At 33.5% G+C, this 576,716-nt stretch overlaps 8 protein-coding genes and 3 non-coding genes across 29 annotated transcripts; 9 read left to right on the top strand and 2 right to left on the bottom strand.

Annotated features, from left to right (window-relative positions):
• The first annotated feature begins 41,148 nt into the window (after window positions 1-41,148).
• LOC113404904 (GATA zinc finger domain-containing protein 14-like) lies at window positions 41,149-51,320 on the top strand. Its single transcript, XM_026645978.2, has 5 exons — window positions 41,149-41,289; window positions 42,595-42,934; window positions 46,961-47,059; window positions 49,373-49,456; window positions 50,488-51,320. Exons 1-5 carry the CDS (start codon window positions 41,150-41,152, stop codon window positions 51,247-51,249), a joined length of 1,425 nt encoding a protein of 474 aa, XP_026501763.2. The 5' UTR covers window position 41,149; the 3' UTR covers window positions 51,250-51,320.
• A 16,810-nt stretch (window positions 51,321-68,130) lies between these two features.
• On the top strand, window positions 68,131-68,202 carry Trnaa-cgc (transfer RNA alanine (anticodon CGC)). Its single transcript has one exon. It is a non-coding gene; the product is annotated as a tRNA-Ala (tRNA).
• Window positions 68,203-68,812: 610 nt separating this feature from the next.
• On the top strand, window positions 68,813-69,511 carry LOC113404891 (uncharacterized). Its single transcript, XM_026645961.2, has one exon. The coding sequence runs from the start codon at window positions 68,909-68,911 to the stop codon at window positions 69,455-69,457; it is 549 nt and encodes a 182-aa protein (XP_026501746.1). The 5' UTR covers window positions 68,813-68,908; the 3' UTR covers window positions 69,458-69,511.
• A 1,140-nt stretch (window positions 69,512-70,651) lies between these two features.
• Window positions 70,652-74,216, top strand: Glo1 (Glyoxalase 1). Of its 2 annotated transcripts, none has more exons than XM_026645952.2 (5): window positions 70,652-70,794; window positions 70,906-70,978; window positions 72,235-72,458; window positions 72,718-72,828; window positions 73,812-74,216. In XM_026645952.2, the coding sequence occupies exons 1-5, from the start codon at window positions 70,703-70,705 to the stop codon at window positions 73,933-73,935; spliced, it is 624 nt and encodes a 207-aa protein (XP_026501737.2). In that variant the 5' UTR covers window positions 70,652-70,702; the 3' UTR covers window positions 73,936-74,216. The 2 variants fall into 2 exon arrangements, with proteins under 2 accessions (XP_026501737.2, XP_064075323.1); XM_064219253.1 differs by having other exon boundaries at window positions 70,686-70,828.
• Window positions 74,217-82,323: 8,107 nt separating this feature from the next.
• On the top strand, window positions 82,324-85,585 carry LOC135194191 (putative uncharacterized protein DDB_G0282133). The gene is made up of 2 exons (XM_064219306.1): window positions 82,324-82,381; window positions 83,255-85,585. The coding sequence occupies exon 2, from the start codon at window positions 83,372-83,374 to the stop codon at window positions 85,583-85,585; it is 2,214 nt and encodes a 737-aa protein (XP_064075376.1). The 5' UTR covers window positions 82,324-82,381; window positions 83,255-83,371.
• Window positions 85,586-87,525: 1,940 nt separating this feature from the next.
• LOC113404885 (probable ATP-dependent RNA helicase DHX35) lies at window positions 87,526-136,277 on the top strand. Its single transcript, XM_026645950.2, has 16 exons — window positions 87,526-87,721; window positions 88,317-88,582; window positions 113,708-113,872; window positions 115,345-115,425; window positions 117,514-117,573; window positions 120,296-120,458; window positions 120,638-120,735; window positions 121,741-121,987; window positions 127,395-127,536; window positions 130,045-130,164; window positions 131,113-131,276; window positions 131,935-132,062; window positions 132,831-132,971; window positions 133,715-133,805; window positions 134,501-134,651; window positions 136,099-136,277. The coding sequence occupies exons 1-16, from the start codon at window positions 87,688-87,690 to the stop codon at window positions 136,211-136,213; spliced, it is 2,166 nt and encodes a 721-aa protein (XP_026501735.2). The 5' UTR covers window positions 87,526-87,687; the 3' UTR covers window positions 136,214-136,277.
• LOC113404886 (ceramide phosphoethanolamine synthase) lies at window positions 94,120-96,213 on the top strand. The gene has a single exon (XM_026645951.2). The coding sequence runs from the start codon at window positions 94,768-94,770 to the stop codon at window positions 95,884-95,886; it is 1,119 nt and encodes a 372-aa protein (XP_026501736.1). The 5' UTR covers window positions 94,120-94,767; the 3' UTR covers window positions 95,887-96,213.
• Window positions 136,278-137,911: 1,634 nt separating the features above from the next.
• Trnaa-cgc (transfer RNA alanine (anticodon CGC)) lies at window positions 137,912-137,983 on the top strand. The gene has a single exon. It is a non-coding gene; the product is annotated as a tRNA-Ala (tRNA).
• A 17,451-nt stretch (window positions 137,984-155,434) lies between these two features.
• On the top strand, window positions 155,435-174,011 carry LOC113404883 (uncharacterized). Its single transcript, XM_026645949.2, has 3 exons — window positions 155,435-155,578; window positions 173,166-173,294; window positions 173,571-174,011. Exons 1-3 carry the CDS (start codon window positions 155,555-155,557, stop codon window positions 173,721-173,723), a joined length of 306 nt encoding a protein of 101 aa, XP_026501734.1. The 5' UTR covers window positions 155,435-155,554; the 3' UTR covers window positions 173,724-174,011.
• On the bottom strand, window positions 172,607-172,678 carry Trnaa-cgc (transfer RNA alanine (anticodon CGC)). The gene has a single exon. It is a non-coding gene; the product is annotated as a tRNA-Ala (tRNA).
• Window positions 174,012-177,497: 3,486 nt separating the features above from the next.
• Nrm (neuromusculin) lies at window positions 177,498-572,937 on the bottom strand. 18 transcript variants are annotated; one of them, XM_064219238.1, is made up of 31 exons: window positions 572,739-572,937; window positions 362,895-363,066; window positions 301,021-301,175; window positions 256,761-256,931; window positions 237,254-237,400; window positions 222,596-222,753; window positions 202,773-202,790; window positions 200,130-200,280; window positions 199,427-199,538; window positions 194,091-194,269; window positions 193,517-193,693; window positions 192,701-192,841; window positions 192,384-192,492; window positions 191,843-192,000; window positions 191,626-191,684; window positions 191,244-191,411; window positions 190,375-190,501; window positions 189,991-190,075; window positions 189,191-189,393; window positions 188,940-189,022; window positions 188,236-188,413; window positions 187,930-187,947; window positions 187,303-187,437; window positions 186,807-186,840; window positions 184,758-185,497; window positions 184,259-184,363; window positions 183,840-183,949; window positions 182,308-183,516; window positions 181,471-182,207; window positions 180,411-180,452; window positions 179,358-179,453 (listed from the first exon to the last, which is right to left on the bottom strand). In XM_064219238.1, the coding sequence occupies exons 1-29, from the start codon at window positions 572,806-572,808 to the stop codon at window positions 181,473-181,475; spliced, it is 5,907 nt and encodes a 1,968-aa protein (XP_064075308.1). In that variant the 5' UTR covers window positions 572,809-572,937; the 3' UTR covers window positions 179,358-179,453; window positions 180,411-180,452; window positions 181,471-181,472. The 18 variants fall into 18 exon arrangements, 15 of the variants coding, with proteins under 15 accessions (XP_064075312.1, XP_064075311.1, XP_064075315.1 ...); XM_064219237.1 differs by lacking the exon at window positions 180,411-180,452 and having other exon boundaries at window positions 179,314-179,453; XM_064219242.1 differs by lacking the exons at window positions 181,471-182,207; window positions 182,308-183,516 and having other exon boundaries at window positions 177,498-179,453.
• Between the last annotated feature and the right edge of the window lie 3,779 nt (window positions 572,938-576,716).

The raw sequence follows: 576,716 nt of genomic DNA, 5'->3' as shown, positions 1-576,716 counted from the left end.
ACGTCAAGCTTGCCTTCGTTTATTGGAACAAATGTTGCCACAATCTCACCTCGACATATTTATTATTAGGACGTATAGATTTATGTAGTTTATTGTTTTATTTTAATGTAAATCGGTTTATGCAATAGTTTATCTTAATTTGAATACACATGCCCGTTCTCTTACAATACTTCTTTCGCCAAAGTCTGCGAGATCTTTAAATGATAACACCGCCAGTGCTCACTATATAGGGTAAAGAAACAATATCTTGTAACATAAGTATAGAAAAAATCCTAAAAAAAAGTATTAGTAGTTACATCAGTGTCTGTCTGTCTTGTGGTACGGAACCCTCAGTGCGCGAGTCGGAATTGCACTTGCCCGGTTTTTTTCTGTTGCTCGTGAGTAATTTATTCTTGTTTAACGTGCAATAAATAAATAAAACGAAAATTTCCGTTTTTTTTTTCTATTATATGTGTTAGTGTTAAATGCGGTTTTAAATGATTTAATTTTAGTTTTTTTTTATTTTAACATTAGGTACTTCGAGTCACAATACGAGCGATTAGCGATTTTTGAAAAAAAAAGCATAAAACTTAATAGCATTACCCAATCTCGTTCATTACGGTGTGAGGGAGGGCTGTAATAAAAAGGAAAGGTGGGGCAAGCTGGGGTCACCACTTCGTGATAATTTTCAGGACATAAACAATTATACATAAATTTATAAATAAACTAAAAAAATCGCAAACATTTAAATCAAAGTTTTATAAATTTATACTTATTGATTTTTCTCGAGTCGCGCCCATAAAATTTTGATATCAATTTATATTTAAAACTAGCTGTGCCGGCGACTTCGTGCGCGTTTGAATTTAATAAAAAAGCGTGACTTTATTATTATTTTACATATAATTCTAAAATAAAGGTAGCCTAAGTTACTTCTTATTACATCAGCTATCTGCCAGTGAAAGGCCCGTCAAAATCGGTCCAGCCTTTCCAGAGATTAGCCGGAACAAACAGACAGACAGACAAAACATGTAAAAAAATGTTATTTAGTTATACGTACCGTGTATACATACATATGCATTTAGTAAAACGCGGTTATTTTAATATTACAAACAGACACTCTAATTTTATTACATGTATAGATACGCAATTTAAATTTGTTTTATTATAATTTTAATAGTTTATCACAATCGGAGTCGATGTTGAGTGATAGTCGTGGGTTAAACTATCACGATTTGTTTTGCGTGTATTCAAAACGAAGTTCTTGCACGCGGATTACAGTAGGGCGAAGAAAAGAGCGCTACGTGACCTCTGGTCGATGTTTCCTTTTCATTCTCTTAGTTCTGTTCTCTTTTTATACCGTATAAAACAAACTATTTAAACTTATGTTTTGTTAAGATTTTAATTCACAGGATTTTTAATAACAATGTTGTCATTGTCATTAATTCGCAAGCGTTGTTTGTTTATTTTTTTACATAAGAGGAAGTTTGAAAGTGGCACCGGTAACCGAGAAGCTATCTGGAAACCGGCTGTCTTGGTATGGGCATGTTATGCGGAGGAATGAGGACCATGTTGTGAGAAAGGTTTTGAGAATGGATGTGGATGGATATAGAGGTAGGGGACGACCCAAGAAACGATGGATGGATTGTGTGAAAGACGATATGGTTAGAAAGAATGTTACTAGTGAGATGACGTCCGACAGAGAAGTATGGAAGAAGAAGACATGCTGCGCCGACCCAAAGTAAAATTGGGATAAGGGTAGGAGGATGATGATGTTTGTTTATTTTTATGTGTTTAATATTTAATACGTACTACGGATATAGAGCAAACTTCATTCCACCTGCCTGTTTCACGAAACCTCTCGTTTTTTTCATTTAGTTTCAAAAGACATGATTTACTTGACGGTGAGTTGTAACCTTGGGTCACGTATATTAGTAATGTTTAAAATATTAACAATTAGTCATTACTATTGATAATTCACTATTAACCATAGAAACTAAATGTAGTCTATGGTGTGGTAGAGCTTTGTGCAATCCAGTCTGGGTAGTTTTTTTTTTTTATGTAATACGTAGGCGGGCCGGCAAATGGGCCTGATGTTAAGTGGTCACCACCGCCCGTAGACAAAGGTGCTGTAAGAAATATATACTTTTAACATCGGCATTGCGCCACCACCCTTGGGAACTAAGATGTTATATCCCTTGTGCCAGTAGTTACACTGGCTCACTCAGCCTTCAAACCGGAACACAACAATAGCAAGTATTGCTGCTTGGCGGCAGAATATCTGATGGGTGGGTGGTACTTAACCGTACCGTTAAGTAGCAATGCTTAGTATTATTGGTATCTAGTTTAAAGTGCGAGTGAGCGAACTACATTTACAAGGGGCACAACATCTCAGTTCTCAATTTTGGTGGTGGATTTCCGTTGTCAAAATTTCTTACGGCGCCAATGTCTATATGTTTGCACAGTATTAAATGTCTATTTGGGTGTCAGAATAACAGGTCAGATCTCGAATCTGTATTTAGCTATAAGCTATTATTTTGAGAAAATATACCGTTTTCCACGTTGACGAATCTGTTACAATTGTTCTTTGCAGAACTTTGGCAATTGAAATTGAAGTATTGATATGTTATATGTGATTAGTTAAGTGGTATAGTGTTGTGTTATTACATATATTTATCAAGAGCTATTGGTAGTGTGTGTGTAGCTGAGCTATTAGCAAATTGCATGAGACAAAAGGCTATAGAAACTGTAATTACCGTATTCCTGTTTATCGAAACGAATTGACAGGAAATGATTGCAAAAATATATTTCAAAGGCATAACGTTTCGAAACTAGATTTTCGACCAAAATCACTGACCGCGGGACAAAGCGTTTCCGGGACGATCCCATCTGTCCCGGACACTTGGAGACCTTAGGCCCAATTTCAGTGGGAATATCAAAGGACACAAATTATGTACCATCCGAGCAGCGCCCCGTTTATTACTAAAGAGTAATGAGAAGGAACAGGAGTAGCGTAGAGTCATTAAACTTATGTTTAATTTGTCGCGAGCTATGTCTAGAGTTTTTAGTAAAGTATTTAATCTGAATATATTTTTAATTTACCGTAATCGAGGCATTGTATGTGGCTGAGACAACATTATATAAGCCTCCACGTACACGGATGTAGCTTATTACGAAGCTTCTAACCAAATTTTGTTAATAGAGATCGTTTTAAGCGATAATAAATTCCCATCAATCTTTTACGTGACTCGTTTACGTGAGAAACGTTTCACGTTTAAAACTTAACACAAAAAAACGTTACAAATAAATTGCCCTTGAAATTTTACACACAACTCAAACTTACTTATTGAAATAAAATTTTAATTGCAATGTTTTAGGAGCAACTCTACACATTTTCCTGTCTTACGCAATGCGTACGTCAGTCGTGACCGTAAAATGAATATAGTTATTCATTATAAGCACCTACCTTTAACGTTACACGAGAAATTAGTAGGATTACAGTTAATCTGAAACAATACTATTACGTATATGTACTCGTACCGTATACATACTAAACGTGACTCAATAGAATCGAAGTATGAGAAGTCTAAAGTTAAAAATGGATTTCCTTTCAATATAGACGAATAACACCTTGCTATCAAAAATTTAAATCATTGCATCGGAATGAAAAATATCCTGATTTAAGAGGTACTAGTGAAATATACAACGAATTGTTTGCCTTATTTTTAAATTGTCAACAACTTTCAAAACAATAAAAGTCAGAGTACGTCATCTGTGAACCCCCTAACGAGTAAATAAATATTACTGAAGCTATGTACACATAAATTTATCCCACTGCTGGATAAGCACGGATAGCGAATATCCTGTTACGAACTAAGACTAATTGAAATATTAAAACCTTTTTACATTAAATTACACAACAACCTTTAAAAGTGTACCACTCAAAATTTTACCCCCGTTAACAAATTAGATCTTAAGTGATCGTTTAAATTAAAAATGTACGGCATTATAAATAAAATTAAAGCGGTGTTTACGGTGATTTGTAAACATCATTACTCTTTCAGTTATTATGGATTTGACATTTGAACGAAGAAGCAGTGGCGGACTAACAGGGTGGCGGAAGGGGCGGCCCCGGGCCTCCAGTCTTGGCCCCCCAAATGCATCCCCGTTCCCCTGATCAAATCTTATACAATAATTTTAAAATGTGCTTAGTACCTACATAATTTCATCAAGATCAAGACACTACACTTTTGTCCCATTTAGACATTTTTTACTTTTTTTTGTGTTAAAAGAATTCATAAGTACGTATGTAGTGTAATATTACATATACTATAATATATACTGATAATTATACTTATTTTTTTATGATTTTACAAGCTTTTATTTAACTAGCAATGTAAGTATCTACGGGTAAAATCTTGCAACTCATTTTAGAAGCAAATATCTTTAACCGATTGAGCTGAAACTTTGTATACACGTTCAGTTTGGATGACAATGTATGGTCAGTGTGACGTCATTCTAAATCCAACATGGCGGCATACCCAAGATGGCGGACAAATTATTTTTAATGCACTCACAATATGGGTATCAAATAAAAGGGCTTGCTAAGATTAACTCAAAAAATAATGTCACGTCACCCTTAATATGGCGGACTTCTAAAGCTTGAAAATCAATTTGAAGCAGATATCTTTAACCGATTGAACTGAATACTTGTGATAAATTTAGATAAAGAGTCAAGTAAATAATTTGGTTTGAATAATTTTGTTTATTAAAATTTTCATTTATTTTATTCATTTTAGCGCATTTAAAAAATATTGTTTTTAAAAAGTATTTTTCCTTTTAATTTATTTTATATTCAAGGTAGGCAAACTAGCAAAAAGATGAATATTGTCCATAGACATCGGTACTGAAAGAAATATTAATCATTCCTCATTTCACCAATGCGCCACCAACCTTGGAAACTAATAAGTCCCTTAACAATACTAAGTATATAATAATATTATCAGTGACCCAGTCGGGCTTTCATAAACTACCAAGAATGCTCTTACAAGCACTTTTGAATTGTCAATTTCAAAACTACCAACAATTGGCAATTGAAGAAGAGCTTAAGTAGTTATACATGAGATTATCATTTATTAAAAGCAATATAATCCACAAGTAAATTAATTATTAACTAAAATTATTACTGGGTGGTAGATTTTTGTGCAAGCCTGCAATATAACAGCCACTAATCATAAATTCTGCCGCCTAGTTTCAATACTTCGTATAGTTGTGCTTTGGCTTAAAGCATAAGAAGCCATTGTAACTACTGCAGACGCTTCATAAGGTCTAAGTTCCCATTGGTGGCTTAAATAATGGTTAATATTTCTCACAGCAACAATGTCTGGATAGTGACCACCTATCACAGGATTGACCACTTGCCAGTCATCCTATCTAATATTATAGAAAAAAATAAACATGAAACAAACGTAATCAAAATTCCCGAAAGCAGTACGTTAAGTCGTAACAAACGTCGAAATAAAAGTGCGACAAAATTCTATTTACACAATGAAGGCGTAGCAAACAGCCAGACGTGTGAAGTCGGGTGTGATTTGCTGTAAATAAACAGACAATTGATTAAATTCAACCTTATCACGATGGCATACGGCTCGAAATGAAACGTTATTTATTATTACGTTATGTCAGATTGCTTTGTGTTAGTCCTGTATGTACAGTCAGGAAGAAAATTCTGTAGTATTTTTTAAGCTGACAGCTCAAAACAGAGTTATTTATTTATTTATATGATTGTTAGTATTTGTAATATTTAATACAATTATGTATTATATTTATAAAAAAATCACATACTATATTTTTATTTGGTGGTAGAGCTGGGTGGTACCCAAATCAAAGACGCACAACTCCTTGGGTAGGTACCACCAGTCTTCACATATTCTACTGCCAAACAGAAATGTTAAGTTTTTGTATTTTGTTTTTAATGGTGAGTGAGCCAGTGTAATTCTATAGTTACAATGGCTCACTCACGAATACATAAATGTTGCCGTTTGGCATAGGCACAAGGGGCAATACATCTTTTAATTATTCAAACAGTGCAAAAATCTATAAGTAGTGGTGACCACTTACCATCTACCTATGTAAATATAGTTCTCTATACAAACGAAATATTAATAGAATCCATTTATATCACAATACGTTAGACGTGAAGTTAAATCTATTATTTAGTTTAATTGTGTATTAAGCCGGATAAGCTGTAGCTATATATAAAATGGCTCTATGGGCCGTGTTGCGGTGACCCCACGTTAAGGCAATATATGTGACTATAACGTCCTTTGTATTTAGTTTTAGTTTTCAGAATTCATATTATGTATTTTAATACGATATATTTTTATTTTGATTTGTAACGAAATAACTTTAAGCCATCTGTTTTTTGGTGGTTGTTCAATCTCGTCAGGGTAGGTACCATTCACTCGTCAGATAATGCAACGCCAAACAGCAATACCTAACATTATCTAGCTTGAAGGGTAAGTGAGCCAGTGTAACTACAAACGTAAGGGACATAACATCTTAGCTCCTAATGTTGGTGGCGCATTGACTATGTAAGGTGTAATTAATATTTTTTACAGCGACCACCAATATCTACCGGTGGTGGTGACTACTTACCATCAAGTGAACTATTTCTCCGAACACGAACCAATACTATAAAAATATTTGGTACACAAAGGCTTTCTTTCCTATTCAGGAGAAATTTCAAAGTTTACTCTACCACGCTGCTTCAATCCTTTTTGTTGAATGAATACAAGTGTGACAGATTCTCATCCCACACATTCATTATTCTTCAACGAGGATGAAATAAATTAAGCATATGAACAATCCAATGTTGCTTCGCTAAATACTCAACTATCCGCTAAAATATGACCTTTTCATTAAAAAATGTTTTGTTATAGATAATTATATTAATGTAATATAAAAAAATTCGGATGAGTTTCTTTCCGAAGCGGTGGTAGATTTTTGACAGTCAATAAGTAAGTTTTATGATTATTATATATTGAATTTATACTTTGATTTTAAATACCCGTGTAAGAATATATATACATAATACTACATGAGTCTTTGGGTATATACCCTCTGGTCCAAATGTGGCCACATAAAACGGGGCAAGTATGGCCTTCATCGAGGTTCCCGTATTTCCGTCGTTGTTTTCAGCTGTGGTCCAAGCCGCTTACACATTTTGCGGTTGCTTGAAAATGGAATAAATAATGGTTGAATACCGTTCTGTTTCCATTACTTCTTAGGGAGGAGAGGGGAGAGGGGAGTCTCTTAATAATTTTGGCATTTTAGAGAGCACTTTCAACCTATAATAATTTTCACCAATAAATGTCCATGTATATTTTTAGTTCCGCGATAGCCCAATTGTTAGAACGCGTGTAGCACGATGACTACGAGTTCCATCCCTGGCAAACTTCACTGAATTGCCAGATGTGTATCCATCAGCCTGCATTGGAACAGCGTGGCGGAACACAACAATACATAGTATTGCTATTTTATGGTAGAATATGTGATGTGTGGATGGCCCCTACCCAAAGCCATAATACCATGTGGTATTGGTAATATACCAAGTATTTCTGTTACCAAGACCGACGTGCACAAAGCCCCACCAAACGAATGCCTTTTCCTCACGAGAGAGGCACTTTGATCTGTCATTACAGGCTGTTTTTCATGAATATGAAATATTAGCCCTGCGTTTACAATTTTACCACATAGTAAGTATATTTTATTATTTTAGTATGCCTGCATGTATTCATAACCAGGCAACATCACGATTTAAGCTTTTTAAGATTTCAAGTCTAATATTCATAAACGGTATACAAGTGTTTTGACATTAGAAGTCGATATTGAACACGACGCGTTCCCGGGTCGGAACCTACTCAGTAACCGTTGGCTGGATTCATTCGATCATATCGTTACTTGGACACGTTTTGCTTTAATTCAATTAGTATTCTACACATTTCTCATCGACTGTACTTGACAAATAAAATATATAAAGGCGGAAAGTGACTTGTAGCGCGTACGGTATGAACATCAATATTTATTTTTACCTTTATATTGTACTCATTACATATAATTAAATCTGACATTTGTTCTGTTCTACATAACATTATTTACATTTAAAGAATAACACACTTATAAAATATATCGGTCATTTATTACGAAAGACCTTTTGGGGGGGCAGGGGAGTCGACTACGTTTTATTTGTTCTAACAAGTTAAGATTTGAAAAAGCGCGGGCAATGATTGGTGGGGTGCGTTCGGATGCGTATAGGCAAACTATTTCCATGGCAACGTACTCGCGCCACCCGCACTGCGTCTACCGGGAAGTCCCCGTTTGTGAACTAGACGCCATTGGTTTGAGTATACGACACTTGTTATTGCGTTGCGTGTTATATTGCGTTCAATATGGCAGTTAAGATTTATTACTCTGTGAACTTATTGTATTGATGTGAGTCAATTAATGCCTTTATTGTATTCTAATCATGACCTCCTTGTCGAACGCCAATGTACGAAACCAACCAAACGTATGTTCATTTTTTCCTTTTGATTCATACGTAATAAATGTTAAACAGGGGTAAAGGGCTCGGACTATTCTTATTAGGGGAGGATTTTTAGGAGGGAGAGGGGTGTAAAAATCTAGTAAAAATCTTGCGTAATAAATGCCCCCATGGCAAGTAGTCACCACCGTCCATAGACATTGGTGGTGTGAGAAAGATTATACCCTTCCTTACATTGATAATGCGACGGTAACACTCACCCATCAAACCATAATTATGACGAGTGGTATTACCACCACGAAATTATACTGACAATGGATACTTAATACACTACACTGTATTATAAGATTTGTTGCTAAATAACTATAAAAGTACTGAGACCATTGCAATATAATAAAATCCATTGTTTTATTAAAATAGTTCACGCAATATATCATTTTATTCAACACTACTCAATTCATCGTAAATAAGTACAAACTTAAAGCATTCCAATGGATCAAGAATCTTGAAGACGATTATACGTACGTAGGTACTTAAGATATAATTAATATCAATTTTCTTAGATATTAACCAGGTCAGTTGGTATGGCTTCAAGGAACAGTTGTGTTGGAGCCCTTTTAATCAGACTTACAGCTCACAAACCAAATCTAATTTCGGTAACGCCGAACGACTTACACAAAATGCGGTTTCCGCCGAGCAAACGGTCTAGGGATGGCTATTTTTCTTATCGATGATATCGATAATTTTCAAACGAAGCACGAGTTGATATTGATTATGTAATTGTTAGTATAATTTAAATTAAATTATGAAAACTTCTTTAGATCGTTAAAATGTTTTAGTGTTTTTTTTACATTTAAAAAAATGGCAGCAATGCCCCATTAAAAGTAATTACTAATATTACTTTTTACCCCCACATTTAAGCTTCAAGCTTTTATTAGGAGTGGGGACGACAATAGGCTTAATAACGAGTCAAGATCGATGCTGCGACTTTTTAAGGGCATGCTCACATTGTCAAGGTCAATCGTGGCTATTTAACGTCAAATTAACTAGAACTTGGTGGTTAACTAGAATTTAAAGACACTTTCATCTATTTGAATATCTTTACAATTACATCATCCCCAATGTAGGTGTTAAAACTAACTCAAATGTTATACAATTCACTCACACTAAAAAACGAAGTAAAATACACAAATGATTACAAAACGACTTAAACAAACAATGTAACGGAAAACAACATCATCACAGTTATTATATCATGGCGTTACACTCACTTCTCACAACAAGCATATTTATTACGTCATAGACACACACATACTACTTTAGTTTATGTTCGTATGATTGTGCCGTATAAATTGTAAGAACTATTCTAGGGTATTAAATCGAATCAATTGAGGTATTACCTCAACGATAAGTAAAGTAAGTTTTTTTTCTTACGGCATTGGTTGGCGAACGAGCATATGGGCCATCTGATGGTAAGTGGTCACCACCGCCGATAGAGAAAGGCGTTGTAAGAAATATTAAACATTCCTTACATCACCAATGCGCCACCAACCTTGGGAACTAAGATGTTATGTCCCTTGTGCCTGTGCTTACACTGACTCACTCATCCTTCTAACCGGAACACAAAAATACAGTTTTCATACAAAAATATCCGGTCCAAGCTGATATGAAATGCTTGAAAATAAAAAATCTGTGTAAATGTTATCTACACAGATGAGTCAGAACAGTCTTGAAAACATTTTTATGACTAAAACGGAACATGTCTCCAGAAAAGTTTCAATTTCAAATTTGATCTCACAAATTGTTGCCAACTTTCCAATTGCTTACTTATAAATTTTTTAAATCTAAAATGTATTATTGTTATAAATTTAAAGCCTTTATTGATTTTTCTTTATTTTTTAAATTAAATAAATTAGCGGGGAATCAAATGGAACCTACTTGGTAGCTATTTGGTTGACCATATTGGTGACGTGTGTGTGTGTGTGTCTTACGTGCGTCGTAACACTAGCTTACTCACTCGAACTGGAACACAACGTCACTAATATTTCTGTTTGGCGGTAGAATAAGTGAAGGTGAGTGGTGGTTATTGCCTTAATCACAGAATCTTTTTGAATTAGTTAGTCCATTATTATTGAGAAAGATTATAATTCTTTATAATTATAATATTACACTAATAAGAGACTAAAGCAGTAACGATTTGCGCGCGTGAATCCTCACGGATCAATAAATCCGAACATTATTTTATGATAGTTTCAATATCGATATAGTTAATCATGTCCCATCACTACTATCAATGTAAGTGCCCGTCGCAGCTTCCGAAGCGTTGAGTTGGAATTTGACGAAATAAACCAATATTACGGGAATCCGGCCTCTATATTGCTTATAAGAAACTCCTTCATACATTTCGCTACACAAAAGCCTACCTATCTCATTCATTGGCTAGCAACACACGCGTGAGATCGGTATTTATTAATTTTAAATTGCCTCATTCGTCTAATGGCTACATGTAAAGCCTCGAATCCAGAGCTTTTTTTTGGTATCCCTGGAACAATACTCTAAACGTTTACCTTCCTCTCTCCACATGAGGTGCTGAGAAGGGTTATGTGGCGTGAAGCCGGTGAGTGGTGCCAATATCCAGGATGCCAATATGCCCTAGTACACCGATATAACCACTAAAAAATAAAGCGGCACCTTCTCTTTCTCTTCGAGGGCGACACGGGCTCGCATTATCATGCTAATGTCACGCCCTGACGTATGAACTACATTTGCGCACCTCCAATTTCTAAGGCGATTCCCAGGGTACTGAGAACACCCCTTGTCCCGGCGGAGCCTATTGAGGCGGGGGTAAAGGTTCGCAATGCACTTGTTTCACCTCTTAGGTTTTCTTCGGTGAAGCGGATATGCAGCGGCGTTCTCCTTCCTCTCCCTCTCCGCCGAAGATCCCTAAGTCCTTGGATCACACTATACCAGCAAGGAAGTACAAAGTATTAATATTGAATAAAATAAAATTACTCCGATTTATGTAGAATATAATTAGAAGTAATAGCGCGACATTTCTTAACCAATATTACTTGAAACCTTTAAGGAAAGATCTCATACCTTCCAAAGAGGCTGGCAATGCATCTAAAAGTAAATATAATAAAAGTTCCGTGCAGTCATTTTCCATCACGTGATACTTATTGCCTGCACCAGTGACAGGAGAGCTGATTCATTATCGCAATCGGACTTGCGTCTCAACGAGTACGTGTGGTGACCACTATCGACGGGCTGCGAGGGATGCAAGCTGGCCATCTTGATCCCATTATTATATCCAGCTTGTGACGCGCGAAAGTGGGCGGAGCTAACGGACCCCGGAGCACCAGGCGACCCACGGCCGCGACAGTAGACCGCTATGCTTCCCCGCGTCGAACCTGTGTCCCCTTTTATCGTGCCCGCTTAATACGCTTTTATTTCGACTTATAGTATTTCTTTAAACCTTCTTACGCTTTCAATATCTTCTCTATATTTCTCGTGTACCAGCTTATTGTTGTTATTTGTTATTCGCGACTTTCTTTTCCAATTAATATCGTTAAACTTGAAGAATATATAATAATTATATAGTTTGTTGAGAGTTTTATTCCGATACATGACATTAGCAAGCTATATAAATAATATAAATATTCATTTATTTATTTATTTATTTAATTTATTTATTTAATATTTGGGAAACAAACAGATATAAAATATAATCTGATTACATAATACAATTTAAATATCACATTATCCAGCGAAGTTTCCACCGATTGATAAAACATAAAATGCACTCAAATATTTTAACACAATAAGATAAAAAATATTGGACAATATTAAAAGTATATAATTAAGTTAATTTAAGATTGTTACAAATATTATCTTTAAATTTAATCAAAGACAAATGAAATATATCAATGTTCCCAAAATGCTTATTATATTCGCGACAAGCTCTGATTAGAAAACAGTTAGCATTATGTGATGAATGACAAGTGGGAGTATAAAAACATAACGGTTGACGAGCGTTGGATCGTGGGCAGTTCAGAGACAACTTACTAAGTAGAAAAGGGGAGTCAACAATATTATTAATAATTTTATATAAGAAAACTTGGTCTCTCATAGATCGGCGTTTTGAGAGAGCTAATAAATGTTCATGGGTAGAATCGCTAGATTTAAAAGACAAATATTTTAAAAATTTCGACAACATCACACACATTACTCTGATCCCAATGTAAGCAGCTAAATCACTTGTGTTATGGAAAATCAGAAGTAACGACGGTACGACATACACCCAGACCCAAGACAATATAAAAAACTAATAAACTTTTTCTACATCGACTCGGCCGGGAATCGAACCCGGGACCTCGGAGTGGCGTACCCATGAAAACCGGTGTACACACCACTCGACCACGAAGGTCGTCGAAGAAATACGTTAAGACGTTAGATCCTTAATGACGACGCTAAAATAACAGGAAGTTCGATTAGTTATAAGGGAATTTTATATGTAACAATTCCTAATTGTGTATTTGTATGAGATAAATGATTAGTAGCTAATGTAACAGGAAAATGGAAGGAAATGAGGGAAATCTTTGCAATTAACAAGGAAGGATTAAGACTGCGAGTAATCCGTGAGTTCGTGCAACGTCACATAAATAAATTCCGTCCAATTGAATTTTATACGAAACCGTCTTATTATTGGTTGCGAGTACTGTTGAATAACATTATAGTATATTATACAAAGAGCCGAGATGGCCCAGTTGGTTAGACCGCGTGTATCTTAACCGATGATTTCGGGTTCAAACTCAGGCAAGCACCACTGAATTTTCATGTGTTTATAATCCATCTCGTACTTGACGGTGAAGGAAAACATCGCGAGGAAACCTGCATGTGTCTAATTTCAAGGAAATTTTGCCACATGTGTATTTCACCAAACCGCATTGTAGCAGCGTGGTGGAATAAGCTCCAAACCTTCTCCTCAAAGAGAGAGGAGGCCTGAGCCCAGCAGTGGGAAATTTACAGGCTGCTAATGTGTAAAATGTGTAAAAAAACATTATACACGAGGCTCCGATTGCTTGTTTGTTGATTTGAAAACTCTGAAAAATTAAATCAGTTTAAATGGTTTGCACGTTCCTCGAATGCGGGCTTAGGAATTCCCATATGACAGATTTACACTAGCAGTGCATTATAACGCAGATATATTAATTTTTTTTTTTCAAATCTTTTGTCTTTATGATTTAAAAATACAAATTAAACATTTGAAAGGTAAGCTTACGGAGTTGTTAGCCTGAATTAGAACCTACAATGTTTGGAATCCACGTTAAGCAACTACGCGGTATATTTATTAAAGTACACGGACAATATTTTTCATTTGAGTTTGCTTAAAACCTTAGATATATCCAGATGTCAACTTATATCTTCCTTCAGATTATATGTCATATAAGATACATTCTATAGAAATATATAATTTCGTAAACAAAGACCCATCTCTTTTATTTAGTTCATCTAGTATATAGCCGTTGCGAATGTGCCATAAATTTAAAGTAGCATGCAGTTAAGACACGGTAAGTATTAAAATCTATTGTCTAGATTCTAGAGAGGAAATACGACGTACGAGTACCTACCTTTATTTAAATTAAATTTATTATAAGTTATTTTGGTAACAATACTTATATAAAATAATGTTATTGTTATCGTAAAAGGTTTTTTTTATGATATCGGCAGGCGGACGAGCAAATAGGCCATCTGATGGTAAGTGGTCACCACCGCCCATAGACAATGGCGTTGTAAGAAATGTTAACCATTCCTTACATCACCATTGCACCCACCTTGGGAACTAAGATGTTACTTGTGCCCTTCAAACCGGAACACAACAATACTGAGTACTGCTGTTTGGCGGTAGAATATCTGATGAGTGGATGGTAACTACCCAGTCGGGCTTGCACAAAGCCCTACCACAAGTTACCACCCACTCATTGTATATTTTATAAAAATAGCAATAAAGTATATCCGGTTTGAAGGGTGAGTATAAATACAGGTACTAGGGACATCTTAGTTTTCAAGGTTGGTGGTGCATTGGTGATGTAAGGATTGGTTAATATTTCTTAAGGCCCTAATGTCTATGGGCTGTTGTGAACGAGGTTCGAAACATAAACGCCAAGTATTCCGATACTGTGGCGGCTATGGGAATGTTCGAAAACCGTGGAGATACGACAAATGGTGATATTCTAGCAGTAAATCTATACCTCACAACTTAGCTGAGATATTAGAAAATTGCATGGAATTCGTAATTCTAAGGTCTGTTTATCTTTATTCCTTATATAGTAATATACGTGACTTGCACACACATGACGTACGGAGCGGGCAAACTGAACAGAGCATCATACCGTTTACCGTCCCGGCATAAGAGTCTCCGTGCGCATTCGATATGGCACAACAAAACATCCCGAACGTTCCCGAAGTTTCTACCAATTAGACGAATATTAAAATCAAATCTTATAAGCAGAGCAACAGAAGTTTCTAATCGCTCGAAACGAAACGAATTACTTCTTATGCGTCGTTTGGCTGAGGTAACAGAATTACGAGCTGACAAATAGACAGACATTATACGTAAGTCCCCTTAATGGGGACAGTTTACTCCCTAATGGTGTTTTTTTCTACGGAGATTGATGTCACCCTTTATTCTTTTTCGGATGCGGTTGGAAATGGCAAGCGGAAATATACAGGGCTATAAAATATTATCAAACTATATTTTTTCGTAGAAATAGGAACATAATATTTAAGATATAAAACTACAAAGTTATTCGATCACCAATGTCGATAAATGTAGACGGATTGTATTTCTTATTGATATCCCTACTAATATTATAAATATCGTAGTTTGTTTGGTTGGTTTGTCCATCTTTTACTAAACAAAAGAACATTGTTTTGATTTTACTTAAACAAACGCAACGCTTAAAACGCTTGCTAGGAAATTACCTCCACTTTTTGTAACAAAATGTAGAGCTTATTTCACCACCTTGCTTCATTATAAGTTTTAACAATCTATTAGCAACCGATTAATATTCCACTGCTGGTCCAAGACCTAAGAAGAAGAAAAAAAAACATAAAAAAAAAAAAAACCTCTCCTTTTGAAAACAACGTTGCTCCAATATGAGTTGGTTGACACAATATATAATATATATAGTATCCAACATAAGATGAATTAAAAACTCATTTGAGCTTGTTCTGATTCAAACCCGAATTCTTAAGTGATTCTATCCATCAGAAGCGAAAATGACTTTTTAAAAAGAATACACAAAACTATATAAGTTTATAATAACAATCAACAATAACAATTACTTTAAATTAATAATTATTATTAACAAAAACCAGCTCAACCGAAAAAAAAACTATGACACAGCAATAGTATGTCCGAAGTCCCCAAATATCGCACCAAAAAGTATACCCAAGTCGCTGTGACAGACGACTATGTGCTCTTTTTTTAATCTAAAATGCTACAAGTTACTGACGCAGTAGGCGGTATGACTTTAAATATAAACCTATTAATAGAAAAAAAGCCGAGATGGCCCAGTGATTAGAACGCGTGCATCTTAACCGATGATTTCGGGTTCAAGCCCAGGCAAGCACCACTGAATTTCATGTGCTTAATTTGTGTTTATAATTCATCTCGTGCTCGGTGGTGAAGTTAAACATCGTGAGGAAACCTGCATGTGTCTAATTTCAACGAATTTCTGCCACATTTGTATTCCACCAATCCGCATTGGAGCAGCGTGGTGGAATATGCTCCAAACCTTCTCCTCAAAGGGAAAGGAGGCCTTAGCCCAGCAGTGGGAAATTTACAAGCTGTTAATGTACGTATATAAATATGCTAATGTACGTATGTAAATGTAATAAAAAAAAACCAACTACATTTACTGGAATTACTACCTGTAATTTCAAGCTAAAGTATAGCGGTGCCGTCGAACTGATACCTTATGAGTCACTCTGACGTTGAAATACGTCACGAGACAGTGTAATACGAGATGAAAACAATTTAATACACGCCTTATCGTATTCAACCCTGGCTAACATAAAAATGTTCAGTCGCTTTATATTATGAAATACTAGCTTCCGTAGCTTCGACCGCATGTGGGGGATGCTAGTTCGTAGGACTTAATACAGATTCCCCCCCACAACCCCAAGAGGGGTTGTGGGGGGGGGGGTCTGTATTAAGTGCTACGCAGTCTGTGTTTTAAAGTAGAATGCAGTTGATCTAGTGGCTACATATAAGGCTGCAAATTACGAGATTCAACCCAAGCCCGAATTTTAAATTATAATTTATTGGTTTTCCTGTCGAAATCTTCTCAGTACCAGTCCAGGGTCAAGAAGTGCGTGTTCTTGCCTCGGAAAGCACGTAAATCCGTTGGTAATGTTTTGGATTATAAGAGCGTAGGAAAAGTGGGAGTCTCTGTGTTTGCGCACACAGTAGTGCTCTATATCTTATGCGCAGTTGGCCGGTCTCTAGAAATTGGCCGTGATAGCGAAATCAGTCAGGAGACATTATTAACACAGGATGATGTTATAAAATAAATATATATTTCTTATTGTTATAATATTATATAGCAACGAAGTTAATAGTACACACGTCAGGCACAAGGGAGAATAGAGAAGGGGTAGTGACGCGCGATGGCACAAGAGTCATGACGTTTACCGTCATGCCACACGAGTCCCTTTTTTTTAAAGGGGTGCCAATAGATGTTTCTCATAAAAATAAAATTAATATTATCTACAAAATTCTTCATAGTATCTTTATTAATATTATAAACTCGGAAATAACTCTATGAGTGCGTGTCTGTTGCTTTATCAAAAGCATGCTTGAACTCCAAGGAATGACACAGGCTACTTTTATGACTAAGACCTGACTACCACTCTAGCACGCGAGTACTAGTGTTATATAAAAGAACTAGCTGTGCCCGGGACTTCGTGCGCGTTTGAATTTAACAAAAAAGTTATTGTTCTAGCCTGAGTTACTCCCTATTACATCAGCTATCTGTCAGTGAAAGTGCCGTCAAAATCGGTCCAGCCGTTCCAGAGATTAGCCGAAACAAACAGACAGACAGACAAAAATGGAAAAAATGTTATTTTGGCATATGTACCGTATATACATACATATTCGTTTGGTAAAAGGCGGTTATTTTAATATCACAAACAGACACATCAATTTTAAAATATGTATAGATTAAAATTAAACAATAAATTGTGTATTATCTTAATTATTTAATTAAATATATACGTTGTCACCCTTAAGGTGTTATGTAGGGTAAAAAAGGGGATGATTACTTAAACAGTGCTGTCTCTTTTTTTCCAATATCAAATCAACAAGACAGAAAATGAGAAAGCAATATTCAAATATACTATGATTCTAAGTTATTAATCAGTGTGGAAAATTAAATTGAAACCGTAATTAAACTGAGTTTTGTAAGCTCAGCTATTAACTGAAGTTTTATTTATCTACAACTCGTTTATACGAGCTAACTCCGAAAACCGATACTATGATTACTCCTATAACAACGAGCTCAGCTTTAAATTGGTAACCGATTTTATTTGAAACTGATACTCTTCACTGTAAAACACAAATAAATACCCAATAATTCAGTGCTGCTGATTTGAATCCACAAACTACGACAAGGTTACAAATTTTCTAAACTCTCAATCTCAACTCGAATACATTACGATAATTTTCACTTGAAAAACAGTTATTAGAAAACCGAACCTTGACCTATGACTGTAGGTTCAAACGCGATCGAATGCTGAAATTTCTTTTACTTCATTTATGTTTATTATTAATTATAAATATTTCCCCCGGCGGGGCCTTAGCGTCCTCTTCCTTTTAGGAGAAGGTAAGGAACACATTCCACTGCGTTGCTCCAACGCGGGTTTGTGGATTCACAAGTCGCAGAATTTCGTTGAAATTAGACACATGCAGGTTTCGTCACGATGTTTTCCTTCACCGCTGAGCATGAGATGAATTATAAGCAAATTAAGCACATGAAAGTTCAGTTATGCTTGCCTGGGTATGAACCCGCAATTATCGGTTAAGATTTACGCGTTCTAACCACTGGGTCATCTCGGCTTATTCCACTAATTAGTAACTTATTGTTAGGGCTTTGGCCCGCCTGGGTACTTACCCACACATCAAATATTCTGCACACACCAAACAGCAATGTTAAAATTAGTTGTATTCCGGTTTGAAGGTGAGTGAGTCAGCGTAACTACAGACTCAAAGGAGATAACATCTTAGTTCACAAGGTTGGTGACGTATTAACGTTATAAAGAATGGTTAATATTGTCAACGTCTATGAATGGCTGCGTACCATCAGGTGGCCCATTTGTCCGTCTCATCCATCAAACTCCTGCTTTTATCTCAATTTTATTGGTAGGCGCAGCATGTCTTCTTCCATACTTCTCTGTCTAGCGTCATCTCACAAGTAACATTGTTTCCAGCCGTATTGTCTTCCACACAGTCCATCCATCGTTTCTCCGGTCGTCCTCTTCTTCTATATCCATTCACGTCCATGCTCAAGACCTTCCTCACAACATGCCCATACCATATCAGTCGGCTTTCACATAACCTCTCAGTTATCGGTTTCAAACTTCCTCTTATGTACTCATTCCTTACTCTATCCATCACAACACCACGCCGTCTACCAATATTAAAAAAAAATCATAATAAATGATAGAACCCATGCTGCATATAAAACATGTTCCTAATTCGCTTATGCCCCAGACCTCTATATACGATCTTTGTCCTTATTTACGAAGCACAAAATCATAATATTTACTGCATTGTGTATGCATGACATTACATACGTATGATATATGCGGGAACTGCATATATTAAGTGCTTTGTATGCCGCGCTTGTTCCGCGAAACGGGCTTATTCTGGTATGCAGCTAATATTTACTCATAAGCTAAAAATGTCACGTGTCAACTTCATAACTTTACTTTGCTTCACTAAATATAATGTGATTAAAATTAATTGAACTAAGTATCAGTATATACACTGAGCCTATATACATATTGTACATATTTAAACAAATTCTTGGTTGTATGGTTTTGTGAACCCGTCCGAGTAGCAACCACCTACTAATTGTAATTATATTCTACATTATATTAGCAGCCTGTAAATTTCCCACTGCTGGGCTAAGGCCTCCTCTCCCTTTAAGGAAAAGTTTTGGAGCATATTCCACCACGCTGCTCCAATGCGGGTTGCTGGAATACACGTGTGGCAGAATTTCGTTGAAATTAGACACATGCAGGTTTCCTCACGATGTTTTCCTTCACCGCCGGGCACGAGATGAATTATAAACACAAATTAAGCACATGAAAATTCAGTGGTGCTTGCCAGGGTTTGAAGCCGAAGGTTGAGATGCACGCGTTCTAACCACTGGGGCATCTCGGCTCTTGTAAAATTGTTGTGGTCCTATTTGAGTCAGTGTAACTACAGGCATAAAGGACATAAGATCTCTATTCCCAATATTGTTGGATTGTCGGTGTTTTTGCCGTGACGACCACTTATTACATTGGATGGTCGTTTTGCTGATCTGCTTATGTTATATTCCTTGTTTCTTTACTCTACAACTTCATCTTATATCTTTTAAAGTATTATATTCATATTTCATAACTGACTCGAATTAAAGAAACGAAATATGACTGCAAATATTTAGCCTGCATTGCAAATACAATTCATATTTTAACATATTTGAACTGACTGTGGGTCTTATAAAAACAAACTTCAATAAAAAAAAATAGTGAACTAAATATATACAATATCTTTTAAACGATATAATACGAACAAAGATAAAATGCTAAAATTATTATTTAATATATGTATATATATATATTTAATCAATTTATTATATTTATAACAAGAAGTAATTTATTTATATTGAACTTAATAAATAACAACTGAATTTAATTATTGTTTATTTTAATAAAATCTTGTTCCAGAATAAGACGGTTTCAAAGGATTTGCTCAGGTTTCAAGTTATTACGGGGTTAAATAGGCGTACACAGCGAACGAGGCCTTATTACTTTGACTTTAAGAGCGAAATTCTCACTTAAAATTTAACACGCTCGAATTCACGAGTTCTGAGCCGTGTTAAAAATTTTTGTGCAAACTTTTGTGGATTTGCGCATTTAAATATATACCGTCTTATATTCAATCGTTTGAAGTTTCATTTATTTTTTTGAGATCTTCAAGATTACCATATAAAAACGAAGTGGATTTCTTTAAGCCACCCGGTTCTTACTAATATACGAAATTTGCTTCACGTCTTGGATACTTATTGAGGTGTTTGATTATAGTCAAAGCTTTATCTCTTGTCTTTACAAAATTCAAAATTGTATGCTACTTTTGTTTAGACTGTATCCATGTTTAGTAATATTTTATCTTTGTGGTATACATAACATAAACAGCCTGTAAATTTCCCACTGCTGGGCTAAGGCCTCCTCTCCCTTTGAGGAGAAGGTATGGAGCATATTCCACCACGCTGCTCCAATGCGGGTTGGTGGAATACACATGTGGCAGAATTTCGTTGAAATTAGACACATGCAGGTTTCCTCACGATGTTTTCCTTCACCGCCGAGCACGAGATGAATTATAAAGTCAAATTAAGCACATGAAAATTCAGTGGTGCCTGCCTGGGTTTGAACCCGAAATCATCGGTTAAGATGCACGCGTTCTAACCACTGGGCCATCTCGGCTCATACATACAATAAAGTAACAGTACAATAAACTACTAGTCAGTACCACTTTGTCAATTTCAAGCTTTCATCTGTGAAATAAATTTGAATATTTAAGAATCGATCTTCTATTGTATTAGTCCTCTGGTTATGTTTATTACGCTTTCACGTCATTAGTAATAAACCGATCATCATGAATTATTGCGTACCCGATGTCTGGGGTAAGAGCCGAGATGGCCCAGTGATTAGAACGCGTGCATCTTAACCGATGATTTAGGCTTCAAACCCTGGCAAGCACCACTGAATTTTCATGTGCTTGATTTGTGTTTATAATTCATCTCGTGCTCGGCGGTGAAGGAAAACATCGTGAGCAGCTGGGTGGAATATGCTCCAAACCTTCTCCTCAAAAAGGAGAGGAGATCTTAGCCCAGCAGTGGGAAATTTACAGGCTGTTAATGTAAATGTCTGGGGTACAGAAAATAAAGAAGGATTTTCAATTAGGCATTACAGAAACGATGCTCCAAAACGTGCTGCATCTTCTGGTATAATTTTTATTTATATTAATATAGTCGTTTTTTAATTTGAATTTATCCGTCTAAAATAGGAATTTTAGTTCCCGATCGCAGCGCCACCTACCGTGTCCAATCTAAACCAAAACAAATGAAACGATAGTATCTATGGCCGGAGGTAACCAATAACACGTGGGTTTGCCGTTCGTTTAAAAAAAATGTTTAACTTACTCTATGACAGTAATCTGTGACCTCTTTCAGTCCTATTTTCTTGGTACATAAAAACAATTTAGTTAGGGGATGATAAAAATCTCATTTCCAAACATCAGGTAAATGTTAGGGGCTGTGAACCCAAACACATGGGGACGTATCAGCTGGTACCCTCCTGTCTCCGTTCATATTTAAATTATTGTTTATTTGATACTGTTTACTTTGAAATACATTTACTGGATGTGTCTATATCTGATTACGATATTTGTAGGATAAGCTTAGAACGCCAAGTTTCCGACTCCGCAAAGTCAATAAATCATTCTTGGGGCAAGGTATCCGCTTCTATAATAAAATTCCGCAGACATTTTTAACTTTGCCGTTCCATAGATTCAAGTCAATTGTAAAAAATACATTGGTAAAGAAGGCATATTATTCGATACAAGATTAGCGTGGAGTTAATGCTTGTTGACTTCCAGGCAGGAGACATAACATACATATGTATATAATTGTATTTAATTAACATGACTGTATTTTTAGATGTTGAAAAAGAGTAATTACTGAGTTTCTTGCCGGTTCTTCTCGGTAGAATCTACATTCCGAACTGGTGGTAGCTTTACTTTAAATAGTTTGTTAAATGACGATTCAAAAGTGCTTGTAAAAGCCTACTTGAATAAAGTATATTTTGATTTTGTAACTGCCTATAAATATCCCAAGTTGGACTAAGAACGCTATAGACAGGTTTCCTCGCGATGTTTCCTTCTACCGCCGAGCTCGAAATTAATTATGAACTCAAATTTATCAAATGAAATTTCAGAAGCTTTTACCGGGATTTGAACCCCCAATCTCTGATTAAAATTCATTTGTTCACATTGGACTATCTGTATAGGTCACATATATTAAATTGTGATCGACAAATATTCGACGTGTTTCAGAATATTTGCCGTTCATGTTCGTGGAAACGTGTCGAAATCAAATACCCAATTGTAGAATAATTCTAAGGAAAAACTCGAAACTCACAAAAGATAAATCGTAAAATTTCACAAGCGTGTAAAAAGCGAAAGTGAAATGTGACATTTGACTGAAATCAAACCGGTGTCGATATATTTTCGAACAATAGCTGTACTTGTATAATATATTATTTTATATACGTGTGTAATGTATTGATGAAAAACTAACATTGGCTCGCTTAAACGACATGACGCTTTCTTATCATTGAAACGTATATACTTCGTTACTAAATACTATTGTTATAACAAGAAGAATACATATCAAATCAAATCAAATCAAATCAAAAATCTTTATTCAATATAGAAGTGTTTACACTTGCTTATTGATTGTCAAAAATCTACCATAACATCCGTCCAGATACATAAGATCCGTCCTCGAATTTTCTTGGGATGTCACAAAAAAAAAAACAAAAATCAAAGTCAAAATATACTTTATTCAAGTAGGTAGGTCTTACAAGCACTTTCGAATGGTCATTTTACAAACTATATGAAGTAAGAGCGGTCACCGGTTCGGAATGTAGATTCTACCGAGAAGAACCGGCAAGAAACTCTTTTCCAACATATATAATACATCAAAGTTACGTTAATTACATACAATTACAAATATATTATGTCCAGAAGTCAACAAGTATTAGCTCCTTGCTTTTTTATCATATATATAAACTTGTATTGAATCATAAGCTTGTCTTATTAATGTATTTCTTTCAAATGATTTGAATTTATGAATCGGCAAAGTTAAAAAAACTGGGACTGATATCGTGAAAAGGGACGCTAATATGTAAGAGGGAACCGGGAAATCAGGAAGGTCATCAGATACCAACATATTTTCTGAGATGATATATATGTTAATGTCGCTTATTACCTGAGATGACAAGTCTCACATCATATGCGACTACTGTGAGGCTGCTAATTTATTTATTAGTTTTCTTTAATTATTTATAAGGACGCCAAACAAACGGTCACATTATATCTCCCTTTATACGATGATCTCAAATTCGACCTTGAATTTTCACCCAAAGAAATATATCTTTAAAAATATTTTTTATTATTGCGTGCCACATCTAGAAGCTTCAGGTCCTGTGTTATACGAAGTTATGCGAGGGCACGTTTAACCTCTAAACTGCTTAGTTACTTTTACGAGGCACCTTAGCTGCTATTTTTATGCGATTTTGTATAGCGTGCGGCCTCACACGTCTCTTGTTGAGGTACGATATACACTTATACGCAAAACTTATTCAGTACGTTGGGATGCGAATGGTTTTTAGTGCCATGATTAAAATCTGAGTTAAACCGAATAAGAACATTCATGAATATTTTGTAAAATAACTACAATTGTGTCTTGGTTATTTTAAAATATCGAAAAAATAATCAAATCTTATAATGTCCTTAGTTTGTTTTATATATCGTATATAAAACATAACATAATCAGCCTGTATATTTCCCACTGCTGTGTTCCAGCCGAGATGGCCCAGTGGTTAGAACGCGTGCATCTTAACCGATGATTTCGGGTTCAAACCCAGGCAGGCACCACTGAATATTGTATATAAATGTCACGCAAATCTTGTGACTAATAAGACCCAAGTCGGGCCAATGAAACTGTTATTGGAATTTTTCTGTTTAGTTACTCACCCTAGCAGTCGTGATTTCAATTGGATAACTGTGTTTGCGCACACATTTGTGCACTATATTTCCCACACAGTTCGCTAATTTCTGTTGAGATTTGCCACGATGTTCGAAACTGTCAAAGATGTCATTAATTATATCATAAATAATTATGTTAAAATAAAACCTTTGACAGGTTTACAATACGTTAGGTGCGTTCGTCAGTTTAGTAGAAATTGGCTCGTGATATTACAAACATATTGTTTGCATCATTTTTCATAATTTTACAAATCCTCAATATTTATTACAGGCCAACGGTCCGCCCAGATTCGACAGCATATATATCGGATAAGTCATGAATACGGGACGACAATTGACAACGAAACGACCGTGTCAAATTGACATTTGGTGGAGTCTAGGAAAATGTCGTGCAAAGAAAACTATTTTGACTTACATATGTATCAGACAAAATTCAACAATAAGTAATACTAACAATGATGATGATGATATTTATTTAGCAGTCCTAAAAATTGCTATAATTTTTGTATAGTATCGCTGAGTAATAAAAGAAATTGACCTTCCAACTTCATGAATGACCGTTGGAATGACTTCGGATTAATCTTTAATGAACATTAGGCTGAATGGAGTTAGCTATCTTATTTTCATATATTTTTGGGAGGCAAACGAGCAAGAGATCTCTTGTAAACCGTCATCTTGGTCACATTTAAATGATAAGTATACTTAACTCTTACTTGCATAGTATGTTAGTACTAAAAAATTGAATTTACTTGTATTGATTGACATTGTGCAATCCCGCCTGGGTACTACCCACTCATCACATCACCAGCAGATATCAATACTTGTGCTGGTGGAATGAGTCAGCTACGAGCACAAAGGCTCAAGGTTGGTAGCACAGTGGACAACTTACCATTTAAGTGACCCATTTCCCAATCCATCAATTTACGCCATCAAAATATAATTATTTTAAATTATTAAAGTTCGAAAGTATTTTTCTCGATGATTCGACTTTGTTGCCAAAAAATAAATTCTGGATTTTGAAGTGAAATTTTTGGCGCTGTGAGAGTTGTGTAAAACTTTTCTGAGGAATGCAGCTGAATTATATATAACTAGTATATGGGGCTTCATACAACATTTATATCATACACTAGCAATCCGCCCCGGCTTCGCACGTTTACAATGCTGTCACTAAATATACTACGTCTTTATATAAAACTATCCCTGCATTTTAAATCTGTAATATCTTCAAAAATATTCATTTAAATTACATGTTGTAAGGGGCCATATTGATCTATATTAAATGCACAATGTATTTAAAGTACTTAATTAAACTAGTACTTAATTAAGGATTAACGTTGTATTGCTTAAAATCGCTTCGTAAATTAACCATTAAATAAAATAATTATTGTGGGTTATCCATAAGAGATAGACATTAGACATATACCATAGTAGACGGAAAATTATCAGTGTTCCTCTACAATAGTATGCGTGTATTATATATATAAACCTTCCTCTTGAATTACTCTATCTATTAAAGATACCGCATCAAAATGAGTTGCGTACTTTCAAAGATATATGAATACGCAGGAAGAGACAGACAGCGACTTTGTATTATAATATGTAGTGATTACTCTATTGGTTTACGCGGTGCACTAATCTCAGTCAGCATGCGTTTTCCGACATTTTCAACAATCATTGTCGTATTTTAGCCAATCTAGACAAAAGCTAAATAAATTACACACCTAAAAGTATCTCATGAATCACTCCGTCTATTGGTGAAAAAAAAATCCATACTTATTGGTCAATCACGTTCTGTAGATTTTGAGTACATCGCGTTCAGACAGATTTTGATCCTTTGGTATCCTTACAAAATTTCTTTAAATTCCGAACGATGACGAATTTTTGTAACATTTCACTCAAAATACGTAAAATAATGATTTTATCCTTATCGTGGATACAACACGTTTTTCATTACACGTAATCTTAAAATAAACGACTTGATCAGCTAAAGGTTGTCTCGCGCTAAGCCAGAGACGCGTGCAGATAATTTATCTATTATATTTCCCATCAGTATATCGAGGATGGAATATCTTAATTAAATTTACAATCAATATCAAAAAAGAATAATCGAATTTCTCGTAATTAAAATATACTTTATGTTATTCTCTTAAAGCACTTTTGAAGAATTTGCAAGGTCGTGTCATGAGGAAGGGGACGACCAAAGAAACGATGGTTGGATTGTGTGTAAGAGGATATGGCAGACAGACAGAGAAGTATGGAAGAAGAAGACATGCTGCACCGACCTCAAATAAAATTGGGACAAGGGCAGGAGGACGATGACAAGATCATATCATATGTAAATCTTTAAGCTACCACAGATATTAAATGTTCATACGGGTAAGAACCAGTGAGAAAATCGACAGTTATTTATATTTCAACTATATATTTACCTCGTTTATATATATCTAAGTATCTTACAACGATTTGTTTATATGTTATCATGTTACCACGTTAGTATGTTGAAATTATATGGTAGATATACATAGTTTATTAATATAATCCTTAATATACGGTTCCATTTCGGAATGCAATTTTTATGAATGTAAGACCAGCTTAGTTTAAGTTTTGGGTTTGCGCCAAAATAATAATAGACTTACTTATAGAGTTGCGCAAAGATCTGACGTACATCATTTGTCTGGACTGATTTATTTGTGACATAATTTTTATACTCATTATCAAAACTAACATAACTGTTTATCAAATTTCACAGTATGTTAATCTATTATTGATGACGTTGGATTTGTAATGATGTGGTAGGAAAAATTGAGGTAACAGCTTGTTAATATCCCACTGCTGGGCTAAGGCATCCTCTCTTTTTAAGAACAAGGTGCGTGCTAGCCGGTTTATTTCCACTTCCGCGGTCTAGTATAGTTAAGCCTAGCTCAACGTCATAAACCGAAAACCAGCCCCACAAAAGGCACATTTAAGATGTGCATATTCAGCCTTAAACAGAATCCCAACGCCCCGCCTGAGGCTGAGTCCAATAGGACAAACAGCATGCTCATTTCGAAAACAGTACTAACTAAAAATATTCGTTATTATTGAGAAAAAACTGAACACTGAAAATGAAACCAAAGTCAAATCAAATCAAAATATAATTTATTCAAGTAGGCTTTTTACAAGCACTTTTGAATCGTCATTTAACAAACTATATTAAGCAAAGCTACAACCGATTCGGAATGTAGATTCTACCGAGGAGAACCGGCAATATACTCAGTAGTTACTCTTTTTCAACATCTAAAAATACAGTCATGTTAGTTAAATACAATTATATATACAGTTTATGTATATATATACAGTTTTGAAGATATAGTAAATATTATAGACGAATTTCGAATGAATGAAGAAATTATGAACGAAGTAAAGATTCAAGACTTTCTCGTATTTACATACATTACATTAGCAGCCTGTAAATTTCCCACTGCTGGGCTAAGGCCTCCTCGCCCTTTGAGAAAAAGATTTGGAGCATATTCCACCACGCTGCTCCAATGCGGGTTGGTGGAATACACATGTGGCAGAATTTCGTTGAAATTAGACACACGCAGGTTTCCTCACGATGTTTTCCTTCACCGCTGAGCATAAGATGAATTATAAACACAAATTAAGCACATGAAATTCAGTTATGCTTGCTTAGGTTTGAACCCGAATTATTCGGTTAAGATGCACGCGTTCTAATCACTGGGCTATCTCGGCACATATCTCGTATAATCCAAAATATACACCATTTAATACTAAATTTTGGACTTATAGATATTCATTGTTACAGCGTGTGAGTTCATATAAACTCTTCTTCTATTACGTCGTAATGTCCTAGAATTAGAAGTAGAGTTGACTTTATTTGATGTGGTTTAAACTTTATAGCTATTTTTGCTTCTGTTGGATGTTCTGAATAAATAAATATATATATACATAGTCTTAGTTACATCGTAGCTGATATAGTTTATTACACATTTTCTGTATCTGAAGTGGTTTTTAATTTTTATTTAGCAACTTCAATTTTTTTAAGTACAGTAGCAATGCGTTTAAAGGATTTACTGTAATCCTATTTACTCGATCATTTAACTTATTATTTTTTTGTTAGGACCTACAAAAATACCCCATTACACAATTGACCGTCGATGGCCTATTTACTCGTCTAATTCTCAAAATTAACCAAAAAATAATTGTTTTATATTGAATAACTCACTCATAGATATTTGTCCAATTTGTAAACAATTCCTTGAAATATTTACGACGATTATCAGCTAAACAACTAATTAAGATTCAGATTCCAATAAACATAAAACAAACAATTCAAAAGATAAATTCAAGACTAAAGGCTCAAGACACAATGGTAAAAATATCGAGCAAAGATATTTCCAAAAATATATTTACGTTGCGCATTGTAACACTGACCTGTAATCTTCAAAAAATATATTTTATAACAAACTAGATACGGAACCAATAAATACGGAACCTAATAAACTGATCTATAAGATTATAAGGGTTGAAACATGGAACTATGCCAGCGCTGAAACAATGGAGGCTGCGAGTCAGATGCTCTCTCAATATACCTTGCATTACATAGATAATATCGTTGTGAAATATTATAAATGAACCAAAAATAACGATAGCAAGCCACACTGTTTACAAAACTCTTCTATTTTTTTTATAATAATAATCTTTATTTGAATCTTTGAAAACTTGTGTTTCAGACGAGAGCGCTACCATTTTTTGTAATATTTTTTTTACGTCATTTACCCTTTAAACCGGAACACAACAATACTATCACTGTTTGGCGGTAGAATATCTGATGAGTGGGTGGTACCTACCCAGACGGGCTTGCACAAAGCCCTGCCACGAAGTAAATACAGACATAGTGATCTACATGCGTCATTGCAGTAACCGCACAGGAGGAGCGTGGTAGTATAAACTGCAACCCTCTCTTTAAAAGGAAGGCTTTATCCCAGCAGTGGGAATTACAGGCTTTTTATAAAGAAATAAAATAATATGAGAATGTTAAAACAATACCTTTACGTATATTGTCCAAAGTTCTATAAATTTTCTGATAAATTACCATTTACAAACTTCCGTTCGCCGTCCATATATCATATTTCTCGCGTGTAAAGTGCTAACTCACAGTAGAATTGAGTTTCGAGGATACTATGAGTTCAATAGTTTTAAAGCAATTCATCATTATGAAGTTGTTACACGCGATTTTGTCTGTGGCCGATGATCCTACCGTTTGATCGTCTCAACGGTGACTATATATATATATATTTTATGCTATAGATTGTGAACGGGCAGGAGGCTCATCTGATTGAAAGTGACTACCGCCCATGGACATCTGCAACACCGGAGGGTTTGCAGATGCGTTGGCGGCCTTTAAGAAACGTGTAGGCTCTTGTTTTGAAGGTTCCCAAGTCGTATCGGTTCGGGAAAACCGCCGGCGAAATCTCGTTCCACAGAGTAGATGTCCGAGGCAGAAAATACCTTAGAAATCGCGCTGTTGTGAATTTACGAACATCTGAGTGGATCGGGTGGAACTTGGAATTTTGAAGCGATGGCCGAAGGTAAAATTACGTGGCCGGGATTAATCCAAACGGCAAGGTTCCAACGAAAATCTGTAACATGAAGCTAGGGAAGTATAATTGACCAATGAACGCGCGAGGTGCTCCATGTTAGGGTGAGCTGTCAGATGATACCGATACTAATTTTACCATGAGGATATAATGTTAATGATATTTATTATTTATCAGACGTTGAACTTTTTACATGTAACGGTGCGGTACGTAATTTTTATGGCAATCTGCGTATGATCTTTGGTTTTCTATTATGAGCTAATTTGTTCTACAAAACGGCCAATAAAGTGTAGCCATCCGGGAAGACGACTAATTTCATTTTATTTCAGACGTCTAATAATATATTTTACGGTGAGCATGTCAACTTTTCCTTTGTCACTTTTGGTATGATTGGTACTTTGAAACTAATTTAATTAAATGCGTCTTAAGCCTATCTTGATATGTCTGTTTATTATCTTGATATAATGTGAACTTCTTCCTTAAAGGTAGATAGATTTTTCTTCAACCCGGTCTGGGTAGATACCACATACTCATCAGCTATTTTATCTTATGTTCCGGTTTGATGGGCGAGTGAGCCAGTGTAACTATTACTAGGGTACTAGGGATATAACAACTTAGTTCCCAAGGGTGGTGGCGCATAAACGATGTAAGGAATGGTTAATATTTCTAAAAGCGACAATTTCTATGTGGCAGTGGTGAACACTTACCAACAGGTGGTCAATTTGTCCGTCCGCCTATCTATAACATAAAAGTCGTTATTGTTGATGACTAGAGCGCATTGTATAGACTTCGCGGATTTATATTTTGCCTCCTTTACTGTATAGAAATATTTTAGTACCTGAACCTTGTCCAGATATAGTTGCCATAACTCCATATTGGCATATTGTATGCATAAGTATGCACAAACTATCTATACATATAAATCCGAAAGTAACTCTGTCTGTTACTCTTTCACGGTCATCACTCAAACAACTAGGATTTTTTGTACCTAATATTTACGACCGCCGCGCCGCCTAAAGCGCGAGCGAAGCCGCGACCAAAAACAATACCAAAAACAAAACAGTTCTGTGCCTTTATCTTTTCTCTATTTTCTTTATCAATAAAAAAACTTCAGAAATAAATTCACACATGTTTTCCTCGTAGGTGCTATATTTGGAGCCGAGATGGCCCAGTGGTTAGAACGCGTGCATCTTAACCGATGATTTCGGGTTCAAACCCAGGCAGGCACCACTGAATTTACATGTTCTTAATTTGTTTATAATTCATCTCGTGCTCGGCTGTGAAGGAAAACATCGTGAGGAAACCTGCATGTGTCTAATTTCAACGAAATTCTGCCACATGTGTATTCCACCAACCCGCATTGGAGCAGCGTGGTGGAATATGCTCCATACCTTCTCCTCAACGGGAGAGGAGGCCTTAGCCCAGCAGTGGGAAATTTATGTATGCTATATTTTTAATATGCTATAAATAATTCTCTTAAAAAAAAATACGTTACGATTCTTAAACTTTTATTAACAAGTTGCAAAGATGAAGTCGTAATCCGTCGGAACCCCGTAACGGAAGTTTAAGAAGCGTAATCCGTTACGTAAGCCTCGTGACCGCCGTTTCGTGATCTGTTTGCACTAAATATATATTTCCGTTATAATTTACTTATCATTTTTTAGGGTTCCTTCTAAATACGGGACACTTTTAAAGCTTACTTCCGCTGGTTTTTAAAATGTCAGATATATGGTAGCTATGGGACTATTTGAGTATAACGTTTCTATATTTAACGTTTGATTAAAATATATTAACAGCTTGTAAATATCGGTGCTGGGCTAAGACCTCCTCTCCTTTGAGGAGGTATGGAGCTTATTCTAAAGCGCGGCACAAATGCCTATCGGTGGATATATAAGTGGCGGAAATTCATTGAAATAATCGCGGTTTTCCCCACGATGTATATGAAAATTCAGTGACGCTTGCTTGGATTTGAACCCGCAATCATCAGTTAAGATACACGGGTTCTAACGATATAGTATTACAACTTAGTAACTTTTCAACACAACTTATCCAGAGATAATTTAAGTTAAGAATGTATTATTATATAATATGTTTTTTTTTTACATAATTATATTTTGTCTCGGTGTTCTAAAAATAATATACAGAACCATTGTACATATATTGAGACAACTGTCACTTTGCATTTTTAATATAAAGCCAGTCAGACTGCCTTTCAGCGCAGCGTCTATTGATTGAATACCCGCCATTGTTAAAATATTCTCAATGGGCTTAATCTAGATAATATTAGGTCAAAAATTGCTTAACAATTTTCAATCTCACTTTCTATAATAAGCTAATCCTTACGATAATGGTTTTGAATAATAAATTTTGTATTGATTGTAAACTAACGACCCGCCCCGGCTTTGCACGTTTCTTTAACAAACGTATTGAATTTATGAATCGGCAGAGTTAAAAATATCTGGAATTTTACTACAAAAACTTGCTACAAGAGGGATTTATTAACATTGAGGGGTTATATATTTATAAACTTATCAATTTTTTCTCGTGTACGTACAAAAATGATCACTGATCGTGTCAAAGTGATCAATATTACTGTGAATACATAATATTATTGTATTTATATAGTGACGCAACCGTCACTATTTCTACTTTGTTAAAAAAATCCGTAGGGAGTCTCTAGCTCCGAGGTTATAAATAGACCCCACAACCCTCTTTTGCAACCACTGTCTTTCCCAATAAACAGGTTGGTTGAGGTATGGGTGGTATGGTTGTGCGTGGTTTGTTGAATGGGTAAGTGGTCACCACCTTCCATAGACATTGGCGCCGTTAGAAATTTTAATCATTCCTTATAACTCCAATGCGCCACAAACCTTGGGAACTAAGATTTTTTTTTTTTTAATTTACAACAACCACGGGCTCACAGTTGCCCGTGCCTTTTTTTTACAATTTATTTTTATAAACTTTGGCGTTATTTTATATTTTTAAATATAAATAATATATAAATAATCACGGTACCTGTTTTTATCCCCTAAAGGCAATTGCTAATATAAACTGTAGAACAATACAGTCAAATGAAGCTCACAACAGCTGCACAACAAGCAGGCGAAAATAAACTCAAACAAAATAATAAAAACGTCGAAAGGTACGGAGAACTCGTCTGTGGGGATTGGTTTATTGAAATAAACATAAAATCTCAAAAATTTTAAATGATTGATACGAAATCGAATAGCATACGAAGAATATTATATAGAGTAATTTTGTTTGTTAGTATGTAGAGGTAACTAGAAACTCTAGAACTAAAGATCCAGTTCTAAAAAAATATACATTTTTGAAAAGGTATATGAAAACTATGTATTGCCTGAAATATATTTATATCATATCGTTTTCTTTATTGCATCCGAGCGAAGCCGGGAAAGGAGTAAAGTTATTCTCGCAACTGAAACACAAAAAGTTTTCCGAAGTTTCATCCGCACCAAACAAATGTTTGAAAATCAGAAGAAGAGCGATATTTAAGGAATTTCTGCCTCGCACGACCACTCTGTGGAACCTTACGCCGCCAGTTTTTTCGAACCTTTACGACTTGGGAACCCTTAAAACAAAGACCCTAAACATTTCTCAAAGGGCGGCAACGCATCTGTAACCTCCCCGGTGTTGCAGCTGTCCGAACCGCCAGTCAAAAAATCAAAATCAAAATATACTTTATTCGAGTAGGCTTTTACAAGTAGTTTTGAATTATTTATTAAACTATATTAAGTGAAGCTACCACCGGTTCGGAATGTAGATTATACCGAGAAGAACCGGCAAGAAACTCAGTAGTTACTCTTTTTCATAATCTAAAAATACAGTCATGTTAGTTAAATACAATTAGATATGTATGTAATATATCCTGCCTGGAAGTCAACAAGCATTAACTCCACGCTTTTTTATCATCTGTATAATCTTGTATTGAATAATATGCATTCTTTATCAATGTGTTTTTTACAAATGACTTGAATATATGAAACGGCAAAGTTAAAAATGTCTGCGAAATTTTATTATAGAAACGGATACCTTGCCCCGAGAAGGATTTATTGACTTTGCAGAGTCAGAAACTTGGCGTTATAAGCTTATCCTTACCTCTTGTGCACATACAATGATTATCACTGATTACATCAAATTTATCAATGTTACTTTAAATATACATAATATCGTTGTAAATATACTGTGACACAACGGTGAGTATTCCTACTTTGTTAAAAACATCCCGAAGAGAGTCTCTAGCTCCAAGATTATAAATAGACCGGATTGCTCTCTTTTGTAAAATAAAAACAGATTCAATATCTGCAGCGTTACAGAGTAATATGCCATATGACATAATACTGTGTAAATAACCAAAATATACTTGATGAGAGGTATCAATATCAGTTGGTTGTCTAACTTTTCTAACCGCGTATGCTGCGGAGCTGAGTCTTCCTGCCAGGGACGATAAATGAGAACTCCAGTGAAGTTTGGAATATAATGCTATTCCTAAAAACACCGTAGTATCGGCTACATCAAGCCACGCCAACCTTTAAAGATATAATTTAATTTTGCTTTCTAACAAAATGGCGGTTGGTTGTTCCGTTCCATCAGGTGAACCTCCTGCTCATCTGCCATCTACAACATAAAAAAATATAAATATATAAATCTTAATTTATCATTCTAGTGAAAAAATTGCTTGTGTAGATACATCTGAGTTGATTACCACTCACTCCTCAGATAATCTGCCGCCAAACAGCAATACTTAGTATAATTATGTTTTGTTTGAATTGTGAGTGAGCCAGTGTGACTACAGGCACAGGGGTCATAACATCTTAGTTCCCAAGTTATGCATTTCCCAAGAAATAGCGATGCAAGGATCGTTTAATATTTCTTATAGAGTCAATGTTATGGTCATCCATTTAAGAATATATAGCATATTCCAGCTGCTTCAATATGACTTAAACAGATCTTTATGCGAAACAAACACGATTTTAACACATATTACAAGAACATTCGGTGGATTGGAACTCGCTTGGTTAACATCCGCCTGTTTTTACCACTGGTCTATCTCGTCTCTTCTAGTGAGTTAAAGTCGTAAGTAGCTAAAGCAATTACACACAGACAACGGCCGTAAGATAATAAGATGCCAATTAGAATTTTAATTAATGTAAAAAAATATTTTCCCATGCGTTACGGCTGTTTACGTGATCATAACTTGCTTATGGAATTGTTTTTGTTAACTAGCTATTTCTTTGACTTTATCTTTTTATTATAAGACAAACATTAATTTTCTTTAACTGTTACACACAAATAGACATTCTATAGTATGTTTCTATTATAAAATTTATAACAGACTAGCTGTTGCCCGCGGCTTTGCTCGCGTGGCAATTGATTATATTACAGTATAATTTAAAATATTACGTTAATTTAAGACCTCATTTGTGGTTCGACTTTCGTAGGCTAGATACACCAGACTGCTTACAGAGCTCACTCTCGACCAGGCTATTTAGAGCTGTCCATGCGAAAAACAGTCTTCTCTTGTATCTACTCCGGACTTTTTAGAAATTTGACCTTTTGCTTTATTAATTGTCATGGTGAAGCATATGTACTTTAAGCGCGATATGTACTCTCTTGAAATTAAAGGGGTATTCTGATGGTATCAAAGATATTCATGGAATATACACTATTTCTCCTTTAGTACACTGATAACTGTAACCTATGACATTACGATAGAAAACCCTTAATATTAGTCTGGTGCCGTTGCATAATTTTTGAGGTCTTAAATTCCTCAGTAACATTATTGGCACGCCAATTTACTAACGTAAAAAATGACGGGCTTCAAGACTAACCTATATACGAAATTTCAACCCCTATTTCAACCCATAGGGGTGGAATATTCAGAAACGCTTAAATACATATCTACTCATTGCTTATCAGTATCTTAAAAATAAAGATTAATGCTTATAACTTTAAAAATTACTGTTTCCAGACTAAAATATATATGAAATTTCAACCCCTATTTCAACCCTTAGGGGTAGAATATCCAGAAACGCTTAAATACATATCTACTGATTTCTAATCGGTATCCCAAAAATAATGTTTCATGTTTCTATCTTCAATAATGGCGAACTTCCATACTAATCTATATACGAAATGGCTACCCCTATTTCACCCCTTAGGGCTAGAATATCCAGAAACGCTTAAATACGTATCTATTTATTTTTAATCAGTATCCTAAAGATACACAGGAATTGCGCTGTGACGGGGAAATGCTGTTAGGTTTATTGCCTGGTGGAATTGTTTCCACGCGGTCATGAATCGTATAGTAATTATTTTTTACTATTTTTATATAGATCTAATTAAGGCCTCCTTCTTATGTAAATAAATGTTTACATTAATTTAGTTTTCTCATCCCTTGTTATACCTAATCAGTAATACTTAGTAACGGCTCTATTTTGAAGGTTGATTAGGCAAGTGTATCAAAAGGCAGTAGGTAGACAACTATTTATATTTGTAGTTGGTGATTGTCGGTCGCGGCTTGGCTCGCGTTATTAGGGTCATAAGGTGCTATGCATAAAAAAACCGATATCCTACCTTCGAGTTAAAGCTTGCTTAATATCGAATTTCATCAAATTCGGTTCAGTACTTTCGCGTTTATGATATTAGTATAGATAAGTACATATATTGTGCTGTGCTGGTGGTGGTGGTGTGCTGGTGGTGACCACATCCCGTCCTAGTCCTGCCTATCCACCTAGCCAATACTGAGGAAGCTGTTATAAAATGTCTCGTCTTGCGATTATCAAGAGATGCAACACGATTACAAAACTCTTAGCTTATTGTAGACTCAACAATAAAAGTCGTTGACATCAACACAATTAACATTTTAAGTCGAACTCGCGCGCAAATAACAGCTGATTGAAATAGACGCCATCTTTTTTAACTATTAAATTTTAAATTAAGAGCAAAAGTCGTTAATTTAATTTAAATTTCTATTACGTGTTTTTTATTATTTGTGTTATAAATAAAAAATAATAGTGCGTTTTTTTATATTGTGTTTGTGATTTAAAGGATACTTAAAGAGTAAGTACCAATATTAATTTTCGAATTTCTCACCAAAATAAAAATTAGATTAATTATATTATCATACGTCTGTAATCAGGTATAATTTAATATGTGAACTAAAATAATTTCAATGTTTTTCTTATAGAGGATACGGTTAAAATAGGCTGTGATGGACGGATAGAATTATTTTTTCCGTATGAACGATGTATGTGAACCTAGAAAGTTTTTTGGACCAGCTTTTCACATTTCATAATTACGTGTAATAATATTTTATTTTAATGATAAAATAAAAATAAATTTAGTTACAAAAATATTATTAATAATAATTTAATATAATTTCCAGTATCAAAGTTGTTTAACTGCAATTGAAAAACTTGGGAAGTAATTAAACCAGCAAATCTTTAACTAATCTAACTTTGGTAAATCATGAGGCCCCGTTCAGATCCCGGTTTGGGGTGATTAGAGTTATTCCTTTTTGTCGTGAAAAGCCCGGAGTTAAACACTGGCAGTGTTTTCGCGTCGTTGGTTCTACGCGTAATCCATTTTGGTACCATCATATTAAACTATGAAAATCGGGTAATATTGCACCTGAGTACACTCTTATAAGATGACAAATCTATCAGTAAGATATTATTATAGATTCTACTTTTTTATGCCATATAGGTTGGCAAATAGCCCATAGACATTGGTACTGGACGAAATATTAATAATTTATCCTATCACCAATGCGCCACCAACATTGGAAACTAAGATGTTAAGACAACGACTCACTAAGCTTTTAAACCGGAACACAACAATACTAAGTATTACTGTAGTACGGTAGAATATCTGATGATTGTGTGGTACCTATCCAAAGCTTGGACAAAGCCTCGCCACCGAGTAATATTCCACTTGAAGGCAAACGAAATTGCAAAAAATATTGTAAAAATGGTCATCGTCATACTTTTCTTTACTGCATTTAAATAAAGTAACAATATCCGCTATTTTCCCACGCGAACAAAAGTTACCGTGACAACGCCAATATGGCCGCTATCTGTGACAGCGAGTTCTCACAAAACAATGATGCAATCACGGCAGTAAATACGATGTTTTCAAAGTTTTTTATTCAATTTACACACATTTATAACAGCTGTACGATACGTGTAACTTTGTTCTGTTAAATTGTTTTTTTTTTTATTTCATTTATATCAGACGGGCATACTAAAATAGGCCAACCGATAAATCGTTTAGCAATTTACTGTTTATATAATTTATATTAATTTGATTTACTTCAAATAGGCAGGCTGGTAAATGGGTCACATGTTGGTAAGTGGTCACCATCGTCTAGTGTCGTTAGCACAGAAATATTAACAATTCCTTGTTTGGTCAATGCACCGCCTGTGAACTAAAATATTATGTGTTTTATGTACGTAGTTACGCTGGCTACTCTTGATACAGGAATACTCTTTTGCAATATTTAAAATACAAATTTATGTTAATTAAATACAATTATATACGTTTGTAGTTATGTTTTCATTCCCTGGATCAAATCCTAATGATGGATGGATCAATAAACCAAACATTGCAAATTAACTTGGTGGTAGGTCTTTGCGTAAACCTGTCTAGGTACCACCCACGCATCAGATATTCAACCGACAAACAGCAATATTACCGTAGTTTTCTGACTTATGGACCGAGTGAGCTAGTGTAACTAAATATAATATCTTAGCCCCCAAGATTGGTGTTGCATTTGTGAAATATAAGGAATGATTAACATTTCTTACAGGCGGTGGTAACCACTTACCATCACGCGGCCTATTTGACGGTCCACATATCTATTACATAAAAAAAAAGTTTCTAAATTTCAGAAAATTAATTTACTTTTAATATATAGACTTAGAAGCATTATACATTACTCTAATCTATCAAAGTTAGACAAAATTTACTTTATTTTCATCCCAAAAACAGAACATCTCATATAAAATATAACTTAATCCGTCTTTTCTGACAGACGGACAGAGAAATTGCTGCATTCGGTGTTGTGAAGGTTTATATATTAGGTTTAAATTGAACTCAAAGTGTTTTAACTTACCGTTTGGGATTTTAAGTTATGAAAACTTAAACGCTTCAACAACAAGACATAAGAAAATAGACCATTTTTCACGTTTTATGTAGCACCATCCCATTCTGAACATGTTTCACTGTCTTCAAATATTCAAAAGGTCTTATGTCAAAATAGATTGTTATAATAATATAATAAAAATATTCATACTAAAATTTAGGGTACTAAATTGTACAAAATGAAACATAATTATAAAATGGTATTTCATATTTAAAACGGATACAATTATATTTACTTGGTGGCAGGGCTTTGTGCTAGTCTGAGTAGTTACCACCCATCAGATATTCTGCCGTGTGAAATAAGGAATGGTTAAAATTTCTAACAGCGTTAATGTCTATGGGCGGTGGTGACCACTTATCCTCAGGTGGCCCATTTGCCGGTCCGCCTACCTATTACATAAAAAAAGAAGAAAAATTATAGACTCTTTTCCCTAAAGGCACTCAATTTATTCGTATGAAAAGAAGAACGATATCTTCTTAAGAATTAGATAAAAATTGGCTGCAGAATACGATCGTAAAATGTATCCGACAAACGTAAACAGACGTCGTGAAGAGCTATACGATATCCTAACTATTATAAATGCGAAAGTGTGTTTTATACGTTTTCACGTCTTAATTACTCAACCGATCTTCGTGAAATTTTGTCTTACGTTGTCAAGACTAAAGAAAAGGACATAGGGTCTCCTCTCCCTTTCACACGCGAGTGTAATCTGATTGATTATAATAATGATAACATTTAAAGAACACCCTTATCAAAATAGTGTTTTTCGGTCGTTACCATTTCATGAGTAAAACGAAGTGATTTTCACAGAATAGTAGGTACTATTCTTGGAGTAAAAATTTAACATGGCAGTGCTTTTGGAAAATGATATTTAAATTAAATAGTTTAAATCTCATTTTCAAAAAGCACAATGTTGCCTCTTTAACTATTCTTCCTTTCCAAAAACGATATTTATTTTAATTTCGTAACATTAAATCCAACAATATCGATTTATTAGTGTGAATTATCCACAATTACTTGGTCGTTTGAACCACAATTACTATTTAGTACAGCACAATTGACGTTTGTTACAGCTTAAGTTGCATTGCTCATTAACACCACATAATCGATGGGGTAATGAATACTCTAACGAGGTGTCGTTGGGTACAAATAATACGTTAGGGGAGGGTGTTTATTATTTTGTTATTACACTTTGACTAATAAAGGAAGATGGATGACTAAAATAAATGTTAAATTAGATATGTTATATTAATTAAGTTTGAAGTTAGTCGTTAATTCCTATGCTACATCGATAATAGTCCTATTATTTAAAAACCTATGTAACTGAGTATCGGAGAGATTTCTTTCCGAAATTCCGACATTCCGAGCGAGTGTGAGCTTAAAATTTAATTGAAGCGTGTACGGTGAAATGACAGTTGAAAAGTGCTCGCAAGGGTTTAATTGAATAAAGTATATATTGTTTTTTTTTTAATAATAAGTATTATTTTAACCATGATATATTTATTATCCTTCCTTTGTACGTTCTCTTTTGTATTTTTGTGCTAAAATACAATATTAATACTTCTTAGTTTGAATTTGAAAATCCTGTCGCAGCCTTTAATTTATCTTTAATTTGAGTTATTTTTTACTTCTTAATACCCCTTATTTTTTGGGATAAATAGATCCTCACTTTTCCCTGTACCGAAGGAATATCGATTGTCTAAAACCGCTGAAATTTTGGTTTCTTGAGGTTTCTTGAGTACAATTTCAAATACGATTTCAGATAAACTATGATCACCTTATTCCTCATCATAACTGGCGCTATTGCACAAGAAATATCGACACCGGCGAGTCTTCTTGCACCAAGAAACTTCAACTACCATCCATATCAAGTGCAGTTTTTGAAAGAAACAAAAGTGGAACCTACCAAGTGAGTAAGGAAACTATTAACGCTTTGTTTGCGTAATTGTAAATTAATAGTTTAGCATCAAAATAATGGTAACAATAATAATAACTGATGATACCTATAAATGCTTACTAATTAAGAGTAGGCCTTGATTTTCCTTGAAAAGAAGATTTGGGGGTACTTTATTGCTGTATACCTGTGTGCCAGATTTTCATTTATATCAAATCGAATTTCTTTATTCAACATAGAAGCATTACACTTACTTATTGATTGTCAAATGTAACACTACCGCCGGTTCGGAAAAGATAATACCCGAGCTGAGAAGAACCGTCGAAAGAAACCTGAGCGGGTCTTTTTTGTCAATTTTATTATTTACAAATATTAAATTTCAAAGCATTAAAATACGTGTAAGCTATACAGGATGCGTTTTCTTTACCATTAAATATGAGATGTACCATAAAAACGAATTAAGTATATCTGAGGAGAGGAAAAACTGCTATAGAGCTGAAATTGTAAAACTTCAAACTATGCGTATTCATTGGTGCATACGTGATGCTATAATAAAAATTACAAAAAAAAAAAAACAAAATTTTATCTTATATATTTAAATAATTGTAATAATTATGAAATTTCGACGACTAAGTCACACTAGTTTCATCTAGCAATATATTTTCGACAGACAATGTTTTACAAGTCAGGAAACTAATCACCAATTTCACCACGATTGCTATATAAGATCTATTTTAAGTCATTGGTACAAGTTTAATACTATTTTCATTAAACAACAGTCGTTAGCTTGGGTAGTTAAAAGTTCCGTCCGTCTGTTGTATTGATTGCTCTTACTATGGATTTCCCATTAGCAACTAGTGATTATCAATGATAACGATCTTGGCTTTGATTAAATGTATCAACGAACAAACTGACAAATTCATAGCATACTATTTTTTATTTTGAATATCTTTTTTGTCTAGTGGCTTTCTTGAATCCAGCTTATCCGGAGTACAGAGTTAAAATTCCGTAAAGGAGTTATCAGATGCAGCTTGTAGTTAAAAAGTCGTAAATGGTATAATCTCATGCTGTGAAAGCATGTCAAGTCTTTGGTCTTATGCCTGAACTACCTTTGGTAATGCCGTATACAGTCAGGCAAATGTCTGTCCATACACCCGGACTATAACAATGTTATAGGATAAAATTAAAATATTGTTCTGGAATGGAACAGATACGTACACCAAGCAGACTATTTACGGATTGTAACTCTTTTATGAATAGTATGCACAATATCACTCAGAATAGTCAATAAAATTAAAATCTCATATTTATATCTTGCAGGAAAGGACCAGTTCTATTCCCAAACGACTCACCGCCATCACCCCGACCGCCTCTTGTGGTGACATCCCGACCTCTCATCGAATCAATCATCAGAAGCGACCTAAATCCAAACCCACCTAACAATTCCATAGCTCAATCTTCCCAGATTAATAATATTTTCAAACCCTATCTGAATTCTAATCAAAATTTCGGACAAGATCTTTATGATAAGGATATCCCAGATACCTTTAATAATGTTGAATATCAAGCAACTTCCTACAACAGCGTCCCTTATGCCGATACGATTAAAAATAGGGGATATAACGGATTCATCAGGGATAATGGCTACAATAATTATGAGGTACGTACTTGATTTTTAACTGAGCGATTTATTTTATTTAAGCGATTCATAAAGGATGATAAATATCCTGTGAGGCTAAGGCTTTACGCAAGCCCACTTGGGTAGGTATCACATAATCTCCCGCCAAACAGCAGCACTTAGTATGGTTCTGGTTCGAAGGTTGAATGAGCATTCACAGGTACAATTTACTTCTTCTTAGTTCCCAAGGATGTTTACATTGCTGATGTAAGGAATGTTTAGTATTTTTTGAAAATTTTTACTTCATCGCGCTACTCCAGATCGGGCTTATGGCGAAATTTCAATCGACTGTAGTTCTCTCAATATATTTTCCTTTACTGAGCATGAGATGAAAATAAAAACAAATAGACCGTTAAAAATTTACACTTTTCCAGATTTGAACGCGAACTTAGGGTAAGATACACATGTACCACTAAACCATCTCGGTACTAAAAATCGAAGCGAATTACAAATATTCGTACAATAAACAAAAATTCAAAGTTAATTGCACAAAGACAGTTTTATAAAGGGGGTAATTAAGAGGCTCTTTGTGTTTCACAAGAATTAATACCAATTGATGGCCCTCGAATAGATGAGTTCAAATCATAATTAAGAGAAATTGTCGAATTACACCAAAGCCACATGATACCAAGTTTGTTTTAATAACGTTTCATTTCGTGGAAATAAATAACTAACAATTTATTGCCGCTTACTGTTGAATTAAATTAACTTGAACACTGTTTATAAGTATTGCTTATTGCCAACCCAGGCGGGCTTCCACAATGCCACATCATTTTGACACAGGGGACATAGAATCTTAGTTCCCAAGGTTGGTAGTGCATTGGTGTTATAAGGATTGCTTACTGTTTCTTATTGCGGCAATCTCTTTGGGCGATGGTATGTTAGGGATGGTACCACTTACCATCAGGTAACCTATATGCTCTTTTTTTTTGGACTTCCTTATAGATTTGCTTATTTGCAACGAATCCTAACAAATATTTGAAATTAAAAAAAAATGTTTATGCACACACGTCAGCGATACAGAAAAGAACATGAAATATCTAATATCCGAACTACCCCCTAAGTACTAACTAAACTATCAAACAAACGCATTCGTATTACACAACTATCCAAAATATTACCAACATTTGGATTAGGAACAGCAAACACAGCTCAATTTAAAATGTAAAAGATCTTTGAAGTTCTCATTATTTGATTACTAACAAGCGTTAGAACTTGGAGTTATGGCTTAATATGTCCTACTTTTACAAGTTAAGTTTCACTGAGTTTGAGTGACAATCTATAGGGCTAAGTAGGGCATCTTCCTTATTGTGGTTATCCAGCATGACTTGCCCTAGGGTGAGTTGAATACAATTGTCGGGCTATTAGAATAGCGATAAGATTTTTTTTACACGACATGCTTGACGACCTCCATGGTCGAGTAGTATGTACACCGGTTTTCATCAGCCACTCCGAGGTCCCGGGTGCGATTCCCGGCCGAGTCGTTGTAGAAAAAGTTCATTAGTTTTCTATGTTGTCTTGGGTCTGGGTGTTTGTGGTACCGTCGTTACTTCTGATTTTCCATAACACAAGTGCTTTAGCTACTTACATTGGGATCAGAGTAATGTATGTGATGTTGTCCAATATTCATTTATATTTATTATGTAGCAGTCTGATGCCACTCTATGAATACATTTTTGTACGGAATAAGCTCCCAGTAAATAGGAAGTCGTTGACTAAGCTGACCTGCTAAATCTCAAGTCTGCGAGAAAATATTCAGAGAAATGTTTCATCGAACAATTTTTTTTATATTTTTTTTTTACTGCGATATTCAAACTTTTTTATTACGAGATTAATTCACACTATTAAACAATTATTTGAATATTTAAATACCATAACATGAATTTGTTCTGTCTTCATAAAGTTTTGTTTAGCCTCATGTTTAGTTGGTTGTTCCTTTATAAAGCTGTCTCCGTTATACTTCAACCATAGTATGACCAGGAGCTTAAAGTATGTCTAAATTTTGTAAGGATTTCTTATAATATATTGCACTGAGTATAAAGTCGTAAAGTGTGCCACATGTAGTGCTTCATGACAGAACGATATGCCGAGTATTATATAAGTACTATCAAGTTTAACAAATATATTTCTAGAATTAAAAAATCTGTTTCAAGAGCAAAATGTCTTTCTTGCATTTTATTAAATGCCAAAATGTCAAAAAGTATATATTTAAGATAACTTAGTCAATGTATTGTATATATGTACTTCTAAAGTTCAAACCGGTCATAATATACAACCGAATCTAGTAAAGATATATATATTTTTAATAACAGAAGCAGATGCTCAAGTTGTAATTACCAAAATATGGCATATTCCCAAGAAGGGATTTCTTGGGAACATCCCAAGAGCAACTTGAAGGAAGTCAATGGGTAATGATTTTATATCAAAACAAGAAGCTAGTTTTTAGCGAACAAATAAACGAAATTAGATGCAATATTATACGTATTTCTTACATAAATCGCTGTTTTAGAAGCGTCTCCAGTCGAAATAATGCGATATTATTATTTTTTCCTTGCATGCCCTTATGGCGTATGATTGATTATACTTCACAGGTGTTGCCGCGCGATAAATCCACAACTGTTGTTTGTCATTGTGTAATTGTTCTATTTAAATGCACATTTCTATTCAATCGTAGCTCTGTGTGCATTGAGTTCAATTCTCAATTAGTTCATGTAGGTAATACAAAATAATGTGTCATCTATTAAATCGAAATCTGTTTTCAAAGAGATTTTTAAATAAATGATTGAATTGCCAAGCGAAGCACTGTATCATCGGACTTCTTAATTGCTACACGAGTATTGGCAATTATTTAATCAATAGTTTATCCTCTGATTGGTCCAATCTAAATCATCTATTCAATAATAATGTAGTACCGATAGTTAGTTATAGTAGTACTTTCTACTGCAGGCATCGTCCCGCAACAACTTAATCAGTCACTCAGAGCTCTTGACTTACCTTCACATACATACATTTATTCAATTACAGAAAGCTTCAATACTGAACACATGTAGATTAGTGAGAAATTGTATGCACTCTGATAAAGATAGTATTACATTGCCAAAACATCATACTAATTAAAATTTTAGATTAGGACCCAGATTATGCTCACTTGACTTCGGTCCGTGATCATTACTAACCGGTGCACACCGAGATTTGCAAAATTTAAACAAATAATAATAATAAAGCCTTTCCTCCCATGAGCTTATTTGCCATTACTAATGTTGGTATTTGTTAGTAGTTTGTTAGATTTTAGTGTTTTGCTTATGTCTAAATGTTAGTTTTTGTTATTGATTATGGACCCCTCCTCGGATGAAGGCCTCCTCCAGTCCTTTCCAATCATCTCTGTCCTTGCCGATATTTTTCTAGTCCTTTCCTGTTAATTCCGTTAAGTCGTCTGCCCATCGTCTACTCGGTCTCCCTACCCTTCTTTTGCCGATTGGCCCATCAAACCATCCACTCAAATACATAAAATTTCATCGAAATCAGTCGAACCGGTCACAGTAAATTTCAACAAATCGTATCGTACAAAAAACCTTCTCCATAAAACGATTAATATTTGTGAAAAAATTCAGGATAATTGATCAACCGGTGTTGGGGTCAAAAGTCAACCTTACCCCTTTTTATATATAATATAGAGTATCCTTTTATAATGATAATTAAATTGAATACGTGCTGAACAAAAGGGAGTTTTTTTAATGTAATAGCAAGGACAAATAGGCCACCCAAAGGTAAGTGGTCACCACCATCTATAGACATTGACGTTGTAAAAAATATGAAGCATTACATCACACCAGTGCGCCACTAACCTTGAAGGCTAAGATGTTATGTCCCGTGTAACCGGAACAATATTAAGTGTAGCTGATTGATGGTAGGATATCTAATGAGTGGGTGGTACCTTTCCAAACGGGTTTTGCCGTAGTCCTTCCACAGAGTAAACAGTTAATATGATTATATTATATTTATTTACAGGAACGAACAGTATTACCGCCAATATACAAAGCATTATCGGATAACGCTCAACATAACCTATTGAATTTACATAAACAGAAACTTTACAACGATTACCAGGTATGTTATATATTTCGTACTCATTAAAAACAAACTGTGTCACGTGACTGTGTTTAATTGAATATCTACGTTATAAATTTGAATTATTTGTATGGTTAAACGCGCCATTCAACAGAACCACTAACCAGAAGTGAGTTATTAATATAGCCTTATTTATAAACGGGCTATACATTGAGGAAATAAATATATATATATAGTTTCGTTTGCCTAACTTGTCTAGTACTTGCTCTTGGTTGCTGCGAATGGTTTTGTCGTTTCCTAAGATTATGAAGGCAGGGAATTAAGGATGCACTTGTGTTTTCGACCAAATTCTATAATATGTCCGTCGTCAGATGTTCCTTCTAGAATCGGCCAGGAAGACATTTATAATTTATTGTGTATAATGGTAAAGGTAGGTAACAATATTATATAGTATTACCTACCTTTACCATTCTCAAAAAAGTCTATTTAATCCACAAAATGTTGTCAATCCAGACTAAGAAATCAGAACATTTTAATGTCCTACTGCCCAAAGGACTCTTTTCCCTTTCGAGAAGAAAGTTTTTGGAGCTTTCTCTACGCTGCTCCAATGAGAGTTAGTGCACGCGGTAGATTCTCATCCACTGCGTTCAGTTCTCCTCACGATGTTTCCCTTAACCGAGGACTAGATGAATTATAAATCCAAATGAAACACAATAAATCAGTGTTGCCCTGGGTTTGAACTCAAAAACATCTGACCATAAGGACTTTTGTGCGTGATAATCATATTCAAACAGCCTTTTCGAGCTTATAACATTATAGGTACATATCTATTTCCCTTTACAGTATTATGTATAAAAACTATTATATTCTTATAAATAGATAGATCTGGATTATGTTTAAATAATTCTAATTATATTCAATTTAATAGTAATAATATTTAGCGTTGTTTAAAGAAAAATTAAAAATATGTAGATATCGTTCTATTTCTTACTATAGCACGTTTAAATTATCCTATTAGCACTGTTATTCTAGTTAAAACTCACTTCTTAAAATCACTCGATCATTAAATGCTTCAAGTTGACCTACAGCGATACGCAATTTTGATACTTGTATCTTGTAAATGTTATTATTATTATTGTCAGTATCGCATATCACGTCTGAGATTTTACTACTGTTCTCAGAGAATATATCTTCTGTTGTTCGTGTCACGATTTTATTGGTGATTGTAAGTTTTTTTATAGAATAGAACTCATAAGTTATAGTTTCTTAATGTTTTTGGTTGTGATTATAAAATAAAAGGCAGATGAAACGCGCTGAGCATTAAACAATAAAAGCGGATATACTACCAAAATCGAATGTGTATTCCTGTTAGTAACAATTAACAAACTGTTATACCCTGTTCAAGTTAGCTTGATCTGTTTGACAGACGGGCTAGTGATGAGAAACAGAAAATATAACTTATATAACAGTCGAAGGAACGATGGAATGCGTAATTCAAATTAGAATTCAATTTTTTTTTACTTATTTTTCTAAAAAGAGTTATACCAGCTAAAGAGATCCCAACCACTAGCCAAAAAGATCCCAACCAAAAGGACCCCCGTTCGTAACAATAACTTAACAATGATCTTTAATAAGGATTTTTGTAATCGATATTTGTAGCAGTTACTGCCTGTTATTCGCGTCCCTACCGTCCGACCGATGTAACATTGTACAAGCGTCTATCATTTTCAGTGTTTCTATTTAAATTGTACTTTGAAGCAATAATATATAATAGAAAAAGTCTTAAAATTTTCGGATAACGCTTGAATTTTTAGGAACATTTGTATAATATTTTTACAATTTTTAAAATCAAATAAAGAAAATAATATGTTCGTCATTGCAAAGTTATGTCGATCAGAAAAATTTACATCTGTCAAAAAGATCAAGCTAACTTGTACAGAGTATAATATTGTGAATTATTATTAATGAAAGTGACCGCACTTTTGATCTATTAACAAAACGACGCTTCTCAATATGTATTCGCTTTTGTTTCTTCACTCTAATGTTCCGCGAGCTCCGTCAGTATTCTGTTTTATAATTTGAAGTCTTTAGTATCAACGACGCTATATTAAGATATAACAATATTGGATAAGTCTTAAGTCTATTGACTTAAATTTGTAAGGATCGTTAGGACAAATAACAATTATTGCGTTCCTCTGAAAATTAATTCCCAGTAGTAGCCTAGAGCTAGGAAATTAATGTCTCTATTTGAACCTTGAAATCCGCCCAACAACTAGCTAGACCAATAAAACCATTGACGTAATTATAACAACAGTTATATAAACAGATATTATTATATAAATTAATTTTCAGCCGAAAAATCTGGATTACGATAACCGTTACGAAAACAACGCCGTATCCAATGAAAACCACAATCCTGAATACGGCAGTAATGAGGTATGATATTTATAATTAATTTTATGGTTTAAAATATGTATTTAAGTATATTTGTTAGTCTGATTATTGGTACGATATATCGATACAATAAAGGTCATACAACTTTTCGATTGATGACCAAATATGAAAATAAATACCTATTCGTTTTTTTACGACTGGTACTGTCTACTTGACGACTTCCGTGGTCGAGTAGTGTGTACACCGGTTTTCATGGGTACGCCGCTCAGAGGTCCCGGGTTCGATTCCCGGCCGAGTCGATGTAGAAAAAATTCATTGGTTTTCTATGTTGCCTCGGGTCTGGGTGTTTGTGGTACCGTCGTTACTTCTGATTTTCCATAACACGAGTGCTTTAGCTACTTACATTGGGATCAGGGTAATGTATGTGATGTTGTCCAATATTTATTATTTATTATTACTGTTGAATATTGAATATCTCGGCTTTTCTCCGCTATAATATACTAGTATTATTGATGAAAATCACATTAAAATTCATTGCGTAGTTAAAAAGATCTAATCGTACAGACGGCGAGAAACGACATTTTTTTATACTGTGTAAAGATATTGCAAAATAAGAATGAAATTTTATTTTATATGGTAAAGCTTACTTGGTGGTAAGACTTTGTGCAAGCCCGTCTGGGTAGCTACCACTCCTTATCAAATATTCTACAAAAGGTAAGGTATAGTTTGTGTTGTTATGTGTTACCACAAGATATGTAACATTAGTACCAAAGGCTGGTCCATATTTTTTTGTTGTATACATTCAAGTTCGTATTATATTTGTCTATGGTCACCACTATCAGATGGCTATCTCTGTTAATAAAAAACTGATTTATTGATTTGAATTAGAATCACCATCAGATATAACAATAGTTTATTATTTCATATTGTTTCTTATTCTTACTGGTTAATTGTAAATATAATTACAACGTAAATTAATATCATTTGTTTAGGAACATTGACAGCCAAAATAATTTCAATGAAAAAATTAAAAACAATATATTATAATGAAAAATTATTATTATTATTTTCAGAATCAAAATTACGCTTTCTCTTACACCGTAAGAGATCACAAAACGGGTGATGATTTCTCACATTCGCAACAGAGCAGCGGTTCAGCTACAAACGGAGAATACAGAGTTCGACTACCGGACGGTAGAACACAAATCGTTTCGTACACAGCCGATGAAAACGGCTACAATGCTAACGTTAGATATGACGAAGACAAAGTTAACAAAGACATTTATAACATAAATAACTATAATCCAAATCCTAATGTATACAATAAACCAAACACAAATGTAAATATTAATCAAAACAGACAGACAATACCAGTCAAAGAAGATTTAGAACAATACAATTCTAAAGAATATTACGACTATACAGCTGATTATAATAATAACTACCAACCTTATAAATCTAAATTTAATTTCAATCCAATTTCAACGACCGTATCAATTCCAGTCAGACCCGCTTACGATGATATTAAAGATCTATTCACAAGAGCACCAAGTCCTACTCCATTATATATTGATGATGTTTCAGCAGGCAGTAACAAAGAGGTTAAATATGATTCGACAACTGAAAACGTTGTGCTGATTGGTGGAAGAAATATTTATAATAATTTGAAACCTAATTATGTTGTGACGAGTCCTCGTCCTGTCAGTTTTGTTGCGTCAACTCCAGCTTCGTACTTAGCGTCAACTATAGCTAGTTTAAGAGATCGTATCGCCGCAAAACCAATTCTTTCGGAAAGTTTTATTAATAGAATCAATAAATATTTGACTTTCAAATGATATTTTAATTAGGTAGATATAAATAAATATCATCTCTCGTATACAGATGTCAAAAAAACATCAATAGATATTAATATAAATAATTGGTTCGCTGTATCATATAATTTATTTCGAACTTAAGATTTTTTCGTGTGTTCGAAAATAGACAAAGATAATAAAATATTCGTTTCATTTTATATTTATACTAATAAATCAGGACACGTATTTTTTTAACCTAACTAAAAAAATGCTAAACCAATAGAGCTAAAATTTTAGGTAATTGTTTTTGTATATAATATTATTATATATATGTTTAGATAAGATAGCATTTTCTACTAAATATTGATTTTATAAATCTTCGACGTACTACAAGAAATTCTATACCACTGAAATTAATATTATGTCGACTATGCGATAACAATTATCAGATCGATCTCATATCTGCGCTACAATAACTAAATTGAACCATCTCACTAAACTACAGATATCCGTCTGTCGTTTCTCACTCAATATTTCCTGGAATCATGCGAGAAGTCACTAAGAGCTATCGGACATAATTTATGCATAAATATTACGCCTGTAATGTATTTAGTGATTCTTTTCCAATGAATAAGTTCTTGCGAAAAGTCGACGAAACGCAAAAAAATCTCATAAATATTCATCGATCATGAAGCCTGTTACAACGATCATTCTACTAAAATTTCGAAAAAGTATTGTAAGACTACTCCAGTAGTAACGTACTGTATAAAATACGAGTTTATTTGAAACATCAACAAAGCTAGTAGTCTTTTTTATAGTAATAGATAGTTCTGGCTCTGAGGCGAAAGTTTAACGGCAAACCAATGTCGACAACTAAAACAAAATGTTGCAATTGAAATCCACACAGTTTCCCGCCCATATTTGACAGTTAGAATGTTCAGTACAAGTTTTTTTTTTTTATATAAATTTTATTTGAAACAGGTATTGAACTATTTTAAGAAATGTGATGACAACATTATATTGTAAGAAAAAATGTAAATAATTTATTATTTTATTAAATTACATAATCAACCGGAATGTGTTTTGTTTCTGTAACAAATTTCAACGCCTAAACGCAATTAAAGAATTAAAATAGGTACATATTATATTAAGAACAATTTTGTTTCATTACCAAAGGTGCTTGGTAAAGCTTAATGATGTAATATTTCAGAGCGGTGTATCTGTTTTGAGTCGTAATGTTAATTTTGAAGTTATTTTTAACATTAATATTTATAGTAATAACAACCAAACTTGATATAAATGCTCTCACCTCTTACACGAGCTCTTTGCCGTACATCTCTAACCTGGATCATACAGTAACAGCCTCATTATATTCCACGGCTGGGCAAATTCTCTTAATATGTCTAAGGATTAAGAAGGTATCCAAACTTGCGTTTCAGAATTTATCCAGAAATGAGCAACAACGAGAGCACCTAACCTCGAGATATTTTATCGCGATAATAAAAATTAATATTTGTCCAATGTTTGTCCAGTATTCGTCCTGCATGCGTTCCTGAACCATTCTTCCGATTGAGTTGAAACTTTGGAGAAATGTTCTTCGTACGCCCGAGAAATCATATCCCCAAAAAAACGTATTAGTATGATCATACTCCAATTTAAGCGTGCTAACCTGGGACTGTTAGCTATTAAATTAAATAAGATATATTTTTGAATAATTGGTAATTGTATCACTGAATTTAAATAGAAATAATCAAATCGTTTGCTGTTTAATGAAACAATTTTTGTATACGCCATTGGATAGCTGTTCATCTCGAACAACTCGAACTCAAATTGACTGTTCAACGAATCTTTTCATAAATCATCTCATTAAAAAAAAAACTGCCCATAAAACATAAATTTAAATGTAATCTTTTAAAAGTATTTCGGTATGATCTATTTTTATTCTTTAAGTGGTCACTACCGCTCGTAGACAATGGCGCTGTAAGAAATATTAACCATTCCTTACATCACCAATGTGCCACCAACCTTGGGAACAAAGATACGTCCCTTGTGCCTGTAGTTACACTGGCTCACTCTCCCTTCAAACCGGAACACAACAATACTGAGTACTGCTGTTTGGGGGTAGAATATCTGATGAGTTGGCGGTACCTACCCAGACGGGCTTGCACAAAGCCTTTACACCAAGTAAGTAGTTTTATTATATAATCTCTAATATGACATATTTCAAACTAAATTTTAGGAGCCTACTCGAATATATACCTTTTGAATTTTATTATAATATCTAACTGATCAGCTACTAAACCAATATACGTAAAACTTATATCAGAAGATGCATTGCTCTTTGAAGAGTTTAGTACACAATATTATTATATTATAAGTAGGCCCCTCGCAGTTTCATCCGCTTTGAAATATATATATAATAAACGTAAAAAAACATTGAGTTTTCCTATTTTAATCATCTCAATCGCCGTATCATTAACAGCCTGTAAATTTCCCACTGCTGGGCTAAGGTATCCTCGCCCTTTAAGGAGACGGTATGGAGCATATTCCACCACGCTGCTCTAATTCGGGTTGGTGGAATACACATGTGGCAGAATTTCGTTGAAATTAGACAGATGCTGGTTTCCTCTCGATGTTTTCCGTCACCGCCGAGCACGAGATGAATTATAAACACAAATTAAGCACATGAAAACTCAGCTTGCCTGGGTTTGAACGCGCAGTTATCGGTTAAGATGCACGCGTTTTAACCACTGGGCCTCTCATCGCCGTATAAATAGTGTTAATTATTTATACATACACCACATAACAAGATATACACATATGAACATGTTGGCCATATGAATACTTATGACATATACAGGAATAGGAGAAAGCGGTGTTTTTTATGCCATTTGAAAGATGCGTAGGTCTTACAGCGACTTAAATAAAGAGGTAGAATTCTACGATTAAAAATCATTAACAGAGAAGGACTTAGAGGTGTGAGCTTTCTATGTGAACGAAGATTTCAGATTTTAATATTAACATTCGTTACTAATTAGATTCTATATTTGAAATATTTCAGTTGAGTAACGTATATTTAATAGTTATAAGCGAATACACGTTTATACAGCAATAGTTTAACATTAAAACAAACCGTAACAGGGCGATGCTAAACTCAGGCGAGCTGGATATCCATCAAGAAACTTGGCATACATCTTGTCGTAACGCGCTGGATCTAAACGCTAAATATCTGCGGTGAGATGTCGTACACACGGGCAAACGTTTGAGACAACTTTTTTATCATTCTAATCACTTTATATATCTTATCAATCAAAAATGTTATTACGTCATATATAAAGACGTCAAGACCTTATATCACAACGGAATGCAAATGCAAGTCGCGTTATTGGATACAGATGTCGCTGAAGTTATTCAGAAAAATGCAGGCTGCCTCACAATATTTCCTTCATCGAACACTGACCTTGTTGAAAACCGTTATATATATATTTTTTTTATAAATATTGGACAACGTGATGTTGTCCAATATTTATATATACATTACTCTGATACCAATGTAAGTAGCTAAAGCACTTGTATTATGGAAAATGATAAGTAATGACGGTACCACAAACACCCAGACCCAAGACAACATAGAAAACTAATGAAATTTTTCTACATCGACTCGAACCCGGAACCTCGGAGTGGCGTACCCATGAAAACCGGTGTACACACTACTCGACCACGTTTGTTTCTTATTATGTTATATGGGTAGGTGGTAAATAGACGACAATTGGTACTGTAGAAAATATGAATCATTCCTCATATCCCCAATACGTCACCAATCTTAGAAATTAAGATGTTATGATTCTTTAGCCTGTTGTTACACTGGCTCACTTGAAACAGTATTTCTCTTTGGTGTTAGAATATATAATGCGAGGGTGGTACCTACATAAATGGGATTGCATAAAGCCCCAACTACAAAAAAAACAATGTGTTCATGTGGTCATAGTTTTTTTTTACCTTTCTTTTCAATAATATGTTGCACATTCTTATGTACCGTGTGTCACATTAGCAAGACTTACTCTTAGGCTTGTTAGTCAAGTTACGGAGCGTGAGAGCTTACCAATTGTTGCAGTAACTGAATCTATATACCGCATATGTACTATATAAGGCAACGTAAAGAATGTTTCTTAGAATAGAAGGCACGTGAACAAAAAATATATCAGCATTTACTTGGTACTTGTGAAAGCCTCTCTGGGTAGTATTATATATTCTGCCGCTAAATAGCAATACTCAGAATTTTCCGTGTTTCGGTTTCAAGATTAGTTTAGGTTAGGTTAGGACATGACATCTCATTGTTAGTTCCCACGGCTGTTGGCGCATTGGTGGTGCAGGGAATGATTGATATTCTTTAACTTCTATAGGCGGTGGTGACGACTGTCCGTCAGCGTATATATTATAAAAAAAATAGCAACTAGTCAAAATGTATCACAGTTGAACTAAAGTGTTCCGATTTTAATCAACGTGTTATCTTGTGGGCTACTCCATATATTTTCTAGATTAAAAGGCTGAAGGATTTAAAGTTATATAGGTACCATTGAAGATAACATTTTCGTAGTAAAGATGTGAGGCATATAAGTACTATTAAAGTTTATCCGTGCGGCAAAATGTTCTGAGACTAGGAAGCTGAGGAGCATAGCATAGACTTTTATTTTATGACGTGTGCATTCACGAACAAATTAAATCTATTACTGCACCACCTAAACACATCTAATTTCCCTTTTTATACGTTCGTGTGGCAGAAATTTCTAATTAGAAGACTGTCCCTTGTACCGCACAGTAATTAGTTCTAAGCATTTTCTTGTTGTACAATAAAGTATTCATAAATAACTAACGTGACGGAATGTCTAGGCCCTGGGCAACAAAAGCCCCAACGGTTTTCCAAATATATTGAGTTTTTTTTTTTCAGTCTAGTTTTTCAATAATTACAATAAATTAAATTCTAGAATACATTTTTTTCATATTTTCTTTTTATTAATCGTTTTCATAGCCTTATAATATTTCAATATATCTGATTAACATATATAACAATTTTAAGTGTCACTAGTGAGCAACATATAAAAGAATATTCTATATCTCCATAGCATATACCTACACGCATATATTCCGAATTTATATAACATAAACATAATCAGCCTGTAAATTTCCCACTGCTGGGCTAAGGCCTCCTCTCCCGTTGAGGAGAAGGTATGGAGCATATTCCACCACGCTGCTCCAATGCGGGTTGGTGGAATACACATGTGGCAGAATTTCGTTGAAATTAGACACATGCAGGTTTCCTCACGATGTTTTCCTTCACCGCCGAGCACGAGATGAATTATAAACAAATTAAGCACATGTAAATTCAGTGATGCCTGCCTAGGTTTGAACCCGAAATCATCGGTTAAGATGCACGCGTTATGGTTTTCTCGTTTTAGTATCACTTATCATGTAAATGTTTTTTTTTGTTGCCAGAGACTTGAGAAATGACTTCATAATTTTATTTTTGCTAATTATATGAATACGGCTGCGGTGACCTAGTGGTTTGAACCTGTGTATTCTAACCGAAGTTAGCGGATTAGGTTAGCACGCAATGAATTTTGCTGAACTTAGTTTGTTTTTATAATTCTCTAGCGACCCGCTGCGGCTTCGCGCGGGTGTAATTTTATTGATTAATAAAGAAAATTATATGATGTTAACATCCTCTTCCTCCTCTTGAATAAACAACCTTCCTCTTGAATAAATCTATCTATTAAAAGAAACCGCATCAAAATCCGTCCTGTAACACTGTGCAGACAGTCAGCGGTAAGCGACTTTGTTTTATACTATGTAATGAAAAGGCACAAGGAAAAAATTACCAACGTTCGAAAATAATTCAAAGACCAGAAATAAAAATAGTTTAAATAATATGATACAAAACCGTATACAATACAAAGAGACATAAAGATAGAGAAAGATAGAGTTACTCATCTCCTGGAGGGAGCAGAGCGCTTTGTCCTCACGCGACGATTTTCACCAGCTCGCTCTACTGTGAACCTTAAAAGAACTACGTTCCAAAAATATCCTATATTTAAATTAAAATATTTAATAAAATCGAAGCGATAACGCAGGAAAGACACTAGCTAGCAGTTTTATATAAAGACATTTTCTGCAACAATTTAACAATAGTATGAACTTCGTAATATTTACTCGAAAACTAGTACAAATTACAATAAAGACATTCTTATAAATATAAAATTTTATAAAATATAACATTACAGAAATGACAAAACACTTTATTACATCAACGGAAGTCTTATTACCGTTTTCAGCACTGAATGCGGAACCCAGCAAAATTGCAAGTCTATATACCTAGTTCCGTCGAAGATAAGGCACTCGCTGCGGTCTATGGGCTGTCGATTATTGCAAACGATTCTTGTAGTGATGTGATTTTGTTTATCGATATATACAATATATTAGAATTTAATTTTATTTAGTTTTGATAACGAAAACTTATTAGCGTAGAACGCCCTCAAGTTAGGTAAGGTTAGGACTGATGATCTGAAGGTTATGGGACTCGACTGGATGCAGAAAATGAAGAACTGGGAGGTTTGACGCACCTCGGGAATGAGCTACGTCCAGTAGTTGATTTCAATTGGCCGATGATGTGTGATGATGATGAACTCATTCTACCATCAAACAGTTGTACGTTTAAGTGCTGTATTCCGGTTATATGGGCAAGTTAGTCAAGTTTTTTGTAGCGAAAATTGAAACATTTACCATCTGGTATGTTGGCTCGTCAGCTTTCCAAAACTAAATTTAATAATAAAAATTAAATTTACTGGATAAGATCCTTGTGGTTGAATTTTGACAATCAACAAGAAAAATTTTCAACAATCTTGAATAAGAATATTTGTATTTGATTTTTGTAAGTTTATGTGTCTATCGACCCGGGCTAATGGTTTCAATGGAGTCATTTCTCCGAATATAACAAATTAGTTCAACCACGCCTTCCTTTCTAATATCTCCACAATTTCCACATAAATAAATCACAACTTTCGATAAAGCGAGAAACGTCTATCGATAATAATCTATCGACATTGCTGATCACTAGAAACAGTGCATCACGTGTTCCGCTGACTCGCTTGGCGTGGAGCCAGCGCGCTACAATATGTACTGGGACAAAACCTTGAGGAATTTATTAGCCTCATTGACTTTCTTTTTAGGTTTCACTTTAGAACTACTTCTTATACAATATAATAAGAAAAAACTGAACCTCACAGGACTCCCGGAGCCGAGGTGAAACATTCATAACAAAAAAAAAAAAAAGAAATTAATATACTTATTATTATGATAATATGTAACAACTAAATAAGAGAGCGTCATCTCATTTGTCGTTACATCGAAAATGTCCTGGAAAGACAGTATCGTATAAATTCGAGGAGACTTACTATGAATTTTGGGTCGTCAATTACAAGGAACTTATAGAAAAAACTTGGAAATAACTAATTTTACGCCTTTCTACACATCAAATATTTTTAGAGTTTTGTCTAAGTCCCAGGAAACATGTGTTGAATTTGCGGAGTCGGAGTGTTTTGCTTAATTTTTTTTTTTAATGTCATAGGTAGGTGGACCGGCAAATGGACCACCAGATATTAAGTGATCACCACCGCCCATAGAGATTGGCGCTGTTAGAAATATTGACCATCCCTACTTCGCCAATGCGCCACCAACCTTGGGAACTAAGACGATTCCCTGATGATATGTTTCTACATCACGAGATGAATTATAAACACAAATTAAAGGCACGAATATTCAGTGCCTACCCGTAATTCAACCTGCTATTTTCGGTTCAGATTCAAGAGCTCCAATTGAGCGATCTCCGCATGAAATTTAATTATACAAATAACAATATTATTTACAACATATGTATATAATAGATAAATGTAGCAGAATTATGTACAAAAGGCGGTTTTATCGCCTGAATACGATCGCTTTCAGACGACCTTCGGGTAGAGGACTCGCATTTGAAGTTGCGGTGAGGTGTACAAGAGTCTAGATAAATTAATTAAAATAAATGTAATGTTCTATCATTATATTTATTTTAATTAATTTATCTAGACTAATTTTGTTTAGTCTGTATTTGCACTACCCTAGTTCATTCAGCTCAATGTAGACAACTCACTGATATTGATACTGCGTCTAGTAAATTTTGGTTCTGATCATAATATTATGTCTTACGGCATGTCATCAAAATCAAAATCCAAATAACTCATAAAAGCACTTACATGTGAATCGTCACGTTACAATTTTGAATTAAATGTCCTAGCGAGAACAAGAAACTCACTAGTTACTCTTTTCCACAAGTTTTATTACACAGACACAGACCATGGCGGTGCAATTAAATTGTTACATATCCTGCTTAGAAATCAACAAATACTAAGTATTTTATGTCTTTAATATAATGTTGTATTTATTAATATGCCTTGATTAACGATCTTTTTTGTTTGACAAGAGCTTTAAATTTTTTAATACGTCAATTTAAACAAACATTTTAATTTCATTACTTATGTCTACTACTACTTATATTTTCATTACTTTAGTAAATTACGTAAATAAAGTAAATTGTTTTTATTATAATAAAATTTCAGATACAAATCTGGATCAAATTGCTTTCAGCATCGTATCAATGTGTGTGTTTAGCAATAAAACCTCGTATCAATGTGTGTGTTTTCAAGTTAATAAACAATCTTTTACCTTTCGTCAAAATATAGGATATATTATATGAGTAAAAGAATTCCCCGAGATGATTAAAAGCTTGTATCTCAATGTTCAACTTACTGTAACTATGTCAAGGCGGTTTTTGTATCGTTTTATTTATTTTCATGGAAAATTTGTGAGTATTTCGTTATTTTGTTGGTAATATTATGATATTTTTCTTCAAGGTTTGGATCATTCAAGAAGATATATACTGTTGTCAACCTGTGAGGTGTGAGGATCTGATATAGATAGACGGGGGGGCAAATGGGCCACCTTATGATAAGTAATCACCACCGCCCATAGACATTAGCGATGTAAGAAATATTAACTATTCCTTACATCGCCAATATGCCACCAACGTACAAACAAACAACTAAGATGTTATATCAATTTGCCTGTATTACTGACTAAATCACCCTACAAATCAGAACACAACAATATTAATTATTGCTGTTCGGCGGTAAAATATCTGATGAATTGGTGGTCCGTTCCCATACGAGTTCACGCAATATCATAAAGTGAGCTACCGAAATCCTTTAAGAATCATTCATCGCATACAATTTTTTATTAATCACATACAATTATATTTGTAATAAATAATAAATAAATATTGGACAACATCACATACATTACTCTGATCTCAGTAGCTAAAGCACTTGTGTAATTGATAATCAGAAGTAACGACGGTACCACAAACACCCAGACCCAAGACAACATAGAAAACTAATGAACTTTTTCTACATCGACTCGGCCGGGAATCGAACCCGGGACCTCGGAGTGGCGTACCCATGAAAACCGGTGTACACACTACTCAACCATGAAGGTCGCCATTTTTTTTTTTATTCAGGTTGCATAATTATTCATTTATGCAACCTGTACAAAAATCAATAAATAATAACTCCATGCGTTTTAGTATCATTTATCTTACTATAAACTAGAATATATCCAAAATAATGCATATATACTATTATTTTTAAGCTACAAATATAGTACTAATCCGTAGTACTACCCCATTTGAAGAGAAGATTGAGCTTATTGCTCTACATTGGCTTATAATTGTGGCGGATTTTCATTAGACAAGCAAATTTTCTTATAATATTTTACTTAACAGTCAAGCACGAGATTTACACATTAAGTGCACAAAAGTATCACAGTGCTTGCATAGATTTAATCTTGAAAATTTCGGGTAAGATTCATGTAACTACTGAATTTCTTGCCGGTTTTTTTCGGATGAATCTACCTTCCGAACCGGAGTTATTTTAACATTAATTCGACACAATGTCATGACGATTAAAAAGTGCTCATATTAGCCTACTTGAATAAAGAATTCATTGATTTTGATTTTGTATTCTGACAATCTCGACTATAAATTAATTATTGGGTAAATAAGTATAATTATTTGTTATTCAAAATTCAAGCGAGAGACGAGAGCATGAGCCGAGATGGCCCAGTGATTAGAACGCGTGCATCTTAATCGATGATATCGGGTTCAAATCCAGGCAGGCACCACTGAATTTTAATGTGCTTAATTTGTGTTTATAATTCATCTCGTGCTCGGCGGTGAAGGAAAACATCGTGAGGAAACCTGCATGTGTCTAATTTCATTGAAATTCTGCCACATGTATATTCCACCAACCCGTACTGGAGCAGCGTGGTGGTATATGCAAACCTTTTCCTCAAAGGGAGAGGAGGCCTTAGCCCAGCAGTGGGAAATTTACAGGCTGCTAATGTAATGTATGTCAAATTCAAACTAAAAGTAAAAATCCAATCTACATGTTAATTTCATATCAAAGCTTGCTGATGCATTGGCTTGTATTCGGATAGGCAAATTGGCAGCCTAATCGTTAATTACCTCCATCAATGAGCTTTGGAGTTAACTTAGGATTACTCGCTCTTCAACCCAAAACATCGAAACATATCTTAGTAGTGGCAGAATAACCAATGAGTCAGACCACCAGCTGGTCTGGCACAAGTTAAACTTAATGCTTTTAATGTATAACAATTAACTTTTGCTATTAATTAAAATGCAACGTTTCCCAACTAATACAAAACACATTTAAAACGTTTACTCAGTTATACCGCGGCAAAATTTATTCGATGCGAAGTTTAGAACGGGTACGCTTAAGCTGTTTTACTTAGAAACTTATTCTCATTATAGAGTAGACATCAACGCCTTGGCTGTACGAAGACTGTTACGTGCGTTTCGTGAGTATCAGTTAATTTACTAGTTTCCATCGAGGGGGGGATGTTAGGTATCTTCTGTCGTTCTGTACTCTTCAAAACTTAAAGATGACATGAACCGTAATATACAAACTCGCTTTCGCATTTATGAACAGGTTAAAAAAAGGACACCATAATACCAAAGGTGGATATTTGTCTAGTTGAAAATGATAGAGATCTAATAATCATATAGAGTCCAATGAGACAATCACATTCACATCAGAAACTTGATAGTAGGGCTTTGTGTAAGCCCGTCTGGATAGGTACCCCCCACTCATCAGATATTCTTCCACCAAACAGCAATACTTAGTATTGTTGTGATCCGGTTTGATGGGTAAATGAACCAGGGTAACTACAGGCACAAGGGACGTAACATCATACGTACCATCGTTTGTGGCGCATAGTTGATGTAAGTAATGGCTATTATTTCTCACAGTATCGATGTATGTGGACGGCGGTGACTAATCACCATCAGGTGGACCGTTGGGGAGATAATTAGAAAATAATCAATTGGCCTGTCTCATATATCTAACGTAAAAGGAAAGAGTAAACGCTCCAACCTTACGTGCTGTCCTAACCCTGGGAGTATACACAGTACACACTGCCAACTTCCACTTCTAACTGTTACTGATAATTACCTGATGAAGAAACTAAATAAAAATTTAACATATAAAATATATGCCTACGTTGCGAGTTCAGATAAACATTATATCTTATATAAAACGCCTCCTCCAATAATTAATCTTCATATCTCACAGCACAGTTGTTAATATATTCCACAAGTGTCGGCGCTCGAAACTGAAATTGCTAATGAATTTGGACAAAACAGTTGCATCCGTGTTTTAGGCCCTTTGTTACCATTGTTTATATTCAACTTGAATTGTATAATATTATATAATACATCATTTAGGTATAGATAATGTTTATTTAAACATGTATTTGAATCGATGTAATCAACAGTTATTACTTTATATGTAAATATAAATAAGAATTAAAAATAGCTACTGTATAAATTGTGACCGCGTGGAATAGTGGCAAGAATTCTAGCAGCATTTTTCCGTTGAATGGCAGTTCCGATCCTCTGGGCAAAAAACCAACCAGCCCTCTACCAGTGATTCTACATTTAATGACGGTTTTTGCACTCCTACTCCTAGGTCCAAGTGTTTCAACAGCAAATTGAACAAAAACATAATATTTCAGCTTCTTTTTGCGTTAGCTCCGGCTCTTAATATTAATAGATAATATAATTAATTGGCAAAAAAATATTGCAACCGTACAAATTAAATTGCAGACCCAAAACCCGTTTCCAATTAGAATAAAAAAAAAATCTAAATATACTTTACTAGTTTCCACTGTGAGGGGGAGGGTCAGGTGTTCGATAAACCTCTTCAGTAACCCTAACAACGTGTACGATTATGATCAGTAGATTAGTTAGTAGATAAATAAAAAAAATCACACACGCATTTATAACATCAATTATCCAACTTAGCTCGTACAAATTTTTGAATCGACATTTTAGAAGGTTATATTTAATGTAAAGCTACCAACGGTATGAAATATACATTCTATAGAAATGAATCGGCAAGTAACTCAAACATTACAAAAATAAACTTAGTAACACTCCAAATTTACTTGGTGGTAGGGCTTTGTGCAAGCCCCTCTGGGTACCACCCATTCATCAGATATTCTACCGCCAAACATTTACTCAGTATTGTTGTGCTGCGGTTTGAAGGGTGAGTGAGCCAGTGTAACTATAGGCACAAGGGACAACATCTTAGTTCCCGAGGTTGGAGGCGCATTGGTGATGTAAGGAATGGTTAATATTTCTTACAGCGCCATTGTCTATGGGCGGCAGTGATCACTTAACATCAGGTGATCTATTTGCTCCGCCAACCGATATCATAAAAAAAACCCTATATCTGATCTGACTCCAGTCAGTTTGCCTGTACACTATAAGAGCGAATGAACAGATACGTTTTCAGTGACCCTTGACTGGCAAAATTGTCTGCGCAATTATTTGTTTGTCGAGATTTCCAATTATTAAATAAGGTCAAGACTAACTATTATACTAACTTTAATACAATTAATGAAATCTTTTTTGAACAATCATTAAAATTATAAGATTACAAACAATTAATTTGCATAGCAATCACATGGTTAGATCATTTAAGCCAAGGAGCTGTGATTAATGTTTGAAATATCTATAAATTTAGTTTTGCATTCAAAGTGCGATGCCCTTATCATCCTTTAAGGGTAAAGTCACACTAGAGACGACTTACACAATACGCGCTTAGAAAACACAATATTAATATTTAATATACATTGTACAGAACACATGGTGGCTTTGCGTGGATATTTGTTTCTGAAAATAATAGTTATTTTAATGATTATAAAATTCTTTAAAATTCAATATAATTAAATAACTTGTTTTCGAGTATTTAAAACCGTTCCTCTATATCAAGTTAATATTATGTTTTCTTCGCCGAACTCAGTGGGAGTTTTTCAACAAGCGTTATATACAATGAATACAATATTTTATAACGATTCCTGAATGTTTTAGCACAATATATTATGTTTTTGGCTACAAACGTAAAATTCATTGTTGAAATCGGGAAGCGTTGATTAAGCAATGGCTTATTTACAGCCAAATGGCATCTTGAGTTCTTGACCGATGATTGCGGGTTTCAAAATCTACTCATCTACTACATCTACTACTTTCTACTACATGTCTATCCACCAAACCGCATCGTCAAGCCTCAAAGGGGGCCTTAGCCCAGCTGTGGGATATTTAGAGGATGTTACTTTCCTTTAATTTTAGTTTTATTTATACTTCTTTATTCTTCAAGGAGCTCATTTGGCTGATATTATAAATTTTATCAGTGTTCAAACGCAATTTTGCTCTCCAAAACAGCTCAGATAAAATTAATTCAACGCCTGTTACTTATTGGTACAAAAATCCCCGACTTTTAATTTCTTAAGCAAATACATTTTTCCGCCTTAACGGTCGGCCATTTGCCGCGATTTCAAAATGGCGTAGGCCGTAACCGTATCTTACATTTAGTCGTTAGAGGTATTACTTACTGGTTTTTTTATTATTGTTATTTTTGTGAAATCTAAGTGAAACATATTATTTAGTACTCTCTTTTTCTTTGGCGCCGACCTTAGATATCTTTATAATAAGTAAGTATAAGAATAAAAATAAAAATATATAAACACATAAAAAAATGAACGCGAAATGTCTGCCATTTTACTCTACTGTCAGCCGCGTAAAAGTTCAAATTCAATTATACAGAAAATAAAATAAAAAACAATGACTCTTAACTTGTCCCAAATACATATACCCTTCAGCTTCCGAGTTGGGTTCCAAAACCCTACAATGATCTTCAACGCATTGAAGGTACATAAATAATAAAAACCCAATCGAATTATTGCCAAAAAGACAAATGCCTGCTTTATCTAATGTAAGAATGTAAAATTTAAAGTTCACTTCAAACAATAGTGATCCAAATGTAACTGATACTACAGTACTTCTTGGAATCACTTGAGATTCGAACCTTCGGTAGAATCCTCATTTATCGTACCTGACAGGGAGACTCAGCTCCGCAGCCTACGCGGTCAGAAAAGTTAGACAACTAACTGATGTTAATACTGCTCGATTAGTATACTTTGGTTACTTTCATATTATATCTTACAGCATTTTGTTTTGGGGTAACGCTACAGATTTTGAAACTATTTTCATTCTGCAAAAAAGAGCCGTCCAGTCAATCGATAATTCATTAAAAAAATCCCAAGAGTGTTTCGGAATGTTTTCAATAAAGTGGATATACATGCAGTTGCTTCACATTTACAATAATTATATGAATATTCACAATAATATAGATTTTAAATTGACATGGTTATTTTTATTACTAACAGTATTTAAAACGTATTATTATTTATTATTAATTTAAAAAAAATCGTTTACTTTTAAGCGAGTCCACAGTACACGGCTAGCTTTATGTGGCTCTGTTCGCAACTGCAAAAAAATCTAGGCTTCAATCACTACCGACGGCACTACATGTAATTTACATTACGCAGTTAGTCAAATACATCGTAACTTTTTAATACTTATTACAGATTCAATTATAAATTTTAAACGTTCGGTTGTTTGAGTTTAATTTTTGTCGATGGCAAAGCACCCAAATAAGTTATCTATAAAAAATAATCATAATCTAATGCCACGACAGACCTCAAAGATACACAGATATGTCAACTATATAATACCCCTACTTTTGAGGCTTAAAATCTAGTGAACGGAGTCGCGGGCACCAGCTATATTATAATATATCACTATTGCACTTAAATTCTTATATACACTTTAATCTTACTTTCAAAATTCCTGAGAATTATTCGAAAGCTTCGTCGTTATCAAAACGCCATTTCTTCGCAAATTCAAAAAAAGTGTCACAGATAAAATCAATCTCTCGATCGATATCGGACCAATTCGAAGTCAAATATTTATTTGGAATAAATTTATAAAGGTATATTTCATACAGCCTGAAGATCTACAAATACCATATTTTCATCATATGTATAAGAATTGAGTAGCCTTATATATTCAAAATTTTTAATAAAAAAAAAAACTTTAAATCCAAAATTTATAAATATACGCGGTATTTTATTATAGACACGAATACAATATCGAGCTAGCGAACAATATCGGTACTTACAAACTGCACTTAGTATTCAATCAATCTGTCGTAACAGTTGATTGTTTACGATACAATCCTTCTGTATTCGCTTTGTACCTAGCTCTTTGTCAGTGTTCCTGATTGGTTCTTGTGTAAACATTAAATTAATAATAGTAACGTTGCTTGTTGATGTTGCAAAGTCTGTCCCGAAAGTACATAAAGACACGACCAATTTTATTGATAATGATAAAAATGTTCTAAGACTTATTGAAAAAAAATGTGTACTAATTTTTATTCGTACGATTTTTTTTACATTAAGCGGCTGTATAATTAATTCTACGATAAGAAAAAAAAAAAACAAACGAAATGACCCCTCCTTTTGTTAACACGTCAAAAGTACCACCACTTTAATTATTAATTTTATTGTCGTTTAAACAAATTGTTAATTAATACGCACACTATTGAAAATGTGCATTTGATTTTGTTTTATATTCGCTTTTGTTTCTTCACTATTGTTTTATACTATGACGTAGGTAAGTCCTGTCAACGAGCACTAGCTACACTGCCTAAGCTTACTGTAAAGGAACTTTTTTGTTTTTAAAAACTAGTAACTTAGTAATATAGCTACTATAAATATAATTATAATTTTAGTTATACATTTTTATGTAAATCTGTAGATATAGATATATTCACTTACAAAGACGCACTCCTTCAAGTTAAATTAATAATGATTTAATAAAATAAAGCAAAGTATATCCATAATCTTATTGCATTATTTGTAAGCCCCTAGCGTCACTCAACTAATGTACGCGGATATTAATTAACATGAACGGACACGTCTTCGTGGGTGTACAGCGGCAGCGGTGTTTTAAAATTATAATAATTATGCTTTAAAAAAGAAATATATTTTTAATATAATTTTTATACACATGGTAGTACATAAAAATATACATATAATATCGCATAAGACTCATATTTATTATTAAGTACCTATTATTTATTTTTTCTGCTGTAAGTTTTATAATAATATTCAAATTGTAAGAAAAAGGATCTTTCTCTTATGCGATCGTTAATCACGTAAATTTATAAAACCCTAAATCGCAATACACAGTATTACACAGTATTGTTAGTTATACACAGTATTGTGATTTAGGGTTAGTTCAATTTAAATATGGTCACTATAATTGCTTAAAACTTCTAATTGCAGTATGTAATGTATACTTCATTTTTAATATGTTGTAAATATTGGTGCAAAAATTCGCTTAATATTTTATCAGGGGATGTAACTCAGTGGTAGAGTGTCTGCTTCGCATGCTGAAAGTCCTGGGTTCAAATCCCAGCATCTCCAAACTAAACACATTTTTACAAAATTATATATTTTTTATTCATATTGTTTAATAAATATTTTATATATTTTTTTACACAACTTGACTAAATATTAAAAAAAAACACATTTTTACAAAATTATATATTTTTTATTCATATTGTTTAATAATTTTTTTATATACTTTTTTTACACAACTTGACTAAATATTTAAAAAAAATTAGTATTACTAAAACATTTAGTTATGCCGTCACGATAAAAATGTATTTTAGATGCCAAATTAAAGTTGAGGGATAATAATTATGATAATACATTCGAACTTTCAGTATAACAAATAATATAATTGTAATTTTTTGTGTAATTATATCTATAACTTGTAATAGACTATTTACGGGTATTAACATAATATACACTTTTATCAATTATTTCATAAATATTCATTTACCAATGAATATTTGTTTTTTTTTTTGTTATTTTTATGTTGAATATTGATAATTAAATATTCACAAAAATATGTTACCTCTAATAACTATTATTAAAATGATTTTTATTTTTACTTTAATTTTTATTATTTCTACTTAGGAGGTTGGTAGCCATGTCGAAATGTCAAAATTCGAAATACAATGTTGACAGTAACTGTTACTAAATTATGTTAATATGTTTTACTCCGATAGATCATATAAGAAGCTGAAGAAAAGTAGAAGTTCTCCTAACACTAAGTTCAATTATAATGGACAATTACCAAAAACAACCGTTAAAATTGTACGTACAAGATATTTTTCGCGCTAAAAGGACAGAAGGAAATAAATATATTTACGAAATCTTCGGTATTAAATTTAAGAACATTATGATACACGGTGTAGTCACGTCAATGTACAATACCACGACAAAATCAACTAACTTTGAAATAAGCGATCCTACTGGCTGTGTGCAAGTTTACTACGACTCAACGAAAAATAACACAGCTGTGTCCGATGCCACCATGAAAGACCTTGTGAAAAATCTTTCAATAATTTCACGAAGAGGTGACGATAACGCACCTACCATGGCGGCTTTATTGAATTCCATAGAAAAGAAACATTTTAATTCATTTGATTTTGTTGAAGGTTCTAATGTGAGTGTCATTGGTGATATATTTATTGACGATTTAAAAAATACAAGAATGCTATCCGCTTATCAATGTAAGACTACAACAGTGGAAAGGGATATAGTTTGGTTGGAAGAATTGAAGTATATTTATAATAAATATTATATACCGAATATGGATCTTAAACAATAATAGAAATAATTATATAGTTTGTTATTTAGTTAAGGATTGTTCATATTTATTGCAATAAAATCGACACCTACAATTTATACTAACTATTACGAATTTTAGTGAAAATCGTTTTTTTGTGTCAAGTTGCTTAAAATATGCTATTTTATATGCATTAATAAAATCGTAAAGAAATATACAAAATTAACAAAGTTACAAATTTATACAACGCTAACTAAAGGCAATTTTTTAAATCAATCAATTTACATTACGCTAACAATTATTAGCGGAATGTATGCACACTTTCGAGTTAGAGTAGTATAAATTGTTGGTGTCGCAATGTTTATGCATTGATTGAGTTTACCTTTCTAACAAATCAATACTTTATTTTCATGTTTGTTGACTTATTTAATAAAAAACAAAATAACTTATTTTTAGTTTCTGTATTTAAAAAAAAATAGTTAATGTAAAATCTTCCTCATTAACATTTTCTTATTAATTAAATGTATGTTTTTTAAGTTTCAATATAAGTAATTGAGTTTCGAAATTATATAATTTAATAATTAGCTATCTGGACTGACACCACAATAATACTGAAAAAAATCAAAACCTTAGTGAGTGATTTAATATAGAGATGAATGGAAGAGAACAATGTTGCACACTACTAATAAAAGGGATATTGGCAAATGAATAATATTAATAATGAATTATGTATGTTAATGTGATTAAGAATATAAATTTCTGCTTTATAGATACACAATATAAGTATTATTTTTATAATTTATTCAGACTAAAAAGAAGCTAATATTAAGATTAATTTAAAAGAAAAAGTTTAATTGTTAGTACAACTGTATTATGCTAATACATCTTTAAATACAATGATATGATTTTACCCTACCTATCTACTATTAAAAATGAAAATGAATTTATTACAAAATTCGCAACTGAGAGAGTGCTGCTGCACTGATTTTGCCAAACATACATTACAAAATACATATTTTATTATTACAAATATTTGACAGTGATAAATTATCTAAAAAAAAATATTGTTGAATTAATAAATTGTGATTTTGTGTTTCATATTTCTATAGTAACTAGCAGAATAATTACATAACGATATTTTTATAAATCGAGTTGTCATCGTTCATTTATACAAAATGAATAGCTTCAATGGTATAAAGGTTTTGGTTTTATTTAAATGAAATCGACATACTTAATCTATGTGCATAGTAAGTAATTTGATAATTGACATTTGAGTTGTGATTTGATATGTCAGTTTCGCCGTCAATTCGCTTTTCAATATCGCCTCTTATTAATTTTTTGCGATATAATAGTCTCACTGTTCTTAGTCAAAGTACTAGGTAAAATAAAATTATATCACTTAAAAATATTGAAGTATACATTTAATTACCACACTTCTTTAAAACTGTAGAGGTTACATTGGTTAATTTTGTATTGTTTTTATTTTGTAGAACGATGACTAGCGAAGGTATTTCGGCACAAGAAATCGAATCATTATGCCAAACACCATGTCCCGCAACAAAGGTAAATAAGAAATATATTGAAACCTATATTTTTAATTGTTTTTTAATAGATATGACCTATTGATCTTTAGTAGGTATTTATCGCATTCCAATCTGTCTTTTTATATTTATTTTGCAATCTTTACTAGTTTATCTTTACAAAATTGTTAAAGGCTAAACAATTTTTATCCGCTTTTGAATAATAACTGATGATTCTGACACCATTGGATTTTCATGTGCTTAATTTGTGTTTATAATTCGTCTTGTGTCTCTAAAATTCTCACATGTGCCCACCAACATGCATTGGAACAGTATGAAGGAGTAAGCTTAGTAGATACCTTCTTAAGGATAAGAAACCCTTAGCCCAGTGGTGGGACATTCACTTGTTGTTACTGTAGTTCACTGTACAGAATAATATGCCTTATTTACCATAATTTAAATTTCAAAATTAGAAAATAGTAACTACTGAGCTATTGATGGTAAATTTCAGTGGAATCTGGGTTTTAAGTTAAATCATGTATATTTAGAATAAAGTCTATTTTGATTTTGAAAAGATTTTGTAACTTACGTCTATTTATGACATGTAACAAAATAATTTATCATGTAATAATTGTGTTGGTAACATCATGTTATAAGTTAGACAATAATTACCGTTATTATTATATCTTATCTTATTAAATTTATAAATAAATCACTCGGTAACATTGTTGTAATTGTTGAACTCTTGAGATCAGCATATAGTTTTTAATTTACATTGACTTGATACTTTAAACAAAGCATACCATAACATGGTCTAGTTTTTAAAAATACATTTAAAAGTATAGACTAATAAATATTTCCTTTAACATGATACAGAGCTTAAAAAAAAAAGCAAAATTAGCACATTAATAAACAGATAACTTATTAGGCAAACAAATTTTTATTCAACTATTTAAAATGTATTGTGGTATTTCAATTTTACCCCCTTAGTAGGTACTAGTTACAGTCAGGTGGTCTGATGTCCTAAAAAAGTCAAAAAGAAGAAAAAGTATTTTCTAGAACAAGTCATGTTTACACTATGTTCTATTGCATAATTTTACAATTCATTTGATTGAATAGTAAACAAATTTTATAAAAATGTTTTCCTTGTAAAATAATATATGTTTATCTTATTATTATTATTATATAATACAACAATATATAAAACATACATACAATTACATCATCATTTTTTTCTTTTAAGTACTAAAACACATGAAAAGTAACAATTTCAATTAGAAATCTCAAAAATCTTTCCAGGACTTCATGTTCCAACAGACAATGTACCGCGTCAAGGATCCTAGGAAATCAATACCGTTCTACACGGGTGTCCTTGGTATGACGCTGTTGAAACAGCTACATTTTCCCGAGATGAAGTTCTCCTTATTCTTCATGGGCTATGAGAATCCCGCTGAGGTGCCCAAGGATGAAGCCCAAAGGACATCATGGGCGATGACAAGGAAGGCTACGTTAGAATTGACATAGTGAGTAAACCTGTGTCCATGTTACTGAACTTGGGCGGATGTCGAATATTTTTGCCGTTATTTGAGTCTTTTGATGGTTTGGATTGGACCCAAATATGTTGAGTAGCGATTGGAACTGTAATAAAGTTCTTATAATTATAGGACATTACTGCTAAAGCTGAACAGTTCCTTTTAAAGTGGCGTTTTAATTAAAGCTGGTGCATAATGTATTAGAAGATTTCATATGGACAATGTTTAAGATAAATGTTATCCTTTACAGCAATTGGGGAACGGAAAGCGACGATTCAGCTTACCACAACGGTAACTCGGATCCACGGGGCTTCGGCCACATCGGTATACTCGTCCCAGACGTAGATGAAGCTTGTAAAAGGTAAATAGACTGACATTTAACTGAGCTAGATGGCTCCAGATATTCTAGCCGGAATACTTCAATCTTATTGTCTAACCTTACAATTGTTTTTTGGATGAGAGTGATTTACCAACAGATGCCATGGCATGTGCAATGATTCCTTCTTTCAATATTTGTAATATTTCACTTCATGGGTGGGACCTTATCTTATCTTGTGGTGTTGTTGTGGTGGCTTGGAGTTTTCCACGCTGCTCCAATGCGAGCTGATGATAGCATATCTGGCAAAATTTTATCAGTATTAGGTTTTCTCCAGACGTTTCAGAGGATGGAATGAAATATAAACAAAAATTAACTTGCTAACTCGTGGTGTATAAAGTCCAAGCACCCTCGTTAAAAGCACTGTAGATACTCTTAACACTTAATCTTACCTTATATCAATACAAAAAGTAAAAATAAACAAACTTTAGATTTGATTTTTTTTATTATATTATTAGGCGGACTTTAAGTGAACCACCGCCTATAAACATTGACACTAAGGAACGTTAACCATTCCTTACATAGCAAATACGAAACCAAGCTTATAAACCAAGATGTTATGTCCTTGTGTAGTATAGGCTCACTCACCCTCAAAAGTGGAACACAGTAATACTGAGTATTGCGGTCTGGCGACCTGGTACTTACACCAAGCCCTATGTCTAAGTGCTTGTTTGTCTATACCTCTGTGTGCTGTGGTTGGAACCTATAATATAATAAATTTAAAAGTGTAATATAATTGTCTGTCTCTTACGCTTTCGCAGCCAAACCAGTCAAACCATTGAACTGAATTTGATGAGATTTGGTGTGTGAGGTGAGTGTGTGGTGTGAACCCCTAGGAAGGACACAGGTTACATTTTCATACCTAAAATTTACGACCGAACAAATGCCAAACACTACGCCAAGCTAGTAGGCTAAATGTTGAAAATAATAATTTCCATATATATGACTCTCAATGCTTTTTTTTGCAGGTTTGAGGAACAGGGCGTGAAATTCATTAAGAAACCACAGGACGGCAAAATGAAGGGACTCGCCTTTATCCAGGATCCAGACGGTTACTGGATCGAGATATTCACATCGAAAGTCGTATCTTAATGCCTTAGTAGGACTTTGCCTGCGATTTTGTTCAAATGATAACATTCTTGGACGAAATTGCAGGCATAGTGATTGTAATAATAATCTTAAGAAATATTGTGATTAAATCGTTAAATATAATATATAAAAACAAATTAAAATTAACCTCCATATTTGGTCGTATGAAATCGTTATGACAATTGTAGTGTAGTTTTGTATATCACTGTATAGTTTTATATATATTTGATTGTATATATAAGTGTTGTATATAATCGAAATAAATTGGATTATTATTAATTGTTTCCATTGAGTTTTTATTGTGTAATTTTTTTTTTTATTTTAATAACTCCATTTAAGGTACCATCAACAGAAACATGATAATTAAGAATTTCGTATATTTAGTTGTAGAAATATGTTTATTAATAATTGTGTAATTGTAACTGTTGTAGTTTCAATTTGACAATCAATAAGATAATAAAAAAAAAAATATGACGCCTGCCTACCAAGAGTGTGGCGTGCCTGTGCCTAGTGCCATTTGGAGGTCGTAGAGGCATCCCTGGTAGCACTAGTCAACGGAGATCTTTCGCTGTCGAGTATGATAATATTAATGCTAGGCAGCGAGAGGTGCTGGATGGAGATGGTCTCCTACAAAAATGACATGTCGCAAAAGGAGGCCGTGGAGGTGAGTGAGGAGAGTGCCTCCGCTGAAGAAGATCAAGCAAGCTCCCTGCAGAGACAGAGTTGGTACCACTGGTTTCTTTCTTTCACATTCCAGTGAGATGGGACGCATCAGGCGTTCTCGTTTTCAAATAGAGAAAGAGTTGAAAAAACAAGATTCGTCTTTCACAATCGTTAATCCTACGTCTAATAAGTTTTTTCGTGTCGTATGTTATGATTTTGAATAATTATAGTACTTGAGAAATATACAATTAATAATAATAATAACATAACATACATAATCAGCCTGTAAATTTCCCACTGCTGGGCTAAGGCCTCCTCTCCCGTTGAGGAGAAGGTATGGAGCATATTCCACCACGCTGCTCCAATGCGGGTTGGTGGAATACACATGTGGCAGAATTTCGTTGAAATTAGACACATGCAGGTTTCCTCACGATGTTTTCCTTCACCGCCGAGCACGAGATGAATTATAAACAAATTAAGCACATGTAAATTCAGTGGTGCCTGCCTGGGTTTGAACCCGAAATCATCGGTTAAGATGCACGCGTTCTAACCACTGGGCCATCTCGGCTTATAATAATATATATCGGATAATAATATTAAAAGAACGATTAATGAGTTTCTTGTCTGTTCCCAGAAGCTACATTATAAACGGGTGGAAGCTTTACATTCATTTTAATCTTATCGAATGTAGATATATTCTCTTTATTTATTGAAAACACAGCTTAGTCAATGAAGTTTTTTCAAATGTATTTGATGACGATGACAATGACGGTGTGGAATTTTAGCATACATTTAGAACCTCTGTGTTAAAAAATATGATTTCCAGTCATCATCTTTCAAAAGTTACAAGAGTATACCAATATTATAAATGTGAGAGTCGCTGTCTGTCTGTTGCTCTTTCACGGCCAAATCACTGAACTCAATTTGATAAAATTTGCAAGGAAGTAATCTTGAACCAAAGGTAAACATAGGTAGTTATAGAGTTCTCTATAATTAGCAGTCATGATTTATTTAGGAGTCCCTCAAGGTTGGTTTTTATGCCTTGTAATCTATATCGCCTTTATTGATGAACTACTAATAAAAATAACATTAATAATAATTGATTACATTAAAAACGATACATACAAAACTAATAATGTGATCTGGAAAGAACTCTTGATATTTAATATGGAATGCTACCTTATACTTAATCCTTTAACTAAAGTAAGCAATAATCAGTAGATAGTATTAATTGGTAACCAAACAAGACTCAAGAATTCAATTCTTCTAAAGACTGCTTCACCTAACCTATACAGAAATAAGAAATGGGGTTTCTTTAACAACTTAACAATAGGTATAGCGGACAGCTTATCTTGCCTATTGTAGTAAGTATTATAAATGCACCATTACCATAAACAAGTACATGAAAATCTATTGAATTGAATTTGATCGCCTCATATAATATAAATTGATAACATACATATAAACATTAATTTTATATAACAAATATGTTTTTACCGTGAAAGTATAATTACGCGCATTTAATGTTTCCATTTATCGATTATAACCACCATAGCTTAACATATATATATTAAACATATTTTTGCTATTCTTGTTCCCTTAAAATGAAGGTTCTGGTATTATATGTCGCTATTAAGATTGTTTTAGTGATTTCAAGTAATGTAAGTGAAATTTGATATTATGTTTTTATCATATTTTAACTAGATGGTCCAGTGGTTAAAATGCGTGCATCTTAATCATCGTTTCACGCACGCGGGATCAAATCCCAGGCCAGCACTACTGAATATGTATTCCTTATATGTATTATACGTTAAGTCTTTGTATATAAAGAGTGTCCCTTGAAATTTATTTAATTCAGTCAGCGCTAACGGAGTTCGAGGTTTATTTTGAAGGCTAATAGTCGATAAAGTAAATTGGAATTAAAGAGAAAAAGTTAAACATCCTTCAAAAGGATTTTCAAATGACAGACTTCCAGACTAACCTGTATACAATTTCTCTCCTTAGGCGTAAAATATCCAGAGACGCTTAAATGCGAATAAAGTCATATTTAATCAGTATCCCAAAAATAAAGTTTCATGTTTCTAATTTAAAAAAATGACGGTATTCCCTACGAACTTTCAATCCTTATTTCACCCCTTTAGGGGTAAAATATCCAGAAACGCTTAAATACGTATATATTCATTTTTAATCAGTATCTCAAAAATTGTAGTTTCATGTTTCTAACTTAAAAAATGACGGACTTCCATACAAACGTTCAATCCCCATTTCACCCCCTTAGGGGTTGAATTCCCAAAATTCCTTTCTTAGTGAGTGTCTACTCAATAAAACGATCCTACTCACCAAATTTCAAGGCCCTAACTTTAATAGTTTACGCTCGGCGATGATGAATCAGTCAGTCAGGACTTGTTATTTTATATATATAGATAGAAGATGAAGTTTTGCGAGTGTCAAACTTAGCCTTCACACCAACTTAGATAATAAAGCTGGCCCGTTTATTTTGATTTTATTGCAGTGCGTCACTCTATCTAGACAATATCTAAACAATCTAAGCTTATTTTTTTCTAGTAGCTTGGTGCGAATTAAGCTCCAAACTCCAAGCAGCGGAATATGATATGTGTCATATTCAGGGGCAGCTTTTTCATGTGTGTAATTTCCAAATTCAATTAAAACTTATTTTTTGTTTTAGAACGACGTCGAACTATCAGAATATCAGACCGATGTAACGAGCAGTTTAAAAGAATTACATAATAAAATAGACTTAAATAAATATAATTATATGAAAGAAGTCAATCATCCGATAGAGAGATATATTTTAAATAATAACAAATTTCAACCAAACGAAGGTAGAAGAGTAATCAAATATACGATTACAAAAATACCTATAGATGAGGAAAACGTCGTTACAAATTTTAATAATGATGATTATAGAACAGGATTCGAAAAATATGTATTAAATAATCATAATGGAATACATATTGATGATAATGGAGAAGAAAGTAAAATTAAAACTACTTATTTTTGGCAAGATAGTCAATCTGCGAATGACGTTAACAAAATAATTCCACTATCAGTAGACAAAGAACAAATTGTTGGTAGAGATATTTCAAGAATACAAAGTAGTTATCAAAAGGAAGAACAAAAGAATCAGGATATGAGTATACCAACCCAAGGTAAACAGTGGGAGTCGAATAAAGATATAAAGAATCTTCTCAAGTTCGCAGAAATTCGAACAACACACGAACCAGCTGTTTTTACCGAAACTGAATTACTCAGTACTTTAAAATCAGCTCCAGGTGGATCTCAGAAAAAGCTGGATACTTCTTTAGCAAATGAAAATAGTCAGGGTCGAAATAATTCAAAGATATATGTAGATTACGTAATAGATAATCAACATACGCATGAATCTTATCCCTGGAATAAGGAAATGCTTGAATCCAAAGCAAATCAAATACATTTAAAAGGCAATTATAAAGATAATATTATATTACAACAAGAAGTAGCAAATGGACAACCAACAAGTGAAATGGCAAAATTGTATGACTCTAGGTCAAAAATGAAAAATGATCTATTATATAAAATAGACTTACAACAAGAAGAGAATAATGAACGTCTCTTAAACCCTGATACAGATACGCACAGCTTGTCTGAAAAGGAGGAAAAAAATAACCAACACACAAGTATAATATCGCAAACAAAACATTGGGAGCCGATAGAAAACATAAATAATCTTCTCAAGCTATCAGAAACTCGTACGACGCAAGGACGCGAACCAGTCTATACCCAAAATGAATTGCTTAGTGACTTGAAAACGGCTCCAGATCGATCTCAGAAAATTACAACTACACCAACAGTAAAGTCTTATTTAGCAAATGAAAATAGTCAAGGTCAAAATAATTCCAAAATATATGAAAATTACATAACAGATAATCAAAGTACGCGGGAATCTTATCCCTGGCATAAAGTGATACTTCAATCAAAAGCAAATCAACAAAATTTAAAAGATAATAATATAATACAACAAGAGGTAGCGCGTGGACCACCAACGGGTTATATACCGCCATATGAAATGGCAAAATTGTTTGAATCTAGGTCAAAAATGAACAATGATCGATTATATAAAATAGAGTTACAACAAGAAGAAAAGAATGAACGTCTATTCAACCCCAATACAGATGACATAATACGGAATAAAACTGATACCCAAAGTCTACAAAATGTACAAACAATTTTAAAACTTAACAGTCCAGCAAAAGAGTTGATTCCGCACGAAAAAGAAAAATTACGTCAATTCCTAGTACAAATAAAAATTGATCCAGAATCCGACTTACAACTCGAAAAACAGGATAAACTTCTATCAAATGAGAACACCGATACTAAAAAAATATATGAAACTGATTCTATAGTCCAGTCAAATGATATATTAAAATTAAAACCCATTCATAGAAACTGGAAGGTTTCACCAAATTATAACAAATCAGAATTTTACACTAAAACTCCATTAGAACATCGAGACGAAGATGAGGCTGAGCATATTATGAACGAAAATGTTTATAGACAATACCTAAAAATCTATCTGAACCAAGTGTTCTCAAAAGTTGCAGTGACAATTGATTACATAGAAAAACTGTTAAACTTAGATGTGACTAATTTGTATAAGATTTTGCAAGAATATGCACAGTTGTCTATATTTATGTTCGACGTATTAGCAGAAATTGACAATCATTATAGTTTAATAAATCATCGTACACATCAAGATTTTCTCGCAATATTAAAAAAATATATAATCGAAGCCTACAACGGCAATAAGGCAACGGAAAACCTAGTCAATTTGGTAAAAAAATACGAATCGATGAACTTAGAAGGGAATAGGGACCCAAAACAAGTATTCGATGACAACATAGATACTTCAAGGCGTAATGAAATTTACATCCAAAGCCCGACGAATATACATTCCAATTTACAATTAAAAGCATTCCAACTTAAAGAACAGAATGTACCAATATTGCAGGACCATAAAGATATTAAAAACAAATACGAAACTGATATTATACGCCAGTCACATGACGCATTGAAATTAAAGCAAATTTATGAAAAATGGATGGTACCAAACTATAGCAAACCAACTGACATCAATTATAAAACTACATTAGAGTATCGTGATGAACATGACCATGATCAAAAATTGAATAGAATAGCTTTTAAAAAATATATGAATATCCTTTTAAGCAAACTATTCTTAAAAATATCGCTGACAATAGATTTTATACAAAAGCTATTAAGTCTTGACGCCCTTAATTTAAATGAGATTTTGAAAGAGTTCGCACAAATGTCTATAACAATGTTTAACGCATTAGAAAAAATCGACACATACTACAGTTTAATAAATCACCGATCTCATCAAGATTTTCTTGCAATATTGAGAACAAATATAATCGAAGACCATAAAAACGAGATCAATGGTAAAACTGCGGAAAATATTGTAAATTTGATAAAAAAATACAATTCCCAGATACCAAAAGTGAAAACTCACCCAGAATTTGTAAGATACTTAGAAATACCAAACAAAAAAGATCCTTTATTAAATGTTAATACACATCATTCAAATCGCGATAGTTTGGTTACCAACAGCTCGTTAGATCTTGAATCTGACATCCAACTTGACAATCAACTTTCAGCAAGTAAAATCATACCATACGTAATAGAAATATTCAAATCAGAACTAGAAAAGGTGCCTAAAAATGATTTGCGATTTAAAGAAAAGAACGAACATCTATTGTACGACAGTACAGATATTATAAAAAACAATGAAACTGATCATTTACCCCAATCAATTAATGATATATTAAAACCTAATGATAAAAAACGGAAGAATTTACCAAATTACAACAAATCAAATGAATTTAATCATAAAATTCCACCAGATGAGCACAAATTGAATAACAATGACTTAGATATACTATTAACAAAAATTAAAGAAAACATGCAGAATTCTATAGAAATTAACTATAATTCAAATAATGGTAATGAAAAAATACTCATTGATAAAATGAACTATTTGAATAAGCTTTACAATAAAATGTATTTGAACATGGAGCTCACAGCGTTGAAAAAAAGGATAGAATTAATGCAAAAATTGTTAAGCCGTGACGTGAATTTATATGGTATTTTGGACGAATATACACAAATACCTAGAACAACGCTTGACTTATTAACAGAAATCGATAAATACTATCGTATAAAAAATGACATTGCAAATCAAGACATAATAGGAGACTACAAACTTCATAACGATGATATAAATATTGATAGCATTGTTAATTTGATGAGAAAGGACGTCTCCAAGCCGAATTTATTTCCTTTTAACTTAAGTAATCTAGGCAACTCAAATTGCAATAGAGAAGAGGCTGCGGAGATTATTATGAAATATTCATTAAATTTGTCAAATCAACTAAGCAGTATAGGTTGTTCCAAAAGTTTTTAAACGTAAGGTGAGACATTAAATTATAAAATGAAGATTGCGACAAATCAATCAAGGCAAAACTAAAGAGTAAGTTTATTACTTACACATAGCAGGAAGATAAATATTACATCAAATAAAATTGTAATTGGTAATAAGTTCGTTGTATGGGTGTTGGACTTGGGTAGAAGGCAAATAATATTTAATTATAACTGTATTTTTATTTTGTAACAATAAACTATTTCAAAGAAAAGCAATGTTTTAGTAATTTATTCTTAATCAGTATCTAAAAGATTGAAATGTGCTCTTGAAATAACAAATTTGTGTATCATATACTGGGTGGTAGGGCTTTGAGCAAGCTCGATTCGGTAGGTACCACTCACTCATCAGATATTCTACCGCCAAATAACAGTACTCTGTATTGTTGTGTTCCGGTTAGAAGGGTGAGTGAGCCAGTGTAATTACAGGCGCAAGGGACATAACATCTTAGTTCACAAGGTTGGTGGAGCATTGGTGATGTAAGGAATGGTTAATATTTCTTACAGCACCTTTGTCTATGGGCGGTGGTTATCACTTACCATCAGGTGGCTCATATGCTCGTCCGCCGACCAATGCCATACAAAAAACGGGCACAAAGAACATAACATCCGAAAGTTGTTAGTGTATTGATTAATATCTCTTTACCTATGTCTTTTGGCCACATAACACTAGGTGACTTGGTTTCCAGTCCGCCTACCTATGCAACTAAATAGGTACTTAGATTAGCTGTATAAATTCAGTTTTACTCGTTAAATTCTACTATATTGAATTATACAGTAGTCAGATATTGTGCTCACAAATTATTAGGCGTTTAGTATTTGTAAAGGTATTCGATATACCGATAGCAATAAAAAGGTAAAGTAAATCTTAATGGCGATTCGTTAATTATGTGGCAATATTAAACGTTCTATATGGCATTTGTCATTATGAACAAGCTAAAAAAATCTGGAGGCATTAGACCTAGAGGATCCCATCCTGTTATATCAAATTTCGATGATTATGGCGAAAGCTAGTGAACGAGAACAGCGCAAGGAAAGATATCCAATAATTCACGTAACACGTGTGATTTTTATGAATTTTGAACTAATTTATTGTAAAGAAATAGTAATCAAAGTTTAACATCACTTCATATGATATAATTAAACTTTCCATCGATTTCACACTTGGTAATTTAACAACGTAGTCGATTGCTTAAAATTCGCTCATTTTCTACGGCGACAAGTGATAGGAATGTTGCTTGTTTTAATATTGTGTAGTTACCTTACGTCTCTAAAGGCATTGGAAAATGAGGTAATGATAAATCTGTAATTCATTATTATTTATATATATGCTTATTACGTGATTGATACCACACAAAAGATATTCGACTAATGTGGTGTCTTAATCAGTCATGCCAATACAGTAAATGCCAAAGAATATAGGGCTTAAGACCCTATTTTTGACGGATTTGATGAAATCTTCATATTTGTAGATAGTGTTATCATCAGGAGTTAAAAAATTTCATTGTACACTGTTTTGTACACTTGTAAAGCCAAAATGCATGTCGTATTATATGCGCACATGATACCACCATCATCAAATAAATACAAAAAAGATACAGTGAGAATCTTTAGTATATATAATAGTAAATGCAGGAGCAGTAAAAGCAAACGTAAGAAATTAAGTAGGAGTGAAACTTTGTCGTATAACTTAGAACAGATTATCTCACAGTGTTTTCAATACAAAGCACAAAACGAACTTGGTGTACAAAAATAAATTTGAACTGATTTTCTGTTATCACTTTTACAATACTGATTTGTCTTCATTAGGTCAACTATCGTTACATCCTCATATGGTAACACCCACTTATCATATATTCTACCGTCAAACATCAATACATAGTATTGTTGTGTTTCGGTTTGAAAGGTGAGTGAGGCAATGTAACTACAGGCACAAGAGACATAATATCATAGCTCCCGAGGTTGGCACATCGGTGATGGAAGATATAGTTTTATATTTCTTACAGTACTAATATATATGGGCAATAGTGACCACTTACCATCAGGTGGCCCATTTGCTCGTCTACTAACCTATACCATAAAGAAAAAAAATATACGAATATTTTATTACTATAATTTATACTATGTTACTTTGTTAGTTATATTTGATATCAATAATTTACAGCCATCAAATCTTAAGCAAAATTTGGAAGACCAATGGACATCACATTGTCCAAACACTGCTACCTTACTTCAAGCTATTTATATATTGACAAACTTATTACCACCACAACACACCACTATGTTGGAACCTGAAAAGCTCAAGTATGCACTATCGACCGTTATGAGATTCCTAGAAAAGGAATCTTCAAAAGATAAATTTAAAACAAATAATAATTTAAGCAATTTTGAATATCAATTAGATAAATTGCTAACAAACAGGAACGAACGTGTACAGCGAGATGGAAATGAAGGTAATTCGAAGGCAAAGATTTCATTGCAATATGAAAATTCAATGATGTACAGGTGCAAATATATTTTAGGCACTCTGGTTAATTTTATAAATAATGCTTATATGCAAGTAGCTAACTACTGTAAATTAACTGGAAAATGTAACGACAAAAATTCATCTCCGTTGAACTTAAACTTTTATGATGAACTTAACATTTTATCGGATAATACTATGTCACACAACTTAATACCACAAAATGATTTTAAGCATGATATGACAAAAGGAGTTTTGGAATACAAAACTCCTTTAACTGAAATTTGGAACGAAAATACCATGCCTCAAGTAAATCAAGAAACCAAACAGGATTACGATATTATGAACATTCTTCAAAATTACAAACCAAATTCAGATATTAACCAAGCGAATGACGTATCAAACACTTATCCTGTAGACAATCTGGAATATAGGAAACAACAAAAATATAATGGACTTTTAAATTATTTTGTGAATAATGACAAGCTGGATTATACTCTAAATGGAAACATTTCTCCACAACAATTGCCAAGTAGTATACCAGATTTTAATAATTTGTCATTCAAAGATATTTTTTCGTCACTGACTAGTTTATATAACACAAGAACGAATCAAAAAGATACTAAAATGTTAGTAGATGCTGATAACAATATCCCTATACAAAGCTTTGGACATAATAATATAAATAACAATGATTTTCAACCAATTTATCAAAATTTAAACTCATTTTCATTTGATTCTAATAATGCTAAAGCTACGAATGATATAACTAAATTTTCACAATTATCAAGCCCAGAACAACCACTTTTCAATAATAACATATATTCTACTAATGCATTTGAAAACAAAAGAAATACATTTTCCCACATAACGCCTACAAATATAGATTCTAGTAAGCAAATAAGAAACCCTGTTGTTGTAAGCAATGACAATAATCTACAAGACAAGATATTGAGTTTTTTTCAACAAGGCAGCCAACAGAACCCACAATATTTAACAAATTACAACAAAAAACCTGAACATCTAAATAAAATTCAACAACAATACGTTGGTATTCCTAATAATGTAAATTTGTCTCCACATCCATACCAAAGCTATAAGGAATCTCTAAATCAAAATACACATACTTTGGGACTTAACCGAGAACCTCAATATACACTGACCGTCCCTAATTTGTTGACGTCACAATATAATAATTATGACATCCCTCGTAGCATTAATACGATTGTTGCTGATAATATCAAACATGAAAATTATGGCACTCAATTACCTGATTCGTCTCAGCCGCTTAGTGTATCTAATTTAGTGAAATTGAATTCTGTAACAAGGAATTATGGAGATGTCGAATTAACATTCATGCTCAAACGATCGCAGCCAGTTTACGAACCAATCTATTACGTGAAATATAGAATGCCTTACAATGAATTTCTTTATGATATGCAGAATCTTCTAATACAAAAACCGTACTTGAGAAGTAAACCGAATCAACTATACCAGGCACTCCTAAGTGGTTCAAATGTAATAAAGACATCAGAAAATTTTAAAGGTCTAAATGATGCAGAAATTGTAAAACTTACATCTACTAATGGTACATTAGTTACAGCCAAATTATTGCAAAATCTCGATGCCGTTGAAAACGATCAATTAAAAATAATTCAAGATTTAAACGCTAACTTGTCTGTTGCTAATCTTTTAAATTTAAGCACGAATAACAACCAAACCCTAGAACCAATACAAAATCTTCTTAAGGCAACGATGTCTACTACAGATTATTCATTCCAAAGTTACCCTGATGCAGGGCACTCAAGAATATTGAATAAATACAGTAATTCTGAATACAATACTCCAGTTGTATATCAACCAAGTTCAAATAATTATAATCCTTACAGTAAAATAGTAGATCCTGCTTATTCAGCATTATATGGAATACCATCTACAGGATTCAATACGTTACCTAATAATATCGTAGAAAAATTATTAGTAGAAAATCCACAGAGAGATTTAAATACATATCCACAACTAGCAGGATGATTGTATTATTTAATTGTTATTTTAGATATTATTATATTATATATTATTTCTTAGTTTTATTTTATTATACATCCAAGAAAACAACTCTATTAGTCATAGATTTTTTTTAAACTTGACATTGAAAAGTTGAATTTATTTTTTATTAAAAATTAGGGGTAATTTCTAATTGCTTTAATTTAATAATTTATACCCATTCAGTCGATTCTAAGAACTACAAATACATACTAATATTATAAATGCGAAAGTACCTCTATCTGTCGGTCTGTTTGTTACGCTTTCACGACCATACTACTGAACCGATTTTGATGAAATTTGGTATGAAGGAAGCTTGAACCCCAAGGTTAATTTATTATACCTAACACCTGAGCTATCAATAAAGCCGCGAGTGATAACTAGTTTATTGTATTTATGTTATTGACGTTATTCCCTAACATATTTAATAATTCATAGTATAGGCCAATTGAATTAAACATAAAAACAAAAATCTTTTATCATTTACATCATTTTTTAGTATAAATCTCATTATACTAAATATAATTATAGTTTCATTGCGTCTTACGTTATAGTAAAGACAATGAAAAAAAAAAGTTTTGTATAATGTTTTGAAGTTGGTTTTAAAAGTAATGTTTTTTTGTGATAACTTGATAAACTTAACTAAATTTCTTACAAATATTAATTTAATATAAAAATCGCTTCTCACAGCCATCACACAACGTATTCCATGCGACTAGTTCAATTATTAAAAGTAAAATGTATGTAATATATTTAGGAGATTATTTTAACCATACGACTGGCTAGAACAAATAATAAAAAAAAACAAAAACGCGCGAAACCGAATTAAACCACCGTTATTTTTTCTTTCTGGTCGTGGACAGTAAGGTCGATATTGTTTCCTACTTCACCTTCACTTTCCTGGTTTTACACATCCCCCGTTGGGGGATGGTGATGGCAGTTCCATGACCTATCTACTGCGGTGTCCTGTTCGCCGTCCGTTACTACGGACGGGTCGTTGGGGTCGGGTAATTCCGTGGAAGTACCCTAGTGGCATGTTCAGCAGACATCTCTTGGTCATCCGTACATTCTCAGAGCGTTCAAGCGCACCGGAGACCCCGTAAGGGGAGGTCCAGCGAATGACCTGCTCTGTGAATGTCTGCGCGCGACAGATGTCGTGGTACAGAAGGAGGGTTTAGAGTTATCTTGCTGCTGCCAAATGTGTTTGTGTGTTGTACGTCCGTGCGTCACGATAAAGCTAACCTTCGTCGATGGTGGTGAAGGCGGCGGAAGAGTGAGGCGGCAAGTAGAGAAACTTCTTCTCGTATTCGGTGTTCCAATGGGTTATCGGTGTTCTATGTTGATGTAATTCTGTTTCGGCGAGTCCGTGACCGCGTAGACTCCTACGATCCGATCAAGCGCATCGGGTGAGACCCCGTTCGAGGAGAAAACGTAGTCTAGACGCCTCGGTCACGGTCGGGGCCGTCAGGATAAGTCCCGCTTGGGATTTCCTTTGGTTCGGCCGTAGCGAGACGCTATTGTACAGACCGGTTCTTCGGGTCTTTGTTTGCTTCAGCTTTTTCCGCAACGGCAACGGCTCTTAACATTGTTTCTCGGATATGAGACAGGGTCAACGTGTCAACGCATGTAGCGTCCCACACAAGAGCCCTCCTCGTTCCTAGGTTCCTCCTAAAAGAACCGTGGCGGAAAAGCCTGCCTGAACTCCTTGGGCAAAAAAGACCATGTAAACCGAAAGAGTCCACCTCCTATCCAAACGGGCATCTGTGCTCAGAGCACAGCAGTGTTTCTAAATAAAATATAAATAAATAATAATAATATTAAATATAATAATAATATGTCTAAAATGAAATTAAAAGAAGTAACTGGTAATACTAATAAATTATGTGAGACCTGGCAACTTCGAATTAACTGTCATAAATTAAAGCAAAAATATCTTTGCTCTTTCGAAAATTTTGTTTACAAACTATATTATTTCTTTATTGAAAGGTTTTAAAAAGTGATATTAAATAAGCAATCCTTTGATCGAATGAAGGTATTAAATAGGATATTGTGTTAATAAACAAAGAACTTCTAAAGCTTCCTTATACAAGATGCTTTCACAAAAACCAGTGTTTTTAAGACCGGGTAAGTAATTTTTTTAATGTCCACACAATTATGAAATAAAACTATGTATGCCTTATATTATTGTGAGAAAAGTAAATCTGTTTTTTTTTTAACTAGTATTTGTTTGTTTGTTAATATACTTAACCTTTTAAATGAGTAAAATAATAATCATTGATATCTATTCATTCAAATAATTTCTAAGTAGGCTAGCTATGCTGTATGCTATACCCCTCAAATTTTCGAAGGAGCGATAATCCATTTATTTTGTTGAAGATTTAGCCTTAACCTTCAATATTTATATGATATTTATTGTTTTGTAAGAACTAGAACTTAGACTTTATAACCAATTTTAGCCAACACTGCTGGCTCATTGGTAATTTAAGGAATGATTTATGTTTCTTAGAGTACTATTGGCAGTGGTCTCCACTTACTCCCTGTCCCATTTGCTAGTCCAAGCACCTGTTACATGTTATAAACAAAAATTGTATATGTTAAATATTCCTTACAAATGGATGGGTATATTAATAATAAATAAAATAAAAATAATCATGAATAAATCTTCGATGACATAAATTTATTTATGTCACAAATATTAATGTTTTTTTTTTTGTTTCAGGGAATGACATTCTGTATCCGATAAAAAATAAAGATGGTGTAATAGAAACATTAGTCAATCCCAATGCAGAATCGGCATTGTCAATAGATAGTGATGCCAAGAGTAACTTTGTTTATAATAGATACCATCATCTCCCGTTCGAAGCTCAAAGAAAGAAGTTACCGGTGTTTCAATATAGAAATCATATTTTGTATCTATTAGAGAAGTACCAGACATTAGTTCTTATTGGAGAAACAGGCTGCGGGAAATCCACGCAAGTACCTCAGGTAAGTGTCTTTGTTTTGCTTTCATAGTTTATTTTTTTTAAATCCATAGTGGCATTGTCCCATTCTTAGGAACTACTAATATTCTCATTTAGTCCTACAATTAAGCATAAACTTTGTGCTGAGTTGGTCCGACAATAGCTCAAGGTAGAAGGATTGAACCTGGAACGGTTTACATTACTAGGTGGCTATAAACTTTGGGTAAATGAGCATTACGAACAGTTGAACTTATAAAATGTCTATGATATATGACAATTATATGTACGACTAACAATATGTCTATAAAAAAATACATTTAAATAATTAATGAATATGTTATATACTTACATAGATAAGGATTAGTTTTGTTGTTGTTCTATTGAAGGATTGTTGATTGAAGTTGAGTTGCTCTTAATGAATTAGTATGTGTTAATAAATAATTAATATAATGTATGGACATGTGGTGGTAGACATCAGTAAAGAGAGTTGCAGCCAAAATAAAACTACATTCCGTAATCATTGCATTTGACAAAATACATTTTTTCTAATTTAACTTATCTTCAAAAAATATATTGCATCTGTTGTATAAAATGATAAAAAATAATAATCGGAGATTATTTATTTATGGGTTACTAGTTATATTTGACACGAAGCAATTTATTTACGAAAATAAAACTCTAAAAACGAATAAAGCATACATGGAATTAAACCAGAGAGAATGCAAAATCCACAAATGTGTTGTTTATAACTGAGATATCTAAACTACATAGTCCGTTTGAAGTTTTGAAGCAAAGTGATGAAAGCGCGTGACTGCATTATTTGCGCAGGCGCAGGATTTATGAAAACAATTCAATTAGCGACAAAATGATAATAAATAAAGGATCGCGCTTCGGTTTATTTATTTATATAATTGTTTTGTTTAGGAGTCCTTTGTTAAAAACCGGCCAAGTGCGAGTCGGACTCGCACGAAGGGTTCCGTACCATTGACTAGGTAAACAACAGTAGGTTCACAAATTTCATATTGGGCACGGAACCCTAAAAAAGTGTATCGTTATGCACGTCGCGTACGACACACTAAATATAAGTAATTTTTCTGTAAAATATTTAATTGTTAAATAAAACTAAATATTTTGTGAATATTTCAAGCGTTTACCTGGTGCTGATTTTAGTATCGGGCAAAATGCAGGAAAATAACAGTTTTGTTGTACGAGAGCCCCCTAAATATTTATTTATTTTATTTTTTCTTATTAAAATGAATAAATATACAATTAGGTATTTTGTGAATAGTTCAAGTGCCTACTTGTTCCCATTTATTGATATCGAGCAAAAAATGGCGTATTTTGTATGGGAGTCCCCTTAAATATTTCTTTTATTTTGTTTTTGGTTTTTGTTATTATAGTGGCGACAAAAATACATAATTTGTAAGTATGTTGAAAAAAGCACTAGCTATCGCTATTTTTGAGATACAGTCTGACAGACAGAAGTAGGAACAGACAGCGAAGTCTTAGTAATAGGGTCCCGTTTTTACCCTATCGGTAACGGAACCCTAATAAAGTATCAAATTGCTAGAAAGTACTATAATACTTGGACAGTGAAAAGTTTAAAGATCTTTATTTCTCAAAAAGATTTACAAAAAATCACTTACATGAGAAACATATAAAAAAAATTCAAAATTTGTTGGGACAAAACGGAAATAACAATAACCAAACATTCACTAGATTGCATAAAACATTTAAAACATTCAGTATTTAAATATTTGAAGGGTAAGGCGAAATAATATAGTTATAAAAATATTGTGTGGGTAGAACTGAAATAATATAGTCTGACCAGCACGACTCATTCAACGTCTTCGCGACCGTCGTATTTGTTACAATATAAAACCGATATAAAACTAGATGTGCCACAACTTATATTTTTATGTTAACAATACTTGGACAGTGAAAAGTATCTCGTATTTCTGAATGCATTTCGTCGATACATTTTAATTTATCAGATGGCCAATTTGCTCGCCCGCCTATTTATTTAAAAAAAAAAAAGACGGAAGAAAAATACACTTTTTTAACTTCGAAAAACTAAAAGATTTGAGAAATATGTCAAAATTAATTTCGATCGCGTTTAGATATTCATCATGATTTTCTTAACCTTCAAAGATAATTGTAAATTAATTATTAATTTACTTAAGTTTATATTATTTGTTTTTATAATTATATAGGTTAATTAACTTTTGAATGCTTAATTAAACACTAATAACATTTAAATGATTTAATTTGAGATCGTTATTATTTTTTAATGGTTATTGACTTGATGTAGATTTAAATTCAGATTATTATGAAATTAATAACAAATGTATTTTATTTATTATTAAATAAAACAGGGCTGGCAAGGGATACATAAGGTAAAGAGGTCAGTACCAGAGGTTTTATATAAAATATTTTACCGGTTACAAGTGCGGTTAGGTTTAGGAAACTATTTCGTACTATGATTACGGTACCGATTGTATTGGATTACGAATTTTTTTATAGGCTATAATTTTGGTATTAGGTATAATCGCAGAAACAAACAAATACGCTTATAAATATTTAGCTTCCCTCTTTATGTACATAACACCAGGAAAGAAAAAAAATATAATATAATTTTTTGATGTTTATGGTTTCGGACACATTTTTATCTCAGATATTCAATGATTACGGTTACGGTTGCGTGTTTCTTGCCGTTTCTGTGAGTTTCTTGCGGTTCCTTCTCGCTGGAGGCTGCTTGGAGAAACGGTGGTAGTGTTTAAATATTTTCGATACAAAAATGCTTCATTGTGAAATTTACTTGCGTGTAATATATTTGATTCGAAGCTCCAACATCCCTGGTCAGCACTGCCCGTAAACATCGGCGGTGTAAGAAATATTAATCATCTTTTACATCGACAATGCGCCGCCAACCTTGGGAACTAAAGTGTTATGTCATTTGTTCCTATAGTTACACTAAAACATTGCCCTTCAACCCGCAACCCGACAATCGAATCAAAATATTTATTCAAGTAGACTCATAAAGGCACCTTTGACTCGTCCTACCGATAAAACAGGTAAGGAACTCGGACGATACGCTCATCCACCATTTTAATAACAGAGTTTTATCAGTAAAGTACAATGAAGTTTATGTATACACTGCCTAGAAATCAACTAATACTAAGTCTACGTTGTATATCGTTAATGTAACCTTGTGTTGAGTAATATACTTTATTTATGACATAAGCTATATATTATTTAATAGGCCCAGGTAAAAATAACTTTAATCCTGTTATAAAATAAAAACCCATACCTTGCCCTATGTATTAACTTTCTGAAACTGAGTTTCTTGCCGGTTCTTCTCGGTAGAATCTACGTTCCGAACCTGTGGTAGCTTTAGTTTTAATAGTTTGTTAAATGACGATTCAAAAGTGCTTGTAAAAAGTATATTTTGATTTTGGTATTAATTAAAAATACTAAATATTGTTGTTTGTGGGTAGATTATATGATAACAGGATGTTCCCTAATCAGGTCTCAAACGGGCTTCCCTAAAGCCCTACCGACCAAGCGACAAATGCAACATGTCTATCTGTTTGTTGTTTCATAAAGTCTAAATCAGTGGGCCGATGATAATGAAGCAGGACGTAGAGATAGCCTAGAGTTAAAACGAGGGAACCAATTTTACAAATATGTATAAAAATAAATTAGTCATCGTACGATTTTTCCTCTTATCTCAGACTATATTTATCCTCGTTGAGAGCAGAATACTCCCCCTTACGAGGTTGTAGACACGTAGGAGATTAAACGGATCCAAATTCTGAAGTTTCTATTGACGATATGAGAAGATTAGTGCATCCGTCAGAATATTGATATATGTATTTATTGAAAAAGGTCATATATGTTTTTAAATTTTAGTCATCTTTGTTGAAAATTATATAATATTTAAAAAAAAAAAAACTTGAATACAACGCGATAGAACCGATCGATAGTAGGAGACAACCTGTGGCCAAATAAAATTCCGCAGACATTTTTGAATAAGGCATGTTATCCTTCATGAGATTATGTAGATGATAAAAAAGCATGGAGCTAATACTTGTTGACTTTCAGGCGGGATATTTTATATATAATTATATTTAACTAGCATTACTATGTAGTTTCACTCGCAACTTTAAAGGCATTTCTGCCTCGTACAACCACTGTGTCGAACCAGTTTTCGCAGCGGTTTTTCCCAACCGAAACGACTCGGGAACCTTCAAAAAAAGAGTGTACACATTTCTTAAAGGCCGGCAACGGTAGTTAACACTTTTTATCAGGTTTCTCATCGTTTGCCACCTATATCTTTAAAAAAATACAAGATATAGAACGATAAAGACGTCGCTTTACATTTAATATCGTTCTGTAAAATGACGATGTAAAAAAACCTACTTAAATAGAGTATATTTTGATTTTGAACAGTCTATCCCAAGCGATCCAGGCCAGGACACTGGGACAGTTTTCAATTATTGTATTGTTATCGGTTATTAGCACGCGTGTTGAAAGATTTCGTTACATAGATACATACAGTTAAAGTTAAAAAAGATTAACCTGTTCTATTTGCTTTATGGAATGAGTTATATAAGGAATTATGTTTGTTACCTTTTTAAATTACGTGAACTTTATACGTCGTCCAAATCCGGGCAAGAATTACTGCTAAAATCATCTTATATGTTAATTGTTCATCTCGTGCTCGACATTAGATGAAAACATCGCGGTGCAAACACTTCGGATGAAAATCACCAAATTTGTCTGCTATTTGTCTTCAATATAAGAAGGCGCTTTAAATTGTATGTCTTTTACTTGATTAAAACAAAGATTGGAAATCACAATGAATTCTAGATTTAAAAGAAAATGTTCATAATTTGTATTTGCATATTATGGATTAAATGTTTGTTTCTCAAATCTTATATAACCAATATTATTGATTCTCTTATAGAATTAAATTCAATTTATAAAATTTGTTTGGCTTCGAAATGTAACTTGAGTTTTTATATTAGTTGATAGTTTATTTCCAATCACATATTGCGTTTGTTTATACTGGTTATGATGATGGTGTCTTGACCGATTTCGATTAACTGTCACATCATAGTCAAACGCGTGTCACACAAATTATCTTACTCAAATATTCCGAGATCTCAAATCCGTGATTTCTGTGGTACGGGAGTTTAAAATTTCAAACTTGCTATTGCTGACGCTATTTCATAAAAGCTTCACCCGGAACTAGTATTTCTATTTATTTTAGAAGCTAATTAAACGTAATATAGTACATAATTGTGCGCAACCATATAACAACAATAAAAAAATCCAAAAAGAAAGCTTAAATGATCATGTAAAAAAACGTTTGTAAATAATTATCTGAAAATCTGTTATAAATTCTAGTATTTATATTATATTTAAATTATCGTTAGAATTAAACGCTGACCGCATAAAAATTTGAGTCACGCAAGGTCAGACTTTGACAGTTGTTTCGGCGGGAATGGCGCCGGCCGCCGTCACTTTTGGTACCGACTGGAGGCAACGGCCCGCGGCCGCCATTCCGTCTGTAGACGCAGAAAGATGCGCACGCATGCTGCGGTCTCACCGCATTCGTATAAACGACAAAAGTTATGTAAACATTGTGTATTAAACGTCCGTTATTGTGTTTTTAAAATGTTTAACTCTCGTATATTGTAAGACTTTTGTTCTCGACCATTGTTTGATACAGAGCCAGTGTTTTGATACGATATCCGCTGCGAACGCTTAACATCGATTTTAAGAACAGTTTTACGTTCCGAAACCGTCATAAAACTAGTTTTTGTAAAGAGAAGTTTGAAATGCGTGCAGTGATAATAAAACCAAGTGAAAGATGTATTTTTATATGTATTGGTTGAACAGTAAGTTTCGATGAAGCGAGGACATTTTTATACGAGACAATTTTTGTGTTCGATATATAATAAAACTGTTGAAATTATGTTATTCAAATTTCGTGGAACAAAACGCGAAGATTTCATGGTGTTATAAATAGAATACCGAGTGGGGTTTCGTAACCCACGCATTATTATAACATCTGTGGTTTATCGAGATGATTATAAGCTGACTTGGAAGCCTTATTATACACAAGATCAACTGCAACACGCCCTTAGGCTAAAGATAGCCAAGGATTCACCGCATGCGTAAATCACCCTATATATAATCAAAATGATGTGGCCTTCGTCTCAAGCGAGTAAAATACTAACATGTTTACTTATAATAGTTGTTATATATTGCATTTACATGGATACTTTCCTCTTTCTACGTATAAGGAATTATAAAATAGACATATTCGAACAGTCAGAGAATATAACGCAAGAAACGTCAACTCACCGAACATTGAAAGCGCAACAGAATTACGAAGACGTAACGTGGATACCCTGTAACATAAATCCACTATGTCACCCGACCGTGAAAGCTTTAATGGTGGACCATATTAATCATTATATATACGGACCGCTATGTGCGATTGTTGATATAGGCTTGGGTATATCTGAAAAGATGCTATTTCTGACGCCGAATATGATATCCCTTTTTCACGTATTCATAGCCTGCGTTGGAGCGAAACTGTTGACTTTTCAAAGTCTAGCCGCTCGTCGAGTTGCCGTTGTTCTGTTCCAAATTCGAATGTTTTTAGACGATTTGGACGGTCATGTAGCTAGAGAGAGGAAGCATATTAAAGGTGAGAGGTCAGAAGTCGGGACTATTGGCTACTGGGTTGATGGTATATGTGACTCGTTAGGTGTGACAGCAATGATGATAGGCATACTCGTCTATTTAAAGAATAACCCGCCTCGACGAGGCTACAAAGACACTCCAGTCAGCACTCTACCTTATCATCAATTGAAAGAGATAAATTCAAGTGAAGATATCGAAAGGGATCACACAACTGAAATAGGTATATCGTATAAAACAAAGGTAACGCTACAAAGGATAGTTCAAGTTATCGGCTTATTTTCTGGTCAAATGGTGCTATCTTCGTTAGCTTGGAATAGATACATAGATTTATATCAGAATTTATTAGAGAATTCGTTGGAATACGATATATCGAGACGCGAAAGTACATTTATGTCTGGGACGTTTTTCTTCGCAACAGGTCTGTGGAGGATCGTGAACCCTCATAGTTATTTACATCTGTTATCGTTAGCTGTGTTTTGTGATAAAACTTGGGCATTTTTGAAGGCTGTTCATTACAGCGGTTACGTTTGTCTAGTGGTAACTGTAGCGACGTCCGAATATTTAATTGAGAATATCAAATCTCATGTCGTTAACAGTATGGACGGTTGAATTTTCATTTGTTCCAAAACTTGGTTTATATATTCATTACTATTGACAGTAATAATGCATTTGCTTTGTTATGTATAATTTAGAGATGATAAGATCTGTAAAGCTATTTAGTAAGAACGAATTCGAAACTCACCGCAGAATACGACCGTGAAATGTGAGAGAGTCAAGCAGCTATGACTAATTTTATAATAATTGTGACGTTTAAATTGTCCGTTTTCAAAATTTCACGAGTGAGACGCGAAATGCATTCTTATTGAATAGTTCTATTGATCAGTAAACGGTAAAGTTTGCTTGTCAATGTCACATGTTATATTTACGATATTTTAATTCTATTTTTATATAAAAAAATCTCGTCGACTGTCTGGTATTTAGCCATTGTTTTTAAAAAGGTTAAAAGCATTACTTACATATAAATTTTATTTAGCGTAACATTGATTTATCTCTTTCTGTGCACTGATTACTTATTGGTTTGGTGCTAAAAGGGCAAATATCAATAAAAGTTCCTTTTTGTAATACTGATAGAATTGACATTGTTTTATATAGTTTTGCATGATATTGTTGGTAGGGTACTTAGATAAACTTATGCCGTTTTGGCACGAATATATTTATTGGAACGAAGTTCTTTTACGCGTCTTACGATAGAGAACTCATAGATATCGTCACGTAAGGAAAAAAAGCGTGAGCGCCTCCACGTGACCTTAATTCCTTAAACCTTTTATACGGTTTTATGTATTATTACTTAAATTTATTTTTTGTTATTGTTTTAGTTTTGTTATTGTAATTTAATTATTATTATGTCTGTTATTTTAATACGTAATGTATAGTTAAAGATACTTCGTTCCAAACGATTGTACTGCGAGTCTCGTTTCAAATGGACATAATGATGTGTTTGAGGTTTTAGTCAAAAATGTACTTAGGACCTTTTAGCACCAGACCACAGATCATATATCCATATCGTGTTATATATATTTATCAATATAGCCGCGATCTTTATCAAATACAAATGTTATTACTGAAATGATTATCAATGGATTTGAGGGTTTATGTATATATGATGACTGTATCACATAGTCTGTTTTTATTCCTTTATTTCTATTATATTTATTGTAAATTTTTATATTATAATTTATTTATATCCATAGTAATGAATGGTTAATTGTTTAAATTGTTATTTACTTGTATATAATTTATGGCACAAGTTCCCGGATGCTCTAGACGTATGTTATTTTAGTTAAGCTTTAATTTTTATTAATGTATAAATTGTAGATGAAAATGTCGTTTGATGGTACATCTTCGTGCTGGCTAGCCAAGCTAACCAACAACTCATCGCGTAATCTACTGCCAAGCAGATATACTTAGTATTGTTGAGATTCGGGTCAGTCAGCTAGTTTAACTACTACATTGCTTGTTTAATATAGGGTTAATAGTGACATATCACTAGGTGGTCCATGTCTGCCCTTTCTATTTTCAATTAAAAAAAAAAAGCTATAAGAACTGTCAAGTTTGAAATCTCTGAGACTCTTGAACAGTTTTTTTTTTTGGAACTAACCTGGTATGTGTCGTGGGCTCTAACTGTTAATTAAAGTATTGCCGTTGAGATAATACGTTATATCAGTCGTTCAATTAGATATACATTATTTAGAAATATTTAGTGTGGACAATAAGATCAATAATTTAATTTGATTTTTAGATCGCTAATCACCTCCCGTCGTTCAATATAAAATATATAATCTAAATATATAAAGGATCAGATAACGTAACTCATTAATAATAATGTATTATCGCGTGAATAAATCAGGCCATTATGAAACCTACGAAAAAGTAAACTCAAGTTCATGTCAAGGTATCGTCGTGGAATTGAAATACTTGATACTATGGGTTTTAGATTTTGTGCATTTTTTTAATATATATTATACATTAACAGCCTGTTAATTTCCCACTGCTGGGCTAAGGCCTCCTCTCCCATTGAGGAGAGGTTTTGGAGCATATTCCACCACGCTGCTCCAATGCGGGTTGGTGGAATACACATGTGACAGAATTTCGTTGAAATTAAACACATGCAGGTTTCCTCACGATGTTTTCCTTCACCGCCGAGCACGAGATGAATTATAAACACAAATTAAGCACATGAAATTCAGTGGTGCTTGCCTGGGTTTGAACCCGCAATCATCGGTTAAGATGCACGCGTTCTAACCACTGGGCCAACTCGGCTCGATATTGATATTGGAGGAATGTGGTGAAGTAGGCTGCCTTCTCCTCAAAAGGGAGAGAGGCCTTAGCCCAGTAAGGGTACTGATACCCATTTACACTAATATTTAGTTTACTGACCCGGTAGGAATTCATTCTCTGATCAGCCGAATATGCAAATCTTTTTCATCTACATATCGTATGTTGCAAAAATCTTAGCTTAACTAAAACAACTTATGGCTCTGATAAAATGTATAGTATATTTTACTTTCAATAATTGTTCCTCATATTTTGTTGATAAATATATATTATGTATTTAATATATAAGTATTAACGGATATGAGTAAGATTTACATCAGCTTAAAGTAGAGTTGCAGGTGTTTTATATCTATACGCTTATCAATTACAAGAAAATGAACACTTATCACGTTAATAGTCATACTTTAAATTACGTAATACTGCGAAGTATATCTACTTATACTATCTTCTGGTTTAGCATTAAACAGAAAATATTATCCCATTAGTAATATATATAGAGATATGATTATGTTTTAAATTATATCTTTGCAGTCGAAGCTCCTGTTACGCCTTGATAGCGTTTTGTTTCTAAAAAAATCAATTTAATTCAGTCAGTAGAATATTATTGTATCCCCTGTTTACAGAAGGGCCGGTTCATTGTTCGTCCAGAGAATCGGATTTGCGATTCGACCGGGAAGCTAACAAGATTCGTAATTGATTTGTTTAATACATATTTAATACCTCAATTTAAATCGTTCGTATAATTAAAGGCATTAAATTGACATCCAGAGCTAAAACGGTTATTATATTTATAAATTTAAGTCACCTGATGTTAGTTTGATAGTACGGCTTCCATTTACCATAAAACTGGGAAATATATGTGATATTAGGTAATCTGTGCCAATACAATAATATATGATTATATTTTATTAACACCAAGATAATTTATAAGAAATCTGTCGAGATAAAATTACGAACAAGTGCGATTCGGACTCGCGTACGAAGGGTTCCGTACCATTGGCTAGGTAAACAACAGTAGGTACACAAAATTATAATACACTAAATGTAAGTAGATTTTCTGTAAAATATTTCGTGAATATTTCAGTTGCTGAGTTTAATATCGGGCAAAAAGCGCCAAAAAATTGCGTTTGTTGTATTGGAGCCCCCCTTAAATATTTATTTTCTTTTGTTTTTAAATTTGTTGTTATAGCGACAACAGAAAAACATAATTTGTGACAATTTTAACTGTCTAGGTATCGCGATTCTTGAGGCACAGCCTGATGAGAGACAGACGGACCGACAGACAGCGAAATCTTAGTAATAGGGTATAGTTTTTACTCTTTGGGTACGGAATGAAAATGAAACTCTCGATGTGGAACGAATTGCGGTCTTCTTTATTTTGGGTATTTGACCATTTCTTCGAGATAAATCGATTGGTTACTTTAAAATAGTAATAGGTAGGTGGTACAGTAATAGACTTACGTACAAATATGTACAAAGTAATATTTATACGCAATACAAAGTTGTTTGATTGATTTCCATGGCTTACGACGTGATGAAGGTTGAATTTGAAATAAACGTCGTGGTAACATTAAGAGTTACTATGGAACTATTCCTACTTGAGTTTGTATTATTTTTTGGAACGTAGTTCTGATACACGGTTCACTGATAACTTGTAGATATCTTCATGTAAGGAAAAAGCATTTCGCCTTCAGGCGGTTTTATATGATATTATTTAAACTTGTCTGTGTTCTTATTTTAATTCATGTGGATTTAAATGTATTTCTCTTGCAGGATACCTTACTCTTTCTCGTTGTCTCTCTGTCTCTTTTTACAATATAGTTTTTTTTATGGCATAGTTTTGCGGACGAGCATATGGACCATCTGATCGTAAGTGGTCACCGCCGACTACTAACAATCTTGGGAATTAAGATGTTTTGCCCCTTGTGCCTGTAGTTAAACTGGCTCACTCACCTCTCAAACCGGAACACGACAATACTGAGTACTGTTATTTGTTGGTAGAATAATTTATGAGTGGGTGGTATCTACCCAGACGGGCTTGCACGGATCGCTACGACCAAGTGAATATGGTTTTTAAAATAAATCAAATCTTTGTTATAGTTTTTTTTTCAAAATAAAGGTATATCTTCTCATGTAGTTCAAACATTGATGATTTATTTCAATGTCTCCTATTTAATATATAATATAAATAGCGAAACCAGCTTCGTTCCGACCGGGTGTGACGCCATACCTTTTTAGGGTTCCGTAGCTAAATGGCAAAAAACTGTACCCTTATAGATTCGTCATGTCTGTCTGTCTGTCTGTCTGTCCGTATGTCACAGCCACTTTTTCCGAAATTGTAAGAACTATACTGTTGAAACTTGGTAAGTAGATGTATTCTGTAAACCGCATTAAGATTTTCACACAAAAATGAAAAAAAATAATAATAATAAGTTTGGGGGTTCCCCATACTTAGAACTGAAACTCGAATATTTTTTTTCATCAAACCCATACGTGTCTGGGTTGTCTATGGATAGGTCTTCAAAAATGATATTGAGGTTTCTAGCATAATTTTTTTCTAAACTGAATAGTTTGCGCGAGAGACACTTCCAAAGTGGTAAAATGTGTACCGCCCCCCCCATGTAACTTCTAAAATAAGAGAATGATAGAACTAAAAAAAATATATGATGTTCTTTATCACGCAAACTTCCACCCAAAATTGGTTTGAACGAGATCTAGTAAGTAGTTTTTTTTTAATACGTCATAAATCGTAAACCGCAATTTACCTTTCGTTCAAAAGTTACAACGAACTAAAAGAACTTTTATATTATGTGTTGCTACGGAACCCTTCACGGGCGAGATCGACTCGCACTCGTGCTTTTATTTTCCTTTATATTTCACTTTAATGTAATCTTTATAAATATCGCTATTACTTGGTAAATGCGATCTTGATACAGACCGACCTTCGCAACGTTTACGGGCTGTATAGGTCGCGAAGGTCAGACAGCAATTAGTTCAACTAACGGACAAACTATTAAGGTTTCAGTAAAGCAGCCTTAATGAAGTAATCACTGATTAGTTGCCGCCTAATTACTAATTACGGTTCGTTCAATCGATATTTACGAACGAATACGAATTTTGATTTAATTATTTCGAAATCATCGGTTATATGTCAACCAGTCTCGATATCAATTTAGTTAAATTATATTACTACTGGTTGTCGCCCGCGACTTTGCTCGCGTTTAAGGGGTTGCTCGTCAGCTGTTAGGTAATAAAATTTTCAATTTTGTTCAAATGAAATTTCATCAAATTCGGTTCAGTCGTTTGGCTGTGAAAGAGCAACAGACAGATAGACAAAGTTACGTTCGTATTTATAATCTATAACTTTATGTGAATTAAAGCGAAATAACACTCACTGATTAAACACGAAATCTCAGATACTATAACACGTACAAATTTGATATTTGGTGGGTTCCTTATAGGGTGTAGATATCCGCTAAGATTTTACGAAACTCCACTAAAACGGGGGTCAGGTTAGGTTAGTTTTTTATAAATTTCGCGCGGGTAAAACCGTAGGTTCAGCTAGTATTCGAATAGATTGTATACAGGTTTCCGCCCGCAGCTAGTCCCGTGTGTGTTGTCTTTGTATTAGCAACATAAGTTTTTGTATTGAATATTGTTGAATGGTGTAATACTTAAAACGTGAAAACGTACGTACAAACCCACTTAAACTGCTCTAAAATCCACTGCATTCCGCGTTTATAATGTTACTAAGTGTAATATTTTAGGGTCACCAACATGAAAATAGTAGAGCTATAATTTATAAAGATATTGTATGAATAATACCTGACAACCAACCTCCGAAACGCGAGCCAAGCCGCAGAAACTAGTCGTATTATAAAACATAAAATTTGTTTTGTTGTGTGTATGTAATTTTATACATGTTTATGAATAGTGTTCATATATAATACCACCTACCTATAATTTTAATTGCAATGTACTTACGCTAAATTTGTCTGGAAGAAATCGTTACTATAAAACTTTTGCCGTCTAATGGTACATACGTGTCTATGTACATATGTGTCTATATACTACTTGATTAAAAATGTTATATCAGACACTGAAATACAGAAGATTATCGTCGATATTTGACTATAAAAATTGCTAGCGATCGTTCTTGTTCAAGGCAGTATAATAATCGTCTTCGCTTTAAAATAAAAAAAAAAAAAAACCAATGAATATATTGGCAGCTCACGATCGGATACGATGGCTGCTATGAAATTTGTTTCATAAATAACATCACGTCAGATCTAGGTTAAAATAATAAGTGAATTCCGGTGAATATAAAAATCTATACAGATTTTGTACGATTATCTTGGTGTTTTATAAACCACGTGACCCCGACTGATTTTCATTTAGGGTGTGATAGTTATGTTAAGGGATTATTGTAAGCCTCGTCTCACATATATAATGTTTGAAATAAATCCGAAAGGTGACTGAATTTCGAGCTGAAATTCTCAATCAGTGAAAATTTGTGTTGGTTAAGATATTAGACGCTTGAGGAATCAATACTATTCAGTTTACTAGTTTCCGCCCACGGGGGAAGGCTATGCCACTTTCTGTATCATGTAGTTCTCTGAGCCAGTTAACAGTTAAACAGACATTCGCATTTCTACACAGTATAAAACAAAGTCGCTTCCCGCTGTCTGTACGAATGGATTTTTTAAACTATGCGAAGGATTTTGATACGGTTTTCATCAATAATCAGCGTGAAGATGGTTTATATGTATAATAGAGGAATATTATAATAGTGAAAAATCAAGTATTTCAACTTTCCTAGTCGGAAAAAAACAATGATTTGATCTATCTGTGTACAATCAAAAATTGTTTATAGACCAGTATTGTGCCCGTGTAAAGTCGGGTCGGGTAGCTAGTTTATAATATGAGTTAGGATGGCGCATAACACCTTCTGACATTCTATGAGCGTGTTTATCTTGTTCTTCAGAAGATTTTTATAATGTTGAGGATTCTCGAATATAGTAAAAATTAGATTCAAAATTCGATATCAAGTAAAGTATTGCACCAAAAATCAAGTGAAGGTGTGTTTCAAATTTCAGCTCGTAATTTAGTTATTACCTTTCGGAAGTTAGAACACCCAGTAGTTTTTTAGTGATCACGAAGAAACACATATTCCATTTCTGTTACGTTTAGACGGTTTATTACAAAATTGTTTTTTTTTTCAGTAAATTTAGAAATGTGATACGATCTTTTCGTTAACTATAACAAACTGTTATGTTATATAAAGAAAAATTATGCCTTATTATAAAAAGCTATGTAGACAGAGATTTATAATCACGAGCTTATATAAAATGTATATCTTTTTGTTACATTAAATTGAAATTTAAAAATTATATTTTAACGTTGAAGTTGTTTCAAATTTTAAAAGAAAAGTTACCGTATCTCCCGATATTGTTTAAATACACAGATTGACTGTTTCCTCCTATTATCATACAGTTAGACAAGGACGGATGTAATGGGCCGTGTATTTTTTATTGAGCAGTCAATATTATATTTTATGCATTTTGTATTGTATATATATTGGGGTTTGTATTTAATGGAAAATCTGTGATCGATAAAATTTTATCTATTAAAATAATTAATGTTATTTATAGGTTAAATAAGTGTTTAGTCCATTCCAATGGCAAGAGGAGTAAGTGCTACAAACAACTTTGACCTTGAATTGACGTGATATCATTGGTCGAGATCTAAAATAAGAATAGATTTGTATAAAAATTGGTGTTTTGACTTTCTGCGAAGTTCTTATTGTATTGTTTTAAGTGAATTTGTTTAAGTTGAATAGTATTGTATTATGAGTAAAGATATGTTAATTAAGAAATGTTTGTATATTAAAGTAGAGCTATTTTGTGTACGAAATGTGCATGAAATATGTAAATCTATGGTTTGTTTATTATGACTCTTCCTGCCATTGGAATAAAGTATATTTTCGTTGATACTTTCTGTGTTATCTACTTCGAATATTGAAGACAAATTTGTCGTTAGTTTAAATGTCTTAAGACAGTCTTAGCGCTCGAAGTATCAATGTGTATACGGCCTATAAGTCTAGATAACATACATTATATAATATACACGGGTATGTATTTAAAAGTAAATATTGTATCTGTTATATTTTTTTTTAATTATGGTATCTTTTTTAAATATAATGTCAGCATTGGAGTCCGACCTCGTTTTTAAATAAAACAGTTATGCACGGCTGGCTGTTTTTTTAACTACCTTTTTTAAACTAACAATGTTATTTGTTATGTTCAGGGTGAAAATGGTTTTTATGGTAAACTAGCGAAATCTGCGGGTTTCCCCCCTAAAAAATTATAGAACTTTACAAATAGCATATATACAAACCATTGTTCCCATTTCACCCCCTCACGGGGTGTATAAAAAAAGTAACCTATATCCTTCCTGGGGACTTCAACTATGTCTGTCTGAATACTTTTCACCCTCCTTTCCCTGTTTAGGAGATGGATTAGAGCTTAAACCACCACGCTGATACAATGCCGGTTGGGTATCAGGTTTTTTATTTATTTTTTTATTTTAACAAGCATATACAATGTTCATTTGTAAAATATCTGTTGAGTGGGTGGTACCTACCAGCGATTCTGTACTTTCAAGAGATAAGTTATCGCTTTTACAGTGATATACGTACGTATAGTATGTTATATGTACATACATTTGTATATGTGTAAATTGTTTAATGTATTTTTAAATGATTATTGTAGTTTACTATTATAGGCTTTACGCAATTCAAGTCGCATTCAACCGCCAAACAGTAGCATTTAGTATTATTGTGTACCAGTTTGAGCCGAGATGGCCGAGTGGTTAGAACGCGTACATCTTAACCGATGATTGCGGGTTCAAACCCAGGCAAGCACCACTGAATTTTCTTGTGCTTCATTTGTGTTTATAATTCATCTCGTGCTCGGCGGTGAAGGAAAACATCATGAGGTAAACCTGCACGTGTCTAATTGCAACGAAATTCTGCCACAAATGTATCCACCAACCCGCATTGGTAGCGTGGTGGAATAAACTCCTAACCTTCTCATCAAAAAGAGAGGAGGCCTTAGCCCAGTAGTGGAAATTTATAGGCTGTTATTATTGTTCTGTTGTGTACCAGTTTGAAGGGCCAGGGAACTAGTGTTACTACAGGGACATATCATCTTAGTTCAAAAGGTTAGTTACGCACTGGCGATACCGAAGAATGGTTAATATTTCTTATTTTTAAGGTCATGAAATCGATAAGGTTAATTAAGTTCACTGGTTAGAACATTACGAGGATTACAGGTTCGAACGACACTGCAGTCCTTAATTTATTGTTTCATCTTCGGTGATGAAAGGAGACTTGCCTGTGTCGGATGTAAATTAGAAACATATGTACCCACCGACCTGCATTAGTGTGGCATAAGCTTAAAAACATTATTTTACCTTTATTTACCTTTTTTATTAACTGTTATAATATTAGTCTGAAAATTTGAATAGTTCCTATTGCGATTTAAAAGTACTCATAAATTCCTTTGTATGAGATAGGTTTGTGAATCGGCTACCTGATATTGGCGTAATGTATTTTAAACATTCCTTACGTCTCCAATGTGCCACTAATCTCGGTAACTAAGTTATTATGTCCCTTGTGCCTGTAGTTAAACTGGCTTACTCACCTTTCTAACCGGAACACAACAATGCAAAGTATTGCTGCTTGTTGGTAGAATGTTTGATGAGTGATTTTTTTACCTACTTTTATTGAATATATTATCTATATAAAAGCTAAATACCACTCATTGGTTAATCACGAAATATTAGAAACTATAAAACCTACAAACTTGGAATTTGGCGGATTTCTTATAGGGCGTAGACATCCGCTAAGATTTTACACAACTCCACTCCCAAGGGAGTAAAATGGTGGTTGGAAGTTAGTGTTTTATAAATTTCGCGCGGGTAAAGCCGCAGATTCAGCTAGTCATTTATATGTAAGTCCTATTATGTTCAGTGCTATCGAAACGGCTAGAAAATATAAAACGCATTAATAATTACGTGTTAACTATTTACACGTGGTGTAATGAGTAGGTATATTTGTGAATACAAATTATTTTTAATTAACATACACTGTATTTAAGATTCGCGTTGAAGAGTTCGTCCGGAGGTCCGAATATACCCAATCAATATTATTTTAAAATCGAAATCGAAGTATTCTTTATTCAAGTAGGCTCATAAAACTACTGTCGAATCGTCATGTTACCGGTTCGAGAAGAACCGGCAAGTTGCTCGGTAGTTATGTTTCACCACCGTTTTAATTATAAAGTATGCCAGTGAAGTAAGTCAATTTTATTCTCATATATCCTGTCTAGAAATCCTTTCGTCTGCTTGTCTATTCCTTTTCTATGATATTATTTTATTTTGACATCCCGATTTAAATATATTAATAGGACAAGTTAACAATTCAAAATTTCCGAAGACTCAGTACTGTTAGCAGTGCATTGATAGTTTGGCCAAAATAATTTTATTAGTATAGATATTCATACATAATTAGTGGATTGCCCGCGAACCTTCGCCTTTATTCAACAGACTTTCGAAACCTATGAAACAGGTTTTGTTTTGATTTAATTTCATTGTAAACTGAGGACGTCTGTTCGCACGTTTTACATTCGTTTTTTTTTTATACAGCCATAGCGCCACTCATAACACATAAGAGCCGAGATGGCCCAGTGGTTAGAACGCGGGCATCTTAACCGATGATTTCGGGTTAAAACCCAGGCAGGCACCATTGAATTTACATGTGCTTAATTTGTTTATAATTCATCTCGTGCTCGGCGGTGTCTAATTTCAACGAAATTCTGCCACATGTGTATTCCACCAACCCGCATTGGAGCAGCGTGGTGGAATATGCTCCATACCTTCTCCTCAACGGGAGAGGAGGCCTTAGCCCAGCAGTGGGAAATTTACAGGCTGATTATGTAGCGCCACTCTACCCTACCAGTATTTTTTTTTACACATCTACGGCTGCAGCTCTTCTAAATAAGACCATACCCGATCTTCCACGTGCAGTTATTGTCCCATAAGCACTGGGACAAATCGGCTTACGCTATTAATATATGAGATATATTTTTTTATATTCATAATAAGAACACGTACGACAAAATGAGCCATAAATTGTTGAGTTTTCTTATTACGGCCAATGTTTCCCCAAAACATTGAAGCAAGCAAGATGTTTTTTTTTATGATGTTGGTAGGTGTTCGTTCAAATGGGCTACCTTATGGTCATCACCGCCCAAAGACAATGGCGCAAAATATTAACTATTCCTTACATCACCACTGCGCCACAACCTTGGGAACTAAATGTTATGTACCCTGTGCACAGGCACACACACAACTAACTACAGAGTTACACTGGCTCACTCACCCTTCAAACCGGAACACAACAATACTGAGTACTTCTGTTTGCCGGTAGAATATCTGATGAGAGGGTGGTACCTACCCAGATGGGTTTGCACAACGCCCTACCACCAGGAAATATTATTGTCCCTTATGCCTGTGATACCATTTAATCACCCTCCACACACCATACATCAACCTCATCCAGTCATGGTGATGGTGGTCCAAGATCTTGCGCAATTATGACCACTAATTTCGAATTATTAATTAAACAATTTTTATTTTTATAAGTGACTGTTCACAGATTTACAATTTAAAACCGTATGTGTCATACTTGGTCTCGATGCGTGTATTTTATTTTAGCTCTTAAATCTAGGTATTATTTTCAAGGTCGAGAGGCGATGACTAACACCAGATGTAACTGCTTGGATAAGAAACCTGTATGCTGTTTTGGTATTTACATATAGCGTGTTTAATTTATATTAGTATTATAAATGGGACAGTATTTTTTTTGGCTATTTGTCTATAGCTCTCTCAGAATCAAAACACTGGACCGAATTTAATAGAATTTGCCATGAAGCAAGACGACCAACCCCTAAAGCCCGAGCGTAGCTGCAGGTGACAACTAGTTGTAATATATGTGTGTTGCTATGAAGACTATGTTACAGTGGTCGGCATCATAACTGAAAATTGTGGATTCAAAAACGGACACAGGGATTATAATTCATCACCTAAATTGTCACAGGAAACATTGTCAGTAAAACTGATAAAATTATGTGTCATTGAAGCAGCGTAGTGATATACGCTCGATAATACTTAATCGATAATTGTTTGTCTAGCGGTGAGACTTACGGGTTTTTAACCCCTGACGCAAAAAGAGGGGGTTATAAGTTTAACGTGTCTGTGTGTCTGTTTTTTTTTGCAATTCGTGGCTACACCTGTTTTTCTCATTTACCGGTCACCCGACGCGACGACGACGCCTGGAAAATAAAAATATTTGAACATACATAATATATGTGGCGATAATAATTATAACAGGTTTAAAATATTATTAGATAGTTTTTAGAGTTTATTCTTTGTGTTATTAATATATGTTGTATGTTTATACGGTTTGAACGTAAAAATAAAATGATTTAAAGCCGACAACGGAAGTAGTTAATGAGATAAGTTCTTTCAAATACACAGATTTATAATATAAATATGCATATAGATTACGAGGAGCTTAATGTATACGGTATTTAAACGGCAAAATTGTTATCAACATTAGTTTTAATAATTATAATATTTAAAAGATACACGAATAAGAGCGTATCAGCTGGCTTCAACTGATGGACGATGGAACATTGCTGATGGGAATATACTTGATGGTAGAGCTTTGTGCGAGCCCGTCTGGATAGGTTAGATATTTTACCGCCAAAGATTATTGTTATTAAGTATACATGAGGATATCTTTCAGAGGAAAGCTCCGTATATTCAAAAGTCGCAAGTCATGAGTATTAGAGCTGTCTTTATAAACACAATGTCATAAGGGAAATAATTATGAATTGGGTCTCACATAATGTTTACTCTATAAATGCTTAAATATTGGGTCTTAAAGAATGTTCCGTAGCTGTATAGTTTTAAAAAAAAAAGATTGACATCTCTCACTTGCTTCTGGAACGTTCTCGAATGTATTAACATACGGATTAAAAATCTTTTCTCATCTTTTTGGTGTTTGCATTTCCGACATTAATCTATCAATGAGAGGGCCAGGATATAATTTTGTAAAACGATCCCGGTGGCAATTGTTTTTGTGGGTAATAAATGTCAAGACCATAACTCTGTTCCCTACCAGAGCTCGGATATCCCACAAGCTATTAAAGCTTTCATTCAAACGCACTTGCGAGCTTTCCAGTGTTTCAGATATCCATGAGCGGTGGTAGTCACTTTCCATCAGGAAGCCTCCTGTTTGTTTACCAATTATTACATAATCAAATATATCTATTAATTTAGGACGCTTTTTTTTGGTCATTGCATCACAGCATTACATATGTACAGAACTGCTATAAAAATAACAAATCAGGTACATACTTTTTTAAAATCTTTAAGTACATCTCGTAGAAAAAGTTGTTAAACTAATATAACTGCCTGAGTTGATACTTCGTTCAGTAGTATTTGAAAATTGCATGAAAGTAGCTGGTATTGTATCTGAGTAAGGTTTATGGGAAGGCATCTGGGGCTACAGCTCCAAAAGGCTCCAGAATAGAAATTAAAAAAAAAAAAAACTATAACAGTTTCGAAGAGTAAGCAACTTTAATACAATACTAATCTATGTATGAATTAAATTGTCTCGCAATAAATGATTGAGACGTCAGCTGAAAAAATGTTCAATATATTTGGAAAATAATAATTCATTAGGTGGCTACATTCCTTTGTTGTTTATACCATCAAATGACATAAGACGGCGCGAGAGTTTATTTTAAATAAACGGATATTAGAACGCTTTTTTTACAACCATAATCAAATCAAATTAAATCAAAATATACTTTATTCGGGTAGGCTTTTACAAGAACTTTTGAATCATCATTTAACAAACTATTTAAAGTAAAGCTATGACCGTTTCGTAATGTAGATTCTACCGAGAAGAACCGGCAAGAAACTCAGTAGGTACTCTTTTTCAACATCTAAAAATACAGTCATGTTAGTTAAATACAATTATATACATATGTATGTTATGTCTCCTGCCTGGAAGTCAACAAGCATTAACTCCACGCTTTTTTATCATCAATATAATCTTGTATCGAATAATATGCCTTCTTTACCAATGTATTTTTTACAATTGACTTGAATCTATGGAACGGCAAAGTTAAAAATGTCTGCGGAATTTTATTATAGAAGCGGATATAATATAATAGATCAGCGTTTGCCGTTGTCCTGATGCTAGGCATCGACACGGTATACGATGTAGCACGCTTACCTAGGAGATGGGAAGATTTGAAGATACCAACAATACAGACCCCTCGGAGTATCATAGAGCTGCATAGATACATTGATTAAAAGATACAATAAGTATATTTACTAACACAATCTCTGTAGCGTCACGCGTTTATTGTTCTACACATCAAGTGTTTGTAACGATAGCATTATCTGTATTGTAATATGATTCATCTGACCTCTTATAGTTAATTTGATTGGTTAAAAATATCACACGACCGTCTAACGATGTTATGAGATAAATATATTATTGGGTAATTTATCTTTACATTGGAGATTAATGCCAGCACCGTTTAAGCATCGTTAATTCAACCAATATTTAATAATATATTGTGTTTTTGTATTCCGATGATATGTATGGGCCGTTGGCTCGTTTGCCATCATATATAAAAAAAAAACTGTATGTCTAGTGGCGATGGAATGCTTTAGATTAATATACTGATTTAGTTGGATATAGGGCTTTGTGCAAGATTCAACAATTCTTCAGATTCTACAGCTAAACAGCGATGATTAGTATGATTGTCATTCGGTTTGAAGATTGAGTGAATCTGTGTAAATACAGGCACAGAGGACTTAACATCTCTTGGTTATAGAAAGGGGGTTAATATTTAGAGCGCCAATGTTTACGGACGGTGATAACCACGTATCATAAACAACAAACGACAACAAAGACTATTATAGTGTGAAGAAGTGGACTTAAGTTGGTGGGATAGTATCTTTGCTTATGAATTTGTTTGATTTAAATATCATGTCTGGTTTTTCGATTTGAACACGTGAAATTCGATTGAGATCGACTTGCTCTATCCACTGAGCCGACTTGATCAATGATGTCACTAATATTCATTAATTTGATTAACAATAGGTCGAATGACGCCATCTTAAACCAGCATCATGACTGGTCTTAAATTATCCAGGCATTTTTATAATTTAATCACTGCTATCTGTACATACATACACACACACACACATACCCAAATACATAAAAATAAATGACGTCTTACATAAAGTGAAGACCTGGAGTCTTAATGTAAACTTTTTAGAACACGTTAAGCGATATTTCAGTAAAGACGGCTAGTATGTATTTATACCGAGTTCAAATCAATTTTAATGTTATATATTACAGAATTGATGTTATGTGGGATTTTATTAGTAGTGTAGAGAGATATCTAAACGAGATAATATAAATTCAGTTTTAGAAGACGTATCAGTTTCTTTAAACACCTTCTTTGAATACTTAGAAGAATACCAGGAGTCCAAAGTCGGGGAGTCGAAAGTTTCTGTAAATTAAGGATATAATATTTTCTGTTTCCAATAACTCTTAACTTAACAGATTAGGAAAAAAGGTTTTTTAACTCTTCAAAGGTAGTTTTTTGTCTTTTCCCTCAAACTGAATCGAAATATCCTCCATGATTTAATAATAGTTTGAGAATAAAGTTCGTACACAGTTGCAATAACATTGAAGTATTTTTTGTGGCTGATTCTTACACCTTAATTTCCTAAAAGATCTGGTTGACTTTTTGGCAGTGTTTCGGCGAAGAACATCTTTGGAAAATTGGAATGTGTTCGATGAAGTTCTGCCAAGTGTGTATTCAGAAAGATGTTGAATACTATCAAATCTTTCTTCTTAAGGGAATAACCAAATGTGGACAGTTTTTGTTCTTATAATTTTTAAAAACTCAATAAGAGTTGTTAAAACGGAATGCATTTTATTTTTTATTTTTGTTGCACTTCTTGGTATAATAGTATCTTTTTAAACGAGGCTAGATTTTGTGTATGTTGAGAAAATCATAAAACGTTCTGGTATTGCTACAAACCATTAAAGTTTATTTTTGAAATTTTATGGTAAAGCCGATGGCGTGCTGTAATTTCCCCATTGTTGTAGTACTTTATGTATTTTCCATATACTCAATAGTAATTGTTTTGAGATAACGCGCGTTTTGCTACTTGTTCTACAAATATTTTTTAACATGCAATGTATTCGTCCGTTACTAACGTCTAGTGTTTAGATAAACGCTTGAGTTGTGTAGATATTGCGAAAATAATGTCTTGGGAAAGAATCGATAGCCTACAGGCCGTATCAAATAGAAATATGAATGCATTGTAAATAAAAATGATGAAAATTTATAAGCAAATGAGTGTGTCACTGAGATTCTTATTATCGAACCGGTGGTAGATTTTTGATATAAGTTACTATTATATGTCTCAATGCTTCTTCTCATTGGGAGCAAATGTCAAAATCGTTTAATATCAAAAATCACTTATCAAAGTCACTTATGGAGCATTACGTAAGGGAAGAAAACCGAGCGTTAAAATGAGCAATTTGTTATGATATAATTTCTCCGATATATTACAAAAATATGACTAGACTGCAGAGTAAAATCAAATCATAGGTTTCATTGATACATTACAGACGAATGCTCTCGGCGAGGGATCGGCTGTGCGTTGTGCATGATATGTTTTTTTAATATTCTATGCATGATACATCTCTTTAATAATACTGGTGTCTTAAAATTATGTTTAGAATATTGTTAATAATATTTCTAGATATTTTAATAAACATTTCAGAACACTAGTGGTACCCTCAATAAGATACTATTGCTATACGTTCAAAAGGATAGAACATTTTGAATGTTTAATAAGTAATTTACTTCATTCTAAATTATAAATAGCAATTCCGTTAAATGTTTCCGCTCTGCTGAGAACAGTTTGCCAAAAAAATAACTTAAATTGCTATAATTATACATCACTTTGATTATATTATGCAGCTATATATCTCAGGACGCGCGTATATCTTATTTAAGTGCAGCGTTATTTAGATTTTGTATGTTTTTCGTGTCTTCTTTTACGATATAGGTAGGCGGACGGACAAATGGACCACCTGATGGTAAATGGTCACAACTGGCCGTAGGCAATGGCGCTGTAAGAAATCTAAACATTCTTGGGTGTGTTAGAAGGAATCCCTTTAAGGGATAAGCATGACATTTATTCTTAGTTTGGTCACATATGTTATTTTACCTCTTTATTTTAATACTATTTTCTATCACAAGATTACCTATTTAACGTATTTAAGAGATATATTTTGTAAAATCCTTTCATAATGTTCACCTAGGTTCCATAACAAGTTTCTGAGCAAAATGTCATATTGTTGGATCCGCCAGATTAAGTTGTGCGTGAATCAATTTTATTAAATAGATTTGTTTGTTGGCAGTACCTCTACGAAATCGGTCACAAAGTATGCGTGACGCAGCCCCGCGTAGCAGCAGCTTTGTCGCTGGCGTGCCGAGTAGCTGACGAGCGCGGCGTTCAGTTGGGCGATGAAGTCGGGTACAGCGCCGCCATGACAAGTATGAGGACGCCTGATACGGGAATTGTGGTAAGTCTCATGTATTACTAGTTTGCAGATTATTTTCGGGTACGGTGTATAATCGTAAAGGTCGAAGTTAGATAGTAGATGTCCAGAGCGGAGGTGGCCCAGTGGTTAGAAAGCGTGCATCTTAACCGATGATCGCGGGTTCAAACCCAGGCAAGCACCACTGAATTTTCGTGTGCTTAATTTGTCTTTATAATTCACCTCATTCTCGGCGGAGAAGGGAAACATTGTAAGGATGTATTTATGGCTAATAAGGGCGAAGAGGATCGGATGCGACTGAATGAGGCTGTAATTTACGAGGTCCTGAGTGACATTCTTGGGTCGGATCATTGTGTCGATATTTCTGTCTAAAAATTAGCATTGAAATAAAAGCCCGTTGCATATACTTGAGAAATTTTGCTTGGTTTGTTTGGATTTGTACAAGCGGCCAGTGTTGATACCACATCAATACCAATATCAATGAGCGGTGATGACCATCTACCAACAACATTACAACATAACGTTAACAGCCTGTAAATTTCTCACTTCTGGGCTAAGGCCTCCTCTCCTTTTGAGGAGAAGGTTTGGAGCATGTTCCACCACGCTGCGCCAATACGAGATGGTGGATACACACATGATAAAATTTCAATGAAATACGCCGGTTTTCTCACGATGTTCCTACACCGCCAAACACGAGATGAATCATAAATACAAATTTCACGTGAAAATTCATTGATGTTTGCTTGGTTTTGTACTCATAATCGTCGGTTAAGATGCACCCGTTCTAACCACTGGCCTTTCTCGGCTTATGTGCTTCATAATGCTAAAGATACAGAGTAGAAAAAAATACTGTTTTGTCAGATTATTTATAAATATCTACGTAAATACATCCATCGTATATTAAACATATATACGTATATCGGTATGTGAAATCACACTGACCTAAACCACAGTTTCATTGACAACCGGTTTTTGTTGACCTCGATCACGTCAGATACCCTTGACTCGAATGTGATTGATTTGAACCATATTAGCATTTGATATGTCTAATCAGTATTTATTTGGTATAGGTATGTTTACTGGATGGTCTTTGTGCAAGCCGGTCTAGGTAGGTACCGCACAGTCATCAGATACTCTACCACCAAATAAAAATGCTCAGTATTGCTGTATTCCGGTTTCAAAAAAACGCTTGTCAAATGGTGTGAACTGAGATACTGTATAATTTTTCGTTTGCGTGTTTCTAAAACACTAGTTTCCGTCCGCGTGTCTTTAAGACGTGGGGGGGAGGGGGTTCCTAACATTCTTTTGACTTAGGAGCGTATAATATTAGTAAGAAGATGGGTTTATAGTGACAGGGCAATTTCTCGCGGGTGTTTTCTAGTGTTAATAATTTTAATGATACTATATTTATTTCAGACATCAAAATTCTATACGAACAGATACAATAAAAGCGACTAATAGCTTATATGTTTTCTTGATTTTTTTTTTTTTTTCAGTTTATGACGGAGGGCGTTTTGCTCAGAGAGATGTTCGCGTCTCCGCTTCTAATGCAGTATTCGTGTATTGTACTCGACGAGGTAAATACGTTTAAAATATATGGTGTTTTTGTTTTTTACTTCTTTTGCTTGGCATTTATTAATCCCGGCTCTTGCCGACTATATCCGACTAAGCCTACACCGTCCTCCACGATGTGTAACCCGTGTTCATTGGCTTTCATGTCGTGCTTCACGACATCCTTCCTTTCATATTAACATGTACTTAAGTTAATTGTAAAACTCGTCAAATGAAAATTGGTGTAAATATATCATAATGATTCTGAAAGCGTTCTTACAAACAAAAAAAAAACATTTTTTAAAACAAGCTGTTTTAATTCCAATTGTTTTTGTAAACGTAATATAAAAATTTACATTAATATATAGTTAGCCATTGTTTTTCTGGAGCTTTAAAGAAGGTTTGCAGATTCCACCTACTCCTCTGCGGGTTGGTGGATACACATGTGGTGGATTCACATCCAAACACATGTTATGTGTTTCTTACGACGTTAACCTTGACCGCCGAGCACAATATGTATTATTGCTCAAACTGAGCACATGAAAATAAGTGCTCGAGTTTGAAACTATATCAACCTGCCATCTCGACTCTATAAACGTATTCACCGAGACTATTCCGATGAGCTCAGATACAATATATCTGCTGTCAGTTGGCGAGGAGTTGATCAATCAGCTGATTCCAGATGATGCTTCAGTATCGGGACAGGGTACAATGTAAAATATCATTATAGTCACAGGATACTAAATTTTAAATGATCTCTTTAAAATTTTGTATTATTTTTGATTACAGATTTTTTTTTAATGACAGTAATATAAATCAAATAATCCTAATTAAAAATCGTCTCATTCGTTTAGAAGCTATGATGCAACAGCCGAACACACATATACAAAAATTATAACACTTCTATAATAAAAAATGTATATCAATGTGACGGTATATAACAATGACCTCAATCAAAACATGCGTTGAACGTGGGTTTAGGAAATTGTTTATTTTATACCTTCGAATGTTTAACGACCGTCTGGGCCATTGGTTATAATATGGTTTTAATAATGGAACGTGCGATGTTCGCTTAAGATTCACCTGCTCTCACCACTGAGTTACTTGGGTACTAATCAGTAATCATTAATATATGGGTCGAGATGCCCTAGTGGTCTTAACCGATGAATCTGCGTTAAAACCCAGGCAAGCACCACTGAATTTTCATGTGTTTATTTTGTGACTATAATTCATCTTGAGCTCAGTGTTGAAGGAATCGCGAGGAAACTTGCATGTTTCTAATTTGAATGAAATTTTGCCAGACGTTTATCCATCAACCCGCATTGAAGAAGCGTGGTTGAATAAGCACCAAACCTTCTCCTCTCCCCTTGGGGGGCAGGTTTATATATGTATAGCTACTTTAAATGTAAAAAAAAAGTAACATTGTTTAAATATCCCACTGCTGGGCTAACGATAACCAGCTTCACTCAATATTAACGCCGGTCACTTAACATAGAGTTGAACACTTTCGTGAGCGATTTGTGGCTATTTGGTACATATTCATAATATATTCCTTTATTCCCAAACAGTAAAACATTGTATGTTTTATTTCTTGTGTTCCGGTTTTAAAGTGAAGACACAATACATCACACATAACATCTTAGTTCCCAAAAATATATAGCTAGCCGTCGAAGATTTCGTTTCCAATCCTAGGGGACCATAACAATGCATTTTATGCACGATAAAAGAATCTGAAAAAAAATGTAATATTAGACTTCATACACACCTGCAGTGGAACAAATCCACCTTGCAAGATTTTACCTTAACTGACAAACGAGTCAAATAAAAGCCTCCAAACATAAATTAAAATACCCCGACTCTAACAATAAACAAATTAACAGCTTGTGAATTGCACAGCACAGTTAAACAGCTGGTCTAAGGCCTCATCTCAATTGGGGAAGGTTTACAGATTCCACTAACTCCACTGCGGGTTGGTGGTTACACATGTGGTGAAATGCTAAAAAAAAAATTCTTAAAGCGCTACCGTCTATGGGCGGTGGTGTCCACTTACCATCAGGTGGTCTACCTATATCATAAATAAATAGAAACCTACTAATGAATATATTATTTTCCAGGTGCACGAGAGATCTCAACTGACCGACGTGTTGATGGGATTGTTGAAAAAGATAATTAAGGTATTACGTTAATATTATAGCTGTATCTTTATTTAGACTATTTCATTGGTTATAATAAACGAATCGTTTAGCTTACGGATAGTAGAAATGTCTATGTGATTATAATAATAATCATTTAGATGACATTTTTAACTTTGCCGATTCATAAATTCAATGGCCTGAAAATATCCTGAAAGGCCGGCAACGCACCTGCAAGCCCCCCGGTGTTGCAGATGTCCATGGGCGGTGGTAGTCACTTTCCATCAGGTGAGCCTCCTGCTCGTTTGCCACCTCTAATATAAAAAAAAAAAAATTCATATCATTTGTAAAAAATGCATTTTAAAGAAGGCATATTATTCGGTACAAGAAATGCTTGTTGACTTCCAGGCAAGATGTATTATATACATATATGTAATTGTATTACATATATATATATATATATATATATATATATCTACAGAGTAATTACTATGTTTCTTGCCGGTTTTTCTCGGTAGAATCTACATTCCGAACCGGTGGTAGCTTTACTTAATATAGTTTGTTAAATGACAATTCAAAAGTACTTGAAAAATGCGGGTTGGAGGAATACACATGTGGCAGAATTTCGTTGAAATTAGACACGTTTCCTCACGATGTTTTCCTTCACCGCCGAGCACGAGATGAATTATAAACACAAATTAAGCATATGAAAGTTCAGTGGTGCAACCCGCAATCACCGGTTAAGATGCACGCGTTCTAACCACTGGGCCATCTCTATTAAAAAACAAAAAATATTTTTTTAATAATTGTTACTTGAATCTTAAAGTTGTATGTAGAGCCTTATTGTACCTGTGTGTTACAAACAAAGATTAGTATAAGTGCGTAGTAACGTCGGCCTGGATTCGAATCTAAGTACCAGCAGCGATTTCTGTCTATGATTGCGTTCATTTTAAAAATATAAACATCGACTCAGTGCTATTTTAGAATTATTAAATTTCTAAGAAAATCGCTGGCATTTTTTTTAATAAACAAAAACTCCCAGAACCCATTGCACGTAACAATGTCTTAATCTTTCGTTGTATATTCAACTCTATGCTCATGTAAATAAAACTTACAATAGCGAACGCTTATATTTTATAGTGTTGTTTGATTGTAAAACTAGATGGCGCTAGTGGTCTTTTAAATCACGCTATCGTTTGGTTTTGTTTGTAACATGTAGTGAATCAGCGTTACTGAAATGTTGACATACAGACAAACAATCTAAAGTTTTTGCAGAGTAATACCTCAGTGTTCATCTGTCGTATTGCTTTTATGTAGATTTGTTTTCGTTTCTCGCGTCTCATGTTTTTTAAATATATGAGGTGAAATGTTCTTAGAAAATCGCGATCGCGTCCGACCGAATTTTCTCTATATTACTTTTTTAAAATAGGTCTCAGGTCGTACGAAATGCTTGATTCGGTTTCTTGAACAAAAAAAAACAACAAAAACTAATAAAATCATAAGATATTTAGACTTTCTCCACTTCAGAACTAATTTTTAATTCAGAATAATTTATTGAAAAACATATCGTCCTGCCCAATAGTTATAAAACCATGTGTTTTAGGAATCAGTTTTACTTGCTGAAATAACTGAATTACACGCTCAAATTGAGCCGTTTGAGGTGTTATAAGATCTCGCCTTACACGTGAGCAATTCAGCACTCGTGTTACAGCAAACATTTTTTATTGCAACAATAAACATTGTAACTCCGTTATTTAAATGGTAGTTTAAGTAATTAAATGATAATTAAAGTAGATATTCTTTTAACGAAAAAAAAAAACAAAATTTTATTTTTATTAATCTCTATCTAAATATCTATTGGCGTCAACATTGGACAACATCACATACATTACTCTGATCCCAATGTAAGTAGCTAAAGCACTTGTGTTATGGATAATTAGAAGTAACGACGGTACCACAAACACCCAGACCCAAGACAACATAGAAAACTAATGAACTTTTTCTACATCGACTCGGCCGGGAATCGAACTCGGGACCTCGGAGTGGCGTACCCATGAAAACCGGTGTAAACACTAGTCGGACCACGGAGGTCGTCAAAGATCTTTAGTGCGAAAAGTGTATTTTTGTTAATACGTCAATAAATCATTTTGTATTCGCTTTTGTTACTTCATAATGAGCTCGATTCAACTGCCTTTTGTTTTATAATCTGAGAATTTGACGAACACTTACTGCAACAAAATATAATGTGTGAGGGTGTACAATTGTACAATAGACTGTCCGGTACTCTTAAAGACTCGTAATTAAACAGTTTAAAAACAAGTTGAAGTTATTTATTGCGGATCATATTCTACAGTCATACCGAACAGAAGATACATTGACCTTTTAAAAATAATACATTACTAACTACCGGACTTTATAATAGCAATCAACAATAACTATAAATTAATAAGAACACCAAAAACGTTAAATTTCCTATGAAGCAGAAATGGCGCCCAAATTTCGCGCCAACAAGATAACCCAGCCGCTGTGGCGAACGCGGTTTTTTTTTTAATGTATTCGCTACAAGGTATTACTTAGGCAGGAAGATTAGTATATTCGTTCCATTTAAAATTAGTAAAATATTTATGTTAGTTTAATTGATTAAGTTTTATTTTTAAATTACTTATATTATTACATTAATCTCTGTATAAGTTAACAGTATGTTTTTTTATGGTAATCAACATATCAAATTGTATTATGCTTAATGTTAAATTCACTTTTGCAGAAAAGGAAAAATTTAAAGATCGTAGTTTCCTCCGCTACGATGGACGCGGATTTCCTGAAGGAATTTTTTAATATAAACGACGGGAAGACTACGAAGAGAAGTTCGTCCGTCGTTATGTCTATGACGGGTCGGACGTACCCCATAGACGTATTTTATGTTGAAGGTATTGTTATAACCATTTTCATTTGAACCCCATTTTAATCAAAATTCCGTATTTTACACGGTGGTTGTATTTTGAAAATGAATTGTTGCTTGTCTGGTTTTTAACCGGCAATCGTATTTCTAACCACTCGGCCACCTCGGCTCTGACTTAATGTGAACTCTATGTAATTGTTCTTACAGAGCCTGTGCCGGATTACGTGAAGGCAACAATAGATACGATTATAAAGATACACGAAAACGAGCCGTTTGGTGACATTTTAGCGTTTTTAACGTCACAAGTAAGTACCTACAGCCCACTCCAATTGAAGTAGGAAAAAAGATAAACAAACCTACATTTACGTATTTCATGCGATTCGCTAATAACTCAGCTATGTTGTGCACTACTAAGAGTTTATGATTAATATATGTTTATTTATAATACAACACTAGTACACTTAACTACTTATTTCCACTTTAATTTTATTTCCAAAATTCAAATAACAGTTTCGTGGACGTTCAAAACGCCTTTTTTCGCAAATCCATAGTGAATATCATAGATTAATCGAGCTCTCGACCAATGACATCGCGTCAATTTGCTGTCAAATGTTGTTTATTGGGATTTTCTCCTCTTATATTGGAATAGAATATACACTATAACATAAACATCAAAATCCGACAGGAAAGCAAATATTGTATAGTGTTGCCAGTTCAAATAATATTAAGTATTTAGTTGCTTCTGTAATTATATTGATTTATTTAGTTATAAAATAATATTTAACTATATTAAATATAATAGTAGAAACTTTAATCTTTCCTAATTACCATGTTATTTTTTTCGCAAATCCGTAATTAATACCATAGAGATTATTTTCGACCAATGATGTCGTGCCGATGAAACGTCAAAGTTGTTTAATTGTCTTTGCTCTTCTTGTTTTTGGTTACTGTATAGTTGGGCGCATGGGTAAATAAGCCACTTGATGGTAAGCTGTCACCACCGTCCATAGACATTGGCGCTGTAAGGAACGTAAACCATTCTCTCCATAGCCAATACGCCACCAACCTTGGGAGCCGTGATGTTATATCCCATGCTACAACACAGCAATACTAAGTGGTGCTGTTTGGTGGTAAATTAGCTGATGAGTGGCTTGTATCAACGCAGACAAGCTTATAAAGCCCTACCACCGAGTGAATAGACGTTTGGTCGGAATAGCCTACAGTTGTAGTCACATAAATAATAAATTAGAATTCTAATAGATTGTACATCGGACCGTTGGCACCATCAAAAAATTAATACTAATTTTCAGGAAGAAATTCTAACGGCCATGGATAGCTTAGAACAGTATGCCAAAGAAAACAATGACAAGAATACCTACAGGAAGACATTTCCGAGTGGAATTGCTGCAGCGAATCTCTCCGTGCTGCCGATGTACGGCAGCCTGCCGTATTACAAGCAGATAAAGGTCTTTCAGATGTCCGAGAGAAATGTGAGGAAAGTTATCCTGGCGACGAATATCGCCGAGACGAGCGTGACGATAAATGGGGTTGTTTATGGTGAGTTTTGTTCCGTAATGATTTGTGGTAAGATTAGTGTCATTTAATGGTAAGATGCCACTTTTGTCAGTCTCAGTGGTGGCTTGTTGTGCCCCACTGATGGTAGAAAGGCGTGGATCTAATACCTGTTGACTTCCAGGCAGGATATATTTTATACATATATAATTGTATTTAACTAATATGACTGTATTTTTAATGTTGAAAAAGAGTAACTACTGAGTTTCTTGCCGGTTCCTCTCGTTAGAATCTACAATCCGAACCTGTGGTATAATGGCTTAATATAGTCTGTAAAATGACGATTCAAAAGTGTTTGCAAAAGACTACTTGAAAAAAGTATATTTTGATTTTGCCTGCTGAGCGCGCGTACCTTGAACGTAAAGTACGAGAATTAAGTACTCGATGTAATTAAAGCTTGTCTGGATTTGAACTTATAGCCATTGGTTAAATGTTCAATGTGCCATTTCGGTTATTTTGTTTAGAACAAGTCCTTTATTGTTAGGTATTGAGTTTGTTAGATATTCAAAGTTGTAGGACATATGATGAGTGGGTGTTACTTACCCAGACGGACTTCCACGAAGTAAATTTGTACAGATTGTACCCTATTGATTTCACATTGTGCACGAATTATTATTTTCTTAGAAATGTTTGGCATGAAAAAATTGTGCTAAAAAGAAATAAAAATATGTCTAAAAGACATTTTTTCCAGCCAATAAAGTCAATAATTTAAGTTCGATATTATATTGACGTAGATACCGTCAACGTAATAAGTTATGTTATATTAATAATCTTTAAAGTCTATTCTATTATATGAATTTGAAGAGTTTGATTATTTATATACTTTTATTTTTTACATAATATTATACTAGCCCCCACAGTGGAGTGGGGACGTTTAACGTGGATGAAAAAGCATGTTAGATAACAATTGTGTTTCTTAAGAAAAGTAAACATTCTCATAATTTATTTATATAATAAATTCGTCAGTGGTTTAAATATTTATCAAAACCATCGGAACTGAAGCTTGTATTTAAACAAACATTACTCAAATTAGATTACGATGAAACGAAACAATTATTAAACCATCCTTCGTTATAATCAAGACTCTGTTGATAAGTTAGAATAGTTACAACTTAATGTTTTTATTATTATTCAATTGATCTCAAATTTGTTTAAAAGTTGGTTATGTGTTATTAATTTCTTATAAAATAATTAAATTCGGTACTTTAAATATTTATTATCAAAATGTTAGGGGTCTTAGGTCTAACACTATGGATGTATCCCTAAAAATTTTAAATACCAACTACGATATAATTGTATTTACGGAAACTTGGTTAAACGGTACCATATTTGACAACGAAATATTCGACAGTAGATATAATGTTTATAGGACTGACAGAGCTGGCGCTAGGCTCGGAGGAGGTGTATTAATAGCGGTTTCGACAAAATTCCCGTCATGTAAGATTTTAGGACATAGTAACGATTATGAGGATCTATGGATTGGGGTAGAAGTAAATTCAGGCAAAAGTAAAGAATTTTTAAAAATCTGCGCTGTATATCTTCCTCCTCCGATGAACCTAAGAACATTTAATAATTTTTTTGATGAGGCCAACAAATTATCTGAGCAGAATTCTTCTAAATATACCTTAATACTAGGTGACTTTAATATCAATAATATTACATGGAATTCAAGCGAATCTGGTTCTAACTTAGTACCTGAATTTAATTCTGGTTGCAGCATACATAATGTCCTATCGGATTTTATGGAATTGAACGACATCCGGCAATTTAACTGCATTACTAACGAGAATGACCGAGTTTTAGATTTAGTTTTATTTGATTCGGATTTTCTTAAGATAAAACAATGCGATTCACCACTACGTAAAGTCGACTCACATCACCCTCCTTTAGAGATATTTGTTTCGTTTCCATTGAGTAAAGAAAATGCGAATGCGAGTCCTACGAGTATAAGGTTTAATTTTCGTAAAGCAGATTACGATAAAATTAAATCAGCCTTGGACAAAATATCTTGGTTAGAGGAACTCCTCATTTATGACGATGTCAATCTTATGATAGATAAATTCTATAGTATATTAAGAGAAATAATCCAGCAGCATGTTCCTAAAAGTAAAAAATATAATAATAAGTATCCAACTTGGTTTAATTCTAATTTAATTTATATGATTAAGCAAAAACATAAATATCACACTCGTTATAAAAAATATAAAAATCCTCTAGATTTACTTGAATTCCAATATCTTCGTGATGATTGTGAAAAACTTATGCATCACTGTTATAATAACTATATTATGTCAATTGAGTCCGCTATAAGTAATAATCCAAGGTACTTCTGGACACACATAAAGAATAAACATAAAAATAGTTCCAACTATCCACCTATCATGTCATTTAATGAGAGTAAAACATCGGACAAAAAAGGCATATGCGATCTTTTTGCTCTTAACTTCTCAAGCATATTTGAGGCAAACCTTGGCTATTCGAGCTATAGCTTAAGTAAATCGACATCTTGTAACGAAATGGAAAATATATTTATTTCTCAAAAAAGTGTTGCAATTAAATTAAAAAGACTTGATGTGCATCAAACTGCGGGACCGGATAATATACCACCTATATTTTTGAAAAACTGTTCTGATTCTATATCTTTACCACTAGCAATTATCTATAATACCTCTATTTACAGTGGAATATTCCCGGATAAGTGGAAAGAGGCCAGAATAGTACCAATATTTAAGGACGGTAATAAAGAGTGTGTACGCAATTATAGGCCAATATCGATCCTATCAGCAATGTCGAAGGTTTTTGAAACCCTTATTTACCCGTTTATTTTTCATCATGTCAAGTCTCTTCTATCACCCGATCAACATGGATTCATTGCTATGCGGTCCACAAATACAAATTTATTAAACTACCTTTCAGATCTTATAGACGCAGTGGACAGTAATTTGCAAATTGATTCTATCTATACAGATTTTTCAAAGGCATTCGACAAAGTTGACCACGATCTATTGCTTCTTAAGCTGGCGCATCACGGAATTTCCAATCCTTTATTGACATGGTGTAAATCTTATCTTTGTAATAGGCCAGCGAAAGTAGTCATCGATGGCTATGAATCATATCCCTACATTGCCACCTCCGGGGTCCCTCAAGGCTCAAATTTGGGTCCACTCTTTTTTATATTGTTTATAAATGATCTCATGACGGTAATGAAGCACTCACGTGTATACATGTTTGCAGACGATCTCAAAATCACTAAGATTATTAAGCAACAGTCTGATGTCTTAGAACTTCAAGAGGACCTAAATAATCTAGTAATCTGGTGTCAGAAAAATAAAGTGTATTTGAATCCCCTGAAGTGCTGTTTCATTAGATTCACAAGAAAAAGAAATCCAATAATTAGTTCATATACAATCTCCGAAAAACATCTAAAGGAGTCAAAAACGGTACGTGATTTAGGCGTTATATTTGACAGTAATCTCCGCTTCGATGCTCACGTTGATGGCATTGTCACTTCTGCGTTGAAATCACTGGGTTTTATTATAAGACAATCTAAAGACTTCAGGAGGACATCCACCATGATTCGACTTTATAACTGTTATGTTAGGAGTAAACTTGAGTATTGTTGTCAAGTATGGTCACCGTTATATAAGGTATATGATGATCGTATTGAAAAGGTGCAAAAACGATTATTGAGACACTTGTGTTACAGAATGAGGGTACACGTAAAAAGCTATAGCGATAGACTTAAGTACTTCGAAATGCAACCTCTTCGTGTGCGAAGATCCTTATTGGATTTAGCCTTTCTGTATAAGCTTTTTCATAATAAAGTGGACAGTAAATATTTGCTCGAAAAACTTAATATAAACGTGCCACGAAGACCACCTCGGAACCCATGTCCATTGTTCAAAATGAGTAAGAATAGAACCAATCTTGGGAAAAATTCACCATTAGCCCGAATGACACGCTTATATAACGCAATACCAACTATCGACATGGGTTTCGACACTTTTAGCACTTTCAAAAAGAAATGTTATGCCTTTTATGCAAATTATTAGTCAAAGTAAATTTGTTTCTATAATTTGTTTATGAACTTATTTTCATTTTGTTTAGTTTACATTTTGTTTAGTTTAGATTTATTAAATAGTTTTCGATAAATTATTTTATTTCATTGTTTTGTAATTATTAGTTTTAGTTTTTTCTTTTTCTTTTATTTTTATTTCTTAAGTTTTGTTTTAGAGTTCAATACTTTATAAGTGCATGTTGTGTTCTCCTATATTTGGAGGTACATTTAATATTTTATTGTCTAAACTTGTATTTTTTGTATTACATATGTACCTGTGTTGGAGTTCCATATTAAATAAATAAATAAATAAATAATATCAATAAATGTATGAAGGAGTAGCTTGTCCCGGCTTGTTATTAAAAAACATGACGTCAGCATTGCTGACGTCACGAATGTCAGAGTTTGGATTTCTATCCATTCTCGAAGGTATGAAATTAAACGCAGGAAATATTCTTCTTTGATTTATTCCAAGCTGAAGAGGTTCTATCGCTTCGACGGCTCGAACAAGTCAGTCGATTCAGAGTCATTTTCGGACACTTTTTCGTTGTAAGGCCCATTCACGAAAAATTAAACGTTGTGGTAGGTCATTCGGTTTCAATTCTTGCTATTGTTGAAAAAAGGAGTTGAATTTTGTAGGCTTTCAAACCAAAATCGACACGTAAAATTTTCCATGTGGTTGAGTAACACATGCCCAATTGCTGAGATCGGCGACGAATTGACGTTTCACGATCCTCAGTAACACTGGACGACTGCAATATTGTCTTCGGTGCGCACTGTACGTATGCGTGTCGATGTCTAACAAAGTAAATTTGGTGCGATAATTTTTGATAACTGCACGAATTGTTGATTTACCAGGTCGATTATGAAGATCGTAGTATGGGCGTAACAAATGATTCACATTTTTCACAGAACATGAATTTTGATAATAAATTTCAACAATTTGCAATCCTTGCTCGTTTGTAAGTCTTTCCACGATGAAATGGCTACTAGTATACTCTATACTAAAACTTTTCACTTTGACAGGTGACGTTTGGCGCCATAACCAACCAATGCTCCAACCTCAAAAACTTAACTCTTAAAAAAATCACCCAGTATATATATAAGCGAAATACTACTCACTGATTAATCACGAAATCTCAGAATCTATAACACGTACGAACTCGAAGTTGGTAGGTAGGTTCCTTTTAGGGTGTAGATATCTGCTAGGAACGGATTTAAACTCCACCCCTAAGGGGATAAAACGGGGGTCGGAAGATAGTGTTTTATAAATTTCGCGCAGGTAAAGCCGCAGGTTCAGCTAGTAAGTAATGAAATAAGTGTAACGGTTTCCAGTCATCGATTGCGGCTTCCATAAACTCCCGCACTTCGACCCGGCGGTGGGCGTGGAGAGCGTGTCGGTGTGCCCCGTGACCCAACACAACGCCACGCAGCGCGCCGGCCGAGCGGGCCGGACCAGCCGCGGGAAGTGCTACAGGTGAGGAGTCCATTCGTACGTTAATGTTATTGTCTTCTTCGGGCGAACTGTATTTAGAACTGTGTAAGCTGCGTGGTCTATAGGGCCAGAATATAATTACTCGTATAGAACTCCACTTAGAGATACCACGTGCCCGAGACACGGTATCTCGGTGTCTGACCCGAAAGACGAGCAATTATGAGAATATTTATTAAAAATCCCGTCTGAGTGTAGACGCATTTATAGTTTAGTAACTAAAATATAAAATATAAATAAATACAAATTGGACAACATCACATACATTACTCTGGTCCCAATGTAAGTAGCTAAAGCACTTGTGTTATGGAAAATCAGAAGTAACGACGGTATCACAAACACCCAGACCCAAGACAACATAGAAAACTAATAAAACTAAAACTAAATAAAATTATATACCGCCGACATGGCCCAGTGGTTAGAACGCGTACATCTCAATCGATGATTTCGGGTTTAAAGCCAGACAAGCACCACTGAATTTTTATGTGCATAAGTTTTGTTTATAATTCATGTCGTGTTCGGCGGTGAAGGAAAACATCGTGAGGAAACCTGCGTGTGTCTAATTTCAACGAAATTCTGCCACTTGTGTATTCCACCAAACCGCATCGGAGCAGCGTGGTGGAATATGCTCCATACCTTCTCCTCAAAGTGGAGGCCTTAGGCCAGCGGTGGAAAATTTACAGGCTGTTAATGTATGTAATGTAATCAATATATATAAAACTCTTCCGTTACTGAGTGACTGAGTGACTGACAGACAACGCACAGCCTAAACCACTGAACCTAGAGACTTGAAATTTGGCACACGTATACCTTGAGTATCCTAGAGGTGCACTAAGAAGGGATTTTTCAAAATTCCCACGGGATAGGGAATAAATGGGATTTATATTTTCGAACCAAATAGGTTATAATAACAACTAAAAATTATTTGTAGGATATTTCGGAATTCCCAAGGGATAGGGAATAAACGGGAATTGTATTTTTTTCTTGAAAACTGTAGTCCTACAAATTTGAAATTTGGCATGAAGGTAGTTATTTTAGTACAATAAACTAAAAAAAAAACTGAAAATCATGATTTTTTTATTTTTATTTGTTTATAAAAATATCCAATATAAATTGATCCCACACTGCGTATATTTTTGTTAGGAGCACGGCTCTGCTTACATTGGAAAATAAAAAACTTGAAAAAAGGGAAATATCTTCAAGCATCGTTCCCTTTTGGTAGATCTATGAGCTATTTACATACCTATAAATATGTATATGGAACCCTCGGTCCACGAGTCCGACTCGCACTTTATTAGGTAGGTTAGTTTCAATTGAATAGTCACTTTTAGGTTTCATTTATTTTTAGTTCGTAATTAGGTTTGCAGGTTAAAGTTGAATAAAACCGTGTCTCTACATTTCGTTAAAATGATTCAGAAAACACACCACAGAAAATATGTTTGCAAATCCATACTTCCATACTAATCCATACTAATATTATATATAACTCTGTCTGTCTGTCTGTCTCGCTTTCACGCCAAAACTACTGAACCGATTTAAACGAAATTTGGCACATAAATAGTCTAGAGCCTAAGAAAGGACATAGGCTACCTTTTATTTGGAAAAAAGTCCTGTAAAGGTTTGAAAAGGGGGTTGAAAGATTGTAAGTTTTTGAAAGTATTGTCATTTTTATAACTAGAAGCATAAAACTTATATTTTAGACTGAACACTTATAAATTAACATATCATGACACCCACTAAGGAGCGAATTTTGGAAATTCTGTCTCTAAAGGGGTGAAATAGTGGTTGAACGTTTGTATGGAAGTCTGTCATTTTTTTAAGTTAAAAATATGAAACTTTTTTTTTAGATACTAATACTGAACGTTTTTTGATATTCTACCTCTGAGGGGGTGAAATAGGGGTTGACATTTTGTATGCAGGTTAGTCTGGAAGTCCGTCATTTATAAAGTTAGAGGCATGAAATTTTATTTTTGGGCTACCGATTAAAAATAAGTTGATACGTATTTAAACGTTTCTGGATATTTTACGTTTAAAAGGAAAAAGTAGGGGTTGACATTTCGTAGACAGGTTAGTCTGGAAGACCGTCATTTTTGAAGTTAGAAACATGTAACTTTATTTTTGGGCTACTGATTAAAAATGTGTAGATACCTATTTAAGCGTTTCTTGATATTTTACCCTAAGGACTGAAATACACACCAATGTGGTATACAAAGAGGTCTTACATTAACGTAATATTTTAAGTTAATTTGTAAATATATTCATATTCTACGCGAGCGAAGCCGCGGGTAACAGCTAGTATTATATAAAACCGTATACAATCAAAAGAGACAGAGAGAAAGAGAAAGGCAGAGGTCGCATTCACTGAAATTACAATTTTTCCTTACGTGGCGGTGTCTGCCAGTGCGCTCGGCTGCAAGTCGCGTAAGAGAACTTGGTTCCAAAAGTTGACCGAGCGCCAACCAGAGGGCTCATCGTATGCCGTGTGCGCTGCAGGCTGTACCCGGAGGCGGCGCACGCGGCGCTGGCGGCGGCCGCGCCCCCCGAGACGCTCCGCAGCGACCTGTCGGCCGCGCTGCTGCGCCTGCGCGCGCTGGGCATACACAACCTGCTCAGGTGCGGCGCCTCCGCGTCTCCCTTACCTGGGAATCCGACTCTCGCCCGATGCTTACTTGTCAATGGAATTATCATTTTTCATTTGTGACGTAGATTGATACGACTCTGCCACTGTTATTTATTAGAACGCTTCATCGCTGAGTGTAAACGTGTTTCGGTGTTGTGGGTTTATGAGTCTTCTCGTAATGGGGAAGGAAAACATCGTCAGGTTGCTGACGTGGGAAATTTGAATAAACGACAAATGTAAGAGCCGCAACGGCTATTGATTAGAAAACGAATCTTGATCACAGTTTGCGTTCAGAATTGGAACGCGTCGTACAGAATGTTATGTTTATTATTTAAAAGACATTTCATGGCATTTTTTAATTTCATAACAATTGATCTCTTACAAATCTTATTAAATTTGATTATAACTTCATTGTATAAGTTGCACAAAACGAGGAGGCGAAGGAAACCATCGCCATCAAAGGGATCTCCTCGGACAGACATTTGCACATATATAAGCCAACATCCACCTGCCCTTATCCCAATTTTACTCGGAGTCGGCGCAGAATGTCTTCTTCTCCATACTTCTCTGTCGCACATCATCTCACAAGTAAAATTCTTTCTAACCATGTCGTCTTTCACACAATCCATCCATCGTTTCTTTGGTCGTCCCCTACCTCTATATCCACCCACATCCATGTTCAAGACCTTCCTCACAACATGATACTCATTACATAACAAGATGAACTACCTTACAAATCATGTTTATAAATTATCACGAACAGAAAAGAAAATCATCTTTAGGAATTGCATACGTCACATAAAATTCTATCTCCCGCTTAGTCAATCGAGTTCAAGACCATGATACACTCTGTCCATGCTGTGCGTACGTACGTGGCTGTGTGCGTGTATTGTCTCTGCTGTGTTCAGTACGCGTGTCACAGAATGGTTCCCCCCGTTCAGATTCACGTTCCCGACTCCCCCTCCCGCGAAGAGTCTTCTGTCGAGCCTGGAGACGCTGTACGCCCTGAAGGCGATCGACAAGCTCGGGGAGCTGACGGAGTGCGGGAAGATGATGGCGGAGCTGCCGCTCAAGCCGATGCTCGCCAAGATGTTGTGTAGCAGCGGTGAGTCGTTATGAAAGAGAAAACTTACTCCATCAAGAAGAAGTTGAATACGTGTATTTTTATATCACTATTAACGAATAAACTTCTTATTAGAATATAAAACGTAATCTAACAAATTCGGGCTTTTTGCAAGTTGCCAAAACCGATATACAGCTTCACTTAGTAGTGTTGTGTTCCGGTTTGAAGGGTGAGTGAGCCGGTGTAACAGGCACAAGGACGTAACATCTTAGCTCCCAAGGTTGGCGGCGCCTTTACGATCTCCTTACATCATTTGCTGTTTAATATTTGTCGCAATGCCCAAGTCTATGAGCAATGGTTACCACCACCACAATCATCAGGTGGCTCACTTGCTACTCTGCCTACAACAATAACAAATGATAAGTTTAAATAACATTACAGAAAATCGTATACAATAGGAAGAGAGGAAGAGAGAGAAAAAGCGCCTGAAGGCATAACACTTATCCCTTACGTGACGTTATCAGCTAGTTCGCTCTACTGTAAGCCGCGTAAGAGGACTTCGATCCAAAAAAAATATATTGAAGTCCATATTTATTTGATTGGATTATAAAGTATCAAAATTAAATAACTTTTCGTTAGGTACATTAGATGTCGCTACGGTACAAATCATTTAATTCTTTGTTCTTGTTTTTCATTCTAGGTGAATTCGGCTGTATAGACGAGATGCTGTCTATAGTGTCCATGCTGCAAATCGATGGTGTTTTCACTAAACAAGGGACGGGAAAAAGCAATATAGCCGCTCGGATTTCAAGGAGGAATAATTTTGAGGTTGTTATTTTTTCTATTATAATTAATAAGTTGGAGATGTAAAACTATGACAAGTATCAAACTGTTTTATATTAAAATGTAATAATCAGCAGTATATATTATCTGTTTATATCAATTATAATATAAATATAATGATGTATTATATTTTGGTTTAAACTTTAAGTTAGTTTATCATAAAGTTATAAAGGTACAGGAAGGAAGAAGTTTTACATTTTCACCCCTAAAGGTTTATAAAGGATACTAAAAGAATGTTTTACGAAACAACATAAGTATACACATGTCATCGTAAAATTGTAAATACCGTTAGATTGTAATCTATCTCGCGAGATCGTGAACTGTCGAAAGATTGTGAACCGTAACATACTGCATAATTTTCGGTATATTTTAATCTATCGAAGCTAATTGATGTTAAATTATAAAAACTCTAACCTAACCTAATCGAAATACCATAAACTATCGTTTTATTTTAAATTAAATCACCGTTTACAATATTTCGGCAGCTTACAATCTCGCGAGATAGATTACCATCTAACGGTATTTGCAATTATACGGTGATATATACATATATTTATTTTTGTTTAATGTATCATATTAATACTGATGCTGTCTGAGCTGTTTTTTTTTTGTCTCCCCATGAGTGGTGGGGAGGGATACATGGGACTCGCTGATGCCTCGAACGCCTGGTGCGACCTGGCTTAGCTGCTCGTCAGCTTATCTATTTCATTAAAAAAGGTTGTTTTATTTTTAAAGTACATTTTGTTGTTTCAGGTGGCCGAAGGCGATATAATAATGTACTTAAATATCTTCGATTCGTATCTAAAGTTGCGTTCCGATGGCGAAAAGAAGTCCAAAAAAGCGTGCAAAGACTGGTGCCAGAGGATGTTTATTAATTACAGGGTCATGGAAAAGGTGAATAGTTAATATTGTTTTATAATACTTACTCTGTAGTTAGAATATATGGATCTTTATAAATATTGTGGGTTCAAGGCCGTACAAGAGGAAACGTATAAGGTTTTAGGCACTCACTCATATTCTACCACTAAACTGCAATATTTAGTATTGTTGTGTTTTGGTTTGAAGGGCGAGTGAGCCAGTGTAACTTTACTTGGTAATAGGGCTTTGTGCAAGCCCTTCTGGGTAGGTTCCACCCACTCATCAGATATTCTACCGCCAAACAGCAGTACTCATTATTGTTAGGTTCCGGTTTGAAGGGTGAGTGAGACAGTGTAACTACAGGCACAAGAGACGTAACATCTTAGTTCTCAAGGTTGGAGGCGCATTGGCGATGTAAGGAACGGTTAATACAACGTTGTATATGGGCGGTGGTGACCACTTACCATCAGGTGGCCCATATGCTCGTCCGCCTACCGATATCATAATAAAAAAGTCATCAGGTGCTTCGGACAAGCTGTTCCCTTTCTATGTGTTAAATTTGTGTTTATAATTCATCTCATGCTCGGTGAAGGTAAACCTCGTGGAGCAATTGTGTTTCAAAAGAGATTGAACATGTGTTTCCACTAACCGGCAGTGGAACTGCGTGGCGGTATTAGTTTTATGCTAGAATGGAAACAAAAGTGTAATGATTTAGGCTTTACCGATCATAAATTGAAATATATAAAAGATCAGTTTCTAATAATAAAATGTCTTTTCAGGCCGTAGACATACGAAACAGCTTAGAGAAGCTGGTCAAAGATAATTTTAAGCTCAGAAATATAGAATACGAAGGACCCGACTTGGGATCTGGTAACGTAACTCTTATATCGTAATTACTTTCTTAGTGTTAACACCACTGCGGCCGTCTCCGGCGCGACTCGCAGGCAATCGCCCCCCCCCCCATACTCTTCGTTATTGCGTTCGGCAGCGCGAGGCCCCCACTCTGAATCCCGATACTCCAGGCACCACCGAATCCTCCTCTTTCACAACCGGACACTCGTCCTCGGCGCTTCACCGCAGTGTGAATTTGTAATTTGTAAATTTTGTAAATTGAAAATTCTGTAACAAAAACTCAGTAACTTTCATTGTATCGACCCGGGGAAGATCCCGGAATATCTGTTGCTGCAATTACGTTGGTAGATGATGTCTCCTCGAGAGAGTCCTGGGGCAGACGTTCCGGCAATGGTAAAGTCGCCTGGACACTTCGATTGTATTTACATATGAATAATGTGTGGTCGTAGATTTCTAAACATAAAATTAAGATTGTGATGACAAAAGGCACACCAAAAGCACTCACCACGCGTCAGTGTCACCATCAAAAGAATACCTGTAGCAACAGGCACGATGGACGTAACATCTTGGTGCCCAAGGGGCATGAGGCGCATTGATGATATAAGGAATCGTTTATATATATATGAACGTATGATATATATGAACCTATGAGTGGGTGGTAGCTACTAAATCGACAATAAATACTATCAAGTAAATAAGTCTCCATCCCCAAGGTAAATGTGGCCGGATAATGAAGGCCGTGGTGTCGGGGCTGTTCCCGCAGGCAGCCTACCTGGCGCCTGACAACACCTACCGCGGCGTCCGAGGAGCCGTCCTGCACATCAGCCCCGACAGCTGCCTGTACCACGTGCAGCAGCCCAAGTGGTGAGTGTGACAGTATCGACGGTAGATGTCCTGAAACCAAGTTTTTTACCAATAAAGAAAATCTATTAAAATCGCCCAGGTCTGTTCGTAGTTTTTTCATTGAAATTCAGTACTCATATAAAATCAATTAATAATATTGTTTTCTCAATCACTAGTTTTATTTCCTAATACTAATTAATTTCCTAATAATAATTATTGAATAACGTCATCGGTAATATCCATACGGCTAAGAGTTCAATAGAACTTGGACTCTCGTGCTGGACGTCGTTTTTATTTTGCTTCGGAATGAACAAAAATATTTTTTGGGTACATTTTAGAACGAAAATTTCTTACGGCTTATCAAACGGAGAGCCATCATAAAGATCACTATTTTCGTCCGACATGATGATACTAATTCAGTCAGTACGTCCAGCGCTGACGCCAACTCTAAGCGACCAAGTGCTCACGCGGCAAAGGAACACCCAGGCAGAAGCACCATTAAATCATTATATTTCCATCTCTGGGCTGTGTAACTAAACACGTGTCCGGCTTATGTTTCTTACAATTAACGTCTCCCAAATGACAACCATTAAAACGTTAACCACGTGTTGTATTGTCATTTCTAATAAACGAGGTCGTATACCCGCGTAAGTAAGTCTCTAACATATATGTATATGTCGCCGAGACAGCTCTATATCCACAGAATCATATATAGTAGAAGATTCAAAGACTGTGCTCGATTTCATTGTTCCGGCCATTTTGCTGTCATTATTGTAACGGCTTCGTGGTTGCTAGGAAATAACAGTGGAGAAGATATTCTTGGTGACCATGTTGTGACTAGTGTTGTAGAACCGTCGATAGTTTGATCGTCGATAGTTGGTCTCGAAAACTATTCAGGATATTTATAGTATTTATTTAGAAATTTGGTTCAGAATTTATTAAAAAAAAAAAACAATATGACAATTAATAAAGTGACAATCAGTTTTTTTTTATTCTAACAAACATAAAAGTTAACATATGGAACAGAATAATCACCAGTAAACATTAAATAACAAAAAATCACTTACAGGGGATTCGACTTACAACTACCCGCCTAAACACTGACACTTAAAGTACTTACCGACCGACAACCGACCAATGAGCGCTTGGCAGGCCTGCGCGCCAGTTTTATACTTTTGACTTTAGGTGTTCCTTACTGTATAGTCTTGCTTATACCTTAAGTATATCGATAGGAAATCAATCTTCAGTATAAGTTCTAGGAAAATGGTATTAATTTCAAAGACGGCACACAACTCCTTCCTAATTAATAAATCGTTACAAGAAAATATGTCTCCGCAATTATTTTTGAGGAATCGAAGCTTAAAGATATCTGAAGACGGAAGCGACATAGCTCAAGCTCCGTTGGAGGCCATCTTAACTCTCTCCGGCATATATCATAGCACACTTCAAAATATATCCTGTTCCCCAGGGTTGTTTTCGCGAGCGTCCAAAGTTCCGGAGACAAGACCTGCATGAGGGAGATGATGGTCGTCAACAAACAGTGGCTTCTGGAAATCGCCCCCCATTATTATAAGGAGACGTGATTGTTAATTAAATCAAATGTATGACAACGTGTTTTATTTCATGTAAATAAATAATTTATATTATATTATGTTGTTTCATTATTCGTGATTTAAATAAAATATTTTTTATTCAGGTAGACTCATAAATGCACGTTTGATTCGTCTTGTTACAGTGTTGAATTAAAGGTGAAGCTACCGCCGGTTCGGAAAAAAGAATCTACCGAGATGAATCGGCAGAAAAGTTCTTCGTTTGCACCTCGTTTTATTTATTTAAAATTACTTTTAAATATATGCATATAATCATAAATGATAAAAGCTTTAAATGATCAATATTCGTATATATGTCGTAACATAATATAGAATATAACGGATAGAACATATATTGGTATAAATAAATGGATTGGTATAAAACATTTTTTTTGAAAAGCGAATATTTGGAACGTAATAGTTAATTTAAAAAGCGAGCGATCCTTACAGAAGTAACATCTGTAAGGATCGCTCGGTATTAAGCAATATTAACGTTATAACATCTTGGAAAATGTGGCGGTTCCTGAATTCAACTCAAACACGGCGCTCCCATCGGTCAGGTTAAATAGCACTTTTCCTCGTTTCCTGTTACACACTTCCGTCCCTTTCCACGAAATTACTCAGAGATTTTAAGAAAGCGATGGGAAAGATGTCACACATCAGAAATCCGAGTTAAGTTAGTTGCGTTGATTGGCTGATATTAACGTTAAGGTCTTCACGCATGCGCTAATTGGCTAACAAACCAATCACAATTAATATGTTACAAACAATCTCTTAGATTATATCCAATCATCGTTCAAGTTTCACTCCTTAACAAACGATTTTTTTAAAAACGAATGATTTAAAAATATTAATTTTAACAATAATAAAATTACACAGTTTAAATAAATGATTACGTTACTTGTTACAATATGTGACAATGCAACATTGTTGTAACAATTTAATTATTATTATTAAGTAATTTATGTTGACTTTAGTACAAATTATACAAACCTTCCTCGGTTATCGCCCTTTTCTATTAGTGAAAACCGTATCATAATCCAATTTTGACAGTAGATATTTCGAGGGTTTTAGAGGAAGTGGAGTTTAGCGGAGGTACAGACAGAATTTTTTCGTCGTTTTTTCAATTCAGAAATCGTTTAGGTCACTGGTTGACCACATTTTGGATTTCGGTATTTGCATCCTGTTTCGTGATGACCTGATATAAGGAGTGACTAGACTACAAAATCCGCAACTCTCGTACGTTACATCGCCGACAAGCTGCAAGAGAACAGGCTATGTTGGTATGGGCATGTAAAAAGATCTGATTATGTGGGTAATGTTCCAATCTAAACGTTACGGGGTTACCCAGAGGGCGACCAAAGACGAAATGGACAGATATGGTCAAGTGAGATCTAAGTTCCTGCAATGTCTCCGAAGAAAATACGTCTGATAGAGCGAAGAGAAGGAGATCACCAAAGTTGGGGTAATCTCATAATATTTTTCTTGGGATCGATATCGATATTTCTTAATTTTGCAGAAGACATATTAGTGCAAATAATAGCTAATTCATTTATAATGCTAATGTTGTCGATCATTTGATCATGTTTCCATTTGACACATTTAATTTTTTAATGTAATCTATTCATTCTTGATTTTTGCTATTACATTTCGTCAGTGAAAATTTCCTTATTTTCAGGATATTGTTCATCCGGGGGTGTAACTCAGTGGTAGAGTGTCTGCTTCGCATGCTGAAAGTCCTGGGTTCAAATCCCAGCACCTCCATATGTATTTTTTTTAACAAATTCACTAAAAGTTTACTATACACAAATAACCTATCAATATTCGAGTAAATATAATTAACAAAAAAATTTAATAAATCTTTTAATAAAATTTAATAGCATACAGTGAATTGCCGCTGACACAATGACCTGGTGACTTGCGTTTGCGCACAACTAATTCATCACCCACCATCCATATTGTCACATGCAGAAGTTTCTGCATATAATAGCGTTCAGATTCCTGAACTTCGTGTCGCTAAGATCGAATGAAACTACCTTGACCCCTCATCATTTAAGTCAACAAAAATATGCAGTGACTTTCACACCGGGAGACAAAAATGAACCCAGAGATAGACGACAAATTCTCGACAAAATCCAAAGCTAAGCGAAAATTTACAGCAGCATCGAATATTGAATATGATGATTCCGAAGAAGTTCAGGTACACGACTAATGCCTTTACGGACTCTCTTTGGGGCACTTCCTACTTCCAGACTACACGTTGTTACTAAAAATTAGAAAGCAGAAAAACTAATCGACCTTTATCGACCCAACGAGCAGTTGCTGCGTAAATTGATTACAATAATAATTGTGCCATGGAACACTTCGAATTACTCTAAATATTGGTCAACATATTCCTGGTGCAAAAATATTGATGATATTGGTGATCATACCGCAAATTCCGGCAACGCTCTCGCAAGCCCCCCGGTGTTGCAGATGTCCATGGTCGGTGGTAGGCACTTTCCATCAGGTGAGCCTCCTGCTCGTTTGCCACCATTGACATAAAAAAAAAAATTATGTTCATTCTTCGAATTACTCTATTCCCAGCCAGACTGAGTTTCCATTCGAGTTCAGAAGGCGACAATTTTTGAATGGACTGTTATTTGTTATAACGATGGAAAACCTCAAGAAATCTTGTGACGAAATAGATTCTTATCTCTCAGCTTCAGTTTTTGGCCTTTCCTCAAGTTTTGTAGATGTACAAATTTCTTGTACAGATTTCATTACTCAAAGCTTTTTTCATCAATCAATCAATTTCATCAATCAATCTTTATAGCTATTATATAATATCATAACTGGAGCCGATTTTAAATTTGATTCAACAAATAAATCTTTAAGATAAAAATCAAAAATGTAAAACAACCTTTACATTAGAAAATTAATTCACAATTTCATTGAATATATTCTGAAACCAAACAAATACATTATTACTTATCAAACACGTGTAAAGTCCACTAAATTTTATTATCATTGTCACAGGCCTTCATCATGTCACCTCAGTGCAAGCGCCAAGCTCAGAATACATCACGATACTGATAAGGCACACACTCGCTACACGTGAGCCTCTGACTTTGTTTGTGAAACAATTACAATATAGTTTTTAATATTGCCTTTTTGAGTTCGATAAAACAAATGAAATTGTAATATAATACTTTGATAGATGGGTTATTTGTGTAAGAACGGATCAATACTTGAGGTACATACAGTCAAGTCCTCAATTCCTGAAGAGAATTTAGAAGAATAGACAGAGATATTTTTGGCAAAATTATAAAAATCTGACTAGATATATCACTAGTCACCTCACTTCTTAGGGCGTATGCCAAAACTCACGCAGGTGAACTCTCGGGTGCATTGAGATATAGTATAAGAAGCATAAAATGATTCGACACGTTCGGAGTTTCCCACTCGCTCCGGGAGCCATGGTCCTCTATATCGGTAGAATTGCATTACATCTGATCCCAAACCTGAGCCGGATGACCAGAGTTCACACACTCCACGTCCCGCGCGAGTCTTAACGTACGCCATTAATGTTAGATAAAAAAAAAGATATAAAAGTTGTGCAAAAGTAATCAAAGTCAAACAATATTGAGGACTGATGTTTGGCGGTAGAATATCTGATGAGTGGGTGGTACCTACCACCAAATTTTTAATTCTTGGTGCGTGCTAGTAACTTAAGGTGATCAGTGTTATTTACAATCCCTACAATGCTGTTTAGGATTTAGGCGATCTCCCATCTATAATCCATTAGCCAAACCTCAAAGTTTTCATCATATGAGACTCAGGATAAAACTTTAGTATCCGTCACCTTACATAACATGATGAAAAACATTACGTTTTGTAATTAATTTTATTAAACTGCTACGATGATTATTATTTAGACATACCGTTATCGCCGTCAGCTGGGACCTGGTCGAGCACGCTCCTCTAGACTGATCCGGTATCTGTCTGTCGCCATTTTTTATGTATGTTTGTGTAATTACTGGCGATTTTTTTTTTATTTATATAAAATATGTATACAAACCGGAACAAAACAAACGCTGCTTGGAGACCAATTATTTCATTACTAAACTATAATTGTGAAACAAATAAAAATCAGCTAGTTCTACAATGTCATTATCTAAATGTACATAACAATTACAAATTAACGTAAATACAAACAAAATAATTACACTATAAGATAAACCATATTATCAGAAATCGCATGATTCTCTTACGGAAAACCTTGATAACAATGCATCACTTGACCTTTGACCTCTTAATCAGTCGATGGTGTGGAGGCGGTGGGAGTGGTCATCACTCCTTCGATATGATCCAATAAAAAATAGTAATATATGATAAACTAATATTAACATATCATGTATGTACATTTATTGTACTAGCTTAACGACATTTATTTAAAGATTAACAATATCTTAATATGTCGTTTATTGATATACTCGTTTCGCTGTCTATGGTCCTATATAACTTTATAATAAACCATTTTTAATCGTTAATAGTTCAACTTAACCACCGTTCTGGAAAGCAGTTTCCGTAGAGAAGAAACGGCAAAAAATTCATATATTCGCTCTTTAAAACAAACCGGAATTTAAACCTGGTGATATTAGAATGCTTACTGTAATAATGTTTAAGTTGCAGGCTTTAGTGTGGCTCTTCTGAGAGGTCAGATTGATATCAATGGTTTGGTGAGTAGAATGTCTGTTGCATTCGTTGTTAAGAGAGTTAGCTTGGTACCTGATGTGAATACGGCTCGCCCTTTGACTAACAAAGTGTCCTATGGCATTCTCCTTTGGGCTAATAATGTCAATCTTATTTAATTATTCAAATAACAGAGACTCAATCACAAAATTATAATAAAACAGGTTTATATTAGTTATAAATGAAACATACGTAAATAAATTGATTAAACTTTGCAGCATATTCGTAAGTTTAACATCTAGTCTGCTAGCGATCATGCCTAGGAATTAAGATTTTGTTGGATCAACTCAGCAATATTGCACTACTAAGAGTTTACGATTAATATATCTTTATTTATAATACAACACTATTACACTTAACTACTTATTTTTACTTTAATTTAACTTCCACAATTGCGATAAAATTTTTGTCAAAGTTCGAAACGCAATTTTTTCGCAAATCCGTATTGAATATCGTAGATTAATTAAGCTTTCGAGCAATGATATCGCGTCAATTGAATTAGCATTAGCATTAGCAGCCTGTAAATTTCCCACTGCTGGGCTAAAGGCCTCCTCTCCCTTTGAGAAGAAGGTTTTTGGAGCATATTCCACCACGCTGCTCCAATGCGGGTTGGCGGAATACACATGTGGCAGAATTTCGTTGAAATTAGACACATGCAGGTTTCCTCACGATGTTTTCCTTCACCGCCGAGCACGAGATGAATTATAAACACAAATTAAGCACATGAAAGTTCAGTGGTGCCTGCCTGGGTTTGAACCCGAAATCATCGGTTAAGATGCACGCGTTCTAACCACTGGGCCATCTCGGCTCTCGGCAATTGAATGTCAACACTATTTTAATTGCCTATATTCCTCCTGTGGTTGGAATAGGCTATACAGCTGATACATTTGTATGTATAACCCCACGCCCATATTCCGTCATAATATCATAATATTCTAAGCAGAGGTCGTCTTGACGACTCTCCGTACAAAGTTCACAACTTTAGTAGTGGAGTCGTATTTAATAATTAGCCACATACAGGTACAGAGGAACATCTGACATTGCTCCGAGGTTAATTAAACAAATATTATAAACAGTATAATTAATGTCACATATTAATTACTTGCTCGATAAAAGGTGTTACTTGATTGGTTTGTTTTCGTATAAATTGAATGATACGACGTTTAAAATAGAATTATAATATACTTTAAAAAGTCTAAAGTATGTTTTTATTTAGGACTAACTTCCCGCTCTGACTGCGCTCTATTTTTAGTAAATGTAGAGCTGAGATTGTCATTGGTATACGTGAATATTTACAAAAGATTGCGGGTTCAATCCGGCCGATCAATTTTCGTATAATATCTTGATGGTGATGGAAAATATCGCTTTGGTTTGGGCATTGGATGATATGCATAACACTTGTATTGGGTCAGAGTGGTTTTTCTCTCGAAGAGTACGTTTCTCTCCAGAATTCAAACATTTATTACCTTTTACTTTTAAATCTATACTAATAAGTGAGGATACTTCTTACATCATGTCTGACTGAACTAAACTTATATACTCGACTATTATTCACTCGATGCACTAACACAAATTAGCTCTAACTTTGTGCAAGTCCATTTGGGTAAGTACCAGCCACTCATCAGATATGAGCCAGTTTAATTAAAGGTACAATGTACATAAGAACTTATGTAATTTACAAGATTGGTGGCATTGACTATGCTGTGTGATGATTAGTTGAAGTTGGGCACTCAAATCAATATATACTTTATTCAAGTAGGCTTTTACAAGAATTTTTGAATCGTCATTTAACAAACTATTTTAAGTAAACCTACCACCGGTTCGGAATGTAGATTCTACCGAGAAGAACCGTCAGGAAACACAGTAGTTACTCTTTTTCAACATCTAAAAATACAGTCATGTTAGTTAAATACAATTATATACGTATGTTATGTCTCCTGCCTGGAAGTCAACAAGCATTAACTCCACGCTTTTTTATCATCAATATAATCTTGTATCATTCTTTACCAATGTATTTTTTTACAAATGATTTGAATTTATGAAACGGCAAAGTTAAAAGAGTTTGCGGAATTTACTATAGAAACGGACTTACCATCAGGTGGTCCATTTGCCCGCCCGCTTAATTATGTTTTTTTTACATAATCTTTTGCAACGGTAATTACTTTTGTAAGTACATCTTACAAGACTATAATTTCGCGTCTTTTTTGTGTTTCTTTAAATGTTTTGTTATTTTGTAACTGCAAGCTGATAAAAAAAAAGAAAAATTTACTCTACTCAACAAAACAAAAGTTTGTATTCCAAATTTATAAAACTTTACTTATAGCTCACAAACGGTAAACCCCCATTTTAGCCCCTCGAGGGATGACGTAAAAAATTAGCCTATGTCCTTCACCGGGACTCAAACTCCATACTAAATCTCACCTAAATCGCTTCAGCGGTTTAAGCGTAAAGAGGTAACAGACGGTTACTTTCGCATTTAGAATATTAATACATTTATTTTAGTCTACGGATGTTTATCTATTGATATTAATAATTAAATATATCAATTAATATCAATGCTGATATTTTATATCAATCGAGTATCTCGTGACCGCGACTTTTTTTTATAATAGCATTCCTGGATTTGCTTCTATTTTTTGTCTGTTTTCAAATCGTCTCAGTGGACGTGACTTTTAACACGATCTCTAGTCTATTTTGGTGATTATATATTTTGTTTACGTACGATAAACTGTGTTTTGTTGATATGACATTGTTAAAAGAAAGTAAACGGTTAATTAACACAAATAATAATATATATTTGGCCTTTGTTGGTCACGAGAGGACGAGAATCTACATACGAAAACATATAATGATAATAATATTTATATGTTTTTGTGGATATTCCATCGGATTCTCGGTTTCGGCTGCAATATGGTAAAATAAAGAATAAGGCTTACTTGGTGGTAGGGCTTTGTGCAAGCCCGTCTGGGTAGGTACCACCCACTCATCAGATATTCTACCGCCAAATAACAGTACTCTGTATTGTTGTGTTCCGGTTAGAAGGGTGAGTGAGCCAGTGTAATCACAGGCACAAGGGACATAACATCTTAGTTCCCAATGTTGGTGGCGCATAGATGATGTAAGGAATGGTTAATATTTCTTACAGCGCCTTTGTCTATGGGCGGTGGTGACCACTTACCATCAGGTGGCCCATATGCTAGTCCGCCAATCAATGCCATAAAAAAAAGGCAATTTTGGCCTTTTACTTATAAACAGAAGACAATACACTGATTTCCATATTTCTAATTTAAAGAACGATTATAACGTATACCTGATAAAAATAAAAAACTTCATCAAGGTCAAAATCTTAATTCAATATTTTCGTTATATTTACATATTGAAAATAAATATCTCGGGACTGAAAAGAATCCGACGAGTTTTTGTTTAATTTTGTCTTAAATTTAACGATTATAAGTTTCAGTAACAAAATTATTTTTTGTTCTAATTTCGAAAAATCTGAAAACCGTCGTTTCCTTCCTAAGTTGTGCAAACGTCAAAATACTTCATTTTGTAATTATCTTCAACACAAAAACTTTCCTTAACGATTCCTTCAAATATAACATTTTAATACTTTTGAACTTTAAAGTTGTCTGGTATGTTTTAAAAGTATACATTGTCCCACAAAAGAGTTATTAACCCGGTGTAATCGGGTTAAAGTAGCTACAAGCTTTCTTAGCGTCAACGGTATAAATGTCACAATTTCTGGAAAAATCTTGTTTGCTTTTGTGTGTATACATAATATTAATAATAATATATAGAGAAGCAACAGTCACTATATCTTTTTATATTATCTCAAGGAATCCTTTACGACCAGATTATAAATCGCACGAATAATCTTAAGCAGAAAAAAATACATTAATATCGGCTGTGTTACCCCAAACATTATGTGGTGGAAATAACTAAAATCCATCGGGGGATACGAGTCCTCATCCCGAACTTTAAAAAACCTTTAACACTTGTCTTTAACTCATTAACCATTTATATTCCATATTAGTGTTAAGGATATTACTTACATATTAGTAAAACCGAGTAAAATTGGCTACATCTGAATCCCGTTGTCTACCATCAGAAATAACGAATTTCCTTAGAAACTCCCACCCCAATAGGAGTCGAATAGATGATTGTTTTTATCTGTGTTCTATAAGACATTCCCGTAGACAACTTCATCCTGTTGGATCAACCGGTTTAAGCTGCCGACTATCATGGTACAAAGTCATCACCGCAAAGACCTTGGCACTGTAAGGCTAACCATCTCTCCGACAATGCAACAATCTCGGGAACTAAGATTTTATGTCCCTTGTTCCTGTAGTTATGCTGGCTCACACCCTTCAAACCGGAACACAACAATACAGAATGGTTTGTTGTGTTGAATATATTAATTAGTATACTTTTATCCTACGTCATCGATCACTACGATATTGATCGTTGAAATATATTTTAAAAATTAACCTTTATTTTAGACACGATTAATCGAGCTATATGCGTTTAAGAACTGAAATGGTCCAGCGGTTAGAACGTCTGTATCTTAACCGAGGATTGCGAGTTCAAATCCAGGTTCAGTTTCTATTTGCTTAATAGGTGTTTATAATTAATCTCGTACTCGGGGGTGAAGGAAAACGTCGTCCTAACCTAACATGTGTCTAATTTCAATGAAATTTTGTTACATGTGTATCCAAACCGCACTGGAGCAGCGTGGTAGAATCAGATCAGAGGCCTTGGGATACCATTGGCGATTTAGCAGGCTATTAAGATTTAATTAATTGCCTCTAGTTATTTTTTAAATGTTCCCATTACACAAAAGAATCAAATAAATTAGTTTATTGTTAATAAAATGGTTAATTATTACTTAAATTTATATTGATCTGAATAAGTGTGACTCTATAATATTCTTAAATAAATTCGCCTTAAAATAAATATTTCGCCTCTAAATAAACGGCATATTGATAAAACAGGTAGAAAATACTGAATACAAAGTCCAAGTGATTCCGGGTGAAATTCTTAACCTTCAGATAATACATTGAAAATACACGGTCGTATGTGTCACAACAAAACAATATTAAAGTTCCGTTTTATACAGTGTGTCATTTTTAGGGTTTCAAACTCAAAGGGTAAAACGGAACTTATAGCTAAGATTCAGTTGTCCTGTCCGTCCATCATCCATCTGTCCGTCTGTCACAATGCTGAGATAGTTAGACACTTGAAATTTTCACAGATTATGTAATTCGGTTGCCACTGTAACATAAATATTATATGTAATAAAATAAATATTCAAGGGGGCTCCCAAACAACAGATATGATTTTTTTTTGCCGTTTTTATAGAAAATGGTACGGAACCCTTCGTGAACCACTACCGGTTTTTAAGTATTTACTGATAAGTCTATTGACATGATTGCTGCTATTTTCACGTTGGTAATTAGAGTCTAACTAAGTCACTTGATATGTCCTGTCTGTGTAGGTATATTCCACTCGCAATAATTAAAATAAGAAAACCTGTGTAAACTGCTATGTCTATGACATTTTATCGGCCCCACCTGGGGCTTGAAGCCGTTCTGGCTTCTGTGGATCGGGATCTGTGACCTTAAATCAAGCCACTAGACCAACGACGCGGTCCATTTTCGTTATAAGCCAGCTGAAGTTGCGGCTTTGACGTCGCGAAATTTATAAAACTTTGCTTATGTTTTTTTTTATGTTATAAATTTTTAAGTAATTGTTTAATTTCTTATTGTAACTATTCTTGTCATTATCACTTCCTGCTTCTAATTCGTATTTGATATCTGTGGAAACTTGATTGGTTTATGTGTTATTTTTTTATCATATTACTGTTCTATTGTACTGTTTGTTTCCCGAAAATAAATCCAATTCTGTAGTACATTATTTTGATCTATCTCATAGTGTTCAGCCAACGTTTACAATGTAAGCGTAAAAAAATTATAAATTTACGACATCACATTAGAAACTTTTAAAATTATCAGTGTTCCTTAACTATATTGTGTATGTATTATATACAAAAACCTTCCTCTCGAATCACTCTATCTATTTAAAAAACCGCATCAAAATCCGTTGCGTAGTTTTAAAGATTTAAGCGTACAAAGGACATAGGGACAGAGAGAGCGACTTTGTTTTATCCTATGCAAAGATTAGTATAGATGTATTTTTTTACAATTATTCAGATACGAACAGTGTCCGGTACACGCGGTAGAGGTTACGACATTTTAATATGTCACATTTGGAGCTCAACAACACGAACGAATACTTTATAAGAAAATATAGTAACGGCTTAAGACAACCATTGTATGATAACGGATCATTGCGAATATGTTACTTTAGACATACATATGTTATGTTTTTTTATCACGTATTATAAACTAGATTTCGTTCCCTTATCAGTTCTGTCATATTAATATATTAATTAATCTTATCTATGTTTTTTAGACGAGATGACGTGGTTCCTAATAAGATTATCGATTCTAATCGACATCTTGATACAGAATGAATGGTCTTTTTGTGGTTTTCTTGGTGGTAGGGCTTTGTGCAAGCCCCTCTGGGTAGGCACCACCCACTCATCAGATATTCTACCGCCAAACAGCAGTACTCAGTATTGTTGTGTTCCGTTTTGAAGGGTGAGTGAGCCAGTGTAATTACAGGCACAAGGGACGTAACATTTTAGTTCCCAAGGTTGGTGGCGCATTGGTGATGTAAGGAATGGATAATATTTCTTACAGCGCCATTGTCTATGGGCGGTGGTGACCACTTAACATCAGGTGGTCCATTTGCTCGTACACCTACCGATATCATAAAAAAAAAAACAATTGTTACGTGGCAGTATTTATCTAGATTGTTTTATATGCGGGCTTTGTGGCAAACTCGTTTGGGTAGGTTTACCTTGTCACATAGTCTACCGCCGAACAGCAGAATTCAGTTTTGAAGGATGAGTGAGTTAGTGTAACAGGCACACGAGACATAACATCTAACTTCACAAAGTTATTGGCGTATTGGCAAATATATAAACTAATACCTAGATCTCACACGATCTAAAGTTTATTAAGATGTTATTTAATGTTTGTCAATGTAATACTACAACATACTTTATAATAATTATATCTTTGAATAATCAAGTTATATAACATAGCTTTAAGGCAGAAATAAGTATTGACGCACATACTTTTCAGAACTTGTCAAATTAAAAGTATCTTATCTATCGTTTAAGATCTTTGACCTACATAACATATAATATGTTGTTCAATGTATGCATCGAACGCTTCAATTTTTTATTTTATATAATCTTTATATCGGTATCAATTATTATTATATATTTATCTAATTTTATATATACACAATGATTATGTATATAATAGGATCATTTGTCCTAAGTGAAGTTTACGTATAATCGATACTATTCGTCTCTAAAAATTTAAAATTTGAAACAGGTTTATTTCATAATTTATAGGAGGAAAAGGGGGTACCATAGTGTAAATTTTGCCTTTATAACGAGATGAGCAGCTGGTATATAAAGTTATTTATCATAAATATTAATAATAATGATTTCCTAGCCGAAGTTAAAATACTTAGACAACAGTGTATTAGATACAGTGCACAATTATCTGCACAAGCACAGTACTATAACATGGACGAAGAGATATAATATTTTCGATGCTTAAGATTAATTCTGTAACTTTCCATACAACTGTGTCATAAAATGAGCCGAGATGGCCCAGTGGTTAGAACGCGTGCATCTTAACCGATGATTTCGGGTTCAAACCCAGGCAGGCACCACTGAATTTTCATGTGCTTAATTTGTGTTTATAATTCATCTCGTGCTCGGCGGTGAAGGAAAACATCGTGAGGAAACCTGCATGTGTCTAATTTCAACGAAATTCTGCCACATGTGTATTCCACCAACCCGCATTGGAGCAGCGTGGCGGAATATGCTCCATACCTTCTCCTCAACGGGAGAGGAGGCCTTAGCCCAGCAGTGGGAAATTTACAGGCTGATTATGTTTATTATGTATGTATGTGTCATAAAAATGGAAATTTAAAAAAAGTCTTAAAACTCATTAATAAATAAAAAAACTAATTAATCGTTCACCTCATTAAATATTATTCACATGGAGATGAACTGAATTGTATATTTTTTGTTTTTATGATTCTTTGACCTCGTTATCGAGTATTCAATTATCTTAACGAGATAATTGTCTCTAGGAAACAGGGATAATGTATTTAAAATAACTTAGATTAAATCGTGCATCTTTTATTATTTTTCATGACCGCACGAGGCCTCTCGTTAACGTGGGGCCCGGGGGCACGATTTCAATAATGACAAATTATGTCATCATTACTTTAAGTGACTTTTTTTATTAATATTCTGATATACTTAATGGATTTTAGTCATGTTTATAAACTTAGCTTTTTATTAACTTCTTTGTACGGGTAAAATAAGGATGAAATCCTAGGCTTTTTTTTAGCAATGACATTCGTTACTAATTACTTAGTTTCTTGCCGGTTCTTCTCGCTAGAATCTATATTCCAAACAGTTGGTAGCTTTCCATTTAATATATTATTTTAAAGATCTATTCGCCACAGTGGTAACTCTTGTAACAAAACATTTGGTGACAAACAACAGTTTGGCTTAATTTTTCTCTTTTTGTAACAATATATAATTAATTTGGTAAGTTATTAGCTCTCAGTCGAGTCTAACACATATGGTTAAGATATCATAAACTTAGTGACACGTAGCTTTATATATATTTAAAGTTCTTCCTCGACATCACCACCAATAACTTGTTTATAGTAGATGACGCTGACTTTTCTGAGGTGAATGACACGTAGGACTTCATCGTGTGCAACATTTTACAATAATGACCCTAAAACACAACCCTGCGTGACTCTTTTTTTATAACATAGTTTGGCCAACGAGCAAATGTGCCACCGGATAGTAAGTGATCACCACTGAAATTTTAACCATTCCAACCATGGGAACTGAGATGTTATGGCCCTGCAGTTACTCTGGCTCACTCACCTTTCAAACCTGGTTACCATAGCGTAGAACACCTAAATAAAATCGAATTCGACGTGAAATCATAAAGGTGCGGCCACATATATGCAATGATTAAGTCAGTATTAGTTACGCCGTCATATAATGTCGTGGTAACGTATGTATGTTCGGCTCATTATCTCGTCAAATTATGTAACAACAAGTAACGTGATTGTTGTATAACCGATTACGATTAGAACAGCAATTCGTACTGAAATTAACGTTTTTAACATAATTCACGTGCAAATATGGATTGTAATTTTTTCCAAAACAAGTATCTTGTATTGTCTGCAGAGCCTTTTCAGAATGTCCTTGAAGTATCACATTTTCATAATAACATGGACCCCAGGCTTTTCATCTCAATAAAAAAAAATGTTTACGACATTCTTCCCCATCAATTTGGGAGTATGTGGAACTGCCGAGAGCGCCAGAATATCCCTTAAAGAACGAGCGTGACCCACTCTATTCATTCAGAGATCTTTAACACGGGATTTAACGAACAATCATTTTAAAAAAGCTATTGGGTAACAATTCGATTTATTACAATTATGATTACGGATTTATAAAAAAAACCGGCAAGACACTCAATAGATACCCTTTTCCAACATTTCGATTGCAGATTATATCAGTAAAGAACAATTAATTTTGTATTTATCCTGTCTAGAAATCAATAAATACTAAATCCATACTTTTTTATCTTTAATAAAATCTCGTACCTACTGAGTATTATGCCTTGTTTATTATTATTTTTTTAACATGAGCTTGAAATTTTTTAATAGCCCAATCTAAAAATAACCGTGGATATTACTTGGACTTATTATAGGATTGAGAACTTTCCACCTAATTGGGCTAACGTTGATCAATAAAACTAAGGACTCCGCGAGATATTACGAGAACACAGGGGTAGATAAATCAAATTATCCTAACGAGACAAACAAGTCCCAGACAAAACTTAATAAATTTCTCATTATAAATAGAAAACATAATTATTTTCGAACTCTCGAAGAAAACAAGATACGTGTGTGAATGACCAGTTCATTGTTTTGTCTGTGACGAATGATTCATTTGTAAACAGACGGTTATTTTTAACACGAGATTGTAGAGGCTGGTTAATTTATTTGGGAGTAAAATTATACCACCGCGACTTTGCTTGCCAGGACGTGGTATTCAGATACAGTATTCTAAACAAGCCTTCTATAACGTAGCCTGTATATGCCCCACTGCTGGGCATAATGTAACATAATCTTTAATTATTTAAAGTAAATTCTCCTATTTTATAAACAATAGTGTCAGACAGCATTTATTTAATACTGTGGGTCGCCCGCGAAACTTCGCGTTTATTCAAATGATTTTTTAGGAATTTCGAAACCTAGGAAAGGTTATGTTTTGATTTAATTTCATTGTAAACTGCAAGTACAAATTTGGCGTTAAAATGATGAAACCAAAATTCAAATGTTTTTTTTGATGTCAAATATAAATATAATACATTAGTTCAGTTAGAATTGGTGTTTTTCGATAACAATTAACTTTAATTTGTCAACGTTTTTTTTTACAGTAGAACCGTTCACTAACTGGACAGTAAGTTTTTTCCGCTCTCTAAAATTAATTCTTTGGAACAATTTAGTAAATTGCAATCAATAAAGATTTTTATTTTACTGCACATCACAACACGGCTGGAGCTCTTCAAAATGAGACCATAACCGATTGCAGCTATAGTCCCATGATCACTGGGACAAATCGGCTTACGCTATTAATAATGAGATTGCTTCTATTAAGTATTTTTACAAGTATTTTTAATTAACTTACTGATTACATCTATCTTAGATAAACAATACTTTACTTTATGAGTCTAGCTGGAGATGGAATTAGATGGAAAATGACGGTAGTTTCACGTGTTTATATTTCAACACGTGCAAGGTTAAGGATAACATCGTGAGGAAACCTACATGTGACATTTTGATACACTAATCCGCTGTATAATAAAGGGCTGAAACAAGTTTATACTTATTTAACCCTTCAAGAACAGAAGGGTTAAATAAGTCCAATCCTATTCCAGATAAGACAACACCTTACCTTAGCGTTAGCAGATTTACAGGCTCTTACCAGTCCTGGTAAAAATTGGCCAAATATAGATCAGTGATACCAAATTTGCAGATGTACAGAGAAGTGAAGTCTAAACTCTTGTATATAATAAATGTATACATTTGTCGTGATGTTAATATAAGCGCGATTCAATCGACCACTGGCGCCATCTCTTAGTATTCAGCGATATTAAATTTATCGGCAATTATTTGAAAGTGGCAATCTCGTACAGTTGGTATCAATCAAAAAAAAAAACATAATCGATTTCATATGTACCTGTAAATACATGCATACAGATCCACGATAAAAATATCGATGTAGGTGTATTGTGAGCGATAACATCAAGTTAATCAGAGTTCAAAGTTCTGCCGACGACTAATGCAGATCCTATGTAGATAAGATTATTGGGTTATTAGTCTTAATTATATACATTTCCGTCGTTATCGTACTAATATAAAATATTCAGTTCGTTGGTCTGTTTATTTATTCCTATTTCATGTGATTGCTAATCCCATAAATACAGATTTGCTTTGAGCAAGCCCGACCATGTAGATACCACCCACTCATCTTTTTTTACCGTCCGATTTTCTACCGTCAAGTAGCAATACTTAGTACTGTTGTGTTCCGGTTTGAATGGTGAGTGAGCCAGTGTAACTACAGGCAAATCAAATCAAAATATACTTTATTCAAGTAGGCTTTTACAAGCACTTTTGAATCGTCATTTAACAAACTATTTAAAGTAAAGCTACCATCGGTTCGGTATGTAGATTGTACCGAGAAGAACCGGCAAGAAACTCAGTAGTTACTCTTTTTCAACATCTAAAAATACAGTCATATTAGTTAAATACAATTATATACATATGTATGTTATATCTCCAGCCTGGAAGTCAACAAGCATTAACTCCACGCTTTTTTATCATCAATATAATCTTGTATCGTATAATATGCCTTCTGTACCAATGTATTTTTTACAAATGACTTGAATCTATGAAACGGCAAAGTTAAAAAAGTCTGCGGAATTTTATGATAGAAACGGATACCTTGCCCCAAGAATGATTTATTGACTTTGCGGAGTCGGAAAGTTGGCGTTCTAAGCTTAACCTTACTTCTTGTGCACATACATTAGGCATACATACATACATACATACATACAGGCATTAGTGGTGTAAGGAATGACTATTATACCTACCAATTCAATTAATAAAACTTAGGATATGTACATTAAACCTTATATCGTCATCTGAACAGGAAGTAATCGTGGTAGAGGAGGATTTAAAATTTAGTTAAACTTCATATCCCAAAAGGATTTAGTCTGACTTTCGGCTGTTTGTCTGAATACACTTAAAAACTACCGAACAAATTTTCACACGTTTTTCATTATTATAGACGGAGTGATTCATGAGGAAGCTTTAAGTGTATAACTCATTCATTCATTAATATTAACAGCCTGTAAATTTCCTTGAAATTAGACACATGCAGGTTTCCTCACGATGTTTTCCTTCATCGCCAAGCACGAGATGAATTATAAACACAAATTAAGCACATGAAAACTCAGTAGTGCCTGCCTAGGTTTGAATCCGAAATCATCGGTTAAGATGCACGCGTTCTAACCACTGGGCCCAGTCGGCTCCATTCTCAACAACTCATTCATGTTTTGTATAAATTGGATGAAATATCATGATATTTGTTTAACATTTGGATATGTAATGAACGTTACGGTATATAGCCTTATTCTGCCTGAGCGAAGCTGGGGCGGGTAAGTAGTAGGCTATAATTAATCTGGTTCATTGGTGCTTAGCTTATAAGGCTTCTGATCTTAAGTTTCCGGTTCCAAGCCCAAGTTCATACATTTTTCTGTTCATAAATTCCCAGAAACATATAACCCGAGCCTCTGAAACCACGAAAAGTCGATGGTTCTGCATTTGGATCTTATCCTGTCGTGTCGGTTTGCCATCTCATCGGAATGTTATGGACATACAGATGAATTCACCGTAATGTAATAGTGAGTTTACTACTCCCTTTCTAATAGTGAGTTTATTTCTATGTAAATATAATCGTGAGTTCATCAGTATTTGCGGCATAGACCCCTTTGGGTACCTTAATGTATACCTTTTAAAGTATTAACGTTGTTTTTCAAATTATTTTTTGTGCTTATAAAATAACATGGTCGGTGCCGCATTGGCGTTGTAAGGAATGGTTAATATTTCTTACAGTGCCATTGCCTATGAGCGATGGTGACACCATCAGGTGGACCTTTTGCTCGGCCGCCAACCTATATCATAAAAAAGCTCTTAAGGGAATAAGTTGGACATTACTCTACCAAGCTGTATTGCGGTTCGGTACACTCATAAACGAATCTCATCAAACGTTTGAATAGTCAACTGATGGTAAGTCACTAACGCCAATAGACATTCTCCACTTCGCCGCCAACCATGGGAACTATGATGTAATATTCCTTGTGCCTGTTACCCCGGCTGACCACTTCAAACCGGTACACAGCAATATTTGGTATTACCGTTTGCCGTTTGATAGATTATCAACTTTCCACCAAGTGACACGTTGCTCATGATATCAGCGGTAGATTGATTACACATTAATCACGTAAGTTTGATAAATATACAGTAATATTGATTTATGTAATTCTATCGATAACGTATCAGATGCTGCGAGGATTACCCAAAAGATACACTTATATATTTATAAGGTGTACATAACACGTACATCTTATAAGGCGTACTTATATACGAGTACGTTTATGATAATGATCAATCAAGACTTGCTAAATGCAACAAGCTCTTTTGATTTTTTTTTATCATTTGTCAATGAAGCATATAAATATATATTATTCAATACTTGAAGGTAGACGGAAAATCGTCTATGTGTTGCTATATGCTTATCTAATATATCAAGCTGAATGTTCTACTGTTGGTTCGAGGACCCCTTTCCCTTCTTTTTATCCTTCCATGCCTGTTATGATACATATATATGTATGATATTTGTTCATGTTAATTATGGGGTGCCGAAATGTACTTACAACCAGTGTCGAAGTATTCATTTTAATTTTATTGGTAATTTCGGACTTGGACTCGAACTATAGGTACTAACCTCGTGTATATATATACACACAATATTAAAAATATATATATAAAATAAATCAACACAAAGATGTTATTGAAAAAATAAGTTAAAAAAAAACAGGAGTGTCGGTCACCTGACGGTGACGTCACAGTTCAAAACGCAGACGTTATGAAAAATACTTGCAGATTATCTGGATCACTACTGAAGCACGCGGAGGCAATGTGTTTTCGAGATAAGGGAGTTATACACATATTATGGCCGACGCCTGTCTAACGCGAGCATACCCAGTTAACACGCGTAACTAGACAGACAGACCGTCATTTTTTTTTTGTAGTTCAGTGCGAATTGAGTGCGGAAGTGTTGCATACAAAATGGCGGCGTTTTGTTTATCTATGGTAAGTTATATTTTTAATGTTGCTATGTGTTTTTTTTTCATAGTGTTTAAAATTACTATGTGGAATACGTAGTTATTTTTTTAATTGTATTTATTAAGATTTTGAATTACAAAATTATATAATATTAAGAAATTTATTATTATTATTAAATAAAAAAATATTTTAATAAGTTAAATTAAAATATAATGAAAACTCACTTAAATTAAACTAAACGGTATAAAAATATTTAATTATGAGAAGTACACTGTTTACCTTTTTAAATAATTCGTTCCGCTGATAAATCGAAAACTAAGCTTTTTTAAATTATAGTTAAGAAAACAATTGTTCTAAAGTAAAAGTAAAGTTATAAAGTAATTCATTTTTAGTCTGCTAATTTTGCATAATTAATTTACTTAAATATTAATTTAAATGTTACTATACCCAACCTAACAATTATGAGAACTGAAACTGACAAAAAAAAAAAATTATTAAAAAACAGAACCAAAATTAAATTAAATACTAATTAATAAAAAATACAGACCTGATTAATATTTAAATTATAAAAAAAATACGCCGTCTCAAAGATTATTCTTTGGCATTGTATCCGGGACGTCGGCACTCAACCGCTTCGAAAAAAAAAAAAGAATAGGAAACATACTTTGATTAATCAAATACATTTATTTAAAATTCGTGCGAAATAATAATAACAGTTTAAAATCATCTGTCTCAATGATATAATTGCTAAAAACAAATCGTCACTTACTCGCAAACGGTCGGGGTTATCTGAATGTTTTATTTTTATAATTGTTTCCAATGTTTACAGGTGTACTTTATATATAATAAAAGACGAAATGCCCTCGTAGCTACAAAACATTGCTTAAAGATTCCGGGTTCAAACCCGTGTTTTCATGTTTTATGAACTATAGAATATTATTGCTTTGAGTTCTTGGACGATTAATCTGATATCATTAAAAAAATAACTAAATTAACTTTTTTCAAGTGAACTCTTAAACTCTTGAATCGCCATCAAAGATTGCAAAGAAACTAAGTAGTTACACTTTTCCGTTAATTTAATAACGTCAATTAAATTGAATATAATTAATATTATAACTCAAAAGATCAACTAATATTGACGCTACTTAATAAAATCGATCGAGTTGGAAGCGATCTATAAGAGGGTCAAGTAAGGTAATTAAAATAACATTTTATTTCAATAAACCAGTTGAATCAACGGGATGTTTTTATAAGTTATTTTTTATCTTCATTGTTTGTTACTTTAAGTTATCTGTTTCTATTATAGATAAGTATATTAAGCTATCTAGCTTAAGTTTTGCTAGTGGTATATGGTCTGAGATTCGATTTTCGATATTTAAAACCATTATATATATATATATATATAAGGATTATTATATATAATAGTATAACATCTTATTGCTTACACTGGTGACTTGAGGGCTGATAATTTTTTTGCTCAGAGAATCGGGTTTTCCTTCAATGGGGAAATAGCCTTTTTACTCTACCATTCCACGTGATCATAATTTATTAAGTAATTTATAATTTATATTTGTTTAAGGCCTTAATGTAAACAATTCTTATGTAAATAAGCTCGTATATAACTATTATATATGTGCATACTGGTAGATTTTAATATAAAAATTAGTGTGATACTTCGAACATACATTTAATTCAACCATTACGATACAATTTTCGCTAGATGGACCGATGAACTGATTAAGGTAGCAGGAGAAAATTGGATGACCTTGGCTAAACAAAAAGAACGATGGAAGTCCTTGGAGGAGGCTTTTACCCGAAAGGGGGTGGTTTAACGAGAACTAAATCTTTACTTGCTTAATTTCTGTTTATAAATCACCTCATGTACAATCTGTGTTTCGAATGAAAATCTTTGCATCCTTTAGTCTTAGGATCAGCGCGGTGGAATACGTTCTAAGTCTTCTTAAAAGAGAGGTGCAATCCCAGCGGACACAGGCTGTTAGACGTTACATTTAGATTGTGTATCAAAATTTTATTTTAGGGACATAACATCTTAGTTCCCAAGGTTGGTGGCGCATTGGTGATGTAAGGAATGGTTAATATTTCTTACAGCGCCTTTGTCTATGGGCGGTGGTGACCACTTACCATCAGGTGGCCTATTTGCTCGTCCGCCTACCGATAACATTAAAATATATATATATATATATATATCAAATGTGTTATTTACACTAGGTCATATATTATACTTAAGAACTGGGAAAGTCATCGTTTCTTATATAATGAGTTGAAATGTTATAAATAAGCATTTAAGTTTAATAAACATTGATTTTATAATACATATTAATAATAATAATTATATTTATGTAGATAATTATAGCAAACGAGAATGTTATTTATATAAAGGGTTCTTTTTGCAATAATAATCTTTGCAATTTTCTTTTAAGGGTGCTCTTGTATAAGTACTAGTCGTCGCCCGCGACTTTGCTCGCGTTTTAGAAGTTGGTCGTCAAGTGTTACGTATAAAAAAGTGGCCTATGTCCTTCCTTGGGGTTTGGCTGTGAAAGGGCAGCAGACAGACAGGGTATGTTACTTTCGCGTTTATAATGTTTTGGTATAGAAAAAAAACAAGACTTTATATTAAAATTATTTAACTTGAGAAAAACTTAGGTTATTACTTCAATTAATATGTATATTAATATGAAAATGTAAAGAAAGTTTGTTTATCACTAACAAAATTATTGATTATACAATATATTTTATTCTTAGTTACAATTCTCGGAAACGTACATTAGAATTTTGATTAAGTATAAGGGAAAGGGAAGCCAAACAGACTGGCGCCGTAACGCGTTACGTAACGGAGCGGGTTACCCTCTCTTAGAAGTTATCACTTCAATAACCCAGACAATATACTAACCGTCGAGCTGTTCCTTCAGCTAAGTCAAGTCCTTGCGATGTCCCATCTTTGGGCTCAATACCAAATAATAGACAACCAAAAAAGTCACTTATAATGCGCAATGAAAATAAAATTTCATATTGCAACATTTACGTAAAGTTTGAGTGAGTGCATCACAAAATTTAAACGTTTGAGTAAGACATATTTCGTTCTAATAAAATATTATACCCATCATACGATAATATAGAATTTAAGATTGGGTCTCAAGGATTATCAGATTATCAGATTCTTAAATATTCCCAATGAACTTGGAAAGTTACAAGATATGTTAGGGCAACTTGCGTGCTTCGAACCACCTCGGACAGATAGAGAGGAGCTGTATCAAAATCAATACTTTAAACAAGTACTTTTGAACGACTGAACGGATCGAAATGAAACTTGGCACATAGATAGATTATAGTCTGGAGTAGCCCATGAGTTACTATTTACCAAACACTTATCAATCCCTCCACCCCTCAAAAAGCATTTTTTCCCACAGTTTCAAAATGTAGTATACACCAAGAAGATCTTCCAATAAACTAAGTTACTTGATACAATTCAAATATTATTTATCCGGTATAAAAATTATCGAACCGATTTATTCGTCACGTGCAAAATCATAACTTTATTTTTAAGATTGTAATTTATTAATTCCTAGATTGTCTTATATAAATTTTCTATCTTATGTAATACATAGGCGGACGGGCAATGAGCAGCCTGGAATGGAAACTTTAATCATTCCTTACATCTCCAATACGCCACTAGCCCTTGGAACTAAATTATTACGTATATGTCCTTTGAGTCTGTAGTTACACTGGCTCACTCCCCTTGCAACCGGAACACGACAAACGATACAAAGTATTGCTGCTTGAGAATGTTAAACAGCACTATATTATTTAAGACTATAAAAATGTTTACCAAGTCAATAGTCATTCTAAATTCATTTCTAAATAATATTATATACTAAAACCTTCTCCTAAACGCTCACCATCTTCTGGTATAAGTTTTATGTATATTGATTTAGTGTTTTTTTTTTCAGATGCTAAAAATGTCTTATTATCAATTTATATATACATAATAAAAAATTGGAGTGTCTGTTTGTAATATTAAAATAACCGTGTTTTACTAAATGCATATGTATGTATGTATGTATGTATATACGGTACATATACCAAAAAAAATGTGTTTAAATTTTTGGCTGTCTGTCTGTTGGTTCCGGCTAATCTCTGGAACCTATGGACTGATTTTGACGGAACTTTCATTGGCAGATAGCTGATGTAATAAGGAGTAACTTAGATAGCCTAAGTTACTCCTACTAACAGTAACTTTTTTGTTAAATTCAAACGCGCACGACGACGCGGGCACTGCTGGTTTCTCAGTATAGGTATAGAAATAGTCGATCAGAGTTCTGGTTAGTTCGAGGGGTACAAATTCTTTATATACATATATTTCAACGTCAATGTGACCCCAAACACCAGTGTTTGAGTCGCCTTGAAGTTCTAAGGTTTTAAATAGGTATTGTATAGGTTCTGCAGACCCATCGGATTTTGCGAGTCGTGGAACAGAAAGTGCTCCTGTGTTTGATCACACAATTTTGCACTATAAAGTTCTTCGTAGTTCGCTGGAGTTAAGATTAGCTACTGTCCGAAGTCAGCCAGGACAGCATCACCATCATAATTACCATATCACATTCATTCTATCCCTGACAGTTTCAAAGTAATTTATGTATGTTTGAACTGCCTCCATCATCTAGATCAGCAGCCCAAAGGAACTTGGCAGTGGCTTGCAACGGTTTCCGCCTGATGTAAAATGTCGTGTCGGATTTATCGTGCAATTGTGTGCATACATTTGTGCATTTTAATATGCCGGATTTATGACGGAAATATCTTTAAGTAATTATTTAATGAATCAAATCACAAAGTCTGTATACGTATTATATTATAAATATATTTGTACTGAGAGAAGGGTTATTTGAGTAAAGTCTCGCTGCTCAGTGATCATCTATCATTTTGTTTGATATTTTCCATAAACATGCATTTTATGTAATTGGGAACGACTTGAGTACAATCGATTTTGTCGTGTAACATCTGTTGACGCGCCTTGGGGGTTAAGTCCGACTCTTAAGCCGTGATCACATGTGTGTCATACACTCATCGCCATCTATTACTAATATTATAAATGCGAAACTAACTCCGTCTGTTGCGCCTACACGGCCAAACCACTAAATGGAATTTGATAAAATTCAAGCATGTTTGAATCCCATTGGTTACTTACTTACCAAAAAATAAAACGAACCAATAAGCGAAGCAATGCGAAAACTAATCTATCTACGTTTCTAGATTTCGTTCTATATTTATTTAATAAGTTTCTTTAATTGTGAATCATTTTATTAACATCAGCGTTTCGTGATGTTTAGTCGTCTGTACTCCGTTGCCGAGCCGAGATGGCCCAGTGGTTAGAACGCGTGCATCTTAACCGATGATTTCGGGTTCAAACCCAGGCAGGCACCACTGAATTTTCATGTGCTCAATTTGTGTTTATAATTCATCTCGTGCTCGGCGGTGAAGGAAAACATCGTGAGGAAACCTGCATGTGTCTAATTTCAACGAAATTCTGCCACATGTGTATTCCACCAACCCGCATTGGAGCAGCGTGGTGGAATACGCTCCATACCTTCTCCTCAACGGGAGAGGAGGCCTTAGCCCAGCAGTGGGAAATTTACAGGCTGATTATGTTATGTATGTTATACTCCGTTGCTGGTCTCTCAGAGTTAGTGTTAGAAATCATACAGACTCTATGTATTAAAATACTTATCTACCTATTATATATATTTACTTATCAGTTAAATGAAAACATAAACACAGACGTTACAACTACCAGACTGAACAATTTATTGATATGCAACTATAATATTATAAATTTGTTTATCACAACAAGATAATTCTAGTCTACATGATAGCTGTATAATAATAATTCTGCACGAGTTCTCCGTTTATAAGGAATAGATATATTTTTAATCGGACCACTTGTCTTATCGTGATCTGACTGATGGATACTAAGCACTGCTGAGTTGTCTTGTATGGTACGGAGCTCCGTAACCGTAACGTGCTATCGGATATCCGAAATAAAAAACTATCCGTAACTATTAGTATTCAATTAAATTTTACATTGTATTTAATTAAATAAATATTGGACGACATCACATACATTACTCTGATCCGAATGTAAGTAGCTAAAGCACTTGTGTTATGGAAAATCAGAAGTAACGACGGTACCAACACCCAGACCCAAGACAATGTAGAAACCTAATGAACTTTTTCTACATCGAATCGGCCGGGAATCGAACCCGAGACCTCGGAGTGGCGTACCCATGAAAGTCTGTATACACACTGCTCAACCACGGAGGTCGTCGATAAAAATAATAATATAATCAATAAATATTTATTATTGTTTTTTCATAATCTTAATACCTAAAGGGAGTATGATTTCGTATCCGTAACCGGATCTATAACCGATAAAATGTTATTCATATATCCGCATTCATCCGAAATTTCATATCCATAACATTCCTGGTACTGAGTATCCAAATAGTTGATTACTTAGCAAATAAACTTTGAATATCTCTTTAGTCTAGAGGCTACATTATACGACTGTGGTCCCAAGATTCTAGGTCGAAACTTGGGTTGAGCTAATAAAAAAATATTGGGTTTTCTATTAAATATTGGCAGCAGCCTGGAGTCTAAAACTTCGAAGTGTGTTCACGGCAAGTACGTAAATGAATTGCTCCTACAATAAAATTAGTCTTCGTAACAAATTTTAACATGTAAACTAATTTTAATTGTTTTTATAATTAAATCATGTAGAGAAAACTGAAGAAATTGCTCATGTTAGTAGAGTTTCTTTGAAGTTGGTTTGAGTATGTTACAATTATTGGAATTTATTCAAAAAGTTTAAGTTTTTTTGTTTTTCTCAAAACGCAATGTAGATCGTATATTATGTGGATATCCTGGATGTTAGGTATTGATTATGAGAGTGTACACACTTTTGAAAATTGTAATGTCCGGTGCAGACATTTGCGTAGACTGCCGTGACCGTAATCGGTGAGGAAAACTAAATTAGGATATTTATATTAAAGCTTCCTTAACGAAAGGTGATGTGCAACAAAGATCAGGCTTTGGCCATCACTATGATTACGTGTTAAACTGAAATATATAGCAGTTATCGAGTTATGACACAATTAATAAATAATCGAATAGATATCCGCGTATCTTTAATAATCGTATAGAAGTTTTTAATATTATTAATTTAGTATTATTATCAAGTATTGTTGTTTTTTGGAGGGCGAGTTGGAATATAATTACAGCCATAAGAGATAATATCTTGGTAATGAGTTGGTGGCGAATTCGCAATGTTAGGGATGGATGATATTTCTTACAGTATCGATATATTATGTAGCGACTTATTTTCAATAAATATAGATGATTTTTGTAGCACAGCATAACATACATAATAACTTAAGAGCCGAGATGGCCCAGTGGTTAGAACGCGTGCATCTTAACCGATGATTTCGGGTTCAAACCCAGCCAGGCACCACTGAAATTTCATGTGCTTAATTTGTGTTTATAATTCATCTCGTGCTCGGCGGTGAAGGAAAACATCGTGTAGGAAACCTGCATGTGTCTAATTTCAACGAAATTATGCCACATGTGTATTCCACCAACCCGCATTGGAGCAGCGTGGTGGAATATGCTCCATACCTTACATACAAAAATCATCTAAATATAGATGATTTTTGTAGCACAGAGCTGATTAACTAACAATTCTAATTCATCCACTTTAACAAATAGAACTTTTAAGTCAGATTTTTTTTGCGGCTTACAGTAGAGTGAACTGACAGTAATCGTTACGTTAAGAATGCCTTCAGGCAACCTTTCCCTCCCAAGATATAAATCTTGGCTTCAGTCTCTTTTAATTGTAGAAGGTTTTATATATTATTTCTTCAACTTATATGTTATTATTGAAACGGTAAATGGTTTTAATAACATTTTTCTCATTTTCAAACGCTGTTGATCTATTTAATTGTGCCTGTTATTTAACACAAAATATAAGCGAAAACAATTTCGTTCTAACAGGGTATCGCACGACAACCCTCGTTTTAGTTAACATACTATTTTTAGGAGGCCCCCTGTAGCTATCGCATAAAGACGATCTGAAGAATATTTAAATTGTCTATGTATACCCTGTACAAGTTAGCGTGATCTTTTCGACAGACGGGCTAGTGATGGGAAACAGAAAATATCTTGTAGTTCAAAAAATAACGTTTTAAAATACTTGTAACTGTGACGAGATTCTTTAATTTAAATTCTTTAATTTTAAGTGTAATTCTTTATTGCACTATACAGAAATTATTGCGTAATTCAAATTAGAATAAATAAATGTTTATCTTATTTTTTTAAAAAGAGTTATACCAGCTAAAGAGACCCCAACCAAAACCCCCGTTCGTAACAATAACTTAACAATGACCTTTAATAATGATTTTTTGTAATCGATATTTGTTACAGTTACTGCCTGGGGTGCGTGTCCCATCCGTCCGACCGATGTAATACTGTACAAGCGTCTGTTATTTTTAGTGTTCCTATTTAAATTTTACTTTGAAGTAATGAAAAGTCTTAAAGTTTTCGGATAACGCTTGAATCTTTAGGGTCTTTTGTGTTATAAGCATATTTTTTTAGAATTTTTAAAATCATTAATTTTCGTCATTGCAATGTTATGTCGATCAGATAAAATTACATCTGTCAAAACGATCAAGCTGACTTGTACATGGTATACTTATAGATAAAAAGGCTCTGGGCTTTCGATCTATAAGGGCTAAGATGTAAGATCAATCATCAAACAAGTTTATCACATATTATCGAGGCATCAATGCTGTAGAACGCCCAGCGCCCTACTTTTGCTTATCAAGTCATAGTACTAGCATAGTACTATTCAATAATAAATCTTTTATCATCAAATAATTGTCATAGATGATATGAATACTATAAATTATAATGCACAATTCACATTCAAGTATTAAAACAGTGATTGATATCTTGTGTGGTCCAGATACAAATATACTTAACGCATACATAGTGTCATGTTTGTTAATCGTGTGTATACACTTAATACGTTTTGTACTTGTGTATTTTTTAGCATTTATTTAGTTTTTATATGAATCAATAGATGCCGTTGATCATTTTATTCGTTTTTTCTGAATCACGGTGTCCTTTGTCAATGGAAATTACTATATAAACAATCTGTCTTTTTCTTGGGAACGAGTGGCGTTTAATTCGGTACTTTTAAAATGATTTTTGGTTAATAATTGATGCGGATGATGGCGTGTTTATTTCGCAGTATGTCGATCGAAAACATCGTGAGATAACCTGATCAACTACCACACGTGTAACTCGCTTAAATATATGAATAGGCTCTAAACCATCCCTAAAAGAGGACAATAATTTACTATTAGTAGGTATATTTGTATTAACAGTAATCCGAAAAAAAAACAGAAATCGAACATTAAATTTGAATACTCAAAACCTGGCAGGCGACCTGCATATCAGCCAGTCAATAGTCATTGTGGTCAAACGCTATGGTTATGTATGGCAGCGCCATATTGCGGCATGTTATAATAAATAGGAACCAATTTTTATATCAAAGACAATTTTCCCGCAGCTTCGCACGCGTGTGAGAGGGAGAGGCAGATACTACCTGTCCTTTTCTAACAACTTTCTCGATAAACAGTTTAGTAGTTAAGATATCAAAGCGTAACAAATTCACTTAGTTTTTTTTTTTTAATTCCCATTTAAAGAACTCAATAAGATGACTATGTAGTTCTCGTAAGTCATATTATTTACTACATAGTATAAAAAAGAATCGCTTCAGATATTAAAATGTTTAGTTAAAACTATTTTTATTGCTATTAACTTGTCAAAATTTTAAAAGGAGGTTCATTGCATTGATTAATTTTTATTTTAGAATTTATATTTTAAAAAATATTCTTCTTCAAAATATTTCAAATTATATATTTCAAAATATTAACATTGAATAAATAATTCTAAAAATATTAACATAAAGAGATATTACAAATTTAAAATGTAAGGGCATAGTGGTGGGTTTTGTATAATGACAAAAAAGCTGTGAACGTTGTATACGAAGACATCCTGTATATTTAATAGCAGCATTGGACCCGTGCGAAGCCGGGGCGCGTCGCTAGTATAATACAAAAATAAAACTATAACTGACTTAAAACTAATTAATTCTACGATTAATATTCTTATTCTTCGCGACGTCTTAAGTATCCTCTTTGCCGCTGCGGATGCTGGATTTATCAAAATGTTTTCGAATCCCAACGTCCCGTCTGGCACTTTACTTGGCTCTTTGGCATTTATAAGTTATTAAAAATACTCGTAGCTTAGTATCCTTCGAACTCCAATTCCCCAAAATTTTCCATTTATCGGGAAGACTAGTAGATTTTAAGTCTTGATGATGACGATGAATTAATATACGTCCTTTTAGAAGTTAAACTCCTTTAGAATCGTTATGATTTGAATTTGAAGCGAAAATGCGTCACGAAAAAGAAACAAAAATAGAATTTTGTTAATTTCGTACACACACTTTTTTATTTGGGCCTACTGATTGCTATTCAATTCAAATTATTTCTCAAATATTTATTTGGGATAGGTTAAAACATTTCTAAGTAGTAATACGTTGCGAAACAGTTACGTAAATGTTTAATTTTAATAAAGTATTTTAGGGATTTTATGATTATGAAGTTATTATGTATTTTGTGTACAGGGAATCAATTGTTTCCTAATATTTAAAGTCTTGGCAATCGTGACCCCTGACGATCATCTACCATGAGCATATCACACAATATAATATGGTATTTTAGAGCTTTGTACAAGAACGTCTGGGTGGGTAGCACCCACTCATCATATTAGTGTTTCGGATTGAAGGGTGGGTGAGCCAGTGTAACTACAGACAGATGAAATATAACATCTGAGCTCCAAGTGTTGGTGGTGCATTGGTGTGCTATAAAGAATGATTAATATTTCTAACAGTGCCAATGTCTACGGGTGGTGGTGACCACATACCATCAGTGGACCATTATTTATAAAATAAAAAACAATGAACATTATTCTTGAGTAAAGTAAATTTTCAACTTTGATAACTACGAATACCATAAATTAAAAATTTTGCTATTATAAAGATTTTTGTTTAAATTAACTGACATTAGACCTTTGTCCTGACTGATATTTTTGATATAAAATAACGTATCAAAGCTTCAGAAGCTCCTTATGTAAACCTTTACTCTATCGCTTATCAATGAACAAAACATATCATTTATACCACGAAACATATCGTAGTTTTTCAAATGACCTTAAATTAGATAATGATTTAGGACACTTGGTCAAACGTGATATAGAACTGAAAACGTCCTAAATCATTTTACGAAAACAGATTAAACTGTTATCATCTTTGAATAATATACTTTTAAGACTAAAGCTTTCTTTTTTCATAAGAAGGTTTGCAGCTCACCACGCTCTGATATAACAGACACCAGGTCGGGCCCATAAAGAAGTTATTGGGTCTCAGTAACAGCACGAAATTTAGAAGTTAGAAGGTTGTACACTCCGGTGCCTCAGAAAGTATATAAAGTAGTTGGTCCTGCGCCTTGAACTCTTTCCAGTCGTGTTGAATTTACCGCCCCATCAGATTATGAAGTTCACTTGGTGGTAGGGCTTTATGCCTGCCCGTCTGGGTACCACCAACTCATCAGATATTCTACCGCTAAACAGCAGTACCCAGTATTGTTGTGTTCCGGTTTAAAGGGTGAGTGAGCCAGTGTAACTACAGGTACAAGGTACGCGCATTGGCTATGTAAGGAATGGTTAATATTTCTTATAGCGACATTTGTGACCACTTAACATCAGGTGGCCTATTGGCTCTTCCGCCCACCTTTATCATAAAAAAGGGGGAACAGAGAGTGCACTTGTCTTTGCGTCCACACATGTAATCTATATTATCTCCAGCATAGACATCAATAGAACAGACAGCTTAATGAAGCGTTATCTGAGATGAATTGTAAACTACAATATAAGCTCATTGGAACATGAAATCCAAGCTCATCACGTTAACGGTCTAAATTTAAAGCAGGTGAGACCTCTTTAACGTATAAACGTAAGAATATTCTATAATACTTATTATTTTTAACTAGATTTAATAATGAAACTCACGTATTAGTATCTCCATCCGTATCTATTCGAACCGACGATCTTCGTGATCCACGTGTTCTGTTCCGTAGCACTGGACTATTTCGCTCAGGACGGTACCTTCGAGATAATACAAGTACGATGGTTGATTGTTTCACAATCATTGTATCAGAATCAAGCGTCATTATTGACCCAATAATATTTACAATGGTACATATCGAAAACAACACTGACCCAAATTTCAATCATTTTATCAATCCCATTGTTTTATCAATTGTAATAAATTTTATTGATTAAGTAACTGTTTGGACAAACATCATCTACTTGCGATATTATTGTTGTATTCGTAAAATCATTTCGAAGGTTTTTTATTTTAGATTTATTTGTTATCATTTATCATTGTATGGACACGAGGAGGAAAGATAAACTAATAACGCCTAGTTTCCGACTTCGAAAAGTTAGTGCATCCTTCCTGGGGCGCGGTATACGTTTCTATAGTAAGATTTCAAAGTTTTTTTGACTTGGCTTATTAAAAAAATTTAGGCCCATATATAAAAATGATTGATAAATAAGGAATATTACTTAATACTAGATTATATTAAGGATAAAACAGCGTGAACTTAGTATTTGTTGATATCTAGGCAGTATATATCAATTTAGTACTTATTTACTTGGTGGTAAGGCTTTGTGCAAGCCCGTCTGGGTAGGTACCACCCACTCATCAGGTATTCTACCGCCAAATACCAGTACTCTGTATTGTTGTGTTCCGGTTAGAAGGGTAAGTGAGCCAGTGTCACAGGCACAAGGGACATAACATCTTAGTTCCCAAGGTTGGTGGCCCATAGGTGATGTAAGGAATGGTTAATATTTCTTACAGCGCCTTTGTCCATGGGCGGTGGTGATCATTTACCATCAGGTGGTCCATTAGCTCGTCCGCCAATAAATGCCATAAAAAAAAATTAATAATTAAAATGGTGGAAAAGAGTTTCTTGCTGGTTCTTCTCAATAGAATCTGCTTTCCTAAACAGTAATATCTTTTAATTTAATTCAACACTGTATCATGACGATTGAAAAGTGTTTCTATAAGTAGACTTAAATAAAGAATATTTTGATTTTTATTATTACAGCTTTAACAGTTTTCGGTTTAGATTTTAAGACCGATAATCCTCCGATCTGAGTTGAACGGCTATGCCAATTTAAATTCACTTTAGTTTCTGAGTTTACATAGAAGATAATTAATCATAGTGTTTTTTTTCAAATTTAATTAGCAGACCGGTAATTATATTTATTAATTAGAGTCACTACCACCCGTTAATTTAAATTTGCAAGATTTTCTTACCATCCGTTGTATCACCACCACCTTGGGAATTAAGATGGTATGTGTTGTGCTTGCAGGTTTACTAGTTCACTGATTCAAACGGGACACATGCATACTAAGTATTGCTATTTAATGGTAGAATGCGTAATGAGTTGGTGGTACCTACGGTGGTACGGAAATCTATATTTAGGCTTTATTAACGAGTTAAAGACATAATGTTAAAAATTATCAACGTTCGAGAGTGATTAAATGAAAAAAAAAAGTTAAAATAATTGTACAAGAAACCGTAAACAATATTCCGAATACGAAAGAGGTCGAATAAGAGGTCAAGGTCGCCCGAAGGGGTCAGAACGCTTTTTACTTACGTGTAGATTTCTGCCGCATACTCTAAGCTATACTGCAAGCGGCGCAAAAGAACTTAATTTCAGAGAGTTAAAACTTAACTTAACCTGCATCACGTCTAAGCTTGTTTCGCAGTGTTGTTAAACATAGCGCGAGGGGTATACGACCGAACATTGGACAACTGTTTTGTAAAAAAACTAATGGTTTTTCGAAACTGCTGATTAAACATATAATTTTCGAAATATTTATTGTTATTTAGTACATATATTACGATTCAATAAATAATCATATAACAGTTTAAGCAGCTTGTCGCTAAGTTTTAGCGGAATCGTTAATGGGCCGTTTATATCTTGTCGATAACATACAGATAACATATTATATATATTTAATGACGTAATAGGGTATAAGACATAGCAACTATTATAGTATGTTGGTTATTTTGATATTAACATATAATATGTAATTTCTCACTCTTGGATAGAAAAACTCTACTTTTGAGAGGGTTTATGTAAATTAAATAAAAAAAACATCGTGAGGAAACCTGCATGTGTCTAATTTCAACGAAATTCTGCCACATGTGTATTCCACCAACCCGTATTGGAGCATCGTGGTGGAATATGCGCCAAACCTTCTCCTCAAAGGGAGAGGAGACCTTAGCCCAGCAGTGGGAAATTTACAGGCTGCTAATGTATGTAAATTATTTTAATAAATTTTATGACGTCCAAAACTTTAAAAGAGAGCCGCCAATGTATTCGTACAACATTAGTGTACAATACAACAAGAATTTATGAAATACTAGTTGTTGCCTTTGCCTTTACTCGCGTTTTAAGGGTGGTCAGGTATTGAACATAAAAAATCTAGAGCCTTGCTTGGGGTTCAAGCTCGCTTCGTATCAAATTTCTTCAAATCCGGTTCAGTGGTTTGGCTGTGAAATAGCAACAGACAGACAGAATTACTTTTGCTTTAATATTAGTATTGATTGTGAGGCATTTTTTGTAATTATTTCGATTATTATATTATTTCTAACAGTATCTAATCTTATTAATTTATATAATGTTATAAATTTTAATTGTATAATTAAAATCTTATTATATTATTTATTGATAAATAAACCACTATTTTTATCTTTTTTTACTAATGAGATATAAACATAGATATATTCTTGATAACAGGGCTTAGCAATATGATGAGTGGGTGATAGCTACCCAGACACCCGTCTGGGTAGGTATTTTGTATTCTACCGCCAAACAGCAATACATTGTATTGTTGTGTTATGGTTTGAAGGGTGAGTGAGCCAATGTAACTACAGGCACGAGGAATATAATAACTTACAAGAAATGCAAGATATAATTAAATTTACCAATTCGCCCGTATTCTAACCTATTACATAAAAAAATAATTTCAATATACGATATCTTAGTGAATCATACTACGGTATAAGGTATCACCCATAATTTTCGTATGCGTTCACGTATTCTAGATACAGGTCATCGGCATGACGAAATTTGTAGAATAATATGCTACAAATACTTCAAAACATTTTCCTTATACCTCATTGCTGTTTGTTTTGTTTGTAAGTTATTTGTTAAGATGTTCATATCAATACTCGGAATATATTTGAGAGGGTTTTGGCCGTAATGATAACTCTTATAATTATATTAACAGCGTAAGCCGATGACTCAGTGCTTATGGGACGATAGCTGCACATAAAAAATCGGTTATCGTCTCATTTTGAAGAGCTCCAGCCGTAGATGTGCAGAAAGTTAAAGAGGATTCTTGATTGCAATTTACTAAATTGTTACAATTTAACAAAGAATTCGTTTTAGAGAGCGAAAAAAAAGTTACTGGCCTTCTACAGAGCGGTACTATGTGGTTGTATAAGATAATAAAATAAAAACGTAAACAAAATTAAAGTAAATCGTTATCGACAAAGTCCAATTCTACTATTTGACATTAAAGATTTAATTTAAGTTTATTGCGTGACTTGCAGTTTACAATGAAATGAAATCAAAACAAAACCTGTCATAAATTCCTAAAAAAAGTGTTTTGAATAAACGCGTAGTTTCGTTTCTCACTAGTTATTAATAATGAACCGCTGTTTTGATATCGAATAATTTTATGTATAAAGACTTAGCATAAATGCATACTGTTTTAAAAATTTGGGAATATTTATTGTCGTATTCTAGAAAGGCTGCGTTTCGATTCCACTGCTTCATACCATATAGGTCGTATAATTTATTTCTACTTTTATATATACCAATAGTGGCCCAGTCACTAAACTTTAATTTTGAATTATTATAAAATGATTTCATTTTAAATATTTTATTGAATTCTATTAATAATAATTCAAAAAATGAATTATAAAGTTCATTTGGATCTTGTGTCGTTAGATCTAAATTAGATAATTTAGACGCCACAATATCTTTAAAACAATTTAATTTATTGGCCGTTATTGGCCTGTATATAATTTTTTTTGGATGATTCATTTCTTTGTGTTCCAAAGAAAATTTCTAACCACAGTGGTCAGAAGTTAAATTATTTATTACTGACATTTGGTATACTTCACAGTTACGAAACACATTGTCAATACACGTCGAAATATCGCTGGTTATTCGTGTCGGTTCATTAACTCTGTGCGTCAGATTAAATGACTGAAACAAGGTGACCGACCGAACACTCAACGAAGTTTCCTTTAATAAGTCGACGTTAGAGTCACCACATACAATTACATATTTATCACTTTTAAATATATTTTTAAGATATCCTCCATAGTGGTCTCAAATAAGTAAAAATCTCCCGATGGGGGCGGGTACACGCATACTATAATGTGCTGTGGAAATTCCACGCAGGATAGTTCGATAGTATGTTCGATAGAGAGCCGCAATATCTTTTCGAGATTTACAAACTATATCATTCCGTACTAATATTAACGAACCACCACGAATGGCTTTCTCTCTTACGAATGTACTTGACAGTTTAAAGTTTGAGATATAAAATATGTCAAAACTTTTTATCCAATGCTCTGTGAAACAAAATACATGAGTTTTATAACACTCCGAAAATAATTCTATTTCATGATCTTTGCCACCTATGCCCTGTATATTTTGTTTAAATTTCATGTTATACATGAAATATTCTTTATTTAAAGTATGAAGTTCAAAACGTATCTCATCATAATAGTAATTTAAGTTGACAAAATATTAACATATGTTAGTTGGAGGTGCTGGGATTTGAACCCAGGACTTTCAGCATGCGAAGCAGACACTCTACCACTGAGTTACACCCCCTGTCTATGTACAATTGAAATTTGGATGTATTTTTTTTAATATCTTTTGTAACATCTAAGACCCTCAAATAAGACAGGCATATCCATCAATCAACAGTATGAAGACCCAGCTTCAAGTAAATAGGAACGTCAAATAATTAACAATATTTAATATAGTTTACAATATTTATTTTTCCAGTTTTTGTTACAATCATCCATTATCTTCCGCTTTTCAAACCAGATTAACAATTCCCATGTCAAATTCAAAAATATTCTTCCTCTACTATTATTATAAAAATGTCAAACCAAAAAGTATTCATCACATTTATATAATTCTGTGATTGAATATAACTCAATAGCTAAAAGCTATACAACCTTAAATGATTATTTATAAATATTTTATATAAAATAATTTATAGGCTTACAAGTAGTATATTGGAATATATCAATGCATATTGTACAATAGTACACTAAAATAATTTAATTAAATATTTTGATTTTGTTCACAGAAAAACGGTGTAGCGATGCTATTCATACTGATGTGTATAGCGGCTGTCGTCCGAGAATCGAATGCGCGACCACCCTGGCTGGCACCTGGTAGCGGAGTGTTTACTGAGTCAGCTGAATGTCATACAGACGTAAGCATTTATAAAATATTTTAATTGATACTATTTTTAGTCAAAGATATAATAGTTATTTAAATCAATACTAGTTTTCGTACGTTGTTTTGCGTGCAGAAGGGGGTAAGTATTAGGTACCCTAAGAGCTTAAATAATAATCGGTTTAGTAGTTAAGACGTTAAAGCGTAACAAACAAACTTATTTTCGCGTCTTTAATATTAATTATAATACAAATCATGATAAAAATGCTTATTGAACTATTGACTTAACTTTAACTTTACCCTTCTTTTCCAGGACGAGCTTCTAGATCTGTGCCAGAGATGTGCCAAACTCACTAAGTCCAAACTAGCGTACCCAGCATGTTGCTCAACAGACTTACAAGCTAGAAAGTGGTGTTCAGATTATGTATACTTCGGGAGAGGTCAATACGACTTCTATTTAATTTGAGTCTATTCTATTAATTTGAGAGAATAATCTAAGGAACTAGACATGTAAGGATCGGAACACACTAGCGCGATCAAGTTAAGCGATAGGAGCTGGATATTATAGCGACGAAGATGCAGCCGGAGCTTTACAAACGCTGCGATACTTCGTCGCGCGAGTATGTTCCACCCTTAAGGCTGCTAGAGTCACCCCAAGTTTTTTATCTCTAGGAAATATTTTGATTTTTATTCGAATTATTTTTTAATAAATGTATATACTGTGTATAGATTAAATATAAAAAATAAAAAAAATAAACACAAAGGCACACTCACACACAAACGATGCAATCGAATGACTCCGAAATTATACAACGCTAGAGTGCTTAACAATGAATAAAATTAATGTAAAATACTGTCTGAATTGTCATAATATATCTGCTCTTCGATAAATTAAAACATTTACACACACGCAAAGGAACACGCACGCAATGCAATCGAATGACACCGAAATTATACAATGCCTCGCTCTAAAATGCTCAACTATGAAACAAATTGATGTAAAATACTCACTGAGTTGTCATAATTATGACAAACCGGCGTTTACTCATACTAGACATAATATTTTATATAAAAATGTACAAATGTTATATAACACATATCGTAATTATGTATAAACATACTTAACTCAGTGCTTAATTTAGAATTTTATAATGAAACTTTTACTTAAATGAAATAGTCATCCAAAAACATTCAAATTTATTGTATTTATTCACGTTCGGATATAACGCAATAAATCAAGTTCGAATTTCAAATTTATGTAGAATAATTTAACAGATTAAAAAAACGAAATGTAATTTAAGCGTTTTCGCTTTATATTGTAACTGTTGTCACCCGCCCACTTCACTGGGAATTTCATAAAAAGAGGAACAACATTACAACAACATTAACAGCCTGTAAATTTTGGAGCATATTCCACCACGCTGCTCCAATGCGCGTAGATACACATGTGGCAGAATTTCCACACGATGTTTTCCTTCACAGCCGAGCACGAGATGAATTATAAACACAAATTAAGCACATGAAAATTCAGTGGTGCTTGCCTGGGTTGGAACCCGCAATCATCGTTTAAGATGCACGCGTTCTAACCACTGGGCCATCTCGACTATGTTAAAAAAGAGGAAGGTACAATGAAATTTAAAAAGAAATGCCTTTGACAATCTAAGGAGTTGGCATCGATTGGTCGTAGTGTCATACCGATATAGTTGTCACGTAAATGTCGCACAAAGGAAGAAAATACAATACATATGTATATACAATAGATTACAACTATTAATACTGGTATATAACACTATATACTGACTATATAATAATATAGTGTAAAACTAACTTTAAATTACTTTTAGTAAAAGCATGACTGTGATACTGTTAGGTTAGGTTTTGTCTTAAATAAATGTTTTAAATAATAATTAGTTTTTTTGTATCCTTGTAATATTTAATATACATTCAGATTCGGCCAAAGCCAGTTGTTGAGTTTCTCTGACAGTAAATTCTCAGTATTATACCGGAGGCTGTTTGGCAGCGTCAACGTGCCGTGCTTTAGGAGGTACGTAAAGCCTGTCTTGAATCGAAACCTCCGGTGTCTGAGTGAGGCAATAGAGAGCACCAGCTAGACTATGATATATGATAGGACTTTATGCGCGCCCGTCTGAGTACCAACCACTCATTAGATGTTATACCGCCAAACACCAATATATTTTTTTTCTTTTCTGGTTCCGGTTTAAGGATATGTGAGTCAGTGTAACTACAGGCACAATCTTAGTTCCAAAGGTTGGCGGCGCATTGGAAATGTAAGGAATAGTAACAATCTCTTAGGGCACTGAAAACTATTTGATATATATGTATATAAACTTGAGCACAAATCTTTAGCACATTCAGCTATTCTCTGAGCATGATTGTCGTGACCGAAATCGGTTCGAGGATACCAGAACAGCTGGTAATTAAAAGACAAACTAGTATCAACATCTCCATTTGCTGTTGAAGCATTTGGAACTTGGAGTTGTAGCGAAAAAACCTCAATTAAATGTATTCACCTCGCCTTATTGCCTGCACTGTTGACAGGAGGACTGGTTCGTTTTTTACCTAGAGGATCGGAATTCCGATTCAACAAGGAAATGTTGCTAGCATTCTTGCTTTCCACGCGGTCATCATTTGTACAGTAAATGTTTTTAATTCATATTTGTATATATTCAAGGACTTAAAATATATCCCTCTAATTATTTGTGATAATTTTAATATCTAATCGTCAAAGGGCGTAATATCTGTTTGTCGGAGGGACATCAGATCGGCGATTACTATTTTGGTACATCGTCTGGACGTACAGTCGGTTATCGTGAAATGAATAACACTAAGTCAACATAATCAAACTATTATATATTTATTACAATCTAAATTAGATTTACACACAATGAAAATAATGAAAATGAATAACACACAAATTATTTATGCAACGGTAAGACAGTTCCGTGACCTCACTCGGTCAATGCGTTGTAGTAAGTGCCCAGACCCGACCAATGCTTCACGACTCTGTCGAACCAAATCGAAGTCAAGATCGCAACCGTAGACATGATTTTCGTTCCATTGAGTGTCTGTATGATTGACCGGACGCGACATATACATATATAAGTCAAATACATCACGAGATATTCAAAAATGAATATATTCTTTATTGAAGTAGGCTTATTAAGGCACTTTTGAGTTGTCGAGTTACAGTATTCAATTTAATAGTTATTTTTTTCCACTGTTATGATTACAAAAGATATATCTGAAACTACAGGTCGGATAAACTTGTAATTTAGCATATATTTCGCGGTAAATAGGTCTACTAAGAAAGGATTTTGAAAATTTCAACTTCCAGGAATGGAAGGGTAGCTTGGTATGACTTTAACCTTTACGAAAAGGGACAGCCACCTGATGGCAAGTAGCCACCGCTGCCTTTAGATTTTGACGCTGTTGACGCTAAGTCAAAACAATGCGCCACCAACCTTGGGAGCTAAGATGTTATGTTCCTTGTGTCTGCAATTACACTGGCTCACTCTTTGTGTTATCGCTTTTTGATTAAGGAACCTTGATTGAAGATAATGTTTTAAAGATAATTAATTGACTCAAATAAATTATTGCTTATTTTTTTATCATTATTTGCATAGATAAAAAACCAAATGAGGTTTTCTATATTTAAGATTTTTGTATCTACAATATTATTAAAATTATTCTATTTTTATATTGATGTAATATTTCTAATCATTGAGTTTCCTTATAATTAATTCAACTTCAAGTTGGTTATTATTTAGGACTTAAATGTCTTAACCGATAAACCATGGGTTAAATTTTGAGGATATAAATCTTCCCTACATATGGAAAACATGTTTAATAGATCACTTGTTTCAGAGAACATAGACTAATTAAAATCATATGCCGCTTCTCGGTAGAATCTGCATTCCGAACCGGTGGTAGCTTCTCTTAATATAGTTTGTTAACTGATGATTCAAAAGTGCTTGTAAAAGCCTACTTGAATAAAGTGTATTTCGATTTTGATTCTTTTTATTAAAATATTCTTAAGTCAGTTTAATTATTTCTGCAAGTAAAAGTTATCGTGAGGCAGATTGCCAGTACAAAAAATGTGTCAAGGTGAAATAAAACTAATAAACCGTTTTTTTTAGTAATTCTCTAAATAAAATTTCCAATAAAATATACTAAGGATATATTTAAAAAATGGAACAAGTTCTAAAAATGAAACAATATAACAAAATCCATAAATTATTTATTAATACTATCTGACAATATTTTAACAAGTTTCATTATGTACAAAATCTGTTACGTTTTATTCTCACCTAGATTCGCAATGCGGATTGAATTTGACATTTATTATTTACATTTAAATTTAGAATAATTTCTAATTTAAATTTATTTTCGAATGGAATTAATATTTTTATTTAAATTTCGAATATAAAAAAAGTCAATTTTTAAATTGTCGAATTCAATCCGTTTCTTTTAATACTTATTCACTAGTGTGCTGTGTTTTAAAAAAAAACAACCGTTAAATTTGAAAACGGAATCAAACATACAAATTTTGTTAAAATAAAATAGCGATACCAAAAATGTATGAACACGTACAAAAATTACACTTACATTTTTTATTTACATTAGTAGAATAAATTAAAAAAAAAAAATGTTAAGTCTCACAAAATGTTCAAACCGAACAAAATTATATTAAAACTAGAATGAAGAATCTCTATCAGAAAACGAACAGCTAAAGCATTTATTGCTCGCATCATTCACCTTTACACAATAATTTTAGCCTGCAGCTTTGCCCACGAATTAGGGGAGGGGTTTTTAACCTACTTCATGATGAGTTGAGTTTAGATGAAGCGTACTCACTTCCGTATTTATATTTTAACTTACTAGGATTCTGATCTGCATATATATTTCTTTGCAAACCTAAAATAGAGTGGTGTAGAATATCATGTACAAATTATCTTAGTAATTATTAAATATTAATATAAAAATGGTAAAACATTATTTTGTTAAGTTTTCTGATAGAGCAATTTATTTAAGATAACTTAAACCGACTGTTTAAAATTAACAAAAGTTCAAAGCGATCAAAAAATAAATGCCGATTACACTACGGGCCATTATTTCGTATAAACTTATCTGTGAACACAACTACGTTTTGTCGCGCGACTGTCGCGCCGCGCTAACTTCTACTTATGCCATAGAAACTTTTTAACTATACATTTAAGTATATTTTACACTAGTTTTTACAGAAATGGGTTTAGCTAAACTCAGCTAGGTTTCCAGAATTCCCGTTTGGACGGACGGTGATAAAACTAGCGGTGTTCCCTACTGAAGCTTGCCTACGCTGTTGCGGACTATGTAACTTAAAGATGTGAATTAAAAATATATATATTAAAAAAAAAAAATTGTTCTTTACTTCGAAATTTAAAAAGTTGATTAAATTATTTTTGACAGTAAAGTTTTTTTTTACTATTCCAAGCTTAAATCTTTATGCAAAACATTATACTTTAAGTAAAAATGAAATAATTTAATTATATATTATTTTTTTATTCCACATCCATAAGGTACAAAGTTAGTAACGAAAATTCACTACCCAAGTTTGTCGGGATAATCAAAATTATAAGTATGTGTTGATTCTTGGAATTATGTGTCATTAAAGTATATGAAAAACTACATTATTTACAACACAGAGTGAGCTATACATGGTGGGGGTCATATTTTTCTTTGTAGGTTATATTTTTCGTTTATAAACAGTCTTGATATATTCAAATCATAATTTCCAGAATGTTCCGTAGAAAAAATTACGAATACTATGATTTCGTTTCGCGTTATCATTTAAACCATCGAAGAATACATAATTATAACTAATAAATTAGTTTAATTTTTGGTCAAGATGTTAATTAGATTTAAAACAAAATAAATTAGTTTTGTAGTTAAATACAAAGTTATTATTATCTAATATTTTTTCTAATTTCCAATTCAAATCAAGACATCGAATTTCAGACGTACAATAAGATTATAGCATATCTTCTTCGGGATGTTCCTTCTCGTAAATCTCTTGTAATTTCTGTTGATTTTTGACTTTTTTCATTTGGGCGTAAATTGAAGCCGCCTTGTAGTTGATTGGCCCGTAATCTTTCATGTCAGCATCTGCGTATATGAACTGGTCTTCTATTCTGAAAGGCTGTAGAAAAAAACCATTTAATTGTATACGAATTACTGATATATAAAAAAATAATATGTGGACCATTGTTATGGCAGAGAGTGTACTGATGACTGTCTGGTTATGTATTATAAATCTCTGGTTCATTAATTCGTCGCTGTGATGTTACAAGCGGTCCATCTGCCTTTCCTTTTATAATCTGAATTAAAATCATCTACCATATACTGTGTGGTAGGACTTTGTGCAAGCTAAATAGGTGGTATCATAAATTCTTTCGTCAATTATCATCAGGAATCATGCTCGACCCGCCTACCTACTAACGTAATAAAGAAAAATATACATAACAAAAATTACGTAATTCTTTGAATTCGTTTCTAGATGTTTCATCTAATTTTAATTAACTAATTCAGAATTTAGTCGTGTAATGAATTATGAAAATATTATTAAAATTTTGAAAGTTATTCTGAAATACGTCTTTTATTCAGCAGAATTTTGCATTCGTTTATTGGATTATTTTTATTTTGGATTTTTTTTATCAAACAAGTTAATAAAGGAAGAAAGAAAATAAGTAAATAGGTTAAGGATTTTCATATAGACGTTTTTTACAGGAAGAATATTTTAATAAAGTCAATGTCAAAAATATTTATTCAACATGGAAGTGTTACAATTACTTATTGATAGTCAAAAATCTACCATAGTAATGTTTATATAATAATTGTTTTATAAGAAGAGTTTATACAATTTTTAATATTAGATTTTTTTTTTAAATTTAAATTGAAATTAAAAATAAAAGTAAAATTAATATCTCGATGTTTTCTAATTGTATTCGTATGAAATAAAAACTGTTGAGAACGAAAATTAGTTAAGGCACTCCGCGAAGCTATGTGATTAAGACATTACATATATACATATATTCAATATAAGTACAGACAGCTCGCTTAGCGTTAGCTACAGTTAGAGAATGATTGTAAAAATTACCTTTTTCTAAAAAATGTACGTGTCGCTCTTGGCAAAGCGTCCCTATAAACAGAAAGACAAACGTCACGTAACAATTTACATGCTTAATTATTAAAGTTAATTATTGGAATGATAGATTTTCTTTGTAATAAAGCAAATCCTATTATTATATATTATATTTAGAAATTTAGTGAAGGTTTTTTTTATTAGTAGGGACAAAAATTTAAACGAATTAATAAGAAATTAACTTGCATTTTTTTTTTATGTTTATCTTCAGAGATATGTGGTCCGTTTCTTTGGTGTATCTTATCTTTAAGTTTTTTTTATTTAAGTGTACCTGAATATTTTTTATTGCATCGATATTGGTATTCATATAGAGTATATATTATGTATTTAGAGTTACCTAAAGTTTGATAGTGACAACTGAGTATTTTACATAAAGACGTATCAGGATCTATTCAGAAGACACTATATCGTTTCGTAATATATCAATTGACAGAAACAAAATTTACCCTTACTTTGCAAATATGCTGAATGCTATTTTTTGGATGTTCTAACTTATTTTTTTTGTCAAATAAAATTAAAATAGAATTCGACATTTCGCCAAAACTTTGTAAAATTTCGATGTGATCTGTCGTTACTTAAACTTCTTATGTTGTTGTTGAAAGAATAGGATACGTTTGGATTCGATATTATCATTTATCTTTAATATTTAAGAAATGAAAAACGGACATACAACCAAATAAACTAAGAAATTTTTCGAATTATTAACTTCCAAAAATTTCTTTACAAGAACTTATAAATGAGGGGTAACAAATCGTACATAAGAATTAACTCCAAATGCCGATTGCCAGAATATTAAACGATAAACTAGATTAGTATGAATATTATTGTGCTGAAAGCCATAAAAATTGGATCGAAAATCATGCATTTTGCTATGGGCCAAAAATTTGCTGAATGATAGACGAGATTCAGATATAAAAAACCTTTAAAATTCAATCAAATGTTATATACAACTTAACAGAATAATATCATTAGTAAGTATTTGTTAGTTGATACAAATCATAGTCTTATATCTTACCTTTAGACGTCGATTTCATTGAACTTCAGAGTCGCATAGTCGCTTCTCTGTTGACTATTTTTTCTTTGGCTACTGGGTACGTTACTTTTATAACTACTGTTAGTATCTTTATTAGGATTATCGACGTTACCTATAGTATACGTATCGTATAAATGTCTATTTGAATTGACTGTATTCTTAAATTTTAAATTATGATTACCTAAAGCTAAATCTGCGTAAACTAATTTTTTATGTTTAGGCCGTTCATCTTTTGTGCCCACTGTGTTAAAGTTTGTGTTGTAATTGTGTTCGGGACCTAAGTTTCTCGTTGAATTTGATATGTAATTCCCTTTAAGTAGTTGCAAGTAAGATTTTCTTTCTGAATCGTTGTATTCCGGTTCTGGATAGTTGGGTTTCTCGTAGTTATCGTATACTCCTACGCATGATAGTTTTTCTCGTAGACTTTCGGATTTTTTTAATCGATTTAATTTCTGACTATGCTTTTCTCGAGTTCTGTTTAGTGTTTTCGTGTAATACTGGGTTTCAGGAGGCTGGTATATCATTGGACCTATCGTGTTGTTGTAGGAGCGCTCTTGGTCTACAGGAATTCTTTTATCTACTCTTATCGGTTGAAAATAGCAGAAGCTGTGATGTTTTTGTAAAGGTATTTGGAAATTTTTCTTATTTTTTCCTTTCGAACTAAGATTGGTGAAATGATTTCTTTTCTGAAGATATTGCTGCTGTAGTATATTAGTATTCTGGAAATGAGAGGTTAGTTATGTTAGTATGTTAAACAACAAGTATGTTATATGAAGTGATAAATGAAAGAAAAAACGAAAACATACAAAGCGCTTATACCTGAACGATCTCACTATCATTTGGTAAACTAATTTGTACAGAATTACTACGTTGCACTAAAGTTCTTTTTGGTATCGGTTTTTCCGACAATTTTGGTATTTGTAAAGTTTTATTTGGTGCTATCACTTGTTTTTTTGGTAGTTTAGCTCGGTTTATCCCTTGCTCATTTAACTGACTTACGACAGACTTGACCAACGACGTAGAGGGTAACATTATTGGTGTGGTTCTTTTTGGCGTGGCTCCAATTATATTGGGCTTTGTAGGACTCTTTTCTTTATCTGTTCTTACTTGTTCTTCATCTGAATTGTCATCAGCTATATTTTTTAAACTAAACGTTCTCTTTGGAATGCTTAAAGTATACTTATTTTCATTTCTTTGATTCGTCGGCTTCGACACATTTTCTTCGGATTTTGATGACCTCATAGGTGCGTCTACTGTGTCGCATGATTTAGTATAACCAGTTTTTATTAGTGGCATCGATAAATTAACATAAACATGATCAGATTTCGATGGAGGTTTTAACGGTGACAGTTTAGTTCTTGGAGCTGGGATTGGTCTATTTAATGATGAAGTTGTATCGCTAATTTGATTTACACTTTCCTCACAAACTTGTATTGAGTCTGTTAAATTTTCAAAATGTTCTACACCACTAATATTAGAATTTATTTTAAGCAGCGAAGGAAAATTTTCGTAAATATTATCTTCAGAATCTATTTTATCATTGTCTGAATCTGAAGTATTTTTGTTGTTGTTGATTTCAGTGAAATTTTCTCCATACTCTGTATTGGGATAGAATCTTTCTATATTTCTTTTTCTAACAATTCTCATTGACTGGAACTTAGGTGGTTTTGATTTAAAATTTCTAGTGTTCAAAGAGCTAAATTTTTTTCTATCTTGGTCTATCGTTTCCTCTTCTATAGTTGGAAACTGTTTTAAATACGACGGTGGCATCGGTGGTAAGTATGGATTGAGTAATACTGTCTGGTGCAAGGGATACATTTGCTGTATCGGTGATAGTACTGGTATTCCATACTGATATTGCGTACTCGATGGGGTTATAGGATAACTTATCGAATTTTGTACGAATGGTGGACATACGATTCGTGGGGTAAATGATGGATTCGTTGTCAATTGTTTTTGTAAAGCTTCGATGCCTTTCGTTGTTTTTTGGTTAGTTTCTACAACTCTAGGTTGAATTGCTTGTACAGGCTGTTATTCATGCCAAAACAAAACATGAAAAAAAAAAACAAATGCAAATTAATAGAAAAAGCATAAAACAAAATATTTTTACGAGAAATAATGTTTAAAATTAAAATAATGAGTTATTAAATTAAAGAAAATATTTAAGAAAGAAAAAGAGCTTAAATATATATTGTTGACATTAACCTTTTTATAATTATTTATCTTACACAATAAGGCATTATTATGATCTCAAGTTTAAAAAGTGAAGGATAACCAAAACTTTTTTCTTTCTTTATTTTAATTGTTTTTATGTAAAAATATGTTGCTTGGGTATTTTTATCTCAACATACTTTATTAGGAGGTTGCTGGAGACCGTGGAACGGCAGGTTCTCGTAGAGACCAGGGTTGTCCGTTCCTAGGTTGCCGTTTGCGGCATTATCTACGCCATTCGTAGGTGGGCCTGAAAGTGTAATTAGAAATTATAAAAGAAATATATTTATATTTTGGAGTGTTCTCGCTGCAGACAGGGTTTTTTTTAAATATGTATTTAAATGTGGACTTCCTTCGTTAATTATACAAAGTCAAAAGATTTATTTAAAACAATTACACTGAATGATACTTTATTTAAAATTTAATAAATCTATACAAACACACAAAATAATGCAGTGCCATAAGTGCTTAAGACACTTCACACGTCAACAGTTGGCTTCAAGCACAAAAAAATAAATTGTCATGTCAAGTAAAGCATAAAAGACGTGCATCTACTTACTGTCGCCGGGTTTCTTTCGTTTTCTTGTAATTCTCGGTGGTTCTTTAGTCAGTTCAATTTTACCATTCGTCGTGCAAATTCTATCAGGTCTTTTAAACGACACAACTAAAATCATGCCATCAATCAAAACAATCAAACATAATGAAAATATAATAAAAAAAGCAATTAAAAGAATTAGGATAAACAATGCTCGTGCTAAAATAATAAAAATTGTTAAAGTATTTTTGTGCAAAACATTTTTTCAGAACCAAATTAAACTTATCTTGTGATTATAGTTGAACGTGAAGAAAGCAGTGCGTTAAATATATTCTGATAGTGATGTGTGATTATGTATGAGATGATATTTGTAAGTATGAAACAGGAAAATAAACAATGAAATAATACAAAAAATAGAGTCTATAAAGAAACAAAAAATTAGATGATAGTTCACTGTTGAATTTAAATATAATCTCACACGTTCGTGATGAATATACCGTTAAATCTTTGATATGATATCTACCTCCTTCAGTGACAATCACGTTTGGGGTTTCACTTAGAAAAAAAGATCGAATACTTCTTTTTGGTCCGTAGCTTTTGTTTAAAGTCACGAGTGACACAGCCCTTTTATTAGATTTATTAATTTTCTTATATTTTCCACTTTCATCGTCAGAAGAATCACTTTTGCGTCTTAGAGTCTTTAAAATTCCTGTTACAACATTTTGTGTATTTTTTCTAGGTTTTCCAGCCTTTTTAGAATACTCTGGCTTAGGTGTTACCCTATTTTCTTCATTTCTAGTTCTTTCTAATAATCCCAAGTTATTTTCGTCTGTATTATTATCTGTTTGCGGTCTGTTATGTAATCTCGCTTGATTTTTTGGACTGAGCGTATGATTGGAATTGACATGTACTAAAACTCCTGGTTTTAATGGCCATTTATTTGGCGTCACTACCGTTTGAACCTTATTCGTATCAATTTTAGGTTCAGAATTCTGATTATCAGAATTTTCAATTCCAGTTTCTTTGTTAACTTGGATATTTTCATCATTTGTATCTGATTGTATGACGCTAGCTTGTAAATTATTTGATCTCTCATTGAGTGTCATTTCTAAATTATGAGGGTAGCTCTGTGATTCGACTAGTCTAGTTCTATCTGGTGATTTGGGACTGAATGATAAATTTAAACGCGGTGATAAAGCGGGTAAAGCTTGTGATATAATAGATTGAGCTATAGACACTTCGTTTAGACAGCTACCATCCGGACTGTTTAAAAAAACATAAAAACAAAATCTTGTTAGGGAGCTGATATGACTTATAAGTATGTTATGAAACATTTATACTGTATTCTGGTTATAAAATATACAAATCAAATTATTATTTGTAGACGTCATTTTGAAAAGTTTTAATAATAAATGTGAATCAGAATACAGAATTAAAAAACAAAAATATTTATAAAATTAATATAAAAAACATTTATAGAATGATGTTAACATTATATTTATAATGAAAATACATTACATACAATAAATAGATAAATAGTTAATAAACAAACAGTACGAAGAAGATACATAAATAAAACAAGAAGAATGCTTTCCGAAATCTCCATGCAGTGATAAAACTTTTTAATAAACTACATTAATTTTAATATCTACAAAAACACAAAATTCCCATCAAACACGAAACGGCAGTGATGCAAAACTTTGAAGAAACATAGCAGTAAACAATAAGAAAGCATTCTCCATCTATGAAGAATATAAATATATGTTAGTAATGTATACCTGAAGTATTTATTGTCGTCAGTCTCAAAACATCTGGTGTTAGAGCGGTTAGGAACCTACGCAGGAATAAAAAATTATATAATGATATAAATCCTACCAAACTGTGTTAATTTGTATAGTATCGTCGACGAAAACATGCAACGTTATTAGATTATGGATGTTATAAAGCCCTAAAAGGGTTCTAAAGAGGCCGTTGGTCCAAGCATTTAGCTAAATACAGCCGAAAACTCAAACGGTATCGTGCGATTCAAAATTTCTTGACTTAATAAGAGTTTCTCAAAACGTGGTCAAGAAAAATTGGAGCGTACGATCAGCGACCTTGTTTATCCTTGACCACGACTAGATTAAGAGCGAAGTGCGGGCACTATTAGAGGTGACCTTGACGGAGGCATTGACAATGTGTGCCAAGAATCTGCTCGGACCAATGGCGTGGCTGAAAATTTTAATTACAAACAAAGAGCTTCAGTATCTAAAACATAATACGATACAATGTTAACTCTACACTACTAAAATATTATAATTGAATACATATATAATACTTGTTTTAAATCTGAGGAAAGAACAAAATATGATTATATCAGATATTAAATATATTATGAATGATAACAATATATTGTATGGTAATAAGAGTATATAAGAAATAAAATAACACGATGAACATATAACCAAAACAGACAACAGTAATATAGTTTTGGTTCTATGTACATAATTAAAATATATCAATGATCTATTAGCGGGGATAAAATAAACCATTCTCAAATAAGTTATAAATACAAGATTTAATGGATACTTACTTTTCTCTCTCCTCGAGTTCGACGGGATTATTGTCTAAAATTATGTTAGTATTCCATGTTTAGTGTTTATGAAGGCAGCAACCACGAAAACAAATGAAAAAACAAACGTCAGTAACATCAACAACAATCACAAAAACATCGTATGATATTATTGTTATTTTAAAAATGATAAATTATGAAAATGACAAAGAACATACAACAATGACATATCGAAAACAACAATTAGCTGTAATAACTATGACTTGACCACACAAATGAGAGCCTGTTCACAATGTACTTGAAGTAAAATTTCGTTAGAGTTCGGGCTTCATTATTTGACGTTATTAGTAACGTTGAAGTAAACTTATGTCGCTTATATTATATTTAAAATTTAACTAAAATAAATAAAGTTTTAATTAAAATACTCACAAGAAATAAAAAGTATAAACAGACGATCTTTTCGTGGTCAAAGTCATGATCACAAAGAAAGCAACAACCGAAAAGAAAGCGTACTTACATTTGGATTTAGCGCGCATCCTGCGGCAGATGCATATGATGAGTACACAGAGTATGACCGTCACCACGAGAACGGCAAGCGCTATACCACCGATCAACATCAACTTCTGTTGATCGCGCCACCAAACTTTGGTACCTGATTGGAAATAAATACGAATGATTAATTGTTTTATACCTGGTTGAAGCCAAATACAAATCTGAAATTGTCTGTGAAATGTTGAATAGTCTAGAGTTAATTTCTGATTCGGTTTTAACTCCTTAAGCTATTGTCATCTCACTTCTAGGTTTATATTAATATTAGTTTAAGAAAATTAGAATACAAGTAATTATTTGAAAAGAGCGCAATTTCTGTTTTGTATAGTTGGTGTTAATGTAAAGTTTCTGTACCTATAAGTATATAACGGTATTCAAGCCGTCTGCCGATATGAGGCCTAATAGTAACTCTTTGAACTATTAAACTATATTAAAGATAATATTTCAAAACCAATGTAGATTTTGAAAAACGATGATATTATTTAATACCTATGTTTGTAATATGTATTTGCACTTAGTAAATCGTCGAATTGCTTAAAACGAATGAGGAAATTGTAGAAAGAAACCAATTCAATCCATTTTTTTATTTACTTACTATAACTTTCCAAGTTGGCTGCAGGACAAAATCACTCATTAGAAACAATATCTAACTCATTATTTACAATACAACAACGGAATATACAATTTTGCTATGAATTGTCAAAGTCAAAATCCTTATTCAATGAAGAAGCATTGCAATTATTGATTGTCAAAAATATCGTCAGGAAAAATCACCTAAGACTTAAGATATTTATTTATAAATGAAACTTTAGGGCCGTGGTATAGATTGTTAAAGCCAATCAACTTGGAATTAACGACTCCAAATCTCGTCTAATTCCAAAGCATGAGATGGTTTCCTTACCCATGACGTCCCGCTCGCAAGGCCGGGACACGCCGACGCTATTGTTGGCCACGCACAAGTATGTGCGGTACACGGACACGCGCGCACTTAGCCGCAAGAAGCTCTGCGGGCCGCTCTGCCAGATCTTCTCGTCAGACAGACTGTCGTTGTCGTTTTTCAACTTCCACGAGAACGACACCTAGGAATATACCACATGAAGTTACGAACTTCAGCACGATACTTAGAAACTCACTCATTTCTTCTTTTAGTGCATGTCACTGTATAATTAATAATGCTTTACAAATAAATCTTCGGATTTTTCCAAGTGATGAACAACTAACGCATCAAGTATTTAAATATAACTTTGCATTGCATCATAGTGATTCTAATGTGAGTCGTGAGCGCGTGTCTGTAAATATAGTTGATGTAAATTTAGACAAGAGACATGACGACTGAGATCGCTTGTTTTTGAACGTTAATATGAAATGAATTAATTTTATATTGCAAAGACTGGCAGAAAAATTGATCACTTATCATTGGATTATGACATGGTCAATACTCCGCACTCAGTTCTTAAATCGGTTCACTCAGTGAGTAAAGTCGCTGTTACACTCAGAATCTGTCGTATCAAACTCGAATAAAGGCTTACTAAGGTGTTTACTGACCATGTTAAATGTGTTTAAGGTAACTTACCTTTAGTATCTCAGATGTTAATAAAAACTTACCTCTGAAGGATTAGCGTGCGCCGTACACACTAAGACTTGATCGCCCTCCATCTCTATTTGCTTTATTCCACATTCCGGTATAACTGGAACAAATTTATTAGCTCAATTATTTATGACGATTAAACGTATAGACCATTAAGTTTTAACGACATTAAATTTGCAGCATTTTTTGGTTTACATAGCGTTTTGAGGTAATCGACGTGCATGACAGGTTCCGATTGAAACTCCCCAAGTCACAGAGGAACACTCACACATGACGTCCAGCAGGACGGTGGTGTTGACGGCGCCGTGGCGGTTGTAGGCCTCGCACACGTAGCGGCCGGCGTGCGCGCGCGCGGCCGCGGGCAGCAGCAGCGCGTTGGAGGCCGACAGCGCCGCGCTCGCGTTGTGCGCGCGCGCCGCGCTCTTCGACGCGCGCTCGCGCCGCCACGAGTAGTTCGGCATCGGGAAGCCGCTGCACAGCGGGGTTAGCGTTTCGTGTTACACTACATTCTTTCCGGCTTTGTTTAAACAATAATTGTCAATTTATTACTTTACATACATATTTATTAATGGGAGTATAACTCTGTCAGCTAAAACGTGGCTACATAATAAACATAATCAGCCTGTAAATTTCCCACTGCTGGGCTAAGGCCTCCTCTCCCGTTGAGGAGAAGGTATGGAGCATATTCCACCACGCTGCTCCAATGCGGGTTGGTGGAATACACATGTGGCAGAATTTCGTGGCTACTACATAGCATTCCTTTACAAACTCGCAATAACTTTAACTCAATCCGAGACCGAAAATCCATCATGGTCTTTAAACCACACATAATATCGTCATCACTGTTTGACGCTAAAAAATCAAATGCTTTTTACTGATTACAGCTATAATTTTATTCGATAGTTGGGTTTTCTTTGAACTACGTTGCTGTTGGCCCCAATGGCCTCTACGGTGTCATCGGGTAGGCCGAGTATAATACTCGCGTGATTCAGAAAAGTGACATTTTCAATCAGCGCCATCCGTCGCTACCGTTACGTACTACAACGTGAAATTGAAATATTTTCTTACTTGGCTGAGCAGACGACTTTCGCCGGTATTTCGTTTTCAATGACTGACACAACGCTCGGCGTAACTGTTATGTTCTCTGGTTCATCTGTAACGTCGATATTATTAAAATGTACACGACAGCAGCTGGATGTGAAATTTTACTAATCTATAAATCTGAGTTGAAAAGATAATTTATATTAATTAATTAATTATTAACACCACTTAAATTGTTTTTCTTTTATTGGCGATTTTATGAATATATAATTAAAGCAAAATAATATTTTTTTAAGATAAATTAGTTTTGAAAGCAAATATACTCTATGTTGCATATCATCATCTGTCACTTCATGTAATACGTCGAGTATGTATGTGTGTGTCCTTAAGTAGGGACTAGAGTGTACTCACACTCGACAGCGAAGTTGGTGGTGCTGGTGACGGGCGGGCCGGCGTCGTTGCGCGACGAGCGGCACGCGTAGCGCGCGGAGTCGCCGCGCGACAGCACGCCGCCCGACCACGCCGACATGTTCCAGTGCTGCGCGAGTACGGACGATATACAGGTTAGCATTGGATAGGTAAAGTTGATGGTGATGTTGATGTCGTCTTTACCGATTTTAGCCACGTCGGCCAAACTTAAGGGATCAACTAAACTTAAGGGTCAACTACGCAGGACATATTATAGTGCAAATGTGTCCTCACTCCTCACTCTTATTATAGGATGGGATGGCCAATCCAACACGGTCGGAAAGTGTTCAGGCCCAGGAGAAACGGTTTTACGCGCTTTCCGAGATACAGGAGTGTTCACACTTACAACTTCCATCCGAGATCCGGGAGTGTGGAAAGGGTGTTCTTTCAACTTTCAGGCCCGACCTGGGGCTTAAACCCAGAACCTCGTGATCTGACCTTTATTTAGCCACTAGACCATCAAGACAGGAAATATACGCTAACATTATAAAGAAGTGAAATTTGTATGTTGGTATACAGGGGGTAACTACAGACTATTAAAATAGTAAAAAAGTGGGCCAGTGTGACTGTATTTAATTATTTCTTAAATATGATCGACATGTCTGCTCTTATTGAGTTCCGAATTAATCGTGATAAGATACCTGGATAGATTCTTGTTCCTAGAGCAAGGGATAAATCCCTTCGATAAATGTATTGATTCTAAGACATATATTTTGAAATTGCTAACGATTTCAAATATTATCCGTGTAAATTAAAATAGTGTAAAAATAATATTCAAACAATGAACTCCTATCAAATAAATGTAGTCTTACCAAAGTAGATTCCGTAGCTTCAAAGTCATTTCTATTGACTTGAGGTTCTATTTTTCTTTCCACGACGTAGTACTTGTCTGTTTTCTCTGGATCTATACGTTGTCCATCTTTTAGCCATTCCACAGTACATAGTGGAGCACATTCCACCGTACACGACAGAGATATATTCTGTAAGAGATTTCCAAATAGGTAAAAAACATTAGAAACCACGATTAACAAACTTTCATTGCAAATATGTATATGTAGGTAAGTATTTTTGTAAAGATTTGTTTTAAAAGTTATTCTATATACTACTACAATTGATAAAACTAAAAAAACTATGTTTTAATATGTCGTTCAAAAAATAAAAATAATTGAAAACAAACTATTAAATAAAACTAACCTGAGATTTATACAAGGCTCCGCTATAGTGATTCATCGCGTACTTGAAACTTGGTGGTGCTGAAACATAAAAAATATAAGACACGTTTATATGTTTGTAAATATTTAATTTAATCCTCATGGATGTCTAAGCTACAATACTATTAATTCCTAAAAAGCAGTCAGTATTATCTTTAAGGTAAAAATCATTAATACGTTATCTGATATTCATTCCTTACCTAAGACATCGATATTGACTATTGCCTGCGGCCCGTCTCCACCCGAGTTGATTCCTCTGCAGGAGAAGTTGGTACGGTGGTCGAGAGTGACTGGGTCGATGGTCCAGTTCTGTGACACGATGTCACTGATCGCTCGACTGCCGCGAAGCCAGCGGAACCTACACGGACGTACTTATAATATTAATAAATAATGTTTAATATAAATATATAGTGTGTGAAAAACGATATGTCTGGAAAGAATGTTACTTGTGAGATGACGTCAGATAGAGAAGTTTGGAAGAAGAAGAAGACATGCTGCATGGTCCCCAAATGAAATTGGGATAAGGACTGGAGGATGATGATGATGATGCTTAATATATTTTAATTAAGAGCTTAATGTCGCACCGAACACGCAGGTCCGTTAGAATAATGCAATCAATCGAGCTCGCAGTCTGGACAGGTTCAAACATTTTGAGTATTTGTTACTCAAAATGTTTGTAGAATATCAGAAAGGCAATCAATCTTACAGCCTGGATTCAAGAAATCATAATTAAAATCATACCTGTGTGTTTCCGGTCGTCCCTTTTCTTGTATGCTGCAGCTGAGCACGAGGGACTTCCCCTTGATGACTCGCCATGGAGAGTACGTCAATTTTGCTGGTCCGGGAGGATCTGCGAAAGGTTTAATGTCGTTTTTGAAAATCTTTGAAAGTTATTATTCAGTTGTGTTGTGTTGTAGCCCATAATGACTATTTACTAATCTATTTAGTTTTGTTTTCTTAATACATCGTAAGCTCGTGGAAACACAGATTTCCTAAATCATCAGTTATCACCAATGAGTTAAATTAATCCACTTTAATATATAAAATATAACACTTACAATTAACAATAAGCTCCGTCTTCTCACTCTCGTTGCCCCATCCCGCGTAGTTCTTTCCCTTGCACGAGTAGTTCCCGTGGAAACTCTTGGTGGTGTCCTGGAGGAGTAGCATTGATGGATCCACTTCATTGCAAAGAGCGTCTGTAATGATAAATCATTATATGTCTTAGAAGGTGTGGTAAGAGTCATTTGGTGGAAGAGACTTAAGTATAGGAATTTGGGACAAAACCATTCAGCCTACTTTGTCGCGCACTCTTTTGCCGTTAGCGAACGAATTATTATAGGTATCCGTTACATAAACATAACATAATCAGCCTGTAAATTTGCCACTGCTGGGCTAAGGCCTCCTCTCCCGTTGAGGAGAAGGTATGGAGCATATTCCACCACGCTGCTCCAATGCGGGTTGGTGGAATACACATGTGGCAGAATTTCGTTGAAATTAGACACATGCAGGTTTCCTCACGATGTTTTCCTTCACCGCCGAGCACGAGATGAATTATAAACACAAATTAAGCACATGAAAATTCAGTGGTGCCTGCCTGGGTTTGAACCCGAAATCATCGGTTAAGATGCACGCGTTCTAACCCCTGGGCCGTCTTGGCCGTTGCTATAATAAAATTCCACAGATATTTTTAACTTTGCCGATTCCTAAATTCAAATAATTTGTTAAAAATACATCGGTAAAGAAGCGTGGAGCTAATACTTGTTGTCTTCCAGGCATGATGTATTATAACTAACATGGCTTTGTATTTTTAAATGTTGAAAAAGAGTTACTACAACTACTTCTATTACTAATTGTGAAATTATTTATCTCACCGTCAGTTCCATTACACTCTGGCAGATGTTTAAGCACTTCGCCGTCCAGATACCAGATGACTTCATCTAGGATTGAAGGGTTTCCAGTCACAACCTCGCACGTGAGTGTCACGTTCTTGTGATCCGTTTCCAAGATGGGGCTTGGTGAGCTCATGATAAGGCGAACTTGAGGTTTAACTATTAAGAAAAATATATTAAGATCAATTCTTAGAATTATTTAATATAATAGAAATGCTTTAAATGTGGGGAATTTTTCGTTAGAACAGCTTATTAGTGCCCCGCTACTAGGTAAAGAAAAATTATTTTCAATCTACGTTTAATTGAAATGGGTTCTTCGATTCTAATAACAAATTAGGCACCTAGAGCAATTTCCAGTGCGATATTCATTTCTATACAGTGAGACTTATCAGCTATTTTGCTTTTCGAATAATTTTTCGAATCGTCGGAATCTTTTCTCTGATTTTATGCGTGAGAACAGGCGACAGACTAACTTTTAAACTTTTGTTGCAGACTCGATAGCAGTTACTATGTAGATATTTTTGTAGTGACAAGTATACCTGAGTGTAATACTTACATAGAACATTGACACTGATAGTTTCATTCGTTGTGCCGTTTCCGACCGTATTGGCTAGCAGTACGGTATATTTTCCCATGTCATCACCACTGGCGTCGAGAATGATGAGCGAGTGCTGGTCGATGGTACCGCCCTGGTAGTGCGAATTATTGACGTTCACCTTCTTACCGTCGCGAAACCTGAAATTTAAATGAAAATAAATCATTAAAAAATACTAAAATACAATTAATTATTACAATTTTAAAAAATAATCCACAAAATTTTCTTTTAAAAATTCTTTAAATTTCTGGTACAAAACTGTTTGTCATAATGTAATAAAGTAATAGAAGTTATGATTTAAACGAGGCCTTTACATGAAAATTGTTGATATTAGTGTCCACAGATTCTACCGCCAAACAACAATCTTAGTATTATTGAGTTAGTCTCTCTGTCGATCTAATTTTTAAATCGCCTTTAATTTTAAGTGTATTTTACGCATATTAATACGAATAAATATTTTTTGAATTAAATTTGGTTTCTGATCTGTGAGCTCTCTATAATTTGAAGTAAGATCCACATCTTATATATATCATCACATCATCATCCATATCATCCTCCTGCCCTTATCCCAACTCTACTTGGGGTCGGCGCAGCATGTCTTCTTCTTCCATACTTCTCTGTCGGACGTCATCTCACAAGTAACATTCTTTCTAACCATATCGTCTTTCACACAATCCATCCATCGTTTCTTTGGTCGTCCCCTACCTCTATATCCATCCACATCCATTCTCAAACCTTTCTCCCAACATGGTCCTCATTCCTCCGCATAAAATGCCCATACCAAGACAGCCGGTTTCCAGTTAGCTTCTCGGTTACCGGTGCCACTTTCAAACTTCCTCTTATGTACTCATTCCTTACTCAATCCATTCACGTAACACCACACATTGCTCTCAACATTCTCACCTCCGCCACATGCAATTGTCTTTTAGTCATCCCTTTTGTAGCCCAACACTCTGATCCATATAGAACAGCAGGTTTGACCATGGTCTTATAGATCTTCCCCTTAAGTTTAAGGAAAATACGGGGGTCACAAATTGTTCCTGTAACTTGCCGCCATTTCATCCACCCTGTGTTAATCCTGTGCTTCACCGTTCGATCTATTTCGCCATCGCCTTGAATGAGTGAACCGAGATACCGGAAGTCGGAGCAGACTGGAAGGGCCACGCCATCAAGCACAATGGCTTCAGGACCGGAGAGATGTATTCAGTCTTCGTTCTACTGATTTTCAAGCCAACATTCTTCAGTTTCTGTTGCCAATCTTCCAATCTGCTCTGGATCTCAGGTCCATCTTCACCAACCAGTACAATGTCGTCGACAAAAAGCATATCATCACACTAAATTTTAATATTTCGCATAATCACATTATGATTTACACTTACATTGCGTAGACAAATAAAAATAATATATGTAGAGGAAATAATCAAATTATCTCTCCGAGACGTGTATCAGATCATTCTCGTGCAACCCAAATCAATTTTTTTTTATTGAAATAGAATTTAACAAAAACTTTGAAATCATGCTTTACCTCCAAGTCAATTAATATACGGCAATATTTGGAAATAGAAATTGAGCTAATATCAGAAATATTATGTTACTTCGTGTGGTCCAGAGTATCGAACGCTTTGAACAATTCTATTTGTGTTACACGAAGCGGGTTTTCAACTTTCGCCGCAATTTTTGAGTTCGAACTAAAGACGATTTTCATTCGGATTATTTGATTTCATCTTAAGATGTTCGAGGCGAGAAGTGATATTAGAAAAATTGAAACCGATCCAATTAGTTGAGAATTTAAAATCAAATAAAACTCTTGTAATAAAAATTGGGGTACATAATCGTCTATTCAGTTTTGTTTAATTATTAAACTAATAAATCATTACGATTTTTTTGTTGGTCTTATACAGTCCATTTGTCCATATTTGTTTTACCATAAAATTTGAATTCTAATCATTATTTGATATTTAACTTGAAGAAATGTTAAAAACATGGTACTTAGGACTTGAGTATTCTATTTACGAATCAGTATTTTTACTATCAGGTTTACTAAAAGTCCAAAAATTCAAAGTTTTCAAGACAACCCTCAACACAAATAAAAAATACAACACAAGCATAAAATTTATGTTAGATTCGATAAATTCTCTTCAGATGCAAATAACGAGATTAAGGCCATTTCCAACTGTCCGAGTTAATTATCCTACAAACCTTGGTACTCGAGATGGCCCACTGGATATAATACATCATATTAATTAAAGATCGTTTCAATCGTCGATTCTAAATCAAAATCAATTATACTTTATTTAAGTAGGCTCTTACACGCACTTTTGAATCGTCATTTAAGAAGGTTAATTTTTATATCAAGCTGCCACCGGTTCGGGATGTTGTTATTACAGAGAAGAACCGGCAAGAAACTCTGTAGTTACTCACATTACATTTTTACATTAACAGCCTATAAATTTCCCACTGCTGGGCTAAGGCCTCTTCTCCCTTTGAGGAGAAGGTTTGGAGCATATTCCACCACGCTGCTTCAATGCGGGTTAGTGGATACACATGTGGCAGAATTATCGTTGAACTTAGACGCATGCAGGTTTCCTCACGATGTTTTCCTTCACCGCCGAGCACGAGATGAATTATAAACACAAATTAAGCACATGAAAATTCAATGGTACTTGCCTGGGTTTGAACCTGTAATCATCGGTTAAGATGCACGCGTTGTAACCACTGGACCATCTCGGCTCAGTAGTATGTAGTTACTCATTTTTAATAAAAATCAATTTACATGTAATAATCATATACAATTATATTTATGTACCCTGAGCCTAAACAAATATTACCACAAAACTTTTATCATTTATATAATTTGTGTAGTAAAATAAATCTTACTTGTTATTTTTTATAACACAAGTTTTGAATTCAGCTTTAGGCAAATTAATTAATTTATGCTGAATTTTAAAGTATAATCGAAAATAATGCCCCAAGACGGTTATACCAACTTGTCAAGTCTAATTTTTGGTGACTGATTTATTTAACACTTAACTATATGTAATTATATATTATAGTGCACAGATGTGGTCATAAACCAAGGTGCACTCTCTCCCTTACAACCACAATCTGATGGGACGGCAAATCCGACATACTCTATCGAAAAACCCTTTATATGCCTGACCCAGGGTTTGAACCCAGAACCTCGGAATATGTGTTCCATGTGTTCTACTAGACCAACGAGGCAGGCAATTATATATGGACTATATTAGCTTAAAATAAATATACCCATCCTAATACCTAATGAAATTTAATATTTAATACTTAGTAGCTTCAAAGGATGAATATTAAGATTTTCTTAGAAAAAAATTATTAAGATATGCTAAAGTTCTTCAGTATCTCCTCAAATAAGAGGCTTATATGCAATTATCCTACTTAAAGAATATGTTATAAACTTGCGATGTTAAAGTTAGTTTTATTGCTTATAATGAGTCTATGTATAATTTTTATGGAAAAATATATCTGAACTGACTGACTAATGTTTTTTTTTTATAAATATTATTAATGAATATCTCCACAGATTTGCTGTTCGTCCTTTTGTTATCTTATCTATGATTTGATTTATGTGATTTTAATGGGCCTGCGTTTTTTTTTATAATTGCTTGGTATTATCACAATCCAAATTTTATGATTGCAAATTGATGACAAAAAATTAGCTTTGAACTCTACGACGCCGTTTTTGACGTCATAACGTGTGACGTAATATTGCAACTGCTGCATGGAATACGCTTTCGTGCAATTGTAACCTATGTTTTCTTAGGCTTTGACCAGATTTACAATTTATAAATTAGTCGAATACGTAAATATTTTTCTTTTCTCTGCATAGGTGAAGAGAAAATAATATCAATTAAAAATTGAGGAAATAACGTGTAACGATAGATATTATGACCCTTGTGCCTGTAGCTACACTGGCTAACTCAGCCTTCAAACCAGAACACAACAATACTGAATACTGTTGTTTGGCGGTAGAATATCTGATTAGTGGATGGTATCCACCCAGACGGGCTTGTACAAAGCCCATCAAGTAAATGTGATGTGATCGGTTTGTTTTGTTGTGCGTGTTGAGAAGACAACATAATAGTTTTGGTACTCATAATACCATAACATGTAATATTATCGTAACACTGTTATAATTTTATTGCCATTCAGATAGATTTTCACGATAGACAAGGATCTCTAAAACAACTACGTATTACGTTCCAACCGAGCGAGAAATAAGATTCTTTATTCTTTATTTTAAGACGATTACTTGAAATTTATCTCCGACCGCTGAACTTAGCGCATGTATTTAATTTAATACGTTGGGATTCACTTTGATGTTTTTATTACTCGCTTTTAGATTAGAATCGACTATTTATCCGACTCGAGGAAACTGTGGAGAGTAATGCGTTTCTACTGTTTTAATTCCTCTGTAATTTCTTTCTTTCAGAATTCTATCGTGATTAGACTTTTGACCATTGACGTCTATAAATCCAGACGTAGGTTGGGTTGGGTTAGTTTTATTTATTTAAATGCCATATGACTATTTTAGAAAAGGATATAATAATGTTAGAATATTATTCTCAAATCACGAGCTTGTTGAAATGAAACCTCTCTTACGTCATAAATCAAAAGTACTTTGACAAAAGTAAAAGTAATTGAATTTTAATATATTGATAGATTTTGTTTTGCATTTTAAAAATAAGGTCCAGTTTAAAATAAACGCCAAATTCCAACATAAAATAAAAATCGTTTGATTGTTTTGATTTAAAAGTAATATGTACTTTGTACTAAATTGTTTGAAGTCGGTGATATTTGTTCTTTAGGTTTGATGTCGTGGGCGTCGTGATATGGCTGTCGTGCACTGAGGGGTTCCAAGCCATCACATCATCACATCACAGTACTGAGAGATACAATGATGTAACAACAAATATTGGTCCTTGACAAATTTCATGATTCGAAGTCAAGGGATTGAAAATTTATGGGAAGTACCCTATATGTTTTGATTCCCTATGCGAATGTTTGATATGTGTGATGCACATCTTTTGATCGCGTAGACTTAGAAGTTTGATTTTTTTTATAGCTCCAAGGAACCACAGACTAAAGTATTTGGTATTCATTTCAACTTTATACAATTACACGTTCCTGACAAAAAGCTTCTTAATCGACAGACAGACAGATGGATATCGATTACAAGGGTTCCTTTATTCCTTTAGAGGTACGGAACCCTGAAAAATCGTAATTCTGTTCTTCCAATGTAAAATAAATAAACTTAAACTTACCATATAACTTCCGTTAGTGATGATGGGTTGCTTTCGTATTCGCTTTTAAGAAGAATCTTCTGTCCTTCAACTACTGTGATGTTGGGTGGACCAACGTGGACGATTGGAGGATCTGAAATTGAAATATATTTATATTAATGATAGTGATATAATCTACGCTAGCTTATAAGGCTGTACATGCCAAGGTCCCGGGTTAAAACCAATAAACTATCTGCGACAGTTTGGAGTATGGAAGTTGACAGTGTGCTCCTGTCTTTTTTATATGTCACTTGTGTTCTTCGAGCTATCGTGTCTCGAAAGCATGTATATTTTAGTAAAAATAAATACCGTAAAACCTGCATGAATATTTTGGAATATTTAGATCCGATAATCCGTAATGGCTTAGGTTTGGTGAATTGGTTCAGTGGAATCAAATATGAATCTAATGCATGATCAAATCTGTGATAGTTTTTTTTTTATTTATTATTTATTAAGAGAAGAGGGGTACCATAGGGGGAATCAAATCAGATCCCCTAGATCACAGTGCATAATGCTTCATACCTACTTTTAAAAGTAGTCCAATAATAGGCCTTTTTTATCATAATACAATTATTTTAATATTTAACGGTTGCAAATGACGCAACCACAATGGATCCGACATCCTCCATCTCGCCTTAACATGATCTTTTGTCTGGCTTATCTTAAAAGTAAACGATATACTTACACCAAATCTCCAATTCGAGAGTTGCGTGTATTGGATGGTCTTTTGTCTCCAGCATGACGTCATTCACAGCCTTGCAGATGAATTTTCTTCCATTTTCATATCGCGTCGCTTCGAATGTCAGGTTCGATTGTGTTTCAAATGTTTTGTCGCTCTGAAAAACATTCATAATTACATAATATACAAAGTGTATACAAAATATCAACTTAAAACTATTAGAAGGAAATATACCAATGTGGCTATTTTAGAAGAAAATATTAAATAGTGTCCGATAAATCAGTGAGGGTTCCGTACCACCAAAAAGATAGATAAGGACACTTATGTAACAACGAATTTACGGTTTTCGATTCATTCCTCTACTTGTTCTACAAGATATTGCTTCTTGGCAAATTTCATGATTCTAAATCAACGGAAAGTACCGTATAGATTTTGATTTCCTTTGCAAATGTATGGGAAATACGACATAAATGGCACTATCTTTGCATTGCGTAGGATTAGAAGTTTGATTATTTCACAGCAAGTGACCGCATATTTGGTATTCATTTCAACTTTATACCCTTATGCGTTACTAAGAACCATAAAAATCATTTATTTCTCCACTGTAATGGTTATCTGTCAAATAGTGAAAACGTCATCTTAACAAAAGAAAATATATTTGAATTTGAAATACTAAGTAAAATAAAATATAACGATCTTAAATCTAGCTAGGATCAAAAATCGTCTTTTTTTGGTGATCCCGAATGTAAATCATGCTCTTATGTAATAAATTAATTTGTGTAAAATCTTAGTACGAATAATTAAACCCAAACAAAAGCTGCATTAAGTGGGAAGTGTTCCTTTAAATGTTTTTGACGTACCATCAAGAAATGTAACAATTTATAAGTTAGTATTTAATGCGGCCTACAGTTTATACCGAGTTGTTGGTATAAAATTTTAATTGCGCACCCTTGAGGCTCTTAACAATTTTGAACTGTCAGTCTGTCTTTACGAAGTTTTGTTGCGGATATAGAATTTATGGACGTGACAGATTCAAGAACGGCGAGATTTATATTGAAATATGAATAGGAATGGTGATTATTATATCTCTACTAAAACATAAATTGTTTCATCCTTGCATTTAATTGCTGATACTGTTACTCTTTTGGACATCATTGATTTGAAATTCGAGGGAAGAAGACAGCACTATCTAACTAACATCTCCAAATAACATTTGTAGGTTGTGAGACATTTGTCAATTATTCGCCAGTCGTCTGTTCAAATAACAAACTTCCATTGGATTATTTGGATCCATGAATCGAGCATATTATGATAAGTACTAGATGTCGGTTAGTCTGTTGAAATTTTGTCATATGAGTATCCACAAACTCGCTAAAGATCCTAAAGGAAAGAAGGCGTAAGCGTCAATATTTTTAATACATGTTTTAATTGAAAATACCTAAGCAGGCAAACAGGCCACTTGATGGTAAGCATTCGTTAAGTCCAATCGACTTTGTCAGAAATAATAACCATTGCTGACATCGTTAATGCGCCATCAACCTTCGGATCTAAGATGCTAAGTCCTCGTGCCTGTCGTAACACTAATTTACCCTTCAAACTTGATACATAACAACATTGCAAAGTATTGTTGCTTAGCCGAAGATTCTGTGGCGAGTGAATACCCAGGTGTTACACAAAGCCCTAACACCGAGTAAACGTGTACCACTTGTATGCGTATGTACACTGGTACCATTAGTATAATGGAAACATTACCAATTTCAGAATTTAATTGAGATTAATCTCTTCCAGCGATAGCATGCCAAAGTTTAGCCAAAGTATTTGCATTTTAGATAACAATTAATGAGTTATGCATAAACAATAAGGTATGTGGGCATGTAATGTCTCTCTGTTGTTACTTCATTATTTTAATGTTCACTTGTTTGAAGGAAGTTTCAAATTAATTTGTTGGGGTAAGTATCTGATTGTATTTGTTGATATAATGATTACTGGATCATTATAAATAAGGTATTTTTAATAAATAAAATAAATATTGGACAACATCACATACATTACTCTGATCCCAATGTAATCAGCTAAAGCACTTGTGTTATGGAAAATCAGAAGTAACGACGGTACCACAAACACCCAGACCCAAGACATCATAGAAAACTAATGAACATATTCTACAACGACTCAGCCGGGAATTGAACTCGGGACCTCGGAGTGGCGTACCCATGAAAACCGGTGTACACACTACTCGACCACGGAGGTCGTCATCTTTAATGGACCTTAAAAAAGGATGGGTTTTTATGACCTTTGTGTGGTAGCCTCAAGGTGGTACCAGGTGGTATCCAAGATAATGTAATGTAATTGAAACATACAAATATTTACAACGAGTGCTTATATTTTTAATGATTCGTTGATTAATATACAGGACATATTATTTGTTAAGCCGTGAAGATCTCGCGGCAGGAAACTTTCATGTTTTGGACCAAATTCTGCCCGAAGCGCATTGAAGTGATTTGTTATGACAAGGATCAATCTTGTTTTTTTATTGCTCAGTTCGTTTACGGGCCGTTACTTTTTAATAAAGTATAAATTATATATTATAGAACTAATAAATCGAAATTTTATTTATGGGGTTAGTTTATATAAAGAGTAACTACTTACCGATTCGAATTCCTTAAGCTGCTCAGCCGAACATGAAACAAAGAAATCAGTGTTATTGATGGAAGTAAAATATAAATTGAAAAGAAATCATCTATTTTTTATAGTATCGCCTGAAAATTTTCCACTGCTAGTCAGAGGCCTTGCATAGTATAATTTTGTGCCTAAGCCTTTTGGTGAGTAAACATCTTAGCGCTCGGTACTCGGTTGGGACTTACTGAGACTTCGTTCGACGAATAAGCGAAAGACTTCGTCAGATGACGTCAGCGAAAAACTTAAAAATATTATTTCCTGATTGACTATCAATGCATAGTTTATTACGGAATCTTTTGTATGAATTTTACCTAAACGCAGTAAGAAATTGAGCTATGTATATATGTATATATTAGTATTAGAATAACAGCCATTGCTTCTATAAATTAAATATAAAATTGTTGCTCATTGTTGCATAAAATTCATATAAAATAAAATGCGATATAAATTTAAATCTGATTCAAGGAAAAGCCTAGTACATCGCCAATTTTTATAATCTAGCTATTAGTCAATTTTATTATACAATACTTACTGTATTATAGCTCAGGACTACCTCATTGGTCTAATAAGACTTGAGACTCCGGATTGGGTCAATAAACAGTTTTTATACAGGTATGATATTGAAATAATAACGTTGTTATGATAATTATTGTTTTAATATTGACAAATAACCAGTGTTTGTTCTTTTTTACAAATCAAAAGAAAAAATAGATTTTAATTGATACTTTGTTTTTTTAAATAAATTTTTGAAGTTGCATTTTTGACTTATTTTGAAAAAAATTTAAAAACGTGATAACTCAAAAATTGTTCACTTTTGCATTATGCGTATGGGGATAAAAATTATCGCAAATAATCACCCCTATTACCTCCTAACGCAAATACGTCGAATTACCAATAACCCTGTGTCTATTTATCGAGTATTCGTCAATAAAGAAGAGTTACTTACATTGCTAGATTCCAAGAAGTATAAGTATACTTAATTGTGTATTAATATATTAATTTCGAGCTAAAAAACTGTATGTACTAGCCCTTATTGTATTTATATTATGTTTTAACAGTTTTGTAGCACACAAAGAACCTACAAAACCTATTTGAGTTATTTATTGATGTGAGAAATCCATTGGCACGTAACGTAAGTCTCTTATCGGTATAAAAGGTGAACCCTCTCTCCTTCACGCACGCAGCGTAACGCATATACATTACAATTCGTCTCTTCTCCACGTAAGAGTGTGTATTGCACACGAACCAAAAATATATTACAAATAATTTTAATTACTATCAATTTCGATTAACATCTACTTTGTGCCGAGTGTGATTGTAGCGTTCTGAGATGGTTATTTTTTTTCAACAGACACACACAGGCAGAAAAACTGTTCCCTGTATTGATCTGTATCATTTATGAAAAATAACATTCTTTGTTTTTAGTGTGTATTTAATGTAGAATTGAGTATCCAACATTCATTAAAACAGAATTACATTTCGGAGAGCCGAGATGGCCCAGTGGTTAGAACGCGTGCATCTTAACCGATGATTTCGGGTTCAAACCCAGGCAGGCACCACTGAATTTTCATGTTCTTAATTTGTGTTTATAATTCATCTCGTGCTCGGCGGTGAAGGAAAACATCGTGAGGAAACCTGCATGTGTCTAATTTCAACGAAATTCTGCTACATGTGTATTCCACCAACCCGCATTGGAGCAGCGTGGTGAAATATGCTCCATACCTTCTCCTCAACGGGAGAGGAGGCCTTAGCCCAGCAGTGGGAAATTTACAGGCTGATTATGATTATGTACATTTCGCAAGTCAACGGGTTTCCCGTTTAAAGGAATCCCGCGAAGCAACGAGTTTATTTAACACGGGAAGTTATTTGATTTATGATCTTGTGCAAAATTGTTATTAGACATTATTAATATATGATGAAATACTCGAATTATTTCATAGGTCAATAGCTTTTTTGTGCGGGGTTTTTCAAGTTGAAGCCTCGTCATATAGCTTTGGATTATTTATTGTATGTTTGTTTGTATCTGCGTTTGTGCTATTGTTTGAGATTACTTTACGGTTACATGTATAATTATACTAACTAACCCTTTCGGCTTGGCAAGGGTAGAATAAGAATCTATATAAAATGTTTATATTGAAGGACTCAACGGACAAAGAAAAATAATATATTTATTTTGGTCCAGATCCGGGTGAACACAGATCAATTTAACAGATTTTCATTACAGTCAGATCGATGGCTAATGAACAAACAGGCAGAAGATAAATATACGCATATTAATTTTTATTTATATCAATTTTATGATATACATATTACATAAGGTTGCGTCTACGTATGACAGCTGTAGATCAAGAATAAATTTAACAAGACAATCAGCTTTTGGAAAACCATGATGTGACATTATATTTGATGCCATTTCGATCTTATGATCTTACTGGAAGCAGTCTCGGCCTTCTGGATGGAGACTGTTTCATCAGTGCTAGTGTCTAGACGAGAAAAGATGCACATTTTGGACACGCGCTAAGCCACGAAAGATAGGAAATCCTGTAACTGTTGATGGTGAAAGGTTACGTAATAAAGATTAGGTCGTAGAAGATAATATTGGCTATAACTATCCGGAAAAATTTGGTAATCACGATTGCCACTTAGCTGTGTTGTTTTGCAATAAATAGGGAGGTATTTGCGACACTAACTACAAAACCTTCGCTAGTTAGAGAAGTACTCAAAGAAGAAGAAGGGAACCACAATAATTTGATTACAGAACCCTAAAATGACCACCTGTTTGAGTTTAATACAATTCTAGTAAACACTATACTCATAAAATAATCTAGATAAATGTTCACAGCATGAAAATATCGTTTAGAGTATTTTCCATTGAGAATTTTTCAACGCTTTTAAGGAACTAATTGGTTGGAATTTCACTTTGGCCGACTTTTTGTTACTTTTTCTTGTTGTTCTCTATAGGGATGGATGATTGTCGATAAAATTTATCGATAGTTTTATCGAAGTTTATATGTATAGAAGTTCACGGCTAGGAACTGTTTTTTTTTCAGGTGGCTAAAAACTAGGATTATTAAATTTCCGAATGATTATAATTTAATGTTTTTTGTTACTATAAATGAAAAGTGTTCTCCATCTTAATGGGCGGACGTTTCCGTGTCCTTTCACAACATCCGGTTACATCCCATTTTCCACATAGATCATTCCCGTCGTATTATACTGTACGGTTTGTACGGTTGTGCGGTTTGTTTATATTGTACGGCTTTGTATTTGATCGGCTAAGCTTCATGACCACAAATATTTGAATACGCTATAAAATGCAAAGAAATCCTCGTCTTTGGCTTGCATTTTTATTTAAATAAAGTAAATTATCTAAAATCACCATCATTTTATTAAATTTTTCAGAAAAACTCGATCTCCAAGGCTTAAAGTAATTATATAAAATACCTATATATATATATATATATATATATATAATTTTGTTCATCAAAATTTGATAAAACGTCGGACACAATAAACAAATGTCGAAGCGAGTAAATACCCCAAGAATTACAACATACTAGTTGGAAAAAAGATATATATGGGTATAATATATTAAATCTTTCTTCTCTATTTGATATAATATATCGATATCAAAACATCACTACTCCTTGATCCGATTACGATAGTAGGCTGCATTTCAAGGTATTTTCAAGTCACAAATGTTTTGTATTTATATTGTATTACTGTTGGTAGTGTTTCGAAATTTTCTTTGAAATTTTCGTTTTCTTTTTATTGTCAAAGTCAGTTTCTGTTTTTAACAATATATTTTTAGAGTTAGGTTATTTTTGGATGCTTTTTATATATTATTTTAACTTTCGATGATTTTGGTAATATTACCAAATTAAAAATACTTATATAAGTTGAATCAAAATAACATATAACTAATTTCATATCATGATAAAATGAAATTTAAATTTCGTATTTCCGTATTTATTAAGCTTAAAATTTTAACTAAAAATCTTATTCTAAGTACATTTAAAATTAATAATTATAATAGCTCTTTCAAATTACGCTGTAGCAATTCATTATTAATTAAAACTTAATTTTTGTGTAAAACGAATTCATAAAACAGGTTTGCATATTAATATATATTTTTAAAAAAACATGTTTGATAATGTTTAACATACTTGGTAGAGCTTTGTGCAATCCCATCTGGGTTGGTATTAACTATCCACTCATCGTATTTATTCTACAATTAAACAGCACAGTATCTTTCTGTTCCGGTTTGAAGGGTGAGTGAGCCAGTGTAACTACAAGAGCTTGGGGCATAACAACTTAGCTACCAAGATTGGTGACATTGGTGATGTAGGTTATGGTTAAAATATTTTATAATGGTGCTATTACAATTCAGGTGATTCAGAGATTAGATCTTTGCTCAGCACTTGGTGGTAGAGCTTTGTGCAAGCCCGTCTGGGTAGGTAGCACCCACTCATCAGATATTTTACCGCCAAACAGCAGTATTGTTGTGTTCCGGTTTGAAGAGTGAGTGAGCCAGTGTAACTACATGCATAAGGGACGTAACATCTTAGTTCCCAAGGTTGGTGGCGCATTGATGATGTAAGGAATGGTTAATATTTCTTACAGCGCCTTTGTCTATGGGCGGTGGTGACCACTTACCATCAGGTGGCCCATTTGCTCGTCCGCCTACCGATATCATAAAAAACCACCTGTTATATGTATGGTTAGTGTTGAAATTGTAAACAAACAAACAATTTTTTTCTCCACCATCTTTAGTAATTAAAAAAATATGTCTATTATAATTTATCGAAGAAAATTGATTGCTTCGATGGAAGTTTTATAAAAGAAAATTAATTTTTAACCCGAGTGATTAATGATGAGGGACGCGTTTTGATAGATTTTCTAGAATAAAGGCTGTTTCAGATTTACCTATTTTAATACAGTATCCATAGCAGATTTTCATTTTTATGTAACAAGACTCTACTTGGTGATAGCGCTTTGTGATAGATATTCCACCATGAAATAGCAGTATTTAGCATTGATTTGCTTAGATTTGAAGGGTGGTTGAGCCAGTGTAACTACAGGCATAAAATACTCAATATCTTAGCTTGGTGGTGCATTGGCTATGTATGGCTTGGTTAATATTTCTTATAGCATTATTGTAGCGGCAGTGGTAATCTTTTACCATCAGTTCATTCCATTATTTTCATACTGGAACTGTTTTGTGTCGCTTGGTGTATTAGTACCACCTGGTATTTCGTGATGGACGTCGTATACGGGATTTATTAATATAAGTATTAGTAGGTTAATGACCCATTGTTACGTGAAAGCCTTTCCTTAATATAATACTTGGAGCGTATCCGAAAACTCTACTCTCCAGCCGCGAAGATACACGTAGGAAAAACCTATCTGACACATGTCGGTTTCCTGCCAATGTTTCTATAATCGTTGAGCATGAGATACATTTGAACCCATGAAAATTGACTGATATCTCGCTCATGGTCACGAGCTTTGATTTAGGTCCACTATTTTATTCACAGGTACGACTTCCAGGCAGGATATATTAGCATTAGCATTTTTTAGCATTAGCAGCCTGTAAATTTCTCACTGCTGGGCTAAAGGCCTCCTCTCCCTTTGAGCATATTCCACCACGCTGCTCCAATGCGGGTTGGCGGAATACACATGTGGCTGAATTTCGTTGAAATTAGACACATGCAGGTTTCCTCACGATGTTTTCCTTCACCGCCGAGCACGAGATGAATTATAAACACAAATTAAGCACATGAAAATTCAGTGGTGCCTGCCTGGGTTTGAACCCGAAATCATCGGTTAAGATGCACGCGTTCTAACCACTGGGCCATCTCGGCTCATATTTATACTATATATATTTAATTGTATTTAACTGACATGTCTTTGTATTTCAAATTATATCTTAAAAAACGACTCGTGCTTATAATGCCTACTTGAATAAAATATAATCCTTCCAAATGTCAACCGTGTTGACATTGTCCTATAACAGTTTAATTGTAGACTATTACTCGATTCATATGTATGTTATATGATATTAACTTTTATATCTAAAGTTCCCCTTAGGGTAGAATGGGGTAAATTAGCGCACGTCGATCAGTTCATCTCAAAGAACTCGTCGGTGACAGAATGAAAAATTGCACCAACCTAATTCACCACCGTTTGCGATGTAGAGAAAATTGATGTCGCATTCATTGTTGAGTTTACACGTAAAATTCATTAATTGTACAAAGTCAAATAAAAATAATCCTTTATTTAAATCCTCCTTTGATTGTGCAATTGTTCCAGAAAAGTCTATATTATATTTATACTAATATTACAAAGGCGATAGTAATTCTGCCATTACACGAACAAGAACTGAACTGAATTTGGTATGATGCAAGTTTGTACTCCACACCTGACGACCATCTCCTACAGCGTGAGCGAAGCCGCGGGCGACGAATAGTTTTTAATACAATAAAATTGAGGACATCTGATCTGGATTTGTAAATTATGAAATTATCACTTATAAGTTTTTATGTTTATATATTGAAATTACTAACAAAAACCAATCATTTAACACATAATAAAACAAAAATTTCGCGCCAAAAAATACACAGACATTTTTTTTTAATTTTATTCGACAAAGAATGCAATTTATTATGATTTATTTTTTTATTATTCTCAATCAAAACCTCGAGTGCGGTTCTGATTGCGAAAATAACGAAACAATGCAATTCCATTGTATATTAAGACAAAATAAAAATATACGAACAATCGAAAAATTTTTTTTTATTTTGGCTTGTCAAAACTGTCGTCAGTAAGTATTCCATAAAATTTATGGTGTAACGTAAACGTTATAAAAATAGCAGTTCATAATTTTATACATTTAAATGTATATTTTATAATTTATAATAAGTTGCGGTTTTAGGTATGTAATGGTAGCCCATGGTAATGGTAACCCCTAGCGGTTCAAAATTGCCTCATACCAAATATCATCAAATTCGAATCAGTTCTTTATCGGTCTGTATGTTATGTTATCTATATAAGCGTAACAGACAGACAGACTTACTTTGACATTTATAATATAGGTATAGGTATAATTTAATTTGGGATATACTGTACTTACTTCCTTCGTGACGGTAGAATCTACATTCCAAGCCGGTATGTAACTTTAGATCTTGATGCCTGATGTTCTGATTACTACATTATTGTAACTATTTTAAAATTGCATATTAACTTTTAAATCTCAGGGGTTGGTTATGTGCTTATTAGTGGAATGCACGTCTGGCTGGTTTCATCAATATTTTACTTCATCGTCTAGCAAGATTAATAGCACAAATTGTTATTACCACAGTTCTCTTCCAGATATAAACCTTCCGCTAATATATTCGTTATATATGTTACTGTAGAAGCTCGAACTAAGGTAAATCTTAAGATTTTCCAGTTAAACCTAAGATTTACCGACATGAGTTGGTAAATGTAAGTATTTATTATAAAGGGACGACTTTTTCGGACTTTCACCATTGCAACCCAACCTAACCTAACATGTAAATCCTAAGATTTACCAAGTGAATGATGGTTAAAGTTCGAATCCCAAAGTTTTACGTCATCTACCATTCATAATCGGTAAATGTTAGGTTTTACTGAAAAATCTGAAGATTTACCGTAGTTCGAGCTTTTACAGTAACATATATATTACATCTGTTTATTTTTATATTCGTTTAATTTCGATATAAATATATTTAATTAAAATTCCAGAGCGCTTCCAGTAATATATATAACGGGTTGGATAAATTTAATTTCCTGTGCAAAGGGATGGTTAATTAAAGGCACCAAGACATGTTAGATTAATGTGCTCGTATTGAAAATACTTTCTATATTTACTTGCTAAAGTAATACTTATTTATCTGATTAAATTTCTTATCGATTCATATGTATAGCCATAAAAATATGGTTATTAGTGATGTTTTGAAAATATAATATTTTTGACAAGCTATTCCTGGAGTGTAAGAGCCGAGATGGCCCAGTGGTTAGAACGCGTTTATTTTAACTGATGATTTCGGGTTCAAACCCAGGCAAGGGTACTTACCACTGAATTTTCACGTGCTTAATTTGTGTTTATAATACATCTCGTGCTCGGCGGTAAAGTAAAACATCGCGAGGAAACCTGCATGTGTCTAATTTTGTCAAATTCAGCCAAATGTGTATTCCACCAACCTGCATTGGAGCAGCGTGCAATATGCTCCAAACCTTCTCCTCAAAGGGAGGGCAGGCCTTAGCCCAGCAGTGGGAAATTTACAGGCTGCTAATGTAAATGTAATGTTATGTCAATTCTTAAAGTGAGACAGCACTGCCGAATGTGTCGAAACTTGATATTACAATATTGTAGGAGCGAACAAAAACTATGGCATTTAGATATATTTTCAGTAGGTTAGCAATAAAATCAAACTTAAACCTTGATACTGCAAGACCAATAAACGATATCTCATAACCAACTATAACGATTTAATATATATTTATGTATCCCTTTGTGATTAACTCGCTCACTTCACAAACCGGAATATAGATTTGTAGAGTATTGCTTATAACTATAGTATGACTAGTCTAATGATGGCGGGTTCAATTCTTAATTTGTATTTATAATTCATCTAAGCAGTGAAGGGAAACAACAGTGCTTAATATTGAAATAATAGATGTTGAAAAAGAGTAATAACTGAGTTTCTTGCCGGTTCTTCTCGGTAGAATTTACATTCCGAACCAGTGGTAGCTTTCCTTTAAATAGTTTGTTAAATGACGATTCAAAAGTACTTGTAAAAGCCTACTCGAATAAAGTATATTTTGATTTTGATTTTTGAATTAATCTAAGCATTGAAGGGAAACATCTTGAGTCAACCTTTATGTTTAATATTAATGAAATTCGGTCACGTCTGTATCCAATAAACCGTATTTGAGCCACGTAGTGGAGTTAGCTCTAAACGTGCTATGTAGACGATCAAACACAGGCTGCATAATTCTATGAATTTAAGATATAACCATTTTTTTTTTTTATTAACATAACTATGTTATTAAATTATATATCCAATCTAATTATATAATCTAAATTCTGAAAACGTGGAACATTTAAATGGAATTTATCTTAAATAATAAAGATTCAACGGCTATGTGTTTAAAGTATATTTCTTTTGGAATGAGACGTCGTCTATGTGATGGTTCAAATAAAGTCGTTATTTTTGAGTATCTGTAATAAAGTATGGTTAGTGGAACGTCTACAACAAAAACTGGAATCGGGCAATTTTCCCGGATCTCACACAAAAAAAAAACCGTTATATTTCTGGCGCAAGGGATGTGAGGTAGCGTTATTAGATAATATTTTTTATCATTGGCTGAATCTGATACATCATAGTCTTAAAAATAGATCGTTTTTGAAGATTAAAAAAAAAAACGTATATTTATTATTTGTTATGTTATTTACAATAATAATTCGTTAAAACCGTGGATCACCGTGGATAAGGTTTCATTTTTAAAGACAGTAAAATAATAGTAATAAATGAATATGGAGTTAAATAAATAAATAGTTTCGTTAGATAATTATTATTCTCAATATATCTTATCTGCTGTATGTTTTATTGTATTTAAAAAACAAAACTAAATAAAAATTTATATATTTTTCGTATCATTATATAGCAACAAAGTATCAATACTGATGACGCACACAAGGCAGAATATGGAGAGGTATGACGTCATACGATAGCATTAAGCCGTTTGCCATCACGGCATACAAGTCGGTACCGAGTACGTAAATTCAAGTTTCACATCTAAAAATCGTCTTAGCTTAAATATACTCTTGTATTTGAGTCTAAATTATGAGAAAAAAATGTAGAACTTATCTTGCTTTTAAGGCGTTAGTCGCGAGCGTTAGGCATAAAAAATGTCCTTTCCTGTATTTCAAATTTGATTTCAACAAATTCGGTTAAGTGGTTTGGCTGTGGAAAAACAACAGACAGACTGACAGATAGAGTGAATTTCACATTTATCGTATTTGTAAAGATTACTATAAGATTGAAATTTAGTATTTAAGGAAAATTGGTGTTGTAATTTATCTTTACCACTTTCTCTTATACATGATTGTCTTTGATGGTATCAATGTGATCAATTGAATTGCGAACGGCAAAACACACCTGATGGTAAGTCACCACCGTCCATAGACAATGGCGCTGTAAGAAATATTAAGCAATCCTTGCATCGCCAATGTAAAACCTTGGGAACTAAGATGTTATATCCCTTGTGCCTGTTACACTGGCTCACTCACCCTTTCAACTATAACATAACAACATAACCATACTGAGTACTGTGCGTATATGTTGAGTGTGTGGTACCTACCCAGATGTGTTTGCACAAAGATCTGCCACTGAATAATATGATTGTACATGGTTTGTTTATTTATCGCTAGGTCCTATGACACGCGTCTGCACATTAAGTTGCGCAGCTTGAAGTAAATGAGAGAATGAGTAATGAGCCACATTTACAGAGATGTCCTCGATTAAAATAATCACAAAGAAGTTTATAAAGAAAACTATTTTTCTTTCTTTGTTACGCGACTCCATATCTTAGTCGGGTAATGTGTGTCATAATGGACGAGGCTCAAATGTTTTATAATAAGCTAGCTCCCGAGACTTCAACCGTATGCAACTTAACATTAGCAGCTTGCTGGGCTAAGGTTCCCCTCCCTTAAAGTAATACTGTATATAAGTATTGCTCCAATGCCGGTTGGTGGAATACACATGTGGCAAAATTTCGTTGAAATTAGAAACATGCGGGTTTCCTCGCGATGTTTTCCTTCACCGCCGAGCACGAGATGATTTATAAACACAAATTAAGCGCATGAAAATTCAATGGTGCTTGTCTGGGTTTGAACCCGAAATCATCGGTTAAGGTGCACGCGTTTTAACCACTGGGTCAAACCGGCTCATGCAACTTAATTAGCGACTATAGAATACATGCCTATAGAATATTCCAATCGAAGAAAACAAATATTAGATTTACGTTTTCCTTGCGATTTTCTAATAGCTCGACTATATTGTTCACTACTAAGTTCTTGATGAGTATATCTTTATTTATAATACAACAGTATTTCACTTAACTACTTATATCGTTTTTAATTTTACTTCCAAAGTTCCGATAACAGTTTCGTCAACGTTCAAAACATAATTTTTTCTTAAATCCATTATGAATATCATAGATATTTTTAGTTTTTCAATGCCATGCGGCTTTTGTTCTTTTGTGATAAGCTACTAACTTTGGGAACTAAGATGTTGTGTCTTTTGCGCCTGTAGTTACACTGGCGCACTCACCCTTCAATTGTCGCCAAATACATGATGACTGGGTGCTATCTACCCAGACTTGCACAAAGCCCTAGCACCAAGTAAAAGCTTTTTACTAACTTTAAGCTGCTTGTTTGGATTTGATCCTGTCATCTCTGGTTAACCAACGTGTTATGTCCACTTAACATAAAGATCTGCCTTTGTTTGATTTTTTTTTTAAAGAAGTTGTTTATTAGCTAATTTTTATTTAATTAAAGGACCTAAAGTTTTGCTTAACGAAATTCATATTTAAAGTTGACAGTAAAGGGTAGAGGGTTCCGCTTAAGAGATATATTTTTAATTAAACTGTTTGCGCCTTGATTATGTAATAACTCAATAAACCAAGAGTAAGCTTTAAGAAAAAATCTTTATTGATATTTATAGAACTCAGTTTGGTATTATTAATTTATAAGATATACAAACAATAGTGTTTTGACTGCGACTTCATTCGCTTGTGAAAAGGGGGGGGGGGGGCGTGAGTAGTTTATGCTTTTGATGATCAGTTGAGTATTTAAGACCCGAATGCGTAACAAACAAATAAACCTTATATTTCAATGGAAAGGACTTTTGTATATTTGTATTATTAGAGTATTAAAGCAAATATAAAGTTAGTCAAAAATAAATCCAAGCGTTGTTATCAAGTATCGAGTATAATTGGATTTATTTATTATCTCTTCCACGAGGTTTAAATTTACTGACTTGGTCTCTAAGTTAAAATAGCTCCACTCCGTAATACATAATTAGATTATGGGGTATGGTAATCAAAAATAATGTCTTAGTTTTTTATAGTGACAGCTCACGAAATGTAACAAGGAGGCTAAGAGCCAATAAAACATACAAAGATTTAGAGTATAATGAAAATTGTACATAGTCATTCGAAATTTAAAAATTTCGATTGTGATGTTGCCTGAAAAAAAAAGTCATTTATCAACTTAACGTTGGGACGCCGGTTGGAACGAAGTTCCTTTCCCTTTAAATAATGTTTTAAATAATAGACACAATGAAATAAATCGACAACTTTTGAGAATAATTCAATGATAAGAAATACAATTGTTATGTAAAATACCATGTGAATTAAAACAATATAACAAAAAATTAAAATATTGTTATATAAGAAACGGTCGGCGAAAAGTCGCCTGGAGGTGGTGTAAAACTTCTTACATGAAGATTTCTTCCAGTTCTCTACGCGTAAAACTACGTTCCAAAAAATATTCATCAAAGAAACGAATACAATAAAAAATTAAAAAAAAAAAAAAAATTTCAACCACTCACCATCAGGTGGCTCATTTGCTTGTCCGCCTAAATATATACAAAAAAACATGAGCTCTTTGAAACTATAAGTCCGATTGACTTGAAATTTAGCATAGCTACTCCTTTCGCGACATAGACGCTCACTGAAAAATATTTTTTGGAAATTTCAACTTTAAGGGGGGTGAAATAGGGATATAATTCTATTAATCTTAGCCGTGCGAAGTGTAGCTATTAAATGGATAAAGACAATCTCAATATTGAACTCACAGTATTGATTAAAATGATTTTAATCAATATTGATTAAATTCCGATAAATAGCTTCCAAAAACCCAGTTCGGTGAGAAACGAAGTGTTACGTTTCATTTGTGGAAGTTATTGAATTTGACTTATTGGCGACGGCCGGTGGGGTTGGAGTAATGAGATGAATGGAGACGTCTTAAAATTGTATTTTTTAAATAGTTTTATTTTTTAGCAATAACAATTCTAGATCTTGTTTTATTTCATCGATCTGTGTCTATTTGAACTAACGATAAACGTATTGGCATTTTTGTCGAAAATCAATACATATTTCTTTTAAATCGAACACGCTGTATCTAAATATACATATATCATGACATGACCAATTTGACAAAAATTGGAGAACAGTTTTTGATTATAGAAAATTTGGACAAACATTGGGACGTACTCGTGTAATTTGAATATCGAAATACCGTGTCTACTTAATTTTTCACTTAATTCATAAAGGGACTGACACAGCCCAGTGTCTAGAACATGTGAACATGACAAATGACAGTGAAAAACAAATTATACGTTCATTAGTGGTGGTTAAAATTGACATCGCGTTGGATGACCTGCCTTATGTTTATCTACAAAACAAACATTCTCAAGAGGAAATGAGGACTTTGTCAGTACAGAGAGCTAATTACTGACATTAAAATTAATGCAATTATATATAAATATATTATAAAAATATACTGAGAACATCTCCATATTTTTCTTGTTCCTTGTCGCCAGTTGCAGGTGGGTGGCGTGCTTGGACCGCGTAATATTCGTTCCGGCCAAGCCATTTGGCTTTATATTAAGATGTATAGCGTTTTATATACAACTGACTGTTAACATATTGTTTCGATTCCATTTTTGAATTAAAGAAACGAAAGAAAGAAAATAAGTGACCAGTTAATACCGATTTTAATTTTTAATTTTAAGCCGTAGTCCAGATATGGCTGTAAGTGCAATTCGTAAAACTGTTGTAATTGTGTTTACTGTATTTTTTTTTATTTGAACTACTATGTAGGTAAGCTTCTATCTATATATATAATAAAATTGGAGTGTCTGTTTGTAATGTTAAAATAGCCGCGTTTTACTAAATGCATATGTATGTATACACGGTGCATATACCAAAATAACATTTATACAATTTTTGTCTGTCTGTTTGTTTCGGCTAATGTCTGAAACGACTCGACTCATTTTGATGGGCCTTTCATTGGTAGATAGCGGATGTACAAACTTAGGCTACTTTTATTTTAGAATTATATATAAAATAATGATAAAATCACGCTGAATTGTCCAGTAACGTGCGCAGCCAATATTGTTTTTGTTAATTTCAAACGCGCACGAAGTTGCGGGCACAGCTAATATTATATAAATGGATAATGGAGTTTATGTCTAGGAAACGCTTAGGTAGATTTTTCCAGCGAGATCAAAGAAATACATAATTTAAAATAGCTAATAATTATTTTATTTTAAAAATGAAAATGTAATTTATTTGTTGAATCTAAAACATGAGACATTTAAGAAGCATTTATTTAACTTGCAATGTAAGTATGTACGGGTGAAATCTTGCAATTCAATTTAGGAGTAGATATCTTTAACCGATTGAGCTGAAATTTTGTATACTTACACGTTCAGTTTCGATGACAACGCATGGTTAACTGTGTGACGTCATCCTAAATCCAACATGGTGGCATACACAAGATGGCGGACCAATTATTTTTAATGCACTCCTACAATATCATATTAACTAACATAACTCGAAAAACAATGTGACGTCACTCTTAATTCAATATAGATTTACTCGTGTATATATATATATACAATTAATTAAATAATTTGATGTAAATAATTTTATCTATTCAAATTTTCGAACTAAGTAAATGCGAGTACTTAAATCTCATATAAATTGTGTCAAATGTGAAATGACGTTACAACTTAACATTAAAAGTTTTGTTTTTTTTAGCGTATTTAAATTAAATTTTGTTCTTGAAAAAGTTTTTTACTTCTTATTTATTTGGCTTAATAATATAAATGAAAGTAGAAAACTGAATTTTTAAAACTGTTAACAATTTTATCTTGGTAGGTAAAATGTGTTACGTAATATCTGCTGGGTAAACGCGGCGAAAAAAGTTTTGACAGCGATTTAAAATATATATATAGTGTTCAATTTTGACCTGAATGAAACCACAAACATTTCGAGTTTCAATATGCAGCGTAAAGTTCAAAAATTCGATACTCACCGCAATACATTTCAGAAAATTGTATGCGACATTGATTTTAATAATCAAAACTTTTAAAAGGTGAAATTATGATGAAGATGTCACTCTGAGCGATTTCGATTACGACAGCTAATCTCAAAGGAGACCAGCTAACTACGCAAGACATATCATAGTGTACAAGTATGTGCCCAAACAAAAAGTTCAGACGCAGGACCGACAGCTTTACATGCTTCGGGAAGCTCGGGACTTTACATTTCCAGCTTCCAGATTTCGGTGTTTTTCTATGCACCAGGGCCCTTGTCCATCTTGCTACGCCACTGATAGGTGTAAGTCGATTATTAACATTCCATGAGTGAAAAACGATGTGAGTTTTACGGAATAATACCTCAAATAGAGGACATAATGATCTCATCAAATATTATAAATGCGAAAGTGAGTTTGTTTATGTGTTTATTACTCCTTGGGGTCTTAACTATTCACTCGATTATCGTATAATTTTGCTAACACGTTGTCAACCAATACAGAACAGACAGTATCGTATCTAACACCTTCCCTCCCCACTCAAACGTGGACTAAGCAACGAATACTAGTAATACTACAGTTACCGTCTGTAAATTTTCCACGGTTGCGCTAAGGCCTCCTCACCCTTTGAGGATATTCCACCAGGCTGCTGCAATGCGGGTTGGTGGATACAAATGTGGCAGAATTTCGTTTAAATGTGGCAGAGTTTCGTTTCACATGAAAATTCAGTGGTACAAATCTAGGTTTGAACCCGCAATCATTGGTTAAGATGCACGCGTTCCAACCACTGGGCCATCTCGGCACTTAGTAATACTATCAGTATGTAACATATAGACACTGATTATGTAAACTATGGATGCATGAAACCCTATAATTTTAGACTTTCAAATGAAATAATTTCATTTCAAAACAAAGTATTTAAGTGATTCATTAATTAATCAATCCGAATTAGATGACACGGTTCCGCGAGCTTAGGTATTCTACGAAGGGGCTGACGGGACCCTAATTTAATTATTTCAAATGCGTTTGTCTTAATTTTAGAAAAGTTTCGCCATTTAAGATGTAATGTTCACTCACTGGTGATTTCAAATTGCGTTTTCTGCGAAACGTCTATTAGGGGTACCACCAACTCTCATGCCGTCACCGCAAGCGATATAATAATGATAATAAATAATTTATTTAAGACTATATGTATATTTTGTTAGTAACAATTATCTTGTACTAGTGTTAGAACATTAAACAATACTAAAAAGTGATCTATATACAAGCGGTTAAGTCTGTTGGCGACCATGCTTAGTATGCTGTTGGTGCTGCCACTGACTTTACGCACTAGGTTTGCGCTCATCCCCGATGCACTGCAGAATCGCGGCAGCCCCATTAGCACCCTGAACGCATTGTTATATGACGCTCTATACTTGTGTGTGCGTGCTACTTATATTATATACTTAAACGCTTCTCAGTGTGAGTATCTATACTATATATGTGCTGCAGAAGAGGGCTATTCGCGCAATCTATAACCTAGGAGTCAAGGAATCATTAAGGTATAAATTTAAAGAAATTAAGATATTGACTGTTGCTTCTCAATATATATTCTGTAATATTTTGTATGTACGGAAAAAATATTAATGTTTTTATGAGAAAATGTGATTCTCATACCATTGGTACAAGGAACAAACACAATCTTGTTAATCCTGTTACTCGACTACATAGAGTCAGTAACTCTTTTGTGGAGCAATGTTTACGCTTCTACAACAGGATCCCAGAAAGCGTTCAAAATGCTTCTGTTGCCAAATTTAAAAAAAATTGTTAAGGAACGCTTGTGTGCGAAAGGTTACTATCTACTATACACTTAGTGAGTTTATGTTTGATAGCACACCTTGGAAATGAAACGATCGCCTCCTGGCTGTTTCTATTCATATACAATTATGTATCTACTTAATTTGACAAAAAAAAAAGACTCGCTGAGTTTCTTACGCCGGTTCTTCTCAGGTCAGGTTGTTCCTTTTTCCGAACCAGTGGTAGTGTTTAATTTGACCATCAATAAGTAAGTGTGATGCTTCTATGTTGAATAAAGGAATTTTGAGTTTGAGTTTGAGTTTGAGTATGTGTAGTTTACGCAGCAACAATATAATTATTTCACTTTACGATCTTATTTATTTGACTCCATATTTATTAATCATTCTTTCATTAGTCCCGTGACGGTACCGTATTTTATGTTTTACCTACATATTTTGTTTGGTAATGTCTTGTAGGGAGAATGATAGTCAGTTCAAACTCAGACAAGCAGTGTATAAAATAGTTACTTTTTGTGTTATAATAGATTGCTCAGATGTAAACAAAAACGACTTAAGGAAACCTGACGGGTCGGATTTTGACAAGCAATATGATATTTACCTTCCTAAACAGAAGTCAAGAGTATTGTCCAGTAATGAAATAATATTTACAGGCCCTACTGTATCTCTAAATAACTATTCATGTCAAAACATTACTATGGCAACAAAACGCGCGTTTAAAAAGGTTAGTGTAGTAAGCGTTCAATCCAACGTACCTTGAAATGGTTGTCGATTTGTTCAAAACTTCGCCCCGTTATTAATTAGTCAGTAATTAAACTTAAAATTGTTATTTTAAGAGAACTCGGGTTGACTTTAAACACAGTCCTTTATATCGTACAATTTGTTTGATCAGGGAAATAATAATGACCCAGTTACGAGGCCAAATGCAAATGAAATTAATGGCGCCCTTAAAATGGGGTAATACTTGTTACAATGCCTAGTTTTCGATTTAAATAATAATAAAATATATGTTTTACTTAAAATATCGATTCTATTATAAACTTTTAAAGAGTGTAAACTCTATTCCAACCATAAGAGGAGAAAAGTCAAGTAAACAACATTTATAAATTAAAATTGACGCGATATCATTGGTCGAGGGCTTGATTAATCCATGATATTCACTATGGATTTGTAAAAAATGGCGTTTTGAAATTCGAAATTGTTATTAGAATTCTGGAAGTAAAATTAAAGTGGATATGAGTAGTTAAGTGTAATAGTATTGTATTATAAATAAATATATTCTTACAAGAACTACCCCCTCCTCAACCTGGACCGAGCGGAAGCACATAAATGTGACAGACTGCTTAGTAACGGGTTTAATGTTCGGTTGTCTGTCGGTCGATTAGGTTCGAGTCTGTTCGTATCGGTCGTGATATTTACTATTCTTATATACTTATTAACTCTCTATGTATTGCAATATTCTTGTGTAGTTGATTAAAGTTATATAATGACGGTAATTGTGTTCGATTATAAATAAATAAAGAAGTATAGATTAGCCACTCGTGTTATTTTTTTTTTTATTAATCTTAGGGTTTGTTAGATTATATTAATCATAAACTCTTAGTAGTGGACAATATTAGTAAATCGCATGAAATACGCAAATGTAAGGTTTTATTATCTTTATTGCTATTTCGATTGGAATAGGCGTACGTAGGCGACGTCACGGGATGTCCAAATGAAAGGTCGCATCGGTTATGGTAATTTATAGTGAAAAAATGGTGTAAAATAAATAAAAACATAGAATGTAAGAAAATAAATACAGACACACACACGAAGCCACACAGTAGTATATGCTGTACACGACACGCACACAAGAGACTCGAGAGCAGAATTGATGTAAATGCCAATAGAAGTAATGTTACTACAGGAATTTCCAGATTGGTTGACGTTTATGGATCCTCCACTTCTTAAGGTCGTCGTAGTCTTAAGTTATATAGCTTATGACTTTCCTCAAAAATATTTTTCAAATCAGATTAGTACATGGATTAACGCGTTCGAACGTAGAAACTATTTGACACTGTTATCCTAACTATTAGCTTAACTAACTGAGTACCCCGTTGGCTAGATATAAGGCCGCAGATCCTGAAGTTCTGGGTTCAATTCCCAGGTAAGTAAAGATAAAATTTATTGGGTATTCTATCGAAAATTTTTCAGTAACAGTCCCGAATTAAGAAATTAAGAAGTTGGATGTGTAAACTCCCGTGCCTCGGAGAGCACGTAAAGATGTTTGTCCTGAACTTTTTCTGGTCTTGTTGGATTTGCCGTCCCATTGGATTGTGAGAGTGAGGGAATAGAGTGCCTCTGTATTTGCGTGTACACTTGTGCGCTATAATGTGTCCTACATAGTTGGCTGGTCTCCTTAAGATTAGTAACCGTGACTGAAATCGGTCAGGACATCATCATTATTATTGAACTAATCATCATGACATTTTGCACACATTTTGTCAGAGGTACAGAGAAGTACACAGAGTACTTTATACCTGACACCCCTCTCCACCGACACACACACACGCAAGTGTAGCTGCAGGGAGTAATCAGTGTTTTTATTAGTAACATAAATTAGCTGTTTAAATGAGTCAAAAGGTCTTACCAAGTAAGTCCTGTTGACTTTGACTGTGTAACGCGACGGGATGACAATTGAGACACTCTTGAAAAGTAGGCTTATGTTAGAGCTCAGCATATGAACGTCCGAAAGGAGGGACTTTCATATGATATCGCGAAAGAGTTCAAACCCGACACGCTCAATGTCTGGGATGTTCTAATTTCGTACGTATCCTAAGAAAAACTTATATAAGTAATGACAATATATATCTACGCGATTCAGAACTTACCTGTATGTTACGATTATCTGGAGTGAGCTTTTGCGTGCCGTTGAACCATTCGATGCTCGCAGCCGGACGTGCTCCGGACACCTTGCACATCAGAGTAAGCAAAGTGCCTTGTGTTGCGTGATCCTTTATTCCCGTTATGGCGATCTTGTTTGGTGGAACTGTCAAAGAAAAATATGAATGTTAGAGATGAATAATATTGACGAACTTGTCACGTATATGTATGTATTATGTTATTATGGTATCATCCTCAACATTAAATGAGAGCCGAATTGTTGTTATTAAAAAATTAAACAATGAAAAACCTGTTTAAAAAAGTTTTTTTTAAATTTATTTTTATGTTCAACAAATAAATATCGTTTCACTTTATTTCAATGAACGTAAAGGTATTTGTTCCACGGAACCAGCTCTAGATTTTTACGAGCTATTTATATCATAAGACGCAACTTTGTATTTTTAGAATCTAATCTTATTTCCACTCGCATTAGAGCAGTTTGATAGAGTAGGCTCCAGAACCTTTTGCTCAAAAGGGAGATCAGGCCTTATATTTACTTGATAGCCATTACTTTCGTTTTCCGGTCAATTATTCAATTGTCTTACCTTAATTTTTTGACGATGGTTATTGCATCATCATTCAGGTTTTGAGCCAAACCTTTGAGCCTTTAAGAGTGCATCACCAGAAAAATGTCAGAATTTAAAGTAAAATATTATAACCAGAAAAAATGTTCCAAAAAACTGACAGATTTGGCATGACACACATGACTGACACACATTTGGCAGACCAGTATATGTCGAGTGGTCGAAAATCAAGTGGTGGACCATTATTATTAACAAATATGCATTTTTAGAATATATTTTTTCCTGCTATAATTTCCATTTAATTTTTATTACAACAAAGCTCTATATGAGTAAACGATACTGAACTGTTTCATCATCCTACATATTGATGTTTTCGATAAAAATTATCAGTATCAAAATAATTCATAAGTATATCCATGAATTATGTTAAAATTACTCGTTGAATTTTAATTAATCGCTGTTAATCAGTTTTATCCTGAGTTAATATTTTGCGTGTGCCTGTAACGGAGGGGGATACAGTCGAAAATAATATAATGCACAATTAAATTGATATCTTGCATGTTAATCAACGAATACAATCTCCATTCTTATTAAAACATTTGCGGAATAATATGCTTCATTTAATAATATCAAAATTATTAATTGGTAACATTACAAATGTCAATATTAACATTGCCATTAAAACCTCCTTTCTTTAATGTTCAAATTCTTTCAAATAACGCTCTTCCAACATCGTGTTGCTGTATTACTGATTAGTGGAATAATTTACATGACTGCCTCTTTGATTTAGTGGATAGTTTATAAAGCCGATGTCCTGATTGCAAATCTTAGATCAGGCCGTTAAAAGGTTTTTCCTTCTGAATACTCTCAGTAGCAGCCCAGGTCTGAAAGTGTATCATCCTATACTTCCAAGGGTTTGTAAATCAATATCAAAATATACTTTATTCAAGCAGGCTTTTACAAGCACTTTTGAATCGTCATTTAACAAACTATTTAAAGTAAAGCTACCACCGGTTCGGAATGTAGATTCTAACGAGAAGAACCGACAAGAAACTCAGTAATTACTCTTTTTCAACATCTAAAAATACAGTCATGTTAGTTAAATACAATTATATATGAATGTTATGTCTCCTGCCTGGAAGTCAACAAGCACTAACTCCACGCTTTTTTATCATCTATATAATCTTGTACATTGATATATATACGTCAGAATCCGATACAGAATTCTCTAGATTAAGCACGAGATGTCAAAAATATATATTTTGTGGATTAGAAATTCTTAGGTTTCGCAAACATACCATTATTTTTGTTATGGTATAGGTCCTTGAAAATGGGCTATCTGATGGTGAACGGTCACACGTTGGTCCTGGAACCTGTTTCTTATGTCGCCAATGCGGCACCAGCCTTGGGAACTAAGATATTATATCCCTTGTGCTACAGGTACACTTATACACTGATACACTTCGAACGAGAATACAGTAATACCAACAACTGTCTGTAGTAAAGTAGTGTAGTTTGACGACCTCCGTGGTCGAGTAGTGTGTACACCGGTTTTCATGGGTACGCTAATCCAAGATGCCGGGTTCGATTCCATAACACAAGTGCTTTAGCTACTTACATTGGGATCAGAGTAATGTATGTGTTGTTGTCCAATATTTATTATTTATTTATTTAAATGTGATGGTAGGGTGGTACCTACCAAGAAAGGGTTGCACAAAGCCGTACCCTAAATCAATCTTGTAACTATGACATATAGTCGCCATATAGGATAACGATTCTAGTTAAGGTCAATGTTCGTACTCCAATAGGCATGAAATATATTATCATATAAACATAAGAAAAATTAACTTCATATTACAACCAATCAAAGATATATTGATGATAAGAACAATATTTATCTAGTTTTATTGTTAATATTTGTCTCGTAAAGCGTGATGTAGACGCCATCTGCTCGACCAGTTAATAATAGCAATCCTTCGGTAATCGAAAAATAATTTCATTATCCCAGTCTCTATCATTATAACTTGCTGGAGATACTTTCAATGAGCGAATAAATGTCATTTATGAAAATATTTGTATCAATGAATTCATTTATTAATAAATAATTTTTGTTTTACAAAGAATTGAAATGTTCTTTAATAAAAAAACGCTCGTGTAAGAATTTTTCTGAGAATGATTTAGAAGTTTTTTTTTATTGAGAAGTATTACTTAATTGTAAAAATCTCGAAAGTGAACGTTCTGTACTTGTGAGTGCTACTGCACAGTATAGATTTTATTATTATTTTATTTTAAGTAGGCAGGCGACCTAGCAAATGGTTATTGGTCACCATAAGTAAGATGAGTGATCATCACCGCCCGTGGATATGACACAAGTAAGAAATAATAACTATCACATTGTCAATGCACAACCAAACTCGGGATCGATGCTACGTCCCTCGTGCCTGTTTGTTACTGGCTCACCCACCCTTTAAACCGGAATACATCAGTTGCTGTCTATCATCCAGACGAAATACCAAAAAAACCTTCCACAACAAATCTCAGAAGCGAAAGTTGTAAAGTAAAATGCAAGAGAGTTGACTAAACAAAGACACAACTTAAAAGACATCAAAAATTCCACCGTACGTAAAATTTACATTTTTTAATTTGATAGTTCCAAAACACATAACAAGACTATTAGTTAGGAATAGATATTGCCTCAGCAGACAGCATCCAAAATCAAAGGCAATCAAAAAGTAATTGACACGCCTAGACTATTATTTACGTTAGGTCTCCTTGAAACGCCTGCGGCCTAATACTTATGAAATAGGCACTGGTCCAAGTTTAAAGATTCCGAATTCCTTACTTCATCACCTCGACTGATGACAGCTAGCTTATTTTGTAGAAATTACGAAAAATGCTATTCTGTAAATGATGCTAAAATTTTTTGGAATGATATTGAGATTTCAATGTTACAACTTGAAAGTTGAATTACAACCTGAAAATTGTGTAACAACTCCAAGCACGAGATGAATTATTAACACAAATCAAGCTAGAGTGGAAAATGTTGTATGGCTTGACCTCAACTTTGGATAAGTTTCACGGATTCCAACCACCGGGCTTATTGGCATTTAAGCTGTGTGTTTCACGTGCTACTACGTATTATTTTATTAAACACTATTATACGAACTAGATAATAAACTGCTGAAAATTTGCTAAAACAGTACTAAGTAGAATAGATATGCCAATCAGAAGGGCCTTTATAGATAGACAGTAAAATATGTACATTTTCAGTCTTGGGGGAGTTTTCCCCTGGATGAGTAAAGGATAGAAAAGATTTTTTTCTATCTTTTAAAGTTATAATGACATAATTTTTTTGGTATCATAAACTGATTTTGGGGCTGTAGAGATGTCCGTACTCTCTCTATGTCAAGTGGTCGTAGTCGATGGAGACTCGGTCGACAGTACAGCCAAGACCGACAAGAAGGAAAAATTAATTTAGACAAATAAAGAGGTCGACAAATAATTTTATATTATATAACTAGAAGCACAAGGGACATGACATCTCAAAAATAACTAAAATCTCATACGGCGTAAATGAATAGACAGTGGTGACCAATTACTATCAAGTGGCCTACTTGACCGTCCACCTATCCGTGGCAAAGGAAGTATATCAACGGTATATAACACGGAAGTATAACACGGTAATTGTTATGACGTATACTGACACGTCAAGTCAAGTGTCAAAAATGACGTTGTAATTGAATAAAAATCGCTGTTAACTTATAATTCGAACCAATCACAAAACCATTGAATGTGATGATTGGCCCATTACTTACACTGTAAGGGGTTTTGACCTACCCATATATCTCAAAGCCAGGGTCGTAGTTACTTGTGTTATTAAATATTATTTTTATATGTAACTATTATTATGAAATTAATCAGCCTTTTAATTACTTTAACAGTCTATAAATTTCCCACTGCTGGGCTAAGGCCTTCTCTCCCTTTGAGGAGAACGGTTGGAACATATTCCACCACGCTGTTTCAATGTGAGTTACACATGTGGTAGAATTTCGTTGAAATTAGACACATGCAGGTTTCCTCACGATGTTTTCCTTCACCACCGAGCACGAGATGAATTATAAACACAAATTAAGCACATGAAAATTCAGTGGTGCCTGCCTGGGTTTAAACCCGCAATCATCGGTTAAGATACACGCGTTCTAACCTAAGCCTTTTAATAATACTACTTATTTGTATATTTTGTATGATATCATTTTCACATTTACAATATTTAGTAAGATCTATGAATGTAACGGCTTTGTTTTTATTTGTGCGGTTTGCATTCATTCTTAGAGTTGCTTCGTTAGTTTATGATTTTAATCTATGTCAGCTTCTGTTTGTGTTTTTGTGATGTGAAGACTTAATTGGTTTTTCTGTCTTTTTTATTATTTATTTATAATGATTGTATGCAACTGTCTCGTTGGTCTAATGGCTAGATATAAGGCCGCGGATTCTGAGATCCTTGGCTCAAACTCTAGGTTTTATTATTTGGCGCTACTCTTTAAACTTTATAGTTTTATAGCTGTATTTTTGAAGTATTTGTTTATTTATTATTGACATCAACCAATCACGATTCAAATTAAAGTGAAATTATTTGACTTTGATCAGAGTTTCAAAAACAGAAGGATTTTTGTAATTGAAAGTTCTCTCAGTGGCCGAATTATATAAGTAGGTATAAGATATAGAATAGTTTTTTTATTATATAAGAAGATTTATAAGTAAACAATGTTAGACTGTATCACCCTCGTCTATATATAAGGAGCAATCATCTTGTTAGAAAAATATAATAACATTATTGTTCGTAATAAGATTATTTGATGTCCAATTAAATAAATACCACAATCCGACTCTGTCGAAATAAATAGTGCGGTCATGTTATAGATCGAGAACAGTCGATATATCGATGTTTGTTCGCAAGTAATCGCTTTAACTCAACTAATGTCCTTGGCAAACTTGGATATTTATTGTTTGTTTAAGCTGTTTTGTAATTTGAGTATAAGAGAGTTGCTTGAAATAGGGACGCTACGGGAAACTGTATTCTATTACGATTTTGAAATAAGTCTCGATCGTATTTGTGTTTAGTGACTTAAATATTATTAATAGGATGTTTTCAACGTACTTGTTGCTGTTTCTTCCTCTTTTAATTGAAATTTATTGTAGAAATACAGGGTATTAAATGGGACTGCAATTGTTGTATGGTATCTTTCTTAATGTTGACTGTAAGAAGTTAAAACTTCTATTAACATCGTCTAGCCTTCTTGTTATAAAAATGTGGGCGTCACAGGATGCCGATGTGAAACATCGATATTGTTGGTTATGGATATAATTAATTATTGAAGAAAATAAATGTAGAGGCAATAAAAATGATAAGAATATCGGGGCAGCAGAGTATTAATCAAATGATAATAATATATAGCAAAGAAGAATCGTCGGAGGGCAGAGAGTGTCGGCGGAGAGGGAACGAAGTTATAATATAGTGTCACGGCATACAAATCTGTCTTACGTCAAAGATGATCCAATAGGGGTTACGCTCAGGCCCGCCTAAACACAGGGTGCAAAGGATACAAAAAGACCGCCGCCACGCCAATAATGATCAGGTCTGAGATCGTCGGTATACCGTCCCAGAAGGTCAACAGAAGTGGGAGAGGAGATCACCTGAATACTGCTTGCCACGTGCTTGTTATACTTAATACTATTTACTCTATCAAAAAATACGAGGAAGCCTATATCGAATAGCCTGACCGAAGCTAAATAGCTGACAGTGAAAATGAAATATTTAACTTGGCGTCGTGACTTTGAACCCGGAGCCTCGGGATTTATCCTAAGTCCTTGGACCAACGAGACGTTGCACTATGTTTTGTATAATCCAATGAGTTTATTTATTCATCATCATCACAATCAGCCTGTATTAGTCCACTGCTGGACATAGGCCTCCCCCAAGGCGCGCCATTGAGCCTGCTCTTCGGCCCTTCTCATCCACGTTTTTGCTGCGCTCTGCTATTTAACCGAGGCTCTGACGAGTGATTAATGGCGGTATAACCATCTAAAATGGCGCAACTAAGTGACAGACCGGTGGCGTCACCGGTGCGAGAAGTTGCCCCCTACGGTCGCCAACCTGCATGCCCAGCGTGGCGACTATGTCATTACCCCACTATGATAAGTCCAATATACCCACGGCTCCCAGTCCACGATTATTTATTATTAACTAGAAATTTTAAGTTTATTCAGTGGTTAACAGTTCATTGCAATTTATTGGAAACGACGAATTCAATCTATCAATTTATGGAAATTTATTAAAACAGAAATAACCCTTGCCATTGTGGTGCAAATATTATAATACTTATTTATTTTTAAAAATACGCAAAGTCCATAGTGCCATGTTACAACTTTGTTTTCATTTAAAGATTCGCGTTTTGAGTTGAACGGGGAATACATTATGTGGCAAAATTTTAATAACGACAATATTATGATAATTTTATTACTATAAGCTCGATTGATATTGAGATCGCAAGTGTAAACCCAGGCAAGTATGAGTGTCACTGTATTTCTTTGGGCTAAATCATTGTTTATAATAAATTGTCGTTTTCGATTGATACGGAGGCCGTTGTGAGAAAGCCTGCCTATGTCAGATAAAAACCTACCACAAGTGTCCATAACCAACATTAAAGTATTACAGTTGAATAAGCTCCTTCAAAATGACAGCCTAGCCCAGCAGTGGGGCATGTAAAGGTCGTTATAAATAAAATACAACTGTTTAATAAACTCATAAATCGCTTGGTGTACATTAGTTAGTTCGAAGCTTATAATTCAAAGTGATAGCACAATGAGACCACGTGCCACGTGTGACGTCATATGCCAAGAGAAATATTACCAATACGCCTGCGGTGTACATTTAGTGGCATTCGAAAGTATAGACCGTTCTCTATATTTTACATATAAGAGCACATTAAGCCATCACTTAGCTCACTCGGAGTACACCGCCGAGCAATTTTCTGAGCCCACCCGATAAATTGCGAGACTGTATTGCTAATAAGTGGCAAGATAGTGTTCGCTAGTGATGTACCTTCTACTACAGTTTATATCGATAAATATATATTTTTACTTGGATAATATTATTTATGATTTTATAAGGGCATAACATACACGTTTTACATATCAGTGTGTATATATGTATTTATTTTTAGAGTTTTATATATTAGTATGTATACTGTTATGTATTGACAATTATTAATTACCGCCTTCATGGTTTTCTATTTGACCTAAAGGTTGAGTGGCAAAGACTGCCTTCACTCTTTTTGATCTTTTTGACTCTGGGCTGAAAACGAACCAGCCCTCCTGTCACCAGTGGAATATAATGATAGATCACAGGTTCAAATTGGGCCAACACCTTCAACGTTTAAGAACTTTACTAATTAAATAAATATAATAAACTATCGCCTTGATTAGGCGTTAAATTATAATGAGGCAATTTCAAACAAGCATTAAAACTTGAGGGTCCGATATGGTTTTTAACTTGCCGAGATAAACTGAGGCTCTTTGTGACAAGGTAGTTTTAATATTTGATTTTTTTTTTGTTATTCATTAGTAATAATTACCTTGATTTAATTGTATATAGTAAGTAATTTAGACTGTTAAAAATAATAATAGATAAGTTTATTATTGTTAATGTGAAACATTTCCGTGGATCTTGTATGACTTAATGATCCTATCTACCGCCGGTCGCTACTCTTGTCTGTGTGTATGTGTGTGCGTGTATGGGTTATTTATTTCAACCTGCCATATCGTTTTATATAGTGGAATGGGTTGCTCTCTAAATTATACTCCTTGACCGAACAGGTCGAACATTTACGATGATATACATTTCTATTTATAAATAATTAGACCTGATATTTATTTTATTAGCAATATGAAAAGATCTTAAAAGAACAGATAATAACAAGACTACTGTTATTTCGCGGTATATCTTACTACCCTGTCACAATATAGCTCGAAAAGTTGTGTTATTTATTTAACTATCGTTGTTATGGGAGGGTAAACCGCTTCGTTACGTAACGCGTTATGACGCCAGTTTCTCTGGCTTCTCTTTCTCTTACGCACATGGCAGCGGTAGGCAGGCTCATCCTCTCTCACTCTAACCCACACTAGACGTATTTCAGACAGCTCGTATTTCGTCCCGAGACGCACACGTATTTTTTAAACATACTTCCATTATGGAGATTACCGTCTCTCAAGTAAAGAATTATTCAAGTAAAAAAATTCTTCCGTGTTAATATGTAGAGATAACATTGTCAATATCAAGATAACAATGACATTTTATAAAACATTTATTTATGTACATTTAATTTCGTTTAAATATATTTACGAAGCGATGTAAAGCTGGAAATATTATTACCATAATTTAACGTCGAGTATTAATGATGATGTTTTAAAATTAAAAGCCGTCTACCATTTCATTATAAACAAATATTACTTAAATTACATTGAATTCAAATCAAACTATAATTATTCAAATAGACTTTTTATGTCATATTGGTAGACTGTCAAATGATACTGATATTACTAAATATGAATATATAATACTGGAAGAAATATTAATAATAATACTCCACCAACCTTGGGAGCTGCAATTTTATGTCGTTTGTGTCTTAAGTTACACTGGCTTACTTACTCTCCAAATCGTCACACAACAATACTAAGCAATACGAGTAGTAGAATATTTGATGAGTGATCAGTACCTACCCAGACCTGCAAAGTTCTACCGCCAACTAATAACAAACAGGCTGAATATTAACCAGGAAATTCTCGTAACACAATTACTCGAAGAAGACAACTGGTACACCATAACAAAGTCACAAAAAAATATCGGAGAAGGTAAATTACATTACATTAGCAGCCTCTAAATTTCCCACTGCTGGGCTAAGGCCTCCTCTCCCTTTGAGACTCTGCATTTGAAGACCTCCGTGGTCGAGTAGTGTGTACACTGGTTTTCATGGTTACGCCACTCGGAGGTCTCAGGTTCGATTCCCGGCCGATTCGATGTAGAAAAAGTTCAGTAGTTTTCTGTGTTGTCTTGGGTCTGGGTGTTTGTGATACTATCACGACATCAGGTAAGAAATATTTTAAGTAAGCCTGCATTTTGTACAAAAGGTATATATATCTATAATATTTAAGCTACCAAACAAGTAATTCAGTATTATTACATTAAAATCACTTATCACAATTTATTTATAAATGAGATATAACATTTTAAATTTCGAATGAAAAATAACCAATTTATTTTGAAACGATAAATAAAACATAATTAATATCGATATCTTTTACATCACTAGCGCATCAGGGGTCGGAAATTTTACCACCTTGCAATATCGACAGGGTCGATAGGCGGGTCGGATGGACGGTATATAAAGTGAAATGATAAATGAATTTGAGGAAGTAACTACTCAAGTGTCACTTTTCGGTACATCTTTATCGATGACGTAATAAATCACTCTGAAGATTTTCACTGTATTTATTTCCTTTAACGTATAGAGTCAAGAAGAGTAATTAATTTAATATCTTTGACATAAATACGTCTAAATCGACGATAATATATCCTGATAATATTTACTTGCTAGGGCTTTGTGCAAGCAGCACACACAGCAGCGATAGTTATTATTGTTGTGTACTGGTTTGAAAGTTGACTGAGCCAGTGTAACAGGCACAAGAGACACAGCATCTCTAAGTTGGTAGTGCATTGGCGATTTAAGGATTGGTTAATATTTATTTTAGTGCCAATCTCTATAAACGGTGATGACTTACCATCTTTATTCCTATTAAAAAAAAAAAAAAACTAACGACAAAATGACATAAGCACGTTTAAGCACCTGACAAGCACTGTACCAATGGATACGTACATCGAAATTATCCGAAAATTTACTGACGAACATCCTAATGACTATTTTGTTTGTTCAATCCAAAATTTGAACCAAGAATCGCAATCTGTAGCCTCAACCAGCCATTGAATAAACGAAATAATTAATTACTAATTTTAAATATTAGATATATAACATATATAATATAGTAAATGGGAGAGAATATGTATTAAAGTGATCTTGATTAGTTCCTAATTAAATGTACCGTCGTATAATTGTGTCCCTTTGAAGCGAGATATCGGTCATGTTATTTGTGTATGACATAAATACAGAGCCTTAATTGAAGCGGCTTTAAATCTACCACGTATAATCACGTTACGATGTCGTTCCGTGACACGTTGCGACGTCGTGTCGTGTAAATCAACGTTGCACATATACATACAGTAAATATTTCCGTCACGGCACAGTTATGTATAGTTATATTATGCAATGTCTAACTTTGTTATACACTATTGCTAATCTTTACTTGATCTTAGTTATCAAATAATAGATTTAAGTTATTTTGAAACGTCAAACATTGTCACCAATTCATAAAGGAGATTTGTCAGGTTGGACAGATTTTATGTTCTCGTTTGAAGGGTGAGGGGAGTTGTAATTAAAGGCACAAGGGATATTTTATTTATTTTACCTTACATCACCTTAGGTTAAAAAAGGATAAAATTATGTGACCAATGTTAATGAGAAATAGAGCCTAGATGGCCCAGTGGTTAGAACGCGTGCATCTTAATCGATGTTATAGGGTTTAAACCCAGGCAGGCACCGCTGAATTTTCATGTGCTTAATTTGTGTTTATAATTCATCTCGTGCTCGGCGGTGAAGGAAAACATCGTGAGGAAACCTGCATGTGTCTAATTTCAACGAAATCCTGCCACATGTGTATTCCTCCAACCCGCATTGGAGCAGCGTGGAGGAATATACTCCAAACCTTCTCCTCAAAGTGGAGGCCTTAGCCCAGCAGTGGGAAATTTACAGGCTGTTAATGTATGTAATGTAATGTTAATGAGATCTGATGATCAATTACCGCCGATTGGCCCACTTGCCCATACGCCAACCATAATTATAAAAAATGCTTTTAACCGTCTCCTCATAAAAATATTACATTAGTTCAGCAGCGAAACCTATTGCGGCGATTACTTATATCTTCTAACATATCAATAAGTCGATAAAATACGACGCCTAACCAAAAATGTACGCGCCCAAAGAGTATTAGCTAAAATAGCTACGGAACCGTTCTTATCTCGTGTCCGGGATAATAACGTCCATTAATTACTTGGTATCAAGCAATGTTCTTAATGAAAATTTATTTCCTCGCGAAATTAAAACGCGCAAAAACGTAAAATATTACTAGGCTGCGACGAATCCGAGGGAGTTAAGTGTAAAGTTATAAGATGATTTAAAAAGGGTGGAAAAGTTTTGGATAATTTTTATTTATGCTTCAAATGTTTTTGTCGTTTTGGATGGTCGCTTTCAAATTCTCGTGTAAGATCTTCTTGAAATTTATCTCATAGATTTAATAATAGCCTCGTTGGTCTAGTGGCTAGATAGTCTAGTGGTACATAATGAGGTCCCGGGTTTAAGCACCAGGTCGGGACAGTAAAAGTTAAGGTATGTTTCTATCGAAATATTCCCAGTTACAGTCGGAAACCTGGAAGCAAGTACACTTGTTTTCGGCCTGCGCCTAAACCCTATCCGATCGTGTAAGATTTGCCATCCCATCGGATTATGAGAATGAGGAAATAGACCTGTGTTTGTGCACTTATTCGTCAGCTGTAATATGTCCTTGGTCTCTTAGTTAGCTAGTTTTCCATGGTCATTAGCAGCCTGTAAGTTTCCCACTGCTGGGCTAAGGCCTCCTCTCCCTTTGAGGAGAAGGTTTGGGGCATATTGCTCCACGCTGCTCCAATGCGGGTTGGAGGAATACACATGTGGCAGAATTTCGTTGAAATTAGACACATGCAGGTTTCCTCACGATGCTTTCCTTCACCACCGAGCACGAGATGAATTATAAACACAAATTAAGCACATGAAAATTTAGTATAATTTAATTTTTCAGCCGTATTAAAATATGTTTAGTAATTACAAAACATATTTTAATAAACAATTGTAATGTTGTAAATAACAACATTACATTTGACCAAGATTTTCTTTGTCTAAGAATTCTCTCTTACGATTAGCTTAACATCATTCTCTCAGATTAAATTAACGATTTATTAACTATTACCAATAAAAACGTTTCATAAATGATATTTCATTCTTTGATTGTATAATATCATCCTGACCGATTTCAGCCAAGGCGACCATGGAAAGAGATTAAGAGATGGCCCTGTGGTTAAAACGCGTGCATCTTAACCGATGGTAACTGGTTCCCAGACAATAAACGAGTTTATAATTCATCTAGTGCTCGGCGGCGAAGAAAAAAATTGCAAAGAACTTGCATATGAAATTCTGCCACATGCGTATCGACCAAACCGCGTTGGAGCAGCGTGGTGGACAGGAGGACTTAGCCCAGTATTGGGACATTTACAAGCTGTTACTTTTACTTTATGAACACAGTAAATCGGTTTTACATAATTCGAGTTAAATAAACTTTGTTAAACTGTTTACTTGAACATTTATTTCACAGTTTAATTACATAACAAATGATTTTGTCCTTTTAAGTAAATTAGAAAACTTTTGTGTAGAATAACGGTTGAAAGTGGATTTAAGTTAACACAAAACTATCTTAGCAAACCGCGACTTATTGAGGATGATTTTATAATATTATAATACACAAATTGATACGTTATGAGATTTCGACGTGTTCGGTGCTAATTATTGAACGTTGAACAAATTTTTATTGGGTGTAATTTTTTTTTAAAAGCCAGTGGTCTATCTAATGGTAAGTTACTTGGTGATAGGGCTTTGTGTAAGTCCGTCCGGGTAGGTACCATGCACTTATCAGAAATTCTACCGCCAAACAGGAATACTTAGTAATTTTGTGTCTGGTTTGTGAATGGTTGTGTGAGACAATGATTAGCCTCAATGTCCATTGATGGTGTTGATCAACTATCCGTCTACCTATTTTATAAAAAAGTGGTCAAATATTTGTAACGAGTTGCTTAAACATTGTTATTGTAAGAAGTATAATTCAAAATAACATCGTAGACTATTTTGGTATTTTCAACAATATTGTTGTTATTTCCTTCGTGCTTGTAAATAGACTTGTTCAATTACAATTCAAAATTCTCAATTTTGTTTATTGCTCTGTGACTAATTTCTTATGAACAAAGAATTTCTGTTTAAAAGAATTGTTTCGTCAATATCTAATTTATTATGATTAATACCGGTTTCAACATTACCTGGCTTGATATTTGATACATTAACTCGATAATCGTTTTCATATTGACTACTTAAATTTTATTACAAATGTGAGTTAGGTAAAATTTGACGTATGTTGATTCGATTATGTCATATGGAATGTTGTTATGGGGTAATACAGCAGATATTGAAATAGTATTTATTCTGCAGCAAAGAGCTATCCTAACTATTTACAACATTGGCCCTAGGACGTCATTATTTGAAAAATTTAAAGAAATAGATGTATTACCGGCTGCTTTACAATATATTTATGATAATATAATGTTTATACAGAAGAATATACTAAAGTATTTCATAAAAGCTGATATACTTACTATTAATACAAGAAATAAGAATAAACTTGTAACCCCTACTTTCCGTTTGCATACGGTACAGAGAACGTTTTTGGGCAATGGTATACGCATATATAATAAGATACCGGAAAATGTAACCAATTTACCATTTACTAAATTTAAAAAGTTTATTAAGGTTAAATAAATAAATAAATTACTCATTAAAATAATACTTTTTAGAAAAAAAACGCCTGGATTTAGACTCGGGTTCCATCACAGGATAGTAATTATTGTAAAAAACAGCATTGTAGATCTGTTTATTTGAAAAGAGCGACTATGCGAGCTTATTGCCGTTTCTTCTCGCTATAGGAAACTTTGCTTTGCTCTCTGCTTTAGGAAACGGTGGTAGTATTTAAATATCGAAGATTCAAAAACGCTTCATTATGAAGTTTACTTGAATAAAATTAATTTGATTTGATTTGATGAAATTAAAAAGAACTTACCTTTGACATCAAGTTTCACTCTTCGCAATATCGGCGAATCCAGCGCTGCAGAGGATACATTGCACGTCAGCTGGCCTCCCAGTTCTGTTCGTGTGACGGTCAGGGGAAGAACGTGTTGCACTGATGACTGGTCGGTTATCGTTCGAGCTGCAAGAAGAATAATTATGGTATAAATAACAATCCTATTGTTATATTCACTAGTTTAGGAAAATTGGTAAGAACAGCTTTTATATGTGCTCTCAGAAGTATATATTTTAAAAAAGAAGAAGTTGCGCTTATCGGTGAAGGAAAATATCATGAGGATATATCGAACGAAAGTCTGCCATTAGAAATTTTGTACAGCAGTGGGATATTAACGAATTGTTAGGTATCTAACATTCCTCCAATCTTTTTCATTGACATCAGCTATGAGTAAAATTAATTTGGTGCTTGCCTTTAAATAAACCAACAAATTATTAAGATCTTTGTGCTCTATTCTGAACGATCAGAATAAAAATGGAAAATATTTTCTTAATTAGAAACAACTCGTATTACTGGCATAATGTTATGGTATAAAAAAATATTTAAAAGTATGGGTATTAGCATTATTTTTGGGACAATTAAATAATTAATGAAACATTTAAAACTGAGATTGGATTGTTTTGCCGACGGTATGAGTTTTGGCTAGCTCATCGTCTTAGTTGCTTTGTTTAACTGGTTCAACAAAAGGCTGGTGTGTTTACAATTCGTTATCAAACCTCGAAAATTCATAAGCTTACATCAGCAAGAGGGTCAGAAATATTTTATGGAGTCCACTGGTACCAAAAATCTAAATTGTTATTAAATAATAGTTTATCCGAGAAGACTCTTGATTGATTCATTATTTTAAAATATCAATGAAGACAAAACGCAATCATAAATTGTTTATGAATTTTCTGCTTAGTGGTGAAAGAATATCGCCACGGTAGCATGCGAAAGCGATCCCGTGGCGCCGGCCGATGAGGTAGAGAGGGTACCGCTGGTTTTTTAGTGGGTATTCCGGTGTACCGTCAACATCTTGGGCACCGGCGAGTCCCACATACACCCGCTTCCACGTGGGGGAAACGCGTAACAGGTTTTTCCAAAAAAAAAAAAGTGGTGAAAGAATATACACTGAGGCACGAGTCTGTTGTAAATCTCACGCATCTGTGACCAGTAAAAGCATTGGCACATTTTTGAAATAAACCTTAAACTTAGTCTCAATATTTTTGCTCAATCTAATGCCCAGCGGTGGGATATAAATAATAAATAAATAATAAATATTGGACAACATCACATACATTACTCTGATCCCAATGTAAGTAGCTAAAGCACTTGTGTTATGGAAATCAGAAGTAACGACGGTACCACAAACACCCAGACCCAAGACAACATAGAAAACTAATTAAACTTTTTTCTACATCGACTCGGCCGGGGATCGAACCCGGGACCTCGGAGTGGCGTACCCATGAAAACCGGTGTACACACTACTCGACCACGGAGGTCGTCTTTTTATTAAGAGGCACTTTACATCCTCGTTATAAATTCTCGTCATATTCAATTGAAACACTTTAATAACGACCTCTCGATTTTTTTTTTCTTAGAATCAACCGTCACATATTACCGTCTATTCGATTAATATTTCTGACTGTAACTATGTCTGGGCAGTGGTGACCATTTCCCATCAGATGGCCCTTTAGGTATGAATTATAAAGATCAGTAAGGTTAGTACACGAATACTGATAATATTTTAACTTCGCTTATGCAAACAATAAATATAAAGGCCACTGTTTTTGAAATCGTTTTGTGATTTCACTAAAATACTGTTTCAAACTTTTTGAATTTATTAGTTGGTTTATTGTATTTTCGTTATTCGCGTTGATATATCTAAGATAGTTTTGTTATGTGTTAATTAAATTGAAGTTAGGGATATGGTTTGACTGTTTGTACTTCGTGGTCACGAAATATGCTGCCATTTAGACTGGACACCCTTTAATTTATATTTGATTTGGACGTCTACCTCTTTAGCATAGTAGCTTTATAACTAGAGATCAGACATGGATGAGAATCAGGGTTTGGTGTAATAAAACTTACCAGTATTTATTTTCAAAAATTCTTAGTCTGGTTAATATTCAGATTGTAGTTAGGAATTTCGGAATATTAAAATCAAAACTATTTCATACTTTGTTCAAGTAGTATAATTTTACAGGCGAAAAACTCATTAGTAAGAATTGGTACAAAAATATATAAAAACTTTATCTCAATTACAGAATTAACAATATCGATGGAAAGAAAATAAAATTGCATACAAAACAAATATTACTTGGTGGTAGAACTTTGTGCAAGCCCGTCTGGCTAGGTTCCACCCACATATCAGGTATTCTACCGCCAAACAGCAGTACTCGATATTGTTGTGTACCAGTTTGAAAAGTGAGTGAGCCAGTGTAACAGGCACAAGGGACATATTAACATCTTAGTTCCCAAGGTTGGTGGGTGGGAATGGTTAATATTTCTTACAGCGCCATTGTCTATGGGCGGTGGTGACCACTTACCATCAGGTGGCCCATTTGCTCGTCCGCCTACCGATATCATAAAAAAAGACAACATAAACACTATAATACAAGTAGCATAGAATATACAAAATTAGCACCAGAAGACAATTATTAGAAGAAGTTAAAAGTTAGTAGTCCGATATATTTTCATGGTGCGGATGCACGGATATCAAACAATGAACAAAGAACAGAAAAGCAAGAAGGATAAAACAGCTATGTAGAAATTAGATAATTAAAAAAATCGTGGTCATGTATATTAAACAAGCTGTACCCGCAACTTTGTGCGCGTTTGTATTTAATTTATTTGGACATTGTAGCGTGACTTTATTTTAATTTTAAATATAATTCTATAATAAAAGGAGCCTAAGTTACTCCTTATTACATCAGCTATCTGCCAGTGAAAGTCCCGTCAAAATCAGTCGAACCGTTCCAGAGATTAGCCGGAACAAACAGACAGACAACATTTTAAAAAAAATATTTTGGTATACGTACCGTGTATACATTCATATGCATTTAGTAAAAAGCAGTTATTTTAATATTACAAACAGACACTCCAGTTTTATTACATGTATAGATTAGTATGAAAACTGACTCCAAGTCTAATAGGAAAAGTATGACTAAGTATTTTCTTCCTTTCTATGTTGTTTTAGTATTTCTCAGAACTCTATTCGGATTTTTGAACGATGCTTCAAGTATTATTGGATCGAGAGAAACACAAAATGTGGTCTCACATTGGACGGTTTCGTGCAGTGTTGTTTTTTAAACGAATTATTTTATTAAAATATTATTGTATAGGAAAACAGTTTAAAACAGTTAAAGAACATCTTCTGCTGGGATAAAAACCGTTTTTCAGCACACCTGAACTTGGAACTTTATCCGCCAAGCTATTCTTTATTAAAAAATATTTTGAAATATTTAGAAATTACGTCTATAGTGTTATTTAACGGCTGAAAATCCTATCTTTATCTTCGACAAGCAAATTATAGGTATTCTCTTCACTTGTCTGCAGATCTTTGGTAATTAGTTATTATGACGACCTTATGCGTTTTACCTCTCATTCCAGTTATCAAAATTAGCCAAAACACTAAAATAAAAATGACTCCTTCTTGCATAATACCGTCAATTTGAAAGAAAAGTCGAGGTCTAGTCCTCACCCAGACCGAATTCTCTTCATTCTTGAAGTGGTAAGTTTTGTGTGCATTATTGCGAGAAATCTGAGTTTTCACACTCGGAATGGGTTTAAATTCAATCATTTATTCAGAGATCTATAAAGTGCTCTTTAAAAGTTAGCAAACTCTTTCGCAGATTTCGAAATATTCTCGAAGAATTTTTATTTCGATTTGAATTTTCACTGTTTTATATCATTTGAATTTTTTTCAAGGAATTTCGTTTATAGAATCGTTGTGTCCGAAGACGTTAAGTAACAGCATGTGAACGTTCCACTGTTGGACTAAGATATCCTCGCCTTTTAAGATGGCTTGGAGCTTATTTCAACGCTGATTCAATGGAGATTTGTGGTTTCGGTGCATATTTTCTTTTATAACCCACTTTTACCTTATTTATCTTTATTGCCATATTTTTGGTTTAGATAAACGTATATAACCTTTATACCGTTTCCGCAAAATCCTCGATTTTTGTGAACCCCTAGTATTTATTTAGTGATGAAATTAAATAAATAATATTCCAAGCTGCTTGCGAAGTGCTCTTATAAATAAAGTAGATTTAACTTCTTGGGAAGATTTATTACTCATAAATATTATTCTTAGATTTAAGATGACCTAGTGGCTCTAAGCCGTTAACCGAAAATTTCAGGTTGAAACCCGTTAATCATCACTGAATTTTGAAGTGTAACTTGTGTTTATTATTCAGTGCAATCAAGGTTCGTGAGGAAAACTGCACGTGTCGGATAAAATGTCGTATATGACTGCACTGCCATATTGTTTGAAGTAGTTTCAAATCTATGAGATCTAGTGGAATAAAGCTGGAACTTTTCTAATTGGTTTGTGTTCTTCATAAAATAAATTAACTAACGCCAACTTTATTGGCACACTTAAATTTAATTCTCACAATGTTCCACGGTTCGTTTGAATTAATCTAAATGTCTTGGGAAATATATGTTCATTGAATTCTAAAGTTTATTATAGTATAGCTTACTTATGTATTGAGTTAGTTGTCAGTAGACGAAAACAGCGTACTGACGGAAGTGTAATAATAACCGTGAGCCCTCTACGACAACTTTGGACCAAGTTTCCGTCAATACGGCTAAAATCTCCAAAAGTTGGTGAGCTTTGAGTCACAGACAAGTCACGAGAGATATTTATTATATTAGGCATAAATAAATACGAACAGTAACAAAACATTAGCACTTGAATCAATCTCACATGGCATAATGTAGTAACGAAATATACATATCACGACTCTCCAAGCGTTAAAGCGAACTAAAGCGCAATAAAATGGTAGGCACGCGTATTCGTGAGCATGCTCTCTAGCGCTGCACATTTGGGCAATTTATCAAACAACAAGGTCAAAAATTTGAGCATAATTATTTGCGTCACGTAATGTAAAACCTACGCACGGCATGCGCCGGCCTCAGCCAGTTCACGGACGCTGATAGTATTTATTAGATTTAAAATTTAACATAAAATATTCTTCGTATTTATATACATATATAAATATTAGCTTTATTTCTTCCGATTTGACAAGATAAACAAATAACCCGTACTCTTTTTAATTTAATAATCAGAAGCAAAACATACCCAAAGAAATCTGAAACTAAAATCGGTACAAAACTAAACAATATTATATTTAGTTTGGAATGTATGGCATTCCGCTATTTCATTGAACTTGGACCAGACATGTAGTCTTCTATTAGAAGCGGAATCTTGTGACAAAGCATGCGGTCCAGAACTCAATTACGAGATGCAACTTCTCTTGTGAATCGCTAATATGGATATGGATCTACGTCCTTCGGATACACAAGCTGATGTGTTACTTTAATTACCCATCTTAAAGTGAAAATATATTACTTGGAAATTGGAGTAATAGTGCAAAAACCTTTAAAAGTACATTATACCTTATGGATCTGAATCATTCTTTGCGGAGAGGACCGCAATTGCAATCAACGGAGAAATCCTGCTAGAATTCTTGCCACCATTTCACGTGGTCTTGATTGGTTCAATTAGTATTTTTACTTTTTTAATTATCGCATAATATTTTTAATAGTGTTGATGTAAATAAATATATTTGTTATATTAAATTGGTCAGGACGATATCATCAGTGATTTCATTTGGAGTATACTATTTTCCATAGCTAAACAGTTCTTGGAGTCATTCAGATAACATCCCCATTTGTAATCCGGGAAAACGAGCCTGGACCCCATAATACAGATTTTGACGTAATATATATATTTATGCATAACTAAAGGGCAATACTTCAAAAAACTCATATTTTCAGTGAGAAAAATATATAATATAATTACTATCATTGAGTAAATTTCCACAACTAGGCAAGTGTTTACTTTCATCGAAGACAATATTTGACGACCTCCGTGGTCGAGTACTGTGTACACCGGTTTTCATGGGTATTCTACTCCGAGGTTCGATTCCCGGCCGAGTCGATCCAGAAAAAGTTCATTAGTTTTCTATGTTGTCTTGGATCTGAGTGTTTGTGGTACCGTCGTTACTTCTGATTTTCCATAACACAAGTGCTCTAGCTACTTACAATGGGATCAGAGTAATGTATGTGATGTTGTCCAATATTTATATATATTTATTTATTTAGCTAAGATTTAAAAAAAATATATATATTCGAAGTTTATTTCATCAGAATGTTATCGAATTGGAACATAATATTTATCCGACATGCGGAACCCAAGAATATTTGCTATGTTTAATTCTCTTGTGCTTTTTTATATTCGCTTTAAACGTTTGTTTATTTTTTGTCGTTATTTAGAAATCTAGTTCTGGATGCAGAATAGTTCTAAGCTCGTTAAGCTTTAGTACGCTATAGAAGCTATAATTAGGTGGAACACAATGCATATTAAGAGATAGAAGTAATGCCGCGAGCTATTTAATTACGAATTTTAATTAATTTTAAATAAACTCAGAGCATCTGATTTCCCTTGTCGCTAGCTCAGGTTTAGGTTCTATGTTTTGTTCTGATAACAAGAAATTATTTTCTACTGGCATGTATGCACTTGCTCGGATAGTGCTAATTAAGTAAAATATGATTTAGTTTGTTAGTGGATTTAGTGGTAAGGCTTCGGGATTATTAATTTCAGACTTGTCTTATTCTCCTACCAAACCAAAATATAGTTGCAGTTTTTATGGCGAGTAAGCCAGTTTAATTATATTATGATTATATTCACTTTGAGCACCCAAGGTTGGTGGCACATTTAACGGTGTAAGGGGTGGTTAATATTTCTTGGAGTGCTATTGTCTATAGACGGTGGTGACCATTTATTGGGTGGGTATTTGCTTATTTAAATTAAATAAATCATAACAATTGCGATATTTCACAAAGGAAAATAAATATTTCTAAAACAGTTTAAGCATTTTAGTATTCAATACTTATTGCTAGTAACGTTAAACTCTATTTTTATACATTAAACACGAGCTGAATGTGAGAGAATTTTAATTAATTTAGTAAATCACCAATGGCTTAGCGTCTCCGCTTTTGTGATTTTATTCGAAGACATAAAATTCTAGAATAGATGCTGAACGTTTCATAGTTAATGTAGTGCTAATTTTGTATAATTAATTCGGTTAAATATTTGATTACGATTTGGTGGTAGATCTTCATATTATCGTTGGTACCAGCTAATCGCCAATTTGCTTATGCCAAAACGAACTTACTTTACTTTATATTGTTGTGTTTGAGAAGTATTAGAAGTTGGTTTTCTTAAAAAATATACTAAATATACATTTTACAGAATTATTAAAAGAAAAGCTACGACAGGTTAGGAATGTGGATTTTATCGAGAAGAGCCGTCAAGAAATTTATTAGTTGTTCTCTTTCAACGTTTGACATACATTATGTTTGTTAAATACAATTATATATAATATATCCTGTTTGAAATTCAACAAGTATTTTATACAGTATCAGTATCCATAGGCAAAGGTGAATAACTATCAGTTGAACTAGTTTTACGTCTCTATAAAAAATGAAATTGTGACTTATACCTATTATGAAAAATAATAATTTATCTCTTCTACTAATTTCACGTTCTTATATACAATTAATAAAACAAATAGAGAATTTAAATGCTTCAGTAATCATACTAGACGAGGCATTGTACAGCAAAATGTTAGCTAAATTGTATAGGTCATCTAGTAATGACTATGTTTAAGATTCAAACCGATGTTCAAGATTAGTCGTGTGCGTTGTATTTTATTTGGAGCGCTGATTAAAACGTTACCGCTTTAAACTTACATTGCATTTTGTTTAATACTAATAATGAAAATGTTAGCATGTGTGTGAAATACATTTTATTCATCTCTAATGTGTGCGTAAATATATATTGTCGTGTTAAAAAGTAATTGAACACTGAATTTGTTAGGATAATTTTATTTAACGGCTGCATCTTTTGGTTATTTAGTATTGTAGTAGTAACAGTGAGTTAATGTCCCACTACTGGGAAAGGTTTTTAAAGATGGTAATGAGCCTGAATTTCATAACAAACTTCTATAAATAGTGTGATACTCATTCAAAATCCCTCCAATGGTAATAAGCCTGAATTACATAACAAATTTCTATAAGTAATATTTTTCATTTGATTATTAAGTAAAATGCAGGATTCCTCCATTTTTCATCACTAACCAGCTGGAGATTCATTATATATACCGGTAATGTGGTATCTCAGCGCTAGTCATGCGGATGTGAGCATACAATTTACAGATAAAATTAACTTGTTTTAACCGCTTGGATATCATGAAGATTTCATATTCAAATCTTTACAAGCATCGAATTTTCATTGGCTTATGTTTATAATATTCTCGCGCGTCATCGATCTTACCGAATAAGGGATAAAATCGTGAGAAAGTCATGAGCTGGATTAATATAATGTGGTAGATGATGTGTGTACCTAATAACCAGCAATGGAGCACTGCGGAATCAGCTCCAATACTTATGCAGTTGAATATTTACGGGCTGTTACCAGACACACGCGGCATAAAGTTTTACCACCGTCAAACTAGAGAATTGAGATGTATGTCCCTTGCGCCTGCAGTTACACCGGCTCAATCACGATAGCGATATAATATATGGTAAGCGAGTACTGGGTGGTACCAACCCAGACGGGCTTGCTCAATGCCCTACCACCCCCTAAAGTCATTTATATTTGTATGTAAAATAATTTGTATTTGATTTACAAATGACCGAAGGCTCCCTTTACAGTATTGACAGTATTTATAGAGTTCCCGTCTTTTTTCACGCTGTCCGATATCAATGGATACTTCAACATTTATCGGAATGACATGAAAAATTTGAATTTAAACTCGTTCAGACCGGTGTGTGAATGACACGACCGGCGGCTCTAAAAGTTTATCGTTTATTTTTGAATGAATTTTATATGACAATTGATTGACGTCTGTTGAAAACGAAATAAAAGTACTTTGGCAGTTAGACGTGTTACCAGCAAATTAAATTTAGTTTTAAAGCGAATATTAAAAACAAAAGGCGAAACAAACACCTGAAGCTGAAGGCGTTCTGCTTGTTTATATAGTGTTTTATAAGGCAGTACAGACCGTAAGGCGATTTAGGTGACGTTTTAGATATTCTCAGTTACAGTTATGATAAGAGTTTGGTCGTATTGATCATTCTCGTGCCTCAGTTAGTATGTAAAGATTAATATCTGTGCTATCGTGTACGACTGCCTTTACATCAGATCATGAAGGTTCGAGAAAAGAGAATGTATACCTGAGTATAATACTCTCCTTGGCTAGTATCTTTTTAGAATTATCGCCGTGACGGACAACAAATTTATAAGATGAGAACTGGGTCTGAACCATTAACACCCGTTTAAGATTCCACTTTTCTAATTACTGTAACATTTTCCTTCGATTATGGTATATTTCATAGTATCTATATATAGGCCTATAATTATAATGATAGAAGCAATTAATAGCCGCTCCATTAAGCTGCCTCTTTTAAAACGTTCTCCCATATTTACATGATAGATAGGGGATAGTTCAACCTTTATGCCAATGGTTTCAGGCTTAAAAGAATTCTCTACAAGCTATCACTCCAACGCAATTTGCAGAGGAACCGTTTTTGGATGAGGCAAATTTAACATGTTAATGTAAAGTGTTTTTTTATTTCTTTTTAAAATCATTGTTTTCTTTAAAATTTATGGGTATAGTTAAACGAACGAAAATCGTATCGAGCTCTTAATTGATCATCACTGTTGGATAAAATAATGAAGAATATATTACAACCTTATCCATGAAATAAACATTTAGCTACTTTTATGGTTATCGGTGTTGAAGTCTCTTCATTTCACAAAGAGAAGATGTAATCTTCAATCTATGTTGCGGATTTGTGTAACTTCAAAAGTGTCATCAAGGGATCGGTGACTGTTTAGAGGTTTTTATAAGTAGGCGGACGGTCAATTGAACCACCTGCTGGTCACCACCGCCTGTAAGAAATATTAACCATTTCCTGCTTAGCAAATGCGCCGCTAACCTTGGAAGCTAAGATGGTATGTCTCATGTGCCTGTAGTTTTACTAGCTCATTCATCATTCAAACCTGAACTCAGCAGTACTCAGTATTGGTGCTGGGCGGTAGAATATATGATAAACAGGGGGTATCTACCCAAACGGATTTGCACAAAGCCCTACCAATTGTTTGCAATTATGTAGCTCAGGATATCATCTCAAATTCCATAATTGGTTGCGCGTACAAAAAATGTTTTGCTACTTGCTGACATTGTCTGGTGACCATTTACCATCCGATCCAAATAAGTCTACCAAGGTTTGTACCTTTATTTTTACAAGGTTTTATTTAACTTGCAATGTTAGTTTGTTTAGGTCAAATGTTGCTAGCTAAAGTAAACCACTTCCCCTTATCCTTCGGAGTTTCCGTTGTTCCGAATTTCGTATGTTGGTTTCGTTCCGATGACAATACATTTTTTATGCTAAAAACGACCTGATTTTTCACAATTGGCTCCTGGGAGAGAAAACCCTGGACGGTCAACAGCATAGACAAGTTTTTTGTTTATATATATATATAAAGCAATACAGCTTCATGTTAACAGAATATATTTTAGAAAAACGGCTTAAATTGCCACATTCAACTTTTCATGCTGTAGTTTTCAATAGACTCCCCATGTTTGAATTTCGTTACCTTTCATGGTTTGCCCCCAATTTTTTTTTGCTTTTTTTCATTGAGTAAACTGCGCAGAAAATATTCGATCCAACAGCGACGAGGTTTCCCTGATATTCGATATTGCAGTTCCGATAGAATTTTTTTCTGGATTGTTCAATTCGGACGTTCTATTTAGATACGGGAGATGAGTTTAAAGATTTTCCTGTTCGACATTCGAAATATTTCAATTGTAGTCTGGATTTGAATATATAATGTTACTTTTTTTTAAATTCAGTTCGTATTTGTGTGAATGTTTTGTGGAGCAACCAAATATAGTATGTTTGTTTTGAATAAAATTGATGAGATATATCTTTCGACTTAAATTAATAATATGAATATGAGATAATTATTATTTTCAATATATACTGATGAGAATTTCTATATACTCTATTTATTTATTATGCAACTATTGTAGTATATACTCGTATAAGTAAAAACAGTCTTCAAATTTTGAATAAGTCTTTCTGACTGAGTTTCAACTAAGCCGATTGCTCTTGTGTTGTAAACAGCCTGCACAAGTTATTACTAAAATTAAGCCGCAGAATAAATCACATGTTAAGTTTAATTATAAAAGTCCAACGAGAAAATCACCATACATTAATTCGACACTTTTTGTCCTTACATACATCAAAGCGATATAAATGTAATGATTATTCACAACTCTCTCAATAACGAAACTTTCATCAAACGGCTTTGACGTTCAAAGTTTGCAGAATCTGCATGCCAGATAACACCTCGTATAAATTTGGAAAGTTTTTAAACTGTTCTACTCGTTAAAGATTATTCGAGAACAATTTGATTAGGACCGAGACGGTCCAGTGATACGTGGTCGAACTGGATATCGTGAATTCCAATCCAACTTATGTTTTTCTCACCGAGTAGTAGTTTGCCAAGTAAAATAAATATTAAGTCGAATTAAAATTATTCTTTGACTTCGAATATACACAGGATATACGCTCTGATTCTAATTCCTGTCACGTTCGGTGAGTCATGCAATGTGGATGAAATTCTTCCACGGGTGAATTTATTCTGAGGGAGATGCGCAAGGTAAAATTAGCTTCATACCTTTTCTATCACAGAAGATGATGCTACACATAAATGTATGTATGATGTATGTAAGTATTATAAAGTTATAATAGCACGCGCACTGATTCTTTATTAAAGATTTACATGTTCGTCTGTCCATGGGTCCACTAAAGTAAAAGTAAACTATTCAAATTTTTAAATAAAAATATAGTTAATTAGTTTATTCAAATAGGTTTTTACAAGCACTTTGGAATCGACATTTTACAGAACTGTATTAACTCAAAGCTTCGAGCATCCACCAGTTCGGCATGTCGATTTTACCGATAAGAACCGACAAGAAAATTAGTAGTTACTCTTTTCCAGCATTTGAAATACAAATTTAAGTCAGTTAAATACAATTATATATCCCGGCTTATCCTGGCTGAGAATCAAGAAGTATTAGCTCCAAGCTTTTTTTACAAACAATATTTTTGAATTAAATAAACCCCCTTTAACCTTTTCTACTTTCCTAATTTATTTGATTTTATTCATAATTTCATTTATTAACTTTATCATAAGGTAAGCCTTATTCAAATAGGAAAATGATATTCTTTTAAAATTTCCCAATTGTCCTGATTTGGGGCCCTAGGAAGTAACCTACACTATGTAACGGATAACCCGGCTCTGCAAAATGGTAGTTTCATGAAATTTAACTGTCACCATATTGAATTTTATATTATTATTCTTTGACAGCTGCATATCAGATTGATAATATTTTCAAAAAGCCTTTTTGGCAGCCTCTGATCTTGTGGCTAGCTTATAAAATCACAGATGGCAAAATGATTGAATTCAAAACTCCAATATGATTTATGTAGAGAATCTCAGTAGCAAATTTAAGATTGCTCTTAAAGTTGGCTGCTTAATGCCTCGTAAACTACGTCATTTGCGTGTCGATCCTGCGCCTATAGTGTCATTGACCGTGTCTGTTTTGCCAATTTATTGGGCTTATATAGTGTATTCTCTACACTAATTATTTCCTGCATGTCTGTTTAGGTTTACAAATTATGTCTTCGACCCATTGATACGTGGAGTTGTTGACTTGATTGGTTGAGGCAGGATATATTACATGCATATATAATTGTATTTAACTAACATGACTGTATTTTTAGACGTTGAAAAAGAGTAACTACTGAGTTCCTTGCCGGTTCTTTTCGGTATAATCTACATTCCGAACCGGTGGTAGCTTTACTTAATATAGTTTGTTAAATGACGATTCAAAAGTGCTTGGCAAAGCCTACTTGAATAAAGTATTTCATTTTGATTGTGATTGATTTACAGTTGATACTTGGAGTAGTAGTTCAAAAACCTTAATTAAAAGTATAACACTTCGCCCTGTTGCCTCCACTGGTTACAGAACAGGTTCACATCAAATTCTTATTTTTATTTGTATATAATTATGCCCTTAATAATATATAGCACGTGTTGTTATTTCCAAAATCGGTTATTTCCAAAACCATCTTCGTCATAATAATGTATATAATATAAATCTGAACCAACTTTATACAAGTAGAATTAAAACCGATGTATTTTTAAAGAAATGTTAGAATTTAATCAGTTTTTCGCTATGAAATCTTTTCACTCTGAAAATATACGCTATCTCATAAAACAAACAGAATATATCTCTCTATAGTATCATTATGATAATATCCTCTGTGTTTATAATGGATGTTAATTTAAATACTATTTCATAAAAAATAACATTATATGTTTATATCAATATAAACTCTGCGTCGAAATTGCGCATGCTTTAAAGTTGAATTAAACATATATTATGTTGATCAGGGAGACATAACCATGTACATTTTATTAACTAAATATTAACACGCTTTAATGGAATGAATGTCATTTATTGTAAATCTTCTGAATTTTTGGGTTAATAATGTGTTATATTCGAACATTACTTCTTTGGTTTAATATACAAACCCTACAGAAATATCACGTGATTATTTTAGAAGTTTTCTACAGAAAACGATACAAGAATATGAACAAAAACGGGTCTAATCTAGATCAGGAAAGGAATGACCTCAAAAACTGATCTGCAATTGCAACTGTTGCAAATGTGTGTTAACACTTCCTTAGTGTGGCTGCACATTCCCAGCGAAAATAGGTTACTTTAGCTTCTGAAAACACCAGAACGGAACCTATAGTTGTACATGATATTAGTCAGTCAATGAACTAGGGCCTGGAGCAGGAAACGGCTGTAAGCTATCATCATAACCATTGTATAGACATAGGTTATTTTACCCCGCTCCGATCGTAAACAAAATGTTATACAACATTATGACAGAATAAGTATTCTCACTCGGCAAACGCAGAGCGACCTGTCAATATCGTTTAAATAAAATAACTCGTCGAAACAGAAGCGTAAAGTGAAAAATGCTTAAGGATTCGAGCACTTTATATTTCGTCGAGAACTCTGGCAATGCATGTCAAATACATAGAAATACTCGGTGGAATTTCAAGATTTTGCCGGTAAAAGCGCGCTGGAGCTAAAAACGGCAGTGATGGTTCAACGAGCTCTTGTTTGGCGTTTGACGGGTGGGATGTTTTTATCATGGATGTGTTGTTACCAACAATTTGCCGTTGACGATTTCGAAGATATTCCTTTGACAAATATTTTGCCATACTATTATTTTTAGGTAGTACGTTTGTTTTTTGATTTAACTTAATTTATAGTCTAAGTAGTGTTTGCGTTTGATACAGAATATATCTATTAAGATCGCTTGTAGTTACAAGATGGCACCTATATCAAATTATATCTTATTTAATAAGACTACCTCGCTGGTATACGCATGAACCTACAAGGTAGCTGATCGCGACACTCGACTTCCACTGTCGCCAATTTCCATAAACAAACAAATGAGAACATTTGTGTTGCTTTCTCGGAAACATATGACCTTCGATTACGACTAACGTTGTCTATTCCGTGACCATCTCTGTCAAATTCTATAGAAACAATATTTTTTGTACAGAGCCAAATGTTGCAAGATAAAAATCATATTAAATAAATGAAAACTCGTTCAACAAACGGACAGACCTTTATATATTCATAGAAGTAATTCGACAAATTGTAAGAATAAGTCGATCATTTGTATTACAAGCAGTTAGATATCAAAATCGCTTGGCTGATCTCACAATATAAGACTGATTACAGAAGATATTGTGGTGTACAGATTTGAGCGTAATCACAGATACTTTTTATACTCCCACGCCCACAGTTCGTTTGGACAGGAATATCTAGGAAACCTGCCTTGGAAAAAGTGTAAAAACCCAAGTTTATTTTAGACATTCATTTTTAGGGTTACTTAAAAATGTACCAATTTATATATGGATAATTAAAATTTAAAAAGTGCTGAACAATTGACCAATTGCTTTTGGTTGTTAATTATGTAAAATTTATTCCAAAATCTAACTCTTCGTTAATGTCACATAAAATTTCAACAACATTGAATAGCAATACAAAATTCTTTGCTATTTTAAAGTCTCACTAGTATTACGTGAAATATTCTCACTTCAATTTCGTCTGACACGTTTTTAACAACATATAATAAAGAAGGAATTCCTCTTAACATACAAAGTAACCGACATCCTAAAGCAAACCGAAGATCAGAAATGCATCGTGACGTGCTGCTGTACATCAAGCACGTTTGAAGAATACTAAACATGATCCAGGAATATTTTTCCAATATCAACGTGACATTTTGAAATATTTATTTACTTTGCCCTATTAAAGAGAGACTTCAAAGGATTTTTGCTAAAAATAAATGATAACCTGCAAATAATTAAAATATCTGCACAAATCTAATATAAAAAGTTAGATTCTATATTTCATTATATAGAATCTAACTTATACATTTGACGACATCTGTGGTCGAGCAGTGTGTACACCGGTTTTCATGGGTACGCCATTCCGAGGTCCCGAATTTGATCCCCGGCTGAGTCGATGTAGAAAAAGTTCATTAGTTTTCTATATTGTCTTAGGTCTGAGTGTTTGTGGTACCGTCGTTACTTCTGATTTGCCATAACACAAGTGCTTTAGCTACTTACATTGGGATCAGAGTAATGTATGTGATGTTGTCCAATACTTATTTATTTATTTATTTACATATATAACAGACATATCTATTTTAATTATGAAAAAGTAATTGCGTTCCTTGATTATTTTATTGGTAGATTAAATTTAAATTGGTTAAGAGACGTTTAATTTTTTTAATGATGTAGAATATTACAAATGTCCCATCCGATGACAATAGATCACCACCGCCATCGATTTTGGCGCCATACGAAAATACAAGTCATTCCTTTCATTTCCAATACGCCACTGACCTTGAGAACTAAGATGTCATGTCCCTTGTGCCTGTAGTTATAATGGCCTATTTAAGTGAAGTATATTTCGACTTCAAAATATACTAGCTTGAAGTGTCAAGACATTGAATATAAATTAGTAACGAGCAGCCTGCCATAAATTTAGTGGGAAAGATATATAAAATACAGCAAGAGACCTTGAAGTTGCTAATTCTAATCAAATTTATTTACATATATGACATAACTTGTGAGATTCGTTTGCGAATATCTTGATCGTTACCATAATGTTGAAGTCACGCTTTTAATATATTCGTTCGCTTCAAGTTTGACAAATGAGATCTCGTTAATTTTTTTTAAATCGATTTTCCAACATGGAATGCCATTAAATGTAGCTAATGGTATTTTTTTTTTGGACTCAAATCACTTAGTATTAGCTAGTGAATATTCCACAGCTATGCTTATCTTCTGCTGAGAAGATTTAGTTTAGCTTAGTCTGATACATGGTGATTTATTTTTGATTATGAATGAGGTGTCTTAGAAGAATATGAAAACTTGGGCGTGTTTCTAAACTAGAATTCTTGGTTAGTAATCATTGGCATTTAAGAGAATCGATTCTGAAATCGCTTCGACAAATAATTGTATTTAAATTTACACATTTTTATTTTTTTTTATTTTAACAATTAAACTCATTTCTAAAGTAATTTAGAAGGGAATGAAACAGCAAAAGCAGGAATTGGAATTAGCGGTTATGGTAAGCATTGACCTAATTTGTACTACGTGCCTTTTTAAAATTGTAAAGAATTTTTCTAGTTTCAATGATAAAAATCTTGAAAGTGTCCTTTAGGTGCTTAATACATATTGTTTATGCATCCTCACGCATTACGTTTGATAATCTTATTTTCTCCATAATAGACCACCGTCTAAAACTTTAGTGATAGTTCCTAAATTCAGTCACTATTATTAAAAAAAGCAATATTAGCAATGGCAGATGTTATATTTTGCCATCGTTAGAGAGAAAGCGGTTTATTAATCCGGTATTTCCTTTAAATATTCAATACAACTCAAATCATCAAAATGCAGAATAGAAAAAAATATAACCAGAAATCAATGGACGTGCAAGCTTTAGTAAATAAATAAAGTTTTAAACCCGTTCGAAATAAACAAACACTTTGTATTCAAAGGCAGTGCGGATACAATAAATAGGTATCGAATCCGCGTCCCCGTGGTAAACACTTCGAGTTTCGTTTCACGCTCGAGTTCTGCACAGTTCTGATGTTTTAAATGTTACCATTCATAATAAATATAACATATGCACAGGATTTAAAAAAGAAGGAAAACATCGTGAGGAAACCTTCATGCGTGTAATTTCAATGAAATTCAGCCACGTAATAAAATCTTCAGCCGAGATGGCCCAGTGGTTAGAACGCGTACATCTTAACCGATGATTTCGGGTTCAAACCCAGGCAGGCAAAACTGAATTTTCATGTGCTTAATTTGTGTTTATAATTCATCTCGTTCTCGACGGTGAAGGAAAACATCGTGAGGAAACCTGCATGTGTGTAATTTCAACGAAATTCAGCCACGTGTGAATCCACCAACCCGCATTGGAGCAGCGTGGTAGAATATGCTCTACCTTCTCCTCAAAGGAAGAGGATGCCTTGGCCCAGTAGTTTTAAATTTATAGGCTGCTACCATTATGACTTAAGATTTATTTTCTGACAGGATGAAATGGAGAATGTCTTTGTATGCTCATCTGTAATACTAACATATTCACATTTGGTATCGTTGATTACGAATTATCAATAATCGCGGAAGTATTTGTATTAAAATAAATACATCGAATATAAAAGCCAAAAAGCTGACTAAAACAGTCCGTGTAATATAAAAATTAACACCTAATTCTGAACAAGCGCCTAGATAATACCCTCATCGTATGCCAAACTCTCACTAAATAGGCTAAACCAAATCAAATTCTCCATTGAATGGAGAATTAGCAGCGATTTGTAATTTATCGGCAGATAACCGGTCCAATTTAGGTCCTCAGCGGCCCAGTTAGATAATGGAATAGGTATGAAAACACATCCATGAAACTAATTATATATCTGCTAATTTGGTGTGCGGTATTTCATTACTATTTGATCAGCAAAAATTTGGCAAAGGAATTATGAAGCTTTAGGCAACAAGATCCCAATACTGCTCTCATAATTATCTTTTTAAAACAATACAAATATTTCTTGTCTTGAGAGATATTAAGGTACCAAGGTGGTGGTGCATTGGCGACGTAACATTTGGCACAATTGCTAGTCTGCAGACTCGCGCGAGGGTTCCCTACCATTATGTACATATAGAAACGGCAAAAAAACACACATAGGAGCGCCACTTAAATATTCGCTTTAATTTAAATTATTTATTTTTAATCTGTAATCAAAATCGAGCAAAACATTATGTTTGTTGTTTGGGAGCCCCGTTAAATATTTATTTTAATTTTGTTGTTATATCGGAAATATAAATCCAGCATCTGTGTAAATTTCAACTTTCTAACTATTGCGGTGCATGAGATACAGCCTGTAGATAGACGGATAGACAGACGGACGGACAGCGGAGTCTCAGTAATAGGGTCCCGTTTTACCCTTCGGGTACGCAGCTCGCAAAACTATCCTTTTTTTCACAAGGACATTAAAATCTGAATGTTTAAAATCGAATTAGAAATTTCCACTTATTTATGCGGTAGTTCTGCTGAGATGGAGGTTTAATATGAAGCATTTCCCTCGCTAATGTAAGGAGTAAATGGAGCTTTTGTTTATTATATTAATTAGTAAACCTTTTTGATTAAAATGTAATTTCGTGACGTAACCTAAAATCTATGGGCAAGGTCGGACCTCTTAATACCATTAACCAACTGCTCTCCCTAATTTCGTTCAAAATAAATTATGCTCTTTCGTTTGCAACGATATAATACTAAACCGTAACTTTAACTATTATTTATCATTTAAAAATCAATTTATGTAAAATTTTAGGGAGAACCCAATTTTTGTGTGTTTATTTAACACTACAGATTGCAACCAAACCAAAAATCACAGAGGAGAGAAAGGTACTGAACTGTTGCGACCCTACATATTTCTAAGTTACAGATAAAAAAAATAGATATTAATATTATATTGGTAGGACAAAATTAAAAGTAAATATTTTATCAAACGAGTCTATTATTTCATGGGTTTAACTTACTATCTAATTTTTCCTTTCCATTGAAGTACCATGTGATCTTCGGCTGCGGCTTGCCCCCCACAACCAAGCAGGTGATGTTAACTTTCGTCCTCTCCAACAGAGGCCCGAAGACAGCCCCTTCGGATAACACCAGCCCATCTCCGGTTCTGACTTCCACTGATTTAGGTTTGACTGTTGACAAAAAAAAAAGTTAAATTTGTGTATGTATGATACGGACAAACTATATCCGTGGGTTGTACACACTCAGACGGGCTCACGAAGTAGCACCAAGAAAATGCTTTAAATATGACTTATTATAATGTAATGTGATTAAATGAAAACAGAGTGACTTAATTTTTTCTTATTAGCAATTTATTAATTTATTTTTGAAACACCAAACGCTCGCTAACGAGCTTAAAAGCTTTAAGTGTGCCTTGTCATTATTCTCCTCGTTTTGAAAAGTACACTCGCGTAGACAAAGTGCTCAATGTTTTTTATTCGCTCCGGCGAAATACTATTTAGTTGGTACAGCGTTTTGTTTATCGAAGTGACGTTTCAATTCTTTATTTTTTAATATCAAGTGAATGTAAATGAATATATCTTTAATGAGAACTCACGAGGAATGATTATAACACTTAAGTTTATTAAGTGAAATATTATATATCGTTTCGATAGATATATCGTTATATATGTTCTGTATCATGTTAGAAATTGATTACGTCCGTGAGAGTATTGCCGTCCGTCCTGCGCCTCCAGTCTTTCATGTCGTATCAGATTGCCTCTTATATATTATATATATATTGTGATATAATAAAGTTGAAGAGTACATAATAATCTTAAGGTTAAAATTATTTTAGTTACGTTTTTGACCATATTGTCTTACTATAAATTATTAAAGTCATCATTAAAGTACACTATAAAATTGTAATGGTATTAAGTCCGGTCATTGTCACCCCATTAAATCTATTCATAGTTAAAAGTTGAATCCACAGAACTAATTTTATATATATGAATAAAAATCAATTGTTAATTACTTTGGGTATATTCCATAAGAGATAAAGTGTAAAAAGTCCCTTAAAAAACGTAAAGTAATTGCCTTTCTTTGTAACGTTATTTATTATCTGTCAAATTTTGAACACTTTTCCATACGTCATCCCTTTTCGTCCAATCACGGGGAGTCTACTTAATGTCATTACTTGATTGCTCTGATTTTGTTTTACGTAATTTTCTTACTGGAATTACATTTTTTAATAAATAATTATGATTTATTGATTCTGTAGACGATTCTTTACACAATCGAATTGCAAAGGAGTGATTTCGGATTCGATTCTATTATGTAAGAACCATTGACAGTGATGTAATATATTATTTGTAAATCCTTTTATATAATAATAATACCAGTCTATAAAATCTACTATTACAATATACTGTAAAAGTAATTACAATAAGATTATAATAATCAGATACTTTTATACAACGCTTTAATACTATTATTGTCTAAATTATAATTTTAATGGAAGTATTTAAAAATAAAACAAATTTTTTTTAACACTATTTTTGTCAATATGTTTTTTTTTATTTAGAACGAAGTTGGCAGAATATGATGAATTCGAAAGTCACAATCGACAACAAAAAAAAAAACTATTCAATGACGCATCTGTCAAATATCGCGCCAAATGGGAAACTGTCACGCGGTAGCTGTCAACTTCCTTTATTTTTTTTATGAAACTGTGACAAGGGCCGTAAGTAAGCGGAATAATGGATTTGTTTGTGTTTTGTTTTGATTGATAGGATATAAGTTTATTCGATTGGATTTTTCATAGTTATTTTTCAGTTAATTCTGTACACAGCGTAGAGTGGTGATGACAGATTTATCGTAAACAAAAGGTGCCTTCATGTTAATTTAGACCTAGAATTATGAAAAATAGTGATTTCTGCGAAGTCTTCTTACTATAGAAAAATATTTTTAAGATATAAAACTTATAATTATAACTAATGTAAGTTATGCAGCGAATATTTAAGTTACGCAAATATTATTCGAATAAGTTTGTCAAGTATAATATCTATTTATTTATCACTTATAATGTATAAAAGTCATATGTATAAATATCATACCAATAGATTAAATCGAACGAAAATATTTGAGAAATCAATAAAATAAATATTATTATTGCATGTACGATCCGTCATGACAGTTACCTAAATTGGCGGCAAAACTGACGCCGGTTGACATCTGTCATAGCGCTTATTTGTCAGCGTTTCATAGTTTTGTTTCACTTTGTATTATTGTGGCGTTTGGAATTAATTTCGTATGAGATTTAGCTCTGTTTGATGTGTGAATTAGGTTAGGGGAGCGCGAAGTTGTACGCAATGGTATACAAACATAACTCATAACATATGGATCGTTAGTGATTTGAATGTATCTGGTATCTGTTAAATTAATGTCGTTATAATTTTACGAGCCGAGATGGCCCAGTGGTTAGAACGCGTGCATCTTAACCGATGATTTCGGGTTCAAACCCAGGCAGGCACCACTGAATTTTCATGTGCTTAATTTGTGTTTATAATTCATCTCGTGCTCGGCGGTGAAGGAAAACATCATGAGGAAACCTGCATGTGTCTAATTTCAACGAAATTCTGCCACATGTGTATTCCACCAACCCGCATTGGAGCAGCGTGGTGGAATATGCTCCATACGTTCTCCTCAACGGGAGAGGAGGCCTTAGCCCAGCAGTGGGAAATTTACAGGCTGATTATGATATGATATATAATTTTACGTATATTTCATTATTTATAAGGGCCTATTGCCAAATAAAAAAAAAAGAAAAATAACACTTGTGACTTATGATTATTATACAATGAGTGAGTGCATGGTGGATAGCTCACATTGGGTATGAAACGATCGCCTCCTGGCTACTTATTTGTGGTATTGAATATAAGTAATAAATTTGTATTTTCTTTTCCGAACTAGTGATCGTATTTAATTAATTAAAGTGTAATACTTCTGTATTGAATAAAGGGGTTTGATTTGATTAGCTTGTAGCCAAGCCGACAAATATAATGGCTGAATCTTGAGCAAAAGTCGGTTCAAGCCGGAGTAAGCATTGAGTTTTGTTTATAAATTAAATCGACACGCATTGTTACATATCGTAAATATACAATTTATTTATAGATAGTCTAAAGCCATAACCATATGTTATATTTTCTAGCTGTTTTCGTATCGCGAAAGCAGGACTCAAAGCAGTGCTAAAATTTAAGGTAATATTTTTGAGAAAATCAACAGTCACAAATAATATTCATAAATTGTTATTGATAAACACAAGAGGGGTCATAACGGGATGAAGTTTGTAACGAATCGTACCCATTGTATATACAGAAGTTTATCACTAAATCATCCGGACTCTCGATGTTCAGGAAATATTTCGAATTTCGATAAAATTTCAACTTTTGTCAAGTTTCTGCAAGGAATGAGTTATGTTGATTCTACATTGTTCGGCATTTGAATGTAAACCTTAACTCACTCTTTATAAGGTAACGTTTTATTTGGCATCTCCCTGACTTGAATATTGCCTCAGGAGAAAACAAATTTGCAATCGTTTGAAAGGCATATTCGGAGATGCGTACTTTTTTCATTTTAAAGTTGTGAAACCCAAATAAAGAGTTTTTGTTTGATGAATTTCACATGAAATACATTTTTATGAATTTTGTACAAATATTTGATAAAATATTTTGGAAGATCCTTTTACGAGAGATCTTTGACCCGTATCATATTAAAAAAATAAAATCGATGATATAAAATTTGAAGATATATAAAATGTTTGTGTTTTTCGAAAATTCCTTTGTCTATTCTTAGATAATATTAAAAAAAAAGAACAAAGAGTGTATTTAATTACTTAAATAAATACAAAGTATAGTTTTAACGATTAATTTCTTGTTTGAAATACAGTCACAAAAATAAACTTGTTTTTTTTTATTCCATTGAATTGACATAAAAGTTTATTATTGAAAATATAAAAACTTTCCAGACGAAACTACTTTTACGTAAATAATTATTCAAATTTAAATTGTAATTCACAGTCGGGGAATATTTACATAAATTTTCGCCATATGTTCGAAATGTCCCTAATTACATTCGGAATTTCGTGCTTCATGTGTGAAGTTTGAGTTATCTTTAAGTTAAGGCTAGATATTAATTTATAACTTAAGCTTTTGATAACGAGTTAACTTATGTGTATTGCGTCTTACTTTGTTATCCATATGATATACTACTTTCCGCTCGCGGCTCTGCCGTGAGGGAAACACTCCCTGTGTTTCAGAGGATAAATATCTTATGTCCTGATGTTACGATAATTTTTAATACTATTACAAGTGACCAAAAAAACAATGTTAATGAAAAATTACTTTTTATTAGTGTATAACCGTTAATTTTAAGATTTCATAATCGATATAATATTAGGCCACCCTTAATTTCCGGATTGAAAAAGAAAGTTTAAAAAATACCAGAACTCCGCTCCGATTTACGTCAATTCTATTGGTTCAAATTATGCACCGCTCCGCTTTGCTACCCCTCAATACCGTAATCGGGTTGTTATATACAGATTTAATTCACTACACAACATGAGGTGAATTATAGACAAAATCGGGCAAGTGCGAGACGGACTCGCGCACTTTACCAAATACCAAAGGCGTACATATGATTCTAGGTTTACAGGAAGTACCCCATATATACACAATATACCATTTTAATACCTTTTGCGAATGTTTGTTAAATGATTTTTTTACAACTCCAGTGGCGCGCAGTCTTTAAGAACTGAAGAACTTGTTTAAGCATTTACTAGTTCCTGAGAAAAAAGCTGATGGACAGACAGACAGGTGGACAACGATGTGATCTTAAAATAAGGGTTCTTTTTTCCTTCAGAAGCACGGTCCCCTAAAAATTAAGCTCATGAGCACGAATACAATGGTGCTTATCAGGATTTGAACTCGCTGTCACTGACTGATGTTCTAACCACTGGGTCATCACGGTATTTAAATGTAAAGCTTATAACAGAAATCAGAACACGAAATACCGTGATAGGAAAGCAAGTTACCGGTCAAGCTGCACTGAATATTCATGTAAGCGCATAATACCTAGGACATTCAGTAAACACTAGGTTTTCAGGCGGTCCGCCAAAACACATGCCACATATATTAGACCTAGGCTTCGCTGATAAGCCTATGACCTAATTTCGAAGCTCGCTTTTGGTTGGTCAGAGAGTAAATTGATTTTAAAAATTCATATTGGATTAAACGTATTCGGTTGATTTTGATGATTATTTATATGAAATATATTAAATTTACAACATCCACGGGCTCACGGTTGCGCGTGCCTTTTTTTACATTTTATTTTTATAAATTTTGGCGTTATTTTATATTTTTATTGGACATCAGCAGATCTTCGCTGGACTTCGAGCTTTACGTCTTCTTAGAAGATGAAATATATATATATTAAGAAAATGCCTTTAGATTTTTGTTGTCTGGGTAACTGAAATTGAGAGTGAAAGATGAGTAAATATGTGAAAAAAAGAGTAGGTATAACAGTGTTATATCAACAACCGTATTTAATAAGCGGTCACACGAATATACTGCTAAAATACAACAACGAAATAAATTTCTTGATAAACTTTGTACGAGTAGTTGGTCCTACTCATCACATAAGCAGTGATACTCAGTATTGTGGTGTTCCGTGAGTTGGGTCAGTGAGTGTAACCACAGGCACAAGACGCTATGTCATAGCTCCCAAGGTTGGTGGCGTATCGGCGATGTAAGAAATGGTTAATATTTCTAACGGCACCCAATATCTATGGGCATTATGACCACGTACCATTCGGTGAGTCGATTGCCTGTCAACATAACAAAACAAAAAATGTATTTATTACTGAACCAGTCACTCGTTTCAACCAAAGAAATTACAAAGATATATCTGTATATAATTTAAAAAATAAATTATCAATGAAAATCAACGAAAGCCAATTCCATACTTTTTTACGTCTACATAATATTCTGATTCTCCTTTATAAATCGAATAAGGTAAAATGTATACATCATATTATATGAGTTCCAAAACTCCATATCATATTATATCATTTAAACATAACAAAGTAAAAATGATGAAAAAAAATATCAAAGGCCATAAAAAACGAGATAAGAACAACACTACATTAAAATAGCCATCGGTCGTAAATTAAAGTAATTTGCTTAGAATTTTTTACGAGGTTCTTTCTTTGTAGCGAACATAAATCAGCATTTAAAATGATTAAACTCGCTATGTAAAGATAATATTATACGTTAATATTGAAGGATAGTGGATTATATAATATTGAATTTATAATGGAAGTGGCTTCTTGGTTCAGTAGCTGATTAGGCACATATTGTTATGTATAAACAAAGATGACTCTCTACTTGCTCACTCTATGAATCAGATGTGACAGCAAATATGACTACATTGGAAAGTGTTCAGATGCAGGACTAGCTTGACGTGGTAACTGGAGTATAGAAATTCGACTTCCAGCTTCTAGACTCCGGGCTGTTACTGAGCAGATCTCAATAGAACTGAGGCTCCTTAAGGTTTTATAGGTATTATACCAAAGACGTAAAGTTTTTGAAACAGATCCGAAGAGATCGCCTGATCGATGTATATTTTTGGATATTTTCTGACAACTACACATTTATTCTGACTAGCTGAACCTGAGGCTTTATATAACTTTACCTATAACACAAAAACCACACAACCCTTTCCAAGAAATTTATCCCTTCGAGGGCTTACCAAATTTTATCAAAATCGTTCCAGGGGTTTGATTGGAAGAGGTAACAAGCAGAGTTACTTCCACATTTATTCGCATATCATTCTTGATTCTTGCTACGTTTTTTTAAAGTCGTCGTTTATATCCGATATAAACCTGCAACACGATCAATTCAGATGTGTTCTTGTTGCATTTATGTGCTGCTATTCGCTGTATGATGGGAAAAGTTGCCGGAAGGAGAGCTGTTGGGCGCAGAAAAAAGTCTTGGCTGTGCAACATCCGAGAATGAACGGGAATTGCGAGTGCTGCGATCTCTTTCGCCTCGCGAAGAACAAGAAGGAGTATTCAAAGCTGGCTGCCAACCTTCGCTAGTCGGAGTGGCACTCGAAGAAGAAGAATTTGCTGTATCATAATAAAATAACGAAAATAGGCGAATCGATTATGATAACATTTCAAAACACTCAAAGCAAGCATTACAAAACGATCAATCATTGTATGAACACGAAATGAAGATAAACTTGGAACAGTAAGTTTTCGACTTCGCAGAGTCAATACGTTTCCCGAGGAATGCTTTTCGATTCTAAAATAAAATCTCTCACATAATTTTATATTAACCAATATTTTTATTTCTAATGTTAAAGCTTAGAGTTAGAATATTTGATTTGTAAATACTCATAACATGTATATGATTGTTGAAAACGAGTTGCTTACTGTAGGCCTATTCTGGAACAAGGTAATCGAATCTCACCGCAGAACACGAGCATATCAGAATGTGATATGTGACATTCACTATAATAATTATAAAATTTGTAGGATACACGTAACAAAATGGTATCACCGTAAGTCAGTTGTCAACATTTCACAAGTGACATGCGAAGTGAATAAAATTCCGCAGACATTTTTAACTTTGTCGTTTCATATATTCAAATCATTTGTAAAAAATACAGTACATAGTAAAGATACAAGATTATATAGATGATAAAAAAGCGTGGAGTTAATGCTTGTTGACTTCCAGGCAGGAGACATAACATACGTATATAATTGTATTTAACTAACATGACTGTATTTTTAGATGTTGAAAAAGAGTAATTACTGAGTTTCTTGCCGGTCCTTTGGGTAGAATCTACATTCCGAACCGGTGGTAGCTTTACTTAATATAGTTTGTTAAATGAAGATTAAAGACGAATAAAGTATATTTTGATTTTGAATTCGGACAGAATCACACTGCTGGTTCATATTTAAAGAAGGAATGAGTAGCTTTAATCTTAAGCTTCAAAATCATATAGTCTATACCCTGTTCAAGATAGCATGATCTTTTTGACAGATGAAAATTATTCTGATCGACATAATTTTGCAATGACGAACATCTTAAATCAATGATTTTAGAAATTGTAAAAATTATTTACAAAAATACATATAATACAAAAGTTCCCAAAAATTCAAGCGTTATCCGAAAATTTTAAGACTTTTTTTATTATATTTTATGCTTCAAAGTAAAATTTAAATAGAAACACTGAAAATAATAGACGCTTGTACAATGTTACATCGGTCGGCGGCGAATAACAGGCAGTAACTGCTACAAATGTCGATTACAAAAATTTAGCCCGCCTTTCAAACAGTGTATCCAGCGACACCTCGCGTTTATGATTTTGATTTCGCTTAGCCATAATATCAGTAATAAGTTTATTTAATTTCGGTAACCGAAAGTATATTTCTGTACAGAGCGTCCTCCTTCCTTAAAGACACCGGCAGCGCACCTGCAAGCCCCCCGGTGTGGCAGATGTCCATGGGCGGTGGTAGTCACTTTCCATCAGATGAACCTCCTGCTCGTTTGGCACATATCACATAAAAAAAGAAGTGTTTTCAATGTTAACGCCTAAACTAAAAATTAAACAATATAAACATCACTGTTATCTCAAACATAGAAGTTCAAATTAACATACAATTTTCATTTCAGTACAATATACGGCATAAATTCAACAGTTATTTCCGCTATCTTCGCACCTACAATGTACAAAACAATAAACAAATAAATTTAGTGCACAAATGTAGTGTTCAAATGTGACCTGTATTTGCGAATTGCTATTATTTATTAAGTGCAGCTGCGATCCTGAGATAGTATTGAAATTAACAATGGAATTCATGATATAGTTATTACTGGATCGGTTGTGCGTTGTTCGTGACATATTTAAGCGTACTTTTATATTGTATAAAATATTTAGAAGTGATCATAATAAATAGTTTAATTTAATTTACTCTTCGAATTGTAAAAATTCCTTCAATAGAATTTAGATAAATCAGATGGCATTATAATTAATTAAGAATGTTAATTTATAGGGTGTTTAACTTTGAACTATCGTAAGTATCGTATATTTTGGCGTTGTTCGGGAATATGTCTTCAGTAATTGATAACTATTACTTTTTTAGTACATATATTATAGTTAAATATAGAATAGTTTTAGGATATTTAAATATAATGAAAACATATTATATTTAAATGTCAAAATAATTTTGATGGTATTGTTTGTAGCGGGAATTGAAGTCAAAACAAAAAAAAATTAAACTAAGTATCTAAAAGAAAACCATCAAAACCATCAATACCGACGATTCTAGTTTTTAATTAAAAAAGCCTTTCAATCCGCTACCAAGACTATAATGAAATTTTAAAATTACATCATACAATTTATTTTTTCTTTAATTATATAAATATAGTATATGTAAATATATATAAATATAGTATTCATGTATAGTAATCGATACTTCATCACATCAGCCCGCATTCGTCCACTGCTGGACATAGGCCTCTCCAAATGCACGCCACTGTGGTCTTTCTTCGGCAACTCGCATCCAGCTCCTGCCAGCCGTCTTGCGCAAATCGTCACTCCACCGTGCCTGAGGACGTCCTACACTACGTTTGCCGAGACGCGGTCTCCACTCTAGAACACGTTTTCCCCAACGGTTATCGGTTCTACGACAAATATGGCCAGCCCACTGCCACTTCAGCTTACTAATCCGGTGGGCTATGTCGATGACCTTGGTTCTCTGACGGATCACCTCATTTCTGATGCGATCCCTCAGAGATACTCCGAGCATAGCCCTTTCCATAGCACGCTGAGCGACTTTAACCCGGTGGACCAGCTTTGTCGTGAGTGTCCACGTTTCGGCTCCGTATGTCATGACGGGTAGGACGCACTGGTTAAAGACTTTCGTCTTAAGGCACTGTGGGATCGACGATGTGAAGATTCGTCGTAGCTTCCCAAATGCTGCCCAACCTAGCTGAATTCTTCTATTCAACTCATCCTCAAAGTTGTTTCTACCTAATCGCAATGTCTGCCCGAGGTAGACATATTTTTGAACAACTTCGAGGACGGTACCGTGTATCGCAATCGGTTCCGGTAGAACATGTTCATTGAACATGACCTTGGTTTTATCCAAGTTCATCCGTAGGCCGATGCGCATAGAAGAATCAGCCAGCTCATTCAGCATCTGTTGCAGGTCCTGCAGCGTTTCTGCCATGATGACGATGTCGTCTGCGAATCTCAAGTGAGAGATGTACTCGCCATTGATGTTGATGCCACGCCCTTTCCAGTTCAGCGTCTTGAACATGTCCTCCATTGCATTAGTGAACAATTTGGGGGAAATAACGTCCCCTTGTCTCACTCCTCGATGCAATGGTATGGGATTCGTTTGCCGACTCTGTACTTGGACGGACATGGTGGCGGCCTTGTAGAGACATCTCATCACTTGGATGTATCGCCAATCAACTTGGCAACGCTGCAGGGACTCCAGAACAGCCCAGATTTCAACCGAATCAAACGCCTTTTCATAGTCCACGAATGCAAGACACAGGGGCCGATTATACTCATGGGACTTCTGTATAATCTGCCGCACTGTGTGGATGTGGTCTATGGTGCCGTATCCGCTCCGAAATCCGGCCTGTTCCGGGGGTTGGAATTCGTCGAATCTTCGCGCAAGACGGTTCGTGATCACTCTTGAAAACAGCTTATAGATGTGGCTCAGTAGGGATATGGGTCGATAGTTCTTCAGCAGGGTCTTGTCTCCCTTTTTGAAGAACAGGACGACCACACTCCTACTCCACGCCTCCGGAGTTCTCCCTTCGAAGAGGACAGAGTTATAAAGCTTCTGGAGCTCCCTCAGTACGGGTTTACCTCCTGCTTTTAATAGCTCTGTTGTAACGCCGTCCTCTCCAGGGGCTTTTCCATTTTTAAGCTGTTTAAGAACAATCTCAATTTCGCCAATACTGACTTCTGGCAGGTCTTCGGTGAAATGGCGTGTTAATGTAGCTCTAGGATCCTCATTTTCGGGATCAGGTCGAGATGCATGCGATGCGTATAACCGGCCGTAGAAGTCCTCTACTTCCGAAAGAACTGCCGGCTTGGAAAAAACGACTTCTCCACTTGCTGTGGTCAACTTCGTCAGGTGGCTTCTTCCAAGAGATTTTACGAACACCTTAGACCCCCGATTCTGCTCGATGGCTCTTTCAATCGTAAGAGTATTGGAGCACCGGAGGTCGTGTCGTACGCGCTTGCTGATCTCTTGGTTTAGTTGCCGTTTCTCGGACGAAGTGACAGGTGGGTTTTCACGTCGTTTCTTCATTAGCCCTAAAGTCTCTTCCGAAAGTTTGGACTTTCTGCCCTTACGCTGCATGCTACAAAATCTCGTGCCTTCTTCCCTGAGAATTCTCACTACATTTTTGAGGTTCTGGTTTACGTCTGTTGTGGTTTTCATGGCAGCGAATCGGTTCTCCAGGTTTGACTGGAACGTTTCAGATCCCGCAGTGGTTTGGAGCAGGGATGGTCGGAGTGTAGACTTCATCAGACGGACGCGCTCGGCCTTAAAATTGATATTCAGAGAGCCTCGGACAAGTCGGTGATCACTACCGGTATTGAACCTGTTGATCACTGAGACGTCTCTGAATATGTGCCTTTTGTCCGTCATGACGAAATCGATCTCATTTTTGGTCATAGTGTCGGGGCTTTGCCACGTCCACTTCCTTTGGGGCTGCTTCTTGAAGAAGGAGTTCATCAAAAAGAGCCCCTCCCGTTCGAGGAAGTTGACAAGCATTTGCCCCCTATGATTTCTGCTTCCAAATCCATGGGGTCCTACTACCGATTCGCTACAATTCTGTACTCCCACTTTAGCGTTGAAGTCCCCCATGACAACGTTGTAGTGGGTTTTCGTGGTGGAGTGGAGGGCCCTCGATATATCATCGAACATTTCCTCCACTTCATCGTCCGAGTGTGTCGAGGTCGGTGCGTACGCTTGCACCACCTTGAGGCTGTACCTCTCGGTGAGCTTTACAATGAGGTACGCTACCCTGTTCGACACACTGGAGATTTCCGCAACGTTGTCAGCTAGGGACTTATTAACCAGAAACCCAACGCCTCCTTGGGATTGTTGGTCTCCCTCTCGGAAGTACATTAGGTGGCCCGATTCGAGGGTTACGGTGTCCTCTCCCTCTCTACGGACTTCACATAACCCTAATATGTGCCACCTAATTTTCCCAAGTTCCACCTCGAGTTGCGCTAGATGTGAGTCAAGCCGTAGCGTGCGTCCGTTGTACGTCGCCAGGGTTAGTCGGTTGTGGTGGCCTCCCGTAGCCCGGTGATTCTTAGCACCCCCCGTCCCGCCGTTACCACCGTCGCCACCATGACGAGGAATAGCGGGACCGCCGGGAACTGGGGGCCGTGGCTTACCTGTTTTCATCATTCGGAGGTATTGCCCATAATCGCCACGCTGGGCAGGCGGGTTGGCGATCGCAGGACGCAACTTCTCGCACCGGTGACGCTGCTGCCCGTTACCGGCCTGTGGTATTTAGTTACGCCTATTTTTGATGGTTATACCGCCATCAGTCGGTCGCCAGAGCCTCGTTTGCTGATCGGCAGGATGCACCACGGGCAGGTGAGGTTGGCTTGGAGCGCCAAGGTGTGGTTTGCGCCCCCTTACATCCTCATCCTTCATCATAATTTTTTATTTAAATATTTTTGCAATAATTCGTGACAAGCTTGAATTTTATATTTTTGTATTTGATTTAATTTTCATATACAAATTTCTTGCTAATGCTGTTGAGCGTTAAAGAGTTCCTTCCTCTGGAACCAATCCTGGGTGTAATCAGGTCAAGCATATCCCCAAAATTCAGTCTCATCGAAAATGTTAGTTCATGTAAAATTTCAACTTCATCGGATTAGAGGAAATAATTCTTATTCAGATTTCAAAACATACATTGCTATGCAGATGATAGTGCGGTGGTTACAAGAAAAGCTTAAGCAAGTTGAGCGAGCGGAAACTGAGGATATGTGGAGAGATTTTGTTGTTGAACTCGAAATGGTCACCACCGCCCATAGACAAAGGCGCTGTAAGAAATATTAACTATTCCTTACATCACCTATGCGCCACCAACCTTGGGAACTAAGATGCTATGTCCCTTGTGCCTGTGATTACACTGGCTCACTCACCCTTCCAACCGGCACACAACAATACAGAGTACTGTTATTTGGCGGTAGAATATCAGATGAGTGTTTGGTACCTACCCAGACGGGCTTGCAAAAAGCCCTACCACCAAGTAATTGCCATTACCATTGCCACAGGGCTTTGATAATCTTGTCGAATTTAATGGCAATAAAACGCGCTTTCTCTCTTCCATTCCTCTGTGGCACTACGATTTGTTGCGACTTTAATTCAATGAATTATATTGAAGCTGTTATCAGCCTCACGATAACTCTAGGTCCACAACAAGGTACGGCGGTTTTTCCACGCCATAACAACTGCTCCTGATGTACAAAACGCAGGTGCGGTCCTGCGTTGAATATTGCTCGCACCTTTGGGATGGCTCCACAAAGTATTTAAAGATGGAGGCCTTGGATCGCTTGCAGCGATATGCGTCATTATTGGTGACGTAAAGGTCACAAACACCCTCGAACCTTTACGTTTGCGTCGAGAGATAGCGGCGCTGAGCACTATCTATCAACTGTATCATGGTGAGTGCTCTGAGGAATTATTCTCCCTAATTCCTGCTTCCACTTTTCTACACTAATCTACGCGAGCTGGATCTCGATGTCACCGCCTAACTGTGACATCAATACCATCGCGTGCGAAGAAATTTGGCATCACATTTCTTTATCACACCGCTAAAAGATGAAACCCTCTACCAGCACACGTGTTCCGATCCTCTTATAATCAGAATTCTTTTAAACGAGCCTGATGAGGCACCTAAAAAAATCAGTAAAAAAAACAAAATTGCAAGTTAACAAAAAATAAAAATTCATCTAGTTTCACAACATCGATGTAAAACTAGATGCGACAATAGCCAAAGCGTTGATTACGGCATGATTATTTCTCGCTAATTAGGTCACAGTTCCGAAATTTTCATGCACCGCCAGCTGTATGAAAATTTGGTTAAAATACGTTTCATAACTATGATACAATTATAAAGTTAATGTGACAGGGTTCTAACGTTTGAATAATGAGTGGGAAACGTGGAACTTTGTTACCAATTGTAAAACCATTGAAGGGTTATTAAAAGTGCTTTAACATATTTTTTATTCGTTTTTATAAGCGACTGTAATGCTTACTTAATTTTTCTATTTGGAAGGATTGATTTTTCGTCGTGTTTCCTGTAATTGTAGGATTAGTGTATTATTATTTTATGAAAAGTCTGTATATATTAAGGATGTTATTATTGAAGTAACACATAATTTCATGTTCTCAAACGATATACAATGTGTAGGTTACTTGGCCATTTATCCAGACAAACCAAAACAAGAGCCTCAATATATTTCTTAAATAAATCTCGTTCACAAAACATCTCTGCATAATATTCAAATTTATTCCTAAAAGCCGCAAAAACTACTTTCCCGTTTTAAAATTGGAAAATGAAGTGAATCCGTAACGTGAAACTAGTTTGAAATTCAATAACAGGAAGCCGATGTAAAGTTTGACGTTTCCGGCCTCGGTCGGATGAAGGTGACGCCATCTCACTTCCGGATTGGAAAGTCAATAGTATGAAGATTTTGTGAAAAATTCCGTTCGATCGGAGTTAACTGGAATTTTGCGGTTTAAGTATCACATTCCTTTAAATTTATTTTCGGTTACGAATACACATTGGGGTCTTTGGGGGGAAGATAAACTCGTATTCCATGATGTCAACGGCATGACCCTCTCGTATCCTGTACCCCTCTCTACTCCCTTTTTTGTCCACAGGACGTTAATTATATATCATTATAATTGGATCGTGTTGTGCAGAAATATTCCAACCCAATGAAGCACAAATTAAAAAATATATACACAAAACCCTATCACAAAGTAAAGGTTTTGTGCCGTTTGGATAAGTACCACCCGTCATATATTCTACAACCAATCGGAAATGCATAGTATTAGTGTTCCGGTGTGAAGGGTGAGTGAGCCAGTGTAACTAAAGGCACAAGGGGTTTAATATATTATCTTCCAAAGCTTGCTACATTGTCGAAGTAAGGAATGGTTAATATTCTATTGGTGGTGTGGACCACTGGCCCAATTTCCTCTACGATTAAGATTTAAAAGACATAACAATTTTCATAGTGACGGTAACCCTACCAAATTATATAACTAATTTCATAACTTTGCTTTACTCGTTTAAATCTTAATAAAATGTATTTGTATTACACGCACAACACGGACCAATTATAATGAAAATATATTTATTTTATTGAAGAAACTCTATATATATATTTTTTTATACAATCATCTTGTTGAGAAAAATAATATAGTATTACTTAACTGTTACAAAAACACTTATATTTTATTTTAAAAGAAAGTATGAGCCCATTATGGATCTGCAACCTTTAAAGTTTCCATAAAACCGTAGCACTTACTTACTTAGCAACTGCGTTCATGACATCAAAATCGCTATGATGTTTAAGGTAGCACGCTTATAAGCATGCTTTAAACCGCGTCAACTTTACAATGGTCTTAAAGGATATATCTTTATACATTTTATTCAAATTTCGATCACATTTGGCACTAATTAACAATCATTGTCCTATTTTGTTATTAGTATTTATCATCAAAATAAAATTTAGATTCCTCTTCAAGATTGAAATTAAAAAAGCACAGTATTTACAGGGGAAGTATTAACAGGGGATCAAATGGTGAATGAAGCTGTTTTTTCTACTGTTCACAATTATAATTTTATTAGATCTGTTTTACATATTTTTTTTGATGTCCTTATATAGTCGTGATGTTGGCTCTACTGGCCTGTATAGCGTCACCAGGGGCGTTGAGACGAGTATTAGACTCAGCCTTGAAGTTTGAGCTCTTTCGGGCTCGAGAGTGACGTTCGTCCTGAGGGTGTCTCCTATGAGATCGCACCTCGGCTCAGAGCGTAGTCGTAGTTTTATTACATATGTCATTTTGCACTATTTATACACAGTGGCAAATATATAGACAGCGCGATTCAGGAATCATCTATTTTCAATCAGCGCCCTCTATCGCCATCGGGTTGTAACAAACGCAATTATACATAGTGTCATTATAAAATTTATAAATTTTACGTGAGAAATAAGTGATCTGGCAACGATTTAGGTATTCTTAATTTTAATTAAATATTTTGATAACACGTAATATAATTTAGTGTAATTTAATTCTGTTAACGTGTTACTTTTATTAAATATATTAATCAAAGTGATTACCTATTACTCTGAAATATTAAAGAGTATAAATGACCTGTATATATTAAATGAGTATAAGAAGGCATTAAATTTAAATAGAATGGCATATAAATTCTTAAATCTAAATTCTAGATTCGAATATATTAAGATAAATCTTTTACATTTTAAGTCCACTGAGAGCCAATAAAGATATCGTACTGTATCTCTAACGTGGCTAAATGTAGTTCCGTTACGATAAATCTCATGATCGGAACTAGCACATTAGTGTTGCGATATATCGATGTGAAGTTGGCCTACCGCCATAAGTAATGCGGCCACGCCTGCGTTATCGATAAGGAGCGGAGTATTATCGATTAAAAAAATCTCTATACTAAGACTCTATATTGTTTGAAGGAAATGTTTTAATATATAGTAATGTCGAGATGAGAAGCGCAGGGGTTAGAATATGTCATTATTAACCGACTATTAATTTTTTTATATTCTTAATTTGTACGAAGGAATCTGCATGTTTCCGATAAAAATCTAGCACTTGTGTATAGACCACATCACTTTAGAGCAGCACAAGGTATGTGCAATAAGCTCCGTCTCTATTTTACTCTTTACCCAATTTCATAAAAACAAGGACGTCATCGATTAAATTTATTTTCTTATTTTTGTTAACGAATTTTTTTTTTTGAGATGATCCATTATTTATGTACCAATTTAGAAAGTTCGTTTTTATTTGGATGTTTGAACTAAACGGGATATCCGTTTGGTTCCATAGAAATTTCGAAATAAAAATGGTATTATTTTTTATCCATGCATCATACTAAAAATTATAGCGTATAGGTTGATTACACGAGAAATGTAGCCACTTGATGGGGAATCTTTTTCATCCAAAGATATTGCTACTGTTAAAAATATAAATCATTAATTTACGTAACACGTAAGACTCTTGCGAGTAAAATTACATTTAATTTTTTAAAGTTTTTATTACCTTTGATGGGTATCCTCAAAACCGAATTACTCGTAGCATCAATATCTATCGTAATTATAATACATTCAAAAACATCACACTAAAAAAGAAATAAAAAATATTTAAATAACATAATATTTTCCTTTTTTAAATGCAAATAGTATGTACTCATCCGAAGATTTCGCATCACATTATCGATATTATAAATTGGCATCACTAGCAGTCGGGTGCTGGATGCCACCAGAACGTTGCGTCCGACAGTTTTCTTACGAGTCGAAGCAAATACCTACGGAATATACCGAATTTGAATTTGTATTTTTATAAAATATAGAATTCTATATATTTTTTAGATCTGTGTTAATTTTTCAGTTCTTTGCACGTATGTAATCTTTTAAAATGCCGTGAGGTTTTGTGACTACATTTTACAAATCAGATACAATATCTCAAGAAGGAAAAATGAAGATAGAAAAAGAGGTGGACTATCAGATAGCCTGTCTTAGTTACCGAGTCCTTACGAAGTTTGGCTCAGAGGTTAATTTATGTTCGTATTTTGTATTTTTTGTCTACATTAATTTTATTGTAAAGATAGGCGGATAGGTAAATAGTCCACCTGACGGTGAGTGATTATCACTGTTCATAGACATTGGGCATCATTTGAACCATATCTTCTTACATAACCAAAGCAGCATCAAACTTGGGAACCGTGATATTATGTTTCTTACGACTGTGTACGCTGGCTCAGTTACCCTTTAGAAAGGATCACAACCATGCCAATTATTGCTGCTTGATGGTAAAATATATAATGAGTGGTACTTATCCAGACGGTCTTGCTCTAAGTCCTACTACCAATCGAAATTTATGTAATATTTTTTAACATTTTATGCAGTGGCAAGGTGGCGTGGTGAAAAGGTGGCGTTGACGATTTATCATCAAGAGATCTTCAATGTGATCGTTTTTGATCTTTATATCATTTATTTGAAACTCTCGTTGGTCCAATTACTAGCTTATAAGATCGTAGAATCCGAGATCGGTAAACCGATCCACCAAAATCTGGAAGCCTTCACTTCCAGTTTTATTGGATTGCCATCCCAGCGAATCATGAAAGTAAGTACCTAAGGCACTCACTATAAAGACCACTTGAAGTTGTTAATACATAAGATAAAATGGTCAAGGTTACGTATAATTACACCGACTCACTCACCTCACTTTACAATACAATATTTGCATAGTTATTTGAAGGCGGAATTGCGAACGTCTAATGTTAATGTTAAGCCTTAACGTTTTAGTTTTGCAAATGTAAAGGTACTTGTGCTTGTCGAGTTTTGAAATTTTAAATTTAATTTAACTACCTAACAAGTGTAACTTTGCCGTTGAAGTTTTTTTATTAAATTGTCAAAAGTTTGTCCAAATGCGATACCAGTAAGACGTAAAAATATAGATGTACTACAGAATTGAATAAAATATTGAGAAACGTAATAATCATTTTTAAGTAACCATTCAAAACTTGAACTAAGTAGGTCATTATAAACTATTTTGAGCTCATTTTATTGCATTGAATAAAAAGGACTAGCACATTTTGGGTATGTATTCAGTACTTTATTCTTAAACAAAATCACACAAGTAATAATTGATATAAACTCTGTGAACTAACAAGTACAAATCTATCTATACTCACAAAATCGTTTGTCTTGACTGATTTCTGTCAACATTTTTTTATGATATAGTTAAGCAGCAAATGGGCCACCTGATGTTAAGTAGTCACTGCCCATAGACATCTTCCATAGAATTCTTTACATCACCAGTCGCCACCAACTTTGGAAACTAAGATGTTATATACTCTGTGCCTGTAGTTACACTAGCTCACTCATCCTTCAAACTGAAACATAACAATACTAAGTATTGATGCTTGGTAGACTATATGATGAGTGGGTGATACCTATCTAGACGGGCTTGCACAAAACCGTATCACCAAGTAACATGATAGTGTTATCAAAACTACTGAGTCTAGAAATCTTAAAACTCAAAGCATAGGTTTATTTTATAACGTAACCATCCGCTAAGAAAGGATTATTGGAAATACCAAATTTAAAGAGGAAAAAATGGGAGGGGTTTCTTTTATATAATTTTTACCAATGCCAAGTTGACATGGGCAATTAGCGCCTATATAATCTTATACTGGTAAAACAGGACAAATACAGTTACTATAGGATAAAAATATATAAAAACAAGTAAGCAATTACTATTCAAAGTTGAATTTATACTTGGACTGTGTAAGTTAAGATTCTCTACTTTATAAGGTTTTATAGTTGTCTAGCTTTTATTTCTGGCTTTGTCTTATTAAAATATGTTTTGACTTTTATTCTTTAAATTAGATATTAAATCGAAATTTAAATATTGATAAAAACAAATGTGTTGTCAAATGGTTTTTAGGAGGAAAATTATCTTAAAAAAATGACATATACGGGTATCTAAAATATAACTAAGTTATCAAATTATTCATGAAAATATTGTGCTGTAGTTTTTCATAAATAAGGTATAATATATCCTAACAAAACGTAACTAATCAAAGCAACAACTTTAATTATATTGTTTTAGCATTTTGAAGAACATTCTGGAAAGAGATGAGCTGTCATCCAGTAGTGCTCATACGTTGCGTCATTAATTACAGAGATCTTATTACATTTAGCTAATGCAAAGGTGTATATTGAGGATTGAGATTAGTAAAAAGTAAAATTTAAGTAACATCCTGTAAATGTCCATCATCTGGTCTAAAGCCTTCCTCTGCCTTTGAGGAGTTTTTGAGCTTATTCCATTACGCAGCTTCAATATGAATTGGTGGATTCTTTATATTGCACATGCATTTATTCCAACGATGCTTAAGAAATATAAATTAAGTACATAAAACTCGGGTGGTTTGCCCGGGTTTAAAATAAAGAAAAACGAAATCATGACGTCACTATTCACCCTATGCACATCGTTTATTAATAAGGTCGTAAGTGCTTAGAGGATAATTTGCATTTCCTTTGTAAATAAAATTCCATTAACGTCTAGACCACTAGAAAGAAAAAAATCGAAATATCGTCCACATCTCGTTAGTAATAAAAATCGTAATGAGACGCCTCTATCCTTGAATGCAGCATCATGTCTAAGGACCTCTTTGATTGGAGACAGAAATGTTTTGAATACCACGAGCCAAGAATATTTTTCAAGACAATTATATTTGTCCCTGAAAATTTCAAGAGTATTTATTTATCGTCTGGTGACTTCTAAATTGGTGTCTAATTTGAACACCGTTTGTTCGTTAAAAGTTTGATCTTTTTGAAGAATTTTTAGAGACATTTTTGGGTTTGTTTAAATATTTCCTTTGATATAGATATTTGTATGACAAGAATATGTTAAAGGTCAGTTTTCATTAACATTTTATATATGAAAATCTCCATAAAAATCCAAAGAGGTCGTGGAGATTTATCATTCGACGCCAAATCCAGATAATGCAGGTCCATCAATATCCCATACAAAATCTATTTACAACGTGTGACATAAAAAGGATACAGTAATATTATATACAACAAGAGCTCTTGGCATCAACCCAGAAGATAACAGTTCAAGACATTTTTCCAGCCGAATCGTTGTTGAGATAATCACCGAAATGGCCCGAAATAAATCTTTTGGTATACTTTTCTTGGCTGGTGATGCATTTGATTTTAGTTTGTTGTTTTATTTTAGTGGATTGGATATCGACTTGGTTAAATATTGCGGTTTACAGAATTACAATTTATGTATACTGTAGCTTGGAAATTAATTTTATCATTAAAAATTAATGTTTTCCTTAATACTTACATAGAGTGCTCTTTTAGAGCAGTTTCATTTTTGAGATTTCATATAGTTCTCTCAAAGCCTTTACGCATAATTAGAAATATAGATAAAATATATAATATATAATATAGACGAATATTATTAATAAGCAATACCTTGACATCACCAGTATTATTTTAAGAGAATGATAGTCTACATGAATCTTGATTTTTTTTCAACGTTAATTTATTCAATCTTCCCAAAAGTGTTGTCCGTGTCTATGGTCTATCTCTCTATTATTCGATCGAGTTTGGTAGTTAGATTTGCCTATATTTTCGGACAGCTTCGTAATAAAAATTACAATTTTTGATTCTGTTTTTATTATTGTACACCAAAACCTAAAGTTTAAATCGACTTCTTCAACGAAAATATATAAAACATTCTGTACTATACCTAGTGATGCCTTTAAATTTCCTTGAACCGTATTTTACATTCGAGGGTGTGGTTTTCCATACATATTTATTTACCAAGTCTGGCCAGAATCCAGGATAGGCGTGATATTCGGTATGTTTGAATTCACAAGATATGTCTGCAATTTCAACTCAAATAATGCCTTTTTCTTTGTGGTCGATTTCGTTGTAATTTGGGTTGGTTTCAACATTTCTTGGATTTTAATTAGAACTATCTTTTTAATGTTCGCTTAATTTAACCTCTTTTCTCATTTTCCCGCTTTTTTGTGAATGACGATGGTCATGCATTTTTAATGTCTTCAAATGGTTTCATTGTCTAGATTGAATTCTTTTCTCTTTTGCGTTTTATTTTGTTCGAGTCGGAAATAGGGGTAATCAATTTGACCTACTTCTTACATTTGTTATCAGCTAATTAAGGACTCAGTGCTCGTTTATTAGTATCGATAGTTCAGACGACCTATTAGTAGATCCAGTTGACCTAACGAACATTAATTGCATTCAATATCGAGATCCTTTATTATTATACTATTATTTATAGTGTTGGAATTTTGTGTTTCTATTAAAAATTATGCTAGTTTAATTTAATTTGGATTTATAACGATTGCGATAAAACGAAATTGCATATTAATCAGAACTGGACTGGACTAGACCATTGTCCATGTAAGGTGGACTGGCCTGAAGATGGCTAAAGTGTTTTTTTTTTTTGTGTAATAGGTAACCGAGCTGGCCACCTGATGTTAAGTGGTCACCACCGTCCACAGACATTAGCGCTGTTAGAATAATTAACCATCCCTTACTTCGCCAATGCGCCACCAACGTTGGGAACTAAGATGTTATGTTCCTTGTGGATGTAGTTACACTGGCTCTCTCATCTTTCAAACCGGAACACAACAATACCAAGTATTTCTGCTTGGCGGCAGAATATCTGATGAGTGGGTGGTACCTACCCGGACGGGTTTGCACAAAGCCCTAACACCAATGAAATTAAAAGTTCCTCTCCGCTTAAGAAGACTTATGATGAAATTAATTACATATTTCATAATTATGTTGAAGGACAAAGATATTTGCCCAATTGTGGAACACTTATAAAAGAGTTTATCTGCTATAAGTAATATATTTTACAGGTTCAAAATGCATTCCAATCACGAACAGGCTATACTTTGAAAACGCAAATGGAATAGAAATATTACCAATACATCGAAACATTTTAGTAAAATAAAGCCAAAACAAATACAAACAAACTATCTTCCATATTTTAAATCAAAGATCCAACGCAGATTTAAGTTTTCTTTCACGCCAAAATTCTGTTCCGTTTTAAGCGAAATATCGCTCGAATAAGCAGACAAGTTGGCTGTTGAAAGGGTATTCTGTTTTGTAAGACAAATTGTGGATTTACGTTAAAGATAGACAAGTCTGGATATTCTAAATATAGGAATTATAATTTTTTTAATCGTATTGCCCATTGAATGGTTAGTTTTATCAATCGGAATTATTTAATAGAACTATTTTTTTTTCTTCAAATTATTTATATATAAAATCGATTTTAAACTACATATATGTTATTGTTTGAATTCTCGTACTTGTAATTCATTTAGCTTATGAAATGCAATCAAATTGTTCAATTTGCCTCATATGGGCTTACAAAAATATTTATAACTAATAATAGTATACTGTTCGATATCCATGCCCTTAATGTGCACATATTGTTATGATATCTGTTACAAATTATTAAATAATTTTATTTTAATATCATAATAAATAATTCATCTATAAATTAAAAATAACTATGAACGAATATAATAACAGAATGATAAATTACATAATCATAAATAAATATCAAACATTGGAAATAATTCCTAATAATACCAGTGATTTTCTGAGCCCTTTGCGTTTAAGATACAGGTGTTCCAACTACTGGGATAACTCGGCTTGTCGTATATTCTTCAAGCTATATCTTTTCAAAATATATTATTTAAATTCTGTTATTGTAGGGTCGTCTGAACACTTTGAGGGACAGTAGAGAAAATTGCTGAGTAATTGTTATGACGTCTACGCCTAATTGCAGAAAGATTTATATTGAAATTTCGCAATTTACAATGGCATCAATTAGCAATACTTTAAACGGTAATCCTATATGAATGATTACTTAAGAAAATGGCAATTCACGAGGAAGGTTTAGGTGTATAGGTGTAAATTTTGTATAAATTTGACGATAATTGTTGAAAGTTGTCCCAAAAAATCATCCCGACTGAGCTTTACTCGCGAGCGCCGTAAATCAGCAAAGTTATATGTTTAAAAAATGTATGTATACCTACCCTTATATTACACGTGAGAGTAACTTAAAAAATCATGCTACTGTATTGCATGTGCTTTAAACGTCTTTTTTATGATATAAATAGGCAGATCAAACGCGCTACTTCATGGTAAGGTCACCAGCGCTCATAGACATTGGCGCTGTTAGAAACATTAACCATTCCTTGCACGGCCAATGCACCAACATTAGGAACTTTGATGCTGTCCCTTGTGCTTGTAGTTACACTGGCTCAATCATCATTGAAATTGGAACACAACAATACTAAGTATATCTGTTTGGTGGACCCATCCAGACAGGCCCAAACAAAGCCATGTCACCAAGTTATCACGTGATGGATAGACGATATCCGTATTTATTTTGTATAAAATCGTTTTGCATTTCGTAATATTTTATACGATCGCTAGTAATTCGATGCATTTTCTCGTATTTCTTCCGTATATCACAGCTGAAGATGAGAACCATGTTTATATCAGAAGCGAGGAGATAAATTGATATTTTGTTTCCGAATATCTTTGAAATTGTAAGACGCTACGGCATTTTGAATTATTCGTTGTATTTGTCCGTTTGTTGTTTATGAAATACTATTTTCCGCTCGTGTCTTTCCGTCTGTGTGAGGGGGGGACAGTGAAGTGATAGGTGCCCTATGTATTCATATTTCGCATTTATGACATACTTACAGATAATTATTGTACAATTATAATTTATTTATGATATGCTATTAAATAATCACATGGAAAGGACCACCAGTGAAGAGAGAAAGAGGAAATGGCAATAGAGATCAGTGGAGAAAAATGGAGGAGCCCTTTACTCTGTAGAGAGACCCTTAACAATTTAGTGATTTGTTTGCTTAAAATAATTGTTTTTTTTTATTATTATTATTAATATTATTTAATGTTGATTTGTTATTATTGCTATTTAAATTTAACTCTTTTAATTTCTCAAATTGTATTAGACATTATATTATGTAATTCTTATTAGGGAATAAACAAGATTTTATTATTATTTAGATAATTATAAACGTTACATGAGAAATATATCAACTTAATATTTTCTTACTAAACGAAATATCATTCCCTTTGACTAGAAGGACCATTCCTTTTCCTTCCTCTTCCTTTGCACCCGTGCAAATCCGGATGGGACACTAGTTTCATTTATCGTCTTTGATGGTAAGTGGTCACCACTGACAGAAAGACATTGGCGCGGAAATAAAATTTAACCATCCCAAATCGCCAATACGTCTCCAAGCCTGGGAATTGAGATGTTATGTGTATTTCTGCTTGGCGGTAGAATATCTGATTAGGGGGTGCTAACCTACCTAGACGATCTAGCACAAAGCCCTATCAAGATAACAATTTCCATTCTTAATGTATGTGATCCATGACCAATCGCACCAATTCAACGTCAAAGCGTTTAGTCCTCTTTTGGTTGGAAAAGGCTACACAGAATTGAACGTTACTTGAACAATTGTCAATTTATGCGAATTAATCAAACGTCAGGACTCAAGTGAGATACCGGCGTCTCCCAGCTCCAGACATTATTTCCGACATTTTTCTCCCCCTTTTAGATAAGGCTAAGTACATTTCAATTGCCTCGCAAATCTAAACATTCGTTCCGTTCGAAATAGAATTACATTTTAATAGAGGAACGTATTTTTCTCAATGATTTTACGATTTAACTGTTTTACTCCTTCCGGGAGCATAATTGCGGGTTACGGGGGATTACCTGGTTAAGTAATTAATTGAAGTTAATGATATATTATTGTGTTTAAAAATAACTTGCTGATATCATAGTGATAAGGTTTTCTTTTCTTTTTGGTAGCTTGTTAAAATAATCCTTTACAATGACGATTAAAACGTGCTTGTGATGGCGTATTTGAATAAATTATATTATAATTAACTTTCGTTGAAACTGCTAATTAATGGTCGCCAGTTATTAGGTTCAAAGAGTTATAAAATAATTTACGATTACCTACTAGATAAACTGTAAATATTTAAAGATGTTATTAATAACCTGTGTCTAACATCATGAGTAAATAAAAAATAAAGTGTTTTAAGTAACTTAACAATGATCAAAATTGAACGACTTAAATATATCAAAATATATCTTATTTGACTAATAAGATTTTTTTTATATTATAATTGAAGAGAGCCGAGATGACCCAGTGGTTAGAACGCGTGCATCCTAACCGATGATTTCGTGGTCAAACCCAGGCAGGCACTACTGAATAGGCGGTGAAGGAAAACATCGTGAAAAAACCTGCATCTGTCTAATTTCAACGAAATTCTGCCACATGTGCGTTCCACTAACCCGCACTGGAGCAGCGTGGTGGAATATGCTCCAAACCTTCCCCTGAAAGGGAGAGGAGGCCTTAGCCCAGCAGTGGGAAATTTACAGGCTGCTAATGTAAAAAAAATGAAATATAATTGAAGGACAACAAGAAGACGTAATGCGTTGGACGAGTAGAAGTATTCTGTGAGCATATACTCGCAACTAACCTCAGAAGATATAAAGTGATCATAGGATATGATAAGAATTTAATTATAAATTTTATGAGTGAGATCCACAGTGAGTTCTTACAGAATAGCCGCGGTTACAATTACTTTGAAATTAAATTAAATTAATTTTATACCATAACCTTAAAAACACAAAACTCAAACGTTTACGTTCACGGTAAAATTCACTAACAAATTGTACGTGAATTCGACAGTGTTCGATAAGCCTTCAAAATTTACATTACCGACGTCAAAACTAAGTTTGAACATTCGGTTATTGTTAAGTTTCAGTTTTGCGTTTGGTTAACGATACGATTTCTATATGAAAATAGTTTGAAATCTAATGGGAAACAAATACCAAATTCAAAGAATGATGGTGGGTACCAAATGCATTAGTATGGTACGTTGGTACTGTTATATTAATCATCCCTCAATCAATGCACCACCATGAGAATTAAAATGTCACGACCCCCACGCCTGTAGTTAAACGAGCTGTATCCGAACCAGTGACAACTGTATATTTAATTTTATCATAATTCAAACTAAAGCATTTCAAAAGCGAAAAATCTCTCATCAACGCCACAGTACTGGGACGTCGGACGTGTTTTAATTTATTTTATTTTATAAAGAGTATTTATTGTGAATGTTATGAGCGAAACGTTTTTGTCACATAAATGTAAAGAGTCAAAGGCCACCATAAATTTGACGTGTAATCAGATGTCTGAATTTAAACTCGCTATAAGTCATAGACTGTAGCGATAATGCTATCTTAATATGATATTTATATTGGCGAATGGGCTACTTCTGTGACATATCTGTCACTAACGCCTATAACCATTGGCTCTGTATGATATCAACCAACAAAGTCAAAGTCAAAAATCTTTATTCTTGCTTGTTGATAGTCAGAAATTGGATTGGTCCGGAAATAAACACCTCGGACATGAGAAGAACCGATGAACGAAACTCCGCGATTTTTTTTTTGTTTAATTATTCTACAATTATTGTTTTCATACAATAATAATAAACATATTTTCGTATTCGTTATTTGTAAGTCTGGAGGCGATCAAACCTTATAACTAAACTAAAATGCACGAAAATGTCATGTTCCTTGTGTGAAAAATCAATCAAAATCAAAATGTACTTTATTGAAGTAATTATCTCATTACAAGCAATTTTGAATCGTCATTTTAGAGACCTGTATTCAACGTAAAGCTAACACAGGTTTGGAATGTATAATCTATTGAAAATAACCGGCAAGAAACTCAATTGTTGCACTTGCTTGCTATAATTCGTGAGTTTGTACTAATTATTATTTTCATTAAAAAAAATATCATTTATATATGATTGTTTAATTCTTGGCCCAACTTGGAACAACAAAAGTGATCATTGCGCGGGTCAACTCGAGTAATGTCACGTGAAATGAGACGTCCCTTCCATTTATTAGTGATGGGCAATAAACTATCGATAAGTAAAAAAATATTTGTTTGTTCATGAAATATTTATAGTATTTTTTTATGACAATAATAGTATTAATGGTTTTACTAAGTATAATAAAAAAATAGTGCATATTTTAATATTTTCGAAGAGAAATTTTGAAAATATTCGTTTATGTTTTAAAAAAATTATAAGCCTTATAAATTTCATTTTATATTTACGCGGGAAAACTTCTCGGAAAAACATAAATGTTACGATTAATAAATACAGCGTTGCAACTCTGTGTAAAATACGAAAAATGCATCAACAATTCCTTCTGACATTGATATAGAGTTGTATTAATAATCTTTGCTCCAGTTTTGAGGCAATTTTTTTTAAATTCTAAGAGAATTTCCACCGGGCTTCTATTTCCCCGTCTCTTTTTTATCTAGTCCGTACAAAGTATTATTTATTTATTTAGAACAAAACACAGTAGACACACATTAAATTTTAAATCAAAATAATACCTTAAATAAGTTCATAAAATATGTATTATTCATTCGTGATAAGCGTCTGGGTAGTACCTCACAATTTGGTATGTGAGCTGACTCACTTTTGAGCATGTAAGTGTTTGTTAATAAATATAACATCTTAGAAGCTGTCCCATTGATAGAGTTCATAAAGGCAGGGACAGGCACCTTTATGAAGTAAAAAATTTGGTTCACGCTTGTTGACCTTTTTCGATGTCTCCTAATATTTGAGTGATATAAATGTTATATGAATTCTTGTCTGTTTCTTTGTTTATTGTCATTGTCATTTTGTCATTGGTCAGAATGTCATCATTGATGTATCAAACATATATACCTACACATTTTAATTAAAATTTACTATCAAATTTTATCGATAAAAGACATCACTAAATCAAGACCCGAAATTTCAAGCGATTACGACTTCTCATTGGATGTGGCGATCATTTAAAAAAATGTTTATTACACACATTTATTAAATAGTCCATTTGGTTCTTATTACGTTATTATAAAGTTGATTTTACAATGACTGTCGAATTATCGCAGGCATATAGCAAATTAAAGTCGGTACTATGTCTTATTAACTAAATGTTACATAATGATGATAATGTTTTTATTCAAAATTAAAATAATCTTTATGCAAATAGACATAAAAGCGTATTTAAATCGTTGTAAGTTATTGTCTATTAGGAATGCATATTCTATCGAGAAACCGCAAAAATATAATCTCAGTAAAAAAAAATGAAAAATTGAATAACTGTTATTTACGTATTTAAAATATACGATCATTTTTCTTTTCTTATTTGATGTTCGAATAACGAATTATACTTTCGAAAACTTTTCGTTTTTGTTAAAATATAATTAGAAAAAATCTCCAATCAAAAGCTAAGATAAGAAGTAAAGACAAATTAAAAGAGAAATTTAATTGCAATTGTAAAGGTTTTCATTGAGAACAATAGGCCATTGTGCATGACCTACATCGGGCACAATACCTAGGAAACCTAGCTAAGCTAGATCACTGTCTGAAATTGTCTTGGGGACATTTGTCTTATGAAACATTCAGATTCCGGAATACGAGTATTAGAAAACACCTGCAATGTGAATTTGTTAGTAAGTTTACACTGTGTGCTTAAATGTTGATTTAGGTAAAGATTTATTCGTGTTTTTGTAGTAGTATAGTTTAGTGGAGGTAGGTAGATGTTGAGAAAATTCAGTGGTGCTTGCCTGGGTTTGATTGCGGGTTCAAACCCTTTCTGTGTAGCACCTATGGATTTTCATGTGCTTAATTTGTGTTTATAATTAATCTCGTGCTCGGTGGTGAAGGAAAACATCGTGAGGAAACCAGCATGTGTCTAATTTTAACGAAATTCTGTCAAATGTGTATTCTATGAACCCGCAATGGAGCAGCGTGGTGGAATATGCTCCAAACCTTCTCCTCATAGGGAGAGGAGGCCTTAGCCCAGCATTGGGAAATTTACAGACTTAATGAAATGCACGTAGATATACGTAACTGTTCTGCAAGTTGGCTTATAGTCAAACAAATTACAACAATGAGTTGTTTGATAAATTAAATTCTATATGCTGGTAGGGTCTTTGTGCAAGTACGTCTGGGTAAGTATCGCCCACTCATCAGATATTGAACTCAATAGATTTGAAGGGTAAGTGAGACAGTGTAATGATAGGTACAAAGGTTATAAAGTCTTAGTACCCAAGATTGTGGCGCATTGGCGATGTAAGGAATGGTTAATATATCTTCCGGAGCCATTGTCTATGGGTGGTGGGGGGTACTTAACATCAGGTGGCCCATTTGCTCGTTTGCAAAACTATAACATAAAAAAAAAAAAAATGTGACATTAAAATTTTCCCTTAAACTCTTCAACAAAAAAAAAAAGATAGGATCCACGGGCTATTGAACCCAACGCGAATAAAAAACATTAAAATCGGTAAACGTTAACGTTATACCCAAATGTACATTAAATATTCACAAACAGAGTTCAGGCGATTTGAGAGCGCTGAGAAATTTTGTTAAAAATAAAGTGAGATCCGCAGTCAACCGTCGGATTAGTTACATTGTAATTTGACATTAGAACAAGTACCTATTGTTATCTTTAAATAATAAATTTATTTGATGAATGAATATTCCAGAAATATAAGCGAAATACCACTCATCCCGAGAATTTAGCAAAGTAAAAGGGTAGGACCCTTTTACTAAAAAATAATTTTTAGAAATTTCAACTTTAAGGGGGGGTTCTAACTTTGTATGAATTTTAAGAACGAATTGTATCGTACGAAGTCGGAATGGATGGCTGATATCTTAAGATAAAATAAAGTAATAAAGAAATATGTGTGCGTCTCGGGACGCCAGACAGAAGTGATAACTGAAACTAATCTACGTTGTACTAATGAATATTGAAATTTTTGCTCCTGTCAAGAATTGATTGGCGCCGTAACGCGTTACGTAACGAAGCAGTTTACCCTCCCATAAGAAGTTATTACTTCAAAAGTAAAATAACATCCCCTAAATGACTGCTGGGCTAAAGCCTTCCTTTTCGAGAAGGTTTACGTTTCTTCAATGCATCAGCTACACTGGTGGCCAATTTTTATTTGACACGTGCAGCGGGGCAATTCTTCTAAGTTGTAACGGAAATGTTACGTTTCCGTTCTATTTTGATCCAACATCTACTGGTCCTTACTATAAGCTTAATCGTAACGAAGGACAAACTCTACTTATTTATCAGTTACGATACCTCCGCGACTATATTCCGATCTAACTTCGATCGAATCGCAACCAGTCGGACTGCGCAGATAGAATATGTATTCGACTGAACGACATCATTATACATTTCGATTCGATTGCGATAAACTGTCAAATTTTTCATCGTTGTCCTAACAAAGAGTATTACGTGAATTATAATTATTTAAAAAAATAATAGTAGTATATTCAACAGGATTTGACTTTGACTATATTTAAACCTTTCTCTTTCAAAACCTAAGTGTCCACCCAGTAAGTTATCATTATTCACATTGTTATTGAAACTATTACATACTTAAATACATGTAATATTTTGGGTACATCAGACCAGTTATATGTAAATAAAATAATCTATCGTAAAGTAAAACCTCAAAACTGAAACCAAACAGTAAATCTGTTAAAACTTTCATAAATAATTCCTTTTCATGAACGTCAAATGGAAATAAATCAAGCGGAAAAATTGAATCATATTTAAATCGGAAAACCGTTAGTGAATAAAATATCGATACGACTTTATACGGAGCCTCTTTATAAAGCTAATATCAGTTTGCCAATCTACCTATTTTTACAAAAATAATATTTTAATTAATTTTTATTATTTAGGATCATTGCTCCAGCGTTTTATTTCATTCCAGTCGTGTTTGTTTGCAATTTATATCCAATCAGAATTTGAGAGTGAGATTTCTTTCACGGCAACCAAGCCCAAGGGAGACCAGCAGCAATAAGTCATATCTTAGTCCCTAAGTGTATGCACAGGTACACTCCCATTCCCCCACTTCCATAATCTATGGGGACCACAAATTCGACACAATCGGAAAAAGTTCAGGCGCAAAAGGTGCTTTCTGAGGCACGTGACACACTTCCCATCTTCAAGGTTCCGGGCTGTCACTTATATGTAACCACTACTGATGAATATTACATAACCCAAGCGATTATATAGAAAACAACAACAGTACAACAGTAACAGCCTGTATTCCCACTGATGGGCTAAGGCATCCTCTCCCTATGAGAAGATTAGGAACATATTCCACCACGTTCTCCTTAACTGCCGAGCACGAGATGAATTATAAACACAAATTAAGCACATGAAAATTCAGTGCAGCTTGCCTGGGCTTGAACCCGCAATCATCGGCTAAGATTCACGCGTTCTAACCACTGGGCCATCTCGGTTCATATCGAAAACGATATAATCCATTTATTTCGTTCGCTATAAAGAAGAAATACGAAACAAACGTTAAAACAAGGACGTCATACATCATAAAGTGACAAGCTATATTCCCTATAATAATTATAACGTTTAAAGGATACACGCATCAAAATAGCGTGTCACATTAGTCGCTTTTAAACATTACACGAGTGAGATACGAAGTGATATATACGAGAATAACACTGCAGTTCACTTTTTAATTAGCAAGAAGTCAAGCTACAAAGTGTTTGAAAGGCTGTAATATTGTTTGATCTGTAATAAAAGGGGACGTATTTTCATTCCGTTTGACGAGACCGACAGTTAGGGCTCATTTAGACACGATTGAAATGTCTAAATTGAGTTATTTCAATATAGTCGGTGTCTATTTTAATTGTCGATGTATTTTGTTAATGTAAAGTCAAAGTCAAAGTCAAAAATCTTTATTCAATATAGAAGTGTTTACACTTACTTATTGATAGACAAAAAATCTACCACCGGTTCGGAGTTTAACACCTCGGACCTGAGAAGAACCGGCGAAAGAAACTCAGCGGGATATTTTTTTTTTTCCATGTTACGTGTACAATAATAATTATATTTTAGTTATTTGAAAAAGCTCGAACTACGGTAAATCCTAAGATTTTCCAGTAGAACCTAAGATTTACCAATTCTTAACGGTAAATGCCCAAAACGGTGTGCGATTCGAACTTTTGCCACCATTCACTTAGTAAATCTTAGGATTTACATTTAAGGCACGGTAAACGTTGAAAAAAATTATGTCATAACGTGTTATAAAATAATATCCGAAATGAAAATAATTTAAATAGGTTAGGTTAGGTTAGTTATTTAACTAGGGGGGGTCTCAGTACCCCGAGAACGCCCTCTAGGTGTTGGAGGCCCGCATAGGCGGGCCGACCGTCAGGGTGTCACGGTAGCATGCCCGTCGAATCTTAAGATTTACCTTAGTTCGAGCTTTTACAAAGTCAAAGTCAAACTGGACATAGGCCTCCCCCAAAGATCGCCACAACGACCGGTCCTGTGTAACCCGCAACCAGCGGCTCTCCGCGGGTATCGTAAAAGGCGACTTAGAGACTTTATACCAAATCCCCCTGAGTATTGTGACATCTTACTGCAATCGCCAACCCGCATGCCAAGCGCGGCGATTATGATAAAACCCTCCAATGCCACAATGCTCGATGACCTAGGTAAAGCCACCGAACGAGTAGGTCTTAAAATTAACATGGATTCTTATCCGAAGATTATGCCGACCATTCATATTGTGCCCACTCCCATTTCATCTAACAGCTTTAAATTTTATAAAGACTTGGTGATGAGATTCGGAGAGAGTTAACGGAACTGTTCAACAAATGCCAGGTAATCAAAGGCATTAACTAATATTGATACCATTATTTTACTTTGTCATTTTCATAGAATTATGTCATATTACTTTGGGATGACGCTACAGATGTTGAATCTGTTTTTTATTTTCACAAAAGAGATCTATCTTGTCTATTTATAATCTTGGAGCTAGAAACTCCCTTCGAGATGTTTTTAACAAATAGGAATACTCACTGTTGCATCGCGATATATTTACAACAATGTTATTCGCAGTAACATTGACCACTTTGACAGAATCTGTGATAATCATTGTATGTACACGAGACGTAAAGATAAACTTATAACGCTAAGTTTCCGACTTTGCAAAGTTAATAAATCCTTCTTGGTATTCGTTTCTATATTATAATTCTGCAGATATTTTTAACTTTGCCGATTCATATATACTAATCATTTGTTAACAAAGAGTTAATATTAACACGCTTTTATATTAAACGCTTATTAATATTGTTTTCATAGTATTTATTTATTCTAATACATTTCCTAACAATTTGTAAGATCTTTTTTAATCACTATTTACGTTATTAACTGTGTTTTTTATTCAATACATGATTTATAGCGATAGAAACTTGATCGATGATACTTGTTGACTTCCAGGCAGGATATATTACATACTTATATAACTGTATTTAACTAACATGACTGTATTTTTAAACGTTGAAAACAGAGTAACTACTGACTTTCTTGAAGGTTCTTCTCGGTAGAATCTACATTCCGAAACGGTGGTAGCTTCACTTAATACAGTTTGTTTAATGACGATTCAAAAGTCTACTTGAATAAAGTATATTTTGATTAACATCCGGTGTCCTAAGACTTTTCTTTTAACACGCTTTTATTAGCTTGTTCTTTATTGTGCCTTAAGGTTACCTGGAAGAGATCTGCTTAGTAATGAGGGCCTTTTATTTACCGTCTTTGTCTAAATCACATGCCTTCCTTATCTTGGCTTACAAGCTTCATTAGCGTATAACTAGAAGACTACTAAACTAAACTTACTACGTTATTATTTAGCTGCTTTTATCGATAATTTTAGATCACTTTGGTTCGGTTTGACATCGAACATGGGGCGTGTCGTAATATTTTTATTTTTGACATGATACAATAAAGTATTCTATACCATTTGTGTTTATAAAACACATCACTCTCAGCGACGAAGGCAAATATCGGGAGATATCTGAAAGAGCCGAGATGGCCCAATGGTTAGAACGCGTGAATCTTAACCGATGATTGCGGGTTCAAACCCAGGCAAGCATCACTGAATTTTCATGTGCTTAATTTGTGTTTATAATTCATCTCGTGCTTGGCGGTGAAGGAAAACTTCCTGAGGAAACCTGCATGTGTCTAATTTCAACGAAATTCTGCCACACGTGTATTCCACCAACGCGCATTGGAGCAGCGTGGTGGAATATGCTCCGAACATTCCCCTCAAAGGGAGAGGAGGCCTTAGCCCAGCAGTGGGAAATTTACAGGCTGCTAATGTAATGTAAAAAAAAAAAACCTGAAAGAGTCGTGTCGTCGTGTTTCCACCGATCTGCATTGGAGCATCGTGACGTAAGTACCAAACCTACTCGATAGAGAGGACTAAGGGCAGAATGGCTCAGTAGTGTTATATTCAGAGGTTTCAAGTTTTGTTTTACTTCACTAGGGTATAGTGGAATATGTCTGGAATCGCAATCGACATTCAAGCACGTGTACCACAATGAAACTAACGAACCAGCTGTATTCAGTAGTTCATTACAAATAAAGCTATATCTTTAAAAAAACATTTACATCCAACAAAATAAAACTTCACAGAAAATATGACCTACTTCCCAATATGAAATATGTTTACAAATAGGCCAAAAAGAAATTCTACATACAATCCATCCTGTGAAAAGACAACAAATTCACATTATACATTGCGCTATGGTTGTAGCGAGGAAGCGGATGTTCAGAACAACGCGCGCAATGGGTATGATGTATGATGTTTCGCACGATAACGTTAAAGTGAGTAAGTGTGTCCAGGAAACGTGGTACAACTGTGTCCAGTTGAGCAAGATACTTATTATTTTACAAATATATTTTCACCTAACAGCTCAGTTTGTTCTTCTACTTGACTGTAATAGAGTTTAGTGTAAATTGATTTTACTATTTAAAGTGGAAACATCTCGTCTAATTTGTTGCTTAATTCGAAAAGAATATTAAGGAACGTTGTGAAATTAGTGAGTTCATGCTGATAGCACAACTCGGGAATGAAATTCTTTTCAGTGGTTTTATTTTGCAAACCTGTGGACGTTTTTACTTTGACAAAAAACATTATTAAAGATTATTGTTAAGTTATTGTTAAAAACGGGGGTCCTTTTGGTTGGGGTCTCTTTAGCTGGTATAACTCTTTTTTAAAAAATAAGGTAAAAAAAATAATTGAATTCTAATTTGAATTACGCAATAATTTCCGTCTAGTGCAATAAATAATTTCATGCATAATACACCCACGCCATCTCGTCACAGTTACAAGTATTTTAAAACGTCATTTTTTGAACCACAAGATATTTTCTGTTTCCCATCACTAGCCCGTCTGTCGAAAAGATCACGCTAACTTGTACAGGGTATAGCAGATCACAGCACTTTGATTGGATGATGTATGTGCCGTCTTTTATTTCCAAATAAGTCTTTAGTACCCTTGCAGTTAAAACACTTGGACTTTGGAGTAACAGTGCAATATCTTTATTAATTTTAAAATATCTTTATCATTAATTTGACACCTCGTCTTATTGCCTCTACAGCTGACAAAAGTTTTGGTTAATTTTTTTGTCCAGATGTTCGTAATTGGATTCAACGGGTAAACGCTGTTATTATACAATATTCTTGCCACCATTCCACGCGGTCATGATTTTTACAGTAACTATTTAAAAAAAATTATTTTTATATAAATAGACCTTAATAACAAAATAGAGTAAATAATTGCTGTGAAATTAACGTTTTTTTTATAGAAAATCAGCTGAACCCGCGATTTCGCGCGCTTTCGAATTTAGTTTGATAGTATTAGAGATAGTATTTGCATATTGCAGAGTGACTTTATTATTATGTTATATATAATTCTAAAATGAAAGTAGCCTAAATTACTCCTTATTAAATCAGCTATCTGCCAGTGAAAGTCCCGTCAAAATCAGTTCAGCCGTTCCAGAGATTAGCCGGAACAAACAGACAGACAGACAAAAAATAATAGTAATAGAAGAATTCATAGTAATAGTATGGTACATATGCATTTAGTAAAAAGCGGTTAATTTAATATTACAAACAGACACTCCAATTTTATTATACGTATGATGAAAGTCATAATTTTGTATGAAGATCACCATTTCTACAACCAAAATTAAAAAATAGTATATTTTATTTTAACTTTGACTTTATTGTTGAATTAAAGGCTGATTTATACGTTTTTTCTATGAAAAGACATTTTTTTAAATTAGTTGTAAGCATCTATATGTTAGCTAAATAGACGTATCTCGTAAAAAATTCAATTAAACTTGGTTATGTAAAATATTGAGAGAAAAAAAACACACTTTAATTTAACTCTTTAGCGATTGAAAACTTTCGGCCGCCTCGAGGGGTGATTTATTTCAGAGATTCCCATGGAGTTTACAGTTAGTTTTAGTTCAATTGAATTTCTTTAAAAATGAAAAATATTTTAGGTTTACTTTTACTTTTAATGGAAATAGTCCAGTGGCTATGAAACGACTGCTGATAAGGCTGTGGCCAGCCTAGATGGGTATCACCCACTCATTACATATTCGATCGTCAAACAATGGGACTTAGTATTGTTTGAAGGGTGCGTGAACTAGTATGACTACAGACACAAGAGTCATGACATCTTAGTCCCCAAGGTTGGTGACGCTTTAACTACTCAAGGGTTAGTTAATACTTCTAACATTATAAGATTTCGTGCCGCTAGTAATTATGAATCTTTCGCTCAATTCATTTTTTTTTATTGACATACTTCTTATCCAGGCTTCTTTGAGTTATTATTTAATAAATTCTTATTATGAATGCAATACTGTAATTACTCTTCTGTTTACATTATTAGACAGTCTCCTATAGAAATCTAAGTAATTGGTACAAATGGATGATAATACAGACAAAGAAATACTAAAGATCTATTCACTAAAGACGTCGCGCCCCTCCACAAGGCTTGCATTAGTGTGTGTTGGTGTTTACATAACGTCTTAGTGTGCGTGAGATTACTAGGAGTGAATTATGTTTGTTAACTAAATCGGAAATATTTTTTTTGTTTTACATTTTTTAAATACCGTCTATCTCTTTTCGTTTAATCTGTGAATTTTGACTAATATAATTATAAATGTTTGTTTGTGCTCGAAGTGATTGTGATCTTGGGAAATAAATTGATTTTAAACTGTAAGTTTATTTTATCAAAACGCCGATAATTGCGAGGGGATTATCTTGACTTCTAATGCTTATCGTAACTCGTATAGCAAAAAGGAATAGATCTTTGTGATAACAATTGAGTAGGTTATCCCTACCCAGACTTAAACAAATACCCGTGTATATTTAAGGTCGAAAGATTGTCAACTCGTTAATAAATTAAAAGCCTCAAACGACCACTTAACCCGTAAACACCGTGAAATCAGCTCGTGATCACCTCAGGGTACATCGTACCCTGTCTTATTTTAACAATTACTCAGAGTAAAATTTACATTTGTATGTAAATTAAGAATATTCTCAATCGACCGGCAACGGCGCCGTATTTGGTTAAGATGAGATTTTAATGTATTTTGGACGGTGTTATTTAATAACGATTGAATTAATTTACATTTTATTATTGTTTTATGAAATTTTCAGATTGGAAAGGAGATTAATGTTCTCTAAGAAAACGTTAAATTTTAAACCTTGTAAGGAGAATGCACGATACATACAGACGGATTAAAATAAATCTAAATACATTTTATTATGATAGTAAATAGTTCGCGACCTATAACGTACCAGACAATTTTTCTTTATAAGATTTTAAATTAACATGGTTATTTTTATTACTAACAGTATTTAAAACGGGATATTTACCAAGGTCTCGTGAACAAGACATTCGTAGATAATGTCGAAATATCGAGCTCCACCAAATAAAAATAAAAAACATGGTAAATATCCCGTTTTAAATACTGTTAGTAATTTTTCTTTAAACTTAATTTTGTACATATATATATATATATATATATATATATCTAACTGAAGTGAACTCTCTTTTCGATTGTATCGGTATTTCTGTCTTATCAGACCACGGGAGAAAAAGAAAATAGAGTACACTTGTAATTACTTGTACATTTTAATAAAACCAGCGAGGTTGGTTAGTTTCCCTTGATGATTGCAGTCGTGGTTGAAATCCACCAGGATAGATACAACCCATTCAAAATATATTCTACCGCCAATGCTAGGTATTGGTATACTACAGGCACAAGGGTCAATAACATCTTAGTTTCCAAGGTCAGTAGCGCATTGAGGCTGCAAATAATAGTTCAAATTTGTAATGTCTATGTTTGGAGGTGGGGGCTGATTTGTCAGTCTGTCTACCTATTTTATAGAAAGCTTAGTTAACAGTCATCGATTTCAACATGAGTTTCCATCTCATATCGGTTTAATTAGAATTTCTTCATTCTCTGTGTATGTTATTTAAATATTAGTAAACGTATTTTATGTTGATTTTAGTCGATATTGCTTCGAGAACTTCGTTACTTAATCATGAGTGGATTTCTGTCCTTGAATTAAATAGTTTCAATATATTTAAGCTATTACCCAAAACCCGATCCATGTTAAGGTCGTATATCCACTTAAATGTAAGGCGATATAGCTCGATACTAGAATTCCTATGCTCTTCAACTGAGATAGACCAATGGATAGAATATGTAAATCTTAAGCGGATGTAGTGAGTCCATATCAGGGCAAACACCCATTGGTACAATTTGATCTTGTGCATTTTGTTCAGGCCATCTGCATGCCAGGTGGAATTTCTTACATGTCATTAGCCAATCAACAATCTCTGTCATTCTGTTTATCTCAATTATTAGAAAATTGTAATGATGTCTAAATAAGCGCTGAATTTCGCTAAGTTAGGATGTTTTGATATAAATTTTATTTTTTACAAGGGGTCTAATAGAATGTTTTGGTATAATAATCTTTTTAAAAGTGGTTTTATTGATATTCTAAGTCGTGTCTTATTTCATATAGAACGTGATCATGATAGATTAAACAACAGTTCCATAGATATTACAATAATTTAATTCCAATTGAATGTGCTTAAAGATATCAAAATGTCAGCTTACCATCAGGTGGCATATTAATTTATCTGTCATCCAGTTGTCATTTTTTTTTTATAAGATTTTGTGACCGACACCACGGGTACCAATCACTCACCATATATTCTACCACCAAGCAGCTGCCATATTACGGTTTGAAGGGTGAGTGTCCCAGTGTAATTACAGGCACAAGGGACCTTACATCTCATCTTAGCTCCCAAGGTTGATGGCGCATTGGTGATGTAAGGAACGGTTAATATTACAGCGCCAATGGGCGGTGGTGATCACTGATTACATAGCACTGATTAGCGCTATACGTTTTGTGAGTACATAGCTTAATACCGCCGATTAATTACATTAATTGCCTCGTTTCGTCTGACAAAGGGCTACATGGACCGCGAAATCTATTTAAGGGTTAAACTATATTGCTTTCCTATAATTTACTCGTAATTATTTTCTTTTTCGTCTCATTTATTGTTTGGTGAAACGTTTATACTTCACGCGATGGTTTGAATGTCTTTTTTTGTAAACTGTAAAAAAAATACTTTTTTTTTCGATTTTTACTTATGGTACATAATTTAATTAATAATATTTAAATATTTAAATTTAACGAGCATTATTAACGTCTTGAGAATTTACTTTAATATAAAATATGGTCTATCTTTGTTATATATTTTATTCAAGTAGTTTTTTATTTTTTTTAAGTGAGAGAGTGCTACTTCCCCGGGCGTGCCGGCCCATTCGGCTGCAACCCGAAGGTATGCAGTGTGGTACTACCACCAAGAAGTACTTTAAAATCGTTAGTAAAATAATATATTAAAATAAAACCAACGTCACGCCGGTTAGGAATTTAATTTAAAAAAACGACATATTGATATATATATATATATATATATCATTTGTCATTAATACGGAAATTGCAGGGTTGTCATCTATATTTTACCACGTGAAACGAAACACAAGTGGCACCAGGCGCAATGCGTAGTCTGGGTGGCGAGTGTGCGGCGTGCCTTCAGTACAATTACTTCCCATAATCATTTTACACGATACCCAAATACGATCATATCATGTCCAAAGACGTTTATTTCTGACCAAAAATTATCTACATATAAATTTCTATATGCATTTTGTATAACAACTAATAATTATGACGTATCTGTTTGGTTATATAGAAAAATACATAAATTCAATGTAGTTTCTGTCGTTATATATTTATAAGAAAATAAGCCATCATAATAACGATACACGAATATAGCCGTGCAATATCTAATTTAACGAGGAGTGAAATAATCAACAATTGATTATTATTGCTCGGTTACACGCAACGGCTTATTTGCGCAGTTCAGTTTGCGCAGTCATCAATTTCAATTGTACCATAGTACTTCTTGAATATAACATGTTTTAATGCTTTTAAGTTTTTTCATGAAACGAATAAAATATCCTTTTTATATTTTTATTACTTTTGTTATTTAAGTTTTCAAATAAATTTTCGAGGCTCTAGGTACAAAGTTCTTAATTTAAAAAAATCGTGAGTATTATTAAAGTAATTAAAATTTTACTGTCTGATAAAAATCTTTGCTTATAAAATAATTAAACAAGGTGTTATTTCAATATTCAGAAAGCTAACAGTATGCCATTCACACGCACTCGCTTAAGTGCACAAACTTTTTGCGCGAATAAGCGTGAGAATTTATTAGGCTTCGGCTTTTTATGCATACTGTAAAACTATAAATACTAGGTAAACTTTATAGTAAAAATAAAACAAACAAACACCTACAGCATCGGAGGAAATAATCTTGAACCATAAGAAAACTCAAAACAACCAAGTATCAAATAAAATATACCATTCCACTTCATAGATGAGTAAACGAGACGAATATATAAAAAATGTGTTGTGTGAAAGAGATAAAATATAACGATGAAATCTCATCGCCTCGGGTGGTACGATCGCAATATCCTAGTCGGAATGTGCTGTTGAAAATAGAGTTGAATATTGTCAATATTTATCATGTCGATAGTTTTATTTGTATTGGGAGGGTCACTATTTTACGATGTAACGTTTTTAAGTTATAGCAGAGTTTATCAACAGCTTATGTGAACTATATTTGTTATTGATATGTTTTTTTTTAACATGATACAATTTTATTATAAGTATTAGTTTTATTATGATTTTTTATTTATTAATTTTTTGAATAAAATATCTGTATGTGTTCGTTTGTGAGCTGTTTCCTAATTATCTGAAATGAGAACCAATTATTAAATTAACACTGAAATGAATTTATCAGTGTTCGAACAAAAATATTTTAATCTTTACCATCAGAATGCATATCTATATATACATGAAAATGTAAACATATTAATACATAAGTTAAAATTGTAACAAAAATCGTATTAAAATATTTTATCGATATCGAATCGATATTTATAGCGACTGTCACTAATAAGACAACACTAAAACGGATTTAGTTCATTTTGATTGACTCAGCTACTTACGGGACGTGTTAAGAATTATCCCTGTATATAAAATATTGGTCTTCTAGCCTCTGTTACAAAAATAATAAATATATTTTGGGCCGACCTATTCATTGTATATACGACATTTCATTTCGTAAAAGTTATTATTAATATTATATTTATATAACGGGTTTGATGAATATTATTGCGTTTTAGTTGATCGACTGTTTAATCTAAAATGATTTAGCGAGTATAAACAGACTTTCAATCAATTTGAAGCAAAAATAATCGATTTAATAAATTTTGTAATCTTTCAACTTCGGTAAATTCAATATTGATGGTCTATTGTTTTTTTTATATTTTAATTTTTTTGAGCTATTAATATATTTCAGTTAAATTCGACCTCGTAAATTCCCTATTATTGTATGTAAATATAAAATGTATCATTTAAGACAAATAACAGTAATGTAATTAAATAACACTTTAACGAGTAGGCTCTTGAGCGCAACTCAGAGTATGCTCGCGCAAAGCAACAGCCACTGGACGCGTATATGGCCTTGAGCTTTGTCCGCGCTGCGTTTGCGCGTAATAGCTTGCACCGCCGCGTATACTCGCATTAACGGTGTATTAGTATCAGCACTGGTTTTTTATTTTTTAATAATCAGCTTATAAATTATGCCCACTTACAAGAAAAGAAAGAAATGTTTATTTAGGACACGGTACAATTATAAAAAAGTATAAAAAATAAAAACAAAACAACGATAGTCATCAGAGACACGAGTAACATTTTAGATCCTATGGTTCTCGGTACATTGTAAATATCTGTTAAAACAGGTGACATTTGGTCTTATTAACAATCAAACCTCCTCCGTGGTCGAGTAGTGTGTACACCGGTTTTCATGGGTACGCCACTCCGAGGTCCCGGGTTCGATTCCCGGCCGAGTCGATGTAGAAAAAGTTCATTAGTTTTCTATGTTGTCTTGTGTCTGGGTGTTTGTGGTACCGTCGTTACTTCTGATTTCCATAACACAAGTGCTTTAGCTACTTAAATTGGGGTCAGAGTAATGTATGTGATGTTGTCCAATATTTATTTATTATATTTATTTATTTAAACATGAACACAACCTATTGTACGTTGATAGCACTAAACCTTGAAATGCCAACTGCGCAAAGTTTTGAGCGAATGAAACGTCACATATTACTACTTAACTTAATTAAGCAACGGATACAATGTTGCACAAAACACGAGCTTTTGTAACAGATGACAACAATGTTTAATTTCCTGTGACTATAGTGTTTTTGAAACCAATTAAACTTGAGATCTGGCGAGGCAAATTACTCTAATTAAATTAATATAATTATGTACTTTATTGAAGTACTTGTATATCTACATTAAAAACGATAACTAAATAAAATTATCATTATAATTATAAAATTATAATAATAAGTAAGTGATGCTACACATACTAAGATAGTACATCTTCGGAAACGAGAAACTGATGGCCACATTCTGGGCGTTAGAGCCACGGCAGTAGTTAAGCTCTTACAAAATTCGGAAGCAAATATCAAGTGACGGCCATTTAACCAATAATATATATATATATACGAAATTACCCGTTTTTTGCCACTTTAAGTAAAAAATAGCTTAAACGTCATGAAGTACCTGTAATTACTTCAAGCTCCATTGTAAGAGTTAATGAGCCAGAGTAATTACAGGCCCTACCTGTGCTTAAAATCCAAACTATACGAAGATTATACTTATTAAAAGACCCACTTATAAAATAATAATAATATAAAATTACTTACTGTAGGTATGAAAATCGGTGACTTGTACTGTATTGCAGTCTTCCCCAACTTGTAGGTAGGTTATCTCACAGCGATAGACACCTTCATCATCAGGCTGTACGTTTGTGATCACCAGCTCAGCGTACGTCGCGTTCGGTTCGTGTGCGATTGACATCCTGTAACAAAATTACCACTAAGTATTTACACGAATATTGTAAAAAGGTACCATATGTTCGTTTGTATGTAGGATGATCTCCTAAACTAATAATCCAATTCTAAAATGTTTTCGCTGGTGCTATAGGGTATAAATTATATGATTTTTTTTATTAATCACTTGCAGCCGTGCGAAGCCGGAGCGATCCGCTGTTTTGTAAATAAATAAATATTAAATATTGGACAACATCACATACATTACTTTGATCCCAATGTAAGTAGCTAAAGTACTTGTGTTATGGAAAATCAGAAGTAACGACGGTACCACATACACCCAGACCCAAGACAATATAGAAAACTATTCGAACGATACCTAGGAAAAACATGGCTCAACAGGACAATACTTTGTTCTTCTACTACGTTGTTGAAATACAGTAAAAAAAAAAACAAATGTCATAAAAAAAAGTCATTGCTTCAAATATTAATATTTAGATTAATTTTATAAAATGACAATTCAGAATAGTCTATGAAGAGCTTACTTGTAAGTATAAAGTATGTTTTGATTTGATTTTGTTGTCCTGTGTTAATGTTGAAGAACGTACCTATCTCAACGTACCTATATTGTATATAAAAACGATTATAGTCATTTACTACGAATTTGTTTTAATATAGAAATATTTAAAATGTATATATATATATATGTCCTGAAACTTAATTTAATCATAAAATTAACAGATTAATTTAACTTAACTCAATCTAGTAAATTGTTAGTCTAAGAGCGAAAACAACTGTAGAAAAGTTGAGAGTTTGTAAAATTTTATTATTAAACTCCGAATCTTCGGATTACGCGGAAACCTAATAAGGTTTTTAATGAATCAACTTTTACGTTTTTTGTTCAGAGAAATATATTTTTCGCTACCTTCTCGTGTAGTTTGACTTTCTGTTTGTTTTTATAGCTTATTTCCAAAGGTGTGCCTGAATTGTGAAGATCAGTTAGAGCAAGTTTAACATAGCCTAAAGTTACGGGATTTCGATAAACATCATTGAGATTTGTCGGCATAAATTTGACCAACGAATCTTTTCACGATCAGTGTTGTGATTTTTTTCGAAGATAGGAAACCTTTATGTGCTTGGGTATTTTTAACACAGTGATTAACGTTATCTGGACCGATTTTGTCAATATTCAATCGTGTCTCTATCTTCTCACACAGGTGTAATTTATCTTCAATCATATAGATAAAAGGCAATACTGAAAAAGAGTAGAGCTCTCTTCTAAGGAACGGTATAATATTTGTTACGTGGACAGGCATAAGGAATACAACTATTAAGTTTCCAACATTGGTAGAACTTGGCGATTCCAGATATATCTCTCAACTGTTAAAACTACGCGTGGTGGTGACTGCTCACCATTAGTGCATCTACCTATTATAAATAAAAACAAATCTATACTAATACTATAAATGCCTTCACGAAACAAGCTTGAACACCAATGAAGGATATACTACTGCTTTTTTTACTTAACTCTACAAAAACAACATATAGGGGAGGGGGGCCTCTATAGGATGCGAGATGAAACTTAGTAAATAATAAAACAGCAAACAACATCTATTTAAATAAAGATAGAAGTAAAAATTATAATATTACTTCACTGAGATATGTTAAAACAAATTTCAGGAAACTCGAACAAGTTGTAGCGTCGCTGCCAAGCCTTTATACCGGAGGCTTCTCGTTGTTTACTTGTTACTAACTTTCATATCAAACTTTTAATATATTTTATAGAAACGTTTTATGCAGTTAGAGTTTATTAAAGAAGGGATGCTCGTTCGTTCGTTTGAGTTAGTAGCTGTCTAGGTGATATAAGTACTTTATGATATGTAAAAAAAAACTTGTACAAATCCGAGACTGGTCATTAAAAATTTGTTGAAAATTTCAACCCAGAGTTATGTAATTATATTAAATATATATAACCAGAGACCCGCCCCGGCTACGTACGGGTGCAATTCTTAAAGACCTTTTTAAGGTATACGATACTGTACTACATTATTTTGATGTCGTAGGGTTCAGCCAGCGTGTCCAAAGGAAGCGGAAAGAAATGTGTTTATTTACGTCACATTATAAACCTCTAAAATTATCAGTGTTTCTCTCATACATACATATAAACCTTCTTCATACATATAAACCTTCCTTTAAAATAAAAAATAAAAAAACCGCATCGAAATACATTGTGAAGTTTTAAAGATGTATACGCAGGGACAGACAGAGAGCGGGAAGCGACTTTGTTTTATACTACGTAGTGATTAGCGTCCAAAAGAAAGCACATCTAATGGTATGTTCTGTGCTTGATCTCTCTCCCTCCACCATGGCTGCCCCATAGGTTTAGTATGATGGGATTTAGTTGTTAGGCTTAAATTTACATTATATCTTCCCCACAATGGGCCTTTTGGTGACGTCGTGATCGAAAGGCGATCAGGTAAACATGGAGTATGTTGACTAAACCATTTTTTTGGTCTCGCTGTAAAAACGTATTATGCGTTTCCTAGTGAGGTGGTGTATTCTGGGCTCGAAGGCGCCTAGCGCGCCTAGTGCGCCTTGGCATACCAGGATACACACTAAAAACAAGCGGTACCCGCCTTGTCTTTTCAGCGTCAACAAACTATACCAGGACAACAATTTAGAACATTTTCATTTAATGTTGATGAAGTAATTATCTTCACATAATAATATATTTTTTTAATGTTTTAAGATATTTTTATTTTTGTGAACATTTTATGAAAATATTTGTTATGATGTTTTCGAGGTAGCGTAACGTATACGTTTCATAATCATATCGTTCAACGTAGCTCTCTTGAGCTTTCTAGTTCTAACAAAGCAATGTATATTTAGACGGAGCTTACAAAGCTTTAAACTTACATCGTAACTATGCCTAATAGTTTTGCAACTGAACAGCTCGTTAATGTAATTGTAACTTTAAAAAAACAATATGACGTTATTTGTAGGTTTTCAACGACAAAACTATTTGCTTAAACGTTACTTATTAAAAAAATTACTTAAATTTGACCTTCAAATTCTCTTGTCGACCTTGAAAGTCGTTATTACTTTACAAACGCAGTGACAGAGTTACCTGTCTGAAAAGTTTATGATCAAAGGTCGATTCTCGGGCAAGATCCGTAAGGTATCCGTTTCTATAATAAAATTCCGCAGACATTTTTAACTTTGCCGTTTCATATATTCAAATCATTTGTAAAAAAATATATTGGTAAAGAAGGCATATTATTCAATACAAGATTATACAGATAATAAAAAAGCGTGGAGTTTATACTTGTTGACTTCCAGGCAGGATATATAACATACATATGTATTTAACTAACATGACTGTATTTTTAAATGTTGAAAAAGTGTTACTACTGATTTTCTTGCCGGTCCTCTCGGTAGAATCTACATTTCGAACCGGTGGTAGCTTCACTTAATATAGTTTATTAAATGAGGATTCAAAAGTGCTTGTAAAAGCCAACTTGAATAAAGTATTGATTATTTTGAATGTCAATACAATTTTTTTCACATTCTCATCATAGGGCAACGTCATGTTGAGTAAAGATTTTCAATTTTGATTTCAGAAATCTAACAAAGTTTCTACATTATTCCAGTTTATAGACCAATTTATTTATTCTCGTTTTCCACATTAGTTTGAATCAATACGATTTCTGCTTTTCGTTACAATGATAAACCTTTCTTATAATAAGGAAAACTTTTGTTAGGATTAGTTCAAGCTAATTGTTTCTGAATGAGTGTGCAGTTCCTGACGTAGTTAAATAATTAATGGATATTCTTGGTTATCTAACGATTACTAATTCTATTAACAAAGAACAATACGTGTGATTGCCCCTTTGTTCCAACGTCTAAGTCAGATCTCAAGGTCCAACGTTCAAACACCTGGCGAACCAAAAATATGATTGGGGTTTTCAAAAAATTCTCAGTAGCAACCAGGTGTCTGGATATTAACAGTAGATTCCTGTGCCTCGGGAAGCAAATTAAGTTTATGATCCAAGGCCTGGGCTCTTTACGGTCGTGTTGCAATAACCGTCCAATCGGATTATCGAAGTGAGGGAACAGAGAGTGCACCTGAGTTTGCACACATACAATCTATTTCTTACAAATTTGGTCGCCTTGACTGAAATGGGTTAAGAGAAAATCATCATCACTTGTGGTAAAGATTTCTCAAGCTCGTCAAGATAGGTACCATAGACTCATCACATATTTTACCACCAAACAGTATTGTTGTGCTAAACCATACTTAGTATTGTGCTGTAGCCAGTGTTACTAAAGACACAAAGGCCATAACATCTTAGTTCCTAAAGTCAATGGCACATTGGCGCTGTAAGGAATGGTTAATATTTGTTACAGAGCAATGGTGTGACCATTTACCATCATACGGCCCATTTGCCCGTCCGCCTTTCTACTAAACAATACATATTTATAGCATATCCAGGCTGAAAGTTCTTTATTCAAATTAAATGCAGGAAGCCATGTAGCCTCAGCTATTATCTTAAATAAGCAAGTTTATATATCTAAACGAGAGGAAATTTAAAACTTTTACGACACTCAACATAAAGACTGACACTTTACGATAGCTTTTAAATGGCTTATGGACTGGAAAATAGCCATTGCTTTCAGCCTTCATTTATAAAAAAAAACTTTGGACTTAAATATAACTTACGTCATAGGAGATTAAGTTTAACTTAACATATGAAATTTATTATAGTTAAGAGCGGAGTAAGATATTTTATATTGCTTTGCAGTATGGACTCTAGTGCTTTTAATGGTAGTGCTTTGAGCATAAGTGGGTACCACACTCTCGCATTTATTCTTGCGTCAAAAATAAGGACAGAGGGATTTGGTACCATTTTTCTTTAAGAAATTTGTTTCTATGTATTTTACTTCTATTCTATTTACGTCGTTGGGAATCAAGACAGCATTTGTTTTATCTCCTCTTAATTCTAAAAATGCTTCTCGAAACGAACCACTGGTTAAAATACGATTATTATTTATTTTATACGGGGAGTATGTTAATTGATTGTTCATACCTTAAGTAAAGTCAGCCGTCGAATGTCAGCTAGCGTCAGGCAGTTTACTGTTTTGAATATATTGACTTTTTCATCAATGTAGTCACTAACTATCAGCGGTCTTTTGTATTAATATGACATTACACACTGTCTTGGTATGGGCATGTTATGCGGAGGAATGAGGACCATGTTGGGAGAAAGGTTTTGAGAATGGATGTGGATGGATATAGAGGTAGGGGACGACCAAAGAAACGATGGACGGATTGTGTGAAAGACGATATGGTGACGTCCGACAGCGAAATATGGAAGAAGAAGACATGGTGCGTCGACCCCAATTAAAATTGGGATAAGGGCAGGAGGATGATGACACCGCTGACAGTGATTGGCTATGTAGGCTCTTACTCGTCTGTCAGTCGTTCTGCTTAGGCATGATAGTATATATGAATAATACACACCTCTACGTTCACACTCACAAAAAGTGAACCTGCTTTCATTTGACGGCACATTTTCATGATTTCTGGAAGTTGGTTAAGAGCGCCAACATTTATATTTAAGCTGTATTCTGCAGAAAGGCAGCGAGTTTTTCTTAAGGTGGACTAACCGATGGACCACTTGATGACAAGTCACAAGCGCCTTAGCCATTGACAGTATAAAAATTATTAACGATCCCTTACATCACTGATGCATCAATAACTTTGGGAACTGTACAAAGTTATTCTAAAACACAACAATACTACGTAATACTGTTTAACGTTACAATTTATAACGAGTGGAATCCATCCAGATCTTGCACAGAGCCTCAACACTGAGTGGAATAATCTCGTAAGTCTTTGTCAGTCAGTGAATCATTTATCGTCTGTTATTTAGCTAAATTACTAAACATTCTAATGAGCTTATATCGCGTATTATATAATTATTGTAGATTAATATATAAGATTATATCTTGTTGCTTATAGTCATCGTTAGTTTAATGAAGGTATCGAATTGTGTTCGTGACTAATTGACTCACTTTAATGCAAATTATGTGATATATATTACCATTACACGAGCCATTTGTATATAATGTATATTATATTAATATATAAATGATGTTTTCGTTTTGTAATTTATGTGTACATACATATATATTTCAAATTGAAACCGTCAGTAATGTCACTGACTTCTAAGTTTATTAAAAATTGACGGAATGTTATAACTTTTGGTGGACCAGTCACGATTTTTTTTTAATTTGGAGTATTATTTGAATTGTATTGTAAAATTTTCTCATAATTCACTTAATATTATATATATGTTTGTATGATTTAAAAGTGCTTAATATTAAAGTCCAAGTTTATGATCATTTTGATTCAACATTACTCTTGTCTATCGCTCAGTGTTTACGTCACGGAAATTTCTATTTATGACTGACCTACGCTATTTGGAAATATATCTGTCGTGTTGTACAATGGTATATAAATTTAGATGAAAATTTGGGTCAAAATGGTCAGTGATTGACGCCTTTCGTGATTTATTTGGGAAATTAGAAATAGAATCATTAACATTTTTATCATTTACGGTACTTTAACAAAATGTTTTAGACTGAAATAAAATACACATTTTAATGATAGTTATGACCTAATGGAAATATGGCGATTATTTGTTAATATTGGTGGTTTTGGAAACATTCGCTGATCTTTATATTGTCCTTTGATAATTTATATGTCTAGATAAACTATTAAAGCAGTGAACGCGTCGAAAAAAAAGGCCAACAGTTGGCTAATAAATACTCGTATACTAGTAAAGTAGTATGACGATTTGCGAGTTTCAAGCGTAGCTGTCACGCACACCGAGATAATAAAGTTGGAGTAACTACTAGTTTCTTGCCGGTTCTTCTCGGTGGAATCTACATTCCGAACCGGTGGTAGCTTAACTTAATATAGTTTGTTACATGAGGATTCAAAAGTGCTTGTAAAAGACTACTTGATAAAGTAGATTTTGATTTTGACTAAGTATTGATGCGTGTCACTAGATTAAATTATGAGTGGGAGGTACCGACCCAGACGGGCTAGTAAAATTATATTCAATGTCAATATTAGAATACATCCTCATTTATAAACGTGTACTTTGTTAACATGTTTCTGTTTACTTAGCTGGTTTACATAATGCATTTATGTTCGCAGTGAGCTTGATGTATTCCAAGCTAAAACCTGACTCTGGTAAGACTGTTATACAATGAGAGATGATGGTCTTCTCAGATAAATAGCTCTGTTATAAGCAATGTGCTATTGTATTTGCTATTTTAGTACAATATTATTTATAGTTAGCTTATATCTTGTATCGTATCGTGTTGGATTATTCTGTAACAATATACCCGAATCTCGCCTCAGAATGAACGCAAATACAATCAAAATCTGATTTAATATTTATTTCTGACATTGATTATTATTAGAAGATAGGATACTCGTATCAATAGCGTATCACCGTCAGTCGATTGTCGAGTTGACGAGTGATATTAGAATTCTCATCGAAACGCACTGCTGGTCTCAATCAATTTATGACAATGTTTTTTAAAAAATGAACTGATTACCTCAATCAATAAAAACAATTATTATAAATATAAGATAGATAAATAGCTTGATTATAAACTTAACACTGAATTACAAAGAAACATACCAAGATAAACTAAAAAAAGAAAAACAAATAAGAACGTATTAATTATATTTAATAAAAGGAGAAAAAAAAGAGCCGTCCAGTAGTCGCATATGATTTGTAACATCTGACTCACCTAGGTAAAATGAAACATTAATATTATATCCTCTCAGAAAATGTATTGTTATATCGGTCAAATATAAGCCGCGCGCCCTCATTGATCAAATCGAAAAGCGCGCGTTTCGCGGCTTCCTGTTACACACTTCCGTCCCTTTTCATGACATCACTCACACATATAAAGACTCATACAACAAATACTCTCTGTACAATAGTGTGGTATTGCAAAAGCTAATCACTTGTCATTATTCAGTATAATAATTCTCATCGGCTTAAATGAATAAAAGTACTAAATAGATCGAATACAATTAATTCGAAATAAAAAATAAAATACCCTTTGCATCCATTGGTGACAAGACGACTGATACATTTTTCACTACGTGAATCGGAATTGCAATTCAGCGCTAGCATTCTTGCCACAATCCGATGCGATCACAAGTTAGTGAATAGATATGTTAAATTCTGATTTGAATATACCTAACTCTCGATGTAAATACTTCATATATATAAATGTATTATTGTTTGTATGTGTATATAACAATAGTACCCCAATAAAACCCTTCCATAAAAATCGGTCCTGTCGTCGTGTTTCTGAAAGTTGAGCTCATTCTTACAATTGAAATTGACCTTCCTGTTTTGAAATTTAAATATCACATAAAACCAGTTTAATCTGGTTAATATCGGTAATGCTTTTGATGAAACACAGAAAAATACTTTTCTACAATTTCCAAAGGAGTTTCATATTGTTTTAGACGAAACAGGCCGGTATAATTAACTTTACTTGATATTTTCCATATTTCAGTTCTTTAATGTTCTGGTTTTGGTGATTTATACATGTTCACAAAGTATTGACTACAAAAAAAAAAAATTCTAATGAGGTTTTATTCAAATGATATTTTTCATAATGATAAATAAAACCCAGTAGCAGTGCTAAGTAGTTCAATAGTTTTTATACATTACATTACACAAATATGTTAATTATACACAAAATACATATTTACATACATACATACATACGAGTATGTCCTTCTGTATTAAGCCTTATAATTGACAAATACTAACTCCTTGCTTTTTATCATCTATACAATATTCTATCGAATAATATTTGTATTTATATCTCCATAGAGAACCTAAGCAAGTCTTAGCAGCTAGAAACATTATCTGTAGAAACAACTGCTGCCCGAAAAAAGTAAATTCTGAACATCAGATCACAACGCCACCTTTGACCTCAATTGATACAATAAATTTGTTAAGTTAAATTGTTTTATGATACTGATTAAAATGTTTATAGATATCGATAAATTATATAAATAAATAAAATACTAAATAAATAACTATTTATATTGCTTACAAAAAACTTACTTTTTAAAGTACATATTGTGTGTGTGTGTGTGTGTGTGAACGTAAGGTTCACTAGGGAGTTTGTAGTGTGTATATTTCAATTCATAGTTATTCAGTTGAATATAAAATGTGTTTTAAATATGAAATTTATTAATCGGAAAAGCTAAATGATATTGCGGGATTTTATTATGGGAGCGGGCATCTTGCCCGAGGAAGCATAAATTGACTTTGCGATGACGGAAATTTGGTGTTACAAGTTTCCCTACTCCTCTTGTTTATATATTTTTTATCACTGATGTGTTGTATACTGTTCGAAGCCGAGATGGTCCAGTGGTAAGTACGCGTGCATCATAACCGATGATTGCGGGTTCAAATCAGTTCTAAGTTTAGTCTTGACGAAGATAGATAGAAAGTAGAATATTATATCTTGAGCAGTATCTTTAAAACTGAGAGAGACTTGAGCTTTTCCTACTGCAAAAATATTTGTTTTTATTGTTTCATACTAAGTTGATTTACATTATTTGATCAGGGATTGCCAAAACGAATATTGTATTACTAGAAATATAGCGTATGTCCTTTTATTTTTTTTTAAATATATTCGAAACAAATTTAACTTTCGATTACCAGCAATAATCGAAGTTGAAAAGGATGTGTCTATGTTCTACACTAACGCACCACACCTTCATTGGTTATTCCACTGCAACATAGTATCACTATATTCTGTTTTATATGATACGTAAGCTGATGCTATCACAATTGAAATGAACATGATATCAAAGTAGAATCTATTTATAAGCGAAATATCACCTGATTCATCACGATCTTCGAAACTATAGGTCCGATTGACTTCAAATATATGTATTAGAGCGTGGTCTTACAGGTGCGTTGCCGGCCTTTTATAGTTAAACCTTAGTTAACGTAGACACTCTTAAATATTTTTTGGAAATTTCAACTTCAATGGGTAAGTTTGTTTGGTTTTTCCCCGGACAAAGTCGGGACACAAATAGTAGGTTATATCTCTATCATTGACAATGTCTATGTCTATCGTGTGTTACAACGGTTCTCCTGCCATAAGGAATACATTAACCTAAGATTTACAAATACCATCTATTTTGCTAACTTGTCTTCTATATTATGTACTAAAAACTATTCTTGATAATCAAAAATTGAAAATATATCTTTATTTTATAATACAGCATTATTCAACAACAACTAATCCAGTCATCCATTTTAATATTACTTCCAAAGTTCAGATAACTTTGCCAATATCCAAAACGACCTTTTTTACGAATCCATAATGAACACCACGGATTATTTTAGAGCTCGTGCAATGATGACGTATTAATTCAAGGTCAACCTTGTTTATTTACTTTTACTCAACCTGCCATTGGAATGTACTGTAAATATACAGGTGATCATTTAACACAAGAAAACTTATAAGCCAAAAATGTTTATTTCCAAGATTTTAATACGATTCCCATAGTAATTTGTAGAGAAATATTGGGAGTTTTCTTGAAGCGTTTTTATTTCGTGTACAAGTCTTAAAAATCGGGTAAGTAGTAAAGTAGGTCGGTGCTTCGAAGTCTCGGTCTATTGACGCATAAAATCGCCGCCAGCCCAATGACTTTTCCAATTGTTTTCGTTACCCTTATTCCAGAAGTTTGATTATTAGGGACGGAATTTTTTTCTTCCTATTACCATTGTATTGACATTTCTTTACATTTCTTTGAAAATTATAATTTTGTGTCTTTTTCAGTTAGTTATTCTTGTTTTGTATTGACTATTAATTTTTTAAAGTCCTGTTCAGAGAAATAACATAATTAAATTTAATAATAGTAGAGTTTAATTGACATGTTTAGCTCTACTTTAAGTTATTGCGACATAAAAATTGACCTTCGCATTCTCAGAGCTCGGACTCATTTCAGGATGGTTTTAACAATGAAGTTGACTTCTCAGTATATTTACAATTATAGTAGATCTTTTTTAAAATAATATAATATTAAATAAATAAGTATTTATAAATTAAAATTAAAAAAAGCTACCGTACTAATCATGGAATCTTGGAGAGCATGTGTTGCATCATATCGAACTTTTGTAATTAAATTATTGGAAAAGACATAAAAAGTGAGTTTTTTTTGCTGTTTTTTCTAGACAGACTTTGTATACTAAACCAGCGGTATCTTCATATTTAAATGTATGTTACTATTGATATTTGTTTTTTTATCTGTATATAAATATGGATATTGGTGTATATTATGTTTGAGATTAAAAACAAGTTGGAATAATAATAGTATTTATTCAATCGTGAAGGTTTTTATACTATACACTTTGTTGTAAGACTAGATAGCGCTGTAGCGCTTCAACTTCAGACGTTCAAGCGATCGCATTGACAATTGTTATATACGAACTACACAGACATGATAACCTATACCTTTGCTAGTAAATGATATTATCAAAGGGTTTCTTCGCTAACTGCATTAAATAAACTTATCTGAGTCATTAGCACCTTACTCTACATTTGGAAGCGGAACGATGTTCTAAAAAGGCTGCTAAGGGTCGTTAAATTAGATATAATTCTCTTTGTCCAATACCCCTTTTCTTACGCTTTTGTAACATTTCTCGTTCGCCTTTAATATTACTATGTGCTAATTTTAAATAAAATATTTTTCGAAGAAGAATTCACTACTTATGTCACTTGTGAAATTTTGACAACCGATTGACAGTTTATTGATATGAAAACAATCACAAATTGACAAAAAAAAAGTTGAGTTTCTAACGCCGATTCTTCTCAGGTTAGGGTCATTTCTTTTCCAAACCGGTAATATTTAATTTGATAATAAATAAGTAAATATAATGCTTCGATATTGAATAAAGGAATTTGATTAGATCTGATTAGGTATTTGCAAATTACATACATTGCTAATTCTTTTTAGTTACAATTAAACTACAAAGTATTTAACAAAGGTTTTACAAAATAATAAATCCGTATGAAGTCTAAATATGTCACGGGGTTATTTCCAGTAGTAATCCCAGTAAGGCAATAAAATAGCGCTATACGACTGACGCTAAAATACTCGTAAAAAGACAATAATATGTCGTTAATTGTATACAACTATTTTATATCATTTTTTATTAGCAAGCAATATCCAATAGAATATGTTGTTGTTACTTTGAGCATTATTTATGTTAGCTTTAGTTTATATTTATCCAATGGTGACTGATGATTTGCTTGTTTTAGTGATTAGAACGTCATGCTGCGGATCACGAGATTCCATGTTCAATCTCAGTGTCTTTCTTGAGAAATAAATTTACACTTCTAGATTGGTCCTGCGTTTGGACTCATCGTCATTTTTTATGAAGTAGTTAGGTGAGTTGGCGAGAGGTAAGTGGTCACCACCACCCATAGAAATTCATTCCTTATATCTCCAATGCACTGCCGACCTTGGGAACTAAGTTATAATTGACGACCTCCGTGGTCGAGTAGTGTGTACACCGGTTTTCATGGGTACGCCACTCAGCATAGTGGAATAAGCTCTAAAACTCTCAGAACATTTAGAATATTTTGCTCAGCAGCTAAAATTAGTTTTGTATGTATGAAAAGGGTTGACCAATTAAAACAAACTTATCGTGTTATATTGTTTTTTTATTGGGTGAGGTTATGGGCCATAAAACGTCACGCAGATTCTAAAGAGTGGAGCTAAGTATATAAAACATACATTAGAATTATAAACCAACTTTAAAGAAAATACTAGCGGGTCGCACGCGAAACTTGTCGTTTATTCAACAGATTTTTACAAATTTCGAAACGTGTGACGATTTTTTTTTTTATTGAATTTCATTGTAAGCTGACGAGGTTTCCCACGATTTACATTTGTTTTTTTTTTATACAGTCATAGCGCCGCGTCTACGTGCCAGTATTTTTTTTCTGCACATATACGGCTGGAGCTCTTCAAAATGAGACGATAACCGATTTTTTATGTGCAGCTATCGTCCCATAAGCACTAAATCATCGACTTACGCTATTAAAATGTAATTACTAATGAATTTAAAAAAAAAATGTTTTGAATAGGCACGCTGCGTATGCTCGAAAACAAAAATATTAACCATCGCTCAATTCGCCAATGTACCACCAATCTTTGGAACTACCGTTATGTCACTTTTACTTGTAATGATACTGGCCTCACCTTTCCATTTGCCGGTAAATTATAATATGACAAGTACTCATTTGCCTGGTACCTACCCAGACGGACTTGCCGTCTGTATGTATATATAGTATACATGTATGTATGTACATATATAGCCCTACAGCCAAATTGCACATTTAATGTTAATACTAATATGATTAAATTAAATTAGTTTAATTAAGTTAATGCAATAACTTATCCATAAAATTAAATTAGTATTGACGTGTAATATTATTATTAAGACTGTTATTATTTTACTGGATTTAATTATATTTTATGCCAATGTGTTTGTGAATTATGACTGAGCTGGTCGACATGCCTTATTAAAAAATATATTTATAGAAATTAATTATTATTGCTATAACTTAATTGGACGGATTGTCTTGGATTGGAGAAACTTAACATATTTAAATATATTATATAAATGTACACGTCCAAACCGCTGTTACTACGTCAAGTCATATGCCCAAAGTTGGTCTGGACGAGATCGCTTTTTATCGATAAGACTTTCTAACATCTGATGACCGACCCAAAAAACAGAATGAAGTCGCGGGCGACAACTATTGTGGTATAATCCAGAATTAGCTTTATCATCATTAGCTGCGTAGTTGGGTAAGAAAGCGTAGCACATATGATTGTACATATAATGACTTTAGGTACAAATTTTATGACACCATAAAGCCACCCCCACAGCAATAAACTGTTTATACAACCTGCCTTTTAGTGGTATGTAAATTTTATATTGCCTAGCAGACGGCCGCGGTCGTACGTGTAGAACCCAATTATTTTAATTTATTAATTTCTCGTAAATCACTCTAACAATTTCAATGTACTTATTCATTTGGAAAGTTATCGAGTATACCGGTACCGCATTTGAATTTAAAATTAATAGATTTTATTTTATAGTTGAAATGTTGATTTTATGGTCAAGAAATAGGATCTTATATAAACAACCAATATCAGACAGTGTGTCCCAAATATTTTACCAACGAATACAATTACCATAAACAAGTGCGACTACGATAAGATATTTAAAATATCAAAATTTCAGCATTTTCCACAATTTATAAACTAAATGAAAATGTGCTGAGAAGAAAATAGAATTATATTTTTATGTAGCTTTGACGACATGAACTAGATGGAGCCAGACGCTTTAAAGATTAAAATGATATAATTTTATATTCCGAGCCGTAAATAATATAATAAACTCAGGTTTGATAAAATGATGTTGATTTTTTTAGATAAAGGACTACATTTGTTTCTGACGGCAGCCGGGACAAACTTGAGCTGCCTTAGGCGTTACCAAGATTTTTTCAGTATGTAAGCAGGTGACCCTACGTCTACTAGCCTTGAGACTGTCAACGGGAACAGAACAGGCGGTTGCAGCGCTTATAAGCATATAAGCGAGAAGTGTAAGGTAAGATCTTTCCCTTTGAGGAAAGTTCCGATGAGAGCACAGATCGGGATGGATAACCGAGATATAAAACGGTACCAACGATTTAGTACTTATCTTCAGAAGATTTGCTCTAGGGCACAAAAATGAAGGTGGCTAAGGCGAAAGATGAAAAGGCAGGGAGATCAGGGATGACACGTGTAAGAAAGGACTGAGGATAAGCCTAGGAAGAGAAACGGATGGATGATAAAAACACCCTTATTGGACCAAGTAAAGGAAATAAGCGAACGCCATATAAAGACAATAGTGAAAGTGACAAAAAGTATAACTAAATCACTCAATTAGAACTATTTCATACACTCAGCTTTTACCCACTAACGGTGCAACTCGTAACGTTGAGTAAAATAATTAAAAAAGTATACTCGCAGTCATAACATAACATAAACATAATCAGCCTGTAAATTTCCCACTGCTGGGCTAAGGCCTCCTCTCCCGTTGAGGAGAAGGTATGGAGCATATTCCACCACGCTGCTCCAATGCTGGTTGGTGGAATACACATGTGGCAGAATTTACTCGCAGTCAAAACTTCAATATTATAATTATTATATTTGTTTAAAATCGACTTTGATCGAGTATTAATACAGTTTCTAAAAAAAATGCTTATAATTGGTCACCTTCGTAAGGTAATGAACATATTTTCTGAGAATAAGTCCAAAAAGCAGCGTAAGCTCTTTGTACTCAGGGCATCATCAAGTCGAGTTCCGCAGTTAACGACTATGGGGGGGGGGAGGTAGTCTAAAAGCGTAAGGTTGGAGCGGAGTAGGAAGGCAATTAAATAAATACGAGGTAGATTGAAGCGTTCTCAAAAAGAACCATGAAATTAAGACGATAACAATAATAAAGCATTTGATTAAATCCACTTTGAATCGTTAAACATTTGAAATTGCCTAAAGGTTATTTCTTATGCTATTGCTCCATCTGCGTTATAGCTTGTTAAGTATTGCGTTATTGAAATCACTTATCAGACGTGGCAACATATTTTTCTATATCAAATAGGTAGGTGGACCGAATGGACTAGAAGGAGATATTGACCTATCCTCATATTAACAATACGCCCACTTCTAGACTAAGATATTATGTCCCTTGTGCCTGTAGTAACACTAACTCAATCACCCATCAAACAAGTACACAATAATAATAGGTATTGGTAATTCTCGGTAGAATATAAAATGAGTGGGTGGTACCTATCCAACACGAAGTGGGTTTCCATGAAGCATAATATATTCTTCCGCCATTCAGCAATACTTAATATTATTGTGTTTTGGTTTGAAGGGTGTGTTAATATCTTAGCCCCAAAGGTTGGTGGCGCATTTCTTATGGAAGGGTTAATATTTATTACAGTACCAATTTTTATTGGCATGTAGTGGAACATCTCCAAACCTTTTCCTCGAAGAGAGAGCCTCCTCTCTCCTTAGCCCGACAGATCAACATGTACATATACAGGTTGGTATTTTAATCCATACTTTTGCATAATAAATACGTTAAACTTCTGGTTTAGTAGACGATTTATTCCGACCACTTATATATCCTCATATATGTGAGTGATTAGAAAATAATCAATTAATATTAATAAAGTTACACTCGCCTGTCGCTCCTAGAAGGTAATTTATTTGTAGAGTAATGAAATTAGTAACATCTGCGGCCCCTATCGATCAACCTTTATTTCTTTGTCATATTTTTATAAAATAGGGCATTTATTCACGTAAAATGTCAATTTGATCCATCTCTTTTATACAGTAGCTGTTTTGCACGGTCTCGTTCGATAAAACGATTGTGAACTATTCCCTCGTGATGCAGCCGTGATGTGCTTGGTGGTTAGAAGACGAATTATAATCAATGATTTTAAGTTCAAACCCTAACAAGTGGTTTATATTTATTTATATTTTTTTATCTAATGCTTGTCGGTGAAGGGTAACATCGCGAGGAAACTGCACGTAGTGGATGAAAATCACATGGAAGCAATAGAGTAAGCTCCAGGTCTTCTCCTCCAAAAGAAGGAGAGTTCTAAGGCCAGTCGTGGAACATAAACAGGCTGTTACTTACTTACTTCGTTATTATTTATTTAAATTTTTATTTTCAAACTTCAATCAAGAATCAATGAACGTGTCTTCTACGACTTCTAATGCAGCCTCACGTTCATATGAATAATATATTAAGAAAATTAAAAACAATCCTAAAATTTAAAAGAATAGACGGACTTGATCTGAAATAGAATTTTAGTTTTTTTCTTTTCAATATAATTAAGTTTCTAAATGTCTCGTAATAGATACATATATAAATATTAATTTTAAATATTTTCATGAAATAATATAAAATTAAAAATAAAACCGGACACTTGCTTTGTAATAACGTTCTAGAAATACGTGAAAAAGTCACAAGTATGTTTTAATAACGCTTCTGCGAGGCGCACAGTAGTGCAACGCCAAGTTCTACTAAAAAATTAAATAAATAACTTATATTATGATATTTTCATTACTTTTTAATGAACACAATCTTGAAATATTTAAAAGCGTAAAATTAAATTCATCGTATATAAGAAAAATGTATGTTGGTAGAATGGTGTTGGGTATGTATACCATGATGAGCTATAGTGGTCACTGTAATAACAGACACAAGGAATCTTAAGTCACAGTGTTGATCCGGTTTAGCGACGAGACAATTTTTTTTTTTTAAATTAAACAATCATTTCTTCACAGAGGTGTTGTCCTCGCTCTTGATTTATTTTTTCTATTGTTTTTTTTACTATATATTTTGTGTTCGTTTATATAGGCCAAGTTCAAACAAAGAGTCTGCCTATTTGTTTGTTTGTCTTCCAAATTTAAAAAGTATTTTTTTTCAAGCGTAAAGCGCGTTACAAGAAGTCTTTTGTATAAAAACGAACAGTAATTTGTTATTGACGAGATATGAAACCATCTGTGGGGTTGAGCAATTTTTAAAGACTTAGCTTCAAAGCTCACAGAAATCCAGATTAACACACTAAGTTGGGGCCACGAGATTAATATATAGCGACTTTTCGGCATAATATTCTGTACATAATTACGGCATTAATTTTAATCATATACAGACATTCAACTTACTAGGTCAATATATGATCAAAAAGTGTGGGGATAGTATTCATGGACGGCCATGCTTTTCGCTGGAGAAACGCTCTCACACGTTTCCACCACATGTAGCTGGGCTTGTGGGTCACATCGGTGGCGAGAACGTTCAGTTCATCAGAATATCTACTAATAACCAGTGGAACTTTCCTCGCGCATCCGCTCCGCGGTCTCTTCCTGCGACATAGCACTTTCACAGAAAGAGACCATATATGATCTTATATAAATGTAATTGTAAATATTCACAGTTCATTGAGTACTAGAGTGATTTTTGAGTTTCTTTGTGGTTATTCTCGCCTTAACTTATGTTTCAAAATTGTGATAGTTGAATCCTGTGGCATTTGATAGAAATAATTAGGCGCTTATTCCAATTGTCGCTTCTCATTTTCTGTAATTTTTAAGCTTGTTTACTTGAAATAATATATTTTTTTTAGTATTAAAGATTTAAACTTTATAATTGCATAGTACTTATTCGGTTTGAAGCTTTGTGTTGTTTTGTGCATTTAACTAATTTTGATGGGCGAACAACGTTCAATTTACAATTTTTGAAGACATACATTTTTAACAAATAAATTGTCAAAAGGCAGTTATGTTTATTTAAGATGAATAAATTCTATTAAAATTCTATTAAAGTGAGACTAAACTCTGTACAATACATATTTTTTAAGTAACTGATCAATCTTTGGTTCTCAATCCCTTCAAAAAGTCTCGTGAAAACGACTACTCCGACATAACCGCTCTTAATTAAAAATTTATTTTCAATAAAAAAAATATAACCAACTTTATAAGGCCTAACAAAATATTTTAACCTGACATAGTATTAAACATTTTTTTTATAAAAAGACACAAAAATCTATAAGTAATGCCAAGTTCATGGCTCAACAAAATAAACAACAGCGGCTTTCAGAGGATTATCGTCTTAAGAATTACGTGTGTTTCTGGCGGCAGGTTTTTTAAGTAAATAAAGCACTTGTCACATCGCCAAATCCTTTAAAAGTATGAGAATCATTTATTTATACTTTTTATTTTATGGATGTCATTTATTTTGGGTGTGTTTGGAGCATTCGTTTTGTAGGTCAAAGCCTTACACAAATAATTTATCTTTACTGCGGATATGTTCTACATGTATATCTTTTCATCTATACTAATATTATATATTGGAAAGTAATTTTGTGTATCTGTCTGTCTGACTGATTTTATGACTGTTGTTTTATACGCCGAAAGTACTGAACCAAATGTGTTATAAAGCAAACTTGAACCCTGAGGATACCTTTGATGCCTAGCACTTGACGAAAAACCCCTAAACGCGAACAAAGCCGCGGACGAGTAGTTATATCTTAGTAATACGATATTTGGGTATCAAATTTTATATATATTATGACTGTTTTTGTCTTAGTATGAGCACATCGTTTTGTTTCATTATTAAATAAGGAAAACTTACAGCTAGTAAGAGAAAGTATACAGACGAAACTTTAATACATTCCATTAAAGGTTTCCACAAATATAAATGATATATTATAAAAGGTCACGTAGGAAATAAAAATAATAATGTAAGCCTATAAATAAAGTTTAATAAAATATTTATAAATTATCGTTAAAGGTTGTACAGCTTTTAGCTATTGAGTTATATTCAATCACAGAATTATAATATAAATGTAATGAATACTTTTTGGTTTGACATTTTTAAAAAAGTGAAAAGGAATATTTTCTGAATATGATTGGAAAATTGTGAATGGGATTTTGACAAAGACGGATGATAACGAACTATTTTACTAAAAACTGGAAAATATAAATATTATATTAAAATAAATATTGTTAATCATTTAAATATGAATATTTGAAACTGAGTCTTCAATAAGTTATTGGAAACATATAAGTATAGAAAAGGATAGAAGATTTTATATTACTACTTATTAATAAAATGTATTCTTCATCCTCAGTTCGAGCGAAACGAGTGTATGAAAATAAATAATATTTATATTATTTAATACATAAATAATTCAAATGATAAGAAGGTTGAACTGGAGTGTAGGTTACTAATTAGCGACCTCTATCTATTGGTGTATTTGTTTATTGCACTGCGCGAAAAAAAGGCTACGAAACCAGATAATTTTTTATAGGTAAACGGCCGCACATTTTCCTCCTTATGGTAAGTGGTCGTCATCGCCCATAGACATTGGCGCCGTAAGAAATATTAACCATTCCTTACAAACATATCATAACTCAAACTCAAACTCGAATTCCTTTATTCAATATAGAAGAATTACACTTACTTATTGATAGTCTAATGAAATACTACTACCGGTTCGGAAAAGATAATACCCTGATCTGAGAAGACTATAACAAACTATGACTTTATTATATCTCGAGATCTAGCGGACGTGTGTATTATTGTAAACTAGATGAAAACCCGGCTTCTAGTAAACAAATCGACTTCTACTAAAAATATATATTTTTTTATGCCTTTGGTTGGCGGACGAGCATATGGGCCACCTGATGGTAAGTGGTCACCACCGCATAGACAAAGGCGCTGTAAGAAATATTAACCATTGCTTACATCACCTATGCGCCACCAACCTTGGGAACTAAGATGTTATGTCCCTTGTGCCTGTGATTACACTGGCTCACTCACCCAATAATAATAATAACTTTTCATACAACTTTTTTATACGCGTTGTGATTATCAAACGTCTATATTTTCTATTTAGGTCGTTAAAACTAGCGATAATCATTCTTGACACTTTCTAAACGGTCCCGTAAACATCAAACATGGCTAATCATTGAACTGACGTGACATTAAATTACATGGATTTAATATCGAAATATCTCGATTAAATACGAATTTTGTGGATATATACGGTCGACTAAAAATCATTATTTGTTTAACGATCTGTAATTGTGGACAGGTTTCGATCGGATCTATCGTAGATCGTGCTTTGTCTTCTCATAGTTTGTTTCCCCAGACTAAAATAAAATAAAATAAAAACACAAATTTTCCATAAACCTTGAAAAATGAAATATATCCCTTGGATTTCATGATGCAGCTCAATAACTTATACTTAGAAAAATGTAGCCTCTGTATTTAATCATGATTAAGAAGCATGAGGCAAACATAACATAAAACAAAAAAAATATTTTACCTTAACTAATACACTTGAAATCATTCACAGTACCTACAAATTTTCACCACAAAAGGAGTTTTATCAGTGAGACATATTGCATATGCAAACTGATACTGCTTTTGTCTTATTTTTTTTAATCAATATGAATCAATCTTGTATGTGTGACATACATTACCATGCAACCTACTAGTTTGTATGCCTCAATGCACGTGCACATGTATTCCTACCTGTGTTTAGCTTAACGTGGCTCGCATCACATAACCCTGGATGTACGTATAGTGACATCACAAGTTAATTTAACCCCACGTTTCTCTAATGTCAATACTAAAACGTGACAAATCAAGTTATATCGTACAAAGTGTAACGACGTAACTTGGTGTAACATTTGGGCTGAGTGACTTATTACTCTTTGGTTTTAGCAATGAGGAAATTTGGACTCGGACTTTTTTATGATTCGTACTTTTTATGATATAGGTGGACAGGTCCGCATCGTAGTAAGGGATCATCGCCGCCCACGAAAGTTGGTGTTTTAACAAATGTTAACCTTTAATTTGATAAAGTATTAATATATATATAAAAATACCAAAAACCACTCCCTGATTAATGACGAAATCACACCTACAAACTTGTAATTTGGCAGGTAGGTTCCTTATAAGGTGTAGACATCCGCTAAGAACGGATTTTATGAAACTACACCCCTAAGGGGGTAAAACAAGGATTGGAAGTTTGTATGAAAATCCTATGTTTTTGAAGTAAGAGACATGAAATTTAAAATGTATGCTCTATAAATGGCGTGGAAGTGTACTAATACTGTATCTTTAGAAACCAACCCCCTTGTGTGGTTAAAACAGGGGACAGTAGTTTGTATGAAAGTCCAATGTTATTGAAGTTAAAGTAAGTATGGCAGAAGATAAGAATTATTGAAAGCTACTACTTGATAATAAGTAGAGATGTTTTATTATAACAAAAAAAAAAAGGATTTTAGCGTGGACCGTGCGTACATAAAAATATTATGAATAAAGATTTGTTTGTTAGAATCTGAACCTGTTGAACCGATTATCCAGCAATAACATTTTATTTCAGTAACGATAAGAATCTTACAGTTACAAATTGAAATAAGTGCGGATAAATCCGCGGGCACAGCTAGTAAACAATAAATAGAATTTCGTATTATGTATATTAGTAAAACAATGTAAGTTCAAACGGGGTTTAGTTTTAGGTTAAATGGATGAATTTGAAATTACGTTACACATGTTTTATCAATAAAACTTTATCATCATTTTATCTAATTTCATCATTAAAACGAACTAATAATTCTTTGCCAAAGTATATATCGTATTTATCGTTGGGGGTCTCCAGTGAGCGTAGTGATATACACTCTCAACATAGTATGTTACGTAATGATTTTAACAATTGCGAGTTCTAATCAAACTATAATTTTTCATATGCTTAATAACTTCGATTGCGAATGAGATTTTTTTGAGGAATAACACTCATTAGTTTTACTTCCAGACCTGGGCTTGGTCGCTGGACGAGGTAGTCAATTATGACAATCAAAATATTGTCGATTATAAGTATCTAAATATCAGGTGTATTGTCATAATTGATATCTGTATACTCCGTTGAAGTAGCCTTTATATTAAACCAGCGGGTCGCATACGAAACTTCGCGTTTATTCAAAAGATTTTTTGAAACAAAACCTATGACAGGTTTCGTTTTTATTTCATTTCATTTTAAATTGCATGTACACTCGGCGACATAAAGATGAAACTCTATTTAAATGATTTTTTTAAAGTCAAATAGTATACGTAAGTTAAGTTGGATTTGGAGTTCGTCGATAACAATTTGCTTTAATTTCGTTTACATTTTTAATTTATTTTTCTTATACTCTAACCGGCCGGTAACTTTTTTCGGTCTCAAAATTAATTATTTTTTAAATTGTAACGATTCAGTAAAATGCAATCAAGAATTTCTGCACATCTACGGCTGGAGCTCTTCAACGTGAGATAATAACCGATTTTTTGTGTGCGAAAAAGACACAACAGTCATACAAAACTTAATTAAACATGAAATATAAGACGTAAAAAAATATTTGCATCAAATAATATAAAAGCGCTTGAAATTTGAGTACTTCCGAGAAGAAACGACAAAAAATTAATATCATCCGAACATTCGGAACTTCGGTGGAAATACGTCCGTATCAATTAGGAAGAGCTCGGGAGAGGAAATAAATCAAATCGTTTCGTAGACATTGAAAAACTGTCACATGAGGGAAAAAAAAGTAAAATTCACCATTTCTCTACCAATAACGGGGGCCACTGTTGTGTGGTACAAGGCATAAGGAATATAAAAAATACAAATCAAGATATTTGCAACTGCAAAATAAATCATTATCTCAAGGCTAGCAAACTGAGCCGAGATGGCCCAGTGGTTAGAACGCGTGCATCTTAACCGATGATTTCGGGTTCAAACCCAGGCAGGCACCATTGAATTTTCATGTGCTTAATTTGTGTTTATAATTCATCTCGTGCTCGGCGGTGAAGGAAAACATCGCGAGGAAACCTGCATGTGTCTAATTTCAACGAAATTCTGCCACATGTGTATTCCACCAACCCGCATTGGAGCAGCGTGGTGGAATATGCTCCATACCTTCTCCTCAACGGGAGAGGAGGCCTTAGCCCAGCAGTGGGAAATTTACAGGCTGATTATGTTATGTTTATGTTAGCAAGCATGCTAGTAATTTCCGGATGAATAGTCTCGATTCTTTGTCTCTAGCAGGCAATAAGATGGAATCTATGCTCATGTTATAAAGACAAATAATTTGATTGTTTTTTTCTTATTTTAAGTTACAGGTGGCAGAAGAGCAGGAGGCTCACCTGATGGAAAGTGACCACCGCCCATGGACATCTGCGACACCGGGGGCGGTGCGTTGCCGGTTTTCAAGAAATTAGTACCCTCTTTTCATGAAGGTTCCCAAGTCGTATCGGTTCGAAAAAACCGTCCGCGAAAGCGTATGTTTATATGTAAAGGGTAATCTCCGAAACAAAAATATTTTCACTGGTATAGCTACACTATTTCTGAGTTCTATCTATTAATAAACTGTATCCCGCAAATAAGGGAGGGGGGGGGGTGTCGGTCACAAGTATTGTACACGTAGGAAATGTTAAATGTTAATGGAAACACCATTTTTAATACATACCATAAAATAATATCATTTACTTGGTCGTATTACAAGGCGAGTGAGCCAGTGTGATTACAGGTGCAAGGGACCTTTCAGATTAGTCCCCAAGGTTGAATAGGAAGGTAGGGGAAGGTTAATACTTACTACAATACTAATGTCTTGTAAGTTTGTTTTAAATATTTATTGTAATAACATTTAAAACACAATAAAGTATATGTATATTGTATATATACTAACGTAATAATACGCAAATCTTATATAATATTAGCATAAGCCGATTTTGTCCCAGTGATTATAGGACGATAGCTGGACGTAGAAGATCGGGGGTCTTATTTTGAAGAGCTCCAGCAATAGATTTTAATTTATTTATTGAATAGTTACGATTTAACAAATAATTAGTTTTAGAGAGCAGAAAAAAATTACTGGCCGGGAAGAGAGCGGCGCTCGCGAAAAAAAACGAACGTGCGAACAGACGTCGTCAATTTTAAATGAAATTAAATCAAAACAAAACCTGTCATACTTTTCGAAATTCCTAAAAATCTGTTGAATAAGCGCGAAGTCGCGTGACTCACTAGTATATCATTAACAGTATTAGTTAAAGATATAAAGAATTTGGCCCAAATTTGTGTGTTTAATTAAATCCAGCTTAGTTCCTAAGTCGCTTCCTCTTATAATCAAAGGCATATCTTAAGACAGGGGAGACGCGGCATAAATCAACCGTACTCTGAGTAGGCCGGGGTGAAATGTGGTATGTAAATCCAAGGACTAAGGTTAAGGGCTTGTGTGAATAGATCGCGATTAAATGAAATTTGCATGTGAAAAGACTATGTAATCATGTAAATTTTTAACTAGATATTTGATCACGATTTTGCTAAAGTTTGTAATTTGTTTGATTAATCGATAATCGTTTCTTAAGGATGATTTTTTATGGATGAATAGTCTTATTATCTGTTTTTTGTTATGAACACCATGTATAGTCGATTTCAATGACAGAAGTCGAATTATACCTAAATGCGATTTATAAATCTAAACTAAGATGGTATATCCCTTGTGAACAAAACGATACTGATTATTTATATTCAGCGGTCGAAAATGGAAATTTAGGTAAAATTTAATTATAGGTTGTCTGTCATAAAGATACGAAAAAAAAAACGTCATAGCAACGTTGCTAGGGTTTTGTACCCAGCAGGCTAAGTACGACCTACGCTTCATATATTCTACTGCCGAACAGCAATTCATAGTATTGCTGAGTTCCAATTGAGTAGTGAGCGAGCCAGCAACTACAGGTACAAAACATAGCATATCAATCAGTTCCCAAATTCTATCAAACTGTTTTAGTAAGAAATGGTTAAAATGTCATATTATCTATCTATGTGCGTCGGTGACCGCTTACTACGAGGTGGCCTAATATCCCGTTCGCCTACTGAATACCGATCCCACAAAAAAACTTCGGAATATTCAATCAAGTTTAAGTTAGTAAAATTGACAAAAAAATGACCCGCTGTGTTTCGCTGCTTCTTCTCAGGTCGGGTATTTTCTTTTCCGAATCGGTGGTAGTGTTTAATTTTACATCCGTGAGTAAGTGTAATGCGTCTGTATTGAATAAAGAAATTTGAGTTGAGTTGTTTCTTGTATCATCAAGCACGAAAATGCAATACAAAAAAAAATTGTTTTTGTCAGTATTCGAACTCGCAATCTTATTTAAACTTAAATACGCTATCCACTGAGTATTTTATTATTAAGATTTAAATCGCTTGCATTTGTACCGTACCTTTAACACTAGTATTCTAAGAATTATGACACCCTTATCATACTAAGGGATGCCGGCCACTCGTTCCGGCCAAATAGCGGAAAATTTATTTTATTCTATTCTATTTATTTATTGGATTCTATTTGAAATTTATATTATATTTAATTTAACAAAATTTAATATGATTTCAATGGTAGATATTATGTGATTACTTATGTATTTATGAGAAATTGAAGCAAAGCGTTGTAGAAAACGCTTCAAACCCGGCCTTGAGATCAGTATTGGGATATCGACTTTACTTTTAAGACCTTAGCCTTATTAGATAAATACCCGGTAAATATATTTTAAAAAAAAAAACCTACTTGATTCCGTAGTTTTTCAATTTCCGCAGTTACTCATGTTACTTACGAATCTGAAGGCTATGTTAGGGGTAAATATTTATAAAGATAATAAATACTAGTAGTACTATCAAAATATCTTTTAAAAAAAATATTTTCCGTAAGCAAATCTGACAACAATATCTACGAAACAAATTATTACAAAGCGCTACCTACCCAACAGATATGTACCAACCCTTGTCACCGATTTTATAAATATCTAATATGTTCAACTTATTGTACTTCTATGTAGTTCCTGCAATTCATTGGTTGTTCTCGCGTTCTTGTCTAAAAAATCACATCGATGTTAAAATTTAAATGTACACTGTTAATTAGCCGTTTTTTTATATCATTAAAAATCAAAATCAAAATCAAAATATACTTTATTCAAGTAGGCTTTTACAAGCACTTTTGAATCGTCATTTAACAAACTATTTCAAGTAAAGTTACCATCGGTTAGGAATGTATTTTCTACCGAGAAGAACCGGCAAGAAACTCAGTAGTTAATCTTTTTCAACATCTAAAAATACAGTTACATGTTAGTTAAATACAATTATATATGAATGTTATGTCTCCTGCCTGGAAGTCAACAAGCATTAACTCCACGCTTTTTTATCATCAATATAATCTTGTATCGAATTTGCCTTCTTTACCAATGTATGTGTTTTTTACAATTGACTTGAATCTATGAAACGTATTTTGTAGACAGTCTGGGGCTTGATAATTGGCCAAATAAAATAGAAGTACATTAAAGGAGCCAATATCAAAAAAAGACTCAAGTGCGGATCTTATAAGGATAACTGATATAAGAATCCGCGGCGAGTCCTTTTCTAAATAAAATATTTTTTTCCCTAATATAACTCATCTGTAAAACCGTTTTAAATATTTTATTACATATTTTATGGTGTAGGTGCCGTAGCAACGAGCAGACAGCTTATGGAAAGTGACTACCACCGCTCATGAACATTTTCAACACCGGGGAGCTTGCAGTGCGGAATTTAAGGAATTAGTAGGTTCTTCTCTTGAAGATTTTCCCAAATCGCATTGGTTCAGAAAAAACCGCCGACAACAGCTAATCATAAATATACAATGTTTTACTGAAACCGCGCTCTCAGATTACAAAAACGCCTTAATAAATCAAACAATATTAACACGGTTTTTATCTTCAAACATCTTCAAGCGTAAAGCGCTAAGTCGATTCTTACGAACAACAATGCTTTGGTGAAACTTAAAATACCAACGCTGAGTGAAAAAAATCAAGAAGTTATAAAGCGGTGCCAAGTTTTGCCTTCTTTATGCATTGTGTCTTTGTTGGATGCATTTACACCGATGCGTGTTTGTAATATAATTGGTAACATTACATATTTCGATAAGTTTATCTGAAGGATTGATATATTGTTTCAAGGTCACGAGATGTCTTTAAATAAATATTACAAAAACTTCTTGTTTGGTCAGTATCGTCCGTTTAACTTTAATTTAAGAACATTAATGGTTTTACGTTTATCTTTATATTTTTTATAATGGCATGGGAAGTTGATAGAGCAAATGGGTCACCAGATGGTAAGTGGTCACCGCTATGCATAGTTAGTTGCACAGTAACAATTTTAACCCTTCAAACCGGAACACAACAATATTAAGTACTGTTGTTTGGCGGTGGAGACGGCCTTGCACGAAGCCCTACCAACACTTACTAAAATGTAAATATATCCGATGATTATGTTAAATAACAATCAAATAACGCAGCACCTTTTAAATTGTCGATAGCAATAATATTATTTGATGACAACCAATCACAAGGAGAAGAGGTAACATTATAACCAAATTTTCCATCAATTATTTGAATAATTTCAGCACTTTCAGTATAAATGATAAAAGGCTTCATCAGGCTAAATCAGGCTTCTTCAGTATGTCTTCAATCGGCATGCACTTTGAACAACTTATACCCCCTCAGATCAAACAAGTAATCTATAAATATGTATTAAATGTAAACTAAATTACAATATAATATAATTTCACAACTGTGTGACAAGCGGTTACTAAAGCTAAATAATATTCAGACGACGCGTATTTTAAGTTTGGGAAACTTTTGGATTCCAACTTTTATTTTACTTTATTTGGAATCACTTAAACGTCCTCATTCTCTCTCCACAATAATTACAGTTGATTGGAGATTAAAATTGCATTGATTTAATTTATTCTTGTATTTTATTGAAGCCTTTCAACAATTATAAAGACTACGTACTTTTCAAGTGTTCTCTAGGATATTATTATAAATTCTATTAATGATTTCTTTCATTTTAACCCTTACGTGCCGAGAACATTTTTGGTGACCGATTTTAGTAATAGGTCTTGAACTAGGTGTATCTTCATAATTAATATTTTTCAGATCTAAAGTGTTTTTTTCTTCGATGGGGTCAAAACGACCCTATTGGGCAGATGGGGGTTATGGAGACAGATCAGATCATATGTATCTGAGATAAGTCAATGGCGCGATTTCTTACAAAGAATGCATCTCGTATTCATCATCTTGTTCCTAAGTCCTTTTTTGTACTCCTGACAATATTAAGGCAAAGTATCCTAAGGACCGGTAGAGTAGTTAAAGCGTAACAAACAACTTCACTTTCATATTTTTAATACTAGTTGTGATTACAAATATCAGAGATTTTTTTTTAAGACAAAATACCTAAATAACCTGTTCCATACTAATAATAGAGCAAGGAAAAATTACGTAAAAATTAATAAGAAGAAAATTCCTCTGCAAAACGTTATCAGTAAATGAAAAGTGGACAATACGATGTATATATATTTATGTATAATGAAATAAAAACGCGATGGTCGCTCAGGTCGACTGCATTTTATGTATTAACAGCGTGAGCCGATTTTTGTCCCAGTGATTATGGGACGATAGCTGCACATAAAAATCGGTTTTAGTCTCATTTTGAAGAGCTTCAGCCGTAGATGTGCAGAAAATTAAAGAGGATATTGATTGATTTACTAAACTAAACTTGATTGCAATTTAGTAAATTATTAATTTAACAAATAATTAATTAACGCTCTAAATAGAGCGAACGGTTACTAATAAACAAAATTTAAGTAAGAAACTTCGCGTTTTTTCAGTTTTTTGGGTGACCCGCTAGTATTTATTTATAAACGCTTCCTCAATATATGTAGTTATATAAAAATAAGGTTATATTCATGTTTATAAGTGCAAAGTAAGGATATTAATCTAAGGTATATCACACAAATAGTATATAGTTGCAATAAAAAAACTCCTTGATGAAAATTAATTCTGGGATCCTCAAGAAATGAAATGAAAGTATTAATTTTCCCACAGTCAAGAGCCATATTTAATTTGTTATCATTTAAAACGAATTCAAACTTCCACAATTCCTCATTCTTATCAGACAAAGCCGGGTTTAACTGTTAATTAGTTTGTACCAAGTTTTTTGTTTAATCCTCTGAAATTTCTTAGTTTTTGTTATGAGGCTTTGTATAATTGAATAGGGGTAGTTGGTCGGATCAGCAATTTGGTAAAGTGTAGTAACAGTTTGAAGATATGGGCAAAGTCTGTTTAAGGGTCTTAATCCACCACGTTACTCCACTGGGGTTTAAATACCCATAAGGCAGAAGTAAACACTTGAATTCTCAAAAGGTAAATAATGTCTTGGCTGTTATTTTAATTTAATAGACCAAAAACTCAAAAAACATACCATATACATTACCAACATTTGCTTTTTTATGATATCGGTAGGCGGACGAGCAAATGGGCCACCTGATAGTAAGTGGTCACCACCGCCCAAAGACAATGGCGCTGTAAGAAATATTAACCATTTCTCACACCACCAATTCGTCACCAACCTTGGGAACTAAGATGTTACGTCCCTTGTGCCTGTAGTTACACTGGCTCACTCACCCTTCAAACCGGAACACAACAATACTGAGCACTGCTGTTTGGCGGTAGAATATTTGATGAGTGGGTGGTACCTACCCAGACGGGCTTGCACAAAGCCCTACCACCAAGTAAACTGCTTACGATTTGACCAGAAAATGATCCGTTTTAATTACCTGAAACAAAGCAAAAGAATATTTAATTTTGACATTGTGTTCTATAACTAGTACTTTATTATAAGCGACATGACAGAATCTAACAGAAGAACTATTCTGTAAAAAAACACGACATCTCACCGCCGAATACGAGCGTGAACATTGACTTTAATAATAATAATTTATAAATTACACGCATTTATGATAACCGTAAGTAGGCTGTCATAGTTCCACGAATGAGATACGAAGTGATTTCTTCAATCGCTCAGCTGATATATTAAGTCTATAACAGTGAATAGGTAACAGCATATTTAAAGCGATATAATCAATTCTATTTTAGTAGTTGTTGAGAAAATTTCCAGTATGTTTTAGTGGTGAACATCGAGCGAACTATTACAGAAATCCTAAACTTTGTACGAGTATTATTAATATCGAAGGGATCTAGAAACAAGAACAGTAAGAGTAATTCATGGTATAAAGTATGTACATTTATTTTATGTTCAAGACTATGAAGATAAAAATCCGTAGAAAGCAATAATTCTTGGACATATATAATGTAAAATTTTAATAAATCATAATGACTAACAAAAAAAAAGTCGTGTAATTACTACACAACTAATCAACAAATTTTCAAAATCGGCTTATAAATAAAAAAAAGGTAATCTTTCAAAAGGTCATTGCACCCAATTGATAATCTACTTTTATAAGTCGATTAATAGCTTGAAGATATTTTATAAAAAAAATGTATGTAGACTTATTCGTCTCAACTAAGAGATCTCTTCAATCAAGAGATGAGTAACTTTACTGCTGGTTAAATGGGTAGAGTTTACATTGTTACAGTTAGGGCTTTGTGCAAGCCCCACTGGGTAGGTATAACCCACCCGTCATTACTATATTCTGCCCCAAACCAGTAATTATTAGTGTGTTCTGGTTTGAAGGATGAGTGAACCACTATATTACAGGTAAGAGGGACGTAATATCTTAGTTACCAATGTTGGTGATGCATTGGCGATGTAAGGACTGGTTAAAATTTCTTACAGTGCCAAGTGACCACTTATCATTTGTCCGTACAAGTATCTATGTTATAAAATTGTAATTAAAAGTATAAAACCTTTTTTTTTAAAAGGTTTTATTTCAATGTGCTAAAAAGAAATAAATAAATTTTTACTTTAAAACTTCTACTGTTAACGTATAACGTCATTTCACATTTGACACATTTGACACATTTGACATTACTTAGTTTGAAAATTAGAATAGATAAAATTATTCAGAATATATTCTTTATTTACTTGTTTATCTTCACAAGTAAATCTCGCGACGAGCTTTTATATCACATAAACTATTCAAGCCTGAAGCCATTACCAACAAATGCCACTTTGTCTCAACTAAATACGTCTTTATATATTAAAATATGATATTCACAGCTTCGTAATTAAATTTCAGTTCCTTGAGGCTAGTTTAAGAGCGCGTACTTCCAAAGTGCATCATTAGTGTTATCCAACTTTCAAAACAAGTCGGGTCTTGTTAATACCGGTCCAAACTAAACAGTTTGCAACACTTCAACAATGTGTACAGCAATACTACCTATTTCTAGAGTATTTATGTATACTTAATCTGAAGAACCTCTACTACGTGTTTTGTTGTACAAGTATTTCTGTATTAATTTGCAAATTATTGAAGTGGTTGCGGTCGGTACGTAATTACGTCAGAATTTGCTAGAAAATTTGTAGCTTAAGTTTTACGTACAAATGTATTTCAACGTAATAAAATCTTCAGCCGAGGTGGCCCAGTGGTTAGAACGCGTACATCTTAACCGATGATTTCGGGTTCAAACCCAGGCAGGCACCACTGAATTTTCATGTGCTTAATTTGTGTTTATAATTCATCTCGTTCTCGACGGTGAAGGAAAACATCGTGAGGAAACCTGCATGTGTCTAATTTCAACGAAATTCTGCCACATGTGTATTCCACCAACCAGCACTGGAGCAGCATGGTGGAATATGCTCCAAACCTTCTCCTCAAAGGGAGAGGAGGCCTTAGCCCAGCAGTGGGAAATTTACAGGCTGCTAATGTAATGTAATGTAAAATCTTCTATTCGTATATTTTAAATAAATTTGTGCGAGCTTTATGAAGCCAGCTCTTAGAGTTAAACACAGTATCTCTTAAGGTAACGTATACTTATGTGACGTCATTATACTTGTATGTCTGAAGTTTAAAAATCATAAGGACATGGCCTCAAACCTCGAGACAGGTCAAAGGACAACCATGATAGTTATTAAACTCTGGTACGTTACAATGCGTAGGTAAAACTTTGGGTATTGCGGCCGATCGCTCTGTAGTCGTTTCATTGCATTATAAAAGTAAACGAAAACACAATATACTTGACACTTGAGCTGTAGATACTACTGTGAAATTGTAAAGTATGTAATTAATCAACTATTAAGATATATTTTTTATCATTACGAACGTAGGTACCAAAATTTTTTTGACATCGAACGAACCAAGTAATTTGATTCGAAATCAGTCCTCAAAGTAAATATCGTCTTAATGAATGCATAATTCAGAGGGATAGGGAGGAAAATATGTCGATAGCAATAATATTATTTGATAACAACCAATCACAAGGAGAAGAGGTAATATTATAACGAAATTTTCCATCGATGATTTGAATAATTCATTCAGCACTTTCAGTAAAAATGACAAAAGATTTATCAGACTGATTGGAGACTTTCCAAACAGAGCATTCAAAATGCCCGATAAATCTCTTCGATTTTCCACGTTAGAGCATCGTACTCGAATCGTGAATGCAAAACGATAAAAAAAAACGTAAAAGCCTGAATTAGTATCCTCTCTAACAATAGTAATAGATTCTGCTATAACGCCAATTACTTGATGTATCGATTTTATGCTAATCGACGTTGGAAATTCGATTGCACTTTTTATTCGGATCTCATTTCTATGTACCATTTCATTGTGCCAATTAGAATTGCTTTTTATTCTTCAAATGTAAATTGGAGATGTACTCGATTCGGTTACGTTACATTATCATCAATTTCGATGATATTCGACTCACGGATTTTTAATTTCCATTTCGGATTTAGATGTATCCGCTTTCGACTGGATTGAACCAGTTAGTTTTTTATAATGATGCTAATATTACATTCGGTTTTGCTCGGAAAGTGTGGTTGCCACTATGTAATTAAATTAATAAATATGTTTTTTTTTAGACAGGCTTGACAGTTTTTGATGTATTAGGTAGATTTTTTATGATACACAAAATGTGTATATTAAAATTAAATTTATTTTTACAGCGACATAACGAAAAAAAGGAAAGACCGCTGCCAAAATATTCATTGTTTTAAAATATATATCAAAACAAAAAGTAATTTTATTGATAAATAATTTAATTTTCACCACCAAAACGAGCTTGATAATGTGTGATTCCAAAAATACCAAAAACATTTCTTACACATGTACTGTATGAGATAAAAGGATGACATAAATCCTTATCTAAGTGAGTTATATGTTAAGATATCCCATGGGCACGTAGAGTACGTTAGCCAGATTTTGGTATAGGATGAAATCGATACAATATTTTTTAAGAAATGTATCAACATATTAAAATGATTTCTTTAACGATTATATAGACTTACAAATGAACCGCCTGACGCTAAGTGGTCACCAAAGGCCATAAACATTACTACTGTTAGAAATAATAACCATTCCTAAATCACCAATGCGTTAAAACCTTGGGAACTAAGATGTTATGTCCTGCCTGTTTACTGGCTTACTCATTCTTCAAGCCGAACTTAGCAGCAATAAGTATTGTTGTGTGGTGATAGAATATATGATGAGTTAGGGATGCTTAGATGGGCTTGCACAAAGGCCTACCACCAAGTAAATATTTTGATATATAAAATATTTTTTATTCCTACTTAGTTTTTCCTATAAATAGTCGTCATCTCCGTGAGGTTGAAACGTATCCGAAAAATAAGTGAACGTTCGAATCAGTCAGAATCAAACTCGTAACTGTTGCTACACTTGACTATTAACTTACAGTATATATAATAAAACGCAATGGGTACCAAGTACGGTAAATAATATAATCATTTTCCACACGAACAAAAATACCTTTTAAAACTCGTTGGAAATAAAATTACTTACAAATGTAAGAAAAACGAACGGGATTACATTTAATTTGAAGCCACAGCTTTATAAATTAAAAATGGCCCTCACTTAGCCAACTGTATAAACAAAGGTGAAGAAAAATTCGAGAGAACCTTCAACAAACCGCAAATAACGAATTCGACGCAATTTAAATTCTTACCAAAATATATTTAAAAAGTACTCGTACATACATTACTCTGTGGTCCGTAGTCACGTTTATTTTTTACGTCCTTCCGGTCCTAACTCTGTTAGGGTATTAATATGTTTATATATTGGGTTTATTCTGTTCAACCACAGCTCACGTACCGCTCCTTCATTTTATTAAGCACATAATCAAATAAAAAAGAAGTGTGTTAACTATGTTATATCACTTAAGATCTGAGTTCGAAATTCGAACTTAGCAATGAATGAACATTCTCAAATCGAGGCTGAAGTATATATCCAAGTTTAAATACGTGATAGAGCCGTTCTTTATATAGGTTGTGTCAGGTGAAAATACTTAGTTTATGAATTTATTGGGTCAAATGGCATACACTTGACTGGTTAAGGCTTTAATAAATTTACTATATTTGATATTTTGGACGCGTTTACGTCTCGTTAGCAATTGCCTGAATATTTATAGACATCTTTGTTGTTGACAGGATAATATTATGTCGTGTATCATATGAAGTAAAGGTTTTTTTTTACGGTTTGCATGTGTGGTCTTTACACACAAATACGCTTTGTACTTTATATTATTATTAAGCAACTGCTAGATATACTATAAGATTTCACAAGTGTGTATACGTAGTTTAGGTATGTCTTATATATTTTTTAATGATTGTTCCCCCTAAAACCAAAAAGCATGTAAAGCCGCTAGTCGTGTGTCTGCCCCCTTTCTGGTCGTTGACATTAGCTGTTCCATCAGATCATGAGTGTGGAGGAATAGAGATTGCACCTGTGTTTTGTGCACTCTAATACGTCCTGCGTAGTTAGCTAGCTAACTACGCAGGACGTTTCTTCAATCATTCGTACACAGTAACAGCCTGTACATTTCCCACTGCTAGGCTACTTCCTCTCCCTTTGAGGGGAAGGTTTGGAGCATATTCCACCACGCTGCTCCAATGTTGTTGGATATACATGTGACGGAATTTCGTTGAAATTAGACACATGCAGGTTTCCTCACGATGTTTTCCACCACCGCTGACCACGAGATGAATTATAAACAGAAATTAAGCAGATGAAATTCAGTGGTGCTTCTCTGGGCTTGAACAAGCAATCATCGATTAAGATGCACGCGTTCTATCCACTGGGCCACCTCGGCTCTTCATTCTTACAATTTATCCTTATTATATCAAGGTGTTTTTACACGTAAACCTTATTTCCAATATTTACCACATACTCGTACAGTGACCCTTCAAGAAATATTTAGCCCATTAAATTTATTACATCCTTGTCACGTAGTTACCTAAGAGTTCTTTTGAAAGGTCAAGTTTTTGTTACATTGTACAAACGAAAAAAAGAAAAGAAAAACTGAACAAACCGCGTTACCCTGTAAGCGGTAAAACGTGCGTTTCCAATCACATTAACTTTAAAATAATATATGTTAATAAGTTATACGAATTCGTAGCCACGTAATAAATATGTTAAACCTGTTTTAACTGTATACACATTTTTGTCCAAATCAACCCATTGTTGGGTAAATTTTAATTATCGCGTAACGTTGTTTTCTTTGTGGATGTTTCGACCGTGTTTCGGTAAGTACGTGAAACGGTTCGTTGGTTTGCAATGCTACTGTTTGCTTTGTCGAAATTAAAAGGAGCAAATTTATAAAAGTTACATTAACTATTTATAAAAAAAAGCGTAAAAAATAGCCTGTAAATGACCTACTCCTTAGCTACGGTCTCCTCTTTCTTTTGAGGAGAAGGTTTGGTGCTTATTCCACCATGCTGCTCCAATTCGTATTGGTGGATGCACATGTGACAGAATATAATTGAAATTCGACTTAGATAGAATTAGATTAGTGTTTACTCCACAGCACTGCGCCAGTACGGGCTGGTGAATACTTGATGTTTTCCTTCACCGCCAGGCATAAGATGAGAACACATGAAATTTCAGTGGCCCTTATCTAAGTTCATCCCGCAATCATCAGTTAAGATCCATGCGTTCTGACCACTGGGCCATCCAACAACTAATCAGCCGCGTTTATATGAGTCAAGTTTACTTGATCCACCTAAAGCGATTTAAATCGCCTGAAAATACTTTCATTCGAGCTATGCTTCATTTAAACATGTCCTAGATTTACAAAAAGCTTTTAATTGATGCTGAAATTACATAAGTGTGTGTATGTGTGTGTAATTTTTTCATCTGTGTTCGTAGTCCTATAGTGATGTTCTAAATTTAAATTTACTGTCTCTGATGTAATCTATACATGGTCCTATATTGCAATCTCGTATTTCGATTATTTCGTCTAAAACATATATTGTCCATATCTTTGTCCATGTAATATAATATCGTTAAATTGAACACATATCCATTATATACGATTATGCAAAGAAACACCCAAACGTGCTAGTGGATGGTTCTTCGGTAAATCTCGGAGCTCTGTATTCGGAACGTGGATAGGTATTTATTTAGGGTTCGTTTCAGGAGTCCGACTCAAGTGTACAGCGATTAACGGTTTATTGAACCACTAATCAATTTGCGACTCTATTTGGCTACACGGTATTGTTTAGAGCTGGACTTAAATAGTATTTTAAAACCGTCTAAATAACTATGGTTAATTTGATTGGCTGTCTTCATCATCAGAACTTAAAATATAAGCACCCGATTGGTACCTTATTGTTTCTACAAATGGCTCATAAAAGCAACTTCGAATCGTCATTTTACAAGATTATATTGAATGTAAATTTAGTACCAGTTTTGAATTTACATTTTACAAAGAAAAACCGATAATATGATTCAATTGTCTGGGCTTTACATAAAAAGTACCCAAAAATCTGTTCTTTCCTGACTGAATATGATGACATTTACATGCGAATATTCAATAATTTCCATTCCGTCATCAACATTATCGTGTAATGTGTGCCTATGTTCACACCTGGGCATAGGCCTTTCCTAGGGTACATTGCTGCGCCTGATCTTTGATTTTTTTCCTAACCTTTGTTGCATATTTCAACACTCTATCTAGTCTGAGGACGCTCTCAAAGGCAGTATAATTCTTTAATAAATTCAGCTCGTATCTCATTTAAATCTTGTCAACCAATTTTAGGTGATACGCTATTTAGATACGTGTATTCTATAAATTTTATAATTTATTTCACATTACATTTCACGCTCTTGTTCTGCGGTGAGTTTCGTGTTCTTACACAATGGCTCTAGTATACCTGGGGTAAAATTTGTAAAATTATTTACGTAATAAATTAAATTTAAAATACTTATTCGAAGCAGTCCGCTTATAACTTGTACCACCGCGCTATGTATTCCAGCTTGCCCTTAGGGTGACAATAAACAGTGTCCGCGCCTAACAAAACTGTTTGGTCAACGCGCACTGAATACAGCCACGTGTTTATTCTGAGAGCGGTTAAAAAGGATTTTTATATCGGACGGAAGTCGGATACGTTAGAGTTAATCGTTTTTATGTGTAAAGCGAAGTGGTTTTTTGAAGAAGAGAGTACGTATTATGTAACTTTTATTCGTATTCATTTTGTTGTTTGCAAAATTTGGCTGTTATGACATTTTTTACTTTGTCAGAAATGTTAAGATATTTATTCTTCAGCAAGTTGAGGATTAACTACGATGAGTCGTTCGATGGTCTACTATGTATGTAGGTTAAATAAAATGTGAACTGAAGTCTCCAAACCTTATTAATAGCAGAGCAAGGCCATCATGAAAATATTAATAATGGTGATCTATAATAATGTCCTTTATAACGCTATTAGTAAAACTAAAATGATTATTCTAGTTACTTGGAGTCAATATAATTGTGTATAAAAAATTATTTAGGTATAAATGTGTTTAATCGATTACAATAATCATTTAAATACTTATATTTTTATCGTCTGATTACAGGAAACATATATATATAACAATTGATTATCTACTTATAGTAACATGCTATTTTCATTCTTATATCCTTTAATAATAAAATTGACTATAATTAAACTTAATGTTACATATTACCTTTTGAAATTTTACGGTTCCGTTCCGTTCGAACTCCTTACAAAATAAACGCAGGTTAAAGCAACAATATCTACAAACCTATGCGGAAATTAAGAAAGTACGGAATCCTTAAAAACAATCCCCACCGTCTACACTTTATATTATTTCCTTGAAATAGAATCCGAGCGCAATATTAACTTCATATTGTACTCGGTGAAAATCGTTTTGAAGATATCACATTTCGTATTGACGCAAGAGCAATTCTATGTTTCATAAAGTCCTCTGATAAAAATATATTGCACTTTTAATTTTGAAATTCTTAATCGCTACCGAAGTTAAAATATAAGGCATGTAAGTATATTATTGAACTCTTATTTTACGTACATATTAACCGTCGTTTTTTTACAATTGTTGGGACAAGAGCTGCTAGAAATCATTGTTTAGGGTAGGGCAATACAGTTCATAAGGCAAATTATTATGCGTAAGATCCAAGACTTTGGTATCATACATGAGGCTTCGGAATACATTGGAAAGACCGATGGAAGACGTCAAAATGAGGATGAGGTGTCACGAGAATTCCGGAAGAATACGTCGTAGAATACTCTGTATGTCGCAAAGTCGATTTACAAATCGGGAGTCTACTTAGCGGTAGGGTCTTGTGCAAGCCCGTCTGGTACTATCCACTCGTCAGATGTTCTATTCTGCTGTGTTCCGGTTTGAAGGATGAGTAAGCCAGTGAAACTACAGGCTCATACCATCTTAGCATCCTAGGCTGGTGGTGCATTGGCGATGTGAGGATTGGTTGATATTTCTCATCGCACATTACATTCCTTAATGTCCTATGTCCATTTACCGTTACACATTACATTAACAGCCTGCAAATTTCCCACTGCTGGGCTAAGGCCTCCTCTCCCTTTGAGGAAAAGGTTTGGAGCATATTCCACTAGGCTGCTCCAATGCGGGTTGGTGGAATACACATGTGGTAGAATTTCGTTGAAATTAGACACATGCAGGTTTCCTCACGATGTTTTCCTTCACCGCCGAGCTCGAGATAAATTATGACCACAACTTAAGCACATGAAAATTCAGTGGTGCTTGCCTGAGTTTGAACCCGAAATCATCGGTGCCAATATCTAAGGGCGGTGGTGGCTAATTCATAATTATGAGAAATATTTGTTTTACTGACGAAACTATTTTTATTTATTCGTTGGCTTCAATTGAACGTAGGCAGAAGCTTGCTCACACAAACTCCATTGATAATCGAAAACTCTGAATCATGAACGGTGCCTTACGAAGTAACGAAAATCACTAATTAATACGAACCTAACAAGCGGAAGAGAAGGTGAGATCGAAGTTTTGCGGCTGATAAACACTGGGCTAGAAATCGATCATTCGATATATTTAATGTAAACAGTCGTTATTAGAAAATAATAATATTAGACGTTTTTAGAAAATTACGCGATGGTAGATTTTGAAGTATCTCGTCACAAACTGAATCAGAGTAAGGCAAGCATGAAATATTTTGAAAAGTAATTATAAAAGTCAATTAGAATAGCTTTGAATTTTAGTTTCGATAACTTTGTCTCTGTTTCTTAAAAGTTTAATTACTCCAAATTAGATCACGAAAATTTGATTGCTTTTATTTTTTAATAATATTTGATGACGCTAAAGGTGATATATCTTTAGCTTATTTCCTTAAGACATTATTGTACTTAACATTTACTGAATTAATGTTAGCTTAGTTCTTGAATAAATATAATACACTTGAATATAAATAATAACAGCTAAATACATACTAACACTTCTCAATCTTGAGGAAATATGCCTGTGCAATCCTGTGTATGAAAATCTGACATATGTATGTGTTTCCCCCACCTCATAATGTTGCACCGTAATGGATTTAGGTCGAAGCCTTAAGAGGTTTGAAACGAAGATCCTACCCAGAAAAACCAGAACGGAACTTTGTAGTTACTCCTTTTCTCAAAAGAATTATATGTTTTACAAATTGGTTTTGGATGTTGCAAACTTATCCTTAATTCAGCCTGAATTTCTAAACCAGCACCACTTTTTTTTCTGTAATTGAATATATTTTCTTATTAACATACAGACGTTTGTAAAAGAAAAACATCTGCCTATCTAGTACCCGATAGTTTGTATATTACAATTATATAAAAAAAAAAATAGTATTAGATAACTACGTCACACTTTTTCACGTCCAGTCAACGCGCGCCAATTTAAAAGGTGTCGCCGGTAATAAAACGCAAAATCCGACCAGTCGCTGTGAAGCGACTCTTACCGACTTTCAGTTTTTTTTTTACCTAAATTGGATCTGTAAAGAGGTAAAGGGTAGAAATGTGGTTAAACGAGCGCAATACTGATGCATTAATAAATAAAACATAAATACCTACACTTTGACCTCAATCGGTATAAGCCGGAAAATTCCGGTTCGATCCAGATAGAACTGGTTCGAACTATGTAAGGCATGCTAACGACTTATATTTTTTCAACTTCCAGTGTTCCAGTTTCAATTTTGGATGTTATCTCGACGTGGAATAGCTTGAAGTGGGTTTTGGAAGTGCACGCTATATGTTCGATAGTTTCCGAAGTATAATAGCTTGTAAGAATTGAATTTTATAATCCAAAATATTTTTTTATTCTATTAACTAACTATTGTAACAGAATACTATTACAATTTAATTGTATTTGGAATTTGATCTGGATTGTTCCTTGTGTTGTATTGGATCGTTCTAATCCGTGCAAGAACCGTTATATAAATATGTGTATGATCATTGCTTTAATTTTTCTAGTGCTGGCTCGATAATATTTGAAAATATAAAGATCTTAGAATCTCGAAATGATATTCTTAATTTATATTTTAGAATTTCAGTTCTGAGAGTTTTTTATTTACAGTGGAGCGTCAACAATCCCATGACCAAATAAGGGTTAAATAGAACGGGCTGTTATTATGAATTCAATTTTTGTTTCATCATTAAAATAATATTCACAGTTTATTATTTAATAAAGTTTAATCCTTAACAACATTTAATTTCTTTTGTTATATAATATATATTTTTTTATGATATCTGTAGGCGGACGAGCAAATCGGCCACCTGATGGTAAGTGGTCACCACCGCCCATAGACAATGGCGTTGTAAGAAATATTAACCTTTTCTTACATCACCAATGCGCCACCAACCTTGGGAACTAAGATGTTACGTTCCCTTGTGCCTGTAGTTATACAGCCTGTATTAAGAAGCACATTGAATTAAGAACTAAATTAGCATGAATACATTTTCGCGTGAATCTTTCTGTGAAGGTATGTTTAAGATCTTAATTCTATAACATCGTCTCGGTATTCGTACGAAATATATTATGTATATATTATGCAATATTGGTAGCCACACTGGTATAGACATTGGCACTCTGAAATATAACCAATCCCGTGCATCGCCAGTGTGCCACCAACTTTGGAAACTAAAATGTTATACCCCTTGAGCTCGTAGTTACATTGAGTTAATACCCTTCAGATTAATAATGCTGAAAGTGGAGCTGAAGGTAGAATATGTCTTGAGTTCCTTGTACCCTCACATACAGGCTTTCACAAAATTGGACAATCAAGTATAATTATAGTGGTATTTTATACAATTTCATGCGTGGTTTAATATCATTCATTTATCACGAACGAAGCTTACTGGCTGCTGTGCAAGCCCGTCTGGGTAGCATCAAATATTATACTTCCAAACAGCAGTACTCAGTATTGTTGTGTTCCGGTTTGAAGGGTGAGTGAGCCAGGGTAACTGCAGGCACAAGGGACATAATTATAGTGCCATTTTCTATGGACAATGGTAACCACTTACCATCTGATGGCCCATTAGCTCGTCCGCCAACTTATATCATAAAAAAAAACATAAAGTACGCCCTGTAAATCTTCAACTATTGGACACTTGTTTTTCTCTTGAAATTGTTTTGAGATTATCCTAACACTCTGCCAATGAGGCATTGTGGTCTGAAGAAATGATTCGATTCAAGTAGATTATAAACAATTATAAAAATATAATGGAATTGTCTGACATGAATTGGTTTTATAGTGACCTTGAGATTCACATGATCCATTGTGCTTAAATGGTCATTAAGAGTGTTCTATACTAAAAAATACCTCTAGCAAGATCCGAAGCCATTTGTCACTTCAAAATAGAAGCGTGTATATTTTTGCGTCTTTTCATACAAATCTTATATAAACTATAAATTAGTGCACATAAGATATTCTCATACTAATTAACATATCACTATTCCAAGTACGAATTTATAAATTACCCAAGCGTATAATTAGCACCAAATTACTTTGTCTAAGGCTATTTTCAATGAAAGGATTGTTGGGAATTCGAAGGAACCTAATAGTTTGAGCGTCGTAAATCCAGTCATAAATCTATGGAGAAAGGCTTTTAATCTTACTCGAGAAATTATGGGACCATAGAAATTACTATTATAAGATATAGATATATTTTTATCTTAGCTTTTTATTAAAATTTATTATCTGTATCCTTTTAGAAAAGATGTATAGTGTTAAATGTAGCTTTTATAGATTAACAAGAATTTATATCTTGAGGTGCTATCGGATATAGAAATATTATTGTTATCTTTGCATATCTTAACATAGTATGAATGAAAGTCGCTTACCGCTGTCTGTCCCTGTGCATGCTTCGATCTTTAAAATTACACAACGGATTTTGATGCGGTTTGTTTTAATAGATAGATTGATTCGAGAGGAAGGTTTATATGTATAATACATAGACAATATAGTAGACAAACACTGATAATTTTAGAGGTTTCTAAAGTGTTGTCGTAAATAAACAATTTTTTTGCGTTTACATTGTAAATGCTGGCTCAATCATACGAGATAGATCAAATTAATGTACTACAGTATTGTACACCTTAAAAAGGTCTTCAAAAAAGTCCACGATGGTATATATCTATCTCTTAGGGATAACCCACAATAACTAGTCTTTATCTTTTACTTGTTACAAGAAATAATGGCTTATTTTCGAAGGGATTTTAAGCAATACAGCATTAATCCTTATCCAATTAAGTACTTTAAATACATTGTGCATTTAATATAAATTAATATGGACTGCAGCATGTAATTTAAATGAATATTTTCGAAGATATTACAGATTTATAACGCTCTCAGCGGTTTGTATTGTCTAACGACTGAAAAATCTTGAACGTTGTAAGAGATTCTCTAGTATATTTAGTTACAGCATTGCACCCGTTCGGAACCGGGGCAGATCGCTAGTTGTTTATAAATGTAACTAGTGTGACTATTCCTTTAATGTTTCTTAGTGGTAGGGTTTTGAAGGGTGACTAAGACTATGTAGTTTCAGATACAAGGAACATAACATTTCAGTTCATAAGTTTGGTGGTGACTGTGTAAGGAACAGTTAATATTTCTTACAGGACCAAAAAAAAGATTCAATTTTGACGAGATCTTTCCCTTAACTTTGGTAGCTATTTTATCATTTACACCGGAAATTACAGACTCGTATCCTATCGACGGCCGTCTCAGTGTACTTTATTCGATTATACTTAAACTATTTCCGCCGATGTTCAAAATAGTCGGAGTAATTATCGCTTCACAGGCAATTCAGCTAGTATCGGCAAATTTCACTACCCACATTAGTAGACTGGGATTTCGCTTTGCTAGGAAAGTTTGATTCGTACGGTTCCGTGGATAATCGAAATTATCGATACTAGTAATTATATCAATGAACTAGAGGATTTCACTGCTTAACGATGGTGTAGTAACTCAAAAATGTATTATTTTATAGTGAAAGGAGGGTAAACTATATTTGGGTCCACTTGAGTCACTCTGGACAACTTTAACATAAGGAGAGATACTGTGTGGCCTTGAAGGAACATTCGAAGTTTGAAAGCTGAAGTGTTGCTCGCGTTACAGGAAAACCTTCGAAAGAAGATCAAAGTCAAAGTACTTTAAATAGTTTGTTAAATGTCGATTCAAAAGTGCTTGTAAAAGTCTACCTGAATAAAGTATATTTTGATTTTGATTTTGACTTTTTGATTTCATGTACAATATAATCACCATCATCATTCCATAATTTGCATGTAGGTAGAAGGAATGACCTTGATTCTAATGTTCTTGACACCATGGTAGCATGGCATCATAAAGTTCGCTCCAGTGGCGAATAGAAAGGCGCAACTGTGACGGAGGCAATTACGTTAGTAGTTTTTGCCAAAACGATCAAAATTCTTGGAGACGAAAATTAGTGTTTATGTATAAACAGTATAATCATTTCCACATATAACATAAAAACATAACATAATCAGCCTGTAAATTTCCCACTGCTGGGCTAAGGCCTCCTCTCCCGTTGAGGAGAAGGTATGGAGCATAGTCCACCACGCTGCTCCAATGCGGGTTGGTGGAATACACATGTGGCAGAATTTCGTTGAAATTAGACACATGCAGGTTTCCTCACGATGTTTTCCTTCACCGCCGAGCACGAGATGAATTATAAACACAAATTAAGCACATGAAAATTCAGTGGTGCCTGCCTGGGTTTGAACCCGAAATCATCGGTTAAGATGCACGCGTTCTAACCACTGGGCCATCTCGCACCAATCATAATATTCAATTTTATTTTTTAATACAAATATTCAAAAATCATTACTATCGGTACCGAAACCTTTAAAAAAGTATTAACATATAAATTGAAACAGAATTGAACTCTAATCGATCTAAAAATACATTTTAAATCTGAACCTACTGTACCCAATGCATTGAATTATCCAATTACTGGTTCTATATGCAATAGAAATCGATGTGTCCAGCGGTCTCGTAATGACATCGAGATTTAGGATAAAGTACCAAACGGAATTCGCGTCTGAATTTCAGAACGTTCTCGATAAACGTTTTAATTGTTTGATGTTTATAATTTAGGTGAAAAAATTTACTAGAAATAAATATTTGTAAATGTAAATGACATACCGTTAGTCATCGGTCTATACCCTTTTGAAGGAGGAGGTTTAGACCTTAATCCACCAGTTAGTAGGTACTCCACTTGTCAGTTTCCTCTAAATGTTTTTTTACCGAGCTTGGGATAATTTAAATAAATAAATAATAAATAAATATTGGACAACATCACATACATTACTCTGATCCCAATGTAAGTAGCTAGAGCACTTGTGTTATGGAAAATCAGAAGTAACGACGGCACCACAAACACCCAGACCCAATACAACATGAGAATTAATGAATCCTTTCTACATCGACTCGGCCGGGAATCGAACCCGGGACCCCCTAGTAGCGTACCCACGAAAACCGGTGTACACACTACTCGACCATGGAGGTCGTCGTCGTTATTTATAAAATTATAACTAAAAAATAAGCACTATATTGCTTGTCTGTATTTAAAACAGTGATCTTCAATTTAAGATTAATTACGCACAGAGAAATCTCATCACACATAGCGTACATAACTGAAACAAATATCACGAATAGAGAACTATTATCCCAACGAATTCTATAGACCATTCAAACCTATTTCCATCGAAAAACGTTGACAAAACAATTTTTCAAATACTGGTGTATTGCAGTGGAAATCTGTCCGGCCATTACAGATATCTCGAAGCACAAACGGACAGCACAATTAGGCTTGTTAATGGACTCATGGTCCGCTATTGGAGGCAGAATCGGGTAATGTCGCATTGCAACACAAATGTACATACACGTTCACGATATATTTGATACAGATTTTGTATTGAAGACCGAAGTAGCAGTTTTGTAAGAAATATTTAGTATACATTTTTTTATTATTGATAAATTTTCGAAGCGTGTCTAATTAATCATGCTGTCCTCTTCGCTCGGATGTCAAATCAATAAATCAATAAATCGAGGGAAAGAAGCGAATCAGTGTAACTGAAAGTAAACACATATTAAAAAAGTAATTATATATTTTAAATTGTATACATAGATGTTTAGAAAAATATTGTCCAAAAAGTTTTTGAGGCTAAACGTGAAGTCTTATTGTCTCCACTGATGACGGAACGAGCTTTTTACTTGTTGATAAATGCTCCTAGTCGTCTTACGTCAATATAAAGGGATTTTAATATCTCATAATGTGAAATTTATTAAAATCAAAGATAAATTGCGAAAAAATAAATTGAACTCAAATTTTATTTGTTTAAGAGTTAAGTTACTGTATAATCTAGTAGGAACTTAAGATGTTCTTTAAAATATATGAAGAAGTAAATTAATGGTGCTTTAATGAAATTTATCTAAGTAAAGATACTTGATTGATGATCTTCAAACTGGAACACAGTAAGACTAAGTATTAGTGTTAAGCAGTAGAATATTTCATAAGTGGGTGGTATCCATGCTTGCACAGCCCTACAGATCCAAATCAAACCTCATATAGTTTAATTGAATTAAACTTTACCAGATTACCAGAAACTTGCAAAGATGCTCTTTTAAAACAATCAGATTTACAACGAGGTTAGTATCCATAATTACTGATCTTTCTCGTTGGTTGGATCGTTCTGCGTTGGAAACGTATTTGAATCCAAACATCTCTATCCAAAAAGTATTATTTAAATAATCAGTCTATTTTAGATAAGATCCAAACGGGTTAAACACGTGACCTAACTCTGTAACGTAATCGGGTAAACGTCCTCATGACTGAACATAGCAAAACGAAATAGGTATCATACCCACTAATAGTTATTACTGAAACATTTTACTAAAGTTAACTGTTGTTACGCCTGTTTCCTTAACAGTTACAGCTAGAAGTTAGTTTTAACTGCATTTCACACTAATTAGCTTAGTTGTAATGATTACTGGGTAGAAGTGTTAGTTCGTTTTGAACTTTGAGATTTTATATGACAAATTTTTAGATAAAGTTTGCAGTAATTCACACACTCGTGCCTTACACATGCCCACACAAATGTTTTGTATTTATATTTATTTAAAATAGGTAGGCAGACTGGTACATTGTAAGAAATATTAAACATCCCTTGAATAGTCCTTATGCCATCAACCTTGGGAACTAAGGCTCACTCACCCTTCAAACTGGAACAAAACAAAATGCATGAACGGGTTGTACCTACCCAAACTAACCCCCCTTACTATCAAGTAAAATATTACGAAAGCAGTAGTCACGAGGCTCGTTTCAGAAATAATAAAAATACTTAACAAAAATGAATATTATGTAATATTATTGTTCACCAAATAATTTATTCTATTGTATATAATATGTTTTATAGTGACAATTGTATAGTCAGAGGGATTGGTACAAAGTGCGGACACTAATTCTCATAACTCGAAGGACTTTAGTTATATAAATTTAAATTCCACGTAGTTTTATCGCGTGGTACAAGTTTGAAGTCATTTATTTATTTACATAAAAAAAAAACAAAGCAAAGAAAATATACATGAAAAAACATTTCGAATATTTTCACCATTAGAACACACGTAACAAAAAACCTTTTCCAAATTAGTGCATATAATAACCAACCAAATTGTGACACTCCTTCTGTTTTTGAAGCCGCTTAAATTTTACTAAAAATACTAGATAAGCTTGAAAAATATCTATCTGTTTAAGGTATGTTGACTTTACATTTTTTCAGAGCTGGTTACCCAGAAATTAACGTAGGGCCTGTTGTTTCTAACTAGAGCTAAATGACTTATCCTATCTGTAAAATAACGTTACTGTGTTTTAAAATACAACCTTTTTGTGTTTTTTTAAAATAACTTTACAATCGTCCAAACAAACGTTCTTCTTAAATATTGTTACTAGCTGCCTCGACTTTTTCCGAGTAAAATGTTTTATTTACTTCCCACTCGCAACTCCATCTACCGCCTTACAAGTCTTATATAAACGATCTAGGGACCCAAATAGACACGAAAAAGTTCATCAAAATCGGTATAATCGTTGAGGAGGAGTGAGGTTACATACACACCTACAAAAGATAAAGATTCTTACTATCTTTATTATTTAGCTCTTATTTTTGATTATTTATGAAATTGTAGTTAAACACACTTTATATAATTTAATTTTTGGTGAGAATGATTCTCTCGTACTTGAAATATTCATATAAAGCAATAACATTTGATGTTAAGGCGATAACTCACGACTTGAAGGAAATAATTGGTCCGCCATCTTGTGTATGCCGCCATTTTGGATTTAGAATGACGTCACATAGTTAACCATGCACTGTCATCCAAACTGAACGTGTATACAAATTTTCAGTACAATCGGTTAAAGATATTTACTTCTAAATCGAGTTGCAAGATTTAACCCGTACATACTTACATGGCAAGTTAAATAAAAGCTTGTAAAAAGTATATCCTAATGTATGAAATCATTTATATTAAAAAGAGACGGATATATATTTATTGAAGTTGTCTTTCAAATGAAATATAAGGGAATTAGATTGTAACATATTCCTGACAATATACATAAGCATATTAATTAAGTAAAAAATATAATATACATATATATATATATATATATACTAGCTGTGCCCGCGACTTCGTTCGCGTAGTTGTCGGAAACACTATCATGATTATCGTTTGATTGCTCACGTTGGTTTTTGTTATTATAATCGTCAATAAGATTTAATAATATGTTTTACAGTACTTCAGCGTAGATTATATTTTTAGTTTTATTTTCTTGTGGTAGAAGAACATACTGATTTTGCCCGCAACCCGATCTTGACAACGCGACATATAGTTGGCCGTGTGAAAAGCAGTCTTGACGTAAATCGATTCCTACGTGTTTAAATGTTTGGCCCTGTGATTTATTAATGGTTACGGCAAAAGATAACTTAATGGGAAATTGAATTCTTTTAAAATTAAAAGGTAAATCATTTGGAATCATTGGGATGCGAGGTATAAGCACTGTTTGACCAACTGCCGGACCAGTCAAAACTGTTGCAACGATCACGTTATTGCGAAGGAATTTTACTTGAAGGCGGGTCCCGTTACATAAATTTGGTGGTTTAAGATTTCTGAGTAAAATTATCGCAGCACCTATTTTTAACTTCAGGGAATGTGGTGGAAGGCCGCTCGGGTTTAAAGAATTGAGAAACTCTTGTGGGTAATGGACAGCATCTTCTTGATCCATTACATTATCAAAAGATGTGTAGGTAGTTATATCGCCTGGAAGTTTGGTTAAAATTAGGTCGTTAATTTCGTCAACGCTACTATTTCTCGCCGCCAATATTGCCCTTTGATACATCCATTGGTAATCTTTATTTTCTATTTCGACGATATTAGGGTAAACTTTTGATATTAAATCCTCTATGCTAGTCACTTTTTCTCCTAAATCGCGATCAATTTCAATTTTATTTTCAGAATGAGGTACTTTTCCATCTCCAATTAAAAGTAACTTTGAAAGAAAATTTGTACTTCCTCCCCCCAAATGTGCTCTCATATTCGTAGATAGTTTTAAGGTATGGACAAATTTCCATAACGGTGAACTTTTAAGGCAAGACCTTACAATGTCTGCTCTAGTTCCTCTTAAAATTACCGGTAAAGTTTGTCTAAATAAATTACCAACATCTGTGTTTTTATTGCTTATTGTTATACGGTCAATTATGACAACCCTTTTCTTAAACATAAAAGAAATATTGTACAATAGTGTACGATTGCGAATATTTTTTTTGTTAACAATTCGATGCAGGTGTATCGACATCTGGATGTAAGACAAAAGAAAAAGTCAATTGTAAATAAATAAATCACAAACAAAATTCATACTCTGCCAAAACAAACAAAACGTTCAACAGGAAATGTAATAGTAAATCTGAATGACTTTTCTTTGTCTTGGATTAGGAGAAAAGTTCATGAATTGTAATACCTGACGGTAGACACGTTTGCTTAAACACTCAATTTTGATTCCAATTTTCTGTCATTATATAGGACCACTATGTATGTATAGGGTTTAAAAAAACATCAAGAAGAAGTGTATTTATCGATAGACCAGATTTACAAATTTGGAGTATATCATATATTTACAAACCTACCTTGGCTGACACCGCCTCCAAAAATAACAATAATTTTAACTATAATATATTATCGTAATAACTTTGCTGACTTTTAAATAGTCTAAATATTTTTAATTTCATTTTACATAGTATAAATCTAAAAAATATTGTGATCATTGTTTGTTATTCATAGGTTTGTGTTAAGTTAGATTTAAAGTGGGTAGGTACATACTTATCTCCTTGCGTGGAAACACAGAACGTACCTACATATTGGTAAGTAGAATAAGTTACTTGATTATTAAGTTGTAGAATAATAAGCAATTATTTTTTACTTTTTAGAGCATATTATTTTTTTTCTCTTTTGAAGTCGGTTTTTTTTTGTCAAAATTTTTGTTTCTAAAAGATTCGGCCGAGTATCGCTAACGTGCTCCTTAGAATTGTTCCGTTCCCTTCCGTACCGTTACTTTGTCATGGATCCTATGCTCAGAACCTTACCAAACTTTCACCATAGTACCCTTGAAGTATATCCTTTATAATAAAAAAAGAATCATTAAAATTGGTTGGCACAATTCTGAGTTATTCACCTATTTATCGCGCACATACATAATGCACATTTAAGACTTATATCGTTTTTATAAGGATACCATCATCGTAACAGGATAAAATTAAAATGGGGCCCCACGGGAAGCACTACCTTTCAAACAAAAAAAAATTATCAAAATCCAGTGAAAAGTTATGAGGTAACAGACATATAAAAAAAAAAAATACAGACGAATTGATAACCTCCTCCTTTTTGAAGTCGGTTGAAAACAAACAATATTAACTTAAACGTAATAAGATAACAAACCGAACAATAAGAAGTTTAGATTGTTTCTCCTTTGGTGTTATTATTTCATAAGGTGATTATAGTACAACCGTGTTGAATATGCTTGAACGTAATAGAAATTACTTGAAATATTGAACCACTAATTTATTTGTGTAGTCATTTTAAACGATATTCACCTATTTGCTTATTTGCATAATTTATTTTCTCAGTGATGATTAATCTGCATCGGTGAAAGTATCGCTCGCCATTTTGAACTTTTTTACGTGTGTAATGTAATTTTTATACCTTATTTATACCGTGAAACGTTTGAATTGTTTACTTGCAAAGTACGAAGGAATGTTCATTGACATTTTATCTTATATCGTAAGTTAAAACTACAGCAGATTATGATTTAAATGTAACCGATTTTAAACGATAAAAAATAATGAGCAAATAAGCTGATAACAAAACCTAATTTTGATAAATAATTTAACTATTAAGAATGTTAATTTTTTTAAGTCGTTATGTGCATTGCTACTTCGCAGAACTACACCCGCGGGTGAGAGTGGCGAGCGCGGCGGCGGGGCTGACCCGCCTCCCCCTCATCCGCCGCCGCGCCCCGCCTGCTAGCACACTCTTAACAAATAGACATATAGTGTCACGGACTTTTTTTTTATTATTAAAAGAGGAATATATCTGTCATACACATTTTTTGAGTAACTTAAAACGTTTATGCTGCGCACGCATCGAAAGTCCATAAATGTGAATAATTTTCCCCGTTTTTGCAACATTTCTCACTGTCGCTGCGCTCCTATTGGTCGCAGCGTAATGTTATATAGCCTAAAGCCTTCCTCTATAATTGGACTATTCAACAAAAAAAGAATTTTTCAAATCGGACCAGTAGTTCCTGAGATTAGCGCGTTTAAACAAACAAACAAACAAACAAACTCTTCCGCTTTATATATTAGTATAGATATGTTGTATAACAAAGATATCATATTTTGCAGAGTGAAAACGATATCTTTTTTAAGTTTAAGTTTTTAACTTGCACCACACAACTTACGTGACCAGTTCACTGTCACGTAGCGACATTATCAGCAAGTTAGTTAATCAAGTTACTAGTGTCGCAGCTACTGGCCGGACAAATACTAGATTCTAGTTAATGTCCTCGTAATACACGAACTATGACCGTGACTTCATTCGGTAACTTTAGACATTAGGTAGCGCTTTTTGGACTATTAGGCAAAAGTGATCACTAAAATTTGAACGATTTCTATGCGGACAAAAACATCTACGATTATTGCATTTCACCGTAACTGCCTTCTTTTACTTTGTGTCAGAAGTTTTGTGTGAGCCCAAGTCAACAGGTATTTTGCCGCCAAACAGCAATACTTTGTATTGCTGTGTTCCGGTTTGAAGAGGTGTTCAGTGTAACTATAGGCACAAAGGACATAACATCTTAGTTTCAAAGGTTTTTCACAGGAATGGTTAATATTTCTAACAAAACTATTTTTAATTAAAGTGCTTAATTAATTAATTAAAAACAAATATTAAAAATTATTACTATTGCTTTGCTTCCAAAATTGTATATACACAACACATGCGATTGGGTGATAAAAAAATGTATCTGCAAGATTTAGCCCTATACATAAAAGTGGGGTTAACGTTGGGGTTAAGGTTATGTCAAATGTGTAGTATTAAAGTATTGCCAATTGGACCATGTTGTGCAAAAATGTATCAAACCACAGATGCACTCGATACAAAAAAAAATGTTATAAAATGTCCTTAAAATAATACGCATAACAATATACTGACATACATATGCAATTTAGTACGGTTATATCAATATCACTATAAAAGTGATTTTCTCCTTTGAATCTTAACAACTTTTATTAGTGATTCTATGGATCGCTTCATTTCTGTATAATGCGGTCAATTGTAACAAAAACTTAACAAAACGTGTTACATACGTAACAAAAAAACATGAAATTTTTACTCTAACAGTGACAAAGTAGTTTCAATTTATAAACTGTAGTTTTCTACATAAGAATAATTTCAATAGTATATCTATTAAGGCGAGGCATAGCGTCAGCTATATTATAAATCCTTTAACAGAACCTTAGTCTATAATTACACGAACAGACGGCATGGACGAAACCAGCGTAAATATTTTACTAGCATTAGGCAAGTCGGTAAAACCGTGTTACAAGAATAGGTATAATCATTCTTTTGAATATATTTTAGTGATATTTGTATGTTGGTAAAGTTTTATATGTGTTATTTAGACAATATTTTCAAGAACAGATCAAAATATACTTTATACGAGTAGGTTCTTACAATCAGTTTTGAATATCAATTTAATTTTATTGGATTGAATGAATTTGTATTTCAACAGTTAGAAAAGAGTAACTATTGAGGTTCTCGGTAGAATCTAAAATTCATTTCAGTTGCCGGCCATTCTATAGGGAGACTGGATAGTATATATTATAACGTACAAGTATGTGCACAAATACGAATGAACTCTCTAGTCCGTTACTCCACGTGACAACAAATTTGACACAGTCAGAAAGAGTTAAGATGCAGGAACAATTACATTTCCTGCTTTCCAAGAAACGAGAATGTGAGCAAAGACAGCTTCCAGACTCCCGGACTGCAACTGAAAATTTTAGAAAAATCCAATATTTTTTTAAAATCCCAACCATGTGTTTGATCCCATAAACTATCCAATAGACCAACGAGGCTGGTAAATAAGTAATAAGTAATCTTATTTATTTATTTATTTATACTTTATTGCACCCAAACTTATAACGAAAAATTACAATATTGCAACACAAAGTTGCATGAGGTGCAACAGGCGGCCTTATCGCTCAGCAGCGATCTCTTCCAGGCAACCTTTGGGCAGAGGATCTATATAGTAATCTTATCAATATTAGACGTACTGTGACGAACTCATCATAGCTAAAATAGGTATATCACACTAAAGCTTGTAATTCTTGGAATAATATTGAAATATACCTGATGGATTTCCACGACTTTTATTATCATTCATCGAGAGTTCAGTATGATTAAAATCTAAGGTTTCCGTCTATTTCTATTTATACTAGAAAGGTGGTCTGATAAACTTTACTCATATAAATTCACCATGGTATGGACATAAGTCATGAGTCTTTTTTTCAATGCCCTAAAACAATAGTGTCTTAAATAGTATGGTCTGGTGAGAGGAGAAATATAGACGTAATTTTATCCCAAGATTATTCCAAATCCAGGCAGAGTTTACAAATGTTTGAATTGAGTGGATAATTGATCCTGCGCACGGCATTTGAGGATAAAACGTGTGAAAAGTTGTATAAATCACAGCATAGTGAAATGATCATAATTTCTATTTACTTAATATTCGTCCAGTAATTAATTTTATCATAGATATAATAACATAGTTATATGACAATGAAAATGTATATTACCATTTATTGCTCTGTATAAAACTCGACCCATACGCTATGAATAAGTGTATAAAACCTCCAGATGACCTTCGTAGTTGAGTAGGGTGTACACCGGTTTTCATGGGTACGCCACTCCGAGGTCCCGGGTTCGATTCCCGGCCGAGTCGATGTAGAAAAAGTTCATTAATTTTCTATATTGTCTTGGGTCTGGGTGTATGTGGTACCGTCGTTACTTCTGATTTGCCATAACACAAGTGCTTTAGCTACTTACATTGGGATCAGAGTAATGTATGTGAAGTTGTCCAATATTTATATTTATTTATTTATTTATAAAACGCACAGTTTCGCGTTCTTTTAACGCTACTTCTTCGACATCATCGTCGTAGCCTAAACTAAAACCTTTCTTAATAAATGCAAAGTTACAAAAAATATAGCAAAAAAACAAATGAAAGGACGCATAATATATATATAAAAAATTACACATTTTTTACATAACTTCAGTATCTACACTTGAACAGGTTCTTTAAGATACAAACTCTATACAAACTACAAGTTCTGACTTTCAAAAGTCATTATTATAAGCCATATGTAAAGCTACGAGTGCTACGAATCCGTAGACGTGTTACAAAATAGCTACGAGCTCAACGACAAAGTTCGTATGTGCAAATATGAAAACTGCCAACAATAAAGTTTGTTTTCAAAACAACGAAATTATTGTATTATTTTGTTTATATAAGTGATAATGAGAAACATATATTCATACTGACATTCGGAACTTATTTTATCCGTACAAACACAGTTTCTACTTCATTGACAAGGTGATTTGATGTAGAAATATGAGGCTCGACCAATATTTTTTATAACTTTATCAATACTTATACAAATGCGAAAGTAGCTCTATTTGTCGGTCGCTCTTTCATGGATAAAATAGTGAACTGAATTTGATGACATTTGGTATGAAAGCAAGCTCGAACTCCAAGAAAGAACATAGTCTTTTTTATGTTACATGATTAAATAAAGTGTATAACCCTACCGATTTGAAATGTAGATTCTACAAAGAAGAAACCGTAAAAATCAGTAGTTATTCCTGTTAGCACCTTTATAGAAATTATCCAATATTTGAACTATATTATCTGTTGATCTATTTATGTTTTTTTTATTTTTATTGGTTCCCTCTTATTACTTAAAACTGTACTGTCTGACTCTCTTCCATTCTTCTCTAACTAGTCACATCCTCAGTCTTATTCAGCGGCTGTCTTCTCAACTCTCTCTCTGTCTTTTATCTGCAGATATTCAATCATATTTCTGGCATATCTGTACACCTCAAACGTATACATTGATTTTATACATCACTGATTGCATGTGGTCATGGTGATCTGATAATAATGAGTTTTCGTATAGCTGTTCTATCACGAATCCCCCTACTAGGTTATGGTCGCCCCCCATTTACGAAATCTTCTTAAGATTTCGTTTATTGCGCTTCTTAATTGTAGGTTACTGGATTTTGATCCAATGTATGCGTTTTCCTCACTGATAGTGAGATTAATATTTTTAATTAAATTTAATTATAAATCATTTTTGTTTAATAAAATATTCATTAATATAAAAAGAATAATATCATGTATTCATTTTGAATACACAACGAATTGCAAATAAGCAATTTGTATAAAGTTACCAGTAAATTGCAGACATGAGAGAACAAGTTAATTCCACCAGTCGGCAGTACATTGACAATATATGGCTTTATGTTCTCAACTTTGTGAATATTTATGGAAAAGATCAATAAGTAATTATTTGAGTCCCCATGAAGAATAAGAGGCTCTTTGTGGAATATTGTTTTAAAAGGAAACCATTTGTTCATCATAATGTAAATATTATGTACATAGGAAATTATTAATATAGTTTTTTTTTTTATTTAAGACACATTCATGTGTCAAGCTGAGTTAGCTCAGAGATTAGAAACAGTCTACCACCGCACATGGACATCTGCAACACCGGGAGGCATGCAAATGTGTACCCTCTTTTTTTGAAACTTTTTGAGATTTTTAAAAGTTGTGTCAGTCCGGAAAAATCGCCAGCAAAAGCTGATTCCACAGAGTTGTTGTGCGCGGCAGAAAATGTCTTAAAAATTGCTATAGTCAAAAAATATAGTCGAAATAATAATAGTTTCCGTGTGAGACAGAAAATACTGTCCCGAGAAGTAAATAAACAAAGAATACAAAACAATACAACTCATATCTTAATAAAGAAACCGATGAAAATAACTCAACTTCCAACCCTAAAATACATAAATATTTTCCCGGTAAATACCGTCTATTTAATCCTGGCATTTGATAACAAGTATAAATAACTAATAGCAATCACACGTAATAGACACGCCATTTGGATCTCATTCCACATTCTATTAGTTTTACAACGAACCCTTGGCTATGTTTGCGTGTGAAAAAGCTCTTAACACCCGAATATAATGTTCATTTTCGCGTAACACGAAGCTATTTACGAATTCTGCATGACATTTAGAATTAGGGTTGTCGAATATCGGTTAATAATTTCCAGGAATTCGTAGACGATTTGTTTTGATTTATTTTAAAGTGGAAATAAATATATTTCTAAAGTGTTTCATCTAGATGTGATTTAAAGGTTAAAGAGTGTAGCATTTTTGAAAAAAAAATAGTTTCACTTTGGTCACACTTGTTAACACGTAATTTTTTGAGTTACTTGCTTGCAATTTGGGTCTTAAAGTACCATCTTCTTTCGAAGGTCAGCGATCATTGAGGCATCTTGTATAGTCGATGTTACGGCTCTGAATAATGAACGGGTACTTTTTCCATACTATTGGCGTAGGTTGGCATTTTGCGTATCAGATATATAATAATAACCGATAGCATATCCTTGTATAACTTTTGTACGTTTGTTTATAAGCTTTTACTAATCTGGTTCTAATGTGTTCATTGGCCGATTTGTTTTGTTACGTATTATATAATTACTGTACGTCACTCGATGCTCGATGCTCGATGCAAATAGCAGTACTCCGTATTTTTGTGTTCCGGTTTGAAGTAATTGTGAGCCAGTGTAACTACAGGCACAAGGGACATAACATCTTAGTTCCTAAGGTTGGTGGCGCATTGGCGATGTAAGGAATGGATAATATTTCTTACAGCACCATTGTATATGGGCGATGGTGTCCACTTACTCACGTACTCAAGTGGCCTATTTGCTCATCCGCCAACCTATTCATAAAAAAAAACATCACAAGCATCGAATTTTCAAGTCAATGACTTCTACAGGAAATGATGTAGAATTCCGGATATTTTCTCATATCTGTCAACCCTACAACGATGATCGATGTTTAGCGTAAATTATTCAAGGCATTAACCGCTTTATTGTTCAAGTAATACCACTAGTATTTGTATACCCATATTCGATTGACATAACCAGTGTTCTTGGTATACGGCTATAACTGACCGGTAAACACGACGTATGAGCTGTTTCATGTTTATGTGAGGGAATTACTAAGAACTCAACACGGATATGTGTGGCATTTTTGGTTGCTGTCGATATAATAATTTACATCCATTCATCTAGATTGGCATTTTATTAGCACTCAAAGTATTACCAGTGTATATAATATGCAATTAAAACTTACACAACATAGTAGTTTTGCTGTTCAAAGAGATAGAGCGCCTTTAATAAAATGGAATTATTTTATAATTAGTTGTTAAAAGCCCATAAATGTTTCTCTCTCGCTGCTGGTTTTTAGCTGAATATCCAGCGCCTTCAATGCAATTTCATGGATACGCATGTTGCAAAATTCTGCTACGTGCAGGTTTCACGATATTTTGATTCAGCTGGATTCATTATGAACATTGTAGTTGAAAACGAAATGGTGCTTCACCGGATGTGTACCACGAATGTGTTAATTTTGTCTGTCCAATGGACTAATTCAGCTCTTTAAAATTAGTAAGAAGAAATAATTACAATACATTTTTTCTAAGCTATTGGAATATATATTTTTTTATCATATAATTGCTAAATACATTTATTGCTAAAAACGACCCAAAGGCACCAGAGGTTAAATCTTAAATTCACTGGTTTAAAAACGCTTGAAATGCCCGTATTTATGGCGATGGTGATCATGAGATTTGCTTATCTGCCTAGTTGAAAATCCTAAGCAGGATCTTTATCCTGTAGGGAGACTATTGCGTTCTGCTAACTTTCTCACTTAATAAATTATGCACCCAAAACATTTGCTGATTTCGTTTATTGGCATTTATTTCAACACGCTAAAGTCATTCAATGCCGTATTTAAATAAATGCGGATAAATGGAAACATTTATAAGGAAAAGTTACCAAATGTTGACCACTTAATATAGAAATATTCGTTCCGCTAGAGTTTCTGATATTTTTTGAGCTAATTTCGCTAATTTCTGAGTTGAATTAAATTACTTCCATTCTGGAAGACTGCCAAATAACATGATAAATCTACCTTAAGTACTGGAGCGGAGCATTGTCTGGAAGAATTTTGCGAAATAGTTCTATAAAGTCAATTAAATTGCAATAAAGATCGAAATTATGTAAATTTATTTCTTAGTGCATTTTTATAGGACACAGACAGACGGGCGACATATGTAAATTCATTAAAAAAATAAAGGTATTCAATCATTTTTATTTTCCTGAGAAATTAAATTTTATATGGTTTCTTTGTTACCCAGAGATGTATCTAGCGGAATCACCTAGGTACGAATAAAAAACCTGGCTGAATATCGATCACAGTCGCCTTTTACTATAATATATATCTCTCTTTTTCGGTAACATAAGTAAGTGGGTGGGCAAATGGCCCTTTTGGTGGTATGTGGTTACATCTACCCATTGAAATTGATGCCATTAGCAATTTTAACTTGAGAACTAAGATGTATGTCCCTTGTGCCTGTATCCTAGCTCACTCACTCTTCAAATCGTTCCACTATGAAACTAAGCAGAGCTAGGCGGTAAAATATATTATAACGAGTGGTTGGTACCTGCCCAGGCGGGCTTGCACGAAGCCCTACCACCAAGTTACAATATCTTTACTCTTATAATAAAACGAACGTCAATTTGATGGAAATGAAGAGAGATTAGGTGCTCAGGTGTCCATTAGCTATTACAAATGAATAAATGTTAGAATATTTAAACGAAGGTTATCTTCTGAACTATTTCTGCCACAGCGCCCATACTCAACGTCGACGACACAAGTGGACTCTCCTTTCCCTAACATATAATTCTATAGGACTGGAAATCTGACATGACCTAAAAACGTTAAGGAGCAGCTCGTAGGGCGTGCCCTTTGCGGTACGGCAATGACTAACTTCATTGCTTTATGATGCAATAATTATTTTCCTTATTAATTATTCAAAACCACTTTTGAATTATATTCGCTGGTTATGTATACAGTTAAACATTCAAATACAGGCTGACTGTATTGTGATTTGTTTATGGAAAACAAGCCCTGAAAACAAAGGATCAGAACATCATCGTTTGGTTTGTAATAAACAATAACACACAAAAAATTACCAAGTTTTTCAGAAAAGCCGGAAAAAACCTCTTGTTATTAATATTTTTAATATTAAAAATGTATTTTTAAAGTGAACAATGAAATATTTAAAAAAATAATATTTTATTCATATACATTTATCAAAAGCCGAAAATTATGATTCAACTCACATAATAATTTAGCACACTTCCTTTGTATCATAACAAGACCGCCTGCAGTTAAAACATTTATGACAGAACGTGACGGAAACTATGATGATGAAAATGTTCGGTCACATTATAAAAATAAAATTTAGAGGTACATAATATTTAATATTTTTTGGTTACATATTTACGTATTCAAAGTAAGTATCACAGATTGAGAAGTCTTCTCTCACTGTTTAAGAAGTTTCATACCTTATTCAAAACTATTTCTGATTTTTTTTTATGTGATAGGCGAGCAGGAGGCTTACCTGATGGAAAGTGACTACCACCGCCCATGGACATCTGCGATACCGGGAGGCTTGCAGGTGCGTTGCCGGACTTTAAGGAAGAAGTACGCTCTTTTATTAAAGGTTCCTAAGTCGTATCGATTCGGAAAAACCGCCGGCGAAAGCTGGTTCCACAGAGTGGTTGTGCGAGGCAGAAAATATCTTTAAAATCGCGCTGTTGTGGATTTTCGGACATCTAGGTGGTGCGGGTGAAACTTGGAATTTTGACGTGATGTCCGAAGGTCTGTCTTTTCAACTGAAGTGTGATGAATTTGCACAGGGACGTAATGGTAATTTAAGTAAGACATTGTGGTAGTTTTTTCTACATACAGTGACTAGTAATCTCTTGTAAAACTATTCTGATCTCTTTTTGGAAAAAAAAAAATTAATAAAGGATTTAAAAATTTTGAAATATCACTGAATTATTTATTCCTACATTTTCATTTGTATTCAAATATGATATGTCACAGTAACATTATATAATGAACATCGATATGTCACGTTTTATAAACATTTTAATGGCATCTCCTCAAACAGAGATCAAAGTTGTAATTCAATAGTATTCATTCCGACATTTCAATTCAAAGTCAGCATGAAAACGATACGATCGATATCATATGAGTGTAGTGACAAATACCGTGGAATGATTTTACTATGCTTACTGTAATTTAGTGCCTGATTAAAATATATAGCAACACGTATGTGGTATACTTTGCTAATTCTTTTAGTAAGTTTCATTGTATTGATTTCGAATTAACTATGTCTAATATTTAGTAGTATTAATATAAATAGTCTTAAAATTGAATGCAAAGTTGGACTTTTTAAAATAAATAATGCCTTACCTGTCCATCATATCTCCTTCAGGTCGGTTGATCGCCGCGTCTTTAGAGGCAGAGTATACGTAGACTCTTGTATCGGCTTTGTACCATTTTATACTGTGCATCTCACCACACGACTTGCCATCTATACGGCATCTTAAGCGAGCGGTATTCCCTGCCAGTGCTGATGCATGATCTGCGAACAAAATTACAAATTAATAAAAGTTAGAATATGAAACGAATATGAATACGAAGATGGTCTTCTAAACTATTTCTGCTATATCGCCCATTCAACGCGACACTTTTTAGACAGGTGGACTCTCCATTTTCTAACTTATAAACCAAAAGGTATGGAAATCCGACATTACCTAAAAGAGTTAAGGTGCAAGACAAAATTAGCGTTAATTCTCGGTAAACTAATAACTTATTTTGCCTAAAGTGGAACTTAAATATCTCAGTCTACGGCCTTTTATACTGGCCAATTAAACACTGACATAGAAAATTTTAATAAGTTATGATTGAGGGATGAAGATAACAGATACGCTTCAGCTGAGTTTTGTTTGTGTAGTCGAATTAATGAAAATGTAATTGTTGAAAAAGCTTTTGTAGACTCGATTCAGCGAATTGTCAGTATGGTCATAAAACAGAGTATTAGGTTAAGCGTTTAAATTCCTAATTTTAAATTTGACGTTAAAAAATTAAGGTTCATATTTAAAAATATATCATATAGAGATGATAGAGCTTTTATCAAAAATGTTTTTTTCTGATGACGATAGAAAATTGCTTGTAAAGGCCTCACTTATTTTATTATAACAGTAATAATTTAATTACATTTTGATATTGAAATACTGTAACAAAATTACTAAGCAGAATATTCTATATACGTATTTAGTATATTATTTGTTTTATTATAAACGCAGTGATCATGTTATTACGCATATAAAACATGAATAATAAACGTTTTACAAAGGAAAGCTTATCTCCTTAAGAGACACCTTCCAGCCCTCGAGTGTTAGTAACTTGAGTCTATAGTTATATTGATAGAAGTACAGACAACATAATAAATTATCGTATAATTTTTTATTTTATAAATGCACTATGTAGCCATCAGTGTACAAATACCTACACATATGTATAAATAACATATACGTTCACATATATGTGTTAAACATATCACTATAATTTGTATAAGTAATATATGTATAATCTATACTGATATTATAAATTCGAAAGTAACTCTTCTGTCCATCTTTCTTTGTCTGTCAGTTGATCTTTCACGGCCGAACCAATGGACTGAATTTGATAAGGTTTGGTATAAAGCAAGCCCGAACTCCAAGAAAGTAGCTGTATATAAGGCTAGTTTCTTATATTTCACACCTGGTGACCGACACCTAAAACGCGAGCGAAACCGCGGAGCGTAATCTTGTATGTTTATATGTTACAAAACTTTGCACATTAGTATTACCTATAAAAGCAGAAGATTTAATCTGAAACGAACATAAAAGTGGTTTAAAATGAAGTCGAAAAACTAACAAATGATACTAAATTACTTATCATTCCCGGAAATAACTGGAAATCTATTGAAAAATAACGTTATTTAAAACAAACGCGGCCAGCAGCGACCGAAAACGAATAATCCTGGGATTCCCGCCGATCCCGGAATGTCACATTCAATTAAATGGTGGATCGGAGTTATTTAAAACATCGGAGCCAGTATTTGTACTGGTAACTGCAGAAACGGACGGTATTTGTATCCTATGGACGCAGTATTACTTTATCAGAACGAGGTCGGTATTACATGAATCTATCTGTTATATAAAACGACTGAACTGGAGTGGAGTCATTATAATATTTATGTTTGCGTGTTCGAGTAAGTTTTTATGAATGTATTTATTCGTGGATGTATGTCTGTGTGCATTTCGAATTGCTGTATGTATTCGTTACAATGTATGTATGTGTGTTACTAATATTTCATCGTGTGCGTAATTTATGTCGAAACTCACTTTTGTATTTTCAATCTAACCTTTGAGAGCTTCATTATGGGGTCTTGATATCATTATATATCATTACATTGGTATCATTTAGATTTAGGTTACCTTATAGGTCCAGGACCTATGCACAAAATGTTTTAGTATTTATCGGAGAGTGTGGCTTCAAATCCAGATAATTCCCTCAAAAAGAGAATATGTTTTTTTGAGTTTTTAGTCTCGTTTCGTGTTTGATAAAGTGAAAGTCAAAATTCTTTATACGATATAGAACACTTGCTTATTGTTTGTCAAAAAGCTACCACATTGTAGTAGTACTTAAAATCATTTAAATTGTTTGTCTACATAATTATATTAGTAATTAATTTTTAACTTATTTTAAAAAAAACTAAAAACGGGATGATTAAAAAATGATTTTTTTTTATGGTATAGGTTGGTATGACGAGAATATGGGCCACTCGATGGTAAGTGGTGACCACCGCCCATAAACGCTGTAAGAAATATTAACCATTCCTTACACAGCCAATGCGCCACCAACCTTGGGAACTAAGATATTATGACCCTTGTGCCTTGGAGGTAGAATATCTGATAATTGGGTGGTACTTTCCCAAACGGGCTTTGCATAAAGCTCTACCACCGAGTAAATGATACATGTGCTAGTTTAAATTATCGCAAATATTCACCCCTATTACCTCTAAACGGAAATATGTCGAATTACCAACAACCCTGAATATGGCAGGAATTTTTGACTGGTATTCGCCAATATATATAGAACAGCGTACAAAAAATTTTTGTTGCTTAATTTCGTGAAGCCTTCGAATTTCTGATATTCTTTTGAAAGATATTCTTCTTTTGCACAGGATTCTAACCCCTTTGAAAGTCCTATGTTAAATTAAAAAAAAAAAATAGTGACCTCAAGGTTTACATTTAGTATTTCAGAAGTTTATTTTATACTTATGACAAATATGAAAATAAAAGATCTTAAAATTAAAGCCTTATCTATGCTAATATTATAAATACGAAAGAACCTCTGTCTGTCTGTCTCTTTCACGGCCAAAGCATTGAACTGAATTTGATGAAATTCGGTGTGAAGCAAGTTTGAATTTCAAGGAAGCTCATATATTATTTTTATACTAACTAGCGATCCACCCCGGCTTCGCACGGCTGCAATGCTGATACTAAATATACTTCAGAATGTCTTGATACACAACGTTCACAGCTTTTCGTTATTAGACAATACAAACCGCAATTTAAATCTGTAATGTCTTCAAAAATATTCATTTAAATTACATGCTATAATTAACATATTGATCTTTATTAAATGCACATTACTTGAGTACATTACTCAAGGTATTTAATTGGATAAGGATTAATGGTTTATTGCTTAAAATTGCCTCATAAATGAGCCAATATTTCTCGTAAAAGGTAAAGGATAAAAAATTGTTATTATGGGTTATCCCTAAGAGATAGACCATCTCGGACTTTTTTATAGACTACGTATTTTAAGCGGTATAATACTGTACATTATTTTGGTCTAACTCGTAGGGTTCAGCCAGCATTTGCAATGTAAGCGCAAAAAATTTGTTTATTTACGACGTCACATAAAAAACTCTAAAACGATCAGTGTTTCTCTAATATATTATGAATCTATTATACACAAAAACTTTCCTCTTGAATATTTCTATTTCTTAAAAAAAAAAACACATCAAAATCCGTTGCGTAATTTTAAAGGTCTAAGCATACAGAGGGACGGACAGACAGCGGGATTTGACTTTGTTTTATACCTACTATGTAGTAATACTTGATGACCAACCTCTAAAACTCAAGTGAAGCTGCGGGCGACAACTCGTAGTACATGAATTGAAAACGTATGTGTGTCAACAATATTGTGTCTTCGTATATCAGATCAATAATGACAGGAGATAATACGATGTTTACATAAACACAACATAGACAACATTTGTATGTAAGGTTGAGTGTATGTGTTTGAAATGAGAGAACAAACAGAACGAACGTAAGTGTTTATTAGATGAGATAAATTTGTATCGGTAATAGAATTACATTTAAACAGGTTTTACAAAATCCCATTTAACAGAATAAACAGAAAATAAAGCAAGCGACGGAATTAAGCTTTTTTTCTGAAATAACATTTCTGTGTTTATCGTGCGGGTACGGAGTGTGGTCTAATTGTATATTGAATCGAACAAATATTTTCAATTGAAATTACACGTCTCTACATATATCAATATTATAAAGCGGATGGTTTACTTTTCTTGTAATTGATTGAATCTGAAAGTAGTTTCAGCCTTTATCAATTATAATAATTATTTTAGAAAACTACTTATCCTTAAACATAAGATTTAATCTGACGCACTGAAACTGACAAGCTGCTTTATAATAAAACTAGTTATCTGCCGTGGCCTCGATAGAATTTAAGCGGTTGGTCGTCAGGTCGATTTTATCAAATTCGGTTCAGTGATTTGGTGAGAGCAATAGACAGACGTAATAAATTGTAAATAAATATTTATATGTGTACCCTTATAACCTTAACTGATCTCACGCGGGTTAAGCAGCGCGTAGTTTTAAAAATGTCTGCTTGTGTCTCCTGACTTTCATGCTCAGTCATCTATTAAGGAAGGGATCCTTAAAGTTGATAACTTTAAACACCATGTATAGCGTATGTTATATAATGAACCCGTGCTTAAAATTTTGATAATTAGTGATAGTATATAAAAAATTATTTATGTACATAACATATTGTATTTATGTACATAACATAACATAATCAGCCTGTAAATTTCCCACTGCTGGGCTAAGGCCTCCTCTCCCGTTGAGGAGAAGGTATGGAGCATATTCCACCACGCTGCTCCAATGCGGGTTGGTGGAATACACATGTGGCAGAATTTCGTAGAAATTAGACACATGCAGGTTTCCTCACGATGTTTTCCTTCACCGCCGAGCACGAGATGAATTATAAACAAATTAATGTACAAACGAAATATTAATATAATGACTTATTTAAATTAATTAAATCCGCTAATATTCTATAACTTAACCTTAACGATTCTGTAGCGTGTTCTGCATTAGACACATGACATGTGATATCAGAACTATGCAACTAATAGCTGGTTGGCCGCAACTCAATACAAGGTCGGCCAGACTGTCTGGTGCGACTGTCTTGTCTGATTAATCAATCTTGCGTATTTGCTCTGAATAAATTTCAAGGAGATTATTATTATGATCATAATATTAATATTTAAATAAGATTTGACTAAAATCTCGTGTTTTAATTAAGTTCTTAAGTTAAAATCTTATCAAAGTCTGTCGAAATTAAAAAAAATATCGGGACATACGAGTGAAAGATTATAAGACGACGCGGATATTATATTATCTTGATGAGAGTGATAAAAATCGGGATGACCACTGGGTCGTCTCGGTTTTAAAACCACTCGCGATCTAACCACTGGGTTAGAATACGTGAGTCTTAAACGATGATGCAGTTTAAAATCTGAGCAAGCATTACTGAAATTTTATGTGCTTAATTTATACGGGAAGGAAATCATCATGATGGGATTCTACACTGCTTGTGTGGATGATAGTCTGTCCTATGTATCCACCATTGTACATTGGACCAGTGCAGTGGTCAGCCCCAAGCCTTATTTTTAATAACATGATAATCATCAACTACGTAGCTGTACCATACAAACCAGAAATTCACTTAAAAAAGTAAATTTGATTCTAAGCCTACAGGTGTAATTAATTGCTTTTATATACTCTTTGAAATAAAAATAATTATCAATGTAAAAGGAGAAAATTAAACAACTGTTGATTAACATCGCATATATTCAACAAATTTCACAAACAAAGCCCCGTAAACCAACAAGGATTTTATTTATTTAATATTGTGAAACCATTTGTTTTACTACTGAAGTTTATGTCTCTGTTACACAAGCGTGTTATTGAGTTACTGGGACGTGTCTCAACAAACAAGAGGCGGATTAAAGCCCACTTAATCCCAAACTTGGTTGAATTGAGGGAAACTGCTTAACTACTGATTTGATGGTATTTTTTATATAAAATATGTTGGTAGATAAATTGACCACCTACCGTGACCACCGTCAAAAGATATTGGCGCTGTATGGTATATTAACCATTTCTTACATCGCCAATGCGTCTCCAACCTAAGGTGTTGCGTCGATTGCGCCTTGAGTTACACTTGTTACAGGACCGAAGGTATTTTTAGTACCCGTAGGTAATGTTAGGTATCATATCCAAGTTATAAATGTTTCTTTTAATTTATTTATTATTAATAATTTAGACGCTGAGCGATTGTTTTGATTGCTAATGTTAATGGATATCTTGTTGAGCAGACTTACTGTCTATTTTTTTTTTTACTGATATATGATGATGGTCAGAGGTCACCACCGCCTATAGACAATGGCGCTGTAAGAAATATTAAGGATTTCTTAAATATATAATGAGCAAACCTTGGGAAGAACGATTTTATGTTTGTTGTGCCTGTTGTACTGGCTCACTCACCCTTCAAACCGGAACACAAAATTACTGACTACTATTTTGCAGTAGAATCCTTGATGAGTGTATTCTACCTACCCTTTGAGTCCCACAAAGCCCTACGACCTGGAGTAGTCTTGGGTCAACTGTCATAGAATAGAGTCTAGATTTATTTTATTTCTTATTTTCCTTAATACCGGTTCCGTATGTGGTTGTGGTTGCTTACTACCATAAATCTTGGTATTTGTTCCGTACCGTTCGAATATAACATAACCGATATTAATCAATACTAATGACTTACATCACAATCGTTTTCGACCAAATTAAACAAAGGTCAAATAAGGTTTCGTTTAAATATAATTTGTAAATAATATTTGAACAAGTCAAAGTCTTGTTAACCGTCATTCGATATTTCGTCGAACAATTTTGTTTCTGCAATAATTATTTCGACGAATCGTCATGTCCAACATATTTTTTACATCAAATTCATGACAATAACGATTACAGGTTCGATTCTAGATGACTGAGTTATTGACAGCCTCGATGTTCTCGTGGGCACAAGGCCACAGATCCTGGGGTCCTTGGTACAAAGTCGTAGTTGGGCCGATTAAAAGTTATTAGGTTTTCCAGTCAAATGTGTACACCACCGTGTCTCAGAAAGCACATTAAGCGATTGATCTTGCGCCTGAACTATTTCCACTCGTGTCAGATTTGGTCTCATCGAATAATGAAAGTGTGGAAAAAGGGAGGGCACTTGTGCGTTATAATATGCTCTGAGTAGTTGCCTGGTGTCCTTTGAGATCTATTGTAGCCAAAATCGATCAGGACGATATAATCATCACAGAGGTATTATGTTTGCAGTGAAAGAAAACATCTTGAGAGAACATATATGTATTGAACGTACTTCTACCATCTGTAGAGAGCATTATTCTGCCTTGGAGTGTAGTGGAATAAACACCAAATATCTTTAAAAAGAGGTTTTACTCAGCAGTAAAACATTAACGGGCTATTAGTACTCCTTATTTTACTCAATAGTATTTATAGACGTTCATTACGTCTCAAACAACACAAATCTTATACTTAAGATGACTGTAGCTTAATATTCCCACGATTCATACCCATTATTTCAGTATACTGTATTACTTGCGCAGCCCTGATGGACCAGTGGTTACAAAACGTGAGTTATAATCGATGATTCTGAGTTGAGATCCAAGGCATACACCACTGAATTCATGTGCTTCTGATGGGAATCTGCCTATACTCTAACTTAACCTTCTTATCAAAAAGTTAGAGGAAGCTTTAACCCAGAAGTGGGAGATTAACAGGATATTAGTTTACTAAATATACTTGTAGTAAAAAAACAGGTCAACCTACAAAAGTAAAACAGTAAAAAAAAAACAACTAGAATTATTAATAATAAAATTTTAGACTTTAATTCATACATATTTCCGTTTTAGTATGTCATGCGAACGACACCTCACAGAAAAATATAAAACTACATGAACTTTGCCGTAAAAAAATCTAAAATAAACCATACTTTGTCAATTGACAATATCTTGGACTTCAAGAGTATAACCTCTAATACACTTTATTTTAGTACGGTATACACCGTCGTGACAATACAAGGCACGAAGTGGGTCAAACTGCGCGAGCAAAGCCGTAAAAACAGCTAGTGTAATATTAAATTACAAGAACGTGTCTCGATAGACGAGTTCAGGATCACAGCTCACTTTCTAGACTTCTAAGATTTTGGACTAACTAGACTTAGTTTAGTTGGAATTCATAATTAAATGTACACATTAGAGTTAACAAAGTATGTACTATTCTATAGTATGCGATACTGCCCTGTCTCGACTCCGTACGGGTGAATAGTTTGAATTTATTTAAAAAAAAAAACGGTATCCAGAGACCAGTTTCCATTAGGTTTAAATTGGATCCACTCAAACATAAACTTTACCAAAATCGATCCAGTCGTTTAGGAGTTCTATAACAAAGACATACACACATACATAAGTACTAACCTCTCGAATGATAAATAATAAGTAATTAAAGACTGATACATTGTAAATATAAATAAGTAATGGATATAAAATAAAGTTATAAAATATTGAAGCTAAACAATATAATATATTACATAAAGAGGTTTTTAGAAGAGGATTTTTGATTTTATCGTACGTTAAACGCTTACAATATTCCTTGCGATATTTTATATGGACTTTTAAACTATGTACTTAAATTTAATGTAACCCTTTGAAACTGTTTGTATATATTTGAAGAGCTTTGTGAAATATATATTACATATTCAAGAAAGTTCAAACAAGTCTTGTTAATGATATCTATTGATTTATGGCGATGTTAACTTATGATTATGTACAGTTCGCAAAACATAGTACCACAAAAAAAATAAGACTATAGTCTTAAACAATAAATCCATTGGAAACGTATAACCATTGTACTCAATATCGAGATTGATCTACTTACAATGCTTCAAAAGAAGGTTTACAAGCATACAAGCACTAAAAAAAAAAAGAATTCTATTTTCAAATTTCATTTCAAAATGTTGACCTTGACATTTGTTATTACTATTTGTTAAAAAATTCTAAGTTAAGTAACATTTATAATAAGATCTATAGATATTTTAGTTTATCAAAACAAATATATACATATATATATATATATATATGTTATTCATGAAAATTTTGCAATAAACCGTTTTATAATCGTCAATTTTATTTCAACTCTACCACAGTTTCGGAAAGCAGCCTCTGGTGAGAAGAAACAGCAAGAATCTCGCATAGTTGCTTTTCTCAAATAAAATGTTTGTATTAATAATTATTGTTCAATCAGTCTTGCGTTGGAACCCAAGCCTAAATCCAAGCGTTTTATAAGAAGTATACTTTATTTATTGATTAATTTTATCTTAATAAACTTTTTCAATTTGTTAAATGGTAAATTGGTTATATTTTCTGGTATCTTATTATATATGCGTAATACATTGGCCAAAAACGTTCTCTGTGCCGTACGCAAGCAGAAAGCAGGGGGCTACAAGTTTGTTTGTATTTATTGCATTGTAATTTTTTATATAGCCGAGATGGCGAAGTGGTTAGAATGCATGCGTCTTAACCGATGATTGTAGTTTCAAGCCCAGGCAAGCACCGCTGAATTTCCATGTGCTTAATTTGTGTTTATAGTTCATCTCGTGCGTGGTGAAGTAAAACATCGTGAGTCTTGTGTCTAATTTTAATAACATTCAGCCACATGTGTGGTGGTTTTTCTTTACTTTGTTTAAGATTTTACAGGGATTGTGAGCTTTTATTTTTTTAACAATAAGATTATGATATTTCATTGGACAATATTCAAATGTTTTTCTTTGATGGCTGAAACTTATTCAAGATTGTTACTAGAATACAACATCACATAGCAATGTGCACATACCATAACTAATTTTATTCTTATTAAATCTCCCTTAAAAAATACAATTTACAGTAACTAAATATAATTTCCAACATTTAAAAAAAAAAAATCTCTAAAAATTGTCATCAAAATAAAATATCGTCTTAATAAATTTCATGCTGACGCTACCCAAGTTTCTTCATACATCTTTTTGAACGTGTAAAATTTCGTTGCTGGCACTACATTAATGGCAGATTAAAAGTTTTATCGCGCCGAAACTTCAGCCGTTTTAAATGCTTAAGTTGCTAAATATACCGCAACACGACACGTTAATTAATATATAATTTCGTGACTCGGCATCATACATCAAAACACGGAACTTGGTAACAATATTAAAATTTCGCGAGGAAATTAGACTATTTTATCATGAGATATATTTGACATGAAAACTGTTTACGAAGTATTGTAATGAAATAAAATTATCATTACTACTTGGTGGTAGGGCTTTATGCAAGCCCGTCTGGGTAGGTACCATCCACTCATCAGATATTCTACCGCCAAACAACAGTATTCAGTATTGTTGAGTTCCGGTTTGAAGGGTGAGCGAGCCAGTGTAACTACAGGCACAAGGGACGTAACATCTTAGTTCCCAAGGTTGGTGGCGCATTGGTGATGCAATGAATGGTTAACATTTCTTACAACGCCATTGTCTATAGGCGGTGGTGACCACTTACCATCAGGTGGCCCATGTGCTCGTCCGCCTACCGATAGCATAAAAAAAAATTAGGCCCAAAACAGTAAAAGGCAATAAATGCCTGTTTATGGGCGAAATCGGCTGTAAAATAGTTAATTTTCACTTATAATAAATAAATAAATATTGGACAACATCACATACATTACTCTGATCCCATTGTAAGTAGCTAAAGCACTTGTGTTATGGAAAATCAGACATTCAATCAAACTAATAAACATTTTCTACATGGGCTACGGCGACTACGGCAACCTCGGAGTGGCGTACCCATGAAAACCGGTGTAAACACAACTCGACCACGAGGTCGTATTATTGATGATGTTGGCCTGACCGATTTCAGCAACGCCAGCTAATCTTAAGAACTTGCTAACTACGAAGACATAATATTATAGTGCACAAATGTGGGCAAACATTGGTGCACACTCTATCACCTTACTCTCATAACCTGTCAGCAAATCTTCAGGCTCAGGAGCAACGGCTTCCGTGCTTTCTAACGCCCAAATCTACTTATATGGAGCGTATATATTCCAACTACCAGATTTCGTACTATAAGAGAAACTTATTCAACAGAAAAACCCCATAACTTTTTATCGACTGACCTGGGGTTTGAACCCAAGACATAGTTATATCTAGCTACTAGACAAAAGGCATAGGCGTAGGCATTCAAATTCAAGCTACTCTAGTAAGGGTCTGAGGATATATGGCAAATTTTCATTCGTCACTAAACTTCGAAAAATTAAGCATACGTAAACTCAGTACCGTTTATTTTGAAACTATCGATATTTAGTTAAGGTCACTTGTTTCCACTGAGCCATCACAGGTGTTTAGACTTTATTTAGTTTGCAAAGTATTTTAAAGGTTATACGTCTTTAAATGTCTACAGGATACAAATATATTTTATCACGAAGAATGTTGGGATGTTTCACTACAAAAGAACGGTAGGTATCCTTACAATGTTACATTCCTGTTTTATGAGTTTTGTAGAGTGATGAATAACAAAAAATAGAGTACTCAGCGCCTTCCAAGAAATCACCTCAGCTCAAACGGTCAATTTTAAGGGTATCTTAAGTAACTTAACTTATTAAATGATATTAAATTATTTCAATTTGGTATCAGTCGAACTTCGAAGAAGTTAGAAACGTAAATTAAACATAATTTGACGAAGTTGCGAAATAAATCTGTGAGACACACACGTGTTACACTAAGCTCCGTTAATTTTTCCTTTAATCTGGTTTAACATTACATTACATTACATTAGCAGCCTGTAAATTTCCCACTGCTGGGCTAAGGCCTTCTCTCCCTTTGAGGAAGAAGGTTTGGAGCATATTTCACCACGCTGCTCCAATGCGGGTCCTCACGATGTTTTCCTTCACCGCCGAGAACGGGATGAATTATAAATACAAATTAAGCACTTGAAAATTCAGTGGTGCTTGCCTGGGCTTGAATCCGAAGTCATCGGTTAAGATGCACGCGTTCTAACCACTGGGCCATCTCGGCGCAACAATACAATCAAATTATAGTTATAACTAGATTAAATGTGCTTGAATGAAAGATTTAAAGAACAAATAATAACACTAAATTGTATTACTCAAGAACATACTTACCTATTGACGGTTGAATTCAAATCCGAATTCGGAAAGATGGAAAGATCTTCCCATATAGTTAGTGTTATCTGTTATTTTAAAGTTAAGCCCAAATTTATTGTTTTGATACTTTAACCCATAATATAAAGTGTAGCATAATAAATATAGACACAAAAGGCTTTTCAAAAATCGATGTGTATGATGCCGGAAATCTTTCCATTTTGCTGCTACTCAAGTTCAAGATATCATTGGATGAAATTCAGTTTCAAACAACGGATTTCCATCCCAAATTAAATAAACTTAGGTCAGTTGACCTCTTGTCCGTTCCGGACCCGGAGGATTACAGATTACAGCCGTAATATTGTTAAACCTTTCACAATTATATTTGTAATACATTTCGAGTTTGGAGTTTACGGGACAATATTCAATTTATATTTTATTTAACACTTCAAACAAACAAGATTTCGCCTTTTTCGAATTTGGAATGTTTAGCATTACAATTATTTTATTTTACAGATTCCCTGATTTGAATAGAAAAGTCTATTTTTATGGAATAATAATTTACTTAATGAGTGTACTGCTGGATAGAATTGAAATGACTATTTCTCAGATATATTGTCTGGATTTATTGATTGCTGCAAAAACAACATAAAATGGAAAAAGATAAAATCTTCTAAAATTAAAATAACATAAGTTTATAATTCTAAGCAATTTCCTATTAGATATTCATATCCATGTTGGACCTATCATAAAATACTTCAAGGTGGTTCCGAGCCATAAATTTCAAGACTCGACTCTAGAACTTCTCAAATCAAGATTGCCGAAGACGACCGACTTTTGCCGAAAAACGCCGAACGTCACATAAATTTTCGGCGAAACGTCGGCCAATTACAGACTTGCACTTTTATGGGTGAACTTCTCAGGAATATTTCTTTTTTATTGCTATAGTTTTTAAAAGGTCGAATGTGACAGATATTTATAGGGGAGTTTTAGTTGAAAAGTAACTATATTTTGCGGAGGCAAGTGGCTTGTAAGAGGTCGTTTAACTTTCGAATTGTTTTCGAAATTATTTGTCACCAATTATACTCAGATGCTTTTGTCAGAAGTTTTGGTACGAGCGGATTACTAGACGAAGTAGACAATTTTATAAATATTAAGTGAAGAAAATAAGCCGTTACGCTAATTGCGAGACATTTATTTTTATTTCAAGAGAACGATTTCTCTTTCATTAGTCTAAGTGACTGATATTAAAAGATAACTTAATCATAATTGTATTGTTTGTTGTGTTGCTTTGAAACAATATAATGTTTTTAAGTAATACCTGACTGTCCACATTCTAAGGGGGTGTTCTGTGAAATAATTAACGCAGTAGATTACAGTAACTAGATAGAAAAATTCTTAACATTTAGATGTATATATTTGTTTGTAAATATAAAGAGGATTCCGGATGATTGCTTATTTGGTCCTAATGGTTATTTTGTACCAAGAACAAAATATATCTAAATTGTTTTGTTTGTCTATTATAAGATGCCATTTTTATAAAGAGGAAAAGGGAACTGAATGGTCGATTGACGATATAAAATCGTTTATTTATCGAATCTAATTCATTTTGAGTCATTCTTATCAATCTTTTAAGTTTTATGTTTTTTTTCATAATCCAAACACAAATTGTTATTAGAGATATAAATAACTTAGCAGTTAATAATATTAGCTTTATAAAATTTTATTTTTGCAAAATTCTGACATAATTAGAGTTGAATCGTCTTTAGTTGCAATTAGCCTCCTGGTCAGCACCTTATATAGGAATCAAAACATCAAGTTGGTGATAGGGTTTAGTGTAAGCGATAGTACCTAGTACTTCTGTGTTTCAGTCTGTAGGGTGAGTGAGCCAGTGTACTTACAGGCACAAAGGATATAAAATCTTAGCTTCCAAGGTTTGTGGTGGTTTGGCGCTCTAATATTTCTTACAGTCAGTGGTACAATGACATCAAAAGTTAATTATTTAATTAAAAGTTTTAACGGAAACTGTTACTTCTTCATTTATATTAATAGTAATTTTCTAAGAAGTCGGGTATTATACAAGAGATTTCCAAGGATGCAATTTTTTTTTAAATTTTTAAATATTGGACAACATCACATACATTACTCTGATCCCAATGTAAGTAGCTAAAGTACTTGTGTTGTGGTAAATCAGAAGTAACGACGGTACCACAAACACCCAGACCCAAGACAAATTATTGAACTTTTTTTCTACATCGACTCGGTCGGGAATCGAACCCGGGACCTCGGAGTGGCGTACCCATGAAAACCGGTGTACACACTACTCGACCACGGAGTTCGTCATTAATGATATATTCCACAAAATATAATCCTCATCCATACTGAAACAAGGTTCAGATGGATCTGTTATTATATAACAATGAGGCTCTTGATAACGTATTACATTTTGAACCTTAAAAAAAAAAACAAAACTTTTAATGACATTTACTAAGAAAATTTAACAAACGAAAGCGAAAAAAAATCTTTTCCAAATCACAAACAGAACATTTTGTTGAACGAGTTTTTTATTATATAACTTTGTTCATTTTCACACACGATTGTAACTTGGAAACTCAATTCTGACCTCTAAAACGGGACTTGTTACCAACGGTAGTTAATTACGCGTTTTTAGTTAAATAACAAAAAAATATATATATATATATCCCGCTGAGTTTCTTTCGCCGGTTCTTCTCAGGTCCGAGGTGCTAAATTCCGAACCGGTGGTAGATTTTTGACAATCAATAAGCAAGTGTAAACACTTCTATATTGAATAAAGATTTTTGATTTGATTTGATTTGATTTAGTGAGGCTTACTGCTTGAACAGGTTGTTTACTAATTTTAGTTGCAAAGGAAAAAGTGACATCCTGTATAAGAGATGTTCCAGTCGAGTTTTAAGTGAATCGTAATCGAAGTTTTCACATGCGCGACACTGTAACTGAGATGATGTCGTCCTAACCGATTTTGGTCACGGCGGCGAACCTCAAGGGAGGTCATTCAACTAAGCAGGACATATTACAGAGTACAAGGGTATGCGTAATTACAGCTGTACTTTATATTCTTTCTCTTTTATAATCCGATGAGACGACAAATCCGACACGACCGTAGAGTTCAGGCGCAAAACCAACGTCTTAACGTGCTTTCCAAGGCACGGGACACACTACCAACTTCCAGACTTCGTGCATACATAACATACATAATCAGCCTGTAAATTTCCCACTGCTGGGCTAAGGCCTCCTCTCCCGTTGAGGAGAAGTTATGGAGCATATTCCACCACGCTGCTCCAATGCGGGTTGGTGGAATACACATGTGGCAGAATTTCGTTGAAATTAGACACATGCAGGTTTCCTCACGATGTTTTCCTTCACCGCCGAGCACGAGATGAATTATAAACAAATTAAGCACATGTAAATTCAGTGGTGCCTGCCTGGGTTTGAACCCGAAATCATCGGTTAAGATTCACGTGTTCTAACCACTGGGTCAGCTCGGCTCGACTTCGTGCGGTGATTGAGAATTATTTGACAGAAAAACTCAATAATTATTCATCGGCCCGACCTAGGGCTTAAATCCAGGGATCTGTGGCCTAATATGTATGCTCCTAGACCAATGAGACAGTCGCTGCTACTGTAATATGCCTCTGTTTGTGCCTATAGTTACTCTAGGTTATTCCAATTTTCCATTTCAGAATCTCCGCTTCACATTAACACAATGTATTACTGTTTTGGCGGTAATGGAGAAATTTCATATATCGTCCCATTAAAAAAAACATATTTTTTAATTGTTATTCTATTTTTATCTAAGTGTGTGTGTGTGTTGCATAGTGTAAGCTACTATGATAAAAAATACATGGTAAATACATTGTTTATAAAAATAAAACAGCAACGTTAAACTTCGAAATCAATTGTTGCGTGAAACGTCCGGAATATTATCCAAGACATTACCGTCAACGCTACATAAATCGGCAGCTAATCCAGAAACTCGGCTACTTTTTGGCAATCATCTGTAACCGCTTGACATAATAGTCGAAGTTTCGTTATGATTAACCGTCCTTGATGTTCAAAAACATCCAAGTTTTCATGGTGCGGTAAAACTTGTTTTTATAGTTGAGCCTAATTGTATATTGGAATAAAATTGTCATATTTATCTTCCCTTATAAAATTTACAAGTAATTATTATCCAGTTATTGGTTTATTTAAAATTATACAAAGCTATATATATATATATATATATTTAAGAAGCTTTTATCGAAACTTTATATTGCCTGTAAAATTCAAATTTAACCTTGAAACAACACTCATTGTGTTTACAGAAGTTTCACTTCGAAAATAATCCCATTTGAAAACTAGAGGCGTACTTAAAACGTTGGATTTTTGGGACGTATTGAAATATCAATTGGATCGCGATGCTGCGACATACGAGCCCATTAAGTCAAGTCCGATACTTATGTTGCCAACGCTTGGATTAATTGAATATGTGTCTGCTGTTTCTGTTAAAGATCAGTTAGGTCATTTAGTTTCCGACTCTTGCCTACAATGCAGCTTTAAAGCAAAATCACTTGATAGGGCTTAGAGCTAGATCCTCTGGGTATATTTTTTTATGATTTTAGTAGGCCGTCATATCAATGGGTGACCTGATAGTAAGTGGTCACCGCCTACCATAGACAATGACGTTGAAAATCTAATAACAATTACTTACGCCGCCATTCGCCACCAACCTTGGGAATTAAGTTGTTCCTTTTATGTGTGGTTGGAGTGAGACAATCTCACTACTGGTACAAAGGGATATGACGTCATAACTTACATTTCGGTGCTACATCGGTGCTAGAAGGAATTATCTCTAACAGCCTCAATGTTTATGGGCGGCAGCTATTTACCATCAGGTCATTCGCTAGTCCGCTTACAAATAACATAAAAAGGTCTTTTAATATCCCATTGCTGGTCAAAGGTCAGCTCTTGAGGTTTGAAGTTGAAGTACCACATGCAGATATCTTACGGCGTGTACAAAAGATGAATTATAAACAAAATTATAAATTTAGAACACGAAACCTCAAAAGTGCTTGTTCGCAATCGTCAATTAAAATTTACGTGTTCTAACCACAAGGAGAAGTTTACTTACTCAATTTAAGGTACTCTGATGTACTCTGTTGTCCAATGTAATGTTATTGTCCGTATAAAATTGTAACTATATATTTTCATGCAAGTTCTTCATTCTTCAACATAGACATTGTTAAGCTAACGTAAAATTAATATGAAACTGTGATTCGAAGGTACTTGGAAAAACTTACTTGCCTGTATATATTTTGCCTCTTGTTAATCGTTAAAAATAAATACATTGTTTTTTGTATTCGTTTTATTTTATTATTTTTATTTCGCTGTAAAATATCATTCGACGAATAAAGCTGTTGTGAACAGCTCTCGACGCTGGAATAAGCTGCATAAATAAGGATGCGGCCATTTTGTGAATTGAACGGAATCGAAATGTGTCCGATGTGTCGATATCTCAACACTGTCAGATGCAAAGATTTCATTTTTGAATTCATACTAGATTCGCGGCCAGTTTTGTTTGTGTTGCCAAAATAATCCTAACTGCTACTGTCAGTTGCATTATTGGTCTTATTTTCTTTTTTGAAATAGGTTGGCGATTACATTTTCTACCTGATGATAAATGGTCCTTATCGCCGATGGACATTGGCGCCGTAAGAAATATTAGCCACTCCTTAAAAAAAAACAATGTGGCGCCAACTTTGGCAGCTAAGATGTTATGTCCCTTGTGCCTGTAATACTAGCTCATTAAGCCTTCAAACGGGAACTGAGTATTGTTGTTTGGAGGTAGAATACATGATGAGTGGATTGATCCACCCAGACGGACTTATTAAGCTTTCACGTCCGTACTTTGAACAGACCGATCATCATAAATTTTTACATTATTATTGCCAAGGATTCAGAAAAAAAATTGAATACCTGTGCGTCTCGCGACACCCGACAGAAGTGATAACTTAAATTAGTCTAAGTTGAACTATTTAATATTTATATTGTTTAACTTGAGAAAACTTAGGTTATTACTTACATTTTATGTATATGATAATGTAAGGAAAGGTTATATATTAGTATAACCGCTTCGTTACGTAACGTGTTACGGCGCCAATCTGTCTGACCGTAACGCGTTATATAACGAAACGGTTTACCCTCCCATAAGAAGTTATCACTTCAAAAATTCTACCGCATCGCGCTCAGAGAATGCATTTTCATCAAAAAAATGTGCATTAATTTAAATGTTTAAAGAATTCCTATGAGACGACAAAATATATGTTTGTCAGCATTCTGTCCACCGACAGAATGTAACGTACGGTTTTCAGCATCGAGTTGGTCCACCGTTTATCAGTCGAAGTTTCATGGACTGTTAGATTCAATACATTTCAATATTTCATTCGCAATCTCCTGGCCGGTACCGGACAGATACTGCAGTATAAATAAGAATACTTAACCTAAGTAATCCCACGAAATGGACGGCTGGCTTCGTTTATCGCATCGTCCGATCGAGTTTTATGCATTTATACTTGTATGTATTATTTAGACGTGTTAACGGTATTAAATGATGGACAAGTTTGATTTAAATCAGATGTTATTTTGTTGGTTTCTAGTAATTAGTTTCGTCCTCGTTTTAGGGGTTGGTCTTAAGATGTTAGGCATAAAAAGTAGCCTTTCCTATATCCTTTCTTCGAGTTCAAGCTTGCCTAATTTCAAATTTTATAAAATTCGGTTCAGTAGTTTGTCCGTGAAGCAGCAACAGACTGACCGGCAGAGTTACGTTCTCATTTGTAATATTAGTATTATTATAGATAAGATTTGTCACTAACGGTTCGGTCGAGATTAGTACGTAATACTAGTAGACTCCTTGTTAAGTATTGACGATGTATGGGGTACTTAGTATTTCCGGGATTGCCAATGTCTATTCTTGACCACTCACCATCAGTTGGAATACTAAAAAAAATGTGTATGTCACTGTCATCTGTCACGGATGTATTTTTTTTTATGATATTCCATTCCATCCTACGTGACACTGGCGAAATAATCTGAGCCCTGTCGGCACAACTAAAAACTTAATGGCTTTTAGTTGAATTTAAGGTTAAAAAAAAAAATATATATATATATCCCGCTGAGTTTCTTTCGCCGGTTCTTCTCAGGTCCGAGGTGCTAAATTCCGAACCGGTGGTAGATTTTTGACAATCAATAAGCAAGTGTAAACACTTCTATATTGAATAAAGATTTTTGACTTTGACTTTGACTTTGACATTGAGTTGAGTTGACTAAGAATTGTATTGAATGTTATTCCATTTAAAGTTTAATTAAGATTAATTAATAAAGCATACCGACCCCAAAAACATATAATTATTTTAATTTGAGTGTTACAACTTATTATTATGACAGTAATTGTTTTTAATGTAATGTTTTTTAATGGAATGTTTAATCAAAATTCGAAATTTAAAACTTGTTATAGTAAAACGTATCATGTATATTTATGAACGTGGAATATAAATACCTCTAACATTTAATATTGCGTTTGAAATTCAAGCGAAAAATATAAAATTAAATTACGCTTCATATATTCCTAACTTTTAATATGTCGAAATTTGAACTGCCACAAACGAAATCTCTGACGACAATATCTCATTACGTCACGCGAAACCCCGCGACAAAGCGGCTGTTTGCGTTTTTGTATGTTTGTTTGTTCAACACTAATTAGTATAGGACGTAACATTTCCTACGTCAATCCGGACGCGTTTGTCCACAACACCTGCTATTTGACGAGTCTCCCTCAACTTTCATAACGGGGTGTGTGTTACTGTTTAAAACATGCTGTGGTTTTGTTTTTAAAACATATTTTTATTTTATTAATACAAACTTCGTGTTAATGTACATAAAGTAACTGTTATTATTATACAACGTTTGTGTTTATATTCATGGTATAATGTACCTGCTTTTAATATATAATGCTGAGGATATGTCTGATTTCCACTGTTCATTGTTATAAATAATAATAATAATAAATAAATAAATATTGGACAACATCACATACATTACTCTGATCCCAATGTAAGTAGCTAAAGCACTTGTGTTATGGCAAATCAGAAGTAACGACGGTACCACAAACACCCAGACCCAAGACAACATAGAAAATTATTGAACTTTTTCTACATCGACTCGAAACCGAGACCTCGGAGTGGCGTACCCATGAAAACCGGTGTACACACTACTCGACCTCGGAGGTCGTCAAATTATTTGTACAAATGTTATTTCAATTTAAAACGATTGTAGTTCTTCCTCTTAATTATCAGTCTATTTTTTTTTTAAATATAATACTTGGGATAAGTTCAATGAAGTTCTCTTTGATATTATTTATACCGGTTTATAAAATTGTGATACGTATTATAAAGTTTTAAATTAATAAATATATGATAAACCTAAAGCAATAGATCTTACTTATTTTATTTGGCTTTTGTGCAAGCTTGTAAGGGTGGTCGTGGTATATATCCTGCCACTAAACACTTAGTATGGTTCTGGTTCGATTGGTGACTGAGCCTCTTAGTTCCCGAAAACCTTGTATTCGAAGATACCTTCTCTTTCGTCAAAATAAGTTTCTCATATTCTAGACATTTTTTTTTCTTAATTCTCTATTCTTTCCCACAGTATACATAGCATATTTAAGGTTGGGTCTCCCTAGTGAACATGATACATACTCGTATCAGAGGGACCCTCTCTTCCGTAACATCATGTGTTATATAAGCAAGTAAAGAATAAACAAACTTTTAATTAATATAAATAAAGTTAAAGAGAAAAAATATAATATAATAAAAACAAAGATAACTGAAATTAAGAATTATTACAAAGTGCATGTGTGTTTGTGTGAGACGAGTGTGATGTAGGTGTTTGTGTGAGTGTATGTGTGTGTATGTATGTATTGTATTGATTATGTTGTTACAAATACTAATTTTATTTATCATACTTTATATTATACTTGTATTTGGTATCATCATTTAACTAATTAATTTTCTATTTAGTTCCATCTCTTCGTTTTGTACCATCACTATTAAACATTTTAGAAAAATAAAACCTACTAAAATGGTTCATATAATAAATAATCATGTTGGAACATAATTTACGTATTGGTTACGTCATACATCGTATTAAATTACTGAAAAGGTACCAAGTTAGAGGGTAAGTGAAATATAAAACTTTACTAATATTTTATATGAATATTTTATCAAAGTATAATTTACTAAAATAGACTTTTATATTCTAGCTAGAAAAACTAGCAAGAAACTCAGTATATACCGTTTAAATAATTACCGGTGTATTGTGCGAAAAACAACGAATATTTCATAAACGTTGTCTTTAAAATGAAGCCTTACTAGAGAACGAGAGTTCCATAGTTATTCTGAAAACGTGCTAGAATAATTGATGTCTTCATTGACAGATAGGAAATGACGGTCATATGGAACGTGAGAACAGGCGACGAATAAAGATGGTTTATTCGGTAGATTTTTACATTGAAGAATTTCAACTTATATGTAGATGTTTTTGAGGTTGAATTGAGTGTTAAAATATTCTATATGTGCACAATTTTGCTATATTATACTTTTTCTTTTTTGTATATTTCTTGACCCGAACTGAAATATTGGGTCTGAATTTTTTTTAGCCAATCAGCAGCGCTATCCAAAAATAATTTAATGTCTGTGCAATAATTTATGTTCATTTAAGTTTCATAAATCTTGACAACAGTATGTAGAAATTTAATCTGCGTTATGTAACTTTAAGTGTTAGATTAAAAAACAGTAAAACCTATGTACGTTAAGGAGATGGATATCAAATTAAATCAGCAATGTTTCTCAATGATGAAATAATAGATAAATATGTATTAGAATTTATTTTTATATTTACGAGATTTTAAAAACACTTTTCTTTCTAGAATTGATGGAAATCCCAAAGATGTATCCCAGAGGATGTCAGGCTGCGGCTTTGGTGGATTGGGTTCTGAATTTTGGCTACGTTAGTCAATCTCAAAGACGAGGCTATCTGCAAAGGAAGTTATAGTGCAAAAGATACACGACAAACGTGGGCATAACTAAAGATACTAGACAGTGTGATGGAAGCTCCAAAATTTATATTGAAGAGAAACAAGGACATTTACAGAATATTACTCTTTTTAATTAAACACATGTGATGGTACCCGAATATACCCAGCAACTAGTTATCCAAGGATCAGTGATCACCATTATTAATTGGTCAAAATAGCTGGAACTTTCACAACACAACGCTGAAAAATCATTATTCTTATAAAGCCCCATTTCCTCCACTATCCAAGTATCCCCATTAAAATACAAAGGAAAGTAACAAAACAAGATCCATCCTTCACGTCATTTCCGGAAGCGAGCAGCAGAAATATGATACAGATGCCATTTTGAAAATATAAATAATATTTTTATGTCCATAAACTCGTCGGACTTTGTATGATTCATATTTTGTGCTATTTATTATTATTTTTTTTTTTATATTTTACTAAATGTGCAATATCCTCACTCTTTCTAAAGTGAGTTTTCACTTTTTAACTACAGATGATTATCATGAAAATTTAGTGTGAGATCAGAAAAAGACTGTACTAACACTTGTCCAGAAATGTGAGCGGAAACATGTATTTGATTTGATAATCACGACATGATAAAATTTATTTGAAAAAACAATGCTAACAAGTGGGTGTTTGACTATTTAGGAATTCTGTGAAGATTGCGTCTAATTGAACTAAAAATGGTGTCAAACATTTGTTTTTAATCTGATATTATTGTTTGAGTTTGGCGAAAAAGACTAACTACTGAGTTTACATTTCGAGCTGGTGGTAGATTTAAATTTAATTTAACATCTCTTTACTATTCATTAGGAAATATACGTTCATTTTTGTATAAATCCATATTGTTTTGGGTATATTACTTTAGCTCTTGAAAAACGTATTAACCCTTTGTCGGAAATAATTGAATTGGATATTTAGGTGAATTGGTGATTCATATTTAAATGGTTAATCAAATGTAAGAACCAATGTCTTAGCAGACCAGCAAGATGGATGTCATATTTTGTATCACGAACTGACAACAATGTCTTAATCCGTCACTCCAGCTGAAAATCTCAAACTAAATTCAAAAACGTTTTATTCAAACGCTGTCAAAATAAATAATGCCAAGATGAGAAAATTGCTTTAATATTAAAATTAAATAGTCTCTCTACCATATAGCGAGGCTTGGGGAATTTAAAATGCAAAGATGACTACATATATTAAGGTGAAAACTTTGCGAAGTTAACATTTTTCACTGAACTGCAAACAACTCGTATTAATCACGTCTCGCCGTATATTGAAGGGGATTCCTGATATTTCATTCGTAGGGTCAGCAAAAAAATTAAATAAATTTATAGTTACGAATTTGTTTATTCCAGTTGTGCCTGAGTGGTATTTATATCTAGCTTTACAATATGTTTTGCTTTTAGCATTATCTGTACTTATCCAGATATTTTGTGAAGGCTGTAAGCTAGTTTTCAAAGACAATTTCAATCTTTATAAGTTTTAAAAGTGTGAAACTTGAATCAATTATTAGTTGCTATTTCGTCAACGTGTGTCATATGCCTTATGTCAACAGCTTATATATTTTTGATATTCAATTATTTATTTAAAGTTGCATGTGATACAACATGAATATTTATTTAATATTAGGAGCAGACAATACGAAAATTAACAATTCAAAGTTAAAATCAAAGTAACAATAAATAAAAAATATATTGCGGATAAAGTTACTTGGAAATGAAAACAAAATGTACGTCGCAATCGTTAAATCATTTTTGTTTTTAACTGTACTCAAACAAAATCCTTAACATGCATAATACGCTGACTGTTCATAACCAGCAAATTAAAACTTTCACTCGCAACGCGGAAAGTTCTACGGGGGTCAAATTCACACTCTCGTTTCAAACGAGCAACGCCTACGGTCTGTTGCTGTGGAATTTGAAAGGGTTAAATTTGTACACTCAACATCTTATGTTGCTGTACAGAATTTTATGGGCAAGCCGACAGATGGTCTAGAATATTCGATAAGATCTTGTTTCTAAATATAGCAAATATTGTATTTTATGTAATTCGTAATTGGATAACTTGAGTAAATCGATAGATGCTACTTTTGGTGAAAACTAATGTTTATTTAATAACTTTATTAATTTATATTTTTATATATTTGTTGGTTCAAAGGCAGACACAGTGCCCGACGGCATCCTCTACCCAACTCAAACATGGGATCTAAAATCTTATGTACCTGTAGTTACACTGGCTCACTCATCTTTCAAAATGGAACAAAACAATACGTATCGCTGCTTAGGGGTAGAATATCCGATGAGTACGTGGTACCTACCCAGAAGCACTTTCTCAAAGCCTTAAAACAAAGTCAGTCACACTTAATTATCAAATAGCATGTCAACAGTCCACTTAATTTGTTCCTGGTCATAATATTAGAAGCCTGACCAAGAAACAAGATCATTAAACCAAGTTAAAACTGCATTCAGCTAACTCAACTGAAAACTTTTGATATAACCAGCCAAGGAAAGATCAGCTAATTTGTTTGAAATTCAGCCAACATCTGAAGTAAATTTTGTACTGCTGTTGTGGTTAACTTCATTATGGATGCGTTGAATATTTTCTTATTTACCTTGAGAACGTTAAATGTAAAGATTGATTTGTGAATTTGCTCCAATTTTACAAATATTGATACCAACTTTAGGTAACAATATTTGTTATTTAAAAATGATTTTTAAAGTACGTGTAGTATATTTTTTATGTATAAATATATAGTATAAATAAATACTAATATTACAAAGCCAAAGAGATTCTTTGTTTTTTTTTTCTATTTGTTTCTTATCTTCCTTACCTTCGCGATAGCTCTACGCTACGAGTCATGGGGGAGCGATAACTTGTAGCGAGCTTAATAGCTATAGAGATATAGTCTGTGATGTGATTTTATGAATAAGACTGATAGTTGTTTACAAGGACTTGTTAATATTGTTTTTTATCATCGAACGAAACATTTTTTTTTTTATATTATGATATAGGTTGGCGAACGAGCAAATAGGCCGTCTGATGGTAAGTGGTCATCGTTGCCCATAGACAATGGCGCTGTAAGAAATATTAACCTTTCCTTACATTGCCAATGCCCCACCGACCTTGGGAAATAAGATGTTATGTCCTACATTCCTGTAGTTGCACTGGCTCACCCACAAACCGGAACACAACAATACTGAGTACTACTGTTTGGCAGTAGAATATCTGATAAGTGAGTGGTACCTACCCATTGCACAGAGCCATACCCCTACCCCTAACACCAAGATATGTTCGAAAATACAAGTCTTCTATCTATTCTTATTATCCGATGAGATAGTAAATCAGGCTAGACCGAAAAGAGTTTGGTCGTATTGTAAATACTTCAAGACTCTGGATGCTTTTGAGCATTTCTTCTCTTTACTCGCTCTTGGAACCAAAATACAACAAGACTGCTGATTTCTTCGTAAAAATTTTAACGACTGTATGGTACCTACCCAGACTTGCACTAGGCCCTAATCATGCTAATTTATCGATCGAAAAACTCAGTAACTTCTGAGTGGCCCATTTGGAGCTTAAACCCAGGATCTTGGTCTCTGTGATCTTGTGAGCCAGTGAACCAGCGAGTCAATTGACTGTAATATTTAATAAGGCTAATATTATCCGTCTTCGTATAAAGACTTCAGTGGATATAACTAACAGTAACTAAAAACTTATAACTAGCTCCCATAAATAATATGTACTCAAAAATGCAAACAAGGGTTATCTTCTTCAACTAGATTAAAAATGGGATGCAAAGTTGAAATTAGCGTATTATATTACCTCGGAATTAAAAGTTTGCAGCGCTCGTTGAACAAAACTTGGATCGCCATTTTTACCCCTTATTATAATGAGCGGTACGCGTTGACATTTTTTGTATGAAAGTTTGTAAAATGGAACACGTTTTTAGCAATCTTGGAGGCTCTCAATTTGTTAGTTTTTTATGTATGTTTAAGGATATCTTCTTACTGATTTTCTAGGAAGCTCAAGGGGGGGTTCAATATAAATTAGGTCAAAATTTGATAATGAATCAGGTCCATGAGAAAATCGTTAAGTCCAAAATTTTCAAATGTATTAGCAGGACATAAATACGATTTATTAAAAGAAATCGTATCGCAATATTCTTTGATTGGTTTTTAAAAATTTTTGGTATTAGATAGGCGTGTTTGTCTTGAGTACATTTTAATTTATAAAACTTGAATTCTCAACGTGTGTTCTTTTTAGTAATATCATATCTCAATTCAAGAATTTCCAAATTTAAAAATACAATCATTTTGCGATGAATTTACACCAATCATACATAAATGTAGCAATCTAATGTGGTTTAACGTAAATAAACTCATAAAGAATAACTAAGACCACAATTCCCTGCCGAAAACATCAAAACTTTATTCATTCAACCTACTAAACACAAATCCACCGCCCTGTTAACGCCTAAACTGCCATAACATGGAAATGATGACGTAAATAATGACGTCAACGCCGACATAACAGGCTCGACGATAGTAATTCGGGTCGCTTCAATTTCACATATGAAAAAAATCGTGCAAGAATTACGAGGTTAGTTTGATGTGATTTTTTTTACAATAGTGTGTTGTTTTATTTTTAAATTTGGTTATAGGTGTTGTATGTTTATGTGTGTGCAATTGATTTTACGTTATTAAATTGTTTAAGGTTGCTTCGACTAATGTTACAATAACTGTATATTGAACGTTCTATTTTCAATTTTTTATCAAAGAATCGAATGTTATGAGTCAAAAGTTGACTCGACATGTATTTTTGGTGCAAGTAATTCAAAAAATACAGAGGAGACTTAAAAAAAATGCAATGAATGCTAATAATAAACTAAACTAAATTTAAATTATTCCAATTTTACTTGGGGTCGGCGCAGCATGTCTTCTTCTTCCATACTTCTATGTCGGACGTCATCTCACAAGTAACATTCTTTCTAATCATATCGTCTTTCACACAAACCATCCATCGTTTCTTTGGTCGTCCCCTACCTCTATATCCATCCACATTCATGCTCAAGACCTTCATCACAACACGGTCCTCATTCCTCCCCATAAAATGCCCATACCAAGACAGCCGGTTTCACGTTAGCTTTTCGATTACCGGTGCCACTTCCAAACTTCCTCTTATGTACTCATTCCTTACTCTGTCCATTCGCGTAACACCACACATTCCTCGCAACATTCTCATCTCCGCCACATGCAATTGTCTTTCAGTCATCCCTTTTGTAGCCCAACACTAAATCGATACACACATGGTATAAATTACAGATAAAACACGCCATCCCAAAAACTGTCACGTGGCTTTGTACCCAGAACGCTGGCACTATACGGCCTCTCTGCACGTAATAATATGTCTATAAAATCAAAATCGAAATATGATTTATTCGAGTAAGCTCATAAAAGTACTTTTGTCATTTTACAGTATAGAATTAATCGTAAAGCTACCATCAGTTTGGAAGTTAGATTCTACGGAGAGAAACCTACAAGAAACTAACTAGTTACTCTTTCAGTCAGTAAAGATAATTATTGATATATTGAAATCACTTTATACACTTCAAATACAGACTATGTTTCTTCGTTTCCCATAAAAAATATCTGTCGTAAAAACATTTGTCAAAATACGAAGAGCCTGCTATTAATAACGATGTAAGCGTTGAAAATATGTCCGTTCGCGTTTAATGTGACACTTACGTTATTAATCAGCCGTGTTATTCTAAAAGCCCTGTCTACAAACTCTAGTTTCACTTTTATTTGTGCCAAACACATTTGCACTTAAACGCGTAAAAATAACGTTATTTTTTTATAACTTTACTTCTTATTCGAGCTGAGACAGTTTTCTTTTAGACTTCGTGATTTCATTGAGACGTCAGTTTGACTTTTTGCGGTAAGCGTGTGAATTGTTTCGTTTTGCCGATATTTAATGTATTAAATTAATGAATTTCTTGACTGAGAATTATTTTGTTGAAACTTTGTTGTTATCTTTTTGATAGTTTTCAAAGTTACACTTTTAAACTGATATAGTAAGAAACGTTGACAATTTTCAGAAATATCATTCATCTCAGTTTTATGTACTAAATCGACTGTTTCATTGGTCTAGTGGCTATTTCATAACGCTGTCGATCCCGAGAAATTGAGTTCAAGCCCAGAGTCAAAAAAAGTTTATTGAGTTTTTCCGTTAAGAAAATCTTAGTAGCACCCTGGAGTTTGTTAGTGCCGTTGGTTCTGCACGCAAACCCTCTTTGGTCGTGTCGGATCGGAGTATATTCGGACTAGTCACTGTGACCAAAACCATTCAGGACTACATCATCATCATCATACAAATAATGATCACTTGTGTGACTGTTATTTTAAGTGACAGACAATGTATTAGATTTTGTTCAGTTCAGCTATAACTACTGACCCATTGACGGCAATGTTAGCTGATGATTGCGAGTTCCACCTCAGGGCAAGCACCATTAAAATCATCTGCTTAATTTGTATTTATTCAATAAATACAATGTGGAACCATTGTAAACAAACCTGCACGAGGCGGATGAATATCTGCCACTCTAATTGGAACAGCGTAGTTTTCCTCAAACGACAGAAGAGACCTAAACCCAGCAGCGGGATATTGACAAGCTGTTACAACATAAAATACTATTTATTTATTCATTTGGATCATACATTTGTACATAACATACATCTAACACATGCTTTACAGCTAGTTAAACTAAATATCTACTTCCAATAATAGGAGAACACGCCATTACTAACAACAATAACAGTGTCTTAATGTAGTGTCTATTAGATCCAAATGTGGCGATTAATTTAAAATACCCTCATAACGTTACGGCTGTAACGTACGAGATACGTTAAAGCGCTGTACTATATGAAGTAGATGTCGTAACGTGTGTGTTGAAAAAAATGATATTAGATAGGAATTCAAAGATATACGTGCGTGTCTGCAACGACACTGCGACTTGTACCGACTTATCACGCAACATTCAAAGGTATTTGATTGTAAAATGTTAAATTACTTTAAAACGACAGACATCTTGATGTGTAGACGTTACAAATATGTACGTTACAAATATTGAATGCCTTTGGTATGACTTTTATAGCTTTTAATAACTGGTTATGACAATTGTAAGTCATATTTTTGAACAGCACATAGCACGCTTAGGGCGTTTTATAATTCGTATATGAGAACTAGCCAAGACAGACCTTAGGCAACAATATATTATCCTAAGTTATAAGAAGAAATGATATTTTATGTAGTTATAAATAAATTTCAGGAAGGACCATTGAACTTGGCACCCATTTAGATCTCACTTCTTTTGTCGTTGGTGTCAACAACCAAGGTATATATCATAATATTGGACTTGGCTCTCATTTTTACATTTATGTTTTGGATGGGATATATCTAACAGCAACATTGTATATTCAAATCAAATTAAAATATACTTTATTCAAGTAGGCTTTTACAAGCACTTTTGATTGTCATTTAACAGACTATATTAAGTAAAGCTACCACCGGTTCGGAATGTAGATTCTACCGAGAGGAACCGGCAAAAAACTCAGTAGTTACTCTTTTACAACATCTAAAAATACAGTCATGTTAGTTAAATACAATTATACATGTATGTTACATATCCTGCCTGGAAGTCAACAAGCATTAACTCCACGCTTTTTTATCATCCATATATTGACGGTGTTGACCACTTAGCCAAGCTATTTTGTAATAATAATTGAAAACTTGTAAAGTCAACTAGAGTTTTTTTCCAATAATTTAAGTAGAAGCATTGGCAGTATTTGATATCAGTATATCTACCGCAAAGCTATCGGTTGCTCGTAAACCATCACATACTATCATGAGGCAATCCTTATGAGAAATCGTCCTCTCAGCAACGGAGGTGATTTGTCGACACTTTTTGTCTCTCGCCCCACACAATTCCGACATAAATTATTGGGAATTTCCTGCGATATGTCGGTTGAAATGTGATTCGGTTTGATATTTTACCTTTTTCTCGGTTTGGGAGCTTTGATAACATTCAAGTTATGTTCGTTGAAATCACGTATCCTATATTGAATATGAATATATATTTGTTACTTATAGTAAATAAATACCTCCATAAATAGAGTCCTCTTCTCTTGAGGAGAAGATTTGCTCCAGTGCTAGTACAATAGTTGGATACATGTAATTATGACAGATTTTTATCGACACACGCAAGTTTCCTTGTAATATTTTCCTTAACCGGCCAATACGGATAACAAAGAAGTATAAAAACAAATTAAGCACATCTCAGTGGCGCTTACTCAATTAAATGACACATCGTCTAGGTTATTCCGTAATTACCTTCACTAGTAAGGACACATATATAAATATATTAATGAATCCTTTAATATGACCATTTAAAGGTGTTTATAAATAAATAATAAATAAAAAAGTTCTTTATTTCCCACGCATACATTATGTCAAGTTACAAGTTGACTATTTTAATACACTTAGCTAAATCTATTAATATATTGAAAACTATAGTTTTCTTTGACTGTTTACTTAATATTATTTTTATTTTTTACATTAAACTACTTTTTTACTAAATATTTGTTTTTTTTTTATAAATAATTAACTATCTTATTTTACCTTAAGTATTATCTGCAGGATTATTGGGTAAAGGCCTCCTCCAAAGACGCCAAATTTTCTCTGGCCTGTGCAATTTTTTTCCAGTTTGGGCCCAAATTTGAAACTAGAAAATTGCTTATAAGCCTTTTTAAATTAATAAATTTTCGATTTTGATTACTTCCCTTAAGATTTTCCTGTAAAATGCTCGAATTTCGGGATGCTCAGATTTAATACATATACGACCTCATTACAGTTTGATATAATATGTATTAATGTTTATTCGCCTTCAAATCCTTGCTTAGAATAAACGTCTTTTGTATCCAGCGCAATTAATTTTAATTGTCCTATATACCGCATCATTAATGACTCAAGGAACTTGATATATTATATAACATACCCTTAAATGTTCTATCAGTAAATTTGAAACTACGCGAGTATTCTTATGTCCACACTAATTAGTAATAATTTAACTGAAATATTTCTGTTTCATGTAAAAACTTCATGATGTTTGCTTGAATTTCAATCTGCAACTGTCGGCTATGAGTCCTTTGTTCTATTTATTAAGCAAATGACATTCGAAATGTCATAGTGAATGAGACGACCTCCGTGGTCGAGTAGTGTGTACACCGGTTTTCATGGGTACGCCACTCCGAGGTCCCGGGTTCGATCCCCGGCCAAGTCGATATAGAAAAAGTTCATTAGTTTTCTATGTTGTCTTGGGTCTGGGTGTTTGTGGTACCTTCGTTACTTTTGATTTTCCATGACACAAGTGCTTCTGCTACTTACATTGGGATCAGAGTAATGTATGTCATATTGTCCAATATTTATATTTATAGCGAATGACAATACGGATAAACGAATTTATGGTCGTAGATGTTTGGAAGATTAACGGTCTGAAGTATGTCTGTCTGCTGATCTTTTACGGCCAAACTAATATACCCAATTTAATGAAAATATGCCTTATACCTAACACCTGAAAACTAACCCCTACAACGTGAGTAACTAAACAAAATAAATACCTAGTATCTTATAGAGCCATTAGATATATGTGGAACAAAATTATTTAACATCTCCAACATCTCCAAAGCTCTATTACTTAATGGCGAAAGTTACCTAAACAGATATTATCCAAATAATAGATAATCAATAGTATCTAATAGATTCTACCGAGGAGTTCCCTAATGTTTCCACAACATTAATTCAATATGCAAATAACTCGGTAAGCGAGGTATGTTCAGAGTTGCTCAAGTCAACTCGCTGTTAGGCATTTGACAAAACTTTGAGTCGTTGTTTGTATGTACGCGTAACAACGTCAATGATTAGATAAACTCCTTAATTTAATTAACAATCTGAAAGCAAGTCTGTAATGATTTATGTTAACATGTGATCGTTGGGAAAGTTTTAACAAAGACATGCATATAGATAGATACCAAGGGGTGACTGAAAGACTATTGCATGTGGCGGAGATGAGAATGCTGTGAGGAATGTGTGGTGTTACGCGAATGGACAGAGTAAGGAATGAGTACATAAGAGGAAGTTTGAAGTGGCACCGGTAACCGAGAAGCTAACGTGAAACCGGCTGTCTTGGTATGGGCATTTTATGCGGAGGAATGAGGACCATGTTGGGAGAAAGGTTTTGAGAATGGATGTGGATGGATATAGAGGTAGGGAACGACCAAAGAAACGATGGATGGATTGTGTGAAAGACGATATGGTTAGAAAGAATGTTACTTGTAAGATGACGTCCGACAGAGAAGTATGGAAGAAGAAGACATGCTGCGCCGACCCCAAGTAAAATTGGGATAAGGGCAGCAGGATGATTATGATGATGATGACTAATATTTTATTTGCACTTACGATACCGAAAATGCTAGAAAATCTAACATTGATTTCACACGCTGTCATGCTCCAAACGACTTCAGAGGTCCACATGACCGCGTAGTTAATATTTATAAATGAAAATAAAATAAAATTGAATAAAATTGCAAGATATAAACAAATGTATGTAGAAAATAGAAGAGAAATAAATACTACACTAATATACATATTGCTACTAACTCGATGAGTGTTTTGTTGAAACACGAAAAAGGTGGCGCGTTAGACGCGTTCAAAGAAATAACAGTAATGTTACGATACGCAAATTGCCCACCGGTGGCCCAACAGCTACGTAACGACGCCAGTCTACTGAGGGTTAACGAACAATTTCTCGGTTATTATGTTATTAAATATATTATAATGACTTAAATTGCTTGATGTAACAATACTAACAATGAGGTAACATTTTCAATAAATAATGAATTGTCTGTCTTGTCACTTTGTTTCAATATAATCAGACGGACGGAAAAGTGGGCCGAGGTGGTAAGTGGTCACCACTCATTACTTTCACCAACCTTGGCTAAGAAGTTATGTCTCTTGTATAAGTAAAACTGACTCACTTATCCTCTAAACCAGAATATAACAATACTAAATATTTTTGAATGACGGTAGAATCTATACTAATATTATAAATGTGAAGGTCTGTCTGTCTGCCTGTATATCGCTCTTTCAGTACCAAATCAATGAAACGAATTTGTTAAAATTTTGTAAAAATAAACCGAATTTGGTATGAAGCAAACTTGAATTACAAGGAAGGACAGAGGCTACTTTCCTTGCCTAACACATGACAACCAAGCCTCTAAAACGCGAGCGAAGCTGCGGGCGGCAAGTAGTATAATAAATGCGTGGGGTAGTATGAATGACTAAGTTTTCTACCTAGATTAGTTTGCACGAAGCCCTACTACTACTAAGTAAGAAAAGATTAATAAAAGACAATCGCTCCATTCCTAAACTAAATCTTCTCCTCTCTTCCAAATCTAAACATTTGAAATTGTTTTATAGGTTCTTATTTTCAACTTCACCGAGTTGAATATTTGCATCAAGTATTTCAATTTTAATTTCAAATCATAAAGGATAATTTTAGATCAGCTAAACACTAAAACTAATGTAGATTTTAATTGAATAGGTACAGGTTCCGTTCATAATCCTTTGCGCTCTGTTAGATAGATTAATTTCAAAACTGAAACGGTGTTCCGTTTTAAGTGACACTTTAGTAAGCTTTTGTAAATTGATGTGAGTTTGTAGACATTTATTTATGAATTTGAAATGTTTCGGTATTTTTATTTTTGTTTTGTTTTCGTGACTGGATTTTGAATTTTGGGCCATAGTTAAAATTTGGAATTAATATTTATTTCGAGGATTTATGATGCATAGATATATTAAATAGCATAATCTTTAAAAAAAATAATTGATTATGCAATTTTTTGACGAGTAACATTTTTTCTCTCGAGTTCGTTCTCTCGGATCTGAGTAATTTTGTGAAATGAAACGGAAATGTGTAACGGGAAGCGGGGAATTGCGCGCTATTTGATTTGACCAATTGTCCAATGTATAATGTAATTACCTGTCAAAAGATATCAACAATACCGAGAGGGTATAATGTTAATGTTGTTGTTACAAATTTGAGACGTCAGATGTCACAAAACATACGCGATAAAGACTCGTTTTTTTTTTAAGTGCTTCACCTTAGATACCTCTGCCACTACTTTCCAAATACAGATCAAACGTATTTTTTTTTGCCAAACCTCAAATTATCAAATATTTGTGAAGACTGACCGTATTCTTGAGAGTTTCAGATAGGTTTCAGTTGGATATAAATAATATATAAAGAATAAAAATAACTATTTTACTTAGAAAAGTGTTCCTCAATGTTTTATTGTAAGCTAGCCTGCTGAAATCTTATTGTTACAGAAATAAAACAACTCCAATTTTATTTCTAGATAAAGTAAACTTCTAATAGAGAAAGAATTATTTATATTTATTTAGTATTTTCGGATTTAATTGATTAGAAACAACCGTATCCATCCTCTTTATAATATTAACATAGATTAATTTTATATAAAACTAGTTGAGCTCGCATTACGTTGTGACGAAAATATTTTAAGAACTTGGTTGCAAATCCACTACAAAAAGTCGCCTATATCTCTCCTCGGAGCTCAAGCTTCGTACCAAATTCCATAAAAATTGGCTCAGTAATTTAGCAGCGAAAGCGTAACAAACAGACATATTTACTTTCGAATTTATAATATTACTATGGAAAATATCTAACGCACCGAAGTAATCGCCTTGCGATGGATAATTTGTATTTTTGATCTTAGACATTCATTTATTTGAGACTTTATTTTTAGCCGACATTTTACATAATCTGTGGTTCGAAGACAATTTGACAAACTTTAATCTTAACAGAAGAGACGGCCTTTGAATAGCTTACTGTCTCCTTTAATGGTGACAAAGTTTTGTATACGTTTGTCTAAACTTAACAACGAAATGGTTTGAAATACGAACATGCAAGATTGTTTTACAAAAGATACGACGTTGACGTGTATAAAGCTAAGAATATTGGAAAATTGACAGATACAAACACTTTTTGTAAAAATATTATGTGATTAGTTAAACTGAAAGCTGTCTCTTTCTATCGAACATCGAAATAATTAATCAATCAAAATCAAAATATTCTTTGTTGAAGTAGGCTCATAAAATCGTCATGTTAATTGAATTAAATATAAAGCTTTCGCTAGTTCGGAAAGAAGATTCTACGAAGAATAACCGGCTAGAAATTCACTAGTAACTCTTTTCCACCATTCCAATTAGAGATTATGTCAATTATTAAGCTCAGTGAAATTTGTATATCTCCTGCTTTGAAATCAACAATTCTAATTGCACGCTTTATCATGTCACTTTAATGTATGTAGCGGACAAGGTATATGTGTAAGATTTTCAGACTTGCCTATCAACACAACAATAACACATACTTTTAAAATCCCTAAATATCAGATTGGTACTTTAGCAATTTGGCTGCAAATATTTTGCACCCGAAATAGATAAAAATGAGTGAGTTCAGAAAGCTTTTGCAAATATGTCTGCAAATGTCACCTGGAAGTTGGACATTTTTCAAAACGAAACGAATAACGCTGATAAGTTCTGACTCGTCTATAATTGGTTCGAATTTAAATATTTTCTGTAAATGGAAAAGTCTAGATTGTTCTGGCGAATGATTGTTTGTTTACATAAAATATTTTCGTCGTATTCTATTTTCCAATTTAACTTTTTGTAACAGGAATCATTGTGGAATTCTGAATTTGTTTCGCTAAATACTTTTTAATATGTTTTTCGAATTCGAATTTCAAACAATTGACGAATAATTCATCAGGTAGAAATAAAATAAATAAATAATAAATAAACATCATCATTTAAAATCAGATAAGAAACGTGAAGAGTTTTTAAGGAAATAAGTTAAAATTAATCACAAACAGATTTTATAAATTATATGAGCATATTGAGTCGTAACAAGTCTAAGTCTAGACAAACCGTATACGTCCCTTGGGCACAGTCTAACAGCGGACGAATAGTGACCGCCATAAGAACAAGTTATAACTAACAATCAAAATGGCCAATATGGTTAGAATATACGAATTAAAGCTGAATTGCTTTTCTTTTTTATGACTCCTCTTGTCCTCAATCAAATCAAATCAAAATATACTTTATTCAAGTATCGTCATTTAAGAAACTATTTAAAGTAAAGCTACCACCGGTTCAGAATGTAGATTCTACCGAGAAGAACCGGCAAGAAATTCAGTAGTTACTCTTTTTCAACATCTAAATGATGATGAAGGTAACGTCGTAAAGATACATGTGCCTGGTCTAAATCTAACGTATGTGTATGTACCAACTAGCATTGTAGCAACGTCGTGGAGTAAGCTTCAAAACCTCTTCCTCAAAAGGAGAGGATGACTAGGCCCAGCAGTGCGTGATTTTTTTTTAAATTTTATTAATCCATTTGTAGCTTAACGGATTTATTAGATTTATTAATTCTTCTAATTACTCTTAATGTCCAGTCTATTAATTTTTGTAAATCATTAAATTACATAACATAATCAGCCTGTAAATTTCCCACTGCTGGGCTAAGGCCTCCTCTCCCGTTGAGGAGAAGGTATGGAGCATATTCCACCACGCTGCTCCAATGCGGGTTGGTGGAATACACATGTGGCAGAATTTCGTTGAAATTAGACACATGCAGGTTTCCTCACGATGTTTTCCTTCACCGCCGAGCACGAGATGAATTATAAACAAATTAAGCACATATAAATTCAGTGGTGCCTGGCTGGGTTTGAACCCGAAATCATCGGTTAAGATGCACGCGTTCTAACCACTGGGCCATCTCGGCTCTATTAATCATTAAATTATGAAGGAATAAAAAAACACTTTTTTCACCATCAGGTGGCCCATTTGCTCGTCTGCCTACTTATATCATAAAAAAAAAATACACGACCGCTTTACTGTTATAATCGTTTCATAATCGTTTACACTATTTGTGTAAACTTCATTTGAGTCAATTCTGTCTAAACAAATCCTTTAAATTTAAACTACTACGAATTGTCATATCGATTTGTAATTTTGCAAGTAATATTAGTCAATCATTTGAAACATCTGGATTTGATCCGTTGATAGCCACTGATAAAACCCTCTAGTTTGATGAGTCCAATATTATTAATAAATAACTTGAAGCCTATAAGCTACCTAAATTGTAAGTGTTATATAATCAGTAAAATTCGACACTCAAAATGTCCAATATTTTTATCGCACTGCTTGCATCATGAGTAACTATCGCGACCCATTATCTGTGTAATGAACTGACATTATCATCATTTTTGGACGGTCTCGGTAATTTAAATTTCACAGAGTATTATTATATAAATTATATTTTCATTGGAAAATATTTTCCAATGTAAATTTTATATTTAAATATGATTTGATTGGTATGACTTCCCAATGCTAAGATATTTCATTTATATAATTTATGACGTATTTTTTGGAAATAACACTATCAAAAACTTGGAATCTGCACTCTTGCGCGGATTTAAATGATTATAGAATTTTATTTGAAACGAAGTTCTATTACGCGATTTAAACTCGGAAAATACGTTACGTCCCTTCCAGGCGACCTTTCTTTTTTTCTGACTCCTTATGGTTTATTATATACGAATTAATATAATATAATTTAAACTTATTTTTTGTAATTAGATGTAGATCGGATTTTACTAAAAATTTCATTTAATGTCACTTCCAGTTTTTAATGTAACTTAGGTACTTGGTCATGACCTGAATATTTTGATTAGAACCAGAAGATACAAAATGGATAATAATCAGGTTATTGGAACCTGAGATCGTTGATTAAGATCTCGGCTAGCGTACATATATTTTGTTTCCTGAAATGCAAAGCAAAGATGCTTTCATTTTTAAATATTCTCTGTGTGTTTATGAATCGAGGTGGCAGAGTAAACCCGACTTTACACTTCACAAAACAAAGGTTCCAGTGTAAGTGCTCCACTGGGAGGACGGAGGACACTTAGATCATGTTGCAGTAAACCTTTTGTACGTGTCAAAATTTCTGATGAATCACAGTGAAGCACTTTTAACGCAGATGAATCCTTTTAATGGACATTTGATTTAGAAAAGTAGTCAATTGGCTAGATTTCTGCTGTATCTTGAGAAGAGTATGATATTTATTTGCTTAGTTTTCGTCCGTGCTAGATTTATTTACAGTGACTTAACACGATACAAAGTTAATATTAAGGTACAATTCAAAAATAATATAAATAGTAATTATTATTATTACAAAATTGATTTAAACAAACAATATATAATGTAAGCGTTTGTAATAATTTAATCATTTCTTATTTAATCTGTCACTTGCGTGTAAGGGTGGGGGGGGGGTTATATATGCGATCGATCGACATAAAAAAGTAGCCTATGGGGGGTTCAAGTTTGCTTCATTCCCAATTTCATCAAATTCGGTCTATTGGTTTGGCCGTGAAATTGTTACAGACAGACACATACAGCCAGAACAACTGACGCATTTATAATATAAGTACATATTAAATATTGTTTCACAGTACTTTATATGACGTGTTCCATTTGCCTTTTGTTGAGAGATTAATGCAGTTTACAAAAACAATACTCACCTTATTATACACGAATACACAATACAGTGCTGAAGCTTCTTTAAAATGTTTAACTTTAAATCACCAGCGATCGAGAACAATCTGTATTAAAGGCCTATTCATTCGTGTCAGATTAAAACGCGCGTAATCCAACGCGGTTACAGGATTACGTCTGAGCACACAACCAGCGTTATTCCAGCTTATACACACAATAGCTATGAATATTATATACGTGTATAAAACAAGAGGATGGAAGATTTATTTCGTGGCATCGTTTATTTTGTTCGCTTAAATAAAATACAAACTAAAATACAAACTGTTGATCTTAGGAAATGTGACCGATTCTGTCCATTCCTTAATCCCTTTATAGAGGTTGACTCGAAGTGTTTACCTTGATCAGGAATTTGCATGTTTTTAAGTTTATCTGTTTTTTTTTTTGAGTATTTATTTCTGGATGCTAGATAAATAAATTAATAAATATCTACCCGCTATTGTTACCTCTGTTCTTTTCAACTCCTGTGTTATTAATCTATTTGAACGTATCAACGCAGTGTAATGAGCGTTATATTAATCGAGCTGTTTGTATACGTTTAGTTATAGTATATTACAGTAATTATATATTCATGCGATTAATTATTTATCATAAAAATATACATTAATTTATATTGTTTATGTTTAATAATAATTTGACGTATTTTAAGACAATTTTTAAAATGTCATAAATAACTCTTACTATAGACGAATCCATGCTCAAATGTAAATCTGTTATCAATGTTGTTTATTTACTTTTACCAATTTCAAAATTATCCTCAGAGATAAGAAATTAAATAAAAAGAAACATTAAAACTTCAATTATTACTAATATTCTCAATTGAACGTTAAACGGCACTTGGAGTTGCTTTGGTAGGTCGAACCTGCATTTCTCACTAACTGAGCGAACCATGTGTTGACTTTGTGACTTTGTTGCGAAAAGTGATATTTATTAAAAATAAAAAGTACAATCATATCCGAATCTTCAACAGCTATAAATTTGAGAGTTGTAATTGGATCCAAACGCATTTCTGGATCGTCTTACCCAGAATTTATCGCATCAATTTGACGAAATTACTTGAAGCTTAAAATTAGGATTCTACTAAAAGGTTAACTCGCCGTTTTTGCGCGCTTTCCGTGATCCAAGTGAGGACTTCATTAAATCTTTCCTTTATAAAACAAATATCGTATAATAGCTTATGGACTAGTATTATATATACGTATTTATGGAATAGTGTACCATTTACCCGAAGCGAAATGAGATTCTAAAATTGCGATGAATTTCATGGTATGTATGATATAAAAGTAATATATTTAGTCTTTAAACGTCTCTCGTCTGGTTGAAACGCCCTCCTTCCGAGAGGAAGACGTGGAGCTTAATATGACGTAAGAAAATCAGCATACGACGTAACTGATTATATTTTTTTTATGGCGTATATTGGCGGACGAGCATATGGGCCACCTGATGGTAAGTGGTCACCACCGCCCATAGACAATGGTGCTGTAAGAAATATTAACCATTCCTTACATGGACCACCAACCTTGGGTGGTAGTTACACTGTTTCACCATCTTTCAAACCGGAACAAAACAATACTAAGTAATGTTGTTTGGCGGTAGATTCTCTGATGAGTGGGTGGTACCTATCCAGACGTGCTTCCACAAAGTAATACGAGTATTGACAATCCAAAGTAATATACAAAGAAGAATATGATTACTTATGGATTGATTTCTATAATGTACCAGAAACTAATGGAAATAAACGTTTGAAGTCGCTAATATAAATAATAGCAATTTCACTTAAATACAACAGAATTACGTTAGATCATTGTCTCGTTCTGTTATTTAGTTCTGCTCTACTTAATCATTGGTTTTCACTTGATCCAAAGTAAAGTCAAAATAACACACTTAAATATCCTTAAAATATTACCTTCAAAGAACCAGAATTATTTCCAGAAGATTTTAGATGAAGTTAAAATTTAATTTTCCTTTGTAGTTACTGTTGCGTGAACTAAAATTGAATTTTCATGTTCCTTAGGTGGAACCAATTCTATTTTTATAATTTGAGCCTTATTTCAAAGTGCTAAAGTATAATTTAGACTGTAATCTGTATCATCTTCATTGCAGTGTTGCATAAATCGATTAAGTGTTTCAACCTCGATTATACAATATAGATTAGTATAAGACTATGAAAACAGCCATTACTGCGATGAATATTGAATTGACATGACCACTGGAAAAATGCAGATACGAGTGGAGAACAATTCCTAACCTTCTTTAATAATAGATCAGACTTGTTATTACGCGAGTTGCCTCATCGATCTATCTAGTATAAACCCGAAAATCCTGAGTCCATGGATTAAAATCCCAAGTCGTCGAAATCTTCTTTGACAAATATTCAATAACAGTCTGTTACAATAAAAATCCTAGAAGTTGGCTTCAGGCTGTTATACATTATACACGATTAAGGATTACTTACTTTTATTAAAATTTACATGTTTATGTTAAATGGTAGCGTTATTAATAAGAAGAAAAAACAAGCTAAATATATATAACAGTAGTTTTCATTAAAATTTCGGATAAGTCCAATTCGAACATAATTTCAAACTGTCAATTACTTTGTCACGGCGTGTGGCGATCACGTTTTATTGGCGCGAGTCAACATGTCCGTCTGGTGGTGACACATATCGATATGTTTCTCATCAGGTGAGTGAAGCAAAGTTTGTTTAGATTTAACTTGAAACTATATTTACGAGGTTTTCATGCTCGAAATTTATTAATATACACAAACCTTCATTTCCAATATTATACCCTTAAAGGATGAATGTAATGAAAATCACCCTTATCCGTATCAAATGTTATCAAAATCTGTTCAGTGGCTTATCCATGAAAGTGTTACAAAATCAAAATATACTTTATTCAAGTAAGCTTATGCAATATAAAAATCGTCATTTTAGAAACTATATTAAGTGAAGCTACCACCGTTTCGGAATGTAGATTCTACCGAGAAGAACCGGCAAGAAATTCAGTAGTTATTCTTTTTTAACAATTAAAATACAAGTTTATGTTCACCAAATACAATATATGAATATAATATATACTGCCTGGAAGTCAACAAGTATTATCTCCACGCCTTTCAATCATCTAATCCTGTATTGAATAATATACTTTTTTATTTATGTATTTTTTACAAATTATTTGAATTTATGAATCGGTAGTTAAAATTATCTACGGAATTTTATTATTGAAACGGTTACCTTACTCCAAGAAGGATTTATTTACTTTACGGAGTCGGAAATTTGGAGTTATAAGCTTACAGATAAACCAAAATAGTTATTTTTGCATTTACAGTATTAATATGGGTTTTAATACGATTTTAATAACTTGACATGTATGTATAGATGTAAATGAATCTTTCAACGCGATTTTCAACATCTTCAAGACGTCTGATAAGCTTGACATTGGCACACATTCTATAACAACCACTGACAATACAATTATTTAATAATAATACCAGTTTTGTTAGGATAAAATAATAAAAATAAAAATAGTTCAGCATTGAAGGAAAACGTCTTGGGAAAACCTGTTTAAAATGACACATTTGTGTCCACTAAAATAAATTGGAACATGGTGATGGAAAAAGTTTCATATCTCTCCTCTAAATGAGAGAAGGCCTTAGTCCTTAATTAGAAAATTAAATTTATATGACTATTGATAATTTTAAATCATAATTATAGATTTACTTTCAATAATAAATGTTTAATTACAAAACAACATTGATGAACCATTTATAATTGCAATCAAATTAATTAAACAAATAGTTCCACACAAATCGATATTTCTTTCAAATACGGGATTCATTTCAAGCTGTCAAGCTGTTGATCACGTCGTTTAGGGATCACGATGTCATGCTCGGCGTGTGGTATAGTTAACATGTCACGGTGCCGTGGAAGCTCCAGCTGTCTATATGAGGGCGTTGTTAATCAAGCTAGCCAGCATATTCTAATTACGATGTGATTGTATACGAACGTTTAGCTATCGTGTTTCATTCTTGTTACAGTGGTAGCGCCAGCGTTAAATTACCATAGAATATTACCTATGTTTTATCAAAATTAGCGTGATATTCATGCTATGACGTCATAGTGGAGCTGGAAATATTATTTCTGGTTGTATTTTATGCAAAATGATTTCGTCTAGAAATGTAAATGTATTTTAAGTAGCTACATAATTATGTTCTGGTGTGTGTGTAGAAATATTCTGTTGAATGTCTCTTTGGTTTCTGTAAGTGTTAAACTGGTTCTGGATTTAATTACTGTTTCTGGTCGTGTTGGATTCCATTCTGTCTGATTATGAGGAAGATGGAATAGGGAGTACTTTTCTGTTTGCTTATTGTCTTGTTAACTATTGTGCATTCTGTGTACTTGTCTAGTGTAGAAATCTCCAAAGACGTTTGTCCTTGACTTTGGTGTACCTCTCTTTTCATTGCTTGGCTTATTTTTGATGTTATCCTGTGTGACAATAAAAACACGCAAGATCACAATCGAAATTTTAGGATCGAATCGATTTTTCTTTTACAGCACTGACGATGATGTATGTCTCAGTTCCCAAGCTTGGTGTGCATTGGCGATGTAAGGAATAGAAAAAAAAAATCAATGCGCCGTGGTCACAACTTACCATCAGTGGTCCATTTGGTAGTTCGCCAACCCATGTTAAAAATAAACAGATGAATCAAATGAAACAGAATTTACTTGCTACTTTTTATCTAAATTAAAAATATATTATATAGTGTTCTATGTGTAATCAACGCATATTACATTACATTAGCAGCCTGTAAAGTTCCCACTGCTGGGCTAAGGCCTCCTCTCCCTTGAGAAGAAGGTTTGGCGCATATTCCACCACGCTGCTCCAATGCGGGTCGGTGGAATACACATGTGGCAGAATTTCGTTGAAATTAGACACATGCAGGTTTCCTCACGATGTTTTCATTCACCGCCGAGCACGAGATGAATTATAAATACAAATTAAGCACATGAAAATTCAGTGGTGCCTGCCTGGGTTTAAAGCCGAAATCATCGGTTAAGATGCACGCGATAATTTCGGGTGCATCTTAGTTAAATAATAATAAAATATATATAAATAATAATAATAAATAATAAAAGTAAATTAGTCCGCTAATTAGGTTTGCGGACTAATTAATTCTGAAAGGGTTCTCTCTGGAGTGGGATAAATTAAGTTCAGAAATACCCACGTATTTGTTAAACACTAACTTAATTATTCAAATTACTTGATACAATATCGATATTTAGATGAGTCCAAGTGGTTCAGACGTTAGAACACGTAAAACGAAATTCATTCGTAATCAATTAAGTACCTAATAATTTATTTTGTGTATGTTAAAATTCTACATGTTGTCAGTAAAAATGATAAAAAGCTTAAGCGCCAAAATGTTACTGTTAGAGAATGAAGTTTAAAGTTATGGTAGTAAGGCTCAATTTCCAATACCATTTTGGCGCTTTACTGTCTTTCCAATGACATCGGAGCAGCGTAAATATGTTCCAAATCTCAAAACAAAGGGCCGTTTGTCCAGAAGTGGGCTGCTACGTTACAAACGATTCCATTCAAACCCTTGTAATTAGTATAATAACGTACGAGCCTTAATTAATAATGTGTAATTAGCTTATGTTTAATTAATTAATAACCACGAAATGTATTGATTACTTAAATAATGTTCATGTTATGTTTAAAATTAATTTATTATTTAATAGCCATAGGGAATAGTATATATAATACTTTATATATAATATATAATATAATACTTTAACTAGGTCGAAAAATATATTGATATTGTTTGTAGACAATGGTGCTGTAAGAAATATTAACAGCTTGAGATCTAAGATTTTATGGCCCTTGTGCCTGTAGTTACACTGGCTCACTCATCCTTTAAACAGGAACACAACAATACTGAGTACTGCTGTTTGGAGATAGAATATCTGATGAGTGGGTGATACCCACCCAGAAAGGCTACATCCAAGTGTTTCCAATTAAATGGATCAATGATACTAAAGATTGTGGAATAAGTACGTTTTCAGGTGTTTGACTTTCATTGTTATATTAAGGTTCCGCAGATTTTTTTACTTTGACATGTCAACCTTATCTTGTCTTATAAAAAAACATTAATATATAACTTTGATTGCAATTTGCTGGTAATTATGATGAAACAAGTCGATATGACTATGTATTATATATATATTTTACAAGTGTGTTATGTACAATATTTAAATAAACTCACCAATGTCGTTGGATTTAATAAAATAAATGTTACCTGAAATAAAACAAACAGTCAATTAAATTAAATAAACTTAATATAACACGTTTTTATTTCAACATAAATAACTCTTTAATCATTATATTATATAGGTTTTAATAAAATATACTGAACAATTATTTCACCATTCGACCACCTGGAATACCCTATATTAATGTAAGGTATATTATTCGAAACGTAATATATATATATATATATATGTTTATAAATTAACTATATTCATGTTGACATTTGTATGATTTAATTTTTTTTATAAATACAACAATGAGAAAATAATAATGTAATTCGTTGAATAGTTATTTAATTAGAGTTGTTTCTTCTGCTTTTGAACTCTTAGAATATAAAGTAAAATAAATTATGCGCCGCGAAATAAACAAAAGATGTTAGATCTCCGGGCACTCTGAAAGTGCCTTTATCTCGGAATACACACAGACTGATAGAACGGTTAGCATTTTTTAAAGATTTATCATTTACATATGAAAAATAGTTGATATATAAAAATTAAATTCTTACGAATTGTTAAGTTTGTTGTCATGCAATTATTGCAATATAAAGGTGAGATCTATTCAATTACAAAGCCGCGTTTTTGTGCGCTAAATTATCTGCTTGCATTCGTGTGAGTGACGCTCGTGCTTAAATATATTTAAGTGTGCGTGAGATATATAAAGTAATAATGAAATACATTATATTTGTTAATGTACGACGATAATTCAAATAAGGAATGAATGTTTATGAGTGAACAGACAATTTATTGAAGAAGGATTTAGAACTTACATATACATCCGCATGCTTATCCAATCACAGAGGCGAATTGTGATAAATATAGATCTAGACACAGATACAGCTCTTCATTTGCCGATTCAGTAATTCATTCTTTGCATTTTGAACATTTATTAACTACATGTATGTATTAAGAAAGTAGCCCATATCCTTCCCCAGGACTTAAACTATCTCCATTATAAAAATTTCATCTAAATCGGTCCAGCGTTTAAAGTGAAGAGGTAACCGACAGAGCTGACATTAATAATATTAGTATAGATGTTACTGTAAAAGCTCGAACTAAGGTAAATCTTAAGATTTTCCAGTTAAACCTAAGATTTACCGACATGAGTTGGTAAATGTAAGTATTTATTATAAAGGGACGACTTTTTCGGACTTTTACCATTCCAACCTAATCTAACCTAACCTGTAAATCTTAAGATTTATCGTAGTTCGAGCTTTTACAGTCACATAGATATTATCATTTTTGAAGGAGGCAATAAAACCGCATATAGCATATATATTACTTTTTTAATTTAAAAATGCGTAAAATCCAGTATTCAAAGTGATTGTGTTGTTAAACTTTGCTCACACAAACGTTTACTGTTAGAAATATATTCTAACATCACCAATGTGCCGCCCACCACGGAATCTGATTATATTTCACTAATGCCTGCCTCACTTAATTTACAAACACCACATCATTTACAATGATTTGGTAATATTAATAATAATAATTTTTATTTCAGGTAATTAATCAAATCCATAGTTAGAAATATACAGACATAAAAACGTTTCATTTTAAAGAAAGAAAATAAAAATTTAAATAAATGTATGTATGCGGGGACACCGTGCCGATGTAGACTACTCCAAAATGTTGAGACCACAGATCCTCAACTATAGTTGTCACAATAGTATGAAGACTGTATCTCAGTCTTTGCCAGAAATAAGCTGTCGTTTCTCTGAGAATGGCAAAGAAATCGGGGCTTCTCGCAGCAGCAAACATGGCTTTCGCAATAGATAAACGCGACTGCTTCATTAAAAAGCAGTAAGCTTAATAATACTGCATTCTTATCGCACTCTAACTGCGCTTGGTAAACGATAAGTGGCAATAAAATTTAAATCAGTTTCTCACCGGTTCTTCTTGGCAGAATCTACTTTCCGAATTAGTGGTAATTTTACATTTAATTCAACACTGTTACGTGACGATTCAAAAGTACATTTACGAGTCTGCTTGAATGTATAATTTTTATTTGTTTGATTTGATTGGTGGTTACGGACAATTTGACACGACAGCAATTTCTCAGAGTGCATTCATTCTCTCTGAACGTGTGTCTCGTTATCTTCAGTCGACGCCCGGAGCGTCACTTTCAACGGAATAACATTTTTGATAGTGTCATTCCTTTCTCAGTATCCTTTGGGACAGCTTCCAGATATATTTTATTGCATTCGTCTGTATTAGCATTTTCTGATTTTTTCTACAATTTTTTTTTATCTAATGCAAATGTAGGAGAAGATAAATTGTGCGATCGCATTTGTTATTAATTTGAATTTATAATTATAATTTGTATCAAAATTAGTTCCACAAAATTATGCCCATCATACAAGATTTTTCTTTGTCTCAGTGTAACTAGTGATACAGGGGACACAATAACTTAAATTATTTCCCAAGGTTGGTGGCACATTGGATACGTAAGAAATGATTTGAATTTCTTACGGTGCCAATTTATATGGGCTGTGGTAAATATTTGCTAGTTTCATAAAAAATGTTTAAATAAAATAAGTAATAATATCTTTCTGCCCACAGTGTTCGACCCTAGCAATCCAATTAAAAAACAAGCAATTGTTTTGTATAAGAGAATAAACAAATATTTACCTATTAAAATATTACGATTGAAAAAGGAACCTATCCCTGTAGTTAAAAAGACTTACCTATGAGCAAACCGAGAGTCTCTTGACGCAAATTAATATACGGTTTTAGTAAAAATACCTAGGCTATTTAAATTAATGACACACACACACAAAATCACGTAACCCGAATTTATCTATTCGTAAAAAATACTCCAAAATTGTAATACAGCAAGAGCGAGACCTTCTGACACAAGTTTTATACACAATAAAGGCGATATGGTCAGAAAGAATGTTACTTGTGAGATGACGTCCGACAGAGAAGTATGGAAGAAGAAGACATGCTGCGCCGACCCCAAGTAGAATTGGGATAAGGGCAGGAGGATGAGAAGGGATACCGTAATGTATAAATTGGTAAATTTTCATTTCGTTTAATTTCAGCTTCCAATTATAAAATAAGGAAATTAGCTTGTTTTAAGTAATTTTAATTAATTAAAACACCTTAATGTGACACTCTTTTTTTATAAATAATTCCATTTGCGTCTAAAATATTTCTTAAGTTCCTCGTAAACTCCTTTGTTACCGAAGGCAACGGTTTCATTTTAAACTTTGAAATACGACTCATGAAACTTGTTTCATTCATTTCGTTCCCGGTCTTTTGGTTCTTTGAAACTTAATAGAAAACATTTAATTTTACTTCTCGGCCATGTTACGTCCATGTCTGTGTCGCTAACATCTGAATCAATGGCTGTTGAATGAATGGATCCTATTATTTGGCATCTGCATTTAAATCATGACATAAATGAAATTCAAGATTTGTTACTACGTCGAATTTAAAAATGTTACTAGTTTAATCGGAGATGGCAAAGAATACGTAGTGATGATAAAGAATACGTACGTGATTTAGCGACAACTGAGTCGCTAAATCATAGGAATTATCTAAACAAAGCCAAGATAAATTCACTTGGTGGTAGGGCTTACCGCCAAGCAGCAGTACTCAGTATTGTTGTATCCCGGTTTGAAGGGTGAGTGAGGCAGTGTAACTACAGGCACAAGGGACATAACATCTTAGTTCCCAAGGTTGGTGCCGTGTTGGTGATGTAAGGATTGGTTAATATTTCATACAGCGTTTTTTATGGGCGGTGGTGACCACTTACCATCAGGTGGCCCATTTGCTCTTCCGCCTACCGATATCATAAAAAAACAGAAATCTTCGATGAAATAATCATGTAAAAGTTATCTTCAAAATCTATAAAATCTGTTATCAACGTTTAAGTTCTAAAAACAGCTCTCAATATATATTTAGTAAAATTATTAAATAGTCCATATATGTTTTGCGCTGTCCATTACTGTTTTTTGCATAATTAACTATAGTAAATAACCACTTCCCTTATTTACCAATTATATTTTATCCACAAGTTCTTAACAATGTAATTGAATTTCACTGGTAATATCTGATTTAAACCTTTTTATCGCAAACATGAAATTTAAGCGAATCACTGTTCATACAATCAGTATCAACATAAATAAAATTATATTCAATATTGATCAAAGGTGTAAATAACGTAATCATTACTATTCGAATGGGCTTTCCTTCGCCCAGTCTAAGTTTGCTTGAGTTTGTATTCAGTCTTTTGCTAGCTTCATCGAAGTATATTCTTGTGCAATTCTTGCTTCTCACGTGTCATAGTTAACCTTTCAATTTGAAAGGTTAAATATGAGACGTGAGAAGATTCAAAATATATTTCTTAATTAAAACCTTAACAATAAACTATTTATAATTTTTTTTTAAATATCCAAATATAACTCTGTCACAGTACTATAAATTCAAACAAAGAACAAAAATTCAGATACTTAATCCACGATCATTTACAAAATCCAAGGATTCCGAAAGCAATCCACTAAGTACAGAGTGAGCTGAATTTCAACAGGTCACTCATAAATCTTAGTTCCAGAAGGACACTACAGTACTAAATGTTCGATACAGAGAACTCTCGAAGGACTTTGTTTTTAGTTTAAAAACAAAGAAATAAATGGAGCTTACTCTAACCAAAATCTATTTTTACAATAATGGAGTTTTTGAGAAGCAATGCTTAAATAAATCGAAGGAAGATTTAGATTAGAATGATGTACCTAAATCTTTTTTTATGTGTAAATATAAGAAATAATTTTAATACTTGATGTTCGAATCAATCGTAATATTATATATAATCATTATATATGTATAAAATTGTAAATTTAGAATATTTTTTCTAATCTTATTTGGACTGTTCTATTATATAGCTACAAAAATAGTAAATAGTTTGACAAACTGAAAAGAAAAAGATACTGAAAATCAGAAAGTTTTGGCTTTGTCTATTTATTTATTTATCTATACTAATATTGTAAAGAAGTAAAATTTATTTGTTTGTATATATCCTTATACTCAGAACTAATGATTTAAATCCAAAAAAAATGTACTGTTAGAATGCTACATTATTTTGAGTTTTATAGCGTATAACCACAAACGCATGCACTTGTGCGAAGCCGGATGGGACGCCAGTAGATAACAGTCAATTTTTCAATTTCAAGTCAAGTCAGAATTTTAATTTGTCTTATATAAAAAAACATAACATAATAGATCCACTTATGTGACAAGTACATTTGGTATTACTATTAATATTGAGAAGTGAATATGAGAGAAAATATTTTTGGGCTGTCCCCTAGAATCGAAATCAAAATACTTTTGAATTGTCATGTTACAGTGTTGAATTGAATATAAACTACAATCTCCTTTACATCACAGGACGAATAGTTATAATAAATTATATTTAAAAGAAAAACTGTCATATTTCATTATATATTATAGAGGTAGTCTCTGGCACCAAGAGTATAGTTACCATAGAAGCCAATAAAAAGAAAAAGAAAAAAGCTAATAACAAAATTGTAAACCTGGTGCACCAAAATATTCAAGGAATGTTAGGGAAGGACCTAGAAATTGAATTATTTTTGACCTGTAATGATATTGATATTATGTGTTTAACTGAACATTAGCTTCTGAACTATCAGGTCATGTTTAACTTTAGTGGGCACCAGGTGGCTAGTTTGTTCAGTAGGAATAAAGCTATACGCGGTGGCTCTTTAATACTTATGCACATGACAAGATAAAAATGACTTGGAAAATTATTAATTGTGAAACTGGTAGAGGTGGCAGTCGCAGCTCCGAATTGAACTTAAATTATAATAATAAATTCATAAATAGTGAACGGGAAGTTGCTTCAGTTTTTCAACAATTTTTTTGCTGACATACCAGTTTCTACAACTAAGTTACTTATTTCTTCTCCAGCAGTTGCCGAATCATTGATGAAAGAAAATGTACGAGAATGCAAATCAAAATTTAATTTTACCCCTGTAAACACCAATGACATAATTTGTACATTTAAGTCCATTAGACATTAAGAAAACTGCTGATCTATGGGGTATTTCTGTAAAGGTGATTAATTCAATTATTGATGTGATTGCACCTTATCTAGCAATAATATTCAATGATTGTGTTCAACGTGGTGTATTTCCTGACCTGATGAAACATAGTAAAGTCATTCCAATATTTAAATCTGGTAGCTCTTCAGTTCCTAACAACTATAGGCCAATATATATATATGGACCTTTTCTATTCCTCATATACATAAATGACTTGCCCTTTCTTGTTGGAAACAAACATGATATAGTATTGTTTGCAGATGATACCTCTTTGATTTTTAAAATTAATAGGAAACAGGTACAGTATGACGATGTAAACAATGCTATGTCTGATATAGGACACTGGCTTAGCGTAAATAATCTTAGGCTGAAAAATAAAAAACTAAAATTGTAAAATTTAGCACACCAAACGTGCAAAATGTAAAATTCGATGTACTTATCAATGGGGAATCGATGGATCCAGTTGAAGCAACTAAATTTCTTGGCCTTACTCTTGATGCCTAGTTACAGTGGCTCCCCCATATAAACGGATTGGCGGGTAGACTGAGTTCTGCGGCATTTGCGGTCAAAAAAATTAGATTATTTACCGATGTTGATACGGCTCGCCTAGTTTATTTCAGTTACTTTCACAGTATAATGTCCTACGGTATTATGCTTTGGGGTAACGCAGCCGCTATCAATACTATATTTGTGCTGCAGAAGAATTCGCGCAATCTATAACCTGGGAGCCAAGGAATCATTAAGGTATAAATTTAAAGAAATTAAGATATTGACTGTTGCTTTTCAATATATATTCTGTAATGTTTTGTATGTACGGAAAAATATCAATGATTTTATGAGAAAATGTGATTCTCATTACATTGGTACAAGGAACAAATACAATCTTGTTAATCCTGTTACTCGACTGCATAGAGTCAGTAACTCTTTTGTGGGGCAATGTTTACGCTTCTACAACAGGATCCCAGAAATCGTTCAAAATGCTTCTGTTGTCAAATTTAAAAAAAATGTTAAGGAACGCTTGTGTGCGAAAGGTTACTATACACTTAGTGAGTTTATGTTTGATAGCACACCTTGGGAATGAAACGATCGCCTCCTGGCTGTTTCTATTCATATACAATTATGTATCTACTTAATTTGACAAAAAAAGACCCGCTGATTTTCTTATGCCGGTTCTTCTCAGGTCAGGGTGTTCCTTTTTCCGAACCGGTGGTAGTGTTAAATTTGACCATCAATAAGTAAGTATAATGCTTCTATGTTGAATAAAGGAATTTTGAGTTTGAGTTTGAGTTTATACGTAAAAGCTGCTTACATTAGCGACTTAAATATATACAAATAAAAATCACAATACGTACTGTACAAACCATGACCGCGTGGAATGTTGGCAAGAATTCTAACAGAATTTCCCCGTTGCATTGCAATTCCGATCCTCTGCGAAATATTAATTAGTCCTCCAGTTACCAGTGGACTTATAATGTAATGTAAGTACAGTCACGCTATTGTTTTGTGTAGTTTCGTTAGTCATATTAGCCATTACTCAATAGAAGATTTTATTCATGATAAAAAAGTGGACTTAGCATTTGCTAAAACATAGGTAGAATAAAATGGTGGAGAAGAGTAACTACTGGCTTGTCGGTTCTTCTCGGCAAAATCCACCTTTCGAATCGGTGGTAGTTTTACGTTTAATTCAACAACGTAACATGCTTCAGAATTGAGTTTACTTGAACAGAGAATGTTTTGATTTCGATATAAACAGTTTAATGAGCATCAAAAATTTTGACGGTAAATCTTTTGATATAATATACACGATGATTATAGGTTCAAACTCAGGCTAGCACAGCTGAACTACTCTCGTGCTTGGAAGGAAAATATTGCAGTAATCTGCGTGTGTTAGATGTGATCACAACATGTGAATCGACCAAGATATGAAGACTTTAATTCATCAGTCGTACTCTTACAGTTCCTTTATTTTATACATGTACACACAATACATGCATATATGGTTGTAATAAACATCTCGATTCCATTAAAAATGTATTTCCGCTCTTGCATTCTCACGTTTTTAATCTCGCTTGATTTCGTTGTATGATGTTGTGGTTTTTGCGTTGATTGATGTTACTTGTCGAGTTCTCTTGAGTTTCTGCTTTATATGTTATTTATTTCGGTATTGTGATCATATAATATGCTCCATTAAAACTACTTCTATCTCATGTTCATGGTTATTGGTAAAGTAATCATGGCTTATTGGGCCTTAATGCTGAAAGATAAGATTATTGTTTTATACTGTGTATCGTTTTAAGGCTCCATATCGTTTTAAACTCTCTGATGGTAAGTGGTACCTACCTTGGCCAATGCAGCACCAACCTTGGGAGCTAACGTCTTATCTCCCTTGAGCTTGTAGTAACACTAGCTAAATCACCCTTAAAACTGGAACACAGCAATACTACGTATTACTGTTTGGCGGTGGTGTATCTGATGAGTGGTACCTGCCCAGGCAGGCTTGCACAAAGTCCTATCTAGGCCTTCATTTTTACCTATTCAAATAGGTATTCGTAATCAGTTACAATTATTAGTTCCCAGCACCCATGTGTATCTAAGAATAGTATATGTGACGTCTTTTAAAACTATTTCCGTTTCTGATGTTTTATGATCGACATCAAATACGTAGATTGCAAACAGTTATATCGCCGTTCCATTGCGTGGCGTTTCCACTGAAATAGACGATTTCTGTGTGTTTACAGATAATTGCAAATCTTAGAGGAAGTCACTCAAATTACAAAACTATTGTCGAAGATATGTTCCAAAACACGCATTGAAAACATAAACTTTGATAATTTTCCTTTTGAGGAGTTAAAATTGCATGTAAAGCTACATGCAATTTTATATCTTTATAAAAGAAATCATTAGGGCGATTTTTAATTTTAATAATTGCGAGGAAACCTGCATTTGTTAGATGAAATTCTGTCATTTTGAAACATTCTGGTAAAATAAACTATAGTCCTTGTGCGTGGAAGACCCGAAAATAATGGAAATTTAATTTGAAATAGACTACGAGTTAGAAAATTATAATGGAACCAAACTACTTAAGAAGATTGCGTGCTCAGACAGCTGTTAAAACTGAGAATTGAATCTAATACGGATTCAATTTCCATTGACAACGTTTCTGACTACATATAGAAGGTATTGCCTTTTATATGCCCTGCCTAACTGATCACTAACGCACGGTTAAAACTACAAGACATGAATACTTGAAGTTTAAAGGAAGCCGTCGTAACGAAGCGATTTTTAGATTTTTATGAAGAGATTTTCCACTAAATAATAATTTTAGGCAGAAAAAGTGGAAGAGCTATTCTGTAATAACAAAGTGCAGAACATGTTTGTTAAAATTGCCAAAAAAATATGCGAGTGATGTCGTCGTGACTAATTGTGGCCACCGCGGCCATCGAAAGGGTGACCAGGCAACGATGCAGGACATACTATAGTGAACAAGTGTGTGCGAAAACACAGTCGCATTTTCTATTCCCTTAATCTCATAATGCCGATGGAATAGATAATCCGAAATGACCGGAAAAAGTTAATGATTTCCGTGCTTTTTGAGACACCGAGCCTGGAAATTTGTAGGTACCAACTTCCAAACTCTGGGCTGTTCCTGATTTTTTTCCGAAAAATTCTTTTAACTTTTTATCGGGCCAACCTGGGATTGACTATTAGAAATATAAGATTTTAAGGACGTACTCATCAGAATATCGTATCAAAATTTGTAAGTCAGTTTAACATTTCACGACTAACGTATGAAATTTACAATTTATAAGTTCAAGTTCGGTTCTCTATTATTGATACGATTATTTTTCCATTATTACAATACTGACATGTTATATACTCTCCAGCTTATCGTTAAGCATGTGGATATAATAATAATTCGAAGGACCTAAGACATCTTTGACATCGCTAGGCTGTATTTAGATCGATAAGCAACAGAGGTATTAAATTTTAAAGTAAAAAAGTAGTAGCAAAATCTGACTAGCGTAATCCTGTTTATACATATGATGATGGAATTTCATCATATATTCTACCGCCAAACAGTAATACTTCGTATTGCTATGTTTCGGTTTGGAGGGTGAGTGATACTGTGTGACTACAGACACAAGGGACATAACAACTTATTCCCTAAATTTGGTGGCACATTGGAGGTGTAAGGAATAATTAAAATTTCTTACGATGCCAATGTCTATAGATGATGGGGACCACTTACCATCAAATGGCCCATTTACCAATTTGATAAAAAATATATATGGTCGTACATAAAAATGTGCTGCACACTCACCTAGATAGAAGTTCCAATAAAGTGGATGGAAATGAAAAATTATTATATGTACCGACTTCTATAGTGATTGGTAAAACGGCCTCGAAGCCTATTATTCTCATACAGATACATCATCATCCATTTTTACATAAAATATTAAATATATTTCGATTCAAGAACCTATAGATTCGTATGGACGAGTCAGTCGAGTTAAACTCGCTACATTTAAGATTCAGGAGAGCACGTGGTTGCATTCAAGCGATCTTGTATTCATTGTTAGCCTTATATATGTATGTATGTATGTACATAATGAAACTGTGACAGTCGTGTCCATTCATGAAATTTTCAAATGTTAAATGTGTAAATTTTCTCATAATAGTCGAGACCGATGCACAATGGAATAGAATGCTCAGCTGAACTGACCCAGTGGCTATATCACGTGAAATTTTGACGAAATTACACGTTAAAATTGGGCGAACATCTATCTATCATAAGTAATATCTTTAAATAATTGATAGTTTAGAAATCTTTTTAAATGATTTGTAATGTAAATTATTCAAAATAGCCCAGTAGTATATCACAAAAAGCGATTGTATATTTTGCTTTATTTTTATTTTCACCACTGCCATTGTTAGTCAAGTGAAAACAACCACCGTCTCAAAAAACTAAACTTATCATTTATTTGAAAATTTGCATAATTGTTCACAATTTTCGTTTTAGAAACAATAAGGAAAACCATCGTACTACTCCGATAGTTGGTCTATTTATATATGATATACCGGGAAACTGTAAAAAATCCCCACAAAAGAGCAATATATTCTAAACCTATGCAGCCAGGAGTAATAAGTTGGTGTCTGTTTCTCACACAAATTCATTGAGTATTATTTACTGTTTTATTACAAAAATTCACGTAAGGTAATCTCATAGAAAATACTTAATATTTGTATGTCAAAATATTATACCAGATATAAAAGCTGTTGAGAACAGCTCTCGAAGCTGGAATAAGCTGCATAAATAATGATGCGGCAATTTTGTGAATTGAACGGAATCGAAATGTGTCCGATGTGTCGATATCTCAACACTTTCAGATGCAAAGATTTCATTTTTGAATTCATAGTAGATTCGAAGTCTTTCTTTATTTGCGTAGATGTTTGATAGGCATTTGAATTAATCTCGTGGGCTGTTTCATTTGTCGAAATCTATAACATTTGTTTATTTTTATCAAGAGATATAACAAAATACACACTTAAAACGTATGATGATACCACGAACTTATTAGGATAAATATCATTAAAATGTGTGCCACAACTAAATCTTATAAATTACAGAAATCTATAAATATGTATACATACAAACGTGGTATACTATATATTTAAATATAGAGTAAGCAAAAATATAATAAAAATGTTTAAAAATTGAAAAAAGAAAAAACATTTTAAATTTACATAATTTAATAGTATTATTGTCCTATTCAGAATGCTTTCAGAGTGAATATTGTATAACCTGCAGGCCCTTGGCAGTGCAGCGGCGTGTCCTAGATTCGATTTAGACCGTGGAATGTAAAAAAGCTGTAAGCACTTTTACTAGTTATACGAGAACATTCAAATGAATATTTTTTAACAAGTCACTACTGTCAATGATTCTATACATAATTATATATATATAATTAATGATTAAATTTTATCTTCCTATGACAAACAAGCGAGTTCACCTGATGATGGTGGAGTACTTTTAGTAGCTGCGAATTCATATTATTTTAATCGCGGTTAGAACGCTTATAATATTTTGGGGCATATTTCGTGAAGTGGGTTCCAGATTATGCTGTTGTGTTATTGGATCGGGCGGACGAGTTTGTTAAATAATTTAGCTTTAGTGGTTAACTAGTAAATATATCTTTGCTATTTCTACTTAAAATGACAATTACTTTAAGTTCTTTGGATACAACATTATGTATTTGTGTATCTATAGTTAATATAATTTCAATGTCGTTAATAGAGACATTGAAATAAATTGGATCAAGATGAGCACCTTGTGGTAGGCAAAATTACACCGAATAGTTGCTCGAAAAAATACCACTGATAACTAGTTCGAACGCTCGTTCCTGTAGATAAGATTGCAATCGAGATAATCAACCACCACCAACCCATTCATAAAATTGAATTAAATGGTTCATACTGTCAAAAGCTTCACTGGAGTAATACATTACAACAGTTGGTACTCGCTTTAAATGTTTTCACTTAACTACAAAAAAAACATTGTAGATTTATTACTATTGATATCGATTTAACAAAACAATGTTCGTGATCAGTGATTTGTTGTCTGAGATACCTAGGTCAATTCTTGAAATTTGAAATTTTACCCAGTATTGGTTTCAAATATTTTTTATATATAAACCAATATGTGTCCAGACATTTTGCAAATTGAAAAAAAACCAGAAACTTATTTTGCGTATGATATGACTATAGGTCAGTCCACCACCTACTAATCAATTTTTAAACGCAATACAGATAAACTGTAATGCTATATTTAAACTTGAAATATTATATTTGCGTCAGAAAAGTGAAAATCTAACGTTACATGCACACAAATTGCGGTCAGGTCTAACTTTTGGAATAACCATCCAACCATCGAGCCGAATTAAGTTGCTTTTGGTTTTATATTTTTTTAAATATTGGAATACTGTCATAGAGACCCGCTTGCACAAAGCTCTACCACCAAGTCTCTATAACAACAGAAATAGGTGTCTAACATTTCTCGAAGATCACTTGATCCATTCAATGTATTTTGATTGAACAATAAAACCTCTTTGTGGTTTCATAGGTTGTAAACTTTGTACATAATGCGCAATAAAGATGAGCATTCTTTGTTCCAAAATTCACAACCATATTGCGTTTGCAAGATGTCATAAACGTAACATCTTTGTCGTCTAAATCTTGCACCATCAAATGTTGCCATATTTCATAAAAGTTTCTTTTACTTTTTAAAATGGTAATAAACGAACAATAACAATTGCTTACTTCAAAAATTGTGTTAATAAGCGATGTGTAATTTGCTTTTAATACTAATGGTTAATCTTCATTTGAAGAAAAGTAACAATGTCGTAACCCATTGCTAGTTCCTTATTGTAGGACCTCTTTTCTTAAGAAAAGATTGGTCTACCATGCTGCTTCAATACGGATTGAAGAAGAAGAGCGAGTACAGCATTGAAAAGGAATAAAAAAGTGAAATGAAGTGTTTCTGTTAATACGTCAATAATTAAAATTAAATTGTGTTCCTGCACTTTAATGTTGCGTGCGCTCCATCTAAGGCTGTCTGTTTATAAACGAAGGCTCGTTTATAAACAGATACAATTATACCAGCAACATATACACAGACACGTCGTCCGCCGGATTTTGCCAGTAAAATATAAATGGGGTAAGTTTGAACAATATGAGCCATTAGAAGAAGAAAATATTTCCGAGTAAAGGAACAGAGGTCAAATAAAAAGTTAATTCTTCAAGGAAACGGCATAACTCCGAGCGGTAAGTTTTCTTATTTATGATGTGCTGCGGAAATCGTAAACCACACCGAAATATGCCACGACAGTACTCCGAATTAGTTTTACTGGATAGTGCACTCCGTAGACCAAAATATGATATACATACATATTTTATTATATGAAAATATTATTTATATATTCGAAGATTTTTTTTTTTATCTCAGGTAAGATGACTGTAAAGTCAGTCACCTGACAGTAAGTGGTGGATAGATATTGGAATAGTATAAAATAATAGCCATCCTTTAAATAGCCAATGCACCACCAATATTGGCAACTAATATGTAGATCTCTTCCACCTTATTACACTAGCTCACTCAGCCGTAAAGCCGGAACACAACGGTACTAAGTACTGCTGTTTGACGCTAGAATACATGATTAGTGGATGGTAACTACCCAGACGATCTTGTTTAAAGTAATACCACCAAGTGAATACGCCCATTTGATCATCTACATATGACTAGTATTTAATCATTAATACAAAGTTTTGTTGCAAAGTAAGTTGATTTGTATAAATATGTTAATGTATAAAAGGTCATGGTCCAGTGGTTAGAACGCATACATCTTAACTGATGGTTGCGGGTTCAAACCCAGGCAAGCAACACTGAATTTTCATGTACTTAATTTGTGTTTATAATTCATCTCATGCTTTAAATTTTTATGCTTTCAAATTTACAGGCTTAACATGTGTTAATAAAAAAAATGATTTAGATAGAGTTCTACATGTCACGTTTAAATTAATCTTAAAAAATAACTGATTTTGAAATCCTAGTTCCATTAAATATATTTCGAATTGTTTTCTACAAAATGATATTGAAGTATGTTCACTTATTTCTATATCCATCAGTTCATATTTTCGGAAAGTTACGAGGAGAAACTTTCACGTTTACGACACTAACGTCAGTGTCGTGACAAATATGATCTGACGTGTCTTAAAAGGGATAAATTTCAGAATGACACAAATCTATTCTAGTATTTCAATTTTATATCAACGCCGTAAGAAAATACGTATAATAATGAATATGTTAATGAAATAAAGACAAATAAAATTTCACTTAGAATAAAACTTTTATATCATCCATTACTTAAGAAATAATTCGTTCAACTTATATTTATGTGACACTTCAGTGACTCGACTCGGTCTGTGTCAGATCTGTGACGTTACTCTTCGTTACTCTGTGACACACTTATGTAAATTAAGATAATGCTCGGATTTATATTTAATATAGTGTCACAACATTTTATGTTTATCGCTAGGTGGCAGATGGGCTAATGGACCATTTGTTAGTAAGTGATCACTATACACTATAGACAGGACATAAATTATAAACTAGTTCTTAGACCATGAATAGGCTTCTTTATTGTTATTGCCCTTGTGTACTCACTCACCCTTTAAACCGAAACACGTATTACTGTTTTATTACAGAATATCAAAACTTCCTAGAGGGTAGGTTTATGTATTGGCCCGTATTGGGTATAAACACCCAATCACCAGATTGTCTTACTCCACATGACAATAAATTATATCGCTGTATCTAAGATCCCACGCTTGGTGGTTTTATTATAATTAATGAAGGAGAGGAGGACGAGTATTCCATACAATTCCAGTCTCTACGTGGTATCATCAGGTAGCCAAATTTAATATGCGGTTTTAATACCAAAAGTAAAACAGTAAGTAGGCTGTTCCGTACCCAGCAAACCAAATCAAATCTCTATCACTATTAGACATGTCGGTGTCGTAAAAAAAGAGATGACGCAATGAGAATGGAATACGACGAAATGGAATCGTTAGTATTTTGATGAAAGTCAGAGTCGTTTCGCTGAAACATTGGAACAAAAGAACGAACGTTCTTGGACACGCGCCCACCACCACGAATTTGCAGCCTTCCGCCCTAAAACTTAAACAGTGTGACGTGCGTCCGAACCGCCGGTGCCAAAATTTAAAACGCTCTGATAATAAAATTATTTAAAAGTAAATTGTATTTTCGTTCGAAATATTGATAAAATTCAAACAGGTTCGTGATATGTTTAAAAATTCCTTTGGTCACGATTCGAAAATTTTTAACGGGCAATGTTGGAATTTTAAAACTTAAACGTTTTGTATTTTTTTTAACTACGTTTTTATTTTTAACTTAATTTAATTATGAGTATGTTTTTTATTTATTTTATTTGAGATTAATCGGTGCTCAAAACAAATTGACAAGCAGTGAGATCAAAATATATTTTATTCAAGTAGTTATGCCAATTATTGTAACGGATTGAATCTTACCCACAAGCAGTGTGAATTGATATTGTATGGATATTAACGGGTTAGATGGAATTCTGCAATATTATGTTTATTTACTAAATTGTACCAGAACTACTACAATTCTAGAACAAGATCGATCGGATTCAGGAAAACCTCTTTTATAAATACACTAGTTGTCGCCCGCGTCGTCGCTCGCATTTTAGTTGTTGGTCGTCGGTTGTAACGTATAAAGGAAGTTTATCCATCCATGTGGTTCGAGCTTGTTTTATAACAAATTTCAACCCATTCGGTTAAGTGGATTGGCCGAAAGTGTAACAAACAGACAGAGTTAATTCGGCCTTTAAAATTTTAGTATAGAAAGTAGAACTCATGGCGTTTGTGGTCTATTATCAATATATCCATTTTTATATATTATGATATTAACAAACGTATAATTAGGATGTCTGTTTTTATTACAAGAAATTGAAAATTTTATTTCTCATAAGAAGCTCTAGCATAAAACGGATAGTTAATAAATCAATTAATTATATTATTTTATCAGCACAAAATGCACTTGAAAACGAATAATCAAGACTTAATCGCGACATTAAAAGAACCCAAAGTACCAATTTGTTGAAACAGAGTTTTGGACGCATTTGGCAACTTACAGTATGACGTTCGCAGAGTTATAAATTGTTGCTTTTAGCCGAATTAAATCCAGAACGCTTTCAGTGATGAAAGAGATACACTCACAATACGTGTATGCGATGGAAAGGGATGGATATACAATTCGCGTTGCGGTTATAAATCTTATAGAGGGCGCCTAAAATGGGTTGTTTATTGTAGGCAGTTTGGAATGATGTCTTTTAATAACGCGTTGCTAGTAATAAAAGACCTCTGTTCTTTATAGCATTGCAAAGAAAATGTGTAGGTGTCGTGTGTAAATATGTGACAATAAGAATGATTTTTGCTTGATATCGTCACAGTAATGGCGTCGTTGTAGTTTAAGTGTTTTAATATTGAGAGATGTATGTTCGTATAATGCGATATACAAACTTTTGGCGGAAAACAATGCAAGTGTTGACTTAAATATATTTTTAAGGCTTGTTTCGTATTTATTTTTTATGTATTTTTGTATGCCAATGCGGCTTTTGTAATATTTTATACGCTTATAATACTAGTATGTATAGAATATTCTAAAATAAGTACATACATATATTATATTTGTTGTAAATTTTTGACAATAAATAAGCAACCGTAACGCTTCTAAATTGAATAAAGATTTTGAGTTTGACTATATATTGTACAAAAACATATAAACTGTTCTTGATTAATATATATTTATTTATATTGTAACACTTTTCCACTCCACTACTAATGTTGTCTTTATTTTCATTTCTAAAACTACAATGAAATCTTCGCAATAACTTAAAATGATTTTAGACAGATTTCGACCATGTCCTATCAATTGAAGATTTAAATCTATTTGTGTTTACTTCTCCTACCGTTGAAAACGACACGTGATATCTGTACGAAACCACGAGCTCGATGTACTGGAACATCTTCAATCATAAGAGAAGCAAAAAAAAATGTATTGGATTTAAAATTGTACTCAAATTCAGAGATCTTGTATTCCTGAAACAATGTCAGGTGGCAATATTCAAATATAAAATGATTCTTAATAGAATCCAAGGTATGTTGCGATTCGAAACTCCTACATAATGTACTGGAATCGAGAATACGGAATTTCCTTTTGAAATCTTGGCATTTTATAATTCAATGCTTACGTCTGAAGGTTGGATGTGAATATTTTTAATGGAATTTTGTTAATATTGTGAGACGTTTTGATTGAATGTAATACAAACATACAAACATCATCATGGTTTACGTCACTTTTATTTATTTAATGAATAGTTTACGCCTGTGGATTCGCTCGAGTTGAGGTCAATGATTTATTTTAAAGATATTGGTATTTGGACGAGCAAATGGGCCACCTAATGGTAATTGGTCACCACCGCCCATAGACATTGGCGCTGTAAGAATTATTAAACATTATTCACATCGCCAATGTGTCACCAACCTTGGGAACTAAAATGTCTCTTGTGCCTGTTGTTACACTGGCTCACTGACTCTTCAAATTGGAACACAACAATGCTGGAAATTGCTGCTTGGCGGTAGAATATCTGATGAGTGGGTGGTACCTACCCAGACGAGTTAGCACAAACCCAACCACCGCGTATTGTTAGTTGTTATTATACGCTTTGTTATTTCCTGTGTCTCATTTAAATTGAATGCAAATTTTCATGACGATCGGTTGAACAGTTTAGACATAAAAGCATAGCAAATGAATTATTTTACTAAGTGGCCAACACCACTTCCCCCCCCCCCCCACTTATCTGATATATTACCAACAAATAGCAATACTTTATATTGTTGTATTCCGGTTTAAGGGGTAAACTATATTACAGGAACGAGGGAAATAACTTCTTAATTCTCAAGGTTAATAACGCATTGGCGATATAAGAAACGCTTAATATCTTTTACAGCGCTAATGTTTATGGACTGTGGTGACTCACCATCACATAGACCATTTACCACCTACAAAATAAAAAAAGAAAAATAACGAAAAAACAAAGTCATATTCGCATATATAATAGTTATTCTATATGCGTAGGATGTAAGTAACACTTTATCCACAAAATATTAATTGAATACATTTGCACAATTCACAGTTCAAAAGTGGTTTTTACTATACATAATTGCGAGATTTTTATCCGCCACATGCAAAATCTCCCTATAATGTTTTCCCTTAGTGCCGAAGCACGTGCAAATTCTCGAAAGGATCAATCAACACCAATGTTTTCTAACCACTAGGTCATCACAGCTCTACATAAAGTACAAATAATATATTTTTAAACAACAAATAAACCATATTAAAATTTATTTTTGGATTAGCACCAACAATCATCACAGTTATAACTCAAGAGCTGGGCCATCACTGGTTAGAACGTGTGCATCTTAACCGATGATTGCAGGTTCAAAATCCGACAAGCAGCTCTGAGTTGTCATGTGCGTAATATGTGTTTATAATTTATCTCGTACTTGGAGGCACAGAAACATATCGTGGGGAAATCTGCATATGTATAATTTCAATGCAATTCTGCCACATATTCACCAACGTGCATTGGAGCAGAGCGGTGGAGTAGATTTCAAGCCTTCTCCTCAAAAGGGAGAGGGCCTTAGCCCAGGAGTGGGACATTTACAGGCTGTTACGTTAATAATAATATTCTGTCTAAAGAGCTATGTAGCTATAACAATATATTATAACATTATCCTATTACAAATTTATGTTATGAATTGAAGTATATAACATAGGTATATAACATTGAAACTTGTATCAACTTTCGTGAAGTTGTTGAGCGTGTTACAATGGGGGATTTGTCTAACATTGATGGATGTTTTGTATCAGGGATGGGATAAAAGTTTTACATACTTATTTAATGATAGACATAAAAACTCTGTAGAGTTTAAGAACTTCTTTTCCTATGTTTTATATTATGGTGGTAGGGCTTTGTGCAAGCCCGTCTGGGTAGGTATCACCCACTCATCAGATATTCTATTGCCAAATAACAGTACTCTTTATTGTGTGTTCCGGTTGGAAGGGTGAGTGAGCCAGTGTAATCACAGGCACAAGAGACATAACATCTTAGTTCCCAAGGTTGGTGGCGCATAGGTGATGTAAGGAATGGTTAATATTTCTTACAGCGCCTTTGTCTATGGGCGGTGGTGACCACTTACCATCAGGTGGTCCACATGCTCGTCCGCCAACCAATTCCATAAAAAAAGGTTCACCATCTCGACTCTCATAATGAAACAGCAAATCCGATGCGACAGGAAAGAGTTCAGGAATAGCACCTTTACGTGCTTTCCGAGACGCGAGAGTGTACGCACTTCGAACTTCGAGACTCCGGGCTGTTACTGAGAATGTTTCGACATAAAAATCCTTATAACTTTTTATCGGCCAGACCTAAATGTATCTAGTTACTAGATCAACGAGGCAGTCAACCGCCACATAAATGTATATAGAACGAAGTACTTAGACTTTTTACTAAAAGTAATGAGACTATACAATGGGCACATACTGAACGCACTCAAGGATACGATTTTATATCCATAACTTGTCTTATAATACTTACAAAGACTAACTTATGCAAATCCAGTTCTAGTAAATCATCGATAGCTCTCAAAAACTCTGGCTAGACGGTCATTAAAATCGAATAAGTTTTTATTCAGACTTGCAAACTTTAATAGAAATATTTGCTATAAATTTTCATCAAGATATTGAAGGTATAATTGAATACTTTGCCAATTAAATCATAAAAAAAAAAAAATTAACAAACAAGGCCTATTACTCAATATTTTCCAAATGAATACTAAACTTCGAACTAGCTACCCGTCTCGATCTCACGGGTAGAATAAAAGTCTATGTAAAGGTTTATTTTACGACATTTTATATACCCAAATGTATTGGTAGGCACGGCCTGATTTTTTCGACATCTTCAACAATCTGTCAAATTACCACCTTCCTCAATAATCATTTCGTCCGTTGGTAATGCCTTTTAAAAATTCGTTAGTCTCTTTTGAGTTTATTTTCAGAAAGACAGACGCCTCGGGGGAACTTGTTGTGTGAAACTATTGATTGTATCATAATGTTCTTCATCTCATGATTTATAAATTTGTATGGGGATGTATCTTTATTTATTCATGATTAAATATTGTTCGGTTGCCGTTCGTATTATATCTTACATCAACATTAATATTATAAATGTGAAAGTATCTCAGTCTGTCTGTTGCGCATTCACGGCCAATCCGCTGAATCGAATTTGATTCGATTGATACAGCAAGCTTGAATTTCAACACGTGACCCCAAACAAACAAAAAAATTAACACAAGGGAAGCCACCGGCCACAGCTATAAGTAAATAAAGAGAACTTCACCCTGAAAGTAAATTGCCGTCGTAAATACAATCATAATAATGGTTTATGCTGCATTTATTTATCGTTACGAAACTCAACCTTATGTCTTATGCATTAGGTGGTTAAATCGTTACGATGGGCTGAAATGTGTCGAAGTTTTTATTTGTTTCGACATCGTTACTGTAACTTTATATGTTTGTTTATTTATACAAAACAATCAGGTATAATATGTTGTATGTGTGTTGTAATTAAATAAAATAAATTTATGTTATTTCTTACTTTACTTGATAGATCTTTGTGCAAGGTCATTCAGGTAGGTTACACCAATACATCTCAAATTCTACCGCTAAACAAGAATTCTTGGTACCGGTGTTCCGGTTTGAAAGGTGATTGATCCAGTGTAACAGGCACAAGGGACATAACATTTCAGTTCCCTTACACATTGGGTTACATCCAAGGCGATGTATCATTATTTTTAATGCATAGATCTATGTGTATGATGTTTTTGGTGCACAATAAAGTATATTATAATTAACTTCACAACTGTTGGACTCATTTATGTTTAAAAGTAGGCTGTACGCCAAAATGATGTAAATAAGTTACATTAGTATTCCACGGCCGTCGAGTCTATCGACATTTTTTAACTGTATTAAAGTTTACGAGGAATTTTGAAAAGAAAAATAAAACATTAATATTCGTATGCCGTTATCTGGCTTTAACTTAAAAACGATTTAAAGTTTCTCTGAAAAATTCAAGTGAGTCTGCGTAAATCTTTTAAGCCAGCGAAGTCTGATCACGAATTCGTCGGAGCTTTACAAAGCCGCCAAGTATTTACAGTGTAGGCTACTTTACTCTAAGTGTAGGCTGTGTTGCTGAAAGTGCACAATGAAACTACATATTATTTATTTATATTATTATTGTATTGCACAACAAAAAAATATTTTACAAAAATTTCGGCTTAACACGAATTCTCTGCTAGCCAACCTCGAGTTCAACTTCAACGTACACGATAGCATTTTATTGAGTAAAATGTAATTAAAACGATAAAAAAAAAATGGTTAACATACATTGCACGTGCACTTAAAGTGATTTCAAGACATTTCGGTATTAAATATATCTGGTAGTAACAGAAATTGGTACTTTAGGACGTTCTTCTTTATTTGTGATTTGTTTATTTTATGCGATATTGGTAAAGACAGATATTGGCGTTGCAAGAAATATTTACCATTCTGTATCTATCTACCTTGAAAACTAAGATGTTATGTCCCTAAATCTTCAAACAAGTACACAACGATACTAAGTATTGCTGTTTGGCGATAGAATACGTGATGATTGGGTGGTACCCAAACAGGCACAAAGACCTACCATCAACTACAACCTACCTACAATTAATTGAGACTCTACTACTATGCTATTGTACGTTAAAATTATGAACCTACACCAACCAACTCCACAATAATACAAATAATACTCAAGTGTGTACGTATCATAAGTCCATTCTCATGATTCGATAGGACGGGAAGTCCGACACGAAACGAAATAATATATTCCCAGGATCGATGTCTTAACATGTTACTTTAACTTTCCTGGGAATGGTCCGAGAAAGCACGGCCATTTTCTGGACTTCTGCTACTGACACTTTGTTGACAAATGAACTGATTACTTTTTCTTTGAGATAACCTACTCGTAGTTTTGACCCATAGATCTTAGAATCTCACAGCTATAACACAGTACAGTAAAACATCAGCTTGCAGCTTGGCAATCCTACGAGATACATCAAAATAGTGTACTACAGTATTGTACACCTAAAAAAAGTTCTACAAAAAAATTCGTCATATCTAGATCTTAGGGATAATCTATAATTACAATTTTTTGAGCGAAGACGGGGCGGGTCGCTAGTTTGTATTAATTCTAATTCTTATTTATTTATTGATATTCTTTAATTACAAACTCTTTCAATAACCGTATTTACTTTATACAATAACTGTCGTAGAACATAATTCGATAAGAAAAGTCAGTAGTCCATCCTTTGTCCAGTAGTTCTCTCATAGTATAACTTTGTAGACCCCATAACTATGATATTGTAACCTCTTTTATACTTATACGACTTAGAGCTTCTAATAAATGTATTTTTATTTAACGTTCAACAGAACAATGAGCGTTATTGCCACTTAATAAAATTCTGTAAATAGAATTCATTTTGTAATTGGTTTCAATGTTACCATCGATAAAATGGAAGTATAAACTGGAGGTGAAATATTTAAAGTCATTTCACAATGGTATCATTGTGGCGCTTAAGCTTTTCTTCCTTATCACTGTCGATTAGTTTATATGTGAACAGTTTTTCATCCTACATATGAAAGTATTCTCACGATATTTTCCTTCGAATTAGTCAATTAATCAATCAATAAGTCAATTAACGCTTACCACAGATTTAGAGAAGATGCCACAAGCCACTCGACCAAGCGTGCCCAAAGCACAAATTTTATGAACTACTTTAGTTTGTGTTCGTATGTACCGTTATAAAATATAAAAACTCTTCTAGCTTTATAAAACGAGTCAATGGAGCTGTTACCGAACATCGGTAAGTAATTTAGTTGCTCAAATAGCTGAGACTCAGAATCAGAGAAAGTTACTCTTCAGATTTCAGTTCAGAGTATTCTATCTATCTATTAATATAATTTATCTATTAGTTATAAATAATGTTTAAACCCACGTAGGACAAAAGTCGCAAAATGAAATAAAAAAAAACATGATGTTCAGGTATGGTGACGTCATCGTAGGTTTTAAAAGTCTGACGCGATCGGTTTTTATACTATAAAACATGCCGTATCTAGTCTATTCCAAATCTGTGAGGCTCACACAGTTTCGTACCCACTACCGGTTAAGTTTCACGGTATCAAATATACTTCAGAATTTCTTTGATAAATTAACTTTTTCTAAACGAAAATCTTTCAAACTCTTTCAATCGTATTTAAATCTTTCTAACTTACGTATGTAAATTTTCTATTCATTGATCTGCGGTGGGAAAGCGTATCGGTTCAACTTACTTCCGAATTGAACTATACATCCTGCTAAAGGACTAACTATTGAGTTTCATTCCGTAAATAATATTTTACTACCTTTTAATTCAACTCTTAAAAGTTTAACATTGGTCAACTAGAATTATGTTCCGAGATGGAACAGTGGTTAGATCACTTGAATTGAAATTGATTATAGCCGATTCAGAATCAGGAAGCATTGCTATTTTCTTGTATTTAAAAATAGATTAACTTAAGTGTTTATCTTGAATGAAATTCGGCTACATGTGTCTCCAAGTAAATACTTCTCCTCGAGAGGAGAGGTAGTCTACCCAGGACATCTTTCGCAATCTGTTATTTTATTTTCTTACTTTTATAAGATGCACGCGTTCTAACCACTGGGCCGAGATGGCCCTGTGATTAGAACGCGTGCATCTTAACCGATGATTGCGGGTTCAAACCCAGGCAAGCACCACTGAATTTCCCTGTGCTTAATTTGTGTTTATAATTCATCTCGTGCTCGGCGGTGAAGGAAAACACCGTGAGAAAACCTGCATGTGTCTAATTTCAACGAAATTCTGCCAAATGTGTATACACCAACCATTCCGCATTGGAGCAGCGTGGTGGAATATACTCCAAACCTTCTCCTCAAAAATAAGAGGAGGCCTTAGCCCAGCAGTGGGAAATTTACAGACTGTTAATGTATGTAAAAAAAAATAAGACAAGATGTATCTGTATATTAAAACGTGGTATGAATTTGTACTCTTTTGCAGTAATTGCACACACAGCCAAAATATGTACAATGCACATAAAATTTGTTGCAAATTCAATATCTATACTAATATAATAAATTCGAAAGTACATTTAGCAGTCTGTTTTTTTTACGGCTCAGCCACTGAACTTAATTCGATTAGTGTAAAGAACCCCGAGGAAGATCGTATACTACTTTTGATACCTAACACCTAATGTCCAACACCTAAAACGCGAGCAAAGCCACCAACGATAGCTGGTATTTAATCAAAGAAAACATTCATAGTTAAAGTACAAACATACTACTGCTACGTTTCTTTGATTTTTTTATTATAAAAATAACAAGTTCAGCTGAGCATTATTTTTCCCAGTTTGCGAGTAAATAAATCTATCTTACGTTTTTCAATACAAAAAATATCGCGAAAAAGATGCTTGACTTTGTAGAATCGTGTTTAATATAAATGTATAACAGGATCATTTTAAATGTTACAAACAAAATTTTGCACTAGCAACAATGGAGGTATTTGATAATTTAACAAATCCTATTGTAAAGTTAGGTCACACGTGCGAACACTAGACATACAATGCTAGATTGAGTTTCTCTAACTATAACTGACAATGAGTTTAAAACTAATCTAGAATCAGACAAGTCGGAGTGTTTAAATGTCGTCAAATTAAACGTATATTGTTTCACGTTGACCTGTCTGAATGTTTTATAACTTTACCTAAAACCGAACGTATATTTAGTAACTAAGTATTTTAATGGAGTTATTCTAATAACATTATAGAAGTCATACGCGCGAAAAAGAGATATTCTGTTACTTTATCACAACTAAAAGTAACTATGCGAGTTTAAAAATAACGAAATATACTGGGCAGCTTTCGAGAACATATCTATAACTGTTTGACAGATCCCCATGAAACCGTAAGAATAAGATTAGAAGAAGATTTATATTATTTTTTTTCGACCGATATTATATTTGTTGGTAAATACTAGTTCACTCTCAGGCGGAGCGTGCCTGATTTGTAATATTTAGATCCGGATAGAACATTGAACAGGATAGGCATTCACATATCGAAAGTGCGCATAAGAACTGAGGAATCAAAACGCTCGAAGCAATTTATGATTAATGAGTGGTTCTATTTCATAGATAGCCAAATTTCATAAATAATGCAGAACAAATCTCTAACTATCTATCTCTATCTAAAATCTTGTCTCCCTTGTAACTGTAAACTATTATCGGATAATAGTTTAGAACATTAGAAAGAAAGAAATGTTTATTAGGACACGACACAATTATAAAAAGTATAAAAAATTAAAAAAAGAAAAAAAAAATGAAACACAACAAAAATAAAAAACATATTAACTAATTATAACTACTTAATCTATAAAAAAAAAAAAACAACAACAACAAAACAAAACAATGGAAGTTAACGTGTCCTAAAGGTGTACCATTCAGATTCAATGTTGGGTTCCAAGAACCAGTATGCGTTTAATTAACATTTATCAGATTGTAAAGAAACTTTGATAAGATAAAGTTTTGATATTCGGCTGTGAAAGTGATCCGATGGAACTTAAAGGAGTTTGCTTATCCCATGATCGTGCTGTGATCGAACCAGGTACGGAAACTGGCGTGTCACGGATTACTTTGTCCACTAGAACGTATCAACGGAGTATTGTATTCGTGCATAACAGTTTTAGTGATTACCGTCCGCTTATTATCCGCTTGTCATATCCGTTTGGTGTCCCAGTCTTTGTAGAGCCGAGATGGCCCAGTGGTTAGAACGCGTGCATCTTAACCGATGATTGCGGGTTCAAACCCAGGCAGGCACCACTGAATTTTCATGTGCTTAATTTGTGTTTATAATTCATCTCGTGCTCGGCGGTGAAGGAAAACATCGTGAGGAAACCTGCATGTGTGTAATTTCAACGAAACTCTGCCACATGTGTATTCCACCAACCCGCATTGGAGCAGCGTGGTGGAATATGCTCCATACCTTCTCCTCAACGGGAGAGGAGGCCTTAGCCCAGCAGTGGGAAATTTACAGGCTGATTATGTTTTTATTATGTCCCAGTCTGTGCAATGAAATGAAAGCCAATGAAAGCTCTGCTACTTAAAATGTTATGCCTACAAAAATATATATCATATTAATTTGAGAAAACATTTTAAAAATTAAAAAAATAGTAAAGCAAAATGATGCAATAAAAAACTACTGAAACCACGTAAAATGGGCTCATAAAAAATATTTTTCGTGAATTTAAAAAGGCTAGTATAAAATTAATCAAAATGTTATTCTTGGAGAAATAATCCTTCTCGAGGCTTAATACTTTGGGAAACTGTGGACATGAAAATTTCGCTGATTTCCATTTTATACCGTTATAGATTCAAAGAACTTTATAAGCTTTTGATTAATTTTATTTTATAATAAAATTAAAAGAGTTTCCGTCTCTGCAAAATCAATTCATCCTTCCTCCAGCAGGGCGTTCGCCTCGACTATAAATAGTTGTAACTTTGCAATTACTAAATTTAAATCTAATATTAATATAAATATCTATAATTTATTCGTGAGAGTTTTCCAAGGTGGCTCTCTACTATTCGTCATCTGATCATTCACACGCATCTCTCTCATATTCCTCCTCACACACTCCATCCATGTCTTAGGTTCTCTTAGGTGTGCTAAAGGATATTACAACACTAATGACTTTTTAGTTGACTGCACACCTTGGGAATGAAATGATCGCCTCAAGGCTGCTTCAAATAACTAAAATATAATTATCATTGTACATGGAAAATGGTTAAAAAAAATAAATAATATATCCCGCTGAGTTTCTTTCGCCGGTTCTTCTCAGGTCCGAGGTGCTAAATTCCGAACCGGTGGTAGATTTTTGACAATCAATAAGCAAGTGTAAACACTTCTATATTGAATAAAGATTTTTGACTTTGACTTTGACTTTGACTTCCCCACCTTCTCTCTACACTCATACTAACGTATCTTTCCTCTCTACGCCTCACATGTCCTCTGTCCACTCCAACTCAAACGGTTTCCTTTCACTTATTCTGTAATTGGCGCTACTTTCAAGCTTCCTCTTATATACTCGTTTCCTATTCTATCTATTCTCATATCAGTGGATTTTTTTATTAAATAAGTGGCCCGGCTAATGACGGTGACGAAGAGGCGCCGTAAGAAATATTCATAATTTCTTACTACTAACTAACACAATTAAACCAAGTTACATGGTAGATACCCAGACGGGCTTGCAAAAGGCCCAACCACCAACTAGAATCGTGTCTTAACCGAGAAGTGCGGTTAAAATATGTTATATTATTAATTAACTACATATGATAATAGATAAAAAGAAAATATTTTACACAAATCCAATTTCGACAAATTTCACGCAAAACAAATCAATACAGGCAGATTTTGTTTTACAGTATATATTCACAGAAATGTTTTATATTTCAAAAACGTCGAAAGTATTATTGAATAACAGAAAAAAACTAAACAGCCAGACATAACACCGTATACATTCCTAGAATTTGTTTGTACAATCACACATTCTCAATTTTATATCATAATACAAATATAATAGACTAGAAGATAACATATGTCATTTTAATGAAAATATCTGCTCGTCTGTCTTGACAACCTTGATTTGACAACCTAGGTGAGGTTTGATTCTAAGCCCTAGGACTCTTTCCGTTCGTTTCGTAAGGTCTTCTCTTCGAATGAGGAGAAAACAATAGGTCACACACGCTATGGACTTAAGAATTGTCGCCCTGTCCAAAATTGGAACTTTAGAAATCATCACAAGATTTTCATTTAACAATTTATTAATATATTGAATAATGCTCTTCATCATCGTGGATTCCTAACCACCAATCGAATGATTTGAAATATTAAAAACAATTTTACCCAAATTCATTTTAAGTTAAATTAATATTTATATATAGAGCCGAGATGGCCCAGTGGTTAGAGCGCGTGCATCTTAACCGATGATTTCGGGCCCAAAACCCAGGCAGGCACCACTGAATTTTCACCAATAATTAATCTCGAGCTCGGCGTTGAAGGAAAACATCGTGAAGAAACCTGCATGTGGCTAATTTCAACGAAATTCTAGCACATGTGTATTCCACCAACCCGCATTGGAGTAGCGTGGTGGAATATGCTCCAAACCTTCTCCTCAAAGGGAGAGGAGGCCTTAGCCCAGCAGTGGGAAATTTACAGGCTGGTAATGAATATTTATAAAGTCTCCAGTATTCGATCACTTTACAAGAGCGATTGCTTCTGTTAATTCCGTAAATATTTTGTCGACACAAACTAGCACGCTCGCGAAATGAATTTGAAATATTTGAAGGTTTGACGAGCCATGTCACTAAAATTTTGTTAACTAAAATATACATATATATATTCACTAGTAACTTGTTACATTTAAGCTACTTTTTTTTTCCGCGTTCAGTATTAGCTCTTTGGAAACTGACTCACGGTTCCGCTGTTCGTGAAGTTGGGGGGTTAGGTATTAGACTAGATGTAGAGCTTATTTCATAGCCCTGCTTAATTGTGGGTTTTATTGATATATATGTCGCAGAATTTTATTATAAACATGTCACCTCAAATTTCTTACCACAGAACAAAACAAAAATCACTAGCACCATTAAGACAAATCTAACAACACCTCATATGGCAAAATTCATCGAGAAAATTAGACTAAAGTTCCCACCAAAGACATAAACAAATGTATAAACATACCTGGTCTGCTTTCGCATTAATCCAAATTTTACCCCATGAATACACAACCATCTGCAATGGAGAAATGTCGATCCAAAGGTGTAATAACCTTTTAATCTTAAAAGGGGAGGAGGTCTTGAGCGAGCGACAAACTCGAACTTCTGTACATCAAATTAAAAAGGAACCCAAGGTTTAGTTCTAAAGGCTTTCGGAACGCACTAACTATTACAGTTTTGAATCCAGCAAACGTGTGACACATCATTATAAAACCAAACACCAACTCAAACTAGTCCGTTGAAAAGAAATTTGTTGATTTCAGTATTAAGCCGTTTTTTGTACGTGTATTTTGAAGAGATGGTCAAGGGAACTCTGAGCTCTAATTATGAGCTTAATCATAAGATTTCAAGTGCTTAATTACAATGTTACGAAAGGAATCGTTCCGGCTTATCTATACATATATAAAACATTGAAATGTCTGTCCGTACTTTAAAAAAAATATTAATTTGGCTATTTGTAAGTTACTAAAAACAAAACAACTTGTTTTTTTTGGCAGTCCATCTCTCTGCTTACCTTTGGTTATTTTTGAAATGGGTAAAACAAGTAGGTATTATTAATTGAATTGTTTTAGTAAGTCTACATGTATTAGGCAGATAAACCCTAATATTAAGGTCATAGAAGCAAGAAATATGTGAACAATGCACATACATTACATACATAGCAAGCATCTCATCCATCTATTTGCCTTTTTATAAAATTAATAATACATGTACTCAGAACAAGTTATATAAATATTCTGAATTGAATGAATAATTCAAGAAATTATAAAAGCGTATTTTTCGTATTCGTTTCTGTAACCGAACAATTAATTATTTATTATCGATTCGATTGAACTATATGACGTCTCTTATTAATGTGGATTTGATTTTTGAATGACGAAGGATATTTATAAACCAAGAAACTCGGGAAGCAACAGAATTGGCAAAGAACTATTTTGCTCTGAAGAAAATTTTGGAGATTTGACTCATATACGAATTATATTATAGCCTTCGCAAGTTCTAAGCCTGTTACAAATGAATTATAAACACAAATTAAGCACGCAAAAATTCAATGGTACTTGTCTGGATGTGAACTCGCAATATCTGGTTAAGATTCATGTTTTCTAGTGACTGGACCATCGCAGCTCTTAATGTACGTTAGTACTGACTAAGCAATACTGAGCTGTCCTCCATTCTTCTTAGACGTTCTGAGTTATAATTTGTTATTATAAACACAAACTACAATTTGTGTTTTTGAACATATAATAACTAGCCAAGACAGACCTTAGGCAACAATATATTATCCTAAGTTACAAGAAGAAATGATATTTTATGTAGTTACAAATACATTTCAGGAAGGACCATTGAACTTGGCACCCATTTAGATCTCACTTCTTTTGTCGTTGGAGTCAACAACCAAGGTATATATCATAATATTGGACTTGGCTCACATTTTTACATTTATGTTTTTGATGGGATTTGGTTTTTCTATAATCAAGAGATTTGTGATTTGAATGTGCTGCTAATACTAGGGCGTGGATTAGATTATATATATGTTGCAACAAGAACTTGCAAATTTATTGTAAACACACGTATACAACTGTTGCTCGTTAATAAATGTTATGTTAACTGGTTCTCATAGTTTCGAAACGTATCACAGGACTTATTAAGTTTCAAACGATAAAGTTTTTCGAGTTTTTAACGTTCATTACGATGTAGTTTGAAAATGTGACGGAACAAGTTGGGAATCGCAATATGTGTGGTTTTTATAGCAAATAAAAAATTAATATTAGTTATTTGTTTTTATACACGTTACCCAGAGTTATGTCTTAAACAATATAATAAATCTTTCAAATAATAATTACTATAAACAACATTTTTAATCAAATATTAAATCCCACTGAGTTTCTTTCGCCGGTTCATCTCAGATCTGAGATGTTTCTTTTCGAACTGTTGGTAGATATTTGACAATCAAAAAATGAAATATCAGCGAAGCACATTCCTTTCAAATATTAAAGGATTAATGCAGGTTCAGACGACATACAATTAATTGTGCCTAATATGTATTTTCATGAAGGCATAATCAGACGGTCCTTTTTTCGTTTATTTTGAATCTTATAATATTATCTTTGATTCAAAGAGAGACGTCTAAACAAAAACTGTAACGATTGTGACAAATGCTGTAATCAATAAAGTCCCCACAAGGTCCCCACAATTTTGTATATCGGAATTCGGCATGGAAATACCATTCACTCGAGTGAACATTCTTCCGAGAGAATATGTCTGATCAACTCGAGTAAGTGTGGTAACATCTAAATATAGTCCACTGAGCTACCAGGACAACATAATTGTATGTCCAGGCATATAAAAGAGCCTTAATAAATCCAAAGAGAATTTCGCACAAGAACTGACAATAATTCACGCGACATTTTGTCCTCATTTGAATTCAAATGTACCAAATTTCCATTTGAATTAAAACACTGAATATTTTTCATTCGACCATTCGTCGGGACACCGCTGCGGACAATTGTAATTTCATGTTGACGTTTGTTTGATAAACCATAATATATGTATGTATACATGGATGTTGGTATATCTTTGTGTTTGAATGCATAGACTTAGGGCGGTCTTTCTGGGTGTATTCGCCTGTATTTTCACGGTTCAGATTCGATCGACAAATTTGAAAAGGCAATGTGTGCCTGCCCTTATCTAGTATTTTTTTCAATATTTTGTCTTACAAATGAATAAGAATAAGAAAATATTTATTCAGGACATAACATTAACTAATGACTATAAGAAAAAAACAAATAAAGAACTAAAAAATTAAAAGAGATTAAAAAAAACGCAACAAATTGATATAAATAAACAATAAAAATCTTAATTTATGACGTCTGCAATCGCGATGTTCCCGTAAACGTGAATCATTCAGCTTTTATGTTGGATTAAAACCCAACGCTGATTTTCAATGGTCCCTTTGTGACTGTGACGAGCCGTGACAAAGTGTTGAAAAAATGAATTGATTTTTAAACATAACAAACCACAATAGTAATTAACTTATACATATTTATTTAATATAAGTTCCTCGATAATACTAAAAATCTATTTATTCACTAACATTGCTTCTTGTAATATATATAAAAATAATTTACAGACAACTCCAGAAACGACTTAAATGTTTTAAAGGAAAGCAAATAAAATTAAAAAATTAAACGCGCATGCGTGCACATGGAAGGGCATGTATACACTCTCAAAAGGCTTAAAGGGCTTAAAAGCTTTAAGAATGTTTTACTTAATACTTGGGGAATATTTGAGTTGTAGATTTAAGTGATGATTTTTTTGAATATTTATTAAACTTGGAAGCTTAAAAGTAAAATGCTCGTTAACCAAGTTTTGTTCTTCGTCTAGAACCTAATTATCGAAGCGATATTTTTTACAATCCCGAAGTAAAATTTTTTTGAAATCTTTAAACTTTAATTTAATATTTAAATGAACGAATGTTATCATACTGTCGTTTTCGGAAAGGGTGGTGAACAACTAGCTCAGTCAATCCCAAGGATGCTCCACTATACTAACGTTTTACTAATAAAACTATTAGGTGCCACTGGTAACCATATTTATTCAAAAAATTCCCAAATGCTATATGCAAACAATTAGCGAATCTTGTCATCGCGATTTAGAATTATCTACAATTTGACATAACGCCATCTAGTATTTATAAGTTGAAATATATATGTACATTAATTACGTATACAGGTGGTCAACTGAACAGTTTTAAGGGCAGATATGAGATCACAACTCATTAATTCCTTATTTTCTATTCTTTCGCTTAGTGTTTGGGCTTTATGCAAGGCCGTCTGAGTAAGTAAGAACCACTCATCGGATATTCTACCTCGAAACAGCAATACTATGCTGTGTTTGGGTTTGAAGGGTGAGAGTGCAAGACGATTGCAACTACAGGCAAGGGATATGTCATTAGAAACTACCTAATATTGGGAAGTACATAGGAGATAATTATGAAGGATGATTAATAATAGTTACAGTAGAAGCAATGTCCTTGGGCAGTGGTGACCACTAACGTCATGTGACATACCTATGCCATAAAAAACCTCCTAATCCATTGAAATAATTCAATCCGACCGAAATATCTTCAAGCGTAACTACTACGAATTCCTCGACGGCAAAACCGAATATTTTTGTTACCAATCAAAACTACTCGACCAACGAAACGATTATGTTTTTAATTAAGAAAATTACTGTTTACAATTAGATTAATACACCATGTTTATAATTAGCATTAAAATCATTATTATCGATGACACGCAACATCACGCTAACACGAGTTTTGTTTAATGGCGTCATGTCACGTCTACGTCAAGATGTAGTCCACAAAGTATAAAGATCGTAAGTAATCACTATAGAGGCTCAACGTCACTCACAAACAGGTGCGGAGCAATTCACCGACCAGACCATTATTCAAATAAACTGCAGACAGTTCTAAATATCGAGCAGTGTGCAATTTTATTAAGTAAACTCGCTGCCTCGTAAGCAGCCCGTGAAGCGATGGGTAATAAATTTTGCAGCCAATAACGTACCCTGCCTTCTTCATATGCGGACATGTAAGGAAATTTGTTTGCTATGAAATGGTTTTGATATTTTTGAGTGAAATTTTAGTCTAATAACATTCTGTAAATGTCCCAGTCACTCCAGTAGAAACTTTCAGAACTCAGTGATAATTGATTCCGAGTTCCAAGCCGGTTTGTAATGATTATATGAAGAAGATGTTAACCAAATTAAGTAGAGGAAAGTTCAGTTGTGTTTACCTGGATTATAAACCGTTTCCAAAAATTTCCCTTTAAGATTCAAGTACCACCAAGCCATATCCGTTCGCCATGACACAAGAGAACTTATGTGTAGTAAATATTAAAGTACTGCATAAATATACCGCGTCTGTCTGAACGTGATAAATTCAAAAAAAGCCGAACGCATTCGACATGGTTTTCACTAATGGACGGAGTGATTCATGAGAAAGGTTAAGATGTATTATTCATTGATGTTTTGTGTAAATTAGTCGAAAAATGACGTTGATTGTTAAAGTTGACTGAGAGATTTACTGGCGTGCGCCGCGTAAACCAATAGTTACATGTATTATATATTTAGATTATAAACATTTTATTTTTATTATTGATAGTCAAAAATCTTCCACCGGTTCAATACCAACACCTCGGAAATAAACAGGAGGTTATCATCTCAATTCCAAGGTGTGGAAACTACTACTAACTAAATCATTAGTTTTGTAATACGGTTTATTATACAAACGCTCTTTAACGATTCTTTAAAATTTACCAAATGAATATTTTTAAATGTTTTCGGGATCCTGTTGTAAAAACGACTAAGTGTGTTCCTAGTACTAATAGTAATTACGTCACAATTCCTGGCAAAATCTTTTAAGTTTTTCGTGGATACATAACATTATCGAAGACAAATTGAGAAGCGACAGTCATTATTTTAATTTAATTATATTTACATCTTAAGGAATCTTTGGTCCCAGATTATATATTGCGATTTGAATTGAATAGCCTATGTATGTATGTATGTATGCTACCCAAACATATGGATTACGTAATTTATGCAACATTGAAATGGCAAGTTTGGAAAACGTTTCGATCCGTATTCATATACCCGTCAATACTGCTACATCAAATGTGTTTTAGTATCCACACATCAGTCATATATTATACATGCAGTCTTTTAGAAGGATTTCGGCGAAACTATTCGCATCCCGTATCAGGTTAATGTACACCCAGCCTTATCCATTAACACGTCAACCCTTCATCCACCTACCTCTATAAATAAATATTTCGACGGTCGAAATGACCGTACTTTTTTCTACAAACATCGTGTTCGAAATATGAAAAATATTTTTAGATTGTGTCATTTTGTTTTTATTATTAATATTTCGAGGCTACATTGAATAAGAAATATTATTTAAAATGAAATCGTAACGAGGTTTATCAATACCGCCCGCAGCTGAATACTAGAGGCATATTAGGCAATCTATGTCGTTCCAATTAGATATTTTTTTCAAATTTACGTTACAACACTAGTCATATTTAAAAATTGACGTTGATGCTGTTTGATATACAGTTAAACCGATAGCTATGAAAATACCTGTTTTATTTTGCTGTGAAACACCATTGACACGTCTTGGGGGACAAAAGAAGAGGAAAAATGTTTATTTAGGACACGAAATATTTTACAAATGAAAAATGTAATATTTACAAACCTGATTTTTTTCTTTACAAAGTATACATTACTTAATCTAAATACAACAATAAAGAGATAAAAAGGGATTTAAGAAGCAATGGATGCAATCTAAAAAAAACTTGGATTTTACGTATGACAACGTCATAATACTTCCTTGCTATTGAAGACAAATATATTTAATTTACTACTGAAAATCTATGTTTTTATTTATTTGACTTTATATTAATTTTTTTTTTTTTAATTATATTTCAATTACCGTAAATTTATTAAAATTCAAAACATGGTAAAAAGCATTGATAAATAAGGTATATTACTCACTACAAGATTACATTAAAGTTAAATAAGCGTAGACTTGAGTAGTATTCATTGACTTCTAGGCAGGATATATAAAATTGTACATAAAAGTGTACTTTACTCCCATAATCAGTAATTAAAATGGTGGCAAAGAGTAACCACTGAGCTCCTTGCCGGACGTTTGAAAAGAGATTATGAACCTACTTAATTAAAAAAAAAAAATAGATTTTTTTAAATCGATGTTTTATGAGTAGTCACTTGACTGTCTCATTTTATTTTCATAAAGATGTTTTTATACCATTCAATATGTTCTAACTCACTACTAGACTGCAGAAGAAAAACTTCCATAATATTTTCAACCGATCGCCATCATGATATATATAAACTGACAGGATAACCTTTGTATATCGTATTAAGGGTCAAAATCTGATTGCAGATCTGTTTACAAAATCATTAAATAAAATGAACTATCAAGTGTTATTATAGCGTATTCCAATTTATAATTACGAGGGTTATTCAAGAAGCAATAAGCATGTACTGAACGTGATAATGATATATCACACAATGAACGCAATACGCCAAGCTATTACCCCCCCTAAGGCTCAAAAGTGGCATTCAGTCGGTTGAATGGCTAAGTTTCAGGTGTACCCATTCAGTTTTTCACAGGAGAAAAAACAGCCTATTTTCATTCACTATTTAAGTGGAGAATGGTTGTTAACGTTACGGATTAATTACGAAATTCAGGTTTCCATGCTTTCAAAGGTACCTGGGGCAGTTTTATATTTTTATACGCGTGCCTATTCTGTAAGTTTAGGTATGAATTGAGTTAATTGAGAGACAAATAAAGACTGAGTCCCTCTTTATGTAACAAATGTGAATATTTTGTTACTTACATTTTATGAATAATTGATAGGAAAAATCGTATACGAGTATATACTCGTCATATATTTAATAATATACTTACAAGTACATATGGGTTGTTATGTAATAAGATTCCTCATAAAGATTTAGACTAGATTTCAGTATGAATAAATATCTCTAGAAGTAGAAGATGAAGTAACAAGTTATCAGAAGAATTATTAAAATGTTCGAAAGATTTTATCTAAGGTATTTTCAAGGTTGTTTCACCAAAACAACCTTGGTACATCAAGCACCTATATTCATATGGAATACCTGCTACGTGTACGTAGTTACCAACCTACATACCACCCACTCATCAAGGATTCTGGCGCCAAACAGCAATACTTTGTATTGATGTGTTCCGGTTTTAAGCGTGAGCCAGCGTAACTACAGACACAAGGGACATAACATCTTAGATTCCAAGGTTGGTGGCGCATTGCCGATGTAAGGAATGGTTAATATTTCTTACTGTGGTAATGGCTATGGGCAGTGACCACTTAACATCAGGATGCTTATTCTCCTACGAATTACATAAAAAAAAACTACTAAGCGACAAATGGAAGAGTATATGACTCCAGTAGTCGTACTTTAAGATTCTTCTAGAATATTTCCAAATATTGTGTTAGCATTGTTACTACTAAATTAATCATAAGTACTAATAGTAATATTATTGCACAACAAGTGCTACGTTGTTGAAGTTTCATTTGGATCGCTTCATGGTAAAAGGTGTTCTTCGTCCGTAGATATTGGCACGGCTATAAATAATGACTGACCTATTCACCAATAATGCGCCACCAATCAAGAAATCTTAGGTAGTCGATTGTTCTTGTAATTATACTGGTTTAGAAATAAAATATAAAAGATACGGCGTTTGAAATAGTCAGATGCAATATCGTGGCGTGGACATTACTCGCTTTAAATCGGACCATAGCAGGAACGACCACAGACGTGAGTTGTCCTTGTGTAGTCCTGTGTCTGTGTCTTATGTGTTTTTTGTCTATGGTTCTGATTGACTTTTTTAAGATGTTTTTTGAAATGAAAAATATTTTCACCGATTTGAGTTATTTTTAGGAAATCTAATAAATTCGCGACACCGACTTATGGTACAAATTTGACTATCAATATGTTAGTGTAACATATATACATATATTGAATAAAGATTTTTGACTTTGAATGAAGAACTAATATTAACATATATCTGTAGCGAGTAAATATTTGAAACTACAAAAAAAAATTAAAATAAAATATTTTAATATTATACATGCGAAAATAAGTCTGTCTATCTATTACACTTTCACGGCAAAACCACTTAACCGAATTTGATAAAACTTTGCTACGAAGCAAAATTGAACTTCGAGGAAGGACATGAATTACTTTTTATAGATTTGACGACCGACCCATAAAATGCGAACGAAGCCGCGCATGGCGACTAGTTTTATATAGTTTTAAGTTTTAATTTCTGTTGGCAGTCCCGATGCGCCATCACTAAAAGTGATGATGACAAAAACATCAGGATGACAGTGGACTTATTACTAAATGCATGATGTCACCTAAATAGACCTACACAAAGTCCCATCAACGTGACGTGGTTTGAAAATTCCATTCAAAGTAACGAATTCAAAAAAAACGAAAATAACATTCATAATTAATGGATACAGAAATGACACTAAGAATGGGAGTTAAAATGAGCCTGGAGTTTCTTATTTTTCTCAAGACTTGAATTTGTAAAAGGCCCTTCTAAAATAATAGAAGGGGGCCCGAAGGACCACTTACGATACGAGCCCGGTTGAATGCAGAGAGTACTCCAGAACGGGTAGATATTTACGGGTTGACGAACGCCATTTTTATACAAATTTCAAATCGTCAGCCGTCTTAATTAGCGTTGAAGCTTGAAGCATGTCTCATAAAATCTAAGAAATTTTATATTAAAATAACTTCGTGTCTACGAGGGGAATTAAATAAGATAGAATTATATGGAATAGTCTTGAAGTACACTCTTCACTGGCAACACGATAAATCATATATTTTTTAATAAAAAACGATTAAATGAAAATCATATATAATTTTGCTTCTCGGTATTATCCTGGAGTTTTATTAAGCTATCGTAATAAATTAATATTTTGCTCGGCAGTTTTCTTTTGATGTTAACTAATATTGTAAATGGGAAAGTGAGTTTGTTTATATTTTTGTCTGTTAAGATCTTCTAATCTAAAATCAGAGTCTAAGATCAGAGTATTAACCACTCATCCGATCACCACGAAATTGTATACATGTTATCAGGGCTACTGGAAGGACATATAGACACTTACCCACGACAAGTCAAAGTGACAACGCTGTGACCGAAAACTAGATTTTCAAAAAGATTTGGATATTTTTTGAAGCTGAAAGTAAAAATAATTGAATAAACATGATTGTAACTTTTACTGTATATGTGAAAAATGATAGAACTAAGAAAAAACTCAGCCTTTAGAACCAAAATGGCCAAACGGAGAATCTTAAAACCTACACGGATATATGCATATTCATGGTTAATATATAGTCAGAATATAAACAAAAAATAAATTAAACAAAATTTTAATAAGATATAAAGTAACAAAATTGTACTGAAAACTGAAAGGTCTGCTGAGTTTTTATAAAAAGGTTTTATATGTATACAACACATAACTGTCTGAAGAAAGCCGCCAGTCTAGCCGTCTCCGAGTAATCGGTGAACATAATAAAACACGTCTCACGTATTAAAACATCTTTCTTTTTTAAAGTCAATTAAATTAACCACTGGTTCGGAAAATGAGATACCCGGTGAAGACCCCGTGTAAGCATATTAGTGTAATCATATTTGTCTAAATTATAATTATTTATAATTTTCAACATCTTATATATTAACAGCGTGAATTTTGGCCCAGAGATTATGGCACGAAAGCTGCACATAAAAAATCGGTTACAGTCTCATTTTTAAGAGCTACAGCCGTAGATGTGCAGAAAAATAAAGAGGATTCTTAATTGTAATTTACTAAATTGTTACTATTTAAGAAATAATTAATTTTAGAGAGCGGAAAAATGTTTCGAAAAAACGCGAAGTTTTTCGGGAGACCTGCTAGTAAGAGGTGAATAGCCTATCAGAACGTTTCATAATAAAACTTTACTTATAGCAAACAAACCAAAATTAAATTAAAAGGCCGGCAACGCACCTGCAAGCCCCCCCGGTGTTGCAGATGTCCATGGGCGGTGGTAATCACTTTCCATCAGGTGAGCCTCCTGCTCGTTTGCACCCTATAACATTAAAAAAAACGTCCCTCCCATTTCACCCCCTAGAAAGGTAAATTAAAAAATATATATGACCTTCTTCGGGATTCAAACTATCTCTGTAACAAAATTCATCTAAATCGGTTCAGCGGTTTAAGGGTGAAGATGTAACAGACAGAGTAACTTTCGCATTTATAATATTAGTATAGAATATATTTAAAAAGGTAAAATTTCTTTGTTTGTATGTAGGGGGTAGTCTCCGAAACCAATGATACAATTTTAAAAATATTTGCCTAGAAAGCTGCTGTATTTCTGTCAACACATTTTCTTTATTAATTGCACCCGTGTAAAGCCAGGGCGAGTCACTAGTCTCATATAAGAGATACAACATACATAATTACTTATTTATTTTTTATACCATCAACTACACGCTGTTACGATATCAAAATTCATTTCATCCGCGTCTCCCTTACGTCTATACTGAAACAAATAAAGATTTATCCTACAAACTGTAACCATGTAACTTAGTGTAACATTTGGACTGAGTGAATTATTACTCCCCTGTTTATAAAACTCTCATAGAAAATAGAACTATTCTGTAAAGAGAAACTCAAAATTCATTGCGTGATCGTGAAATGACTGAGAGTGTTTGGTGTGTCTGTGTGTATATAGTGTTATTAAATGTGTGTGTGTGTAATCCATGATCCCAATTAATATTACGTTAAAAAAGGATATTTTTCAAATTAAATATAATAAAATGTAACAAAAAATATAGTACCAAACATCTGTCTACTGATAATATTGGTGAAACTATGATATCCCAACTTCAAGTCAATAACGGCCTAAATCGTTTGCAGATATAAATATTGCAGAAAATTCGCATACTCTGCATCGATAAGTATATCACTTATATAGTCGAGTCATTTCACGCAATAATCGCTCCAACGAGCAGGCAAATTAAATCACATAACGTAAGAAACAGACGACAGTTAGTGTGACTCCCGACGACGGATTCAATTTCACAGTTCCAAAATTCTGAATCCTTTCATGATACAATGGTTAACTCGTGCGTCGTGATTTGAAAGCTAAGGACGCTGACGTTATTTGATGTGATTCTTTGTCTTATTATCTGTATCTTTTTATTTTTATAATTGACTAGTTTTATTGCCTTTCGGAATTGCAATGACTGTTTTTCTTTATGAAATAGGTAGGTGGGCAAATACGTCATCTGATGGTAAGTACTCTCCATTGGTCATACACAAAATATTATCAAATCAAAATACTCTTTATTGTTCACCAATAAACACAAACGTGGGCCGAGATGGCCCAGTAGTCAGAACGCGTGCATCTTAACCGATGATTGCGGGTACAACCCAGGCAAGCACCACTGAATTTTCATGTGCGTAATTAGTGTTTTTAATTCATCTCGTGCTCGGCGGTGAAAGAAAACATTGCGAGGAAACCTGCATGTGTCTAATTTAGTGGGTATCCACTACCCCGCATTGGAGCAGCGTGGTGGAATATGCTATAAACTTCTTGGAGGATGCCTTAGCCTAGCAGTGGGAAACTTACAGGCTGTTAAGAGGCGGCCTTATCGCTAAAACAACGATCTCTTCCAGGCAAGCTTGAAGTAGAGGAAAGAAACAGAGATAAATATAATACACAAATACATTATATTATTTAGCATTAGAGAAAGAATAACATATTTAATATTAAATAATATACAGTACTTGATATTTAGGTACACGTGCATACACATATGAATGAGTATAATAAGATATAATTGAATGATTACACATTGACGCTGTCAGAAATTTTAATCATTCCTTACATCTCCAATGCATACTTGGGAACTAAGTTATTATATTCCTGCCTGTAGTGATACTGGATCATTTACCCTTGAAACCGAAATACAGTGAAACGAAAAATTGCTGTTCGGCAGTAGAATATCTGTTGAGTGATTGGTACCTACCAAGAGAGACTTGCACAAAACCCTCAAAAACAAATAAAAATTGAGTTTGGTTCAAATCTATGCAAAAGCTACTAAATTCTCACTTGTGCTTGATCGTAATGGAAATATCGTGTGGAATCTGAATAAATACCTACAACACACAAATTAAACACATGCTTTGTATTGAATATAAAAACTCTTCTAGAAAATAATCCAAGAACTATATCGGACCATATCTCAAGGAAGTAACGCCCAGAAACGTGTAATATGATAAAGTTTTATTTACGTTAATGGACTTTATAAGACGGATAAATAAAGAAGTTCCACCATTTGAATATCTTGTAGTTGGGACATCCTCGGAGAAGTCGCCTTTAATATAACCATTCGTAAGGAGGAACGTGGAGGTGAAATTGAATTTCAAAACTGTAGGTAAATCTTGAAGTTGTTTTCCCTTCACTGAAAGCAAAGTTAGTGGTCCCTCTTGAAATAGGATGTTAAAATTTTACGTACAAATAAATTTCACTGTTATAATTTAAGTATTATCGAATTTGACCAAGGAATTCGTACATATCTCAGATATGTAAATTCGTTTTATTTTAAAGTTAGTAAATGTACGGTAACTGCTAGTAAATGTCCCACCACTGGGCACAGGTCGAGTTGTGGGTTGGGAATTATGAGATGTTAATGAGAAGCTTTTTGAAGACCATGTCCATGACGGACATGTGACTGAATTTTATCGGACAGACGCAGGTATCCTCGTAATAATTTTCCTTTACTATGAGATAAATTTGAACAAATACGTGAAAATTATATATAATATATATATGTATATATAATTAACTGCCTCTTGAGTCTAGTGGCAGATAAAACTGCAGAACTCGACATCCTGAATTCAAATTCCTTGTCGGGCAAATAAATCGGAAAACTCGGGAAGCTTTTTTTCCTGAAACTAAATTATATCTTGGTAAGCTTTTTTTCCTGGAGCTAAATTATATCTTGTCGTATGGGATAACCATCCAATTGGATTACGAGAGTAAGGGAATAAAGATTATATTTGTGTTTGCCTACTAACTTAAGCTCTTTGGAAGTAGCAGCCGTGACAGGAATAGGAACCTTCAAGTAAAGAGCCTTTGTAAGACTGGCAACGCTCAAGTCTTCTGGTGTTGTTGATGTCCATGGGCATGGTAGTCACTTTTCTACAAGTAAGCCTCCTGATGATGGAAACGCCAATTATGTCACAAATAAAAACGGCCAGGATGATATTATCACGCATGTTCGGTGCATTATCAGTTAGTCATATTGAATCTTTCCATCTCAAATATTATATTAATTCAGACCTTTAGAACTCAGCAATATGTCGGAGGACTCTTCTACCATTGGTTCGATACAACCAGCAATACCGAGGCAGTCGAGGAAGCACTGTTCTACTTTTAATTGTAAGAATAAATCCAATAAAATGTGTGATATTTGCAAAAAACCATTATGTGGACAATGCAATCAATCAAAAATATATCTTTGTCAAAATTGTAAATAAATTAATATAAAAGTTCTAGTTATTAAAAACTATATTGTTACGCAACAAATTAATGTTTGAATGATAATCCCGCCTTTTCTAAAGATCACAAATATATTTGCAATCAAATGCTCATTGCACATATTAAATACTTTGTTATTATGACGTGGGGTCATTGGACCCCTAGCCGTCTATCTTGGTAAGAGTATTTTGCCGTCTTTCTAGTGTTAAACATGGCGTCAAAGACTGACGCAGCGGTGACTAAAGGAAGCGTTTTTTATTCAAAGTTTCTTATCATCTCCATACTGTTAACGTTCGTTATAGGATTTACGGTTGAGTGGAGCGTGTAAAGGGTTGCAAGATATAGTTACAATGCGAACGTCGGTTTGAATACAGATAGTTTTAATTTCATTTGACGTTGGATTATTAAAGTAAAATTAAATATCGACACATTCATCGACATACAGACCAATGGACGGCGAGATAGGTATATATTTTTAATTGATGACGATTTTTGTTAAAAAATAATATGTAATACTTAAATCTATTGACAAACTTGTTTAAAACCTTCCGTCTTTATGTATATTTTTTATTTTCATATTTTTGTTAAATGAGTTATTGATTGATGAAGATTGGAGGCATTAATGCTTTCATTGCAAGTCATCAAATCCAATAGGTATTTATTTTGAGTACACTTTCTTAAAAGTCCATATTTTAAGTCACATTAATATTACAAATGCGAAAGTAACTCTATTACTCTTGGACGATAAAACCACTGAACGAACCTCTAAAACGCGAGCAAAGCTGCGAGCGACAACTAGTATTATAATAAATTTGAAAGTGAGATTATTTTTTATACACGAGACTGATTAAATGATTACATTTTGTATACACGTTATCATTGATGTAGAAAAAGACATAAGGTACCTAACATCTGCCCCTTCATGCAGGCAAAGCCACGGACGGAAAGCAATACGTGAAATTAAATAATGAATATTTTTTATTATGTATTCGCTATACGTTATTAACGACGGCAACGATTGGTCAGTTCTAATATGCAAATTTCTTAAGCCACTCAGTTCAGGTAAGAGGCTAAGCACTGAATTTAATAGGAGTTAGTAACTTAAAACTGATAATTGATATACCACAGTCGTTATAGTAGCCTAATGTATTGTAGATTCATGTATTGTAACGAATATATTTTATTTTGTACAGATATTTCTAACACCTTGTTAATGCATGCTTCCTATCATTATATAAGCATATCCGTTCGTTTTTGAGTTGCGAACTTTCGAGTAACAAGCCCTTTAAGTCGTTCCTTAAAGATTACTTTTTATTTCGACGCTTAGTAGACCAATCTACCGACCATGAGAAAATAATACGAATTAGCAACGATTCTACCGCCTAAAACCAATATAGAATCTTAGATTAATTAATTAATAATGATCATAAAACCATAAGATATCTCAGAAATTGACTATTAAAATTAATAACTACTACGTTCAATGTCGGGTTTTCTTTGTATAATCTATATTTCAAGCCGGTGGTTAATTTAATTTTAATTTAATCTTTTGAATTGACGATTCGAAAGTGCCTGTAAGAGCCTACTCCAGTAAAGTATTTGCTGATACTCAAGATTTAGATCACTTATAAATTAACATGGAATAATATTATTGTTATTAATCAACAACACGAAACTTAGAGAGCGTTTCTTAATGAATTTCGTTAGTGAAAATAAAGTATTTCGAAATAAGTTCCTTTCTATTTCTTTGTAAGTCTATACATTAAAGGATTATTAGATTGCACAACAAAGCCGTCGATATAATCTTATATAGAAATTTATATAAAACACATTACTTACTTCCAACTTTCTCAAGACTAATACCATTACCACGTGACCTTGTATGTGGCGTCACCACAGGATTTACGCTCGAACGCGCACTCCTTGAGACTACTTTTATACCGTACGACTACAAGTCGTGTCGATTTAAAAAACGTAGTGTTATCAGAAGTTTTGAATTAAATACTAATACTATTACACAATATATTTAATTACTTCATTAAATATAAAGTTGACGACCTCCTTGGTCGAGTAGTATGTACACCGGTTTTCATGGGTACGCTACTCCGAGGTCCCGGGTTCGATTCCCGGCCGAGTCGATGTAGAAAAAGTTCACCAAGTTTTCTATGTTGTCTTGGGTCTGGGTGTTTGTGGTACCGTCATTGCTTCTGATTTTCCATAACACAAGTGCTTTAGCTACTTACATTGGGATCAGAGTAATGTATGTGATGTTGTTCAATATTTATATTTATATAAATACATATTCCGTATATAGTATATTTAAAATTAGAAATCATTATCATATTAAATCACAATAATATTTTCGTGTATAAAATATAATTGTGGAATATATTAATCATTTCGTTTTAATAACGTATATATTACAACAAAACGGAAAAGGATTTCGACGGTGTGAATATGAGATTAAACTATTCTTGTACAAGTGATCGCTTTCGTATCGTGAGTTATAAAAAGTTTTTACAACGGACGTGCGACAGCGGTAACCACGCGAAGGATTCACGGCCGGATGGTCAGCCTTTGTGTATGCTTTTTACGCCTCCAACGGTTTTTATTCCTTAACAATTTCCTTATTCGCTTCTTTTCTTTCGTCAGTAAATTTAACTTATTTTTGCTTTCCGTTAAACTTATTTCATCAAGATTTTTTAAGTATTTTTAAATGTATGTTTTTATTAAACGTTGTTGATTTTGTTAAAAACCATTGGAAAATAATCTGACAGCACATCTGAATAAATTTATTCGGGATTTTAAAATTGATTTAAAGGCGGTTTTAAAGTACATTTGAGTTAGAGTAAAATATAAACCACAATTTACCATTATCCAAATCATTTTTTTTTTGTTCTAAAGCAGCAGGAACTTTCCTAACACCAATAATATTTCAATTCACCACACAAAAAAATTACCACAAAAATTCTTATATATACAAATATTAAAAATACGAAAGTAACTGTTTTCAAACCAAAGATCAAAATCTGATGAAATTTGGTGAAGCAAGCTTGAATTCCAATAAAGGACTTACGCTAATTTTTATGCCTTACACCTAAAATGGGAGCAAAGACCTGGGCAACAACTAGTATTATATGAAACAACATCTATTCGCCATCTCTATTCTTATAAAAAAAATTAGGGTTATTAATAAATCAAGAGCACCAAGCAACAGAATTGTTCTAGACATAATTAATTTTTTTTTTTTTAATAATCAGATTAAAATTTATATATTTATTATATATAATATATAGTTTTCTTAGTCACATATCTCACGTCATTTTAATTAGTCAGCTGAGCCATGAGACACTGTTAGTAAAGCAATATTATAGGGTTATAATAACTTTAATATATGCATATGTTTGGAGTCGTGGTGCTGCTTGGCTTACTTTTACCTCGAGGAGTTTTGCAGTTTATTGCACCATAAACAAATATTCCAATCATCCTAAAATGAAGCTATAATAGCAACGTGTTATATGTGAATGGGTAGACAGATCCTTGGGAAAAATATTAGCACATCTGATCGAAATCAAAATATACTTTAAAGCAATATGGCTGAGATAAAATCGATTTTAAAATGCCTTAGGTGTTGATTTAACAGACAGGATTATGTACTTTCATATTTGTGTTATATTATTGTTTATTATAAAATTGACTAATTATAGGCCACCTGCCATAGGTAAGTGGTCACCACTGCCTATAGACATTGGCTTGGTAAGAAATTTTAACCATTTCTTATATTGCCAATGTGTTAAGAACATTAAGAACTAAATCGTGATATATCTTGTGCAATTACTCAGGCTGACTCAATCTTTAAACCGGAATAATACTAAGAATTGCTGCTTGGCGGTAAAATGATGAATGGGTGGTATCTACCCAGACGAGCTTGCAAAATCCCTACCACCAAGTAAGATTTATATATTAGTATAGTTCAATGATTAGAAATCCTGAATATTAGTCAAAGTTTCGGGTACCAGCCCTGATAAGCACGACTATAATTGTCATGTGATTAATATCAATACCTTTTATGTTTGAAGGAAAACATTAAAATTGTAGTAATCCTTGCATCCATATATCCGCATCGGAGCAGCGGGATGGAATGTTCATTCCATCCCATCCATTAAGAGAAGGCTTGGAGAAATCCAAGCCATCTCTTAGAGAAGCGATGATACCTTTGCTGAGTAGTGGAATATGTCTAGGCTTTACCTCTTGTTATTTTTACTATTCTGGGATTTTTTAAGTACTTGGATGTATGTATATATTGAAGTTATATAATAACAGTGACAGTCATTAACTCATAGCTTAGTACAATTGCAACTAGATATCTAGTTAAAGACGGCTGACCTACCATTTTAAAATGCTGCGGACAAAAAAAAAACTCTAAATCTAAGCTACTATCTATTTATTTTAAAGTCTAAATTGAATTATACACAGAACAATTTTAAAACGATTTAAAAACCTCGAGTAAATTTATTCAGATGTAAAACTCGACTAATTTTCCATGCAAATGACGTAACTAACACTATTCGCGAAACAGCTGCTACCTCGTGTCTCCCTGGTAGCTTTCCCACGAGACGCGTTCGTATGAACGTTTGTTACGCTCCGCTTACAACAATGTTGCTTAATCAAGTATTTAAAAAAAAAACCGTTTATATATATATATATGTATAACATTGTATAGAATATTAATTAAATTTTTAATATTTGGCTGTACGTTTACAAACATTTGCTTAATTAAAAAAAATAAATACATATTGCTTGATTCGTAATGAAGATATTATTTAAATATTTCTTCTATCTTTCCATTTAAAGAAATTATTAACAATAACCAAAGAATATCTGATTATAATCTTTATATACCAATAGTATACAGCTAAAGTTTTATTGAGATTGAAGACGATGAATTTGAAGCAAATTGCTATTGTGTGATATTTACTAGGCGTCATTTATTTATTTATTTTATTTATTTATTTATTTATTGGAAAAGTTACACCATCAACATATCACTAAGCACTTAAAATTAATATCTGTTGGGTAACATACAAAATGATACGTCATTAAAGGTGTAAACAACATTAGTAAGATACGATTTCGGTGCTCGGGCTTTTTTGCAAGACCGTCTGGGTATTCCCTACCACCTTACTCATCACATATTCTACCACCAAGCAGCAATACTTAGTGTTGTTGAATTCCGACTCGAAGGGTCATTGAGCCAGTGTAACTACAGGCACAAGGTACATAATAACCTAGTTCCCAAGGTTGCGCCAATCTTTACCATCAGGTGGCCCATATGCAGGTCGGGCTAAGGGAAATATTGAGACAAATTAATCAAGATCTATTTAAAGTGCAAAGCTATTAGCAAATTACTAGGAATATATAAATCAAAGATTCATTAATTTGTACTTCGTCTTCAATTGTACCTAATATATGTATATTTCATCGTAAAATTGTAAATACCGTTAGATTATAATCTATCTCGCGAGATTGTGTACTGTTGAAGTATTGTGAACCGTAACATACTGCTCACTATTTAACGCATTTTATTTCGGTAGATTATAATCTATCGAAATGCGTAATTTCAGTTAAATTATAAACACTAACCTAATCTAACCGAAATATCATAAACTATAAACATTTTTGACGTTATATTTTGATTTAAATCACCGTTCACAATATTTCGGCAGTTTACAATCTCGCGACATAGATTACAATCAAACGGTGTTTACAATTATACGGCGATATACATAAAGATCGAAAAACATTTCAAGTAAAACCACGAGCTACAGAATAGTTTAATATAAAGTAGATAATATAGTCTCGGTATATAAAGGATTTTTTATACACGATGACCTTACAATTCCCACGGAGCATGCTCGGAATATTATTACAAGATACGCTTCGTTGGTTCAGCTCATTCTCACTTACATCATTATAAAATAGGTGTATTCTTAAGTTTAAGTGCCTTTGGTCGTGTGGCTACCTTATACGCCTTTAGGTCCCAGGTTCGAAGTCAAATAAAAGCTTTTTTATAGCAGCTCAAAGGAATTTGACTCAGAAAGTGCAGCAGTTGCTCCTACACCAGATATCCGTTGATCAGATTTAATTAGACAAAGAGTAAAATTTTAATAAGATTATTTTGACTTCCAATGATTTAATTTGAATGCGAGTCTGTTTAGATGATTCAAATCGCTGTCAATTTAACGGTTGGGTCCTTATATGTTTATTTATATTTAATAATTGGTGCGTCTCGCCAACGTCTTCTGAAAAAGGTCAGAGATTTATACGACATATTTATTTTGTCAGATAGTTTATAATTATTACCTAAGCCCTTACGTGCCAGTGTAAATAGGGACATTTTATTTGAAAGTTTTACATTTAAGAATCAAAATGTTTGATTATAGGTAGGTGGACGAGCAAATGGACCACCTGATTATAAGTAGTCATCATTGCCCATAGACTTTGGCGCCACCAATCGTGGGAACTACGATTTTATGTCTTATGTGTGTGTATGTGTAGATATACTGGCTCAATCGTCTTTCAAACTGATGATGAGTAGGTGCCAAGTGAGTGCCGCCACTACTAAGTCCTGGAATCGAATTATTTGTAAATCCAAATATTAGTATTATTCGGCGAATGAAGCCATAGCAGGGCTTTTGTTATGTTAGAGTTTGTTATTCGATATGTTAGACTAGTTCGAATCAAAAGTAAAAAAAAATACCTTACATATGCGAGATGGAATATTTTTTACATCAAACAGTTGTTATTACATAAAAAAATATGACCTCAAGATTTAGTAGTAACAATATCCTTTTTATAGCAAAATATCAAAGAAAAACAACCATCAAAGTCCCTACAACCCTTCAAAGGCTTCAAGTATTATATTTCAAAAACCATCACAAGATGAACTCTTTCATCTCGAATTAATAATATAAGGAGACATTGTATCTGAGGTCTTTCAAATTGGTCCATGACATGTGGTTTCCGATGTTCATTGACTTGTTTAAGTAAGTGGTTACAAAAAGGTATTCAAAAACAATTGTATTAAAACAAGGAAATCGAAGCAAACTGCAGGCAAAGCCACTCGCGAAAACTACCTAATTTCGCTTCCAACGAGGTATTAAGTTAAACTAATGCCAAGTAAATTTGCACTTAAACTCTATGTGATAGAATTCAAAATCCAAGCACATATCCTTTCTTAGCTAAGTGTATTCGAAATTGCATTTAAAATCTAAGTGTTTTCATATACCTTATACTCATATCAATAAGATTCATATTTGCGCTATATTTACAGGAACGAGCCATGAAAATGAACTCTATCGCTATATAAATACGACATACACTGTTTAGAAAATTGTTCCGAGATAGTATAGACCGATTCAAAATTTGGAAGCTCATGGGATTAATGCCTCTATTGCATGATCATAAGGCCGAAATTCGTTTGAGATATTCGGTAATATACATAGCATTACACGCTTCGTTGCATTTGATAATATTGTTATTGTGTAGTTTCTCACGGATTTTGTGTCGCCATTTGTGAGATCATGGCTATAGAACGGCGTTTTCTTGCGTTATATGTATTTTGTCTTGACTTCTTCATAAATATATAAGATAGTATATTAGCAGTTATTTTTTTGCGGGACCCTATTTGTACATCACGCGATATTATTGAACATCGAACAAGAGTGTTCTGTGAGTGAGTTGGTTTCAGGTGAGTTATCGAATTTCAAGCGTGAGAAACATATATATTATACATCTGGGTCATTTAAAGATTTTTTTAAAATAAATTTAGGTAAGGACAAGCCAATGGGTCAAATGTCAGTAAGTGGGCACCACCAGCCTTTATATATTAATCATTCTTTACATCGCCGATGCGACTATAATGCTGTTTGGTGATATAATCTGATGCGTGGTTGGTACCTCCTCACACATCAGATTCTACCCCCAATTATTCATATAATATTAAACAATAAACTTCACTAGGAGATAAAACAGATGATTCTATTTGAGGTTCACGAGTTCACATCCTGTCAAGCGCCGTCAAGATTTCATACCAAAAAATATAAAGGTGTATGCCTATGAAAAATAGTGCCCATATAAAGGTTTGTTTATAACTCCAGATATTTGTATTCATCAATCAATGTACTCCGACTTCCTTAGTTTTTTCTTAATTGACATCTTCCCCTCTTTTTTTCCTCTCTAGCATGTGCTGTTCGCTAATGAGCGACAGAGATAAATGATGAGGATTATATTATTGGGGCACGTTACATTAAACTTTATTTATGTTATATAAAGTAAAAAAAAGTTTAATTACCGTTAAATACCGTCTCACTAAGATGCCGAGGCCTTCTTCCCTTTTGAAGAAATTTATAGTTCATAGTTGGTCATGTGGCAGAATTTTATCTCATGCAAGTGTTCCCACGGTGATTTTCTTCACCACAGAACGCGAAATTAATTTTAAATATCAATAAGACAGATGATAACTCAAAGCTGCTAGTGCAAGTTTCATACCCGAGACCTTAAAGTTAAGTTTTATTTAAATGATACGAATTAGGCGGCCGAGCAAGTTATACTTGGTCACACACACATGTTGAAACTTCATATCGTATGTTTGTATTTTGACCCTAAACCAGTATAATAAGAGCCCAATAATAATGCCCAAGGTTTCTTAATGGCGCATTGGTGGTAAATGGATTAGTTAATATTTATTGCCACGTCTATATCTATGGATGGAAAACACCACTACGAAGTGACCCACCCAATTGCTCAGTTGCGTAAAGTTTTAGCAACGTAGCACTTTTTCGGGATTCACTCAGTAGTAAAAATGCAAACACAAAATTTGAAAATTTTCTTGAAGAGTCTTAAAGTACAAATGCCGGAGTCAAATTCTGTTCCATTTGTCGCTAAGTATTTTGTTAAACCATAGGTAGTCAAATGGGCCACATGGTAATACCACCCCTACTCATAGACATTGACGCTGTAAGAGATGACTGCTGAAAGGGACATCCCTTTGCTTGGTATTAGAATAAGTGATGAGTGGGTTGTACTTACCCCGAAGGTATTGCACAAATCAAATATACTTTATTCAAGTAGGCTTTTACAAGCACTTTTGAATCGTCATTTAACAAACTATATTAAGTGAAGCTAACACCGGTTCGGAATGTTTTACCGAGAAGAATCGGCAAAGAAATAAAAGAGCAAAGAGTAATTCCACCATCAGGTCTTGTCTCTGTGTCATGCAAAATTCGTTAGTTATATATTTCAAACTCAAACTCGAATTCCTTTATTCAATATAGAAGCATCACACTTACTTATTGATTTTTTTTTTTAGCATTAGCAGCCTGTAAATTTCCCACTGCTGGGCTAAAGGCCTCCTCTCCCTTTGAGGAGAAGGTTTCTTAATGTTCACCACGCTGCTCCAATGCGGGTTGGTGGAATACACATGTGGCAGAATTTCGTTGAAATTAGACACATGCAGGTTTCCTCACGATGTTTTCCTTCACCGCCGAGCACGAGATGAATTATAAACACAAATTAAGCACATGAAAATTCAGTGGTGCCTGCCTGGGTTTGAACCCGAAATCATCGGTTAAGATGCACGCGTTCTAACCACTGGGCCATCTCGGCTCTACTTATTGATAGTCACATTAAACACGACCACCGTATATGTTCTGTATACATACATACATTGTATATATCTACACATATAATAAAATTGAAGTGTCTGTTTATAATGTTAAAATTACCGCTTTTTAATAAATGCACATGTTTACATACACGGTACATTTACCGAAATAACATTTATTACAATTTTTGTCTATTTGTTCCGGCTAATCTCTGGAACGGATGGACCGATTTTGACGGGACTTTCACTGGCAGATAGCTAATGTAATAAGAAGTAACTTTTATTTCAGAATTATATATAAAATTTCAAGTTAATTCAAACGCGCACGAAATCGCGGGCACGGCTAGAACTCAAATATATATCGCGATAAAATTTTTGTTACAATTATTTGTGAAATCTGGCACCAGTACTGTTATTAGCTTGTATTTGTCCACTTTATCAGAAACGTTGGTATTGTGATCGATTCTCTGGTCTGACCTAGATTTTTAGGGTTGCCAATCGAAATAAATAAAATACATGAACATTTAAAATTAATTCACAAGTAAATAATTGACAAATTAATGTTGTTTGTAAATACATTAAAAACATAATTAATCATTTTGTGGATGTACCCTGGGAATTAAACGATTGCCTCTTGGCCTTTTCTTTGTCATATTAGACATTGTAAGCAATTACAAAAATAAACCAAAATAGCGAAGGTTAATATCTAGGTTCTGGATTTTATTGTATTAGTTTTGCGTTTGAAATTGTAAAATTCATTGACGTGAAAGCTCCAAGAATATTTTTACAATTTTTTATTTAACTTCATGTGTTTGTTTGAATTTGTTCCGCCAAAAAATGTGCCTAAGGGCTAATTACGTCGTTCGCAGCCGCAGACTTAAAAAAAACCGAAAGTACTTTAAAAGTGAATTTATTTTAATTCACAAACTTATTTTACAAATATTAATACTAATTTAATTAGACTACTTCTTGTGTTGAGGCTGTAACACAGATTGCCCCCAGAACCAATTATTATATAATAATATTAATCCTTTTCTTAATTCTAAGAGACACAGAAATTATAAAGAAAGATCGGTATGGTCTATTGTTGGGCGGCGTGATGTTGCGCAAGGGTTGCTGGTACCGGGCCGTCGTCGTTGGTCTCGGCGAACGCGATGTCCTAATGTACCTCCATAGGGTGGTCGCATACATAACATGCTGCACAAATATTTATACCGTAGACAAAATAATTAAAACTTGGTATATTATAATTGAAATCACAGTAGAAGTATGCCTTGTTTCGCGTATATTTTGTTTCCATTGGCTTACAATCATGATACTTTAATCCATTTTAATATACTCGATATTTTTTTATACATATTATGTAATATATTACATATAAAAGTATTTTGTTCTATTCAATTCTAATTTTTTTTCCAGTGGAACATTAAGGACCCCATGAGCAAATAAAGGTTTCTTGCAATTAATAATTTATTTAAGAAAATATATTTCTTAGTTCTTCACATCAAAGCTTTTATTCCCAACCGGTGGAAGCTTTACGTCTAACATAAACTTGTAATAGCTATTAAAAATCCCTTTTTCAATACTATTTGAATGAAATATTGTTTGACTTTAAATGCACGAATTTACCTCATCTAATTTTATCATAAATATATCAATTGATTTGCCTTATACCAGATATCAGAATTTCATGAATATCATACAAAATTGAAACTTTGGAATCTAGTCAGCCCTGAGCATTGTGGTCGTACACATCGCATCCCATCGTTACAGCTGAAAATATTCACAATTCGCATCAACGGAACACGTCAGAGCTATTTGGGGCAGAGAATAATTCGGTATAATTAGATATTACATACGACTCAACTATTCCAATGCAGATCAGTTGGATCGAATAATTCATGATGTTCAATGCATTGATTTCAATTATTTATATTTGAGGCATATATAAGGGGCTCAGGTGATCCAGTGGATAGAAAACTTTAATTTTAAAATATGATTACGAATTCCAATCTGGACAAACAGTTTTTTTTTATAATTATTTTTAAAGACTTAATATTATTAATATTATTTTTTTATTTATTCTTACTCATGCATAATAGATTTTTAAATATAAAATACAAAATATATAAAATATATTTAAAAATATAAAATACAGAGGCCAACCAGTGGCGGGAACAAGGTCCAAGCCACCGGTGGTCAGGGCCCCAGAGAGAGGAACTTCCTCACAATACGCGCCGTGCCGAGGAGTACTGCCTTCTGCATCAGGCCCTTGACCCAGCTGCCTAACGAGAGCCTCTTGAGGTGTTGGTCGAGGCTCTTGGCCATTAGGCCATTCGCTGAAACGACTATCGGCACAATAACTGCTGTATCCACATCCCACATGTCGACAACCTCGTGAGCTAAGTCAAGATATTTTATTTGCTTATCCTTCTCAGCCTTCACGAGATTCTCGTCATGAGGGATGGTGACGTCAACAATTATCGTGCGGCGCTCTGACCGATCTATCACCACTATATCAGGCTTGTTGGCGACAACAGTCCTGTCAGTGATTATAGATCGGTCCCAGTACAGTGTGATACGACCATTCTCGAGAACTGGGTCGGGCACATACCTGTAGTAGGGTACCTCTGATACCACAAGACCGTATCGAAGTGCAAGTTGTTGATGGATAATCTTGGCCACTTGATTATGTCTGTGCAAATACTCTCCGTTAGCAAGACGAGAACAACCGGAAATAATATGTCTAAGGGATTCGCCCGGAGTGTGACACGCCCGACATATGTCCACCGTGCCATCCCTCACAATATACTTCCGGTAATTGTTCGTCATGATAACTTCATCCATAATTGCACAGACAAAACCTTCGGTTTCACCGAATAGGTTGCCGAACCGTAGCCAAGATACGGACGCCATAAAGTCCACATCAGGTCCATGAAGGGCCCGATAGAAGCGTCCGTGTAACTCCTTGCTCTTCCATACCTCCTTGCGGTTCTCAGTACTTAGTACTACAGGTTAATAATATAACCCATTTTAATATACTCAATATTTTTTTTATACATATTATGTAATAAATTACATAATATAAAACGTTTTAGGTTATTAATATTATTATTAATATAAGGTATTAATATTATTAATATTAGGTAACCTACGTGTGTCGGATGTTGCCAAATGTACATCAGCCAATCGTCTTTGGAACAGCGTGGTGGAGTAAGACAAAAAATTTCTCTAGAGGAGGAGGCTTAAGCCCAGCAGTGGGACATTTACAGACTGTTTAATTTATTTCAAGGTTATATGAAAATAATTATATCTGCTGAACATTTTCTCGTTCGTAGAGCTTTGTGCGAGCCCGTTTAGGCGATGTACCCACTCTATGAATAATTCTACCACTAAACACGATACGATACGATGTGTATTTCGCTTTGAATAGTAACTGAGCCAGTGTAATTAGAAGGTGAAGATAGATATCTATCGATAGTTACATCGCTTACAAACGCACTGCGTCTCACACACATAAAACGAAAATCAGAAGACCTCAAAAAAAACTCTTTACCAAGGGACTCTTAAGTGTTCATGACTGATAGAGCATAGCTGTGACCTACCAAAGCACGGAAAGCTGATGTTCCTTCTTCAGATCTTTTTATCCTTCTCTCTTTTCTATCGTGTCAAATTTGCATCCCTTTGGACTATGTAAGTGTTTATGACTATAACATAGTAAATTAATGTCAGCGCACTCCCTTGCTCACTACAATAAAAAACTCAAAATATACTTTATACAAGTAGGTTTTTACAAGCACTTTTGAATCGTCATTTAACTATTTAAAGTAAAGCTACCACCGGTTCGGAATGTAGATTCTACCGAGAGGAACTGGCAAGAAACTCGGTAGTTACTCTTTTTCAACATGTAAAACAGAGTTCTTTTTTCTATCTAAATTACAGTCATGTTAGTTAAATACAATTATATATGTATGTTATGTCTCCTTCGTGGAAGTCAACAAGCATTAACTCCACGCTTTTTTATCATTAATTGTATAGAATAATATGCCTTCTTTACCAATGTATTTTTTACAATTGACTTGAATCTATGAAACGGCAAAGTTACAATGATCTCCTACGCAGACGGTGATTGCATCATGGCAGTCCATGGTCGAAATCCGGTTATTATTAAACACATAAATCATGATTCGATTACGGATACATCGGAAAGACGCCATAATGTGATGGTTACTATGATTTGTTATAAACTAAACATCCTGGGAGCAGTGCGTGGGTGATGACGGTGTGCATGTGTTTAATTGAATTACTTGCATTATATACTATTTAATAAATACTAGTCACCCATTGGTCGAAAGTCGACCTTAACTCACCGCCAATAAAACTCAGACTTGATAAGATGGTATAAGATCCATGCATGGATTTCAATTCCAGTGATTACGTTTCATTTTTGGTAAGGTACCAAAATTTGCAACCGCTTTTTCTCGATAGAGTCTTAAGTCAGAACCGGTTCACGTTTAACTTAATGATTTAAAATGATGTTTTTAATGCTTGTAAGAGTCTACTTTGTTAAAAAAATTGATTGAGTCGTTAATTCCATCAAAAATAAACATATAAATCTCCTTTATAAAAACTGGAAAGCTGCGCACTCCATTAAAATTCAACATTTTGTTAGTAAATCAAAATCCGATAGCAAACAAAAAAAGTTCGTTTATACGTCACGATATGAATAACAGCGTAATTTCAATCGACATTTAGGTACAGGCGCGCATAACAATGTATACGCGTTGCGGCCGTTACTGAACGGAATTGATGTCCGACGGCGGAGCTCTCGTAAAATCGCGAGTAAAAATGTATACGGAGATAGCGGACGGATGTGCTCCATTTTGTTCTGCGATAACACTTTTTCGCGCGAGTGTACATGACCGGTTTAATGTGTTGTGTTTTACGTTTGAACGCTTTTAATGTGACGACAGCGTTTTTATTTATCTTTACTATGTAATGGTGTCGTATGAGAGGATTTCTTTTTTTTGTTTTGTAAAAAATATAACTGTTCCTATTATCTTATTATTTGTTGAATTTGACATATCCAACTCAACTAGAAGAGGTCAGAGGCAGAACCAACGGCTTCACGCCTTTTTAAAACACGGGTGTGCAGATAAATACTGTAAGTTACCTATGATAAGATTTTAAAAGAATACTAAGTATTTCTATTTTTAATTAATATAATTATTTTGAAATACAAATATAATTAGTATCAAACTATATTAGAAGAAAATAACAACATAAAATTTTAAAACAAAACTACTTCAGTTGTTGTGTGTGTATACTGCATAAGCGGAACAACCCCTACAAAAAAAAAATCAAATTGGTTCATAAACGATTATATCCATCGAATTGAATTGAAAATCTCTTTTTTTAAATCACTTTTAAAATGTTATTAAACGTCCAGTAATTGTAAATATTAAATTGCTTTTAGATGAATCAGAAGTTTTTGATATGAGTTTAAATAAATATTTAAATTAATTCATTCTCAGGCCGAGCGTCAAAATATCAACTGCATAAACGTTCGTTCACATTGGTTGGATCAACGACCGATGACGTAGTAATCAAATTCTGAACAATTACTTAAAACCAATGCTTTACGCAATAGGCTCTACCCGGCAAATCTTTCAAACAAAGTTTGAAGTTTCCGCGATAAATCACTAAACTAATACAAAAACTGTCTAAAACTGACCTTTAGGCCAATCGAAGTTTACAAATCCAGGTGTGTTCCGAGCCTTTGATTTATAACGTTCCAACCTAACAAATCACTACACCCTTTATAGTACTGCCATAAATTATGAAAATCCTGTACCATTGGGAAATTAATTTATTCGAAAGTCGACCTTAGGTCTATTGCTATAAAGTAGAAACTGCCATTAGTTTAGGATTTATTGATAGCAAGTGTGTCATTGTATCTTGTACTAGTGGGTTTACACGACACTGAGAAATCAATTTCATAGCAATATCTAGTTCGGATGAATAGTGTATTTGTATCGGGAGATGTAAACGGAACCAGCGGCTAACTAACTGACTGTTGTATTTTATAAAACTGCAACATTTTATTTTATATGAATCGCACTGTTTCTCAAAGTTTGAAACAATGTCTTATTTCATCTTGCACGTGATAACGAAAATTGTGACGTCTATTGAGAATTTCAAAAACGAATTTAAGTAAAGTTTGTAAGGAGAGTCGAATTGCCGCAGATGAGCACGTGGATCTTATTTAAAGATCGCAAGTTCGAATCGTAAAAGAACCTCTTTTTATGAAAAGGTAGAAGGGCAAATAAGTGGTCACCACACATAGATGCCTACAACGCTAATATACTGTAAGAAATATTCACCATCTTACACCACCAATGCGCCACCAACTTTGAGAGATAAGATAATGTCTCTTTTGCTTGTTGTTGCACTAGCTCACTCACACTTTAAGCCAGAACACAACAATATTAAGTATTTCTGTTTGGTGGTAGAATGTCTAATGAGAGGGTACCCAGAGCACTACCACCAAGTAAGTAACATAAATGACGTCCTGTACCCACTAGTTCAGTCGACAAAACATTAACACACATGTAGTATAAAAATACGTCATACGTCAAAATCGAATGACAAAAGAAATACGTCATTCGTTTCACGTTTGTAAATAAATAATGGTCGCTGTTGTATCACACTACAGTAGGAATAAACTGGAAGAACAAAATCAAACCTCACCGCAGAACACGATGGTGAAATGTTATTGATAACATTCAGCAGGTAAATGTATCAAGATTGCGTATCGCAGTATCTTTTTTTTTTATACTCAAACTTTCATATAATTATTCTGCTGTAGAATCTATTTCACGTTTACTACTTGACTAGTTCTTATTATTATGAAGTATTTTAAAAAATTGTATTTTTGATCTTTACGGTTATTATATAGATATGCTTATGTTTCATTCTTATAGTCTGATAACTAAAAGAATGTATCATATCACATATTTTCTTAAAAAATATATGCGGATGAGCATATGGGCCACCTGATGGTATGTGGTCACCACCGCCCATAGACAAAGGCGCTGTAAGAAATATTAACCATTCCTTACATCCATCACCTATGCGCCACCAACCTTGGGAACTAAGATGTTACGTCCCTTATGCCTGTGATTACACTGGCTCACTCACCCTTCTGACCGGGACACAACAATAAAGAGTACTGTTGGCGGTAGAATATCTGATGAGTGAGGTATGAACTGGAAGGAAAATTATTTCCTCATAGCTTTTGCTTATCCGTGTAATTTCACTTCCAAAGTTTCGATAACAACTTGGTTGACGTTCAAAGCGTCCATCTTTCGCAACCTTAAATTGTTTACATCTACCAATGACATTGCGTTAATATAATGCCATAGTTGTTTATTTGTCGCTCGCTCTCCTGTGTTCGGAATAGACTACAGCAACAACGTCAATTTACGTCAACCACAGAATCGAAGATGTTGTGTCCCCTGGGCCTGTAATTACACTGGCTCAGTCAACCAATTAGTGTTGCTGCATTGCTATTTGGTAGAATAAATATTGAACAATGTGAGAATTAAAGAAACTTTGGATAAAATGTGATGTGTCGTGGGACACCTGGCTGGAACGAAGTTGCTTTTGCTAAATATTATGTATTAAATAACAGACGCAATGAAATAAATAAATTTGTAATTAAAAATCACGTGTAAATTAAAACAATAAAAAATATATAGAACCTTATATAATAGAAAAGGACATAGAAAAGTAGATGGAATTATCGTCTGGAGGGACTTAACGTTTTTACTTTACGTAACGACTTCTTCAAGTTAAATCTACTGTAAGCAGCGCAAGAGAACATGGTTTCAAAACAACTAATTAATCTCTAGCACGTTGCAATATACATTAGCAGCCTGTATGTATGTAGTATGTATTTCCCACTGCTGGACTAAGGCCTCCTCTCCCTTTGAGGAGAAGATTTAGGCATATTCCATCACGCTGCTCCAATGCGGGTCGGTGGAATACGCATGTGGCAGAATTTCGTTGAAATTAGACACATGCAGGTTTCCTCACGATGTTTTCCTTCACCGCCGAGCACGAGATGAATTATAAACACAAATTAAGCACATGAAATACAGTGATGCTTGGCTGGATTTGAACCCGAAATCATCGGTTAAGATGCACGTGTTCTAACCACTGGGCCATCTCGTTGCAATACGTAGCGTAGAAATATGCATAAATTGATGGCAATTAAATTGAAATAATACTTGAACATACCGAATAGCATAAGCTCTTCAATTATCGCCGAATTACCGTCCGATACATATTACACGAAAGGCGCCAATTAAACATAATGGAACGGCACACCAGTCTGAAATCGTTTCGCGTTTTTAATTAACAATTGTATATAACGCATGATTTATTTGAACACATTCTTCTGAATCGTTATCCTACATTAATTATATTTGTGATGATAATGAGATGAGGTGGTTTTTTCTTGCGTATCTTATTTTAGAGGGCCCTGGAAAGGATGTCATAGGCATTTGTAAGAAGGAGTGTAGGGGTGAGATTACCTTGGACCCTTAGGAGTGCTCTACTCAGCACTGGATGCATTAAATCCACACGATGCCTATCGCAGAGGACGATGACTGTCATTGCAGAATTTTAAGTGGGAAATAATCTCACATAAGCACTACAAGGACCTGGGTATCTCTCTGGAAGTTTTCACAGTATAAAAAAGTGGATCTATGTAACTCATTAGGTTTCCTGTTTTAAAGTTTCCTAAAAACGAATGCAGCAAACTTAAAAAACATTCGATCACAATCGTAGAATGTCAGAAAGTATGTGACATTGAGTATCATTTTATTCTTTACTAATATTATAAATGAAAAAGTAACTCTGCCTCTCTTTTTCGGTCAAACCACTGAAATGAATTTGATTGAAACTGTTTACTACTCAATATATTATCATACAATTTTGTAAGCGTCGTGTACAGACAAGAACGTGGGGAAACTAATACATAAACTTATACTAAAAGATGCAACGAGTTTCGGAGATTTTAGTATGTCAATTATATTATTCAATATAAGATTATATATATGACTAGCTGTTTCCCGCGGCTTTGCTCGTGTGGAAATTGATTATATTACAGAATAATTTAAAATATTATGTTAATTTAGGACCTCATTTGTGGTTCAACTTTCGTGGGCTAGACACACCAGACTGCTTACAGAGCTCACTCTCGAACATTTAGAACTGTTCATGCGAAGCACACTTTAAGCGCGAACTGTACTCTCTTAAAATTAAAGGGGTATTCTGATGGTATCAAAGATATTCGTGGAATATACACTATTTCTTTATAGTACATCCAGTGATAACTGTAACCTATGACATTACGATAGAGAACATTAAATATTAGTCTGGTATCGTTGCATAATCTTGAGGTCTTAAATTCTGCAGTAACATTATTGGCGCACCAATCTCCTAACATAAAAAATGACGGACTTCCATAAAAACGTTCAACCCCCATTTCACCCCCTTAGGGGTTGAATTTCCAAAATTCCTTTCTTAGTGGGTGTCTACTTAATAAAACGATCCTACTCACTAAATTTCAAGGCTCTAACTTTAATAGTTTACGCTCGGCGATGATGAATAAGTCAGTCAGGACTTGTTATTTTATATATAATAGAAGAAGATAGAAACGCGTGGAGCTAATACTTGTTGGCTTTCAGGCAGGATACATATAATTTTATTAAACTGATATAACTTTGTATTTCAAATGTTGTAAAAGAGTCACTACTGAGAGTTTCTTGCCTGTTCTTCTTGATAGTATCAAAATTCCGAACTGGTAGTAGTTTTAGGTTTAATACAGTTTTGTAAAATGATTCAAAAGTGCTTGTAAAACGATTACTTTAATAAAGTATATTTTCATTTGATTCGATCATATGAGTAACTGCGTTTTGCAGTTTCACGCGCTTTAAATTTAAACTATTGACGTGACAATATTATGTTCTTCTCTATGAATCAAGATGGAATCAAACTTGTTAATGTAATGTACGAATGTATGTATATAACGTGCATGAGCTATAATACTATTTATATTGTAAAACGTACAAACAAGTACAGATATAAATACCAATTATTAGTAAAAATTGGCTCCGGTTAATCGGTTCTTCTACAAGCAATTATGGCGTCACAATGAAACTTCAACCACGGCACACGTTCATCACCCAGCAGCAATTAGAGAGGGGAAAAACTCTGCTATCGATGTATTGTTCAAAGTTGATCATGCGGTTTCAGTTAATCACGATCTCGTGAGGGTTATGAAGATTATCGTAACTGACTCTACGTAAAAATAATTTGAAAAATTCATAGACGTCTCGTCTATGCGGAGTTTTGGTAGACTGCTTAAGAGTTTATTTCATTACATCGTTATTGAAATATAGATGTGCCTGTCATGGAACGCTCGGCAGATTTGATAAATTTATATTTATTGCTATTTAATGAATAATTAAAAAAGGCAATAGGTATATGATTATAGAGTACGGTAAATAAAAATAGAGTTTTAGAAATGAAATAATCAGAAGCCAGTGACGAATGCCTGGATCTAAACCAGCGATCTTGAGTTACGATCCACGTGTAATATCTGCTGTACATTCTCTGCTCTTAATTCTTGCAGTGAGAAAGACAAATGTTATATTACAATCAGTAACGCCTCAAGCTATCTCTCCGTCTGTTTGCAGTAAACCTGGCCACTACTGATATAGTAAAGGTAATTTAAATTTTGGTGACAAGCTCCATTCATATAAAAAAACACGAAATTATTCTTGATTCATGTAGGCTCATAAAAGCACTTTTTTAAATTAGATGTAAAGCTACCATCAGCTTGGAAAGTATATTCTACTGAGAAGAACCGACAAGAAACTCAGTAGTATCCTTTTCCACTATTTTAATTACAGACTTACTTTAACAAATCAGTAAGTACCAAAAATATGAGCAAAATTTTAGCTCAATTTGGATTAAACTTGGACTTGCTTGATTTTAGTGTAAAATTTTGTTGCATGTTGTGATCCAATTTTATAGATAGGTGAGGTTAAATAAAACATCCTAAAATACATCGTAAAATAATTTGAGTAAAAAAAATGCTCTTCTTTGTAAAATTTTCAGAAGTTGAATACATTGTTACTAATATTTAATGTCAGGCGTGTCACCCGTGAAATATGTGCTATGTCGTGTTTTTTTTTGGTTGCAACATTATCAATCGTTGCTTTAATATAAAGTTTCTCTTCCATTAGGTCTCCAAAAGTAAGTTCGATGTCATCCATACAGGTAGCTCTATGAATATCAACTGAGCCAATGTCATTGTTTCCCAACTGGTATTATGAAAATATCTAAGAATTATATTTAATTATATATTAGAATTACTTTTTTTTAAAGTATCAATTTTTTTTTATCTAATTGAATAGAAATAAAAGTGCCATTTTGATGCACTCATTGGCCTTAATAAGTTTTACTTACTTTAACTTCGTACGATCCAGATTTTCTTAAAATAATCCATGAATTATTTCATAATAGAGTATGTCAGCTACTGTTATTCCTTACCTGAAAAAAAAAAGGTGTATGTCATTTATACATGTATTAATATTATAAATGTCTAAGTAACTCTGACTTATATGGCTAAACCAGGGAATCAATTTTGATGGGTAAGTACGAAGCAAGCTTGAACCCCCAGGATAACATACTATTTCTTTTTGAAGTATTTTCATCACAAACTGAATTCCAAGCGGGCAAAACCACGGGTTGAGCTAGTCAGCCACTGATAAATACAATGCTAAAATATTTTAGTGTAGTGTAATTTATAAAAATATTAGTTTTCAATTAAAATTAAATTCCGTTTTATTTCCAAATAAATTACTTGCTTATGAGAAAGATCTTCAAACGATTTAATTGAATTCAGACTAAATTACGTTTAGATTAACATCAAACGAATATAAACGTTTCTAAGAACTATTATATTGTTTTGAAATTGTATTATAATACGTAGTCGACAGTAATTCTAAGCATCGGGAAAAGTCATGAACTTTATCTGTAGAATATTCTCGAATCTAAATCAAATATCACTTAGTAACATCGTAGAGAAGGTGTTTCATATAATTTTGTGAGCATGTAGACTTCATGGTTCTAAAAGAAAAACAGTATTTCTGCCACTGCAAGGCTAAGGCGACCTAACCTTTTTTTGGAGGCTGCTGAGATGACTTAGATCTAATTCCGCTCAGCTGCTCCAATGCTGGCAATGATATGACACATGTACATTTCCTCACGATATGTGTGATCTTGAGCAACCGGATATAAATACAAGTTTGAGCTTAATTTTTTTTTTTGCTGTCATACAGATGAGTAAAAGCAAAGTACCTCTGTGAAAATGTAATGTCGTCTCACCCCCGTACGCTTCGTGCAAACATCACCCGTCACACCTGATACCAAGCTAAAGCGTGACAGTGATGGATCGACTTCGGGACTAAAGTTTTAGAACGAGACAGATTACATGGTGTATCGTGTGCCTTACACGGCTCAGTCGAGGGCATGCTGTCGATGTAATTTTGGAGAGGTCTTGAGAAATGGTCGTGTCATATAAACTGACAGAACTATATTCCAAAACACCAATACCTATGGTAGTAAATAGATATAAAAAACTTTGACCTTGAAACTTTATGATATAATTGGTCGAGATCTAAAATAATATTTTTTGAGAAGTTTATATCCGACCTTGGTAAGTGACATTTCAGCAGACGTACGAATAAAATTTTGGAATTGTATAAATTTTCCATATTAAAAGAAATAGCCAAAGTAGATCAAAATGAATCTAAGTCATTATCGACTTGTCCATGATAAGTTACACAGTCAAATGCAAGCCGTTATTACAAAATGACTCTAAAATGAAAATGTCTTTATTATTTGGTAAGATTCAGAGTTTACGTCATACAGTTCACCTTCTGTACCGTCATCGAAGGCCTATGATTCTGTATTAATTTATCAATCTATAAACAACTTTTGACAACGTTATAATAAAATATTAAATTTTTCAACTACTATTAGATTTAATATTGTTAAGGAACAGCTGGTTGGCCCACTGCTGAACAAAGAATTTTTGATGTCTTTTTGAGGAAAAAGTGAACAGCCATTCCACCTCGCTGCTCAATTGATCGCATATTGATTTTAAAATTTACATTATTTAAATTGCTTCTTAATTTAATTTGTATCCGATTTTGCATTAAATTTTATCTGCTGAAAATGTCTCTCATATTTTTGATTGTTTTGCAATTTAAAGTTCTCGTTAGTTCAAATTATTGCAAAAAACATTTCCAATAAAGAATCGTCACAATTTCTACGTTTCCGTAATGATTTCTAGAAACTTAGACAAATGGAAACGAAAAGTTAATTACTATAAATGTGTCGTATTTATCAAGAAATAGAGTTCAAATTACATTAAAAAGCTTTCGAAATACCTTTTAATTGAATATTCGCGTGTCCGAAACCATTACGTATCGTTAATTGACTCTCAGGTTAATGATTTACCAATTGTTATTATTTTGGTTTTAATCCGATTGTGTTAATTTAGACCTTAATTAATCGGAATCAAGATTCAATTTTGCATAAAACTTTTTAGTGATACGAGTCCGGTCACATACTTTGTGATTGGGATTTCGTAAAAGTGTGGAGACTCGGATTGGATCCTTTAAATATATTAAGGCTCATCAGTATAAAATATTGATAAATACGAAAGTGTCTGTCCGTCTGATGTTTTTACAGCCAAACCACTGAACTGAATTCGATGAAATTCCTGTTGAAGCAAGATTAAACTCCAAGGAAGGACATAGCCTACTTCTTCTGTCTAACACCTGACTGACAACCCCTAAAATACGAATGACGCCGTGGCGACAATTAGTATAATATAAAAAAAATAAACAAACAGTAGTCGAGGTGGTTGGATTAATATGTTTCTTAACTGAAGATTGTGCTTGTGGTGAAACAAAATATGAAAAGGTAGAATATGCTCCAAGCCTTCATTAAAGAGAAGAAGACCACCAACTCATTAGATATTCTACCGGCAAACAGCAATATATAGTACGTTTGTGATACGATTTGAAGGGCGATTGACAGCGTAATTACAGGCACAAGGGACATAAAATCTTAGTTTCCAAGTCTCCAGAGCAATTTCTGTGAGCGGTAGTGATTTACTATTTACCAGTGGCCTATTTTGCCTTTCTACCTATTATTTTAAATAAAAAGTTTACCACAAACCCCATAAATAATATCTAGTATTTATTACACTAAACAGGAGGAATTAAAGTTTAATATCTATTCCTTTTACCAAGAATCATCCAAATATATGTAATATTTAATATACAGTATCTTTAATCCATATCAAATAAAACTACATAAATTCGATACAATGGGCAACTTTGCCAATACTTCACCATAGGGGATATAAATCACAAAAAAAATCCCAATAATAAATCTCCCGGTACAATCCTTTTTGCTTCACATCGGAACCGCTACATGGAACTAACATCACAGTGTTGATTTATCTGTTATTTTGACGTGAACGTCTAAGTGATGTTTTCTATTAAATTCACACTCAATGTGTTCGGTAATTAAATAGTATTCTGCAGTTTCTATTGACTTGGTGTTAAGGATTTGTGCGAGCTTGTCTGGGTAGGTTACTTTACATTACATTACAATAACAGCCTGTAAATTTCCCACTGCTGGGCTAAGGCCTCCTCTCCCTTTGAGGAAAAGGTTTTGGAGCATATTCCACCACGCTGCTCCAATGCAGGTTGGTGGAATACACAGTGGCAGAATTTCGTTTAAATTAGTCACATGCAGGTTTTTTCACGATGTTTTCTTTCACCGCCGAGCTCGAGATGAATTGTAAACACAAATTAAGCACATGAAAATTCAGTGGCGCTTGCCTGGGTTTGAAACCGAAAACATCGATTAAGATTCACGCGTTCTAACCACTGGGCCATCTCTTACTCATCAGATATTCTACCGACATGCAGCAATACTTGTTATTGTTGTTTGGTTTTGATGATTGAGAAAGCCAGTGGAACAAGCACAAGGGACATTATAGCTCATATTCCTAGGTCGGTGGAGCAATGGTGATATAAGGAATGATTTTTGCTTTTATCTAATTTAATTATATTTTTTAAGTGATTAAACAGCTCGTAAATGTGTATCGAATCTTAAGGAAAAGGCTAGGAACTTTTACCGCCAGTGCAGGTTGTCAAAGTCAAAGTCAAAGTCAAAGTCAAAAATCTTTATTCAATATAGAAGTGTTTACACTTGCTTATTGATTGTCAAAAATCTACCACCGGTTCGGAATTTAGCACCTCGGACTTGAGAAGAACCGGCGAAAGAAACTCAGCGGGATATATATATATATTTTTTTAACCATTATTATGTACAATGATAATTATATTTTAGTTATTCGAAGTTGTTGGTAAATAACACCCAATATGTAGCAAATGATGTATTAATATTTATTTGCACAGATTATATTTACATTGTGCTATATTGGCTCTTATTTAAATTATGAGAAAATATTTTAAAAGCAGTCTTCATTGATTGCATCGACCTGTTACTTTTAATATTGAACCATCGAATGGTTAAGCTTCAACGCTTGCTCGGTCTGATTGTGGTTTACGTGGTTTAAATTTACCCTTTTAATAAATATTTTTCATTTATATCTTTTAATATTATCTTGTTACCTTAATTTAATGTCGCAACATCCATCTGCTCCGTTAAATCATAATATACTTTTTATTGATATCCGCTTTTTAAATGACTGTATTAAAAAAAATGCAGTTCGGTGTGTAGATTCTACTACTGGAGAAGAACCGTCAAGAGTCTCGGTTCAATTAAACGATTACAATATGCTGCCTGAAAATCAACAAAATTTTGATTTTCAATGTGTTAGATTTTTAAAATAAAACCACTGGTTCTTACTATAATGCTTGATGACCTCCGTAGTTGAGTAGGGTGTACACCGGTTTTCATGGGTACGCCACTCCGAGGTCCCGGGTTCGATTCCCGGCCGAGTCGATGTAGAAAAAGTTCATTAATTTTCTATATTGTCTTGGGTCTGGGTGTATGTGGTACCGTCGTTACTTCTGATTTTCCATAACACAAGTGCTTTAGCTGTTTACATTGGGATCAGAGTAATGTATGTGATGTTGTCCAATATTTATTTATTATTATTTATTTATAATATTTGGGCACTTCAAGATAAATATCAAGGTTTGAAAGAAAAATATGAATAGCGTCCCAACTGCAGTTTAGTCAAACATTATATGATTTTGATAAATTATCATATATAAAAGCGAGTATATTTGGTGTAAAATATCACCTTTTCGGGGCTATCGTTACGAATATCAGAAGCTGACGTTCTCTATCCCACTTGATAAATGATCCAATAGCATAGTATTGAAATTCCAATCTTATCAGGATAGGCTTAGGGTTGAGATTTATTCGTATTTGAATACAGGGAAGCCTAAATTTTGCATCTATTTCCAAGATAATGTATCTCAGTTAAAATACAATACAATATATAAACTGTATATCCGTATAAATAAGGTTCATTCTTGCACGATTGCGGATGTACAAACAACAGGTAATAATCAACTTTAATATTTGAAGATTAAGGTACTTATTACAATGTGTGAAGACTGATTATTTTTCTACGCTTTTATCAAATTTTATGAAAAGGGAAACATAGGAATGTAATCCTTAAAGCGTTGCAATAAGGTACAATTTAGAATCGTCTAAAAATTAAATAAGGCTACAGTGCGTAGATCATATTGGATAATTTATATTAAAGTATTCACATTTTGAAGATCCGTAACGTCTTGTTTAATTAGAAATTCCATATTATCATGAATTATATTTCATAAATTTATAAACAATAATTTTAGCTTTATGTGATAAAGCTTTAAGTTAATAAGTTTATAAATTCTTGGGGATGGTATTCGTTTCTGTAATAAAATTCTAGCTGATCAATGAATTAAAATTTCTTTTTAAGAAATGAACAAAAAACAAAGCATATTATTTGTTAATTTTCACGTGGAGCCACCAAAAATGTTGAACCACAATTTTTAATAATTATTAGACTTATCAAAGTTTTAGCAGCTGACGCAGCTTACCAAGACTCAACTCATATTGTAGCAGGAACTGAAATTAACTCGTTAAGTTTAAGTCAATATATAATCAATATAGAAGGATCCCATTATTTCCTATATAATATAATATATGCCCCGATCATATAACTTGCTTCGTTAAGCGAGAAGAGAAGGCAAATTTCTTTCATAATACCTTTTTCAGTTTTAATAAAACGTGACTGACGTTTCTTTTATAATTGAATCAAAATGATTGAAATGTTTTAAATGCTTTTAAGCATCAATTTATTCAGAACTTTCAGAGCATTCGTCTCGATCACTTTTGATTACATACATTTTTATTAAATCATCGATTCAACGTCGGTTTTTTAAGCGTTCCTCTTAAGTTAACCAGCATTGAAGATCTGATATTATAGATGATAAGTATCTGTTGGTCGTTTGTCCTCAAATTACGTTCGAATTGCTGAAAAGATTTAAGTGAATTTTATAAGAGTAAATTATACTGTCAGAGATGGTGTAAAATTACAATGATATTTATCTTTCTCTCTCTTCTGATTCAGCCAGTAGCGACGACAGCTTTCAAAGTGTTCCTTCTCTCAATGAATCCCTATTAACTCTTTTTACTGACGTACCTAAAAACTTTAACATTGTTCATATTAACGCTCAGAATATTCCTGCTCACTATCCTGACCTTCTCACATCGTTTGATAACAAAAACCTCCATGCTATCCTTGTTTCTGAATCATGGCTTAGCCATGTTTGTCTTCTGAGTCATATTCTTTACCGGGTTTTCAGTTAATTCGAAATGACCGTGTCAATAGAACTAGTGGAGGTGTTGCCATGTATCTGCGATCCTAAATTCCTTTTAAAATTATCAGCATGTCAGTACCTCAGACTGGTCCTTCCGCGGAACATCTTTTTATTGAATTAACTTTTTCCCACTGTAAACATCTACTGTGTGTTTTTTATAATCCTTGCCTATCAATTGACTACTTTTCCTCACTAGATTACCTTCTTGAAAAATTTACTCCTCAATATAACCACACTATATTGATGGGTGACTTTAACACTTGTCTGATCAAAAATGACTATAGTTCCTTGAGGCTCAACTCCTTAATATCTGCATCTAACTTTCACATTCTTCCTCTCTCTGCCGCACACTCCTTTCCGAATTCCAATCCTTCACTTCTCGACTTAATTATCGTGTCTTCCACGGACCATGTTGAAAAAAATGGTTAGTGCAATGCTACAGCATTCTCTTATCATGATTTACTTTACCTATCCTATAAAGTTAAACCACCTAAAGCAAAGTCAAGAATCTTTCTGCTGCGTAACTTTGGTGGTGTGGAATATCAGTCGCCTGCATGAAGATGCATCTAAAATCGACTGGTCAGTAGTACTGGCTGCGGATACTGGCACAATTATATGACACTCATTCTCCCATTCGTCCTGTACGCCTAAAACATCGGCCTGCTCCCTGGCTTACCGATGAAATCAAAAGACTACAACATCGTAGGAACATAGCCAAAGCAAAATATAAGTTGAACCTTACAGAAAAAAACCGCGAGAAATATAGAAATATTCGGAATCGCTGCAACACGCAATGTAGAGATCAACAACGACGCCATATTCAACGGTCCTTAACCGACAATGATCCTTCTAAAGTGTGGAAATTTCTTGAAACACTTGGAATTGGGAAAGCACGTCAAGAACTAATTTTAAATAATCTGGATATAAATCATCCTTATAAATCCTTTCCAATCCGGTTTTCGCTGTGGTCATAGTATGGCTACTGCCCTCATTCAAATAACGGACGACATCAGACTTGGTATGGACAACCAACTGATTACAGTGCTAGCACTGCTGGATTTCAGTAATGCATTTAACACTGTAGATTTTGACATTTTACTAGCTATACTACGTTCTCTTAACATATCTCCTAAGGTGACTGACTGGTTTCAGTGTTACTTGCGAGGGCGTCGGCAGCGCGTATACACTAATGGTCGTAACTCAGACTGGTGTATGCTAAGCGCTGGCGTCCCGCAAGGTGGCGTCTTGTCTCCTTTACTATTTTCTATATTCATTTCCTCTATCACTAATCACATTTCTTCTCTCTACCACTTGTACGCAGATGATCTCCAAATATATTCACAGACTCAATTTAGCGGGCTCTCGGACACCATTGATTTAATAAACAAAGATTAGATGCACATAAGTCAATGGAGTAAATCTTATGGTCTGAGAGTTAATCCCACAAAAACGAAGGTGATTATCATTGGTAGCCCGAGACTTATTTCACGGATTGACTGGAAACAATTACCACCAGTCCTTTTTGATGGCGTCTGCATACCAATATGTGGAACAGCAAAAAATTTCGGTGTTATCTTTGATAGGCACCTCTCTTGGGCACCTCAAATAAATGAGGTTAGTAAAAAAATATTCTCTTCCATTGGCTCACTGAGAAGATAGAAAAACTTTCTACCCATTCCAACTAAAGTTACGCTAGCACAATCTCTCCTTCTACCGATTCTTGACTATGCTGACACTTCTTATACTAACTTAAGTGAGGAGCAATTAAATAAACTTGAGCGATTACAAAACCTGTGTATACGGTTCATATTTGGTTTACGCAAATATGATCATGTTTCCGAATTTTTGCAACAAAATTGTAATTTTTTAGTTTAAAGTTTGGGTGCAATAAAGAGTTAATAAATAAATAAATTGTCTAAAATACTTTTTAATTCGTTATTGATGACTACAATTATTCTACAACTAGTAAATTAAGCTTATCTTATAAATGTGTTATACTTTATTTCTATTTCTAAGTGAAAACTAAATTAACGGCCTGTAAATTTCCCACTACTTTAAGAGGAGGTTTCGAGCATATACTCCTATGTTACTTCGATGCGGGTTACTTTATTTAAGTTTTTCAACGGACTTCAAAATGAAAAGAAAAAGTTTTTATCAATTTGGTTGTATTCAATAATATTTGGAGACTGAAATTTTATATCCCTTGTGTCTGTAGTTATCAGGCTCACTCACCCTTCAAACCGGAACACAGCAATACTGAGTAATACTGGGTGGTAGAATATATATTGAGTGGGTGTTAGCTATCAACACGGGTTGCACCAAAACTGTACCAACTAGCAAACATCTTCTTTCAAATATATATTTTTAATTAAGTTAAATTAATTAAAAATATATATTTGAAAATATATAGATTGACTAGCAGATAATGCCTTCAAGCATAAAGTCTACACTGATTCTTAATTAAAACAAATTTAATCTATTTAAAGATTTTTAAATAAAACATTTTTTTTTTTTATGTTAGAGTTGGCAAACGAGCAGGAGGCTCACCTGATGGAGAGTGACTACCACCGCCCATGGACATCTGCAACACCGGGGGGCTTGCAGGTGCGTTGCCGGCCTTTCAGGAAAGAGTACGCTCTTTTCTTGAAGGTTCCCAAGTCGTATCGGTTCGGAAAAACCGCCGGCGAAAGCTGGTTCCACAGAGTAGTTGTGCGAGGCAGAAAATGTCTTAAAAATCGCGCTGTTGTGGATTAAATAAATATATATTTAAATAGCTCAACGTGTAATTTAATTCAATAACAAGAAACTCCAGGACCATTTAAAACCGATATTTCTACAACATTTAACAGTTCGTGTTATTTAAACGTATCTTTAAATATCCCCTAAATTAAATCACCTTAATTACATTTCGGTAAGCAGATTTAAATCAACGGTATCCAATACTTGACCACAACCACGTAACTACGACCATGGTTTGAAATCTGTAACGATTTCACTTCGCTAATTCATCAACGAATGATGGTCGAATGTGGTTAAAATTATTGCTTTCCGCGGTATTAATTCATAATCCCTCAATTAAATCAGAATCAAAATGTTAGGTTTGAGAATTTATGCGACTTATTGAGCATTAATTACGAATGTTATATCAATGAAGATTTAATTTATTGTTTCACATAATTTAAGACGGTTTTATCATGATGTCAATTCAAAATTTATCTCAACTAACTTTTTCACGTCTTACTCATTTTTTCATAACTACTTTCTATCCGATTTTTAGTTCTCGTATAGTTTTCCGATATTAACCTTTTTATAGTACAACATAAGCAACTTATGATTTTAGTAAAAAACTCATAGAATTTTATGTAATAAGATCAAGAAGACATCAGATAATGATCATAGAAAAGTTTTACGTATCTCCAATATGAATAACAACGTGACGAGCACAGAAAGATGTAAAAATCTTAATAAAATAATCACAATGGTTCGTTTTATGTCTGGATATCTTGCACTATATATTGAAAAATTCTTCGCACAGTAAACAGAAATGCACTTTCTGCGACTTTGTTCTAAAAATCGTATGGCACAGTGATCTGATCTGATAGTCAATACAAGTTTGGTACGGAGAACATTTTTGGGTTTGCAGTCAAATGTACTAATACTAACGAAAAAGAATTGAAGAAAAACTTAGGTGACGATTCGATCAATAATAATCGATAAGTGAAAGAGAGAAAAGACAGAGAGAAAGAGAGAGATATATTTAAGAAGTGCCGCATGCAAATATTTACCGCGAAGTATTTTTACGCGGCTTATAATAGAGTGAACTGGCAATACTTCAAGTAAGGAAAAAGTGTTAGACGCTATAATGCCTATTCAGGCATTTTTCACCCTTTCATTTATATATCAGTTTTGTATATTATTTTAATTTATATTTTGTTATTGTTTTCATTCACAAATAGTTTAGAAAAAGATCAGGAAACAGAAGAAGTTCTGATTCACACGGAATTTTAATAACAATTTTATTTTTTGTAATTGAATTATTCTCAGACGTTAATTTATTTTATTGTGTATTTTTTAAGATTATTAGTTACATCTGTTTTCATTGAGTGATTTTATTATTTATTTATGTAATTAAGCGTAAATCTGATACGAGCTGGGACGGCTGTAGCCGAAAGCGTCGGAATTTATATTAACATAACGCGGCAACTAATTTACTTCTCACAAATAATTAAAAATTAAACTAAAAATTTTCAATGAATATAATTGGAACATCAACAAACCTAACGACGTGAACTGTTGTATTCGCGGCACTCTGATATTTATAATAAAAAAACCCTTTATTTCAACTTTATTATTTGAATATGCATACGCTAAAAAAACTCAACTGAAAACCACAAAATATACTCTAAATATTTAAAACAGTAACATTAAATTGTTCGAAAACTTTTGAGTTGAAATTCTGTAAATGCAAGAATTCGCCACTACATTTAAAACGAGTTATAAATAACAAAATTGTTATATCCTACCATCCTTGTTTTGCATTTGCAAAATATGAATTCATTTAATTTTATTCTATTTCAAAATGCATAAGGTCGAAAATACTTTGGCGGATATTTTTTTTAAGTTTGCCAAAACTAACCCACATTTGTGAGGGATAATTTTTAAAGGTTAATTGTCAAATATGGCTGCCAAATGTGAAAAGTTGCAGGCGTAAAGTTTTATGGATGGTTTAAGAGATGAAAATGAGCGAAGTTTGAAATTTCCATGTTTTCGGTCTCGAGTTAAACGTCGGAACATCGGATATTAATGACATTTCCATCTTGTTAATTCTTCGTCTTTGTTTATTTCGTATATGTCCGATTTCAATTGTTTTCTTTGAAAAACAATTTTTTGGCGAGAGTTGAATACTTTGCTGCTTAGAATCTACCTTTCAAATTTGGAACAATATTTACTGTTAAGCAAATCTTACATAATATTTGTTTATTTAGAACATAATTGTATATTGTATTTGATAGATACTTCGTCTTCTTTTTATTGAATAAGCTAAAGAATAAGATTTAATTGTATAACGTTTTTTTTTTATACTCATAAATCAATGACGACAAATTTTCACAATACATCCCAATAAGCCTTACCGACGTACTGTATAATACGTAACCAACCTTTTTTTAAGAGATAGCCGGACGGACAAATGGGTCACCTTGACACTACCACAGCCCTAGTCAAAGGCGCTGTAAGAAATATTAACCATTCCTGACATTACATGGTCAATGCTCCACCAACCTAGGAAACTAAAACGTTACGTCCCCTGTACGAGTGCCTCGTAGTTACATTGGATCACGTACCGTGTGGTGCCTACCAAGACGAGCTTGCACAAACTTTTACCACTAAGTAGATATATCAACATAAAATTTAATAAAACTTGTAATCCATCACGTACATCATGGAATCAACGTAATTAATGTCACCGTATTGCAAGATCTTAATACAACAGAAAATTAAAGAGACAACCCATATCCTGCTCAAATCAACGAAAAGCAATATAGGCTTTAATTTAAGGTAATAAAGGCGATATTAATATGCTAATATTTTGATAGATTTAATACAACGTCAATCTAAATTATTACGCATCTATTTTGGAGGCATTGTTTAATGATAAGGGATGACGTCATTTGACGTACGAATTTGTATTGCAAATAGGATTCGGTGAACTGTTTTTTTTATTTATCTTAATTATGTAAGTTTAATTGTCCATTTGGCCCATGAATTATACATTGACAGTGATTTAGTGTTTATTTAAATGTTGACTGACTGCATAAATCAGTCCACTCGTTGGTAGAGCTTTGTGCAAGCCTGTGGGAAGGTACCAACTACTCATCAGTTATTCTACCATTCATCGGAACTATTTAGTAATGTTGTGTCGGTTTGAAGGATGTATGTTTCTGTGTATATTGTTAATGTTTTTTCTAGCTTTACGCATTTGCTAGTCGGCTATTTGCTACAACGCTCGTGGGCCACCTGATGGTAATTGTTCACCACTAGATACACCACCAATAGACATTGGAACCGAATGTAATAACCATTTTTCACATATCCAATGTGCCACCAGCCTTGGAAAAGCAATATAAAAGAGAATCTTAAAAAATCTCCAAAATTGTCTAAAAAATACGTACGACTTAAGCCCTTACGACTTATATTAATTAATGAACTTATAGATAACACCACTTTTTCCAGTAAGCCAAATTTGTACCTAAGCATATGTTTAACTTTTTTTGTGTGAAATAATAAAATTGTAGCCTAAAATAATAATAAAATATATCTCAGAGACTCTATTTTTCATAGATTCAGTTAAAGTATGAGTTTTGAGGACATAACAGTGCGCCCGGCCGATATGAGACTGCTATGACAGTAATGATGACATGGTTATTCAAAAATATAATAATTAAAATAAACCAATGGATAAAAGCTGAGAAAGAAAATAAGGAAAAATAAAACAAGCTCCCCCCATCAAATATAAATACAATAACCAACAATGATATTATACATGTTAAAAGAAGCATCCATAACAAGATAATTATGACGCATATCCAAAAAATCGTCAGAAAATGTCCAAAAAATGAAACCAGACACAAATTGACGAATCGTTTTAATTCAATCGTTCATTCATTCGTACGTTCACCTCGTTCTGACCGACGCTTGTCTAATTTAATTTGCAGTCCGTGCTCACGGGATTAGGTAGGCTATCTAAATGGTATATAAATTTCGCGCTATATGACGCCATAAAAATAGTTCTGTAAAAATCTATGGTATTTATTTATTAATTTAAGCATTGTTTACACGAGGCAATTGAATAGAAGATATTGAAGGCACAATTGATGGCATCTAGGTATTATCTACCAGTCCTATACCTAAACTTTAATAAGTTTTGTTTAAAAAATGATTACAAACAATTATAATATTAATTAAATATCTAATCCATTTTCCGTAATGTAGTGTACGTACACTATATGAGTAACTTATTTTAAAACAAATTAATAAAAATCTAATTTAGGCAAAGCGTGGCTACGCTTAAATTATACTTGGTGGTAGGGCTTTGTGTAAGCCCGTCTGGGTAGGTACCACCCACTGATCGGCTATTCTACCGCAAAACAACAGTACTCAGTTTTGTTGTGTTCCGGTTTGAAGGGTGAGTGAACCAGTGTAACTACAGACATAAGAGACATAACATCTTAGTTCCCTAGGTTGGTGGCGCATTGGTGATGTAAGGGAGGATTAATATTTCTTACAGCGCCATTGTTTATGTGTAGTAGTGAGCACTTACCACCAGGTGGCCTATACGCTCGTCCGCCAACCTATACCATAAAAAAAAACATTATACTGTGCACAGTTCTGTAAAACGATATCCTTATCATAAACATTCATACAAACACATATTTTTGTCTGAATTTTTCACTGCATTCTAACCCCATAATATTTCCTCAATCTGAATTAGCGACATGAATAAGATTTTTTATACACATAATTGTCTTTACAGCCCAAAGTAATTGAACAGAAACGAAAGTATATTTTAGAAGAGTTGCAAAATGTTGCAAAAAGTCGCCAGTTCAATTCCATTACTTTATGTCGCTATCGAAGAGGCCCTTTGTTGACGAGGTGTAGTTGAAGAGAGGAACACGCAGCGATAATTATGATACCCAAGACATTGCACCCTGCTTCCTATTCTCCTCCACTGACTTGAAGATAACAATCTCACTGTACAATTTACCACCTGAAATTAATCTATTTGTTCTGTTTGTCATAATTATAAATATTTGCACCAAATATTATCTGTGCCACTAAGGGATGACTTGAAGAAAACCCCTTTAGGTACGACCTTTTTATAGTTGATCATAGCTTTAAATAGCATTGTACCCAATGAAACTACACGTTAATTTCATCACCCGTTTATTGGATTAGGTTGAACGTTATTGTAATAATATATGACGATTTTACGCTAATCTTTATTGCGGTAGGGAGATGTCGGCTACAATGTATTGTTAAATGCGTAAATATTATCTTTCAATACGTCTAACAAATTTTTAATCTGGTTTAAACCAGAATAAACAGGATTCGAATTGAAGTATAAAACGACACTGTTTAATGTTCACGTATTAATAAACTTAATAAAACAAATGAATGCTTGTTGAATATATTTAATATCATGATTTAAAATGAGAGGTATATAAAAAGTACTCAGTTATATCAAGTAGTAAGCATGTTATTTGTCTGGCTACAGGTGAAAATATCTTTTGATATAATACTAATTGTTTCTTATAAAAAAAAAACATCAAAACATTTTATGACGTAAAATTAATAGGCTCAAAACAGAATACATTTTTGTGTAATACAAATGACGGTTTTTTTTATTATTTATTTTATTAGTACCGTAAGATAATAACCCAATTAACCCTTACAACGTCAATACGCCACTATTCTTGGGAGCTAAGATGTTATATCCCTTGTCTCTGTGAGTGATCCGAACACAACAATTCCAAGTATTGAAATTTGCCGATAGAATATCTGATGAGTGGGTGCCACCTTGCTTAAGCTTGCATAGACACTATCGATTCAATAAATACCACGTTAAACGTTTCTATGAATTTCGACTACCAAAATTTTCTCTGAATAAAATCGGACCGAAATAAGGATACCATTATATATCTGTGTATATACCGAAAGTGTGTCAAAGAACTAATCATACACGAGAAATAAAAGCGTTATATTCGTTAACTCATTGGCGCGTCCATTTACTCATTCATTCGAGGTTCTTCACATAAAACGACATAATAGACCCATTACCGAAATATTCTTAGCAGCAAATATTTTGTCGATGGAATATTACGAAGGGAGAATTACGTGAATAAGTTTCAGTCACGAAAAAATCGTAGCGACAGAATTATGCTCGGGACGAAATACTTTTTTTATTTATATATGTAGGTCGACTGACAAGTGGGTCACCTAATGGTAGCTGAACATCGACTTGTATAGACGTCGGCACCGTGAGGGATATTGAAAATTTCTTATATCACCAGCGCGCTACCAACTTTGAGAACTGTGATATCAAAATTGATTAATTTTCGTTAGATAGGTAAACGCCGATATAGCTTGGTAAAACACCGGTAGAATCGACTACTTAGTTCCAAGGTTTGTAGTGGTGAATATTTCTTATACCACCAATGACAAAGAACAGTGGTGACTACTAAAAATTATGTAGAATTTTAATTTATAAAATATGATTAATTTTTAACATTATGTTCATGACTTCAGAATAATATATATTTAGAAAAAGGTAAGCCGCTCAGCCAAACAAGGCTAAGGGTCGTTTGCATGAGAAAATTCACGTATTTAGTTTATTTTAGACACGCCCGAACTCACTTCAGCGCCTATGTAAACATAACCAACCTTCCATATCGAAATGTAAGTGACCGGAATCAAACGAAAGCAAACTTGAATCCCAAGGATTCTATAGGATACAGGCTATTTTTTTATGCTGAACAGTAGACGACACCGACATCACAAGCGAAACCGCAGACGACAACTAATTAATTATTATAAAATTTTAATAATATCATCGATAAGCGTATCACCGATTGGGAAACTGGGGATTTCTTTCAGATAGTTAAGTAGGTTGTGTATCTATTTATAATACATAAAATAAGCAAGGAATATGTCTAATGGTAGTTTTGTATGTATTCGAAATGTAAGTAGCATTAAGCATATTATTAATTAGTCGTCTTATCATTACGGTGTATGGTCTCTTATAATTGAAGGAGTCTGCCCGCTACGCTAGCTCATGCTATGAACTTATCAGGTACGGAAACAATCATGTCACGAAAAACTATGACCACAAGAACGTATCCACAGCGTATGGTATCCGTATACAATGGTTCAAGGGATCGTTATTTTATTTTATTTTATGTAAAAGGCAGGCAGACAGGCAAGTGGGCCACCTGATGATAAGTGGTCACCACCGCCCATAGACATTGACGATGTAAGTAATAATAACCATTCCTTACATCACACCAATACATGACCAACCTTGGGAGCTAAGATGTTATGTCCTTTGTGCCTGTAGTTACACTCACCCTTCAAACCGGAATACAATAATACCAAGTATTGCTGTTTGGCGGTAGAATATATGATGAATGGGTGGTACCTACCTAGGCAGACTTGCACAAAGCCCTACCACCAATTAAAATCGTAACATCCGCTTATCATCCTAGTGTCATATCCGTACGGTGACCCGTTGAGAAATTTGACAATCAGAAAGCAAGTAAAGCTTACTCATTACACGAAGAAAAAGTTGAAGTTTGTGACTTACATTAGTATGTATATATGTATATAAAGGACTAATGTATTTCCTAGTGGAAGCCGTTTCATTTTTAAGCATAGAAAATATTCCATTTACGATTTCTATTCTTAAGTTTCTACTAACATAAACGAATATTAATAGTTTTATATATATATTTGTTTAGTACACACACGCTAACTCTCAAACGGTATTCCGCTTAGAAAATGAAAAATAAATATAAAATAATAGCAACCAAAACTTTAACTCCAGTAAAGAAATGCAAAATGAAATTTACCTAACTTAAATTGTTTTAGTTACGGCATAGTGCAGCTCTAAAACGCTTTGATGAATTCTCGAGGTACTGCAAGATAAACAGTCGAACAAGCGCGATTAACCGGAGGGAGTCGTGCGCTGTGCTTACTCCACGAGTTGCTTGCGGTTTGGAGTAAGTATTGGAATTGAAGCGATTATACTCTATGTGTAATTTTCTTATAATATAAATATATATACTTACAAAGGAATATGAAACGTAATACATTATAAATGAGCGCGCGATCGCCAGTTACAGACGCTTGGATTTACATTTTGGCGCGAAGTTTGAGTCCTTCGAAAATACAATTTCTTACTCATAGAAACATTTTCTCGTTTTAGTTGGTGTTTGTTATTCATTTAAAGTATTTAATATAATTTTTGATAGTTATTTGTTACTATTAAGTCAGATAGTTATTTATCTATTATTTTAAAAGTAATTTACTCTAAATGCAGTAGGTAGATTTCTGGTCGAAAAGAATTTCGGTATATGTATATACAAATATATCATATAAGAGATATTTAACTGTGTCGTTAGTGTAGTGGTTGGTTTATAACCTGTAGGAGCAATGTTTTTTCTTTAATTGGACTTGTGTCAAAAACAGTTTGGGACAAAAATTAGTAATTTTATTACATATAACAAACTTATTTTTTATAACTTACTCGGTTAGACGGCTTTGTGCCAACCCGTCTAGATTTTTCTTTGCAATATGTGATGAGTGGGTGGTTAGTTACCAAGGTTGGTGGCGTATGGGTTATATGAGTTGCGGCTAAAATTTAATACAGTGTCAATGCTAATAGGCGGTGGGGACACGTACCATCAGGTGGACCACTTGGTAGAGCGCCTACCAAACTTGATAGAAATATCTGCGGTATTTTGTCGTTACCTTTGTTTATAGAGCCGCGCTTCGAAATTAATGTAAAGATGTCGCCTTTACGTTTGATTTTTTTCCGGTTGTGTGGGATTTTGTCATCCCATCGAATTATGAGTACGGGAAAGCGTTCGAGGACATCGTCATCATAAGAGATAATCATGATATCGATGTTTATATTTTGCAATAAATTATTAAATAAATGACAAACAAAACCAGTAATAAACACAGATTATATAAGACTTTAAAATAAACCTACAGTTAAATAATTATAGTATTTAATATAACGTCCATAAAGTCGATATTCAATTAAATTCAACAATGCATTTTCAATGGGCTCTTTCATTTAATATTGTAGAGAGAATTATTAATATGGTAAAAATTTATTCACTTTATTTATTGCAAATTTAATCGTAATTACAAAGATTTGTACTAGGAAATCATAAAAGCAAAGATTCACGCATAGCTTTGAGCATGGAAGGCCACTTATTCTAGCGGCAAGATACGATGGCCGTTTTGACACATTAAAAAAGTGATGTGAAATGTAAATTTACTATCGATATAATATATTCAAATCTTTGTTTTTTTTGCAAGTAAAGCGTGGTGGAATATGCTCCATACCTTCTCCTCAACGGGAGAGGAGGCCTTAGCCCAGCAGTGGGAAATTTACAGGCTGATTATGTTTATGTTATGTTATTACAAATGCATAATTATATAACAATCTCTAATATCATTTTACTCTTTTCCGAACTAAACAGAATTTATTACATTTTTGTGGCAAATGCGTCTCTTTCCAAATGCAAAGTTAAAGAACATAAATAAAAAAAAAAAAAAAAATTCAGCTTATTACGGTATACACAGTAAAGGTTGGAGCCTTCTTTTAAGTGCAGCAGGGCACCTGTGCCAGAAGACACCGCTCTTCCATATCAATATTTTACAACAGCATATATTATAAGCGTGTGTGTTTGTGTGTGTGTGTGTGTGTCATGCACCTACATAAATTGTATATACATGTATATATTATTGTGTAAATTATAATATGCATATATAATATGATCGCAGCTAAGGCTCGAGTGGTACAAATAAATACTGTAACTCAATATTAAATTTGACTTGGTTCTTCTAACTTGGACTAACCTCTAAAACTAACATTATTTTAACTATAGTCCAAGTTCAGTAGAAATGATTAGTTCAGTTTTTGCTTTTGTCAGGTGTTGATGCCTGATCGAGGCTTTGATCCCTTTCTAAGGGCTGACTGAGAGTCGAAGCTTTTGTGTAGTTATGTATTATTGTGTCGGCGTTTCAGAATCGAGCGATTGTTTGATTTTTTTTTTTTATAATAATTGTATAGTGTTAAAGGAATATTATTTCTTTATTGAGCGTATTGATGAATGTGATTACTTTTCGATGGTGTTGGCCTATTTGGTTTGAGAGTTTCTCAGATTTTTGGCATTTCTTTAACCTATACATACTATTGTTTCTAAAATCGGTGCAGTAGGATGTACACAGTAAGTACAGAGTAGGTGCGTTTAGATCATAATAATTGTTTTCTTAGCTTTTGGACATAAATTTTAAATTTTAATATGGTTTAATATATTTTTCCATTAAGATGTAATTTGTCATAAAAATGTACTTAACTAATAAGTTACTTAAATTGCTATAATAATACTGCATTTTGATTATGATACGGGTAAAACTCTTCTCTAGAAGACTACTATTCTCCTCAATTCCTACACTAAAAACGAAAAAAGGATTTAAAAAAATGACCGACTTAAAAACACAAAAAATCCTCTATGAACGGAAAAATAACTCATGGGTTTTTATTAAAAGGTCGTATATAGCTTCAAAGCTTTTCAAAGTCGTTGCCAAGCTAAAATAATTAAAACATAATTATACAAATTATTTCAAATTTAAATAACGAATCTAAGTCAATTACTTAAACCTAAAGGTAGTCGGAAGACGTCCACTTAAATAAATATATATAATTAGGTTATATTTTAAATTAAAATATAAACCATTCATATTAATTTAAGGCTAAAATTATTACATAACTTGCCCAACCCGTTTCATACCTTCGCAAATCTTTAGCTGAAAAAGACGTCTATTCTTATCATGGTCCTATATTTCGTAGCCCGACTACGTTGCAGTGTTATCTGCTACGTGCTACGAGCTACGGCTACATATGCTACGGTAATATCGGATAAATGATAGGACCAAAAGCAGTAATATTTGTTTCATTTTCGCCCTTATTGCATTTGCGATAAGAGCTATAAAATACTTGTTTTAGAAACATGTCTCTGGGGCTTTCTCTAGCAGTACAATAGTAAAGTATTTTTAAAAAGTATTAACAAGAATATTGTTTAAACATTAACTTTGTTATATTAATAGGATTAACATTATAAAATTCAAAGTTTGTCATTTAATTTAGAAATGTTACTTATAGTCAAATTAAATAATACCATAATTTCGGAAATGTAATAATCCTGTCTTGAGAAGAACACGAAAAAAATACATCTGATTGTTTTGTCAAACTATAGTAGTCTTAAGTCTATAATTCTTTACAATTTTAAATATTTTTTTAATAATTTGAATAGAATCGTTCCTTTTAAATTCAACCACAGGGGCAGTTATGTCGTTTCATGTAAAACCGTAAAATGATAAAATCAACAAACATGTTCGTTATCAAAATACTATATTTGAACTATTAATTAACAAATTCCATAACATCACATTAGTATAAATTATTTCATTTTCAAACGGAAATAATTCACATTTTGAAGTATTGAAAGTTAAAACGTGGTTGAACTCGAAACATAATCGATTATATATACTTGTATAGTTATACAGCGGGCATATCATGTAGTTACGTAGGCTTTACTCGAATTAAACTTGTATTTCGGACAAAATTCAAAATAGTTTGAGTGATCATAATTATTAACAAATATGTCTAAATCACCTTTAAATAAATATGTACGTAAACTATAAGTTGTTATGACTTTAAATAGATTCGACAGATTTTAATTAAATAAAGGCGATCGGTACCCTAAAATGTTGACTCTGATCTTAAATCTGGTTGAAAAATACGAAAAGATTATTATAATCTTCTCGTATTTTTCAACCAGATCACTCCAGACAATATAACAGATGCTTCTGTTATAGTTTGATACGACATAGGAAACTTCAAGAAAAGAGGATACTCCTTCCTTAAAGGCCGAAACGCATCTGGAAGCACAACGATGTTGCAGATGTCCATGGGCGGTGGTAATCACTTTCCATCAGGTGAGCCTCCTGCTCGTTTGCGACCTATCACACAAAAAAAGTAACTCGCAAATATCAATATTAATATAATAAAGTCGATATTTTGAAATTACAGATCGTCACTTTAATTATATTTATTTGTATAGGCGTATAGACAATTATATACTCCGTAAAATTATAAGAATTTATATTCGTTTATTTATATAAATATGTGAAATTTGAGAAAGTAATTTGTATCTGGTGCTGTTTCGTAGAATTTGAAAATTTCAAAACATCGACAGCATGTTTGATTAATTAAAAAGCGCTCTTAACGGACTGCAATAAAGTTGAATATCATTTAATTCGATTTGAAGCGATTACTACCATAAATAAAAAGCAAATATTTATGATTTCAACAGAAGTGAAATCAAAATTTATGTTCATATAGCTCTTAATTGAAAACGCTTTAGGAGTTTTTATAAATTCATGTGCACAAACAAATAACAATGACCCTTTTAACCCTTTTTGTCTATAGGGATTCGACTCCCTCACTTTTAATTTATATGAAGGTCGATGACGAGAAAAAAGAACAAAGTACGTTACTTTTTTATTAAAAAATATATTTCTCTTAGACTTCATAAATAGTCGTTGTTTGCTCCCTCATTATGTGTATGTTATACCGCCAAACTTCTACTTGGTATGTCTGCTCAGTTTCAATGATGAGTAAGCCAGTCTAACTACAAGCACTATAGTGTAACAATTATGTTTCAATCAATCAATCAGAACAATTCAATTAAAAAACCTATACTAATAAACTATCTTGACTATACCGTATTCAACCAAAGCGAAGTAAGGCTTTTACAGATTTAAAATAAATAATTCCCACCTCTTAAACGAAAGCAAAGCGTTCGGTTTCAAATCTATTTTTCCCTCTCTTAAGATTAATGATCGATTTGTCAAAGTTTGCTAATATTCGCTTAGTCGATTTAATTAATTTCTTTGGACGTAATACCGTTCGTTATTTTCAACTCTTATTTTAATTTTACTTCTTAAGTTTTATTTCTAGAACATTCTTGTTTGATTCGCTAATTTTATTTAAAACTAAGTTATGAACTTCGTCCGTATTACCCGTGTGTTGGATTAAACGCTAAAGCATTATCTTCAACTTGAAGTCAAAGTCAAAGTCAAAGTCAAAAATCTTTATTCAATATAGAAGTGTTTACACTTGCTTATTGATTGTCAAAAATCTACCACCGGTTCGGAATTTAGCACCTCGGACCTGAGAAGAACCGGCGAAAGAAACTCAGCGGGATATATTTTTATTTTTTTTTAACCATTATTATGTACAATGATAATTATATTTTAGTTATTTGAAGCAGCCTGGAGGCGATCATTTCACTCCCAAGGTGTGCAGTCAACTAAAAAGTCATTAGTGTTGTAATATCCTTTAGCACACAAACGCTCTTTAACGATTCTTTTGAATTTTATAATTGAATAATTTTGAACGTTTTCTGGGATCCTGTTGTAAAAACGTATACATTGCCCCAAAAAAGAGTTACTAACCCTGTGTAATCGGGTACTTGGAGTAACAAGTTTATTCTTGTTCCTAGTGTTAATAGAATGTACGTCACAATTTCTGGGAAAATCGTTGTCGATGAGGACTTAGCCCAGCGGCGGGAAATTTACAGTCTCTTACTTCACTCTTTGTTTGCATATAACATTTGGTTAAAATGAGGGGTATTTAAATTGTTTTTTATTCTACGAAATACAGGATTTATAATCGTGGTACTTGAGACTATTTTCGGTATGTGTTTTAACAATGCATAAACTAACAGTTGACTAACAATATTACAATGATTACTTTAATAGAATCGGTGTAACAAATTATGACTGCGAGAAGTAAAATTAAATCATACCACCAAGTTTATGACTCAACAAAGTCAATAAATCCTTCCAAGGCAAGGTATTCGTTTCTAATATAAAATACCGCGGATATTTTGAACTTTTCCAATTAATAATTTTAAGCCTTATGTTCAAAAAACATTAATAAATAAGGCATATTACATAATAGAAGACTATATATGGAGTGCCTTGTGTTTTTCTCGAAAAAAATTACAATATGAACTGATGACACATTTAACGAAAAGTTATCGTTTGTTGTGTTTGGCGTCACGATTGGTCGTCGTCGTAGTATTTTTTCGCTCACGCGTTTATGTCAACTGGACGGAATATTACTTTATGGTCTTGTAAAATGTTGTCATAGGAATCTACCTGAATAAAGTAAACATATGTGGATGTAGATTTTTTAAATGATAAAGTCTTTGAGCTATGTTCACTCATGTTTGTTTATTGATTTTTTTAGGTGTATGTTTTGGGTATTTGATATTAAGTCATCAGCACACTTGCACATTGGGACGCAAGAAATATTAACCATTCCTTAAATTCTTGTGTCAGTATTTACACTGGCTTACTCACTCTTTCAACCGAAAGACAATAATATGAAGTAATTCTGTCTGGTGATAGAACAAGTGATGAGTATCTATTCAGGAGCATAAAGCCGTACCATCAAGTACCTGAACCCCATTAACTTCTATTTCATCGAATTCAGATTTTGTTTAAAGTGTATTATGGGTACTAAACAAAACCTAAACCTAATGAGATGGAAAACGTAACATCAATCACGGTGCATAATTAAAGACGCGATTATCTTGCCCCGAAAAAGGTACAATGACTTGAAAACTTGTCGTTCCTTCAGACGAAGTTTTTTTTTTAATTGATAGGCGGACATTTGAATGGACTGTCGAATGATAATTGAGGTGGTATGATATTTTAACCTAACCTATTTAATTTACTCGGCTTTGTGCAAGCCCGTCTGAGTAGGTACCACCCACTCATCATATATTCTACCAAACAGCAGTACTCAGTATTGTTGTGTTCCGGTTTGAAGGGTGAGTGAGCCAGTGTACAGGCACAAGGAACATACACTACTACCAAGTAAAATGCAAACAATATCAAAATGTTCTTTATTCGAGTAGGATCATAAAATTTTCTAATCGTCATGTTACAGTCTAGAATAAAATGTAAAGCTGCCGTTTCGGAAATTAGATTTTACCAAAAAGAATAATGTAATACAATACATTGAACAGATCAAGCCTTTTGGATTGTTAGTGAAGTTAAACGTTTATTGTGAACTTGGGAATGTAAAATAATTCACGTTTTTAATTTTTGAAAATAATTTCTGGCACACTTCGGATGATAATCTATACTTACAAAATAACATGTCCTGACTGACAGATTCGTCATCGCCGAGATTAAACTATTAAAGTTAGGGCCATGAGATTTGGTGAGTAGGATCGTTTTATTGAGTAATTACCTACTAATTTATTTATTTTTTTAATTTTAATTCTTCTAGTTAAAAGATGAAACTTTATTTTTGGGCTTCTGATTAAAAATGAGTATAAGACGTCGAGTAGTACGTCTTTAAGCATTTCTAGATATTGTACCCTAAGGTGTGAATACAGACCAGTGTTGTACACAAAGAGTGCTATAAATTTGTTCAACTTCCACGCAAGCAAAACCGCCGGCAACAGCTAGTCTATCATAAACGTATCTCCCGACGTGCATTGGAGTTGGTTAAATAAGCTTCAAAGAACGCCAAAAAATATGAGCTCTTAGTCAAGCAGCGCTTCATTAGCAGCCTGGAAATTTCCCACAGCGGGGCTAAGGCCACCTCTCCCTTTGAGGAGAAGGTTTGGAGCATATTCCACCACGCTGCTCCAATGCGGGTTGCTGGAATACACATGTGGCACAATTTCGTTGAAATTAGACACATGCAGGTTTTCTCACCATGTTTTCCTTCACCGCCGAGCACGAGATGAATTATAAATACAAATTAAGCACATGAAAATTCAGCGGTGCCTGCCTGGATTTGAACCCGAAATCATCGGTTAAAATGCACGCGTTCTAACCACTGGGCCATCTCGGCGCTTCAGTAACCGGATTTTAAGTTTTATCGAATATTTCTTGACTAACGCATTCATTTTAATTCCCCCAAGGTCTTGAGCAAACTGCGATCTTTGATCCACAAACATACGACCAGACCAACAAAACAGTTACCTATTTTATTAAGAGCAACCCGAATAGAATTTCAGGATCCGATATTCTGAAAGGGTCTAAAACTTACTTTAACGATAGCCATCTAATCCATTTTACCTCTTATGACCAAAATAGTAATGTGTTCCATTAAAATAACTTTCCTTATCCAGGTTTGAGGACTATATTTAGACGTTTGTCAATAAAACTGTGACTATTTTTTATTTATTATTCATAATAATAGGGTTGACTGGAAATCGGCCACGTCTCCCTTACCTGTCACCACGGCACGAAGATATTGCAGTAATATTAACAATTACTTACATCACCAATGCGCCACCAAGTTCGGGAAATAAGAAATTATTTCCTTAATCCGTGTATTTTGAGTCTAGTGGTTAGATTATTAGATTTACTAGTGGTAGTGCCACACTGCATACCTTCGGGTTGCAGCCGAATGGGCCGGCACGCCCGGGGAAGTACCACTCTCTCACTTAAAATCGGCGTAAAGTGGTAGCTATGCCACCGCGTTTCGTTCGGTATGTGAGAATCCTGGAGGCCCGATCCCCCTCCCCCTCAAAACATAATGGTTGTGCAGAATTTGGTTTCATTACCCCAGGAGGGTACCATCAGCGACTACGGTGGAGAATCCCTCTCTGGGCGTACACCACCTGAGCAGGGATGCCCAGGGTGCCCTCCGAAGTCTGGGCAATTTTGCGCTCGCCACTGTTCGGGGCAAGCGTAGCAGGCATCATAAGGCAACCCCTACCACCCACACTGTGGACTTCTGCAACATAAGGGGACTCAACTCCAACTCGAACGCCGTTCACTTTCACCTTGAGACGGCGAAGCCGGCCTTGCTCTTTCTTACCGAGACCCAGATATCCTCTCCTGCCGATACGACATTTCTTTCTTACCCCGGGTACAAATTGAAACATTCCTTTGTACCACGAGCTGGGGTGTGAGTTTACGTCAGAGATCTCGTCAAAATTTCAAATATCACCCACACCACCTAGATGTCCGAAAATCCACAACAGCGCGATTTTTAAGACATTTTCTGTCTCGTACAACCACTCTGTGGAACCAGCTTTCGTCGGCGGTTTTTCCGAGCCGATACGACTTGGGAACCTTCAAGAAAAAAGCGTACTCCTTCTTGAAAGGCCGGAAACGCACCTGCAAGCCCCCCGGTGTTGCAGATGTCCACGGGCGGTGCAAGTCACTTTCCATCAGGTGAGCCTCCTGCTCGTTTGCCACCTCTAACATAAAAAAAAAAAAAATAGTTAAGTCTACGGACCGAAAAATCTACGGGCCAATAAAAAGTATTTAGATTTTTCTGTGGATAAATTCTCAGTGTCATCTGGGAGTATAGAATTTGATAGTATTAAAAATCAATCAAAAAATAAATAGGCAAATATTTTTTTTGAATGTTTTCACATGGTTTTGAAATGATTATTTTTTAAACTTATAAATAAATTTACATTTTTCGTACGTAACATCTAGGTCCTTAATAAATCAATTCCAAATCTAATAACCTACTAATTTTAAGAATTTTTATATAAAAATTTCCATTACATTAAATTAACCATTAAACTCAAATAATTTAGATAGAAAAAATCTTATACCAAGCATTATTACAGTCACCCCATCCTGCTAAATACCTTATAAAATAACAGTCAATTTTGAACTTTATTGCCATAGTAAATAGTTTATTTTAGTTTAACGGACGATTTACCTGAATATATTGACACAACGTTCGGTTTAAGGGACAAGATAACGCAGTTTTATTGTACGAACTGCTATAAACATGATGTAGTGGAACTGCCAAGCAGTTTACGACTGTTTTATGTGAGAATATAAAAGGTATCGTAAACGCGTGTTGGATAGCGCAGCGCTCTGTCGCAGCTAGTGGTGCTAAGGCGATTCATTTATAGAAACACTTGGAACTACATCCACAATATACTTGGTTAATAACGAACTGCGAACTTGATATGCTATAATATTTTTCCCATCGAAAAATTAATTGACACGTTGCTCTTCACGAATAAGCAGGGTGGTATGTGGAACTGCTGGCTGAGCGCCAAACTATGCACTGAAAATCAGAAGTATGCTTCCGTCATCTAGTGACGTTCAGGAATCGTTTTCGCATATTATCTTGCTTTAATAAGGTAGTTTTTATATTGTATTTCTCACAAATTGTGTGACTGTGTCGTGATTGATCTGGTTACTGATGGAATTGGCTCTTTAAATTTAAATACATTTTTTTATTTTTTTTTTAAAGAGTTCTTCATAAATCTATGCCAAGTACAGTGGACTTATTTTAAAATTAGTTTTATGTGCTTGGTATTTTAGGCATAAGACTCCGCATTGATCTTCCTAATGAAGAGTCACCAAGATATTCCAATTTAGCCCATCAGTTAGAAAGACAACTAGAAAAGTGCATAACTTAGAAGAACAATAATATGCTAGTACCAATGACTTATATATTTGCTATAAGTTTATAGGAAATCACTTAAAGTAAATCACCACCCTGTAAATGTCCCACGGTCTCTTCTACATTTGAGGAGAATTCTTGTAGCTATTCCACCATGCTGGTCCAAAGCTGCTCGATAAACATGTGACATTTACATTCAACACATGCAATATAGACATAATACTATGTTGATATCTAAGAAAAAACACAATTTGTCTTTCGATTTTGGTTACATAAGACCAAGTTTTGCGAAGACTTTATTTCATGTACTAGACGTGAGACTGGGTTCAAGGTTCGACTTGATTTAACGGTTGCGTTGGGTTCGCCGGGTTAATAGAATTCTATTGAAAATACGCCACTAATTCTAAGCAATAGTGAGTAAGTGGTCACTTAGGATCTCCAAATATATAAAATATACACAATTTAAATATATATGTATACATCGGCAAAGTTAATTAAATACAATAATAATACAATAGATAAACAGAATAATTAAATAGCATAATTAACATATTAATTATCATTCCATATTAATTCATTTAAATGACGCGTAGGTCAACATGTTTACCTAGTCCGAAGGTCACGTGTTCAAATCTGTTGATTTTTTACGTAAATTTGTTTTTACTTATTTGATTTGGCACATAGGGTGAGTGTACCAGTGTAAATATAACACGCAATATAAACCCTTAGTACCCAAAGTTGGTGGCGCATTGGCAATTTAAGGAATGGCAATTGATTCTTACATTTTCGATGTCTATGAGTGTTGGTGACTACTTACCACCAGGTCTTTTCCTAATTTTCATAACAGTTATAAATTTAAAAAAATATGTTTTAGTAATAACACTCAGAGCAACAATAATACTACGTAAAGTCGTAAATGTTTCACACATAACGCATTTAATAAATTACTCCCTCCGGCTAACGAGTTAGAAGTTATAATTAATTGAAAGCAATTACAAAACAATACGCTTGTTTGATTTTAATAGTACTTTAGAAGTTTCATCAAAGAGTTGCGCTTAAAACTAACTTATCAATGGTCTTTGTTCAAAGTGTAAGTTCACTTCAACGTCTTGAACAAAATAAATAATTTTAATAAACTTACAGTCAATGGAGAGCGACCACTATTTAAAATTAACATATTTATTGACTTTGAGCTGCTTGGATAGGGTACTCCTAAATTTCTCAGCATAATATTTAACTGTTAATATGACAAGTTTCATCAAAAATCATTAACTTTTAACGACGATAGATATTTTTTAATAGAAACTATTTAGACCATTGTAGGACTTATTGCACGTTTTAATTAGATTCAAAATTATTATGCTCTTTATCTTGAGTGACATTTCCTCGCAATTAAATTGGATCACTGAAGTCCACTATTTAAAGATAGAATATAAATCTAACTAAAATGACTTAAAAAGTAGACATACAGTTGTATCATCGTCGTTTAAACGACTGACAACTAGTAACGTGTCCGCCCAATTTTTGAGTTTTGTACGCTTATGTTGCCTTACGAATTATTATTAAATTATATACTAAAGTGAGGTGAAGCCGATGCGAACGACAATGTATTACAGGGGATGTAGAGGGTCAGAATAGAACCTGCAAGTTTGACTACGTTAAGTGGCCCTTATCCCGTTGCGCTATCGAGACTTTTGATTGGTAGCGGTACGACCTCAATAGTATTCGTCAGAATAAGTCAGAGGGTTTCTGACATTTATTTTTTCAGAAATGTGTTTGAACTATATTATTTGTATGACGACATTTATGAAAGTCACGTTCATTAAGGAAATGCAAAACTATTTTCCTTTGTAAATAAAACATATTACATGAAAACTAAATCATTTCCACGTATTATATACTTTTAAAATTGTTTACAAAAAACCACTACTTTATTCCGCTTGTATTTAAACAAGAAACAGACTTTGAATTGGATTTGAATACAAAGTAATAAGAACAAAACTTAAAACTAAATGAGTATGCCTTTGTGACTCGTATTTCAATTTAAACCCTATTCCTGAGACAATAACAAACAAAACATAATGACGCAAATGTCCTACAATTCTTTTTAACTATCCCAAGTCCACTGAGAACAATTTTCTCTTCTGATGTTCTGTTAGTGTGCTGACTAGTTTTGGTTGGCCCACCCACCCTCGATCTTTCTTCATAACTTGGACTGTAAAAGGGTCTGGCGTCTTTGTTAGAGGGTTCACTTTTATTTGGACGTTCTCATGTAACCAATTTTTAATGAACTCTAGTATCCTTCGTATGATTTACTGCAGTTAGTAAATCAAAGTTCTTAGTTAAGTGGTTGTGTCCCGTCTTGTGTGTGGCTTCAAAGTATTCGTTTATAGTTGATATTACACTTATGTCTTTGGTAATGTGAAAAGATTCTTTTTAGCCTCGTTGTACTGAAATCTTTTAAGTATTAGAGATTAAAGTGGGATACTTTTATAAAATATTACTCTGCTGTTCTATCCTCTGCGATTACCATTAAAGATATTATTTTTATTTGTATTTACTATATGACTATATTGACGACCTCCGTGGTCAAGTGATGTGTACACCGGTTTTCATGGGTACGCCACTCCGAGGTCCCGGGTTCGATTCCCGGCCGAGTCGATGTAGAAAAAGTACATTAGTTTTCTATGTTGTCTCGGGTCTGGGTGTTTGTGGTACCGTCGTTACTTCTGATTTTCCATAACACAAGTGCTTTAGCTACTTACATTGGGATCAGAGTAATGTATGTGATGTTGTCCAATATTTATTATTTATTTATTATTATTATATGCACCGACATGTTATCCGTACTCGAATGAAATGGACATGTAAAAATGAATTGTCTACGTCATTTCCATTTACTAACCACCAAGTATATGGTATATAGATTTTAATGTAATGAATTGATATTTAAATTTTGAATCTCAATTCGAAATGTATTAACAATTTTTTTTCATTATTCTTTGACCTAATATACTGATATTGTTTCTATCCCAATTCTTGTACACGTATTAGAAGAAGTTGGAATTAGAGGCTTATCTTTGAATCTATTAAAAGATTATCTCTCTAACAGGAAACAAAGAGAAAAAATATAAGTATTTTATATGGTGTTCCGCAAGGAAGAGTTTTAAGGCCTTCTATATTTTTAATCTCTAGGATATCTCTTGCTTGATTTTTCTAATAGACAATACGTGAAATAATAAGCTCTATTATTTAATAAAGTAACTAAATAGTTATAAACATATTATTAATATTATTATGTGTGTAAAAGAGAGAAGAGTATCCAGCTGCATCACCATTTCATTCCCTCCTATTACTTCAGTAGCACTGATATGTTATTTATAATATTACGTTGATTCAATCATCCAGCTTATCTACTCTGAGTGACTTACCATAGATTACTCTTAAGTAATTATTCATATGCCTATAATTGAATGAGGTTGCATAATTTGGTGAATTTGTTTAATTTTGTTAATTTATTAATGATATACCGTTAAAATAAGGTCGCACTAGTACTAGGTGAACTGAATTGTTAAGAAGTAATCAGAAGTTAGATGCTAAATATAAACATGATGTTTTCATCTGAAGATGTTCAGAATTATCAATAATAATTGAATAGGATTGACAACAAACTTTGCTTATGTATATCTTATTACTAGCTCATAGATACTCATGAATTATTACAAATGAAATAATCAAATAACTTGATGGCAGAACCGTATTACTATTTGGCATTTCATTTCTATTGGGTCCTCGACTCCAGCTAAACGGATTTTCAGACCCATTCAGAAGTGTTGTTTAAATTTTCTTCGAGTTAACGCCTTTTGAATTAACTTCAGAAACTAGGTGAGACTGAAGTGTCTCGGCAAATTACAACGGAATTGAGAGAACGAGAGGAATGTTTTGTAAATGTGACTAGCTTTTCATCCCAACTTTTCATATGAATTTGTCAGATCTCTATCACTGATAGTTAAAACAATTTTTTGTTGTTTAGATAATTTTCCATGTTAAAAAAATAGTATCAGATTTAATCTTGTGCGATGTTGACTGTGTCCTATTGATATTTAAGTCAAAATTTTATCTATCTAGATAAATTTCCATTTATATATTTGACCTGTCTTTTACTGGCGTTGACGTCAACTATATATACATCTATTTGATTTTAGAAAGTAAAATTTTGGTAATCTGGACTTTCTGGATTTTCAATGTTACGGCATAATATTTTCCATGTAACCGATAAGTGTCAGATTTGACTTCTATAGTATCAAATCGAGTTTGATAACTTAAACGTCGTATTTACTATTGTCGAATAATTATGTATATCGATTTAAAAAACATTATATCTTAAGTTTTGTTTCATAAAGAATCCATAAGCCAGGAGACATTAGACTTGAAATTAATGGGTATGTGCTAAAAATCATTTCACAAATACATTAATAGTAATTTAAATCAAAATACAAAAAAAAAATCTTATTATTCAAATATAATGAAATCACTTTAGTAAATATAATCGCTTTTAAAAATCAAAAGCGAGCAATTAGTCAAAATAATATTATACATAATCAAGAGATTTATAAAATATATTTGAATCACAATTAATGTCCCTTTATGCGTGCTTGAAGTAGATTATTGGACCGTGTAATAGCTTTAACAAAAAAAATCTTTGATTTATTTATATAAAAGAGGTTTTATTAAAAGTTTAATTCTGCTTTGATTACTTAAGTGGAGTTTCGGTGGATGAAAAAATAATTATTTCTTCGTTATAATTATCTTTAATATATTTACTTATTTTAATAAGAAAATTCGCTTGATGGTAGGGCTCTGTGCAAGCCAGTCTGCGTAGGTACCACCCACTTATCCTATATTCTATCGCCAAGCAGCAATACTTAGTACTGTTGTGTTCTTGCACCTAGAACAGCAATAGTTTGCAAATCTTACGGCTAAATGAGTTGCGGGTGGCCAAAATATACATGACCATTGAACTTGTTTATTTCTTCCTACTGATACTAAATACTGCACAGCATCTTACAGTAGTGTGGCTCTTTGCAAGCTCTTACTGCCTCACATTACTCTATAATATTTAACCATAGGTATATTTTTTTTGTAGTCATTAATTCACTATTGCATTACTTTTTTAGCCTTAGAAAAAGTTTAATAAGTTTAATTTTTCACCTGTTGGAAAGTGAATTCCTCCACCCATCAACACCGGAAAGCTTGCAGATACATCGCTGGCCTTAAAAATAAATCACTTCGCTCTTTTCTCGAAGGTTCTCAAGTCGTATGGGTTCGAAAGAACCGCAAGAAAGCCTTACCTTATTTAGCTTATAGTATTTCAACAAATTACATGTTTATTTTATCATTCATCGTAACGCCAAACATCGAACATTTTTATCGCTATACCCTATTATAGTAACCCAGTAATCACCTGTAATTCGACCCTGGTCAATTAGCAAACTATCCTACATCCCATAATTTGCGGCACTGTCCATAATACGAATAGTTTATGTATAATTAGCTTACCTAATAGTTATCAATAATTACTGATATTGTGTTATCGTATGTTAAACTTGATTTTATAGCAAATGTAGTGCCTAGCCTGCCACCCTTAAGGCCCCAACGTATTCGACGACGTCCAGTGCGATTCGTCCTTGACACTTTGCCTCCGCGTTAGTTCCTCATAATTTTAAAATATAGATCAGTGCGTCGCGGGAATTAAAAGGGAAAGGTCAACGTTGTTTGCTACCTCCACTCCTGCGCTCGTGGAGTTTAACGTTTTGTATTTTGACTTTCCCCTTCTTGTATGTTTAAATTCCGTGTTTATTAGTTATGAATAAAAGTATGTTGAATAATTAAAGTATTTAATTGCAACAATTTAATATTAAAGGAATTAATACCACAGCTTATCCATGCGAGGCAAGAACCCTTGTGACGTTGATACATCAGTAAGCCACCGGCCACACGTTAAAGGTTAAACGCGTCTCCTCCGGATAAAGAGACTCGGGAAGCGGTTAATCGCAGACGTGTTGTTTGAGCGTCATTTGATAAAATGATTGGATATTTTATCCTAACTAATATTTCAAAATGTGAAGTCAGTTTATTTGTTCGCTTCAACTATTGAATAAATTATCATGAAAACTCCCAGTCCCTTATTCAGGTCCGTATTTGGTGTTTATAATAATAAATATCATAAATTAACAACCTGTAATGTCCCACTACTGGACTAAGACATCCTCTCCCTTTGAGGAGAAGGTTTTGGAGCTTATTCCGCCACGCTGATCCAATGCGGGTTGGTGGAATACAAATGTGGCAGAATTTCGTTGAAATTAGACACATGCCGGTTTCCTCACGATGTTTCCCTTGACCGCCGAGCACGAGATAAATTATAACCACAAATTAAGCACATGAAGATTCAAAGGTGCTTGTCTGGGTTTGAACCCGAAATCATCAGTTAAGATGCACGCTTTCCAAACACTGGGCCATCTCGGCTCACACCACTGGGCCATCTCGGCTCACACTGGGCTATCTCGGCTCACTAGCCGTTAAATATTTACTAATAATATAAATAGTAAACCAAAACTCATCGATCATCGTCATACTTTTCATGTCATTGTCAGGGACGCGCAAAGCAGGCAAAGTCGCGGGAAACTGGTTTCGATTTTCTCATAATAATATCTTACTGAAATATTGTTACATAAGTGTTCTCAAAGATGTCTAGAAGAGAGAAGCAACTTCATTTTTTTAAATTTTACTTCTTAACGTCTCTGGGTATCATTAATATGGCTCGGAGCGGACGCATAAATTCCAATTTTAACGACACCTGCCCTCGTGGATGGTTTTATGCAGTGGTTGATCGCGAGTTGCGAGACTGTTTATCTGCTACGGAAAATTTAAAAATGTTTTTAAATCTTGTTGTTATGTAATATATTTTTAATTTTATTAACTATAGACGACGAATTGTTATGTAATATATTTCACAGCTGGGCTAAGGGCGTTTTTAAAGTTTTTTAAAGGTTAAATATATGAAAAACTTTATCCGACATATACAAGTTCCCTGTCTACATTTGCAAGAAAAATTTGAGGTGTACCTAAGCTTGAGCCCTTCGGTTCAGAGTCCATCGTATTAGTTCTAACAGAAACATATTTTTTTAATATTATTTGTTATATAAAAGAAATGAATATTTTTTAAAAATATCCAAGAGATTCCTTCGAAGTAAATAAAAGCTATTCTCTAAGAGAAAACATGAAAATCGTTGCAGAACACACTATGTCACGTAAGTGATATGTGACTTTGATTAAAATAATTATATCATTTAAACGATACACGCATCAAAATGCCGTTAACATCGTCAGTCGGTTTTAATGTTTTACGAGTGAGATACGAAATGACTTCTTACTTAACTATGTACTTTGATGAAATGTCATATGAATAACTCAACAATAATTACTCAAACGTGTAAAACCATGAAATTCGTTACAAATTTTTCACGTTCTTCAAATCGAAACGAAATAAACCCAATATTTACATTTCATCCGGAGAGAGCTCGTTTCACGAAAAAAAAAATAAAAAAAATACACATATATATTTTTAACAAATGTTTGTTATTCAATTTTCGACGTTCATATTTCAAAATTAACCGTTGATTAAATTTTAATTGAAACGTATGCTAACGGTTTTTTCATTTATTTATTTTTTGTTTCAATCCCATTATTTTATGTGTCAAGTGTTTGACTTACGATTGTGATGCTCGCTGTGAATTTGAAACGTACCTGAAACGAAATATTTCATTAGTCATATTGTTACGAAAGATAAATTGATTAAAATAACTCGTTTAGACGATTGATTTCTATAGACAACTCAGTAGAAGATATGATCTAGTACCTACTTCAGTTTGATACTACAGTATCTTCTTCCTGTATCTCATAATTTGACGGGATGGTAATCCGACACGTCCGGAATAGAGTTCAGGTAAGATAAATATTTTATAAGTAACTTGTTATCACTGGCAACTTACACAGTTCGACGAATAACTCTTGAATAACTCTTTTATTACTCGAGGATTCAATTCAGAAATTCGGGATCTACAGACTTACAATAACGAGGCAGTTGCATATGTTTATATGGCCGTCGAGGGAGGTCTGGCTGTTGTGACGAAATTGATGTTAATTGTAGGTTTTATTATATGTATTTTATGAACTACAAAAAAATATAGAAATAACCGCTTTTTACTAAATGCATTTTTATATATACACGGTACATATACCAAAACACCATTTTTTTTTTAATTTTTGTCTGTCTTTCTGTTCCAACTTATCTCTGGAACGGCTGGACCGATTTTGACGGGGCTTTCACTGACAGATAGCTGATGCAATAAGGAGTAACTCAGGCTTAACAACAATAACTTTTTGTTAAATTCAAATGCGCACGAAGTCGCGGGTACAGCGAGTATTAAAATAAATTAAAAATTAGTGTTCCGTTAATTTAAAATAGTTTTATAATTATTTGACTAGTATATTGTAACGAAATATACTCGAGTATACATGTGATATGGTACACGAGTCGATATTACCCCCGAGACTAGCCAATAGATTTCACATCAGACAGTAGACGGACAGGCAAATGGGTCACCTGATGGTCAGTGGTACCGTACATAGACTTTCACTTCATCATCATCATCATTGGCAAATAAGATGTTATGGCCTTTATAACTGTAATTACACTGCATGGATACACCACCTCAGATTCTATAGGTGGTAACACGGTAACGGTACAAAAACTAGCTGATACATTGTCAGTGCTAGCATATTGTTGAATGCGACTCATATCAAGCACATTTGCTCGTCTGAAACATTGTCCCGTGTGAAACCACCCTTATATTTAACTAACCATGCATATTACAGTCTGTAAACGGATAAATAGTATGTGATTATCCTAAAACTACCTCATAAATAAAGTGTGGGTGGACCTTTATCCGGCTTTTCAAAGAAAATAGCTTAAGACGCTATCTTTTAAGCTATTACGCTGTGTAAATTACACAAATTACGCTAAAACACGAATTTAAGCTATTTTAAGCGATGCGAATGCTTTCGCCGGGTTGAATTACTTTCTGTTTAAAATACTGCAGCTTAGATTAAAACTAAAAAACATATTTGTATGATTTGTTTTTTTGTTTAGCACGATTACGCAGATGAGGAGGGTAATGCGTTTTACATTAATTTATACACAGATGGAATATTCGCGCTCACACCACAGCACAGAAAAACCTCTAAAAATATAACAATTACATTTTTCATGTGTATCAAGTCTCGACTCAATTTTATTGTTGGAGTTTTTAAGTTGATGAAAGTTCTACGAAATGTGTTATTTTATCTGATGGAAGGCACGTTGTTATGATTTCGTTTATCGGACTCACTCGTGTGTATTAGAAAGTCATAGAGTTTTTTTTTCTTTTGGAGAAATTAATAGATCTTTATTCGTGACACTCCACTGCTTTTACGTGGACGTGCGTATTCTCAAATATACGTTTCAATCATGAAGGCCCATCCCCTTATTACTATGACGATAGTTGACTGAATTAAAGCATTCAGTTAAAATGTTTCAACTACCGACTCACATTTCAGTGTTGGGCATAAATGTATAGTTATTAATAATGTTGCACTTACAATTCCTTACACAACACGCCAATTTAAAATATTATAAAGCTAAACAAGTAAAGTCTTAAAAAAAGTCGTAAAAAGTGTAAAATATAAAAAGCAATGTTAATGAGGAAAATGTTAAAAGAATTAATATAATAATGATCTCTTTGTATGAAACTCGCTTCCACTCTCCATTTGATATTGGCAATAGAATGAAAAATAATCAAAGGCAGGTAAATGAAGTCTGCCAATTAAAGATAGAATAAATGAATGCCATTCATACCTTTGATGAAAGCCGGTGACACTAAGAGTAGGTGTTTCAACTATAGAATAATAGATGGTGCTGTTTGTATTTAAATCTTACGAATGCTTTACGTGGATCGTATTTACTGAGCGACTTTTGTCAGCCTCGAATAAGGATTAAAGAAACAGTTTCATATATTCCAAATTAAGGTTGTTAGGTGGTTAAATTTGGATTTGTTTTGCCGGAATCATCACCCAATTCACGCACTATTATGAAACAACAACAAATTCCACCAACCCGCATTGGAGCAGCGTAGCATTTTCGCCAAACGTTTTCCTCTAAGGGGAAGAGGCCTTAGCCCAGTAGTGGGACATTTATAGACTGTTAATGTTATGAAACAATGTTGCTTTGCTTCCAAACAAAATAAAAAATAAATCTAAGCCAGTACTACAGCTGGAGATGATTGAAAGTTGACAGAGCCTGTATTTCCGTACCTCAGACAGTATGATACGACGTTGGTTCTGCGTCTGAACTCTTCCCGTATAGGATTTATTATTCCAGAAGAATATTAGGCACTTGTACACTAAAATATGCTCTGCGTTATTAGTTTGTCAGTTGGCTTGTCTTTTTAAAATGGCAGCTTAAACCGAAATTAAAATTAAAATAAAGGAAATTATTAGTGATGTCTGTAATATTTTTAGTATGAAAAAAATCTACTAAACCAATATATAAAAAAAATATATCAGCAAATGCAGTTTCTAGAGGTTCAGAGATTCGCATAATATTTTAATATAATATAAACAAGGCAGACATCTGCTAACGATTTAGTTTGGTTTTTTATTACAATAATTAAATTCAACTTGGATAATACTCATTGTTCAAGGTTTTTAAATTAATATATCAAAGTTTTTTTCTATTTTAAATATACCTATGTATATAATAAATAAAAAAAAACTCAATATTATTATAGGATTAATGTTGCGAAACAATTTCGAAAATAGTTCTACGACAAATAGTTTATAAATAATAATTTTGTTTTCTATTTCATAAGCATGTTCAAACTTTGTTGAAGTTGTTTCCGACTCCGCGAAGTCTGCATGCAATTTTACATTAAAAATATGAAACAGTGGTAACTATTTGATTCAACGAGGAAATACAAACATATACATAATGATATGTATTATTCGTTTATAATAGTAACCGGTTAGTATCTTATTAATAATTCTTTATTTCTAAATTCTAAGCTTAAAGTTCTGGCAGCTTTAAGTTAGATTAATGATGATCAAATGATGAGGGACTGATTGATTAGTTTATTGTCAATACCTCTTGCACCAATTGCTTCACTCGATGGTGTGGCTTTGTACAAGTCCGCCTGGGTAGGTACCACCCACTCAGCATATATTATACAACCAAGCAGTAATGCACTAAGCATTTTTATGTTCCAGTTTGGGTTAGTGGACAAAGCAACGACAAGGACGAGGGACATCAGGATACCATGGTTGTTGGCGAATAGGTTAGGTTAGGTAAGAAATGATTAAAATTTCATATATATCAGTGGTCACCACCAAAATAAATGGCCTTACTTATCAACGTTGTTTAATTAAATATGTTCTCATTTTCTTTCATCAGTGATTTGAGATTTGAAAAGAGAAGACACAACATTGAACATTGCTTAACTAATTGCTCCTTAAGCAACATTTAAAAATAAATTTTATATCACAATTTTAAACTGAGGATTAAGCTCAGATTGATAGCGGTGCTACTGACTTTGCAATTAACAGAGACAATGCCACTAGCGGTTTCCAATAGACATTGTACTCCGTGGCCCTTGATACGGCAATACCACAGCTGAATCAGGTACGATTATCCGAACATATTTTATTGAAACTAATATTCATTTGAATTCGAATAATCTATATAGAATCTGACATAGTATATAGGAGAGCCGAGATGGCTCAGTGGTTAGAACGCGTGCATCTTAACCGATGATTTCGGGTTCAAATCCAGACAGGTACCACTGAATTTTCATGTGCTTAATTTGTGTTTATAATTCATCGCGTGCTCGGTGGTGAAGGAAAACATCGTGTGGAAACCTGCATGTGTCTAATTTCAAAGAAATTCTGCCACATTTGTATTCCACCAACCCGCATTGGAGCAGCGTGGTGGAATATGCTCCAAACCTTCTCCTCAGAGGGAGAGGAGGCCATAGCCCAGCAGTGGGAAAATTTGACCTTTAAATCGTATATATACGAAAATACCAAGCCGTGAGCCTAATTTTTTTTTTTAGAATATCCGTGATGTACTTGTATTTTAATCAACGGTAGTAGATTTACAGTTAATCTTATCTTATAAAATAATCATTCAATAGTAATTGTAATTAAATACAGAATAATTTAATTTTGATCACGAATTCGTATAATTGCATTAAAAGTTAATAAAAGTTATAAAAAAAAGTGATCAATCACGAACGATAGTCTGTATAATTCACCTCGCGCTCGACGGTGAAGATAAGCATCGTGAGGAGCTTCCTCGTGAGGAGTTCCCTGCGTACAGATGACAATTTGCCACGAAGCTAATCAAATTACCTCATTAAAGTCATACGAATGGTTGAAAGCAATTCCTTTGTTTGATTCGACATTTGGTCTCCAATATAGAACGCAGGGCGTAAATATCTTCAACTATCAATAAAGTACCTAACACAGCTTAAAATGTCATGGTATATCAGGAAAAAATAGGTTAGAATGAACCGATGGAATATTTTGTTTTTATTTGATGTACCTATAATTTAATAGGTGTTAAAAAGTAACTAACTACTGAGTTTCTTGCCGGTAACATACCGGAGAGAAACTGCGTTTCGAACTAGTAACAACTTTAAATTTCATTTAATATTGTAAGATGATGATACAAAAGTGCTCGTAAGACTACTTGTATTGAGTATTTTGATTGGACTGTCTCGTTGATCAAGTGACTTATTAGATATAAAATTTCTGATGCCGAAATCTGAGTTTTTCTATCGAATATTTCTCATTAATCTGGAAGCTGGAAGTATATACACTCCAGTGGTTCAAAACGCACTCCTTTGATTCTGTGCTTGAGTTTTTCGCGGTGTCAGTCGAGTCGGACGCCGTCCGACAACCCCTTTAGGAGAGGGAATAAAGAGTCTATCCCAATTGTCCCTTAAGAATGTCATCGTGGCCAAAATTGGTCAGGACCACATAACAATTTTGATTTAAATAGACAGTTAAGAAATAATTAATTTTAGAGAGCGGAAACAAGTTATTGGCTTGAGAGCGGCGCTAGGGCTGTGTATAAAAAAAAAAAAAAACAAATGCAAAACGTGCGAACAGACGTCCTCAGCTTACAATGAAATGAAATCAAAACGAAACCTGTCATAGGTTTCGAAGTTTGTAAAAAATCTGTGAATAAATGCAAACTTCCGCGTGCTAGCAACTAGTTCTCAATAAATGGCCTATCAAATGCAGAGGTCCAAAGATCACCGAATCCATATAAACAAAAAAAAAAACATTATATTTGTATATTAGAACAGACAAAAAAAAATCGACCTTGGAGTTTACATTTCTAATATAAAGACACCGTCCATTCAATCTTTTCAAAATTCTGTCACGTAGGCAGCCTTGTTATATATCTTAACGTATGTATATTCTTGACGCTCTCTCTTGTAGACGGTGCAGAAAAATGTTTATTTTTCATGACTCGTCATCCAGAGGGAAAATGAGCGATATTCGAAAGCACTCAACGTTTTTTTATGTCTGAACGAATCACCATTAGAACGGAGAGCATTGTCTGATTACCGAAAAAATTTAAGGTTTCGTTTAATATGTATTTTTATGAAGTAAAATTTCTTTAAGCATTTATTATCTAATTACTTAAATGTCTCATCATCAGCCAATTCAACAGTCATTTAATTCTTCCTGTGGCTATACAGCTGTAGTACGTTCAAAATCTTCAAATTTTTAATTAGTCGTCGGTATGTACATTTTTTTTCAATATCTATACTAATATTTTGCGAAAGCTTAAACTGCTGAATCAATTTAGATGAAATTATGTATGGAGACAGTTTGAGTACCGGGAAAGACATAGGCATTTTTTTTAATAGCACTATAAAATAAATGGTGACCTTTTTAGTGCTATATGTAAAGCTCAGTTAGTAATTTACTAAAATCTCTGTTACTTGGCTTTAGTTAAAACGCCACGATTTTTAAACATCATATTTTGATCAAAGAAACGAAATATATTCAAAATCTAATAAGAGATTCAATTCTAGCGAGGAGAGAGCGAACGTTAAAAATTCGCCTCTAAAAATAAACTAACACGTCACGGACCGGTTCATTGAACCGAATTAGACCGAAGGTTACAAAGAACAGGGAAAACAATGGAGCGAATTTTCCCACGAAACTTGCTTAAGACATACATTGAAATCCAACAATCTGATTTAAATTTAAGTATCTTAAACATAAAACTTAAAATCGGATGCACCATAATGTTAAAATGACTGCAGGCGATTACATACTTATACACGTTTTAAATAGGGTTTATATTCGATTGTAATATCACAGTTAGTCATTTTCCCATCGCCTATAAGGTGCAGCAAATGTGAATCTTTGTCTTAGGCTTAAAAAAGGTAGAATTGCGATGATTTCCTGACTGTTCGGAAACACAATCCATACGTTATATAACGCATAGTTATAACGTCAGGTTACATTGTTCCCGTGGAAACTTTACCTTTGATTGAATTAAACCTATTCATTGCTTTGGACTATGAGCCGAGGTAGCCCAGTGGTATAGAACACATGAATCATGAACGAAATTTGTGAGTTCAAATCCGGACTTAGCAGTATATTTTCTCTTTAACTTTCGCAAAAAAAAAAAATGTTGTTGTTGATTAACGTATCGAAAGACTTTAGGTTATTAACATGTATATAATTCAGTATCTATATAAAATGTATCTGAAAATCTTAGACATTTTAGGCTGCACAAATACGAGCGTGTTGATAAAGCTTAACACTACGTATAAACGACAGTTGGTTAGGCGCTTAGCGCTCACACGCAAACACTCGCATTGAGAAGCGTAAGGTCATCGTCGTAAGGAGAGATTTAATTTTATTTTTTATATTTATTATTTATAGCCTTTGCCCGAAGAAAGTTTATATCCATATATATATATATATATATAGTCCATATTTGATTCGTTATTTAATTTCGATATATTTTCAATGTCATTTAGGTAGGTTGACCGGCATACACCTGATGGTAAGTCAACACCACCCATACCTTACCTTAAGTATATAACTATAAAAAAAGTTACTCCAGGCTTAAAAAGTTTATTTTTATTCAAATGCTCCTTATCACTTTTCCCCAATATTATTTATGTAGATTCACGTCTGTACTTTACTTTTAATCCTTAATTTATAAATTGCATGTCGTATATTTTAATATAGTAGCATATTGATCCATAGTTCGAGGAGCATATAAAAGGTATATTGGTAATAAAATATATTTTCTTTACTAATCCTGTAATTAAGAATGATTCATATTCGTGACTTTTCACTTAGTATACTTTTAAATTACTTTATTCTCGGAGGAACTAGTCTAGATATTACATACAGGTCAACGAAATTAACTCAAATTAAATCAAATCAAAATATACTTTATTCAAGTAGACTTTTACAAGCACTTTTGAATCGTCATTTAACAAACTATTTAATGTAAAGCTACCACCGGTTCGGAATGTAGATTCTACCGAGAAGATCCGGCAAACTCAGTAGTTACTCTTTTTCAACGTCTAAAAATACAGTCATGTTAGTTAAATATATGTATGTAATAGATCCTGCCTGGAAGTCAACAAGCATTAACTCCACGCTTTTTTATCATCAATATACCCTTGTATCGAATAATATGCCTTCTTTACCGATGTATGTATTTTTTACAATTGACTTGAATCTATGAAACGGCAAAGTTAAAAATGTCTTCGGAATTTATTATAGTAACGGATACCTTGCCCCAAGAATGATTTATTGACTTTGCAGAGTCGGAAACTTGGCGTTCTAACCTTATCCTTACTTCTTGTGCACATACAATGATTATCACTGATTTTATCGAAGTGACCAATGTTACTGCTACTATTAAAATAATTAATGATATTATGACAGAAATAAGTCAAATGTCGCGTGATTATTGGATAATTAATAGGCAATGACGTCAACCTTCGTATATTTTTAAAACGATTAATCAATGTGACATTGTTTCTAAAGGTCGATACGTATGACGGCGTATCTATGAAGTGTGTCTTGCTACTGGCATCGCATCTATGGTAGCGAGGCGGCCATTTTGATTAAGAAAAAATCGAAATGTCACCAGCGTAGCATGACAGCGGCATAATTCGCTGTCTAGTATTTAATTACTAAAAGATTCATTTAATATGTTTGTCGATAATAGTTACTGAATTGTAACATTTTTTTTGTGTAAAAAATAATTAATTTAACAGTTATATTCATTGCGCACACACATAGACACTGAGCGCGCCTTTAGATTTATAAATGATGAATTTGACAGTTGACAAGGGACTGTAATATCTTTTTATATGTTGGCTTATCGATTCACAGACACTCCAAGAAGCAAAACCAATTTTAACATCAAAGCAATGCCCAACGAGATTAAGACGTCAAATCCCTTGTTACACTAGTTTACCCACCTTTAACACTCCCAGCAATTTCGGTAATATCTCATGAAATACGAGAATACTAAATACCCAGAAAAATTATCATAACATATGATAACATTACGTAGATATTAATCTTTAGTCTAATGCACTAGTAAGCTATTTACACACACTTAATTTGTTTTATAATATTTTATTTACATCCTTGACGATATGAAAATACACCGTGAGGAAATCTTCGAGTCTGATGAAATTATTTTTGTTTTATGATATTGGTATTGGTGGTGGTTACGTCCCTTGTGCCTGTAGTTACACTGGCTCACTCACCCTCCAAACCGGAACACAACAATACTGGATACTGCTGTTTGGCGGTAGAATATCTGACGAGTGGGTGGTACCTACCCAGACGGGCTTGCACAAATCCCTACCAAGTAATATGCAATAAAAAATAAAAATTAAAATGCCCTATACAAAGAGAACTTTTGATCAGCAGTGAGATATTGACGAACAAATTTTTTTTTTATGTTATCGCATCTCCTACCCTCCGACAGCAGCTTTCCCTTAAGCAATAACAAACATAAACTTACATTTTAGCGGCTTTACGCTCCTTAAGACGTATTCAGTTTACAGAGGATAGCTAAGAGTGTCATTTATGCGGATAAAGCGAAAGGGTCGGTTTAGAATAAGGAGGATGAGAAAAACGTACAGCAATTCAATTTGGTAGTATTATAAAAAATAAAGGAAAAATCGTTTAAATATATCGGTGATTATTGTAATGCTTATGTAAGATATTTTTATATACGAAGATTTATTCGATAACAGATTTTTTAAACTTTGTTTATTTAAAACACGTTATTTTTAAACTGACTGAACTGTTAATGTAGTACTTGAGATATAAAGCTGTTGAACTCGAGGTGATGGGATCAAAGCCAAGTTCATACTAAAAATTAATCAAGTTTTGTTATTAAGTATTTTCAAATGTGCGAAGCGCTACAGTTTGCAGTAAAAGAGGTAAAGATTTAGATCCTGTAACTAATCACTCATATACAAGAATAAAACTTGTACCAGTGTCTGTGCCCACGTGTACGAAATATATAAAATGGGGAATTTGGCTAGTCTAGTAAATTTTAAATTTCATAACCGAAATCCTTTCAGAAAGTTTTTATCGAGAAATGTTTGACGTATTCCGAGAAGGAGATTCTCATAATCATGAAACGGATGCCATGAAATTACGACGCCAAATTTCCGAAAGTTATCAACCTACGAAAAGTATAACCAAACCCGAAAATGACAAATTTATTTATTCTAATACTAACGATACAATGTATAAATATTATAAAGAAATAATATAATACACAGATAATATTGTTTTTATTTTAAATATTGATTGGAATCATCCGATTAATCGTAAAATATTTAACCCACAAAAGCTAATAAAAGTTGCTCAAATTTATAAGAAAGAACTAATATTGTGAGATAAAATAAAAATGTTGGAAATATCTTTTAAATAATACGCATATCATTATAGTTACATGCATACGTAATTTAACAGGGTTATTGCCACTATAAAAATCGTTTTCTCTTATAAATCTTGACAACTTCAATTTGGGATTCTGCGAGTTGGTACATGCCGCACAACACGGTCCAATTATTAAAGGTGCATACGTCATTACGGTTGTCTGCAGTTTATTTCAGAAACAAGAATAAAAATAACATCTACATCTAGTCCCTTCCATAAACTACGTATGTCTGGGTAATCATTGTCTGCTGCTATTATGACGTCTTAAAATTTAATTTAGTCGAATAACTTTTTTTTTATATAATGAGAAAATGGGCTACTTAGTGGTAAGTGGTCACCACCGCCCATAGATAATAGCGCTGTAAGAAATATTAACCATTTCATATATCGCCAATGCACCACCAATCTTGGGAACTAAGACGTTATGGCCCTTGTGTCTGTAGTTACACTGGCTCACGCACCGTTCGTATTAGCATATATTATGATCTCATCAGACCTTTGTAAATAAACTTCCTACTTAGTGTCTTATGTAAGCTACAGTGCTTCATAGAAATCTTTGAGTGTGAAACTTTTATTATTATACTTTTAGTTCCTCAAACAAACACAAACTGGAAACTGCTTTACTAGTTTAAATAGCAAAGCTAAAGTCAAGCAAGCATATCAAATTCGCGCCGTTTCTCAAAGCTTCTGTTTGCGAGAGATTTTCAAGTGTCTGACTAGGAGTTGTACGTGGAAGACAAAATTGTCTTGATACATTTTTATTTTAAAAACTATTAAATTTTTCGTCCATTTAAAATAGTTATTACTATATATTATCAAAGCATTACATATATATATATATATATAAAATAAATAATATAAATATTTTTAAAAAATAATTCAACAAATTTCATTTAAAAAATATCGCTCATTTTATGGAACGACACAATTTAAAAAAATCCATATTAAGTAACACTCATATGTCCCGCGGAAATAATTTCCAATAGATCAACAATTCTTAGAACTTATGAATAATTTATCAAATACAAATACATCACATACCTAAAATACAAATAACAACACTATAATTTCCTCCCTCAAAAAATCATTATGTAATTAAAACACAGAATGGGTACTTGAAACACGCAAGACTACATTGAATCTACTTGCTTTAATTGCAGTCCAAACGTCCTAGCCGTTAAAACGTCTTTGAATTCTCACTTAGACAAACAGAACTATGAGACACTTTCGTCGCAAGTGTTCAGAACCGTAAGCCTAGTACTGAAAGCCGCACACTTATGGCACAAAGCAAGAAAAACTAACAGCAATATTACGTTTTCCAAGACACAAAAGTGATAAATGTTTGCACCTTTTTTCATTACTAAGAGTACACTACAAACTACACTTTAAACACTACGTTTTAATTACCGCGTGCCTTAAAAGGCAAGGACTAGCACCAAGCCATGAAACTTACTCTCTCGAGCACGTCAAGTATTTAAAATCATTTGCTCAACCGCAGTTCATAAATGATGTTCAGGAAAGTATACAGCGAATGTTGTTTTGTTTATCAGGCACCAATGTCATAACTTGTTAAGCTTGGCCGTGGCAGTTGGCCTTTTTGACCAATATTGACTATGGCCAATAAATAACCTAATATTATATTATAAGCCGAACTTATTGTTGGTAGTGGGTGTACCCTCCGATTTATATAAAACGACCGCTCGATAGACTGCGAGTCATTTGGTCGTCGGTCGTCGGTCGGTAAAAGTGTCGGTACCTACATAACACTACTTATCAGTAAGTTCGTTCCTTTATTATAGTGGTTTTTCGTTTTATGTGTTTGTCGTTTAAATATTAACGGTTGTTTGTGATCGGTCGAATTTGGATTATAAATCGAATTATTGTTAAAAATTAACATTATTTCTAAATAAATTAGTTTAAGGTTGCTTAAATAGGTTTTCTTTTTAAATTATTTTCCCTTCTAATTGCTAAAAATATTGTTAACAAGTAAGCGAGCCAGAGTTATTAAATCAAAATCGAATTGAATTAGTAAACTCCAAATCAATATAAATATTTTATATAAAGCATGATGATAATGAAGATGTAGTCCTGACCGATTTCAGTCATAGCAGCCAAACTCAAGAGTGACCAGCCAAGTCAGACACATCACATATTAGATCACAACTGTGGACGCAAATACAGGTGCACTGTATACTCTCACTCTCATAATCCGAAGTTACGACAAATCCAACACAACCAGAAAGAGTTCAAGCGCAGGACCCATGGCTTTACGTGCTATCAGAACTTCGGGAGTGTACACACTTCCAACTTCTAGAAAAATCCAGTAACTGTTTAGTGTCCCAGCCTGGGGTTCGATACCGGAACTCGATCTGGGGCCTTATACTAACGCCTTTTTACTAACGACAGAGTCTAAGAGTTAATTAAAAGTAATCATCATCTAACATCTAATGCATGCAATGTGATTTTTGACAAATATTTAAGCGACTAATGAATACTTGAAATAACTAAAAAAATACTATAAATTTCACTATTAAAAGGCAATTCCTTCTTTAATTGCTACACAAATGGCATTCCAATGTTGCTTTAAATATTTTATTTGATTTCAAAGGTTAAACAGTAAAGTTACTACTTAATTTTTTACAATTTCACCTTAATTAAATACGCCATCACGCAAAGGCTGCGATTTCACTAAAGCTTTTGATACGCATATAGTTCTTTCGGACTATCTATAAAATCAAATTATAAATAATTATTATTGAATAACAAAAAAGTAAATATTTAAGAATCAACTAATTCAAGTAGTACTACGATTACTTTTAAATGAACACTGATTAAATTATATGTAAGACTACTACCGGTTTGGAATGTAGATTCTAATGGCAAGAACTGGAAAGAAACTTAGCTCTTTTTCTTTTATTGGAACAAATAATATCATAAGATATTTAAAATTTAATTGACATTACCAGACAAAATCAATACTAATTCCACTATTCCTTGTCGTTTTTTTTTTTTTTTGAGTAATATGGTTTTATAATCGTGTATTTTGTTAACCATAACATATACATTTCGAAATGTATAAGTTAAACGTCTCCACAGGATTTTATTATGGAAACGAAAACTGTTTAGCCTAGATTTTTGTTCTGTTTCTACTAGTTTCAAATAACATACAGAACTAATACATAGTTTTGCTTTAAAATTTAATATAACTTTTCAGTAAAAACTTAGAATTTCTCTTTATCAGAGGAATATCAAAAAAACATTGAAAGACGCAATGAAAACATTTTGTCTCATAACGATGGTGACACTACTAATACTAAATCGAATACTAATTTCACATACACACACATGAATCACCACTTGTAACACATACAAATGTGTCTACGTAAATATACATTTATGGAATTTCGCTGCGCGAAATCCCTAAACGAGATGCAAATTTAAACGTACATGTCAGATAATATAATTCCGTAACCGTAATAGGATAAAACATCCAGAATGTATTGAATACCACATGACAAACGATGCACTTCCTCATTATCAAATATATTAAGATTTATTTATATATATTTAAATATAAATCGACTTAAACGCGAATTTTACGTCTAATAGAGATCGCCCACTACACACACATAACTAAATATTCTACTGCCAAACAGCAATACGTAATGTTGTGTTCCGGTTTGGAGGGTGAGAGACTGTAATTTACAATTTCCATGTCTGTGGGCAGCAGGTAATTCACCACCAGGTAGCCCATTTTCCAGCTTAACTTATAATAAGAAAAATAAAATGCAATCCGGCTCGAAGGATCAATTTTTTAATAATACAAAAGTATCGATCCTCCTCCTATCCGTTTGATGAGAAAGTTCGATTATTCCAACGTGGTAGGTGCTTCCAATTCCCGGTTGGTGGATACTTAGTGCCTATTGTACTAAGACAAAAAATCTTTATATATTGCCATTAGGGGATAACCCATAAAGGATAATAAATTTCACTCTTTTTAAAGTGCCACACCACATGTATACAGAGTACTTAGCTAATAGTAATATTTAATTAAAGTCATGCTTATTTTGTAAACTCATATACCTTATGTATATTTTTATAATATTTAATTTTTGCGCAAGTTTATTCATATTTTTTTTATTAATTATTGATAATTTTATTGTTAATTATTATTAATTAATTAACAATTTATTAATTAATTAAACATTTATAAAAACTTCTCTGTATCCATCTAACCTATACATGTAAAGACTAAAGTCTATTCAATCATAAAATATTTGAGTAATATTTTTTTAGTATTAAATTGGAATTCTCTATCAGCAAACTAGAAAATGAAAGCACGATGATACAAAAGCTATTTATTAGCGAAGCAATACTTCTAGCCTCTGAATATTAAACCGATAATAAAATCCGTATATCCACACGCTTCTTCCAAGCACGTCTCCTCGAAATGTCTAAATTTTAGCGGAAAACTGAAATATCGTCAGAACGTGAGGCATCGTGCGATTCTATTGGTTTTTTTATTGAGTAATGATCGCTCTCTGTTATGGCATTTTGCTGGATCAGTGTGGTGGAAATGAATTTGGAATTATACGTTAATTAAGAGCCTTTCATATACCAAGTGGATTTAGTGGAATTATTGGTTTCATGTTATTGTTTTTTGTTACGTTATGAGTTAGTTAAGAATATTTTCACTGTTTGCGATAGCCATGTCGGCTTTCTTATTGGTTCTATTACAACCTATGTTTCGTATGTTTTTAAAATAAATTCCAAGCCGATGGTTGTTTTAACGATTTCAGCCATATTGAAACTTATAATAATGACGTCATTATGGACCGTATCGGGCACAGCAGCCAACTTCTACTATTTCTAAGGGAAAGCAAAATTTAACTTAGAAGTCAATAATATTCAAATTAAATCTATGCATCAAAACTAGTTTCCGCACGTGGCTTTGCCTGCACATGTGTGATGGTGGTCCGGTTTTTGAGTTTTTCATTCAGATTCGTTTCAAATATCCATCCATCCATACTTTCGCATTTATAATATTGATAGGATTAGGTTCGTTGACATACTAAATGTTAGAATTGCAACAACAAATTTAGTCCAAGACAGTAAACGGATAATCGGAATTAGAATATAAAGCGCGCCACCAACAATGGCAGCTAATATGTTATGTGTATTTATAGTTACACTGGCTCACCCTTCTAACCGGAACACAACAAAACAATTCTATCCACATTACTGTCGACGTCTCGGCTATATTTCTATATATTCTCTTGTCGTTTATATAATTATACAACTAATGGAAGATATAATGAATGAATTAATTAATACTATCTAACTTAAACATAACATAACATAATCACCCTGTAAATTTCCCACTGCTGGGCTAAGGCCTCCTCTCCCGTTGAGGAGAAGGTATGGAGCATATTCCACCACGCTGCTCCAATGCGGGTTGGTGGAATACACATGTGGCAGAATTTCGTTGAAATTAGACACATGCAGGTTTCCTCACGATGTTTTCCTTCACCGCCGAGCACGAGATGAATTATAAACACAAATTAAGCACATGAAAATTAAGTGGTGCCTGCCTGGGTTTGAACCCGAAATCATCGGTTAAGATGCACGCGTTCTAACCACTGGGCCATCTCGGCTCTAATACTGTCTACGTAATGACAACTTGTGTATTAAACAATTGCCGAAGAAAGACCACAGTGGCGTGCATTTGGAGAGGCCTATGTTCAGCAGTGGACGAATGCGGGCTGATGATGATGACGATGATGATGTATTAAACAATACTATTCAAAAAGCAACAGTCATCATTGATGATGTCCACCTGGCTGTAACCATGGTCAAGAGAAATTAACCAACCCTGCAAAAAAACAGGGTTATAACCTGTTTAGTACACGAAATAAGTGTATTTTTAAAATACGACTGCAAATATGACACGACCGAAAAGCTACCACACGAGGACTATACATTTGCACCCAGATATTGCACTTCATAAGTGCGTGCGAAAACCAAAACGTGTTTATAAATTTAGTGAAGATATGTATATTGCCTGAATTGGAATTAAAACCTATGACAATAGAATCCAATGCCAAGTTTATATATTTAAGGTATCACAATTATTGAATTAAGATTTTCAATATTATTCTAACGATGATATAACAGACAAAAGATTTTGATTCAAAAAGGCAAAGATCAAATTATTACCAAAATGTATTTGTGGATGAATCTAAAAGCATTAAATCAAAAGGCAGCGAACAGACGGGTCTCTTGGAATTAACGTATTACAAAAATCACCTTTTCTCCAAACAAGTCCTAACCAGCGATCAGAAGCAAATATTAAAATGGAATAAAAAAATTCAATAATACCCGAATCAAACCCATTACCAAGAACAACAACTCCACGTTAAATTCAATCAGTGATTTAGGAAATGAAGGTTCATTTTTGTCTTATTTTTTTCGATAAACCAATATGAACTCTAACTGAACGAGTTTAGGTTGTTTTTGTAATAATGTTTTAGGGTAGTTTATAAATATGAGCGTGTAAACAAAAGGCGTGGGGGCGATCGCGTGAATCAGGTTTTCAATATCGACCTCTGAAAAACAGAAAACGAAGAATGAAATGATCAGACGGAAAAGTACGGAACAGGTTTTAATTAAAGGGAAATAATTTTGGGCGAAATTTATCAGACAGTGATTCCCTGAATAAGACTTCCAGTTTGATTTAGATATTGAGGTCTCAAAATCAATTGAAAAAGGAACCAAAGGTCCAGATATTTTGCTGACTAATTTTGGCAACGATTACCATTTTTCGTGGCGACCCGTGAAGACGGTGCCGTTGCTTTGTTAGAGGGTGATTTCCCCATAATCCACAATCCATCCAGGAAAGGCATAAGTGCGACTTTCCACCGACAAAACTCTCGTAATCCGTAGGGACGGCAAACCAGCAAGATCGGAAAGATTTTAGAGCACCGACCGCTTCACGTGCTCTCCAAGGCAAGGGTGTGTGCGCATTTCCAAATTCGAGACTTTTCCGAATTTTCCGAACTTATTTTTTTATCAGCCCGATCCGAGGTTTGTACACTGATCCCGACTGGGGCATTTATATAAGTCTAGCCATTAGACCTACAAGGCTTTAATACAGATATACAAGTGAATTAAAAATTCATAATTTGTAATTAATCTAAAATTTAAAATTAATCATAATGTTATGAATACACAATAATAATTATTCTAGTATTTAAGCCTACAATATTGAGTATCAAAGTAAATAACAGTTACATTTTATAAAAAATGAATCATGATATTTTTTTTTAATGAATTCTTAAATTATGTAATTTAATTAAAAATAAATCTTTATTGTAATTCATTTGATATTTGACACAAATCTGTTGTTTTTTCTCTCAATACAAGCACACCTTACCTTAACCTCGTAAAGGTATTTGATTTAAAATACATTGAATCAATTGCATAGGCCATAATTCCATAATCAAAATAATAGAAAATGCACTGAAAAGAGAAAAGGAAAGAAATATATAAAAGAAAAGGAAAGAACGATGCATCAATATGATGCATTTACCTTTTTTGTACTCAAACAAGTTCAGTGTTTGTATATCTTTATAGTAACGGTTAATATTTTTTTTAACAATCCGCAAGCGAAGTCGCGACCGAAACGCTAGTACAGAATAAATAAAGATATAAAACGAAATTTACAACCAAATAAAGCGCCTTCTTTACCATACTTCATTCGAGCGAATAATGAAAAACACCCTATATAAATTAAACCTGGTCCATTTCTGATGGTCTCGATACCGCCTCCATTGTGAAAACGAAATAATGTTATCTGTCATAGACGTTTATATTTGTCGTTTAGAAATTCCGCAGCGTAATGTCGTGAATGGGAAATTTTTTGCTGGATTATATAGGGGTTCACTTTTATCATATTTATGTTGATTCAATCTCTTACAAATAAACATTCATAACGTACATGATTTTTTATATACTAAAAAGTGTGGAGTTAGTATTCTTTGATTTTCATATTCAATTGTTAAAGTTTAAAGCGATATTAGCGCACTCCTTGGGCTATTGTCGTCTCCTCTCCTAACACAAGTGACGAGCTTAATAATAATAATAATAGTTTAAAAAACTAAAAAATACGCATTTAGCATGCACTAAAAATGGTGCGTTTTGGCCAAAAATATATATATATTTTTTTTATGTTAGAGGTGGCAAACGAGCAGGAGGCTCATCTGATGGAAAGTGACTACCACCACCCATGGACATCTGCAACACCGGGGGGCTTGCAGGTGCGTTGCCGGCCTTTCAGGAAAGAGTACGCTCTTTTCTTGAAGGTTCCTAAGTCGTATCGGTTCGGAAAAACCGCCGGCGAAAGCTGGTTCCACAGAGTGGTTGTGCGAGGCAGAAAATGTCTTAAAAATCGCGCTGTTGTGGATTTTCGACAAAAATAATAGTTTAAAAAACACGGTTTTAGCTTTAAGTACCCCTTCATTTAATACCCATATCATGGATTTCAAACAGCCAGTCCGCCATCTTGGGGAGGCCGCCATATTGGATTTGTAATGACGTTTCTTAGTCATGTATTGTCATCAGAACTCAGAGCGTGTGCAAAATTTCATCCTAATCGAAGACCGGGAAGTGGGTCAAATTAAGATTCCAAGACTTTCTTACATACATTGTTAGTTACAAGTGAAGCTAATAAAAGCTTGTTAAAGAGGGGTAAATAAGTTTGTAATTCCTTGATTAATTTTGAGACATTGTTATTATTCTTAAAAATATATAAATAGAAATGTATATGCCATTCAATTATATACGAGTATAATTGACTACGTATTTTATTTGGAATGAAAATATTTGATGCACGATTTACAATCCTAAGATTACTTTACATAAGACAGTATGATTGAAGATTATTGGTTTATAGTTGATTTTTTTTTTTTTAGTTGGTCCATAAATATCGAAATGTTAACTTAAATATATAATAATTAATTTATATATGGACATAACAAATGAAGACGTATCATTTTAAAAATTGTCCATATTGTATTTACACTTATCCAATTATTGAAACAAATACAATCAAAATAATCTAATTCTTATCAACAGGATTTTATTGAGCAACAAATTTTGACCGTCTGTGAGCACACTTTGCACACTATAATATAAAGTTATACTAAAATAAGCCTATAATCATTGAGTATTATACGAATATGCATCTTGGAGTTGATACTAAAATCGGGTCTTTACTAAAAATTGTAAATATTGACTACCTGAAAACCGTTCCAGGTATTTACCGAACTGTTTGTAGCTTTTATTTAACGACTGTCGTTAAATAAATAAATTATTACTATGTATGCTTATATATTAAACTTACGTATTATCAAACAATTTATTGAAATATATATATATAAATCATTTACTTAATCTTATTATTCGGACAATGAAACTAAAAACTGAGTCAAATTACCAAACCAAAAACATTCTAAATCAAATGGAACTTCAATTTAAACTAAAACATTAAGAAATATAAAATTGTAGCCTTTACCATCACAAAGTAATATTTCACACAGATAAGCAAACCGTTTTGCATTTCGAATCGTTACTTATTCTTAACAGTGATTCAGAGAGATTCAGTAATAAGAATGACCTACGTCAATGTCTTAAAATCAAGGAAACGCGATAGATATCGGAAAGATATCCCAAATTTTATCCCGCGAATGATTGAAACCAAATGCCCTCTACTAAACCCAAAAGTGAATGCTTACGCAAGCATATCTATGATCAAAGCCATAAAGTCCAAATTCGTTTATTTTGCAAGAAAAAAACATATTTGTTTCATGTAAGAAAATGTACGAAATCTTCGTTCAATTGAATCAATCTTTACAGCAATAACAATAAAGTTCAAATTCTAATGGCCCAATCGAGTTTAGGTCCTCCGTATCCAATCAAGACTGCCAAATTTTATTTTCGTGTTAACCAGGCTTTGTTTGGAGGGTGTTTAGAGTGATTTTCGTTTGAAATGTCGTTAGGTAATGTAGTTTTGAGAGAAATAGGTTGTTTCTTGTAAATTAGGTCACGTCTCTAGACAAAGGCCTGCGTTCAGGCTCTGAAGTAATTCGATATATTTACTATTTTTCGCCTTGATTTTATCCAGAATTTATTATTGTCAGTCTTTCTTAAGGTTTATTATTTGCTTAAATATTAAAATGCCAATTTAAAAATATTATAAAAGTATTTTTTTCCAATTCTCGCAAGTTACTAAGCTAGAATCAAAACATTGCTTTCAATTACACGACTATTTATTTTGTTATTCCATTACAATTTTCACTATCAAAGAAACAAATCAATTTAGCTATAAAACAAAAGTTTAAAATAAAATTAATAACAAAGATTTCAAATGTACTGCCAAATTAATAAACGAATAAACCAGAATAAATTCTAAAACTAGAGAACCAGAAGTAATAATCAAATAAGGGAATAAATTGTCAAACTAAACATGACAAAGTAATCGTCAGACAAAACATTAAACCTGTACATAAAGCGCCCCTATAAAAACCCGCTGACGTCACAACCCCCTTATCTCCTTGCCAATGATTCATTTCGACACGTTACCCTGTAATCTCTCCTCCCCTAAATTTGGTGTAGTTTCTCTATAGAATACTGAGTGAGTAATCATTTGTGAATGGCTCAAGAAACGGAACGTTTAGATATATCATGGTACTATTTGGATCAGGTGGGAAATATTATAGATGCTTATAAAGTTTTGGGATATATCGATGGACATGTTTGTTGTAATATTTGGAATTCCATAATGACGAGTTTTCGAGAGTGGCGAATTCACGGGAGCAGGTGTGTATGTTCTATTTTACTCCTAATCATCATTATCATCATCCTGCCCTCATCCCACTTTTATACGTGGTCGGCGCAGCTAGTCTTCTATCTCCTTACTTATCTGTCTGACGTCATCTCCCAAGTAACATTCTTTCTAAACATATCGACTTTCACACAATCCATCCATCGGTTCGTTGGTCTTATTTTACTCCTGATAACATGACAAAATCAAATGACGTTCGGTTGAGTGGCTAAGACGTGAAAGCGTTACGAATGAACAAATAAACAAGACTTATTACAAAGGAACACTGGAATGAAACTGTTAACTTGTCACTGCAGAGTTGAGATTTCTCTTTTGCAAGAGAAGGTATGAAGTTAATGAAGGTGTTAGAGGTTATTCTACTACGCTGTTCTAATGCGAGTCGATCAATATGAAGGTTAAAAATGGTCATCTCTAACATACATGTCTTTTTCACGATCTTTTCAGTCATTGTCGAGCACGAGATATGTTATAAATCCAGTGGTGCCTAGATTTGACCCCACAATCTTTGGTTAAGATTTACTGATGCTAAGTACTAGGTCAGACCATTTAAGTCCCCTTATAAAAAAAAAACAAATCATTCTTTTCAAAAATATCGGAATCATAGTCACATTAACTTTACAATTCCACGTATAGTCACGATCGACTTTATTCTGACGTCACGTCACGTCATTTTGTTTGGAATATTATTAAAAATGAATGCGACCAGGCCTTCAATTTTCGAAGTATACAAGTCTTTTAATAGCGGCTTAAATAAAATATATATAGAGATTTCCATAATAATTCTATAATAAAGCAACAACTAGTATCTGACATCATACATACGTTTATTTCCAGGAAAGAACTAATTATATTGATTCTAAAATTTGAGAAATTGTAGAAATACCATCATTAAAAATCTTAATGTATATATATTATTATATTTAAGTATTGTTGAGAAATACACGCAATATAACAGTTAAGAAATGGATTTTTAAAAACACTTCGAAATTATTTAATTAAGATATATAACAATATAATTAAATTGATATAATATAACCATTTGATAATATTTAGGCACAACACGGCTGTCAACGAGGACTAGCTGATGGTAGGGCTTTGTTCAAGCCCATCTGGATAGGTACCACCCGCTCATCAGCTATAATACCGCCAAACAGCAGTACTTAGTATTGTCATGTTCCGGTTTGAAGGCACAAGGGACATAGGATCTTAGTTCCCAAGGTTGGTGGGTGTAAGGAATGGTTAATATTCTTATGCAGCGCCAATGTCTATGGGCGGTGGTGACCACTTACCATAAAAAAATTGCTACCTAGCCATTATGCGTATGAGAAATTTAGCTATAAATTATAAAGAAACCAAAACAAAATATATTATCGGCAAGTAGACGAATCATACCTAAAATATTATTAAATACGCCGCGCGTACAGAATTAGATTGTGTAGGAGTTTGTTAATATTACGTTTGCGATGAATATAAAAGACATATGGGCTATGTATTAAAAATTCAAAGATGTAATTTTTTTTTCTAAATCACCTTAGCCTTGTTAACATAAATTAAAAATGTTTTCTGGAAAAATAATATACTCAAAAGGATTATTTGATGTTTAGTCTCGTAAAAAAGTACGTAATCATAAAATTACAAAAAGTTGAAATCTTTTAAGCTGTTACTGTTTTTACTGCTTTCGATACGAATTAACCACCAATCCTCGGTAGCCGATGTTAAAACCGAACCAAAGCAAACTCGGCAAATACTTATAAACTTCGAAACTTGATTAAAGAAAACGCGAAGAGGAAGTAGTAAACAAAATATCAACTAACTTGAAACTGGTATCAGAGATAGTCCGACTTGTAAGAAGAAAAGTTCTGCGTGTAAATAAATGTCGAGACGATTTAACTTGGAGCTGTTTGAGTTCGGATTTATTCGGACTTATAAAGTAATTTGCGGATCGTGGCGAAAGTATTAATACAATTTATTGACCAAAGAATGACATAATCGGTTGAACTGCTGCTGAAAATTGCGCTTAATCCAAGAACATAAAGTTTTATGCTTCTGTAAATACTGTTAAAGAAATTCATTAGATAATACTTCCAATTCAACCCTAGAAAAACCTCTATTTTGAAACAAATTTGTTTTAAATTTTTTTACTTTAAAAAAGGCCTGCAAATTGTCCAAATGGACAATGGTACTGTAACAAATTCCAATACGTCAGCAACCTTAAGAGTGATTGAATTGTAATCATCTTTATACCACCGTAGTTGCACTGGCTTTTCAAATTTTAAACCACAATAAAAACTGTTGCTGTTTCGCGATAGAACAAATATACCTAAAGTAGAGCATAATTTGCATCCAATATTTTTATTAAGGATAATTAGTTAGTAAATTGTTCAAAGTTACAATTTCAAATATAATGAACTAAAATAAAAATATTGGGCGAGTCTTGGAATAATCTATTTATAGTGAAAGCTATTTATACTTATTTTCGAAACTCAAAAAGTTAGGCTACTGATAGGTTTTCAACAAGTATATTTACCCATCCTTAAAATAAGGCATTATGAGATATATTCATTCTAAACGCGTGTTCTTTTTATTCTGTCATTGTTTTGATACAAATGCATGAAAATCTGATCGCAGAGATATTAGATGCAGAAATAGCAGTGTATGCCTTCTCAAATAAGGGTCAAACACGTCCAACTTGCTTCTGAAAATGTCTCGTCATGAATAAAAACCTCAACAAATTTTCAGTGGCGTGATCTGTGATTTAAGTACAAAACCTCGAAATCACTTTAAGTCATCAAATTAAAATATTCATATGATAAACCCAAATACAACTATCAATGACCACTTACAAATAAACAAATATTTATTCGTGGGGATAACGTTGAACCCAAAGTCGCCCTCCTCATAAATCTAGATGCAAACATTACTACAGATCCATTTAGCTGTCATTTGGATGAAAGCGTTCACGAGATTGGTTGTAAATAAAATGATCTTGTTGATGATGTCGTGAAAGGAAACTTTTTATTTCGTTCCATTATTTATATTACTATTAATCATAAAATCGTTGATAAGGTTTTGGATGAACTGAAATAAAAGTGGCATTTAAGTATATAGATAAAAGATGTTAATAGAGATACGGGAACTCGATCCAATCATTATTGGTAATAAAATCAAGGATGACCTGTTGATTAGTATTTAAAATTCATTTCGTAGCGATGTAAGAAAAATCGTAAGGAAAACTGCGGACAAAATTATCTTCCATTTGTGTTCATCACATCATGCTATATTACAATCATGGCGGTAAAAACTCCAAATCGAATTCTTCCTGAAACTCCCATTATTGCTCAAAGATTTGTATGTTATAAACAATGAATGGTCTTTAGACCATAAAACTCTACACAGACTTCAATTCTTCAAATTCCAGTGCCCCCTATTACTAGAGCAAAACAAGATTTAAACATAATGAACACTTTCACAGAGGGGCTTTAGTAATTTCATTGACGCATTTCTCTAAACAAACCAAAACAATAAAATGATTTCCTGGATCAATACTTAGATTAAAATTCAATGGAAAACCTCTTTTGCTCCTAGATTAATAACTACAATTGATTCTTAATATCGTATTATTACTTGTAAATTGTATAATATAATCTTTTATTATAATATTTATAAATTAAAGATGGATTGCCTCTCTAGCGATCGTGTAAGCCGAGGGCGAAAATCAACAAAAACTGTTTTATAACAAACAGGGATCCACCATATCTAATATTAAATCAAATCAAATCAAAATATACTTTATTCAAGTGGACTTTTACAAGCACTTTTGAATCGTCATTTAACAAACTATTTAAGGTAAAGCAACCACCGGTTCGGAATGTAGATTCTAACGAAAAGACTTGCAAGAAACTCAGTAGTTACTCTTTTTCAACGTCTAAAAATATAGTCATATTAGTTAAATACAATTATATGTACGTACACGCACACAAATACAATTGTATGTTATCTCCACGCTTCTAAATCTTCGGAAATCAACAAGCATTAAATCCACGCTATTTTATCATCAATATATATACCCATAGGATACATACAACTAATCTATGAAGTAATATATTACTAATACTATCTCGCGATAAAATTAATCTTGAGCCAAAAAAAATCACGCAAGTTGTAATACAACTCAAAGTTTTAACTCTATAGAATACGATATGCAAACGCAGAATATACACAAACACAACCGTCTACTACTAATTTATATATATATATATATATATAAGATATAAGACAACACTCAAGAGCCTCTGCGAGTCCTGAAAGTTCTGTATTATACTTGGATCAAAATATTGTTATGAGATCCCCTTACGAAACAGATAAAGAATAATCTCCCAAGCTGTTCAAAATTCATAGATATTTTCTTATTATTTACAAATATACAATACGTTATATCTTAAACATTCTATTCGAGTATTTGAACACTTTCACGGAGTAAAGAAAACAAACAACACACTGAGACGTGTCACTTTAGAGTTGATTTATACGTCTCCTTTGCTTCAAGGACACCGCGCTGGAAGAATACGGCATACCATTCTAATAAAGTAAACTTAAATTCTCTCTCAGATTTTTAAAAATGTTATTTATTAGGTTATTATTTATCCGGTTCTATGTTTAGTAGTTTACTTAAAATCGAGGACAAAAATAATAATAATTTTAATAAACGGTTTCTGTTTTAGTGATGTTTATGTTGTTAATACAATTAGAAAAAAATCTATTTTCATGTCGAAGCTGTATTTATTTCAAGTTTCGGATTTTATAAAATAGTTTTTTTTTTTTCAATGAAATCATTTTTTAATTTATTAGTAGTTTCTTTAAGCTGTTCTTTTATATCATAAGACCATTATTTTTTTGCAAACGAAATGACAAAAACCCACTAAAGATGGACTCTGCCTTAGACCTTTGGTGACACATTAGAAAAATTATATTAATTTTTATTCATCAAGCCACCAAAATATTGTCTATTTTGTGCCTCTCGTTTCACCAACCATTCAAGATGAAAAACAGCAATACAAATATCATTGGCACGAAGCTATATCACCAAGAACAAAACCGCTTATTTCCTATTCCATAAGTCGAAATTCGTTTCTGAAATCCGAAAGTATAGCAGAGAATTGCATTTATTCAGTGACAACATTCGCATAAAAAGGACGAATACGAAGAAATTTGTCGGATCAAAAAACTTCTGACTCTCTTTAGAGGATTTTCGGTAGATTATGTTGTAACGTTTTTATGGATTCCCGCGGGTTTATGGCGGTATAAGCGATTCATTTAATATTACGTTACATTTTATCTTCATTTCATTTCTTTTGTTTTGCGTTTTCATTCGGTGAGCACACAATAGTTAGATTCATTTTTCTCGTTCGGTTAATTAAGCGCTTTGATGAGTTCGCTTCATCTCTTAATTTTTTAACTTCACTTTCGTAATCTTTAAATTCTTGGATTATGTACTTCTTCTTCCAAATTATATTCTGCGACTGGTGATTGTATTATTTTTTTTCAACTGTGTTTAGTTATTATCGGATCTTTTCACTAACTAAGACAAACTCCTTAACGTAAAATTACCGTCGGAGTTATTATAATATCGCTCTTGCTTACAAGATGTCTTAGTGTGCGCGAAACAATTAAGGATAACAAAATATACAAATAAGATTATATATGTTCATTTAATTGAATTAAAAAAAAAACAAAACGTGGAGTGAATGTTTACAAGTATACAACTATGGTCTAATCATATTAAAATAAACTATAATCAAGTTGGCTCTTAACCGCGTTTTTAAATCGTTATTTTACAGGATAAAATTTAATTTAAAGCTACAGCTACCAAGGTGTGACTCTATATTTTAAACTATAGGTAGACGGATCAGCAAGTCGAGTACGTGATGGTAGGTCACCAACCCGTAAATATTTCAGCCATATCTTATGTTATCAATGCGTCACCAACCTTGAGAACTATGTCTTGTCATTTGCGTCTGAAGTTAGACTTTGGCAATCACCCTTCCAACACAACAATGCTGAAAATATATGTTGAGTAATATTTGGCGGTAGAATATGTGATGGAGGGGTGCTGAAAATAAATTAACAGTAAAGCGTAAAAGTAAAAAGTAATTTTCCATTAGGGAATGGGCTAATTATCCTTAACACAGGCTATGTAAATAACCCATAAAGGATAATCAGTTTCACTGACTTTCATTTAGGTCAGTTATGTCTAGAGAACTCTTATAGCTAAGCTAATAACATGTTTTTATGGCCTAAATGGCAAATGAGCAGGCGTTTCATCTTTTCATCTGATGGAAAGTGACCACCATCGCCCATTGATTAAAATATACTCAACGTTCATAGCTAAGTCCCGAAATGTCCTCAGTATATATACGAGTACGTATGTTATATTTAGCGTCGGGAAGGGACAGAAGAAATGGCTTAACGTTTATTTCTTTTATTTCACATTTGGAAACTTCCTTATCAGAGAAACACAATAAAGTGTCCCCCACGTATCGGCCTTCAGATATTTTATGGACAACCATTACTTAGACATGGTGACGATCTTTTTATCGCCCTTTCAGTACGTGACCCTCTCCATTTGTTTTCTTGCCTCCATAATTCACGTCTTTTATGTAATTATATGGAAATCTGAATATATCTGGTGGTTTTATAATCTGTAAGGAACCGCTGATCTCTCTCGTGAAATATTTAAAAATTACATTGATAAGTTATCCTGATTTGTTTAGTTTCAAAATGTTTTGATTTATTATATAGTCAATGTCGCTTACGACTTTCTGATATATCACGATCCTGGCGGTTTTCAGTGGATATCAATTAGTATAAAATGATGTTAAAGATTGGGTTTTCCATCAAGAAATTTAATAAATAAATAAAAGTGAATTATACTCTTATCATAACTTAAGTTGTCAATTGGAATGCGAACTAATTAAAGGGAATTAGTTTGACTGCTTACTTACTGACGTCAAAGCCTATTAGCTCTACAAATATACCTAGTGACACTCCAGCGAAACTTCGCGTTTATACAAAAGATTTTTTAGGAAGTTCGAAACCTATGACAGGTTTTGTTTTGATTTTATTTAATTATAAACTGCAAGTCACTCATCTACATTTGGCGTCAAAATGATAAAACTTGTTTTAAATAAAATTTTTAATATCAAATAGTTTAGTTAGAATGTTTACGTTTTCATTTTCTTTCTTATACAGCAGTAATGCCGCTCTCTAACCGGCCAGTTACGTTTTTCGGCTCTCTAAAATTAATTCTTTGGTGAATCCAATTACAATCAAGCATCCTCTATAATTTTTTGCACATCTACGGCTGGGGCTCTTCAAAATGAGGCCATAACCGATATATTATGTGCAGCTATCGTCCCATAATCACTGGGACTATTAATATATAAGATTTGCAATCACTTAACTTTTTGTTTAGTATTGAATAATTTTACACATGAAAATTATTCAATTAGATTAGTTTATCTAGATGACATATCGGATGCACATGTTGCAGAATTTTAGTGAAATTTAACTGATACGGGATACGAGAATATGTTTTCGTTCCATAACTCAATTTTAATTATAAATAAAAATAAAGCACAGGTTAGCATCAATTTGTCTTACCCGGGTTTGATCGCGGCTCATATTGAATCCCAACTACCATTAAAGTGATCATAATTAATCCAAATCTAAATTGGATCCAGGATAACAAGACTCGCGGCTCATATAACCGGGGCATTAGTGGGACAATGTCGTTACTCACCCCAGTCCCCAATTCGACTCCCGGGTGAAGCAGACTGAGACAATTTGATTTGATCGACTAACACGTAATCTTTAGGGGAGAGTTAGGGTGAATTTACACTGATGTGACAATTTGATTTGGGTGTTTTTCTGCTGAATAATGCATACCGTGTTTTCATATTTTTGTTTATATTTGTTAGAACTTATTTAATTCGCCTTTATTGCCATAATATAATATATATTTTTAAGTATAAGACATAAAAATTTACATTCGAAACCGATTGCTAATTTGAATTTGACTTAATACGTCTAGAAATCTTTTTTTTATAATGATTGATTATTTAAATAAATAGTATTTTAGTAGAGTAAGTCTATTGGAAACTCATTAAATAAATTATTATAATCGACCATTCACTAAAACATTTAAAATAAATATCGACGAACACTGATCATCTAAGTTCCAGTTATATATTAACAAAATATTATGAAACTCATAAAGAATGCACCTGACGGTTACAAACTTGTTACCACCATGACAATCCAAGATGGATGTCCCTTTAATTTACTACGTCTCAAAGGTGACGTGACGTCATTCAATTTTCGTTCTTCAATAATATATATATACACTAAACTAACAGTCTGTAAATATCCCGTCGCTGGGCTATCGCTCTACTTTTAAGAAGACTTCGGTTATGGAGCTTATTCCATCGAACTGATCCAACATGGAATGATGGATAAAAAACTTCAACAGTTGTTGGTTAACTCACAACGCTTTCCTTCACCGCTGAATGAATATAAGATGAATTATAAACTACAATTATAAGTGTAAAAACTGAACAGTGTTTGAACGAGTTTAATCTAAAAATGTTATGATTCACGAGTTCTAACTACTGGGCTACTTCTGCTCAAATATATTAAAAATAAAGGGTTCCACGCATATCAAAATGAATCATTATAGCTTTAAGGAAGAAGTTATTACATGTTTATAACATATATGCTATATTTCTGTAAACGTCACATAATTCTGTACTTTCTAGACGCTTCTACAAATCCATCAACATGGAATATGTGGATATTTAAGTTATATACGGCGCTGTACTCTCGGGTACTTTAAACTCTCGGAGCTCGAAATTCTTCGGGTGTTCTTAATAAACCTGTTTGCTTATAGTGTCCCAGTATAAACAACAATATTTTGTTACTTCAATTTATTTGACGATGTGATTTATATTATTTAACTTTTTATTTAATTCTAGTCCTTTTGTACAGTGAGTAGCAATGTCGGAAATAATAACTTGTCCTATGAATCTGATATGTTCACTGCTAACTACAAAACTCCAAACAGCTACTGAGTAATCAAAAGAAAACCCAATAAATTATCATTGATCGACCCGGGGATTAAAACCAGATCTTCGAGATCTACGATTAGACTAGACTCTGAATCATCCCACACGGCATTTATTGGATGCTGAGACGAGTTTAAACTCTATCAAACATTATGACATTTCACGATTTGATCTTACAAAATCAAAAGTGAGTACTAAATCTCTAATTATTTGCACCCATTTTGACAAAATTATTTTCCATTTAATAACAAAATATCCATTGTGCAAACACCTTTACACTCATACTTGAGTTGAGTGCGTTCTGTAAAAACTCAGAAACGCTCCAATTGTAGGGGATTCGAGAACACATTGTCTTTAATGGTAGCAGAATACATTTACGAAGCTCGAATGTGATTAAAACGCTCAATGTTAATAGTTATGATTATTCAAAACGAACACGTGCCGGCTTCCTTCTCGTGTACTTAAGAAATTATCTGTATATATTAGAATAGTTTAAATTACTAGAGAAAAGTAACTGCGTAATGTAAAGTCGTGTCCAACTGCTTGTGTCTTATGTAGAAAGTCTTGAGGAGATTGGGCTTAGTACGAGTTTTCTCATGGCTTAAGTTTAGGCTGATGATAAATGGTCACTACCGTTCATAGACATTCGCACTGTAAGAAATATTCACCATCGCTTACATGATAAATGTGTCCTTGGGAACTGAGATGTTATGTCTCTTGTACCAGTAGTTATACTGGCTCACTCACCCTTTTAACCGGACCACAAAAATTCTAAGTATTGCGGTTTGGGGTTTATTATATTATGCCGTTCTAGTAAGTGTTGGAGACCAAGACGAAGCATTAAAATTACTTATTGACTGTCAGGAAAAAAATCTACCACCCATTCGAAATGAAACAACTCAGTCCTTAGGGAATCAGCGAAAGAAACTCGGCGGGACTTTTCTCTTCTCACACATCATCTCATCTCTCAGCCGAAGGACATCCACTGCTAGACATAAGCCTCCCGCAAAGATCGCCACAACGACCGGTCTTGTGCAGCCCACAACCAGCAGCTTCCCGTGACCTTTACCAAATCGTCGGACCACCTTTTGTGCCTACCCACGCTGCGTCTTCAGTCCGTGGTCTCACACATGATACATGCTATTCCAATCATCGATCTTATCCTTCGATATCTGCTCGTATTTAATATTCAAGTTAGTTTAATAATCACGTGCTTTTACCACTGCACTGCAGAAATACATTTTATTTAAAAAAATAACAAATTCTTTATATTTTTCATACGCCTCAAGACACGAATGGACAGTCTGCACACCTGCTATTGATGTAACGTCTGCGTAATTAGATTATGCCTGTATCGCTTTAATTAGAATTGTCTAACGGCGTCGTTCTAATTAAATTCACCTAAACTTCCACTTCACACAAATAAACGACGAAAAATAATTTTAAATTTGAAAAAAAAAGCTAAGCACTGTAAATGCTGAGACAATATTATTTACATGATAGAAAACATTTGAAATTTAGTTCTTCTTAAGCAGTATGTGTATATTTAAAACAGAGAAGGTGCGTATCTTCGTTAGCAAATTAAGTGGAACAATTCGAATCGGAATTCGTTAGCAGCGAAACTGGTGTCGGATATATGATATCGGTAGGCGGACGAGCTAATGGGCCACCTGATGGTAAGTGGTCACCACCGCCCATAGACAATGGCGTTGTAAGATATACTAACCATTCCTTACATCACCAATGCGCCACTAACCTTGGGAACTAAGATGTTATGTCCCTTGTGCCTGTGATTACACTGGCTCACTCGCCCTTCTAACCGGAACACAACAATACTAAGTACTGCTGTTTGGCGGTATGAGGCGGGGTGAGTGAGCAAATATTACTTCAGATACAAGGGACATAACATCTTAGTTCCCAAGGTTGGTGGCGAATTAACGATGTAAGGTATGGTTATTTACAGAGCCAGTGTCTATGGTTACTTGACCTTGAGCCCATTTGGACATACGATTTTTTTTTAAATAACCTCTACTAGCCAATGCTTATATATAAATATAAATAACCTAGTACGATAGAGGTCTGATTTTTTTCCGTACGTGGTATTCATTTCAACTAAACCTCCACACATTTCTGACATAAAGGTTTTACGTACGGGAAGTACGGTTTCATTTAGAAACCTTAAAAATGAATTGAAATAGTATCTGTATATGTTCATATAATAATAATATTATCTTGTACTAACAAACTTGTGTTTGTAAGTGTCCAATTGCAAGAAGGCCTCAATCACGGAGAAGGATTTAAGGCTTAATCCGCCGAGCTACTGCAATGCGGACTGACGAATACATATGTCATAACGTTACATTTGAAATTGCTGTTAACTTAACTCAAGTATCATATATATAACTTAAATCAAGTAAGGTTAAATTATTATTTAAGTTTCGGATTTGAAATATCAGCACGCGGAACGTTATAAGCAACAAAAGCGAATACAAATTCCATCACTTTAATTATTAATTTTATTAGAATGCCCCGAATTTGTATTAATTTTTTACGTATTTCCTGTATTATATTCCACATATTTTGTTTTATAATCTGCGTTTGAAATATAAAATCAAAATATACTTTAATTAAGTAGGCCTTTCAAACTATATTAAGTGAAGCTAGATTCTACCAAGAAGAACCGGCAATAAGATTCTTGAAGAATTTAGAACCTACACAAAAATTAGTATTGAATATTTTATACCAACTATTTCAAAATAATTTTAATACCAGCCAAGTACGAGTCAGACTCGCGCTCCATAAAAATCAGGTTTGTTGTATGAGAGCCCCCTTAAATATTTATTTTATTATGTTTTTTAGTTGTTATTGTTAGCGGCAACAGAAATACATAATCTGTGAAAATTTCAACTGTCTATCACATGACAGCACAGACAGACAGACGGACAGCGGAGTCTTAGTAATAGGGTCTCGTTTTATCTTTTGATTACGGAACCCTAAAAATGTACATGTTTTAAAGTATATTATTGTATAGATGGCTGCGCTTTGCAATTCCACCCGCTTTAAATATATACTACGATAATAATAGATAGTAACTTTATGTTCTAGTCATTCATTTAGTTTCCAATAAAAATGGCAACTACTAATTTAATGGCATTTTATTATTTATGTTGATTTTAATCTTATAATTTGACTCGGTTATGTGATCTTATTTTTCTTCTTGATTATAATAAATTATGTTTATGATCAATTCCATACTTATAAACTGTTATTTTTTGTTTAGCGACGGATCTTTCAATCTCTCTCTATGTCTCTCTTTCTGTCTCTTTCTATTGTATACAGTTTTATTTTAATTTTTTTTTTTTTTGTAATTCAGACATATTTCTTGCAATTTAATTATTATCTAACGTTTGTAATTCATATCATTGTAATCGTCTTTAATAATAAAAATATACCAAAACCAACTTAATTCCAATCAGGTGTTCCAAGTTACCTCTCGTTATCTTGAACATAAGCATTATCATCAGCCCGTGTCAGTCCACTCCGGGCAATCCCTGCCCGTTGATTTATATTGATATCATTTCATATTTTAATTTATCTGTGTTTTTTATTTAACGAATAAAGTTTTATTAAATTAGTTTATAAAAAAATGTTTTTCTTGCAAATAGCACACTTACAAACATATTTTTTTTTGCACCAGCTAATAATATTATTCTTCTCTGAGATATTTCAAATCAATTCATGTTTAAGGTTCAGTACTTTAAAAGGAAAAAGGGAATCCTTATAAGATAACTCCGTCGCCCGTTTCATAAATGTAAAATAATACCAATAAAGTGTTTAAGCGATTCAGGAAATACAAAAACAAACAAGGATTCCCGTTCTTAATCCTCTAACACTAAACCTGTCAAATTTCAAGATCCACTAAGAAATTAATTCAAACTAATTCCACAATGTAATTCTATAAAACGGCTTAAACGTTTCGCTAGTAGGCAACGAATATTTATAATCGGATGGATTAGTTGAACCTTTTGGAACTTAGACAGGCGGAAAATTCGACGTCACGGCAGTTTTAGCGGCCTATTCATTTAGATTCAGCCATTCGTAAAAGAGTTTTTAATGCTCATCCCGAAAATCTATTCGGAGTATGGAAGTGAAGTCAAGTTGAACACAATTTGGAGTCGGATGACGAACCTTGACTTCTTTGTGGGTTTGTTCCGTTGTGAGGGTTTTGTTAATTTGATATTGCCTTCCTTGGCTATCCATTTTTTATATACTCGTTACACCGCTTAAAGTTTATTTACTTTTATAAATAATTATCTAGTTCATGCAAATTATTGAAATAAAGATGCTTCGGTGATATTTTGAAGGTTGAGTGAGCCAGTGTAACTACGAGCACAAGGGACATAACATCTTAGTTCCCAAGTAAGGAATAGTTAATATTTCTTTCAGCGCTATTGTTTATGGGCGGCAGTGACCACTTAACATTAGGTGGCCCATTTGCTCGTCCACCATAAATTGGTGGAATATAATATACATCGTTAACAAGTTTCAAGAAAAAAAGCTACGCTGGTTTGAACACATTAGAAGGCCTTCAGAGTACATAGGAAAAACAACGATAAATTTTAACATTACAGGGTCTTGACCCAGAGAACGATCTAAAACCAAATGGACAGATGTGCACGTTACCGAAAATGAGACGTCAAATAGAGGGAAATGGAAGCAAATGAATAGGAAAGCAGACCCCATGTATGAGAATAATAAACGCCCTGGAGCGAAACATTGAGAAAGAGACTGTTATAGATATTTTATATTAATCAATTTAAATGTCATGATAAATAAGCATTAATTTATACTTTTTTTTTTATGTTAGAGGTGGCATACGAGCAGGAGGCTCACCTGATGGAAAGTGACTACCACCGCCCATGGACATCTGCAACACCGGGGAGCTTGCAGGTGCGTTGCCGGCCTTTCAGGAAAGAGTACGTTCTTTTCTTGAAGGTTCCTAAGTCGTATCGGTTCGGAAAAACCGCCGGCGAATGCTGGTTCCACAGAGTGGTTGTGCGAGGCAGAAAATATCTTAAAAATCGAAAGTACTATTGTACTTCTAGATGGCCGAGATGGCCTAGTGGTTAGAACGCGTATATCATAACCGATGATTGCGGGTTCAAACCCAGGCAAGTAACACTGAATTTTCATGTGCTTAACTTGCGTTTAATATTTATCTTGTGCTCGGTGGTGAAGGAAAACATCGTAAGGAAACCTAATGTCTAATTTCAACGAAATTCTGCCACATGTGAATCCACCGACCCGCATTGGAGCAGCGTGGAATATGCTCCTAACTTTCTCCTCAAATGAAGAGGCCTTAGCCCCGCAGTGGGGAGTTTGCAGGCTGTACATGTACTGCTAGATTATATTAATAGTCCACTGACTTGGAGTTAGTGTTCATTGATTTTCATTCAGGATACAATAAGTATTTATAAGATAATTACATTCAGGAATGTACGATTGATGAACAAGAGTAACTAATGAGTTATATTCGTCGTACTTGAGCAAAGTAAGTTTAAATTAAAACATATTCAAAATATTTTAATTCCAACTTCTTGTAGTTTATCGGACAGAGTTTTGAAGTCCTATAAACTGTCAAAAGTCTAAAGGCTTCTCTGTTACCAGTAACTAATTAAGATTCCTTTTGAATATTTATTGGTAACGCTAATGTTCTCTTAGGAATGTTCATCTGAAATAGCCTTCCTTTGTATATATCAGAATTTATAAATTATATTGTTTATTTAACATGCCTATTTTATGTTATTAAATTGTTAATAAAGACAAAATAGTTCAGCGGTTATAACAGGTGAATTTTAACCAAATATGCGGATTCGAGTCCAAGTAACAAACTTATAATTTTCCCATATGATGTTATGCTTCATCGCTGAGTCTGAGATGAATTATGAACAAAAATTTCCCGCGTCGTTATTTTCTGGATATGAACCCGCAATTATATGCTAAATTTTTATATTATATAGTATCAGAGTTTTTGCTATTATTTATGATGTTAAATTAATTCAATATAATAAAACGGAGAAGGCCCAATAATTGCCCACATTGACTTGGTTATGGGCACCATGTAATTTCCATTGGATTGGTACATCACCACCCACCGCACCACATATATAGAACATCAATTATTCTACTGCCAAACATAAATATTTAGTATTGTTGGTTTCGGTTGGAAGAGTGAGTCAGACAGTAACTACATGCACAAGAGCCATTATGTTTAGTTCTTATTTCCCGTGGTTTGCGGAACGTTGTTGATGTAAGGAATGGTGAATATTTTTTAAGGCGTCATTGACTATGAGTGGTCTCAGGTGGCGAACATTTCAATCCAACTATTGCAGAAAAAAATCTTAACCGATTTTACTGGATTTCAACCTGGCAAACATCAATGAATTTTCATATGATTAATGTAAGTTATTATATTTATTTATATAAGAATTATTTACATTAATTCCTTAAATATACACAAATATGAATAAACTATAGTTACTGTATAAATCTTGACCACGTGGAATGGTGGCAGGAACACTAGCAGCATTTTCTCATAAATGAATTGAATCGCAATTCCGATCATGTGTCATGGATAAATTTATTATTATTATATTAATCTCGTGCTCGATAAAGGAAAGCATCTTGAGGAAACCTGCATCTTTCTGCAACATTCACCAACACGCTGCTTTAATAGCAGCGTTATCAAGGCTGTACCATAAGACGTTCATATATTCATACTTTAGTTTTTTTATTTCATGTATAAATTTCACAATAAAGAAATAACTATTTCCTTTATCACATGTTCTCGTGTTAGTTACTTAGGGTCGCAAAGGTCGCCCGTAACATGTCTTTATCTGAATCCTAGGTTATCTCCGAGCCCCACCGAAAACTATTTTCTTATGATAATTTTATCAAACGTACGAAAATGCTTACTAAACTCAAGGTGGGCTTTTTCTCTTATATGTTTTTCAGCCAAGACCAGCTTTTCTCTTCGAGAAATCCATTAAATATCATACAATTTGAATACATATAAATAATGTGTGACAGAATTTTTGGAAGGGTCTCTCTTCATATGAATGCTCATATTTCTTACAGTGCCAATACTTATGTGAATTGGGGACTGGCTATCGGGTCTCTAGATCTAGATCGTGCTGCTTCGACTCTAATTCTATCAGTCTAATCGATCCATATGACAATTGGTGCACACTACATTCCCATTGATACACACATTATATACTTATACACACACACATAGAAGCACAACGTTGTCAAAGTAATATTAGTCAGAACATTGAATAAGCAAAGCTGTATCATTTATTAATATTATTACTTTAATCTTTTGGAAAAGAAACACGTTATTAGAAGGGTGCAAACTAAAATCCAGGGTCAGTCAACATGCGAAGATTTATTATACACATCATTTTTAATAGGAGAATATTGTATACCAATTGCTTTCGATTCAATACAGATTATTTTTATTCGAGAACATTCTTTTATATCAGTGTGACGTTGAAAAGTAAGAGGTTGAATCTGTTTCTAAAATAAATGTGTTAAATCCGTAATTTTGTCCTTACTTTTGCCATACTGTTATTCAGTGTTCAAAGCCAACGCCTTCGGGAATCGTTGATCGTCAAAAATAAATCTTATTCGCTCGGTACACGGTAGATTATCAAATGCTCATTTTTATAATATTTAAAAAATATAATGATATTTTGAGTTGACATTTTCGTGAAACAAACAGTTCAATAGCACAGTAATATTAAAAAACAATAAAATAATGTATAAAGAAGCAATTAATAAGGCACGAGAGTATTCAAAACCAGAATTTAAATAATTAATTACGAAATCAATTACCAATTCACAACAGTGATTAAAAACATAAAAAACCATTACTATGTATGACAAATTAACTTTCATTGAATAAAAGATGTATTAATGTTGCGTTTAAAACTTAAAAGGTAACATAGAAATATATATATAGGACTAGTGGGAACTGTGACTTTGCCCACGCGAAATTTTTAAAACACAAACTTACAACTAATAGGAACTAAACTATAAGGAACCTACCTGACAAATTTCAAGTTTGTACGTCTTATAGTTTCTGAGATTGCGTCAATAAATAGATTATATTTTTTATTGTATATGTTACACGTAAATCTAGTTAAAATTCGGGAATCAGTGCAATTAGTTTTCGAAAAAATCTAAACCAAAATATACTTTATTCAAGTAGGCCTTTACAAGCACTTTTGAATCGTCATTTAACAAGCTATATTAAGTGAAGCTACCACCGGTTCGGAATGTAGATTCTACCGAGAAGAACCGCCAAGAAACTCAGTAGTTATTCTTTTTCAATATTTAAAATACAAAATTATGTTAGTTAAATACAGATATATATGAATATTATGTATGATGCCTGGAAGTCCACACGTATTAACTGGTGTAAAAGCCTACTTGAATAAAGTATATTTTGATTTGATTTGATTTATATGATTACGTGCTCACTACACTCCCATTTCATTTTCATTTTATTTTCATATATACAATGTTATGAAACATATTGCAAAGCCTCAATATTCGCTCATGAAATTTATAAAATACATAAGTATTAAGTATATAAGGAACTACATATATAAACAGGAAATTCGTTACAAAAGCAACGGTTGTGTAATAAATTTTCCGACTATCCTTAGGGAGGTTTTTTTCCTTGTAACAGAGGTAATACAAGAATTTAGTATGTTAAAATTCATACAGTAACTTCCAGATCATAAAAGCCCAAACATATATAAACATTTTATTTTATTTATATTAGGGAAGTGATGGTAAGTAATCCCCTCTAACTTTAGACATTGGCTCAGTTCTCAGATACTCCAAGCTGTTATATTCCATGTCATAGCAGAACACACCAATGCATGAAACCTTCATGTGAAATAAATTCCAAAACTCATCAACAAAGGTAGAGGCTTGAGCCCAGAGGGACATTTACTTTACATTTTTTTTAAATACAAATTACTGATATTTTGGCCAAGATCATCGATGAGTGAATCACCTTGTCACCAGGTAGGGATGATTGTACCTTGTGATATTGATGTTTTTTTTTGATACAGGTGGGCAGAGAAGCAAATGGACCACCTGATGATAAGAGATCACTGCCAATAGACATTAGCACGGTAAGAAATATTAATCATTCCTTACATTGGGAATTAAGATATTTTGTCCCTTGTGCCTATAGATACACTGGCTCACTCACCCTTCAAACCGTAACACAACAATACTAAGTACTACTGTTTGGCGGTAGAATATCTGATGAGGAGGTACCTACCCATCTAGGTACAAAGCCCTACTACCAAGTAACAACATGCTACGTAACATAGCGGAACTTTCGTCATTCTGCACATAGTATGTGTGTATTAATTAATAGTTAATTTTCATTAGTCTGGCAGTAAGCTTTCAAGATCAAGATAACGCTTATATAATCACTTTGAATTTATGTCGATATAAAAATATTTCTTCAAAAATAAACAATTTAACATATGAATAAAAATTCAATCGCTTAAGACTCGTATAAATTATACAGTGAATATAAATATCACATATTCAAAATAACAATATTAGAGACAAAATAATTGTTCTCCGTAAAAGTCTACGAAGCGAATAAATCACGAAATAAAACTTCTCATTTAGAGTCGACACACGGACAGACAGTGAATACGAGATGAATAAGAAGTAATCGCTTCATATGAACTTAAACGCCTACATTATAACCCAGGGTGATATATGAACGTTGTATATGTTTACAGCGTAACAAAATTGAAGATTATAAGGGCGTATCTTACACCGTGACGTAAGGACGTTATTTGTATGTATTTTTGAAACAAAGTTCTTTTACACGGCTTACAGTAGAGAGAACTGACAGAAATCGTCACGTAAGGATAAAGCGTTAGTCTGTCCATATGTATGCTTAGATCTATAAAACTATTCAACGGATTTTGTTGCGGTTTATTTTAATAGATAGAATGATTCAAGAGAAAGGTTTATATGTATAATGCATATATTATATAGTAGGGATATACTGATAATTATAGAGATAAATAAACACATTTTTGCGCTCACATTGCGGTCGCTGGTTGAACCCTACGAGATAGATCATAATGTATGTAGTACAATATTGTACGGTTTAAAAAGATCTACTAGAAAATATTAAGTACCTTAATTAAATTGTGCATTTAATATGGATCAAAATCCTACAAAAATTTCAGAAGATATTACAGATTTAAAATACAGCGACATACCGGTTTTGTCTAATGACAAAAAAAGCTGTGAACGTTGTACAATAAGACATTCTGTAGTATATTTAGTATCAGCATATCACCCACGCGAAGTCAGGGCGGATCGCTAGTTAAATAATATAACTGTATTCTTTTAACAGTTTCAAATAATAATATTTATTATTCCTTTGCCTAGAATGTGCTTATTCAGACATGCCATCATTACAGAGTTAAACTATACAATGTTTCTATATTTTCTGATTAAAATGCTTGTCTCTGCTATTCGTAAATATTTTAGCTTCTTTCAAAATCGAATTATAGTTTTTCAAATCACTGTTAAAAGAAACAGCCTTATTAATTTATAGGGGCCTTAGGTCAATCAATTAAATACCGTAATTGCTTTCGTTAACTGTAATATGGTTACCCTTTATGGTTGTGTCCCCGTTGAGCGCTGAGGCCAAAGTGCCTACCGTTATCCAGCCGTTCTCAACTCGATCAAGTCGTCGCTGTGATTGGCGAACGCTTCCGATTGGCTATCGCAAATTTAGTCAAATTAACATCCAATAATTGAAATATTAATTGATCGGGTAAAAATCAACTTAAGTTACTAATAATACATTTTAAACAATTTGAAACGTTTCATTTATTATGCAAAATACATAGAATTTTTAATAATAAGTATATCTATCAAACCCTAAATAATAATTTAATTTAAAACGTAAACGTCGCATAAATCATTCTTCGTCTAGTAACCTAAGTGGCGATAAAAAAAGCAACAATCTTATATTAAAATTCAGCTATTACAGAGAGATTATAGCAAAAATTGCGACGCAAGGGAAATGTACCCCTCGGTTACTACGCCTTGGGTGTTTTCCAATTGAGTGAAACATATCAGTAAGGGAAGCGTCGAATTTTTAAAAGTCATGCAATTATCCGTCTTAAGCAGCAATGGCGTATCTGTATTTGAAACAGCTACGACGTGTCCAACAGCTAGGCAAAATAACATATCTTAAATCACCGCGATGTTCAGAGCTGGGTTAATCATTTGGCAGATTTTTATCTGATACACGGCGGCTTCCTCGCTATGTTTCCTACACCGCCGAGCACGATTATTTATAAACACAATTATGTATCTAAGTTTTAAACAGCTTGAACTCGCAAACTTCGGTTGAAATCGACGCGATCTAACCGCTGGAGAATATCTGCTCTGTAGTCTACTACAGATTTTTAGCATATTCTCATTACTAGTAGATGATGGTAGGTGTTAAGCTGTCAATAGATATTATTTACATTGATCCCGAAAAAGGAAGTGAAAATCCAAAGCAACGTTGCGATAAAATACTAGTATTTAAAGGATCTTAGTTTAAATATGAACCTCTTTAGTATAACACAAAGTAAATTACAATAAATAACTCGAAGGCAATACCTTACGGTGTTACGTAACACCCTTTCAGACCGAGGCCGTCTCCGAGCGGTATTATCGTCTACGAAACGCAGTAATTTCATGACACCCCTTTACTTCAGCCACCACAAACTTCCTCCAGCTCGACGCAAATTCTCCATGCTACATACATTACCGCGTCAACGTCAAATCATAACGACATCTCAATTTCGTTCAACTTAAATCAGTAATGTATATGATACAAGGGATTAATTCAATTTGTTTGTAGTATTGCCGAATAAATTGGTTAACGGATCCCATTGTCGTGATAAATGTTTTTTTTTTCGCAAATGTTTCAGGTTTATTTCCTTCAGAAAGGGTTAGAATAATGGGTTGTTATGTTGAGCTGATAAATGGGTCTGGCGTGGTTTATTACAATTATCCTCGTATTTGTGATCTAAGTCTATTGGAATTGACAAGTAAAAATATGAAACTCTGAATGATAATACTTATTCGAGGCAAGAAAGAATCACAATCATGACGTATAATATAATAAAATTAGTAAAGTATTTTTGCCTTATACCGACATAATCTATCTTTCCTTTTATATAATTACATTTATCTTCGTCTGTTTCGTTTATATTTCTCAGTATCGATTTTCTTAAATAAACGCATTATTCGTGCCTCTTTTTGTATGTACCTACAGGTTCTTATGTGTAGTCAGCTTCACAATTATTAAGGAATCTAATCTAGCGTGCAATGAATTGTCGAGGAATCGCTGACTCTGATATTACAATTTATATTAGTTTCGGGGCCAGAGGTCCAGTACAAGAGTTGCTAATCAGAAAAGGCCTAGATTTAGATAAAGCTGCAAACAAATTGTGTACATGACTTTCTTGGGTGTAAATAAAATTATTATTATTAATTACAGCATCACTTGAATCTAGGGTTTTATTCACATGCATATTACCTTGTACAATTTTATTAGCCATAAGCCTGTGCAGTTCGGTCTTATTTTTTTGTAACAGGATAATTTTATTACTTTTATTTTACTATAGTGATAAAGCTTAATGTCTGAATAATTGAAGTAATAGCGAGTAACTCTGAAAATTAATTAAATATCGAATGTTTCAAATAAATTAATATTGTAATATTTTTATACCGCCTATACTACAAAATGCTGCCTAGTTTGCGTAAACTTACTACACTAAATATTGGACAACTTCACATACATTACTCTGATCCCAATGTAAGTAGCTACAACATAGAAAACGAATTAACTTTTTCTACATCGACTCGGCCGGAAATCGAACCCTTGGGATCTTGGAGTGGCGTACCCATGATAACCACTACTCGACCACGGAGATCATCATTAAATAATAATAATTAATAATGATAAATGGTATCTTCAACTTCCCTCAAAAAGAGAGAGGAAGATTAAGTTATTCTCCTTCCAGGACGGAAGCAAAAAATTACAATTACAATACAATATATATATATATATAATTCGGGGCATTTTCAGCATGTCACAAACAAACATATTTCTAGACATAAAGAATAATTAGACAAAACTGTATTATTGTTTATAGAACTAGATGATTTATGCTTGACTCTTTTATTTAAGGAATCGTATTCAAAAAAGTATCCAAAGTAAAAGACTAAAGTAACTCATTCTGTCAGTCTATCTGTCTGTCTGTCTGTCGGTTACTCTTTTACATCCACGCCACTGAACCGAATTTCTTGAAAATTGTTGTGAAACAAGCTCGCCAAAGAAGGACATAGTATAATATTTGTGAATTAGTATTATACGTTATACAATACACCGAATCGTATCTGCGTAGTGGAATTCGCTTCGATTTTTCTCATTATCGGAACAGCAGCAAACCAGCGGTGATACATTTACAACCTGTTTTCTTTTATGGTTATTGTTCGTTCTGAATAGTAATTTTGTTTATTCTTTATGTTCAACCATAGTTCAAATTTTTAAGAAATATTTATACGAATGTAGCCACATCTCCATGCCAAGTTTTACTGGATCCGATCCAGGCAGGTGACTGAGGAGGAAGCGAAGAACCCATTTTTTTAAATCTATTGCAGTAGTAAAACGGATACGATGAAAATGTGTTCACTAATGTCGACTTTTGTAAGGAAGTTGTGTGTTCGACCTTAGTTTGATATGAATTGAATCAAAAAACCTTTAACGCAGTTTTGGGCATTTCTAAAAATTTAGTTGGAGATTCTGCTGTCTGTCGGGGACTTATTTCTATTGCATACGACTGTGTTTGTAACTTTGACGCTGCTACCGTATCGGTTAATAGACACTTGTAGGTTTCCTCACGAGATAAATTGTCTATGAACTAACCAACCAGCTCATATTGGTTACTGTGGAAAATACAAATTAATCCAGAGTTAAATATTTTCGACATTTTAGATTTTCGAATACTTAAAGTCTTCTAATTAAAGACCAAGTTGAAATTTTCATGCAATCATCGTGTATAATATCTTGAGGACTCCATTTCATAGACTTATGTTCTTTAGAATTCCTTAATACATTGAGCTTTTAATACACCCTCAAAATAATAACAAATTCCTCAACTCCACACATGTTTGCTTCTAACACTCGTATCACCATACACATAAAGACGATAATCCAAAAAACACTTTCCGCACCAAGTTTGAATGCTCCATTGTCCTAGTACTTTGAAAGTATTTATTGGGGAACTGTAATCCGTATCTCAAGATTGATGGTGTCATTGAGAAGGGATAGATTGGAAGTGTCCTTTAGAATTAAGTGTTCCCGCAAAGTAGCGCTGGATCTATACGGTGCTATGTAATGTGAGTGGACTCAACATCTATGCAATATTGTTGAAGAGAAAATCCAATAGCTTTTGAAACTAGAAAATTGGGTGGCGCTTTGTACTTAGAAACTAACGTATAACCGCTGTTTCTCTTGTATTTATTGAAATAATTATAAGTTTTTGAGTTAATTTGCTTTCTTGATAGTTCTTCTCGGCAGAATCTATGTTCTCAACTAGAGGTGGTATTGCGTTATATTTAAAACTGCATGATAAGGTTAATTTTTGTCTTTATTTGTTTTGATAAAATAAACTATTACAAGTAATAAGTCGTATATAGCTTAAAGAAAAAATAAAGATGAAAATACGGTATATTTAAAATATTCGACCAAATCAAATCAAAATGTGCCTTATTCAAGTAGGCTTTTACAAGCACTTTTGAATCGTCACTTAACAAACTATATTAAGTGAAGCTACCACCGATTCGGATTGTAGATTCTACCGAGAAGAACCGGCAATAATCTCAGTAGTTACTCTTTTTCAACATCTAAAAATACAGTCATGTTAGTTAAATACAATTATATACGTATGTACCGACAAATATTTAAAATGTATTACATACAAAAAATATTAACATATTATTAATTAGATTTATAAATTGCTTAAAATTAAGAGGTTATATAAGTCATTAAAAGCATATAGTGTAAAATCTCAACTTAATCGGTTTGGTTAAAGCTGAAATAAAACATTTTTGTGTTTAACCTAGATAATATACAAACAATATAATGACTCACGAGTGCCAACGAACTCTGTATGGAGTCTAGGTGAAGATATAATATATGAATCGTGGGAATGCTCGTATTATATCCCGTTGCACACGCAATGTTCCTAATGTATATCATAATAACACACTTATACTTACTGGTAATTGGGCTAAAGATGAGTTTCTCTTCTATTCTAAGGAGAGTACTGACAAACTTAAGCAAAAGTGGTCGCAGATGCGGAATATCAGAATTATCTATTAGCTCCTCTAATCCATAATCAATTTTTTTAGTGGTTCAGATATCCTCTCATCCCAGATTTATTTCATAGTCTACGTTAATATCTACATATAATAAGTAAAGGAACTCTATAGTTATATTGAAATTAACATCATCAATAAATCAAATTGCCAACGTAATTGTCAACAAATGCGTTTATCACAAAACCAATCATGCAATAATAACTCTAAATTCATTGTAATATCTAAAATTAATGGCAGCATGTTCTGCATTCAACATTCTGTAGCCTAATTCGAAAACTGATAAAACAAAATACTATGTTCAGTAGTAGATTCTAAACTAGATTATATTGTATCTGATGTGTGTCAGTATTAGTTGATATTCACGTATGAATTTAAAATTAACTTTGATATTATAAAAATAATTGAACTTTGTGTTCAATATAATTACTGATAAAACTATACTATGAACATGATAAAATTATTATGTCTATGTTTTCCTAACCAATGTTAGTGTTTGCCCTTTATTCTTCCACCCGCAAAATGAGATGAGATGAAATCGATCGAAATCCTATATGAAGAAGTTGTTAACAACTTTACGTACTTTTTGAGGCACAGTTAAACTCCAAAGCCGGAACTGATACTATAAACTACTTGACAGAAAAAAACAATTAATTTCTATTTGCCCGTTTTGAATCCAGAACAGGCTAGTCAATTATAGACTTCGCCTGTGATGATAGTTTCCCTATACGTTAACAATATAATAAAAAAATATATATACATATGATTTAACAATCCTCTTTTATGAACTCTGTATCGGGGTACAGAAATACGTACATCCATTTGTACAAATATGTGCCTCAACCGATGATAAAACTTGACCTGGTGGCACAGAAGTCACAATGAAAACTAAAATTGATCGTCAAACCACAATATGAAAAAAAAAGAACTCTAGGCAATATACATTTATTTGTACTTTACTGACATAGTCTGTAATGAAAATGTTAGAAAAGAGAAACTACTAAGTTTATTGATGGTTTTTCTCGGTAGAATCTACTTTCCGAACCGGTTGTGGCTTTACAATTCATTCAACACTAACATAACGTTTCAAAGGCTTTTTTTAACCTACTTCATGAAGTATATTTTGATTTGATTTAATTTTAAATAGATTATATTTCTTATAAACTATTAATATATATAATTTATTGCACATAATATCGGTGCACACAATCAGTTTTATTTCTTCCAGAAAACTCTCAAAAGATTTTTTTGTGAAAGAAGGTTTATTAAAGGATAGGTAGGTGCAATCAGTGTAAAAAAAAATAAAACAGACTATTGTAGAACTAATTTATTTAGTTCTTGCTCTTCATTCAAAGTGCGTAGTCTCGTCCGTGTAGTCTTAGCATTAATAGTGGAAGTAGACTAATTTTTTATCTAAGGCGACGCTGATTCATCCGAATCGTCCAAATAAATGGAGCAGCTGCCATGTTTCCTCACTTACTTTAATTTCCTTTCTAATTAAAATGTTTTTCTGCTCCAAATCGTTGTTGTTGGTGAAAAAATGTTATTAGATATTTATATCTTTGACAAATCCCTCTGCTTTTGAAAATTTTGTTTTGTCTTTTGTAATAATAATATCTACGAAATGACTGTATTCATTGTTATTATGTGATGAAAGTTTATCTGACTTTATTTTTCGTTTCTGAAACTGGAGTATAATCGCAGATATTTAATGTTCGAGTGGAAAAGTACAAAATGTAACATAAAAAAATAAAGTAAGTAAAATTAAAAAGGTTATCGTACAACCAAGATAGATAAAAATAGTAAATATTTTGTCTTAACGCGTGGTACAACAAATATTAATGCAATCCAACCTAATTTAATTATTGAATAAAAGTACAAGAGTCCACGACCAATTTCAAGTCCAAAGTTGCGGTTAAAGTTATTAATTTAATTCGTATTAAGTTTCTAAATAATAAAATTACTTAAAGAGACTGTTGGCCATTAATAATCTGAAATGTAGTAAATGTATGATAATATGATCTATATAAGGAAACATAAAAATTGGTAGAAAATATAATAACACAACAAATTTTTTTAGACATTCCAAATACAAATGTCAAAGAACGATGGTGACATTTTTCCTAGAATGTGCTTACCGAAACACTATTTACAATCTTTTTTAATGACATCTATGAATTCTAAAATAAAAAAAAACGGAGTTTTGCGGAAATTCAATTTTCGACACCAGACTTCCAAAGTAGGTAATCGAATCCATACGGTTTTGGAGTGATAGTATGTGACAATTTTTAGTTACCTCTCGTACTATAAACAACGAATTGGGACGAACGTGAACTTATAAATTAGCGAGTTAATTACGAATACCCTAAATATATTTTTATTTAACTTTCATCATGAATACACAGAGACTCAGCACATCCAATATTTTTTGGGAAGATGATAAATACTTACAAATTAGTCTTATTCTTTCGTCCTACTTAAACTATCAACTTCTTCGTTCATTTTGAGATTAAAATTTAAATTAATAAAATGGATGAATAAACAGTATTATTATGCAGTAAGCCGTTAGATTATTTTTCCAATAAAGTTGATATCATCAGTAGTTTTCATCGTGATATAGTATGTGAATGAAAAGTGCATATCATTCAGTAAAAACAAAATATAAAATTATTCCAAAATTTAAAACCATAGAAATAGTTCTAATTTAAAATCTGACATATTCATACTATTTTTAAATAAATTGATAACAGGTAAGTGACACGTGGTCGATACACATTTCATCAACAAACATAAAATCGATACCATCTCTGTTCGTAGAAGAACAAAATATAATTCATTTAATTAATTCATCAGCCGTAATGGATTATCTTCATTACTTCTTAAGAGATCATTCCCTATTATTTGATCCCTTAAAAAAATAAGTATCATTTCTACATTCATTTAGAGTAAGAATAATTTCTGGCATTAATTTACTTCGCTTGCTCAGCTTAAGGTTAAAAGGTGACTCGAGGGATTTCAGCAACTGTAAGGGAAGATAAAGGTTACTTGTCCTTGTTTCTAGATGAAACGCTGACCCACAATTATAGCTAGGTTAAAAAAACGTTATGAAGTTTTCCTAGTTATCTAATATAATTAAAACAAGAAGAAAGTCTGATTTATTACTATAAATTGGATTTATTTTTGTCTCGACAGTTGATTTTGTCAACATCTCTCAAAAAGGGGAGGCCTTAGCCCAGCATTGGGCTTGGTATGTTCACGGACTGTTTCTTTACGTATTTTAGATAAATACGTAATAATAATATAATACGTGTCGCGAAATTTTAATTTGTGTAATTTAAATGCTAATAAAAAGTAAGATAAATTGAATTAAGTTTCTTCAACTCTCAAACATTTAAGACTATTGAATTAAGTAAAGCGTCTAAGTTATCTACAGAGAGGTAATTTTAAGTTCGCTGTTTATTATTATATAAAGAGTTCAAGGACCGCCTGTATGTATATACAGTACGAGCTTAAACTTGATTCTCAGAATATTATAGCATTATTAAAGCAGTAAATTTATGGAATATTTAATACTAAAGGTGGGATTGGACTGCTATAGGGTTAATTTTAGGACCCCATTTATTCAATTTCTATAATATTGGAACAATTCATGAATTTAAAACGATTGCTGTCATTTATGATACTTCTATTTTTTGATTATATATTTTTTAAATTGTACTTTATATTTTTAATGGATTATACATTATTTTATATGTATATAGTCACTGTGATTTTCAATTTATATTTACAACTTTAAATGTTTTAATTATTACAACACATTGAAATGTAAAATTATACGTATCATTTATTAATACAAAAGTAGGTACGTCATTATATAAATAATTGTGAATATTTAGTTAAACATTGACACAGCAGTATCATTGATAAACGACGTGATTTTGTTTCGTCCGTAATACATTTTAATAGGTGAAAGCTTAAATGAGCATTATACTAAATTACTCTCTGTAATACAACCACCGCAATAAATAACGACCGGACCAATTTTATCATGATCATATATTTCTTGTCAATCGAAGCTTCATTAAGTATTAATATTATAGCAGGACTGAATGATTTCGTTACTAATTTAATAGGACTTAATCAAACGGTTCGAAATAGATTGAAGGTACGAATTAAACTTCTCTCTTAATCCAAGTTATTAATGGAGATTTTATTATATTTTTTTCTGTGGCCTGTGTCACATAATGTGTCTTCGTTTTTGGAATGATATTGATCAACAACTCTAGGGTCAGAAGTGAGCAAGGTTTTAATAATCATGTTTTATATTTCAAAATGTTATGTGCTGTCTCTTGAAAATTTTGCGACGTAGGGTTTAACTGGATCAAATATTTATACCAAACAATTATCAGCTCTCTTTCACGTTGGCCTAAAATATTTTACCTATAAAGTCTAAAAGGTTAGGTAATATTTTGTACACACTCGAATGTATATAATTATGTTTGAGCGTCAATGGAACTCTTTACCATCGATGAAGTATCGCTGCTGCGTCTGTACGCGATAAACTCAAAAACTACCAAACAGATTTTCATACAGTTTTCACTAATGGACAGTGTGATTCAATAGGAAGGTTTAGGTGTATAATTCAGTGAAATTTTGTATAAATTGGCTGAAATATGATGATGATAGGGCGTGGTGGTAGGGCTTTGTTGTGGAAGGAAGGGTGGGCAGGTACCATCCACTATATATACCACATACTTACTTAGTATTGTTGGTTTCCGGTTTGAAGCATGACTGAGTGAATGACAGATACAAGGGATATAACATCTTAGGCGCTAAGGTGCATTGGTAATATCAGGAATATAATGTCTATGGACAGCGATGACCACTTCCCTTCAAGTGGCTCATTCGCCATATTCATTCGCCACATTCGCCTATGATATAAAAAACAAGGTTGGTAAAAGTTATGCCGACCAATAGAGACTATGATATTATGATATAAACATGCAAACCCTTATTTTACGCGTGCAAAGCCGGGACTAGTAGTTATGTAATAATAAGCAAAGCACATTAAAAAAAAATGTAGATAAAAATCTCTAATAAAAATCGGACTTTCAGCGCGGACAGTTTTACATTACACAGAACAAGTAATGAGCGACAAAATTAAATTGAATTACGCTACAAATGGAACTTTATACTTTGTTTATGAACTGTTTTATTTAACTTTAATTTAAACAATGCCTTTGTATTATGGAATTGCCAAAACATTTGATGCGAAGTTTTATTCGCATGCTGTGATATACATGTGTGTGCACACATGCACTGCTTCCAATTAAATAGAGCGTGTTACTCATTCGTTCATATAACTATCAACAATCATCTTTAATTAAATATCAAAAAACATTTTTTATATGTAATTTCAATCAACTTTTATTTGTATAATTACCCAAATTTATTTTATGTTGATAGTAATATTATTCATTTACGGTATTGGATAAAGATAATATATATAGTTAGATGTCACCGCCCTACCCACACCACCTGCCCCACCGAGACCATAAATGCTAGCTGACGAACGGCCTCGTATCTCTTGGTAGTCAACTGTTATTGAAGCAACTTTGCTACTCTGCCCTTTTCCTGTGTTATTTAGTTGATTTAAATTGTAATTTCATAAACCGTATAATTATTTTCATTTATCTAATAAAATTATTTTTTTAGTGAAAATTAATTTTATGTTACTTTAATTTAAAATCTCCGTTTGGCTAATAAAGACAAACACTCAATAAAACCATACAAAAGATTAATCAATGTAGTTTCCCTTGATCGGTTGGTCTGTAACACTGTAAAACTAATTTCAAGATAAATCTATTTAAACTTCAATACCATTAAGACTTCATCAAATTTCCTTCCAAAATCTTGAAGATCTTTCAGCATATTGTTTTAATTAATTAAAACTAGAGCGTTATCGCCAAAAGGCTTTGACGATACAACCTGAGGACACTTTGTGGTTTCTGAATCACTTACCGTCGGTCTCTGGACCGGTCCAATATCGTTCGAGAGTGACCAAATTAGTTTGATTAAGTCAAGTCTCGACCTTATCAATCTGGACATAGAACTAGGACCATAATTCGCCTTCAATACATATTATGAGAATGTTATCATGTAAATTAATGGTAAAAATACGCGAATTGTAAATAATATCTATTGTATTTTCTCTAAATTTTTGAGAGTTCATTAGTAATGCTTCTACATTGTACAGATATTTCTATTTTGGCTTCAAAATTGGATGTTATTCGCTTCACAAGATAGACTTGTTAGCAGCAAGTCTTTATGTTTCGAACAACTTTGTTATCAGTGATTTTGTTTTTATATAAAACATATTTTAGTGTTTTACCAGGAAAATGAAATGAGTACAATGTTTCGGCACCGACTTCGGCCTTTAGAGATAATGAAAGATCATTCAACGTGTATTATTTATTTTGAATGGAAATTTTTTGTTGGCTGGCATAATATAAGTCTTTAACGGCACCTACTCTATGAATTTCGCACATTTTTATTCACTCAATTTTAATTTGGGTTTTGCTTAATCTACATAATAAAATATCATCAATATCCTATTCAGCTAAGTCTCCTCTCTTTTTGAGGAGAATTTTTTGAACATACTCCTCGCTCGATTTTCCATATTCTACAAAACCACTCACCTTGTCCTTCACCGCCAAGCATTAAATTAATTAGATATATAAATTAAGCATATTAAAACAAATGATGCACAGGATTTAATACCCACAATTACTGATTAAAATTAAAGTATTCTGCTCTGGATATAAGGCTCTATCTATAAAGCTCTGGACCATCTCATATAAATACATATACAGAAACAAAGAAAAATCTTTTAAAGGGTATTAACATTATTTTCAACCATTATCCTGTAACTTTCTAGACTTTCGTCGAAAAATGTGTTATGCCACTGCTAGCAATTAATTCACACACACTCGCTAGCTGTAGGTGTAGACCAAATAGACTCATCGTACGTACCGAGAGTGTCTCTCCGGCAGCCAATTGGACACATGGCTTAATTGGCTAAGCACCTTGAGCGCAAAACTGGAGCGTGGGTGTTGCAACTTTTGCTATGATTTCTGAGTTTCGAAATAAAATAAAAACAACAAATTCTAACTTTGAAATTAAAGGATTGCGTTTCATTTAACGTTTTTTATTATGTGCACCTTTCTTCCCAATCCTCATTTATGAATTTATATGATACTAAATAATATTATATTATATCCTTCGTGATTGTCATGATTGTCATTATACTAACTTGTGCTTCAAATTCGGTTGTTTCATATCTAAAAGTTAATCCAAATCTCAAATTGTAAGCAATCATTTCTGTTATATAGATGTTTTTAAGACGTACTTAATTAGTACTATGTTAAATTCGATCATTCCTTTGATTTAGTCAGAAGAAACAATTTAGGCGCTCTAAATACACGTCTATCGAGTTCATTTTTAAAACTAAATTTATAGTGCTGTGTATTCTTAATTTGGACACAAAGACTGACTTTGTTTTATACTCTTTAAATGTATTCATTTCGACTGAGATATTTGTACCTATCACACTAAGTTATACACCCTAGAGTACCTGACAGCATTTGCAGAGGAAGCATTTCCAAATTTATAGATATTTCCGTATATATTTTTTTATAAATTGAATAATAATAATGTCAATTACGAATCACAGTATGAGTTAGAAGCAGCTACCTCAGCAGAGTGACATAGAGTTGACTAATAAATCAAAGGAAACCAGCTAGTAAATCTTGTGCAGATGTAAAATTCGCTCAGACCCACCCTCGTAAACTTGTCCTGCTGTCTTATAAATTGAGGTCACACTAGCGCTGGGGTGATTTACGAATGTAACGAGAACGCTGGCGTGGGACATGTTGCTATAATATATTATTTTGTTTCTCAAACGTAAAAGAGGGTTTTGCCGAAAATTTCAATCGTATCCTTCCTAAGCAGGAAAGAAAAGTAATAAAACTATTCTAAGAGAGGACTTAAATGAGTATACCCAAGACGAAAATAAAAATAGCAATGGAAGGAAGAAGGAACTAGCACTCTTATAACCAGCGAAGAAAGTACGTTTTATATTTAAGCAGAGCAGAGATGATGGATAGAACACGTGAATCTTAGTTAAAGATTACTGAGCTTTCGTGTTTAGCGGTTACATAAAACCCTGTGACGAAACCTGCATACTATGTATACGTAACAAATGTCTGTGACAAGTATTTCCACCAATCTGCTTTGTCACAGCGTGGTGTAATAATACATCCTAATCTAATCTTCACAGATCTCGCTTAGAACTTACATTTTTTCTGTCCTTTTCATCAATTTGAAACCAAATTAGTTTTCGCTTATTATAACATGTTCACCATAATCACAGTAAACATTAAAAATGAATTCATCCCAATTTAAACTAATTCTCTTAAGCATACAAAGAGAATCTTAATTGACTGTCTACATTATGTAATGAACTCTCACACAGTTTAATTAATACACATATTTACTTTACGAATGTTTCCATTAAGATTGGGTACGAAAACTTTGAGGATTAAGATTTAATGTAGGAGCTCAAACAAGTTCTTTTATATTGATAAAAGAGGAGAAACAAATGGGATACCTGATAATAAGGGGTCACATAAGACTACAAAAATAGCTTTTGTTAAAAATATACATCACTCCTTACATTGTGAACAACACTATAGGACCTAGTCGGTATATCTTTTGTGTTCGTGATTATACACCTCTCACATGACACACGAAATGGTCCAGTTAATTTAATACATGGATCGTAATCGAAATTCCATAAAACCCGTCAAATACCATGGTTTATGTGCTTATGGTTATAATTTGAGCTCAGTCATAAAGCATTAGCAGTTATCATTAGCAGCCTGTAAATTTCCCACTGCTGGGCTAAAGACCTCCTCTCCCTTTGAGGAGAAGGTTTTGGAGCATATTCCGCCACGCTGCTCCAATGCGGGTCGGCGGAATACACATGCGGCAGAATTTCGTTGAAATTAGACGCATGCAGGTTCCCTCACGATTTTTTCCTTCAGCGCCGAGCACGAGATGAATTATAAACACAAATCAAGCACATGAAAATTCAGTGGTGCCTGCCTGGGTTTGAACCCGAAATCATCGGTTAAGATGCATGCGTTCTAACCACTGGGCCATCTCGGCTCTTATAGGAGTCATAAAGGACTTTAGCAAATATAAGTGTATTAAAAATTTGGGCTTATATCTTGAACAAGACTCGCAATTCGCCTTGGGGACCAAGCTCCAAGATCTCTATTCTAAATATAATTCAAAACAGAATAAAAGGTAGCATTAGTACTTTCGTAGTAGTAGGAAACTAATGGACTTTTAAATTACTTTTTTAGCTGTAAATTGACTTAATCAAACTGATAAATTTTCAAGTAATACTGATCATGTTTAAAAAACAGATAATATTTTAATGCCCTAGTAAATAGTATGCCAAATGTCACGAACAGGCGTCACTGAATTTTCACGTACTTAATTTGTGATTATAATTCATCTCGTCTCGATCGATAAAGTCGGTAATGAAGTAAATCATCAAAGTAACGTGCATGCGTCATGTGAAATTCTTGATGATTCCACATGTACACACATCTACTCACACTGGAACATCTTGATGGTTTAAATTCCAAACTTTCTGAGGAACTGCTAGATATTTACAGGATGTTTTTGTGTTCTTTTTGCTATTCACAATCAAATATAAGTCAATAGTAATGGCTAACTTAACTTGATAACATGTTGTTAAAACTAAGAAAAGGGTTGACGCCATTACTATTCGAGATTATGCGATAGCCGTCTTTTGCCTATATCTTTCTCATTTGGTGAAATTCTGAAGATCGTAAATTTCAAGTGACAGTAACGGCGACACTAGTTGGTAATTTAGGACTTAAATACGATCGGCGACACGGTAAAAGCTTTGAAAATTCAGGATTCCCACTGTCATGTAATTTATGGGCTAGAACTAGTGTAAGAAGAAGATATTTCACTGATGCTTAAAAAGAACGATATCTTTTTTCTTTTCTCATCATCGAATGCATTTTTTTAAATCAAAAAATATCTGTATCCATTTTTTTATCTATGGTTAGATTTTTTTAAATATAATCTGGGAATAAACCATCGGAATAATTATTCCACCGCCAAAAAAGTTCTTGTTATCGTGTTCCTGTCGGTTTAAATGATAATAATTGAGCCAATGCAACTATATACAAGAACATTACAAATCTCTTTATTGATAGCATTTTTATTATATATAGCTGAATTGTGGTATGTCTTTTGGGGTTAATAGACTTTGATACCGTTTGGTTGATCAGCACGAAGGTTTACTCTTTGTCACTCACCGCTAGATGGTGCTGCAGTATATTAGCTTCTATGTCGTTCAAATAATCATAAGCATAATAAAATTTACTTTAACGCCCCTTACATATGAGAACACAATATAACATGACTCAATAGATACTGGCAAAATGCAAATTCTAAATAATTAGAATTTTTGTTATATCAAACGGAACATAATGAAATTCCTTCAGATATTTCGTATCTCATTTCTTGTGTACATACGCTTATTTCCATTATAGCAAAGAAAATTCTTTCCTTATCTAAAATTTGCAAAGAAACATGAGAATAATTATGAAACGGAAAACGGAACGAAGTGAATAAATAGGCCGTTGTTTTCTTTAATACCAAAAGAACGTGTTTCGAATTTACTAGAAGGTTTAAGCTTATTTTTCTCGAATGCAAATGAAGATTGGTCTTTTAAAGACTCTAATGAAGTTAGATCGTGTAGAACCAAAATTAGAAATGAATACGCTCTAGATGGGGTTTTTTCTTTAACTTGAATAGCGTCTCTTAGACAATATTTGGGGATGAATTGAATTTCCAGAAATTAAACAGTTATTTTGTAGTGATAACATAATTGATGCTCTATACGTAATTATATGAGTTTGATAACATTTCAAGATATCTGAGCATTCATCGTCTGCGTGATCATTATATCAGTACTGTAGCATAAGATCTTTTAAATTAGAAGCGTTTCATTAAAACCATAAATTTAGAACGCTGTTCCAATTCGACCTTGTAGTTTGACTCTCATCACACCCGAAGAATTTTAATCTCTAAAATAGTTCGTTTAACTCAGAACACCTGTAGTCAGCTCATTGTTATTGTTTCAATTATATGTGATATATTTATAAGTATATATTGTTAATATGCTAGATGTTCCCTGTTCCCGCGTTAAGACAATTTATTGCAAAAATCCTGTAATTTAAATGTTTTTGTCCTGCTCCCAAGCTATTTGTATGTAGAAATTAATTATGATCAACTTAAGTTTCTATTAACATATAAGACGATTATTTCCCAAAACAATTTAAAAATTCGCTCATATTTATATTCATTGACTAAAACTTATTGTTCTTGACGAGGTACCAAACATACAACAGACGGTCAATTGACCAATATTAGAAATAATTTTTAGCAGTTTTTTAATCTTACCTCATAAGAATAGACTTAATATGTTAAATTTCATATCAATATCATTATTTATCAACATATTAAATATTTGTATAAGCTAGGAACTAAATTTGCAGTTTACTTAAAAATAGCGCCAATAATCGTCAAATTAAGGTTGAATTACTAGTTAGGAGAGAAACACACGAATCGTTCCGTCCCGGAGGGATTTCGATAAAATAACGAATAATGACTGAGGTACCGTTGGAAGCGACACTAGTATACATTTTTAAAAACTATTATATACCGGAAGATGTTTGTTAGTAAGCTATATATAAATATATTATACATATGTAGCTGTACACGTGAAAATGGAGATTTAATTAATAATAAGAATAATGATGTTTATTGAAATAATTTATAATTTAAGAAAGTCAATAAGTAATATGAAATAAAATAAGTAAAAACAAAAAATAAATATTTTTTATTATATAATAATAAATAGTCATATATTATAATACACGCACAGAAAAGCAGTTGTAGAGAAGAGAGCAAGCGAGAAAGATAGAGAGAAAGAGAAAGATGACGTCATAAGAGAGCGTGATGGCATTTACAGTCTTTCCTCATAACACGAGTCAAGTCATCAAATTATCAAGTCAAAAATCATACAACATTTTTATATATATTTTGTATTTATGTATACACAATGTCTCCTGTTTACCAAATTATTGATTACTTAGAAATTACTTGCGGCTACTTGAAAATTTTGGAACGTGTACGGATTCAACAAATCTCATTACGTAAATGACAACGATAGGTTAACGCGTGGGCGGGAATACTCGCCCACGCAAATATCAGTATAATTACATATTATATATTTTCTATTTAGAAATTGAACAGACATTTCATTTTTCAAACTGACGTTGATTTTAAATTATTATGAGGCTTTTGTATCAGAAATGGGATTCAATTATATTTTTGATTTTTAAACATCTTTGACTCAATCTTTATTTTTATTTTTATTTTGTAAACGTATTCTAAATTCGAAATATTTTTATGGAAATTATATGGAAAATAATAATAAAATTGTAGAAGAAGAATCATAATAATACGTATATGACATAGATCTGCTATCGTTCTTTGATGTTCAGGTGTTCTATCTACGGAGCTCTATTGAAATAATATAAAAAAATATACATTATATTACAATTCAAATACTGTCAGTAAATTTTGCCGAAAAAGTCATACTTTTATAATTAGATATTTTGACTTTAAAGGCAAAAATAAAACTACCTTTATCAAAAAATACATTTTGAATATAAAATAAACCTTTTACTAACATACATAATATTTTTTTATCAATAACAAAAATGTAAGAGTTAAATAAAAATAACACATGAAAAAATCTCGTTTATTGATAAAAATAAATATTTTGCCGCCATTACTTCAATATACCGCGGAAATCGTAAAGTAAAATTGGGCAGTCATTTCATAAATTGCATTTGACCTGAACCCGGGCGATATTAAATTTGTGAATATTTCCACATTAGTACGTAACGCGAATATTTCATATTATTTAAATTCCCCGCAATCTTGGGCAATCTTGCGGTTGATTTACTTTTATATGAAGTCATTTCCTTCCGCGTTTTATTGATTCATGGGTAGCATCATTTTGAAGTCAAATTAAGTATTACGCTTCGTATTAGCCTTGGGAGCTTCTTTACCATTTCGTACCAAATATTATTAGCGAATTCAGCCGCGTTGAAGCGTGAAGTTATATAGCCTTCTTCAATAAACGGGCGATTCTTCAATAAACAAGACATACGAAAAAATATTGGAATAAATTAATGTTCAAGATGAGGTGACTTTTCTAAAATGCAATTTGGGAAGACAATATTTGCCATAATGGCTCAAAGAATACGTAATGTATCACTTCGTACTAATACAATAAATAATGGAATACTGTACGATATAAGGTTTTCATTAAGCATTGCGATATTGGTTTTCTATTAATTTAGCTTTAAGTCTAGTCAAGGCCTAACTGAGAGCTGCCTGAAGAGTGGCCAGTAAACGCGTTCGCGCAGCGACGATCCAATCGCACAGATTGTTATTTTCGTTGAACGCATGATGTTTTTACAAATACCAAAAATGTCCGTATTAACCAATATTCGGACAATTTATGAAGCAATAAAAACAGCAATACAGTTCAATTCTTTACATATTAAATTTTGTACCAATATAACAACGTCAGACGTGTCAATCTGCACTACACGCTTTACGATTCTCACTACAAATCTTCAAATCTCTATTATGTACCGTCTACTTTACGACTTCCAAAAGCGTTTGTCATGTCCGCTGAACGGCCCGTGTCACCCGCCCTCTGCTTGGCCGCAGACAAAGTTCTTGTCATGAGGCAACCTTGATACGACGCTTCTATTGGATCTCAAGCGGCCATAATTAAAGTCGTGTATATTATGTAAATTATATTGTGTTTCAATCTGTATTGTTATTTCTCTAGTATATACTTTGGCTTTACAAACAATGGCTGTGTGTCTATCTAGGTATAGGTAAGACTGTTGTATTATGTTCGACCTTGAAACATTTTTACGTGCTTAGGTATATTAAATTTGTATCGTTTGTTTGTTAGGGTCAAATTTTGCAAGCTGCATTAAAACCTCACCGACATGTCCCACGGAGTTGAAACTTGACGTATTGCATCAATTTAAATAACAATTAATTCAAATAATTCTATCAGGATGTACTCCATGTGAAGGAACTCCTCAACGCTCAAGAGTAGATACGAGTAGATAGAGAAATTTTGTATTGTGAATCTTGTTTTAATAAAGTTTATGCTGATTATTTATATGTATACGTAAATTAATCACCATTAAATTTTCGATGATTATAAAGTATATCTCAAAACTCCAAACTCTCATTAATAAGTAATAATTATACTGAGAAGAAAATTATCAACAGAACTGCTCATCATACAAACTATCATTCAAAACAGTAATTACAGCATTAGTCAACATGATACCAAACTGACAATTATTTCAAATATAATGTACTGCTTTAGGAAGGTATATCCTATTCCAATAGTCATAGCGCTTAGTTTCTAACAACATGGATTTCGAGGTCACAAAGTTCCTAACTTTGAAGCATAATATTGTATTAGAAGGATTAAGGAAAGTTTGAAGGCTTAGTCACTTGTAATTGCGATATTGCTGGTTTATGTCTTCTGTTGTATTTGTGCAATTCCATCGAAATTTCTGGAATTAATTCATATTATGGTCGCCATTAATTCCTTAGCTTTTGTAAAAAAATTTCTAAGTTTGACTAGTTTTATACTTTTCTGATGCACATTTAACTGTCGTACGGACGTTAGTCGTGCAAATGAATTATTACCATACCAAACGAGACTGTACAAAAAGTATTAAATAATCCTTACATCGAAGAATGCTTCGCTGAATGTGGTATCTATTAATGCCCTTACCGTATTCCTTGTATTATAAAACTTTACTTATTCCTCCTCTCGCAGCAATACTCAGCAGAAAAAGATGGGTGTTAGAACTGTGGTTGGTGTCCATACACCTGTTTGTATAAATATTATGACAGCACATAAAAAATTAAAAATACAAGTAAATAAGCCCACGGCTTATCCATTTATTTTATTTGACGTCACAGAGTTGGACACACTAAAACTCCTGAAAGCTTTTAAGCTCTCTTCGTGACGTTTTTTTAAAAAATGATCGTTACAGACTATCGCTTACGTTACAATGACTCTTGAACAAATAAAAGAGATATTATATATCAGTGTTTATTTTATTATTTGTGTAAAATAGTTATTAATAAATATTAATTAAAATATTTACATTGATTCTGTTGAAATATCTATATTAATATAATAAATGCAAAAGTAACTCTGTCTGTCTGTCTATGACGATTTCACGGTAAAACCACTCAATCAAATTTGATGTAATTTTATACGAAGCAAGGTTCCCCTGAAACGCGATTGAAGACGCAAACGACAACTAGTTACCAACAAATGTTATTAATAGTATGATTAGTTTAACAATGACAACAGATATATATTTTTTTTTTATGGCATTGGTTGGAGGACGAGCATATGGGCCACCTGATGGTAAGTGGTCACCACCGCCCATAGACAATGGCGTTGTAAGAAATACTAACCATTCCTTACATCACCAATGCGCCACCAACCTTGGGAACTAAGATGTTATGTCCCTTGTGCCTGTGATTACACTGGCTCACTCACCCTTCTAACCGGAACACAACAATACAGTGTACTGTTATTTGGCGGTAGAATATCTGATGAGTGGGTGGTACCTACCCAGGCGGGCTTGCACAAAGCCCTACTACATAGTAATGATTGTCAGAAATCGATTTTTAATTAAACATTGTTTATAAATAAGGCCGTAGCACTTATTAATTTAAAAAAGTTTTGAACCATCATAAGAAATATCGCAACAGTTGACGTTGTTTAATTTACAATTGTTTATTTACAAAGTGCAACTGTGGTACCTAGAGCACGATCTGCTTCAAGTCTCAACGTCGAAAACAGACAAACAAACTCACCATCAAATTCATTCAAATTAAATGTTATTTTATTTTATCAATATAATATACAAAAGCACATACACAAATCTCATGCTCGGCGATGAAGGCAAATATCTTGAGGAAGTCTGCATATGTCGTATGATATTCTGTTACATGTGTTTGCACCAGGGCGCATTAAATAAGCTCGAACTGTGTCATAATTTACTTAAATAAAGTATATGTTACTCAATAAACATCTCAGCTCTAACATGAATGATCAAATGTTACTTGGACTTCAAATAAGAAACGTAAGCCACGGTAATTTTGAAAATAAATAAAAATACATAAAGATGGCGTTATAACAACAAACGAAATGATTAATGACATTTATAACTTTTAACATTATCTATTATACCGTTCACAATGAACCTTTTCGGCGCTTGATTGATTGCTCAGACTATAATCTATCCAGCGGATACGTTTTGATTTCGTTCTTTTATCTTTTTTTGTTACGCTCAGAAAACTGTAATAAAAAATCCGTCATTTTTATCGCGTTTATGGGATCTTTATTGACTATTTATATGTAAAAATATATAGATGTTTTTATATGTATGCTTTGTAATGTACTAGTTTTTACACGCGGATTCAATCGCGTTTTAGAGCTTGTATGTCCGACCATGGAGCTCAAGCTCATATGCTTCATAAAAAATATATAATTCGGATCAATGGTTGTAAGATAAGTATGTCTGTATAAGATACTCATGATTCCTGATACAGTCCTAAAATAGCTCACTGTTGGGCAAAGGTCTGCTCTCCTTTTAATAGCGATAAAATAGTGCGGGTTGGTTGATATGACAGAATTATTCACATTCAACAACAACAAAAAACTGAGTATGATGTTTCTCTAATTAATTTCTGAGACGGAAACTCATCGGAGAACAGCGCCAATTCAAGTGTGCTCTTTACTCGCTCAGTCACATAAACTGATGAAATAGCAATCTAACACGTCCAACAAGTCCAGAAGCAGGACCCAGTTTTTTACGGACACTAATTTACGAGGCATGCGAGTGCACTACTTCTAAACTTCGGACTACCATAGAATATTAATTGGCAAAAAATTATCCGACCCAGGGCTTGAACCAAAAAACCTTAGGCTCTACAGTCTTGTGAGATAACTAGACGGACGAAACAGTCAATTTGGTACACGCACTCCCAAAGGGATTACCCTTGTGCGCCCATTGGTTAATGTGCGTGACCTTCATTGACCAAATTATTTCTTCTGATTGCCTTTCATGCCGAATTCGTCTCGCTTAACTATAGCCGTGCGCATCGGCCAATTAGGTTCGAGTATTTTGTTTCCAAGGAGTTCGACTCGTGGAATGGACTTTAATGGACTTTAATGGACATGAAATTTCTCGAAATAATGGAGAGAATGTTATATAAAAAAAATACATAAGACATTATCTACAAAAAAAATCTCGTTATTTTGAAATTATACCACAATATTTTTTCATACTCCATTTTGTAGCGAATCGTTAAACGAATTTCGAACAAGTTTTATTTCATATTGTTATTTTAAAAATACGAAACATTTTGTTGTAATTATAAAAATTATGCTACGAAGGAGTACGCCTACGGCAGACATTTATTTTTATTATATATTTTTGCGTACATTTTACAATATTATTTATTTAACAGCACATAACCAGTCGGCCGAAGAGGCAGACTCTTGAATTATAAATAAGTAAATCACATACATTTAACTTATGGATGACGTGCAGAAACATAAAATACGAATTAAACTTATGACCTTTTATATATAAACTATAAAACCATTACTGTATTGAAAACGTTTTCCGCTTATTCTGAATCCGGTTAGAACTAGTTAAAACTGACTTTCACGCCAGTTCGAACTAAATATAACCGTATTTTATAAATAATACATCAAATAAAAACGTACCTCTTTCAGCGGCCGCGAAGTGACAGGCGACGACCGTCAGCAAAACTACCAAAATTTTCATCGCCATCATATCGATGATGATCGCGTATCGACGCGACGCTCACTCACACCATTACAAAAATGCACTACGGCACTGACACAGAGTGGTTTTCACTTAGAGCTCGGATTTTATTTCATTTCGTCATTCAAACCGCGGGATCTGAAAAAGAAAAAAAATATTTTTAAAGCACTATCCGCTTAACAAAAACTATTTACTCATCCAGACTTTACGTGGCACAAGTTTATTTCAAGTTCTTGCGTTCATCTTGAAAATATCAACACGTACAGCTCATTTTTAATATTAATGTAATTATTTTTTTGTATAAAAAGTATGTTTTGTCTGTGTTGTCTTAAATATTGTAAAAAAAAGTTAAATTAAGATTTTAAATTAACATGGTTATTTTTATTACTAACAGTATCTAAAACGGGATATTTATTATATTTTTTATTTTTATTTGGTGGAGCTCGATATTTCGACATTATCTACGAATGTCTTGTTCACGAGACTGACGTTTGCGGGTAGATGTTGACGGCATTAGAAGTGCCGTCAACATCTACCCGCAAACGTGAACAAGACATTCGTAGATAATGTCGAAATATCGAGCTCCACCAAATAAAAATAAAAAACATGGTAAATATCCCGTTTTAGATACTGTTAGTAAAAGTTAGATTAACTTATAAATTGATGTTTAGCGATTTTCTTTAATTAATTAAATGATAAATATATATCATCCTGTTCACCTATAAGAATATCATACGAAATTTAAATTTCTTTGTGATATTCTATATTTAAATTTTTTTCAGTTTAATAAATTCAAACCTTATCTCAAATAGAATAAAGTACAATTCGGAATAAAACATTGTATTGCGCTTAAGTTTGTTTTTGTTGATTTTTTACTAAAATATATTTGTTATTTAATTGATGTAAAAAAAAATACTTTTCTCGGTATTTTTACATTTAGCTCAATTTAAATTTAATTCAATGTTATGTAAAATCTTAGATAAATAATATGCAGGTATATATATTTTCCTTATTTAAATGAATGCTTGATTTAACACAGTGTCCTCGATGTAAACATATTCCTATATAATAATGGCAAAGATTTTTCAAACAAATAACGAGGACCGTCAAAAGCCGTCATTCGACAATTAGCCGGGAAAAAATGTTGCTTCCTCCGGATATTGTTAGTAAATTTCTTTGAAGCGCTTTGAAGCGCTTTGAAAACTGAATATGAAGAAAACATCGTTCTTAGAAATAACTCTAGCGACGTTTATTTAAATTTAATAACGTTTTTTAACGAAACTAACTATTGCGGTTTTTATATTACATGCTCACCTTTTTTATTTAATCTGTAATTTCGAAAACATTTTAAAAAAAGAATTCCAATTATGTTACCTATTTTTTTTGTTAAGTGCTTGTTTTTTAATAGTATTTAAGTTATATAAAATAAAATAAAAAATCTTCAAAGTTCGATAAAATGCTCCGCGCGGTCTAAAAGCTCAAAGCACTGAAGAATGTTACCCGGACGTAAATAGACGCATTGCTAGTACTAAGGCTATTTCTAGCGGAGCGTCACACTGACCAGATAATATGAGTACATTGCGTAAATTAAAACTCTCAAGGATTTTAATCATACATTTAATCCGAGTTTTCTATGAATTACGCTTAGTTTTCCTAAACTGATGATTCCTGTAAACAGAAAGCATTTGTTAATTGATTATAGTAGCAAATACATATTGTATTTATATATTTATGTATTTATTGTAACATGATTTTTATATGCTGAAAAAGAGTAACTACTGAGTTTCTTGTTCTTTTATATAGTAATTTGCTAAATATTAGTTTATGATTATCTATTTTAATTTACCGATATCAAAAACGAAACTTCGATCATATATTCGTATGTTCGACATTTATTTAAAAAAAAAATTATAACTATTATAAAAAAAATTATAAAATTAAAACTTATAGGAAAGTTCTAATAAGTATATAAAATGTCAGTTTGAAGAAATACTAATTTAAACATTTTCAAATTTAAATTTTAAGATGTTGCATATATAACCTTAAGTCCCAATCTATCCCCTTAAATGAGTGATTAAAAAAAAAGTTTCCGTGTTCTTTTTCGCGGTGCAAGGTGAAGGCATAACATACAGGGACGGGTGGGGCTGTACTCGCATTCATAACATTATTATATGTTAAAGATTATACACGGTTTTTGCGATTTTTAAGACACTTTCTGCCTCGCACAACCACTCTGTGGAACCAGCTTTCGCCGGCGGTTTTTCCGAACCGATACGACTTAGGAACCTTCAAGAAAAGAGCGTACTCTTTCCTGAAAGGCCGGCAACGCACCTGCAAGCCCCCCGGTGTTGCAGATGTCCATGGGCGGTGGTAGTCACTTTCCATCAGGTGAGCCTCCTGCTCGTTTGCCACCTATGATATAAAAAAAAAACACGAAACATATACTAGATATATATGATTATTTCACTAAGTGAGAAATTAAAATAGAACAATTTAAAAACGGTGCTACATCGAATCTTCAAACAGTATCGTGTCTAGACGATGCTTTAAATCTACATTTATGGTTATGTTCTTTATTAAATATAGAAGTATGCTCCTTTATAAATGTTTTTACATGGAAAGCTACGCTTAGAAAAAGCCTTAATTTTTGTTTGCCTTTGCTCACTAACCTCATACATTTGTTAACAATTCCGACATTTAAAACGTGTAACGTGAATGTAGACCACGGAATGTTATATAGCCTTACAGGCATGTGTTATATTTTGCCGGCCGCGTTGGTCAAGTGGCTATAAGGCTATAAATCTTGAGGTCCTAGGTTCAAAGTCAAGACCAGTGGAGAAATTAGATTGGACTTATGTTTGCACACACATCATCGCTCTAGGGTATACCCTAGAGCAGTGATTCCCAAAGTGGTCCAGGTGGACCCCCACTGATGGTCCACGGGAGACTTGCTGGGGGTCTACGTAGGCGTGAATAAAAACTGGGGTCCATAAGATGTTAATGGGGGTCCACGAAAATTTATCTGCTTTTGATAGTAAAGAGCAAAAATGTAAGCATAGTTTTTATAAGGGCCTACCTACATTGTTTTAAGTACCTAACTAAACAGATAATATTTTAATAAGGCAAGCGACTGTTACTTGTCCAAACTTGCGTATTCGATATTACGTACAATTTCGTGTACAGACTTGCAAAGCGCTATCCGCCCGACAATCCTTAATGCTTTGTTCAGACATGAACTTGATCACCACTATAAATACTTGATGCCAAAGGTTTTCTTTTTTTTTTCGTCATCAGTTTGAGAGAATCACAAACAAATTCATAGATTTTAATTGCTGAAATACACGTAGGGTTACTAAGGATATAATTAAAAGCACCGAATTAAACAAATATCTCAAACTGTGGTTACGGACACATGCCAATAGGTGGTCCACGAGAAAAATAAGTTTGGGAACTAGTGCCCTAGAGCGAGGACGCGCATTATCATCCTTATCTTATCCTATTTACATATGTAAATGGGATAATGTATAAGGGCAAAACAAAATACAGATGGAACGTGCAGAACATTATAGTAAAGCGAATACAAATTTCCGGTAGTGTGAATCGACACGTTTTTATATTAATACGTCAAAAGGGATGTCACTTCAATTATATAACATTGCTTCAGTATACATATATAATCTGAGTAAGAATATGACAGTCATGAGTATAGTAGTCGGAGAGAGATAATTAAGTACAGCACTAGAGTTCGAGACTCATGCGTTTTGTAAGCACACTCACTAGCTTACAACATAAATCTTTCGTAGTAAAATAGATCGATAATTAAATAACTTATTTTTATAAGAATGGTTTATTTAATAACCTTTTTGAAAATTTTGTACTTAATATGATTTCTGATAAAACATTTTATCCTCTAATGG

This window comes from Vanessa tameamea, chromosome 27 (assembly GCF_037043105.1).
Source record: "Vanessa tameamea isolate UH-Manoa-2023 chromosome 27, ilVanTame1 primary haplotype, whole genome shotgun sequence".
NCBI lineage: Eukaryota > Metazoa > Arthropoda > Insecta > Lepidoptera > Nymphalidae > Vanessa > Vanessa tameamea.
This window is presented reverse-complemented; position numbering and strand designations above follow the sequence as displayed.

What these genes read in the sequence shown, in the direction of transcription:
- LOC113404904 (XM_026645978.2), top strand. Translation starts at nt 41,150, where the DNA reads ATGATCACCTTATTCCTCATCATAACTGGCGCTATTGCACAAGAAATA. An exon ending in ATGGCTACAATAATTATGAG is followed by an intron (nt 42,935 to 46,960) that starts GTACGTACTTGA and finishes ATTTATTTACAG; the next exon opens with GAACGAACAGTATTACCGCC. An exon ending in AACTTTACAACGATTACCAG is followed by an intron (nt 47,060 to 49,372) that starts GTATGTTATATA and finishes ATTAATTTTCAG; the next exon opens with CCGAAAAATCTGGATTACGA.
- LOC113404891 (XM_026645961.2), top strand. Translation starts at nt 68,909, where the DNA reads ATGGACAATTACCAAAAACAACCGTTAAAATTGTACGTACAAGATATT.
- Glo1 (XM_026645952.2), top strand. Translation starts at nt 70,703, where the DNA reads ATGTCAGTTTCGCCGTCAATTCGCTTTTCAATATCGCCTCTTATTAAT. An exon ending in CACCATGTCCCGCAACAAAG is followed by an intron (nt 70,979 to 72,234) that starts GTAAATAAGAAA and finishes AAATCTTTCCAG; the next exon opens with GACTTCATGTTCCAACAGAC. An exon ending in GTAGATGAAGCTTGTAAAAG is followed by an intron (nt 72,829 to 73,811) that starts GTAAATAGACTG and finishes TTTTTTTTGCAG; the next exon opens with GTTTGAGGAACAGGGCGTGA.
- LOC135194191 (XM_064219306.1), top strand. Translation starts at nt 83,372, where the DNA reads ATGTTGGAACCTGAAAAGCTCAAGTATGCACTATCGACCGTTATGAGA.
- LOC113404885 (XM_026645950.2), top strand. Translation starts at nt 87,688, where the DNA reads ATGCTTTCACAAAAACCAGTGTTTTTAAGACCGG. An exon ending in TGTTGAAAAAGATAATTAAG is followed by an intron (nt 117,574 to 120,295) that starts GTATTACGTTAA and finishes TCACTTTTGCAG; the next exon opens with AAAAGGAAAAATTTAAAGAT. An exon ending in ATTACAGGGTCATGGAAAAG is followed by an intron (nt 132,972 to 133,714) that starts GTGAATAGTTAA and finishes ATGTCTTTTCAG; the next exon opens with GCCGTAGACATACGAAACAG.
- LOC113404886 (XM_026645951.2), top strand. Translation starts at nt 94,768, where the DNA reads ATGATGTGGCCTTCGTCTCAAGCGAGTAAAATACTAACATGTTTACTT.
- LOC113404883 (XM_026645949.2), top strand. Translation starts at nt 155,555, where the DNA reads ATGGCGGCGTTTTGTTTATCTATG. An exon ending in CGGCGTTTTGTTTATCTATG is followed by an intron (nt 155,579 to 173,165) that starts GTAAGTTATATT and finishes TTTTGTTCACAG; the next exon opens with AAAAACGGTGTAGCGATGCT. An exon ending in CAGCTGAATGTCATACAGAC is followed by an intron (nt 173,295 to 173,570) that starts GTAAGCATTTAT and finishes CTTCTTTTCCAG; the next exon opens with GACGAGCTTCTAGATCTGTG.
- Nrm (XM_064219237.1), bottom strand. Translation starts at nt 572,808, where the DNA reads ATGATGGCGATGAAAATTTTGGTAGTTTTGCTGACGGTCGTCGCCTGT. An exon ending in CACCGATTTTCATACCTACA is followed by an intron (nt 256,932 to 301,020) that starts GTAAGTAATTTT and finishes TTTTGTCAACAG; the next exon opens with TCAAACCTAAATCAGTGGAA. An exon ending in AAAGTCGTCTGCTCAGCCAA is followed by an intron (nt 189,394 to 189,990) that starts GTAAGAAAATAT and finishes CCCGCTGTGCAG; the next exon opens with CGGCTTCCCGATGCCGAACT.